Source organism: Pholcus phalangioides, unplaced genomic scaffold, assembly GCF_987345545.1.
Source record: "Pholcus phalangioides strain wild (caught in Gottingen) unplaced genomic scaffold, Ppha-v1.0 ptg000042l_1, whole genome shotgun sequence".
Classification (NCBI taxonomy): domain Eukaryota; kingdom Metazoa; phylum Arthropoda; class Arachnida; order Araneae; family Pholcidae; genus Pholcus; species Pholcus phalangioides.
In genome coordinates this window covers 36626742-37091657 of record NW_028301628.1, presented here as the reverse complement: position 1 = coordinate 37091657, position 464916 = coordinate 36626742, and the positions used below count along the sequence as shown (strand labels likewise).

General features: G+C 35.1%; 15 protein-coding genes across 19 annotated transcripts; 7 read left to right on the top strand and 8 right to left on the bottom strand.

Moving 5' to 3' along the window:
• The first annotated feature begins 3203 nt into the window (after nucleotides 1-3203).
• LOC149064977 (uncharacterized) lies at nucleotides 3204-36755 on the top strand. 2 transcript variants are annotated; one of them, XM_089255455.1, is made up of 7 exons: nucleotides 3204-3436; nucleotides 16938-17043; nucleotides 19230-20198; nucleotides 25293-25461; nucleotides 26569-28587; nucleotides 31526-31558; nucleotides 36178-36755. In XM_089255455.1, the coding sequence occupies exons 2-7, from the start codon at nucleotides 17041-17043 to the stop codon at nucleotides 36225-36227; spliced, it is 3243 nt and encodes a 1080-aa protein (XP_089111581.1). In that variant the 5' UTR covers nucleotides 3204-3436; nucleotides 16938-17040; the 3' UTR covers nucleotides 36228-36755. The 2 variants fall into 2 exon arrangements, with proteins under 2 accessions (XP_089111581.1, XP_089111580.1); XM_089255454.1 differs by having other exon boundaries at nucleotides 3218-3436; nucleotides 25278-25461; nucleotides 36178-36377.
• Nucleotides 36756-49848: 13093 nt separating this feature from the next.
• On the top strand, nucleotides 49849-67753 carry LOC149064976 (uncharacterized). The gene is made up of 10 exons (XM_089254753.1): nucleotides 49849-49980; nucleotides 53283-53382; nucleotides 53517-53637; nucleotides 54121-54315; nucleotides 55021-55245; nucleotides 56719-56874; nucleotides 61480-61566; nucleotides 61955-62114; nucleotides 64645-64785; nucleotides 65720-67753. Exons 1-10 carry the CDS (start codon nucleotides 49950-49952, stop codon nucleotides 66034-66036), a joined length of 1533 nt encoding a protein of 510 aa, XP_089110879.1. The 5' UTR covers nucleotides 49849-49949; the 3' UTR covers nucleotides 66037-67753.
• A 23898-nt stretch (nucleotides 67754-91651) lies between these two features.
• Nucleotides 91652-97896, bottom strand: mRpL15 (mitochondrial ribosomal protein L15). The gene is made up of 7 exons (XM_089255179.1): nucleotides 97792-97896; nucleotides 95707-95815; nucleotides 94781-94932; nucleotides 94514-94679; nucleotides 93700-93859; nucleotides 92752-92918; nucleotides 91652-91902 (listed from the first exon to the last, which is right to left on the bottom strand). Exons 2-7 carry the CDS (start codon nucleotides 95806-95808, stop codon nucleotides 91759-91761), a joined length of 891 nt encoding a protein of 296 aa, XP_089111305.1. The 5' UTR covers nucleotides 95809-95815; nucleotides 97792-97896; the 3' UTR covers nucleotides 91652-91758.
• Nucleotides 97897-98364: 468 nt separating this feature from the next.
• LOC149064974 (small integral membrane protein 20) lies at nucleotides 98365-102063 on the top strand. Its single transcript, XM_089255214.1, has 3 exons — nucleotides 98365-98614; nucleotides 100399-100455; nucleotides 101936-102063. The coding sequence occupies exons 1-3, from the start codon at nucleotides 98494-98496 to the stop codon at nucleotides 101974-101976; spliced, it is 219 nt and encodes a 72-aa protein (XP_089111340.1). The 5' UTR covers nucleotides 98365-98493; the 3' UTR covers nucleotides 101977-102063.
• Nucleotides 102064-104077: 2014 nt separating this feature from the next.
• On the bottom strand, nucleotides 104078-123821 carry l(2)dtl (WD40 domain-containing protein denticleless). The gene is made up of 15 exons (XM_089255222.1): nucleotides 123599-123821; nucleotides 120770-120852; nucleotides 120064-120103; nucleotides 119716-119805; nucleotides 118609-118788; nucleotides 117707-117769; nucleotides 117418-117512; nucleotides 114846-114919; nucleotides 114399-114502; nucleotides 112029-112133; nucleotides 110428-110540; nucleotides 109003-109092; nucleotides 106964-107072; nucleotides 105267-105793; nucleotides 104078-104552 (listed from the first exon to the last, which is right to left on the bottom strand). Exons 1-15 carry the CDS (start codon nucleotides 123693-123695, stop codon nucleotides 104487-104489), a joined length of 1836 nt encoding a protein of 611 aa, XP_089111348.1. The 5' UTR covers nucleotides 123696-123821; the 3' UTR covers nucleotides 104078-104486.
• Nucleotides 123822-124040: 219 nt separating this feature from the next.
• On the top strand, nucleotides 124041-144878 carry LOC149064972 (uncharacterized). Its single transcript, XM_089254844.1, has 13 exons — nucleotides 124041-124107; nucleotides 125735-125826; nucleotides 127551-127827; nucleotides 129838-130016; nucleotides 130247-130327; nucleotides 133793-133971; nucleotides 135405-135594; nucleotides 135780-135871; nucleotides 136252-136409; nucleotides 137598-137707; nucleotides 139362-139442; nucleotides 139961-140092; nucleotides 142675-144878. The coding sequence occupies exons 2-13, from the start codon at nucleotides 125749-125751 to the stop codon at nucleotides 142765-142767; spliced, it is 1650 nt and encodes a 549-aa protein (XP_089110970.1). The 5' UTR covers nucleotides 124041-124107; nucleotides 125735-125748; the 3' UTR covers nucleotides 142768-144878.
• Nucleotides 144879-145209: 331 nt separating this feature from the next.
• Nucleotides 145210-193575, bottom strand: woc (zinc finger protein without children). The gene is made up of 22 exons (XM_089254843.1): nucleotides 193122-193575; nucleotides 187216-187839; nucleotides 184251-184313; nucleotides 181239-181343; nucleotides 178251-178299; nucleotides 175525-175565; nucleotides 173079-173336; nucleotides 172515-172772; nucleotides 171458-171658; nucleotides 170293-170529; nucleotides 169109-169445; nucleotides 168824-168999; nucleotides 167989-168199; nucleotides 167026-167210; nucleotides 165078-165159; nucleotides 162946-163092; nucleotides 162545-162759; nucleotides 158373-158592; nucleotides 154155-154280; nucleotides 152814-153053; nucleotides 149391-149499; nucleotides 145210-147565 (listed from the first exon to the last, which is right to left on the bottom strand). The coding sequence occupies exons 1-22, from the start codon at nucleotides 193212-193214 to the stop codon at nucleotides 147403-147405; spliced, it is 4140 nt and encodes a 1379-aa protein (XP_089110969.1). The 5' UTR covers nucleotides 193215-193575; the 3' UTR covers nucleotides 145210-147402.
• A 227-nt stretch (nucleotides 193576-193802) lies between these two features.
• LOC149064970 (vesicle transport protein SFT2A) lies at nucleotides 193803-211218 on the top strand. Of its 2 annotated transcripts, XM_089254577.1 has the most exons (8): nucleotides 193803-193911; nucleotides 194191-194277; nucleotides 197863-197949; nucleotides 198891-198976; nucleotides 201707-201788; nucleotides 203002-203037; nucleotides 203803-203891; nucleotides 205213-211218. In XM_089254577.1, the coding sequence occupies exons 2-8, from the start codon at nucleotides 194209-194211 to the stop codon at nucleotides 205250-205252; spliced, it is 489 nt and encodes a 162-aa protein (XP_089110703.1). In that variant the 5' UTR covers nucleotides 193803-193911; nucleotides 194191-194208; the 3' UTR covers nucleotides 205253-211218. The 2 variants fall into 2 exon arrangements, with proteins under 2 accessions (XP_089110703.1, XP_089110704.1); XM_089254578.1 differs by lacking the exon at nucleotides 197863-197949.
• A 27314-nt stretch (nucleotides 211219-238532) lies between these two features.
• Nucleotides 238533-256347, bottom strand: LOC149064969 (uncharacterized). Its single transcript, XM_089255125.1, has 8 exons — nucleotides 255365-256347; nucleotides 247782-248414; nucleotides 246357-246723; nucleotides 245866-245957; nucleotides 243477-243669; nucleotides 243068-243252; nucleotides 241179-241410; nucleotides 238533-240582 (listed from the first exon to the last, which is right to left on the bottom strand). Exons 1-8 carry the CDS (start codon nucleotides 255995-255997, stop codon nucleotides 240173-240175), a joined length of 2745 nt encoding a protein of 914 aa, XP_089111251.1. The 5' UTR covers nucleotides 255998-256347; the 3' UTR covers nucleotides 238533-240172.
• A 12509-nt stretch (nucleotides 256348-268856) lies between these two features.
• OSCP1 (Organic solute carrier partner 1) lies at nucleotides 268857-298249 on the bottom strand. Its single transcript, XM_089255042.1, has 10 exons — nucleotides 297916-298249; nucleotides 296659-296813; nucleotides 291468-291635; nucleotides 287817-287897; nucleotides 286661-286764; nucleotides 286207-286335; nucleotides 282705-282777; nucleotides 281980-282122; nucleotides 280224-280287; nucleotides 268857-272460 (listed from the first exon to the last, which is right to left on the bottom strand). Exons 1-10 carry the CDS (start codon nucleotides 298025-298027, stop codon nucleotides 272350-272352), a joined length of 1140 nt encoding a protein of 379 aa, XP_089111168.1. The 5' UTR covers nucleotides 298028-298249; the 3' UTR covers nucleotides 268857-272349.
• Nucleotides 298250-298562: 313 nt separating this feature from the next.
• On the top strand, nucleotides 298563-305248 carry LOC149064967 (UPF0389 protein GA21628). The gene is made up of 3 exons (XM_089255229.1): nucleotides 298563-298754; nucleotides 301314-301419; nucleotides 304950-305248. Exons 1-3 carry the CDS (start codon nucleotides 298607-298609, stop codon nucleotides 305131-305133), a joined length of 438 nt encoding a protein of 145 aa, XP_089111355.1. The 5' UTR covers nucleotides 298563-298606; the 3' UTR covers nucleotides 305134-305248.
• A 5084-nt stretch (nucleotides 305249-310332) lies between these two features.
• Nucleotides 310333-322650, bottom strand: Aps (diphosphoinositol polyphosphate phosphohydrolase 1 Aps). Of its 2 annotated transcripts, XM_089255228.1 has the most exons (5): nucleotides 322142-322381; nucleotides 319135-319290; nucleotides 317100-317184; nucleotides 314586-314705; nucleotides 314312-314431 (listed from the first exon to the last, which is right to left on the bottom strand). In XM_089255228.1, exons 1-4 carry the CDS (start codon nucleotides 322238-322240, stop codon nucleotides 314593-314595), a joined length of 453 nt encoding a protein of 150 aa, XP_089111354.1. In that variant the 5' UTR covers nucleotides 322241-322381; the 3' UTR covers nucleotides 314312-314431; nucleotides 314586-314592. The 2 variants fall into 2 exon arrangements, with proteins under 2 accessions (XP_089111353.1, XP_089111354.1); XM_089255227.1 differs by having other exon boundaries at nucleotides 310333-314705; nucleotides 322142-322650.
• A 92-nt stretch (nucleotides 322651-322742) lies between these two features.
• LOC149064965 (inositol hexakisphosphate kinase 1-like) lies at nucleotides 322743-338089 on the top strand. Of its 2 annotated transcripts, none has more exons than XM_089255225.1 (7): nucleotides 322743-322862; nucleotides 326934-327053; nucleotides 328917-329043; nucleotides 329700-329841; nucleotides 330802-330989; nucleotides 332770-332945; nucleotides 335283-338089. In XM_089255225.1, exons 2-7 carry the CDS (start codon nucleotides 326991-326993, stop codon nucleotides 335889-335891), a joined length of 1305 nt encoding a protein of 434 aa, XP_089111351.1. In that variant the 5' UTR covers nucleotides 322743-322862; nucleotides 326934-326990; the 3' UTR covers nucleotides 335892-338089. The 2 variants fall into 2 exon arrangements, with proteins under 2 accessions (XP_089111351.1, XP_089111352.1); XM_089255226.1 differs by lacking the exon at nucleotides 322743-322862 and adding an exon at nucleotides 324531-324594 and having other exon boundaries at nucleotides 335283-338052.
• Nucleotides 338090-350280: 12191 nt separating this feature from the next.
• On the bottom strand, nucleotides 350281-404046 carry Cc2d2a (Coiled-coil and C2 domain containing 2A). The gene is made up of 36 exons (XM_089254828.1): nucleotides 403946-404046; nucleotides 400362-400494; nucleotides 400185-400232; nucleotides 398467-398532; nucleotides 398096-398318; nucleotides 395798-395886; nucleotides 394799-394858; nucleotides 393446-393653; nucleotides 392183-392314; nucleotides 389855-389988; nucleotides 386136-386252; nucleotides 385675-385869; nucleotides 385266-385378; nucleotides 383844-383984; nucleotides 383536-383692; nucleotides 383181-383400; nucleotides 382662-382728; nucleotides 382476-382568; nucleotides 381094-381178; nucleotides 379611-379764; nucleotides 379340-379481; nucleotides 377565-377703; nucleotides 371411-371629; nucleotides 370576-370653; nucleotides 370304-370395; nucleotides 368957-369165; nucleotides 367847-367976; nucleotides 366700-366895; nucleotides 364550-364720; nucleotides 363333-363533; nucleotides 363067-363156; nucleotides 361562-361810; nucleotides 359822-359944; nucleotides 358169-358329; nucleotides 357088-357163; nucleotides 350281-354917 (listed from the first exon to the last, which is right to left on the bottom strand). Exons 1-36 carry the CDS (start codon nucleotides 403957-403959, stop codon nucleotides 354717-354719), a joined length of 4926 nt encoding a protein of 1641 aa, XP_089110954.1. The 5' UTR covers nucleotides 403960-404046; the 3' UTR covers nucleotides 350281-354716.
• Nucleotides 404047-426400: 22354 nt separating this feature from the next.
• LOC149064963 (DNA-binding protein inhibitor ID-4-like) lies at nucleotides 426401-432099 on the bottom strand. Its single transcript, XM_089254909.1, has 2 exons — nucleotides 431565-432099; nucleotides 426401-427485 (listed from the first exon to the last, which is right to left on the bottom strand). Exons 1-2 carry the CDS (start codon nucleotides 431919-431921, stop codon nucleotides 427411-427413), a joined length of 432 nt encoding a protein of 143 aa, XP_089111035.1. The 5' UTR covers nucleotides 431922-432099; the 3' UTR covers nucleotides 426401-427410.
• Nucleotides 432100-464916: the final 32817 nt, after the last annotated feature.

Below are 464916 nucleotides of genomic sequence, written 5' to 3'. Positions count from 1 at the left end.
GCAAAACGTCAACACGAATGTGGGAGATTAATATTCTCTTTTATAGTTGTAATTATCATAAAATAATTTATGAGTTGAAAAATAATGTCAATCTTTGACTAATTGACTTCAATAAAAAGTAAATATTCAAGTAGGCTTCGTGTAAAATACGGGAAAAACCGGGACACTTTTGCCAAAAAGTCGGGACGACCATAAAAACAGAAAATACCGGGACTGTCCCGGGAGATACGGGACGTATGGTCACCTCACCTATATTCTACAACTTTTCGGAAGAATATGGTAAAGCTCACCCTAAAGAAGGGAGTAACTAATATATTTTCAAGAGACGAAAACTTACAAAACATCATCGCAAAAAATTTCCTTAACCATAGTCATGAGTCACCATCCCAGAATATTTTTCTGCTTCATTGACACGTACATGATCATCACTGCATAACTTTTTATTCTGACGTTAGATGGCAGCACTGCTACTATAGAGCAAACATTGGGAAAACATTTCTACCCGTGTGTCGTCTGCTTCTTTTTTTTTGAAGTACTTTCTTTTGGGTGTCTCCTTATGTACCTTAAAATAACTGCACTTTTTGTTCAGTTCAAAGCGGTTGAAGAATTTCTTTATTCAGCTTTGGTCCAGTTCAATTCATCAGTTTTGCTGCTTGTTGAAACGGAAGTGAGAAAATACCGTATATACTCGTGTATAAGCCGACTCGTATATAAGCCGACCCCCCTACTTCAGGACCACCGAAACCGCAATAAATTGAAAACCCGTGTATAAGCCGACCCCAAAAAATCCGTGCATTTCAGAGAAAAAAAATTCTTATATTCCCATGCAAAATGAATAGCTTACGGAAATTTACAACAGAAAACGATTCAAACCGTTTCTTCTGAGTCTCCAAGCTCATCGTGATCCATCAGATCATCATAGAAAGTGCGGCATCGCCTCTATGATGGGTACGCTGTCATCGCCATTGTCACTTTCAAAGAGGATATCATCTTCAGTTCCGTCCATCGCATTGCTGATGCAACACTTTTTGAAGGATCGGATGATAGTTTCGGAGGAAACAGAATTCCACGCCTCATGTACCCATTGGCACACTAGGCCAATGTCAGGTTTCTTCAAGGCCCCACCCCACTTTTTGCAGTTTTTTTATCATCGGAACTCATCCATTCGATTCACAAATTACTCAAATAGTCTTTGAAAGGCTTGTTGATGCTTACATAAGGCTTTACAATCTTCGTTAGCTCACCTGGTATCAAAGTCAATGATGTTTTCGATTTCTTTGCGTCGTCTTTGACATTTTCGGGGGTTTGAACATATCCCATACCAATAATGCCGGTTTCTCGAACACTGCTATAAAAATGACTGATTGTGCGGGGTCGATATTTTCTCATCAAAAACTGACCCGAGTATAAGCCGACCCCCCCCCCCCACTTGAAGAACGAATTTTTCCACAAAAAAACTCGGCTTATACACGAGTATATACGGTACATCTGCTCCATTGACATGGACTCGATCACCGTAATAGTACATTCTATTTCTAAAACTAGATAGCAGCTCCAAAACTATGGTACCCATCATACATAGGGTGACCATACGTCCCGTATTTCCCGGGACAGTCCCGGTATTTTCTGTTTTTTTGGCCGTCCCGACTTTTTGGCAAAAGTGTCCCGGTTTTTCCCGTATTTTACACTAAGCCTACTTGAATTTTTATTCTCTATTGAAGTCAAAGATTGACATTATTTTTCAACTCAGAAATTATTTTATGATAATTACTACTATATATGAGAATATTAATCTCCCACATTTGCCATGGTGAACGTTTTTTTCTTCGTGGAATACATTTTAATCCACTGCTACTTGTGGTAATGCATCATTTCCCGCCATTGTGATTTTCCGTAATCTCAACAATATTTGGCAACTTTGTTTGGTTTTGGCGTCGTTTTTGGCGATAATTGGCAATGTCCCGTATTTTCCCGTATTTGGAATCCCGATGTCCCGTATTTCTCTCGAAGAAATATGGTCAGCCTAATCATACAGAGGAAAAACTCCATTACATCTAGGATGACCATACGTCCCGTATTTCCCGGGACAGTCCCGGCATTTTCTGTATTTTTGGCCATCCCGACTTTTTGGTAAAAGTGTCCCGGTTTTTCCCGTATTTTACACGAAGTCTACTTAAATTTTTATTCTTTATTGAAGTCAAAGATTGAAATTACTTTTCAACTAATAAACTATATTATGATAATTACAACTATAAATGAAAATATTAATCTCCCACATTTGTATTGGTGAACGTTTTTTTTTTTGTTTTTTTTTTGTGAAATTCATTTTAATCCACTGCAATTTGCAGTAACGCTTCATTTCCCGCCATTGTGATTTTCCGTAGTTTTAACAATATTTGGCAACTTTGCTCGGTTTTGGCGGTTTTTTGGCGATAATTGGCGATGTCCCGTATTTGGAATCTCAATATCTCCTATTTCTCTCGAGGAAATATGGTGAGCCGAATTACATCTAAAACGTTACGTTTATTAAGCATATTTGCGAATGTTTTATTTCGTAAAATTCATTTTAATTCACTGCTATTTGCAGTGGTGCTTCCTTTCTCACCATCAGCAATTTTTTTGTTACATCAGAAATATTTGGCAACTTTGACCTCATTTGGCATTATTTTTGGAAATTATTGGCGTACCCGTATTTTGCTGAATTTTTTTTTCGAAAAAATATGGTCATTCCAGCAACAATATTCTCATTCTGATTAGTATCATTTGAAGTACAGTTGCGTCATCTGTTGTAGAAGTCGTAAACGAGTCGTTTCCAAGATGGCACAAACGTGCGTCCTGAGTTTGGAGTCTCGAATCCAGTAGCCTTAATTAAAGGAAGTAATAAAATATCTTTGAGTGATGACTTAAATAAGCGAAAATATGCATTTACCGTCGTAGAAACTCGCTAGAATTTAGTTCATTCATGGAAACCTGTGAAGAAAACGATTTTTTTTTTTTTCAATAACAGTCGTATCATAAGTTCTTTTATCCGAGAAGATTCAACTAAGAAATAAGAAGTCTATTTTGATTGGTTAAAAGAAGAGCAAAATAAGTGCGCCACAGGCGCCCACGTAGCCCTGCCTGATGCGAGCAAGCGCTGGCTGAGAGCTTATCCTTTGGCAACAGTATGTGACTGTAGTAGTGAGTGATAAAGGTGGCAGCATGTGCCACCAAGCTTGGAGGTGAAAGAAAAGTGTGTGTGTGTGTGTGTGTGTGATGATGAGAGAAGGAAAGTTCTTGCTTCATGAAGAAAATCAGCGAAGGGTTCAATCTTTTTCGTTTTTTTTTTTTTTTTTTTTTTTCGCTCCTCGTATGTGTGTGTGATGGTTTCTTCCTTCGTCGGAAAACTTATTTCAGCTGCTTCCTCCTCCTCGAAAATGGAAAACAATAGATACAGGTTAATAATTACGTACACGTAAAATTTTTTCATTCAATTAATTTAAATAATGAAATAAATAACTTCGCAGCACGCACCAGCCAAGGGTTACTACAGGCTGGTTGCATTAGGTTCTCGATAAAGTGCTCCGCCCGTTGCATGAGTCGAGTCAGGTGTCTTGTTTTAACCTGATATTTATTTCCTCGGATTTTTATGTTATTTTTGTTTGTATCCTCGTCTCTTCCTCTACTTTTTAGAGGAGAAATAAATGCTTTCTCAAGAGAGCTGAGCCAGACCTCCCCCATTTCTTTTTTCTTTCTCCCCCCCCCCACCGTAAAACTTCGGTGGAAGTGAGAAAAAAAAAAAAACTTCCAGTGAGATCTTTGATTTTAAATGCCGATTTATTCATTTATTTATTCCATAAATAGTTAAGCTGCTTCTAGTAGAATGGCGGAGATAGTTATAAATGGTTCTTGGGCTCGGTGTTGACTTGGTAGTCGTGATTGATTTATTGTGTTGCTGAAGAAGATCGAGGAACGATCCCAGAACTATTAAAAAAAAAAGTTTTATTTTGTGAAATAAGACTAATTAGTGTGTTGTGTGAAATATTTGTGGTAAGTGAAATGATTAGAATTGAGTATATTACTGAATTTTCATTACACAAGTTGTGTATAGATTAGAATTGACTTGTGTGTGATTGGTATGCCTCCAGTATTTTCATGGACTTCGATAGAGTTGGCATTATCTATGCATAATTCATATTTTGGAGTATAGTGTATGAAAATGTGTACGTCTGAACTCCTACTCACCACTGGTGGTACAGTTGTGGTCGGTTGAAGTTCGTTTTGTGTGGTTTCCAACTTCCAGGAGTGAGCGTGAGTGAATCTACCTGTTTAAAAGGCTCTCCATAGAGAGCACCAGACTTGTAATGGTATGAATATTCAATCATCACACTTTACTCAGAAAAATTTAATGGCAGCACTTGAATTCACACAGAATACTAGATTCACTCGTAATACTGTTAAGTACCCGTATACAGTTCCGGCTCAACTCATTTGGTAGTAAATTGCCTATGTTGATTGGCCGGAGTTGTGCTTGGTTTGAAAGAATGAAAGTTAAGCTTTCATTTAGCAGTCAATAGAGTATAGTCGGTTTATGTGCAGGTGTGGATCCAAGGCTATGTTATATATCAGGGAGGGAAAATTAATGGTGTATACGGTGTGTGTGAATATACATCCACAACCCTAAAAAACCCATCAAAAATTACTCCTTAAACTGCTTTTACTTACAAACAGTATGTTTTCTAATTGTTATTGCATTGTCATACTTGAAAGAAATGCGTAAGCTAATGTATGCTATTTAGACTAATTGCAGTAGATCCTGCATATACGTACATGTAAATTTTTATTTAATTGAAGAAACAGTTTTCTAGATATTATGATTATGCTGAGATGAACTCTGAAAGAAAAGTCATCTTGTCTCTGCCGGTTACCCAAGCCCTCTTGCATACCGGGCAAGCATGCTCCTATTTACACCACTAGAGACAGGACCCTGCCTTCCTTATTTCACACTCTGTGGTGTGAGGCGGTGAAGTAGACATTGGTAGCCACTTAACTTCAGAAAATGACCCCATGTGGGACGGTAGAGAGACTGGTTTTCTCAACCCAAGATATCTAAGCATCTATTAGATATATTTAATATCCAGAAAATTTTCTGTTCCTTTGATTATCTTGGGCTGTGAAAAAAGTCTTTTATTTAATTGTTTTTAATAAAACTGCACACAAACACACCAGCCAAAGGTTACTACAGGCTGGTTGTAGAGTATTGGTCACTGGATTTTCATCACACCAGTTGTTTATAGATTAGAATAGTTAATTATGAATGGTGGGCATTAAGTATTTTTAATAACTTGATAATGTTAGCATTATTTATGTATAACTTATGTATATTTTGGTGTATAGTGTATGTGAAAAGAAAAGTTTGCAGGAAACTCTTATATGCTAAGGGAAAGTATAGTCTATTATACAGGGTCATTCTAAACTCGTGATAAACTTTAAGAGGTGATATAAAACATCTAAATAAGCATTTTTAATCATAGAACGTGTGGTTGAATCCTGATAGCAAAGACAGTAGAGAGTAATTTTAGAGAGTGCACAACAGTACTTTACCATAAGCAAATATACTTTTCGAATTGATTTGCTGCGATATGTGCTATTAACTTTTTTTAGGGTGCATGTGCACTTTCGGATTGACGTTTTCATTGGTGCAAAGACTATCAAGGTTATACTGCAACAAACAATGGCAGACTTGTCGTAGAATTTGCACTACCTAGGTTGTACCATAAGAGAACCTATTACATTACAATACCCTGTACTGGTTGATTTGTGCTTATTGCAGCAAATCTGTCAGAAAAATATAGTATTGGCTTTTGGCGAAGTGGTCCTATGCATTCTTCAAAAGCATCCTCTACCATCTTCGCTATTGTGATTTTGATCGCTCATTCTTTGACCAAAAATGTTTAGATGTGTCTTAGATCACCTTTTAAAGTTTGTCCCATGAATTTAGAATCGTCCTGTATACAGGTCCAGGACTATGTCAGGAAGAGCGAATGAGTGGGAGATATTAGTCCTCTAAACCATGAGATGTGACTTGGCTACAGCACATTATGTCGTGTCAGATAATTCTATTTTATAGAAAGGACAAGCCAAACATTAAAGCTCAGTCACTGGCAAGCTATTCATGATGTACAATTGTTTTGTCTAAAAGAATGGAATAAAACTCATCCAACGTTACATGATGTAACCAAGTCTCATTTCAGTGTTGAATGACTATAATGGTCTTGTGAGGAGTATACATTCCGTATCTCACAGGACAGAACCATTATTTCCCATTTTATTTCTGATTAGTACAAAGATTTTACTAAAACAATTTAGTAAAATTGAAAGTTAAGAAATAAAAATGTTTAAAGGAATGGTATATTGCTTGGGACCGGAAAATTAGTCCATAAAAACGAGTTCGTAAATTGGAGGTTTGTAAAATCGAGTGTTGACTGTATTGTGTCCTACAGTGTGTTGTATGAAATAAGTAACAGTAAGTAGCAATATTTGAGTCAAGTGTCTATTGAGTAGATTTATTGATGTGTTGGTTAACTGAATTTTCATTACAGCAGCTGTTTATAGATTATAATAGTGAGTTGTAACTGGTGTGCCAATTGTTTGAACTGGATGTGGCGTGAATATGTTCCATAAGTTGTTAGAATTAGCATTATTGATCTACAGGTGGGGGGCACGTTGGAAATGTTTTGTAACTGTAGGTGCTTGGCTTTAGCTTTATACAATACATTTTGATTTCTGAATGAATTCTGGACGTGCTCGAGCACTTCTGGCTCTGATGTCACTGTATATAAAGTAATTCGAAATGAGTGGTACAAAAGAAAACATGCCTGTTAACTGCTGTAATTGATTTATTTCACACATATTAATGTAATGTGGAAGGTTAGTATACTCTAAGTTTCATTTGGCGTCATGGAAAAACTGCCAAATACAAGTAAATGTAAAAATTTTAAAAGCCATTTTTCTAAATGTTCACTAAAAGCACTGTTAATCAAAAAAGAAAACATTAGTGAAATAATTATGTGTCAACAGTAACATAAATATTCAATCATTACAATTTGTTCATATTTAGAAAAATACATGGCAACACTAAAATTCACACACAACACTAGATTTGCACTCAATGCTGTACACATGCACAGTTCCAGCTCAACAAATTTGGTAGTAAATTGCCTATGGCAATAAACTGGATTTGTGCTCGGTTTTGAGAAATGAAAGAAACTCCTATATTCCATAGTCAGAGGAAAGTATAACCACTTACATATACAGGTGCGGAGCCAAGGCTATACATCAGGTATGGCAAACTAGTGGGAGTAATGGGGGTGTGAATATACATCCCATATCCCGCAAGACAACCATTTTCTATTTCTGGCTTTTGAATGGATCAATCGCACCCCTTCCTCCTCCCGGTTCTGCTTGTCTGTCAGGTCTGGTTTTTCTCAACCTGAAAGACCCACCAAAAATTACACCTTAAAACTGTACTTGCTAACGGTATGCTTTATATTGATGTTATTGCATTGTCATATTCTTAAGAGAAATATATATATAATTTTTTAATTTAAGTAATAAAATAAAACTTTGCACACACACAAGCTAAATGTTACTACATGCTGGTTGTAGGGTGTGCCATCTTAACACATGGGACACCTGGACACTTCAAGTGCAGAAAAGCTTCGTATTATATATTTAAACAGGTAGGCAGGCATTTTTAATCAAGTAGAGGCCTCAGAAAAATAACTTGGGTGTCCCAGAATGTTTGAGACAGCCCTGGTTGTAGGTTTCCCTTGATAAAGTGCTATATCCGTTGCATGAATCAAGTCAGGTTGTCAACTTAATTTATTTCCTTCGATTTATCGTATTTTCAGATTTTAGCCTATTTTTTCCATATAGTCTCTTCCTCTGCACATTTATAATTTCCATCGTTAATATTCTTTGACAAGAAACTAATTCTTTCTCAGCTGGGTAGATGCCTTGATTTTTTTTCCTTTCGGTAGAACTTCCAGTAGAAGGGCTAAGTGAAGAGAATTAAGTTGTCATCTGTCACTAAAATCACTGGAAAATCACCAATAGCGAGAAATAGAAAATTATTGCAAGTCATCGTGAATAAAAAAATTCATTTAAAAAACTTGGATTTGTAAGATTAGCAAGTATTGTAAGATAGCAAGATTCATATTTGCCCAGAGGCCGAACTAATGAGGAACAGGCCCTTGCCATAATCCCTCAACGGGGATTGACAAATCAAGGAAAAAATCTGGAAGCCAAGCATATACATTTATTTTTCCCCGAAATCAGTAATTACATACAGAATATTTTAGGCTCCAATATTAATTTTTTAATCTCCATGGCAACCTGACGCATGGGACTTGTCAAGCCCTGATCTATAGGTGCAAATCCCAGGTTATATGTTGGGAGGGCAAATCAGTGAAGTGTATGCTCAGGGCCATGACTGGGGGGGGGGAGCAGGCAGGTCTGTTGGGTGGGTGGATCATTCATCATTGGAATACATTAACGCTATTGGAAATGTGCTGAGACCCAAGAGAAGTATTGTTATATAGGAGTTTTACTGTAGGTATACATTGAGTGAAATTTTTTACATTGGTGTTCTCCCCGCCCCTGAAGTACAAAGCAGGGCCTGGCAAATCTAATATTTATTTATATATATATATATTTATTTATATATATATATATATATATATATATATATATATAGGCCAGCCAAATTTCTTGTGCCAAGCAATTGAAAAATTACTAAATTTTTTCTTTCAAACTTTCCTGATGACATCTTTATTTATCAAGACATGCCCTCACTTTGTCATTTTGAGCATCCTCATGTGTTTCAAAATTTCCTTTTTTTTCCTCATTTTCAAGTTTCTGGAATATTTCTTGGAGGGGGGGGGTGTACTTCAAGACATATCTCTTCGTTAGTGTGCTTATATGTACTTTCCTGCACGTATATGTTTTTACCATTCAAATTGTTATTCAAATTCACAAAAAAAGCCAGTGATTCAAAGTAGGATAGATGCCATTCGGGGTACGGCTCTGCGTGATCTATTTTTTTTTTTTATACGCAGATGACGGTCTGAAAACAGCTCTGGAAGAGGTCCACAACATCCATCATTTGGCAATACCATTGTTTATTTGGCACTGCAAGAGGGTTGGTTGCTCAGGGCAATATCATCATGGTCCCCTGGGTGAAGTTGAATTTCAGGGTTCCTACCCTGATCTACCTGGCTGGAAATGCCAATTTGTCAATTTACATACTTATACTTTTCAGAATCATGGCACCAGTTCTCATTATTATGGATTCCTACTATGCACCCATGTTCCCTCACTTCCTTCTTTGAGCAGGCCCATGGGTTGCGATGGCCCTGGGATTACTGTTTCATTCTTCTATTCAGAAATAAAAAAATGTGTGAAAAAACACTTATTGCTGTTTCTCTCTAAGTACCCTACATTAACCCTTTAAGCAGCAATGATGAGATATCTCGCCTCCACAAAGCCTCTTATTTTCGCATTGGCAAGCCCAGATATTTTGTTAATGATTTTTCAATGGAAAACTTTTTCCCATACCCTTTAGTTTGCATCTGTTTAAAATCTGAAGAAAATCTACTTAATTAAAGAAATGGCATTTTGAAGGAGGATTTAATGATTTCTAATTGCCACTTAAAGCGTTAAAACACGCGCCCTAATGAAAAATATATATATATATATATTATGTATATATAAAAGTGGTTATTTTAGTTAAGGAAACAATTGTGTTTTTTGCTGGCACAGTAGTGCCATCCATTGTGAAGACAAGTGACATTGTCAAGGGTGTGTTCATTTCTAACTTTTGGAATCTAGTTACCCCGATTAATACCTTTTTTTTTTTTTCTTTTCTTTTGATTATTTCCTAATTCTCATCAAAATCTGAATTTTCATTAATTTTTAATTCACAGAACATAGATTTTACTGTCCAAAACCTAGAAAAATAAAAATAGGGCAAGGAAACCAGCTTATAAAAGTAACAAACTAAAAAAATTACTTGCAATAATTATCAAAATCTTAAGTTATCAAAAGTGAGAAAAAGCATTAAAAAACTTATTCTTACTGGCAAATCCTATGTGGAGGTGAACTCGACATTTTTGACTCAAGTTGTTTTCAATAATAATTGAAGGCCTGGTAATGGTAAACTGGTTGAACTGCAAACATGCCATAAAAGAAAGACTTGCTGGAATGTTTTTAATAAAGTCTCTGGACTGCAAAGGGCTTAGTGCTGAAATATAGCGTGACAAACAGACTGAGATTAAACTATGCTACATCAGCGTTTTTCAACCTATGCTCTGCAGACCTCCCCGGGTGTCTGTGAGAACATTGCAAATGGTTGCAATACATTAAAACTTTGAGGTAGCTTTTTCTCCCCTGCCACAGTTGGTTTAAAGGTATGTTGTATCATTGAAATAAAATTGATCAGTTTTTATGTCATCTTTTGGCACTAAAGGGCAGTTTTTGGACAAGTTTATGACAGTTGAAGACAATTTTTTTAATTTTATAGAAATTAATTTTTTGAATATTACAGTAAAATCCATTGTGAAGGTTTTTTAACAACTGGCTGTTGCGAAGATATATTTTGGAAAGAGAAAATTCAACTGCCCTTGCAGGGAATCTAACCTACGTCTTTTCACTTTCTGGGTGAACGCCCTAGAAATTGAATTTTCTCTTTCCAAAATATATCTTTGCAACAGCCAGTTGTTAAAAAACCTTCGTATGGTAGCAGAGAGTGACGTCATCCTTGTATAAAATCCATTGTGTTGTTCAAAATCTCAACTCTACTCCAAGTACCAGAATACAACATGGAAAGCTAGTTTTCCTTTAATGATAAAGTAATATCCTAATGAGAAAATTAACTTGCAGATAAAATCTATTTAAAGCAAAGCTTGATTTTAATCGGGGTAAAAAATTAGGCACCAGTAATATTTCATAGATGTTAAGCATTTGTTCCCACGACAGAATCTGTCGAAGATGGTGTACTAATTTATTTCTATGAGACTGAGAGACCTTTCCGTGCTAGAGCAGACATGCTGGCATAATTTCTGATAATTTCCTACATTTATTATAGGGTTCAGTTATCAGGCACCGATGTTAACTTAGTCGTTACGACAACCTGGTGCTTAGGATTTGACATGCCCTGATCTATTTAATGAATAGTCGTGATAACATTTTTTTTTGTATAACTCAAGTATTAGTAAAGGTAAAGCTAGTTCTACTGTGTGTGTGTTTCCACGTTATATTTTGTCATTGTTAAAGAAAGGATCCCATGGTGTCATCCTCAAAAAATTATGAAAAAATTTAAATACAGGTATTTTTTACCCAGAAACACACACACAAAAAGAAAAAAAAGCAGAGTGCAATTCTCAAAGCAAAATTGAAAAAAAAAGTGGTGCCACAAATTTGTCTATAGACTGTCCTCTGGTGCCAAAATATGACAAACCAAGCAATTTTCCTTTGATGCTGACATAGACCTAGTTCGAAACCCATTATAACGGGGGGGGGGGATTACCTAAACTGCCCAAAACTAACTAAAAATTTTAAAAACACTCCAAAGTGTCAAAATGTGACTAACAGTTAAAGTGACAGTGTGCTGTATAAAAGGAAAATGTGGTTTATATTTAAGTCACCACAAACATTAAAAACCTCACTAGATCTAAAATCTGTCAAATTATCTGAAACTATTCAAAAGCATTTTTGTCATGGTGGTTGGCTGACCTGATTCTGCTCGAATTCATATGATTACCTTTCTGGAAATTTCTCAATTGAATTCATTAAAACTTTTATAGCATAGTCTAAAAACTCAGAATTCTCTTCATAAATACAGCAAATATAATCTCAAATAGATCATTTTCTTTGATAGAAATTTGGGTGACACTGCCAATTGTGTAACCACAAGATGCTCGTTATAACTCTGGTGAGTTAGATTTGAGCATTTCATCCACATTTTATGTACCTATTTCCTCAAATCCAATTATTTTGTCATTCTAACAATTTCACGTCACTGATTTTATTCCTAAAACTGAACTCACAAATTAAATTCTCAAAATTTCACTGGGTAGGATTTCTTAAGATAACTGGTCATGCAAAACCAGGGACACCTACCTGTATTTGAAATAGTTGAAACTCGCACACAATTACATTTACTCAATCATTATTTACCCATAAGTATTTTCCTTTATCTCCGGAAACAATTACTGTTTCATATTTATAGCAGAAATACCATTAAAATGAGCAGACTATTCTGCCAGGGCTCTGTCCAACCAAAATTTGGATCTGTTTTGTGGGCCCTTCACAAAGTTCACCAGATCTAAAAAAATAACCTCTCTTAAAATAAAAAATTAATTGAAACCATAAGTGGAATTTCATTTCTTTTGCGATCGATTTTGACTAGATTACCTTGCTTTCCACAAAATTAATGATCTTTTTCACACACATCAGGACAATACAAAAAAAGTCCCCCTGATTGTATTCTTGGTGACAGGGTTGGCTTTTGACGGTTTAAACTGTCTGATGTGCCAGTTTAAACCGTGGTTTAACAGGCTGTTCTAGACTGTCCGTTGAAAAAAATCAAAATTCAAATATTTCGCTTTAATTATTGTAATAAATTAGTACTTAAAAATAAAATCTATTATGCAAAAAAGTAAATTTCTCGTGTTATATACCTATCGTGTTAAATGTTATTCAAGAGCATTCATTTAGGTTTTTGGCAGTTTAAACCAGTTTTTGATGCTTGTTGTGTCTAAAACCTAATCCTGCTAGGTGATAAGGGACAAAAATTTGTGAAATCTCTCACTTGTGAATACAAATAGGTTAAGTCAGTGATATTAACATATGATCCTAACATGGGGCAATTTGATTTTAATGAGTAATTTGACTTTTTCTCTGAAGACTTGGAACCTTCCAAAATTAATTTCTTTATATCATTTGATCATTTTTGGCACACCATGGTCATTTTTTGTACATGAGGAATAATTAAATGGGACCTACTATTTACTGCAGATTCCGAATGCCAGGTTTGTTTTTATACTCATCGAGAGGTTGGTGCGCTAACTCCTAGGGAGGACTCCCTGTGATAGTAATTTTTCTGCGGTCATGTCACCGTTTCTATTGTACCCCTGTGTCAGGAAAGTTTTCTGACGAGGACAGGGTTGTTTGGTTTTAACCAATTGATTTTTTTTTTCAAAACACATAGAAGTGGCCTAAATATTTTTTCCTTGAAAAATATCATATTGGTTCATTATTAGCCAAAATTTTTTATTTTTATCATATTTTAATGGTATATCTTTAAATGGCATAAGATGGTATAAGTGTTTTTTTTTTCAAAAAGTCTGATAAAAGTTGCCTGAATATATATATATTTTTTTCATATGAAGTTATTTAAAGTTGAGAAATTTTGACTCCTGTACATATTCTTACCATATTTTCTAACCTTTGGCTACATTCTGATGTTGTATCTTTAGCAAATTCATGAATAAGGATTGCATCCCACATCTAAATGTAGTGGTGTATTATCTCTCAGGGTTTCTTTTTCCCTTCAGGAAGAAGCAGCAACTGTAGTGACACCATCATGCTAGGGGCAGGTGGTCCTATAATCCAATAAAGACACCAGCTGTCAATAAACAACAAAGACTTGTGTACTAATAGTTACATTACCTCACAGAAGTAGCACATCTCGCACTGTATATCACCTTAATGGCCTTAATATTCAACAGTTTTTTTATACTTTCATGGTTAAGGCTAGTTAATCAAGGTTCTACTGTATAATAGTAACAGATTTATGAAAAAATAATTAGCTACATACGGGGTGATTTATAATTAAAATTTTGATTCCAAAACTATACAATAAGTACTGGTCAGAATAACGAAAATTTGCATGGATACTCCTGAAGCAATGGAAATTTCTTTCGCAAAAGGGGAAAAAAGTGCAAGTAGGGCAAAATCTGCAAGTAGATGATGCTGTATTTGGCCAGCAGTATAATCTGTTTTGTGCAACCACATTTGGGCACTTCATAGCATCAGTGCGTGGATAGAACAATTTCTATCAAGATGTACATTGCAATACCAGCAAAGCAGCTGCTGAAGACCCATTTTGACAATAACAGGATAGCACGACACCTGGCTGGCCGTCAGTTCACTTGACCTTAACCCTTGCAACTTCTGGCTGTGTGGGGTACCTCAAAATGTTATGAACAGTGGTCGGATTGCAAACTTTGAATTGCAAGCTTCAGCACATCCCCTAGGCCCATATGTTAGAAGTTCCTCAGGAATATTAACGTGGGGACGCATTTGGTTTAATAAAGGTGAATTGCAAGCGCATCCACATAATGACCATGGCATACTCTGATCTGCTGTTGAACAAGAATTTTTGTGCTTTCACCTTATAGCCAGAACATATTTAACATTTCTTGAGTAAGTTATTTGTTCAACTACTTCACTTTTTTGTGATGTTTCCATGAATTATGAAATCGTGTAATGCTATAATTAAGTTATTTTGCCATGACTGGCTATTGTTTCCATTCTGCGAGAGAATTTCCCCTGTATTGGATGATGTCATTAATTTTACATTTTTAAGTATTTTTTCCCCTTTACTTAATAAAATTCCATTTGTTCACGAATATTCATGTCCATTTTCAAGTTATTCTGACAATCATTCTTTTTTTTACAGTTGTTTGAAATCAGAACCTTAGTTATAATCACCCTGTATATCATAAATCATTGTTAATTAATCTGCATTTTTTATGCTTCATTAAATATATTATATTCACCTAATTTTGATTAGTTTTTGCAAAATAGCTTCCTAATTAAGTATACTGAAAGTAACTGGAGAAAACATCTTTATATTATATGATTAATAATAACATTAAAAGAATTTTCAAACACGTAATCCATTGAGTTGAGCAAAAAATAATTAAATTGCAAAAGTTGATTTTTGTTAAAATGTAAGAAATATTTATTGATTAATTTATATGGGAATAGTGTAAATTACATTAATAAACATTTTATTTTAATTGATTGTTCAGAAATTTGAATGATTTTTCAGAAATTTTATTGTTTTTAATGTTAATACTATTTAAACCAAAAAAAACCAGTTTTTTGGTGGTTTTTTTTTTAAAAAAACCGTTTTTTTTACCAATCCTGAACAAGGACGAACAAGGTATTGAACTTGCGGCACCTCCAAACATCCTTTGGTACTTTAGGCGAGTATCTTATCGACCTGGCCTACAGCACCTTTTTTTTTTCAGTTCAAATTTTTAATTGTTTTTAATAATTTCTTGACTTTTTTTCTCTCTTTAGTGTTTTTCTCTTCTACAGTGGACCTTAGGCAAACCTCAAAGGGTTCTTAATTTTTTCTGTTCCACGGAAAATTGGCACCAGTAAGATAAAGTCCACAGGTCACCCTGTGCCTATAAAATGAAGAAATATGAAAGCCGTGAACTCCTTTAAAAAACATTGTGTATAGCAATATAATATTAAGTCAATTGTTGTCTCATCCAAGCTAACAGACCCCCTATCCCCTAGAAGTGTCTCTGAGGAACCCTGATTAAAAGAAGAGAAGAACCACTGCACTTTTGACTAAGTAAATGTAGACAGAAATGGGGAAGGGGCAAAGACCCTTGGTTTTAAAATTTAAAGAGCCAAAGCAAAAACTAATGGTTCATTAGTATTTATTTACATTTGAAAAAATTTAATATGTTTTATGAAACTATGAAATTTAACAGGGGTGGGGGGGGGGTACCCATCTGAAGGAATTCTGGTGGACATCTGGATTTCAGATAATGTTCTGGTAGAGAGCATGGCCTAAAAGAATGAAAATGTTTTTCAAACTAAATATTTATAGCCATATGTGATTATATCGATATTTGACAAATATTTACCTGTTTTTCTTGTAAGTTGATTTTTATTAAAGTTTGTGACAACAGTGAAGCCTTTGTCCCAAAAAGTAAAGAACAGATTTTGGTCTCAAGTGCATTATCTCCTTATCATGAAAACAGTGAAAGGAACTCAGATAGTTTCATGACTATTTCTTACATTTGTTTTTCATTTTTTCTCTCATTTTTGTATTCATATCTTCAAGGTTTTCTTTTTGAATTCCTCGGATAAGAGTTACCATGAAAATCCTGCTCACTAAGAGCAATAGAACTGCTATACAATCCCCAAAGCAGAGTGTTTCGTATTGTTCTGCTATGAGTGATCGGCTGACTGGAAATGTTCTGCAGTAAAAATTCCCATAATGTTGTTTTTTTTTTAATTTTTCTCAATTCTTCTATATTGTTCTCGACATATGCCACAGAATTCAGCATATTCTTTTTTGGGGTATTCAATTAACATTGTACCAAACAAAATGCATTAATGCATTCATTAAATCTACTTTCTCGTTAAAAACAGGTCAGACTGTATTAGGGTTTCACAAACCAAGATGCATGTAAATTTTTGGCGATTTGTCTATCTCTAGCACACCAATAATATTTTTAGAAACAAAACATAACATTTTTGAGAGGGGAAATTAAATTTTGGTTGCCTTTTCGAGGATTCAGTAAAATTTTAAAATTCATGTTTGATTCCCTGCTATGAGGTTGGAACAATTGCCCTTGGATTCCAATTTAGTTATGTGTAGATGATTTTATATGCTCAAATGTCAATTTTTTAGTTGTGATCTTGACCTGTGCGCTTTCATACTCTACCTTAAATATCACAATTCTTCACCAAAGTTATACCGTGGACGAAAAAGAAATAGGGTTCACACACACACATTTCAAATGTATAATGAAGGGAAGTGCTCAAGATTATATGAATAATATTTGTTGCTCTTTGTGTGTTTTTTCCCGTGATAGCCTTTGGTACTTGTTTAACAAATCGTATAAAATGTTTTGTATATGCAGAGGCATCTCGCTTTTATACTGTGGGACCAAAGATGCTTTCAAAGTTTGGAGTTTAGAAGTGAAAAGTTGAACGGGAATAGGACATGCATATCAGACAACAAACATGGTGAGCATGAAACTCATTTTATAATAACTCGCTTTAATAATTCATACATTTTTTTTAAATGAAGTCTTAATTAAGTTTTAAGTCGCTTAAAATTACCTGGCTAAATATTTAATTTCCATCATATTTTGTTTCCTCTAATTACGCATACAAGAATTCCCCGAAATTATGTGATATGTTAGATTGCTGATAACCTCAGTCAAATTCGCATAAGTTGAGATATGATATTGCATAAAAATATGTAGAAATACTAGTTAATTGGACCACTATTTTGGAAAGATGTTTTTTTTTCACTGGTCTCACCATGGTACATTCCTATGGCTTCACAAATTTTAACTTGCCGTGTTACTGTAATCCGGTGCTTGATAAATGTCTTTCATTTACTTACGGTCAAATACAGTCTGAAAATACAGTCACATGTTAAACACTTTGAATTTTTTTTATAATACCTCTGCCCATTGAAAGAAATGAGCTACTTGTGTTTGGGGACAAAAAAAACAACCTTCGCATATCGGTCAAACTTGATGGAGAGTTCCAGATGAAGTACATTGTCAATAATGAGTATTATATTAAACAATTTTTTTCTAAAAGCTCTTAATAACATGGGACTTTGGGCATGAGACTGACCAGTCCGCCAAAAATGACAGATGCTGTTGCACACCTTAGGATTTTTTTTTTAATCACGATAAAGTTTCTATTTTTATATACTGTAGTTTCTCAAAAATCAGTTTCATTTTATGGTGTTTTCTTTGATTGAATAAAATAATTCTTTCTTGATTATCACTTAGTAATCCCTATTATCTCAGCAACAATTCAGTGATTATGCTTGAATTTCAGGAATATGCATTTTTCACAGAAAATAGTGTAACTCTGAAATCACAAAAGTCTGGGTATTACTGTATTAACATCACAGAAATAATAGAACACAGTGTAATTACCCATAATGGTCACCTAGCCACAGTCACATTTCCTTGGAATGGAATGCATCCCATCAGATCAACATTAGGGTCAACCTCTCTCATAACAAGGATTTCTGTATAACTGTAAATTTTTAGACATGAAGACATTCTGTTCCTTGAACCTTGCAAACATTAAAATAAGTATAGGCAACATATCTCACACCAGCAAGAATAACGTCATAACTCAAAAATTCACGAATTTGAGTTAATTCCATATTCAAAACTTTTTTTTTTCTCTGTAGTTACACAACTGACCACTAAGCAGCAAAAGTTTGGTTCAAATGGACAGCTTTTTTGCATTTTGAAAAATGAAGTTTATTTTCATTATTCTGCAATTTCAGGTTTTCTGAGTTGTGACATTATTCCTATCGATGTGTGATATGCCTACATTAGCTTAGTTGTTTTTGAAATGTGCTTCACAGACCCCTTGGGTTTTAAGCTAACGGGTGCACTAGGTGAGTTTTGAAAAATAACGAAATCGGGCCAAATTATATGATGAGTGGCAACTATGCCATTGCCCAAGCAGTTCCTGGTTTTCGTGCTGTTTGACTAAAAGTGTTCGGGTAAGCACCAACTGAAAGTTCTTTAGATAATAATAAATAGCTGATTGTATTGGAAGATCAATCGTATCTGTGGACATTAATATTTTCAAGAGATCAAAGGATTACAGCAGAATACCATACATTTTTGTTTATGGAATTGTCATGCTTTTTGCCAAATTCAATTTCATTTTGTATTTAGAACTTGATAAGTTGTTTGACTGAAATTAATAATAGAAAAATGTTTAATAACCTCTTAATTTGGTCTTTCATTTTAGGGAGTTCATGTGCTACAATGCAGCTGCTTTTAATTACTTATAGTATTAATTACTTATTATAACTTATATATTTTAAGTAGTCAAAATTTAAATGTTTTTGGAATACTGAACCCTTTAACAACAGTAACCTCCCAATAATAACTATATTTTCTTGGTCCCGTTAGTGTTGGTTGTTGGGAGTTTTCATTGTATTAAACGTTTTGAATTGTCTTGGAAGGATATCTTATTCTCTCAGGAAAACTTGATACGTGGATGTACAGCAAAGCAGGCATCCCAATCATAACCAAATGTTATAAATAAACGATTACCTGCATTCAGAAGTGTTATTGGCTCTATTAGTTTTTTTATATATATATAAAATCTAATTATGTGAGTAAATCTTGGAATTGCATCAATTTTCACTTTTCATTTAGCTTAAAGTAGAATCTGAAACCGGTGATCTTAAAGAACTCTCTGATGATGAATTTCTGCATTTATTGAAAGAAGCCAGTACTTTCAACAAGCCGAATAATCAGGAAAGTGACATGTTAAAACAGTTGAGAAAAGAAGTGGCTGAAAGTGATACTTGTGAAAATGCTAGTCGGAGTGAAACAGGGTGTGTTTCGAAAAGGCAAGAACGCAAATGCTCAAATATAAATGACAAAAATTCACAAGTTCCTCCATGTGCCGTGACTGTTATGAATGACTTGACACCATTCCCTCCCGCATCTTTCAAGATAGTTCCCCCGAAACCTGTAAAAATTGAAGACGTACCTATCTGTGTTAATTCTATGGTAATAAATTCAAACCAATCTACATATTTTAGTCGTCCACAAGTTGCCCATAATTTATTAGAAAATGACCCGGGTAGTGACAATTGGACATTGAGACGTAAAAAGTCGTACTCTTCTCTGTCTGAGTCATCGGATCATATTACTAAAATACTAAGTAAAAACTGTGAAAATATTGAGAAAAATGAACAAGAGATCTGTGTACCTTCCAGAAAATATCAATATGACCTGAACTCGTTCACTGCTGCTGTTTGCCCTACTTCGCAAGTTGAAAGCTCACAAAAACAAAACACCATCAAGGTTGATTCTGAATCTTCCAATCCACTCAACAAGACAGTCCCTACTTTAGTTCTGAATAGCTATGACTACCTCTCAAACGACAGTGGTACCCATGCATCTCAAAATCACGTCGAACAGCATTTACCTTCAAAGGGAATTCAAGATATCGAGCTGACAGAATTCAAAAGATCTGATTACAACGATCATCAAAACAAGAAGCAAGAAGTTTCTCCTATTGCCATTGGCAAGGATCTAGGCTGCAATGAATTGGGTAGCAGTAAATTCTACGTTAATTGCAGTGAAGTGGATTCTCCTGTAGCTTATCCATTAAAGGTGAGATTATTGTTTTTCTTTAATATTTTGTTTAAGTTAACTGATAGCAGTAGTATTTTAGGCATTGACAAATAGAATATTTTATTGCTTAACCCCTTACATGGATTTGGCCAACTGACACGTAATTAACCTGTTTGTGTGATTAGAAAAATTTATGTTTGTTTTGTGTGTGTCTTTTCCAATTTGAGTTCGTATTTTCTGTTGATAAAATTCATAGGACCAAACGGGAAAAAAAGTTTTCATTTTTCTTATAACAGTATACAGCATACAAGTTAATGACAACTAAATATTCTTTGCGTGTGGAAAGTTCACTGACAGTGATTCACCACCATGCGATTAACCACTGGGAAAATTCATGGACAAATAATATAATTCATCAATAAAGTGACATTGTAAGTGAGCAGAAGAGTGAATGTGTAGGGGAGTTGGTAAGTGAAGGAGTTAGTGAATGCTCAAGTGAGTAAATGAATGAGGTGAGCAAGTGAACTAGTGAGTGAGTCACTCATATAGTCACTCAATCACTCTTATACGATTGGTCACTCTGCCCTCCATACTGTCACTAACTCGCCTACTCACTCAGTCATCCATGCTATCAACTCGATCATTCATACATCTACAGACTGAATAAATAAATGAACGCCAGAACGTTGCCACTGGACTTATCCTGTTGCTGAGATCTCTTCCAGCCCAGCTTCATGGCAGAGTCTCGAACACTTTATTTTGTGTCAAAAACAAAAACATACAAAATTTTTACAACATATTATCCCCGGAACAATTGGGTACTGTCGCGATTAACAAATTTTGTGGTGATTACAGATGAGTTGGGAGTTGGAGAAAAGTTTCTTGGTTTAGTTAAGGTGGATGACTGTACACATATTAGGATGGAGGTATGTTTTAAAAGTAATTGCGCCCCCCCCCCATGCCATCTGTTATCTTAACTTGCCATATTATATACACAGGATACAAAAAGAAAAAGAAATGAGAATCTTATTGTGAAATAAAAAATATATATATATATCCATCGGAGCGAGTCATCTCGCTTAACACCTTATTAGTGAGCAAATGGGTTCGATAACTTGCCTATTTTCAAAATGGTTGAGCACCCTTGTTTTAAGGCAGGGTGCTCAACCATTTTTGGGGAATGGACCAATTCATGGTTTTAGAAAAACTATTTCATTCTCATAGGGTAGACTGAGTCTTTTTGTATTCTTTGGTCATGTGTGCAAGATTTAAACAAGTAGAGCAACAAATTAATGAATTGCTCTGAAAACATATTTTAGTATTAAAAACTGACAGCATATTTTTTCAATCTCTCGCACACGTAAAAAAAAAAAGCAAAACAATCTGCAGTATCTGTATTTCATATTCGGCTGGCTATAATTAGGTTAGAGTGATAAGTAAGTGCGGTGGATGAAATACCTTTGCTTCTGTGAAAACTATTTTATTCTGCTTCGCGTATTTATTCAGGATTTAATATTTACTGATATCAATCTTCTGAACTCCTCATTTGACCCTTATTAAACCTCTCACTTCCCATCATGCCATGAATAGACCAGACTCCAGCATTCGAAAAACTGGTGTCTTTTAATTTTTATAGCATGCCAGCTAATGTGGGGAAAATATAAAATGGAAAATTGTTTTGGTCCCTTGACGTTTGTTTCACTTAGATTTCACCATAACATGAACAAAACAGCATTAGTGTATAAAATGTGTGAAAATTATTGATCTCATTTTTTTAATTGAAATTTTTGAATACCGGGCAATCTGATATTTTAAGTTTGCATATTTTGTTTAAAAATTTTTTATTTATTCTATTTTGCTGCACAATCTGTAATTTCAGTACAGAATAAATGTTTTTTGCAATGATTGTTTTTTATAGGTCATTACCGATTATAATAGGTAACTAAATACACAAATATATTCATTTATATACCAGTCCACTGTGTATATAAGTTCTATTGAAATTATTTTTTTAAAATCAAAAATCCATTGTTTGAAAGATTTGCCAAGTTATATCTAATATGTGTGTGTTATGCACGTTTTGCTGATTTATGATTGTCTTTCACACAAATGATTATTATTCATCTCAATTGTGTAGTACAGATCTAAATTTAGAAGGATCTGTACATTTTCTTCTTACTATTATTGAAAAACTTCTGATATTTAAGGGGTATGCGGAAACAATCACTGATCATGATAATTGCAGCACCAAATCGCAATGGTTTCTTTAGACTTATAACAGTCAAATCATTTTAAGTTTTTGACCTCATCAGAATTTTCTAAAATATATGCTCAAGTTATTTGAATTTTCAATACTGTTCCTCCCAGAGTCATTTTACTGGATAGACGTACCAATAATTTTAGTTAACCACTAAGCTAGGATTTAGTTAAATCTTTGTTTCTTCCTACCTATGAGATGGTCATAAAAATTCTGAGAGATATCCCTAGAAAAAATGACCAGTTGTTGTGTAATTTGCTCTTGAATTTTTTTTTTTTTTTTTTTTTGTCTCAAAATTTGAATTTGAGAAATCAGTGTTTTAATCAAAATCAATAACTTTCCTTAGTCTTGCAAAGAAAGTAATTTTTTGTTATTGAACAGAACATGTAACAAAATACAAAAGAACAACAGATAAGATTCAAAAGATAAGACAAAGATACACAAAAAAACAAACAAAAATGGACATGTGCATCAACCCACTTTGTGACCTTCAAGGGAGTTATCATTTTTCCAGAAGGTCAATAATTATATTTAGGTAATATATTAATTTGAAAACATTGACATATGTTTCAGTATTTATGGGTGCCGTTCATTTATCAGAACCTTGATTTTTGATGACATTTACTGTTTTATTAATGTAACATTTTTAAGTTTTAAGAGGCTTGTGTTTTTTACCTTGAAAACCGCACCTATGAGTGTCGAAACATATGTTGATGTTTTTAATTTTTATAAATTTATATATTGCCTTGGGTAGTATTTTTTATTTTATTTATGAAATCGGTCATTTTATGTTGGTGGAGTTGGTAAAAAGTGGTAAAACCAGGCAAAAATTGATAAAAATGGAAAAACGGTGAAAAGGGAAAAAATTAAATAATTAAAATTAAATTAAATCCATATTACATTATGGATGTTGTGTAATTATCATTAGAACTACAATTGTGATGGATGTGCAATTTTCCCACAATTCATCTTTTTCCAAATTTCTATTCATATTATTGAAATCAATCGATATCAATTGTTGGAGCTTTGCTTATAAGTAGCGTGTATTTTGAGCAAAACTGTTGATTTTAACTAGCTCATTTCCCTTAACAACAATGAAGAAATGCTACACGTCCCAAAAAAATCTTTTCATTCTCAGTTGCCCTTTAGTGTGTAAACATATTCAAAGTTTGTTGAACAGTTATGAGGCGTCAGATTTTAATTTAGATTGTTGAGATTATTAACTTGAGCAATAGGAGAAAAAATCATACTACTACAAAAAATCAGAATACAAAGTTTATAATTTTGTTACTCTTTCACATGCTTTTATTGTGATAGTAATAGCTTTAGTATCGTACATCTGGCCAAATTTCCCATATTTTTTTTTCTTGGAGTTCTTATATTATCTAATGTTAAAATAGCGAGCCATTGTAATTTTTGCTTTTAATTTAAGAGATACCAACCAAAACAAAATGGACAAAAATCTTAAAGGTTAACTTAGTCAATGACTGATCTATTCACATAATATGTGAATAGATCAGTCATTATAATAAGTAATATTACCTATCTATTACTTTAATACTTTGGTATGCAACTTCATGGCACTAACTTCACTGACCTTTATTAAAACTGATGAAATGAGAAGGAATTTTGTATTCACTTCTGTGATGCAATTCATATTGTTGGGTTTCACATTAAGAGAAGACATGCTTTATTAAGAACTTATACAGGCAACATGCTTTGCAGAAATGGTATTTATTCATATTTATCGCTAACCCTTTTGTCTAATTCAAAGGAAAACAGCCGACTCCAGAAGTAAAAAAAATAGTTTTAAATATTTCACTTTGTGAAGTAAGTTAAGATTCTCAGAACTTCATTAAAGTAAAAGTTCAAAATTCGAACACTTATTATTCTATTATATTACCACTGACAAAAACTATTTTTGCCGGGGCAGTTTTTTCCATTGTTTTTTCCAGTATGGCAAAAGCTTGCCAACCTGGTGAAGTTATTAATTATGCTTTTATCCAAACATGATGTGTTAATATCTATAATCAAAGATTGTCTTAAGGGCAATTTGACAGTGTAAAATTAGAAAGACTTTGATCCACAGTCCTGAATTAAATATTCATAGGAGTTTACATTCTAGAGTTTCTGCTACATCTGGAAAAAGCATGATTTGTAGAAAAATGCTGTAGAAGTCCATTATATAACGAGAGCTCACAATCATGGAGAAAATTGTTGTAACGAACTCCTCGTTATATGCTATTTTGCTTTGTCAGGTTATAATTTTTTGACTCCCGTTTGAACACTTTATTCTAATAATAGCGAATGAATCTCAAATGATTACAATTCTCAATTATTGTATCACTGCTCAACTTCATGGCTGTATGGACTACTTAGAATATTCCCGTTGTATTAATTCACACTGTTAGTTTAATTCTTCATGAGAAGGTAAAATTAGCATTCTTTGAGAATTTTGTTGATGTAACAGCAAAGTTCCATAATTTTAAACTCATTATAACAAATTATTTTTTGTATCTTCAATATTTGCCATTTGACGATTACACGTAAGTCTTATTTATAAGCCGTACTCTTTATACCCAGACATTTACTGTATCTAGGCCTTTAATGCCTGCAATATTGCATAAATAAAGGTTTTTATTTTTCTAGTAAACACATTTTGTAAGTGAAAAAAATTGTTTCCTTTAATCAAAAAGTTATAATATTTGCAAATATTTTCTATGTACAAACAGTACAATTGCCTATGATTTTCATTGACAGTTTTCCCAAAACATGTTTCTGTTGACTTTTTGTATATTTATGCACTGTTTATTTCATGTGACTTGTGTCTTCCGAATCGAAAGAAATAATTTTGACTTCAGATGCTTTATATTCAGTTCGTGTCGAACCCGGATGAGAGAAATGGGAGCACTGCTACTGCTGTCTGTGATCCGCTGAATGATCAGTCAAAGCAGCGACAGATGAATAGTTATTATCCGTTGATCCGCACCAATGCAACTCCAATCATATTTAATCCTGGTCCCGTGGATCCTGACTCTCTCCAGAGTGAGCAAAACTACTAGTATCTTAATTTATTTTATATGTTCGCTTTTGTGTTTAATCTTGGTTTATTGTGCTTGTATTTGTCAGGGCTTAATTGCTCTGTTTTGAGAATTTGGTTTTTCAGAACATGCATGTCAATTATTGTATTAAATATTGTATTTTATTTATTAAATATTGTATTTTATTTATTAAATATTGTATTTTATTTATTAAATATTGTATTTTATTTATTAAATATTGTATTTTATTTATTAAATATTGTATTTTTATGGTACAGTATTCTCATTAAATATTTTGGGTGTATAGTCATAGTCAATTTGAATTTAACTCAGCAGCAGGAAGGAACAGTGCTCACAATTCTATACTGTTATTTATTTTTGCAGTTATAATTTTGAGCGATTCTAGGAGATTTTGTGTATTTTTTTTTCACTGTTGGTTAAATTTGTACCTGTGAGACGTCGCTTTGATAAAGCTGTTACTTCACAGCACCCTGCATATAAAATTATGATTAACGACTCTTCCCTTTAGCTTTATAACTTCACACTTATAACCGCTTATGCCTGTTTTACCAATCATTTTTGTTTTTTGTTATGTTATTTTTAATAAATCAATTGCTCGGTTTCTCAAATCAACTAGATTAGTGATTTTGTAGTCGGGCAACAAAAGGCTCTATCGCTAAGTTTTAATTTCATAAAGTAGAATGTTTATAATGGAATGAAATCAAGAAGCTATCCATTCTTAGATAAGACAAGCAGGCATTTTATTTTATGATAATCACAGTTTTTGATTTTATTTTAGTGTTTATTAGTTTTTTTGTGATAATTGCTCTTATTTTGGGGTTGCTGTATTTTAATTATAATTTGAAATCACCATATTTTTATTGGCATGTTTTTTTCAACCACCTCGTTGAGCACTTTGCTTGTTGTGGCCTTTGTATTTGTATGGTACAATATATATATATACACACACACACACACACACACACACACACACACACACACACACAATTCATGTATCTTGTATTGGTCTAATTTTCATTTTATTCTCAAATGTGAATAAATGGAAGCATTATAATACTTTATTATTATTTTTTTAAAAATTGTTTTGCAGGTGATACAGATTGCATAACAAGCAGAGTAAATCGTGGAGCAAATCTTACTTCAATTGTATCTGCAACATTTTTGGATTATCCGAATTCAACGATTGCATCAGAAAATCAGACATCTAAATTAGAATGGAGTCACCGGAAGCACAAGAGAACAAGGAATCATGCTGACAACACTATTCTATCAGAAAATATAGCCGGGCACAGAGGTAACGAGGATATTGACTCGCTGGTTAAATTCATAGAAGCTGCTGACAAAAATGAGAAGTCGTTATCTAGGAACAATCCGAACCACATCCTGTCTAAGAGCAGCTCTGCTCCTGAAAATTTCAAACGAAAGACTAATGGGAAAGAACCAAAGTCTAATCAAAACAAACCGCTTAATTTATACAAGAAAAAATTTCAGTTAAATGAGGAAAGCTCTGGTGGTACAACTGATGATTCAAAAACTGATTTCATCAAAAATATGAGTTCCGAATCAGAACTGTCTGATGATTCTTACAACAACAAGAATAAACCCTTCTCTTCTGACTTTGCTACATCTTGCTTGCCTCTCGATATTAACAGCAATGTTATGGATAGTGCTATGTTAGATGCCTCGCAAATGTATTTCAACAAACAGAACACTGTAGATATGCTGGACAATTCCTCTTCAGATATGCCTGTCACAGAAATATCCAGTTTCGCCTCAGATTTCTATTCGGTTACAGATGCTGTACCTCAAGCTGTAGAAGAATCTGGATTCAGGATTGTGAAGAAAAAGCAGAGAAAGAAACATCAGGGGAAAAGGTCAGAGAATTATCGGTGGCATAGTGCTGCAGCTAGAGCTGGCCAGAACACTGGTGGTAGTCACAGTTATTATTCCAAAGAACAGGTAGATCATAGCAGTGGCAGCATAATACTGCTGCCTGGAATGACACTTTCTCAGCGTGGTCAGTGTGGTAACCAAGACTCGCGACGTAAATCGACAAGTAGTGTCCCTCACTCCGAACAATCCTCTGCAGATAATTCTGATTTAGACAGCGTCCATTCATTGCCTGTACGTGGTTCGGCTCCCCATCCGACTAAGGCTCATCCTCATACAACACCGTCGTCCTCTTCTTCAACGCCACAGGCTTCTTATGCCGACATTGCTCGTATGCCTGTATCTGTTGCGTCAAAGCTTAGTCCATCTGTTGCAGCTAGTGGAAGTACGCCACCTGTTTCAGCAAAATGTATAGCTTCAGACAAGAATCAGTGCAGTTTTGAGAACTGGTTAAATGCATCAAGTGTGAGTAATCCAGCAATTTTTACCGAGTGTGAAACAAGTGAGGAAGGTGCTGTGAAAAGCTCTGACTTAATCTGCAAATCTACCAGGGAAAACAACACACAAACTGAGCCTCTTGTTAGTTGTCAAGGTGGACTTTCATTAGACAGTAACAGCAACATTCCTGTTCAAGACTTGGAAAAAAGTGTGTGTAGTTCTAACCGCAAGACTGTTTGCACCGGCTTTTCATGCAGGGATAAAGCTTGCGCTTGCGTAAAAGAAGATAAACTTTTGTCATCACAGCCATTAGTAATGTCAAAATCAAACAGTAGTGAACGAACACAAAGGCCTGCTGTAGTCATGATGGGTAATATACCTACTACAGAGGCCAGTGATATTAGTTTTGGTATTGACTTGAAAGAAATACTCCAGATCAGCTTAGATCAGCATACTGAATCTGATGTGCCTGACATAAAGCTGGGAATCCCTGACTTATGTAATGCAAAACCCGAAGATCAGCAATTAGATACTTTGGGCATAGTTACTAGTGTCAATGATTGTGAAGAATCGTGCACTAAAGCCGATAGCATAAGTTCCTTGAATGCAGATATTAGTAAATTATGTGATGGTGACCGGGATAGTACGTTTCACGATAACTCATCTAGTCCATGTAATGAATTATTTTTACTTTCTGGTCAAAAGCTTCAATTTAAGGAATGCAATGAGGTTGATACAGAACTGTTCAACTACAAACAAATAGTGGAATTGGTTGCCAGAGGTTAGTATTTTTTCTTTCGTTATATAAAATAAAACTTGTGTATAATGATGCTGAAGGGACCAGAGAAAAGCATTATTATGTAGAATTTATCATTGTGAATGGAATATACAGGGTGGGGCAGTTAAACCACTTTTCATGGGCATTGAAGAAATGTATGAAAACATTCTTTTTTTCATTTATCACAACGAATGTTGAGAGCGCAGATGGTAATTGGTATACAACAAGGGAAAAGTTTGTTTTTTTTAATATCGCTCCAGCAAGATGCTGACCATTTTTGTACATGTCTGAGTCTCATACAAAAATTCTAGCTGACGCATCACAGTACCGCCGTACTACGTATGAACTTTTTTCAATCTATACTCTTCAGTCCTGTATTATTGGTGAGAGAATCTCAAAACCTTTAAATTGAGATGTCCCCCATAAAAAAGTAATTATCATCATGAAGGTTACTGAACATCCTCATTCTTACTGATGAGGCAGTTCGGGAAAGGGTCTTTCAGAAGGCTATTTCTCATTCACAGGAAATTGTATAAGTTCTGTAATGAGGAAGGTTTCCAGAAGGATTATATAGAGGTTTGTGCATACCGGCAATGCTATGACGTAAATAAAAATTTCTGTATGAGACAAGCATTGTGCTCATTGCAGAACAATGCAAAACATTCTGCTTTGGGGACCAGGGTTAATATGAATAGATCTCAATTATTTTAGATTAGCAGGGTTTCACTGTATTTCTCTAAACTATGTAGATTCAGCAATGAAAAATATGGGCTCATGGTTCAATTTCATTTTTGTTGCTAAGTATAACTTTCACACCACCACCCACATATGCTTGGCAAATCAAAAAAAATATTCAGTTTTCACACACACATCAAAATTTCTTTTAAAATTTTTAAATGTTTTTAAGTATCCATCCTCAATAATGCAGTAGAACCTCTCTAATGTTGATGCTTCTTACGGTATGTTTTTTCCTGAAGCGAGGACTTTTTTCTTTACCCAAATTTTGTTTCGGCTCTTTTTAATAAATAAGCAATTTTTTTTCATACTTATATATTTTCTATATGTACTGTTGGATGGTGTCTAATACAGTTTTTGGAATTCTGAGAAAGTGGAGACAATGATGCCACATATATGTCTAAATGTGATTAGTCAGAAATATCAGCTTCAATCATCTTCCCTTGTTTCATTTCTCTGCTCTGTTTAGTTAACCTTAAAATGTCAAAGTCCTCGCATGAGGAAAAAATATACCGGACGAAGAGTGTCCAGATTGGAGAGGTTCTATTGTATTATTGAGGATGGATACTTTCAAAAAAAAAAACATTTAAAAACTTTAAAAAATATTTTGCTGCCACCTTAATATATTTTTAATTTGCCAAGCATGTGAGTGGTGGTGTGAGGGTTATACTAGCAACAAAAATGAACTTTTATTTTTAGAACTTGTCCAGCACTATTTTCTATGATTATCAAAGTGAATTTCCAAACATGCTGAAAATGTCATTGATGTGGCAGGTATAAGCTGCTAATGGCAATGAATGATTTAACTCCAGAACTTCATTGCCATTAGCAGCTTATACCTGCCACATCAATGGACATTTTCAACATGTTTGGAAATTCACTTTGATAATCATAGAAAATAATAGTGCTGTACAAGTGCTAATAAAGTGCTTTCTTGGAGTTGGTCATAACTCCAAGAAAGTTGTACTTTTATATGCAGAAGCCGGTGTAAAGAATGAAACAGAAAATCTACCATTTATCATATTTGGAAAAACAATATTTTTTCAGGAGGGGAGGGTGTTTTTGAATCCGTACAATGTCTATACAAAATATATTTAAAAAATAGGTAAAGGGATCTGTTTACTAGTAAGTCATGTAATTTAGAAATTATGGTTTAAAATTTAATTATCTATTTATATATAAGCATATATTTTTTTTATTTTTTAAAGAAAATATGAATCGAAGTGCTTAAAAAGGCACATTACTGCTTTAAATATGAAAACTTGAAATGAACAACTAGATACACAATTGAAAACCACCAAATGTCTCGACAAATTCGGATTTGAAAGGTGCTGCTATATATATTTTTACTTTTTCAGACTTGATAATCTTTCCATGTTGGAAGATGCTCTTCCATGCAATTGGAAAATTTTATTGCCTACAAATGTTGCAAATTATTCATTCATTACACTTCACTCACAGAGTTGAGAAAAAAATCAGTTCAAAAAATTGATTGTAGATGGCAGCACTGCACAACAAGCATTACACAGAAACAAACTTTACTGAGAGTTCACTATACAAATACAACGCCACAACAGGCAAATTGCCCAACGAGGTGGCTGACTTAAGAACATCATGGATCCCCGAGCCATTTTTGGAGGCCCTACCTACTACTACACCACACATGCACCCCGCCCCCCCCCCCCCCCCCCGCGCGGAACCCCCCAAAGAATCGGTACATGCGGGAATGATGTACGTGTAGTGAAACCTGACGTGAAATTCTTTTGTTGTTTCTCTGTAATGCTTGTTATGTGTAGTGCTGCCATCTGCCACCAGATTTTCTAACTATGAGTGAAGTGTTGTGATTGAATGATTTATCGTTGTAGGACTGTTGCTCTCTGTGGCGAGACTTTTTAACGGGGAGATCGGCCCGCATTTGCGCCTTGAAGTTGGGAACCACAGAAAACCAACTTCCGCCGACCACCTATACATACACACACATTCCAACATGTACCAATTCGTTAGAAGCTCCGCAGAGTAATATGGACGAGGTACGTGTCTGGTTAAGACTTCAAATCCTTGGACTCTAATTTAGCAGTAGTCAATTCCTTGCGTTACCCGTGAATAAATTTTGACATGGACTTATTTTTTTATATATGTTTTTTTTTTTAATGCTGTATATTTAGCTTATATAAAGTAAAAGTTAATATTATTTTATATTTTTCAGAGTGGAAAAATGTTCATAAAGAATACTGTAATGGTAAGTTAGTATTATTATTATTATTTTTTTTTTTTTTTGGTACACATTGTTTTACCAGTGGGTAGGAAAAAGCACTTAGCCTTCAACTTTTTGGTCAGGGAAAAACATTTCATAGTTCGTTAATGTTGCCAATTAATCTTGGAATATTATAGGTCTACATGAAATTTATGAGGAGCAGCAATTTGTACAGACACTCAAATTCTAGTTACTGTAATTGTAGAATTTCAAATTTTATTTTTTATAGCTTTTTTTAGATTATAGTTTCCCAACCTTTTTGTCCCATCACCCCCCTTCAAAACAAAAAAAAAAAATTCTCCCAGCATCCCCTCCCCCCACGCAATCTAACCCATAGAATCCTATGCTATACCTGTAGTTTCTACCGCCCCCCTTGAACATTCCATCGCCACCCACGTTGGAAATCACTGGTCTTCAATAAAATGCCATTTCTTGTGGAATTTCAGAAAACAAGCACAATGAAATCAGTGTAGAATGTTGATTTGGTATCCAAAGGTTCACTAAACATTTACAGGACTTTAATTCATAAATATTCTGTTCAAAAAGAGAAGGTTTGACTAATATCTATTCAGTTACAGAAAATGCTGCTTACAAAATATGTGTGGGGGAAGTTTTTGTTTTCCCTAGAGAGATTTTGATTGTTCCCTCAAGTGTCAGAAAAGGTTTCAGTCTCGTCTGGTATTTGACCCCTTTTACTTTTGGGTTTTCGGCAACGAGTTTTGGTGATGCTGAAGTGCAGACGATATACAGTAAAACCCCTTTCACCGGACACCTCTCAGATGCAGTCACGCATCTTCTGCAGCCATATACTATTTTCCCCTTCTATAATAAAAATATGCATTTCAAACCCCTGATCCAACAGTCACCCTTCTTTTACATACAAATTTTTTGTCCCATCAGTTGACTGCAAAAGAGAGGTTTAAATGGTAGCTTTGGAAAATGGTTCATTTAGGAAACAAAATGTAAAAAAGGTGAGTGGGGTGGGTTTTTCACTTGATAAACAAGGTGAAAAACCCACCCACTCATCCAAGCCCCAAACGTTTTCATATAACGACTATATATTTCCCGTTTGACAACTACCCGATAGAACAATAGATCATTATAATGAGCATCGACTGTAGTTACTTTATTGAATTCTTGACTGCCTATTCGAATCAATAACTCTAATCATGTCAAGTATGCTTCTGTCCACCTGATAAAGATAGTCTCAATGATTAAAAAATTTTCCAGGCATTTTGATTGGCTATTATAACTGATTGCTCCCAGCAGCTTTGGTGTAATTATATGAAGAAAGAGTGTCAACTATACACCATTCCTATGATTCCTAAAATACTTTCTCTTTTTATTACACAAGACATACCTTTTACAGTTAAATATTGTCAAACAATTTGAAAAATGGTCTGAGCATCCGAAACAAACTAGTGGTGAAAACTGATCAGCTTATCCAAACTCAGCATATTTTTGCTGTGAAATTATGCATTACAATTATTTTATGTAAACATGTATTAATTATACATTAAATTAATCAGATATCATTTCACACAAGGTGAAGTAACAAGCCTTAATTAATTACATTTCTTAAAACGAACAAAAAAAATTAAGAGTTTTTTTTTTTTTGCTTTTTTTCTAATTTCATATCTTCCACTGTTTTGGAAAAATGGTTTCTTGAAAAACTCTTCCTGTCTGTAATGTATTTGATTTTATTGGTCAAGCCTTAATGCTCTCTTACATAATCTTCACTTCAGAAAATTTATTTGCATATCGCCAACGCTAGAGGAGATGGCAGTTAAAAAAATATAAACAATAACGCTGGGGGAAAACAAAAACTTCAATTCCTTTCATAGGGCTACCCTTAAAATCTTGTTGTGGGGCGAAGAAAACATGGCTGTTGATTTTTTTTGATGGATAACATAGCCATGATCTCAAACATCAGATTTTTCATTCATAAACTATTTATTTGAAAATAAATAGGACATATTACAAATACTATGGAAGTTTAAATACATAAAGGAAATTGGCAGTAGATTGCTGCTGTATCAGCCTCCGTGGCTACAAAAATCTAACTGAATTAATAACGGCCATTCCCCTTCACAGGGCTAAAGCCTGTTTTTTACAATAATAGCTATGTAGCATCCTTCACAGGCTAAATGAGTAACATTTCATATAAAATCTTGTCATACAAGATAGATCATTTATATTATAAAGGTTTTCTAATTTTGTCATTTATTGGACTTTCACCAGCTTTCAGGATTTTTAATTGGTTTTTTTTTTTTAATTTAATAGAATAGTCAACCTATTGTGGATAGTTTTAAACATATGTTGTGATATTTTTTGTTGCCTAAAAAAGCTAAACTCCTAAGATGGTGTAGAAATATTTTCATTCTCAAATAAGGTCGATCTTAAATAGATTTGTATGGAAAACACACAGAAAATCAATTTTATATGTATAGATAAACTAATCTTTTATTTGAAAATTTCACTTTTGCATATTTAGAATAAGATATACTGGGCTCCCACTCGTCCTACTTTCTCGGTTTTGTCCTACTTTTTTACCAAATCCTATCTACAAAATTTGTGTAATTGATTTTAATTGAGCAGGAAATCATTGATATATTGCCAAATATTACAAATGTTGGAGATTGCAATTAATGATTCTGCCAAAGCAGAAATTGTATCATTTTTAAGGTTATTTGGGGGAGGGGGGGTGTATGTGGACCATTTGGTTGATTAATTTTTCATTTGCTTAGTTTCAGGGTTCAACAAATATAGTAGTCATTGAAAACTTCTGTCTGGATGGAAAAAATAAGTTTGTATTTATTACTTCATGGTCTTCGACAGTAACTAACATTCATCATTAAAAATTATGGTGCAAATAGGTGAAACAACAGTTTGCATTACAAAGCAGTTGGATACATAGGCCTAATCTAGGTTTGGTGATTCTGATGCTACCCAATAGCATTCAATTGTCTTCTGTATTTTTAAGACATGAAGAGGCATAAACAATATTTACAATGTGCTCAGCAAAAAGCTAGAAATGAATGTGCTTCATTTGTCAAAAATGATTACACTGGCATTGAACAGTAAAATGTGAGCAAATCCCTTTAAAAAAAGATGGAGAACACAGTAAAACAATCTGGTTCGCCTTGCCTTATTTACGCCAGATCTTGTGATTTGCGCATTTTGCACTGTGCTTTTGAAAGTGGTCACGAAGGAGCATCATTCTTAAAAAACGTACGTCTTTGAAATTTGCTGTGCTTTGTCGAAGAGAGTTGACAAGCTCTGCACTTTGGAAGACTCCAAAAAGAATGTAATATATGAGGAAAGACAGCAAAGAATTATCAGTGGTTGCTAGTGCACTGTTTAGTTACAAAAATTAGTTTTGTAACTGTCATTTTGGTTTGGCTTGAGTCAATCTTATAGGAAACTGAAATAATGCTAAGAAAAAAAAAGTTAATTCAGAATTTAAAATTTTTTTTTAATTATTTGAATTTTTTTTTTTTGTAAAAAAAATTTTTTTAGGGGATTTTTTTCCATTATGCTATGATTATGTTGTCTGGGGGGGTTACCCTCCCTCATCCTACGTTTTAGTCCTGCGTTTTCTTATTTTTTGAGTGGGAGCCCTGAATATATATCGTATATTGCGATATTTTTTTAAACAAATTTGAGATATATATGTTATGATTAAATGTGATAAATTGCTGATTATTATGCATAATCGTTGATCATCTGAGTTTGATATATTTTGCTTTCACCGGCAACTATTCATAATTGTGAATATTGGTAAGTATGATAAATGTGGAAGAAATCGTACGGAAATATCACTTAAATTCAACCACTTATCAGTTCCGCACATGATGAATGCACTACACGTTTCACCATAAAAATTTAATTAAATGAAAATAAGTGTTATAAGGATAAAAACACATAAATTACTAGCTGTTACACATAGCTCTGCTCACAATGATTTGGCAGTCTGAAAATTCTCCCTTTAGGGGTTGAATTTTGAAAAATCCTTTCCTAATGAGTCTATATTATAAAATAAAACTATTGACCGAATTTCATATTTATAGCTTCGGCAGTTTCATCTCAGCAATGATGAATCAGTCAGAACATGTTTCTTAAATGTACAAATTACCTGTTTTGTAATGTTATCTTTCACACATATCAACATCTTTAAACATAATGAGCGTCCCCAATCAAATCTGTCATCCTATAGGCCCAGGCCCATCATTTAGGGGGAACACTGAAAATGGGATACATACATTGAGTCCATATGCTTTGCCCCCCCCCCCCCCCCCCGGAAAAAGTTGAAATTACGGTCCTGTATAGGCCCACTCAAGTGTGAGCAAACTTTCCAGTGAATTCAAGTAATTCATTGATAATTTATTATATTTATCAATACGAATTTAGGGTTATACATAATCACTAGTAAATATAATTTGCAAAATTTATCTAACTTATCAAAATAGTCTGTGATTAAGCATAATCACTGGATTTATCGCATTTACTATTACATAAGACTGACAGGGTTGATTGATATGTATAAATTAAATTTTTATTCAAGTGTAAATTTTGATGCTTTCTACACATTTTTTTCCTTATAGAAATGAACAAGAATGGGGACAAAGTGAAGTATTATGAAAACAGCTGCTGAGACCAATTGTGCCCATATGTGAAAAAAATAATAAAACGGAAAAAAAAATTAAATATATATATTATGTATGTTGTATCGATCTGATTGGAACACTCAAAGTGAAATCAGATAATTCACTGTGAGAAGCGATAGTAATCTTGCTTTGCTAAAAGTCACGTTCCTTACAGGGGGAAAGGGGCTCTTGAAAAATGCCATAGCAAAGTATGTATCGTTCTGTGTTTTGACATGTGTTAGCAGGGAAAATTTTGAAACAGCATTACTGAGCTGTTCAAAATTATTCTGGGACAATTAACGACATAGTTTAAAGCATCAAAGTTGAAATTAATGGGGGGGGGGTGCATTAACTCAAACCATGCAATGGCTGTAGCACTGTAATTTATATTAACTGATATATTATACGTGAACTCTTTGCTGCTGCCGCTGCGGATTTCTGTTAAATGCTTGACTGGAATGTAAACTTTGCAAATGGCATTATTGTTGTTTCTGGAAGTGGATCTTGCCGAGTAAAGAAATTATGTAACATCTGTCATCTGCATCATTTTATTCCACTTTCTATTCCCATATAATTTCAAGGCCTTTTTTCGCAGTCCCCCCCTGGAATCATTTTATACATATTGTGCCCGTTTTCGGTTTATTGTAAATTGTTGTCCATCTTATTGTTGATAAATGAGAATTTTCCAACGGTATTTAAATATGTATCGGAAATCTGCGCGGAATGTTTTTTTTTTAGATGTTTTAACAACTCTAAATTCAGTGTTGGTTATTATTTAAAGAACTTTTTCCTGTGAGGGCCATGTAGGAGTTACTCCTAATTGTCCAATAAATAAAGTGATGCAAATTACGGTCTCTTAAGTTATAATTGAACCGGGGGAAATAATTATATTTCAGAGCTCGATGTGGTTGTGATTTAGTGAATGTTGGGAACATATTCAAATGTGTATCCGTATATATCGAGAATTCTTTTATTTCCCTTGTTGAAATTTTGAAGCTTCCATGATGTAACTGCTCTTTTGAATAGTCTTACATTCTGAGATGTTATCTTAGTAAATTGTGGGTCTTGTTTATGTTGCCTTGTTGAATACTAATATTTTTTACTAAATGTTAATTTTTTAACTTATTCTTGCGTCTCTTCACTCTTCTGTTATCTATCAAAGTTTTTAATTTTTCAGGGGGCAAAAAAATTTGTACGAGCAGAAGGAGTGGTGTCTGGTTTTAATGATACATGTGAATTAAATGCTAGTTGAATGTGTTGAATTTTAAAAAAAGAAATCGTGTATGACGGGACACATTCACCAGATTATATATTTTAGATTTTTGTCATTCTGGAAACTGTTTTTTTTGCATGTGATCATTTAAAACTTTTCGATTCATTCCTTTAATGATTTTGCTCGATCTCTCGACTAATATGATATTCAGTAATTTTGATGTTTATAATACCTTGTTGCAATTGCATGTATTTGGTAATGTTTCTGTTGAATTCATATTACTTTGAAATAATGATGCTAAACACCAAATCAGCTGAAGTGTTGCCAACCAACACAGGTTTTTTTCTGAGAAATTTTGAAGTCATTGAATTTTTTTATAGCGTTGTTCATAGATGTATGGATATGGTGAAGACCTCTACTGTTCTTATACCATACTTTTTATTTTGTTTCTCGTGCTTATGCTCAATTTTTTTCTCCCGCTATACTTGCTTGTTAAAGGAAAAAATTTTCAAGTTACAATTTATGTGAGGCGACCGCTGCATGAATGATTTCTGAGGTGAAATTTTAATCTAGTTTACTGAAGCATATATTTGCGAATTATGTATTTATCATTTTTTTCAACTGCCATATAGTGGTTCTTCCTGTTCAAACATAGTAGCTCCTTCAATTGCTTTGAAGTTGAATTTGTGTGAAATTTAGTTAAATTTGAATGCACAAGCATAGCTGCCAAGTCTCTCAAATTTCTAAGCTATGGCCTCTGAATAATTCTTGTACCTCCTGAATTGGTATTGTAGTTGCAAAACATCCGTTCCTCTGGGAGAAAAATGTTTAAAAAAATTCAGCCAGAAAAAGTTTTAACTAGTTTTTTCCTTCGAAATGATGTCACTGATAATGTTAGATGTCACCATTGCATCAAGTCATAATGAAATATCATATTTTTTGCAAGGAAAGATGAAATTCACCAAAAAGCCTCTTGACAGTAGAGTCGCTGAAATTGTGGTTTGAATGACCAAACGCTCCATTTTAAATTGGCTTGTTTTGTTTATTGGCCTGAATGATTATTTGAGTATTGTAATCATGAGCAGTTTAACCAACTTTGTGGTTGTTAATAATTCATGTGAATGTATGAATTATCTGGAAAAATTTATTATTATTCAATTAAGACATTTTAGTTGATTTTGCTTGTCTTTTTTTCTTTTTTCCGCATTTGATACTAGTTTTTTAAACAGGTTTTTCAATACAAGGTCCCTGACTTTGAAAGTGAGAGAAATTAAAAATAGTCAAGGAAAATACAACTTATTTGATGGAAAGTTGAGGATAAATTCTGTGAATGGGGAAAATTGAAACATGAAAGGTTAAGATTTTGAATTACTTTCTTCAGGAGTTTTGGTGAGAGAAATTATCAAGGATAGGTCAGATTTTGATAGTAACTACCATATTTATTTTTGATCCAGTTTTAGATCATTAGAATTTTTGGTTATTCCACTTGAGATACTAGGGTAAAAAATACTGAAATTTTTTGCTCATTTATGAAAAAATCCTTAATTTGTTCTTATTTGTATTTGTCTAAGGATTTTGTAGACTTTTTATCTGTATGAAAATCTATATTTACATTCACTAGGGTTAGCAGCTATGCCGTCATCATAATCATGACTGAACTGTACCTACAGATTTAACATGGCCGAGCATTATATGGAGATGTGGAAGTTTTTATTTCTCTTTTGTTGTTGTTCCCCCCTTCTTTTTTTCACAAACATATATGAGCTGCAGAATTTTTCTAGAAGTGGAAAAATCTGCTTGTCCACTGATTGTTGGTGTCAAAATCCTATGTTCAACCTTTTTCAAATATAATAATGCTACAGTGATGGAAATAGATTTTGTGTTCATTTTCATCTGAGTTAGTTTGGCAGGCATCGAATGAAAGTCGTTTAGCAGAGGTTGATACTTTACCGTGATATAGAAAAGTCTTACAAATAAATGTTTTGGTATTTGATTTTGATGAATGTCTTATAACTGCTTTATTAATGTTCACCCAGCTTTTGAACTTCAACAAATAGTCTATCTTAATGCTCGCTAACATATACATAAATAAGTGAGATAATCGGAGGGCATTTATGTATTTTGCATTCCTTGTGTTGGTGTGGGTGGAAAAATTAAGTAAAATGTGACAAGTTTTTCTAATTTGCTTACTTGCAATTCGAGCATGATTTGTACATTCCATTTGTATCAATTTTTCAGATACTTATTAACTGAATAACGTTTTGACATAGTGCCGCGATTTTAACATCTGTTATGGAAGTCTTTAATAAGTTAGTTTTTATAAAATCATTTGAGATATGAAATTTGGAAACCCATTTTTGAAATTGATTTCATGAGCAAATATTTTTGTAAGAGGGTGGGACTTTTGCAATTGTATATTTTCACATATTTCTCATTTGTGTAATTTTTTTTACTTTGTCGAATGAAAAATTTTTAGGTATCGTAAAATTTACTGATATGAAAAAAATTTCTCGTCATTACTGCGGTAATATGGTTGATTACTGTGTTGTCAAAGGTTTTAAAAGGGGGAATGACCATTTCTCTATAATTTTGTTATTGCAGTTCAGTTTATCCTGTTCATATAAACTAGCAATTCTCCTTAACGTTCCATATCAAAGTAAGATAAATCCTGGTGAATAAACAAGCACATGTTTATTTAACACATTCAGCACCTGTGACCAATGATAAACTGCTGTGAAGTGGCTACCTGTAGGGAGTCAGGATCAGCACAACATAGTATGGAAGATTGTGTTTTTATTTTATTTACTGTTGATTCCTTTTTCCCTGTTGTATCTACCTGTAAAAATGTTGATAATGAACATTTGGTGACTTTCTGCAGAGGAGCCAAAAATTTTTTAGCCAGTACCGCTCCTCTCTCTCTCTTCTCTCCCCCCCCCCCCCCCAAGTAGTATGTAATACCAGCATCTTTTCTGAATTAAAAGTGTTGTTAGTACCAACGTTCTTTCCTTCAAACACATTTCTTCGGTCTAAACTGAAATCACTTGGTGCTTGATGTGTTAAATCAGGTGGATGAGAGAAGATATTGGCATGTGTTCCGTGAGTATGAGGTCTGAACAATGTTTTTGAAAATGTTATTCTTGATTTACTGTTTTGAAAAAGTTATTTATTTGTACCTGTGTGTGGGGCCATCTTATTCGCAATTCTCAAAAGTTGAAAGATGGACGGAGTTTTTTCTTAAAATTTGTCTTTTAAAACATCTTTCAAAATCGTCTCTGCTGCTGTTAAAATTGATGCATACTTTCACATTGTTTCCCAGTAAATTCACCCTACAAATGTGTTATCCATCCATCTCGTACTTCCGTGACCTTAATAAATGCAACTTTCAAGTCCTTCAAATGGAGCTTGAATTTCTAGGCCAGAGCGATTTCACTCATCAATGGTGGCTCTGAAAGCTGTGTCAAAAGACTAATTCAGTCATGTCTCCAGTGAATGGCAGAAAAATGGCGGTTCAAGATGCATACTAAGTTTATGACTGACCATTTCAGTACAGATCACATGAAGCTGGATTTTGATAATGATAATTAATCAAGAGTTCTTGCTATTCTGGCCCTTGGTTGTTAGAATCAAATTGAACGTGGCAAGCATATCCAATTTTTGCCAACATGCCTCTAGCTGTGCAATGCCATTCCAGAAAAATTAAGGTGTCGATATCCAGACTTCTTTTGGTTGTTGAATCCAAGGATTGGATGGATGTCTCATTTGCAGATTCTCCAAGAAAGTGGTAGTTTCTCTTAAAATTGCCGAGTTACATGCTTTGTGTCCATTCCTATAGGGAATTGTTCCACATGATATAACTTTTTGGACTTCAATTATAACCACCCTGTGGGTTGTTGAAATTGAACTGACTACTAGGACCTATGTAACACTTGCTCTGGTGCATGTATTTCATTGAAACTTTGTGTATATGTTATATGAATCATGAGAAGAAACTGCAATTAATAGAATAGTTCAACATTCGATCACCAGGTGAAAAAAAGAACACTTTAAGAACAAGAAACACAATACAAATTGTAAACATAAAACTTCATTTAATAACTGTATTTGTTCAATGTGCATTTATATTTGCAGCAATCACATGTTCAAATATGAATCTTGAGTAGGCTCCTCCAAAGCTCTAAAATATTGTTTTGTTAGTGTGAACTTTTGTCTCACACACAAGGTGATAAACCCATATTGGCAACAAATAAAGGAATTGTTTTGTGCTCGCTTTGAAGATGCTCGGGTAAACTTTGAGTAGTTTTCCAAATTCCTGATCTCTTTGCTGTCCAGACTTGAATACGTGACTTCTAGTTGAGATTCCTGAACAATCGTGTCTATGGGAGGAAGCACAGACTGCCTGAATTCAAAGCAAACCTGAGACAGCCATGTTGCTGTGATTCTTCAAGAAACTATTTGCATTACTGTTGAACATGTTAGAAGATGTTTTGAGCATATGATTGACAAAGGGAATGCACATTGAACAAATACTATTATCAAATGAAGTTGCAGTTTGTGTTTGTTGTTCTTTAAGCATCACTTTTTTTTGCCTGGTGGGGAAAATTTCAACAAAATACATTCACCCAAGGTAATGTAAGTTTACCACCCTGTATATCAGTAGACTTAATCAAAATTTTTGAAATGCTGTGGGAGGGGGCATAGTTGCAAGTAGTACTTTAATTTCACGTGTTAATTTTTAAAAACTAACGGGGGATTTTATATTAATATTTGTTTCAGAAATTTCAGGACATGTGCCCTTATCCCTTAATATTTCTTCAATAATTTCATTTATACATTTTAGTTTGTTTATTCCTTTTGAGTTTTTATGAAGCTTCGGGAAGTTTTGAGAAAAAAAATTACTGTATTTTGTGGCCTTTATGAACAGCCCTTTTTCTAAACTTTTTCACAAAACGTTCATTTTTTGGGTGACTTTTGTCATAATAGTTGGTGTTCTTATTTAACTATAAACAGCATTTGTACAGAATGTCATAAAAAATAAAAATACTCGGCAAAGAATAAATAGTACGTGTATTTTCAAAAAAAAATTTTTTTTGATTTTAATTTAATTTTTCTGATAATATTGCAAACATTTCTTTTCCTGTAATCAAAAGTTCTAATCAAATTATGTTTTTAAATCTGGGAAAAAAATTTGTTTCAAGTTTTAAAGATTTATATATATGTATGTAAGTGTCTCGTTGCCTTATTTATACGTCCGAATGTAATTAATTATTCATATTGACTTTTATTCTGGTTTTTTTTTTTTTTTTTTTTTTTTTTTTTTGTTTCCAAATGATTTTTTTTCCATCGTCCAGATCCTTAAAAATAAGACTGCACAGGTAGTAACATGTAGGAGAAGAAATTATGAATGACGCAAAAAAACAAAATTGATTGTTCAGTATATACATATAAAATGTCTATGAGCAGTACTTTGATTATAAAGTGAGTTATGCTGTTGCATTTGTTTGTTTTATTGTGAAAGCAAAGTAATTTATTCATATTTTGGCATGGCGTCAGAGCCAGAGGTGCTCAATCATGTTTTGTATCACTTGGTCAAACAAAACTAGAATCTCCCACATGGAGTTCAAGTTGGGCATCCTAAGGTTTGAATCACTTTCAACACCTTTGCTTTTCAAGTTGAAATTTGGAGGGAAAAGCACGTGCTTAAGGTATCCAAAAAAACTTTCACATTTGAATATTTAGAATGAAGTAAAACAGCACAACTTTTTTTTTTTGGTTGATTATCAAAATTTTTTGCGGGGCTGGATTACAGACAAGAGCACTAGTGACCACACAGGCTTTGCATTTTATTCAGAGAAGTTGAACTCGCTTCAATTTGGAAGTAGGTAACGTCTGAACATATTGTCTCCATCATGCATATACTCTGTAGAATAACATTTTATTCAGATGTTTATGAATTTAAAAAAATTAGTTTTTTAAACCATTTTCAATATTTAAACACATAATACCATGTTTAGAATTACTTTCATTTTTTATGAAATACAGGAAACTATAGTCTGTTTCAGGTTAACTTTGCAGTGAAGAGAAAGGTATAGAGTGTATTCCTTCGCCGCAAAATATAGTTCTCATATATCGGAGGTTTAAGATGAACATTTATACTGAATATTTCAATTTTTTTCTATGATTTTGAAAAAAATACTGAAAAAACATCGTTTTGAACCGATGTTTACTTGTTTAAAATTTTTAAATTATAAATAATATTGGTTACCATTATCAAAAATCCATAGCAACGGCAACGACATTCTGGCGCGATATCCTAGAAATTTTCCCCGGCAATATCACTGTCGTGTTTTTTCCGTTACACAATTGTATACTGTATGTATATTTTTTTCGTTATTTGGTTGAATTTTCCATAACGATACGTCTCTTCAGATAAAATAAATGAGAGGGGAGGGGGGTGTCCACAGTGGTTTGGGCTTTCATCTTTTATTTGACAGTTGTGTCTTTATTTTCACCAGAGATAGCCACGCTAAAGTTCTCTGCTCTTCCATTCCTGAATACTATATTTTTGGTTTTTGAATACTCGCTGTAAACAAAACTCGATGAGAATCATCCGTAATAACCATGAGCACCACATCAACCGTAACAAAAGACTAAAGCTGTCGTGAAAACAAGTGGCATCGACGTATACCGTTCATGGAAGGGGGGAGGTCGAGCGACGAAAATTTCGGCAAGAAAAGTGAGCAGAAAAATTGTCAACTTTTCCGTATCATTATCATTATTTGGTGCTATTCCTGCATTTACACGTGAAAACAGAGTTAATGTGCTTCATCTCAATTTTATTTAACATTCATTTTTTCCATATAAATTGAAGAAAAAATTAAAACTCCCCAAGTTTTTGGGAGTCATGGTCAATACGCAGTATTTTAAAATTATACGTTGCTTTCATAGTACTGTTTGGATTTTTTTTGTAAATAAATTTCAACTAAGGGAAGGGAAATATTGCAGAAAAATATGACTGTTTTTTGAAATTTTTAGTGTTACTTACGGCACATCAATGAAGAGTAAGTGACACGCTGATGTAAGATAATTATTTTTTCTAAATTGTAAAACACTTTCTAATCAAAAAAACAAAACAAATGATTTCAAAAACCTCGCTTTAATTTCTGAAAGTATCGGCAATGGTTTTGTTTTAATTCTATAATTATTACTAATTTAACTGTGCAATTACGTTACACGTAAAAAAGATTTTTCTCAGTGAGATTGGTGAGAATTGGCCATACCTTACCGAGGCCGCGCATCGATACATTGGTTAAGAGGCTTTCGTTCCCATAGCAACGCGTGATGCGGTTCCCTCGTAGCTTCCCCTTCACTGCAAAGTTAACCTGAAACGGACTATAGTTGAACATTGCATACTGGGAGCACTATCGGCACCAGCTATATCATTATGTGAATATAACTGGGATTTTGTATACTCGTGTGCAAAATTAAGAGAATTAGCACATGTCGAATTTTTGAAAAATTAGTGAACAGATTTTAATGAAATTTAGTACAGTTACACAGAGAAAAGATGTGCCATGCAAAAGTCATAGTACGCACGCATGATAGTCAGTAAAGCTCATCATTGCAGGAATGTCCAAAATCCACATGGCGAGATCGAACCGAAAATAAGTCTAATATGGGGGGGTATGGTCCTCTCAGTCAGGTCACACAGCGCGACGGCATACTGGACGTGAGGCAGTTGAGTCTCTGGCAATCAGCCCCACTCCTACAACAACGCAGTTTTTGGTTCCAGGATGGTTCTCGGAGGGGGATGGCGAGATGTAATTGCCCTCCCAAGAGCGTCCCAGACATGTTCTATAGGGTTTAGGTCAGGAGATCTGGCTGGGGGGAGGGGCAATCCATACGCAGAATATCCTCACTTTCCAGATAATCGTTGACCAGGTGAGCCCGATGTGGACGAGGGTTGCCCATGAACAGGAACCGAGGGCCAACTGCGCTCCTGAAAAATCGAACATAGGGCTCTGATGCCTGTCCCAGACCACGATACCTCCACCACCATAGTGGTCCATTTCCCTGATGTGGGAGGGATGGTATCGGGTATCAGGCTCTCTCCAGATGAGTGTACCCAGGCTGAATCTCTACTCATCTGTGAAGAGCATGGTACTCCACTGAAGTCTGGTCCAAGACTTGTCGGCACCATGCTAAACGCGCTCTCTTGTGTGCTGCAGTTAGCGGGTCTTCGGGCAACAGTAAACCGTGAAACGCGAGTTCCAGTGGCAGCATGCAGCTCACGTGAGAGCTGTGATGCTGTAGCAGTCCTGTGGCGCCGCGTTGAAAGTGCCAAATAACGATCCTCATTGGTTGTCGTGGCTGTTCGACGACGCCAGTGTCCTGAAACTTTCCACAAATTGCAGACGACACTGGGCGTAACATCGAGCTCTGTAGCCACCTGCACTCGTGATTGCCCTGCCTCCAATCTACCGACGATTCTCCATCTCATTTCACCCGATAGCTTATAAAATGTACCAAACTCTTGCGAGAAACACAGCGAATGTCGCCTAGGAGTACGAGCACACGAATCGTGGAAAACGCCTCGTGCCGTTATCCCCTCCATGGTCACAGCTCCGGCCCCACGCACGTGTACGCTTAAGGCGCGTATCATGCAATGAAAGCATTCGTAAATAGTTGTTCAGTAATTTGTGCGATGTTGTGAACGATTCTTGAGCTGTTTTCACTGGACCCACCTGGAACATTACCTCCAAGAGTTCTATCTACGAGGTAATGCCTGGAATCAGTTTTTTCAACGAACACAAAGGAGGTTTGTGTACCCACGAGCGGATTAGAACCGCTGCAGGGGGTCGTGCGTTGCATGACCGGCGCGCTGGTGTATACGCGCCTTTACGTATTCGACACTGAATATTTGCATACTTCTTTGGTGGTATTAGTACCTTTGGTTCAGTACGTTTTGTGAAAATACACAACAATGTGCGAATTCTCTTAATTTTGCACACGAGTGTATAATGAACTTGTAAAGTGCAGAGGAAGTACGAAATCTAAGAAAAAGTTTTTCTTATACGTCAAACCTCAGAACAAAATGCTAAGTTATGTACAGGCTTTTGGTAACAAATTTAGGAAACATGCAGTTGAACTAGAGGAGATAAATCTCAAAGTGGTATTGTTTGCGTATGGGTAACGAAAGAAGAAAAAAAAAAAAGAACAGGTTTCTGTTCTTTCTCCCTCCCTGCTGCCCTATTTTCATGATACTTTTTTTTTTAATCCTCAAACCTTAGCAAAGGAGGAAAAGGTGGTTTGAATGCATTTTTTCCTATTCTCAGAGGATCGAGATATCTCGTGCTTTTTCCAGGATCTTGCCAGAACCATTAGCAAATTGGGATTACTCACTATGCAGTTGCCCTGCTTATGAAGTCATTTAATTCAGTTCCTAGGGGTGACATTCTATCGATTTCTGACTACTGTCACAACTTCGAAAACTCAGAGGAGCAAGTTGTAGACCTGTAAAATTCCAGCTTGTGAAGATCGATGGCTGAACGTCACTTTAGCAGTTCTGGCACAAGGGTTTGCTGCAAAAAGGAGGTAGCTCTATTTTTCTTCCATTCGACCAAGGAGTCTGCTTTTTTTGCACGATTCTACGATAGTGTAGTCCAGTGATTCCTAACGTGGGCATTAACGCCCCATTGGGAGCGATGTAATGTTCCAGGAGGGGCGGTAGAAGCTATGGGTAAGATTGCGATGGGAGAAGAAAAATTTCTGATGAAGGGGGGCGATGTGGGACAAAAAGGTTGGGAAACTGGTGTATAATCTATTGCGAGACATCGGAACTAACTATTGGAGTTACCTTTGTGTAGCACAAAACACGAAGTATATTTTTTTAAACTAGAAAGACGACTCAAAAAGAGCCCAAATCGAGCTACCTCCTTTTAGCAGCAAACAATTCTGTCAACTCATCTAGGTTCAAACCGAAGCTGTATATAAGAAAGATCTCTTTAATACGACTTTTTATTGAATGATAGTACTAAACCTGATGGACACAGACGCTTTGAAAGGAAGAATGTACACCCTTCAGAAATCAGACTTCACGCATTACTGCCACTGAGCTACACTAACGTACCTAGAGAGGAGGGCGGTCTTATCCACCATCTCTGACACATAGAATTGGTTTTTTGCTGCTTCAAGTGACAGCTAATCGTTAAAAAAAGTAGATTAGGAACAGTGATTGGTTATGGCGTCTTCATCTCAAAGATTTATTATTCAGCTTGGGCAGGGCAGTCTTAAGAGCATCATGGAGCCCCGGGCCAAGTGATTTTTCTGAGGCCCTACCAGACAAATTCTTGAAAATTTCCATCATACGTCATTTGTGAGGCCCTCTCTTCTGTTGTGGTGTCCTGGTGGGCCCATTCCTTAAGACGGCATTGAGCTTGGGAGTTTTACCGAACTCTAGAGAAACTTCTAGCTCAAGGTGCTTACGGCCGATTTACAATAAACAAATTGGTTTAAACAATAATCTTGGGTTACAAGTTTTATGCCGATTTTCTGATTCTGACATTTGACGTACTACTGGTTTGTTAAAATCAATTCACGTGTTTTAACCAGTTCGTAGAGGTCGACGAACTCGCCTCAGGCGAAAAATTTTTTTTCAATGCAAAAAATAATTAAAAAAAAATTCGGAAGAAAATACCTTTTATATGTTAATATAATCAATTTGTTAATTTCAATGTTATTTGCAGGGTAATTTCTGTAAGAAATTCATTGCGACCCACCCTCCCAAGTAGTCGCCTGACGTCAAATATGACGTGAAAATTTGGTCATTTTCTCAATGACGTTAGTCAAAAAAATAATCACGTATTTTAAATTCATTCAATGACCACGAACAATAAAGGTCAGGAAATAACGTGATACTTGATGACCTTAATGAAATGACGTGATATTAAATGGCGTAAATGATTTTGCGTCATAAAAATCACGAATTTCTTTTGTACTGAAAAATTCTGCTCCGGATGAAAATATCAAAATTATCCAAAATGTGTTTGTTAAGGAACCTTCAGAGGGTGTTTCAAAATTGCCCTAGGCCTATTCGTTACTGGTGGTCACAAGATAAAGTACTTTTAATTGTGATTTTGTTTGAAAATGGAAATGTAAAAATTTTCAATGAGTATCTTTAAGCCATATATGGTAAACCCTTCGTCCACGGACCAAATGTGGCCCTAAAAGTTATCTGATGGGGCTTTTCCCCCTTAAACCTAATTTTGTAAAAATGAACTAAGCGGCATATTTTGACAAATCGCTTAAATGACCCGTGGCACAGCACAGTTGGTGGCAGTTCGGTTCTACATCACTCAAGTTACCCGCTGAACATTCCCACATTACTTGGAGTGATCCGTGGCACATTTCCAGAGCACTTGAAGGATCCGTGAAGCATTCAGAGATCATTAAAGTGGCTCTGTAGGGAACTTATTATCAATAGGGAGAATGTTAGTTCAGGTGCCCAATAACTATCGAAAGGTTTTTTCCCGTCTATTGTCGCACCGAGTAAGATGCCATTTCAAATCTTAATGGCATATTAAGGATGGTTCACGTAAGCATCATCCAAACCACCCTTTTGTCAGCAAATCGGAAACCTCTACCCCATCGATGCTGACATAATACTTGAATGGCCCCTTAGTGCTTGTCTATAGCAAGAATACTGACGTCAGTATGTAACATACGTTACATTTCACTCAAAGATGACGGGTAAGTCAGCCGACGATTTCAAGAAGCCCTATTCCAGCTCATTGATAACAGCAAAGTGAGGCGCCTGGAAAATACCGAGCGGACTCATTGCCCTCCATCTTAGAGTAGAAAAACCACTTTTCTGTTCAAAGTGACATGTAATTATAGTTAAAAAAGGCATGGAGAACAGCTTTAGCTTGTTCAATAATATTGGCTTCTATCTTTGTACAAATATGGTGGATGAGTAGGGCCATCTTAAGAGTATCATGGGGTCCCCTAGCCAAGTTGATTTGTCTGAGGCCCTATCTGGCAAATTCTCGAAAAATTCAACGTCTAATTTTCCTGAGGCCCCTCTTCGCTTGAAACCTCCGGGTGGACCCCATCTGTCAAGACAGCACTAGAGATGAGTCAGGCTAGGATTTTCAGGAGCTCTACTGCACAATATCATGATTGAAAACGAATTTTTGAATCTTCAGGACATATGGCAACAAATAATTCAAATTATATGATCTGAAAGTTATGGTATTTTTACAATTCAGAATTGAAAAAATTCATAAAAATGATTTATTAAAAAAGATATTATTTATTAATAATTATATAATTAATATTATTAATTAAAATATATTATCTAATTTTTTTTTTCTACGAATGAAAATTCTATTATCATTTTTAATGGAATGCAGTACAGGGGTAGTGCAGACTTTTTCCTTATGAGAAGTTTTCACACATGTAAAAATAAATATAGTCTTGTTTTTCCTGTAAACATGTGTAGTGGTAAAATTTAAATAACCGAATGAACATGTGGAAAAGTTCCGGAAAGAGAAGTAATTTAGATAAATTTTATTTTAAGGAATCTTAATAGTTTTTTTTCTACTATAGCCATTATAATTGAGAAAATTATTAGAATTATTTTTAGATCAAGTGAAATGGATGGTTCAAAATGGTGTATTTATAGTGTAAAGATTTGACCTGTCTATTTTCAAGACAAATTGTTCACAAATGCCAAACACTGAATTAATTTTAAACACCTTTATATATTTTTGATGATATTTCACTAACCAACCTTTCATTAATTAGAAAAAAAACCAAATTAATCATTTGAAAAACACGTGTTTTATTTTTAATTACACATTGGAACATTCTAGAATTGCGATACCATTTGGCGATTATTTTAACCTAAATCATTTTCTCTAACTACAATTTGGTGATAGATAGCCTATGCCAGGGCTGGGAAAATTTTTGGGCATGTGGCTTAAAGAAAAAACATGCCTGGAAAAAAAGATTGAAGAATATTATCGCTGGTATTTACTTTTTTTATTTTGAAGCTTGGGAACAGCAATACTGTAATCCCTTTTTGGTGATGGGTTGGAAAATTTTTCCTGGTCGAGAAAAGGGTCAGAAGGAACAGCTATGGTATTGTGGCGCTGCTTATCTTATGTAATTTTTATATTTTTTGTTATGTTTTTTTTTATGCCACCCCAACAGCTAGGCATTATCTGGTAACTCCTTGCCTTTGAGGGTATAGATGCATTATAATCCAGTGAGTTAAGTCTGGCTCTGACCGTTGACGGTGATGTAACAAAATCTCCCTTCTATTTCTATACATTAAATAAGTTATAAATGAAAATTCACAAGCACACTTTCATAATTCAGTCTATTTCCAAAACCACGAGACACACCAGCACACGCTTCACTATAGTATAATTCATTTTGACGATATGTTGGAGATTTTTGTTGGTGAGAAAACGTCTGAAAGCATGAGAGAGAAGTTGCCAAGAGTATATAAAGCAGAGTCTTGCTTTTGAATGTCTTTCTCAGAAAAAAGGGGTACAACAGGAACAATATTAACATAGAAAAAAGATTGCTACCACAGGGAATCCCACATCAAGGGGTTTGCCTCTTGATGTGTATAAAAAAGGCTGTCACTTGGAATTTACAATAAATTGTAAGCACCGGTCTAATTAGCCCTTGTGTGCTGAAAATGACTAGGGTGCAACAAAAATGATCAAATGAAAACATTTTTGTTAATTTTTTAAATGCATTAATATTTGTGGGGGTCAAAATGGCACCACAACACCAGTTATGCATAGAATTTTCACAACACCATCTAAGGGAGAAATAAAAACTCGGAGAATCTTTTACAAATAGTACAATGGTCCCTTCTGACTTTAAAAAGATGTATAATTCTTGGAGTTATAAATACTAACATGCACTGCTTGATTAGGAAATAAAACGATAAGTTTAACTGCTAAAAGTAATAAATATGTACAACCTGAGGAAGAAGAGGAAGTATACCGCCAGTGGCATATGAAAAAAAAAGGTGAAGAAAATAAGCTTATATAGGCAATTGAAATCCTTGAATTCATGTCATATTGCGACAAAAAACTGTAGTCTGAACACCCCGCCCCTGTGACTTTACCTTAAGGTGATGAATATATAGAAAAGGAAATAGCAAGCCCACAAGCTAAAGGAGTTAGTTGACCAAAAAAAACTGCCAACAGATGGAAAAAGCTGACCGGGAAGAAAAAAGGGCCAGAAAATCACCAAAGAGGGATTATGTATAGCTGTTCCAAAGATCATTTCGCATTGTTAAAAAGGACGCATAAAATAGCTTCACGTAATGCTTATTGTATAAGCCACCATGTCACACGATCATAACATAAAATATATAGACATTATGCATTAAAAACATTTACACAGTTGTGTGCAGAAGTATAAACTTTTAATCATTTATCAAGCTTCCAAAACAATTAATCCAACTCTAAATATAAACATTTTGAACACTTAACCTATGACTTTGGTTGTTATATAGAAATTCAAAACAAAAAGAAAATTCACATTACAGAAAGAATCATATTAAAAGCTACTCAAATGGAAATCATGATAAAAGCCAGACTAATCTCACCAACAGCTACTCAAAATACAAAAAAAAAGCACAACACTCGCCCATCATCATCCTCTGCACTTGAGAGCCTCCCATGACAGGAAAACTCTTATGTTCTATTTTATTCCATTCTTAAATAGAGTTTCAAAGCAATTCGGATCTGTCCAGCCGGGAAAAGCCGGACCTCCCAACCTTAAAAATTTCTGCCAAGAAATGTACAATACACCTAGATTTTAGAGCAATCTGACAGATGTAATTTCTAATTGGTCAATAGGGATCATGTTCTACTTTTGGAATTTCATCCGAATGAGACAGGAAAAAGAATGTTTATAATGTGATGGCAGTCAGCAAGTGAAAATTATAACACATCTGCATATAAACTTTTAAAGGCTTTCACCAAAGATGAGAAGTAAATGTATGCTTCATCCAAAAGAGAGCGAAGAAGAAAAAAAAGTGTTCAATATTCCATGATACATCAAAAGGAATAAAAAATACTTATATGCGGGAGGGGCACTTTCATGACATTATTAACATAATCCTCTTAAAAAATGAATGCACAACTTTTAATGTAAATCATCGAAATCATTGACCTGGGTTACCAAAAAATAAGGTTGCCAAAATAAAATCGCTATCAAACAATGAAATCATCAAATTTGGCATGCAATCGTCAGTTTCCTGTAACCAATCTCTCTTTTTAAATTATTTTTGCATCTATAACAAATAAAAACATAGCCAAATAAAAAAAAGAAACAAAACGAATGGTAAAATGAAAATAAATGGTACAACCGGTGAGAAGACCATCTTTACGCCCCATGCCTTAAGCTGGAGTTCATTGCTTGAATATTTGTATCAAATCAAGTTATCACCATAAAGTTCTCCAATGTACATTTTACAATATGAATATTTGTTTCATACAAAGAAAGTTTGTCTTAATGAGGCTCAACAGTAAGTTTTATGTATAATCTTTAAAACTTGAAGCTGATTTAAAAAAGTATTCAAAGATCAATTATCAAAGAGCATGCAATAAAGGTAATTATAAATATTTCATAACAGTATAGTAGGACATGTTCCACTTAATTATTATTAGAAAAGTAATAAGTATAGTAAGTAATAAAGTATAGTATAAAAGTTTGTGTATGGTATGCATTTTTCTTGTCTGATTTATTTCTTTCAAATTCAATCAATGATTATTCGTGATATAGGTGATGATATTGCATTCATCTCTGTTTATATCTCTTCCAGTATTTCCGAGATGGCAGAAAATACGCCAGGCTGCAGTGAAATGTAAAAGTCAGAAGCCGAAGGATAGATCAGTTTCACTGTGTGTTGTAACAGAGAAAACGTAAGTGTGTGTGCCTAATTTTTATTTTCTTTCTTAAATCTATAGTATACGTTTTAAACTTGTGTGTTGGTATTGTTACAAATTTAAATTGTCTATTGTGAACAAAAAAATTTGACTCTGAAATGTTTTTGTAGTCAGTCAAATGGAGAAAATGGATGGAAGCAACACACGAGACAGCAGCCTTCTTTCTGGGATGACATATTGTTTCCGAATCATACTTTTTGCAACAGGCTCTTGGAAACTGTTGGCATTGTGGTGAGCATCAATTTTTCTTATCACATTAATGACTACAGAGTTAGGTTATCATATAGAAGTTTTTACATTCCAATCTAAAGCTTTCTTAACTAGTATTTTGCACCGGAGGCCATAAAAAAATATTAGCTCTAGAACCAGAGGTTCCCATCATCTAATGCATGTTTATGTAACGCTTTGGTATGACCTGTTGAAAGTTTTATAAGCAAGGCTTTATTATATTATCATATGTATGTCAGGGCTTAACAAATTTAAAAAAAAATCTTGGCTCCAACTAAATTTTAGGAGACAAGTGTATTTTTCCCAAGCTAGTAATCACACATAGATAATTTTAGCTGCTAACTTTTTATTCGCCATGACAACCTGGTCCCTGGGATTTTTCAAGCCCTAATGTATGTATCTTATCATGTGTTACTTATATAAAATGATATTACGTAGAGTTTTTTCTGTTGAAATTAATTTATCATGATAAATTGATTGTTTCAGGGAACTGCTGCTTTTTGTCTCGATTTACAGCACAGACATTGTAGGGATCTGTATCTGGAGAAGAATGGACAACCTTGTATTTTCTCAAGACTGGCATATGCTATGCCTTTTGGTGCCAATAAAAGATTGCCTCAACAAAATGTGTCTAAGAGTGTAGCTAGGATTATTGATGCACCTCAAAAGGAACCAGAACCGGTAAGTTATTTTTTTTCATCACATGAAAGTACTGATTCGTGAATGACACTGATTCAGATACTTGATCTTTAAATATGTTTGTAAGAATAAGTATATTAATAATAAAATTATAATTATATTAATAATGAAATTATAATTGTATTAATAATAAAATTATAATTGTGTTAATAATAAAATTATAATTATATTAATAATAAAATTATAATTATATTAATAATAATATTTTTAAATATATATTGCTATCAGCTAACCTTTTTCTCAACTTTGAAGCCAGAAATCTTAAGCATGTGTCAGACTCCAACATTCAGTATACATGTTTTTTTCCATGATTCTTGTCTTCAAATCATTGATATTAACTCTCAGTGGATGGTATACCTTAAGGTTCCCCCAACGGGGGAAAAACTGTGTGGCATGACATCTGGTGATCCAGCTTGTCAAGGTTAGGGTGATGAATCATGCAACTAAGAAACTGTGACAGATATTAAATTCATTAATAAAAACTGGGAGAACATAACTATATTTCTGTAGTTAAAATAAAGACTTCGTGAAAAATCGTCCTGAGGGGGCAATGCAGCGATAGTTTAAATTGCCTGTTGGCGAGTGAGTTTCGAAATCATAAAAGTGGTTCTTACACCACCTGTATAATTGATGCTTGTCATTTTGTGTATTGTACTGTGAATATAAAGTTGTTTTGTTTTCACACAGCCACTTGCGAATGATGTATCAAGTGCTGCCAAAGAACTGCACAATGCCACAATGAGTTCTGTTGCAGCTATTGAGAACTCGATTGGTGTAATGTTTCTTCAACAAGATGAAGAGCAAGCGTTTGATTTCTTCAAAGCATCCGCTAAATTAGGATGCCCAAAAGGACTTTATAATCTTGGTTTATGTTATGAGACAGGACGAGGAACTAGGAAAAACTTATTTAAGGTAAATTCACACTAATAAATAATATTTACAATTAAACTTTGATTGGCAATTATCAGAACTTTGTATTGTATACTGGTTATATTTTGAATTGACTGCTAATAAAGCTATTTGAGATTGAATTATACATGAATGGTTTTGTCAAATTTAAAAGAGTTCCCGTGTCAAATCAATAATAATCAAAATATGAAATATATTCTTTGATCACAGACACTTTGAAATCTTGGAATAAGTTTTTTTTCAAAACTTTTTGTCAGTTTATTGTTAACTAAACATAGGCTAGCAAAAAAAAGTAGGGATTATTTTATTACTTACAAATTGCATTGGTTACTGTCCAACTTAACCCCTGTGTGCAGAAAATGACAGTGTGGTGTGACAAAAATGATCAACACCCCAACTTGGTATGATCTATTTTGATATGGTCTCTATTGAATTGCATGCCTTTTGTCTTGCTCAGTGGTTTCAGTGTGGGGTAGTTTTCTTTTTTTCTAGGAGGCAATTCGAAAACTAATCACTTTACTCTTACCATATTCCCCCAGCATACCATAAAATTAGAGAAACACTGCTTTTTGAATGTTGGAGTCTGGTACATTCTAGGAAAAGTGAGGTTTAATAAGGATCACTGAATACATTCAAAAGACAGATATCAATTTATACCAAGTGCTGATTAAATAAGTAAATCAGAATAAAGTAATAGTTTTCACACTAGCAAACATGTTTTTCCCAGGAGTTTGTTAATTATAATGAAAATTGGTCATTTACTTATTCATAATTATTTAATTATTATCAGCCTAATATGAAATACAAATGCTGTATTTTGCACAATTTTTCTCATGTTCAGAGATGGAAAAAATATACTGTCACACATGTTTTGCAGTGCAATTCTTTATTTTTTTTCACTCTGCTTATTCCAACTGTGAACATGTGATCTAGAAATACATAAAAATACTTCACAATTTAATTATGTTTCCATTTATCTCATGTAAGCAAAAGCAGATGTTTGATATCCGACATTTTTTAAATGAATTAACAGTTTTTATGGTTGCAAAACAAACATAAATTTCAGATTATCTGAACAAACACAACTGGTGAAACAAATTATCCTAAATTGGAAGAACCGATAAAGTTCAAATTGGCTAATTAAATTACTCTTATGATCCAAATATTTAAGAATTTTGAGGCATCTGTGATTCACATTTCCCAGCATACCAGTTAAATGTGGCAGAATATGGTATATATGCAGTCTGACCTGCTTGTAAAGAGTTTGTTCCCATCAAAAATACTGGTTGAATTCGGCAACTTACCAAATCAGTTTTCCCGTGAAAATTGTTTTTGAAATATTCCACCTATAATGATGAATCCTGCATGGTATTTTTCTCTGGCTCCCCTATCCAAGTTTACAATATTATTTAACTTTTTTTTTTTCAGTTAAAGTTTTCTCAAAATTTGTTTGAAATGTTTTTTCCTACTTTCTAGGCTGCATGTTATTATGAAATGGCGGCATCTAAAGATCACAGTTTTGCTCTTTACAATTTGGCTGTCTTTACGTTGAAAGGCTTGGGAGGTGTGAAACAAAACTTCAGCGAAGGAATGAAGTTGCTTGAAAGGGCAGCTGAGAGAAATGTTCCTGAGGTTGATATTTCTTAATTTCAAATTATTTTTTATGTTGAGGTGATCCATTGATAAAACCATTCCTTACTTGAACATAGTTTTTTAAACGTTGAATTCATATCTTATCTGTGATAATTATATCAGTTACTAATTTTTTTTTCAAGTAGTCACATACTGGCTGAATCTTGGCTTTTAAAATGATCCTTGTTACTGATCGATTCAAACCTCTTAATTTCATCTAGATTCATTGTAATTGTATTGAAGTAAAATTAATAGTTAAAAAAATTCTTACAAATATATTGCTTGCTATTGACAATGCACCACTGGAGATATCAAATGCTTGATGTAGAAATAAAGAAATAATCGTAAATGATCAGAACTTCAGCCTTGTCTGACTACAGGTTCCTCAAGGAATGCTAACTGGGTGTGTGAGGTCCATCTCAGCAATATCATGGGGCCCTAAGCTGTGCCTGGAAAAGCTAATATGTTATAACTGCTCTGCATGTACGATCCTAATGGTGGTACAGTGCATGCAGCTTAATGCAATCACATTAGGACTCCGGGTTTCTGATATCAATAACATATTGATAACTATATCAGAAACAAATCCATTCACTCAATTGCAGAGTTTTTTTTCTGGTGTAGTTCTAAAATGTAATATGTGTTATCATAACTCAGCCATTGTGAGGAATTAGAATGGAACTGGCTAATGTGTACAAATTACAAATTTTTTCAAAATGTGTATGGTATGCTCAATAGATTTCTTGTGTAGAGTCTATTTAATACATCTTCTCTTGAGAAAGTCTTTCAGCTGAGCTACAATCAATCTGGTCAGCAAATACCAGCATAAACAGAGTTAAACTGCAATCGTAGGTTAATGGATTAGAGATCGGAATGGATTGATTAAATTTGGGATTTTAACCAATCAGTGTTAGTCTCTAATCCTCTAACCTGCAATTGCAGCTAACTGTCTGTGAATACAGCCATAAAGGTAACTCATCATGAACTGAAAAGGAAGGGGCTTATAAGCTTAGGAAAGCCATTGGGAAATCATGTGCTACACATACATGCAACATGGCAGCTTGGTTGCAACATTAAGACTATGGAAATGTTTCTAAATATATATAGGAGTCACACCTTCTGAGCTCTTCCAGTCTTGCATGTTGATAATGATAATGTATTGGGAAAAATAAGTTTAGTTCATTCTTAGCTTCCAAAAAAAAATTTTGATGGAAAAAAGTTGATCACACAAACAGAAGTCCTGATATATATAAACGAATTTTCTACCATGTTATGGTATTGGTCTATTCCATATTTTGCAAAAGGTATAAGAATATCCGAAAGATAACGTTATCTATGATTCCAATAAGTGGTGTCATCTGTAGTTCTTTTTGACTTGCAGGCACACACACAAAAAAGTATTTTTCAGAATATTTGGTGGTTCTTTCTTGGTGTTGCATTTTTTATGTGTCTAGCAGTGTAGAAATTTTCTCTCATTTTAAGCAAGTGGGAAAAAATTATTTTAGTGTTACTGTCTTTTGGAAATCGTGCACCAATTCGAGCCTGTTGAAAGATTCTTTACAGCCTGCAACAGCAATATAAGAAAAAAAATGTTCTATTATTTAAAATTAAAAAAATTGCACTGGAATCTAAATCTAGTATATATGTTACATCCAATACACCCAAAATAGGCTATGTCGCTGTAAATTGACCAGCCAGTTTCATGGTTTTGGCCAGCCAGTTCGTGAAATGACAAGGAGTGATCAGCCAAAGGGGAAAGACAAAAAGCATGATATGAAATTTATTTATTATCACTTCATTTGTTGCAACAAGCATAATCACCATACCTGAAGCAGTAGATGTGTAGAAGAATATGTCACAGAAGGATTACCTCTTCTGAAAAGCAACAGACAAACCGGAATATTGTCACAATATGGCATCTTTGTTGTTACCACATGCATGCCATCAAACCAAAAAGTGATGGATGTGCCACCTACTGCAGATAATATAAAATCACAAACTCGAAAAGGGCCTGTTTCTAAGCAACCAAAATTAGTGACGATTTTATGTTACAGAAATGGGTGACGGAAATCTGTTACGTTTTTGTGTTACGGAAGTCGGTTACGATTTTGGGTCAAGTATTCATTTAACTCGAGCATATATCGGGACCCATTTGACCATTTATGTGCATGTACCAAGAGGCTCCCACATCCTACAGCAGGGCCCTTGGCTGGAATTTAGCTGGCGAGCCCCCAAACCAGCTTTGCAGGGGGCCCTGAATTTGCGATAGCTAAAGGAAAGGATATATCCAGTCTGGGGCCCTATAAAATTTGTGAATTCAGTCACGGGTAGTTGCGTGGGTGGGCCTGGATTTTATTCGTTGGTGAAATGAATACAAATGAAAATTTCTCATGGCACTCGCACCAGGGGATGACCGACAGGCTTCCAAGTCTGGGGCCCCATGTTTACAGGTTTCATTTTGGGGGCCCTGGATGAATCTAATTCTTTTCTATTGTAGAATTTGCAACAGCGGAAGCCCGAGATAAAGCCAGTCTGGGTCCCCACTAAAAGTATGCGAATTAGTGTCCCGGGTAATTGGTTGGGGGCCCTGGATTTTATTCGTTGGTAAAACTAATATAAGTTAAAATTTTTCACGGCACTTGCTGCAGGGGATGACCGACAAGCTTCCAAGTCGGGGCCCCATGTTTACAGGTTTCATTTCGGGGGCCCTGGATGAATCTCGTTCTTTTCTGTTGTAGAATTTGCAACAGCGGAAGCCCGAGATAAAGCCAGTCTGGAGCCCCACTAAAACTATGCGAAAAAATTTAAAATTTTCGTTGCCCCTCACCGGGGAGATGTCCGACAATCCTCCAGGTCGCGGCCCCATGGAAATGTTGACAGATTTCATTTTGGGTGTCCCTTGATGCATTGTAAAATTTGCAACACATCGATAGCCTGAGATAAATCCTGTCAGGGGCGCCACTAAAATTCAACGAATTGAAGTCTGGGGACCCCATGGGCATGTTTTCTGAGGGTACTTGATGAATCGCATTTGTTTTTTGTTGCTTTATTATTGCAAAATTCGCTTCTTCAGTAAGCTGGTGCTTTCACACGTCCCTTTGCATAGCACGCTGATGAAATTGGACGAAATAAACAAGATATGTTGTGAAGAGAAGTTTGGGGGAGGGGGGTTGGCCGCCAAAGGCGGCAGGGGGGGCAGAGCCCCCCTAGTATCAGATAATAATCATATAATAATAGAATTTTGACCAGGGATCTTCAGCCACTTCTCGAAGTGGTTGGCCATAATAGAAATAATAATAATGAAGACTTTAGCCACACCTCTCAGCCAATACACGAAATGGCCAACCAATTTGCAAACTAGCTGGACTTGGTGCTTTCGTCACAACATATATAAAAATTATCAATGCAGAAAAAAAAAACTTCATGCACTAATTGAAACAAGACTATTCAAACTGATATCGGTTTTATTCATTGACATTTGGTCTTGGAAGATTTTACATGCTCTGCTGAAGTACTCCTAAGCGAAATATCGTTTGCAAGCTGAAAAGAGTTTGTGCATTCATGGATTGGATTAGTCATTGGAACGATTGATGTAAGTTTATAAATTACAGTCTGCACTCAATTTTACAAACCTCCAATTTACGAACGCGCTTACCATAAAGATAATGTTAAAGTCAGATGTATTTTACGAAATTTCATTTCTATCAATTCTATATTTTATAAACTGTTTTTCTTTCACTATTTTTTTCTTCCAGCCATCCCAGAGTTTGTTGGTAACCAAAAGTAAACTTCAATAATTCAGACATTCTACATATTTTAAGAGAAAAAGTTTGCCAGTTTATCATTACCGGCATGAAACTCCACATTTGATAGTTTGCAGGGTTGATCATGAAGTGAAGATACATTGATAACATAATTCAACTTTTGTTCATTATAATTGGATAAACTGGCAGTTTGAGAAATGGTATTATACATTAGATTATTGATAAGGCAATTTTTAAGACAGGAGTTGATCAAACTAACTGCTGTTCCTCTACTTCCTCTTCGCAACTTCAATAAAATAAAAAAGATTGTGCTTGACAGTAAATCAAAAAAAAAGATTTTAAAAGAAATTGTGTGTAAATTCTTACTAAGACAGAAATCGTCAAAACATATGGGATTCCCAAAAGTACATTGAGTACTCTAATCAAAGATCGGCAAAAGTTTGTTTCTGCGGCAAGTGGGTCCAGTGGCATTCCACCATCCTGGTAATATTTCAAAAAGTGAGATTTCCAGAGCTCGAAAAGACGCTTGTTGCTTGGCTGAAGAAAATGAGAGGTAAAAATTCCAATTGACTGAAACAAGCAAAATTATTTGCCTCGAAGTTTAACTATGAGGATTTAGAAAGATCAGATGAGGCAACAGAAATTGAAGAAAAAAATATGGCCTGACTTTCTAGATACTATGTGGGGAAAGCATAGCTGTGGTTTTTTTTTTTTTTTTCTCTCCCATTTATGAACTTTCTATTTTATGAACTAATTATCAAGTCTGTACAGGTTTGTAAAAACGAGCATCAACTGTATTATATGGTGTTCTTTTTTTATTGATCTTGCAAAACTTTTACAGGCGCAAGTTAGTTTAGGCATTTACTATCTTGAAGAGGAGAATCATCAGGAAGCATATAAGATGTTTAGAGCATCGGCAAATAACGGTGTAAGTACTTAAAATGGAAGATATTCCTTTTCTAAACTACAAATGAATTCAGTTGCCAGGAAAGTTTAGAATTCTTTAAGGCATTGTTTCAGAGATATTTTTGAAGTGAAAATGTTTATAGAATAAGTACAACTAGTTGCCTCTGTATTTTTATTTTCTTATTTAACTTGTCTTTTTATCGACTATATAAATTTCTTTTCGATAATCTTGTGAATTTCTCCGCAACGAAATTCCTGCTGTATTTTCTACTATGATTTATTTTTTACTTGTTCTGAAAGTTAAATTCTATGATGTTCCAAATCAACAGTTTTTGATTCAATGAAAAATTGAAATTAGATTTTGTCTCATTCATTTATGAATATGTACAATTATAAAATTTTTATTGTAGAACATAGATGCCAAATATTACCTAGGACTGTGTTATGAAAATGGATGGGGTATAGAACTAAATGATTTAATTGCGATTGAAATGTTTGCCGAAGCTGCCAGAAAAGGCCATGATGAAGCAACTTTGAAGCTCGGAAACCATTATGAAACAGGCAATTTTGGTAAGTTGGATCACACAAAGTTTTAATATATTTTCATTGAATCAGCATTCAACTGTAAATATGGTGATGTGTATTGATTTACAATGTAGCTTTACAGAAAGTGTTTGAGCGTTTACGACAGTATTTTCAATATTCATATGTCATAGCTGCCAAGTCTCCCGAATTTTCCGGGAATCTCCCGAATTTTAGCTTCATCCCTCGATCTCCCGAAAAGTTCTTAAACCTCCCGAATTTTTATGAAAATCACAAAAAATCCCTAATTGTCCCTAAAAATTTTCTACTTCATTAAAAAAAATCCCCACTTATGAAAACAATATCCCTAAGGAATTTCTTGTGGGGCATGAAGCCTCTCTTTTTTTTTTTTCTCCTTTCGAAATGACGTCAAACGTCGTAAATGGAGAAATTCCCTTTTTAAGAAAGTTTTACAACCCCTCTGATGGTAACAAGAAAGTTGTTTGTCTTATCGTGAAGGAAAATAGCTTAGCAGCCAATAGTCCTGGGTAATAATTGAAAATTATAGTGACGCTCATATGGCCAAAATTTCTTTTGTTGAAGTTACGTATGTGTGATATAACAAAGCATGAATACTGATAAGCAAAATATATTTAATCAATTTTAAAGGTACTTATTCTGGTGAATTTCCTTTTATCAAACGTTCCAGAAAAGGGCAGACTTTTCCTTTTTGTACAAGTTGTGTTACGGACATAAACGTCGGTCATGGATAGACTGCCATCATCACTTGTGAAATTTTTAAAAAACCCATCGAGAAGTGTCACAAAAAGTCAGTGTTCTTCAAAAATTGATGCTTTTTTCCCTTCATCTTCCGATCATTTTCGGGTCGTTCGCGCAGAATGTTTGTTCACAACGTTTCTGATTGAACACAATATTTATTTATTTTTTTAGATCACCATTTTGAAGTTTTGGCCTCCAATTTCACTTGTTTTTTGCGTAGGGATTTTATTCCCAAGGGTTTAACTTCCATGTGTGTAAAATTCCTATTTTAATTTGACTAGTTTTTCAGTAGGGATTTTATTCCCTACTCTTTAACTTTTATGTGTGGAAAATCCCTATTCTATTTGAAAAAATTCCTTTTGTATTTATTAGGGAGTGGTTTTAGCATGAAATACAGGTTCGCGCGAAAATCTCCCGAATTTTCATTTTCAAAAGTTGGCAGCTATGATATGTTGAATTCATCTAAGAATGTTTACAAGGTACATTTACAGTATATTTAGTAGTAATAGAATGTGTATGCTCATAAAAAAAAATAAAGGGTGTCTGAGTTGGAGGTATCCAAAAGTAATGGCTTCTAGTGAGAACCACCCATGATTAGTTATAAATCTTATTTGTATGAGTGGATTACTCAGGCCTGTCATTTCAACTTTTTCAGGGGGAGGCATGAATGAATGAACGACAGAACTTTCATTCATGTCTCCCCCCTGAAAAAGTTGAAATGACAGGCCTGAGTAATCCACTCATACAAATAAGATTTATAACTAATCATGGATGGTTCTCACTAGAAGCCTCACTCAGGGGGAGGCAAAGAACTATATATCATAGACTCAACATATGTGCTTATATATATTTCACCATGTTTGTCCATTTCTATTGTATTTTTAAAATTTTTGTAAAAGTCGGGAGGTGTTTGAGAATCCTCCAAATGGGCTCGCATTTAATCCTTAAGTATATATAGGTTAATGAAGTTATGTTGTGGTATCCTCATGCAAACTGGTGGTCAGCATGCAAATGCTGTGAAAAGCTTTTCAAAGTAGCTGTCGATAGTACGCATGTGCATGACCTTGGGTAAAAAATTTAAAGCAATCTCAAAGCAGCACTTTTATAACTAAGAGTAGGTGGTTCTATTTCTATAAACCATTACTTTTAGATACATTCAGTCCAGACTCCTGGTATATCTGTATAGCTTAGCCAAATTTCCTCACATATAATCTTGTGTTATATGTATGTTGAAAAACATCAAAATTTTTTTTTTCTTGGTGTAGATTACATATTGATATCAGAGATGCTGCTGTACTCTAATTTACCTGGGTCACGGGACCCAGGTTATTGGCAAACTGTGCCCTTTTTGAGTGAAAGTGGTTCCCTCTTGAAAAAAAAGTATGGTCCCTTCCCTCCCCAATCATTCACTGCTATCTCTGTGAATCAAATAACTCATTTTTTAAAAACATTTGCAATCCAAAAGTTCATTGGGAAAAAGATTAATTTACCATCTTATGACTAGGTTCTTCTAATTTCATTATCTACTATTACTACTAGAGAACGCGTTTCAGGGGATGCGTTCTTGAAATCAAATCAAATTTTTATGCATAGTTTTTCAAAATTCCTGGTATTTGACGTGCATCAGTGGCATCTCTGATATATAAATAAATAAGGAATTTAGGTAATTTAAAACTACTACAAACCATAATTTTATCCATGTCAATTTATAAGTTTGAATAATAATGTGCAATGAACAATAATTTTGTAGAATGATGAGTTTTTAATAACTAAAAATAATTTTTGGTTATTCTCATAGGAATGGATCCTGATACAGAGTTTTCGATGACATTATATAATATGTTAGCAGATAAAGGTCATAAAGGAGGAAAACTTGCTATACAGACCTTGAACACCAAGAAATCTGCATGGGTGTCAAATAATGATGTAGTTCAAACAGGTATACATACTTGTATTTTATTATGTCTCAACCAAAAAAAGTATTTTTCAAAATATCAGACAACAGATATTTTGAGATGAAAATTAAATACAGTACACTTCAGATTATCCACTGGCTCCACAGATTTTAATTTCTTTAAAAAAAAACTCAATAAGAAAAGATGAAAATAATTTTTGAAACACCTTTAAAGATCTCCATTATTATTAAAGATATTTTTGATGTGAAATCGATGCAGCAATCAAATACTGCAACATGATAAAAGAACATTATTTTGAACTATACAATCCTTGGGAAAAACTTCATTAAATAATGAAACGTGTAGGGGGGGGGGGGGAGAGAGAGAGAGAGAGACAAAAACGATGAAAAGACCTTTATTAAAAACCAGTGAATAAAAGAATTTTTTTATGGTTCTGTCAAGAATCATGAAAAATTGCTTTTAAAAAAAAGAAAAAAAAGAGAAAATTCATTTGCTTTGATCTAACCATCTCCATATACCTTATTTCTTTTAAGCCACTTCTAATGGTTCTATCACATACGATTGGCTTAGATGGTTTTGTCCATTCAATGTTGATTTGTTGCAAAGTGTATTTTCTCATTTGCATATTTTGTCGTGTCCTAAGTAGTTCACAAAGATATTTTTTACCAAGTACATGAACAATTCTGAGTGATTAGAGCCTTGTATACATTCAATTTTTTGAAATATTCACCAATCTACCTCTTCCATTGGTTCCTATGGTTTTTCTATCTTTTAACATGGCTTGATATTCTAATTAACAATATTCTGAATTTCTTTACGTTTAATCATATTTTGGGACATTTCACAGGATTAAAAAAATTAAATCAATCTTTTGAATATTGTTTTGATTCTGTTATTGAAAAATGACTATATGCCTATTTGCAATGGTTCTCACATTTTTTTTCTTGACTTTTTTAGGGAAGACAATGATCAATAGTCCAACGAAAAAATCTGCAGCAGTTTCAAATACACTTCCGAATACACTCCACAGCTCATCTTCAGTCCCAGAGTTAAAAAATTACTCTTTGTATTGTAAAATGGATCATTCCAAATCTATCGTCCATTCAATGTTGTCTCTAAATGATGTTCACACAGAATTTTCAGTTACACACATAGCCAAAGATTTCAAAAACTACAAAGATTTCAAACTCAAGTACGGAATAGATTTAGTCAAGAAAACTTCTCCTGTTAGTTTCCATATTGACATGTCGCAAATGATAGTTGCCAACTCTTGAAAGTTTTTATCGAAATAATTCTTTAGTTTAATAATTACATCATTTAAAATTAGATGTGTGAAATCTTATTTTAAAACTTGCTCAAATATGTTTTATTTTAGTATAAATCATATGACATCTTTGGTTAATAACGTCTATGACAAACTTGAAAATTAGTTTCTAAAATCAGAAATATGTGAATGGGAATGTTTAAAAATAAGGGCATATTGTGAGCGACTGGAAGACAAATTTGTAAAAGCGAATTGTTCGTAAAATCGAAAAGCAACTGTATTCAGTTATTTGACTGCAGTATTATTAACTTGAGATGATCTGTAATCAAACACTCATTAAATCTATGCTGACCATTCTACAAAACAGCTACAAAAAACTTATTGTGACATCATAATGGTGTAAAAATAGATATACAAGCTCTAAAACCCACCTAACATCATTTTGATGTCTCACAAATTTCATTGCTGTACTTCACTCATAATGTCAATGAATCGGAAGTTATAATTTTTCTTTTAATCTATGCGAGTTCATGACCATAGTGGTCTAATAATACAGAATTGAATACTTTACTTTTTTCGCAATGTACTTAAACACAGATAACTGTGGCATTTTCGGCAGAATTGTAAAAGTTCTGTTTGTATCAAGCATTTAGGCAATGATGGTAATTTTTTAAGTAATCCTTATCAATCGCACATGATCTCAGAACAGAACTAGCAAGAACGATCTGGAAATTGATATTTAGGGGTCATTCAAGTATTACATCAGCATCGTTGGGGAGGGGGTTTTGGGTTTGTTGACTTTTGATGGGTGGGGGGGGGGGGCTGAATGATGCCTGCATCATCAACCACCCTTTATAAAAATATAAAATATCCTTAATGGCATCTTACTCAGTGTGCCACAGATGAGAAAAATCTTTCCCTAGTTTGTGGGCACTTGAACTAGCATTGTCCCTATTGATAAGTCCTCTATAGAGACACTTTAGTGATTTCTAAATGTTCCCTGTTGCAAGTTATTTGGAAATGTGTCTGGGCCACTTAAGTGCTCTGAACTGCATTGCGCGTCACTCAAGTGATCCGTAATTATGCCATAGATCACAAGAAATCTGGGAATGTGCAGCGGGTAACTTGGGTGATGTTGAACTGCAACTGCGGGGTACTCGAGTGCTCTAAAACTGCCATGTGTTACTTAAGGGATCTAAATGTGCCATGGATTACTTGATTGTTCTGGAACTGTGCAGCAGGTCACTCAAGTGAATGTGTGAGTGTAATGTGTCTCGGGTCACTTGAATGATCTATGAATATGCCATGGGCCACTTAAGCGATCTATAAATGTGCCCCCTTAGTTCATTTTTGCAAAATTATGTTTGAAGTGGTAGGACATATTTGGTCCATGGGTTTACCATATATGATTTAGAGCAGTGTTTCCCAAAGTGGACAATATCGTTCCCTGGTGGGCAATGAAATGGTCCAAGGGGCGTTAGAACCTACTGATTTAACATAGGATACTATGGGTTTACTTGAGTTGGGGGGGGGGGGAGATGAGAGGAAAAAATTTGATGAAGGGGGCGATGGAACAAAAAGTTTGGGAGGCTATGGTTTAGAGGGTGGGGTCGCAATAAATTTCTTAAAGACAAATTCTGAGTTCTTATCCTTCATATAGCATTGAAATTAACAGATTGATTATATACTAATATGTATACGTATTTTCTTCCAAAATTTAAATTTTTAAAAAAAAATTTCATTAAAAAAACTTTTTGATCAGGGGGGGGGGGCTCTTGTATGTCTACGATCCTAATATGCGTTAGGAGGTTGGGGTTCAGAGTTTCGCTGGCTTTTACTGACGGGGGGTCAGAGTTTTGCTGACAAGTGGGGGGGGCGTCAAAAATGGCAAAAATCTGCTGGCATAATACTTGAATGGCCCCTTAACATACGACTATTGTTGCTCATCTGTTAGTGGTTTCTAACCTGTGGCGGGTGAAAAATAATAGTGGACAAGTAAGTAAAGTAATAAAAAAAATGTCAGTCAGTATAATACATGCGTCCGACATTGTTTGCGTAGCATCCAACCATTGTCTTTGGAAACATTCAATTACAACAAAATGCTTTCAAATGATGTTCAGTTACCCAAAATGTCTTAAATTTCCCAAAGGGTAATGTATATAAAAAAACCAGAAAAATTAACTGTTTATGTAAACCTTATATGCTAAAACTTTCAATTGTAATGCAGATCTAAGAAGTCATTTATAAAAAAAATTACATATTTTTTAATGCAATAATAATGGAGGTATTTGACTTCGGCATTTTTAGGGGCGTGGTAGGCCAGGTCGATAAGATACTCACCTAAAGTACTAAAGGATGTTTAGAGGTGGCGCGAGTTTGATACCCGATTTGCCCTTGTCAGAAAACTTTGCTGACACAGGGGGTACAACAGAAACAATGACATGACCACAGAAAAAATTGCTACTACAGGGAGTCCCAAATCAAGGGGTTAGTGCACCAACCTCTTGATGAGTATAAAAAACAAGCCCGCTGTTCAGAATCAGCAATAAATTGTAGGTTCCGGTCTAATTAGCCCTCGTGTGCAGAAAATTACAGTGGTGCGACAAAAATGATCAATGACTTCAGCATTTACCGTCAATGATTGAGAGTGTGGTTCACAAATTGCAAACTGTAAATTTAATTTGAAGGTGTAAAAATTCTGTGTTTATCAAAATAATTTTCAAAAAAGGCAATTCCTATAATTATTGTGAATAATAATAAAATGGTAGAGTTTATTCTATTTGTGTATAGTCCCTATAGATGGAAACTTTTGAGACATAGTGATTTCATATATTTAAAATCTTGATAAATTTACATACATAATGCATTTTCATAATAAATACATTTTCAAAATATGAAATTTTTTGCAAATGAATTTTCAGAGTGGGATCTACATTTGAATAACTGGAAGTTTTAGCACACAGGCCTTGTATGAAATTTTATTTATTTATTTATTTTTTTTTTTGTGTATGACCCTTTAAAGAAATTTTGAGATTTTGAATAACTGCACATCAGTTGGAAACTTTTTAATTGAAAGTATGTTTCTAAAGTCAACGAATGCAGATATGTACTGTGCAAACAATTTGACACAGCCTGTATAGACGTTATTTGTGAGTTATGCGAGAAACTTGAAGCATAGAAGGTTGAGCACCACTGTTCTATCACCAATGATGCGGTTGATCAATTTTGAAATGATTTAATGAAATTTAAATTTTATGAGATTCTTTTGATTATGGTTATTTTTCCAAAGTCATGCGCATCCAGTTATTTTCATATCTTCAATTTTTCAAGAAATAATAAATTTGTACTAAGTAATTAAATAAAAATCTATGGTATTGAACATTGCGAGGGTTGTCTTGTGAAACCAATTTCATAATTATCCCGTTTGCATCCACAAGCCAAATATTACCCCAAAATATTTATTGTCCATAATCACCAAAATTTTGATTATTGTGATTGAAAATTTTTTCTAACAGCCATTGTTCAGTCAGACATCAGTATAACGTCTATCATTTTAATGTCACCTCGCTTGTAACATCAGTTTTTTAAGGTTCTACTAGCATAATTAGTAAAGTGTATTTAATCATTAATAAGTCACCTCGCTTATGAAATCATTTTTATTCAGTCATGAGGGATAATGTTATACAGATATCTGACTATAGTACTTTTCTACATAGTCAACATGTAAATTCAAATAATTGTCATATTGTATAACAAATTTTATTTTATACTGGTCTCGCTTTTCTCTGCTACAAGTTCCTAATTTACCAATTTCATTGTGTCATGCAGATCTTTCCTTGTGAATTCATCAATCAATAGCAGTAAATTGTAAACAGTGTGGTCATGACCTTTCCTGCCGGTACAAAAAGGGATGTTAGACAAGAGCCCAAGTAGACACCCTACCAAACCTATCCCATCTCAAACCACTTTCAAGTGGATAATCAATTATGGAAAAGCATCAAATCTGAAAAAATAAAAATTTATAAATTTTTTGAAAGACCTACACACAAACTGAGCACATATTGAGAAAAATCCTATAAGGCGACATAATTCCCATCTTAACTGGATTTATTGGTGAGCTATAAGGGATGAGCGCAATTGGCGAAGTTCAAAATCAAATTGTTGATTCAAATTTTCAATTGTTGATTCTGCAACCACCTTTCTAGCTACAGTCAGTCAAATTTGTTAAAAACTTGTCCATTGCTTCTGCTTTCTAAAGGGTCTATAATAAACCCGATTGGCATTCTAGTTCAGGAGAACTTTAGTCTTTTGTTTGCAATACATCACTGAAATAGCATTTGTCGAGGTAGACATTTTTTAGTAGATCTTGGCAAATTATCAATGTTGACTTAGCCAGTCTCTCAGCGCTTGTAGCTTGCCATTTAATCCAGGTAGAGGTGTCACCTAACAGGATTTTTTTTTGCAAAATCAAATTTTTGCCAAAATCTTTAACAGCCAGTTCTGAATTTTCATTGAATATTTACTTTGATTTCACTCATGTATTGTGAACCAAAGACTAAATTTCTCCTGTGCACCAGAACACCAAAAAAAAAAAAAAAAAATGGTTTATCGTAGACTCTTTTGAAAGCTGGTAGAATGGACAAGCTTTTTACATAACTTTGACTAGTCATAGCTAAAAGGGTGTTTGTGAAATTGGGGATTAAACATTTTAGCGACAATTCGATTTGGAACTTCAATCTTTCAGGACTTATAGCTCACCATTAAATCTGGATATTTTGATGGAATTGATGTCACCCTATAGGAATTTTTCTGCTCTTTCCAAATATGGGCTTAGTTTACCTGTAGGTTGTGCAGAAATTTCATAAATTCTAAATTGACATGTTGAGTTATACAGGTTATTCAATAATTGAATAACCTGTATAACTCAAAAATGGTTCAAGATAAGACAGGATTGGTAGGGTGTTTCATGTTCCACTTGAACTTACCTATCAACCGTTTTGGTTTAGCAGAACAGCTCACGTTCACCCTGTATAATGACAAATGTGTGTGTGTATGTCTCATTTGTTCATCATCCATCATCATAAGCTTTCTGTCTCTCAGTTGAAATTTTCAACATCACCTCAACAGATAGATGATTCATCCGTAGCATTGTTGGCATATTGCAGATGATTTGCAATGCTCAATCAATAAATCCATAAAGAATGATCAGTGTGATGCTTAATGAAATTAGTGAATAAGGAAATGGCAGCAGAACACACAAGGTTGATATGGAAAAAAACCTATCACATGATATAATAAGTGTTTCAATTTACATGATGATGATGTAGAAAAGTGGTTGAATATGTTTTCTCTTTTCCCAAAACTCCTTGTATGTTGTTTTTAATCACTTTCTGAATGGCCCTCGTATTTGTGATCAATAATCTATAGTTTTATATGTGAATGTTAACAAATGATATAAAGCAGGGGTGCACAATCTCCGGCCCACGAAAGCTTTTCTAGTAGAAAAGTATCAACACGCACATCTCTATACATTGTGAATTTCATCTAATCTGCCAAATTATGGGGGTGGGAGCATAAAACACAATAGCAATCCCTATCCTATCTCTGTTTTAGAGTTATGGCGGATAGAAGTGAAATTTGTCAAGTCTGAAAAACCCCAAATTTGTGGAGTTTCTGAAAGATCTACACACAAACTAAGCACATATTTGGAAAGAGCAGTAAAAATTCTATAAGATGACACTATTTCCATCAAAATATCTGGATTTATTGGTGAGGTACAAGTGCTAAGATATTGTCAAAGTAAAATTGTCCTAAATCTATAACTGCCAATTTTTTAAACACACTGCTAGCTACAATTGGGCACAAATTTAACAAAAAAGTGTCTATTCCATCAGCTTTCAGAAGAGCCTAGAATAAACTATATCACGTTCTAGTTTAGGTTAAATTTAGCCTTTTGTTTGACTCACTGAAATGTTCATGCATTTACGAATGTAAACATTCGCTAGTAGACATTCAATTCGTATTCGATTTCACCAATCTCTCAGCACTTGTAGCTCACCATTAAATCCAGATAGCCTGATGGAAATATTTTTATTTTATATGATTTTTTTGTTCTTTCCAAATAATGCTTAGTTTGTGTGTAACTGGCCCACAAGCAGTAGCAATATTGCATATCTGGCACACGAACCAAAAAGGTTGTGCACCCCTTGATATAAAGCATGCTGTGAAAAAGAATTATTTTTGCACTTTTTAGAAACTGTGATATGTTTTCAAACAATATGTACAAATATTTCATTAGTTTTGTTTTTTTTTGGGAAAAAGTTGATCTTTTGTTTGTAACAAGAATAAAAATTCTCTTTGAAAGAAGTAGTGAGTTATTTATGTAGTTTGTCAATATATTTCATATCTACACTGCTCAAAACAATTAGGGGAGCACATGGTTTTAATGAAATTAAGCAAAGATGTATACCGATATCCATAATTTAAAGCCTAGCAGGAAACGGAAGAAGAAAACTTCATATGCAAATCAAAGTTCATGACGTCAAAAACCAGAAAAAGGAGATAAGGGCAGAAATCGGGATGTTGCAGAAACGTCTGTTTTACTGCCGTAACTGTGAAATTCGATTGCGCAGTATTTTTTTTATGAGACAAGGTGACTTGAGGATGTCTCAACAACGTGATTTACCGGAATCCATGGCATGGCGTGTTATAGGCAGACTGGAATCCGGGCAAACACAACGTAGTGTCGTGGACGCTGTTGGAGTCGCCACAAGTGTTGTTGCAAGGCTGTGGAATCGATTCCAAGAAACAGGAAATGTTAGACGTCGACCAGGGCAAGGTCGGCCACGCGCCACTACAGCAACTGATGATCGGTATATACGGTTAATAGCCCGTCGAAACAGAACAGAGAATGCTACGCAGCTGCAAAGACGGTTGCTCTTGGCAACAGGACGAAGGGTGTTCAGCCAAACAGTACGTAATCGGCTTCATGAGGGAGGGCTCAGCACGGATCATGGCCTCAAAACTAGTGAAAATAGTGACCAAAATGTTCAAAAAAGATACCAAATTGTTTAAAAGTGACCAAAATAATTTTAGACAGAGACCAAATGGGCATTGAATTTTGATTAGTACCAAATTGAATGAATTGAAATTGAATTTAGTTTTTACTAAACTTTGTATTTCAATGGAACTCATTGAAATTGGGTTTTTTTTACATAGCAGTGTGAAAAAAAAATCAAACTCGAACGCATTCTGCTAACCAGAAAAGTTTTGAATAACTTATCAAATTTATCAACAACTATGTGTGAGAGAGTAACATTACATCCTTTTTAAGTAACAATAGCAATGCCTTTCCCCCATGTTGCTTTCCACAACCCATCTTAAAATCAATTTAAGCAGGAAAAACTTCAAAAACGGGAAAAAATTTTCACATCCAAAGAAGGAAAAAAAAATGAAATAAAATTTGATGAGAGAATTTGCCCAATCTACATTCAAGTGGATTTTTCATTCATGTTATGCTATGAATGACAGTATACAAAATGTACTCAAACTTTTTTTAACTAGTACAAATTTTATTTACATACCTAGGTTTGTATTCCAACAAATTTTAAGAAATTTACTATAATGATTTTTAAAAAAACCTATAAAATTACATTTTTACAATATTATTTTAAATTATTAAATTTAAAAATATTACTGTATTAAATTCAAAAATATTAAATCTGAATTAAATAAATTATTAAATTTAAAAATATTACTTAAATTACTGAATTAAATAAATTATTAAATTTAAAAATATTACTTAAATTACTGAATTAAATAAATCATTAAACTGAATAAAGTATTTAAATTATGAAATTAACTAAATTATTTTAATTGTTATACGTTGAGGGAGGACAATCCACCCCCCCCCCCAGCGTCAATGGCAGAGCCTACTGATGCATTGTCATCTGCTGCACCCCTAAAGACCTTCAAGTCTATGGCTGGACTGGGAAGGGTGGGGCACCAAAATAATAAGGCCCTTTGTGAGGGAGAAAATAAACCAGTTTTGAAATTGTTTGGTTTGAGAGAAAAATTTGTAAATATAACCACCCGGGGCCGGTATCCATTTTTTTAACGGAAAAAGAGTAAACTCGGCACCCTTCCTCGTTCAACACCCGTGGAACCAGACCCCGCCCTCTCCTAGTGCGGTCATAACAGCGACTCGAGACGTTTTAATAACTTTCGAGGTCTAAAAAGGGGATTGTTTTACACAACACCGATATTAAGTCAACAATCGGTATCGTGAAGATGCTCTAAATTAAGTTACGGCCAGAAGCAGATAAAGATCGGTTGTTGACGGCCCCTGGGCATAAAAAAAAAAATAATATTAGGCCCCTTAAATTAGGAAAAAAAGTGTAAAGTAGGGGTCAGAGGCGTGCCCACCGTTAAATCCGCCTCTATTTACGGCTCGCATGCACGTTAACTGAGTTTTTATCAGCCTGATGACCAATTTTCATCTGATTCAGCATTTAGTTTAACACTATAGTGTTAAACTAAATGCTGAATTGCAGGATTCTGTGATCTTTTCATAAACAGTTCTTCTTTCGATCATACCTGGGGCTACGGTTTCTTGCTGAGATTTAAATCCAGTTAGAAAAATAGTACGAATTTTATTTCTAGATAGATCGCGATTTTCAGTCGGATGATTTTTTTTATTGTAAGTAAATTCAAAATACTTGCGAGCTTTTTTAACCTTGGCCACCTACAAGAGTATTCTCCAAAGCGTATTATCGTATTAATAGTACGCATCTTTAATACGCGCGCTTTGGTATTCTCCCGCTGCGCGTAAGTTAGTTTCTGGACGGGCTAAATCGTCATTTCAAATATTAAAAAAAAAATTAACAAAAGTAACGATAGAACAAACAACAAATGTAACTTGCTCGATGCTCCAAGAAAGGAATTCGGCCCTTAGGACTAAAACTTTTTAAAACAAATAAAATAAAGGATCAATTTTAAAATAAGATGAAAATGAAAAAACGAGTGAGCACGCGTGGAGAAATAAGAAAGAATGGTAGTAGGGGGGGAGGGGTGGAATTCTTTGTTGTAAGTACGCCTTTTACGCTATTTTTTTCCGACGGGCTTTTCCATAAAATGACTTTAACCAAGGAGCTTTCTTTCCAAGCGCCTTAAAATCAAGTTATGCTGACGTCACACGGTATGCTCCCGGGAAGATAAGACGCCTTCATGTACAGGGGTTCTACCAAAGCCTCCTAGACCAGTGGTTCTCAACCGGAGGCCATATGACCTCAGGGGGGCCCTAGGATATTCCACGGGGGCCACGGATGAAAATCTGGCAAAAGGGGAGCCACGGCTACTGATACGGGGGCCACGAAAAAGTTTGTGGAATTAAATTTTTTTAGTCACTCTGACTAAAAAAGTTAATTTCAAACAAAAAATGCATAGAATATATTTTTCACAATTTTTCCGCTATTCAAGTAACATTAACATGAGGAAGGAAATAAAAAAAGCGTTGCATGTAATCTCGGTGGGTTTACGACTTGGGGGTGACAGTAGGCCCTGACACAAACTATAGAAGAGGTTTAGAGCAAAATGGAGTAACTGTAAAGACAAAGTTGTGTGTGTTCGAAGACTTTTCATTCAAAGAGGGCTGCCATAAAGAAAGCAGACAAAGATTTGTTGACCATTCATTGACATTTTTTTGAGTGCTGGTAGTGAATGCAATCAAAGAAGTAGATGGGTGAGAAATGAAAGCTTGTGTGTAAAAAAAAACCATCGTTTTCATGCAATTACAGACGGATAGCCATCTAGTTTAGCTCAAAGCTATCTTCAACCGGCACTGAGTGGTCTGATCATTGATCATTTTTGTCGCACCACGGTCATTTTCTGCACGCGAGGGCTAATTAGACCCCGGGACCTACAATTTATTGCCGATTCCGAAAGGCAGGCTTGTTTCTTATACTCACCGAGAGGTTGGTGCGCTAACCCCTCGATGGGGGACTCCGAGCAGTAACAATTTTTTGCTGCGGTCAAGTCGCCATTTTTTGTTGTACCCCTGTGTCAGGAAAGTTTTCTGACAAGGACGAACCGGGTAACGAACTCGCGACACCTCTAAACCTGAGGTCCGATGGGCAATATATTTATAAAAATCGAATAAAGAACGATTGCTCTGGGGTATTTTTTCAATGAATTTTTGGGGAGGGGGTGTGCCAACACCCATTGCCTCCACCAAAAAGAAATAAAGTCGAATTCAGTTATAACGAACTCCAAGAGACCAAATCATACACGAGAAAACATACCCGCGAAATTAAATTTTTTAAAACTACATTGCTGTATAACTTAAGAAACAGTAATTGCATAAATTTGCTGTTGCTTCAAAATCGCAAGTGTTCATATGCCATTCATTTCAATTTAATAGGAAAAACGTGATTTTAAACATATTTACGACGATCTTAACGTCATTTGGTTTGCTGATTGGTTTCTATATGCAATCCAATCAGATAATGTATTGGTCTGTATCTGTCAAACTAAAATTTGTGGTTTTTAGTGTTGATAATACGCATGCAAAACCAATTCAGCGACGCATTTTTCACAATCTTCAAAAACCTCGTTTTATTTGATAGTTGGAAATGGTGTCTGAATGCCAAAGATTTGGAGTTCGAGTCAAAATGAAAATGCCAAATAATTGAAATTGTGCTTCGTATAAATGAAATATTTTAATATTGAAAGCTATATATATATATAGAGGTTAATCGTAACCGTAGTCAAACGTCTCATAAATGTGAAATTTTGTCATAAAACTGAGTGTAAGGCCCGAATCCCCTTGCACACAAGTGGAATTTTAAGGCATTTACGCACAACCGAGCCCCTCTTGGCCATTTTTCTTTTTTTTCCCCCACCCTTTCTTCCTTTTGTTTTCTTCCTAAATTTATAAAAGTAAAAAGGACATAATCATTATAAAAAGGACTGCTTTCACATCAAATTGCAGATTTTTTTGGTGGGAATACAGTCAACCCCATTATAATGAACTCCAAGAGACCGGAGTAATAAAGAAATTTCGTTAAATTTCAGATTTCTATATTGTTCCTATGTAACCTTATCCGGGGGGATTAGAAAAGTTTTCTTTAAAACGATATTTTTTCCGTTATAACGGTATTCGTTAAAACGAGAGTCGACTGTATTTCGTCTCGAAGTATTTTTTTACGTGTATATGCAGACTGCATGGGTAACAGGGCGTATGGCACTACTTGCGAGCAGTTAGTCTTAAAGACATACCCAGCTGGAAAAAGTATCCAAATCACGTGTCCAACTCAGATATGCCATTCATGTTGTGAGGGGTTGTATAGTTATAAAATAAAAAAAAATAACAACTTTTTACACCATCCCCGTGTGCCAAAGAACCCAATTAAGAAGTTGTTGCTGTCTTTTCCGATGACAACTAAAATAATTTCACGTTTCTAAGAGCAATATTCACCGAGATATGCGAATTCGAAAAATTGAGGAAATTTGGGAAAAAAAAACTGCATTAAATGCTGGTAAAATGGTTTCCTCGCATCTAATGCTGTTTTTTTTTCCAACTTTCTTCGAATATCTCAGTGAATATTGCACTTAGAAACGATGAATGTTTTTGTTGGAGACCGAGAAACAACTTTCCGATTGGGTTTTGGGGCACAGAGTGTCCGCATATAAAGTTAACATTTTTATTTTAATAACTATGAAACCCCTATCAACATGAATCAAATATCTGAGTACAACACATTATTCGGGTAATTTTTCCTACTGGAAGTATGGCTCTAGGACCAATGGTTCGCCAGTACAATGCCATATGCCCCGTTACCTAAGCGTCCTGTATATTAAACATAGTACGGACTCAAGGGCGTAGCCAGGGGGGGGGGACTTGGGGGTCTGGTCCCCCCCCCCCCGAAATGTGAGAAAATGACCGAAAAAAGGGAAAAAGATGGCCAAATCTATTGTTCTGTCACTTTGGTCCCCCCCCGAACGAAATTTCTGGCTACGCCACTGTACGGACTGTTATGTGAAATATTGTGTTGTATTTAAGCCAACTCGCACGTTGCTTCGTTCGCCTGCGAGAGAGCGGTCACATTATGAACCAAAAATCCACTTGAAGGTAGCTTGTCATCCAATGAAATATCAGATTTTCACCGTATCGAAATTCAAGTCAAAAAATTGATAATTTTCTTATTTGAAAATCTGATTAGGGATCACTCAAGTATTACGTCAGCATCGAAGGGAGGGGGGGGGTTTCGGATTTGCTGACTTTTGATGATAAGGGGGGGGGGTTTGAAGGTTGCTTACGTCATCAACCACCCCTTTTTGAAGATATAAAATATTCTAAGCTGCTGACGAAATCTTGCTGACGAGGGAAGGGGGGGGGGGGGTCAGTATTTTGCTGACAAGGGGGGGGGGAGTCAAAAATGTCTGAAAATCTGCTTATGTAATACTTGAATGGCCCCTTATTTATATTTTCCGATGGGCTTGAAATCCTGATAATGAATCATTATTATGTTCATATGAATAGTTTTGTCACTGCGTTACACAATGACAAAATCCGTATATACCGGGTGACTCGAAATGTTACGCCGTCCGCCAAACGAGTTTTTTTTTTTTTGAATTGTAGCATTTGCAGCGAATTCACAATGGCACTAACAATTTTAAGGGAATTAAAATTAATTTAATACTCTAGAATACACTTTAAGACATTCATTTTTGAAAATATTGTTGGTACTGCTACCTACTTTCGAAATTAGAAGTGCCTTATGTGGTGATGACGAAGCTCAGGTATAGAAAACTAAAGTCTTCATTCAACTTTGCTCCTTATAAAGAAAGCTTAGGCCCCTTTCACACGGAGCGGATGCGGACGCGGGTCCGCATACCCTTTCAAACGAGCGCTGAAGATGCGGACGAATCGCCCGCATCTTTAGTTCGAAATTCGTGCATATAAACTATTTTTTCGCAATTTTTGTAATTATTTTCCTCCTTCACCCTTGATTCAGTGGCCATAGGCAGCCTAGAGGCTTTCTTTGGTGGTTTAATCTAGAGCCACATAGAATATGGGAATAAAGATGTCTTCATTCCGATCCTCACAAGTAGTCGATGGGAGAAAATGTCTTCAAATATTTTTAAAATATTTTGAAAAAAAAAAATCCGTCTTTTCGGAAAAATATGGAAGAAAAATTCCAAAAACATCCAACGTTCGAAAAATCAAATCCAAAAACATCCAAAACTTTCGATGTTCCAAAAAAAAGAAAAAAAAATTCAGGAGATATCAAAGAATTTGCAAGTAGTAAAAAAGGGGAGGGGTAGAGACTTTCAAAATGCCTGTGCTTAGAAATATTCACATCACAATTCTTAGGCCGGGATTACACTATAAAAGTTCGTTCATAAACGCGACCACACAGCGTTGCCGCTGTGGTGGTCGAGTGGTTATAGTGACGGACTCGCGATGCGAGGATCCGGGTTCGAACCCCACAGTGGTGGTAGGCTGAAGTTGGTTTTCTGTGGTTCCCAACTTCAAGGCGCAAATGCGAGCCGATCTCCCCGTTAAAAAGTCTCGCCACAGAGAGCAACAGTCCTACAACGATAAATCATTCAATCATACCACTTCACTCATAGTTAGAAAAACTGGTGGCAGATGGCAGGACTACACATAACAAGCATTACAGAGAAACAAAAAAAAAAACTTCGCGTCTCAGGTTTCACTACACGTACACGCACATTCCCGCATGTACCGATTTGTTGGGGGGGGGGGGGGTGCATGCGTGGTGTAGCAGTAGTAGGTAGGGCCTCCAAAAAATGGCTCGGGGATCCATGATGTTCTTAAGTCAGCCACCTCGTTGGGCAATTTGCCTGTTGTGGCGTTGTATTTGTATTTGTATAAAACTTGAAAAATGCAACCAATAGGCGGATCAGTTAAGTTCTCTCGAATGTAACAGATGTGTTTATTGGTTACATTTTTCAAGTTTTATAAAATAACTTTCATAAACCTTTTAGAGTGAAATCCCATCCTTAGATTAGTCTCACTTCTGAAATATAAAATTCCATTTCTTCAGTTTATAGACTGAATATTGAGTAAAATATACATTGTAGGTATCGGGGGAACCACCAAAAATATTCAAGTGCTAGGGTCTTCAAACGACTTAATCCGGCCCTGAGTGAACACCGTACGTGGATAACATTGTTTAATAAAAGTATTTTTTTCAAAGTTTAAAAAAATTAACAGTTAAAAAATTTAAAAAAATAACAAATATTTATAATAATATTTCAGATATTTATATTTTTAAATAATTTTAAAAATTTAAAAAGAAAAAAATTAAAATTTTTAAATTAAATTTAAAAGTTATTAAAGTATGTAGTCAATTAAATATTCGTAATAAACAGAACGGCTTATAATTTTGTTCCCGTCAGTGGCCGTTGTTGACAGGTTTTATTGTATAAAATTGTGAAATATGGACAAAAGGCAGTTAAAGTTGCTATATCTCAATCTCAGAAGGAAACGAAGGGATACACGTATGTAGGTACATTATATTAATGAGCAGGGACCATCATATTGTGTTTTTAAGGGTATTTATGGCAAATAATTAAAAAAATTCCGTGAAAAATCACCTTCAAAAAGTAGCCAAAGATGCGGACGAATTCGCTCCGCATCCGCATCGTGTGAATAGCTCCGAATCATAGACTTAAGATATAAATAGACCGCGCACGCTATTCATAAAACTTGTCGAACGTGAAGAAAAGATGAGCAGTATTGTCGGGGAAAGAACAGGTTCTGCGCTATTACATTTGGCGCTTTTTCGCAGAAGCTAGGATGTTGCTGTAACGAAATTTGACTCAATTCGATCAAGTTGATGAAAACTTTCCTTCATTTTTTCAATGAATTTCTCTCATTTTTATGTGAAATATTTAGGGAGTATCAGATTTGAAAAAATAAATTCTATAAAATAAACAAATATTGGAAAACGGAACAACGTATATGTTGTAAAGCCTAATTCATTTATATTTTTAAATATTCTCTTCATTCATTTTGTCGCTTTTAATTTCGAAAATTTATTTATACTAGGGGTTATTAAAACAAAAATATATCTTTCCAGAACATTACAATTACTCTATATACTCATAATTAATGTATAATTAATTATAATGCATCATATTATGTTATGTAATGTAACACATTCACACTCATACCATATTCAGTCATGAAATAATATTCAAACGATAAGAAAAAGTTTCATTTCTAACATTCCTGAAAAACCTTTTATAACCTCATCACACAAAACTGTAAACACTTACATAATATTTCAGGATTAAAATAGATTTTACTCAAGAAAATTATAGAATCTCATCATCAATTTCTCTAAATTATAAGAATTAAAATTCCATGTAGAGTATATATGTAATAATTTAAAGTGTGTGTATATATATATAATATTTTAGGATATAATATTTCATATATATAATATAATATTTACACGTCACATATATATATATATGACATATGTAATCTCTTCGCTCCAAAAGTATGCATATGTTAATCTTAATTTAAGGTATTAAATCGTTTTTAGAATGATTCTTTTTCAAGATAACATCTGAGGTACACAATATATGACTTCAGGTCTTAGCACAGATATTGACTCAAAAAATCAATTGAATGATTAATTTTCTTGTTTGAAGCGGCAATTTCACATACAACAAACATAAATTAATGAATAAAAAAATTTCTTTTCTGTAATAGTTTTATCTCAGGTGTGAAGAGGGGTAAAAATACTAATATTTTTAGAGGTTGTTATGCACTTTTATGCAAAACTGCAATTGTCTAGAGGGGGGGGGGGGAGTTTTACTCACATTCTATTTAAATAGAATATTTTTCATAAATTTCTCCTTCTGAAAAGCATATTTTCTTCCAAGTTGAGCAAAACTCGAATGAACTCACTAGCTCGCCAAATCTCGCCAAATCTTGCGGAGACGTATATTTCAGTTAAAACTTCATAAAACTCACAATTTCAATCATTTATTGCCAAAAATTCTATTAAAACATTTAATAATGATTCATGACATTTGAATTTTACCAAAACTTGGAACTTTAATTGAATTAAATCCAAAATGGAGTCGTTAAAAACTGAGATTACGTCAGAAATCCATTGCATCGTCAATTTAATATTCCAATTTTTAATTTATAAGAAGGGGAATAAGCAAAAAAGTATTCCCTTGTGAAAGGACACTGGTCCCCCTTTCCTAAACCGCTCAGAACATCCGAAAGCTGCGCAAGTGTTGGCCATTCTAATCAAAAATAAGACAGCGCGTGTAGATCGTCATAGGAGTAGCCATAAGGAAAGCATTGCCAGCGAGATTCCCTGACCAGCCTTTCGACTGGAGTCACGTGACTCCGGATCTTTGCTTCACGTTGTAACCCCTCGCGCGCACTCTATAGTATTATTACTCTGTGCTCCGAATAAACCTATTGTCAAAACTTCTATGTGCGGATGCGGAGCCCGCACTTACGGCCCTTTCAGGGCCCTTTCACACGGAGCGGATGCGGATGCGGGTCCGGAAGAAGTTTTAACAATTGGAATATACTGCGCCTTTCAGACGAGCCGAAAAATCTCCGCACCTAGGAAATGTTCATGCGGGTCCGGACGTCGTCCGCATGTGTCAAAACCTAAGGCCCCTTTCACACGGAGCGGATGCGGATGCGGAAGCGGGTCCGCATACCCTTTCACACGAGCACTGAAGATGCGGGTGTTTCGCCCGCATCTTTAGGTTGAAATTCGTGCATAAAAACTATTTTTTCGCAATTTTTATAACTGTTTTTCTCCTTCACCCCTGATTCAGTGCCCATATGCAGCCTAGAGGTATTCTTTGGTGGTTTAGTCTAGAGCCACATAGAATATGGGAATAAAGATATCTTCATTCCGATCCTCACAAGTAGTCGATGGGAGAAAATGTCTTGAAATATTTTCAAAAGATTTTGAAAACAAATCTGTCTTTCCGGAAAAATATGAAAGAAAAATTCCAAAAACATCCAATGTTCGAAAAATCCAATCCAAAAACATCCGAAACTAATATGTTCCTAAAAAAAAAATTCAGGAGATATCAAAGAATTTGCAAGTAGAAAAAAAGGGGAGGGGTGGGGACGTTCAAAATGTCTGTGCTTAGAAATATTCACATCACAATTCTGTCTTAGGCCGGGATTACAGTATAAAAGTTTTATAAAAGTTAGTTTATAAAACTTGAAAAATGCAACCGATAGGCCGATCAGTTAAGTTCGCTCGAATGTAACAGATATGTTTATTGGTTGCATTTTTCAAGTTTTATAGTGTAATACCAGCCTTAGGCCGGGATTACACTATAAAAATTTTGTAAAAGCTCTTTGATAAAACGTGAAAAATTCAACCAATATTATCTTATTGGTTGAATTTTTTGAATGCAAAATGTGTGTGCGTGTGTGTGTGTGTGCACCGGTTGCATTTTCTGGAATGCAACCGATGCGCCTATTGGTTGAATTTTTCAACTTTCATAAAAGTTCTTTTATAAAACTTTATAGTATAATCCCGGCCGGATTACACTATAAAAATTTTATAACAATTATTAAAAAAAAAGCAACTAATAAATTTATCGGTTGCATTAGAGCAAATGCAACCGATATATTTATTAGTTGCTTTTTTCAAGTTTTATAAAATAACTTTCATAAATCTTTTAGAGTGAAATCCCATCCTTAGATTAGTCATTTCTGAAACATAAAATTTCATTTTTTAAGTTTATAGACTGAATATCGAGTAAAATAAACTTGTAGGTATCGGGGGAACCACCAAAAATATTCAAGTGCAAGGGTCTTCAAACGACTTAATCCGGCCCTGAGTGAACACCGTACGGGGATAACGTTGTTTAATAAAAGTATTTTTTTTAAAGTTTAAAAATATTAACAGATTAAAAATTTAAAAAAATGACAAATATTTAAAATAATATTTCAGATATTTATGTTTTTAAATAATTTAAAAAGAAAAAAATTAAAATTTTTAAATTAAATTTAAAAGTTATTAAGGTATTTAGTCAATTAAATATTCGTAATGAACAGAACGGCTTATCATTTTTGTTCCGTCAGTGGCCGTTGTTGGCAGGTTTTATTGTATAAAATTGTAAAGTATGGACAAAAGGCAGTTAAAGTTGCTATATCTCAATCTCAGAACGAAACAAAGGGATAGACGTATGTAGGTACATTATATTAATGAGCAGGGACCATCATATGGTGTTTTATGATGGTCATTTTATCATTATGGCAAATAATTAAAAAAATTCCGTGAAAAATCACCTTCAAAAAGTAGCCAAAGATGCGGACGAATTCGCTCCGCATCCGCATCGTCTGAATAGCTCCGAATAAACCTATTGTCAAAACTTCTATGTGCGGATGCGGAGCCCGCACTTAGGTTTTGACACATGCGGACGACGTCCGGACCCGCATGAACATTTCCTAGGTGCGGAGATTTTTCGGCTCGTCTGAAAGGCGCAGTATGTTCCAATTGTTAAAACTTCTTCCGGACCCGCATCCGCTCCGTGTGAAAGGGCCCTAGGTTTTGACACATGCGGACGACGTCCGGACCCGCATGAACATTTCCTAGGTGCGGAGATTTTTCGGCTCGTCTGAAAGGCGCAGTATATTCCAATTGTTAAAACTTCTTCCGGACCCGCATCCGCTCCGTGTGAAAGGGCCCTTATAAACTGACCTGAAAGATCAAACTTCCTGTTCAGTAACTTTTCAAGACCCAAAGAGAAATCCAAAACAAAGGACGTCGACACAAACAGAAGACAGGTAAGATCGTAAAAAGTGAATTTTCCCACACTCCACTTTATAGTAATGTGCTGCCATCTAATGTCAAATTTAAAAGTGACTCATGTGATGATGATGAAGTTTAAAGTAAAAAAACTATATTCTTTATTCCGCTCAGTTCCTTATAAACAAACTCATAAACTGAACTGGAAATTGAAACTAAAAGTTCAGTTATTTTATTTGAGCATAAGGAGGCGTCCAAAACAAAGAACCTCTGAATGAGCAGACGACAGACAACAAGTCGGTTTGTTCGGTTCCTTACAAGCTTAGCTCACAAACAGAACTGGAAGTTTGAACTGCCAGTTCGGTTATTTTTTCAGGACACAAGGAGACGCCCGAAACAAGTAACCTGGAGAGAAGCAGACGACATTACTGGTGGGACTTATTACTGGAGGGAGAATCCAGCCACCGCGACTGCAGCGACATCAAATGCAAGGAAATCGCGTGACTCGGTCAAAACAAACTTCTCGCCTGGCAATTTTTCCAAAGAAATGTACAGTTCGGTCTCTAAATATTGGGTTTTAAAGATTTAAAAGAAGGATAGGGAGAAGAACTCATCTAAAAAGAGGTGAAAAAAGATTAAATTGTTTTTATTTAATACCGGAATCATTTCTTTCATAATTTCTTGGATTTTCCTTCATTATTTTTTGAATATTATTTCATTAATTCTAGAATTTTATTTCATTAATTCTAGAATTTTATTTCATTAATTCTAGAATTTTATTTCCTTCATTAATTATTATTTCTTTCATTACTTCTGAAATAATTGCTTTCATCAATTCTGGATTTGTTTCTTTCATTAATGCTGGAATTATTTCTTTTATAAATGCTGAAATTATTTCTTTCATTGATTTTCTGATTCTGATACCTCATGAATTCTGGAATTGTCTCCTTCATTAATTTTGGAATTATCTCTTTCATTAATTTTATTATCTTTCATTAATTTTATTATTATCTTTCATTAATTTTATTATTATCTTTCATTAATTTTATTATTATCTTTCATTAATTTTATTATTATCTTTCATTAATTTTATTATTATCTTTCATTAATTTTATTGTTATGTCTTTCATTAATTTTGAAACTATAACTTGAAATTATAACTTTCATTAATTTTGGAATCATCTCGTCCATGCTGTGAAATTATTTCTTCATTTATTGTTTTAAACTCCTATTTATGCCATAAGAAAATAACGGGGGGGGGGGGGGTCGTGTTTGTTCTCACCGAGTCACGTGATGTTCCGACGGAAGATATTGGGGGACACAGTTCTCAGCACTGCCAAGGCGGAGACCACCTACTCTCTCCAAAGGCTTGATTTATATACTGTTGGTGCTGCCATTTAATCTCGAAATTTCAGGCAACTCATGAGATGATGAAAGAGAGATAAGAGAGCTCTTTGTCATTTTTTGGCATGAAATTTTTTTATGAGACGAAAATTTCGGTAACAAAATTCGTACATTTGCAGTAATCGATTTTATGTAGAAAAAATAATTATTTCTTTGTACAAAATCATTCGGAAAATATGGATGATCGAACAAATAAGTGAAAACACGGATTATGTGGTCTTCGGATAGGGCTACCAGATTCAAAACTGAAAAAGGGGAACGCCTGGTGCGAACCTTAGGCAGTGCCGTCTTAACGCATGCTCCCCCCCCCCCCGCCGGGCCGTGCCCGAAGTGCCTCAGAAAAACGAGACGTAGTTGAATGTTTCGAGAATTTTCCAGGTAGGGCCTCCAAAAAATCCCTTGGCTCGGGGGGGGCTATGATGCTATTACGACGATCCTGCCTGTCAGTCCTACTCTTGTGGAAGTCATGGAATTCCAGTAATTGATTCCTTTACTTCTATTAATTTACATTATTTACACAAAAATAGCAATAAAAAATTCGAAAAATGATCGAAGTTATCGAATTGCAACGTATATTTGATAAAGAGATGATGAAGCGCTTTAAAAGTACGGCAAAATGTTATGACTGTTCAATATGATTCGAGCCACGATGTCAACAGCTGGACCACGCGCTAATTATTATTAATGATCTACGAATTTTGTAAAATTAATTTAAATGTCATTCTCTCTCAATGGGTCGTGTTTGATTACGATCAGACTATCAACGCGTTCATGAAATAATGAAAAAAATTAGAGAAATAAAATGCGTTCTTTCTGGAAAGAAATTTCCCTCCAAGATTTATGTTCGCAACTCGAAAAGTTTGTAAGTCGGGAACAACTACATAAAATTTTTTTAGAGGGAGCCGCAAAAATTTTTTTGCATTGGGCCGCGAAATTCTGCCGAGCCCGGACCTGTGTCCGATTTTGAATTTAAATATCTCAGGGAATAATGCAGTCAAAAACATGTGATTTGTTTGTTGGACTCGAAAGAGAAAGAACAACAACTGTCTCATTGGAAATTAGAGGGGGGGGGGGATCGTACAAAAATTTACATTTTTTATTTCGTGTACACTGTATTTTCATCCTCAAAACTCGTGCAGGGTGATTTTTGGTCATATTTTGAGAATTTTTAAAATTATAACCATACCGCTACGACGAACGGTTGATAGATAAAGGCTGTACCAACACTCCAAGGAGAAACCATTGAATCTTATAATGGCCATAATATTACCAATAGGCAGGGCCGCAACTAGCGGGGGGGGGGGGGGGGGGGCAGGCGAGTCTGGTGCCCCGGGCGCAACTTCAACCTATCCTTCAGCATTACGGGGGGGGGGGGGGTGCCTAAATGAGTAGTTGCCCTCGCTAACCAAGTATCCAGTTACGCAGTTGCGGCCCTGCCAATAGGTATCTTATTTCTGACGAATCGCCGTTATATTGGGTACTTTTTCTTTCAGATACATTCTCAAGTTTGTAATTTACACCTGGTAGCATTTCTTTTACTTCTATGGATCAAACTACACAGTTGATCCACTAATGACACATAAAAATCATGTCCTTATTCTGTAGAACTTGGTTTGCTGCATGGGGCCCATCTGGTCACTTCTGGCAACCAAGTGACAATTAGATCTGGTTCCGATTTTCAAGAGTAAATATGCAAATAGGTAGGTAGGAATTTTTAGCAAGGTAGTAGTTCCTCTCTCAGAAAAGTCGCTTTGTATGCGGGCGTATGATAATGTTAAGACAGTCCCGGGCGGGCTTTATGAAAATTGTGAAAAGCTAATCGAAAAACTTGGCAATAATGTGAAGTCTAGTTTTCAATATAATTAGATTCTCATCTTTCGTGCCATTCTTGTGATAATGATCTTCAACTATACAATCAAGTGTTCTTACAATTTTAGGATCTTCTATCGGATGATGGATGCTGAAAAAAAATCGTGCATTAAAAATAAAATACCATATGATATCTTTTTGGTGGTGCCCCTTTAGTACTGATACCCTAAGCACGTGCTTATTTTGCTTAATGGTTAATACGGCCCTGTGACTTTCTCTGGAATGAATATTTCGAACAAATATTTAAAAATTTTTCACACGTATTTTAGTTCATTTTTTTAAGTTCATAGTATGGCTACAACATGGACCTATATCCTTGATACATTATTGAAAACGATGTGAAAGGTTGAACTTTTCAATTGTGATTCATTTCTGTGTGGCTACTCCCTCATTATATACTACTTTTATCCGCATGAAGACAATAAAATTAATAAAACTGCTTGCTATCACTTTTTGTGATTTTCATCACTACAAGAATGCGTATTTTGGAAGCTACAACTGACATTTTCTCAACGAAACCATAATAATTTACACAAAAATAAACTAATTTGAAATAATACAAATTTCATCCAGTACAGTAACTTGATGACATTATACCGTCTTCAAGCTCAGAATTTACATTGATTGAAAATAATTTATTATATATATTTTTTTTTTTACTGTATTCTATTACGTTCATTTTGCTCTTTCGTTATTTTCATAAATTAAAAATTAATCAAATTAAATTCAAACATATTTATATACTTCAGACAATTTTTGAATAACTATCTTCTAATGGAAAAACGGCCGGCCGGGGGGAGGGGGGGGGTAGAAAATTATTAATGTTCGCAAGAGGGAGCCATAGGAATGAGAAATGGTTGAAAGGGGGCCATGGACAAAAAAAGGTTGAGAACCACTGTCCTAGACTATACTACTTTCCTAGGTACTTCTAGGAGGCTTTGGTTCTACGGGAAGGGAGCTAACGATCGTAGTTCAATGAAGGGAGGGAGAAAATTAGCGACCTTGAACCTTTAAAGTTCTTTCTTGAAGAAAAGAAAAACACTGACAGCAGAAAAGCGCGCGAGACCGAGGTTTTTTGCTAAAAAAGTGGAAAAAGTGACCTGGGCCTGAAAATACGTAATAAAAGTGACTAGTTTCTAAAAAAGTGACTTTTAGTGAAAAAAGTGACCCGTGCCGAGCCCTGCAATGGTCTGCATTCCGTTGACCCCACGCCACCGTGCGGCCCGAAGAAGATGGGCTGCTGAACATCGAGATTGGGAGCAACATGATTGGAGCCAAGTGCTGTTTACAGACGAGTCCCGATTCAGTCTGGAGTGTGACGCCCGACGTGTTCTGGTATGGAGGGACAGGGGCACTCGAAATAACCCCGCATTCGTTCGTGAAAGGTCACAATACAGACGAGCTGGTTGGATGGTATGGGGTGGAATCAGCATAGGCGGACGTACGGACCTGCATATCATTCGGAATGGCACTTTGTCGGCCCGAAGGTATGCAGACGAGATACTGCGACCTCATGTCATCCCTTACGCTGGAGCCATTGGAGATTCCTTTGTTTTCCAGTGCCCGACCGCATAGAGCTCGTCTGGTGGAGAACATGCTTGAAGCTGAAACAATACAGTGTATGGAATGGCCAGCGTGCTCTCCTGACCTGAATCCAATCAGCATGTCCCAAACATGCTCGGACGACGCATTGCTGCGCGACCAAGGCCGCCTGTTACTGTCCGAGACTTGCAGATTGCACTTCTTGAGGAGTGGAACAGTATTCCCCAAAGTCTGATCGATAACCTCATTGCATCCATGGCAAACAGGTGTGCAGCAGTCTTAGCTGTTCGAGGAGACCACACGCCCTATTAAAACTCATGCATCATGTCTAAACAGTACTTTTTTTATCGTTTACATGTAACCAAATTGTTGCCCTAAATCATCTTTTCATGTTTTTTCCATATTTTCAAAGAATTAAAGCTTAATTCCAAATTTTTTTACGTCTTTTTCCTGTATTGCTCATTGATACGCGTGTACTATCCATTGTATGCCAATTCATGGCTGTCTCGCACGGTTATCTTCACTTTTTTGCTTGCTCCCCTAATTGTTTTGAGCAGTGTATTTTAAAATCTAAGTAATTTTTTTGTATTGTATGACAAGCACATTTTAGACCCAGTTTTCAAACTATCGCTTAAAGAAAATACATGATGAAAAACCCCATCAATGAGAATTTTGTTTGTGTTATATTTTATATGCTGTCATTTCATGTGGACCACAATCTAGTTTAAGGGTTCTGGTTCCTAAACAGATACCTATGTAGCTTATGCTACACATTCATATACAGTGTCTCCAAGCTAAAGGTATTCAAAAGTAATGGTTTATAGCGAGAGAGACCACACATGATTACATATAAATTCAGGTTGCATTGAAGAGGGTAACTCAAGTTAATTTGCAGGTTAATAAAATTAAATGTGATCGCCTTTAGTGGCTCTGCAGGTGTTCAAACAGTATTTGATTTCCTGCCAAGTGTTTATAAATCAACTGCTGTTTTTCTTAACCTTTTAAGCGGCAATTAGAAATCACTACCCCCCCCCCCTTAAAACGGTATATCTTTTTTAATAAATTAGGCTTTATTTTGATTCTCAGCAGGTGCAAACTAAGGGGTATAGGGAAAAGTTTTCCATTGAGAACTCAATTTTACAAAATATCTAAGCTTGTCTATCCTAAAATAAGAGACTTTGTGGGAGGCTTCAAATTTCACTCAGTTGTTTAACATGTATCATGATTCAAATCCAGCTAGCCTAAGCATGCACTGAACCTTAATTTGTGGCATCCACATGCTGTTATAACTAAACCGTGAATGCACCTCGTGAAAATTCCTCTGGGAATTTTCTAACATCCATAGTAACGTGCCAGAATGCGTGTGCATGACTCCAACATTTATGTAGTCGAGAGTTATGCGTTTTATGTTTTCCTTGTGCAGCCACCTGTTTTACGCATTTTGAAGAGAAAATGGCAAATGTGTGGATTTTTATGTTATGTAATAAAACAAGTTCTTTAATTTATTGTATAATATTGTATCACGTATATATGTTGATTGTGATTACAATTTCAATTGGGTTGCTGTATTTTTTAAATATATGACATCTACATTTGTTATGGGCATCTTTTTTTCTCAACCACCTCTGTGGGAATTTTGCCTGTTGTGGCGTTGTATTTGTAAGTATAGTGTTGAAAGTCTGCTTGCTAAGCAAAGGCAGCCTGCCAAGGGGTTCCATGCAGCAAGCAAAAGATGATTCAGAAGAAAATTGTTAATACAGACATCTCAGTAGGTTAAGAAATTGAGGAAAATAAGTGCTGATTATAATAATTTTACATAAATCTTACAAATTATTTTCACAATTTATTTTGAGGGGTTACTAACATTGTGTATACCCTTTTAGTCTGCCGTATCTCTGGGAATACACAAGTAAAACATTTTTATTCCAGGATCGGATACTTAAGGATTCTACTGTAAATCAAATTAAAAACCACCTTATCGTTCACAGAAATTACTATGTATCAGAATGATTGATATATAAGCTGGAGTGAAAACTTTCAAACTCATATTTATTCTTGAATGTATGAAAATTTCAGCTAATTTTTGCTATCAAATTCAGCTACCAACGGTATAACAGATAAGATATAGAGCAGCATCATAATGTTTGATGGCTGTAGTATTTCCTGAGTGTTTCATCAGTTGGCCTCAAAATTGTTTTATCTCTCAAATTCACAGCCCAACCTGGTTCCAAACCGAAAAACACCTGCTTTGGCTCCTTTTTTGCCATGAGCATTTTATACTGAAAAAATAAAAGTAATAAATCATATTAGGAAAAATCTATTTAACATTTTTCTCAATAAAACATTTCAACGTGGCAAAGATTTGGTTGTGCAGTCAGGAATCACTTGTTACTAGTGCTTGCTAATACCCCTCTATAAATGCATGATTCACCCATCTAAATTTTATTCCTCCAAATTCCATTGAGTGACAATATTGATTTTTGATTTTTTTTTAAAGTTATTTCTCTATTTTTCAATTAAAAAAAAATACCCTTCTTTTCAAAGTTACCACTCAAAATTTTGGAAAAAGAAGTAAAATTACTCTTGAAAATTATTTTTTTCAGATAGCACTGCTTGTTATAATAAAACTCTGTATACAATGATACTCAAGGGAACCAGAGAACAGTATCATCATATATAATTTATTGTTGTAGGTGGAATATACTATATGCTAAGGGAAATGTACTGGTCAGAACTTAGGCTAAGGCCGGGATTACACTATAAAAGTTTGATAAGAGATCTTTTACAAAGCTTGAAGAAAAACAAGCAATGAGCCTATTGTCCCATTCACTTGAATGTAACCAATGTGGTTATCGCCCTGACAGAGGTCGGCATGCACAATTTGCTTTTGTCTAACATTAAACTCCCACCTCTCGATATAACTATAATCCCCTTTCAGCAATATATTTTCTTGGTCTGCAGAGTTATCGGCAATATATCAGTATATATAATCGTTACATCAAGATTTCACTGTACTTGCATCAAACAGACATTGTCACGAATGATTCAAATGCTTTCTTTTGTTTTAAATCTGAGCATTGGTATGAATAGGAACATTCAAAAATTGAACATTAAATTATTTTGCTTACTTTAGGATCCTTTTTTATGTCGATGAATTCATACCCGTACTTTTGAGCAAGGACAAAACGCTCTTTTGCTACTTCCTCTGGATCAGCTAGGTAGCCTCGAGTTTTGGGATCTGAGTAAAATTCTACAGCATCTTCTGGTGGCAACCTTCGAAGTGGAATTATTTTTCCTAAAAAAAATGTGAAGTTTTTTTTTTACTTTTCTAATTTTATTGACTTACTGAAGTGATAAATAAAATCTAGTCACAGTAAAACTTTGCTCAGAATAAACACTGAATAAAAAAAATTCAGTTTATACTACAGTACACAGTAGAACCTCTTTCTATCTTGGAATTAACTGAAGCGGAAAAAAAAAATTGAAATAGGTTCTTATAACACATAAAGGGATCTTTTTCACCTGATTTTACAGTGTCTGGGCGAATTACAAAATCAAGGTTTTTCAATGTCCCAAAAAAATTCAGAATTAGGTTGTAGTGGTAGCGTGTGCAAGCTATTGTCAAAATTATAAACCTTATAATAAAAAATATTAGTCTACTTACACAGTAGATTCTCACTAATTCAGCATATGTCAGACCAGGGTTATGCCAGATTAATGAAATCGCTGGATTACTGGAAAGCAGTTGAAAAACGCCATTCAAATAATGTAAATATCTGTGCATAGACATGCACAGGATCAGATTTCTGCATGGACAAGTGGGGGCTTTTCCCAAGGCCTCATGATTTAAACAGCATATACTTATTGACTAAAACATCTTTGACCTTAGTCACAGAGGCCTCATGATTTTGGCTTTTTCAGACCCCTCCCCCCACCTTCCCATGTCAAGCTATGGACATGCAGTAATAAGTTTTTCTCTTCTAACAACAGAAGAAGGACAGTCTGAGAACACTGAATTACTGGATGGGACGGTTTATAGATAGTCTACTATACATAAATTATAAACTTGATGTTACCTCTGTCGAAAAAGTCTTGAGGATCTCTGATAGCAATCAAACTTTCAATATCATAATATGCATTTGTAATAACACCACCGTTTCTCTCGACTGCAGCAATTACAGTTTCTTTTGCATGTTGTACTTCTATATTAACTTTTGCAGTAAAGCAATCTGCACCCTGAAAAAAAAAAAACAGCAATAGTAAAATAAAAATTAACACATATTAAGTGGTTTGGATTACGTTACAGTTACATTGTAGATGAGTGTCTCTCATATTTAGTCACAGAAAGATGGATATACAGGCTTTTTTGTGAACTCTGTAGAAGTATCATTTACACATAGTTTTTCTTCGTTGTTACATGAAGTTCCTACTAATTCATACACTGAAACCTCGATAAAAAGGAAATATGTCATTATAGAGACGTTATTGTTATATTGGAAGGCAGGAGTTTGATATTAGACTACAGGCATTTCCAAACAAGTATTAAAAAAAAATCATTAGAGATTTATTGTTATATCGAGTATCATAGTAGTGAGGTATTGCTGTATATGTATGTTTCAGGAATTATCAAAGCTTAGATATCGCAATAAGCATTAGTTTCATGATGTTTTTCTTTTTCTCATTATAAGAGAGTTTAATACCAGCTAAATACATTATTTATAAACCATGACCACACAATTTAGCTACATACTATGTTTTAAGTATTTTTTTCATAATTAAGTCACTGTTTTGCCAGTTAAGGTAAAATATTTTCTGTGTTTCTTTGACTAATGTGGTTTGACTATATTTTATCCAACAAATTTTAATTGCAACGTGATTAAAACTTTATACCTCGTCAATAAGATGAACACCAAAATGTCTCTGCATAGGATCAAACCTATAAAGCTTCGAATTTAGCAAAGCAGTAAGATCTATTGGTTCATTTGGATCGATTCTTCCTGTGTCTATCATCAACTGCAGAGTGCGCAAGCTTAAGGGAGGGTACTGCCTTTTATAGCTGTAAATATAGCATGATGTCAATGTAAGAAGAAAAAAAAACAATGGTATTAGTATTTATAAAAATAAATAAATAATATCTTTTCATGTCATGATACTCACCGGTATTCTTTAAAGTATTGTTCAGATGGCATTTTCAAATAAAATGGCATCTGACCATTTTCATACCCAATTTTTGTATACGAGCATCTCTGCTTGGCTCCTTTATTTCCATGACCATGGGTTGTACCTCCATGCTGACCTCTCCTACGAGACTATAAGAGAACAAAACATTTAGTGAAATATTTCTCTACTCTGCCCTGGTGTGTCTCATATGCCTTTTCTCACACAACTTTCTGTTGCTTAAGAACTCCAGATTTAAACAAAACATCATGCCAGTGTAATTTTAAATGTAAACTACATGGAAATACTAAAACACTTTCGACCAAAATAATAAATTAACATTTATTTAGTTTTCACCATCTAAATGCAGTTGAAAATATGTAATACTGTGCTTCAATATAGGCCTACCACTGCATCAGATATCCCTACGTCATAGCAAGAATTGACGGATGAAAAAACATTTAGGTGAGAGCCAGATTTTTTTTTTTTCCTGAAATGAAAATTTTGTGTTGCTCTCAGGTTCCAATTTAATCACACACAGGGCTCCTACTCAAAAAATTCAAAAAAGTAGGACAAGGTAGTAGGGAAGGGTATGCCTTTCCCAAGACAGACAATGGGGGTTCCACAGCAAGACAACATAATCATAGCCTTATGAAAAAAAAATTTATTTTCAAATTAAATTTTTTTCTTCATGGCACTATTTCGGTATCCTATAAGATTAACTTAAGCCAAAGCAAACTGACAGAAATGACTTGGAAGCAAAAACAATTTTTGTGCCAAAACAGCAACTTATCTCATGCAATTTCCCATCCACAACTGTCAGGTCTCATGACATAGGAATGCGGTGCAACCAACGTTGTTGCACTGTTCAATCAATTTTTCATAATTTCTATTTCCTTGATGCTAAAAAAAGAAAGTGAACTTACCATATTCTTTATTTCTCCTGGGTTGGGTCTCACATTGAATATCTGCACTCGAGGTAAATATCTGAGAAGAGACAATGCTTTCTCGACACCTTTCTCTGCCATTAGTAAACTGCAAAAAAAAGGAATTATAAATTTTACTGAATATGCATGGTGATATTTCAAAAGTCATATATCTGGGTATTTAAAATTCTTAGGCTGCGCACATACTGGGACGAACAGGTATGAGAATTGTAACTAGGACGAAAAAATGGATGAGTGGAAATAGTCCACACATAAGAGGGAAGATAGAGAAAATGACCAGAGTGCGAGCACCTTGTTTAGTTGCATCTTTCTTGGTCATCGAGTATGTGCAGTGTAGAACAAAACACTACAAGTATTTTTGTCACTAATTTTTATTCTACATTCTCGTAGTCGCCTCACATGTGCATGGCTGTAGAGAGTAACCTGTGGGGTTGTAGTTTTCGATGTAAAAGTGTCAAATGAGCAATGCTTTATAATGTGGTAAATGCAAAAAGTGTCTAGTAGTACTAAGTTGTTCAAAAGAGCGCATAAAGAGGTCACTAGTGTGAACGTCCCAGCAGACTGCAAAAACAGTTTTTTTGTGATTTCCCAATATTTTATCTTTTCTGCATTTACTAGGTTTTACTACTATTGGTGTAAAATTCAATTCCAAGAAATTTTTAATCTGCATTTCCTAAAATGCAATGAACTGTAATATAAAAAAATTAAGCAACGCTTTGTTAAGTGGTGTTTTCCTAAAAGCAAGTTTTTTGCGGGGCAGCACGAGGGTGGGAGATTGGTTTTAAAAAAAAATGAATTTTTTTTCAATTTTTATAACTAATTCCTTCCCTGTCACTGCTAAAAATTCTGTGCTCAAACCAGATTTTCGTAAGAACTGGTTTTCTGTGTCAGAAAACCTGGATTTACAAAAACACAGCTTTAGACTTTTTGCTTTTAAATTTAAAAAGTTTCCATTGCTGCGACCCAACTACATAAAGCAGAACTCAATCTTGGACTCCCTGTCCACCAGGGATAACAGGGCTCCAGCTCAGAAGATTCTTGTCATTACTGGAACAGCTATAGTACACACACACAATCCCGTTTTTCTTTATGACTCCCCTTTCTAACCTGTTGGAGCTCTTCTTCCTGGTCAGTGATGATCAAAATTTTGAAATAAGACCAGTTGAAATATAGACGAAACATTTCAGGGCCAATTCTCTTCCGCTGTTGGTTTTATTTTCTTCTTGCCAGCTATTATTTCTTCAGCATCAGGGTTGATATTTCCTTATTAGCTCATGGTTATCTCGTCTGAAGGTAACATCAACTTTACAGTTCCCTAGTAATTATAATATGCTTTGGTGCTGCATTTGAATTTATCGAGTGCGTTAGCATGTGCTCACACATTTCATTGGGTTTTTTTTTGTCCGTTATACGTTCCTATGGCAACCTCTTACCTAAGCTCGAATAGTTTTTCAATATCACTTAGTTTCATTTATTCTACATACCCTTTTCCCAGCATTTTACATTGTTTTTTGTTTTATGGATTCTCCCAAGATGTACACATTTTTCATTTTTCTATTGATATTTTAACTAACTTTTTACATTGTACTTTTAATCCTGCAATCATGCTTTCGTATTGAACCCACAGTTTTTTTTTTTTGCCCCAAATTTTGCATCACTTAAAGGAGAGTCCCGGTTTTCCTTATTTCAAATTCCCTATCTTGTCTAGTATGTTTTATTTTTAATCTTGATCCCTTCTTTAGCCTCACAATGCTGTTTTGTTATTGTTTTTGCTCATCATTATTTCATTTTTAACAGACATAGTGTTATCCCGTTTTCTTTAACAACAAAGACGTCCGAAAGCATGACTCCGTTTCACTCTTCTTGGCATGCTTTCGGGCATTTTTCACGCCAAAGAGAAAATCGCCAAAAGGGACTATACCAGTGCAGTTCCTCGTTATTATTATTTTTTCTTTTACACACTAGAAACTCTAAGCAATGATCCGCCAAAGATCCTAGCCTAGAGTCCATGAATTGTATCCTTATCAAGACAATTTTTTTTTGGAAACGATAAAAAAATATTACCACTATTTGTAACTTCTTTACTACATTAATAACGAGTATATCATGTTAACTCTCGTAATGCGTATAGTGCAAGCAACCCTGCAATACAATTTGATAAATATAGACGGCTTTAACCAACAACTTCTACTCTCCAACCTTTATGAGACCTCTTTTTTCTTTACGTGACCATACGTCCCGTACTTTCAAGAGCACATTTTTTTTTAATTTAGCTCGCTCATCAATTAACTATCTCGAATTCATTATTCAACGTGGATTGTGTATCAATGAAATGTCTTTGTTTTTTTAAATATGGTTCACTGTTTCAAAAGGGGCCATTCAAGTATTACGTAAGCAGATTTTCAACCATTTTTTACCCCCTCCCCACCTGTCAGCAGCTTAAAATATTTCATATCTTCAAAAAGGGGGTGCTTGATGACGTAAGCAACCTTCAAACTCCCCCCTCCCCATGTTATCAAAAGTCAGCAAATCCGAAACCCCCCCACCTCGATGCTGACGTAATACTTGAATGACCCCAAAGAATCTGTCACAGCCAAAGCGTATTAGTAAAGGGTCTTTCCACTTCGGTCACAGCCGTCAATATTTACTCGAACATTTATAAATGAATCCTGTTGGTCAGCAAGCATAAAGGACGTACACGTTGTTCATGAGAAGTAGCTGAAATCATATCGCTGTTGCCATTTCATAACAGCTCCGTGATTCATCATGAGTGGGTTCCGAATAAAAGGATGGAAAGCAGTAGGATTTTATGGCGGCTGTTTAACCTTCATGATGGCAGCACTTTATCCAACCGTTATTTATCCGTATTTCAACATCGACTATTACAGTAAGCATTGACATTCAGGCCAGGGCCGTAACTGGGATTTTTGAAAGGTGGGCAAACGATTTTGCCGCCCCAGTCGCTGTAAAAGTTGATGATTTTTTTCAAGTGTTTTTGTGTTACCTCGTAAAACTTGCCGCCCCTTCAAGTGTTCCGCTCGATGCTATTGCCCCCCCCCCCATCCCCTCTTTTAAGCAATGATGGTAACTCAAAGGAATTTTTTTTTTTTAGCGTTTGTGGGAAATTTTGTGTTCATCAAACAGAATAACGAAAATTATTTTAAGAAAACCAGTGCAATGCTCTTAGTTTTAGATACTTGACTACAGGTTTTTACCGCTAGGTGACAGTACATTCATTGTGAATGCTTGGGAAAAGTTCTCCAAAAAGAAAATAATACTGGACAAAGTTACCATATTTGGTCACTGTGACAAACCCGCATTGCAAGGACCCAGGTTCAAAATCCCACTGGTGATAGGCAGAAGTTTGTTTTCTGTGGTTCCCAACTTCGAGGGGGTGAATGCAAGATGATCTCCCTGTTAAAAAGTCTTGCCACAGAGAGCAACGGACCTACAGCGGTACAAATATTCAATTATTACACTTCACTCACAATTTTAAATATAGATGGCAGCAATGAAAATTAGACACAACACTAGATATACATTCAGACTCTGCCACGAGTTGGGTTGGAAGAGATTTCGGGAATGGTATAAGTGGCAGAGTCCTGGCATTCATTAATGGCCTCAAGTACGAGTTTGTTCTTATTTATATAATTATTAGTTTTAATAGCACATAAACCCATTATATATTAAGTATAAGTGGATTTTATAAAACAATTTCTGATCCACATTATAACTGCCACATTGGAAATAAAAAAAAACATGTTAAGAACCCGCGATATCTAGGGATGACCAAAATAAAGCAGATCAAGTTTGGCGAGATATCTCAGGATTGTAGCTGTAAGGGTTAATGTATGTCTATTTGCCCTTCCCGGCTGCTTGGCATAAGAGAAGTGACGCTAGCGGTACCCGAGACAATGTAGACTACAGTGGGACCTCCATAAAGGACATTCCCAGTTAGCAGACAAAAATTATGGTTGTATAGTATCCATTACAATGATGATTCAGTGTAACCTCTTGATAATCTCCAAGTTGCCAGATCAACTATTTTCGCACTAAATTAGATTGTGTTGAACATTTTTAGGCATTGACAGTTTTTATCAGAGCCATCTTAACTGGACTAACAGCTGCAGGTAAAGTGATGCTCTGGGACCCTTGCCGAGCTGAAAGTGCCTGCCTATCAATTCCATGCTTTTTAAAAGTCGTATTAAATTTCATTACCACAAGGTCTCCTATGCCCCAGAAATCTGCAAAATCGCTTTCTTATACATTTTCCCAAAAATCAATATTTAGTAAAAAAAATCCTATATTCTCTCGGAGGGGGTGGTTTGACCCCAGAAGGGGAAAAAACCACCAATGCTTTTTAGGCTAGGTAACCATCAAACTTTGCATTTTGTTTTCTAGATGGCAGCCCAGACTCAAATATTTTAGGTGACCTTTAAATATATTTTTTGCTGGAAAGTTTTCAATGACCTGGCTACTCTACACTCCTTCAGCATCACACGGAGATCCTAAAATGTATGCTCAACCAAATGTGGTTGTGTGCCAATCAGTTGAAAAAAAAAAAAGGAAATGCTAGGGTCACTAACACTGAAATAACTATAGCTAATTTTTGAAAATTAAAAGGCTTTTATGCTCTATGTATGTAATATTTTTCTTTGAATTTTTCCTTAGAACAAATACAAAAAGAAACAAGAGCTAATATCGATCAAGAAAGTGTGCAACCTGGAGGTAGGTAGAGATATTTGCTTTCATTCTTAAATGTAAGACTTATGTTCTCACAGCTTTGGCATAAGGGACAGGTTGGCGATTTTTGGCGACGCCAAATATGTCCGAGAAAAAGCCACCAGACACTATGTGCGCCAGAAAAAAAAAAAAATCTCCAGCATAGGAAACAGTAAAAAACAATAAAAACAAATGGTATAAACAAAAATAAGCTCTGGATTGTTTAAAAAATAAAACTGTGGATAAAAATAAATCAGGGTTTAAATAAAACCCAGGCATTGTTTAAATAATAGATCGATCAGGGTTTAAATGAAACCCAGCCATTGTTTAAAATAAAGCCCGGACCGTTGTTTAAATAATAAAGCGATCAGGGTATAAATAAAATACGGACACTGTTTAAATAAAGGGGAAAAAAAGGGAACAATACAACCTGACCAGCGACGAAAATGTAATCTAAACACTCGGAACAAGCACAAACGACAAAATGACTGTACGGCTGTTTGAAAAGACGTGCTACAAAACTAACGCCGCCTGGGCAGAATTTTTCAGAACAGCGACAACCCAGCAGAACAACAGCGAACCAGAGTGCCGCAACGATGCCAACTTATTGCCGGAAAAAAGTCGCCAATTTGGCGTGTCCCTTATATCGAAGCTGTTCCGTAAAGCCATTTATAGAGTTCGTAGGAAGGTTTCAGTGGCCAATTGCCGCTGCCCACATGTTTAGATTTTAATAAAGTATTACTTATAGTAAAGAAGTTACTTCGTCTTGACAAGCAAAGAATGGCTGGTCATCTGAAGAGGAAGTTTTTGGTTAGCTAAAAAAAAATTTCGACAAAATTTGATAAACCAAACAAATGACTACAAGGCAATCTTTTATGCATTCTAATGTAATTCTAAAGTTTGTATATATATATATATTAAATTTTTTGTTAGATATTAGTTGTAGGCTAACAGCAACCCAAAAGTGGTCGCTTTTAAAGTTAGCCATTTCAAGTGCGTTTACTCTCTTGATCAATTTTGTCCAGATTTAACAAATAAAATGGTTTCTTACGATTCATTAAATCAGGATTCTATGGTATTATATGAGGATTTCTGTCAGTGGGCAATATTGCTTCCGGATTGCTGAAATAAACCATGGATATCGGGTTTGCTGAACTTCTTTTCTGGCAAGGACGAGTTGCTCTAAATTAAAAAGATGTTGTTTGTCACGTGCATATGGCACAAGAAATTAAAAAAATGTAGTTGATTGAAGTGTTGTTGATAGACAACAAAAGTACAATTAAATTGATATTCCCAACAGAGGTGAATTTTTCTTTCTTGAAAAAAATCATTGTTCCGAAAAATAAAAAAATAATCTTCACACAACATCCAGTTTTCTGTGTATCTTGCACAATTATTTTAAAGTTACAAATTATTGTAAATTAGGTACCTAATCTATATCAAATGATTGTGTGCACATTTACAATAATTTAATTATTTTTTATAGGTATGAAAGTTTGGACAGATCCATTTGATCGTAAGAAATAGAGATCATTATTAGAATGTATGTGTTTTAGTCATACTGTAAATTGAAATGTCTGAATGTAAAATAAATCTTGTCTTTTTGTTTACAAATTGATTGGCTGTGATGTATATATTATGACCAAACTCTGCATGCTTGACCAGACTTCTGACACTTTCCAGTGTACGAAATGGTGATATATGTCGCTCTGCTATTCATACAGTAAAGATGAATTCAGGAAATAGATTTCAACTATATTATATGAGCTATTGGCTAAATTAGGTCTGACTGCCCATGTACGGTATGGTTTCAGCACATATAAGCTAGCTCCAACGAAACAGATTCCTTGCTTCTGTAGGTCTAGAGAGCTCGCTCGACATGCAAGAAGAAGTGGGTTCAACTTATCATACAGGCAATTGAATTTCCTTTCCTGAATTCTTCATGTAAGTCAGCTGTTAATACCTTTGTATTTTGCAAAGACCTCAGACATTGGCTATAACATATACATTAGAAAATACTCAAAAATTTATGATACTGGCACAAGAACTAGACTACTAAACTATAGTCTAGTCACATTACTTCTATACATGCATCTTGTGAACATGACTATAACACAATGTCTATACGTGGTGTTAGAAATCTAGTAACCTTATTACCCCAAACCATAAACAGTAAGGATTGAAAGAATATTCAAGGACATATATTTTTGAAAAAAAATTCATAATTTCTGGAGGTTATTCTGGATTGTAGACAACAAGGCTGGACAAATCTACTGCCCAACATGCCAAAATGTAAAAATTTTGACCAGGCATGCATTTTTTTAAACTACAGTATAACTGTAATTTTGGACAACTCTATATCTTAAGCACCTCCCTATATTATTGGACAGTTTTGAATGGAAACTGCTAATATCCTATATCAAAGCATGTCCACAGTACTCTTTATCTTGGACACCTTGTGGGTTCTCATCTTGGACAGGTGAAGCTCATTGCCTACTGATTTTCTGTTTGAGTGTTGAATGCTTGACAGTGTATATGAAATTTTTGTTGGGAGAATAGGTTGCCCCATCTCTCGGGCAGATTAAAAAAACAGATTTATTAAAACAACATTGTTAACTTACAAAATAGGGGTGTAACAGGCAGATTATTGGGTTTTCCTTGCACCCCTACATTTTATGTTTCTTTCAAACCTTTTTTTCTCTCTCCTCTGCATTTGAAGTTTTTATTCAGTCCTCAATAGTATTCTATATGTGAAGTATCATTTTAGACTTCTTGCAAGTGTGAAAGTAAATTTTAACTTATACATTATGAGTAAACAAAAGTTAGTGGAGTTGAGCATTTTAAAAAGAGAAAATATGTTATTGAGATTAATTTAACCTACACATTTAATTACTGCATTTAAATTTCTTAATTGTAATCTATTGTTACTGTTTAAGAGATATTTTATACACTTTTCTAACACATTCAAAAGGTTCCAATTATACAGGGTTCTCAGCAGCCTATTCAAAAGGTTAATGCTTGTAAGTTTAGTTAGTTTTTTTTGGCATATTCTACTAGTTAAAGCCTTTTAATGTGAGATGCCTTAAATGCTTTGCATACATCCCATATTTTCCAGGACAGTCCCAGTTATTTTTTCTTTCTGGCCATCCCAACATTTTTTACAAAAAATTTCCCAGGTTTTCCTGTTTTTTGCATGAGAAGCCTTCTTGAATCTTTATTTATCTTTTATTGAAGTCAAAGATTGAAATTACTTTTCAACTCAAATTATATTTATGATAATTACAACTATACATAAGAATATTGATTTCACATATTTGTCTTGGTGGATGTTTTATTTCATAGAATTCATTTTAATTCTCTGGAATTTGCAGTAATGCTTTATTTCCCACCATTGTGATTTTCCCGTTATATAAACAATAGTTGGCAACTTTATTTCCTTTTGGCGATGATTGTAATGCCCTGTAGTTGGGGAATCCCAATTTCTACAAGTATTATCTTAAGTTATATGCTTAGTCAGGCATGTAAATTTCTGGAGATTAGTCCAGCCCCGGTAGATAACTTGAACTGAAACTCTGCATAACTATTTCAATCATAGGAATACAAAAATGCAGCAAATAAGGCAGTTGCACTCCAGCAATTTTGTTTTATTTTGATGCACCAAAGGGAATTTTATGAATTCTAATAGAAAATGAAGATTTTCACCGATTTTCTGAGTCAGAGGTTAGTATGCTACTATATATGCCTTTCTGTTTACAGCAGTTTCCTATGAAGTTTTTTTTAATCAATGACACAAAATATAAAGGTGTAAATATTTTGTATATATATACTACAATTGTTCACAAATATGTTTTACTACACAAGATAACACACAACATAAAATGAATGGACTGATGCAATCAAAGTAAAATCTCAGAGACAAAACAAAAAATGAAAATCTGTCTCACAATCTGTAAAAAATATAAACACATGAAATGTACATTATGAGCAAGCTTTCTACAAGTATGAAAAACTTTGAGTCTAGAGTTGGATGAACTATATCACTGATTGCTTGTACTCTCAGCCTGAAAATAGCTTGTAATCAGCTTCGTTTTTTGTTTCAAGCTCTGGAATAGAAATTAAAATAACAGTTTGATTCAAGCATTTTAGAATGACTCCAACACAATCGAAGCATTAGGCAGTCTATATTACATTTTTATGAAATTTTTTTTTACTGAATAACATTCCATATAGCTTCCCATCACATGTTCCTGAAGTAAATTCCTGCAGAAACCAACAGATGTAGTTGCTATGCACCTTTATACAGCTGCGATCAGTGCAAAAAGATGTTTTCCCGATTCAATAATGACTTTTATTGTGTCTGTCCCCTAAAGTTTGCAAAAAAGTGACAAACTGTTGTTCGGCCGAACACTTGAATTAGAGAATCTTTTTTTCCCTACTAAATTAAATATATATGTGTGTTCACACAGTGGCATCCTGACTAGTGGATGTAATCCAAGGAATAAAACATTTTGTTAAAAATGATCTAATTTGTGAGTATATATTCAAATATCAAGGATGACATATTGGTTTTTTTTTTAAAATTCATGTTTATATAACTGGGCAATTGTGATTTCATAAATCTAGAGATTTACATAAACATGTATAGCATTGTATTACAAATCACTCTAGGTAAGTGGTTTGAAAAGTGTGTGTTAGATAAACTGGATTGGGAGGGGGCTGGTGCATATTATTCAGAAGAGAAGAAAAAACAATAAAGATTAACAATATTTTTGACACACATGAAGTGAAAAAACTTGAATTAGAATTCATATATTTACCTTAGGTGATCGCTTTTTTGAGTGAGGAGATTTTCCAGACATGGTCTTGCAAAGTTTCTTTGAAGGACAACCAGTTTCTTTGGCTCTGTTGTAGAATGAATCCTTCAGAGGCGATGAAGATTTTACAGGTGTTCTAAGATTTTCTTTGTCTGCACTGATCAAGTTCACACTGACGTTGGCATAATTTTCAGAAGAAAGATCAATGCTGTCATCATTCAACCTTTCTTCTGAAGTCTTTAAGGAATGAAAATCATTACTTTCACTGTCCACCATTTTTCTCTTTCTATTAAAGTTTAATGAGACTTCACTTAATGGTTGGAGAATACTATTCTTTGAACTGGAACCAGAACTTTTTTCTATCCTTTGGCAATTTTCGTTCTTCTTTTCCATAACTTGTTTAGGCACACTGACTGAAGAATTGAAGAATTCTCTGAGAGAACGTTCTTTAAGTTTCACTTCCCGGGGTGATGATAAATATGAATTATCTTCATCGTATTCAGAACCAATTTGTTTTTCTTCGTGGCATTCTATGGGAAAAATAAAAAAATTGATGTGAAATTCAAAAGCAAAATACATTGTTAACATGTTTTTTTTATGTTTGTTCAACACAAAAAAGTGGAAAAATTCATATGTCACAGGATGTTGAAAAGAAATGATCAAAAAAAGTTTAGAGATGCATGAAATTACAGGAAATTGTTTATATAATTACGTATGAATTTCAAAAATGATTTAATGCTGGTTTGGTCCTGTTTTATTTAATTAGAAAGAAAGCTATGAGGTTTTCAAATCATTACACAAAAAGCTGAAAAAATTTCATATTCCTAATGAAAAACATTTCTTATATAGACTGAAGCAATAATGCAGTGGTAATAATTTTTAATGACTTTAAAAAAAAACCCATTATACAGTGAATAATAATACAATTCTGTGTAATAATAATTCCTTATGTAATGATATTAATCTCTCGTCCCAATGCACTTTTCATAGTGTTAATATATTCTATATATGACAATAAATCCTTTATTAAAATGTTTTTCTGGACCCTTGAGTATCCTTCCCAGAAGTTTCACTGAAACGTCAAGAATTAATGAATACTTTATTGTTAGATAATGGTCTAGAATTCCATAAACTATGACCAACTTCTATTTTTGAAATCGTGTTTAGCTAATAAAGTAAGGCTAGAATCACGAGCTGGGGCTTTATGCAAATATAAGGGGAGATTTTAACCATTTTTGAAATGTATCAATCACTACTGTCACAGGTTAAAAATGCTCATCTAAAAAAATTGGTTTTTTATTTAACTGGACAGGTTTGAGAAATATTTGGTAGCTGATATTTAAGTGTACCATAACTACAGAAATAGCACCACTGCAATTAACTGAACTACATACAGCAGAGCACCAAATGCCATAGATACAAAAAGTGGACATCTAGTGAAAAGATTGTTGCTGCATAAAGGCAACCAACACACTGGAATTTTTGCAACTTTCTAGCAGCTATGTAATGAACTGCAGTCTACTTTGATTTAGTTAAATTTAACAACCTTGCTACTGCTTGGACTGCACAAAACCATTTGTCTGGATATAAGCTGGTAGTCACAAAAATATTATGCAACTGTGAGAAATAAATATATTATTCCGTAATTTAAATTTATCAATTAATAGAGATGCTTTGTAATAAGGAAAAAAATGCAATACCTGGAGCTTCACCATTACAAGAACCCAAAAATTCAATATCAGAAAGGTCTCTATCTGATCCAACAATATTCCATATAAATACTAAGTTATCATCACCACAAGTAGCAAGCTGAAAATATTCCAAATTAAAATTATATATCATGTCAAATTAAAATTATATATCATGTCAAATTAAAATTATATATCATGTCAAATTAAAATTATATATCATGTCAAATTAAAATTATATATCATGTCAAATTAAAATTATATATCATGTCAAATTAAAATTATATATCATGTCAAATTAAAATTATATATCATGTCAAATTAAAATTATATATCATGTCAAATTAAAATTATATATCATGTCAAATTAAAATTATATATCATGTCAAATTAAAATTATATATCATGTCAAATTAAAATTATATATCATGTCAAATTAAAATTATATATCATGTCAAATTAAAATTATATATCGACGCTCGATGTAACAAACTCCTCAGTCCCACCGAAAATGGACGTTATATTATCTTAGATGTTATATTGGGTGGGTCATTTATCGAAAATAAAACAAATATGAGTCATTCTGTGAAAAGATCTGGGACTTATTCTACCGGTCGTTGCAATGGAATGGTTGCTGTAACGTGGGATTGTTATAACGAGCATCGACTGTATTACGTATCTATTTTAACCAAGTTGTGAAACCATAATATATTTGTTGAAAACACACCAACTTATGAGCAAATATGATGTAAATGCAAGTATGTATGAAATATAAGATATATCTAAAGAAACTCACTTAACATAAAAAATTTGAAAACAAGACATTGAAAAAGTTTAAAAACAAGTTGGTATGCATTGCTGCAAAAATAGAGAAATTTCTAGAAGATACACAAATCTTTTCAATGACAATGTGATGACATTTAGGAAAGTCGTAAAATTGAGGCTGAAGCAAGTGTTTTTAAAAATGTTTTCAGTGAGAATAAGTCCACAAAAAGTAAGGTGAGCAACCCAGTCTCAAGGGAGAAAAAAAAATCCATGAAAAGGGACATTCATAAACAGTTACCCTAAAAATGTAAAGAAAAAATAGAAAAGAAAAAAAAAATCTATTTGTATTCTATACTTTTATCATATTTTTTACACTTCATTGATTTGTCTCCTAAATTTTTGTCTACATATGCATATTTTACATGACTGCACTGCATTTATCATATGCAAATAAAATTGTTTATTTGGCTAAATACATTTTAATTGATATATCAAGATTCTGGATGCAGAATGATTCATCAGTCTCATATAAAATAATTTTATTCAAGATAACAAGATGGGGATTTTCAAGATACAAGGTAACTTAAGGAAAAGAATTGATCCATGTTGAGGTAGCACCACATATACGCAGAGAAAATCCTATATAATACCCTCTGAATAAATGAATAAACACCAGAACTTTGCCACTGGACTTATCCTGTTGACGAGATCTCTTCCAGCCCAGCTTCGTGGCAGAGTCTCATATAATACCCTCCATAACTCATTTGTAATGATACATTTCTCTGGTTCCCTTTAGTATCAAATGTGCAAATGTGCACCGAAGATGTTTTGGAGGTTAGATTTTTGGGAACAAATAGCCTCAATCCCCTTTCTTCCTTGTTTTCTACAAGCAAAAATGAGATTTAACAGAAAAAAGTACAAAAAAAAAAAAAAAACAATAGAATTTTACTGTTACAGTACCAAAATAGCCCTTACTAGAATGTTTTCCAAGGAAAGAAGAACAACATTATCAGCTGCAGATAAGACAAGATTTCAAAGAAATTCAAGACAATTCATGTTTGGAAATTGGTAAAAAATTCATTATAATTAAGCATACTTTTGCAAAAATCAGTTTGTTATAAGCATGCAAAATAATAGATAAGCAATACAAAATTCACGGGACATGGAAAAACTTTGTTATATGTACAAATTTATAATATCTGTGTTCATTATAAGCGAGTCCAACTGTACAGACATTTGACCATATATAATCAATACATCAATCCTTTATAAAGCAATATTATTACCTTTGAAATATCAGTGGGATGCCATTCAACAGCAGTCACTTCATCAGAATGCCCATAAAGTTTGACTATTGGAGGACCAGGTTGAGAGACCTGTATATTGGAAGAGAAATAAAATTAGAGAAAAAAAATGCATAGCCTTTACATTTTGAGCATAATAATTTAAATTTACCTACCAATAAGTTTTTTTACCAACCCTGCAATGAGGGCAACTGATTATACTGATTTCACTTATATACACACTTTCATTGAAAAGAATTTCAAAAGAACTTTCTTGTGAAAAAAGTGGAAATATTATATTATGTTCAAAGTTACAGCCGTAATGAGAGTGGGGTACAAAAAGTCTAAGAGATATCATTGACTGGGTTTTGTCTGTTTATTAAATTTTTGTGCTTACATATTGAAAAAATAAAAAGTCAAATACAAGTTCTCTGAACTTGAATTATGCAACTGATATTATGATAGTCTCTTAATATAAAGATAAATTACTGTACAATGATGTTTTTGCTTAGTCTGCAAAACTAACTTGGTTAGAGATGGGTCCACACTAGTCATGCTCAAGGCGTGTACTTATGTGACTTGCTGAGCCCGCAATTAATGCAGACAAGATAAATCAGTGGCGGATGAGGTTTTTCCTGGTGTCAGTATATCAAACAGGACAAGCTGCCACGGATGCATCAGAGCCCCTAATCAGTTGACTGCTTGCAGATGCAGCACTTCTAAAATCAAACTGAGCCGAAGTCTGATGGGCAATAGTAGTGAGGATGTAGACCAAATGAACATTATCAAAAGCTATACTTGTACTGGCCTGGCAAGGGTGAACCACAAGACAAGTAGTGGAGGCACATCTTAAGACTCATGTGCTGTCTAGAAATTCTTCATTTAATATATCGTTAAAATATTTGAGTTCAAAATTGTACCATACAATGTAATTTGAAACTATAGATAACATGGAAAAAAAAATCACACATAATTGTTACAGCTCGAAAAACAGATTTGAAGTTCAACCCTCTGGCTGGTAACCAATTTTCAATACATAGAAAATGTTAACATTGAGATTAGAGCACTTTATTTTTGTTACTCCCAGGTATAACCCTGAATGTTAGGAATGAAGAGACTGGTTTTTACGTTTTTATTTTCATTTTCCTATACATTTCCTTTTCCATCTCTTTATTGAAGTGCAAGTTCTAAAACAAAGCAATAAAAATATCTAAACTGGTCCTCATTTATAGAATTGTCTGGCATTTCTGCCACATACAAAGAAAACTATGATCCATGCTGATAAAAAAAAGGAAGAAACAGAAAATTTAATTTTTATCGCATGTAGATAATATTCGCTCTAGCCCAATATAGCGCTGTACTTGACCATAGCAGTCAAAAAGTTAAATAAACAAGGTTATTTGAATGACATTAATATATTATACATACCTTCCAGATACAGGCATTTTGATTACTTGACCCACAAACAATGTATTGATCATCAGGACTCAGAGATAGCTTTATGAAATAGGACTGGGTTTTCAAACCATAATAGCATGTTGCTAGGAATAAAAATATCAAAAATTAGTAAAAACCACGGTTTGCACAGATGAGTGATTACAAAAAAAAAAAAAAAAATTAATCATCGAACATGATATACAATATAACCTCATTATAATGGAAATTGCTCATATTGATTATAATAATTAAGGGTGTTTATTTTTAACTGATGAGTTTTACATTTCCAAGTGATTAAACATAGATCCTTGTGCTGTTTTGCATAAACATGGATGCATGAGTTCTGCCGCTCACCAGACAGAAAGATTACAATTAATGCAGTGTATATGCACACATCTTTTCAATTCAGCCTATGTTGAACGCTGTTTTTTGATATGTAATAAATACTTTTTATAGCTAACTACTGTACATCCCTTCTTGCATTATAATCCCATAACAATTATTTGTTACAAATCATACTTTCATTAAAACGAACAACTTTTAGCCCCCCATTAGTCCATTATAATGAAGTTCTACTGTATATTATATTTTGGTAATATTTGTATAAGTAAGAGATTTCCACTCCAACCACAATTTAATAAATATAAAAACATAATGAATACTTATAAAACATACATTTTTATTTTTTGAATCAAGGAAAATCGTTAAAACAAAGATATTACCATGATTGTAGGAACAGAAACTTTTAAAAAAATTAGATAAATTGATTAAATTTATTAAAATTGGAGTTAGTTCTATCAGGGTTCAACTATATTTACCCATCAAATATTTTTTACAAATTAAAAAAAATGAGTATCAGTGTGCAAAATGCACTCTGTTTAAAAAAATATGTAGAAAAAAACCTGCATGTAACACATAGGCAACAGAGAGGATATAGTTATTCCACCTCCGTATGTCTACCGCAAAGTATCAGCATATTATATTGTTGCTCAAAATAAGGACAAATAATTTGATTTTTAATCCTTTTACTCATGAATTTTCAAAAACATAGGCTTTCGATTGTTACAAAGAAGGCCAAACCAAAGAATAATACCATTCATTCTAAGATGATTATGAAGATTTGAAAATACAGTAATAAATTATTCCTTCACTATGTGCAACGAAAAATTCTTGTGTGTTAAAAGTATGATATAACCAACAACTTTGAGTAGGTTGGCTAAATTTTTAACAGTTAGTGAGAAGAAAAGGAACAAATTATTGGCATATGCTTCACAATGGGGTTGGGGGGCTATTAATTTATGTATATATATATAAAAAATTTAGTGGTTCTAAATTTGAAAAAAAATAATAACTGATCCTGCTTATAACAGTTTTCAAAAAACCATTGTAAGTGGAAAAAAAGTGTAATGAAAAACGTTGTAAATGGGAAAATGCTTTAAACTGAAAATCTCTATGAATATTAGAGTTGGGATCACAAACTGAGTCATACTAAGTGAGATTCGGTGTTAATATATCACATCTCTATAAATAAATTTATTTGAAGATTTTTTTTTAATTTACTCCAATTAAATATCAATAAATTTAAAAATTACCTGCATTAGTGGCACCAGACCGACAGTCAAATTTTGAAATGGAGTTGTCTGTACAGCAAGCAAACAGATAGTTATGAGTTGAGTCAAATCTCAAACTTGTACATCCTAAATATCAGGCAGAATATTAGTATTAATTATATTTAATATAATTATAATTAGTAATATTATTATTTCATATATAATTGTTGCTTGTTAAATATAATTCTGCACAAAAACCTCAGTTGGTATATCAGAAACAATATTATGCCTTCTTAGTCTATCCTATAAAAAAATCTATTGTTTTTATTGCTTTAGTGCATCTATGTGAATCTAAGTTTTATAATGCAATATCTATTAATATTGAATGAATATATATCTTATAATATTGAATGAATATATATATCTTATAATATTGAATGAATATATATCTGAATATTGAATGAATATATATCTTATAATATTGAATGAATATATATCTTATAATATTGAATGAATATATATCTTATAATATTGAATGAATATACACTGCTCAAAACAATTAGGGGAGCACATGGTCTTAACAAAATTACGCAAAGATGTATACCGATAAGTAACATAAAATGAATCATCCATAATTTAAAGCCTAGCAGGAAACAGAAGCAGAAAACTTCATATGCAAATCAAAGTTCATGACGTCAAAAACCAGAAAAAGGAGATAAGGGCAGAAATCGGGATGTTGCAGAAACGTCTGTTTTACTGCCGTAACTGTGAAATTCGATTGCGCAGTATTTTTTTTTGAGACAAGGTGACTTGAGGATGTCTCAACAACGTGATTTACCGGAAACCATGGCAGGGCGTGTTATAGGCAGACTGGAATTCGGGAAAACACAACGTAGTGTCGCGAATGCTGTTGGAGTCGCCAGAAGTGTTGTTGCAAGGCTGTGGAATCGATTCCAAGAAACAGGAAATGTTAGACGTCGACCAGGGCAAGGTCTGCCACGCGCCACTACAGCAACTGATGACCGGTATATACGGTTAACAGCCCGTCGAAACAGAACAGAGAATGCTATGCAGCTGCAAAGACGGTTGCTCTTGGCAACAGGACGAAGGGTGTCCAGCCAAACAGTACGTAATCGGCTTCATGAGGGAAGGCTCTATGCATGTAGGCCAATGGTCTGCATTCCGTTGACCCCACGCCACCGTGCGGCCCGAAGAAGATGGGCTGCTGAACTCGAGATTGGGAGCAACATGATTGGAGCCAAGTGCTGTTTACAGACGAGTCCCGATTCAGTCTGGAGTGTGGCACCCGACGTGTTCTGGTATGGAGGGACAGGGGCACTCGAAATAACCCTGCATTCGTTTGTGAAAGGTCACAATACAGATGAGCTGGTTGGATGGTATGGGGTGAAATCAGCATAGGTGGACGTACGGACCTGCATATCATTCGGAATGGCACTTTGACGGCCCGAAGGTATGCAGACGAGATACCTCATGTCATCCCTTACGCTGGAGCCATTGGAGATTCCTTTGTTTTCCAGGATGATAATGCCCAAATGCAGACAATTGGCCTACGTGCATAGAGCCCTCCCTCATAGAGCTCGTCTGGTGGAGAACATGCTTGAAGCTGAAACAATACAGCGTATGGAATGGCCAGCTCTCCTGACCTGAATCCAATCGAGCCAAACATGTTCGGACGACGCATTGCTGCGCGACCAAGGCCGCCTGTTACTGTCCGAGACTTGCAGATTGCACTTTTTGAGAAGTGGAACAGTATTCCCTAAAGTCTGATCGATAACCTCATCGCATCCATGGCAAACAAGTGTGCAGCAGTCTTAGCTGTTCGAGGAGACCACACGCCCTATTAAAACTCTTGCATCATGTCTAAACAGTACTTTTTTTTATCATTTACATGTAACCAAATTGTTGCCCTAAATCATCTTTTCATGTTTTTTCCATATTTTCAAAGAATTAAAGCTTAATTCCAAATTTTTTTACATCTTTTCTCTGTATTGCGCATTGATACGCGTGTACTATCCATTGTATGCCAATACGTGGCTGTCTCGCACGGTTTTCTTCACTTTTTTGCTTGCTCCCCTAATTGTTTTGAGCAGTGTATATCTTATAATATTGAATGAATATATATCTTATAATATTGAATGAATGTATATGTTATAATATTGAATGAATATATATGTTATAATATTGAATGAATATATATGTTATAATATTGAATGAATATATATCTTATAATATTGAATGAATATATATCTTATAATATTGAATGAATATATATCTTATAATATTGAATGAATATATATCTTATAATATTGAATGAATATATACATTTGCATATTGAATAGCATTTGTTATATATATATACACACACACACACATACACCATTCTATATGTACCTTGCTTGCGACTTTTCTCACCAAAATGAAATGACTGCTTTGGAATAGGGAAAGTTTTGTTATTGACAATATAGGTTTTCCTCAGATCCCAAATTTTAATAGTCCTGAAGACAAAGAAAGAAAATTACGACATACTGAGTTGATTCTAACAGCAGTTAATCACTAAGGGGCCGTTCAAGTATTACGTCATCATCGGTGGGGGGGGGAGGGGGTTTTGGATAATGCTTACGTCATCAACCACCCTTTATGAAAATATGAGTTAGGATTCAGAGGGGGGCAGAGCTGATGACGAAATTTTGCTGACAAGGGGTCGGGGGGTCGAGGAGGGGGTGGGTCAGCGTTTTGCTGACAAAGGGGGGGGGTCAAAAATGGCCAAAGATTTGCTTACGTAATACTTGAACAGCCCCTACTGGCAAAGATAAAGGTTAATACAGGAAAGAAACTTACGAATCTGATACACCAGCAGATGCTATATTGTACTCATCTTTAAAAGAAATAGCAGTCACGCTCCGAAGTTGGTTCTGAAAAAAAAATACAAAATCAAACTTGTACATAAAGATTACTGAGATTTGAGAATACACATTAAAAGAGCATATATAGCATAGCATTAGACCTCATTAAGTTGAACTTTTTCATTATTGTCATTTTATAAGTGTGCAAGGGGCAATTAGATCATGACCAGTTTAAGGCTGATTCAGAATAGCTTCCTCATTTGTGTCTTTCACCAACAGGATGAGTGCTCTATTTACGTAGCATAGGAGACTTCCTGCAGTAGCAATGCTCTGGGTCGTCACTTTAGCATCATTTCTGTTGTACTTGTGTGTTCCAGGAAAGATTCTGACAAAAACTGAATACAATGGAAATACCTTTGGAGCACAGTGTAGAAAGATATTCACTTAAACTACAATAATTATTTGCCCAAAATACAAAAAAAAAAAAAAAAAAAAAAAAAATCAACCAAGCCATAAACATTTCTTGAAAATTTTTCTTTCTGAAAACAATCCTCTCATCCAGGATTCTTCCACAAATGCTCAGCCTTTTCTGTAATACATGATGCTCTTCAACCCCCCGACTTAGATTACTTTGAAGTGCTCCAGAATCACAAAAACTCTTCTACTTTGGTTAATGGTTTCTCATTTCATCACTATCTCTTCCTCTGCCATCATTATCAATATCACACATCGGTTTTCGATCTGACCTCATGCTTTTGTTTTAGCTATAAAAGGCCTGACTACTATTTTAAGGCTCTGCCATAATCACTGACAAAAGGTCTATGTTAGCCTTGAAACAGTTGTCTGTTGTTTTGTGTGTATGGTTTTTTTTTTACTTAGAAAAATATTTCACAGCATTTTTCTGGCTATAGCAATCTGGTTTCAGTGGATCAAATACCAGAGGAATGAAAATGACCCTCAAATAAAGTTACCCACAGTTCATGAAGAAAAGACATACATAAAATTATGTGTAATCACTGTATCATATTTCCTTGCATATAAAATTCAGATTATATATTAAAAAAACATCTGTATTTATTAGTGCAGATTTTATAACATTGTGTCTTATCTGCAGCTTTTTCTGGGAACTTGGAAAAATTTTTGAAAATAAAATTTGTAAGTGGAATATAATTTTTAAAATCACATCTATATTCACGCATGTAGACATAAGAAAAATCAATTTTTTTTTCTTTCCAGAAAAAAAATTAAACACCTTCTGTTTTTAATGATTTCGTTATCAATGAATGAGATTTTGACATGCGGATAGAACAAGAAAATACGGTTTCCCAAAATCTAATATTAAGCTTATAGATTGTTATATGTGTATGGTGTGGTATGATAATCTTCGAAAAAGTTTCTCCATAGAGAGCAGGCAGACATGCTCTCTATGAATAGCTTTATCTATGGAGAGAGATTTTCCACATGATACATACATAATATAAAAATTCAGGCACCAGTCAATTTGACTTCAAAAACTGAAGACCGGTGGGAGGGCAACATCACTAGAACATGAAGCATGCATAATATTGGTAACACACCATATATACTTGTGTATGAAGCTATTTTTTTTTGCTGAAAAACTTGTTCCTTGATTTGGGGGGGGGGGGAAGAGGTTGCCACATACACTGGTCGGTTTTTGAGTTGAAAATATAACTCTCACTTTATCAAATCATATAACTAAATGGTCTCTGCACAGCTAGCTTGAGGATCCGCAATGTCATTGGACTACTTTAGATGGCGTTACTAATCAGTAGAGTATTTTTATGTTCAAACCCCACAGACCACTGATGTTAAAACCAAAGCAAAAAAAATTAAAAACACCATTGTCTTTGATAACTGGTGGATTAACATCAATTTTGATGAGATGGACTTTAGATGAAAGCATCAACAAGCATTTTAAAGATTTTTCAAGGAATTTATGGACCGAATGGATAAGTTCCGAAGATAAAGAAACAACAAAAAGCAACTTAAAGAAACCAGACACTGGCCTAGTGTGCCAGTGGGTTTATGAGGCAAAAAACCTGTTTCCACCGAAATCATCACCAAATCCTTTAAAAAGTGATGTATTAGCAATGTATTAGATGGAACTATGTTTGTCATTATGACAGCACAGTTGAAGATGAAAACGAAGATGCCACACTGTATGACGACTTTTTTGATGTGGAGATTGCAGAATCAGAAAAAGAAATTAATTAGAAAGTTTGAATCATTTTTTTTTTCATTGTAGCTTTTATTGAATGAAAATATGTAAATCCCCCCCCCCCCGAAATTACACTGATTTTAAGGGGGGAAGGTAGGCTTACACACTGGTTTTCTATTTATTGCGGTTTCAGTGGTCCTGAAGTAAAAGGATCAGCTTATACACGAGTACATCCGGTAAATACAAAAAGCTAAAATGAGTTACCAATATGAATGATTGTAATTACAAAAAGTTAAAATGAGTTATCAATATGAATCTCCACATGCTTTTCAAATCACCCTGCCATTATGAAATTATTAAAAACAAGTGGATTTAGCAAAATTCTTACTGATACGCTAGTCCTATTTTTCTTCACCCAGGAATTTTGGCTGTGAGCATCATTGATAACGATTTCCGGTTTGTCATTATGTTTTGCAGAGCACACTACGGGTGGGAAGCCAAAAAAATATGAGAAATATTTTAAACTCTGGTACATTTATGAAATGACTTATTTTTTAAAAGTTTGTAATTATTTTTTTATTATTACACTTGATTTGCAGTCACAATTTCCAATAATAAGTAAATGATTAATGCATTGATTATTTGTGAAAGAAAAAAAAAGATTTGAAGCAACTTACAGCCTCCAACACGCATGTCCCACACAATTACTGCTCCGTCTCTAGAGCCTGAAGCGAACACAGCTGAAAAAATAAAATGGCTGCATTTTTATACATTCATCCAATAACCTACGTTAAAAAAAGTTTCTAGACATGTCAGTATTTGAGATTTTGCTTTTACCTAAAAAATTGATGTGATGTGCAGCACAAGGCTGCCACACAATTACACTCTCTACTTCTCTATGCATACATTCAATAACATTTCACGGTTTCTCCTTCAACACCAAAACTAGTTATGACAGAGAAGTCATACGTACATTGGCAAGGGCAACTGTCATTTCAGTCTATTCCAAAAAGTATCTGTAGGACCAAGGTCATAATTATGAGCAGGTAAAAAAGCTCACCCCCAAGTTAAGCCACTGTGGACCATGTATTATCACATAGGAACAGTTAATTTTACTTTTCATAGCTCTAAATTCAGACATTTTTCCCAATTTAAAGGCCGTGCCTATAAGGACACTGTTTTTTTTTTAAACAAAGAGTATATTTAAATATATTTTTTCAGTGATCTTATACAATATCAAGCGTAATGTATATAATCAGAGACCTGCTTTAGGGAACAAAATAGATCCTTCCATAGGGTATGGGACAAGAAGAGTAAAAATAAGAGACCAAGTTTACATTCAGTAAATGTAAACAAGATTTTGGCACTTGTCAAAAAGTGATTCAAACCGTCAACAACTTTCTTGTTAGGTTTTTGAATGCACACACATTATATGCAATGAAGGTATATAATCTTCAATAGGAATTTTTATTGTGATATTCAATATTTCAGGTTTTGACAATTAAACAGTCAAAACCAGTCAACTCGGATGTAAACAATGTAACACTATGAGAATTTTTAAATGTCATAATGTGCATACCAGGTTGAGAGTGGCATGTGTCTATGCTCTTGACAGAACCAGAATGCTTTATAAAAGTGGATATCTTTTTTGATGTCAGCACATCATGTAGAGCAATGGTGTGGTCTCCTGATGCTGAAAGCAGCTGTTTCTTTGGTACCCAGCATATGTCAAAAATAGCATTTCCATGAGCATTCCATCCTGAAAAGCAAGAACGTATCAATATATAATACAGTCAAGGCTCATTATAATGACAGTTTGATAAGTTCCAAATATTTTCATTATTTATACGATGCTATTTTTCATCTAATATAACCTGCATAGATCATTCAATACAATCACATATCCAAACTCTGCTCTGCCCGCCCTTGTTTTTGTAAAGAAATTAACAAAATCCATCTTTAAGTGACTCTGACATTTGAGAATTCGATAAAATCTGCTGGTAATGGTGAGAGACATACAGGGATGTGTGACTGACCCCTCCATTTGAGATCTGGGTTCCTTGGATTTAGGAGCAGTGGGGGGATATATGAAAGGTTCTGACCATACAACATAAAGAACTTCTGCTTTCATACTGAAAATTACCCTTGAACTTATAACTGTGCATATGTAAGTGTGTTAAAGTGTTCATTTTCGGTGGAATGATGAGGATTACTATAACGAGCATCAACAGTATTATTGAGTAACAATGTTTTTATCAATGCAACTGAATGCTTTAGTATCCTGCAATTACAAGTTTATGTTCATAGAACCCTAATAGCTTTTAGTTATAACCCTCTTGTGGTAAGAAAGTTTTTCAAACCTCAGAGAAATAACTGTATTATTTTGAAGAAAGGTTGAAACAATTTAGACAAGTTTGTAATGATAGTTATTCAATAGCTTCAATCATTGAGAAACAACAAACAATAAACAATTTTTCTTCATGAAGAAATAATTCATTTTTTCACGATTTTTTTTCATGAATAAATAATTCATTCAAAGATTAATACACAAGGTCTTTTTTTTAAATTCCAATTCAACACAACTTCATATTTTCACAGGTCTATTTGAGAGTACTTATTTTATGTAACCCCCTCCAATGAATATTTTTCATAATATGTACTAATGTACTTCAATTTAAGTACTTACGCTTTAGAAGCATTCTTTCTCCTGATGTTAATGATCCATTCAGCATCAAGATATCACCTTCTTCAGAAGCCACAGCTAAGACATTACTTTCTAATACACAAAAAAAGAAAACAAAGTAGCTATAAGAAGGCAGATTATGAATGAAAAAATTAAAATAGGAAATCAAATTTGCTAATCACATTGAATTTCTTGGAAGTTAAAAAAAAGCAAATTTGTTGAAACTTTTTTTAGAAAACAATTCAAATATTGACACAATCAGAATTTCATAAATAATTCACATAATTAAAGGCAAAGTTTTCATCATTATTACACCATGAAAAAAAAAAGTTTTGTGGTAGACTTGCATACCTTTGTGAAATTTACAAGAGAAAGGGGGGCAATCAGAGAACTGAAAGAGGAAAAAACATGTTAATCTAAAAATTATTACTGAATAAATTAAATATTCCAAAATCAACATGATTAAATTGAACATTATGAATGAATATAATAATTTAAAGTTAACTGCCACACATAAAAAATACTCACTTGAAGTCTTGCATTACAAGTTAGAAAACTGGCAAAAAAAAATATCGAGTTCAACGATAAATGTTTAATAAAATAGCTCTAATTGCATGCTATTACAAAATTAAGCAATTCTAACTCTCCTGCGTCTTTCTCCTTAACAAGTAAAAGTGTACTGTCCTGTGCATGAGCATATTTGTTCATGATTTTCTTTGAGGTTTGGAAATATTTATACCTCAGATAACCAAGGCTCTACTATACTTAGAATACTATGCAATCATCGAGAAAAATTTAACAATTTTCAGAAATGCTCATGTGCTGGTTGGTCATCATTAAATTAATGCTTCAGCTTGTTTTTTCCCTGATCTAGTGAACTAATGTTACTCAGTGTGGGGCCAAAGTCAAATTGTTGTTAGAAGAATTGAAATGTAGAAAATTCTCTATTTTTATTAAGGTATTCCTATGCCTAAAAATATGAAATTGCTAGTTAATGCATAACAAAATAATAAAAAAAGAAGTTCCACCTTATAATAATTGAAAGAAACACACTCACATAGTGTCCAGGAACAACGAATGAATTATTTTTCGTACATGTGAATCTTCTAACCCAATAGTCAAAATCAAGTGTCAGAGAAGCTAGAAAAACAAATATGGTATTAAATAACAGTTTCAAAAAATTTATCACAATTTCAGACGGTTAATAAAATCTTATGTATTTAGACACTAACTTATAAATTCATATTTAAATACATACAGATCCTGAAACCATATGTTACAATCCATGTTCCAAGTCGAGTGTCTTAGCAGACATCATATTTAAAGAGAATAAGTTTCAACTGAATTTAAGGATTTCAGCAATAAAAACAGAAAATCAATCAATTGGAAGATAAATAAGAAATTCAAAGATAGCCCAATGAAACATGGAAAAACCTCTCTGAAGGGCTATCTCCCAGCTAGTTCCTATATCAGGGCCCCAAAGCAGAATGTTTTGCATTGTTCTGCAACGATCCCTGAGCTGACTCAAAATGTTCTGCGGTAAAAATGTGCATCTACATAATAGCGTTTTTCTACACTTTTCTTAAAATTCTTCCAGATTGTTCTGCAACAGCACTGGTTGTTCTGTGACATATGTCGCACATTTTGTCATATTCTGCTTTGGGGTATCAGGGGATGCAAACTGGCTGAGCTCTGCATTCAGCACATGCCCTGTAATGTAATTGAACTTTTACTTACACCATGGAACCTCAACCACTAGACTATATATACACAGTCATACCTCGTTAATGAGTCACTCTTGGGAGAGCAAAAATATGACTTAATAAGTGGAGTGACTCGTTAAACGGAGTAAGCCATAGCTTGCCAATTCCTGCCTGAGGACAATTGGGACTTCCAAAAAGTGATCCGGTAAGTGGAGTGACGTGTTAACTGGGTGACGTACTAACGAGGTTTGACTGTATATACATGGGGGTTGCTTTTGAAAAGACCTTACAATAAGAGGATCTCTCATAGGCGATTTCTTTCCCAACAATAATTCACATCCATGATCAATGGGAATGGGAAATTTTTTTTCCAGTTTATATGTTTGGTTCTCAGAATGCAATCCTCATCTGGTGATACATTTAGTTAATTGGTATTTTTGCATTTGCGACCCTTGTCCTACACCACATAAATGAACACAAGTTAAATGATTAAGTAGCCAACTAAATTTTAAGTCAAGTTCTCTATAATCTGTCCCAACATAAATAATAGAGTAGTGAATGATCATTAGATAGTATGAGGCTACGTCTACTAGTGCATGCACATAGGCCTACTTATTGAAAAAATATATATAGTCCTTTTCAGTACATAATTTGTATGGCGGAGCCCCATAGGCCTTCTCTTTTTTAAATTTATATGAAATTATCTGATTTCATTGACCAATTTTTGAGACCCAACTTTTGGCAAGAAGGGTGTTCCTTAAAATCTGGTACATTCATATATATATTCCAGTGAGTTTTTATTTATATTTCACTTCGTTGGTTTTTTTTAATTGTAATTTTTTTATTTTAAGTCATAGTATTGTTGTATTTTGGTGATGTGTTGGCAGTGCCATCTTAACGCATATGTCAATCCCATCAGCACACAACCTCACAAAAATAAAAACTGGTTGAATTTCTTGAGAATTCGCCAGGTAAGGCCTCAAAAACCCCCAGTTGGCCAAGGATACTCTTAGAATGGCTCTGTATGTGTTGGCAGTTTCTTCTTAGCCATGCAAGCATTACTCTATTTTTCTTATCTTGTCATAATTTCTGATGTTTTCCTTGCCAAGGAAAATCTTGAAAAAGGGATTATACTTTAGTTGCTCCCAGATGATTATTACTTTGAAGCGTCAAATCACAATTTCTTCCACCAACGGCTTGACATTTTATGAGATTGGCCAATTATCAAGAATGCATTGCAAGCTACTCGATTAACCAGTCAAGTGGTTACGACGGCGTTTGCCGTTGCTGATATACGCAATAATGTTGCCTACGACAGCATTTGCCGACACGCTGACTTTTCGGTCTTTTTCACATAGATATGACGAAATAATTTGTCATACATGTGCTGCCATCCTTCACTTTATTATCCCATCACTAGATGGAGTTGACAATTATATTTCAAGGTCTGAGATTATTATTACTATTATCTTTGTCACGTTTTGCAAAGCTGCATCCCCATTGCTTTTGTTTCAATTTTCAACTCCCTTGCAAAGATGCATCTGTTTTATTACTCATAGATCTTTTAGCAAAGGTTCAACTACTATGGTTCCACATAAATCCATCAACAGCATTTCTTTTAGTCACAGGACATTATGACTGCCCCTCCCCACTTTTGGGGTGTCATATTATGTCTCGACACATTCAAGCTATAAAAAAAACATGCTATAAAAAAAATATTTTAATATTTCAAACTTCCAAGAAAAGGAAAAAAAAAAAAAAAAAGCGCGTGCATCTTCCAAAAAAAGTGGGCACTGCGGGTAGCGCTCGGAGAGTTTAATTGGACAGTTGACTGGTTAAGTGTGATTCTCCCAAACATAATCAATATGAGGCATACTGATCAGTTTAGATTAGACCAGTTCAATTAGGTACAGATGCAGTATAATCCAGATCGCCATGGCAGGCATAATGATGCCAGGTTATAGATTTTACATTCCGAATCTGAATGAAACATAAATAAAAGGAAAAATTGAGGAGAATATTCACACATTACAGGTTCATTATCTGTATTACACACATGTAAAATCGCAAGATATCAATTATATTCAAATCCATTAATTCACAGACACTTTTATAATCAATCAATGAACTCTGATTTTTTTTCAATTACTGGAGAAGATATAGACAATATATTTTCATCTCACATCGATAGTTCAATCCATTGTTTATAAGACCAGCTCGGCGATGTGCGAGGAAATCAATGGTATTCATTCCTTTTCTATTAGAAACTACCATTTTCATCTACTTTTACTTGTGAATACCACAATTTATATCGAAGCTATTTATTACTTCTACTTGATTGACGAGCTTCGTGAGCTTCAATACCACAAGTACGTGAAAAAGGCGGGAAAATTTGCCGGTGACTGTTTTGATGCCATTCCACACAAGGGAAAGATCAGATAAATAATATATATCTCCAACCATTTCTCAGGGGAAAAAAAAAGATTCTAAGTTTTTTTAACATAAAAACAGCATAAAATACTCAATTTATTCAATTTTTATCAACTTCATTTGATTCTTCATGGAATTTATGAAAAAAAGTTCGACCATAGATAAATAAATTTCAATGCAGCTCATGTGTTAACCCTCGTCCCTCAGAGGTTGAACTTATTATTTACAAACAACTCTCATTCATGTGATTCCTCCACCCAAGGTAAGAGTTTTTCAAAATGGTTAAATAAATATACCATATGATAATAGTAATAATAAAAATGTACCAGTGTAAATTGTGGTCAACCACGGGCGCTAAATCCTTCGCATAGGCGGATACACACCGCCCCCCCCCGCAAAGAAATTTGTATATAATATACGGAAGAGTAGATGACTGCCTAATAATACTCAAAAATTGTCAACGAATAAGGTAAATACTAAAAAATTCCTAATGCATTTCAACACAAAATGGGCGTGATACTCTTATCCTCTGAAGACGATCTTCAGAAGATAAGAGTATCACGCTGACCGAGTTTCCCACTTGGATTGAGTACCAAATCTTCAATCTGGGTTGCTCAGGGAGTTGCCCCACGACGTTTGACTTGAACAGACGTATTGTTTTTCGTTCCGCTGAGCAATCGAGATTGAAGATTTGGTACTCAATCCAAGTGGGAAACTCGGTCAGCGTGATACTCTTATCCTGTGGAGGTCGTCTTCAGGGGATGAGTATCACATCCCCTTTTGTGTTGAATTGCATTAGGAATTTTTTAGTATTTCCTGGTATTTGCCTTAGTCTTTGACGATTTTTGAGTATAATAATATAGGTGGGAGGTGAAAATTTATGCTCCTTTTAAGAGTATAAATATTTCAATATAATTAACAAGTATTTCACAATTAATTTGAAATCGTTATCAAAATAACTGACATTCATCTGAGATGTTTTTGATGACTCATCTGTTTTTTTTAAATCAATCTTGTCAGCATCAGTGGTTACCATACCGCAGCGGTTCTCACGGTGCTCCGCGGAGCCCTTGGGGCTCCTTGTGCATTGTCCAGGGGCTCCACGGCCGCTCAAGGAAAATAAAAAAAAAACAGTAAAATTAAAAAAAAATAATTATAAATATTTTTAAATGGTAAAAATAAATCAGTAACTTTGATGAATCAGAAAAATTAGGCCTACAGGGCTCCGCCATAGAATTTTTTTACTTAAAAGTGCTCCGCGAGACAAAGAAGGTTGAGAACCGCTGCCATACCGGGTGGGCATAAAATAACTTTGCCATTATACGAGCCCCTAGTGGCAGCACATATCACGAAATCTGGTTGAAATTTGAGATGTAGGTGTTCCAGAGCATGTGTGCATTTGAGGACGTGCGAGTGCAAGAAGATCTCATCAAGGGGTTGGTGCGCTAGATGCTCAGTCAGGAACTTCCGCAGATATGAAGAAATTCCTAGGCCGAGTATCTAGTGCACCAATCCCTTGGTGAGATCTTTTTTTATCTACACCCTGCATCCGCATTTATGGTGCTACCAGTACTGTTTCACTACCATTTATGGTTTCTTTTTTGTTTTGTTTCTGGTATATTGATCATTTTGCAATACATAAAAGTGGGTGTTGCCGTTAAATTTCTCCAAAAAAATTTTCATTGTAGCTACAATCACAATTTCATTTTTTCACATCCTCGAGTGCATAATCTGAAACACTTAGATCTCAAATTTCATCAAAATTTGTTGATTTTTGTAGCTACTAGGGGCTTTTATATCGGCAAAGTTATTTTATGACCATCCTGTATCTGTGGTTCATTAAAAATGCCCTTTTCTTATATCAACCTTCTTTTTTTTTATCTTTCCAGTAGAATTCTTAGAAATGAATTTGATGAAAATTTTACCGAGTTGTAACAATCATATTTGGCATTTGGCTAAACGGAGCAGTTCATCCTTCAAGGTAAAAGGATTTATTTTTCGTAGATTCATAAAACTATCTCTCATTGTATTAGTTATCAGGGCTTTGACAAATCCCATGTGCTGTGGCCACTAGAAAATATGTATTGGTGCCTAAAATTTCCTGTATGTGATTGCTTTTATTTTACACGCGACGACAACTATTTTTTTTTATTTCATGGCAGTGTGTCTTTCAATATAAGAAAAAAGGTCAAATCCTAGAAGTCGTAAAAATATTATTTAAATCCACTGTTTTTGAGAAAAAAATCATGCTTTTTCCTGAGAAATTTGGCCAGCATCCACTTTTTTTTTATTTCTTAAGCCCTGTTGATTATTGATCTGTTTTTAAGCTTGTATACAATTGTCCAACGTATCAGCAAAACTAATTATAAATATATGTACTATGGTATCATTTTTCCACATGGTCATTATGTGTTATTAAAACTCACTTCAAGGTAATCTATCAGCAGGTATTTAATTCAGGGGAAAATTTTTTTCCAAACGCTTTTGACTTCTATAACTAAAACAAAAATACTGTAAATGCATTGGGAATGAAAATTAGCGATAGTACAACAGAACCTCTCTATGCCGCTGTGGCGATCATAGTGACAAACTCGCATAGTAAAGATCCAGGTTCGAACCCCCACTGTCCCCGAAGGTGGTTGTCTGTGGTTCCTGATTTCGTGACACAAATGTGATCCAATCTCCATGTAAAAAGTTTTGCTACAGAGAGCAGCAAGCCTAAAATGGTATATACTCAATCGTGACTCAATGACACATTGATGGCACTGTCGAAAAATCTGATAACACGAGATACACACCAAAACTGTTACGTACACCCTTCCACATTTCCAGCTCAAATCACTCGGTAGTAAATTTTCCATGGCAATAACACTGAAGTTTGAAAGAAAAAAAAACCTCTCGATAATGGACACTCTTGGGATGGAAAATTTTGTCTGCTAATAGAGTATACACATTATTTACTTACATACAATATATTGAAGTCTGTTGATGTAATTTGAAAAAGTGGCTTTTAACAGGAGGTGTCTGCTAATGGGAGTATCAATTATAGTAGGTTCCACTGTATATCATGACTTTTTAGCTGTATTTTATGAGTCCAAGCAGATTTGTTCTTAAAAGCAGATAATTAAAAATGTGAGTGCGTGTTTCATCAGAACTGACTTAGTATCTGCCCCCGCTCCAAAGCAGAATGGTTTGCATTGTTTTACAACAAGTCCTCAGCTGACTAGAAATGTTCTGCGACAAAAATTCCCATAATAATATTTTCTAAACTGTTCATAAAGTTCTTCCCACGATTGTTTTGCAATGTGTATCAGTTTTCGGCATATTGTGCTTTGCATATATTCCTTCCCAGAACATCACTTTGCACGGGAGGCCCATGATGATGTTAAGATGGCCCTTTCATTTTATTTAACGTTAAAATGCGTTTTTCTCATGATATCTAAAATTGAGTTGCTAGATGTAGTACTCATCGGACAAATTTTTAAAAAATGTTCGCATTGAGTGAAAGAAATTTTATGTTTACTACTTGTAATGCAAGGTTTTTGTACTTTGTTCAATGCTTCCCCCTCCCCATTTCTTTTTAAACTCGTACTAGTATGAGGTATCATTCTTGACGCATTCTTTATCTTTCTGTATTTTACAATGAAATTTTACTGTGGTAATTTTCTGTAAAATACAAGGTCATTTGGCTTGGTTCTTGTCTAGGTTATTGATGGAAAGCTCAATCTGGATCCAGATATTTTGTGTTCTGCCCAGCAGAGATCTATGGTAGCCATTAGAGCTCTAGAGCTATTAAGGACTAAAGTAAAAGCAGGAGGTAGCGCTAAAGCAATTAAACGGCACACAGAAGTTAAGAAAAAGCATCTAGTTCGAGACAGAGTGAAGATGTTATTTGATGAGAATTCACCTTTTCTGGAACTTGGGATGCTTGCAGGCCTGTCAATGGATTATGGCGATGTTCCTTGTGCTGGATGTGTTGTAGGTATAGCAGTAAGTTGAACAAAAACTCGGTTGAGTATGCTATCAGATTATTATTTTTTTATTGAAAGCTCAATATTAAATTTTCTAATATCTTATTTTATGACCCAATATAAGTTCCTCAATTTTATAGAATGCATATATGAAAAGAAGTGAGAGAAAGAATACTCTAGAATTAGCTTTTAGAATAGCTTTTCCTATACCCTAGAACAAATTCATGATACATACGTGCATATATTTATATTTAGTGAAAAGTATGGGTGATTAAATAGCTCGCCATTGTAATTTCCATAATCAGTGGCAGCATATAATCCCACACACATAAATTTTGCTACTCCGAGAAACCAACTTCTCTATAATCCACAGAGGCAGTGATATGCACTTGTGAATTTAGCAAATGTTAAGTGATAAAGTTCCTCATATATAATCCTCAAAATGAAATATCAAAACCTATATACTCTAGTTCATAGTTTCCCAACCTTTTTTGTCCCATCGCCGCCTCCTTCAGAAATTTTTTTCTCCCATCGCCCCCCAATGCAATCTAGCCCATAAGATCCTATGTTATACCCGTAGTTTCTATTGCCCCCTGGAACATTCCATTGCTCCCAGGGGGGCATTAACAGTGCAGTGATTCCCAACGTGGGCACATTGGGAATCACTGCTCTTCATTAACATAATTTGTGAAACAAGAAGACTACTTCAAAATTATTATGTCTGTTATCTTTTGATTTATTTTTGTTAATTATTAAAAAAAACATTTATATATTTATGAAACTAATTTATAAATAATTATAAACAATACATTTTAATTATTTAGAAAAATATCTACTTTTTATCCCAACTTCTCTCAGAAAAAAAGTCTAGATAATATGCAGGAGCCTATAATCCAGGGTTAGAAATTCAGATTTTTTTCCAGTGTATAGTCCCTGTGTAGGCAGGAAATTATGGTAGCTTTTATTGATGAGTTTAAATTCCTCATTTAAGATCATTTAACCAAGTTTTCATCTTTACACTTGTTTTTCATGATTCAATCATAAAGCTAGGTTTTTAAAAACCCATGTTCAATTTTTGTCTTGAGTTTTTTTTTCTGAAATTTGCCCAAAACCTGCGAGATTTAATGTTCTTAAGTAGGCCTATTTACTTCTACAGGTTTGTGTGGTGAAATTATTTAGATGTCAATGATTTACTTAATTTTTTTTCAGTAGATAGCCTATAGATACGTCATTTAGTGTAGTCAACATCTTTATTTGAAAATAATTACATCATGCACAGTAATTATACTGCATTACTTCCAAAATTGATTATTTTATTTAAAATTATTTTAATGTAGAAATTTAAACATGGAAGTGGTTGAATTCCACAGATGTAATTTAGTTTGCTAGACAATGCATGCTGAATTGTGCTCATAACTAATTTTGAGTAGTTTATACACAAATTAATAAGATAAAGATTTGAGGGTTGTACGATAACGTTCATAGTAAATTTTTTTATTGGTTTTTAATTTCTTATTTTGTTTTTTGAAACAAATTAATGTTTATTAGACATTATTTTAAAATTGCTGCAAGCCTAAAAATTTATATTTTGATTACCATAAGTGTTGTGGTGGATAGACCAATAAATAAAATTTTTATTCATGATATTGTTTTAGTGTATTTCCTTTTTTATTTTAAACGTGAGAAATAATATTGATGTGGATTAAAGTATATTTACAACTATGCAACATTTTCACTGTTTTTAATCATTATAATATCCACTATTGCTTACAGCCAGTAAGTAAAATTTGTTTATCTATGCTATCATGGCCATAATCCTGCAGTGCTGAATGACTTGTTTACATCTGCAATAAACATATTTGACTTTTGTAGTAAGAGTGAATATTATCTTTATGTATTTACTTGTTCATGTGAGTATGATGTCCATGATATAGTAGTCTATGTATATATCTGATAGCATATAGCATATCTGACATAATTAAGAAGGGTATCTATTATTGCAACACTCTTTTTATTTACAGGCATTGGAAAAGTGCATGGTCGCTATTGTGTTGTTGGAGCCAATGATGCCACAGTAAAAGGTGGGACATTTTTTCCAATAACAGTTGTGAAACAACAACGCCTCCAACATGTTGCATTTCTGAATAAATTGCCTTGCATCTATCTAGTTGATAGTGGAGGAGCGTTCTTACCCCTTCAGGTATATAACTCTACTATCTAACAGCAAGAAAAGTATGCAATTACTTGATATTATTAACAAGATTTTGCAAATATGAACTTTTTAATGCAAGTTAGCATTTTTCCATCTTTGAACACACCTAAAAAATTTTAAGTTTAATTGATAATTTAGAAGATATTTTAAAATTATTGAATAGAATACCTAATCTCATTCTTTTCATAAGTTTTCATTTACTTTTATTATAATTGCAGTCCGAAATTTTTCCTGATAAAGAGCATGGTGGAAGGACATTTTTTAATGAAGCTGTTTTCTCATCTCTTGGGATTCCGCAAGTAGGTATTTTAAAACATTATCTTTTTATTGTGTGTATATCTAAATTTGATTAGCAAGGCATGAGTACTTATTCACTTTTTTGTATACCCAAGATGATATGGTAGGAGCACCAAGTCATCTTAAACAGTGAAATCTTGTTACGCGATGTAACAATAAATCCCTCTACAATGATATTTTTTCAAAACTTGTTTGGAATTGTCTATTCTTTTATGTTATACTCCTCTCAATACAACAATATCCTTTACTAAGATAAATCCCTCTATAACAATATTTTGTGGAGAGATTTTAAATTTGCTACAGAACAATATTTTTTCAAATTTTGCTGGAAATAGCCTTCAATATATTTTTCAACTTGTCACACATATTTTAGTTCTTCTGAGGACATCCATCCAATATCAGTATTTGGTACCACCTGATCACTGAAAGTGTTGGAAAAATTTTCGATATCACTACGTTTTGTGATATACACCAAAGTGTATTGCAGTATACCTCTTTACAAGGACAACACACACACACACATCTAACTGAATTTTGCTTATCAATTAATTTTTTTTTTGCGGTGAAATATTCAAAGGCACATTTTTGCAGTGGTACTAACAACCCTGATTCAGAAAAGATGTGAAGATGGCAACAATAGCAGAAAATTGATGGCACATGATGTTGCCTCTTAATATAACAATAATCCCTCTGCAACAATATTTTTTCTTGGTCCATGGAATATCATTATATTGAGGTTTCACTGTATACACTTATCAATAAATCTATCCAAAAATTCTTTCCCGTTTTGTCTTTCAGTTGTTAGTAACCTTTCAACTACAACTGTGATTGCCTAAAATAATTAGTCCTTTCTTAACTTTTTATTACAAGAACTTCCGGAGAAAAATAGAATGAATGATTCGCACAGTTGACCGAAATAGAGCTCATGATCTACCGATAGATCACAATCTATAGATTATAGACCTTTGGTATATACTGTGATGTTTTAAATCTGTAATGACATTTTAATAGTTAATCGAGTCATAAACTAAATGTCGAATAGAATGGTTGTGCGAGCCTAGAAAATTTTAACTTCAGTATTGTTTAATGAAGCACTTTGCATTTGTTTCTTCCATTGTATTCTGATGATATGTTTCGGAAAATAATTTTCATGAAAATCTTACCTAACTGGCATGTATGTGTATTAAGAGTCTACTTTGCAATGAATATAGTAATAAATTAATAGTTCAATGATATATATACATAAATTAATCAAAAGTTTTTATTTTTAGCAGGGTTGTTTGGTTTAAACCTTGGTTTTAACCAAAGAGGTTTTTTTAAAAAAACCCACTTTAGTTTTTTTCAAAAAATCAAATAAAAGCTGCCTAAATATAATTTTTTCCTTGAAAAATATCATATTGGTTCATTATTAGCCAAAATGTTTCATTTTTACCACATTTTATATCCTTGGGGTACATTCTGATGGTATATCTTTAAATGACATAAGATTTTATAAGTGGGTTTTTTTCAAAAAGTTCATAAAAGTGGCCAAAATATATATATATTTTTCATATGAAGTATCTTAGTCATTTAAAGTTATATATAAAAGCCAAAATTTCTCATTCTTACAACATTTTCTAACCTTTGGTTACATTCTGATGCTCTATCTTTAGCAAATTCGTGAATAAGGAGTGCATCACACATCTAAATGTAGTGGTGTATTATCTCACAGGGTTTCTTTTTTCCTTCACAAAGAAGCAGCTACAGTAGTGACACCATCATGCTAGGGGCAGGTGGTCCTATAATCCAATAAAGACACCAGCTGTCCTTAAAGGACAAACACTAGTGTACTAGTTATTACATTACCTCACATACATTTTCTTTCCCATAGCACATCTCACACTGTATATCACCCAGCCTTAATATTCAACAGTTTTTTTATACTTTCATGGTTAAGCCCAGTTAATCAAGGTTCTACTGTATAATAGTAACAGATTTATGAAAATATAATCAGCTATATACGGGGTGATTATAATTAAAATTTTGATTTCAAAACTATACAATAAGTACTGGTCAGAATGACTTGAAAATTTGCATGGTTACTCCTGAAGCAATGGAAATTTCTTTCGCAAAAGAAAAAAGCGCAAAATGTGCAAGTAGATGATGCTGTACTTGGCCAGCAGTATAATCTATTTTGTGCAACCACATCATTTCGGCACTTCCACAGCATCAGTGTGTGGATAGAACTTCTATCAAGATGCACATTGCAATACCAGCAAAGCAGCTGCTGAAGACCCATTTTGACAGGATGCACCTTAACCCTTGCAACTTCTGGCTGTGGGGGTATCTCAAAATGTTATAAACAGTGGTCAGATTGCAAACTTTGGTGAATTGCATTCTCCAGCACATTCCCTATGTGTTAGAAGTTCCTCAGGAATATTAACGGGGGGGGGGGGGGGGGACGTTTGGTTTAATAAAGCTGAATTGCAAGCACATCCACATTATGACCATGGCATACTCTGATTCTGTTGTTGAACAAGAATTTTTGTGCTTTCAACCTCATAGCCAGAACATGCGGTGGGCAACATATTTAACATTTCTTAAGTAAGTTGTAGTTATTTGTTCAATTACTTCGTTTTTTGTGATGTTTCCACGAATCGTGAAATGCTATAATTAAGGTATAATTCTGCCATGACTGGCTATCATTTCCATTCTGCGAGCAAATTTCCCACATGTTGGATGATGCCATTAATTTTACATTTTTAAGTATGTATCAAATAAAATTGAATTTTTTCAGGAATATTCATGTCAATTTTCAAGTCATTCTGACAATCGTTCTTTTTTTACAGTGTTTTGAAATCAGAACCTTAGTTATAATCACACTGTATATCGTAAATCATTGCTAATTAATCTGCATTATTTATGCTTCATTAAATACATTATATTCATCTAATTTTTATTACTTTTTGCAAAATAGCTTCCTAATTAAGTATACTGAAAGTAATTGGAGAAAAACCTTTATGTATTATATGATTAATAATAACATTAAAAGAATTTTCAAACACACAGTAATCCATTGTGTTAAGCAAAAAATAATTAAATTGCAAAAGTTGGCTTTTGTTAAAATGAAATAAATATTTATTGATTAATTAGCATGGGAATAGTGTTAATTACATTAATAAACATTTTATTTTAGTTAATTATTGGAAGTTTGAATGATTTTTCAGAAATTTCATTGTTTTTAATGTTAATACTATTTAAAACAAAAAACCAGTTTAAACCAAAAAAACCTGGTTTAAACCAAAAAAACCTGGTTTAAACCAAAAAATCCTGGTTTTTTGGTTTTTTTACCAACCCTGATTTTTAGTTCATTTAAGAAATACGATGGTTTTTTTTTTCTCTAATGCACATAATGTGAAACATTGTCTAATGATGTACAAGTTATTTACCATGGGGGGAAAAAAGATTAATCAATCAAAAACTTTCAGATTGCTTTAGTATGTGGAAGTTCCACTGCAGGTGGTGCATATTGTCCAACGATGGCTGAAGAGACTGTGATAGTAAATAAATCTGGTATAATATTCCTTGGTGGCCCACCCCTGGTAAAAGCTGCAACTGGTGAGGTTGTATCAGAACAAGACCTTGGAGGTGCTGAATTGCATTGCTCGTATGTTCTATATTTTTATATGAGTTTTTATTTGTATTTGTTTAATTTTGTTGCTTAAATTTTGTGATATTAATATAATCAAAATGAGGAAGTATTACAAAACGAAGCACATGATGGTGAATTTTTATGCATTTGATTATTAGTTTTTATAATAAAATACAGTAAAAAAACCTTTTGCAGACACTCATATGGTTCTTTATTTGAATATGAATGATAATCTAACAATATTAAAGTCATAAATATATATCGTTGTATAGATACAAAATTAAAATTACAAAAGAAATATTATACAAAGTTATTATCATTAACTCAGTATGTCAGTAGTTTGTTTTTTTTGAAAGAGTGATCAATCGCGCAGTGTGGTGGGTTTGCCTGAGCATGAACTACAATTTTAAGTTTTTCACTGTATTTGAAACATAAATTTTTTCTCTTAGTGATAGAGAGCGATGATTATACTACAGCTGTCCATATCCATATTAAACAACGAGGAATAATGTAAAATATAGAATAACAATCAGCAACACATGATTTCAGATTCTAAACAGACATCATAGGTGCCAAACATTAACAAACCTTCATCCAAAATTTCATTCAAAAGTAGCCGAATATCAAAAAAGTTGATGAAATATTTAAACTTTTCTGCCATCTAGTAAGCATAATTTCAACTATTGGTGTCCGTACAGGGGTTTTGGTCCAATGCAATGAATGATGAAAATGGTCTCCATGATCGTATCTGAGGATGACCATTAAACAGAGGTTCGAAATACATTATTTAAATGGGCTTTTTGCCGGGACTTTTTTTTTTGGTCGTAAAATAGGGGTGACTGCTAAGAGGGGTTTTACTGTAAAATGAAATTAAGTTAATTAAGGAAATAAAATAAATTTTGGAAACTTTATACTGTAACTTATTGTCATCATTCATAATCATAGCAGAAAAAAAAAGATTTATGACCTAATCACTATGCTATATAACAACTGAAAGTTTGAGAGAAAAAATATTATTTGAACGTGAGCATATATGTACAAAGTGCATTCATTCGTTTACTCAGTTGTGTGGAAATACGAATGCATGATATTATTTCATGTTTCAATTGTGTTTTCAATGTGTTGGTGTTTCTACCTCCCTTCCCATTATTATGTTTGATGGAGGTTTATTGATAAAATTAATTTTATTTGAAATCTTTTAAATTAAGGATTTAACTCACCATATTCATGTCAGAAAACTTCTTGTTTCTAGTTATTAAATTGCTATATGGCAATATGACCAGAGTTGGTGTGTGGTAAAGTAGTAGTTTCTAGTACTGATAATTTCGTTTTATTATGGTGCCAGAGTGATAGGGATGTGTTTTGTAAAGCAAGTTTTTTCCACTTGAATCATTCTCATCTATAATGTTTCTAAATTTGAATTTTTCACTTGCCTTTCTTTTTATTAGTACGAGTGGCTGCACTGATTATTTTGCTGAGACAGAAGCTGAAGCATATGAAATGTGTAGAGAAACAGTGCTTGCATTAAATTTGCCAGAAGTTCCAATCTGCTTGAATATAGAAAGTCCTGCATATTCCGAAGAGGAATTAGACATCCTTTCTGGGAAGATGGTTTTAGACAGAGATGATGTATATAAAGTAAGCATATTAAATACATTATAAAGAAACGTTTATACTGTCATTTACATACATGAACGGTTAAGAAATTTATTAATTACTCCTTATATCATTTTCATCAACTGGATGAATCCTAAAACTCTAAGTTAAAACTCTTAAAAAAATAAGAGTTAGTTAAAATTTTTACTCAAATTATGTATTTGCAGATTATTGCCAGAGTATTTGATGGAAGCATATTCAAGGAATTCAAAAAGAAATTTGGAAGCAATCTTATCACTGGTTTCTCCTTTCTGTCTGGGTCAGTTTTAAGAACAGTTTTGTATTTTAAATAATCATATTTGAGGTCCTATGGTGTATATTGAGTAATTTATAGTCAGACTCTCAATTATAACTATATCAAAGATTCTGTGAAATTTCTGTGCTGTAATAGAGATGTTGTGCTACAACCAAGGTTTAATGGAAAATGCAATTAGATGCAATCAAATACAGTGCTTGAAATGCTTATTTAATCATGATTAGTGTGACTATATTTGATTGAGAAAAATGAATAGGAAATAGGAATCGCACATAAATATAGGACAGAAAGACTCAAATTTATATTAAGGGTAAAGGATTATGATTTTATACTTTGATTAAATTATGAACTAATGAAAAATTTCATAAAAAAATTATTTTCAGAAAGCTAGTTGGTATTATAGCAAATAGTGGATGCATCACTTGGCAGGATGCTCAGAAAGGCTGTCATTTCATCCAAATTTGTGATAAACGTAATATACCGCTGGTGTTTCTACAAAATTCAGGTGACAAAAATGTTGCTCAAAACCGTCATGAAGAAGGTGAGATATAGAATTATTTCAATTTTTTTAATGAGTTCAAATCAATAAACTAAATGGCAATTGATTGATGAAGGAAGAGTTATCATTTATTTTTCATCTCCGTTTACTTTGAATAATGTATATTTAAAATTAGAAATTATCAAGATTATTACCAAGAATTTTACATCTCTATATATTGTTTAACTAACATATCATGATAGATGAAAGAAAAACTAAATTACAGATGTATAACAAACAAAATAAGGTAAAATTTTTCATTCCAAATTCTATGATCTATGTTCAAAGTGGTGATAAAATAACTTTTCAGATATACAAGTCCCTAGCAGCCACAAAAATCAATGGATGCTAATGAAATTTGGGATATAGGTGTTTCAGAGTATATGCTTTAGAATGAGAAAAGAAAAACAGCTCTTGCAGTTACATTTACAGCAACAAACTTTCAAAAAAATTCAAGTGACAACACTCTTTTATACATTGGAAAATGATAGAGGTAGTAAGAAACTATAAATGACATTGAAACAGTACCTGTATCAGCCATTACCTGTCAACACCATTACTAGATACAGAAACATGTGTAAACAACCAATGCAGATCACATTACTGCCATAAGTCTCCCCCTCCCCACTGAAGGGTTAGTGCACCAACCCATTGGTGAAATCTTCCTTTGTCTGCATCCTGCGCCAGAGTTTTATGGTGCTACAGGTACTGTTCTCTATACTGTTTATGGTTTTTCCCTGCGCTGATCTGTTAGCAATGCATAAAAGTGGGTGTTGTCATTTGAATTTCTCAAAATTTTATTGTGATTATAACCACAAGAGCTAAGGTTTTTTTTCTAAATATAATATCATAAGATGTGATAATTTTTTTTTCTTTTCCTGAGCTGCTAGTATGTTTTGAGCAATCAATATCTAAACTCGTAAATCTCTTGGAATGAAAGGGTGTAAGTCAAACTAGTTATGAGAATGAGATTGTTCAAGAATTTGAAATCAATCAAACTGTGGAGGCTGATATGTTTGAATACTGTTTTTTCCCCATGAGAAATTGTATCTGAAGTAGCATCATATTAACAGTCTTATAAATTTAAGCATCAAGTTTATATCAGAGCTGCATTAAAGAGGCTGTTATTGAAATGCAAAAGACTCTGTATAGAGCAATTTCTCAGTTCTCATTAAAATAATTGTGTTTCAGGTTTAACTCTGAAGGAGCGAGCTAAAATGATAACTGCACATAGTTCTGCAAGGGTTCCAAAAATAAGCATAAATGTTGGTGGATGTTTCGCTGATGAAAATTTCACCATGGTACCAATTTCATAATTACGTATTGATTTTTTTTTTGTAATTTTAAATTTTTTGGATACATACTTCCGCAGAAAAATGTGTAGGGATCTTATTAGGATCACAGATAATGTTATCATTTGTGTATCACTTTTGCAAAGTTAGGACTGGATGTTCATCAGAACATGAGAAAGCTTTGTTTGTATCATATTCCCCCATATTATCTGGCATGCCGTAAAAATTGAGGGCATCAGCTCTTTTAATGTTGGAGTCTGGTCCATTACTGGCATGCTGTGGAAAAAGTGAGGAATAATAATTACAGAATACATTTAAAATACAAATACAAAGGCAACAACAGGGAAATCACCCAATGAGGTGGCTGGAAAAAGATGCTCATAAAAAAATATGAATCTCAAATATAAGCAAAATGCAGCAACTCAATATGAAAGTATGTATCACAATTACGCTATCAAATTATATAAATAATTATAAAATCAGAATAAAATAATGGTTTTTCTGTTCCTATTTTGCACAGGAATTTGATAATGAAAATTCAGCATTTACTTATTCCTCTAATTAAATTATTGTCAATTTAATATAAAACACATAATGTATTTGTTCTATCTCTGTTTTTTCTGCATGTTCAGAGATTGAGGAGAAATATGCTGTCACTTTTGTATCACTTGAACATATTTTATAATGCAATTCTTTAATTTTTTGCTCTGCTTACTCAAATCTTGCAAACATGATCATGGAATACATATTGTGTCTCTATTTTACTCATATAATCTATGCAAATGAATATGCTTAGCTTCCAACATTTTTAATAAAAATCAAGATTGTAGTAGCAAAAGCCAAGCTTAAAGCTCAAACTACCTTAACCTAATCCATAAAGACAGAAAGGTTCCTAAAATGCCGAGGACAGGCATAGTTCAAATTAGCCAATTTAATCAATTCTTAGAGTTCAGATAAGAATTACCCAGAAACTGTGACTCAAATTTCCTGACATGGCAGAAAATATAGGTATTCTTGGCATGTTGGATAATGGAGGGCATCACAGTACCTATCAGAATTTTGGTTCAAATTATCTTTTTTTTTTCATTGAAAGTTTTGTTTCGTGCGTCTTGAAGCTGGAGGTGTACCAGACTCACTTTCTCCTAAGTTATTATTATCAACCTTCAGACTATGTGGGTAACTGTTCTAGACCTTTCGCTTCAGTTTTAGGTAGATAATTTAGATTTTTGCATTAATTTTGGGAGTGCTCAGCTCTGTGCTATATAATACTGTGGATGCTTTTGCTTAAGCATCCTTGGCTCTGATGCCCCATTAGTTTTATACCACCTCCCTCCCTTGTTCATAACCATTTTAAATCACTGTGTTGCAAGATTGAAGTTTAATAATGTCTTTTATAGCTTAAAATTTACTATGAAAGTAGTTTTTTTTTACCTTGATAAACTTTTAATTATGAAAAACAGTAGATTAAAGCATTTACTCAGTTCAGTCGAGCCTTTATAATAAAAAATAATGTGACATCAGCTTTTCAACATTTTCACAATGTATTTTATCTGCCTTGGAGTTATTCATGTTTTTTTTTCTTTTTGTTAATGTAGCTTTTTATAAATTTTGTAATAACTATAGTTACGTGAAAGTTGTCATTTATGCCCACCCATATTTACAGTGTGGTGTTTCATTCGAACCTAATTTTCATTTTTCGTGGCCTTTGGCTCATACCTGTTCTGAAGTAATTGAGAAAAGTAAGGTAAGGCCGCTTCATAGTATTATTTGAATTTATGCTATTTCACCCCACTAAATTATGTTCAAAAAGTCAAAAACAATCCTATGTATTACACCCAAAGTACAATTGCTTGTATTCCAAGAGAAGATGAATTTTGAGAACAAAATTCACATTCCTTTGTGGGAATGAAACTGCTAACCTTTTACTGTCCAGGCGAGTGCAGTGAGGTTGGCAGTTTGATTCCCCACAGAGGAATGTGAATTTCCTTTCATCTTCGTTTGGAATCCAGGCACTTGTACTTTGTATAATTAACTGAGAAATTCATTGCTTTGTTACATTATTAAACATATCTATTTTTAAGCTTCAACACCTTTATTAAATTTTACCTCACTCCTTTTTAATGGTAAATTGGTAGACAATTATGTCCCTAACTATTAGATCATTTTGAATTTCTATTGGTATTCTTGTATCAAGTTATATTGAAACACTGAGTTTATAGAATGAAATAATTACTCTTATTCCTTTTTTCCCCCTTATACAAGTGCTCAGAGGTAACTAAATTGCTGCAGAATGAGGACTTTCATTCACGACTATTTGATGACACTAGCAATGCATTTTACAGAGCATCTAGAATTCTGGTTGATGATATAATTCAGCCTTGTGAAACTCGGAAGGTAGGGAGCTCCTTGTTTTTTTGTCGCAGAAAATAAAAACTTGAAACTAGTCATAATTCTATAAATCAAATTTTCTATTTGTGTAATTTATTTTATGTAAATTCAAGTTCTTAATGTTTCCAAACCTAACGTAATTTGGCATTCTTAAATTTCACAAAAAACATTTTTTATAAATTGCAGTTATTTTTTGTTTTTTAAATTTATTTTAGAGTATTCAATAAGTTTGCATGTGTATTTCCATCAATTGTTGATATTCTCACCAGGTCATCTTGAAGGCGTCAACGGTTATTCAAAGGCAAACGAGAGCTAGTCTCCCATTCGGAAACCGCCTCTCTACAGAGAACAGGAGGATCTTCAACATGATACTTACATAAAATAAATGTCATCTTCACTTCATAAAATAAAATTTGTCATCTTCACTTCATAAAATAAAATTTGTCATCTTCACTTCATAAAATAAAATTTGTCATCTTCACTTCATAAAATAAAATTTGTCATCTTCACTTCATAAAATAAAATTTGTCATCTTCACTTCATAAAATAAAATTTGTCATCTTCACTTCATAAAATAAAATTTGTCATCTTCACTTCAAAATATGTAAGACAGGGTAGCAGCACCAGCAAGAACACAAAACAAGCATTACCCTGACATTACACGTTAGGGTCATGCATATACACACACATGCTCCTGCATATACTGATTTGTTAGAAATTCCGTAGAGGAATTTGTACTAGGTTCGTATATGGTTACATAGTAGTAGAGGTCTTGAAGACGTCGTAGTTAAAATTCTTAGGAAATTTGTAAGCCATTTTTTAACCTAACCCAAACTTGCAGAACTAGTTAGATGGTGGCAATTAAATTATATTAAAATTACCATTCATCCCATTATTAAATTTAAAAAATGATAATTACTAGATTGTACAATTGTTTATTTTTTCCTGAGCTTCAGCTGATCAGGCAATCCAGAGTTAGAGAAATAGCAATGAATTTGATTAATTCTTGAAAAAATTTATGGTGCGAAACTGTATATTAATGGATCAACCTAGGGTTAGAGATGTGAGGGGAGAATATTCTCCTGGGTGTAAAAATTGGAGAATAATCGAGAATATTCATTTTTCTTTTAAATAATTTAAATTGTTTTACTAATTTTGTTTATATTGTGAAATATAAATGTTTTGTTGTCTGAAAAATTTACAAGACAATTTTTGGTATAATCACCCCCAATGACAACTTTTAGTTTGAGAATATTCTCTAGGTCATGATGAGAGGTTTTAAGTTTGGTTATAAATATTTTAGAAACCTTTAGATTAAAACCTTAAAAAATTATTTTAAAATTAGATAAATTTTCAGAAATAAGTTCACAATATATATATAAAAGAAATTAAATCAAAGTTGATTGATAAAGGAAGCTATTCTTATATAATCTCACCTTCATTCTAAGAAGACACAGAATTGTTTTCTTCAATGCACATACACTTAAATTCTGTATCACTCACATTTCTTTAAAAATTGTGCAATTTAGCTGTTGGTTTAATTTTCTTGCTTTCAAACTTTAATATTGTCGTCTACAAACTTCAATATTCCCATCTTGATGGGAAGAGAGATAAGGACAGAGAAAAATGTCTTTGACAGACATTTTTCGTCCTTTGAGGGAATACTATTATTATAAGTTACTAGAGAATATATTCTTATAAAAAATAATTATTATTCTCAAGATTATTTATTACAATACAGGTTACTACATATATTCTTGATAATACTCTCTGGAAAGATTTCGGTAACTGAAGAATATTCTCTGGAAGGACTATTATTAACAACTTCAGAATAACTATTTCGTATAAGAATATTCCCCAGTAATTCATGAAAGTAGTCCTTCCAGAGAATATTCTCAAGGATATTATATGTAACTATATTATAAATAACAGGAGAATATTCTCACAAAGAACTTATAATATTCTCAAGTTATTTATAATAGTATTCTCGAGAATTTTACATCTCTACCTAGGGTCTTGTGAACTGTGATAATATATAAATATTTTTGTTGAAATTATGTATATGATAATTTTATCGCCTTATCAGAGGTGACCATGTTTCCTTTGTTATTTAATAAAACGTTCTGGATGCACCCATTCTTTGATATCTGAGATGTGAAGCGGTGTGTAAAAGCAGGCCCATCATTAGGGCCCCCCCCCCCCACTAATGATATATGGGCCTGCTTTTACAAACAGATATTTTAGTCCAATTTTCAAACAGAACATGCAATAAATCGTTAAAATAATGAACATGTATAACAGCCATATTCTCCACTGGCAATGGAAAATAGGATTACACACATAATTTCTTTTGTATAAGAACTTTACTAAAAGATGCTGTGAATTAAGATTATGTGTTTCAAGTTATTTTCCTCATTCTTTTTGTTTATACATATATACAGATCCTGTCCATATTCTCCACTGGCAATGGAAAATAGGATTACACACATAATTTCTTTTGTATAAGAACTTTACTAAAAGATGCTGTGAATTAAGATTATGTGTTTCAAGTTATTTTCCTCATTCTTTTTGTTTATACATATATACAGATCCTGTCGTTATGCCTGGATGTAGCAATGGCTCACACATCACATGCTGCCAGTTCCTCAGCAGTTCAACATTCTGCTCTTATGAGAATGTAATTAAAGAATGAAAACTTAATTACTTATTATAAAATGTGAAAATGACATTTCATATAATTTTGGAATATAATGGGTGTTTTAAATGGAGAACTTAAACAGACTGTCCCAAAAATAAATTTTTTTGAGTTCAGAATTGTTTCCTAAGAAGTGTAACAAATTTGTCTTTTTCCCTCTGGCCGTAATGGAGACCAATGGTAATTTTGAATGTCTATAACGGATGATTATTTTAGTGCATTTCACATTTTTTTACTGGGTTTTTCAATCAGAAATCCCATTTTCTCTCATAGAAAATTTTGCTGAATGAAGATTACTGAATATATTTATCTCAACCAGGGTCCACTGTGTAATTGATTCAAATCAAACTGTTTCCAGTTGTACAATCCCCTCGCCTTTAAATAACAAAAATTCTGTTTAAAGCTGATAAAGAGAAATACATAGTTAACCGAACAATTTTTATTGAAAACTAGCTATAATATCCGGCGCCACCCGAGTTTCTTCAATTAGTGGAAGAATCGAAAAGTGCAAACCAATATAAAGGAATAAACTATTATACATAGTACTAGCAGCATTAAAGAACCGACCAAAGAACAAACCATTGCAAAGGCATATCTCACATTGTTAGGTAACCAAAGTAAACATTCTGAAAGTCACTGTTGAGGCGCAGGAACCATTGTTACCTGACAGTTTTTGCTCATTTCAGGCATTTGTCCAGCAGCAACGAACTTTTAAAGTGGCTTATTGTTTAAGTCGGGTCCCCGTATTCGCTGTTTTTTCTTTTATTGGAAAAAAAAAAAAAATTTACAACACTCAGCAATCGTCATTCATGTGTTTTGTTTACAAAATTTGAGTTGTGCTTGTTTAGGATAGCTCATTCTTCTAGTGCTACTGATAATGCTTTGAAAAGGTAAATAAAAGTGAAAATTTGGAAAACAAGAAAAATTGGATGTTTTGTCCATACTTGGCGAAAGTAAATCAATACCTGCTGTGGTCCGCTACTACGGGAATCAACGATGAGGTATATCAAGGAAAAGGAATCTGAAATTCGCTCAGCCGTAGCTGTACCCGTGACAGTCAAAGCTTTGCAGCGGCTACGGGTGTTTCTCGTACAGAAAATGCTGTTTTTTGTGGGTACAAGACTGCTACAAAAAAGTTACCCGATTGATTGTAATAGCATGACAGAAAAAGCAAAAAAATTTACTTTTCTATAAGAAATGGGCTGGTGAAACGACGACTTCATCAGAATTTTATGCATGTATAGGTTGGTTTCATAGGCTTAAAAAATGATTCGGATCACACAATGTAAAAATCACTGGTGATCAAGCCTCTGCTGACCAGGAGGTAGCTAGAAAATATCCAGACTTTGTAGAAAATTATTGAAGAGAAGGGTTATGCACACATATCAGCAGGTGTTTAACTCTGACGAAACTGCCACGGAGAAGTTAAACAAGAGAAAAAGCGAGCTCCTAGTTCAAATCAGCAATAGATTATTTTCATGACATAGATCCCTATATTTTACGTTATTTACATGTAGAAAAATTAGTAGAGGAAGCCTTGTTAACATACTTGATGATATGAAGAAGTAGACACGGCAAACAGAAAAATCACAATGTTCTTTTAGAAAACATTGCCAACAATCACTGCACCCTCTTTTACATTCCCTTCTACCTCTGCGTAACCCTGCTCTTTCACTTGATGTTCAGTAAACGAGATATACAAAGAAAAAACTATGGTTTCGGTTATTCACGGATACCCCCCCCCCCGCGAATACGGGGGGCCGATTGTATATACAAAATTTGATGACGATAAATAGAAAATTTAATATACATAAATAAGAATTGGCTTGTTTTAGTAACACAATTTCATATAAAGCTAATAAAATTATCTAATAATTTATTTGCCCTGCTTTGAATATGTATGAGTAAAATATTTTGGATATGGGTGGTTTTTTTTTTACAAATTTCAATGGGGCCAAAAACAAATCTATATCCCTTGTGGTAACCTACAGTATTTTCATCACACGAAAAGCTTATAGTTTTTTTTTTGTGATTGAGAAGTATTTTTACAAATTGTTTTCAAACTGCTGAAAATAAAGATTTAATTTTTTCATTATATCTCAGTCTGTAGTATTCATTTGTTGGAATTGAAATTTGTCATGTGATAGAGTAGCAATATTCCGGTTACATACAACAGTATAATAAATGCTATTTCCACTAAATCAACTCCAAAAGTATATAGTTTAAATACATTGTAAAAAATCTGAAACTAATTTTTATTCAGAAAATTTTCAGCCAGTATTTTAATAAAATGTTACTTTGAAACTGAGTGACGTTTGAAGATAATTAAACTTGATATTAAAATAATTTTTCAATATTCTATCTACTCGTATTGTGTTGATACAGAGTCAAGATTAGCAACAATGAAACAAATTGGAAATTATCTAAATCTGTGTACTTGTAATATTTATTTCACAAATTTTAAAACAATTTAGACATATCTTTTATTTAAGGCTGCTTGCAAAAGCCAGCAACCCCCTACAAATGCATTGGCAAAAAATAGTAAAAAAACTATAACTTTCTTCTTTCGGCAGCATTAAAATTCTGAAAAAAAAAAAATCACTGTCCAACCACAAAGTTTGTCCTATCATATCAACTCAAGATTTGACAACACATAAACAGTCATTTGTGTCTTGCAAAAAAAAAGGGGAAAAAGTTTGATTCCCAAGAGTATCCATAACATATGTACTGGCTCCATTTATTTCTAGAAATTATTGCTGCTAAAAACATGCCGTATTCCCACTGGAATCGTGCAGCAATCAAAAGACCTTACAATACACAAAGTTTCTTGTTTTTCATATTATATCATGGTCTAAAGGGCAACACACAAGTTGTTTAGCCAGACGCTGCAGTAGACATAATCCCCATTGAAGGGTACATGGATTATGGATAAATGAGAATTCATTCTTCTGTTTTAACAAGATCAAAAGCTGGTGAGAAAACTTGCATTTAAAAATTCACAATGCTGTTGAATTCCTCATAAATATACCAACTGATGTCTGCCATAGGCAGCAATCTGAATTTCTGGTGATGATTCAACCTCTAGACCACAGATAATATTATTGATCTTCAAAACTAGCCTCGTTATCAAAATATATTATTTCTTGCATACATAGTTCATTCTTTTTCAAAATGGTTTACACACAAATAAATGCGATTTCATCAAGGATGTAATCTTTGTTTTGATTTCTGGTTTATTAATCATCGCCAAAAGCAATAAACCACTTGTTGAGATACATAAAATATTGATGAAAAAAAAGTTCCAAGCTGAGAAGCCATGGCCTCACAGAATTTGAATTCTACTTGCACTATGGCTCATCATCCCAGAACTTTTATCATGACACCTGAATAGAAATATTGCTGAAAAGTATTACAACTCAGTCCAATATAATCCATGAAAAAAAATTTTCTAGATGCATGAAAAAAGTATATACAGAAATATAATAAGAAGCATATCTGTATTATATTTTCAAGAACATGTTTCACAAAAAATGTGAGAAAATAATTGTGATAAAAACAAAAATATTCAAGGATGAATTCTACCTTTTAATTTTATTAAATACATTTTTACATTTGCATATTCAGTTCATTGTTTTCTCATCAGTTGTTTGCTGCATAGTTTTAATTTTTTTGTAATTCAAAAGGCAAGTCCTCTAATTTCAAGAAAAAAATTAAGGATAAATTATTCGTAAAATTGATAGAGCAGGCATCAACGTCTATTCTCAGCTAATCACTGGGATTCACTCCCGTGGCCCAGCTCCTGAGCCACACGATGTTAATTTTCTGGGGGGGGGGGGGGAAATGACTACCAAACTGTGAAAGATCCATTGTTTTAGTTCCTCAAGAAAAGCTTCCATCAGAATGACTAATTTTGAAGGAACGGAAAATATATAGAAATATTTTATTTCAGAAATATAGAAATAACGGGTAAAAGGAACCAAGTCATTTTCGATTTCTCAACTGAACATGTTGTTGGAATAAAAAAAACTGCTTGTTCACCTATAATCAATGCAATCAAAAAAAAATTCTTATGTATGGCAAGAAATTGTAATAGGTAGTTACCGTAGACACACCATAAACAATATTTTTCATATAAACATTATGGTGGGGGGGGGGGGAGAGAGAGAGAGAGAAAAATGAACAATATCACCAAGATTAGCTTAAAATATATGGTTATTAGCACCTTCATTAATCAGAACAAAAAAAAAAATCTAGTCGACATAACATTTTGCATGTCTACGTAAAAAAAAGAAATGTTTATTTCACATTGATTCTCTCACATAAGCAAAAGATTCAAGATAATTATTCTGATTAGAACTTATTTGATTAATAGAGAAAAATTCCTGGCTGTATACACACCCATTTCGTAAAATTAAAATGCCTCATGTCAAACCACAATAATTTTTTTTTACATGTTTAGTCACACTCAAATATGTTCTTACAAGTACAGTCACGATGACAATCATGAAAATAAAATGAAAAACTGAACCTTCTACACAACAATACATTACATTAAAAAAAAAACACAGTACGCACACACATAAACCATAATATACAAAGCATAATGGTGGATGATTTCAGATCAGTTTTCATAAACCTCTCTGACAGTTTTAACTCTTTGCAGCATCCTCGCAATCAAATCTCTTCCCATAGCTTGGGTAGAATACCAAACAGGACTGTCTGGCACGCACGATCGTTCTGGGTACAGATAAAACACGTCGTTTCTTGTCTTCACACTTTCGGGACTGTATATGAAGAATAGAAAAAAATAAACTGAAGTATCTTGATTTCCTGCATAATAATCAGTAGATTATATGTTGAAAAGACATTTGAATTTTTCATAGTGCAGATTATCCACAGCTTTTTAAACATAATATAGATATGTGAGTAAAAGAATTATCATTTTTTCTAAAAAATTGTCATAAAGAGCTCCCATTTCTTAAGAGTTCATAATCTTGAAAATTTAATCATGGAGCTGCATGCTTAGATGCAGAAAATCAAGGGATGCTAATTTTACGAATCATTTCTTCAATCCAGTTTTTTTGCAAAAGAAGTTCACAGTTCACAAAATTCAAGAAATTGCTGATGGCTTCAATGCAGAAAGATATGCTGTACGTAACACAGAGGTCCAAGTCAATATTAGGTGGTATGGGAAGGCTCTACAGATCATAGTAATTGGAAAAAGAAATGTTCACATAGAGGGCTGGTGAAATGAGTAGGGCTAGGATTTTTTATGCCCTAAAAATACAATGTCACCATGGATTGGTTACAAAACATGAACTTCAGGTTTTTTAACCAATCTAAGTGATCAAGTAACCAATCTAAGCCTTAGTAATGTGGTAGTAGCCACTGGGATAATATGGTAGCAATGAAGTTGCTAAAAAAGGCACAGGTGGCAATTCCCAGACTAGAAAAATCTGTGGATTGTCACGTGATGATACACTTCACTGGCAAAGAAAACAATATGAACAAAAGAAAAAATTGGGGATATTTTTTTGGGAGGGATTTGCATGATGTGACCATGACTCATTTTCTTGGGACATACCCATATTTTCCTGTGATTTTGGACGTCCAAACGTTTTCTTTATAAAGATTTTTACCTTTATTTTTCTTTCCATATTTTTAACAAAGCCCATTTGAATTTATATTTTTCATTAAAATTGAGCATTAAAATTATTTTGCCAACTTATAAGTTATATTATGATTGTTATGACTATATATATGAATATTCATCTCAAATATTTGACATGTCCCAAACTTTTTTTTTCTTCATGGAATTAATTTCAATCGCTCTGATTTGCAATAGCGTTTCATTTCCTGCCATTGGCAAAGTTTTCAGAAATTTTAATAAATCAGCAACTCTGCTCACTTTTGGCATCATATTTAGTGACGGTTGGTAATTCGCCATACTTGGAACCCCAATTTCTGACATTTTTCTCAAGAAAACATGATCAGCCTAAGAATTCAAGAACGGGGGATTTCCTCTAGAAGATTTTCCATTTTTGTGAAGCACAGTTGCAGGATTTTTCAAAAAGATACACAAAAATCGGAAGAATCTGGTTCTGACTGGAACATTTCAAAAAGGCAAAAAAATTAGAAGACTCCCGGGTAAGCTGGAAGCATTGGCACATATGAGAAGGTATTGTATATTTCCAAGAGAGTGTCAAGAAATATTTTTTTTTTCAGAAAACAGGCAGTTGGAGCAAATTAAGTTTTAGAACCTCTGCTTCAAAACAATAGGCTTGTGAAAGAAACGAAAAGAGTGTTGCATACAGTGTCTACACTCCAGCTTCATAAACATACTTTCAGCTGGCATAGAGGATGACAAAAGGTAGTCGCAGATTCTGGAAGTTGACAATTATCAAATCTTGCATTTTTTCCAAAAGTAAAAGTTGAAATTTCATGGCAAAAAAAAAAAAAAAAATGTGACACTCAAGCCGATTCAATGTTACATTGAATGAAACATTTTTCTCCATATTTTTCCCATTAAATGAAACATACTTTTCCACTCAATAACTTATAAAACAAATTGCTTCATGTGATAACAAAAAAAATAATAATTTCAATTACCATTTAGAAAGATAAAATTCATATAACTTGACTGGACATCTCAATGGGTTTTCCAAATTTTCATTTTGCTCATAAACACCATTTTCTTCTTTACGGCGCCTCTGCCAATCTATATCATATGTATAAAAGAGAAAGACTTGAATTATTGTGTACTTTAAGATTAAAATGGGAACAGGGCTCCCACTCAAAAAATTAGAAAAAGTAGGAAAAAGCAAGTATGATGGGGAGGGTAACCCTTAGACAACATAATCATAGCATAATGAAAAAAAATCTTTAAAGAAAATTATATTTTTAAATTTTGAATTTTTCTTTCTCCATAGCACTATTTCAGTATCCTATAAGACTGACTGACTCAAGCCAAAGCAAAATGACAGAAATGACTAGGTCCCAAAAATTTTTTTTCGCAAAACAGTATATTAACCACAGATAATTCTTTTCTCTCTCTCTCTGTCTCTCCTTATATATATATATTTATTTATTTTTTGAGTCTTCCAAAGTGCAGAGTTTGCCAACTCTCTTTGACAATGCACAGCAAATTTTGAAGACTTCACATTTTTTAAGAATGAGGCTCCTTTAGACCACTTTCAAAAGGACAGTGCAATTACAAGATCTGATGCAAATAAGGCAAGGTGAACCAGATAGTTTTACTGTGTTCTCCATCCTTTTTTAAAGGGATTTGTTCACATTTTACTGTTCAATGCCAGTGTAATCATTTTTGACAAATGAAGCAATTTGATTTCTAGCTCTTTGCTGAGCACATTGTAAATATTGTTTATGCCTCTTCATGCCTTAAAAATACAGAAGACAATTGAATGCTATTGGGTAGCATCAGAATCACCAAACCTAGATTAGGCCTATGTATCCAACTGCTTTGTAATGCAAACTGTTGTTTCACCTATTTGCACCATAATTTTTAATGATGAATGTTAGTTACTGTCCAAGACCATGAAGTAATATATACAAAATTATTTTTTCCATCCAGACAGAAGTTTTCAATGACTACTATATTTGTTGAACCCTGAAACTAAGCAAATGAGAAATTAATAAACCAAATGATCCCCCCCACCAAATAACCTTAAAAACTATACAATTGCTGCTTTGGCAGAATCATTAATTGCAATCTTCAACATTTGTAATATTTGGCAATATATCAATGATTCCTTGCTCAATTAAACTCAATTACACAAATTTTGTTGATAGGATTTGGTGCAAAAGTAGGGCATTTTACCAAAAAGTAAGAAAAGTAGGACGACTGGGAGGCCCCGTGGAAACTTTCTATTTAGTACTTTCTTTTAAATAAATCAAGGAAGAGATGCATAAATACTACACGTTTTGGAATTCACGAGAAAGAGCTGTAGCATTATCTGTATCCGCAATTTTCTCCTTTAAAATATTTAAACTTTTGTACAAATTTTCTCACTTAAAATTAAGGAGAAAGATTTTTTTGCTTTCAATACTTCACAATTATCTTTTGATTACCACTCTTTCATGTACACGACAAAAACTGGTGCGCCAGGATTTGGTTTACACTGAATGCCACCCAGACACTAAAACATGATGGAAATTCAATAACATTCCCACGCTCAATTAACCAATCAGATAAGAGCTTTTTTATAATGTAGAAGTATCTATTAGTTACTCTTACTTTCTTCGCGGCTTTGCATATGTAGGATTCCCGTACTAAATAGTTACCTGGGGTGCTCATGATTCTTGAACAGGAGTCCTCTTTAAAGTATTGAAAATGTAGGCCATTTGGACCAACTACCTGCGGCAAAGGAGCATGGGGACGACCAGCCTTTGGTGAGTCTATTTGTGTGTGTATGTTCATTCCGATACTTCACATTCTGAAAATCTTTGTTACTTTTGTAAAAGAGAATTAATTGTTTAATTAACACTTAAAAATCATGCAAAATCGGAATTAAATATCTGTTTAATATTAATTATGTTTGTTTAAAGGTTAAGTTTTATGACTCTGTGGTTAATTATTCAATGAAAATATCTGAAGAACAAATAATTAAAGTTTATGTGCGACACAACAGAGTGCACCTTGAGTATTGAATTGTGTATGTGCTTATTATTTTAATATTATGTTTGTGACAAGGCCCACGACATTGTTAATGATTGAGTGAAATAATTTTTTTTCAGAGTTCAGTGTGACTGGCATAAATGAGAATCATTAATATTAAATATAATTCAATGAAAGTCTGTTATAATAAGAGTTCACAATCATGGGAAAAATTGTTGTTATAATATACTTCCTGTTAATTTCATTTTAATAAATTTCATTTATTTTTGCACACTTTCAGGTACAATTTTTCAATTCTTTTACTGCAAATTATAATCGTCTTTTAGATCATTTCCTTCTGATACAAAAAAATTAACAGGAATTGTTAGCGTGAAATTGTTTTGTGGTTCACAGCAGTTGATTACACTGTGGTGGTCGAGTGGCCATAGTAATAGATTCGCATCGCAAGGACTCAGGATTGAACCCCCACCGGTGTCAGCTGAAGTTGGTTTTTGTGGTTCCCAACTTTGAGGTGCAAATGTAAGCCGATCTCATTGGAAAGTCTTGCCACAGACGGCAACAGGCTTACAATGATACAAATCTTGCATCATTACAGTTCACCCACAGTTCGAAAAATAGATATCAGCACTATAACAAGCATTACACAGAAACAAACTTCCTGCTAACGAATCAGTGCTTGCCAGAATGTGTGGCCCTAACGTATTTATGTTGTGAGAGTTGCGCTTGCTTCATGTTTTGCTGGTACTGCCATCTGCCTTCTAAATTTTGAAGTGAAGGTGGTAAATGATAGAATTTTCATGTTATGTAAGTACTCAGAGCTAGAAAAATCTATTGTCCGACATGCTCAGGTAGAAATTTGATAGAAATCAATTTCATATGAATAGATAAAGAATCACTTCAAAGCAATGAACAAGCACACTTTAAGGTATATCAACAGCTAGTCTCATACAAAGATTGGTTATGGTCCTAGCAGCCACAATGCACACCTATGTGAATATCATTAACGTTTGCTAAATATGTGATTTTTTAGTTTAAATATGAAATTTTTTCATTTCAATTATAACTAAATTTTCAAGTCTTTCAGAGAACCACCTCTCCTATCTTTGCGGACAGCCTCTAGTCTGTGGATCATAGGTTGAGAAAAGCTGCTTTAAGTGGATTCGTCTTATTGAACTCTAGTATTTATGCTTTATTAATTATAAATAATATCAAATATTGCAAATACTTTCCAGATTCCTGTGTGACTGTAATAACATTGTTAGAAATCAGTATTTTATATGCATTGCTCAAAACCATCAGGCATTCTATAGAATGACGTGTTTCATAGTTTGCTAAGAAAATTAAATCAGGAAATTCAAATTTATTAAAATGGATGAGTAAATTACGAGGTGGCATACCTTTATTTACAGGAGGGTAGTACCGCAGAACAGTATTTCGTGGACCAGCCTTCAAGGACGTCTTCCGCCAATGTTTAGTAATATGAGAAAATGACAAGTGGAGATGCTCATCGATAGTCTTCAGGTTGAAGTACTTTGTGTTGAAAAACATGAGTGTATTCAGAAGAACATGGGGTGAGTGTGCACCAAGCTGTTTTGATTCCCACAACACTTCCTCTTCTATCCTCGAAATGAAAAAACCTAAAACAAAAAGTAACTAAGTATTTCCCTTCATCTTATTCATTACTGTACTAATGAATGTCAGTTTCAAAAGAAGAAAATAGAATAAAATTTCATTTCAAACATCCATATGCTATATGACTATCTGCACCAGTTTTAAAACTTTTAGTATGTTAATACATTTGAGTTCGAAAAATCTTAAAATGCTGATGAATTCCTTATTTGACAAGCGAAAACATCTATTGCCAATTTCTTTGGCAATAAAAATTAGTTATATTACTGTATATTGGGATTACTTTCATTGTAAAGCTGGACAAGCACCAGGTCGCCATGGCGACTAAAAAATTGTATTGGCACCCAAAATTTTCTTTGTGTAGTTTCTAATTGCAGGATGAGAGCAGGGCCGTCTTAAGAGCATTATGGAGGCCATGGTCCAAGTGAATTTTCTGAGGCCCCTCTTCTCCTGAGGCCTGGATGGGCCCATATGTAAATACGCCACTGGTTGAGAGCAGCACTAAATGTTTGGAATTTATAGCAGCATATCTGCCAGCATGAAAGAGGATCACTAAGCCCTAAAATTTTCTTAGAATGACAATGTTTTTGTGATTTGTCCAGCCGGTTTTATTGTATTTTTAGCGGCGAAAAATACAATACTACACCACCGCCATCATTCAAATTTCACAGTGGTTCTCCCCATTCCTTATTTTTCTCCATATAATAAAGAGGGAAAATGCCACTTTTTGATGGTCATGGTTTTTCTTTTTTATCCTACTCATAAACAGTGCAGATAAAGACTGCTTCTCGGGATTGTTCTTTGGAGGCTGGTAGACCCCCCCCCCCCCGGTTGCCATATGACAAATGAAAAAATTTTAGGTCTCATTGTCAATTATATTGATAACTCGATTGCAGTCTGACAACAAAAAATTTCTGGAAATTATGTCAGCATGGCAACTAAAATGCAAAGAACAGAGGTCGCTAAGTTTCAAACAAGTGAAAGAAAACATTTTTTCACAGCAGAAAAATTATTTTTGTCTCCTATGAAATTTGGCTGGCCCCTTGATATACATATTTTTTCATTTGTCAAGTCCTGCTTTAGAGGAAAATGGGAAAAGAAAAACATACCATCAACTGGCAAAATGTCATCTTGACTCAGAAGGACATCATGCAAACATTCTGTGAACTTTTCATAATATGGGTCAGTGAATATATTGTCGATTCGGCCATTTTCAAACAGATATTGTTGGATGCCTGAAAAAAAAACAATAAGAAATTTCTTTAATGATTAAAAAATTCAGCATTTCACTTTGATACTGCTTATATGAAAAATGATGTGAATAGCGTATGGAGTATCAAGATTGATTCATAAATCTCTATTGAAAATAGCAAAGTGTTAGTAAATAGTGAACAATGGTGTAATTAATGCTTTGAATTTTCTCTCCGTAATGTGGCAAATAGTTGAGGCATCTGTCAAAGCACACTGGCGAGTGATAAAGCTTGTTCAAATAAATAAGCTTGTGGCATACTGTGTCATTATTTCAGTACCTTGTGGTTTTTTTGTGCATTTCTATTTTAAACACACTTGGGACCTCTCTTTTTACCATATTGTTGGGCAATATTCACGAAATGCTGATTTTTCAATACTGAATTTTTTCAAGTTTTAAATCTTTGAAATTATGTTAAATTTGGAAAGACTTCAATGAATTGACGCCAAATTTGAAAGATGCATTTTTTACTACAAATACACAACACTGTCTTTCTAGGAGACCAATAACAGATGATGGGGGGGGGGGGGGGGGGTGATCATTTGCTGGCTTTAAACATGCTGTAAATGCCTGTTTACATTAGTAATTTACTAGTTAACCAAATTTCATCTTAATTTCGAGTTGAAAGCTGTTAGCAGTGCATGAAGTTCACAAAAAAAAACCAGTCTATTTTTTGATTAAGTAGGCACTATGCGTATACTCCAATAAAGCGGGGCCTCGTAATTTAATTCTTCTGTTATATTGTTATATACTCAGCTGAAATAGTCACAGCTTCTCATAATGACTATGGCTTATTGTGATCATTCCATTATAATGATTGGTGTACTAAAAAGTTCAAAATTTTTACCCTATTCATTCCATGTTACACTTCATCCAATATGATCTACAAAAACCATTCAATTCAACACAATGTCCGAACTCAGCTCTGCCGTACCACTTTTTTTTAATAAATGAATGTACAAAATCTGAGTATTTTGTTTGCCAAAATTGTATTTGACCTCGAAGACAGGTCAGTGTGCATGCATATAATTAATTATTAAAATGCTATTATTGACTAACACGATGACTTTTCATTGTATAACTGCTTACATTACAATAAAATGAATAAAAAATTTTTATTCCGTCTAAATATGGAACTCTCTGAGGCAGCTAATACATATAGTTTTTCAAACATTGTATATAACAACCTCCCATTAGAAGGCGTGGGGGGGGGGGAGAGGCTATAATGAACACCGATTATACTTGTTACTTAACGTTGGAATACAGCTAAAATGCTCGACTACTTAAAATACAATTTAAATTTAGTTGACTTTTAAATTACTCAACTCTAAATGGATCTGAAAAGGTGGAAATTGGAGATAAGTATTTTGGTATCTTAAAAATATATATGAGCAAGAACTTTCTAAACAGATAAGCTTTTTTTATGAGCTTCACAGCAATGAAATCTAAACTTTATTTTCTTCAAACTTTAGTTATGAAGGACATGAAATATAGAATTTTTCAGATTAAGGATGGTAATGACATTTCAGTTTTTGTTTTTTTTTTCTATGTGAAATATGTAATACAGTCCACAGCATTTACTGTGATGAAATTGAGGCTCAGGGTTTCTGATTAGAATAACCGAATAATAAATGTATCCGAGGAAAATCCTGTTTGCAGTTACAGCAACCACACATCCCGTTTGGTTGAATGGGAAATATAATAAGCAGGCATTAGTAAAACAAGACAACTCTCTTCTTTCCATATAATTGGTTGTAAAATGTTCAATTGTTTCATTTTTTAATTCAAAACAAGACCTTCCCCCCCCCCCCTTAAACTAAAATCCTGTATTTTTTAATTTCAACCATTGAGCCATTAGAATGGAAGTGTCACGAATCATGATATTTTTAATGAACGTTTCATAGGTCCCTTAAGAAAGTCTCAGAAAAATAAATTTGAATCTGGTCAATTTAAAGAAACTGATCAAGAACTGGAAGAAAGGTTTTTATTTTTTTATTACTATAGGGAAGCCATTCAAAAGCAGCTCCATACGTACATGAATCACAGCGAAAATACTATGGCCCAATTACGTCATTAAAGTGTGGAAATGTTTATCAACAATAGAGGGGGAGAGAGAACATCTTCTAGACTCCTACATAGTCTTGCAGCCTGATAATGATAACTTATAGGAAAAAAAACTATTTTGGTTAAACCTTAGCTTCAAAATGTGTAAAAAAAAGAACATTTCTGACAGAAAAAAAATTTATAACATTATCTGAATTGCTGACAAATATAACTACATTTTTTCCCATGTTATGATATTGCTGTTCCGTTCTTTGCAAAAATGATATTATCCGTGATTTAATAAACTGCATCGACTGTACTTGAAACATGAATAACAACAGTGTGTGCCACAATGAATGTATGAAAAACAACAGTGAATATAATATACAAAAAAATTTAACATTTTAGAAGAAGTATGTTGTTTAACCCATTCAATGTTTTTGATGTAACATAACATCGGAAGTTCTATGGAAGAAACACAAAACCACATTCTTTCGCTGCTACTGTCATGCCAAGTGTGTGGGCGTGCACATGCAGTGATTTGAGATAATAATCAATACCTACAGATAAATTTATCTTTTGTGTGAGTGGAATAAAACACATTTTACACTCAATATTTCTTTCCCTTTCTTTCTTGGCTCGTCTTTGCTTGAGGAGAATAATTTCATAGAAAAAATTTGAAACTGACTAGTGCATTAACTAATAAGAAATAATACTGAGTACAATATCCAAAGGCGTGATGTTATTAAATATTATAGAGGGGAGCTCAAACCCGATATTATTAGGATGGTTGCAAATGTTGAATGGGCTCAGGCTCATGGACAGGATACAAGTTGACGCCTACAATAATTTTTTGGTATTATATAGTTCGCTACCAGTTGATCTGGAATTATATACAGTAAATACTGCTTATAAAATTTTTTTTTAACCGTCATAAAATAAACGTTGTAAGTAGGAAAACGCTTAAAAAATGGGACATCTTAATGAGAATTACTCAAGAGTTGGAACCACAAGAATAAGTCCTACTAAGCAGGAAAATATTCTAAATTCTGAATGGGAATGCTATAAGTGGAACTAACCAGTTATTTATCTATTATATTACACCCAATAGTTCTTTTCAACACGATATTCCACTTGCAAGTTAATTCATCATTCAGTGTTTGTCATTTGATATGTTTCATTCCGTGTTTCTGATTTACGCATGGTACTAGAATCTAAAAGCTCAGTTTAAGTGGAGGGAATACAAGGAACGTTGGAAATGTTTTAGACCCATGGTTGTTGGTGCTGCACTTGAGCTTTTTGTAAAAATTCTGATGTGCCCAGACACATGACAAAAAATACTGGGAGTGCTCTAGCACCTATGGCTTTGATGCTAACATTTTTTTACCTATGAAGTTATATAAACAATCCCTAATGTAGGAAGTTTTAACATCTCTTGTTCGAAAAAAAAAATGAGGCTTTTTAAAATAAGAAACAAATACTTGCTCCATGACCAAAAATGGCTACCTAATCTAAATGACGAATATTCACTCATATAGACATCCAATGTCCATATACATCATCTTTCTTATTGAATCACTAAAACCTGTTAGTGCAAGTGATCTTGTGCTCGCAAGCATCTACAAAAATAATCGAACTAGAATGTTTTAACTAACTTTTTTTACCTGTTTTCTTCAGAACCCTGTTGCCACTTTTGGTGAATCTTGCATAAGACATATTGCATCAATCATTATGATGGAATGGTTGCAATAAGGCATGGTCATTATAACAAGTGTTGACTGTATTTTAGCTGAGCACATAACGGAGAAGAATTAAATTATGCCCTGCCCACTGGAGCATATGCATAGTGCCTACTTAATAAAAAAATAGACTGGATTCTATTCTTCAAAATACATTTCATGGAAAGAAGGAGCGAGAAAAAAAAGCACATTGGAGTTGTTAACTGTTATAGATGATAGTGGAGATTCTCTCCACTTTAACCCTTCTTGTTGTTGAAGTAAGTGATTCTGCTATCAACCACAACAAAGAAACTTACCTAAACAGAGATAATATATGCTGGCTGGTGCATATTCTTCTCCAGATGGTTTACGTACTTCCTTGACAAACAAACTCAGAGAATAATTCAGTTCGTCTGGAGGCAGTTGCAATAAATCCGTTTTGAACAACTTGAATTTTCTAGAAGTGTGAGATCCTTTCTCTAATTGGGAATTCTTCTGAAGAACCCAGTGCTTCCATGCATTTACACCAAAAGCATGCTGCGAGAGGGAAAATATAAATTAAAACTGATAATTGCAAAATTTGTCCTTCAGTGTTTTAATTTACAGAATTCAAATAATATGCAGAAGCATTGAGTTAATTACCTATTATACTTACACTAATGAAACGAGGCAGTTGTAATTATATATTTCCTCAACATTATTGGACTAATTAACAAGCTAAATTAACTCTGATAGAATGACTGCTTAATTGCCTAATCACTTGAATAATCTTTTTAAATATATTCTTTTAACATTTTTTCCCCCCATGCCTCTTCTGGTATTTAATAATACATATGACAATTTTACCTTCACTTAGCTTCATCCCATGCTGATCAAATGCTATTCAGTACGCAATGTTCAAGCATTTAAAAACGCTGAGCACGATAAACGGAAATATATGACTATATATTTATATTTCATATTGTTGAACCTATACCACATTCATCATCATTCGTGAAAATTTACCCTCTCTTCATATGTATTGGCTTCACGAGTCTCAAAGACTTGTATTAAATATTTTTACTCATGGAAAAAATTACAAAATTAAAGTAAGATAATCAAATAACAAAAGTATATTTTATATTTGCTAACATGTTACTCAAGTCTTGGAGGCAATATCATAGTTAAACAAAATTCAGAACATTAAATGTTTCAAAGAACAAAGCCTTTTGTTTCTATATATATAGTACACATTTCAATGAGCAATGTAACAGAAAAATTCCATCTCTGCATCTCAGAGTCTGAAAAGCATAACTTCAATTTTTATTTTTTAGTCATTTACACCAAATTTAGCTTTATGTGTTTTATTAATGCCTTGAAACATTAATCTCATGCAGTTTTTTCTTGCTACAGAAATAATTAAACAATAACTTCCATTGAGCTCGATGCTTAAAAAAAATTTAGCTCTTATAAAATTGGATTTTTTTTTTTACCTTTGGTCCCACAGTAGAGATTTGAATTATTGTTACTATATTATTTTGAAATTATATCATGGCTGATCATAGAAATTACACGATATTTAAAAGTATCACATATTGAGAATTCAGAGTCTTGGTTCTTTATAAAACACTAGGAATTAGGTGTCATTCAACATTCACAATATTATCTATCAAAAAAAGGGGGAGGGGGGAAATGTGGACCAAAAAAAACAAATTCTTTGAAAACATTCATAATTTATATTTGCAACCAGGGCTGCAATGGGGGAGGGGGATTTTAAGTGGGAGCAAAAGCTATCATAAAAAAACATCAATTACAGTGGCAGGGAGGAAAAATCATGTTTGCCCTCTATCTCACACAAATCCCAGTTATGGCTATGTTTGCAACAATATAATGGCCAGTCTGCATATACTTGATATATAAGGAAACCAACTGCTGATACACTATAGAATTTAACCAAAGATAAATATATGCCTGAAATTTTATATGCTAGATCCTTATTTCATTCTTTCAAATAGATTTTAAAAATTTTATGGGCAAACTTTTTCAAAGATAAGTAATGTTAGTGATTTTTTACGAAACCAAAACTGTCACATTCTTCACCTTATGCATTCAGTGTTTTCTTTTTACAGGTTATCTAATTTTGTGACTAGTTATGTGATTAATTATCTAATTTAACACTAAGTGAATGAATTCCTTTTTTGTGGGTGGGTGAGATAACCCTGTATGCATTTATATCTCAACAGCAAAACCGTTGAGATTCATATAAACACTTAGCAAGAATCAGATGTTTCAATGCTCACAACAACTCATTTTTACAAGGAAATTTTATATGTTCATTTAATTAAAAATATATTGAATTTAAAAATCGAACACAACGAGTTAAAATTTTGAATTGTTTCGAAGCAACAATATTAACAAAAATTACAAATTTAGAAAAAGGGTGTCAAATTTTCTAACCAGTTTTTTTTAGAGGAAAAAAAACTTAGAATTTTGAACTTGGAAATAAAATTGATTAACCTTTGAAAACAAAGAAATTAACACTAACAAAAGAAACAAGACTCATTAAAACTTAAGATTCACTTTTAATGATGGTTCAAAATGTGGTACATAGCTACATCGTGGAACACGAAGAGTTTTATATACGTGCGACTTTCAATTTAAAAAATGCTACATTACATAAAATAGACAAATACCGCTTAATAATAATTCACTTAATAAAAATATATGTATACATTCCTCAAACACCTCTCTTCATTTCATGCTAAGTATTTCACTCTTAATTTAGAAAGATAGGAATACTGATTTTCTCCCCAAATACTTTGATAGGATTTGGTTATTGGATGGCAACCATTTGAAATGATTCTCAATACGTATTAACAACAGGCTTATAATCACTGATACTTTGTAAATTAATGCATAATCGAGGAAAAACTAAATTTTTCATTTGTTAAATGTTAATGACAGAGAAAGGTGTTTTTTTGTTTCTCAAGCACATTAAATCTGGGCAGAGGCATGTTTTTTTTTTACATTACAAACTGACCCCCAATACAATATGAAACAATTGTTTTAATTATTCACAAAAGTAATGAGGAATATGAGATGGTGGATGTGATATAGGTGATTCTGAGCTAATGAGAAGTTCTATCATATGCAAAAATGTGTGGAAACTGTGGGTCAATTCATTTTGCAGCTACCATACACAATAGCTCCCTGTTTAGGGGAGAGAAACGGCATTTTGTGAACTTCCTGCTAACAACTTTATTATGTATAAATAAAGGTAATATAATAATGTATAATCAAGTATCGCCCTGGGTCCCAAGCATTGAAAAATATCCCTTCCCCTTGAGAGTATAGTAATTACATAGAGAGATTAACATCCTAGGTTTGGGTGTTCATCTGCTTCAGCAGCCAATACTATAGCCCTCCTTTCTGCTTCATAAGTTAAACATAAAATCAGTAACTCTGGATTTTAAGGCACTAAGATCTTAAAATTGATCCGTGTGGAAATACAACTTGACAGTTTTGATAAACACAGGAATGTCCAAGATAGAATAGATAATGGGAGCCAAGAGTAGTTCGTTTTAGCACAATAGGAGAGAGATCTAACAGCAAAAATGGCATGTGCCTATGAGTAATGACTGACAAACTCATATATTACTACACTGAATTTGACTCATTCATTACACTCAATTAAATATATGTGCTAAGGGGATTTATTCATTTAAAACTAGCGCAGACATACGTCAACACACTCGATAAGATTTTTCCCCAAAGAATTGAATGCATTCAGATGGTTAACACTTGAAAATGAACTCCTTTTTTAAGGACCACGCAGACCATGTTTTTAATGTTTGGTGATGCTGCATCATAATAAGGTAAATAATAAACAACAAATACTGGAAAACCAGAGAATTTTGAATGTGGAAAAATTCAAATAATATGCATGTGCGTTGAAGGTATTTGTTATATACCTCCATATACATCCACACTGCTCTTACTGCAAAAATTATTATAAAAATTCAGAGAATTAAAACATATTTTGAATGCAACATTTGTATGAAAACCGATGAATGTAATTTAAATTCATTTTTATGCCATCAAAAGTATTTTTGTAGTATTAAAAAACCTTGGTATAACTTGCTCGATTGTAAGCAATATTTCTAATTGTACAGCCTGAAAGTCATTCAGCTTGATTAGAAAAATATACTACGTACAGGACTTGACAAATAAAAAAATTTTCAGCCAAGCATAATTTTTTTGAGTAAAACAGTCTATAAAAATTATTCCTTCAGACTTTTTTGGTAACATAAATTCCAAAATTTCATTTCACGTTGTCCTCAGACTTAAATTCATGTGCAGAAAAATTTGGGCGCCACAAGGTGATTCTGCCAGGGATTTGTCAAGCCCTGCTACACATACATTTCATTTAATTGATTTTAAAAATCTCTAAATTTTTATTTTTTTTTACGTCAATGCTTAAAATTTATTTCAATCAAGTTTAGTTATTGACCTTCAGTCTCAGATTAGTATCTTGTGCTGACTGGCTGGATAGGCTATGTTCTTCTAGCAGTGGCATAGATGAAAGAGAGTCTGAGTCTTCCCCGCTGATAAGTTCCACTCTTTCCACTCTCTGTCTCTTGCTGGCACCTTTGGATTTACTTGAGCGCTTCCCATGTGATCTGCTTTCTTTAGGTACATAGTCCTCATCTCCATCTTGAACCACTTCTGATGAGAAAAACAGAACTTATTACATAGAAATATATACACCCAAACATATACAACCACAAAGAAACATATTTTGTTTATGTTTAAAATTTTTGGACCAATTTCCTTGTGACAAACAGAATGAGGTTATTAAAACTAAAAAGGACTTCTCAAGAGTAACTTTCACAATTTACAAAATATTCTAACCTTTTGAAAGCACAGGAGCTATGCCAGGTGGCATTTCATTCTCCACATCCAAAGGTACATCAAATAAGGAACTATCTTCTGTTTCTGGAATGCTTTGTTTCTCACCTCTGCTTTCCTTTTCACTGAAATGGCTTTCAGAATTGGATCCTATTAAAAGCAAGTTCTCACATTAAAATAGAGGCAACTGAATCTGCTTCAGATTTCAATCATTTATTTGTAGAAGAGGCCCTATTTCTATTCTCAATTTCTTTTATTTTCAAGATCTAATCACACACAACGATCATGGTCAGTCTATGTTTGAGAGATCTGTCTTGTCTCTCCAAAATACATTAAGATCGAATTTTGGACTATGCTGGATGAGTGTGAATGAATAGACTAGTAGAAGAAAAAATATTTTTTTGAAACTGATGAGAGACAGACCTCTCAGAGCGTAGACAAACCAATAACAGTTTTATGTGAACGTACCCCATTATTTAACCCTTATAAACTACTACTATTGTTTACAGATAATGGGCTTGATGAATAAATCATTTATTTTATAAGTCATGACAACTCCAGTCAAATCCTGATTAATGAATTGTCGTTGTTTATCAATTTATTTTTTCAAACCCTGTGTGTATGAGGCATGGTGAATATGAACATATCAATGTTTTATCTCTACCACTGATTTGATGATTTTCCTGAGTTCAGCAAACAAAAATGTTGGTCACATTTTATTCTCTAGATCGAAAGTTCAATTGTATTTTTTACTTTTTGAGAATGGGAAACTAGCAAGAAATTTTGAAGTATAGAAATGACAGATGTCACTGTGTATTATATTAACAATCACAACATGTATCAGAAATAGGTGGGTATGTGCCAAAAACAATTCCAATAAAATCATTCTTTTATAATGAGTGTACTAGAGTGAAACCTGTCTATAATGGACACTGCATGAGCTGGAAACCTGTCTTGAACAGAATATATTTCAGTCTCTTGGTGTTCCATACCATACAGGTTCTACTGTCCTTACAAAAGAGTTTTGGAAACAGCAGTGCAAAAACTCGCACACACTGCAAGCCCACACACTCAATAAATCTGAAATGGTTTTACAGTACAACGCAAACAACTTGACAAATACTGAATAGAACCGAATTCTCAACTTTATAATTGACTATGATGTTCATTTCAAGTCTGAAGGCCCCCAACACAGCAATATATTAATTTCCACATGTAGCATGATACTATTGCTAACCACTTTTGTTCACATTTGCCTACTTATTCTTCGTGCACATGACATGCATTGTTTGTACTTTTAACAATACACCAACAGTACACCAACCTATTTCATTTGCAAGTTTAAGAATTTTATATCAATCTTGCATTCCTGGGGGAGAAAATGGGTGTCCACGCACAAATCTCATATTAACCCTTTCCCAGGTGCAATTAATTCCACAAGTCATTATTAGGCTTGAGTAAGAGTAATTCTGATGATTGGCGGAAAGATTCAGCTCATGAAGTGGCTGTTTTATATCAGCACATACATCCATATCTATGAAAATGTTTGTTAGTTAAAAAATTTGTAGCCGAAACAATCACTAGTTGAGGTATCACTGTACTAGAAGAGGGTTGATTATATGTGCGCCTATAGAACAATACCTTCGTTCATGGTCCCAGTTTAGCACTTACTGGCACGTACTTAGGGATACTTTAGCAGTTATCCCTAGCACTTGTGACCTGCATTGTTACCATTTTTTAATACAGTAAAACCTCTCTTTTGCAGTTGCCAGCTGGGCAAAAAAAAGTTGTTGTAAGTGATCATAAAAAAAAGATTACTGAAGAGTTCAAAATAAAACCAAATTATTATTTGACTGTAAATAGGAGTGACCGTTAGGAAGAATTTCAATGAAATAAAATAAAGTGTCTTTCATTTGTATGTCAAAATTTGATATTAATTCCCATTCTAGAAAAAAAACAGTGCCATGACTTATGCCCAACTATCATATATTTTAGATACAAGCTTCTAAAAATTATCTGTAATATATATAATACAAAACACAAGTGAAACTGAATTAAAACTAACTTTCATAAAAAAACACTAATCTCCACACACACAAGATATAAGGTAAAAAAAAATATCACATTTTATTTACCCAGCTTCTTTTCGCCACTTTCAGCAGCTTTTTCCGCCATCATAAGCATCTCACCCTCCAAGGGATCTGATGGCAAATTTTCCTGTAATAATACCAAAGAAAAGACATTATACACAGGAATTTTGTAACTTGTTATAATTTCTACAACTCTATCCCTACACACGTAAAAGATTAGCTCAAAAAATACTTTGAGACTTTTGTTATGCTAAGCTCATAGTAAGACAATAAGCAAAGGAACGGGAAAAAAAACAACGGGAGTGCAAATCATTGAACTGGAACAAATTAATTTAATTCCGATTCGTAACTGATTAGCACAGTAGCAAAAAAAATTAGACTGAGAAGGCAAAGTATTAAAACACACGTTCGTCTTCGTTGCCCATGGTCAAGACGAATGTCAGGCTACTAATTGGGGTGTTTTTGTTTTAAAACAATCCTCTATGAAATCAACAAGGTCCTCCCCCCCCCCCTTTATCACACACATTCCCATTTTTCTCACATCTAATCATGACTTTGGTTCATTCTTCAAGATGCGGTTGACCTCAAGTAAAACAGAGTTTCAAATCATAACAGTATTTGTGGATAAGAGCACAGTTGAATCATTTTAGCATTTAATTTTGCTCAACACTAAGATTACTTGCAAATAGAAGCACTTGTATATCAAAGTACCACTGTCAAACATAAAAGAGAGTTGTATGATGAATCAGTACAAAGATGTGAATATAAGTCTGGATGTGGCATTGATGCATATAGAGTTTGTCTTCAGTCTCTATAGACCAGCAGTTCTCAACCTTTTTTGACACACGAAGCCCAGTAGGCCTATTTTTATTTATTCATCAAATTTACTGACTTATTTTTATTATTCAAAAATATTATATATAATTATTTTTTTTTAATTTACTGTTTTTTTTTAATTTTTCCTCGAGTGGCTGCAGAGACCCTGGGAGTTCAAACGGAGCCCTTAGGGCTTTGCAGAAAACCGGTTGAGAACCGCTGCTATAGACTAGCCCAAAAGACACAATATTTTGGACATGTCAATTCTTTGTTCTGATGTACTACAAACTGATGAAGTACTGTAAATTAGTAAAAAAAATTGTTAGAGAAATAAATTTCTCTATAATATGAATATTGCATGATAGAAGTATGAAAGTGCTTTAAATTACCAAAACATCCAGATTCTTGAGTGGTTGTGTATATAACATTCACCCACAAGAAACTATGTGCACGACAGTTTCTACATTCACTCACACTGAATGAAATTCTTCCAACTTATCAATAGTTATACAGACAGCTGGGATCTTAATGGAATATAGAGTAAATTTTACATTGTTCCATGAAAGTGGACGAAACATTTAGATTCACACTGCAAATGGAGATTCTGTGCCAAAAAATATAAATAACCTTTACAATGGCCATAGCCTTCTTTCCACAAAGCAGGTTGCAGTCATTGTTTCCGAGGATGCTCGAAATGATCTTGATAGACATCTTACAAACAAAATAACAAATTGTGTATCACATTTTTTGCTGGATTGTTTACGCAACAAAACAAAGGAAAAACTACTGAACTTGGGATAGCAGGAAAAAGATTTTCATCAGTGCTGAGATGATTACTGAAGCTATCACTTCTAAACCACAATTGCACCTCCTAAACATTTTTTTGAAGAATTTCTAATCAATTGGTGCAGGTTGGGGAAACATTATATATGTGGATGCCTCTGTAACATACAAGCATTTATGATCGCTTGCTGTGTGTACATTACATGCTTAAAGTTCTGCATCCAATCTCAGCTTGAAAATGAAAGTGGCAGAAATATAGAATTCATTGCTTGAAACTGTGAAAGTATACTATTATTTTGAAGAGAGAAATCCTATCTTGGGGTTTTACGTGCACAATTGAATCAATTGGGAGTGGGGGGAGAGCAAGGCCACGGTTTAAAAACCAATTAATTACCTGAATATCTTTCAAATGCTTCAGTATTTGGCTAGGTGAATCCTTTGTGGTAGGCAAAAAAATTGGTACTGGCACAGGTACAGGAAACGGGACTGGACAGGGTACTGGTCGGGAAAACATGTGCACTGGAGTAGGGACGAACACTGGAACTGGAATAGGGATTATAGCTGGTGTAGGAGCATCATCTGAAACAAAAATGTTAATAAAAATTATGATCTCTCAATGACACTAATTAGCCCTTAAATGCTCAATTTTTTTTCTTGAACTGATAATTTTTTCACAGTTGATAACACGCATTTGAAAGTGGGAAAAACCATGCGAAAAAAACGATTTCAAATTGTACTGCTTATACAAGAGCCTTAAGGAGGCATTATAGAGCCTCAAAAGCTGCACATAAAATAAATGTATTGAAGTTATATATTTCTAAAAAAATATTACTATCTTTTGTGATTCAAACCATGGTGAGAAAAAAATTCAGATTGCCAACTTCCAGGTAAAAAAAGAAATACAAATAAAACATTTTAATAAATTAGTGAAATCACAGCCACATAGACTCTGCAACAAACAAAACATTGTTGCCATTAATTGAGCCATCTACCAGAAAATTCAAAATATAAAATGGAAAGAATATGACCTGAATGTATGTGCAGAGATAATTCTGAATTTTTATCTTCAAACTGGCTACAGTAATGAACATTTAAAGAACCCTTTGCACACATGCAAAGCTGTGCATTTAAGGGGTAATCTTGTTAAATATTATGAATAATTTTTCTCAAAGTTCAACCAAATGAAAATGCATACTTTTGATATCTTAAAAAAATGTTTTTAAATGCTTAACCTCCTTGCAGCATTTCAATTATAACTGTTCATACCAATAATTAGTCAGTGTTGTAACTGATTTCAAATTAAAAAACTTTTTTTAAGCCTAAATCAATTTAAAAATAATGAATTAAAGATTATTACCAGTTTGAACTGCCTTGTGGCACGGATGGGGTTTACATGATATTCCTTTTGTCTGCATGATTGGTTTGCAAAGAACCGCTTTGTTCTTAACTGACTTAGGTGCAGGAGGCTTGACTATGACCTCTCTAATGACTGGTGTTCCAGCAGCATTAGTAGTTATAGTGGAGCTTGTAGTGGGTGTAGTAGGTATCGCAGCTGTTTGTGAAGATGGCTAGAAAGGGGAAAAAAACAGTAAGTTTATGAAACATATGAAAAATATAATTTATAGTTGTGACAGTCAGAGCCAGCGTACACAGAAATAACATATGGTGCCCCAAGTTTGGAACCGGGTTCAAAGTTAGTTGGAAACAGAAGAGGATCACTGTCATGGCATCTAGTCATGTGATTTTGTGAGGGCCAAGATGTGTTATGCTGGTTGGTAGTAAGCTTGCGATAGCTGCAAAGAACAACTCATTGCAGCTGTCAACAGTGCACATGTGTTACCTTGGTAGAAAAATACAAAAATTGGAGAGATTATACCCTATTGACTGCACAGCCTTTTATAACAAAGAATAAGTGGTTCGCTTAGCAAAAGCTATTACTCTTGGATACCTTTAGCCAGGATATGCAGTATAGCTTATCATAATTAATTTCATCTACACAAAGTTTCCTCCACACTGGTATGGAAACATGATCATTTATATATTTTTTTCCATTTCTGTAAAGAAAAACTGATCTATTGCATACACATGCATGAGTTTAAAAAATCAACAAATTGTCTATGCAAATGAACCATTATGCAAGTAAATAATTCAAATAACCATTTAAAAAAACATTGATGAATATTATAGATTACCTTTGCATTGCTTAAAAGTGAGATGGTTTGAACTGCCTGTCGAGGAGCTGCTGCAATCTTTGGACCACCTACAATTTTTGGTGCAAGTATAGCGGTTTGCGGTCGTGGTGCTGATCCAGCAAGTGAAACAACATTTGAAATTACTGGAGTGTGACTGGTAGCTGTGGTTTTCACACCTAAACAGAAACATACAAAATTCCATGATAAAGGTCTGAAATATTCAGACAAATTCAAAAGAAATTTCTCATAAAATGATAATTTTAAAAAAAAAAGTAAAATTCTTACTGGTTGTTGTGGTTGTTGCAGATGTTGATGATGATGAAGATGAAGAAGATGATGTTTGACGGTTGGCTGATGTTGTTGTCAGAGCAGGAACATTGGTGAATTGGTTCTGGAATTGAAGCACACACTGATAGGTACAGAAATTTCTGATGGAACCATCACTCATGGTCAGATGATATTGGGCAGGTGTGTTTTTTGTACACTGGTCACACCGAATGCTCTTCGCAGATGTGGCGTTTAAGCTGACACGATATAGTGAAATGCAGTTCAATGAGCAGTATGTTTGTACTTGATTACTGGAGTCCAGTTTTTCGATCATGTCAAAATTGTACTTCTTAACCTACATGATGAAAAAATATAGAAAAAATAAAAGTGCACTGTAATCCGATGAAATCAGCAAGATCTAAGAAAAAATAACAGAACCTGTCAAACTTATATGTTACACACGAACCAAAGAAAAAAATCTTTCTTTTTGAAAAAAGATGTAGGGATTTTTCAATAAAAGTAAAAAAAAATTTTAAGGATTTTTTCTCTTTGGGAAAACAGGACATCATCCAAGTCATTGCCGATTAGCACCAAGTCCCAAACCAGTAGGTTAGATTACCTGTCATTATTCATGGAGCTATAAATACGTGGTCATTATTACTTTTAAATCAAATTACACCCAAAAACTGGTTATCAGGTCTGAAACCGTTCACATAGTCAAAACAGACACAAGTCATCTTGTCATCTGTCAAAACAGACAAGTCCGAATTGCCACTGGCTGTTCGGCAAATTGTCTTTTTTCCCCCAGAAATGAAATATTTTTCTGTTATTTGATGAGATGGCAACAATTTACAAGTGTACTTGTATAATGTCGTTTCAGGGATTAAAATGAAAGAAAGTATTTTTCTCCATGTAAATTTTTCAGGAATAATCCCCCCACCCCCCCCCCAAAGTAGGAATTTTACAATCATGATAAAAATTCCGAAGATATAGAAATTTGTTGAGAGTCTGAGAGACTTGACAGTCATTTTATACATTAAATGTTTCAACCTAAAAGAATTCTAAATAATCATGCACTTTAAATTTCTAAAAAAGTGAATTTAGAACTGTCAAAATCTGAACCAGGGTCTTCTAGTTTTGAATCTACTCACACTTCATTAAACATAAAAACTATTGCAAAACTGAATGTGGTTGAAACTTACTTTGCACCAGGAACACGGGACGATTTTTCTATGCGAGAGAACAAATAATGTCATGCATGCTTTTGTACAGTAAAATTTGACGACACCTTCATATTGCAACCGAAATTCAGTTTCTGAGTCTGGTTCGAAAAATCTGAAGCAAGTGTCACAGATTTTTTTCTTTATCCTGTGAAGATAACGGTAGCCAGCAACACAATTATCGCCACATAAAACAGCTGAAGTTCCATTATGGTTTGGCTGAAATGGAAATGACAATACATAAATGTAAAGTGTTGTACGTAACTTAATGTAATTGGATCATAAGCAATACAATTAAGTTCCCCCCCCCCCCGCAAGTAAGACTAATTTTTCTTATATGTTTGTCAGTCGATGATACTTTCTACAATCAAAAAGCACATGAGCAGCTTCGAAAAATTATTACACAATGTGGGATTCATTTCATACATTTTATTTCCACTTTATGAAGGACTAGCTAAATGTGACATATTGATGCACCAACCTTTAACAAGTTTTGCCTGTAATGATGCAAAATACTCGACTCAATCTCTCTTCAAAAATAAAAATTAATGTTGTATACAAATTACCTAATTAATCTTTTTTCAATAAATTTACAGTGGCTGATTTGAATCCTTTTAAAAGTGTGAAAGAATTGCACAAAGTACTGTCCTCTCATGTTGGACTTGACAATCAGCACATTTTGCAATGTTGAAGTAGAAAGTGATGACTAAAATTGTTCTGTTAACACATTCACTGCTAATGACACCATGGTGGCGTCATGTACAAAACTAGTTTTAATCTTAAAAACAAAATGCGCCCCACGGACTCTACAAGCAATTTAGGCCCCACAGTGAACGTGTTAACCAAACTACGAATTTGCCCCCACTTGGCACACTGTTGTGAAATATAGTTGATATACCAAACACAGCTTTTGATACAAAATCATATTTATAATATTTATAACGACCATCAGAATTAATCAAATTTCCGATAAGACCACATCCTGTTGGTTAAAATGCCCTCAAATATATTTTTAATAGAACTGTATTTCATGATCATTGCACAGCTGCAACTTACAGCAAAGCTCCTAGAGATAACCTTCTATAGGTTATGATGAACCCCCTGGAAAAAAAGCATTATGACTGAACTCTTATTTTAATATGCTCACCTTGATTCTAAAATTCCCACTTTTATTACAAAAAGAACATTTTGTGGGTGTGGTGGAATTAGTGTTGTCTTTATTGTTCATTGTTTCATAACGCTCCATGCACTGCTGGCTACAGAAATCTTTGAACTGTCCCTTTTCTCCGACAGGTGCAAGAAACCCTTCAGAACCAGATGACAAGTCTTTTTGACAGAAGCTGCATACCTGAAATTACAATGTACAATAATAACATCAAATGGCTCCAATACAAACGTACCCAAAAAAACTAGTTTTCATTCTATATTATAATGAGACCAATTTTACTGAAATTGCAGATGATGGTATGTGACCCAGATGTCTTTGTCTCAGAGAGGGAAGAACTCATTCCATTTTACACTTTTCACAAATATAACTTCACTGGGAACCCAGACATTGAGCATACTAATTAATTTCTATAAATAGTTATACTCATGATTAATCAAGTTCAACTAATATTGAGAATAAACTACATTACATTGGAATAATCGGTTACAAGACCATCTCAACACCTGGGAATACCAGTGGGTTAATTAACATAAATATATTAATAAATTAATTAGCATAAATTTGACAGGCTTGTAAAATTGCTTTGATTTATTCGAGGGGGATGGGGCTGCTGATATTAAAGGCCTGTTTACACGAGTTTAGTGATTAAGTAGGTAACTAACAAATTTTAAATTGTCAAGTGCCCAAAAGTCTGTCCTAACGTAAGTAAGCAAGTACTGAATGATTGATCACTGAAAAATATGAGGCCACACCCACTGGTGCATGGGCATAGTGTCTACTTAATAGAAAAATAGACTTGACTCTATTCTACTTAATCACTCCAAATTGACCTGTGTAAATAGTCATTTACATTGGCATAGATTCCAAAGCATTTAAAATTTAGTTAATTACTTAATAACTCGTGTAAACAAGCCTTAAGATGGCCTGATCAGAAATTAAAATTAAATGAATGATAAGAGATCAAAATCCAAGCAAAAAAAACATTGAATAGTTAAGAACTGAAAATTAAGTTTGGAGAGATTTATAGCTCCATTACCTTTAATCCTTTTTTAAATTCCTCCAAGCAAGCACCAGAGCAGAACTGGCGGATATCAGCACCAAAACATACACAGTATTTCCCGAGAGAAGTCTGCTGGACTGGAGCTTGGCAGCATGTACAATGGCTCCCAAGGTATGACTGGTATTTTCCCAGGCAATCCTCATTGCAGAAATCCATGGTCTCCCATGTCAAACATATGGTTTCATCCTCTATTACATTTTTACACTGCGAGCACTTTTTTTTCAAAGCATTTGCCTGAAACCAAATTCAAAGTATTTGAGCAGTAATTTTGATTTATTTACTTTGGTATCGTTTTAAAGATGTATCATATAATAATAATGAATTGACATTCTTATATTATACAAGGTTAACAAGAAAAAGCAAATTTTGATAACAAGAAAAATATAGGTAAATTACAGCCATTCAGGAAAATCTTCATTGAAAAAACAATATGTATTAGGTGACAATCAGTTTTTAATATGTTTAATATTAGAAAAATGAGCAGAACTCTGAAATGCAGTGCAAAGTAATATACAATGATAAAAAATTAAATTTTTATACCTCTTGGTAATTCATAAGGCAATCTTCTGAACACAACGGTCTTGCCTCTCCAACCAATGGATAGTAACCTTTGTCTGCTTTTAGTGTTTTTTTACACTGTGCACATTTATCTGGGGGAGGTGGAACATCAGTTGGCTCCGCTGCAGGTCGAGGATCTTTCTTTGGAGGTTGCTTTGATTTAAAAGCCTTAAAGCAGGTATCTGAACACATGTAACATTTCTTCCCTTGAAACAGCACTTGGAATTTTAAACCTTTATTCTATGAATAAAAATGAAGAAATACAGATATATATTGCAATAAAAAAATTTTTTTTTTAAACAGTAGATCCTATTTAAGAAGTCTCCATTAGATATTTTCCTATTTAAGAAGTCTCCATTAGATATTTTCCTATTTGAGAAGTTTTGTTTTCAGATATCCAATTTTCCTCCCATGCTGAAACATTTCCCATTTACGAAGTTTTCTCACTCAATAGGTTTACGTAGATGGTCCAGATAATGTTGTATTATATGGGATCCACATTTAAATAATTAATATGATTATTATATTAATTGATGCAGTGAAACAATCTTCTAACCCGGTACTTAACACATGGTAAATAATATGATGCAAGACAAATTTATCTGCAGTTCTCACACATTTTTGGTGCATGGCAGAACTTCAATATACACTGGAATATGATATATGACATTCACTATGTGTATTTCCTACTCATTTTATTTAATAAAAAATATTTTTATACACCAGATGGTATTATAGTTAGGTTGTAACATGGGGGGCGGGGGGATAAACTATGTTTCCTGACAACATTTACTATCTTCTGTGCTTGAGAAATGAAAATGTGTTCCCTGTTGCTGGCATGTTAAAGGCCTCTTTACGCACAACAGTAGTGGCCTGTCTGTTACAAGAAAAATCTGTCTTGTTTCTGTGAAACATTATGATAAATTTATGCCAGATTTCTGTGAATAAATATAATAGTAGAGAAAAGTTTGTTTTTTTTTAATTAAATGGATCTCTCAGAAAGGAGACAAGATGTCACTGATGTGTGTGAATAGACCTTTAGTGTTCAATGCTTGAACCCAGTTTTATTAAAGCCCTTATTTACTGAACCACCATTCAAAAACTTAAAAATAATTTCCCCCTAGTTTTGTGCTAGTCCGATATTGAGTATGGATCAGGTACAAGGCATCACATATGTGGGTGTTAATGTGCATCTTCAATCTGGGAACTCTTCAAATGCTGGGCGTAAATAGTGTGGAAGAATTGAAAATACTCTACTGTAAAGTACACTGGTCTGAAGATAGATTGTACGCTAAAATTTCATAAATTATTTATAATTTTGGTACTTTGGATTCAAGAAAAAATACTGCAGTGTTAAAAGCAATTACAGCAATGCTGCATTTCTGATCTGTTTCAGATTTCATGGTTTTTTCCAAATGTTTTTGCTGTGCTTCTTCCAGGCATTGCTGTAATTCTGCAGTTTTGTTTATTTCATACGATACAGTTTTAACGAAATTTTTGGATTAGCTAAAGCAGGATACAACTCAACATGAATAACAAAAAAAAAACATTACAGTCGCCCCCCCCCCCCGTATTGGCGGGGGTTACGTTCCGGGGGTGACCGCGAATACGGGAAATCCGTGAATAACCGAAACCATAGTTTTCTTCTTGTATATCTCGTTTATTGAACATCATGGGAAAGAGCAGGATGACGCAGAGGATAGAACGAAATGTAAAAGAGGGTGCAGCGATTGTTGGCGATGTTTTCTGAAAGAACATTGTGATTTCTGTTTGCCATGTCTTCTTCATATGATCAAGTATGTTGTAATATGATGACAAGGCTTCCTCTACCAATTTTTCTAAATGTGAAGAGCGTACCATATGGGGATCTGTGCCATGAAAATAATCCATTGCTGATTTGAACGTGCGAAGCCTTTCCGCTATGTTACTCATGGTGAACCTGTCTTCTACTTCTTTATCTTGATCTTCATCTGGTACCGCTTCAGTTTCAGGAGCAGTCAACCTGCATTAATTCCTCCTCTGTCAACACCTCTGAATTGCTATTAATTTAGCTGTTCGACTTCCTCTATATCCATATCATTGAACCCTTCTCCACCCACCTGTTTCGCTAACGTGACAATGTCTTTTATAGTCTCTTCAATTTACTCTGTAGAAGTGGTTGTATTCATTAGTGCACATTGTGGCAAAAGGTTAAACCAACCCAAGAGGACTGTTTCTCTCTTGGGGGCTGCCACGGCTCTGGTGATGACAGTAATGTCATTAGCGAGCCATTCTAAATAGGCACAACTAAAATTTTGTAAACAAAACACATGAATGACGATTTTTGAGAGTTGAAAAAAAAATTCCAATAAAGGAAAAAAACCGCGAATACGGGAGGGGCGACTGTAATTTAAAGAAATGGTTTTGATTATTGAAAATTGCAACTTACAACACCACATTCTTCACACTTTTTCTTTGACTTCTTTTTTTCTGGAACAATAAAAAACTAAATGTAAGGTTATAAAAAAGGCTGTTTTTTCCATTCTCACATCAATATCTGGAATTTCAAGTACAAAATATGCTCCATTTGCAAAACTTATTTCTATTTATGGTATCATGGAAAAAAAACTGATGAACTCATCCCAATATTGAGATATTTCCGTGTTTATTACTGGTATTGCATATGCATTTATGCAATTTAGAGTACTATTTACCATTACATTTCTCAAATCAATAATGAATATTGTAATCAAAGTAATTTTCAGGATTATTGCTCATGTGGCAAGATTTTTTTCATGGAAGCCCATTTGAACCTTAAACCTTTATCCATTATGAATGATAGAATAACCGAAAAATAAAATAAAATAAAAAAACACTATTATGTAAATTATTTAATAGGTCATTTTACCTCCAATTGAAAACAAAAAATAAAAAAATATTGTACACAAAAAATTACTCAGTACATAACAAATTATCTAACCTGGCACTTTAAAGTACCGCCAGTACATACAGAGTTGAAGTTGGGAACCACAAAAATTTAAAAAAGAAATCCTTAGCTAGGGTAATATGAACGTTATAAAAAAAAAAAAAAAACCTGCATTTTTATGTAAAACTATGCTGATTTTCAATTCATAACCTTCTTCATCGAATAATTTATAAAATAATGTATTTAACTACACTGCTGGCCACCGTAAATGCAACACCCTGAAGGAAGCATGCAAATAATATGAAATTTACAACATGCATTAGCGGAGGTGAGATATGCAAATGATTAGAATTTCAGCGCAGACGCACATCACGCGCGCCTGTAGCGCCCCTTCAAAGCGCTATTTAAGGCTTGGAGATTTCGACGATTTGAAGTACGGCAATTGTGTTTTTCTTGTGGTTTTTTCAAAAAAATGATCAATTATGCCTCGTAGAAAACAGCGGTCATCTTTTGATCAAGTATCCGAGTTCGACAGAGGAAGGATAGTGGCCTACCGAGATTGTGGATTATCTTTCAGGGAAATCGGTAGTCGTGTTGGACGAAACCAAACAACTGTAATGCGGATATGTGATCGTTGGATCCAGGAGGGTACGACGGACCGACGTGTTCGATCGCATCCACCTCAGTGCACCACTTCACGTGATGACAGGCGTATTGTGCGTATGGCAGTGACGGATCGCTCAGCCACATCACGAACCATAGCACAGCACATTCAGTCTGTACCGTATCATCCAGTGTCTGCGCGTACCATTCGACGCCGTTTACAGCAGAGTGGTCTGTCCGCAAGACGTCCATTGCTTCGTCTACCCTTGACGCAGAACCACAGACGTCTCCGCCGCCAATGGTGCGATGAAAGAAGGATGTGGACGGCACAATGGAATGAAATTGTCTTTACTGACGAGTCACGCTTCTGTCTGCAACACCACGATGGTCGGATTCGAGTCTGGAGACACCGTGGAGAGAGGATGCTGAACAGCTGCGTTATGCACCGCCACATTGGTCCTGCACCGGGTATCATGGTATGGGGCGGTATTGGATATCACTCTCGCACTCCTCTAGTACGCATTGCCGGTACTTTAAAAAGCCAGCGCTACATCTCCGAGGTGTTGGAGCCAGTTGTCCTTCCTTACCTTCAGGGCTTGCCCACAGCCATATTTCAACAGGATAATGCGCGACCACACGTGGCACGCATTGTCCAAAGGTTCTTCATCAATCGCCAGATTGAATTGCTTCCCTGGCCAGCGCGCTCTCCGGATCTTTCGCCGATAGAAAACATGTGGTCCATGGTTGCTCAACGATTGACCCAGATTGCATCCCCAGCTGCCACACCAGATCAACTTTGGCAACGCGTGGAAGCTGCTTGGTCTGCTGTACCCCAAGAACACATCCAAAGTCTCTCTGAATCAATGCCGAGGCGTGTGGCAGCGGTGATCTCCAACAATGGCGGCTACTCTGGCCACTGATTTCGGCAGGAACCACACTTCACAGAATTCTATAAATTTAATCATTTGATGCTTGGTCAACATGTTATCTACAAAATAAATATTGTTGCGATATCTCTTGTCTTTCTTGGTGTTGCAATTTGGGTGGCCAGCAGTGTACTTTATAAAAATCATAGCCCAAGTCTCGCCATGTCAATACAGTCGAATGCCATTTTAACGAATTCCATTACAGAGAAAAAAAAATCTTGTTTTAACGAACACTTTTCTAATCCCTCAGATAAGTTTACATGGGAACGATACAAAAACCTGAAATTCCTTTATAACGAAATTTCGTTATAACAAAGATTTCTCCAGTCTTTTGGAGTTTGTTATAATGACTGCACTACAATTAGATAACTTGATTTTAGATGTTTTGTTAAAAACACATTTAAACACTGAATGAACTGCATATTTAACATTATATTACATAGAAACAAACATTGACATTGATGGACCGGGTACATACTGCTTCACATCTCCAAGAGGAGATTATAGAAACAAACAAGAATAACCACTAAGAATTGTATAACAGAATTATTGCCTAGTTGTAGCATATCAAAGTGCATTCTAAGAAGCGTCATTTTTCGTAGTTACTTAAAATCCTGAATTTTCGGGTTATCAAGATGAAGTATTTAGGTGGCGAAATATTCTTACCATAAGAAAAATTATTAAAATTCATTCTCGATTCAGTAATATGGCTTTTCTTACCTGTTCCTTCACCTTTGCTCTTTGATTCACTTTTTGTGCTCTCTTTCTCCTAAAAAAATTATAATATTTAGCAAATAAAAAATATACAATTAGATATAAATTTCATACGGAGTTACAAAACTTGGTTACACGAACAGTTAATATGATAAGTTCAAACAGGGTATTTTCAATCAGTAATAGCAACCAAGAAAGAACCCGACCAAAACAAAATACACACACACAAGATTGAAAAGACACGAATCTTGATCTTCAAAGGTGGTCTTGATCTTCAAGTAATGGATACAGACCTGCCAACCTTCAAAATGTAATTATCATGCTATTTTCTCACAAAAATCCAGCATACTTTTCCATACTATATATTAGTCATTTTATTGCAATGATAAGAATCTACACACGGATGTGCCAACTTTTGGAATCCAGAAATCCGGAGATTCTCCAGAGTCGAGTATCTCCTCCCTCCCCACTCTGGACCCGATCAAAAACTTTTGTGATAATTTTTTAAATCAGTTGAGAAAAAACGCCCCCCCCCCAAGCAGGCCATGGGTAGCCCTGAGCTGAATATAATCACAGATACTGTCAGTGATGGATATATCTCAGGTATACAAACTCTCAAATGCAGGTGTACATTTTCTTTTTGAAGACATTTGATCAGAGAAAACAAAAACTTCAAAATATAGGGCTGCTGACAAAAACTGATCTAGTGGTATCATATATCATGTGGTGTAACATCAATCTCTCACTGTTACCGTGTTTGCCGCATGGTTTTTAATAGAATACAATAATTATACAAGGATGAGGCAAACAAGACCCTGATGAATGTTTACTTAGCATTTCCCAGCAACCAGTAATGTCGTTGCCAGTTTGCTTTAAATGCAGCCACCAATACTTTTTCTGATGGCTGCTCGATGGAAGTGACGTCTTTAACCGTGAAGTAGGTCCAGCGAACTACGGCTGCCTTCGACAGGTGTTTTCCCCAACGGGGACCATAGCCATTGATACCATGCCATTGCGAAAGCTCAAGGAAAATCTAAAAATTTTTGATCTAAAAGAAATCAAATAAATTTTTCTCCCAAATCTAATTTTCTACTAAAATCCGGAATTTTTAACAAATACAATAAGCTGGAGGAAAGGAAAAAAATCTGAAGTCTCCAGCCTAAATCCCAACTTTCCTCTACTCAAGTTCTTCATGCATTTCATGTCCACAACACACGTGCGTACTCATATTATCGTATTCATGTTGCTCACCGAATAAGGTGCTAAGCGAGATGGCACGGGTGATCCCTAATTGTATATATTCCCCTATACAATACTTCTATTTTGTATATTTTCATTAAATCCACCGGAGCGAGTGAACTCAACCCAATAAAACTGATGCTGGCTTTTAGTCCGCAAGTTATCAAACCCATTTGCTCTCAAGGTGTTAAGCGAGATGGCTCGCTCCAATGGATATTTTATTTCACAATAAGATTCTCATTTCTTTTTCTTTTTGTATCCTGTGTATATATGGCGCAAGTGTAAGATAACAGATGAGATGGTATGGGAGGGGCCCTCAATTATTTTTAAAACATACTTCCATCCTAATATGTGTGTGTGTACATTCATCTTAACTAAACCCCGAAACTTCTCCAACTTCTAATCCCATCTCGTCTGTAATCATTACAAAATTTGTTAATCGCAACAGTACCCAATTGTCCGGGGAAAATATGTTGTAAAAATTTTGTGGTTTTTTGTTTTTTTTTGACACAAAATAAAGTGTTCCAGACTCTGCCACGAAGCTGTGCTGGAAGAGATCTCGGCAACGGGATAAGTCTAGTGGCAAAGTTCTGGCGTTCATTCATTCATCCTAAATCCCAACAGTGCAGGTCTGTAGATATGTCTGATTTGTACAATGCAAGATTAAATCTAAGTTAATGGTAAAAGATCGGATTAGTTAAATCTGAATTACTTCATATATCTCAACTAACCAATTAAGTGGTGCTAAGCACCTCTTTATTTATCACTTTAACAAAAAAGTAATACTTTAAATATAATATAAAAATATTGAATCATGGATTCGTAAGTATTCAAACACTCTAGATTAGGTGAACTCTTTGTTATGAATATTTTTAATATTAAAATGAAAATTAAGAAAACAATGAAATTTTTTAAGATAAAAAATGTATAGATCTTGATTGTTAATTAGTCATCTGTGTGGGGCCAATTAATTTTTTTCTTTCCCCCCTTTTTTTCTTTTTAAAAGTTTGAAGCTAATAAAATATATTTTTCCAATTGAATTTTTTATTACAAATGCATTGAAACTGACTTCATCATGTTCTCAACTGTTTTCAAAGGAATTTCATAATCAACCAAAAAAAAATCATAATTGAAATTGCTAATTAGTTTTTAAAAATTAAAATAGCATTCCATGCACATAAATTTCCATGCACAGCCAGATGACTAGTTAAACTATAAGAAATCTATCAAGAGAATAAAACGGTGACACTATCAACATGAGCATCTTTCAAATCATGCTTGGAGACTAAAGATAGAAAATAACCCCTTTAAGTGGCATTGACAAGATATCTCGTTTAAAGTCTCTTATTTTAACATTAACAAGCCTAGATATTTCATAAAGGTAATTTCTCAATGGAATACTTTTTCCTACAACCCCCTTAGTTTGCACCTGCTGAAAATTGGAAAAAGTCTACTTTATTAAAAAAAGATATGGCATTTTAATAGGTGTTTGGCAATTTCTGCTATGCTCTACTTAAAGGGTTATATATAAGGATCATTCATCAATTTTTGAAGGATAAGTATCTAATATTGGTGTGAAGGTTTGTCAGAAATAGCAGAAATAGAAAGCTATATTATACTTGAAACCTAGAAAAAAAGCCATAAAAAATAGTTATTTTTGCTGCCCCCCACCCCCAACTTCAAGATTCATTACCATATTTTTTTTAGAATAGTTTCAGTATTCAAGATTGAGAGCAATCATATCATAAAACTAACTTTGTCCTCTGTAGCATTTTCAGATACATGATTTGACTTTTCTGTCATATTATCAGCAACATTTTCTTTTTTCTTTTCTTCTTCCCCATTAGCATGTTTATTGTCCTGAAAAATATAAATTTTATATTTTTTTCATTAAAAAGAGACTTGAAAAAATTTAATTTTACCAAAACTAACAACTAAGGCAAGGGTTCCCAAACTGTGAACCTTTAACCTCCGTCAGGGGTGCCACAAAGCGGTCACCCTGACAAAGGTTTTTAGGAAATATTCTTTGTCAAACAGCTCTGGGAAGTATGTGGATAAGCATTGAAAAAGAAACAGGGGCGCCGCGGGTGGAAAAAGTTTGAGAACCCCCTGAACTAAGGCATTAAAATCTCTGATCGGTAAACTTACGTAATTTTTGGTCCTGTTACAAAATTTAGTGAGATTTATTCAAATTACTGGCAATGATATCAATCAGCAGTTGTTTATTGCAAGTAAATTGTGATTGTATAATCCCAAAAAATACTTGATACAAATATGGTATGTTTTTTTTATATTATCCAACTTTATACATCTTTACTGATGGTAATAATTGCAAATGGGACTGAACCAAAAAGCAATCATAGTTGACAAAAAACATATATAGTCACACCCTTATTTAACAAATACAAAACTGACATTTTTATTCGTTAAATCGAGTTGAACAGACCTCTGAAAAAAAATTTTTAAATCAAGGAATTTCTAAAATCAGAGTTTGTTATATTGAGGTCCAACTGTATATATAGCATATTTAATAGCACAGTTATGCAGTCAACATTCATAATGATCGGAATGACCCCTTCCCTCCCCCCTTTCATAGCAAAAAGGTTTTATACATTGAGGGGGGGGGGTAATGTTTGAAGAAAGAGCTTGTTGAGAGAATTTATAATGTGGAACCTCTTGATGACAGACACCATGGGATGAAATTTTTTGTCCATTAATGAGAGGTGTATGTTATGGAGGTTCCGCTATGGGTGGATCTTAAGCTCGCTGTTGGGGGGGGGGGGGTATTTTACATATTGGCAAAAACTATTTGCTGCGAATGAGGTGACCTGTTTTTTTTTGTTTTTCCGACCCTCACGACTTTTTTTCTGCAGATTGAAAATGCATTATAATAATATAAGTTTTGAAAAATTCATGCATTATCTCATTTCACTAGATGCGATAATGCATGCAATCATTCCCAATATAGATGCGCGCCTGGGTTCCACTGCATTTGGATGGAGTAAAATAGATAGTTAATTTTTGTTAATAGATCATTCATAATAATTAATTGAATTCACACACCTATGGACAGAATTCTCCAATGTCAAGGTCAAACACAATTTTGCATGTATATACAACATGCACCTTCAACGTGTTGCTCTGGAGCATGGCAGTGTTCACTGAAACATCCAAGAGTGCTTGTGCTTTATTTCTCTGGACCACGAATGGCATTAGAAAATTAGGATTACGACAATTTAAGAGGGGTGACTGTACGAACCGTTTTTTGGGAGAATTATGTACATATCTTATCATTTCATTGAAAATGCTGATTTTGTCGAGTAAACCAATTATAATTTTTTTGAATAAAAAAACAATTATAATTAACATGAATTGTGTGCACACGCACAATTCGTTTCAATGTACACGTACATGGATAGGAAATGCCCTAGTTGAAGGGTTCTCAAACTGTGCGTCGCCAACCTATGTCAGGAACACAGTTGAGCAAAGGTTCTGACAAAAGTTTTTCGAAGAGACTGTTTATTAAACAGCTCTGGGGAGCCACGGGTGAAAAAGTTTGAGAACCCCTGCCCTAGTTGTTTCAAAATACGGTCACCCTATCACATACACACAAAAGGGAATTTCACCAGCAAAGACCATCTCACTGGTAACATACAAAACAGGGTTGGCAGGTTTTTGACACATGGCAGTTTTTGACAGTTTAAATTGTCACATCAAACCCACCATCAAAAATCTTTGTCAAAAACCTCAAATATTGCTTTTCAATATAAAAATTCCCATTGGAAATGGGATGTAATGTCCCATGTAATGTTTAAAGTGACTGTTATACAAAGAATAAATATTTAATATGATTCTAAAATAATTTTCTACTCTCTGCAGAATTATTTTGCACAAAATATGTTTTTTTTCTTATAAAATATACAATTTGAATAAAGCATAGCATAAACACTGAAGGAAAAACTATGAAATGATTTGACATTCTCTGATTCAAGATGATTGACCTTCCAAAATTTCTTCAACTGCTTATATATGTGCTTTGATATAAACCATCTGCTGTACTCTTTTTACAACAGATAAGTATTTAAAAAAAGGTTTATTACATCATATATGTAATGGTGATTTCTATTATTAAATTATCTAGATAACCACTGATACTTAAAACAATACTCTTACTGTGCCTAACATTGAAATATATCTAAAGATCAAAATACTAAATTGTTTAACTGTCAATGCTAGCTTGTATATGATGCTTAAGAAGCTCCTGCAACTTATCCTTAGTCAAACTTAGTTATTATTACTATTGCACTATGATATGGTATATTTACTAGCATTTATAATGCAATGGTTTTCCAATTGAAGCTGTATTCAAACACAAAAAAAATGCTTTGCGTATTAAGTCCTACCTACCAGCTCTGCTTCGATTGAAAATACACTTTGAAACTCTGTGAATTTATACACACTGAGCTAAGAATTTTTAGGGGAAAATAAATGGGTATAATTAGTGTATTAATAGCTCTAAACATTATCCAAAGGCATTCATTTAGGTTTTTCGACGGTTTTCGACAGTTTTTGACGCTTGTCATGTCAAAAACCCAACCCTGATACAAAAGTTCCTATACACATTCAGGAAGTCCAGCTGTTTGTTCACCGACAATGGCATATAGGAACATAATTCAGTGAAAACCTCATAAAGTTACTGAAATGTCTTTGCTGATGACATACATAAATAACATAATCAATTACACTACTCAGATAAATTTTGCTTACCTCATTTACTTTTACTTGCTGACCCAACTTCTTGGCAATTGCATCTATGCCCATGCTCTTCTCCTGTAAAAATGAGAGGGGGAAAGAGTTATTTGAAGTACTAAGCAAACATGTTTATGTGTATAATGGACAAATATTTACTTTTTAATTTAGTAGCAAACTTTTTTTTAATTCACATTATAGATTGAAATCTAAATTTCTGGTAACAGCTGCTAGCCAGTTAAGCAGATGCTGCTATGCGAGTCATTATTCCACAAGCGCCCAAATAGCAAGAGTAGATCACTTCTTGTGTCCATTGAAGAACCTCAAATCGCTTCATTTCACAGTAAAAACCCTCTTAACGGGACACCCTTCACATGTTTTCACTCCTTTTTTACAGCCAAATAATAATTTCCTATAGTATAACAAAAATATACTTATTAGACCCTCCATCCTGATTAACGGTTAGCCCTCTTTTACAATTTTTGTTTTACTGTATCTTGAATAAAAATATAACCTCAATGCCACTGTTTCTTAACCACCTTCTTGTCTATGGACACCTTTGAACTATATTTTCTTCTCATGCCCCCCCCCACCTTATTCAGGACCTCCATCTACCCTAATTCGGAAGCAAAGGTGGATTTATGATTTCACTGCCGGGCCCCCCCCCCCCATTCTAGTCTAATTTTCTTGACTTACACATTGACTCAGAGCTCTTTAGAAGTAAAAAAAATTCTATAGTGGAGCCCTGTAGGTCAATTTATTAATTACTCAAAGTTAGTGATCAGATTTATTTTTACTATTAAAAAATATTTATAATTATTTTTTTAAATTTTCCTCAAGCTTCCAGGGAGCCCCTGGAGAGTGCACAAGGAGCCCCAAGGGCACCGCAGAGCACCGGTTGAGAACCACTGCCCTAGGCAATAGCCCACCTCCCCATCTTCCTGTAAATATGCCTGTGTCCAGGAGCGGGGCACTTTCTAATTATTGGATTGATTTGTGTAAATTTATAGATAAAATTCTATAAATATGGTCAGACCCCTGGCTTTATTTCCAGACCCTGGGTTTCAATAAGCTTCTATCTTGTGGAAGTTCAATGCAAGTTTGCCTGATCATCATAGGGCCCCAAACAATAATATTGAACCTTATACTTAACTGAAAGTTATTTCATACATATTCACATACTTTTGAAAATCATAGTACCAGATCTCATCATATAGGCCCTTTGTAATAAGGTTCTCAGACCATGCACAAATGGGTCCATGTGTGTTAAGATAGCCCTGATTCTATGAACAGTTAGTTCTACTGGATTCTGGAGGTAGTCACACTTTTTCCGTACTATATTGCACTTGAAGCCTTGATTTTTTTCACAACTCTGTGAACCCCCCTTAACCACCCAGCATGGCTCCTTTTCTTCCATTTGATTTTCACCCATGCCCCCCAAATCATCCCAGGACCACGAACGAACCACGTGACCCCCTCTGGTTGAGAACCACAGATCAATCGCTACATCTTGTTTATCATCAATTATAATTTATGCTTAATGTCTCAAATTTTAAGTTATTAAATTTTTGTGATAAAATCAGTCACAACTTTCTTGATGAACATATTTTTAAAACTAGCGTTTTTTGCCCCCGAGATTCACTGTTACCCCCCCCCCCCAAAGCAGTGTGTTTTGCTTTGTTTTGCAACAAGCGTTCAGCTGACTGAAAATGTTCTGCAATAAAAATTCTCACAATAGCGTGTTTTTTTTAGAGAGAAGAATGTTTTCTTCGTTTTCTCTGAAAATTCTCCGAGACTGTTCTATGACGTATATCAGTTTTTTGGTGTATTCTGCTCTGGGAACAGTTACATTACTATGTGATGACATCACTATGTATTAATAATGTGGAGTAACTCAAAGCAAATATTGTGTGACATCGCATAAGCTTCTATAAAACTTAACATTATTATAAACAAAATATATACAGCTTTTTTTATTTAGATTCACAGCCTGATCCTATTTTTAGGTCAATAGCAGTTTTTTCATTTTGTTAATAGCATTAGAATATTTGAGCAGAGTGAGAAAATAATTTAAATGTCAAATATATATGAAAAAAAACATGGTGAAAAATTACTTCAATTTAACAAGAAAATAATTCATTAATATAGTTTTTTGTCTAGATCCACTATCAATAGTTTTGAAAGGTTTGGCAAATCAGAAAAAAATTTAGATGCCAGGTATTTTTTTTATCGACGAAATTTGTCCAAAATAATGTAATTTCAAACTTGTCCAACTTAATTTTTAATTCTTTTTTTTTTTTTTTTGCATACTAATTTTTTTACTTAACTTAGGGACCTCTTTCCATCCTGGTAGGCACATGCTTGACATTTCTGATAACTTTGTGCTATTCCAAGATTTCAATTAAGTAAAGGACATGAAAAAATTTAGGTGCGGATGTCAATTTTTTAGTCACCATGATGACCGGACACCCAGGATTTGTCTAGCCCTAATTTAAAAAAGCAGCAATTTTTTTTCTATTTCCTGTATGACTGACAATTTACAGACCATTTTCAAACAACCTTTCATTTTCACAGGCTGTTATCAATTGAATGGGTGTCAGGGAGAAAGGCGTATGTTACAATTTTGAAATTGTACAGAATACACCAAAAACTACAGGCATCTCACTTCGAGGTTGTAATCGCTTTGGAAATTCCATATGCAGAGTATTCCCATATCATTTTACCTTCTTAAATTTAAAAAAAAGAAAACCAGTTTCGGAAAAGATTAACATAGCCCTTCTTCCAGACACCCATTCAATTACATCCGGCATCAATCAGTAGGCCTACCTTGAGATTTGTGTCGAGATATATATACTATCACATTTTGCTAAATGACATTCATTATCGAGAGCAATTACATAACAGTTTTATACACAGTATGACAACACTATTTTATAAAATACATACATATATACATATATATATAAATAATTTGGTAAATTACTTTAGTACTAGCTTTTTCATTTTCCTTTGTGTCAGTTTTCAAAGCTGTTTTATCATCAGTGGACTTCTTGTCAGTTTTTTCATTACTCTTCATATCCACATCCATGTCATCCCCTTTTTCTTCAGATTTTGCTCGACCCTTTGCTTTTTTCACTTCAGAATCTTTTTTTTTACAGTTATCGTCTTTAATATCAGATTCTTTTTGTGCATGCTTCTTCTCATCAACATCCATCTTTTCGGAAATCTCATCTGTTTCTTCAACTGAATCTTTGCTCTTTGCCCTACCTGAACTAGTCACAGACTTGGAAATAACCTCATTGGTTTCAAAATCGGTGTCCATTTTTTCCTCTTCCTCCTCTCCATCAATTTCAGTTTTCTTGCTCGAAGAACTAGAAGTTACTTCGTCATTAATACCATCATCAGTAATACCATCATCAGCATCTTTGTCACTGCCCCGTTTTTTATTTTCTTTGAGTTGCTCACTCCCTCCATTCTGCGATTCCCCGCCCAGTTCTTTGCTATCATTCCTTTGCGACTTTTTCTGTAATGGAGAATCTGGTCCTCCCGAAGACTCTGAATGGTCAGGTTCTTTCTTTGCATTTGATTTACTTACTTTGTCACCATTCTGCAAAACATTAAAATACATCAATAAATTACATATATATCAGTATTATTTCATCTACTATCTCAGCAAATGGTTCCCAAATTGTGGATCCCGATACCCTCGAACGCCCCTCTCCCCAAGGCTAGCTTTTAAGGATGCAGCGACAAAATTAATGCACAGTAAAACCTCCATCAACTGCTACTAATGGGACTCTGAAAATGTGGCTGCTATTGGAAAACAGCCATTTTATTTTTGAAAAAAAATTTGCGATCTGCAAAGCATGTAAAATGATAATTAATTCTGTAGTTGATTATAATTAATTGGATAATTGATTATATTAAAATATATTATATCAATAATATTATAATAATTCATTAATAAATCTACAACACTATTTTAGTATACTAAAATTCAGACTTGCAGTGCTGAGCAAACGCCAGCCTATAGTTAGACTGTACTATAGTCCATGGCTGGACAAATTCCAGGCTCCAGGTTGCCATGGCAACTGGAAAATTGATTAATTTAGTTATTTTATTTAGTTCTGGAAAATTAGTATTGGCACCTAAATTTTTCTAAATAAGGTTGCTAAATGAGTGTCTGAGGGCAACACAAAATTTTCCGATTTCATTAAGACACGTATTTTAACATGAGAAAAATAGAAGAAAACATTATTTAGGACAGTTTTCCATGAGCAAAAGTACCATGCCTGGCTCCTAAAAACCTGGACTGGCATCTGAATATTTTTTAAATTTGTCATGCGCTGCTAGTCTGCTATAGATGGAGTAAACTTCCCTCCGACTTCTTCTTGGCGACACTGTAGGTCCTCGGCTGTACTTCTATCACGTTTTGAGGGCACAATAACTGGGTTCTAGACTCCCAAAGAAAAAAACTTTTTTTTTTTTTTTCAATTCCCAAACAAAACCATCATGTCTCTCCGGTACAAAACCTTCACACACTACCTCCCTTTTTCCAAATGTCCTTTTTCTCTCGAGCCTTATTCCACCTCTTTTCTCCTGAATCTTACAGATGGGGTGTTGGCTGGGCTGAGGTAGAACACAACAGAAGCAACGTAGCAAGAAAAGCCGATATGTGGACGAAGAGACTGTACCAGCAACCCCATGAACAGTTCGTTTCCCAACTATGATAAACCAAACTTTTCCGGGGTGTTCCTAAATTCAATCCGTTAGCTGAAAAATAAGCACTGAAAAACATTACTATTAAAAAAATCGACAAATTCCTACCAAAAAAAATCTCGATATTTCCATTCATTCGCAGACGTGCCAACTTTTGAAATCCCAGAAATTCTCCCAAGAGCCCTGAGCATAATATAATAATTCAAAACATTTGCCTCTCATCTTGAAAAAGCAAACTTTTAATATGAAATCATACGAACATAAACCATCAGAGTTCAACTTTCCGATAAGAGGCAACTGAGTACATATATGTAGTTTTTATTTTTTTTAATTTTTATGCTATCTGGAATGCCTTCATTTTCATTTTTAATGCCACCATATCGCGACAGCTTTATATCACACAGTTGGTCAGCACACAACAGCAACTGGGTAGAGCTCCCATAGATCACAGTAACTGCCGTGATCTACGGCAACTGTGATGTATCTTCGAATTCAGACATGTTCAACCTCGTTGCTTAACAATTACTGAAATCAGTGCAATTTCTAATATTCCAAATATCTGTAGTCTTTTTAAACCCAGTTTAAAGAAGTGCAGTGTAGCCTGATTCTCATCTTGTAATGTAAAGCAGAATCCAGACCAGCACGGAGCCATGCAAAACCAAACAAAAAACCAATTTGGAAGCATAGCTGCGGACAGCACGGGCAATTCTGATGGTGTGAAAGAACTGAATGAATGAACGCCAGGGAGTCTGTCACCGGACTCATCCCGTTGCCGAGATCTCTTCCAGCCCAGCTTCGTGGCAGAGTCTGGAACAAAGTGAGTGCACCTAACAGTCTGAGTGTGTAGCTAGTGCTGTGCTTGATATTTCAGTGCTGCCATCTATACTTCAAATTGTGAGTGAAGTGTAATGATTGAATATTTGCTACGTTGTAGGCCTGTTGCTCTCTGTGGCGAGACTTTTTAACGGGGAAATCTGCTCGCATTCGCGCCTTGAAGTTGAAAGGTGTGAAATAACTGTGTTGAAAGGATGGGGGAAGTTCACGTGTGCTGAATTCAGCGTTCTCATGAGAGATTTTCATAAGCTCCGACGAACTGGGTTTTGAATCATTGAGAGTAAAAAAAAAATCAGTTTTTAGGCTGAATCATAAGAAGAATCAGTTCCATAATAGATAAAAACCACCTCTCCATCAAGCACTACACGATTTTTGCTGTCTGCAATAGGTTGGCAATTCGAAGTTATACTTCATTTGCTCAAAGTGTATGCCAAAAAGGACATACATGCAGTTAACATTCATAATTTTTCCGCTAAAGTTGAAAGGAAAATCTAATTTTAGGCTAAAATCGGTAGAAATTTATAATACCGGAGAATGGGAAGTATACAAAATATGGAGTCTCCCGCCTAAATCTGGAAAGTAGGCAAGTCTGCTTTGGAATAGGGAAACCTAAATAAACAAAAGGGTTCTAGTAATCGGAAATTTGCATTGCCTTCTTGTGATTGAAGTGCTGACAGCAAGTCTTCTGGCGTCTCCTGTGATCTCTCTCTTGAAGTTTTTCTCTTTTCTCTCCACTACCTTCAATATACCCATCTAACATTTGTACCCAGGAAAAGAAAGCACACATACATCTTTTTCTTTCTTCTTTTTCCATAGAGTTTGCGGGGAACAAAAAAAAATTCCCTGAAATCAGCTTGAAAATTATTTTTCTCATATATATAACGATAAGTTTTTTTCCCCGTGTCCAAAATGGCAGTTGTTTGGAGGTCACCCATAATGCAATGTCTATGGGACGCATTCAGTTCTAGCAAAATGTGGCCGTTGTTTGGAGGTAGCTGTTAAAGGAGGTTTATATACTCTACGTATTTCCTACACTAATGTGAATTGCTCATAAATTCAAAATTTTTATTTTTCATTTAGCTGATCTGACTATATTGTAACTGTGTAAGCCTGTCCTGAACAATTCCAATATAGAAAGGGGAAGGGGGCAGTGAACCGGGAGGGGGGGGGGAACCACTGGTTCAGCTCCAAAGCAGAATATGCCAAAATCTGTGACGTATGATGTGGCAGAACAATAGGCTATAAGTAGAAAACACTAGGAGAATTTTTACCTTTGACGACCGGACACACCCTGCTTCCCATCTCAGAGATGTCGAAGCATTCACAAAGGATGGGTGTATCCGGAAAGTTTTATTATGAACAAAACATCGTCGCCTCAGATGAAGGCAACGAAAATAAAATGATAAATAAAATATGTAATAAAAACAATTGCCAATCTGAAATCATATAATAATTAAAGTCTAAACAACAGATGCCAATGGGCAATCAAAATTATAAACAGGATTATAAGATGATGGCGTATAGTCCATTCCATAAACAATTTAGCAATTGTCAATTAATCGAATGATTGTCGATAATCTTGGAATATAAAATTTTGAATCGCAATGAATCAGCTAATCACAGTCGCCCATCCATGATTTCATAGTGTCTAAATTTCACTTATCAGTTTGATTGTCTGCATCTGATGTTTAGTAGTCATAGGTCCGCCGCCATCTAGGCCGCAAGATATATGTTCTCGCCTGACTGTTGCACTCTCCCGAGGGCAGGTATGTGGCGTGAGTAACTCCTCTCAGTCTTGACCACCAGTCGTACTCCCTCACCTGACTGCTGCATTTCCTTGATGGCACATACGTCGATGCCTCCTCTCAGTTTGCGGGAAATTTTACCGCAGAACATTTCCATTCTGCTGAGGGCTCGTTGCTAAACAATGCAAAACATTCTGTTTTGGAGGGGGGGGGTGTCTAAGTAGTAAGCAGTAGTAATACAAATAGTTCCATTTTCAAAACTTACCACCATAGGTGCCGATTCTCAGATTAAAAAAATCTGTAGTTTGTCACATGACAAAACATTTTGCTGTCAAAGAAAACATGTCATACAAATGAAAGAGAAAATTAGGGATTTTTTAAAAGGGGAAACATGTGACCTGTTTTTCTGGGACATTCTGTATTTTCTATAATTTTTGCCCTGACATTTTTTAAAATTTTCCTAATTTTTCCCATGTTCTCAGCAAAGCCTACTTGAATTTAAATTCATTGAAACCAATGACAGAACATTCCTCTCATATATTTGCCCTTTAGATATTTTTCCATAAAATTCATTTTAATTCACTGATTTACAATACCATTTTATTTCCCGCAGAGGAAATAAATTGCTTTGGCAATTTCTTTTTTTTTTGGATTTTGCAATAATCGGAAAATTAGCTTACCTTTGGTATCATATTTGACAACAATTGGCAATTTCCTGTATTATTCTCGAGAAAACATGATCACAGATTTAAAAAAAAATCCAAGGTTTTTGCAGAGTTTTGATTTCCGCGAAGTACAATTTGTGGATTTTTCCATATAGATACAAAAAATTCAGAAGAATCGGGTTCTGACCAAAACATTATGATAAAGCCGGATTTTCCTAGGAGTAAAACTTTTGCGCTGTGTGCTGCGTGAAAATGCTCATTGGTTAAAAACCTGAAATTCAGGTAGAAACCTGCTCCTAGGAAAACCCGGCTCAAGGTTAAACAGGGGACTGTCCAGCCAAACGTTTTTCTTCCCAAAGAAACAAATTTTTCAACATATTGCCAACTCGGGATTATACTATAGCTGTTCCGGGATTTATTGTTGTAAAAAGAATTCCAAGTGAATATCCAGTCAATCTCCACAAAATAGAAATTTTGTTGCTTCGGACTAAAAATGCATTTTAACAGAACAAATTTTTGTAAAATAAACATGATCTTGAAACAATTATTTTCATTTCCACGCAAATACATAATAAAAACTATGCTAACAAAATAAGAGTCCTAGAAATATGTACTATTTTTTTCCTCAATTCATCAAAGTGCTAGAAATTTCATTCTAACATCAAAATGTCAACAGCACCATTTCATATATATATATATATATATATACAGATCTATTGGTCATTAATTGTGTGCTGTTATATAGCTTTTAGATTTTCCAGATGTATAATTACTATCAAATATTATAAACACTCAATAAAATTCAAATGTTCAAAAAATAATGGCATAAAATGGACCGTAATAACAGTACAGGGTGATATACACACACACTAGTTACATGGAGAATGTTGGTGGATCAATGATGACATAGGAGGATTTCTATTTACCTCTTGGTCTTTCTTTTTAACTATCTCCGTAGTTACAGTTTCAGCGGAGCTTTCGTCATCGTTGCAACTTGAGTTGGCGTCTTTGGAATCCATAGCTCAAAAAGAAAATGATAACAACGGGGAAAAAAAAAATTAAGGCTCTAGATGTCTTGCACTGAACTCTACCACCATTGAGCCCTAGGACAGATACATCGACATGGCGGATAGGATTGTCTTGCGCGTTATATGCCTGGGCCCCCAAAGAAAGAAAAAAATATATATATATATAAAAAAATTCAGGGTACCTTCACACAAAGCTTTATCTGAATATTAATCCGCATCAATAGTTATCATTTCCATTAAATAAAAATATTACGATAAACGCGCATCCATAAATGCCTTTTTTATTTAGCACTAATTTTTCGGTTACAGTTTATTTTCGTTACCTTATTTTCACCGGCTGTATTAATTATTTAATGAAAAAAAACGGCGCGCCTTCTCATTCTTCATTTTAAAGAAGAAAAATATATATTTTTTTAAAAAATCCAGAAAACTTTTAAAAATATAATTTGAGTTATACAAAATATTATGAATGAGTTCATTTTATTGATTTTTCAATGTTTTATAATCCCTTTTTTTTTTTTATTTACTCATTAAACTGTCAATAATAAAAAAAAATTGATCAACACAAGTCGTGATGAGATTTTTGAACGTGGCAACAGGTGCTGTTTGTTTGCTTGTTTTATTTGTAGGTGGTGATTTAAAATAAAGATTTCTCAACGATATTATAGAAAACTCGATCAAAACAAGAGTAAATAGGGTTTTTCTAAAACTTTTTTAATTTAGCTTACTTTTTTTTTTAATAATTGAGTGTTGATTAAACGTTTTAAAAATGTTCTATGGCTTTAACATTTAATTTTTTTAGCTGTAATATGTGCTGTCATGTCATGTGTTAACATGTGAAGTTGAGTCACTCAACTCTTTGATTTCTATGACGTTTAAAAAATATAACAATAAACTTTATCGTGATTCCAATACCCGTATTTGCATGTTGATTAATCAACATTTACCTTGATTGCTTCATTTTTAGTTTATTCTGCATATACACATGATGGATAAATTGAAGAAAGCTTTGAGTGGTGATGATGTGGATGAAGAGCAAGGGATAATGACTCAAGTGAATAATTTCAAAATTTCTTTATTAGTTTATCACAAATGTGAATTCAGTTATTGATGTGACCAGGGCCGTAACTAGGGGGGTTGCAGGTGGGTCTGGTGCCCCGGGCGCCGGACTAGAGGGGGCGCAAATTTCACTCTTTAACCTCTCCTTTAACATTATGAGAGGGTGCCAAAATGTGTGCTTGCCCCGGGTGACCAAGCATCTAGTTGCGGCCCTGGATGTGACTCTTTGTTTCAATCGCCATTCATGTGTTTATTTAACCATCACACTTTTTTGAATTGAAAAGATTTCAAAACATATTTATCAATTAGGAGTGGAACTTTGATTAGCAATCTTGATTTGTTTCACGAATGTGCTCGTTATCCAAATCGCTCATAAATTACATGAAACTTCCCCATATCAAATAATGAAAACTCTGATAGTTTGTTCCACAATTAATCATTCTCGTAAAAATTATTAATAAAAACTGCATACAATGAATAGTATAACACAATTATAACAAATAATGCACACAGAATGCAATAATCTTATAATGAAATAATACAATGATGAAATAAATAAACGCAATACAATAATGTTTACAAACTTATCTTAATGACAAGAGAGAGAGAGGACTATCGTTTATATATATAGAATGATTCACAAACTCACTGTTGTCAGTCAGTTGTCTTCTTCATTTGTGTGACTTTGAAAAAGAGCCTATCCAATGACACTTGCTCTTGCTTCTTTTTTTAGTATTTCTCAGAGAAGGGAAATTGCATTGTTGCTTGCAAGTTGCTACAGCTTTATTTGGGTGATTTTTTTTCTTCAAAATTTTGCTCAAATCCCTACATTACACATGTTTTTCTAATCTCATTTGAAGTGGATGTCTTCTCGCATCTCTCTTCCGCATACGACATACCGTCCATAAACTCTTGCTGCTGCTTACAAAGGAGATCCATTAGTTTATCTACAGTCAACTCCTGGCCATGTTCTACCACTAGTTCTTAAATGTCATCCTCATTCACCTTCAGTACCATGGTCTTTCCCAAAGACATAGTCTCTTCAACAAATGGTGGCTTCCATCAATGAGCTAGCTTCTCGAAGTCACGTTCAATAATACAGTCGGTCAACAGTTTTCTCCAAGCATAATTTAAAAATAAAAAACTTGAAGTGTACATGTGTGTGGCTACAACACTACATCTAGTTTTTCATCATAAACAGACATGCTTGCACATGTGTGAGCGTGACTGTTTACACTGATTTACATGCTCATTTTGCAAGTGAGGTGCACTTACTGGAGATTGGGGGGAGAATATTACTCACAATTCCACAGTACATGTGTGGACAAAATCTAAAAACCATTGGCTCAGTTGTGATAATGTTAAACTGAATAAATAAAGTTCAACATCTTTGCTCATTGTGCGAATCTCTCATATTAACTGAATCATTCATTAACCGAAGTTTCACTTTATCATATAATTTTCATTCCATTGTCTTAGAAACTTCATTCAGCCTTGCTAATAATGATGTAGTTTTACTATCTTCTTCAATATCTTAACCCTAGAGTGCCCGGGTCGGGTCTGTGAGACCCATGCACATGTATTTCTCTCATTTAATGATAGGTGGCAAGAAAAATTTTCTTGAGGTACTCATTAATTTCATATTTAAACTTTAAATCTATGGTGCAAACTTTAGACGTGATGACATTTTTTTATTTCTAGAGCTGTTAGAAGATTTATCTGTATGTGGGTCTGTGAGATCCAACCCATGCAATCAAGCAATATGTGTATATATATATATATATATATATATATATATATATATATATATATATATATTTTTTTTTTTTTTCAATCAAATTAGCCACATCAATACATTATTGATATGGTTATTTTAACATGAGTGTAAAAATAATATATAAAGATCTCGTTTTAATGTTTAAAAGAAAAATGTTGTAAGAGGAAAAATACTTTGAATGGGTAACCTCGAGTGAGTATTAGGGAGGGTTGGGACTTCAAAAATTAGTCGTACCAAGTGGGAAAATGTTATAAGCTGGATTTTCATATTTTAGGTTTATTTTGTGAACATGAAAAAAAAATGATTTTATTATTTTTACCATTGAGTTTCTGCTTTAGTTTGATTTTATTTCAAAACTGTTAATTTGAACGGTAAATTACGCTAATTTTATATTCATATTGTAGCTGAAATGATGTAATAATAAATGTATGAAAATACTGAAAAAAGGAAGTGTATAAATGTTTTATGTAATATATAATCAAGGCCAGGATTACACTATAAAAGTTTGATAATAGGTTTTTTACGAAACAAAAAAACCAACCAATGAGCCAGTGGCTACATTCACTAGAATGTAATTGATACACTTATTGGTTGCATTTTTCAAGTTCTATAAAATAACTTTTAAAGTGTAATCTTGGCCTTAGTGTGGGTCTGTGAGACCCAACCCTTGCACTGCAAGGTTAACAACTGAGTTTAATTTTGCATATGGTGAAACCTGTCGACTTGGATACCGCCCTACATTTGACACTTTTTAATGAAACCGGCCATAATCTATAACACAGCACTGCACTTCTATGTCATGGACACCTCTTTAACTTGGATTTATTTCAATAAAACCACAGATGCCTAACTTGGACTGGTTTTACTACATTAGTTTATTTATTAAGCATTTTTAACAGTGGGTCGAATTGGCCTTTTTTTTTTTGGGCTCTCTGCTTTTGATTTCAAGGCACTTCATTGATACTCTGAATCGCCTAGACACACTAGTTGAGGTCATACACGTCTCTATTGCAGGATTCCCCAGCAATCTGAAAGGTCAGGGAAACATTCTGTGGAGGGAAAGAACTGAAACTTGAAAAACTGTTTCAAATATTGAGATTTTTGTTAATCTACATACACATACTTCTTCCTTCAGCAGTTATGGTCAGATTAAGAAACCCGGTATTGTTAAATGCTCAATATGATTTTTGTGGTCAGGTGGTAAAATGTTACAAGTACGGCTCAGATTTTTATCACCTAAAAATGAAACGCTGATTTAACCAATCAGCAACAACTTTTCATCTTTAGGTCATAAAAATTTGAGCCCTAGTTACAATTCACTTTCCCAAAGGATCTAGTTTTTTCACATTCAGGAGTCGCTTCATTGATTTTTGGAGGACAATACCGCATGTTGGCAAAATGTTATTCATAATTCGATGTCTTGAAATTTTTGAAAAAGTGACTTGTAGCATTTTGCCATGTGTGAGCACAGATTTTATCTTTAAAGTATCTTGTGGCACATCTCACAGATTACATAGCTATACACCATTAAAAAATTGCTGTCTTAATGCGATCACATCACATCAACCTAGAATTGTTTACACAAATTCATCTACATGCAGCTTCAGTTATAAAATCTGAATTATGAACTACTGAGAGAAAAAATAATGACCTTGTGAAGTTCTCTCAGTTTGTTTGTTTTAATTCTTTGAATTAAGATTCTAAGTAAAATAATTTATTGTTATTCTTAGACATTATATTTTGTTTGCCCTTGTAGATGACATTTTTACTATTATTATTTTTTATGTTATTGCTCATTTGTAGGTCATTGATGCTTCAACTCTTAGTTGGTCAACGCGTATTAAAGGATTTCTGATCTGTTTTGTTTTGGGCTTTGCTTTTTCTATTTTGGTAAGACAGGAAAATTAAATGTGCATTTTTATTTCTTTCAGTTTTTGTTATATTATTTGTAGTTTTTATTTTATTTTATGTGTTCAAATTATTTGAAATATTGAAAAGCAATCTGTAAAGCAACTGTCTTACATATCTACACTATATGCATGTTTGTTTAAAAAATTTGCGAGAAAATTTATGAAATGCTGGGGAAAGTGTAATTTTACAGTACTGCTGTAATTTTTATTTTCTAAGAGGTTCTTCTTGAACATGTCTGTGGTAAAGAATTTCTATAAAGGATTGAATTCAGTTTTTATGTGGAAATGTAATAAGATGAAATCAGTTTCAATTATGTCCACCGGATGATGGCATTGATGTACCCAAGATATACTATTTTTGAAGACTGAAATTTTTTTCTCACTGTAGTGCAAATATCTAATGCTGTTCCCAGGCCCTATTGTGTGTATTATTGTGCATATTGTTGATGAGACGTTTTAGCATGTAACAAACACACAAATGTATCTCTGCCTTATTGGTATAAAATATAACTTAACATTAATTAAATTTAAATAAATGTATATTATTTAGGAGCAATGTCCATCTTCATACTACTACTACTTAACAGAACATGTACCTTGTACACATTCCTTTTCGGAATTTCTAACGAATCAGCACATGCCGGAATGTATGTTCTGAGTGTATGCTTGGCCCTAACGCCATCTTCATACTGCTAGAATTAACAACCCGAATATCCTTCTGTTACCAGTGTAGTGCCATCACTTGGATGTAATTGTAACAATAACTCTGCATAAAACCCAACATTAAATCGTGTCTGTACTCATTTCACTGCGATGTGTTCATTCTTTTGCTTTTTGAATACACCTTTTTAAAATGTTTCCAGAATTTTGAATCCCATCATGTTTCAAATGTTATTCATTTTTGTTCATAAACTTTTTTAGGGTTCTGCTTGTTTTGCTTTACCTGGGAAAGGTCTGATACTGTTTGGAATATTCTACACTTTAGGCAATATAACAGCTTTAGCAAGGTAGAGAACATATTTAGATTGTAGCATTTTCATTTAATGATAGTTTTATCTATTATTTGCAGAACATGTCCAAGTTACATTTACTTTTTTCTAAATATTTATTCCGTCTTCATTATAGGAATTTAATTTTATACTTTTGTTCAACATAATCATAATTTTCTGCATATAGGCCTTTGATGTTAATCATGTGTTAAAAGTCATCTGAATTTATTATTTGCTCTAAGGAAATCACAAGAACAGTAGATTGAGATACATTGTTTCTTGGGAGTAGTTAGCCTATGCACTCTCTTTGGACTTAGCACATAAGCTTTAATTCAAGGATGTCTGGATTATTTCACTAACATATATGGTCTTTTGGGGAATTTTTTTTTCTCTTTGAGCTTCCAGATAGCACCCGTCATCTGGAACCATTTTGATATCTCTATGATATGCATGGGCGGAGATATGGGGGGGGGGGGGTCAGCTTCAAAGGTGGAGTCGACTCATCTAATGTATATATGTATTGACATCATCATCATCGTGCGTCCCCCCCCCCCCTCAGACTTCTAAGTCTGTCTCCACCTATGAGGATATGTGTGGTCTTTCATTATCAGTTTGGTAAGACAATTGATACTTCGGCTAATGAGGATTTTTTTGACATTTTTCTGCCTCAGCTAACAAACATTTTAGTTGATCTGGATGCATGTGCTAAATAAAACAGCCATAGTGTGAGCTAAATTTTCATGCTAATCAAAAAAAAATTCAATGAGTAACTGTCACTTGAACCATATTAATTCATTTGTGCCTCGGAATCACTTTCCAGAAACACCCCTCTTTTATCATTCAGTCATTTCATGTAAAATGAGTAATTAAGCTAAGAAAATGTATTTTAAAATTTTAAAAAGCCTCAGACTTGAATGTTTTCAGTAGATATGGTGAGACTTTTAATACCAAACTGAACAGTCTAGACATTCTAAGGACTTTTCCATTTGCATGTGTGTGAGGGAGAAATAAGCTGAATGTATCACATTGCACACTACCTTGTGCACTTTGTTGTTGTTTTTTTCGCTATGGCTCACAAACCTGACTGCATAGTATGAAATAAAGATATGCTCAGTTTTCATCATTCTTTAAATTCTTCATCCAATTGTGAAGTTGATTTATGAAGAAGTTGATTTGTGAAGTTGTGATGGGAAATTACGTTTTTAGCTAACAAATGTGATTTCGAAATGGATTATCTTTGTTAGCCAAAGTATCATTATATTATGATATCTGCAGCTTTTTTTCCGAGAATTTAAAATAAAAATAAGTAATTTTAAAAAATATATTCCGTATAGATACGAGCAGAAAAATTGACTTTTTTTTTGTTCTAAAATTTTTTTTTTTCTAGAAAATTGTTACAAAACCCTCTTCATTCCTTAAGATATCATAATTGGTGAATGAAATTTGTAGATCATATGTGTAGATCATATGCAGACATATTTTCTTCGAAGTTGCAGAATTTGTATACATAGATCACATGCAGGAAATTATGGTGTTTGTTTGTTTGTTTTTTCCCCTCTTGGATATTTACCTAAATGTAAGCATGGGGTGTTTACAAATGATTAGAGTGACAGAGACATATTATGTGACAGGGCTTGACAAATCTCATGGTAACTAAGAAATAGGTATTGGCACCTAAAATGTCTTTTTATGTATGACCAATAAATCGGGGTCTGAGGATAACATAAAATTTACATCAGCCTATCTATTAACACGGAAAAGGATCACTTAGTTATGAAAAAAGTTGTTCAGGACCTTTTCTTTTTTGAAAAATTAAAAATCCTTAGCTCATATTAAAAAATTTTCTTCAGTTTGTCAAGCTCTGTTATATAACAAATTATATGATCTCCAAATTTCAGAACTATATGAGAAGATCTGCTTCTTTTCCCATATTTCCTATGATACATACTTTCTATTTTACATGAGCAAATCAACTCTGTAACCAAGTTTTATGACAGTTATACCTACATGTGATATGGCATGTCTTTATAAGGTTGATACCATTTGTATCATATGATAGCTTTTACATAACACCTGCAAAACAAAAAACGTTTTGGTTAAATCAGGGCAGCTGTAGAGGTGAAGGCAACCATTGATGATGTTGTTGATCATCATCTGGAAAATCGGTGTAGCTTTATTCTGCTGGTTGACTAAGTTCACTCTGCCAGTCTCTAACCGCAACACGAGCCAATTTTCCAAAATGACCTGATACGGGTCTTCTGCAGCAGTCTGCTAAGGAAAGAAAGAAAAACATGCTTTCTTGCAGTTTGACAGCATCTTATCGACTAATAACGCCCCTCCCCCCATTAACACAGATAAGATTGTTGGTATGAACATGGTTCATTTCTTGTTTACAATCCCACTTGACAATTCCCCCCCCCCCATAAGGAAAAAGGGAGGTTGAAAAATGTCAGCTATTTTAATGCGATGTAAATAGGTTTTAGTGGAACTTCCTAATGCTGATTAAATGTCAGTTTTTTCCCCATGTAAACACAAATTTTTTTCCTCCATGTAAAGGGTTCTCAAAACTACTGCTGTTCTCTCATGGTTATGAGCAAAAGCCAAGGAATGTCAAAAAAAAAAACTTTATTCTTATAGCATCAAACTTTTTCAATATTACAGCCAAAAAAAATTAGTGAAACGACTCCAATCATTTGAAAACACCCATTGTGAACTTGTTCTAATAATTTTATGTGATGATTGCTATAGCACTGCTTTCTTAATGGGACCTGTGAGCCAAATCAAGAAAATGTTTGCACCAACAAGATTTTTGGCAACGATAGCAGTTTTAGTAAGTATTTGTTTTTTTGGGGGGGCTGGGGATCGATTAAAATTTTTAACTTGTTAAATCATAAATTTTAATGAATTAATCGACAGATTAATTGAATTTTAGTCAAAAAAATTCCGTGACCACATGATGTTAATTGATCCTATGAAAATGTTAATTTAAATTTATTTATTTACTTTAGGTTAAATTTATTTATTTACTTTAGGTTAAATTTATTTATTTTCCACACCTATTTGCTGGATGTAAACAAATATAAGAATAGATTAAGACCTCCCACTTGAAGCAATTTAATATGCTGAACATACTTTGTTAAAATCTGGAATTTCTTCACTTTGATCTTGTTTTTTTAAATATCAGTTATTTTCGGTTACTCAGAGATTTCAAAACTACCTTTGATAATAATTTTTCTTGTTTTCCTGTTGAGACTCTTCCCAAATGGTACTTTTGCAGAGAAGAGTTGATGCTTCCAAAAATACAAAAAAATACTGTTCATAGTGAAGACAATAAGTCTTATCTTCCAAAACTCTCAACAAGCTCAATTTTAATTCTGAAATCATTGCTAGTTTTCATTCAATGGGCTTGCATTTTTTCCAGGCTGAAAAGTTTGATCAAAATATTGATACCAATGTTTTTAAATATGGCCACTAATTTAAATTGTTATGTATAGGTATAATTTAAAACATGTAATCGATTTTTTTAAACTAATAAAGTTAAACTACAAACTATTTACACAAATTTTAAGTGTTTTTTTATCAAGTTGATTAACTGCACTGAAATTTTTAACCAGGATTACCAATTGATCAGTTTACTGACTCGATTAATTGGGCCAGCCCTAGTTTTCTTTTCTTGTTTTCCAGCAGAAATTATAGTGTCAAATGAATTTCAGAAATGTAATTATTTATCTTACTCTCGCTTTTGGTTACTGCACATTCCTTTCATCAATGCATCAATTTAATCCTTGAGTTGGAAATCATTTAGTGGTGTGATTTATTATGAAAGAGAAGTTTCAGGAGAGCAAGAGCATGCATTCTTTTGGAGATATAAAAAAATAATAATGCATTACACAAATCTCCATTACCTTCATAACTCCACCTGTGTGAATGAGAGATTATTGTATGCATATGTAATTCCATAATATTTTGTGCATTACTATGAAGTTTTTCTTAGTTCGTTATCCAGGATCAATAGAAATTTATCTTTTTTTACTTTTACTCAGGTTTTGCTTGCCTTAACGTTATGTGCTGCATTCTGGGTGAGTTTATCAATATGTGCATAAGTATTTTAATCATATCTTGAAGGGGTTTTTTTTTGTGCATTGTTTTTTTTCAATTTCAGGCTTGAACTTTAATTTTTGAAAAAATTTTTAGGTGGTTTTGTTATTAGGGAAATTATAAAATATTTGCATTTTATATATTTTTATATATTTATGAGTATACAGTCCTCATTCAAAAAAGCATTTGCAAAAATTTGTATCTCTTTTGTGCTACTCCCAAAGAAATTTACCCAGTAACAATTAAATGAAATTTTGCTAAGATGTTGATGATTGAAATTCTTAATTTTTTTCGTCTTTTCAAACTAAGAAAATTTAAGGCCTTTTAAAATGCATAGAAAAATAGATAAAAATCTATAATTAGAATCTTATGTATCTAAGTGAATTTTTTTTTCAGTTGTTACAGAGTAAATTTTTTTGGTAAAATAAAAAAAAGAGGCACAAATTTTACTGGAAAATCTTTTTTTATTTGATCAGGCTTATAAAAATTTTAAGTTTGGTATTTTGCCTAATATAGGTTTGTGCCTTTGCATCATTATAACAAAATTCATTTCCTTATAATGAAATTGCTGATGAAATGCATTTATTATAAATTTCTTTTTCTTCTAATTAGGTTATATTGCTCCTTTTTTGGAATGATAAAGATTAATTTTATTAATAAACAAAATTTTTGAAGTTCTTCCAGCATACAACTACACGATGTAGAATTTGTGCTTGATTTTTGTTAAAATAAACTTTTTTTTCCAGTGGAAAAAAATTGGACTGGTGATATTATTTTGTATACTGCAATTTTTAGCCATGACTTGGTACTCCATTTCTTACATACCATATGCAAGGTAAATTTCATTTTCATAAATTTTCAAATTTAGTTTTTTTTTTCAGTTGGTTATTTTTTTAACACAGTGGTCATTCCCCTCCTCTTTTTTGGATGTTGGATTAAAATTATTGCAATTTTTTATGTTTTTTTGCCATTATGACTTTTGATATTTTGAGTTTCAATGTTCAATGAAATTTTTGTCAATATTTTGTGATCGACAAAATCCATAAAACTGGATAAACACAGTTATATTTAGTCGAGTTTAAAAACATTCAATTTCATACTCCCAAAAAATTAGTCAAAGAATGATTATTTCCTGAGATTTTAAAGAAATTTTCTTTTTTTTCTTTGGAAATTTAATTTTTGCTGCTCATGAAATGTCTTGATCAAATAACCCCTCACTTTAAAAAAAATCATTAGATGGCTATTTTACAGTTAATTCAAGTTGAGTTTTGACAATGATTTTTACCAAAACTAAATGTTTAAAATGGGCATGATCTGATTACATAACTACCAAGTGAATCTCCTGAATTTTCCGGGAGGCTTCCTAATTCTTTCTTCACTCCTCGGACTGCAGAAAAATTTATATCTCCTGAATTTTGACTGTCATTGAAAAAAATCCTTACTTTTGTAGCGGGAAAAATTACTAAGAAAAAATCTGTTATCTGTGTTTTTCCATCAAAAATGATGTTGCACGCATAAAGTAAACTGTTGCCATCTCATTAAATCACAAAGAAATGTTTCATTTTGGCAAGGAAAAGACAAAATTTGCCAAACAGTTTGGCCTCTCCACAGTCGAATCAATGGGATGACCCACATCTTAGATGACCATACATCCATCTTGTCTGTATCCTGTTTTCTGGCCTGATAACAATTTCTTGTTGGCCTTATTTCGATTTCTGTGTAGCAATCCACAGAAATAGACAGGTAATTTGCCCTACTTTTTTTTGCAAAAAATGGTGACTTTTAGCTAATTTGCAATGGTTAGCATGATGTCAAGTTGTTTTTTTTTCAAAAATAAAAATCCCTACAATTTTACCTTTTATTAATTAAAAATCCCTATTTTGTTTTAAAAATCCCTTTTATCATTTGTCTATGTATGGTTTTTGTACAAAATTTGGATCCACACAAAAATCTCCCTAATTTTTTCATCTTTCAAAGTTGGCAGCTACATGATTATGATAGAACAAAACTACGTAAATGATACCAAGTTTGCTATAAATTAATTTTGCAAGTTTACCCCTTTTGTTTGTGTTGATTGTTTGTTTTAACTAAGTGAAAGTTTTTGAGAATAATATAGTGAAGTTAATTCTTATTTATTTATTTCAATGACATTTCAGAGATGCTGTGTTAAAGTTTTTCCGTGGCTGCATCTCATAAGTGAATCGGTGGATCATTTCGCTATAGAATTTGATAAAATTTAACTTTCCAACTCCCCTCTCCTTCTCCTTCACAAGATTTATATATATATATATATATATATACATACCTTTGAAATTTTTGCATAATCATATACGACTGCAGTTGGGCTGTAGAGCAGCTTTGTGGACCACTTTTTTGAATTATTTATTTTTACGCAGTATGCATTTGTAGAATGGTTTTGACATTTTTTTTTTCGATACATGTGATTTACATTAATGTTATATTTTTAAAAAGTTACGTAGACTTCAAAAAAAACTATAATTTTGAAATAACATTAAACTCAAAATTCATAGAGAATATGTAGATAAATAAGTCTATAAAAGAAATAGGGTAAAGCGACATATGAATTCAGTTGAGTAGAGCCTCGATTTACCAGGGGTAGTGGGTTTAGGGTCTCCTTGGATAATAAAGACTATTCTCGAAAATATACGAAAAAACAGCTGCAGATCACAATAAAGTTAATTTGTGAAGAAATAAAAATTAAACTTTTTATACCCGATAATAATTATAAGAATTGTATGAAACTATTTTTATATTTCCTGTTTAAATAGCTTTCTTGCCCATCATACGCTGACCCAGTAAAAAGTATTATACGGCCAATTGACCTTGATTTGGGCCTGTGCCTCCATGATGGAGGCTTGGTGAATCGAGGTTTTATTGTCTGAAAGAGCTGGAATGCAGATCTTTGTTTGCAAAATAGAATGAACCCTAACTTTAGCAATGGTGAAATATTACCATATCTTTTGTGAAAACCTGTACATTCGTAAATGTAAAAATATCAATCAAGTATGGGTGCACATACAGGGTGCATAGGAAAATTCTTTTATCCTGAAATAATTTGTGAATGCTTGATCCTAGAGCCATACTTCCAATTACAAAGGTATCAAAATAGCGTGTGAACCTCAGATACGTCATTCATATTGATAGGAATTCTGTAGGTATCAAAATAAAAAATTTAATATTTTATACAGATACGCTAGCCTAAAAAACCCAGTGAGAAATTTGTTGGCTAGTCTTTCGTAAGCACAAAAAAATCCATGATTTTTAAGTGCAATATTAGCTGAAATAGTTGAATTTGAAAATTTCGGAAAATGAAGGAAAGAGAGCAGCATTTTTCCATGTTTTGTGTGAAGCGTAGAATGAGCTTGTCTGTTAGTTTATGTGGTTCTTTCTTTCATTTCCAGCAATTTTCAAATTCGAATATTGCATTGAATATTGCACTTGAAACCATGTATTTTCTGTTTGGCGTCACGAGAATCAGGACAACAAAGTTTTAATTGGGTTTTTCAGGACAGGGTGACCAAATAAGTAATTTTTTTAAATTCAATAACTATGCAACCCCTTAAAATATGAATGGTGTATCTGAAGTCTACACATTGCTTCAATACCTTTTACAATTAGAGGTATGCTTTCAGGATCAACCGTTCAAGAGTTATTCCAGGATAAAGGTACTTCCCTGCTCACCCTGTATATGTTACATGCATATAAATTCCTTATTATTTTTTTAAAATTTATATTGCATTCAAATGCAGAGTAAATATTGCACTGCTGTAAAAGCATGTCTGTAAATTTGAGAGGGGAAAAATATCTATCCTCTGAAATTATTTTACCTTAATGTGCCTTAAAGTTTAGAACTCGTGTGATGAAATTAAGATATTTTTCATGAATATATATGTATTTGTTGATAATGTAACTAAAAATCAGGTATTGTGCACATCATTTTCAAAATTTTATAGCATCTGTATGAATGAGCTTCTATTACAATGTTAGAAAACATGTATGTGAAAAATTTCTGGAAATTTGAATCGTGTAATCCAGGGGTCCCTAACCTTTTGCTTCTCAGATCCTTTATGTGAATAAGATGTAGACCATAGATTTCCCCCCCCCCCACAAAATCATATTCAGCATAGAGTGGTACCTTGGCTATTGAATGCCTCGGCTTACACATTTTTCGGCTAACAAAGATTTTTTTGTGAATTTTCTGCCTCGGCTAATGAACATTTGCACTGGCTAACATAAAATAGGTGCGTAGTGAGCTGAATTTTCACGTAAATGATCATCAGAATTACTGCCACTAGAGCCTGATTAACTAATGTCCACCTCTGAATGTTTTTCCAGATGTACTTACCCTTCTCTTTCTGAAATTCTTTGAGCCATTTCATGTGAAATGACTAATAGAAAGTGCATTGAAAAAAGGGGGCTTATGTTTTTAGGGCATGATTTTTTTAGTGCAAGACTCTTAGCATTAATCTGAATAGTCTGGACATTCTAGGAGATTATTTTTTCCATCTGCATGTATCAGACATAGAAATGATCCGACCAAATCACAAACAGATGGAGACACCTATGAACTCGGGTTATGTCAACATGAGCTTTAGTAGATTAAAGCTGGTGTTAGTTGTTTACATACCGGAAAATAAAATTATCTTCAGCATGTCTCATCTTTCTGCAGATTCTCATTTATCCAATTTTGAAGCTGTTCATTTTAGCCTTCAATCAGTTCTTCTTTTTTTTTTTTTTGTACCATTCCTTGGTGTTTTAAAAAAACTTATCTTCAAATTTTGGGCAGAAGCTGGAACGAATCAAACAATTTTTCCCAGAAACCTATGGGAAATCATGTTTCGACTAACGAATATGATTACAGAATGAATCATCTTCATTAGCCAAGGTATCATTGTATAATGATGCAAAAACAATATGCTAATTTTTTCTCTCATCCAAGTTTACAGACAACCCCTCATCCTTGAAACTTTTCCATAGACGCAATAATGATGCAAAAACAATATGCTAATTTTTTCTCTCATCCAAGTTTACAGACAACCCCTATTCCTTGAAACTTTTCCATAGACGACATAATGATGCAAAAACAATATGCTAATTTTTTCTCTCATCCAAGTTTACAGACAACCCCTCATCCTTGAAACTTTTCCATAGACGTCCAAGGGATCAGTGAACCCTTGATGTAATTGATGTGTTGATTGAAGAGGTTGATTTTGTCAATAATGTGATGAAAAAAAAGGGGTTTGGATGTTTAATATCCAATCCAGTTTAAATATTTCATAACTTCTTTTTTTAATGCCAACATCTTTTTTTCTCTTTGCATACAGAGAACTATGAAGTAACCTAATGTGCATGGGTATTTTCTTATACTTGATAATCATTAGGAAAAAAAAAATTTCCAGATGCATTATAACAGTGTTTCTTAACCTTCTTTTAGTCCATACCCCCCCCCCTCTTTGGGCAATTTTGTCATCTTGTCCCGTCCCCCCACCAACCTCATTCAGAATCAAGACTGTTTCTATTTATTGAATTGAATTTAGCCAAAATTGAATTTTTAATGAACAAAAATTTTATTAAAAAATGTGAATCTTGACCTCAAAGCTTGGTGATGGGGGGGAGGGAGGTTGGTTGGGGTGATCATCCCTCCCAAAATCCAAATTATACAGGGAAAATTGGTCTCTCCCATTAAATACTAGGCAATCCAATGAACCTACACAATATATCATCCCATCTAATATATCACTGTGGATCCATGTCTACCATAGGCTAGAGTTCAATGAGCTTCCTTGTAAAGTTTCTATACAAGGCAATCTCGACAGTTGGTCCCCAGGTGAAGTGATGTTCTAGCTGAAAGGACCAGTTTACACATTTGATTACTTACTCGCAAACACCATAGCACCAGATTTCAGGATAGAACTACTATGCCACATATCATGCCCGGATGGTCCCATTTGTTTAAGACGATCCAGGATCTATGGGCAGCTCTGCTGGATTCTGTAAGGTACAGTACACACTCACTAATCCGGTACATATAGGACTAGGGTGTGTCTGATTACTGGAAGTCAATTCAAAAAGCCCATTTAAATAATATAAACTGTGCTAAAACAAGCAGTGACATGTTTTCCTCTTTTGTGCTTGAAGAAAATCCACATAAAAAATGCTGGATTAGTGCATAGCGGGATTATTAAGAGTCTACTATACTAGACACATTTTTTTTAAATCATACTTAAAGCTTTATTTCTTCTGAGACAATTTTTTTTCCACTACTCTCTGTGGCCTCCTTTAACTAGCCCTCGTGGCTCTTCTTCCACCTGATTTTCACCCCACGACCTCCTTAGAACATCCCAGGACCCCACGTTGAGAACCACTGCATTGTAATGCATGTGCATGCAATGAAAAAACAAATAATTTAGCTCAAGAAATAAGCAACCATGGCATATAGCTCTCTCGTGTTGTGTGAAATTTTCTAATTGGTCTCGCGTTTTAAAAGAATTTTGAAACATTCTTTTTCCTCTCTAATTCAAATATTTGATCAACATTTTTTATGATTCGTGTCAAAGGGATTTTTTTCAGGGAAATTGTTTGAAATTCCCCATTTAGCGCAGAAACGTTTTTATATGGCTTTGCTTGTGTCTTTGTATATAAATGCATGTGATGTGAGTATAATTTCTGATACAGTCATATTTATTCAGTACTGTTTATGCTTTCTCAAAAAAGAATCAAAATAGTTGTGTCCAAAATTTTATCATGTGTGTTATTAGAATGAAGAAATGATTTTTACAAAAATAAAAGCAAATTTTTGAACAGTTTTTTAACAATATTTATTGACTATTGTAAGGTTTTACCATAAGCATCATTATTCATGATTGTTGATAACTGACCCATATGGCATGGAAAAATTCCATCATCCCTTTTAATGTATTGTAAAGATCATCAATAAGTGATTTCAACAGCCTATTAACAAGGGAAGGGTTAAAAGTGTCATCCTCAAAAAATTATGAAAAAATTTAAGTGTATTTATCTCACCCAGAAACACATAAAAACAAAAAATTAGTGGCGGAATACAAATGCTACAGAAAATTATTAAAAATGGCAACAGTTGGCTACTCATCATCTCATGCTTCTTGGCAGTATCTATAAAAACTTCTCCCGCTTTTCTTTTGTAGAAACTCTAGTTTTTCTTTTTCTCTCCTCTCTCTCTATCTGTGCTGTATGTAATCTTGTGTTGTTTGAATGACTGCATTTTAAGATTGTTGGGTTGGAGGATTTTAATCATTTTTGGCCTCTATTGGCATTTTCAAAATATTAAAATACCAATGTTTGCAATTTTTTTTTTTGAGTGGCCTATAATAATTCCACCGGATATTTATATATTTTTGTACATATTTAAATGAGTAGAATTGGTGATAAGTTTTTCAAAACTTTTTTAGGATGACACATTTGGACCCTTTCCCCCTGTAAGCTCGTTATTACACTCCTGGGTGCTCTAGGAAAAACAACCACAGATAATAGTGCTGCTGTCTAGCTTTTAAATTAGTATACAAAGGATTCGAAAGAAAGATTAAATTTTTTCACAATTTACTATAAACAATTGCCCGATTGCGACTCGGCTGAACCTAAATGATTATTTTCAAGGTTGAAAAATTATCATGCTCACTGCACAAATCATTTGCGTTAATGGTGCATTGATAGAGCATTTCTATTTTCCTACCGCAGATGATACAAAAATATTTGATAACCTGTATCAATCAGTACAAAGCGATTTTGGTGTTCCTTCAGAAATTTTATGTGACAAGTTGCCATTGAACGTAATATATTTTGTTTGGCACGATAGAGATTCTTGTAATTTTCTGTTGAAAAATTTGTGTATATTTGCTCTTTAATGTGCATATCATATTATTAGTCAAGATATGGGTGAATTGTATGTAGATTTTCTGTGATGAAAGTTTTCTGTTTCCTAAAAATCTAGAGAAAAAAAAATAACAGCATTCTTCCCCCTCCCCTTTTATTGGTAGAACTTCATATTTCCCTCCACCTCTATAATATTGTTGACTCAAAATTCATGTTTTGTATATTATTGTTATTTACATATATTGTGGATGTTTGGGGTTAATGTTTTGATAATAAAAATTTGTTGTGTGTTATATTTTTGTTTTCTTTTTTCATTTCAAAGAATTCTTAAAAAACAAAAATATTTTGGACCTTCTCTTTTTTTTTTTTTTTGCGAAAAAGAAAATACAGTAGAGCATTGATTATCTGAAACAATTGGGAACTGGGGGTGTTCGAATAACAGGATCATTCACGGCGAAAAAATTGTACTAGCATCATAGGAGCAATATAAAACAAACAGTTGTATTTAACACAAAACTGTATATATTTTGTATTGCACATCTTACCACAGAGAACTGACTAGTCTAGTTTGAGAAGTTTAAAATGGCCATTAAAGTAAAGTAGGCCTACAGTTTGGGAAAAGAAGTCCAAAATTTTCTTTTGCTTCACTAAAAGCACGGGTCGCTAGCGTAACTTCTACATGGTGCGCAAATTTGAATTTGCCAAAGGCAATCAAATTTTAGTTAACCGAAACCATGTTGGTTGGTTAATCATTTCCAGCTGGCAAATTTGAATTTGCCAACTGGAACGCTTTTGGTTAACCAATGTTTCGGTTGATCAGTATCCCGATAATCGATGCTCTACTGTATTTCCCTCTGGAGCCTAAATTCCTTTTCAATTTGTCAATCCCCAAGTGCTGTTACTTTCTTTTTGTAATAATACAGTGTCCAAGCTAAAAGTATCTGAAAGGAATGGCTTATACTGAGAGAGCCACACCTAGTTATGAAAGTACTGCACCATTGATAGGGAAAATCGTTCATGTACACTGTGAACAGCTGCTTTGAGACATTTTTTGCAGCAGTCACACTGACTGCCAGACAGCGTGGTTAAGGATGCACAAAAATGAAATCGTTCTTTTTAACAGAATTGAGAATGGCAGGATACCCTTCATCTTGGCATGTGAGAACTTTTCTGTTAAACAGATTCCTCTAAATTTCATCATTCAGCAGGACAACTACTTCACCACACATTAACTCTGGCCATATCACTATACTGCAATTTACTGTGGTTAACGAGTTGGGTTGGAAATGAAGGTGAAACCTATCTATGGTTGCCTCAAGCTCATTAGGGGAAATTATCTTGTTAACTATATTCTTCCCCAGATCAAATCTGGCCTGACTTCAACCTCAACAGTGGTATACAAGCATATTACAACCACACCACTCTAGCGCTTCCAACTGCCTCTGCAGAGAATTGAACCCATCTCCTGAGAATCCTCCATCCCTCCCTTGTTGCGTGAGCATTATGCTACAAAGGCAACCGCTCAGCAAGACAGCAGTCCACTGCACTTTCATGGAGAAGTTAGGGTTTTTGAATAAGACCAGAACGTGAAATCAAACAAAGTCCCACTGCCTGGCTTCTCAGATTTCCAGACATAATGACGTTGGACTTTGTTTGCTCGGAGCTTCATTAACCAATATATCACTTGTAGCAGTTGATTTAATAACACCTCAACTACTACTAAACGCTCGGCAAGAGATCGAGTACTGTTTGGATATCTGCAGAAAACTAAAGGTGCTCACATTTAACTTTATTAACCTGCAAATAAACTTGTCTAGTTGACCTATTTAACACTTTCTGAGACCCCAGTGCCACAAATGTGTGGGTTGTTTTTTCTCACTGTAGAATCTTTTCTTTTGACCTTACTTAAAAGATTATGTAAGTTTTGAGTTAGAAATATGGGGAATATTAACTTTAACATCTTTCATGAGAGGGCAGCACTCACAAGTTCAACTTTCAGGGTTTTTAAAAAGATAGCTTCTAGGAGAAAATACCTCCAGGAAAACTGGATTTATTACATAAAATTTAGAAATGAATTTCCGGAAAAAAATGTGTGAAGATGAATATACTGTGCACCATCTTTTGGCTGAAAAAATTTGAATAAAAATTATTTCTTCACAAAAAAAATTTTTAATTTAAAAAATACAGATTTGCTGACATTTATGTTTTTAATGTATTTTTTGAGTATCAAGAATGTAAAAACATTTGAAAATTCCAAAAATAAATGCTCCGATTTGAAAGGGTTAATGCAACTAAAATTTATAGCTACAGTAATCATGATTCTCTCTCGATAAGCCATTACTTTTTGGTACCTTCGTTCAGCCTGCACACCATTATTTAAAATTTTAACTTAAATTTCATGCTTGCAATGGCAAATTTGCCTAAGCTCTTTCCTTTTGGGACACCAATGGATGATAAATTTCATCCCTTGTATAAAACACTTTTTCTCTTTTTTTTTTTTTTTTTGTTATACAGGGTGCATAGCTAACAGCTGGCACCATAATTTACTAACGAACTGTTGATCCTAGAGGCCTACTTCCAATTAGGAAAAGTATCCAAATAGCATGTAGACAGATATGTCATTCATTTTGCAAGGGTTTGTATAGTGATTAAAATAATAACTTTTTACGCTTCCCCCCTCACCCCCAGCCTCTAACTTTCAGTTAGAAAATTGTAGCGCTGTCTCTCCTGAGGCAAACAAAATAAATTTCGTGTTTCTAAGTGCAATATTTGCTGAGATATTTGAATTTAGAAAATGGAGAAACATTACAAAAAAGACAAAACTAGGATAACGAGAGGAAGAGCATTTTCTGTTAGTTTATGCTATTTCTTCCCAATTTTTTTCCATTATTTTGTATTTCAAATATCACTGTGAATATTTCACTTAGAAATGTAAAATTCAGGGCTCCCACTCGTCCTACTTTTTGGTAAAATGTCTTGCTTTCTAATTTTTGTCCTACTTTATTACCAAATCCTATCACCAAAATTGTGTAATTGGTTTTAATTAAGGAGGGAATCGCCAATATATTGCCAAATATTACAAATGCTGTAGATTGCAATTAATGATTCCGCCAAAGAAGGAATTGTATCATTTTTAAGCTAGTTTGGGTGGGTGCATGCGGACCATTTGGTTTATTAATTTTTCATTTGCTTAGTTTGAGGGTTCATCAAGTTGAGTAGTCATTAAAAACTTCTGTCTCGATGGAAAAAATAATTTTGTATTTATGAAATATAATAAATTTTTGTATTTTATGGTCTTGGACAATAACATTTATCATTCTAAAATAGTGCACATTTTGTGTATAGGTGAAACAACAGTTTGCCTGACAAAGCAGTTGGATACATAGGCCTATTCTTGGTTTGGTGATTCTGATTCTACCCAATAGCAATCTCAATTGTCTTCTGTATTTTTAAGGCATAAATAATATTTACAATGCTCAGCAAAGAGCTAGAAATAAAAAGGCTTCATTTGTCAAAAACGATTACACTGGCATTGAACAGTAAAATGTGAACATATCCCTTTAAAAAAGGATAGACAACACAGTAAAATTACCTGGGTCACCTTGCCTTATTTACATCAGACTTTGTAATTTAAAAATTTTTCACTGTGCTTTTGAAGTGGTCTCAAAAGATCTTCATCTTTCAGAAAAATTCCCTGCGACACCATAACCTAGAATTTTCCTCACCAACTGATACAGGTGTCCCCTTGTAAAAGCAGTCGATTGACGGTGTACCAATAATTCATGGTTCATCTCATCTATTTCAAAAATTTTGAGCACTTTGATCATATCTCCTGACACCAGTGTTCATCCAATGTAAACATTCAAAAAATGAAGTATCTTCATAACTCAAGCCCCGTGTGCCAATAAGGACACGCATAGCTCTTCTCTGCACCCCTTCAACCAAGTCTGTCCCTCTGTAGGTATAGTCTCTAAAACCTTACAACATATTCCAGTCCAGGACGAACCAAGCCTCAGAAAAGTTGAAGAATGACTTTCGGAGAATGTGAAGAGACCTTTTTGAAAATGAAACTGAGCATTCTATTCCATTTTTTACCACCGTTGAGCAATGTTCGGAAAACCTACAGCGCTCATCACTGAAATACCTGGAAGTATGCCTCTAGGATTAACAGTTCGGCAGTGAATTATGGTGAAATCTGTTAGCTATGCACCATGTAATTAAAAAGCTATGCAATGACACAAAATGTGTACATGAAAAAATTTATTAGGGAGAGTTAATCCAGGATTCAAAGGTTTAAAAAAACTCTAAAAATAGAAATGTTTTTAAGAAAAATGACAGATTTACAAAACTTGAAAAAAGACTTTATTTTACAATTACGATCAATTTGTGGAACTCGTAACGAGAAAAAAAAACAGATAATAAAGCTAAACGCATCAGCACAAGTGAAATAAATAATTTTAATCATTTTTTTTTAATATAACTTACAACATTAAATGTTGCGACACTTTTGAAACATTTTTTTTTCTTTTTTTTGTTTTCCCATTCTACATTCTACAGACAATTCTAAAGCAATTTTCACACGTGGAGTTTGACTCCAAAGCTAAGACAGACAATTATTATTACACTTTTTTTTCACATCACACTTAACTACATTTTTTTTTCAAAGTTTTGATAATATATATCATATAATTTACAGTGGAGATCTAAAAAAAATCAGCCATTGCTGATTGCACTGCAGACGTCATCACCCAAGTTCATGCTGTTTTTTATACACACACACACGTACACATGTAAATAATTACACTGGAAATCATCATAAAGTAAAATTTACTCCACACACAGCCACAAAAAATTCAATTAATTCTGATTAATCAGAATCGAAAAAATTGTTCTATGCAAATAACTGGACAGCACACACGTTTATAATGTTTTGGCTGATCGACTCGAAAGTGTACGAAGTTTCATTAGCTATTTGTCTTTGTCAAATAGCTTTTTCATGAGTAGCGACTGCTACTTTGGCGTAACACAGGAAAATATTGTTGAGATCTCGCGGCATAGCAATACAGTTGATACAGTTTTTTTTAGGATGTTGCTAATAAGCGATAGTCACAAATAGGAACTACCATATTCATTTGTAAGATTAGCCATTTAAAGGATTAATAGAAAGAGGACTTCATGGAAAAATATTTTTTTTCTTAAAAATCAAAATTAGTAGAGGAAAAAAAGATTTACTGCATATATTTTGCAGATATTGTTTTAATCAAATATAGTGCTATGCCTTTGTTTTTATCATTTCCAAAAAATGTGGTTACAGTAATAAAATAGTATGAATTCTGTGTGAGGTAAAAGTTTAAACAAACAAATTCTACATTTATATGTAAGTATTGCTGTTTCTATTGCTCTTAAGCGTTTCAAAGTTTTAAGCTATCTGTGTGTATTTTTCAATACAGAAGTGTTTGCGATGTAAACAAAAAAAATCTTAACTATACTAGTCTCAAGACGGAAAATTATTTTCCCACAATAATATTGTGAATTAACACAGTAGGAATCAAGTTGTTGGAAATTTGATCCAGTTATCATGAAGATATTTGATGAACAATGATTGATTTTATGAGAACCTTTCCACAGATATGCTCGAGTATACTCGAGAGCTATCAATTATGGTGGAATAAAGATCAAATCACTAAAAATTCAATGTGATAGTTTCAGCAGTACAGTTTGTTGAAACTGGTGCAAAAAAAAAAAATTATAGTGAAACAATCTTTCTGTTTGGATTTTTAAGCTGAGATAACTTGGTACTACATTGGGTTGAGAAGTGAGTTGACCGATTCGATTGAAAATATGTTAGCAGTAGAAAGGCTATAATTAAATTTTTTTTCCTTGTCGATTGCGACAAAGTTGAAAGGGAAAGTTACAAAATTTACTACTAATTGTAGTAAATGCACAAAGCATACATAGTCTATAAATCATTCAGATATATTAAATATTTCGTGATTGTTTCAAGTCATTTACATCACAAACATTTTCACAAAAGATTTTTCTGCTGTAGCAATTATATTGAATGAAATATGAAAAAAGTCTGCTGTCTCAGAAAAATATGTAATGAACAATTTCCATTAAAAAATACAAACGAGATTTTACTTTTCATCATCTATCACTTTTATATACATAAAGTCGAAATGTTAAAATCATATTTTTCTCTCTTGTTTTCAGAGAAAAGTTTTCAATGTTAAAAAACAGGTTTTTCACTGCCTTTTTGTACATATACAATGAACAAAGCAATTAAACACATCACAAATAATAACATGCATCAGCACTGCCTAAATAAGTAAGGCAGCAACTAGTAGTACAGTATATGAGATGGCCGCTTAGTAAGCACTTGGGTTGTTACAAAAAGAAGAAATTGCTAATAGATCACAGAAAATTTTATCTAATGGAAACAAGCATTCAAGGAAAACTAAAATTAAACAATTGATATAACAACTGTATTTTTCATGTATTGACTATGTATTGCACTAAATGTAAAATATCTGAACACAGCTGAAATTTTTATCATAAAAAAAAATCATATCATATACACAGATGCAAAATGTAGAACAATCAATAATATCTTGCACTGAATTTCTGATCAAAGAAACGCTAGTGAAGTTTTCATATCACAAAATAACTCGTGTCTTTTAATACATATATATATGCATTAGAAGGATTACAGAAAAATAAAGTTCATTAAATACAACAGAAGTGTCATACATAAAATACAGCGACACAAGTGTCAGAAAGTGTCATACATTCTTTTAATTGAGGATATTTCGGACCTCACATGCGGACCTCACTATATGTAAAATATCTTAATTAGAACTCTTTTTCAGAATATTGCATTCAATTGAAGAATACAATTTCGAGAAATAAGCATGCTACTCACGAAATTATATCAACTGCTTTGATCTAAATTTATCACACAACACATTTATCTATTACACAGTTTTCTTGAAAGAAAATATACTTTTTTATTTTGAGTTTGAAATAAACTGTTCATTCAAGAAACTAATAATAATGTACTTATTATGCATCAGAGGCAGCATGCAACATGGTTACACAAACCGTGCATATATTAATATATACGTATTTATACTTGTGCTTACATTTGCCTATTGCAGATTAAAAGCATCTAGCACATGCCGAAGAATTTTCCAAAAAACCTATGGACATGCAATTCAAGAGTGAAATGACACAAGTATAACATAGCAACATTTTCTGATCTTTGCCTACACTCGACTTGGCAGAACCTACCAGAATAAAAAGTTCAGGTACTAAGTAGATGGCCACAATCGTTACAGTATTGCAGCATTCATATTAGATATCGGTTTCTTTAAAGCTAGCATTTGATGCTTCTCGCCATCTTGATAGTGATGAGGAAGACTTTGAAGGCAATATGGTCTTTTGCATAGTTTTTTTTCTTCTTTTGAACTATATAGAAAATGATGTTAAGAGATGGGCGGCAGTTTCACAATCCATAACGCCACATGCTTTTACACCATACCGAGATGTTTGATAATCTTCCGCACAATACATGTGCAATCTCATATTTCCTTGCTATAACAACATGATTATTCCATGTAATAAATAAATAAATATAATGAGTGTACCAAAAAATGCATGAGAGTTTTGATGCATATATTAAAAATGTTTAATTAAGGTTTAGTTTAACTTTTAGGTATTTTTGGTACCAATGGCAATGAAATGGCATTCGGCTTGATGGGGCTTTTTCATATGCATTTATTTTCTTCTGAGTTTTACCAGCTTTAAAATTTTAGCCAGAGTCTTCAATAGGATTGAACCCCCCACTACAATAAACTTCAAAGGACTAAAAATTTGGTTCACAATATCCAATCAAATAAGGAAACATCCTATGGGATGGGAGCAAACTTTTGTTTTGAGCAGAGTTTGCTAAAGCATAGCTTGGCTGTATAGCCATGCATAGTAGATGCAACCAACTGTAGTTTGCAAATATTTCTAATCATTATATGAATTGGTTTCCATGAAATATTTCAAAAAAACTTATTATCATGCATTTATGGTTGACCAAACTACAGGAAGGCCACTGAAAGACTGAAGGGACTGACAAAGTCAGTTCATTTCCAATCTTTTTCATTTTTTTTTTACAGGACAGGTTATGGAGCATAACTTAGATTAACATGACTACGGATGATGTACAGCAACAAGCTAAACTCATTGGGGTTTTTCTATTCCAGTGAAAGATCAATTATTGAAAACCAGAGAAAATACTGTAAACATTTTAATGTCAGTGTATCTCCGAGCAATAACATGATTAAGAACCTAATTACCAGATTTGAAGAAACTGGATCAGTCTGCGTCCTTCTTAGAAAAAGACCTAAGTGTACTGTGTGCGCTAATGCAACAATGGAATCTGTGTGGCAAAGTGTCCTTGAGGATCCATTGTTGCTCTGCTCAACTAGGCATCGATGCTGGTTATAGGCAGACGAATCCTCAAGGGCACGTTGTCGTACAGCTTCCATTGCTACATCAGTATGCACAGTGCACTTAGGTCCTCTTCTTAGATCAGACTGATCCGATCTTTCAAATCGGACGATTAGGTTCTGAATATTCCTAGGAAATGCGCTGACATTAAAATGCTTCCAGTATTTTCTCTGAGTTTCAATAATTGATCTTTCACTGGAATAGAAAAACCCCAATGAGTTTTACTTGTTGCTGGACATCATACATAGCCATTTTAATCTCAAAGTTATGCTACATAACATGTAAAATAAAAAAGATTGGAAACGAACAAATTATGACACTTTCTCAGACAAAAACTGGTCTTTCAGTGGCAACCCTGTACTATTTAGTTTAGGATGTCAGTAAATGGACTCAGCAAACAGTCGCGAGACAGAATGGAAGTAAATCATATTTGTCAAGACAGATTCACATTTTTTTCACGATGCCATGTGTAAATATTCTCCTGAAATACATGATCAGTATTTTTTTTAAAAATTGACGTGCAAGATTTTTTATTCAGTCTGAAGAGGATTTGTTGGAGTATAATTCAGTGCTCACTCCGATGACTAGAGAGACAATAGTAATAATGTGGTTTTGTTTTTGTTTCTTAACAATGCTTGTTCAAAGAGATTATCCTTCTTACGATCATTTTCCATGACTTTTCACAAATCCTTCAGAGATGTAGGCAAAGTTCAAAAACTGTATAATTTCATTTTCAAAGTTATTGCTAGCAGTTCAGATGCAATAGATATTGAAATGTTACAGCATCGATATCAGAATTCATGTGCTTATGTAAAAAAGTTCAAAATAAAAGCATGATAACAAGAATGCACTTAATAATAATATTTTCAAACAAGATATCGTCACAGCAAAGTACTATTTGTTTTTCACACAAGTTTATAGCAAATAAATATTTCACAGGCACGTACGTATGCATTTGTACACATACATGGCATAAATATTTTTCCCTTACATTGATTATGCATTTTTAGGAAGAAAACTACAACTACACAACCATCCTCTTCTTTTTTAATTTTTATGAGTGAAATGTGATGAAGTTAGGATGTTTGTTTTTATCGATTGAAAAATATAATTTTCCATTTGCACAATAGGATGCATCAAGTTTTTTTTTTGTACTACAAGATTTAGTGAGTAAAATGCACTTACTCACTTATAGGAAAATATTTTGAAATTGTCAAAGAATAGCGTAAAACACATGCTTCAGAAAAAACAATACATATGAATACAATCAAGATAAGAAAATCATTCCACATGATTATTTTTTGTCATTTCTATGGTTAAAAAGAAAGAAAATTATGTGTTAAAATTATTTTCGTATATATTTGGTCTCGACCATGAGGCTCAAATTTTTAACAGTATAAATGCAAGTAGGAAAAAAGAAAAAAAATATATACCTATGCACTTGGCAAAAAACACAAAACATGTCAATATCATGATTGTGCTGTAGGGTGTCAATTACAAATAAGTATGTCCATAGCGATATACAAATTATTTACACACTGGTAGTTAGTAAGCTAAAGCAAAAGCTTCTCTAAAGGCATTTGAATAATAACTTAGATACATGAAAGTATTCAAAGATGCCAATATTTCTTTTCATCTCTGTGCTCACATGCATTAACCTCGAGTAGAAATATTTACTGAAAAAAGACTATGGTTTATAGTAACGAAATATAAAAAATTGGAAAACCGAGGTGTTTCATAAATTATTTTTAAGCAATGAATAAATCTATACAGGCAAAATTGGTTTTATTCCAAATTGTTTTTCACAACAGATATCTCTGCAACCGTTGACTTTAGAAACATACTTTCAATTACAAAAAGTTTTCAAATGACATGAGGTTACTCACAATGTCTTAAATTTTCCAAAGGGTCGTATACATAAAAAAAATAGGAAAATTAACTTTTTATGTAGACCCTGTGCGCTAAATCTTCCAATTAGTGAAATGTAAATATGGCTCTAAGAAGTCATTTACAAAAAATTTTATATTTTTAAATGCAACGTGTATCAAAAAATTGGATACAAAAAATTACTATATTTTGACAACTTATCACTGTATCTGCAAGTTTTCGTTCACTCAAAAGTTGACATTTTTTGGGATGCACACAAATAGAACACAACTCAACTATTTTTTTTATTTTCACTAAATAGCAACTACATTTTTTGACAACTATTTTGGCAATTACAGAATTTTTACAGCTTTACAATTTAGGTTTCAAAATCCGTGTGAATCATATCCTCAATTATTGGTGACAAATGCTGAAAACTTCAAAGTCAAATATCTCTGAAAACATTGCATTTAAAAATCTGCAATTTTTTTGCAAATTTCACTTCACTAATTGAAAGTTTTAACATACAGGGTCTTCATAAAAAGTTGATTTTCCCATTTTTTTTATGTGCACTCTTTTGCAAAAAAAACTAAGCATCTCCAAAAAATAACCTGACCCTCTCGAAATTTCACATGCAAATTTCTCAATACCATGAATGAAATGTGAATGCAAATGATTAAATTTTCAAGGCAAATGAATGTTAACTTCAGTCATAGTGCACGTTTTTCCTGCAAAAACTAGTATTGTATTAAACAGGTAACAATCGGCGAATGGTTTATCTTTTCTCGTTGTTGACATTTCAGTTTCCTGGACACACAATCAATAATGTTGTTAATGATGTTGTCAAAGACCTTACAGCCAACTGTATGATTTCGAACGTAGTCGCATAGTCAGGATGTGTGAAGCTGGCTGGATACACCGAGCAATTGGCTGCCACCTTTACTGTATGTACACAGCTGCGCAAAGGTGCTGGCAGCAATGGTTGTTACAAAGAACTTATCAGCAGAATGAAGGCTCTGAAAGGCCAAGGTGCACGAATGTGAAGCAAGATCAGATGATTGTGCGACAGGCCCAAACTTTTTAACAAAATCATTGTCCAACTTGCTACAGACTTCAGTCTTGGAGCAGATGACCATCGGGTCCCTATGTGGAGAGGCCAGGGACCAGCGGTTCCAATCAGTCTTTGTTTTACAGAGACATACAACCGTTACTCCTCATGTGATAGTGGGGTGCTATCTCTTATGACAGCATGTCGCATTTAGTCATCCTACATACAACTTTAACAGTTCAACGATATGTTGATGAAATCTTGCAGCCAGTCACGTTACCCTTCATGGCATATCATCTTGGGGCAATTTTCCAACAAGATAATGCCAGACTAAATTACGGCTTGCATATCTCTGGATTGCCTCTGTGCTGTTGATACTCTTCCTTGGCCAGAAAGGTCACCAGACCTTTCCCCAATCAAACATATGTGGGATATGATAGGCTGCCCAATTCGGGCACCCCAAAATGTAAAAATCTGGAGCAGCAATTGATAAATGCTTGGCAGAATGCATCGCAAGATGAGATTAGGAATCTTTATCACACCTTACATTGATATACGAGCATGCATCGCCACTTGGGGGTCACCAACTACTTATCTGAACATTCAATGTGCAGTTGCTAGCCATTGCCGGGTCCTACGGCTTTGAATTTCTAATTATTCCATTATCTTGTATAAGCTTTACACATATTTAATTTCAATAAGAGAACAGTCATTTTCTACATGGTATTTTTTTTTTTTTTGCAAGAGTGTATGCAATCCTTTGGAAAATTTAAGACATTTTGAGTAATCGCACGTCACTTGAAAACTTTTGTAACTAAAGTATGTTTCTAAAGTCAATGATTGAAAAGATATCTGCTGTGTAAGCAATTTACAACAAAGTCATATTAGCATATGACTCACATACTGATTACCTATAATTTTTCTTGTCATGTGGAGGAGCGTAGCAATTAGACACCTACAATTTAAAGATGATTCTAAAAGGCTATGCTTCCATGATTGAAACTGTCAAATAAGAGGTTGGAGATGCTACAAGACAATAATCATATTTTTAGCTGACCAATGATTATAAAAACTGTGTTTCATACAGTCAAAAGTAATGAATATATTCAAAAAGAAAAAATTCAAACTAAATATTTTTTGGCAAAACTTACAGTACTATTAAATAGAGTCTTTCATAAACTCATAATTAAAAAAGAGGTAAATTTGACTTCATGCAGTTAAATTTAAAAAATATTGGCACTTGAATCTTTCATGTCTCTGTATAGTCTTCACATTGGTAAGACTTTGTACTTGTCGGTATGCAGTTCATGAAAAGGCATAAGCATTAAAATAGTACCACTTCGCAGAAATACAAAACTATCTATGCTGGAAACCAGAAAAATGACCCTTCCCCCCTCCTTCATAAATTTATTTATATATAATTTTCTATAAATGTGTATTTTTTCCTTCTCTATGTAAATACACATAAAAGTAGAATACTAAATGATGTATCAGTCAAACTGACAAGTGCTCGAAATCGAATACAGTCATCAATATTAGTTGAGGTTTTTTTTTGTTTTTTTTACAAAACTCAACTCACTGACAAAGAAGTCACATGTATTTATGAATATTAAAAAAATCAGGTACATATCTCAGCGCACAAACATTTATATCAACAGTTTTTTTTGTCATGTTTCACTATGAATAAACATACAAGTACCATCATTGGAACAGAGTTTGCTAGAGATATGTGATGCTAACCTTTTAATCTCGCATCCAGCCTTTTGAATGTATAGATGAATACAAAGGTGATAGCAAGGAGGGCAAAAACATTATAGATTGGAATCAAAGGATAATCATCTTGAATTGGAAACATACTGCAAGTTCAAAATTGAGCAATAATTTTCATCAAACTCATAAAAATTGAAGTGAGACTCAATACATACTTATTGCAGAAATTACAGAAAAAAGAAATCATTAGAAAAATAATGATATATTCATCATAGTGACTTGATTATTTAAAAAAAAAAAACTGATATACTGAACCGAAAAATTCACTAACTTTAATAAATGTCAACTAAGCATTTTCAATAACACTAGACAACAATGAAATTGCACCAAACATAAAAAATGTACTATTTCAAATGATTTTGACACTAATATCACGATGAAAAAGTTCTATTGGCTCTCACATTTTGGGGATACAGTTATCTCTCACTTTTGTATCAGTGCAAGGAAACAAAGAAAAAAGACATAAGTGAAAGAGGCATACATGTGGATAGCATTATTATGCTATATGACCAGAGTGCAGAAAATTGTCTTATAACTGAGAGAAGTATATAAGTATCACTCTTTACCCTGTAAACAGTTAGAAAGTCTTTCCCGAGTGTTATTGTATGATGAAAAGTGTAACAATCATAGAACAAAATTATCAGGGAAAAATGGTCAACCTCGATGCTAGCTAACTGCTGTTGGACAATTGTAACAGATGCTGCTTATGTCCAAATACAAGTGCAATGTAAAATGAAGTACACGTCAGACATCAATAAATGAACTAGACAACTTGTGTTGTAATATATTTGCGTTTCTGTGTATTTTTGTTCCTTCGCATTCGTATTGTAGTGTATTTTCAAGTACAGTAAAACCTCAATATAACGGTACCCTAGGCCAAGAAAAAATATCATTGTAGAGGGAATTAATCGTTATGACAGATATCGGTGCAGTAAGGTTTTACTGCATATTAATGTTGTGCCTCTATATACTGATGAAATTTCTATATTATTTGTGTTGTTTTTTCCGCATGTATATATATATTCTAATATTTAAGTTGTGTTTCAATGTATTGTATTATCATATGTGTATTGAATCTGCGATTTCAGAAAAACTGCAGCCAATAAAACTATTTCATGGTGATACTTTGTGTTCAGCATATCAAATTATATAAGAAATGATTATTTTCGTTTTGCACACAAAAAGTTTGTCAAAATTTGTTATCCAGTGTAATTGATTAATTATATAACGGAACGCTGGAGGCAATGGAATGCTGAAAATATAACTTAACAGTATTGATTAATAAAACACATAAATGAGCACAATAACTGTGATTGTATTCAGGGATCTCTAAACAAGTTTTTTCTTTCTTTTCTTCCTCAATCAAAAGTCAGATACATCATAACACAATTTCCACAGAGACTCAAGAACTTCATAAAGTTCACAGGTTTCAACAGGATTTTCTTTAATCGAGCCAGAAAATTTGCGCGACTGATTTTTTTTTTTTCCAGCATACAATGTAACAGGGAAAAGGAAAAATGTAACAATGTAATAAACATATACACACACACGCACAAGAAAATGCTATGCAGAGATTGAAAAAAATGGGAAACAATACTTTACAATAGTTTAAAGTGTCAGTGACACGATACTTTGCAACAATCATACACAGCAAAGCACTTTTTTTTTACTTCAGCTTTTTTTTTGGAGGTAGTGAGATTAACTGATAAGAGACTACCTGATGTTAAGATAATGGTAACGTTTCATTCACATGTTATGAGGTAACACGATTGGACACTATGTGTTTGGTTCTAACATTATTCCCCTGAGCGTGAAACCACTTAAAACGAAACACAAGAAGCCACACCGTACAAAATTTTTATGTTCCCTGAAAATGTTTTATACATACATGCTTTAATTGTACGATTCCCTTCACTTGAAAAAACAAATAAATAAATGCCCTTCTGATTTCATCGAATGGTGTGCATAATAATATTCGTAAACACAACTTATTCCCAGTGAAGTTTCGATGTGAGGAAAATACTAAATGCTCCAGTATTTGTACCAATTGGCATATAATCTCACTCACATGTAAATACAAAGTTAATTTCTATTATAAAAATTAGTTTTACATTAAAAATATATTATATATGTCTATTTTTTACGTTAAAAGTCCCTTTTTAAAAAAAAAAGAAGACAATTTTATCATTATATAAGTATAATCCTCCTTTCAGTATACAGCAGTTTCTTTGGACAATTCAATGGCCATCATATCAATTTACAGTCAAAGGCATGACAGTAGGCTTACTTGCGCATGTGTGTGTGTGATAAGAGAGTTTTGCATAGTAATATGTGCATTCGAGCTTCCCTAATATGGCCATTGATGAAGAATATCATTATAACACCAAAGATTAAGTCAGAAAGACAAAAAAAAAAGTTAAGTTAAAGCGAGTTGGTATTATACGCTCTCATTTCCATTCATTTATATTTCATGAATTTTATTCATTACAGTAATAAATAATTATTACAGCTTTTAATCTCTCATGAGGGCACGAAAAATGCAAAAACTTGTTTCAAGCTCTGTTTGGTAGTCTGAATAACCCATTCAGAAATTGCAAATTTAACAAAACTAAAATCATGCATTGCATTTTGCAATCTCACATGCCAATCAAAACTTCCAATCATATACTTCCTTGTAGAATTTTATCAAATATGAAAAATACAATTAAGTATGATGTTGCAATATTTGTGTGTGTGTGTGCATGACTGCATGCACAAGATACTTTTACATATTTTTAAATCGGTATGAAGAACAGAGATGCATCGTTCCAGAAAGTGATTATGTGTATCATTTGAATGGTCGATAATAGTGTATAAAATAAGTGTAGGGAAAGAAGACATCTCATTTATGATTAAAAGCAATTTTGTTTTTACATTTGATAAAAAAATACTCTATATTGTTATATTAACCCTTCAACATCCAGACAGGCCCAGATAGGGAGCATGGGTATGTAGGGAGTGGGTGGGGGGAAGTACTTAAAACTAGGATGAGGCCACTTTGAAAAAATATCTGGGTGTGTTAGGGATAAATATTAAATTCAATATGCTTATGAAGCCATTTTTGTTGTCCCCAGGATGACTAGTATAGCAATCTAGTACTTGATAGTAAAATGTGAAAACATGATGGCCTATGATCTTAAATGGTACCTTAATAATGAGTAAGACTAATTCTTTAATTATGCTGCCAGGAACTATTAAAAATAGCAATATAGGCAGGGGGTGATGTTTAAAGTGATCAAAATTATACGTAGGTCTTATTTTATAAGCATTTGATTAGGTGAAAAAATGGGATTAATGCCCTTTTCTTCTCAAGAAATATAGTGATACCTCGGCTTTCCAATGTTTCAGCTAAGGAAGATTTTTTGATGGTTTTTCAGGCTCTGTTAATGGAAGTTTTTGTTGATATAGATCATTGTTTCCTGAACTTTTTGTTCCCATTGCCCCAGCACAAACCAACTCATATGTTCCTATACTAAAGCCATAGCTTCTGCCACCCCTGTAGACTTTCCCATCGCCAACTTTGAGAAACACCGATATAGATGCACATGCCAGTACAACATAACATTGTAAGCTGAATTTTCACTTGAATGTTTTCAGTGCAAAACTTAGCATCAAAATAAATGGTTCGAACATTCTAGGAGCTTATCTTTTCCATCTGCATGCATAAGGCTGGTATTATACTATAAAAGTTTTACAAAATAACTTTTGTAGTGTAATATTAGTCTAAGACGAGAAATAAGCTGATCGCATCACATAAACAGATCCAAACTGGGTTGTGTACCCATTTTAATGTAAAATAAAAGGCTCTTCAGTTTCTCCTTCATCCAACCATAAAGTTATTAATTTCAGCCCTTGTTCATCTTTTTTACAGTGCATCTTAATGTTCTGTTAACTCATCTTTAAATTTTGGGCAATACATGAAATGAATTGACGATTTTCAAAAGAACCTTTAAGAAATCATGTTTCGACCACTGAATATGATTCAGAAACGAATAATATTTGTTACCCAAGGCATCACTGTCATAGCAATTAATAAAAAAGTTTGAACCAAGTTTACCAGTTAAAAAGCCAAGGTTTTTTATAACTGCTTACTTAATATACTATAATTGTTGATGTTTCATCATAATTGTTCTTGTACTTTGGTTTAAAAAAGAATTAAAAACTCTTAACCAATATAAGCATGTGAATCAAATTATTTCCCATTTGTGAGGTGGTACATGATCGGTGTAAATAAAGTAGAAAGAATATTAAAATTGCATTTTAATTTAGAAAAGTATTGTCTTATGAAAGCAAAAAAATGGGGAAAAAACGTACTGCAAACAATTCCTGAAATTACAGTAAGAAAGCCTGATGGGCATCAATATTACACATTTTAAAACATTTTTCTACAGCAGGCTTAGATTCTAATTTTTTGTTTAAGTCGGATTAAATTAATCCATCAATCCTGTAACGGATCCATTTTCTGCCGATAAAAATCATGTAATTTTAACAAAATAAAGTTTTATATTCATTCTCTAATTATTGATCTTATTTATTTTTCATGATCTGATGACTTTTAAAAACTTAATATTGTGATTTTATATGAAACAGAATTTTGGAATTCAACAGATATTTGAAATTTCTAAAAAAAAGAATTTTAGGTTAAATTTAATTTTTAAGAATGGTTTATTCGAAATTAGACGATTTCTTTAGGAAGATAATTAAAATATTGCATATAAAATTTTTTAGGAAGACGATATTCTTTCGAAAACACAATGACTCAAAACAAGTGAGGACCATATTATCAAAAAAAACATGATTATTTAAGATACGAGATATTTTTTTTTTAAGTATAACAAAAGTTTTTAGTTTTAGTTCAATGATTCTAAATGTTACTATAAACAATGTTCTGATCCCTGTTATTGAGAGCAATACAATTTTTTTAAATCATAATAACAAATTTAGTTCATAAAGCTTCCAACAGAAATGGAAGAATTAAAAAGATAAATTAAAACTTCTATGCTATCACAAAAAAACGAATGGTCCCCTGCAAAGATGCAAACGTGTCAATATTTTTAGGGTGGAATCGTGCTTGAATTACAAGTGTTGAATTCGTACTTATTTTATCACAATTTTCAATCATTTTTTCTTTTAAATTGCAGCATGTTCAGAAGCAAACTGTAATATGTATTAAAACGATATACTGTGATATATACGGATATCACCACAGCATAAATATTATTCAATCAAAACTTTGAGAACTACATTTTATATTATTTGGCTTTGGGGGAAGGGGACATTAATTTTTATACCTCTTTTCAGCATTATTATATCTTTGTATTTTTTAAGATTTTTAAATTATTAAAAATTCAATCCTGTAAGGGGACCCCCATAAATTCGTAAAAATTCGAGACACTGATATATTTGAATGCAGTTTGCAAAAAAAAGTTATTCTTATAAAAGGTGATTTTTTTTAATTTTTTTTAAATAGTTAAAATTTTTGTTGATAGAGGGAGCTGCACGAAAAAGCATTGAAAATATGCAAATTAGAGTCTTATAAAATGCCGTGTGTAGGATTAACGGCTCACATTTCTGAATTTTCCTGTTACTGGTGCTTATATAAAATTTTCATTGTGATGTTGACATTTGTGGATAAAGCACTATTGGAAGTTGTTACCTCAGCTATGAATCACCAGCTGAATTTTTGTGTTTCTGACAGATAAGATTGAAGAAAAATTCAGGTCCAATTGCTACAGCCCCTCTATCGACAAAAATTGTAATAAATTTTTCTTCTGTATTAAAAAAAATCCTTCTTTGTGAGAATAATTTTTTCATAAACCGCATTCAAACATACCAATTACATTCAGTTTTTATGAATTATTAAACTATTTACAAATTTATGGGACGCCTACCAAATGTTTCCAAAAATGATGTAATTACATCACAAGTTTGATCAAAACCCATAAAACTGTTCAACACAGAATATATATGTGACATTTGTGCCAGGGAAAAAAAACCTACAAATTAAGAGAAAATAAAGAAAAGAAACATACACAGGCTGAAATACAAGAAGAAAAAAAAACTTAAACAAATGAAAAAGACAAAACAAAAAAAATAAAAAAAACGTTTTCATTTTACTTCACTGAAACATACAAATACATGCAAACATGCAACTATAAATATTTGGTAAATTTTTGTGTTTATAGCGATCAATTACAAAAATCCAAAATTACCTGGAAACAATAACAAAGCAGAAATCAACAAGCTTTTTGCACTTTTCTTTCTCTCCCCTCATGGGACCCCACCATAGATTTTGAATAGCTTTTGGATTCTGTAACTAGAACAAAAGTGTGACCTCTTCCCCCCCCCCCCAAAATCACAACAAAGACTGATTTTGACAACAGGCAATTTTTTCTCTTTTTTTTCATAGGAAATATTAAAAACAATAACAAGTATGATTGCACAAGACATATCCATCAACAAAAGCATAAAAAAATTTCACTCCCCCTGTTATGCTTAAAAAATATGTTCCTGAGATTTGGAACAATCAAATATAGATTTTTATTTATTTAAATGATTGCTTATCCCAGAGAGGATTAACGGTAAAGCAATTGTAGCCAATGCATACATAGAAAAAATAGTTCTCCATCGCAGGTAGCTGCGTCGATAGTAAAAGACTAAAAAATGAAAAATACTACACAAAAAGTAAAAGTCAGGCTGCATAAAAATTACTCTTGATTTCGTGAAGGTTTCAGTGATATTGTTTGCCAAAACTAAAGCTTTCGGTTTTTTCCCTTCTTCATATGTAGCACAAGTCTATTCAATACATGCGGATTATATACAGGTAAGAGCTGATAATATGAAAATTCAGTTAAAAATACACATTCACTCAAGAACTTGTCCTAATTACTCTACAAACATTCAATGATACAAAAAGACTGTCGATTTAGTCCCGAATCAGCTGTTTCACAAATAAAAATATGCATCACAAAGATACAATAGGGAATTTTTTTTTTGTTTTCCTTACTAGACTTGGATTTTCCCTCCTGTATCTACAGAGACCGGAAATAACACATCAACACTTTCAGGCTCTTTTGACTCATGATTACCAAAATTCAACACGTACTCAATACATTCCTTTGAAATGATCTCATATGCTTGACTTGTGACCACTCACAGACATGAGAATATTTTTTTCCATATAGCATGTCTCCAACATTTTCTTAACAAATAAACTTCATACAGAGAGAATTGATACGTTTGAGAGATTCTTTTTTTAAAAAAAATCCACTCCCAGAATAGTAATTTTTAAAACCTCAATGATAGAATGAAAGAGCTCTGTCTCCCAATGGCCTGTGCAAAATCTACTATATGGCTGTTAATGTTATACTTGAATATTTCCAAAGTAGAGATAAATAATTATCAATTACATAATAACAAATTAATAAGTACCATACCATAATTTCCAGAAGATAAACCCTACCAAAAACTACTGGAACAGAAGAAAAAAAAATTGGGGCAAACTTTCCATCGCAGGATTTAGTATAATAAACATAATGAAATAAATCGAGAGGCTATTCCATACCTAGATAAGACATCCATAACCTTTTCTTTATGCGCACAATGCATCATATATCATTATTAGTTTTTTCTTTTGTGATATATGGTTTTACATTGGGTTGCTGTATTTTGGTTAGATTTGGCATTCATATTTTTTATAGGCATCTTTTTTCAGCCACCTCATAAGCCAATTCGCCTGTTGTGTCCTTCGTGTTTGGCTCATTGTTATGAAATTGGACAAAAAATTTAAAAAAATTATCAAAAATTAATGTCAATCAAAAAATCCAAAAAAATTCTTAGGGACACTTCTTTACCCGCTGATAAATAAAATATAGCCAGCAGCGAAGTTTAGTTAAAACCAATGGAGAAAAAATATTAATTTAAGTTTCACCATGTTAAGGGATAGGCAAATACCTTGTAAGATTTGTCAATTTCAGCATTAATTAGATATTTATCCTCGACATTCACAATAAGTTTTATCTTAATTGCTCATCTTCATTTTGGACAAGTACAGATACTCTGAACAATTTTTTTTGTCAATTGCATTTTATTTCCTTCTTTCTCGTACCTTTTTTCATCAAATTTATGGGGACAGTATTTTGCTGAAGCACGAGAGACATTCATTAAAAGAAAGCCTTCAGCTGGAACATTACTGCAGCTTGATGTTGATACTGTGAGAGAGAGAAATCTGAATTGTTTAAATTTTAATCCCCACTAACTTATGATCAAACCTTCGTTCTGGTTACCTAATGCCAGGAGAAAGAGATTTTTACGTTTTGCAACACTGATCAAAATAAGCATATTGAGAGCATGTGCTTTTCAGAAATAATAGTTGTTTCTGAACTGAAACACGTTTTGAAGTGAAAATAATTTTCAGTTATATATTTCTCACAAAAAAAGTAGCCAGGAGAAGGGACATTTAATAAAAAAACATATTTTTTGCTGAATAAACCTAATTTGTGAATTAATTTACAATTCTAAGGGCAGTATTTATTGACATGGTTTAAACTATAGTCTCAATATTTTGATACGAGATAGACACGGATTGGTTACATTCAGGTTTTTAACCAATATATATTGATCTCTTATCCAAAAATGTGACTACAGTTTAAACCATGTCGGTGAATAAGGCCCTAATTGATTTAAAAGGAGGTTCAAGTGAAGGGTACTGACATTCTTCTTAACCTTCTCAACAAAAAATTTGATAGGTGGCAACTGGTATTGTAGGACTTGAACCAGTGTTGTTCAAATGTCACAAATGGGGTCAAAAAAAAAGGTTGGGGGAAAATTTCCATTTGACTATAAACAATAGATAAAAATTATTTAAAATTATGAAAAAGAAATATGAAAGTATACTGGTCATAAAAATATATATTATTGAAAAAAAATACATTTTTATTTTAAGATAGAAAGTTTTTTTAAATTTTGAAAAATGTGCTGGAGACTGCCAGGAGAAGGAAATTTCCTTCAGAAAAATAAAAATTTGTTCGAACAAAGGTTAAAATCTACTGATGAAAAAACTAAAAACAGAGTAGCAACTTGTCAGAAACTGGAATATAAATAGAATGTGATGGGGGGAAAAAAGTTCTGTATAAAATATATTTAATAAAAACTGCTGGGGACATAATTTATGCAAATTTTATGAGAATCACCCATTTGTATTTACAATTAATTTTAACCAGTGCTGCTCTGATGAATCTATCCAATTAATCAATCATTTGCTAATTGCAGTTAAAATTTTTAACCCAGTTAATCAACTTGATCAATTCAATTAAAATTTTCATTAAAAATTTGAATTTTTATCCAAAAATGGAACTAATTACATGTTTTAAATATGTTCCTAAACATAACATTTTTGATAAGTGACCATATTTAAAAATATTCAAAAATCAAATTTTTATCGGCATGAGGAAATACCAGACGATTCAACAGAAACTTGTGATTTCAGTTTCAAATTGAGCTCCATGGCAGTTAAAAAAAGACAATAATAAACTTTTTTCCCTCCTAATCTTTTAGATAGGATAGTAGAGATATAGAAGAGACTTTAATGAATAGCTCAAACAATTTTCATAATTATAAATACAGTAGAACAGAGGTTCCCAACATTTTGGTTCATGCGGAACGTTTGATGGACATGCGCGAGACTGTTCCACAAAACCCTTGGGGTTATAAAACTGTTAAACTTAAAGACCGATAAGTATGGATAGGATTTTTATATGCTAAAATTGTAACGTCGTTGCTCATTGTGGTTAAAAAAAACGTGCATCTGGTTTTTTAGACCAATCAGCAATGAAGTTACATTTTTAGCACATTAAATAAAGTTCTACCCCTACTGATAAGACATCAAATACATCATATTTCAGACAGTGTTTCATAGTCTGCAAAATCGTGCAGTATTTTTGAGCAAAAAACATTTTTTTTATTTTAAATTTCTATTACTTTTAGAAAGAATTAATATTTGTGAATTGAGAAATCCTGTCATGTGATGCAAATTGAGTGCAAGTACCAATAACTTATGTGCATCATATGTTGAGCATAGGTGACTGAGCCTGGAGGCTCAGGGTACTTCCCTGCCTATAAACACATTAAAAACTCCCTCACATTCATCAATACATACGTGTATATATATATAATTGATTTTGTCTGTTTATCTGTGTGTATGTTTTGAATACAAATCTACAATTTTAGATCGATCGTTGTTAAATTTTACATACATACGAAGCAGAACCCATCCTGAGAATGATAGACTACTTTAAAAGTTTGTCAGAACAAGGCAAGTGCTCGAAATTGGTAAAAAACTGCCAGACAGCCTCAACAATAACTTTTGATATCTTTACAATGGTTTGTCACTTTAATGCCACCAGTATAGGCCTATGTATAATAGTTTATTCCTTTATAACGATTTGCCACTTTTTCAATCCTCCCATTAATTGATCAAAACCAGGGTAGCGCCAGGTATTATAGCTAGTTTTGATATAAAATCAAATGTACTGCGATCATTAGAATTCCTCAATATACATAACAATACCTGGGCTGACCATACTTTTTTTGAGAAAAATACAGGAAATTAGACTCCCTGGCCTAAATATGATACGCTGCCTGTGGTAAGCAAAATTGTCATTTATCACTGAAAAACCGCCAATGGGGAAATGAATCGCTACTGAAAATCACATTGGATTGAAATTCAGTTTATGAAATAAATGTCTATCAAATATGAGATTAATATCCATATGACTATAATTTTTAAATTATGCAAATAATCTTTATCCTTGATTTCAGTGAAGAATATAAATTAAAGTAAGCTTATACAAGACAGAAATGTCCTGTATAATAAAGGTCATGTATGGTCACCTTATATATACATTTCCGGCCCCTAGGCCGTAAAGTTCTGCACACCTGGCTTATGCCATTAAAAAAAACTTTGAACAACATATGGGAAAAAAATTTCTTTTTTTAATTGCTGGGAATCCTCATCCAGTAAGAAAAATTTTTTTCCCAGAAGTTTCAGATTTTTTTCTAAGAAGGTGGAAGTGGAACTAGTTAACATAAACACAGTTATAAAAGATATGACAGGAACAAAAAAAAAATTACTTTCAGCCCAAACCAGACAGCAGTTTATATTCTGGAAATTATGATTATTTTAATTTAATAAATAAGAAACTAAATTTTTCCAATGTTAATTTCTAATCTTTAAATTAAAAGTTCGAATTTCAAAATAAATTACAAATTTGAAATGTTCCCAAATAGAAGTAAGAAGAATGATTGCTTTGAATTAAAAACCAATATGTTGGAAGGCATGTTATTTGACCGAAACAGGTTTGCATCAAGCATGAAAATAGCTTCACCTGTTTTTAAGGAAGTATTGCTCGGGAAGAACTTGATGCTTCAAAAGCATTTCTCAACAAGTTTACTTCATCAACAGCTCAATTTCATGACACTGCCTGAAAGACATTAAAACTACGGGGTATGTGAAAATTTTTTTTTTCATGAACCGATATACATACATACTTAAGAAAAACATAATTTGTTCTCCTTGAACTGAAAAGAATAAATATAACAACTTTTTTTTATTTAAAAAAAATATGTTTATATTAAAAGAAAAAAAAACTGATATAACTAGAAAAGCGTAATATGGTTTAACCATATTTAAAAACTAATTTTCTATTTCAATTTCGAAAACTTCAAAATAAATACAAATAAATGACTTTATACATCAACTTTTTGAAAGTTATACATATTACAGTTAGATACACAATAAAAATATTTCGATAAAATTTGAATAAAAGGTTTCATTATCACTGAAATTTACAAAATAACCATCACCGAGCTGTAATAAAGCTTGATTAATATTGCACAGTTGATTATTGTGAATAAGCTACTATGAATAAACATTCTTATAACTTTTTTTATAGTCATTTTGACGCAGTCAGGAACAGTCATAGTACGTAAAACTCATTTAGGAAGCATACGAATATACTGTAAAAGCACAGCCCTTAAGTGTTAATACGTCTTTCAAATGATAAAGCATTTCGGTTGTGATTCATGACACACAAACCTCAATAGCTTTTATCCATAAACTTATCCAAACAATTTTTTAATTCACACCATTTCACAAGGGTAGAGACTTCCGCAATGGATATAATTGGGAAAACATTTTCTTTTTCCCCCTTTCTTCCAGGGAAAAATGTAATTCCTCAAAATATATTTCAAGAGAAGGCAGTTTTTTCCCCCTTTTTTTTAAAACCCAGAGGCACTATGACAAAACAGTACTTCGTATCCAGAGCATTGTGTAAATTGCACTGATTTCACAAACACTAGACATAATATTAAATTTTCCAATAAATATGAAAAAAAGTTATTAACAAAAGCAAAATAAATTTCAATTGAAAAAAAACTAATTATAAATTGAGGCAAGAGAATTGAATAAAAGACAACACATACATCAAAACAAAGGAAAACAAAGCAAAATATCCTGACAATAAATAATATTAAATAATAAGTTTTGATGGGTAGGGTAAACCAAATCATGTTTCAGAAAAAAAAGATTTCATGATACGGGTCAACCCACATCTTCTCTTTTTCCCCCAGTGAAACAAGACTGAATTTGAATAACAAGCTTATTCACCAATATGATGACAGAAGAAAAAAAAAAAAAAAAAAAAAAGAGAAGGAACTAACATACAATAATTTATACTCTAACAATCACATCACACTATGCTAATCATTTTTCTTTCATGTAAACATGCCATTTCATTACATCATTTCAATATTTTCATCCACGAAAACTAAACATCTGATAACGACATTATTTATCAAATAACTTATTGACTTTAAACACTGAAAAATAATATCGTTCAGAAACGTTTCACAAAAAACAAAAGCAAATATATTAAATATATATATATATATCTGTTGTGAAGAATATACAAAAAAAAGAATTGAGTCTATACTAAACGAATTGTGAACAAAAAATGACTTCAATGAATATATAAACAAGTACAAAAATCGTCCATAATTTTTAAAAATTACTTTGAAAGCTGCAAACATATATATATGTATATATATATATATTATTTTAAATAAAAATACATTTTTTTTCATTTCTCTATAATTTCACTTCACACACACATACATTTTTATACACTGCAATCATTCATGACAGCCGATTTCGATAATGACTATGCATCTCACTTATATTATTTATCTAACTGAACTAGAAACAGCAATAGAATTTTTTAAAAAACTTTAGATGACAAATAGACAAACATATATGCATATCATGCTTTGAAAAATTAAATTGAATTATAAATAATAAAGTTATTCTGGGACATTAAAAAAAGGGGGAATTTCACTCGACAGGAAATGTTGAGCGAAAGATGAAATAATTTTGTTACAATGAATGTGTTTAAGCGTATCTTGAGCTCTTGTTCCAACCTAACTAAGGCCATGCATACAAGCATCACAATAGATGATCATAAAGGCACTTCCCACATTTAAGTTTTGTTTTGAAAAAAATAAAATAAATGAAGCACTACTAACAATCTATGATAATTGAAATTAATTCAAATCAAGCGGGCATTAATAACTATGTTTTCTTAATCAGATAAGTGTAACAACAATTTAAAATGAATTTCATTCAACAAAAAATATAAAAACAAAAGAAATTTCAAAATAATTAATTCTAACCAAGAATAAGTTCAACTCTTAGAATTGAGATTTTCATAATATTTGAATATTTCTCATAATATTTTAAGCATAATTATCTCCGAATTTGGCATAAATTAAGACTCAGAAATATTTAGAAAATTACTTTGTACTCTAATCGAGATCACTGGTAAATATAAGTATGAAACCTATATATTTTTCTAAATATGCATGTAATTCAATAATACACAACAAATATTCAATCTATGTTGCCTGTCATTAAATTTTTTTGGTAAAGTTTAAATCTTTGTAATGCTGCATAGTTTGAACAAATGGCTGATGCAAAGAAAATTCAACTACCTCTGTAGGGAAATGAACCACCATCTCCTTGCATCAGCCATTTGCTTAAACCTTTGTATGAATAGCAGAAAGTGGCATCTGAATATGTAGCATTACTAAAATGAATAAATTTTCGAAAATTCAACTACACACTTGAAAAGAAAAAAAAAAAAAAAATTGGTGTATAAATACATGTAAAAATTTCAAAATAAATAAGACTGACTAGCACATTGAACAAGGAATGAAAAGGACATTAGTGAACACAGTAGTTTTTTGCTCCCTTTCATTCATAAATCTAGACGGAACTAATGTATCCCTAAATTTTACAAAATTATTTGGTAATTGACATTTTTTCCTTTTTTTCCATGGCAGTAAAAGCTTTCTAACGAAAGTAAGAATTACATTCGATGATAGTATTTAAATAAATTTATTACCTATATATTACAGCTTACCTAAATGTCTACCATTCTGAATGAACATCCGAAAATTACCATATGTAATAAATATATTAGTAGACAAAAATCTTTCAAATATCAAATGAGTTCAATTTATGCCACACTGAATGACGTCTATAAAATTTTTAATTATAACGATTTAAATGACACTAAAAAAGAAAGGTATTAAGATTTTATATATAGACCTTCACATACTACTGAAAAAACCCAAACAATGTAATCCATCAAAATTTAAAAGATTGCTTCCATTTTAAGCAGATTACCTCATATAAAGATATCAATGCATCTACATCTGAAAAATATCTATGAAATTAAGAAAAATCTTCTTCACACTTTTGTTAGGTAGACCATAAGATTATAATACTGAAATTCAGCACTGATCTGAATTTGAAACATTATAGAAAGTGGCAATTGCAAGAATAGCAGTCCAAACAAAAGAAATTTCAAGATAATTAATTCTAATCAAGAATAATAAGTTCAACTCTTAGAATTGAGATTTTCATTGAGCAGGATTCATAAGAGTATGATTGACTTGGACTTGCATTCCAGTGTAAAAACGTCATAATTCACTTGAGCTTAGAGCATTCACAAATGAAATGAAAAACAAGAAATTAAGACTAAATTTACCTGAATGTAAAATAAATAAATATATACATATGTTAAGACTAAATTTACTTTAACTGTAGATTTACAGATAGAGAAAATAATTACATTAAATTGGTGACAGTGACTCTCCCATTTCAGGTACTAGTTACCAATTATCAAACTAGCATGCTTTTTTATATTTTAGCTAGACATCTAGAATTTTTCGTTAGTTCTAACAGTCCCCAAAGATGAGCCTTGATAGAAGATTACACATATGAGTATCAACATAACAAACACAATAGTTTTAACAATAAAAACGTAGATAAATCATTTTATTTGGTTTGATACCATTGCTTTTTATGTTGACCACTCTGGAAAATAAAATTCGTTTGTACTCAGATATCTGACCATATCAGATGCCAGAAACTGGCTGTCATGAGAATGATTGCAATGTACTTATTGCAAGAGCTTAAGTGCGCAAGCACACATTTAACATGCACACAGGACACAGAGAATGTCAAAAAAAATTTTCTTTACAGTTTCGTGCAAGCAGCCTACGACCTACCAATAACATCTCTTACATTATTACTTTTCACTTGATTTCTTTCAGTTACCTATGAAGAGCCTCTTCCATAAGCCTAATACCACCTAGAAAAGACAACGAGTGTTGAACCTCGAATATAAAAATAATGTCTGGAATCAACGGGTGATGCACATAGTGTATGTGTCTTTTTTTCCACTCTTGTTTTCTTCTTAAAAAAGGCTTCACCGGGGCCAAAGAAAACAGCTGATATAAGTCTTAATAAACTGCAACACTTCCAGAAAACAAGATAACGGATAAAATGAGGGATTTGTGACAAACATGTGTGCCAGGCACACTTTAAACTAGTAATATGATCTATTAAAATTGGCTGGACTATTTAACCAACTCGTACTGAAAAAGGGAAATATAAATACAAGAAATCACTTGCTGTTGTTGAGGTGTCTCATGTTATCCACTGCGAGGTGCAACAGCATGATGCCATTGCTATTGCACGCTAAATTAGCAGCTTGAAGGGCCTGCTGAGGTTGCCACATTGGAGACGGCGCATATGAATAATTTTGTCGTGGACTTTGCAACCTGCGAATGCGGCGATAGAAGGCTTCATTTGCTCTCTTGAACTCTCTGTCACGTATAATACTAAAGGGCTTACTTTGTGGAGGTAGAGTTAAATAACGACTGATGCTGGCTCGAATTGTGTGCATAGTGCTGACACTGTACTCTTCACCATCTGGCTTAGTGAGGTTCTCATAAAACTCTTCCAAAAGAGATGCAAGGAGCATTGCTTCAAGGCTTTCGAAATTGCACTGAGTACCCCTTGATTGTAACCATTCTAAGAAGGGGAAAAGGAAAGCTTTAAACATAGAGGAAAATTTCTCATCAAATTAATCCAAGAGAATATAAAAGAAATTGAAAAAAGTCATAGGTGAGATTTATCAGTAACAACTTTTTTTTCAAGCACAGAGCGTATACAATGAAGAGAGGTTGCCAAAAGGCTATAAGAATATTATGATTAAATGGGAGAAACGTTTCAAAGAAAAAGAAAGTGGGTTTAATATCAATCAAGGGCTTGTTTGGTTGATTGAAATTGTATATTCATACCCATCTATCCCACTGGACCAATGTCAGTGTGTAGTTGTACTTTTGCTCATGCGAAAAAATTGTATTACAAAACAAAAGAAATAATAACAACAGCTATTTCGAACTTATCATTCCTTTCTTCAAGTTCTTTTTAAACTCTTCCATAATTTATGAAATTGATTTAAATCAAGCATAAATGTCATGCAAAAAATCATTTCGCATAAAATATAAATGTAACATAAATTTATATATTTAACTCCACTAACTACAAAAAACAAAGGAAAAAGGGGGAAAAAAATATATTGAATTCTCTCGAACACTACTTCATTTTTCTGTTATAAAAATCACCTCGGAATACTTTGACACCCCATAGTGTTTGCAGTTTACTTCTCTGAGCTATTTCATCCCATGTGGTTCGCTTGGTGGTTCTTCCACGATGGGCATACGAAGCAGAAAATATATCTTGGTTCAAAATATCAGGATTTTCTTCTTGTTTTACAATTGGAAGAGATGGTGGAAGATCCACATTGTCAGCTTCTTCTATTTCTTCCTCTTCCTCCTCTTCTTCATCAACAGACATCTGAACATAATACAAAATTTTTAGAAGAAACAAAATCTATTCATAGTGCAGATAAGGCATCCAAGAAAGATTAATATGAACTAACAAAGCTATGGGGATTAAACAAAACTTATTTGTTGTTCCATAAAAACATTTTCAAACATGTTATAAAATAACAATTTTCATCTTTATATGTAATCTAGGACAGTCTTTCCCAGGATGAATGATCCCCTCCCAGTGCACTGGAACAGACCAGGTGGAGGGAGAATGACAGAAGTTTAGTTAGTAGGGGTTGGTGGTCACAAATTATCCAAAAAACACATTTCAAATTTTAAAATTTTCTAATAGTATGAAATTTTCTGCATCTGTGTTCAAGTTTTTGTTCCTCCTGTACTAGAAATATTTTTAAAATATTTTAATGCAAATTGCTGGTAGGCATTATATATACTAATGCTTTCCACTAAAATGCTCTTTTTCAAAACAAAGTTTTCTGTTAGATAAGGAATATTTCTTCAAACACCACTCATTCAAATGTCTTGAAACTTTGTGTCTCTCAATACTGTTTTGTTACATACTTTAACATGAGGATTTTTTATTAAAATTAAAAAAAATTATGGTGCAAAATATAGGTAAATTTTAGTGACGTTATTAAAAAAATTACATTACAGTATATAAAAAAATTACAACTAAAATACTAAATGCCCATGATAAATTGTATAAAAATATCTATAATATTTGAGAAAGAAAAATTGAGCACCTGAAAAATGAATAGAAAACTTTTTAAATGTTCCTTAAAGGAAGGAGATTTTTCCCCGTAGGAAAGCACGGGAAGCCAAAAAAAGTACACCAATCTCCTTAACCCTTAAAGCGGCAATTCAGAGATACTTCATCTAACTTGATCTGCTTTATTTTGGCAATCCCGAAATACTTCAGATTCTTAAAACCCTCTGATTTTGGCATTGACGAACTAGGATACTGTTATAAGTTTTCTTCTCATAATGATTTCCTCTTCCCCCCCCCCCATCTCCCATCCTGCCACTGGGGGTAGTCAGCTTTTGATCAAAGTCTGATAACATAATGGGAGAGAAAGAATATTTTCCACCTTACATGCAAGGTAGTATACGATTAACTGTACAGTAATAGAAAAGCAGAAAACTATCGTTTTCTGTTCTTTTCTGTTTCTTGTTTTTTTATTATTTCGTGTTGGGGGAGCATTTATCAGCTCACACAATTGAAAAATATATATTCTTTGAAATAGGTGGAAATTTCTAGGTGGTTTAGTGATTTCCACTGTGGCAGTTTTTATGCAGATCAGGAAAATTTTGAAAACCGCTTAAAGGGTCAAAGTGGAGGCACACTGAGGGAAAAAAATTCTGAGGAAAAATGTGGTAAGACAAGTTTAAGACACTCTCTGATCTAAAACATTATTCTGAGAAATCTATTGAGTGACCCATACCGATCAACAGAAATTCCCTCTAGTCTTACCATTTTCAATACTTTATTTCAGTATTTTGTTTTGTCAATTCAATAAAACGTTTTCATCAGATCACTTAATGATACAGGTTACATAACTTTTGTGTAATTCAAGTCCTTTGAAAATATTCTCCAACTATGGAAAGTGTAGTTTGTTATACAAAAGTCACAATGCACTTTCAAAAAAATCAAAAAGTATGCATACCCTCAGAGAACTAGTATCAGAAGGATCTTCAAAGCATTCAAAAACTTCCCCATTCAGACCTGAATGATCCTCACTGCCATCTTGTTCACTACTGTTATTAGAAAGGCATTGGTTATTTGTACTTGAAAACGCAGAGTAAAAACCTCTACTTCCAAAATAGTTGTTGGGACAGTAAGGAGCTGGATCTATCAATGTAAAGAATTGAAATATTCTAATTATAAATGAAAAAAAAAGAGACAAGCATTCTATTCAACATAAATGCTGAAAATAACATTGAAGTGAAAGCAACAACGATTTTAAATAAGGTATTTTCCGATACTAAATAAGTTTATTTGGCTGGTTCCTGAAAGCAAACACTATATGAATTTTCTCTTTCTTTACTTTATATGAACATAAACATAAGATGTACCTGTTTGAATGCCTTGACTTCGCAAAATTGGTTTGCACAAAACTGCTAAAGATGACGAGGATGGCTGACACATGGTTCCCTCATCACACATTTCTTTGCTTTCCACAGTGTCAGAAATTGTAGAATTTGTACTAAAGGTTTCATCATTTGTTTCAGGTAACTGAGACTCAACAATGACGGTTTCAGGCTGCACCTAAAATTATATTTGAATTCAAATTAATATACTGATTAATATGAATATAATATATTAAATTAATCAAATTATATTAAATTAATCAAATTATATTAAATTAATCAAATTATATTAAATTAATCAAATTATATTAAATTAATCAAATTATATTAAATTAATCAATATATTATTATAAATAATTATTATTATAAATAATAATTTGATTAATTTAATTAATATATTATTAATTCTTAATATTATATTTTAAATTATTATATTAATTTGAAGGTTTTCTGCAGTCAACTTCAAACTTTTTGAAAACTCTAGATCGTTCTATCAAACAAGAAATAAAATACAGTTACTGCACAAACCTCTAATTTACAAACAAACACGTTTTTATGTCAGTTCCTAGTCCCAAACAATATGCTATTTCTTTAGATGGCTTTCTCATTTACAAACACTTGATTTTATGAATTTTTCAAATCGATTTAAGGTTGTAAAAATGAGCATTGACTGTAGAAATCAGTTTTTAGTGTTATTTGGAAAAATTCTGATTTTTGCCTCTATGGATGAGAAAGTTTTGAAACATTTCAGAATTAAAAAAAAACAACTGCACAGGACTGAGGGTGATAATTTCAGGTATATTATCTAAAAAGGCACCAAGTAGATAAATTTTAATCATTAAAAAAAGCAAAAATATTTTAGTTGTCAGCATACTCTTTAAAAAACGACTGTCAGGGAACCAGAATAGGAATAATATCTGAAAAATTACACATACTTTTCACTATTTTTCTCTACACTCTTCATGTTCTTTTGATTACAAGTTAGAATATTTTGCCTTAGCAGGACTTTTTTGCATACTTGAGGGCTAAATAGCTCAAAAAATACAACTTGAAAAATGAATTTGAAATTCATACTCAACTAAAAATGTGTACACAGAACAGTTAAAATACAGTTCAAGTATACTGAAAAATTCAGCTACTGAAAAACAGATATACAAACAAGCTTGTTTATGCAAACCTCATGAATATGTTAGAAGTAAGGGCTGATCGGTAATAGAAAAAAAGAACAAGTTAGAGAAACTGAAATGCACTACTAATTTTATGCACATAAATATATTCAACATTTTCCTACACTGTTGTTATTTTTTTCATGCGTTTCTGATACCACAGAGCCAGCTTCTTTAAAATCCTTGGCATATAATTTCCCACCCGTTTCTGGGTTGCACACACACGTTCATCATTATTTATTATTACAACTATTATTACTCACACAAAATATATATGCTGGCATAATATGACCTAAATAATCAGTTGAAGTTGTGCATGGTGACTTAAATTTGCCATTCTTGTTTTATAGCCAGATTATCCTTGAAATGCACTTGGTATATGTCAGTATTCAAATACTGCTGTTCCCTTTGGTGCAACAATTCTCAACCTTTATTGACTTGTGATGCCCTTTTTAGTCTATAATTTCTATGATTGAGCTTTATAGGCGCTTTTTTTTTTTATATATCAAATGTACTGGTTTATTCTATTGTCCTGGAGTGTCTGTGTGAAATTCGGAACCCCTGCCTTAGCGTACTCATGTCATTTATCATTTTTATAAGATTTATTACCATTTAAGCTGGTGGTTCTCAAAATGTGCGCCACAGTTCATTTAGATGATGCCAACCTCTGTCAGAGGTGTCGAAAAGAGTTGGTGCATTGATGTGTGTCTTCTCATTACTTTGAAGCAATTCTTTTCTGGAGTTCTGTAATGAGCCAGGGATAAACAATAAGGCCAAGGCAGCTGCTGGTGGAAAACGTTTGAGAACCACTGGCCATTAAAATTGTGTTTTTTAATAAGTCTTTACCAAACTGTTCTGTTTTATAATGACTATTTGGTCTGAGGATTAATGATCTGCTTCCCCCCACCAAAAAAAATAGAGAGAAATTTTTTTTACAGCAAATAGTACCCACATTTGATACATATTCAAATACTGTTTTCTATTACACTAAATCAGCATTTGTAAAGGGTTTATGCATAGTGATGCAAATACAGATTTGTTCATTGAAAATTTGTGGTATTTAGTCAGAAATATGGGGTTTTATGTCTGGGTTCGACTGTAACACCTAATTTCATAACACCATCAGTCAAAAGCGACATATGGAAGAGTAAAAAACCATATATTTCATCATCATAACCAGCTAGTACAATGAAAGGGGGAAAACTTACATCATCAGGAACAATGAGCTGCGGTGATGAACTACGGCACTCTGAAATGGAAGGCTCACAACCATTTTGAGAAACTTCGTTTTCTCGAGAATCTATAAAGTAGAGTAATCGCCAAATGAAATAAAAATCATATAACTGAATAATCGTGGATTGAAACTGGAATTTGATATTTAATGGAACGAGGATATATAAGATTATTCTGTTCGAAATAATCATGAGCATCATTATTTTTAAAAAAAATCATTTGAACTTTAACAATTGCTGCCTTCATAATTTAATTTTTATATTTTATTTGATGCCTAAATTGAATATTCCATAGAATTAAATGTTTATGAAGTTGGAATACAAACTCTTAAGCATATTGAATGAAAACAATGTACCACATCAGTAAAATAAGAATCACGTTATTTGTCCATAATAAATGAAAAAATACAATTTTTGAAGCAAATGCGTGTGAGAGAGAAATAATGTAATGCAGGAAGTCTACATACTTGCATAGTCAGTGTAGACGGATGATGAAAATGGAATTAATAAATTAGCAGGTGAGCATAAAGTAAGTAATTTCTGGAAGCTGTTGGTCGAAGAGTAATCAGTAGACTGCATGGAAGTGACTTTGCTGGCCTCTGTTCCTACTGTAGGAGTTGCAGCTGGTGCTGGTGTCGGATCAGAGGTTTGACGGTTGGCCTGACTGACCTGGGGGACAAATGCTGATGATGGTGGCTTCTGAGACTGCTCAGCTATTGATCGACCAAGGCAGTCGGTGGAACAATACTGCTTAACTCCATCTGTAGCTGTCAGCAATATTCCTCCATCAAGCTTCTTCTTACAGTAAACACAAAGAGGACCATTTGATGAGGCCTAAAATAGATATGAATTATTGAAATAATGGGGAGAAAAATATAAATACATATTTTCATACAATATAGAACAGATTTTATGGTTTAAAGCAGTGCTTCTCAAACATTAGTGACCCACAGCCCTTGCCGTAGTTCATCTGCGGCTTCCCAGAATAGTCCAGTAGATATTCTGCATCTATAAAAGATCAAACTTCAAAGCACTGAGTTCCAAAGCAGAATGTTTTACACTGTTCTGAAACGAGCCCTCAGCTGACAAAATTTTTTTGCTGTAAAAATTATACTAATGATTTCTACGCTGAAAAGTTCTTTTCCCTAAATTCTTACTGAAACTATGAGATAGACAACTTTTTCTCAGCCAATATATAAAAGAAACATAGTTTATGGATATTATGTTTAAGTGAACTCGGAAAGAACAGTTATCTGGTCTATGCCAAGACACGAACAACCCTCTTGTGAACCGGGCAAGAATGCTACCATCTACATCAATTGAGACACAACCATGTCTCATTTATAGATGGTAGTATGCTGATCCGGTGTTTAAGAGGGCCTGGCAGAGACCAGATGACTGTTCTTTCCGAGTTAACCTCGACCCCCCTAAAGCAGAATGTTTTGCATTGTTCTGCAACGAACCCTCGGCTGACTGGAAATGTTCTGCTGTAAAAATCCCCATAATAGTGTTTTCTTGCACTTTTTCTTGAAATACTTCCAGATTGTTCTGCAGTAGCGCTAATTGTTCTGCGACGTACGCCGCTGATTTTGGCCCATTCTGCTTTGGGGTTCAATTATATTAGCAAATTTATTACAGTTTAAGATCAGATGACTATCAAGGATCTGTAAAATGGAGGAATAAAAAATAATGTTTCATCTAGAATTGAATTAGTATAATTCATATGATAGCAGTATGCCATGTGTTTCTCAATCACCATATACAGTGGCTTTAATTTGTAAAATATTCTTCAATAGAAACACTGCCACACTAGATAGGGAAAAATAATTTGATCAAGCTGCCATTGCACCATATATAGATAAAAATCAGAAAATTGAAAGATACACACTCACCTCTCCGTTCTGCAAAGGAGTTGGTGTTTTTTCTGGAGTCGAATTTTCTTTCACTAACTTAAACGCATTAGAAAAAATATTTGATGCCAAGGCATTTGAAGTAACGGAGTTGGTCAATATGGAGCCCCCGTCAGATGCAACCGGTCTCTGAGGTAGGCAGTTTAAGCCAACAGGGGCGTTCAGTTGCTTGATGATCTGTGAATTCTGAGAAAACGAAGATTTACTTTCACTCTTCTTCTCCTCTGCGTGTTTCTTACGCTCTGGGTGTCTCGCATTAGATGCGGATGCTGCTGTGCCGTCTGATGGCTTGCGTGACTCTGGGATCCCCGTGCAAGGAATGCAACCTTTACCATCAGCTGGTGAATATGTTGTGGCTCGGATACGGACATTTGTGTACACCCGACTCAGCCTCGCACACTTTGATATGGTAGACATCATGGTGGCCAACATGTTTTTACCAACTGGCGAGTTCACATACCAGCAAGTGTCCTGCTCGTATGCGTGTTCTTTAGGTCTTTGGAACAAAGCTTTACATGCTGGGTTCAACCGTGTCAAGTAGAACTTCAGCGTCTTTACAGGGCACAGGGGATCACCTGGAATTTCCATTATTATGCCTGCTTCTTCTTCGTCAACCTTTGGAAACAAAGTACAATTCAGAACACAGGTAACAGATTATCAGACATTCACAATGAAATTTTTATATATAAAATTCAAAACAGAATAGGAACAAAAACAGCTTCTTCCCATTGATCATTCAAAATTTTTTCCCACTATTGGCATTTTCTGCGCACAGGGGATCAATAATTTATTAGATCAGGATCTATAATTTATTGTCAATTCTGAACAGCAGATTGACATTTTGGCTTTTTTTAATACTCACTGAGAGGTTGGTCCGCTAACCTCTCGATGTGGGACTCCACACGGTAGTAGTCATTTTCTGTGTGATCATGTTGCTGCTGTTTCTGTCGTACCACTGCATCAGGAAAGTTCCTGACAAGGACAAATCGGGTATTGAACTCCTGGCACATCAAAACATTCTTGAGTACTTTAGGCGAGTATCTTATTGACCTGGGCTACCGAGCCTATTTTCTTCTTGTTCATTTCCTTGTCTTTCTGAATACAACTGCAATACTTAGTCTAAGAACTTATACATAACAAAAAATAGAAAACTTTTTTATTTAAGGAAGAAAAAAATCACTTTCCTGATTCTGTTTTTGCATTCAGCAGTGTTGTTACCGATGCACTATAGTATGTCAAATACTGAAGTTTGTGTAAGGGATTCATGAAAATTTTGTTCACAAATCCTGTTATTTTTTTAGCAAGTGTTTTCATCCTGCTGGCTATAACAACAATGTGGACTGCTGTGTGGGAAATTACGGTAAGTTACTTTTATGGTTACCTCCATTCAAAGCCAGCTTACCTAGGCATACATTCACTTTGTTTCAACAAGATTGCACATGCAGGTTTCTAAGAAAATAGTGCGGGATTGGTTCACCCATTGAAATAGTCCAAAATTTTCTGAGATTTTAGTGGGGGAGGGTGGAAAAAATAGATGAATCTAAAAACTCCAGCTAAAATATCTACAAGGAAACAGTTATTTTCCGGATATTATGCTGAGGTGAGCTCGGAAAGAAAAGTCATCACGTCTCCGCCGGGACTCGAACCCAGGCCCTCTTGCATACCGGGCAAGCATGCTACCATCTACACCACTGGAGACACATGAATCTGCCTTCCCAATTTCACGCACTGTGTCGTGAGGCGCTGAAGTAGAGGCATTAGTAGCCTCTCTTAACTTCAGGAAATGGCCCCCGGGTGGGACGGTTTAGAGAGATATAGATGGCTTTTTTCTCAGCCAGAGATATCAAGGAAACAGTTATTTTCCGGATATTATGCTGAGGTGAGCTCGGAAAGAAAAGTCATCACGTCTCCGCCGGGACTCGAACCCAGGCCCTCTTGCATACCGGGCAAGCATGCTACCATCTACACCACTGGAGACACATGAATCTGCCTTCCCAATTTCACGCACTGTGTCGTGAGGCGCTGAAGTAGAGGCATTAGTAGGCATTATCTCTCTAAAATATCTACAGTTTTGTCAATTAGCCACGGTGAGCTCATATAGTTCCAAGCTTATGGTTACTGGTCATGATAGTTTTGCATGAAAATCCAGGTTTGACACAAGTGACAATGCCATGACACTTACGTCATCCCATCCTAAACAAAAAATTCTCCAATTTGATGCCTTTTGAGCAAAGCTGAACACTTTTGGTGTTTCATTTTTGTAAAACAGAAATATTTCCCCTGATAGTCGCATAAAAAAATATGAATATAGCTAAAAAAGAATCACGAAAATATGAAAATTTAACTCCTGTCTCCTTCTGAGAAAGGAGGGGGGAGTTGCCATTAAGAATGTTTACCTCAACTTACATCACCAGACTTCATGGGCGGAGATATGGGGGGGGGACATTGCCCCCCCCCCAACGTCAAAAAGGGAGTGGGCAGATCTAATGTATATGTTATGTAGGAATTATCATCATCATCGTGCCCCCCCCCCCAACAATAATGACCTTGCCTCCCCAGACTTCCGAGTCTATCTCCGCCTATGCCAGACTTGGAACAAATTACTGACATAAGTTGGGATATCAATTTGATTCATGATGATACAAGGGGAAAAAAAAATTCTCTTAAAGAGGAAAGAATACAGAAAACCTGCATTCTTTCCTTTTGAAGAGCTCCTTTCACATGGAAAGAATGCACGTTTCATCAATAAACTAGGTTGCTGGACCTAGATAAATTGGAACAGAGTGACATCACCACTATAATACAGGGCTTGACAAATTCCAGGTGCCAGGTCGCCATAGTGACTAGAAAATTGGCACTGGCACCTAAAATGTTCTGTATGTGATTGCTAAATTGGAGTCTAAGGATGAACCAAATTTTCTTAATTTCATCACAGTACATCTTTTAACATGAGAAGAAGTTGTTCAGTCCACTGAGGAGTGAATAAAACCATTTTAGACCAATTTTCTTGGACAAAAACCATGATTGAAGTGGTTGACGTCAAATCAAAACCTTTGATTTGTCAAGCCCTGCTATAATATCAGTTTTTAAAAGGCCTTGAAAGTATAATTAACAAATTAGGCTTACACAGGGTGATCACATGACCCATATTTTACAGGATATTCCCATTTTCTCTCAATTTTGTCAACCCTGATTTTTGTATACAAATTTCCCGTTTTTGTCAATGAAACAAACTTTAATTACTTACATTTACCGAAGTCATTGATGAAGATACTTTTCATAACTTTTGAAATGCATCAGACTAGTGACTATAAACAGCACTTTGACAAATAGTAATAAAATTTATATTCTTTGCTTTTTTTTTTCAAGAGAAAATAAAAATAAAAATACAAAGGCTACAAAGGCAAATTGCATAATGAGGTGGCTGAAAAAAATTATGCCGATAAAAAATATGGATACCGAATATAACCAAAATACAGCAACCCAATATAAAAGCATGTCATCAAAAAATAATAATACTAATTAATAATATACACTGCATATAAAAAAGATTAAGGTTGTCTTATGTAAGTATGGATAGCTTCTCGATTTATCCCACTATGTCTATCATATTTCTTTTTAAATGTATTAATTGTGTTAAAATTCACAACCCCCGGAGGTAAGCTATTACATTTATTCACAACCATATTAGAGAAAAACTCCTGGCAACAGCAAAACCTTGAGTTGTCCTTTACTAAATGAAACGATGTCCTCTTATCAAGGTGATTGACAGTATTAATAACTCATGGTTCATCCTATCCATCCCATTGAAAACTATAAACGCTTTGATCATATCCTGGATTTGATCATCCTGAAATCGGTGATGAATAATCTTAACCTTTTTTTGTGACTTGAAGCTATCTTCCTTGTTGGTAGACAAACTGACATGAAATCAGAAATTTTTTTGTTCTGTAGCGGAACACTTCAATTTCGTGCTCAGAAAATTTTAGCCATCAATACAATATTCAAGTCGCATTGGTGACCTGGCCCCTAGGATATGTCAAGCCCTGATTAAAATATTATTGGTCTTGCATACTCTTTATGATCAATATGTTTTTTTTCCCCCCTGAACTACATTGTAAATCACTGAGATTTGCAGAAGCCCTTATTTCCTGCCCATCAGCAATTTTTTCCATACATTGGCAGTTTTCCAACAATTTGCAACGGCCAATATTTAAAAAATCCAGATTTCATATATCCCCCCCCCCCAATAAAATATGGTCAGTATTTTTTTCTTCCATTATTAAGGTTGCCTTGCTTATAAAGTCACCTGCCTTCTGTTCTCTGGGGTGACATTATACAGAGGTCTGACTGCATTATACAATGAAACCCCATTACAACGATACTCAATTCAACGATAAATCCCTCTGCAATAATATTTCTCCTCAGTCCACAAAGTATCATTGTTGTGATTTCACTGCAGATGATAATAGCTCATCTCCCAAAGGATAGTTAGATCGGGACTTAACAAGTCAGGAAAACAAAATTAAGGCACCGGCCAGAGAGCAAAGCATGGTTTATCGCCCAAGAAAAACTTGCTTTTCTTGGTATTAATAAAAGGTATTAAAGGTATTAAATAATACCTTTTTGACTTATCGGGACTTAATATACTCTTCCTATGTTAAAAGAAAAATTGTCATGAAATCAGAAAATTTTGTGCTCAATTTTGTGTTCATTGTACATAAAATATTTTAGACACCAATACTGATTTTCTAGTCACCATGACCACCTGGGTTTTACCAAGCCCAGAGTTATATTTTTATTACTTCCCCTCATTTCCTTTTTCTTTAGAATGGCCATATGTCCTTTATTTCCTGGCAGGACCATGAATGACTGGAGGGGAGGGAGTAGGTGGGTCTAGTACCAACTTCAGCCGACTACGACTGTGGTGATGGTGGGGCTCGCACCCAGATCCCCATAATGCAAGTCCATCACTCTATGACCACTCGACCCCCACAGCAACTCATGACATCACTGAAGGTGATCCTTTCATCTATAGCCATTGGATACACTACAAAAAAAGGTAAAGATGACGCATGCAAATAGGCCTGCTTTATCCAATGGCTATAGGTGAGATGATCTTCTTCAGTGACAGCACGAGCTTCGCACAGAGGCCTCCTTATAGATGGTGTTGGTCTAGTGCCCGCGGACAATGAAACAGCAAATTTCACCATTTAACCTCTCCTTCAACATTTTAAGCTGTCAAAATGCATGCTTGCCCCAGCTGACCAAGCATCTAAATGAAGCACTGTTTCCTAGGGCTTTCCATATTTTCACGTACTTTCGGAGGTCCCAGCTTCTGTCAGAATGTCCTTTTTTCTTCACATATTCTCAATAAAGCCAACTTGAATTTTGGTTCTTTATTGATATCAGGGATAAATTACCTTCTTAACTCATAAATACTATGATAATTACAACTAGATACGAATATTAATCTCAGATATTTGTCATGTGAAACGTTTTATTTTGTAGAACTCATTTTAATCCACTGCAATTAACAATAGTGCTTCATTGGCGATTTTCCAGTAATATTAACAATATTTTTACAGCTTTGCTCACTTTTGGCATCATTTATTTAGCGATAATTTCCCATTATCACAAACATATATAATGTTACGTACCGTAGTTTCCTGTATTTCAAATCAATAACCCATATATTTTTTCAAGGAAATATGGCCGGCTTACTCTTTCTCAACTTGCACGTAGTCAAATTCACATGCATTGAAGTATTTAACTTATTTTTGGAAAAAATTGAGGTCTCTAAAATAATTTGGAGGAGGAGCTCACACCCATCGGGACCATTACAAGTTTATACTTATGGCTATTTTTATGATGTCAGAACTAGAGGGGGAGAGCAACTACCCTGGGTGAAAAATATTAAGAAAGAACAAAAGTAGTTACAAAATCATTATATTTGTAATGTCTAACTTATACAGGAACCATAAAATCATGTACCCTGTACAGTATGTCAATATGTAGACATTTTTAAAACAAACAAAATACAGTGAAAACTCATTACAGAAATGCTCGATATAACGATAAATCCCTCTACAGTGATATTTTTTCAAATCTTGTTTGGAATCTCTCTAGCCTAATTTTAAACTCCCCTTGATGCAACGATATCTTGTACTGTGTTGAACCCCAGTATAACAATATTTTTTTAAAACAGATTTTTAAACCTCAACTATATTTTTCAATATTTTACTCGCAATATCCTTCTATATATTTTTTAACTCTTTATTAACTCTTTTTAACTTTTTATTTTAGTTCTTCCGAGGATGTCCAACAATATCGGTATTTAGCACCACGATATCACCTAAAGAGTAGATGAAGTTTTCAGTATCCACTACTTTTTATATGATACAGCAAAGTGTATTGCAATGAACCTATTACAAGGCAATACATCCAACCAAATTTTATCAACTAATCATTTAAAATTTTTTGCGGGAAATACAGTACTCAAAAGTGTATTTTTTGGTGGTAGGTACTAACCCCACCAATTCAGAAAAGATGCCAACAAAAACATAAATTTGATGGCACGTGATTATAATGTTCACTCTATGTATAATGATAATCCCTCAATATCCTCAACAATATTTTTTCTAGATTCACAGAATATCGTTATATCAATATTTCCCTGTATTAATGTAGATAGTTCTTACAAAAAAAAAAACTTATTTCACTGTTCATTGATAAATTGCACAAATTGATTACATTGGGCAAAATAAATTATTCATTTTAACGCAGAAAATTATTATTGTTACTTAACTAGGTCAGATATTATGGAGGCCGGATAGTAGAGTTTACTGAATGTTACATTCAGTTTTCTTTGTTGGAATATATCATTTACGATCTCATTTTCTTTCAGATCATACATTATTTAAAAGAAAGGTCCAGTTTTTCATTCATAACTGGCTATCCCGTCTAAAATGTTATATATTTAATCTTGATCCCTTATTTAGCTTAAGAATGTTGTTTTCAGTCATTTTAACAGCCACAGTATTATCCCATTTGGCGATTTGTTTCCTCTGGCAAGAAAGTATGACTCGGTATCGCTCTTGGTGACTTCTCATCAAGCTTTAGAACGTGTTTCTCAAAAAAGAAAAACGTCACCAAAAAGAGATACTATTAGCCATTCCCATTTACGCATGCATTCGGTCCACTTTAATAAATTGCTATAAGATTTTTTAATGATGTTTTTAAGCTAACAAATTGATTTCGGGCACAGACACAAACATGTTTATACAAGTAAATATAATAAAATTTGAATTGACACTAATTTTATACAAGTCAAATTCATCAAAAAAAATAAAATACACAAGTAAATTCACCACAGATCACCTTGAACATGATACATGAGTGGATGAAGCATATGTAATTAGTTATTCATAAAATATTTATGGTAATTAGTCACAGTTTCACTGAATTAAAAATATTTTACACGTACAGTAATAACACTAAAATTGAATTTTAATTTTTTTTTTCGAATATTAATTAGCTCGAGAGAGAGAGAAAAAAATTGGTACCTGATAGATGTATTGGCGTCCATCAGCAGCTTTGGCTATTCGGAAAGAATTCTTGCTGAGCATCCTTTGGCTGTCGCGTCCCCTGCGGCCGACCCTGAGCATGAGATCGTACCACACTTTCTGTAGGAGGCCCCTGGGCGTGCTGATGGCATGTTCGAAGTAATGCCTCAGCTTGCGGCGATCGTCCATGTCGACCATCAACAACTCCTTCTGACATGTCGTCCCTCGGCTCTCTCTCTCGAGATCTTTGAGAACGGCCCGGAACGTCTCGTTGGCTTCGTGGAAAGCGTTATCCTTGACTATGTCGATCTTCCTGTGCACCATGGGAGACCTATAATAGCGGCTTATGGCGTACCTAATTGCGATCAGCGAATTAACACTAAACCTTTGGCCATCTTTGGTACGAGCCTGTCCATAGAAGCCCTTCAACATGCGGGCAATCTCCCTGGCCGGCAAGTTATTGATGGAATCGACGCTGTGCTGGGTACAGTACTCGCGGAAAAGTCTAACTCCGTACCTCGTAGCTTGCCTCGTTTTTGCATTGTCCGGTTGTTGCTGCTGCTGCTGTTGTTGTGCGCTGGAATTATTCACAACATTATCCATGTGCATAAAGCCCGATGCCCCGGCCTCCATCTTGAAAAACTAAAAATTATAGTACACATACGCATGCGCAATATAATTTAATTTTTAATTCCCCACTAATCTCATAGCCGCATAATGAGGTTCCCATTTTTATATTGCGTTTTTACCCGACAACAACGCTTATCGATTTCTTTACCTCGATCGTGTACGTTTCGGATCGGGCCCATCTCGAACGGGCTCCCTTTCGCGTATTCGTTTACTATTGGCCGCCGCTGCTGCGATAATTTGCGGCCCTTAATTTTCTCGATCCGATATCACTCTTCATTGCATGTGTATGGTGGTATAACATTAAAATGAAATGCGGTTTCGCATCGACGACGACCGCCGCTCCGCTCCGCTCGCAAATAAAAGATTAGCATGACTGACTGACTGCTTGCCGTGTATTGCCATATATGGTGAACTCATCATCGAACATCATATCGAGATATCGGAAATCGTTTCGGAATTGATTAAAAATTTAATTTACACATGAATATTAAATATTTTTTAAATATAAAATTAAACTGAACATTTTAGAAGATCACTGAATCTTGACACAAAAAAGAGCTCCATATGGAGGTCAATGATGGATTGACATACTAATCCCGAAAAATAGCAATATTTAAAGGGTAAATTTTACTTCCGTTTTGTTCGAGTCACTGACCTACATCAAGAAAACCCTTGTCCTACAAAGCCTCGGAAATTTTGCAGGGGTAACGAAAAAGAGCAGAGGTGACAACAGCTGGCCCTACGAAGTGATTTTGTGCAGGGGGCCCCCTACCACGTAAAAATATATAAAGTGGAACTTCGGTTAACGAGCTTAATTCGTTCCGCCAACGCGCTCGCTATTCGAATCAAATTTCCCCATCGGAAATAATGGAAACCCGGATAATTCGTTCCACAATATAATAGTCACTCACATAAAAATGACCAATAAAAACGACATTCAATCAACAATACAACACAATAATAATAAAATATATATAATATAAATAACGCCATAAAGAAACATACAATACGATAATGTTTACAAACATTATTGACTATTAACTTACTCTAAACGACGAGAGAGAGAGAGAGAGGGGGACTATCGCGTTTAAACCCGTATTTACAGACTCCTTGTTGTTTGCAAACTTATACTTTTTTTTGCATGCCTTTCAAAAAGAGCCTTATCCAATGAAACTTGCTTTTGCCTCCTTTTTAGTATTTCTAGGAAATGGGGAATTGCAGTGTTTGTTGGACAGATCCATTGCTCGCACACTGCTACAGCTTTATTTGGGTGGTTCTTTTCCACAAAGTTTTGCACAGGTTCCCACATTCTACATATCGCTCGAGAATGAAATTAGGTTAGATCTAACCTCATTTTATGTGTGAGGCATATCCTTACTTCTCTTTCTCAGATGAAATGCCATCCATCGTCACTTCATCTACCGTCAACTCCTAGACATGCTTCACCTAGTTCTTGAATGTCATCCTCATGCACCTGCAGTCCATGGTCTTCCCCCAATCACACAATCTCTTCGACAAATTAGTGGCTCCTGTTCACGAGCTAAAGCCCTTCACAAAGTCACGTTCAATATTTCAAATCAGCTCAGTTTTCTCCAAGCAGAATATAAAAAAAAAACTTCAAGCGCACGTACGCATGGCTACAATGCTACATCTAGTTTCGTATCGTAAATATTCGCACGCGCACGTGTGTTAATTTTTCGAGTGAGGCAGTCTTACCGGAGACTTTAGGGGAGAATATTATCCGAATTCCATAACACGTATGTGGACGGAAGCAAAAAATCATCAGCTCATTTGTGATAACGTGTGGAAATATATTAACAGAGCACAAATTTTTTGCTCGTAATGCGAACTGTACGTTAACCGAAGTTCCACTGTATTATGCATTTCATTGGTCGTTTTAAAAGTAAGGTAAAATCCTGCGAGAGATAGCAGCACTATCATTTTTTAAATCATTATACAATTGCAAGTACAGTTTGCGAACTTAATTCGTTCCTGGACTTCATTCGTAAACCGAAATAATTTTTCCCATAGGAATCAACGCAAAATGAATTACAGCCATCCCCAGTTTTATAAACTGCTCGGTTTGCGAACAATTCAATTTACGAACGAAAAATGATTCGGTGTACGAAAGCGCAAAACAATCTAAATCTCGAAGCAAGCATATTTCAGAAGTCTAAAATTACATCCCCCCGACAAAATTCGGTTAAAGAATTTCATCAGAGAATGCGGTCCATGGATCAGTTGATCTTTTCAAATTTTATGAAGCTCTCTTTGAAGAATGTTTTTAAATGATGTTTTGCAACAGCATAATATATTCTAACATTGATCATATATAATAGTAACTTCTGGAAACATTATGTATACATATTTACAAAGTTTGGCAGCAAGTGCGCCTTACAGACCCCATTAGCACACAGATATAGAACGACGCAGAAATTTCAATACAATGCGATGTCGTTACCGATATCGTTCGACGTAGAAATGGCATACATTTGGTGACGTAATTAGACAAAAAAATTTGGATTATTTCAAAAGAGACTAATTATCATTTAAGATATTCTTTTTTGAAACGAAATGCGGTAAAAATGAGAGTAAAAACTATTTTAGAGAAAAAAGGATATTTTGGCATTTATTGAGTGAATACATTTTTATTATATCGTTCGACACTTAAAAATCTCCGATCTCTTTCCAAGGTTCGGTATTCATTCGACGTTCCGATGTTGGACCGGTATTTGCACGATATTCTAACGATATCGTTGTGCCACTGGGGGAACCGTTGGAGTATATTTTGAGGGGCAGAGCAGGGCCGTTTTAAGAGCATCATGGGACTCCTGGCCAAATGATTTCATTGGTGCCCTACCTGGCAAATTCTCAAAAAATTCAACTACTTATTTTTATGGCCCCTCTTCTCTCGTAGTCCCCGGGTCATGCCCAGGTGGGCCCATGCGTTAAGACGGCACTGGGCAGAGATAGTGCTGCGAGCGGAGATTCTGAGGGTTTTGACACGTACTGATTGAAGATTCATATTCATGAAAACAGACTTTTCCCCGGCAACGTTTGCATTTCATCTCTTTCGAATTATAGTAATTTTTCAGTTTTGGTTCTCTGTGCATTGGTTACATACAGGTGCCGTTGTAATAATTTCACACTAGAAGTTTGCGGAGTCCCAGGAATGGATTAATTCATTTTACATTGATTCCTATGAGAAAAATTATTTCGGTTTGCGACCAATTACAAACGGAAGTCACGAACGAATGAAGTTCGTAAACCGAGGGTTGACTGATCTGTTCTTGGGAGATTTATAATGTGAACTTTCACAACAGAGCTCCTCTGCATAACCATAACCGTTTGGTGTTATGTTATCATAGAAGTTTGATGATAACACGGTTATCAAACCACACTGAAAAAATTGCCATAATTCGAAAGAGATGAAATGCAAAAGGAATGAAAACGATGCGAGGGCAAAGTCTGGTTTCGTGAATATTAATCATCTATATAATCTCAGTGTCAAAGCCCTCAAAACCTTCGCTAACAACACTATCTGGCCACAAAATATACTCCAAGCCAAATTGAAGGTTTTGCAAGACACTTGAAGCCATGCTTTGCAAATGACAATTATGCAATTGTAGGATGATAAAAAATGTTTCCAAAACTTACTGACAGTCAGATACGTTAGATATTATTTCAAAACATCTTTGAATAAGTTCTTTTCTCCAGAGCTTCGTAAAGTTTGAAACTATCTGTTGATTCATGGGCTGGATAAGATGGTACCGTATTTGTATAGGAGCAGCGGGAATTTTACTCTGATGAAATATAATTCTTCACCCAAATTCTGCCGAAATTTTTTTTTACCTCAGACTTCTGAAATATGTTACCTTCAGGATTTAAGCCGTTGTGCATATTCGTAAACTAAGATTAGTTCGTAAACCGAATCATTTTTTGTTTTTCGTAAATCTGATTGTTCGCAAACCGAGGTCGCAAAACCTGTCACAACAAAGTTGGGCACAAAGAGCTTCGAGGTTTATTGTTTGGCGTAGTTATAAGTTCAGATTGCAGCAGTTTCTTTGGAAATGGATGATTATCAGCACATTTTGCATCGAATAAAAAGTATTATATAAATCTAACAGAGTTGCAAACTGCCCAGATCAAAGTTGCATTGGAATAAGTTCATGAAAAGGCTATGTAACATCATTATAAAGACCACTTATTTTTGGATCAACGACATAGGTGCCGGAACCTAGGTGCTGAGGCCATTTGTGTGTGAGAGTCCCCCCCGCCCCCCCCCCCCCCAATAATTTCTGATAAAAACATGCAATGCACCTTCCTCCTCCTGCGTCCCGTATGTAAGAAACCACCAGCAACTTTCAGCCACTCCAATGTTTTCTTCATGTCGGCGCCTGTGATCAACGAATTTAAACGAGTCGCTCATCCACCGAAAAACAGTGCCATCTTAACGCAAGGATCGCAGGTCTCACAAAAATAAGATTTGGGTGAAATTTTGTAGAATTTACCAGGTAGGTCCTCAGAAAACCACTTAACCCGGGGGCCCACCATGCTCTTAAGACGGCCCCGTCGAAGAACGTGATGGGCATCATGTTCGGGCGTGGCTTCCCCAAGGGTGGGGCTGATGGGGTATGGGATGATTCTCATCATTTATTTTTTTTACGCTATAAATTCACTGCACGTGAAAAGTCTGTTCCGGGGGCCCTGCTCCAGGATGTGGGGGGTCATAGGTTCAGGCCACCACCCTGGAAATCATAAAATGATCATCATTGATTAATTAGGCCACCCCATTGGCCCGCTTGTTAAGTGTGGTAGAACGGCGAACGTGCCGGAACCGCCGAAAACCGTTTTATTCAGGTCGGGTGTTCTGAGATTATAGTTAGTTGGTACTTTTGTATTCACCGAAGACTTCGAATCGTGTACAGAAGAGAATATCGTTTGACAGGTAATTATTCTTGAGCATTTATATATTATCTTGAACATATTGTGAAATGATATTAATTGGACGAGTCTTATACTAGCTATTAATAATTATGCCAAAAATAAAAGATCGGCGGAGTGACATTGTTTGTCACAAAGAGAAGAAACGAAATGTGCCACTTTGAAAAAGTACTTGTTCATCGGACGTTATCAGCAAAGAAGCCAACCCTGACGAGCCATCCACGTCCACAGTATGAAGTTTGGGTAGGAACTCAGTCTCGAGAAAGGCTCCTCAAAGAGAAGAGACTAGTAATGAAAAAAAAAAGGCGAAACCGCATTTTTTCTTCGAGATTCGCATGCCAGTATAGATTTGCACGAAGTGATTTCCGATGCTGAGATTCCCGCCTGAACTTAACGCCCTCCACCCACGGAAGCAGAATATGATCGAGGAGATTTGAAGGAAAGCGTTTTCCGGGAAAAATGAAGAAGAAAGTGGACGGAGTGATCAGCGCGATGGAAAAGTGTAGGTATAATCGGAAGTGGCTCTCGAAAACCAGACGTAATTTTGTATTTCAACGAAGTTTTGTTTCGTATTGATCCTCCAAGAAAGTTGAATAACGGGACTCTTAAAGTTGGTCGAGTTGAACAACTTTATAATCTTAAATTATTTCAACTTGTGTAATGGTGAACCATTTTTACAAAACCATTGTAAAAATGGTTTAGCATAAAGAATAGATAGTTTGACTTTATGACAATTATTTTTCTCTGGCATTTCTAAAACAAAAAAAAGCTTGTCAGAAACTCATCCCATGGTGCGGGGTGAGTATGTGGTAACTTTGGATGCTGGTTGTTCAAAAATGGTTGAAGCAACTAGTTATATAATGAATATACAGTTTTGTAGAGGAAGGATAGGTAATCAAAAGACCACTGGCTATTAAGGAGTTATGAAAATGATTGCTTAACAGCAAGGAAATTTCAAATTCAGTCACAAAGTGACCCCGGTTTACGGTAGGTGAAACGGCCAAAATTGGCACACAAATAGAGCTCATTTCACTAAAACGATGTTCCTCACAGATCCACGTGTTTGAACAAATAGAATTGGCCCAAAAAAATTTATATATATATATATTAACACCTTTTTTATCTCATTTGTCAAACGACACTCGTAAATTAATTTTCTGATCATTATTTGAGCTATTGGTTTCAACAGCAGACCTCCGGATTAACAGACTATTTGCATTCATTTTTCTAAGTGATGGTACTGCCTTTTTGAACATACGAATTGCTCTTAAAGTTTGTTATGGGCATCATTTCCCTTATTTCTTACCGTCTACTCGTTGGGCAAGTATCCTGTTTGTGGCCTCTGTATTTCCAGCTGAATGCATATTTGGTGTTCTGCTCACTGTGACGAATCTTTTTCCTAAGTGGATGCGAACTCCAACCGACTATGCTACGCAAACCCTAATAATTATATTAAATGTATCATATTTGATGATGGGGGGGGGGGGGGTGAAAAATTGTACCTTGGAACAAGGAAGTTCCGCACCCTGACACAATAATTATTTGTGTCGGAAACAGAAGCATTCATCTCTAAATTTCGATATGCCTGGTTGGTGGCATTCCACGTTGCGCCAGACTGGCATTTCTTGACCGAACCATCAGAACATTCTGGTAAGAAGGCAACAATAGCAACAATACGCGTGTGTATCGCCAATCTGTTTTCGCGTGATGTTATAGACATACAGAAGCACCAGGTACTGGTGCGTGCGCGCATTCTTTTACATCTACAGGCAGTCAGTCTGGTCATCTTGGTACCATCGCATGTTTACCCATTCCGGATGGTCAACACTATCCACGCGACTGGCTTCTGGTACTCTTTTCATCCCGATGATAAAACTCCTCTCGAAGTCTACCGTTGCGTAAATCAATTTCTCGAGCGTTTATTCGACCCGTTCGGCCATACGGGTTGCCACTATAGGAGGGGAAAGGAAAAAAATGCAGAAAATTTGGGGGAAAAAATGTGTTTTGTCTTCAAAATTCATAACTATGGATTATTGGATAGAATAATTTGCAGACCGAACTGTAATTTTTCATGCATTGCATCTAGCTGGAAACGCGACTTGATAAACAATGTGTCAGTTTTATAAAGTGGAGGAATACACAGCCCAGGGGCAAAAGTTTTAGCGACTGAATCACCGTGTTTTACCAACATATCATTTATGGCGCATACAAATCGGATAAAGGGATAGTGATAAGTCATCTCATACCATCTAGTGAAAGCGAAGGTTAAGAAATTATTAACGAGACAATTTATTAACGATTCATTTAATAAAAAAAGAAGGCTCATTTATCAACGTTACTAAACTAGATTATCAACGTAGCAAACTAGATTTCCTGCATAATTATACCTTAAAGAGTGATCAAGAACGGAACTTATAATGGAAACTGAATTTCCATTTAAAGTTTCGTTTACTCTTCTGTTGCACTACCAACCTTCGCTTGAAAGCAAAAATCACGCATTTATAAACACTGTCGTAGAGGTTATTCTCAATGAAATATGCACCATAACTATAGTCGTTCTTTTTCAGTGAAAACACCTTTTGCTTACAAAACGTAATCAAATCAATATTTTGGAAGAGTTATAAAGGGGGATGCAGCTTTTTACTTGCACAATAATGAAAAATGCAATGCAGTTGATATCTTATCGTAATGAGATTGGACCTGAATCTTCCGAAATATTGTCTCACCGTCCCACTTATCAAGCCAACCAATAGGATAATAGACTTATAAGACTATTATATAGGGTAATCAGCGTAATAGACCCCCCCCCCTTCACTAGCGTACTCAAAGGCACGCCATGTGAGCCAACATTTTTTCATCAAAAAAAGATCTTTCCCCCTCCACGTCGGAAGAATAAAAATGATGAAACACATCCTCTCGGAGAAAAAAACTGCTTACGTATGATTGTACCGATAGTTTCTACCCCTCCTCCCCATCTGGACAGCTTGAAAGCAAAGTATTACGGCTTCGTACTAGCCGTGCCGTTTTATCACGTGTCCTCAAGTGCGGGGGGGGGGGGGACCTCATGAAAATGAGATCTGGTTAAGAAGTTCGAGAGCAAGCATGGTAGGCATACATTTCTAAGTAGGTAGGGGCCGCAGAAAAACCACTTCACCAGGGGCCCATGATGCTCTTAAAATGGCACTGCCTACTAGTTATATTCACAATTGATTTTAATTCCGGTATATGATCATCAGAGTCCCCTCTCACACACGAATTGCTTCCAGAAGAAATCCCCCCCTCCAGGTCGTATACGCTTTTAGATCCTGCATTAAGACATCCCCTCGGTTTTTCTCTAGAAAACCACCACAAGAGGCAATATCAGAGTTTGATAAAAAAAACAACACTGAGGCGAGTTGTCTCAATCAGAGATAGCCGCAACTAAATACTTTGTCACCCGGGGCAAGCACGCATTTGGCTCCCCGTGTAATGCAGGAGCAGTTAAAGGAAGAATTCGGGGCACCAGACCCGCTGGCTCTTCCCACTCCCAGTTGCGGTCCTGAGCATAACGGTAGATTGAAGAAAAGTAGAGTACAGGCATTGTGAGTGGCGTGAGCGAAAGGGGGGACCTGGGCCGAGATTATGGCGTTATTTTGCAGGAAAAAACGCAGAAAAAAAATTATCACTTGAGTGATAATTCTTTTCTACGTAAGGGGCCCCCCTACTTCTTGAGAAAATCCCGCATACGCCTATGAGTACAGGTAACTTCTTCCAGAGACATTGTTTTTAAGTGTTTGCCTTCACAAAGTAGTATTCTAAATTGAAATAAATTTATTGAAGCAGAATTTTACAATATATGTTTGTAAATTTTTGATTAACTAATTTTTAGGGGGGAGGGTCATGGGCTCACTATTCCCTCCCTGCATCCACCTCTGTATAGGCCAATGATTTTAAGAAGGGTGTAATTTCTCAGGGGTGCTTCTAAATTTTTCCGATAATTAAACATGCCCTTCCTTATCCCGAGACCACAGAACTTTGGCTAGTCGGTGTATCATTTCTCTTCAAATTTTGAAGGGTCTTCTAAAATTATACAGCCCTGGGCAAATGCCTCACTTGCAGATGCAGAAATCGGGCCCCTGAACGCAGTCATGGAGTTGGTTCCGAATCATAATTGGGAATCATTGTCATGAAACACTGCTGGAAATTTGTGGTAGAATTGAATTGCAGGATCGGACAGGAGTGCCGCGGATGTAGAAAGTTTGGGAATCCCTGAGCTAGACACAAATGATGAACATTATGATACCAAAAGTCTGTCCTCCTTGGAGTTCAGACATTTTTTTCTCGAATTTGTAGAAAAATTCTGAGCGAATCGTTCTGTCATATATACCGTATATTGGTGCTAAGCATTTCCAGTGAAAATTTAGTCACAAGTGCATTTAGGGGAACAGACAAAAATTGAATACAAAAAGATTTTGATCAACCCTGTATCAGAAAAAGCTGCAAATGATTTGCACACAACCTTGAAAAAGTACTGTACTAACTTTGTGCAATACCTTCTAAGCATTTGCGTGAGAATAGTACGTATATTCCAGGCGCGTAGCCAGAAATTACGTTCGGGGAGGGGGGGGGGGGGGACCAATGGTAGGACAATAGATTTTGACCATCTTTTTCCGGTCATTTTCTCACATTTCGGGGGGACCAGACCCCCAAGTCCCCCCTCGCTACGCCCTTGGTATATTCACCAAAATATAAATGTTTTTTATAAAAATTCGTTTTTGTCGCATGATTTTCGTATGTGACATGCCGAGTTTTCAACCAATGTTTACGAAATTTACAGAAAACATAACGCTATACGTGAGACATACTAATTGCGAAAGAGCAAGAAATATATAAATTCTATTTTTCATAATCTGGTTGCCAGATATATAGTGCAAAACTTACATGAAAATTCTGACAAAATTTTTACTGGAAATGGTGACTACCACTATACAGGGTGAATCCAACCTATTCTGCCAAACGAAAGTGGGTGATAAGACGAGCCCAAGGGGATCTCGAACCATTTTCGAGTTATGGTGGATAATCGATTATTGAAAACAAAAATGTGTGAAGCTTGAAAAAACTCGTTTTGTGAAGTTTCTGAGAGATCTACAGGCAAATAAGCACATATTTGGAAAGAGCAGAAAAAATACTATAAGGTCACAACAATTTCATTAAAATATCTGGATTTAATGCCGAGCTACAGGCGCTGAAAGATTGGCGAAGTTCAAAATCAAATTATTGCCAACTTATTTAATTGCCGATTCCGCGAACAGCCTTCTAGCTACAACCCGGTCAAATTTGCCAAAAAACTTCCGAAAGAGCATAGAATAAAGCAAATCGTTCATCTAGTTTAGGAGAAATTTAATCGTTTGTTTGCAATACATCACTGACATCTGCGTTCGTCGAAGTAATTTTAGCACATTTTGGCGACAATTCGATTTTTCACTTCACCGATCTCTCATCTCTTAAAGCTCGCCGTTAAATACGGATATCCTGTAGATAGAGGTAGTGTCACCTTATAGGACTTTTTGTGCAGCAAAGTCAAATATTGTCACCAAAAAATCTCTAACCGCCAATTCCGAATTTTCGTCGAATATCTACTTCGACAAACGCGCTGATTTCAATGCATGCGCAGAGATACGGGGGGGGGGGGGGGCAGAGTAAAAGGTGAAGTTGACTGATCTAATGCATATATGAATTGACATCATCATCGTGCCCCCCCCACCCAGACTTCCAAGTGTATCTCCGCCTATGTTTCAGTGATGTATTTATATATTGCAAACAAAAGACTAAATTTCTCCTGAACCAGAAAAACGATTATGGTTTATTGTAAACTCTTTCGGAAGCTTGTGGAAATGGAGAAGTTTTTGACAAATTTGACTAGAAGGGTGTTTGTAGCTGGAAGGGTGTTCGCAGAATTTGCGATTAAACATTTTGGCGGCAATTCGACTTTGAACTTTGCCAATCTTTCAGCGCTTATAACACCAATAAAACCAGATATTTCGATGAAAAGTGTCACTTTACAATTTTTTTGCTCTTTCCAAATGTGTGCTTTGTTTGCGTGTAGGTCTTTCAGAAACTTCACAAAGTCTGGTTTTTTTTTTCAGACTTGACGCATTTTTTTTCATGATCGACAATCCACCTAACTTGAAAACGGTTTGAGATAGAACAGGGTAGGTGGGGTGTTCCATGATACACTTGGGCTCGTCTATCATCCCTTTTCGTTTGACAGAATAGATTGGATTCACCCTGTAGAGTATATATGACCGAAATTTCAGAACAATTCGCCCAATATTTCTCTCGCAATTCGAGAAAAATGTCTAAAATCCGAAAAAGACATACTTTTGAAAAAGTAGTGTATATTTATTCCTACCTACTGCCAGCAGTTTAGTACACCACTGTGGGGTCGTGTGATTTTCGTGCTGGACTCTCATCGTGAGGATCCAGGTTCAAACCCCGTTGAAGGACAGTGGTGGTCGGCTGAAGTTGCTTTTCTGCGGTTTTCCAACTTCAAGGCGCGCATACAAGCCGCTCTTCCATACGAAAAGTCTATGTAGAGAGAGAGAAGGCAGACTTTCAAAAGATACATACCTAACATGAAAATCCAGGCATCTCCTATTTTCACTCCAAAATATGGAAGACTGATGACTGCACTAATATAACACAAAACAATCATAGCTCTGATAACAAATACTTTAGAACCAAGCAGGGCTTGAACTAGAGGGGAGGAGGGTATAACAAACCAATGCACCCCAGAGATCCTGCAAGTAGTCCACATAATAGGTAGACCCCGGGATCCACCACTATTTTACAGGGCAAAGGAAAATTTTAGGAGAGAATAAAAAATACTGTTATATAAACTGATCAAATTTCACAGTGGTGGGGACAACACAATATATTTGCCTCCCCTTAAAAACCCTATATACAGTAGTTATGCGGCCACACATATAAATACAACACGTTCTGGCACGTACCAATTCGTTAGAAATGTTTAGGGGCCGTTCAAGTATTACGTAAGAAAATTTTTAGCCATTTTTGGCCCCCCCCCCCCTTGTCAGCAAAATTTTGTCATCAGCTCTGCCCCTCTGAATCCTAACTCATATTTTCATAAAGGGGTGGTTGATGACGTAAACATTATCCAAACCCCCCCTTGTCATCAAAAGTCAGCAAATCGGAATTAACCCCCCCCCCCCCCATCGATGAAGACGTAATACTTGAACAGCCCCTTACGAGTGATATGAGGAATGTTTACGAGGTACATGCATGTTTAAGTAGTAGTTTAGTACACTAGTTACTCGGCCAGAAAAAGTTATGTGAAGGGACAAATACAAATACAAAGCAACATAAGGCCTGGAATACACGTGCTACTAAGCAGCATGAAAGCATGCTACTTTTGTGCTGTTAGTAGCATGTGCATTCCAAGTCTAAAGGATCAACTTGCACATTTCGTAACAGATACTGTCTGTACGCATACTCATTGCCAACTTGTAATTTTATGATCAAGAAGGTAGACAGGGCAGTGCCTACTTGAACCATAAGACTGGAGATAAATTGGTTTTATTCATTTACTCAGCTCAGATGAAACAGTAGGAACTTGCCTAAATGGCAGAATTTCAATTTAAAAAATTCACTTATCTCAACGTGAGTGGAAGGAAAAAGTGTGACTGTTTAGACTGGAAAAGACTTTAGAAATAGTCACGGGCACCTATGATCATATTTCGATAGTGGATCATTTATTGCGAACAAATATCAGAGAGAGATAAGCAACTTACACATGGTTTTGCAGGAATCTAGTGAATTCTGTCATTCTACGTACCTGCCATTGGTTACCTACAACCAAATTTCTGTCAATCTACTAAATAAAAAAATAAAATGCTAGAAACCTAGACTTATTTAAATTCATGTTTAAACCTTTGTTTTATTAATAATACAATAATTCTATAGACAAATAATTTTTGTTAATTTCAAAAAATAATATACACAATATAAATAATCTTAACATTTTGATTTTCATGGATACATAATAGAGTCCCCACATATAACTAACTTCTATTAAACAAATTACAACAAAATTTTTTCTGAACATACTTTTTTGTTTATTTTTTATACTGAAATTTTTATTTCTCTCTAAACAAAATTTTTCTACAGAATAAAGCAACTTCATTACATGGAAACTAGACTGTCAATATAGAGATGTATGAGCCATCAATAACCAAAGTGTTATATGTCAAAAACTTTATTTAGTGACTTATGTCATTTAATGTGGATATAGAATTAATCACATTCATTGCAAAAAAAAGAAATCATTATACAGCTACACAGAATCAAATTATGTGATTAAAACGTGTTGCTTGCAGTGAAAAAGATGAGACTTAAAAGATATATATATGTATATATTTTTTTTTTTTCAAACCGAGCACAACTCAGGTCTATTGCCATAGGCAATTTACTACCTAGTGAGTTGTGCCGGAAGTGTAAGTGCGTGTACCTAACAGTCTGAGTGTGTATCTAGTGTTGTGTACGATTTTTCAGTGCTGCCATCTATGTATATCTCAGAAGTGAAGTGAGTAATGTGTAGTGACTGAATACTTAAAAGATATTGCAGTTTTTTGGGGTTGAAAGGCCACATTAGATTGCTCAACACTAGTGCGAGTAAAACAGTAGATTGGAAATCTTAAACATAGCGGCTATACAGCCCGAGCAAAAAATTTCAATACCTTCATGAATGATGGCCTAGAAAGCCTTACAAGCTTATTACCTCACTTATACTTTTATTCTAAGAGGCTCATATCAGTGTACTTTGAATAGATGCTTGAATAACATGTACCATTAAATTTGATTAGAAATCAAAACTTTAAGTACTAAACTGTCATGTTTGATGACAGATTTCAATTTAAAAAAAATTCATTTAGATTTGAAAGGCTCATTTTGTGTGTGAAAATTTTAAAAAATTTCCATCATAATGCACATTGAGAGAGAGAGAAATTAGAAAAATAAATAACTGTAATTACAATTTGAATGCAGACACTTTCATGAAATCAAATTTGTTTTACAGATAAAGACTTTTGGACCAAAATTTTTGAATGAATGATGAAAAAGATTCGATAAATTTTGATATACAGTCAAACCTTGTTAATGCGTCACCCGGTCAACACGTCACTCCGCTTACCGGGTCACTTTTTGGAAGTCCCAATTGTCCTCAGGTAGGAATTTGCACAGCTATGGCTTACTCCGTTTAATGAGTCATTCCGCTTACTAAGTCATATTTTTGCTCTCCCAAGAGTGACTCATTAATGAGGTTTGACTGTACATATAATTGAGATCTTAATATCCTTTTAAGATTTTTGCTAACATGCCTCAATATTCTAAATTCTGAAAAAAAAAATCCACCACAAAAAAATGTACTGGCTAGAACCTGCTTAACATATTAAAAAAAACACAAAAACAAACTTCAAAAATGCTACATTAAATAGGTGCAAAGAAATGAAATAAAAATATTATTATAAACTTTTCAATTAAATATAAAAAAAACTATTTCTTGATGAAATTTGTGTGAAATATATACCGAACAGAGCAATATCTACCTAATTCATATATTGTTCGTTGAGAACTACTGAAAATATTTCTTCAACAACTTGCAATACAAGCTACCTTGAAAAATTGGTGCAATTTCTACATTAAAAAAAATAATAATTGCACAGCAATCTTTTGTTTATAGTGTGAAGATAAAAGTGCAATATAAGAGACGACTTTGATTCAAACATTAGTTAAATAACAGAGGTCCTATAATAATAAGTACAAAATGTCTGAATATGTATTATAACGAGGCAGGGTGTAACAGAGCTACTGCACTAATTTTAAAAGGAAATAGATTGAGCAGATTTCAGAAATTGAACAGTATAACAATTCACAAAAATATATATATCAATAGAATAAAAAAAACTACACGTCAACATTTGTGTCGCCGTAAGAACCATTTAAAAGAGAATATTAGGCGATATATATTCACACGTATAACTTATTCGACTAGGGCAAAAACTTTTGCTTGAACAGTAAACTTTGAGAAAAACATACTACACTCGACGCTCAATATAATGATCCCTTCGTCCCATCTAAAAAAGACACTATATTTGGAGGGTCATTGTATTGAAAGAAAAACATATATGAGATAGTCGTTATATGAAAACATTTGGGATTATCCTACCAGCCATTGTAATGGAATAGTCCTTATAATGTGTGATCATAATAACAAGAGCCGATTGTAAAATACTATATATTATAATGTATATGAAATTAATTTTATCTTGGTCCCAATCAACATCTTATCGCATGGAATCACATTAGAAAATTCAGATAATTTTAAAATTCATTTTATTTCATATATTTTAATTAATTTGTGTTTGAAAATATCAAATGTTAGACTAAAAAAAACCTCAAAACTCCTATTACATTTTTCCTACATTATATATAAATTTTTTTTTATGTAACTAATCTAACCATACTATAACTGTTAGGTAGGTGCATGTTCTGACTTGAGTACCATGGAAGAAATATGATACAAAAAAGGTGGCTGTGAACCAAAAAAATTTGGGAACCACTTCAAAGGCTTGGTCATAGGTTATTTCTAGCGAATCTATGCATAAACAATTTTAAAGAAAAATTTAAAGAGGTAGTTCCAAGTATGTATGCACACATGCAAACAATATTTTTGATCTTCAGTTTTCCCCCCATACTTTTTTACAAGCAAAACGTTCAAGTAAAAAAAATTTAATTTCCCACAGTAGATGTAATTATAAGCTATATTGCATGCAGTTACAAGTATGGATACTGTGGCTTAGTTTCTCAGGTAGAAAGTCTTGTGATACTTTACCGCATACCAACTCTGGTCATATCGCCATATAGAAATTTACTATGATTACCTCTAGGGAAAGGAGATACTTCCATACTCGTCTTGAGCATGGAGGGGACTTTGCAAGAGCGTATTGAGAAGGCAACATGTATGGGTGGCTGCCCCAGGTCAAGTAGGTAAAAACTTATCTACGTCATTCCCTGGATTGAAACTTGCCTGATCTGATGGTAACCTCTGGTGGTAGATGAGCATCTTACCACTACATCACTCATGCCCCATTTCCTTAACAGTAACATTAAAATTTCAATCAACAATAACAATAAATAAAATAACCATAGTTAAATTTTGTATATTTTACTCTGCAACACATTTTATTTATGATCAACTAAAGAAACCTAAAATAGACTATCGAGTAATATCAATTGTATACAATGTATATAAAGAGAAAATCAACATGTAAAAATGACTAGAGGAACTGATAATGAAAAATTTAGACAGAAAACTATGAAAATAAACACTGACAGGAAAGAAAAAGTTAACACTTTCATGCAGATGCAACATCTAATAAGTCCAATATATCATTGGCTTCACTTTCTTCTTTTTCTTCAACAGTCAAATCACCAAGAATTTTATGCAGTGTATTCTGCTCTAATCTCTGCAACAGTAAAATAACATGAATTTACAACAAGAAAACATTTACACTCAGAAATATGGAAATTGTGCAGAATAAATATATTTGTTTTACTTTGATAAAATGAAAAAGATTTTCCAATCAACTGGAGTGTGAAATCCTGACAAAAGAAGCCAAAAATCAAATTTCACATCTGTGTAGTGGAGAATGATTGAAAACTGCGACCTAATGAAGCAGGCCAGCTACATTTTACATCCCCATGTATCAATGTTTCTTACGGGTTGGTAGTTTAACCCTCTATGGTCGAGTATATATATTTGAATATATATGGCAAATAGATGGTAAAAAACCACAATATATCTATTTCTTTTTAGAATTTTTTCGGTATTTTAGAAAGTTAACTTTTGGTGTCATTTCAGTACAAAATATGGCTATATATATAAGTACAATAATTTTTTTTATTTATCTAAAAAGAGTTGATTACTTGTTTGTGTCATTTTTTGAGAGCTGTTGAAATTTTGTGTTCAGAGATTTATAAAATCTCACTGAATTAAAGGAATTGGAAATAAAATTCACCTGTTCAACTTTGCTAAGCGAGATTTTATCTGTTTATAGATAACAATAAAATAAAGAAAAACTTTATATTTCACCCTTAACTGTTCACTGTAGCTAATTAAAAATTCACTTTAATTAAATTGCTGTGTTGATATACTATATTTCCATTAAAAATATGTTAACAGCACCCATTTATATCCGTGTTTGTGAAAAAAATTTCAATATGTTTTAAGGAGGGTGAACCAGAAATATGGAACCACAGAGGGTTAAATGTTTGTAAAATTCTTATGTATTCAAAGATACCTTGCAGGAGTAGACAAAAACTTTTCATTATTTACCTTTTCATTTGTTAACCTTTAAATGGCATTGGAGATGTCGCCACCATAAATGGCTTTTATTTAAGCATTGACAAGCCCAAGTATTTTTTAAAGTTGATTTCTTAACACAAAATTTTTCCCTATTACCCCCCCCCCCAGTTTGCGCACCTGCTGAAAGTCAGAAGAAAGCCTATTTCATTAAAAAATACATGGAATTTAGAAGGTAGTTCTAGTGATTTCTGCTGTACAGCTTAGAGGGTTAAAACATTACAATAATGGCTTTTTTATGCAAGTTTGCATGAGGATGTTTGTGAAAGAAGCCCCTTTAAAAAGTCTCACCACAGAGAGCAACAGGCCTACAGCAGTAAAATCTCCAATGGGCCGTTCAAGTATTACGTCAGCAAATTTTTAGCCATTTTTGACTCCCCCTTGTCAGTATTGCCGCCCACCTCCTAATGCATATTATTGGGATCAGAAACGTACGGGGGAGGGCTCGTGCACCTCCCCCCAGACAAAAAACAAATATTTTTTTAATGTAAAAAACATTTCCAAAAAATTTGAATTTTGAAAGAAAATACCTTTATATGTTATTATAATCCATTTCTGTTAATTTCAATGCTATTTGAAGTGCAAGAACTCAAAATTTCACTTTAATAAATTCATTGCGACTCACCCTTTAAGCCATATGTAGTAAACCACTGACCCACAGACCAAATGTGGCCCTGAAGGTTATCTGATGTGGCTTGCCCCCTTAATTCAAATTTTGTAAAAATGAACTAAGCGGCACATTTACAGAGCGCTTAAGCAGCCGGAAACATTTCCAATTTCCATAGCAATTATAGCAGCCCGGACACATTTCCTGAGCACTTGAAGGATCCGTGAAAACTTTAGAGATCCCTGAAGTGGCTCTCTAAGGGATTTATTATTAGGGAGAATGTTAGTTCAGGTGCCCACAAACTTGTGAAAGAGTTTTCTTGTTTTTGGCGCACTGAGTAAGATTCAACTAAGAATATTTCATATTTTTATAAAGGGTGGTTGATGACGTAAGCATCATCCAAACCCCCCCTCCCTCCTTTTCATCAAAAGTCAGCAAATTGGAAACCCTCGGATAGTCAGTAGTCTGGTGTTTTTTAATGGGTTTTTTGTGAGCTTGGAAGAGGAAAACATGTCATTTGTCATTTTCTGCCAAAATCCAGAGAGCGAAAGGAAGGGTAGAAAATTCAGTCTCCCACCTAAATCAGAAGAGTTGGCAGGTCTGTATTTCAAAATGCTGTGAAAGTTTTCAAAAGTCAGTGTAGTTTATACAGGTTCCTATGGAATAAAGCAATCCTTTACTAGATTATCTTTTGTTATAATCTCTTCTATTTCAGCAATAACCCTGTGATTATACTTGAATTTCAGAAATGTGCATTTTTCACAGCAGATCATATAACTTCGCAACTTGGGGTATTACTGTATATAACATAGTGATCTCTCACTTATACATTCTTTCACTTATATCCTTTTACTTATACATCCTTTCACTTATACATCCTTTCACTTATACATCCTTTCACTTATACCCTTTTACTTATACATCCTTTCACTTATATCCTTTTACTTATACATCCTTTCACTTATATCCTTTCACTTATACATCCTTTCACTTATATGTTTCTCTCATTTATAAAAGCTTAAGTGATTAAGTGGATAACTAAATTTTAAGTTATCAATTGTTCAAAAAAGTGTATGTGTCCCCACGATAAGTGATTAAGTAGATGCTCATTGGATAACTTTTATGGAGGCCAAGCGCAATTAGTGCATGTGCATAGAGGGAGGGAGAAGTGTTTTTTAAGCTTATAGCTCTCTCACTACCATTAACTAATTTATGAGAAATTTCACACATTCGCAGGAAAAATTAGTCAATGTAGGAAACTTCTTGGCATTTGTAGGAAATTCTAAGGGTTTATTAAACTTAAAAATTTGAAAAATTTTATTTTTTAAATTTAATGCAGTGCTTTTTTTAATGTGCATGTTACATACTTGATTATATATTTTTACCAATAGATGACAGCAAAAAATTTTGGATGAGCAAAATATTCCAACCCATCCAGTTTTGAATACATAATAAATTCTCCACACACACCAGCACCCATTTTTTTTTATCTTTAATTTTTTTTCTACTCCTGGGAGCCCATTGACCAAATACTGCATAGCTTCCACTATTTCCAAAATCGATTGGTTTTTAGCTTGTTTTTTAAGGCAGTTTTAATTTCTATAGTTCAACAAATATTCATGGTGAAGTTGTTCTTCAACAAACTTGAAGGTTGTGTCCTCTGGAAACTCGGCTATCCCATATTTAAGAGGAATTCTACCTAAACAGTATACCCCTCCAAGAGTGGCAGGTCACACCCACTAACACATGAGCATAGGTCTACTTAACAAATAAAATAGAATATGGTTTATTTACTAAATTACTTAATCATTAAATCAGTTATCCCTTACCAACTAAATGGCGCATAAATGGTCATTATCATTTGCATACATTTTAAAGTGTACTTGACAACTTAAAATTTAGTTAACTACTTAATCACTTAACGCCTGTAAATGAACCAGGCCACCATCAACTTAAGATGATTTTCTCAGGGCTCAGCACGGATCATGGCCTCAAAACTAGTGAAAATAGTGACCAAAATATTTAAAAAAGTGACCAAATAGTGACCAAAATGTTTGAAAAGTGACCCAATAGTGACCAAAATAATTTTAGAAAGAGACCAAATGGGCAATGAATTTTGATTATTACCAAATTGAATGAATTTAGTTTTCACTAAACTTTGTATTTCAATGGAGCTCATCGAAATTGCTTTTTTTACATATAGCAGTGTGAAATAAATCAAACTCGAATGCATTCTGCTAACCAGAAAAGTTTTGAATAACTTATCAAATTTATCAACAACTATGTGTGAGAGAGTAACATTACATCCTTTCTAAGTAACAGTAGTAATGCCTTTCCCCCCCCCCCATAGGGGCCGTTCAAGTATTACGTCATCACATAGATGGGGGGAGGGGGTTTCCGATTTGCTGACGGGGGGGGGGGGTCGAAAATGACTAAAAATTTGCTTATGTAATACTTGAATGGCCCCATATTGCTATCCACAACCCATCTTAAAATCAATTTAAGCAGGAAAAACTTCAAAACGGGAAAAAATTTTCACATTCAAAGAAGGAAAAAAAAATGAAATAACACAAAATTTGATGAGAGAATTTGTCCCATCTACATTCTAGTGGATTTTTCATTATGTTATGCTATGAATGACAGTATACAAAATGTACTCAAACTCTTTTTTTTAACTAAGTACAAATTGATTTACATAATTAGGTTTGTATAACATCTTCCAACAAATTTTAAGAAATTTACTATAATGATTGATTTAAAAAAAAAAACTAAAATTACATTTTTAACAATATTATTTTAAATTATTAAATTAAAATATTACTTAAACTACTGAATTAAATAAATTATTTAAATTAACTAAATTATTTTAATTGTTAGGGGCCGTTCAAGTATTACGTCATCATCGATGGAGGGGGGTGTTTCTGACTTGCTGACTTTTGATGACAAGGGGGGTTTCGATAATGCTTACGTCATCAACCACCCTTTATGAAAATATGAGTTAGGATTCAGAGGGGCAGAGCTGATGACGAAATTTTGCTGACAAGGGGGGGGGTCAAAAATGGCTAAAAATTTGCTTACGTAATACTTGAACGGCCCCTTATACGTTGAGGGAGGGCAATCCATCCCCCCCCCCCCCAACGTCAATGGCAGAGCCTAATGATGTATATCAATTGTCATCTGCCGCATCTCTAAGACCTTCAAGTCTATCTGCACCTATGGCTGGAGGACTGGGAAGGGTGGGTGGGTCTACTCTTTTACAGGCGGAGGAGGCTCCAAAATAATACTGCCCTTGGGTGAGGGAGAAAACAAATCAGTTTTGAAATTGTTTGGTTTTTGAGAGAAAAATTTTTAAATATATATTTTCCTTTTTTTTTACACACAACATACACCCTTGCAAAAAAAACATTTACTACTTTACCCAGAAACAATATAATTTTGCCCCCCCCCCCCCGTAATTTTTAACAGAAAAAGACTCCGCGGTCTTCCCCGGTAAATTTCCCATGAACCTTGTAAGCACCAACGTGGCGACTTTTTTCCTCGCCAACCAATCGCCGTTTTGCGGCGATCAATTCAAGATGGCTGACAAAGGGCACATAAAATTACAAAAAAATATATAATTTATAACATGAATCAACCAAATATGCGGCAATATGCGAAAATCGATAGAAATATATCGGGAAATACGGAAAATTAGGATAAAATGAACACAAAAATCGAATCAACGACATACGGGGTTTATAAATGCGGTTGACAGAGTTTATGGATGCTGCTGTCAGGGCTACTTATTTTAGCGCGAAAAAAAGTCGCCACGTTAGCTCGGACTCCTCCCGTAATTTTCAAAGAACAAAAGCAGTGAATTCGCCCCCACCCGGGGCACCCGATTTACCATGGCCGTAATACGATATTTTTTCTGGAGAGGAAATGTAATTTTACTGCCCCTTGACTGTGAAATTCGATAATTTTGCAAAGGAATTTATTTCCTTTTCTTAAATATACCATTCCATCAAAAATTCCATTCGAGGCATTGCCCCCCCCCCCTAGTTTTGGATTTGATCACGGTATGTAGCAACCCGGGCCGCAAGTACGAACGAAAATTTACTATCGCCCGGGGCCGGTATCCATTTTTAATAACGGAAAAAAGAGTAAACTCGGCACCCTTCCTCGTTCAACACCCGTGGAACCAGACCCCGCCCTTTCCTATTGCGGTCATAACACCGACTCGAGACAAAAACGTTGTAATAACTTCCGAGGTCTGAAAAGGGGATTTTTTTTACACAACACCGAGAATGGAGCGCAATATGTCGATATTAAGTCAACAATCAGCATCGTGAAGATGCTCTAAATTAAGTTACGGCCAGAAGCGGATAAAGGTCAGTTGTTGACGGCCCCGGGCATAAAAAAAAATTAATATTACGCCCCTTAAATTATGAAAAAAGTATAAAGTAGGGGCCAAAGGCGCGGTCGCTGTGCCCACCGTTAAATCCACCTCTATGTACGGCTCGCATGCACGTTAACTGAGTTTTCATCAGCCTGATGACCAATTTTCATCTGATTTGGTTAAATAAACGTTGAATCCGAAGGTTTTTAACAACTGGCTGTTGCGAAGATATATTTTGGAAAGAGAGAAAATTCAACTGCCCCTGCGGGGAATCGAACCCACGTCCTTTCACTTTCCGGGTGAACGCACTAGACTACAGAGGCAACGAATCTCTCAATCTTTCCTTGGAGCTCGTGTACACTGAAAAGGACCGTACATGGACGGCCAGACCAGACTCAGGCCAAGCTCACAACTGCTGACGCTGCCACTAGATGGAGACTTATGGAAGGATGACGTCACTCTCCGCTACCACACGAAGGTTTTTAATAACTGGCTGTTGCGAAGATATATTTTGGAAAGAGAAAATTCAACCGGAAAGTGAAAGGACGTGGGTTCGATTCCCAGCAGGGGCAGTTGAATTTTCTCTCTTTCCAAAATATATCTTCGCAACAGCCAGTTGTTAAAAACCATCGTATGGTAGCAGAGAGTGACGTCATCCTTCCATAAACGTTGAATTGCAGGATTCTGTGATCTTATAAACAGTTCTCCTTTCGATCATATCTGGGGCTACGGTTTCTTGCTGAGATTTAAATCCAGTTAGAAAAATAGTACGAATTTTATTTCTAGATAGATCGCGATTTTCAGTCGGATGATTTTTTTTTTATTCTAAGTAAATTCAAAATACTTGCGAGCTTCTTTAACGTTGGCCAGCTACAAGAGTATTCTCCAAAGCGTACTAATAATACGCTTAATACGTATTAATAGTATGCATCTTTAATATGCGCGCTTTGGTATTCTCCCGCTGCGCGTAAGTTAATTTCTGCACGGGCTCTCTTTATAAACTCGCTCAATGTAAATGAGCCTTTAAATCGTCATTTCAAATGTTAAAAAAAATTAATAAAAGTAACGATAGAACAAACAACAAATGTAACTTGCTCGATGCTCCCAAGAAAGGAATTCGGCCCTTAGGACAAACTTTTTAAAACTAATAAAATAAAGGATCAATTTTAAAATGAGATGAAAATGAAAGAACGAGTGGGGAAATAAGAAAGAATGGTAGTAGAGGAGGGGAAAAAATTCTTTGTTGTAAATACGTTATTTTTTTCCGATCGGCTTTTCCATAAAATGACGACTCTTAACTATAAGGAGCTTTCTTTCCAAGCGCCTTGAAATCAAGTTATGCTGACGTCACACGGTATGCTCCCGGGAAGATAAAGACGCCTTCATATATATATATATATATATATGGGTTCCTTGTACGATCGTAGTTCAATGAAGGGAGGGAGAAAATTAGCGACCTTGAACCGGTAAAGTTCGTCCTTGAAGAAAAGAAAAACACTGACACCCGAAAAGCGCGCGAGACCGAGGTTTTTTTGCTAAAAAAAGTGGAAAAAGTGACCTGGGCCCGAAAATAGGTAATAAAAGTGACCAGCTTCTAAAAAAGTGACTTTTAGGGGAAAAAGTGACCCGTGCCGAGCCCTGTTTTCTGCACTTCCGGTCCAAGATATAGGTAAATGGTGCTATTCAAGTATACACCTCTCTCAATAATGCGTTTTTTTCTTGTTCCCTTCGCCGATGCATAAGTGAGATATCATTGTATTTTGAAGAAATCTGATCAAGATGCATTGTTCATATAGACACAAAGAAAAAAATATTTTAAAGATAGTTTTCAGATGCACAATAAAGAACTGAAAAATTTTCATGAATTAAAATATAACCAAACCTGAGACACATCAATGTTGATAACCTCATTGGTGTTCATCTTGGATTTTTCATCATCTTGTGAGCTATTTATAAAATAATAAGCAGTGTTTGATTAGGTGCACAATACAAAATATTTCTTAATTTTGCACATTCGCTTGCATCTTAATATAGTATTGTGGTAAATTATGAATTTTTAAAAGAATGAAATTTTTTTAAATTCATTCTACAGATAACATGATAAAATGTCTTTTTTTTTTACAAGTTGTATAAATTATTCATTCATAAGCAACGAATTTAGCCAAATACAGAGGAAAACAAATAAAACAAAGTAGCGCAGGACTGAAAAATTTAGTTTCATCAAATGATACAATGATAATTTGGAATCATTCATATTGCTAGTGTTGTAGCTCAATATTTGGTCCAACAAAATGGACAGTACAAGTTTCAACATTCTAACATTTACAATTCAATATATTCCTTTGCACATATATTATTTATTAATTCCTTCAGATAAAATCAAATTTGCTAGGCTAATAGCTCTGCTCGTCATCTGCTTTAATGAAGAAAAAGGGGAAAAGTTTAAAATGTGTGTAAAAAAGACAGTTTCTAGAACATCTTTTCAAGAATGAGAGACTGTTGGGTAAAGTGAAACAGATCCATGGTATCTATTTAAAAAAACCTCTTGCTGAACTGTAATCTAATTTGTGAGCATCAAAACTATTAAAAAATTTTCATTATTTTATTTTTCGACTGGCCATGTATTTAACCCTTTCAGGCCCTCTACTCACAAATGTAGGGGCTTTTTTCGCTCCCAGCTTTTTCTCGCTTCAGATATTCTTTTTTTCAACTTCAGGAAGTTGTTCTGATTTCAAGGATTGTGTGTGTATGGAATATCATTTAAGTCAAAGCTGAACTCTGAGGTTAAAAAAGAATATCTACAGTGAGAAAACCTCCCACCTGCAAAATTCCTGAATTTTGGGCTTTGGCCAGCCAGTTCACGAAGTGGCCAGACATCCCTGGCCAAAGTCTGATAACAAAAGACATTATTCGAAGTCACTGCAAAGTTGGAATATTTTTTCGCGATAATTATGTTCACATTAGCTATGGCAACCTATATCAAACCACAATCACAATGCAGCAATTAATTTTTTTCCCTTCAAAATTTGATGGAAAAAACTGTTTATATTATTTTTTTTATAGTTTTTTCACTCAAATTTCACTTTTTTTCCTCGTCATATGAAGCTAATCCAATACAGCTATAATATATATAGCCGTGTATCATACGCTGGTGATGAAAAAATTGATTTGGCACCTATCAGACTGTTTTACATCTGTACGTTGAACTTTGGCCAGGAATCTTGGGCCACTTCGCGAATTAGCTTGCCAAAACCTGATTCATTTCTGGAAATCAAACTTCGCCCAAAACTATCAGTTAATTCAAGAATTGGACGTATTTCAGGCTTTGGAAGTAACATAAATATACTTTCAGTGACTGACTGTTATGTAAAACTGAACACATTGGGGATAGATGAATAAATTGACACAAATCTACAAATACAGTAAAACTCCTCTTAACTGATGCCCCTCAAATGAGGTCAACCCTCTTTTATGGCCAAATAATTTCCCAGCATATAATAAAACTATGCTTTTCAAATCCCTCATTAATGGTCACCCCACTTTTACAGCTAATTGTTTTTATCCCACTGGTGTGCACAAAAGAGGTTTTATTGTAATTGTCTAATATACTTGATTTATAGGCATAGCACATAATGTACCTATAGTTAACTGTATTATAATCTTCATCATAAAAGCCGAGAGCAAACTCTGGTTGAAGGCCTTTTGCTTCATTTTGACCTATCAAACGTGCCAGAAATGAGAGTTCTTCACAAGCATTTCTACTCTGTCTAATGCTGGCCTGCTGCAGAAATTTAAAAAAAAAGGAAAGTTAATAGAGATTGTGGTTAAAATTAAGCATAATAGTATGTGATGTGATATAAGGATTGAAATGCATATTTAAAGAGTAATTCTGGTACTATAAACATAGTATGTGACTAATATAACAAGCATCCAATTTAAAAACATGATGGAAATAAGTGGGAAACAAAAAACAAAGAACCGTTCAGTGACTTTATTTAAAAAGAACCTCATTTAACTACCAAAACTGATACTGATGTATTACTTCTCGAAGAATTTTCTAAATAGAAATTTGGCTGTGTTATATAATTAGAACACAAGTGGCATTGCTAGAACAATAATTGCTGAAATAACTATTGCCCATGTCCAGTTTATTAGCTGTGGAAATTTTCAACATACATTATACCTACAGTCTATCTCATAATATTAATAATGAAAAAATAATGTGATTAGAAATATAGGTAAAAAAGGATGCAGTTTCCTTTTACTGTAATAGCATTCTGTAAAAAATATACTTCTACAACTTAGATTGAATGCAACTTATGTATTGCATTAATAAAAATTCTGTTAAAAAAAACGAACTCACACATTCACTCTTATGTAAAGATGCTTTCTCTGCCTTCATTGACTTTGATTCAGAAGAATATTGTTCAAGATAACTAGTTGAAAAGAGGTGAAAAAGGGTATCAATTAGATATTTCTATGCTTTAAGCTATCAATATGAGTATATACACTATTAGTACTACACTCATGTCCATAAATTAAGGATAATGCCAGCTCCGGCAAATAAAGGTTCAGAAACAAAACAAACGTTACTTATTCATAAAGCCCATTTATTAAACAAAAGATAAAGAACAAAAACAATGATGTATGTATGATACCATTCATAAAAACTATGATTTTTGCTCCCTGGAGCAATTGTAAAAACATCTCCTTTACAAAAACTTACTATTACATGGTTGGTATGATGGTTAACACATTGTATGTCTCCCATGCGATGAAATACAGTCCGTACAACGCCTAGGCATGCTGAGTATCAAATTATCGATCTGATCTTGGAGAAGATCACTCCACTCAGCAAGCAATGCTCTCCGAAGTTCCAGTACACATGGTTGACGGACTGCAACTCGTCGGCCAAGCATGTCCCACACATGCTCTATCGGATTCAAGTCAGGTGAGAATGCTGGCCATTCCATACGGTTATATCCTCCGATTCAAGGCATTCGTTTACGATGTTTGCTCGGTGAGGACGGCGTTGTCATCCATAAACACAAATTCTGCACCCATGGCAACCCTAAACAAACGTACATGTTGTTCCAGAATGATGTCCCGATAAATTTGGGCTTTCATGGTTCCGGTTTGAACATGCAGATCTGTTCTGGAACCCAGTATAATTCCACCCCAAAAAAGCAATGTTGCAACACCGAAACGGTGTAGTTCAATGATGTTGTCTTGGTGGTAACGGGTACCTGGCATTCTCCATATGAAAGTCCGACGTGAATCAACAAGCTAAACCTGGACTCGTCGGAAAACATCACACAAGCCCACTGTGACAATGTCCACATTGCATGTTCTCTACTCCAGGCTAATCGGTGCCGACAGTGAGTTGCCATGAGTGGAACACATCTGACAGGCCTGCGAGCATATAGACCAATATCTCCCAAACGTCTGTACACGGTTTGCCTTGAAACTGTGGTACTCGTGGCTGCAGATAGCTGACGAGACAGGTCGGATGCTGTGCTCCGTCTGCTTCTTTGGGCAGTTACTGCCAAATACCGGTCTTCATTCTGCATTGTAACTCGGGGGCGACCTGTACTGTAACGTCTACTGACATTTCTGTTATCTTGGAATCATTGCCAAAGCCTAGAGATGACACTTTGGGCAATCCAAGTTCCTCGGATACTTCCATCTGAGTACGCCCACATTCCAGGCGGCCGATAATTCTACCATGCAAAAAATCATCCACATGCGTCCTCTGTGTCATAACTATTCGCTTATGGCACTGAGTGCCTTACAGAACTCTTGTGAACAATTTAACTTCTTTGCCACCATTCCTTATATACACCCCTCTTACACTCTCGTCATTGTGACGTACTATCGGCATCATCTGGTGGCTTCCTGAAATTTGCATATCATTCTTGCAGATGTGTGTGATAATTCTACAGGTGAAATTTTTACTTTAGATTTCGATTTCTGTGTGATTCTGAATTATCTTTAATTTATGGACATGAGTTTAGTAGTGCATATGAGTAGTAGTATGAGTGTACAGAAAAATCAGTTGAATTTTATTGATTTCATTTATATATGCAGTAAAACTTTAATACAAATTACTTAGGACCTAGATAATTTAACAATTTTCTAGATTATGAATCAAGTTTTATTTAATTCTTAAGTTTTTAATAATCAAAACAGAGTAATATGCCTTTTCGAGAGATACTAATTCATATGTCTATGAAAGGATGATTATCAAATCAAACAGTGCATGAATAACGTACTGTGTGTAAAAAACTTTTTTAATTCATCATTTGCAATTTAAGTATGTTATTACCAATACACGGGATACATAGGTAACAGGGCATATGACATTTTACTGGCGAACTGTTGATCCTAGGAGCTACTTCCAATTAGAAAAAAGTACCCAAATAATGTGTAGTACTCAAATATATATCATTCATGTTGCAAGGGGTTTTATAGTCATTAAAATAAAAAAAATTAATTTTTATTCCCATGTGCCCATAAGCCCAATAGAAAGTTGTTGTCTTGTCTCTTCTGATGCCAACTAAAAAATTTCCATGTTTCTAAGTGCAATGCTCATTGAGACATTTGAATTTGACTATCTCAGTGAATATTGCATTTAGAAACGTGGAATTGTTTTAGTTGGCATCAAGAGAGACAGGCTTCACAACAACTTCCTCACTGGGTTTAAGCACACGGAAACGGTATAAAAGGTAAATTTTATTATTTAAATAACTATACAACCCCTTGCTACAGAAATGACATCTGAGTGTGTAATTACATATCTTGGTGTAATTACATGTTATTTGGATATTTTTTTCTCATTGGAAGTATACCTCTAGAATTAATGGTTCACCAGTAAAATATCATATGCCCGGTTACCTACGCACCCTGTATATGAATTACTTCACTTATTCCTAAAATATTTTTTGCTGGAATCATTTGGAGCACATTGGTTGTTCTCTGTTGTTTCATAGACTCGAGCGTTTCTGGTTTCTCATGAACTTTTATAGAGACAATATCTCTTGCATAATTACAATGGTTCAATCTTTCAAAAAAATATATATCTTAGTAAGAAATAATTTATTAGTAGTAACTTTGTGTTCCTTCACTATTAGTTTCATCATTTTCTGAATCAATCTCTTCTTGATGTCACAAATTTCACTATCTGTTAATTTTTTAATAACCTGTTTTTCATTATTGATCCCAATTATTTCCTCTATACACTTCACATTTTAAAATGAAATCTATTATAGTGTTAATGTATCCCAAAAAGTTAACAATTTCAGTATTCATAATGCCCGTTTCAATCTTGGTGTAAAAATCACATTTAACATCACTGTTGTGCGGTTGTTTCCAACTAGTAAAATTGTAAGCCTTTCACTGTAGCAGCTATTTTTTTTGAAGTGATATTTTTCTAATCTTAAGCAACCCTCCAATTTACATCTTTCACACTGACCTGTTTGAAACAATCATACACTTCCTTACCCTGATTGACAAAAAATTATCAATGTTCTGGTCAGAAAAGTGATCCTATAGAAAAAGTTTGTGCATCACAGAATGCCCTATATACCCATGGGTTACATAAACAGAAGGGAAATTCTCACTCTCCCAAAACAAGGAAAACTTTTTCTCATTTTCTTTGGAAAAAATTTAAAAACATACGTCATTTAAGATATTTCAGGATTATATTATGGGTAGTATCTATTGTATATCAGTGCTTCAAGAATTCATAAATTGAAAACAAAGCACAGAGGCCTGGATTTCATGTAATACACTACATTGGTGAATAAGAGGAAATTATCATTTGAAACATGATAAGCACTGAGAAATTTGTCATGAATTATACTTACACATTAGTTCCCAGACTTGATCCCCTAAACCCTTCCTTCTCTAAGCTTCCAAGTGGCATAGAGGGTTCATAGACATGAGCTAAAGGAAATGAGGCGGTATGCACTAATTTCCCATCCTGCCCATAAGTCCTTATATGCAAGGGGAAAAAAATACATTACGTTTGCAACTGCAATTCTTGAAAGATTGTAATACTCATAAATGAACATACTAAATTAATTTTTTTTATACTTTAAATATAATTAAACTGGAAAATATCAAACATAAATGAAAAAAAAACCAATCAATATAATATTTAGAAGTTCAATCTTTTGTGAAAAAAAACTAATGTGCTGTAACATTGAAAACATAATCTATTAAGCTATTTGAAAAAAAAAACAAAAAAACAGTAGAATTAATAAAGTACCACATTAAAAACAACAGCATCGTGTAAAATTTTTCAGATTCATTTCTTACCTGATCAAGCCTGGAATTTTAAAATTGAATGGAACTGGTCCACCACATGGCAGGACAAATCTTCCATTTGGACGCTGATAACCCTCTTTCAGCAGAACTGATACCTAATAATAATAATACATAAAATCTTTGTTTAAAAATAAATAAGTCATAGGTTACAATGAATCAAAAAAAAATAAATTAATTTAACATGAAAACTGTTTCTTTGATTAAAAAATCTTTTTGTGGTTGGCAATAAGTGTGCATGCTACACAAGTTCTTACTTATGGAATGCGCTTTGAGAGTCAAACTTCATTTCAACAATGAGTTGCTTTCACATGCACTTCATTGATTCCTCAGAATGAACAAAAGGCATAATAAAATAATTCACCTTAATCACAATATATGTAATTAACAAAAACGATTCCTATCTCAGGATATTGGGCCAAATAGGTTGATATGTTTGCATAATAATATCCCAAAAACTATCTATACATTATTCATTAAATAATGACTGTGGAAGACTTGTTTGTTTTATAATTTAATATAATTCAGCTTGAATAAATTAAGATTGTGTTGAATGCAAAATAAATTTGATGTAGTGTGTTTTACTAGTGTTATTAGCAAGTGGCTTCTTTCTTGCAACAAAGCTGTTGACATCCCTCCCATTTGTCAACGAAACATTCCAACTGAAGCTACCCCCAAAAAGACAGCCACAACAGACAGGATCCAAGCTCTGGAGAGAGAGAAGCAGCATATTAGCCCACCCACACACACACAAGTGTAACTGCAAAGGGGTGGGGAACCAATCTTAAGGGTTTGTTGGTGAAATTTAGAGATACAAACTGAAAAGAATTTTTTTTACCTCAAAACATGATACAAAGATACTTTGTTATTAAAACATGCAGTTAGAGAGAGGCTTACGGGGAAGGGCAGCAAAATCAAGATTGCCCAGCTTCACAAAAATTCTAGACAGCTCGGATCCAAGTACATTATTACAAAGTAATTAAAATTAACAGTTGTGATTGCTCTTAAAAGACCAGCTGTACCCTAAAAAAATATAACATTGCTCACAAGATCATGCAAACATAAATCAATTATGTTCTCGCTATTTACACTGCATTTTTTTTTGAAAGAAATTCACATAAAACGATATTGAAATTAACAACAATCTTACCCTAATTTCCAAATCTTGAAAAAATGCCAATAAAGTGTACCTCAGACGCAGAAACTCTCCACAAGACATTTGGGAATAATTCTGAAAAAACAAACAGCCAACTGTTTTTTCTCTATCATGATCAATGTATAAAAGATAAAAGAAAAAAACTTTATATTAAAAATGATAGATTAACAGATCCTGCTGTATGAAATGATAGACAGGGCAAAATCAGTTTTATTTTTTCCTTCAAATAATTTTGTATATTCAATGAAACAAAGGTATAGTTACATTCACCAGAGCCATTATCAGAATATTATTTTAATCCTCACTGCTTGATTCAGGAAATAGATTGATAACATGCATATACTATGTCCATGACATAAAATAATACTTATACATTGCAGTTATATGATTTACACAGACCATTTTCAATCTCTGAGTGAGAATATCATACTAAAACACAATCCATGTACTTAATTTCCCGTCCTATAAACCACGTAAACAAATTTTGGTTTTTTTAAAAAAATCCTTTTATAGCCTCAGCTACATTTAATTTGTGAACCCAAGATGATAAACATCAATGTTCCAGTTCATGATCATAATATGAGAAATAAAAAAGTAATAAACTCCAAAATTGTGTATGAAACAATAAAAAAAAAAGTGGAACGAAGATTCATTCAAAGCCCTTAAATTTGAATGAGTCATGAGAGATGGAGTGAAACAAATCCAGAAAATATTTAATTCAAATTACACACTCCTTGATATCAAATCATTTGATTGTTTGTTTATATAATTTTTGATTTTCGGAAATTTTTCAATCTTCTACCACTTTTTCGGGGCGTGGTAGCCCAGGTCAATAAGATACTCGTCTAAAGTACCAAAAGATGTTTAGGTGTCACGAGTTCGATACTCGGTTCGTCCTTGTCAGAAAACTTTCCTGACAGAGGGGTACAGCAGAAACGACAGCATGACCACAGCAAAAATTGCTACCGCAGGGAGTCCCCCATCAAGAGGTTAGCGCACCAACCTCTCGATGAGTATAAACAAGCCTGCCGTTCGGAATTGGCAATAAATTGCAGATCCTGGTCTAATTAGCTCTCGTGTGAAGAAAATGACTGTGATGTGACAAAAATGATCAAATTCTACCACGTCTTCCCAGGTAACACATATTTACTCATTTTTTCATACTATGTACATCACATTCTCTCACCTTTTGTGAAGGTATGTTTGCTTTATTGCATCTATTTATGGGCGATTCTTATGAAATTGGTCTAAATGGTGACCCCAACAGTGTGCATTAAATATAATTGGCACAGACCATTTTTTTCGTCATTCCGGTTTCTGAAAAGTTGCCACTCCATTTTTAATTTTTTCATCAATAGACTAAAATCTGCTTGAGCAAATTTCCATTTGAAGGAAACAGTTATTTTCTGGATATTATGCTGAGGTGAACTTGGAAAGAAAAATGTCTCCACTGGGACTTGAACCCAGGCCCTCTTGCATACCGGGCAAGCATGTTATCATCTACACCACTGGAGACACGATCCTGCCTTCCTCATTTCATGCACTGTGGCGTGAGGCGCTAAAGTAGAGACATTAGTAGCCTCTCTTAATTTGGCCTGGGTTCGAGTCCCAGCAGAGACATAATGACTTTTCTTTCCGAGTTCACCTCAGCCTAATATCCAGAAAATAACTGTTTCCTTAGGCTGAGAAAAAGCCATCTATCTCTGTCTACATTTCCATTTGTTAAGTAAATGTCCTTATTTAACACACTTAACCTCTTAACTGCCCCTAGCCTATTTTTCAAATTTTAAAAAATTACAACTGTATCCTAAAACAAAAACATATTTTTTAATAATATATATTTTTAAATTTTTATAATTTTAAATATTTTTTATCCATTGAATTTTTAAAATGAAAATTTTCTTCAGCTTTTTTTTCCCCATTCCTGGCATTTGCAAAACATTGATTCAAGTCCAACAACACCAGTGGCCACCCCCCATCAAATTTTGTACTGAGATTAAGAAGAATGTCGGTAGTCATCACTTGCACCTCCTTTTAAATCAATTAGAATTGTAAATTAATTAACAAATTAGTTTTTTTAAGGACAAAAGGGGTGAAGGTTTTTATTATAAATGCCCTTTTCTTGGCAATTTTTTTTGTGAGAAATATATAACTGAAAATTATTTTCACTTTACTATGTTTCCGTTCAGAGACGTGTATTTTTTCTGAAAAGCACATGATTTCAACATGCTTAGTTTTTATCAGTATTGCAAAACATGTAAAAATGTCTTTCTCCTGGCGTTAGGTAACCAGAAGGTTTGATCATAAGTAGCAGGGATAAAAATTGAAAAAATTCAGATTTCTTGATAGCAACATCAAGCTGCAGTAATGTTTCATCTAAAGGCTTTGCTTTGAGAATGCAACTCATGTTCTAGCAAAACAAAGACAAATTAAAAATTTGTGTTGAAAAAACAAAAATGATGTTTTTTTCATGAACTTGATGAAAAACTAGCAATAAACACACACACAAAAAAAATGCAATTGACAAAAAAATTGTTCAGAGTAAAAAATTGTTCACTTGTCCAAGTTGAAAATTAGTTACCAAAATCGATGGAACATGTTGCTATTGTCAAGCATAGATATCAAGTGCTTGAAGGAGTGAAAATGTCTCATCGGATTTGCCTATTTATTAACATGGTTAAATTTAATTTTTCTTTCACCATGAATTTTTAACAAACACTTCATTGCTGACTATATTTCATTTATTAGCAGGTAAAAGTATACCCTAAGGTCGGGATTACACTATAAAAGTTTGATAAAAGTCATTTTATAAAACAACCAATAAGATCATCGGTTGCATTTTCTAGAATGTAACCGATAATCTTGTTAGTGGCATTTTTCAAGTTTTATAAAAGTACTTTTATCAAACTTTTATAGTGTAATCCTGGCCTAAGAATATTTTATGGATCTTTTGGTTGACGGTTTTTTTATAACTTTTTCTTTATTTTTTTGTTTTTCCAACTTTACTTTTAAATTATTGATTGATTTTAATATCAATGAGACTTCTTTAGGCCTACATGGTTGGTTAACATTCCAACTGGGATATCCATCACTAATATTGAAATTCTAATTGCTAATATTTAAAAAAAATTATATTTTCCTCATCTCCTTATTTGTTTGCTTATTCTTTAATTTTTCTAAATAGTTAATTTTTTTAATTATTAATTAATTGGTTTATTCATCTCTTTAATGGATTTTACATTCAGATTTTTTGAAAGAATCCACCACTCTCAGAAAAAAAAGTGAAACAGTCTATGATCTTACACCAAGAAATTCCGATTTTTTTCAGACGTATAATGCACAAATCATGGGTAGGAAATTATGGTAAGCTAATTCATGCTACCATATCTTATTCATGAGCAAGAACGTCATGTTAAAATAATTTATACATTGATATTTCCTACCTATAATCCTCACTTACAAATTTTGCTAATGTGAAAAAAGACACCCTTTATATATAATGGGAAGCTTTTTATTTTATGCATATAAGTTGATTTATCTCTAATGAATAGTTCCTGAATTCACACAAACCAGTAAAACATTTTATTTTTCATTCATACATTCTGATTCATTCCAAACAATGTATTTGTGGAAAATATTTCTCACCATAAAAATAAGTGAATAAGCAGAATCAACCAGTTGTGAAGCCACCTCTGTTCCTTTAGTATATTCCCGGATACCATCTAAATGATTCAAAGTGATAAACAGAATATCTTCAGGACGAGTACAAAGACAAAGCTGATACTTGAACACCATAGTCATCAAATCATAAAGCTGAAAAAAATATATATATGTACACAATATAATTCTGAAAAGATGATGCATAGACTAATAACCAAAAAAAATGCAAAAAATCATGTCAGTCACCAGGCATTCTGCAAAATAATAGCTATCTGCAGATGTGATGCTACAAAAATTTGACATGTTTTAAATCCTTTTAATTAAAATTTGTATTTACATGTTTTAAACCCTTTAAGTGGCATTGACGAGATATCTCACCTCATTAAATGTCTCCGATTTTAAATTGGAACAAAGCCTACTTTATTAAAAAAGATATGGCATTTTGGAGAGGTTTAGTGATTTCTGCTGTGCCGCTTAAAGGGTTCAAAAAGTATAAGGTGCAGATTACATTACATTTCAGGTCTGCCTTCATATACGGATACATATTGCTACCACAAAATGTGAATACTGATTTAAGCTAAACAGAAATGAGGTACAAAAGGCATATTACTATCCAAGTTTGAAAGTGCCGATGACATGACCCTCCTTAATTTTTTTTCTTTTGTGATATCATTTCCCACTTTGCAGCTGAGATTTTTTATTGCATCCATAAAGGGAAAGTTTGAGCTCTTGAAACTTGGAAATATATTCTCTCCTTCCGGTATCAATTGCTTTCATTTATAATTTTTACAAAAATCAATCTGAAGAGCCTCCTCACACAGGAGATACTCCTGCTGGATACGAGGAGTATCCAGCAGATCAACGTTTATATTTGTATAGGGATCCTCACACCAGTGCTGTTTTAACGCATGGGCCCACCCGGGCACTCAAGAAAAGAGGGCCTCACAAAAATTAGAACCGGTTCAAATTTTTGAGAATTTGCCAGATAGGGCCTCAGAAAAATCACTTGGCCCGGGGGACCATGATGTTCTTGAAACGGCCCTGCTTCACATAAGGATATTGGCGACAAAATGTCTAACGCGATTGGGTCTTTTGGTAACGAGCATGCTAGTCGAAAAGAACATTTGTAGCCGCAATTCCATAGTATTTCTTTGTGTTTCCGTCTGTCTAGTTTGTTCAATGGTATGACCAAGTGTTGGATTTAAGGTATTTTTAAAAGAAATGCTCCTTTATGCAGCCCCCCCCCCATAATCATACCTCAACTGGAATGTGTGTAATATAAATATAGGTCACACAGTGCATGTGGGAGGATGTATAGTGAGAACTCCATTGCCCCATTCAAGATAAACGCAGTCATATTTTTTCAATGTGGTCTGCTCTCAAAATAAAGCTCCTTCTTATAGAACTACCACTACTTGTTAAGCTAATGGATATTTACAACTTGTGTGTGTGAATTTGACTTACCTTATGGATTAGCAGCTCATCAGGACTCTCAGGTAATTAGCTGACTTATTAATTCGTGGCCCCTTTTCTAATTACATAGAATGTAAAGGAATCTGATTCCCGTTGACCAAAATGAATAATGTACAATGAATGTTATTGTCAATGTATGGATGCAGACATGCCAACATTGGCTTAAAGCTCATTAGTAATGGTTAATGTTCAGCTTTGCCATGGGGGGGGGGGGGAGAAGTACCACCCCTAGGACAACATAATAATAGTACAATAAAAAATAATCACTCAAAAATTTAATTTTTTAAAAATTTCAATTCAAAGTTCATTAAATGCAGCACCTCAGTGGCACACTGGAACCCCTAAAGGGCTCAAGCTACATAACCCCCTCTCATAACAACATTCCGAGGTCACAGAGTCCCTTAATAATTCATATGAATATTCAATGCAATCCCAACCTGTATATGCCCGTGTGGGCCCTATATACGGAAGTACAGCAACCTTAGACCCGCTATCCGTTTCCTTCATATCGGAGCTCCTACAGCACCTAAGACAAAACATTCTTTCCAACCTAAGTTCAGCGAGCTCAACCATGCAAATGAAGCTTGGTCTGGACCTGCCATGCTGAACCATTCAAAAACTTGTTTTTAGCCCACATCATAGGGCGGTTTTGATGGAAAACATGTTTTTGCACATTTGGGCATTGAGTAGAGCCAACACCTTCTATACCAGAAAGCTTTTGCTCAAAGCTTTGACGTCACTGACGTTGTTCATTCAACCTGCAGCCATTGGATAAAACAGGCAGACGTATGTGAAATTGCTACTTTTTTGTAGTACATGAAATTACTATAGGTGAAATGGACGACTTCAGTGACATCACAAGCTTTGCACGGAGGCTTTCTGCTATAGGTGTTGGTGGAGCGGCGGGTTTAGACACAGCTTTACAGATTGCCTTCCGTGTACAGACAAAAGAGACTGAGTTTGTCTTCTCTCGAACTCTCTCACATGCGGATACAAATTTATTGTTACAGTAAAGATCGATGCAGTTTTATATATATAAGAATAATAATATACCAAAAATAAAACAATAATACCAAATAATAAAATACCGAAAGAAACTCAGACCCAATTTTTTAAACCAATTTTTGTAATATTTTGAGTGTTTCCCGTAGCTCATTGCGCCCATCCGTAGCAATTTACAACTACTCAACAACACATGGGTGGATATACCCATGCCCCCCCCCACCCTTGGTGGGGGTCTCTCTAACAGCGCTCTAACCCTGGGGCCCGGGTCAATTATGATCATTTTTTGTTTTTTCATGCTATAAATTAACCATAGAAGGGCCTGTGAAAAATCTGATTTGGGTAGGCCCACTAAAGATTTTAACCTAGGTGCCCTGCCCAAGGACAGGGAGAACTATGTACCCTTATTTTCGTCTATACTTTTTTGCAGAAATAATAGTATAGGATAACTATTTCAAATTATAATAAAATATCAACTTCATTATGGCTAGAATCACTAAAAACTTGATTTATTTTTCTACCTCTGTTCATAACGTATGTACAGGAAGACAAAGAGGTGAACTGAACATTGCATTGTGTAACTCCTTTTCCGGGCTTTGAGATTTTTTTAGCAGCGCCGTGTGAAGGAGAAAGTTGACTTAAATGAGTCAAGTTACTCTAACTCTCAAGTTAAGGCTACTAGAATTCAAACTAAGTCTTCCTGTGTGTGGAGGCCCTAACACACTGCAAGTGGAGGACAGAAATCTCAGTCCAACCTTGTATGACTACTACTAAACCATACATGTACCTCGTCCATATTCCTCTGCGGAAACTCTAACAAACTGGTAATATTGGAGTGTACGTGTAGTGAAACCTGACGTGAACCTCATCTGACTGGAATTTAAAACTTATTTTTCAGCTCGAGAACGTGGCTAAGTGTGGAATTCTTTTTCATCACATTTTTGAACATTGGTGAAAAACATGGTGTTTGAATCAGATCTTTCTCCTTCTCTTCCCTTTGTCTGTTGATGAGAGAGTGGGGAAGAGTGACAGGGTCGCAATATTACACCAGTGTGCTGTGCCTAAAAGAAACTATAAAGCACTTTTTACTATTACAGCTGAATGAATGAACACCAGGACTCAACCACAGGACTTATCTCACTGCAGAGATCTCTTCTAACCCAGCTTCGTGGCAGTCTGGGACAAAGTGTGTGTGTACCTAACAGTCTGAGTGCATATCTAGTGTTATGTCTGTTTTTTCAGTGCTGTCAGCTAAATTTCAAATTGTGAGTGAAGTGTAATGATTGAATATTTGTACCGTTTTATGCCTGTTGCTCCCCGTGGAGAGACTTTCTGAGTGTCATTATGGCCACTCGACCATCATAGTGACTTACCATTACAGCTGAAAATCGCCCACATAAGAAGTGTTAAACTCATCAATTTTTTTTGCCATTGCTAAAATCACTTCGTCTGATCAGTGACAGGAACTTATGCATGTTATTTTTACATAAAAAAAACAAAAACATTTTTTAAATGCATTTCAAACAAGCCTTTTTTTATAACTTATTTGCAAAAAAAAAACAAACTGCAGACAGGCTTAACAATGACCACTTGCAAAGGCCGCTGTGGAATGCAGGTAGTTTTTGTATTACATTCTATAGAGCCTATTGTTCTTTTTGAAAAGAACCAACAACAAAGGAAAATTGGATACTGGATAGAGGTGATACTATGAAGGTTTCATTCTTTAAGATAGTAATTGGTGCAAATATTTAAAATTAATCAATCTTACTTCTAATAAATGAATAAGAGAATTCCAGAACAGCTACGAGGAAAAAAATTCTCTCATCTGTTCAAATATAATGCTCTGTTAAAAATATTATGGCAGCGCTTGACAAACAGAAAGAAAATTTAGGCGGTAATCAAATTTCTTAGGAGCCAAAATCCTGATTTTTTCTCAATAAAACGGTCCTAAATGATAGATATTTTTTCTACCTTTTTTTCTAGACTTAACAACTTTCTCATACTAACTTTCATAATAATAAATAACTTTCTCATACATAACTCTACATAACTTTCTCAACTTGAAGACACACTAACATGAAATCAGAAAATTTTGTCATCCTTGGACTCCAATTCAACAATTATACACATGTAGAAAAGTTTAGGCACCAATACCGATTTTCTAATCACCATGGCGCCTGGGATTGCTCAAGTCCTGTATTGTGGAGGAAAGACATTGGCAGCAAATAAAAAGGTCGCCAATAAAGGGATTGTGTACTTGTTCTTCCCTCCATACAAAAAAATCAAGTTGTCAAAAGGGATTATACTAATAGCTATTTGGCCCATTGCTTTTCATCAAACAGTTAGCTCATCTAATGCATCAAACAATATATAAATCAGTATTTAAGATCTTTTAAGTACAGGGAAGACTAATGTTCAGTAAGTATTAAGTAAAAGAAAAAAAAGGGAATTATTAGTATAGCTATTCTGACATCTTATTTATCTTATAGTCCTATCCCGAAGTTTAGCATCTTCATATAAAGTGGCCACCCACTTTATACGTTGTCCAGACTTTAGACACTAGCCATTCTCTGAAAACAATGAATTTGGACATGGACTATAACATACAGGATTACACTATTTCCCTCACTTCAAATTAATACAGTATCATGCATGTAACTCCAATTTCATATTTTATCCTATATAACATTGAAATATTAACCTTATCCATGCTAGTGCCATTCAATCTCATAATGGAAGAATGAGCTAATTTTTCAAAGACTGTCCGCAGCGCTTTCTTTGAATATAGATCCTGTGGCTTGAAAAGTTCTCTCATGAAATTCTCATTGAACATAGTCAACACGATGTCATTGACCACTAGAGAATAAAATAAAGGTATATTTATAAAAAAATATGACAAATTCACATTAAGTGGAAATGTTTATGCAGAGGACAAAGAGGACTTTTAATACAGTGCACGGTACTTAATGTGATCACATTGAACTTTCTGAAACAATAACCGATTGATAACCATAACCGGAAATTGTCTACAAGGGAGCCTTCTAACCTCTTACATCAAGGGTGTTCAAGAGATTGTGGGCCACTTCAATTGTTTTAAAATGTGTCATGGACCACTTGAGTGATCTGGAGCAGCACTGTAAGTTACTTAAGTAGTCTTTAAGAGTGTGCCGCAGATCATTTAAGTGATCCGTAAATCAAAAGTAAAAAAACGAGGGTAACTTCAGTGATTTGGAACAGTGCCATAGGTAATTTAAGTGATCTGGAACCAAGCCGCAGGTCACTTGAGTGATCTAGAACTGTCATAGGCCAGTGATCTGTAAATATGCCATGGGTCACTCAAGTGATCTGTAAATGTGCCAAGAGCGGCTTGAGTGAACTGGAGCGGTGTCACTGGTCACTAAAGTAATCCTTAAATATGACGCAGGGCACTAAAGTGATGCAGAACTACACTGCATGCCACTTAAGTGATCTGTAAATGTGCTGCAATTCCCTTAATTGATCTGGAAATGCGCAGCAGATCACTCAAGTGATCTGTGCCTATGCTACAGATTTCTCGAGTGATCTCTCAATGTGCCCCTTAATTCCCATTTCTGTAAATTTAGGTTTGAGGTCATCACTCAGAGGGCCACATTTTTCACGTGGTTGAGCATGTATGTCACTACATAGTCATGCAGATAGGTAATAACGTATGGAGACAAAATGAGTGGTTCAAAAAACCTTAGCTTCAAAAATACTTTAAATAAAACTTTCGACGAAAAAAAATTTACAACAAAAACCGGTCTGGATAACGTACTCTGCGAAAGTGATAACAATACCCGAATGATGACTTTATCAGTGATTATAATAAGCGGCGTCAACCGTATATATTCGTTTCCAGTTCAATGAGCAATTATAATTTCTACTTTTAAGATTTTCAGCTAACATATCACATACATTATTTAATTAAAGCAACATTCACCTTTCACTGATTTTTCTTGACAAATATTTTGAGCTTTAAGCCGTTGATCTAAAATATACATCATCTCACCACTGAGATTGATAAATAAAATAGGTAGAGCTTTACGCGACATTTTATTATTAAAATAATAAGTTTTTTCTCAAACACCGCTTCGTTTATATTTGTTTACTACGAAATTCAAAAACACAAGTTTTGTACATGTACCAACTTGTTCTTTTTTAATTATACATCATATTAGGTCGTAATGGTCATTTCCTGATGTTGAATCGGAATGACAGATCAGACATCAAATGATGATTGATTCAGCCGAATGTGGATCACTGGCAACCAAATCAAATGATAAAATTTTCACTAAAACTAACCATCACTAAATAACATCCTCAATATGCAAATTAAATTGCTTGAATCGGAAATCATGCTTGAAAATCCTTTTCAAAATTTGTATGACGTCATACAGTACCATTTCCCTCATTTGCATAGTTTTAAAAAAATTTGTTTGAGACTCAATTTAAATTTCCGCAAACTCAAAACTTGAGTTAATGCAACATCAATTATCGCAGCTTATTAATACCTATTTTTGACAGTGTTTTTAATTTCATAGATTTGTTCAAATATTGTCATAAAAAGAAGTTCTACAAAACAAGCCCAAACATTACTGTTTTGATTTTTTTTTTCTCTGCCAGACGTAAACATGGCCGGAGTTTTAATGAGATTCATGAAACCCTGTCTATTGAAATTTGGTAATTTAAATCGCTCGAATGTTTCAAGACACATCAGCGTTGGACAGATGATGAGAGATGAGATGAAATTTTCTACGAGCAGTGCAAAAGCTGCTGAAGGTATGTTGTATACGTCCCAAATCAGATCAGTTACTTCTAATTACCTCTCTATAATTAGATGCTAGAGCTTGTTTTCCTTGAAATATGAAGCTGGTCTACGTGACAGCTTCAAGGTCACCGTTGAAAGTAGCTTTTCGGAAGTTTTCTCGAAAAAAAATTCACTTTTGCATATTGTAATGAAAAAGTTAACTTCTCTTGTTCAAGTCTAATAAAGTTTTATTCACAAATTGATGGGGAAAAATACCCTCGGGCAAAAAAATTGGCTTTTATGTTGAAATGACGCTCATTGTATTATTTAAGCTAGGACTAAATGACCCCCCACGTCCTATAGCAAGGCCCCTAGGCTGGGATCATTGGTGGGCCAGTGCCATAATGCATGGGCCCACCCGGGGGGGGGGGGGCTCATTAGAAGAGGGCCTCACAAAAATGAGAACTGATTGAAATTTTCAAGAGTTTTCCAGGTAGGACCTCAGAAAAATCACTTGGCCCGGAGGCCCATTGTGCTCTTAAGACGGCCCTGTGGTGGGCTTCTCGATAGTGAATTTACAGTGTAAGAAAAACAATGATAAGGATCTTTTCGTTCGTCTGAGCTGGAGCCTTGTTAGTTCCATGACCACACTTATGGCCAACCTGGTCCAATAGTCATTTGCAAATGACTGGCCAGCCGATCTCCCTGTTAAAAGTCTTGCCACAGAGAGCAAACAGGCCTACAACAGTTTAAATATTCAATCATTACATTTCACTCATTCAAAAAATAGATGGCAGTACTATAACAAGCATTACACAGAAACAAACTTCATGTTAGGCTCGTAACTCATACACACTCATTCCAACATGTATCAATTTGTTTGAAATTCCATAGAGGGAATATGGACAAGGTGCATGCATTATTAAGTAGTTGTAGTAGTTATTCGCAAATATTTGTTTCTAATGTTTGGATTTCCCTGCTGCAATGAAGCACCAGTGGCTACACACTGGCCCAATGTTCCTTGGTGAATTTTTGCTTCCAGATCGTTGTCTGAGGATACTCCTATCCAATAATATGATAATGCATACTGTGGTGGTATCATCATAGGCTTACTGATGATAGTCTATACCAGTGGTTCTCAACCCTCGTGGTACTGGGATACTTCAAGAGGGCCACGGAAGAAAATCGAGAAAGGGGCCATGACAGGTGGTTTGAAGGGCTGCACAGAGCTGAGAAGAAAAATTAATGTGTGAAGAAATAAAGATTTTATATTAGGGACTATACACTTACAGAATCCAACAAAACCACCCATAAAACCAGGGCCGTCTTAGGACATGGACCCCCCACCCCGGGCCTCACTGCCGACATTTTGCAGCAGGTTCCCTAGATTGGGGTTTTTCGCAGGTCCCAGGCTAGATTTTTCACAGACCCCCTCTATATTAAAATTATAGTGTGAAAAACAAACAATGATGAAAACCATATCAGGTCCCGGTCTGCAGCTTTTTCAGTCCCACTCTTGTGAGGGATCATGCCCGGTGGCCTCATGTCCATAAGTGACACTAGCGGGGAGATCAATAAATTCTAGGCCAGTGGTCTGGAGGCCAATCTTCTTTGTAAAATTTTTCGTTCAGTATAAATTCACTGAAAAAAATCTATTCAATACGTATAAAGGATCTTGCTTCTAGGTGAGAGTTGAAGACTCTGGGTAAGACAGGAGAGCCACGAGAAAAAAAAATATGGTTCAAAGGGGGCCATGGGCAAAAAAAGGTTAAACACTGGTCTATACCATGCGACTGGCTTTTGCATGATTTCCATCCTAATAATAAAATTCTTCTAGAAGTCTACCGGTGCATGAATTGATTTCTTCAGCATTCATTTGACCCCCACCGGTTACCAAATCAGAAGTAAGGTAATAAGAATTTCAGGAAAATGTAGAAGAAATGTTTTGTCCATAAAATTTAAACTATGGATAGACTAATTTTGCAAAAGAAACAGTATTTTTTAATTCCTTGTATCTACTAGGTTGGGAAGCAGAAAAACAATGGATATGCATCAGTTTATGAAGAATTGAAACCCAGGGTGAAATTTTAATTATTAAATTGACCGTTTTCACTATATTACTTATGGCAGACTCGAATCTGAGTTTTCTGGGTCATTTTACTGGTGCAGCCCACAAAGCTGCCGCTGACCATTATGTTGGCCCTTAAACCAGAGGTCTTCAACCTTTTTCCAGTCATGAGCACTGTCTGTACCCATCATCAAAAGAAGAGCAGTAAGTTTAGCATGTGAATGCATGAAATGATTTAATCTTCAGATGCAATTCCTGCAAGGTGTTTTCTTAGAATGTTGACCAAGTGCTTGCGAGCACGAAATCGGACACTCTGGGTATTTAGGAGCACCATGGTACTTGTAAGCAACGGGTTGAAGATGCCTATCTTAAATAGTGAGAAGTTACCCCCCCCCCCAGAGCATAGGATGAAAATCAGTGTTTAATAACAATAGTGTTTTTTTTTAAATGTTACTTGAGTTTGTTTGGCACAATTCAAAAGTAAAGTTTTTGTTTCAATAATTTGACTTTTTTTTTTATTCAGAAACCAAACCAGGGTCAAAAGAGTATGTGCCAACAAAATTTGATAAATATATTCTCGTCTGGATGAAAAGATATCCTTCTGTTGCTGAGGTACCAGATAAGATTTCGTGAGTATGGTTCTGTCTCTAACCCTTAGAAAAAATTTCAAAGCAATAAGGCTTGTATATTTATAGCTGTTTCATATTATATGATAGCTTGCTGAAACTACTTGAATAAGGTATGTTATTGCTGAAAATTCACAATGAATTTAACAAGAGATTTTTGTTGATATGTCCCAAGGCATTAAATCTGATGTGGAACTAATCTAATTTCTTGAAAGTAAAACATTCAGATGTCCACGGTAGGGCAGGGGTTCTCAAACCTTTTCCACTCATGTGGCGCCCCTTTCTCGTATTCAGTGCTTATCTGCTAGCTCTGCCGGCTCCCCAGAGCTGTTTAACAAAGACTCTTTTTCCAAAAATCTTTGTCAGTGGCGCAGAGTTTGAGAACCCCTGCTGTAAGGTAATTCCACAGAAACAGGGAATCGCTAATGTGAAAAAAAAAATAATTCAGAAATGCATTAATTATTTTCTTAATTATTGTCTTAATTATTTTCTAAATGGTTCAAAGTTTCTAAATTTCAATTAGGCAATATCTGAATGCGTTTTATTCATTATGGTCAGTTCTTTTGAGAGTTTGTGAAGTTCAAGTTTTTTCCCAGAAAAATTCACTACTTTCAAGTAGTTTTTTACTTACAATTAGAGATGTAAAATTCTCAAGAATAATCTTTAAGAGAATCATAGATTAGAATATTCTCTGGAGGAATTTCTATTATAAATAATTTGAGAATATTCTCCTGTTATTTATAATATAGTTATACATATAATATCCTTGGGAATATTCTCTGCAAAAACTACTTTTATAAATTACTGGGAAATATTCTTATCGAAAATTCTTAAGTTATTATAATAGTACATTCCAGAGAATATACTCATATATTCTCCAGTTATGAAAGTCCTTCCAGAGAGTATTCTTAAGAATATATGTAGTGATGTATTATAATAAATCTCTAAATAACTTGAGAATAATACTTATTTTTGATAAGAATATTTTCTAGTAATTTGTAATAGTAGTCCTTCGAGAGAATATACTCAATATTCTCTATCCTCCATCTCTCTTTCCGTCAAGACGGGAATATTGAAGTTTGTAGCCCACAATTTAAAAGTTTAAAAGTAAGAATGAAACCAACGTTTCTTAATTGCACAACATTCAAAGATATATGAGTGAATCAGAATTTAAGTGTATGTACATTGAAGAGAAAATTACAGCTCTGTATATTTTTAGAATGAAGGTAATTGTGTAAGAATAGCTTCCTTTTACTTTACTCTTTGCTTTGAAGTAATTCTGGAAATTTATCTAATTTTAAATGACTTTTCAAGGTTTTAATTTAAAGGCTTCTAAAATCTTTATAACAAAACTTTTAAAACCTCTCATCATGACCTGGAGAATTATAAGTTGTCATTGTGGGTTGGGGTGATTATACCAAAAATTGTTCTGTTGTAAATGTTTCAGGCAATGAAAACTGATTTAGAATTCATAATATAAACAAAATTAGTAAAAAAAAAATTCATTATGTGAATATTCTCGATTATTCTCCAATTTTCACATCCAGGAGAATATTTTCAAAATATTTTCTCCCCGAGAATATTCTCACATCTCTATTTACAATAATTCCATTTCTCTTTAAATAAAAGAACAAATTTGCATCTAAAATGTCTAAAGATAGTAGAATATTTATTTTATAACATTAAGCAGGGCTCCCACTCAAAAAATTATAAAATGTAGGATGGGGAAAAGGTACACCCCTTAGACAACAATAAAAAGAAATCCATAATTTTTTTTTCATAGCACTATTTGAGTATCCTGTAAGATTGATTTGAGCTAAAGAAAAATGACAGAAATGACAGTTAAGAAACATTTTTTGGCCAAAACAGTGCACTAGCAATCACAGATAATTATTTTCAGTCTCTCCTCACAATATAAATTATTTTTTTTTTGGAGTCTTCCACAGTCCAGTCTGTCAACTCTCTTCGACAATCCATACAGCAGACATGTAAGATTAAGAATGACGCTATTTCAAGACCACTTTCACTTCCAGAAGCACAGTGCAAAATGTATAAATCACAAGGTCCAATATAAATATATAAGTCAAGGTGGACCAGATGGTTTTACTGCGTTGTCCATCCTTTTTTTAAAAGGGTGTTTGTTTCAATTTTAGCGCTCAATGCCAGTGTAATCATTTTTGACCAATGAAGCACTTTCATTTCTAGCTCTTTGCTGAGCATTGTAAATATTACCGGGCAAGCATGCCCTCTTGCAAGCATACCTATGCAAGAGGGCCTGGGTTCGAGTCCCGGCAGAGATGTGATGACTTTTCGAGTTCACCTCAGCATAATATCCGGAAAATAACTGTTTCCTTGATATCTTCGGCTGAGAAAAAAAGCCATCTATCTCATCGTAAATATTGTTTATGCCTCTGCATACCCTAAAAATACAGAAGACAATTGAATGTTATTGGTAGTATCAAAGTCACAAAACCCAGAATAGGCCTATGCACCCAACTGCTTTGTTATTCAAACTGTTGTCACCTATACTCAAAATGTGCACCATAATTTTGAATGTTGCTGTCCAAGACCATGAAGTAGTAAATACAAATTACAAAATTAAATAGGGTTGTAATAAAACTTTGTGCTGATGAGAAGAGGAAAGAAAACACAGAAAACTAAATTGGACTACTGGCATTTGGACGAAATATTTCGTTCATGATTGCAAAGGGGTTAAATTCTTATAGTTTGAGTCATATCTATCTACATGCTTGAGATTGATAAATTTAACCAACTTATCTTTTTTGCATTAGTAAATTAAAAAAATAGCGTTATCAACAGCTGGAGAAAGTACTTAGTTAACTGTTTAGATGGACCATTTTCCTAGTTTAAAAACACATTTGTTTGTTATGGCTGCATCAGACCTGCACACAGGAACAGATATAGATATTTTTATCAATCTGATCTATTTTATAGAATTTCAATTTCTTTTCCTTTACATTATTTGTAAGCAAAATTAATATGCATCAAGTTCTAGGCACCAACACAATTTTATATGCATTTACGAGCATTTCCACTCCACTCTATCTTCAAAAGTGAAATAGTAAATTTTCTAGTGGTAAACTCAGGTTATGTTCATTCCATACAATATAGCCAAAGATTTTAAGAATTTTGAAATAGCTATACAACTTCAATAATAGAATTTTCGATAGTCCCCCCATGTGTATGTATTACAATTTGTGTTATTCTTTTTCGTGATATTTTTCATACAAATACAACGCCACAACAGGCAAAATGCCCGAGGAGGTGCCTGAGAAAAAGATGCCCATAAAAATATGGATGTCATATATTTCAAAAATATAACAACCCAATTAAAAATGCAATTAACATTTTATTTGTGTTTCAATTTATTGTTATTCATATTCTTATCATTCAGAATATATCTGAATCAAATCGTTTTTGCATTTGTCCCTACCTTTTCTCTTTAAGCAGCAAAATTTTTCTTAGTGAAAATATATGCATTAATGTGATATTTTTTTGCTCAATTTCATTAGTGGATCTACCATGTCAAAAGCAAGAGATTGGGCACGTATAAAAATTAACATAATCATGGTCCTGCTGGCAGTAATTGGTGCAGGAGTCATGGTTTATAGCGGCAAAAAAGCAGCAGAAAGAGGCGAAAGTCTTACAAAAATGAATCAAGACTTTCATAAGAAAATGAGGGAAAAAGAAAAATGATGTGTGGAAATTTTTGCGTAATATAGGTGAAAGTCTTTTGTATAATACACACATAGTACAAAATTATACGAGTTGAGATATATATGTATGTTAATAAATTTGTGCATTTTACCCATCTTTGAGTTATAACCCTTTTTTATTATTAAATAAAGATGTTGCAAACCTTTCATGTTTAATGTCTTCATCAGCTAATCCTACATAACAAATGAATTGGGAACCAGTATATTTACAATAAACCTTCCAATTACGAGTGCTTTGCAAGATGCATAAAAATTCTCAGTTTTCTCGCCATACAAGTATTCATTAGAACTTATGAGTAAGTATATTACATTCTGTTAATTCTAAATACTTTCAATAGTTTAGGATCTTTGACTTGTGGGCCCTTTCGGTAAAGACGCCACTGACTACAGGATTGGCATTCTTAGCACAAGCCCATGAAACTGACCTTGCTATGTGTTAAACTTTAAAATCTTCACTTTCATTAACCCCTGTTCTTTTTTGTGTGTGTAATTCCGAAAATAGTCAATCTGTATACAGGGTGTCCTGCAAGTCCTAATTCGGCATTTCTCTAAGCAAACATTCGTCGTAGAGGTGGGGTTTCAATCTCAAAAATGTGTTCGAGAATCACTCTGTACCAGTTTCAAGAGTGGAAATTCAGTGTGTCATTTGATGATAAAAAAAAATTATACTGTCCACCTAACTTTCCAGAAAGTTGCCTCCTTATATTTCCCAAAACCAACAAAAAATTTCATGTTTTAAAATGCAGTATTCACCACAATATTTGAATTCAAAAATTGGAGGCAAAGTTGGGGAAAAAAGCGTTATCCATTTAGGTTTTTGCTGTTCTTTCATACCTTTTCTCCAATATTTGAATTCATGTCTTGGCAAATATTGCACTTACAAGGAAAGGGTCCAAAGGTTGTCATCCTGAAAAAAACTGAAGTACATTCATCTCACCTAGAAACAAAAAATTAACAGCGGAATGCAATTATTAAAGCCGCAAAAAATTAAAAATAATAGCTGACTATACTCATCTCAGATTCTTGGCAATATCTATAAATTCTTTTCCTTCAACGACAGTGAAACCTCGTTTATTGTGGCGACCAAGCCAAAACATTGTATAAATATTTACGTCGAATAACAGACTTTTTAAAGAATGACTTTTTTCTCCTCCCCCACAGGAGTACTAAAAATTCAATGTGTTTAATTTCATCTCCAACTTTTCTGTTATAAAAAAAATTCAATAACGCTAGAGGGGAAAATAATAAAATCATGCATTTCAAATCACTCAAATAAAATTTAGTGGAACTTTACCTTGGTGACATGACATTGGGTAAAAAAATTGAAACAAAATCTCGTCTTTAGAGCATCATGGGTCCAGAGATTTTTTCTAAGGCCCTACCAGGCAAATTCCTGAAAATTTCAACCCATCTCATTTTTGTGAGGCCCATGACTTGAGATTGCAGCATCCTTGAGAAAATTTCCCATCTTGAACTCTCATTTTCCTAGCAGTATGATTTACCGAAACATTGATCAACTATGGCTTAACTGAATGGTTTGGAATCGAAAAAGGAGTTCAGAAAGGATGCATTCTTTCCCCAAGCTTATTTACTCTCTGGAGAATATATAATGAGCGCATCAGATTTAGAGAAATTGGAAGCAGGTGTTAAAATTGGAGGTAGAGTGATCAAACAACCTTAGATATTCTGATGGCAGGACCTGAAGAACATATCAAGAGTAAAAACAAAGTGAGAAGCTTGAACTCTATCTAAATACCAAAAAAACAAAGATCATGACTACAGCAGATATTCAGTTTTCAACTAGATGGCGAAAGTTTTGAGATTGTGGACATTTGATTTCCTAGGATTAAGAATTGTAAAAGAGGGAACATGCACAGAAGAAATAAAAATGAGTAGTTCTGGGTGAAAAAGCTTAATAAAATAATGAAAGACAAAGATGTCTCAATGAAAACAAAAATTAGGATTATGAGTTGGTCTTTCCTGTCTTAATGTATGGATGTGAGAGCTGGACACTACGGAAAGCAGATAAAATAATTGATTCCTTTGAACTTGGGTGTTGGAGGAGGATGCTTAGAATTCCATGGACAGCTAAAAGGACTAATAAATCGGTTATCGAAGAAGTCAAGGCTGACTATTCTCTAGAAGCAACAGTCACTAAACAAACTATCTTACTTTGGTCATATAATGCATACAGAAGGCTCACTAGAAAAAAAAGTAATGCTTGGAAGAATGGAAGGAAAGAGAGGAAGAGGCAGACCAAGCACTAGATGGATAGAGGAGGTGTTGCAAAGCACTGGAATGAAGCTAGCACAACTGAGGCATGTTGTGAATAGCAGACCAGCTTGGAGAGCCATGATCTAGTCACCAGGAGTCGGAATCAACTCGATGGTTCCTAACAACAAACATGATTTACAACCAGCAGCTTGGTCTTTGATTTTGTTCCTTTGCTTTATAATCATTTTCAAAGTTGACACAGGTACCATTCAACTGTTTTGCAAGATCAAGTTGTGTCATGGATTTAAAATTCTTGAATTCTTCCAAAATTTTGTGTTTTTTTAGGGAAAGCACTTTTGTTTTGTCTGCATTATGGAAGAGTGCATTTGACACAGCCAGCAAGCAAAACACAATGCAAGAAAACTCTACAGGAAATGATCGAAAGAACTTACTGTGTGCATGTGTATTGTCTCTTTTATTCAGTCAATGAGAAAGAGTTCAAATGTTATATGGGGGAAATCATCACCAAGCAATTATCAGATTACCAAATCCATGCAATTGAGGCAGCGGGTAACAGCTAGTATTAAATAAAAGTGAAATACAGGTATTTCTTGCTTAATGGGTTTTAAATGATTGTGTAAGTTTTGAGTTAGAAATATGGTGAATATGAACCCTGGGGACTTTCATCAGAGGGCAGCACTTACAGTTGAACTGCCAGGGGATTTTTTAGGATGTCTTCCAGGAGAAAGTGCCTCTGGGAAAAGTGTGATTTATTACATAAAATTTAACAAATAAAATTCTGTAAATAATTTGAAAACTTCTGTAAAATGAAATCTGTAAAAAAAACATGCAAAGATGAATAGATATATATATATACCCTGTATCATCTTGGCTGAAAGAATTTGAAGGAAGTGAATTATTTGTTTGCTTCAAAAAAAGTAAAATAAAATATCTGCTGGCATTTATGTTTTTAATGCATTTTTTGAGTATCAAAACTGCAAAAAAAAAAAAAAAAAAAAAATGCTCAGGTCTGAAAGGGTGAAATAGAGTTGGAGTTTTCATTTTTCATGGAAAGTTTGCTTAAATACACAAGTGTTTTGGATAACGTCCATGAAATAAATTATGCTTGCAAACTGAAGTTCCACTGTATTTTACAAAGAAAACACAGTTGAAAAACTTGTAGTTCATATAGATCTTTTGATAATACTATATTTAATTTGATTTGGACATTAACCTACATATGTCCTCAGTAAATGAATTCCACCTCAAAATTATAGCAATGGTGCAAATTACAAGCTGCAACATTTGTATCTCGTTGAAAGTTATATGCAAAAAAATTAATAATTTTCATTGAATTATGAAGAAAGATAAAATACGTACAATGATATATAAGTATCTGTTTATTCATAAATTGTATATAGCATTCTTTTTTCTCCCAAAAAGCTTTCAGATGCACTGCAATTTGCCCAAAATAGGAGGGAGGTTGTTACAAGTAAACAGAACAGCAAGTGAAAATTTCCTATGTTCTATTTGTAGAACTGGAAAAATTTCATGGGAAAGTTATACTCCATTAAGCGACCATTTTGAAATGGTTTCTTTTTTCTTCTTCAAAATTGTACATATTTCACAAAAAATTAAATGGAGATACAAAAATTGTATATACATGTAAGGGTTAAAAAAATTAAATTTTCATTCCAGAAATGAATCAATCAACTTTGAATTCAGGAATCCGATGTAGAATTTGATAAATTTCAAAAGAACTGTGCATTTATATGAATATGAGCAATCATCAACGCATTGTGTTTTTAAAAAGATGGAAATTTTTTCAGTATTCATAATTTTTAAAAAATAAAAATATCATTTACTAATTAAGTATTATATTATAAATTAAAATTAGTTTTAAAAAACTATCAAAACCAAGGAAAGTAAAAATGACTATGAGCACACATAGGATTGATTCACATAAACAAGTAATGTATAGTCTTATGCATAACTACGTATGGGAAAAGGGACAGTTATATTTGCATAAGGCATACAAAAAAATATTTTCTGAAGAAAAAAAGGGGAAGAATGTGAAAAGAATCGAAAGTACATTTTTGCTAAATGAGACATTTGGCAACAAACACTTTTGAACTTTCTATAAATGCATTGGAAGGAAACCATGGCAATCAATAGCTTTCTTTTTCGCTACAAATTTGAAATGAAACTCATTTTATTTCCCGTCAGCAAAAGTAGGTTAGAAATATGGCATAAAAAATACCAACATCAGGTGATACAGATCGGAAATGGGATATTTTCTATAAGGATATCCCATTTAATCACTGCTATTTAAATAATTTACAACTTCACAAAAATTATTTTAAAGCTAAAAAGAAATTATTCGACTCACAAACTTCAAGCTAACAGTAAAAACTAAGTACAAATAAATTTTTTGATGTCAACTTTAATTGACTTGAACTTTTACAAATTATATTTCACAAAAAAAAAAATAATTTAAAAACGCTATCTGATATGTAGCATAAAAATTAATCTTTTCCTCAGAACATTAGAGATAAATAGTGAAATATTCCCAGTGAATATTCCGTGTATGTTAGATAAATGTGATAAATCAATTATGTATAATCACCAATCATTTTGGTAAGTTTGATAAACTTATCACTTTTTACCAGCAATTAAACATACTCAAGCGTCATTGGTGAATTTGATAAATGCTAAAAAAATTATCACTTAATAATCAATGATTATGCACACACACATATACATTCACCATTACACCCTAGTATACTTGGTGACTTCGATAAATATGTAAAAAAATTCCTGTTAAATGAGAGTTCATTACATTGGGGGTATAATCATAAAATTTATTAAATAGGATTTTATTGTATTGAGGTCAGATTTTATATGCACAAAAACTTATTAAAAATTCATGAAATCAAAGAATTTGCTATATGAGAGATCATTATATCAGGGTGTGATCATAAAATTTATTTAACGAGAGATCATTACATCAAGGTATGCTCTTGAAATTTGTTTCTTTATATCACGGTTCAATTCCAAAATTCGATTAGTTTTTTTTGGAAAAATTTGTTAAATCAAAATTCATTATACACGGTTCAAACTTTGGCTCACAAGTACAGTTATCTAAATAATAAATCTTGTCATGGCAATGTCACAGATCTATCATATTTACCAATACGAAATTGCAATTATGCATAACAGGCAAATGTGCGATGAATTTAATATGATTTTTATTATATTTACCAATTTGCCAGTAAAAGTGATAAATTTAGGGGAAATTGGTCAAACTTACCAAAATGGTCAGCACTTATGCATAATAACCGGATTTATCACTTTTACTGTAACATATACAAATGTCAACTAAAGTCAAGACTTTTCTTTTAGGCAGAATAGGTCCATAGGTCTAATAAATTTTCTCAAACCCTCTGCTCCATCAATAACCATTAGAACTGAAGCAACAACTGTAAAAAAAAATGCTAGTGAGCAAATGAGAAAAGTACGAGTAGCCCTCCAGGTTTTTTTAGGATGGAATGGACACAGGCAAGAAGGACAGCACAAAAAATAGGGAAAGAGCCTTCAGAGCTGATAATATGGTTACAGATTGTGAGCATGTAAAATGGAGAGAGACAAACTTGAACTTTTAGTAGGAAAAATTAACAATCTCATCCAAAACATCAACCAGCTACAGCGCAAAATACGACAATACATTTATGGCACACAAGAAAAATTTGATAGTTCAAAAATGTAACATTACATCAGAATACTTAGATATATATGCATCAGTAGTTTGATGAATGGCTGACAGATTCTAAAACTATTCGCAAGCCATTGAATTGAATATCATAGTGTCTCGATGAATATTAAAGCATCCATTAACTTCAAATTTAGTGACTTTTTTAGTAATATTTTTACTTAATACGGAGGAATCCATTAATCATAACCGTAGATGTTCTGATCAGTTATCATAATCGGCTGGTTCTAAAACATTGTAGAACAGACATGACAAACTCGCAGCATATATGTCATTAATGGCATAAAACGTTTGCAGCAAAAAAAATTTCTAAACTAAGAAAAATATTCAAAAGGTAAAGAAATCTTTGTGTAGTGTTTGTATTATTGTGTGAGAAAGAAAGTTGTAAATGAATTTTTCTTCTGATGTCAGTAGCGTATAACCTACTGACATCAGAAGAAAAATATAGGCTCCTCTAAAATCCTTCTGATGAAATTTGTCAATCTGATGACAAATTTCAAGACCATTCAATGAATCAGTGAGAGATGCCTTATACCAGTGTTTCTCAAAGTGTGTGTTATGGCTCCTAGGGGTGTTGCAGCGAGTTGGGGATATTCATTTGCATACCTGTTTATGCTCTGTAGTGGTTCTTTTATAGGTGAAGATATCTAAACTATTCTGGGGAACCACAGCAGCATGTGACAAAAGTTTGAGAACCACTGACTTATACAGTATATAAGTAAAATCAGGCAGTCTTAAATGAGAGCAATGTACAGGTGCATACTTTTATGTTGGAAGGCAGCACACATTGGTTTATGGGTCCTGATAATGTCATAGGTTAGGAAAAGGTCCACCACAGTTCAAGAATGCTACCGTGAAAAATGGATTTTTCCTCCCATATGCTATAATGTCTCACAGAAATAAAATATTTTTTTTTAAATAGACATGTGCTTACATAGATCTCTGAACCTCATTAAAAAAATTTTCCCCAGAATTTTAGCTATGTCAAAGATAAATAAAAATTGAATAGGCATCGATAGAAATAATGAAATGGACTGAGGATTTCAATGTATTTAGGCAACATATAAATAAATTTATTCTAAAATTTATTAATATGCAGTAAAACCCCTTGTTTGTAGACACTGGCAAGTCAGAAAAAATTGACTGAGAAAGAAGAATGACCGCATCTGAGAGATGGCATTAAGAGAGGGTTTTACTGTATTGCCTGTGTGAATACATTGAAATCATTTTATTCTTTTTTGGTAGACTCGGGAAGTTATTGATTTCAATTAGTACTGAAATGGTTGCTACAGTAGCTGTATCAGAAGTATGTCAAGATGCTGTTGATGGTTGTTATGAATCACCAAAATGAAATGGACCTTACCTAATTGCAGAAGAATTTTCAGGACTTCTTTCAGGTGATCCTTAAATTACACGCCTCACTCAAGGCCCAAACACATGGGGGTTAAATATAATTTATATATATAGTTGTTAACTAAATTTTAAATTGTAAAGTACTTTAGGATGTATGCAGACATTAAGGGCTGTTTACATAGAGTTAATTATTAAGTGATTTAGTGGATAAGTAGAATAGAGAGAGGTTTATTTTCTAGATTAACTAGGTACTATGCACCGGTGGGCATGGCCTCATATTATCCAGTGCGCATGGCCTCATATTATCCAGTGGGAATTCACTACTTGATTATGTATATGTATCTACTTAATTATTTAGTTCTCCAACCACAAGATAAGACTTGGCTATGGCATGTTGGATGATGTTTTTGCTAGAAGGACAAGCCAATCATGAAAGCTCAAGCACTGATGAGTTAGTCTTGATAAGCAATCATTTTACCTAAAAAAATTGAATGAAATCGTGCAACTTTATGGGACACAATGTAGCCAAGTCTCATCTCATGGTTGGAAAACTATACTTATGTTGGGGACAGATTTTAGAGCATGCTGATGACTTAAAAAAAAATTTAGTTTACTTAATTACTTAATGCATGTAAACAGGCCTTTACAGACAATGAGCTTAGTATGCTGTTCCAATTGGTTATCAACGATTTCCTATACTGGAGTATTAAAAGACAATAATGTTCTCTGGCACATAAGGATAACAGTTTTAATATTTGCATACTTAAAGGATTGATGCCTGAAAGAAAAAAGTTCAGGCAAACACAAAGGTGCAAAAAAAAAAAAAGATTATAATGATAGGCTGAGTAATTACTGTTTAAGTTTGTGATAAATTTACATTTAAGACAAAATATTCAATTCTTTGTAATAGGTGAATAATAAATTATTTTTCCCAGAAATTATAGGTCTATCAGTCTGCTATTGTTATAAAAAAATTGGTCATAATGAGCGGATTCCACCATATTAAAAAAAATGCATAGCGATTCTCAGGTACAATTAAAGATTGCAATAAATAATCCCATTCATGTAGACCTCTCAAGTATTTTTTCCAAAACAAGATTTTTTGGATATAAACTCATGATTATAACAAGACTTATTTGTTTCCGCTCTGCAGTTCAATTAATACGAAATTCAATAGCATTACCCAAAATACAGAATTCAATCAAGTTCCAAAAGGAAGACTTTACATTAGAACCTCGAATCTGGAACGCTCTATAAACCAATATTGGTTTCCCCAAAATGTGGATTTTTCCTTAGCAACCAGGGAATTGGAACACTGTTACTCATCAGAAATGATTTTGCCAAAAGAAAAAAACTGGTGAAGTAGAAGTTGCAAAGCAATGAATGGCCACCAAATTGTTTATAGGTCTGTTACATTATACGTTAAATTATAATTATACACCTTAATATATAATAAAAGGTTTAAATTGGTGCAATATTCAATTATCAGAAATTGATTATAACCCTGTGAAGGCTCATCTGAGCCTTTGACAATCGAGGTTCTATTGTACTTAAAAATAATAATCCAAATATGTTTACAAGCATTCAAGATAAAAAAAGATTTTATACATACAAGAAAAGAAATCAATAGTTTCATAACAATTTGAAGTGATCATGAAATGTGATTCATTTTTGCAGGATAGCATGCACATGACGGGTATCAAAGAAATATGTGATAACGGGAGAAAAATGTAAAAAAAAAAACCAATAGTAGAATAGTATATTAACAATCCTTATGGGATGATATTATGTCAATAATACATTATATATGATACAGAAAATTTCAAAGTAATGATGGTCATAGAACATAAATACAATTGACTACCTGCATTCCTTAAAGTTTGAGAAGAGATTATAAAGGTCTACTAGATATAATATCAGAAAGATTCAGCCTGAGCAATTCCTAGAAATTGAAATCAAATTAGCGACACAACAAAGGAAATGACCTATTATATTATGATTACTTTTTTCAATTAAAAAAAAAGCTTGAAGTCTTTCCCTATTTTTTTTCCTTTCAATATCTAGTTCGCAAAATATTAGATTTTTATGGTACATACTGCAAAGTCACGGAACTTTGTCATTCTTTGTGAGAAGCTTTAAGTACGAACACTGTACTGGCTTGTGTGCAGATAACAAAGTGAGAGCTTCGTCAATAGAAAACCACCTTCTTTTTCGACCTGAAAGTAAAAAAAATAGAAAATTTACGGAGTCTGCAACTGAAATCTAATTTTGATCTTAAACAAATTTTATAAGGCAGCAAAGAGAATAAATTAACTGGTGACAAACATGGTATCTTACAAGCATTTGTGATAATCAAACACTTAAATATGCTTTATCAACATAAAACAAAGTCACATCCAACACTTCATTTGGTGAGCCACATCATAATATAGTCTATGCTTGAAATAACGACAAGGTATGTCTTTTTAAAAAAATCTGAAAAAAATCATGATTTTTTTATTTAAATCAGATTTTTTTAATTAAAATTAACTGACTGCTTATTAATTAAAACAAATCTTGTTAATCATCAAGAATGCATATTTTCATATCGCCTACCTATCTTTTTCATCTAATCTCTCAAATTTAATTCAGCATTAATGAATAAACTAACTAACTGTGTGATGGCTCGGTAATTAATGAATAAACTGCAAACAATAAACAAATGAACTACAAGCAAAAAATATGAACACCAAACTTCTGTGTTTATGTAACATGAAAGGTCGTTGAGCCCAAATTAACTTCATGGATTAACATTTCTCTTGCAGAGAAGTGCTTCTATACACGAGGGCTTCCCCCTACTCAAAGTGAATGCCCGGTGGCAACTCCATATTGCATATCGTGCAAGGTTTCTCGATTCACTCGATATACAACCAAAGGGTCATTTAGCATCAACTAAATGAAAAACATTCTATTAACAAGATTGTGCAATTGATGCAGCAATTTATTATGTGTTTCAGGCTTGCCATGATGTTGCTTAATAATTTACACATTTTTATTTTTTCACAGACTTGATGAGTTTTGATAAAAAAACAAGCAAACGAAATTTTAATACAAAAAGTGAAAAAGTCTGAAGTCCAATGGTCTTTATGTTTTGGTAAAATATCTATTATCTCAAAATTGACAATTAGGGGCATATACAATTAGGTTTTACACAAAAACTTATTTCTATGTTTTTTATCAGGCGAACCCTAGTGCCCTACTGTAATGTATTGCAAATGCTTAGGGAAGTTTATCCATAAGTTTAGCTCCCTATATTTTTGTGAAATTTTTTCTATGCACAAAATCTAGAAAGAGAACAGCTATCCTTCTGCTCTGCATCTAAGGATTAGGTTTAAGTCTATATTTACCAGATCTTCCATATTTCTTTTAATCAACAACTTTACGGCATTTCAATGGCATGCATACCATACTAGGTTACCTTTACTTCAATATCATTAAAATTAATATAAAAGAAAAATGAAATTAAATTTTGTGATTTAAATCAAGGATTTAAAAAAAAAATTAATTCAAATCAAGCTGATTTAAATCAGTGTACTCTGATTAACGATCATGCATATTGCAACTGCTTTATGTATTATAATGATAGGTGCAATTTTTATCTTAAATATTTCCTATTCATCCCACATTATTTTTTATCCAATACAACATCCTAAAAAAATGTTCCTCAATCTTTTTATAACTGTGAACCAGTGAAAGTAGCTGAAAAATTCCACAAGCTGGGAGCAATAGTTGGCGGGCTTACAAAAAGTGAATAAGAGAAATACTTTGCGTACTGGCAAAAAGGGAATAAATAGCGAGGAGTAATCTTATTTCTCATGTAAACAGGGCTTATGGAAAGAAAAAAATAATCTCGTAAAAGATATTAAATTCATAAATTCAGATGATAAATTCATTGGTTAACAAAGTTCTGGATAAACTAGTGTTTGATAATAAAAGTTGTACTATACAAGGTGTTTATTAATTATTGTCTGGGTTACCCTTTCTGTAAACTTTCGAATAAATAGCATGATGAAAAAATGATCTCAGAGTTGTAAAGTACAACTTGCAAAAAAAAACATTCACCAATCACATAAATAAAGTTTAATAGTTTCCACATGTCTGTGGTTCAACTTTATATCTGCAGAAATGTGATAAATATTTCAGTTTCTGGCAGCAAAGGCAAATAAAAACAATATGAAAATTCAAAATTATATAAATGGCTATACAAATTGGGAGAAATGTTTTACAGACAGGCAGGAAATCCATGCAGAAAGACCATTTTTGTAGACAATGCAACTGACATACTCCCAAGTGCAAAAGTCAAGCGGTCTGATATCTGGTGATCTGAGAGGCCATGGAATTCTTCCACCTTGTATAACTTCTGTAATTCTCTTGAGAAATGATTAATTTTAATTCTAGCATAATAATTTCCCACAATGCAATGCCACCTCGACCGCAGTAATGCCAGATAGAATTTTTTTTGTTGTACTTTACGATTCAGTAATCATTTTTTTTTTCAAGTGTTTTATTCGAAAGTTGTGGAGCAATGAAACAGTGACAATTTATGAACATTATTATGACACTATACTGACCTATATTCTTTGAATCTTCCCATTCATCAAGCTCTTCGGTAACCACCAAAACATAGACTGATGTCCTGTGCTTTCTTTCAGGATTCTGCAGATAAAATTACAATTGGAAAAAAATAAATAAATAGATGTTATTCTATATAACCTAAAAATACCATGTAATGTACAACTATGCCTTTCTTTATTCATAGAAAACATTTATGATGGAAAACATTTATCACATGAATTTTTTATGTTGAAGCTGGAAGTAAATCAATAAAATCTAGCTTTACAAACCGATTTAAAGTAACTTTAAAAGGAAAAAAAATTCTTTTCCAATTTCGGTTTCAACAATTCAAGATTCCAAAACAACTGATGTAGTGTAACATAATCTTCTCTAATGGTCACCTCCAAATAACGATAACTTCTAAACCAGGGGTAGATAACCTTTTTGGCTGTGGGTCAAAATCAACCGAAACAAAATATGTGTTTTAAGACAAGTATACAGTCAGGTCCCCCCCCCCGTATTTATGGGGGTTATGTTCCGGAGGTAACTGTGAACACAGAAATCTATGAATAACCGAAACCATAGGTTTTTTCTGTATATCTCGTTTATTAAACATCAGGAGAAGAGCAGGGTGACACAGGGGTAGAAGGATATGTGAAAGAGGGTGGAGATATTTTCTGAAAGCACATTGGGATTTCTTTTGCTGTTTCTTCTTCATATCATCAGGTATTTTGGAGTATGTTAAGGGTTAAGGTTTCCTCTAATTTTTCTACATGTGAAGAACGTACCATAGAAGAATCTATGTCATGAAAATAATCTATTGCTGATTTGAACTTGCAAAGCCCTTCCGCTATGTTACACATGGTGAACTGGTCTTCTACTTCATCTGGTACAGCTTGTTTCAGGAGCAGTCAGTCAGCTGCTTTAACTCCTCTTCGGTTAATGCCTCTGAATTGCTATTAATTAGCTGTTCAATTTCTTTTATATACATGTCATTGAACCCTTCTCCCCTCACCTGTTTCACTAACGTGACAATGTCTTTTACAATTTCTTTGGAAATTTTCTAGCTGCATCCTGGTTGGCAGAGGCTTGATTGTCAGTGATTTTTTTACATTGCGTAATCAAAATCGTTACTTAAACCTATGAAATCAACTTTTACTTGTATAAAGTTCTGATGAAATAGATGTTTCACCAGCTCTTTCCTTTATAGAAGAGTAAATTTTTCCCCCTTTTCAGTTATAATATTAGAATCAATTGGAATACCTTTTTTGTAGCAGTCTTGTACCCACAAAAAACAGCATTTTCTGTACGAGAAACACATAGGTCCCATAGGCAATGCAAAGTTTTCACTGCCATAGGTGCAGCTACAGCCTCGGCTGATTGAATTTCAGATTCTTTTTTCTTGATATATACATCTTACCGTAGATTCGGTGATTCCATAATGGCAGGCAACAGCAGCAATTGATTTACTTTTTCCAAGCATATATAGTCAATATATCAAATCTTTTTGTAAAGTTTTCACTTTTTTTGTCTTTTCGAAACATTATCAGAAGCACTAGAAAAATGAACCATCCTAAACATGTACAACTCAAATTTTGTAAACGAAATATGTGAATAACGGTTGCTGAATGCTGGCAGATATGGGTTACTCAGTGACCCACGGGTCATAGGTTGCTGAGGTCTGTCCTAAACTATGGTTACATATTTTGTAAAACAGAAGTCATTGCCATTGGATTAACACTGAGATTAACCTCTCAATAAGAATTGTTGAACAGTAGCTACTGTATTTTTTGGATAAGGAAATAAAAATGATGCATATCAGAAGAAATTGTGGAACAGCTATAGTATAATTTTTTTTTTTGGCGAAAAAAATTATTGCGATAAACCACTAAAGGTAAAAAAATAATACTTAAAAGTTATGTAATTATGAATATATATATGAGTACATTATGAATAGTACTGAAAAAAAAACTTATATGACATGTTTAAATATTTCTCATTCAAATGTTTGTCTCTTTACATTAACAAAACAAGGACGATGGTATAAGTTACCTCAAATGTCCCAAGGCAACGTCCCAGCTGGCCTCTCACGCCAGCCTCTTCTATGACCTCCCGAATCGCAGCCATGCTCGAATCCTCATTTGGTTCCAGACCACCACCAGGCACAATCCAATGTTCCGGTGCCCGACTGCTGGTTACTAGCAATACCTGTGATTAACAATAAAAGTAATCAAAAGTTTAACATGAAATTTAATAAAAAAAAAATACTGTCTGATTTTCAATACCACTTTTAGAACAGAAAACAGTATTATGAAATGCTATTATTTGTCTAAGTTGAGGTTGAATTTCATTCAAAATCAAAGCTCTACAGATATCTATCATATTTTGATCAGTCCCTTTCGTTCAAAGTACGGGAGGTTTTTCTATACTATTCAATGTGGCATGCTATTTTGAAACAAAACTTATCACAAAAAAGTACCCACATCATTAAATAAATTTGGCTCGACCATGAATACCGGCCAGCCTTTTCAAATTCAAAATAGCTGTGCACCCTCAAGCATAATGTTTTGCAATGAACCCTCAGCTGAGTGAAAATGTTTCGAAATAAAAATCCACATAATCATGTATTTGTATACTTTTTCCAGATTGTTCTGCAGTGGCACTGATTGTTCTGCGACACAGATTGACACATTTTGACTAAACCTATTGGTTACATTCCCTTGAATGTAACTGATACACATAGGCCTATTGTTTACATTTATCAATGCTTGAACACTGGGTTTTGTCATACACATTCTTGAAAACTCTTCAGATCATTATTTTGGCGGCTTACTAACCTAGTCCCTCTCTAGCAGAGACGCATTTGTGGCTTCATCACCCTTAAGCTACACAAATTTTACCACCTTTCTCCCCTTCAATAATTCTCTCTTGACACTCATTTCTTATATTTGCACCTTTCTGAGCTTATTGCCCTGCTATAACGGTGAAGCACCCTTTCCTGTAAATACACATTTGACTGTGTAAAATAACTGAAGTTCTCAGATGACTACATAAACGATGAATAACTTCTTCCAAGGCTGACAAAGATTGAATTATTTCTTCTGGAGCCAAATAGAAATGGAAAACACTAGCAAAGTGATTTTTTTTCCTTTGGCTAGATAAAAGTCTTGAATAGGCCTCGGGGACCATTAAACTAGCCCTTAGGTCAGAGTTTTTGAGTTTGTGATTTCCCCACATCCTTCAGTGGGGGATTTTTCATGTCCCACCTTACAAAGGCAGATTTATGGTTTTGTCCATTAAATATTCTTTTGCCTTGAAAATATTCTTTGTCATACAGTTCTGGGGAGCCGGCAGAGCTCATGCATAAGCATTAAATAGGGGAAAAGGGGGATGCAGTGGGTGAAAAAAGTTTGAGAAACCCTGTTCTAGGACACTCTTTTGGCCCCTCACTGACCTAGTCCTTCTGTAGCAGAGATGGATTTAAGGTTTTACCACTCATGAGAAATGCAAATTTTACTGCCCTTCTCTTATTCTTATATAATTTTTTTGACTATTCAAGAATTAGCCACCTTTGGCTACCCTGGGCTATAGCCCACCACGATCCTCCCATCTTTGTAAATACAACTCTGCCTGTGTGAAAAATGATTAAACTTCTCAGAGGTTTGCTTATAAGCCAAATAACATCTTCGAGAGCTGAAAAAAGACAAATCATTTATTTGAGAGCCAAATAGGATTAAAAACACTAACAAAGTCAATTTTTTCCCCAAAGGTAGATAAAAAGTCTCGGCCTGGAGGACCGTTAAACAAGTTCTTGGGCCGAAGTTTTAGCACTTATAACGGCTCCCCTGAATGAATGAACGCCAGGGGCTCTGCCACCGGACTTATCCCGTTGCTGAAATCTCTTCCAGCCCAGCTTCGTGGCAGAGGCTGGGACAAAGGGAGTGCACCTATCAGTCTGAGTGTGTAGCTAGTGTTGTGTTTGATATTTCAGTGCTGCCATCTATACTTCAAATTGTGAGTGAAGTGTAATGATTGAATATTTGTAACGTTGTAGGCCTGTTGCTCTCTGTGGCGAGACTTTTTCACGGGGAGATTGGCTCGCATTCGTGCCTTGAAGTTGGAAACCACAGAAAACCAACTTCAGCCGACCACCACTGTGGCGCCTGTGGGGGGATAACTGCTCCCCCAGTGCCATCTTATAAAATGAGCCTGGGGGCCTCACAAAAATAAGAACTGGTTGAAATTTTTGAGAATTTTCCGGATAGGGCCCCAGAAAAATCACTTGGCCCAGGACCCACGATACTCGAAGACGGCCCTGCTCCCCCCCAATTTGGTAGTGGGGAGGTGGATTGTGCCAGGATTTTTCACGGGGGGGAGGCCCTCTACAGTGGGCCACTCTACTACATATTAGTGTTACATACGTTCATTGTGTATAAAAAAAAAAGAAGAAGAAGAAGAATCGTCCCAGGTCCTCTGGCTTGAGCAGGGTTGCAATCCCCAAAGCAGAATGTGCCAAAATCTGCTACGTATGTCACAGAACAATTTGGAAGAGTTTTAAGAGAAAGTGCAAAAAAAAACCACTATTACATGTATGGGGATTTTTACCGCAGAACATTTCCAGTCAGCTGAGGGCTCATCCCAGAACAGTGCTGAACATTCTACGCTTTGGGGGCTGCAATTACATACTATGTCAGCAGGGGCAGGCACACATTTTGGAACTCCTGTATAATGTAGAAGAGCAGTTAAAAAGTGAATTCGGCACCCTCTCTGGTCTAGCGCCCCAGGCACCTCCCAGTTGCGGCCCTATCGGCCCCACCCTGGTGGGGGAGAGGGCCATTTTATTTAAACGGTTTGGAAATATGTTTCAATTCATTACAGCAATTAAACAACGCTCACGAGAATTTTTTAAATCAATAAATTCACATCACCAACACTATCCGGACATGTGAGCATACAGAGAAGGCTTACCGTACATTTCCTCTCCGCGAGAATCCCTCACCGAAACAATCTTTTCATACCGATTTAAAGAAATAATAATAAAATCTAGAAACATTTTTACCTCATTTTCTTCTTCGTCTTTGACGCACAAACAAGCTGCTCTACGTCTAAAGCCATCCTCATCATAAGTCCTCGTTGAATTCGGCTTTTCCTTTACCATTTCTTTCTCCTTTTTTTTTTCTCTTTACGTATCTTTTCGGTGAATCAAATATCACACACACACAGCTGTGGCTTTCAGTGAGTTACAATAAAATCTCTATTCTCACCGATGCATTTTTTTCGGGTTCATTCAATGGAGAAACTTTTCAGGTTTAGTAAAGAACATCATCACACAGATGATGAGAGATCCTTGTTTAGGAGAAGGAAAAAAAAAAAAACTCCGTGCGGCGGCGGCGATGAGAGCGAGATGATGATGCGGCTGCAGTTGCGTCTGAATCCAAAAAGCCGATGATGATGAAACGTGAGAATGTCTCTCTCCCCTCTTCTATAATTTATCAATCACTTCTTATTAATCTAATAAATAAAGTGATAAATTAATATCCTGGCGTGTATTCACATACCTCTAACGTTATTAACGGCAGCGGCGGCAATTATATATAAATAATTTAAAAAAAAACTACTTACGTCACTGGCTGCGGCGGCGGCAGTGCTGCTGCTGCATCCACCAGCCTCCAGTGGCGTAAAGTGCGTGCGGCGTAGAAGAAACCTTGATATGTATGTCAGCTGAAGGAAGAGAAAGAAAGAAAAAAAAATATATATATATTTATATGTGTTATTATCTTGTAAGATTATTTTCTTTTCTCTTCTTTTTTTTTTTAAATACAATGACCGCGAATATTTGTATCTTGAAAAGAGAAATAGAAAGTATTCATTTGAATATATATTTGCGTATAAAAATTTTAAGGTTATTTTTTTTTCAAGGCTGAAATTACCTTGAGAATAACGTTGTGTGTTTTCTCATTATTAAATATAAGTATACTATTCAGGAGTGTTACCTTGCATGACCTATATTATTGAAATTAATGAAATAGATTCTCATGGATTATATAAATTTCACTCCATGGCCCCCCCCCCTTCACACCAAAAAAATCTTGGTGAGGAGTTCCTAGACTGAGGCCTTTGTTGGGGCCCTGGGCCAAGATTTTTCATATGCCCCTTTAAAGAAAATTTATTTGACAATAAGCAGAGTGGCAGATAGAGCCATGAAGAGCAGCACTCTTCTCCGATTCTCTAAAATTTTCTGGACCACTGATTATTTAAATTTGCCTCCACAAGCTATAGCCTGCTTACACCACACCCGTCCTCAAGTCACTCATTTGGTCATTCACTGACATGGTTCCCTTCATTCTGTAGATCATTCTTCTGATCACTCATATGCTTGCATAATTAGGTTGTTCACTGACATGGTCCCTTGCTCTAGGTCACTCGTCATTCACATGCTTACATAACATTAGGTCGTTCATCGTTCACAAACTTGCACACAGTTTTGATTACTCACGTGATTGCTTACTGTTTTTATCACTCACGTGCTGTGGGTAACGCTTTTGATCATTCACATGATTGTAAAATCTCTGAGTCACTCTTCTGGTCATTCACCTACATGGTCCCTCACTCTAAGGGATGTAGACTAATCTCTACCACAAATCTCTGTGGATCAGTCTTTTGATCATTCACATTCTTGCAAACTCTGTTGGTCATTTATTAACCTGGTCACTCACTCTTTAGGTCAGTGTTTCTCAACTGCCGGGCCATGAATGATTCATCTTTTAATTCTTCCCCATTTATTTTCCATAGTCGTGTTTATGACCGGGACTTACACTCAAAAAAAAAAAAAAAAAAAACTTAACCGGGCTGCAGGCTTCCAAAGGTTGAAAAGCACTGATTTAAGTCACTCGCACTCTTGTAAACTCTCTAGGTTGCGTTTTTAATCACTTACATGTTTGCTCACTGTTTCAAGCACTTAAATGCTTGCGCGCTGTTTGGAGCATTCAAATGCTTACACACTGTTTTGAGCACTCAAATTCTTGCACTGTTTTGAGCACTCACACATGCTCTAGGCCACTCTTTTGATCATTCACATGTTTGCAAACTCTCTAGGTCACTCTTCTGGTCCTTCACAAACATGAACCCTCACTCTGTAGATCATTGTTTTGAAACTCTAGGTCAATCTTTTCATCCCTCACTGACTTAGCCCCTTATTCAAAGGCAAATGTTGTTTTACCACGTGTGTGTGGGCATTTTGCATTTTGTTGCCATTCTTCTTATTGACCGATCATTCCTCAAATTTTCCATCCCGGGCTATATTCAGCTAAACTCCCCTGTAAATTCTCTTTTTACACGTGATAAATTAAAATCCTGGCATATTCCCATACCTTTAATATTATTAATGGTGACAATTATGTATAAAAAAAGGTTACTTAGGTCACTGGTTGCGCTGGCATAGAAGAAACCTTGATATGTATGCCAGCTGAAGGAAGAGGAAGGAAAAAATATATATATTTATGTTATTATCTTGTAAGTTATTTTCTTTTATATTTTTTAAATACAGTATTGTGAATATTATTTGCATCTTGGAAAAGAAATAGAAAGTATTCATTTAAATATATTCTTAAAAATTTTAAGGTTTTTTCTTTCAAGGCTGTGAAATCACCTTGAGAATAACATTTAAGTGTATCTTGGCCGTTCAGTTTACCAAATTATTGAAATTATAAAATTCTCATGGGCGTTTTTAAATTTCACACCTTGATCCGTAGATGGACTCCTTAGTTGAGGTCTGGTGGTGGTGCCCCAGGTCAGGATCTTTCTGGGGGCAGAGGCAGATTTTTGGCCCATTGGCTACAAATTTTGTCGCCCTTCTCCCATTTATTTGAATTTTTGAACCACTCATTCTAAAAATTTGCTACCCCCTGACCTATAGTTTGCCTATCCTCGTCCCTGCCTTCAAGTCACTCACATGCTCTAAGTTACTCTTTTGGTCACTGGCTTGCAAACTCTCTAGGTCACTTTCTTTCTGGTCATTCACCAACATGGTTCCTTGCTTTGGTCACTATTCTGATCATTCACCGACATGGTCACTCTTTTGGTCTCTGACTGACATAGTCCCCCACTCTCTATGCAGAGACGTACTTATGGTTTTACTGCCTGTGGACTCAAGTTTTGCAGCCCTTCTCCCTTTCCACTTATTGACCAATTATTTCTCAAATTTGCGACCCTGGGCTATAGCCTGCCATGCCCCAACCGAATTGCCATAGATGATAGTGCATCAGATTGTGAATTTGATGACCAAGTTTCGAATCCAGTTCATGGAAGTTATCAATTTTGCAATGGGATAGGTCCAGTGGCAAAGTTCTGGCATTCATTCATTCATCCTGCCCCTCTCCCCATAAATATGCTTCTGTTCATGGGCCCCTCCATGTAAATTTACAGTGGTAAAAATATCAAATTAAAAAAAATTTTCAAATTCCCATTTGAAAAAATCTATCCTTGGAGATCATGCAGACCTAAAGCATGATACTTACATAACATAACAATTCAAGCACTTGCCATCTTCACCTCAAAACATGGAAGACCCATGGCAGCACCAGCAAGAACACTAAACAAGCACGCCTCTGACAATATGATGGCTACACATACACCCATTTCTCTATGCACCGATTCATTAGAAATTCAACAGAGGAATGTTTACAAGATGCATGTACAGTTACGTAGCAGTCTGCGAAATAATATGATTCATCTTGAGACCCAGGCCAAGAGCCTGGTCAGACCTGCCTCGGCTTCATGTTCAGAACCGTGATCCATACAGTTGAATCACATTAATTTAACCACCAGCTTAAATCTAGGGAAATTTTTTTTTTTTGCACTATGGGTACTTTTCTAACCAGGTCAACAAAAAATGTGTGCCCTGTTTTCGTGCACTATGCTGGTATTTTAGATAATCTAGTGGCTTCCTGTTGATTTGGATTGTGGATTACTTATCTGTGGTGCAGGGTTCTATATATTTTATGTTCCATGAACCTTTTGCACCAAATGATACAAATACCTGGAACTTCCTTGCCAATTAGATGAAGGCCAAGAACTCTCTTCCGAGTAAGATGAAGTCCACAGATCCAGAGAGGGATTTGTGGCTTTGCCACCTGCAGACTATTCAAATTTTTCTGACCTCCCATTTTAATTTGATGCTCTTGGCAACAGATTATTGAAATTTACTTTCCTTGTCTGTAGTCCAATTGTAAATAGCTTCCTGTAAATTTGCTGTTGCACAGATTAATTTACGAATAATATTTCAGCTAGCGCGTAATAATGCAAAAACAATAAATTGTAATTATTTTCTAATCTAAGCCAATGGACCCTCCATCATTTTTTTTTAATTTGTCAACCCTTGTACTAAAGGCAATTTCAAAAAAAAAAAAAAAAAATTAGAAAAAAGTTCTTCAAGGAGATATTCATCAATATGTCATGTATCATTGTCGCAATGTTTCATTGTATTCAAAACCATTTTTTTGTAAGTACAGTGAATCCTGCTTATATTGTTCCCATTCATTTTCCCCGCTTAGTATAACTTCTTTCGATGGTCCCAATTCTTATTAATACTCATTGAGATTTCCTGCTTACAACGTTGTTTTTTTATGAAATTTTTTTTAAGAACATTGTAAACAGAATCCACTGTATACTGGTAATAAATTTTTTGAGAGCACATGATGCACAAATGTGAGAATGATGTATCAGACTTATGGTATTGAAATCTTTTTTTTTTTTTTTACTCTTAAGTTTATGAAGTTGTGTTTTTTACTGTCTTGTTGCTTTGACTGTCAGAGCAACACAGAATTTTGAACTTTGAATTTTGACTTCCTTAGGTTCTGTTGGCACAACTGAGGAGAAATTTATGATTGATCCCACTGAAATTACATGTTATGGAAGCTGATGCTAGTAGTTTTAGCAGTGCTGCTTTTCACCTCGAGCCTTTCATCCATCAGGTAAAAATAAAAGAATTAATATTATACTATCTGGATTTGACCATTTTTATAGAATGCCTTTTGATGATAGATGGAGATAATTCATAGAAGAGTACTCAAACTTTTTGGCTCTACTTTTTGCATTGTTCTGCAACGAGCCCTCGGCTGACAAGAAATTTTATGTGGTAAAAATTCCCATAATCGTGTTTTTCTACACTTTTCTTGAAATTCTTCCAGATTGTACTTTGCAGATTTCAGCGTATTAAACTTTAGGGCTTTTTTGGGCTATATTCGAAGCTTTTCGAGCATGGCATAACAGCTGGAAAAGTTTAAATACTCTTATAAACTCCGGCCATGTAAACCTGCCTTCTCTTTCCAATTTATTGAAGCTGAATCTCAAATTCTCCGCAGATCGACTAGTATGAAATGTCTACTATAGGGCTTGAGCAAATCCCAGATCATCACAGCAATTAAAAAAATTTTATTGGCATCTAAAAATTATATGATTACTGGTTCGGAGAAAAAAATACATTTGCCTATTAAATATTCGACTGGTGCCTGAATTTTTTTTTGTCATGCACTGGTCTATTATCAGTCCATTAGACTACCGAGTGGGGAATGTGTTCTGCTAAATCTGATTTTTTTACTCTCAATGTCTGCAACATTTTACAGCAACATTATTCATGAATAACTCCTTTATAGACAGGCTTTCAGCAACAAAATTAGATTATGTACAGTTGAAGTGCCAGAAATGAAAAATGTCTATTAACAGGAGGTGTTTATTGTGGCAGGTTCCACTCTAATCTGTATACCAGAAGTAAAGGGCACCATGTCACAAAAGGAAAATTTTACAGGAAAGCTGTTTAAAGATTTTTTTAGTATGTTATTCTATGGAGCTTGCTTATTTTATGAAGTGAATATCTATTATTTATTGAAATAGGACTTGGTGCAATATACCTATGTGTAGTGTAACAAAAAAGCACTGCAAATTAATAGTGTTACTCCAATATTGACGAAAACTGACATAGTGCCCTTTACCTCTAACATGCAGATATATAAAACTGATTTGCTGTCTATGTCTGTGTGTGTATTCTCTATGCAAGTCTATAATTTTTTACCAATCTCCGCCAGATTTTGAATATATTGGACCCGACTTCAATGACAGGCTACTTCAAAAGTTTTCAGAAGCTGGGCAAATGCCCAAAATAGGCAGAAAACTGTTGGGCATCAATGGTTCATACATTCAATGACTTTTGGAATGTTTACTTTGGTGACTGGTTCTCAAACAATGAGTTTCAGACATGTTTACTGTGTTTTACAATGGTTTGTCACCGCTTTAACCCTTTAAGACTGGGAAATTTTTTAAAGCATGAATTTTTGTTGGTATCTCACCTGCACAATCATTCAAGCTCAGGCTTAAAGGGTTAATGCTGCCTGTAGTCTATATGAAAAAAAGCCTAGGTAGTTACCGGGTATTATAGCTTGTAATCACGTAAAATATTTATAACATTTTTAGATGTATAAAAATATTTTGTATTGTCAGTTTTCTGTGTATTGATACTGAAGACATCATAATTAAGGTCACGTTTATTATGATCAGGCAGTTGGAAAATGAATAATAATGATATATCTGTTAATCGATAGAATTATGATTTCTGTCAATGTATGCGCTGCATCTTATTGCACCTGAAACATTATGCGATTCAAAAATGGTGAATATCTTTGAAAATTTTAATGATGATTAAATAAATTGGCATAAAAATAGTGAAAAGGAAGTTTAATTTCGTTTATTGCTCATCTTCTGCACATCTATCTAACACCATCTCATGTTGATATTGACGTTCAATGGTTTAATTCATTTAGTTGCATCCATAATATTTTCAGGTAGGAGGTCATTCATCGATGCTACAGTTGGATGAGAATACTATCTGCAAACCCTTAATTACAAAGGAGCTGGAATTCTATCAAAAATCTCCTGAAAGTTTGAAGAGGTTCATGCCAGAATTTAAAGGTTTGTTGCATGCCATTTCATTGATTGAATTCAATATGTTAATTTGTCATTGGTTAAGACAGTAAGCGTTTTTGAATTTTATGTGTATAATCAGAGATGAAGATAATTTTCATAACTGATATAAAATTGAATTACAATGGTTACGACAAAAAATAAATAATATAAACACAATTCACATCTGCAATTCACATCACATATTAGTCAATAGTTCGGTGTTTTTTCCTTCTTTTTTTCGTGAAATAAATTTTAATTACCTGCAGATTTTCTGTAGCTCTTTATTTCCTACAAGGATAATTTCTGAGAAAGTTTAGCAATAATTGGTAATTGCCACCAGAAATGTCAAAAATTGGTAATGTCCCATTTTAGGATTTCCCTCAGTGAAATATAGCCATCCTGTGTTAGGCCAATCAAAATGTGCTTTTGTGTTTTTCCCTTCAATTTTTTTTATTAATTTATTTTTTTGAAAAACTAAACTTTGACTTGAAAAAAATTCTCTAACTGCTTAGCTGTCAATTTATATGGCATGCATTTTATTAATTATTTTGGCACTGCTTATAATGCCCAAGCCTTGTTTTTTCTTCAAAAATAGCTATTGTGATTTAAAATTTGTTGCCTGCATTATCTGGGAAAATCAAAAAGTCATTTTGTCTTTTCAGGAGTGGTTGAAGTTGCTTTTAGTACTGATGAAGAGGGATATGTGAGTTTGATGGCCCATATGCCACCTGATTACAATAAGTCAACCAGCACTGGTTATTCTGACTATGTTAAAGAGAAAAGCAAAACTAAGGTAAAACATAGGTAAATATCGCTGTTAGTATTTGTCTGCCTGAATCGGAGTCTTGAAATTATGTCTTGCACTCCCTCCCTTTTTTAAATAAAAAATTTCTTAATGCTTTTGCTTATTCATAGGATTCCATATTGTATTTACAGCTTCTTCTGCTCCCCTCCCAGTCAATTGCAGTGCCTTCGAAGTAGCATATACTTTGGGATATGCTAGTCTAAATCTTTTATTACTGTATCAAAAAATTTTATTTACAGTAGAAGCTATTTCTATCTTGAAAAACTTTCATATCTCTAAAAAAAAAATTCCCAGTATGTACCAAACTAAAAATGCATTTTCACCTCTCTCTCACAAAGCATTTTCTTTGCCACTTATAATCTTGGTCATAGCAAGTAGAAGCACAACCATTCCTGCAGTTTAATAAAAAATCTGGCTTTCTTATAGAAGCAGAAGGAACCAAAAAAATATGTATATTTCTCACAAAATCCTAAAAAAAAATTTATTCCCATTGATTAGTTTCTTTCAAGATAGAGATGTTCTGCTGTTTATTAGTTAATCACAGCGGCAGCGTAATGGCATAGGTAGATACAGTGAAGAGAGCAATGGTGCCCTTTCCATTCATTAAAAAAAGTTGTAGGCAGAGGTGGATTATTTTCTCCCCATCCCCAATAAATACATTAACATACAAAACAGTATAAACCAGGCCACTATCTATTGCTAGATTTGTTAAAAAAATTGATACAAACAATTAAAACTTTTATACATTGATAACATCATTTCATAACAGATTCTCATTACTGGGAAATTCATCTGATTCTACCGAGTTTGCTGCTGGACATTTTTGACCCATTTCTGGATAAGAAAAACATTGAGGAAAAAGTCTTGATATTCAATTATCAAACTATTACACAATTAATTACTCATATTATATATTTTAACAAACTCTGTTTTCAAATTTGGTGGTGGATGCTATGCAGGATTCGACTATGTCACTCTGGAAGTGTGCTTATAGAAAGTAATTCAGAAGAGTGTCCGAATCTGATGTTTGAAGAAGGCAATCAAGTGGAAGGCCAGACATCCGGAAGTCTAATGAATCCTTGGGTTCTCCGATGTCATCAAGAGCAGATCAAGAAAATGAAAAAGTCCTCTTTCATCACAACTCAGAGTAAGCGTTTATTTAATACATGAGAGAAATATAATCAGCAATTCTTTCATTAATATCAGTTTAAACTGACAGTTTTTTTTTCAAACAAAAAAATGCTAGGTTATTATATAATTGAATGGTTGTAATATTGAAAAAGTCTCTCTAGGAAAAAGGCTGTTGAATTCATTTAAATTATGAAAATTGTAGATCTGTATAGCGGAACACACAAAAAAAAATCAATTATATATATCAGGGGTGGCCAACTTCTTACTGTTCAAGGGGGCCAATGTAATGGTCAGCTGCTACATTGTGGGCTGTACCAGGGACAACAATCTGGAGTATAAGCTGCACCAGTAAAATGGCCCAGAAAACTCTTAAATTTGTGTCCGCCAAAAGTAATATGGTGGAAGATGGACAATTTAGGCATTAAAATTCTACCCTACGCTTCAGTTCTTCATAAACTGATACATATCCATTGTTTTTTTTTTTTTGCTTCTTAGCTAGTAGATGCAATACATAAAAAAATTAGTTGCTTTTGCAAATTAGTCCATTCAATTACATCCACAGTTTGAATTTTACAGACAAGACATTTTTTCTAAATTTTTCCTTAATTATTTTTATCCCTTGCTTCTGATTTGGCAAAAGGGACAACAACATGTCGAATAGACGCTCAAGGAATTGATTCACACACTTGTAGATTTCGAGAGTTTTACTATTGGAATGGAAAGCTTGCCAAGGTCACATCGTGTGGATATTATTTACTATCATGAATAAATCTGTGATGGTATCAACACTAGCTTTGCATGGACCAGATAGATTACCTGTAGATATGAAAGAATGTGCACACTCGCCATTACCTGGTACTCCTGCATGTCCATGAGATTATATGGAACCAGAGAGATTTGTGATACATGTGTTCTTACTACTTCAGTTACCTTCTTAGAATATCTATTTTGGTTTGAGAAAGTGTTAATTTGCTCCCCTTACCTGCTATGTCAAAATTTAGAGATGGCAGCTTCTCTGTATATATTGTGTCTGGGTGTGGAACTGTCTCATTCAAGGGCGCAATATGAACCTGACCATCAAATATGACACATTTTCAATCTTTGGAATTATTGGGGTTTGCATAGTCGGAGAGTTGTAATTTTGAGATGTCAATGTGAGTTGGCGTTGATTTCGAAAAAGTTTTGTCACTGTGAGCAGAACACAAAATATGCATTCAGCTACAAGTACAGAGGCCACAAAAAGAACTTGTCCAACTAAGTGGTAGAAAAAAATGGGGTTAATTTTGAGCGGTCCCCAGGAGAACTTGCTGTAGCATAATTTGGTTGTATTACTGATAGTAAATAGGTAATATTTGGCAAGGATTAGCCAGAACATCCGGATGTTATCTTTTGGAAATCTGGTCACCATATCTAAGCAATAATAAGTTCCAGATTTTTTTCATGCATGAAAAAAAAGTCATGAATGATACTTTGAAATATTGATCTGATGCACCTTTTTCTGCATGATTGCCCCTTCAGTGAACTTTGGTTCGAATTCTCGTACCTCTTTCAGACAATCAATGTAGGTACTATGTAAATTTATGGTGTAAAAAAATATCATTGCTCGTCCTCCTTGCCTTTATGTGGGGTGGATGGAATTATGTAGTCGCTACAGAAATTTTAATTGGGATTCAACTCTCTAAGTCAAATTGAAAAAAAAACCTGCTATTTCTTTTTTTAAACGTTTTTTAATCTAATAACTTTTTTTTTTTTAAATCTGAAGATATATAGTTTGATGTTGAAGTTTTCATTTTCAGAGTACATGCTTCTTGAAAACCTTGTTTCGAAGTATGATTTTCCCTGCATACTCGACTTGAAGATGGGAACACGGCCATATGGTGATGATGCAAGTGTTACTAAAAAAGAAAGTCTTAGTGCAAAAATGTCTACGACAACAACTGTTGCTCTGGGAGTGCGAATTGGAGGTATACAGGTGAGCATATCTTGAATTATCAGATCACTTTGTTTTTCTTTATATTTTATGTTGAAGTCTACACACCAGATATTTTTAACCTTTAACACAATATGTTGCATGTTAAAATGTCTCTGAAGTCCTTGTGGGTGACTAATCTATGTTAAGCCTTTAACAATCAAGGACAAGATATCTCTCACCCAATGCAAATAGCAGTTTATTCCAGCTCTCTATGTTTTTTTAAATGAATGAACACATAAAACATAAATATAAAATTACACTACAGGAGTAGTCCTTAACCATGGGTGGGCTGATCATGTGGGCACCATGGGTGGTGAATACGGAGGGCGCAAAAGGAGATTGTCTCCTCTTCACTGAAAAATGTGTATTGGTGGTATAGAAGCATGGCCTCCACAAGGGTGGCCCTAGATGATTTGTATATGTTTTTTTTTTTTCATACTGTAAATTCACTATAGAAAGGCCCCATAAAAATCTGGCCTGAGAGCACACCAGAGATCCCGGCCCTTTGGCCTTGCTGCAGAATGTTTGAGCATGCATAGAATGGGAAGCAAGTTGGACTATCTATTCCCCCCCCCCCACTTCACTATATACATTTTCAGTGATTTCCCCCCCCCCCCCTAGTTTTGAAGAGTTTGTAACCTCTTATGGGACCAATGCAGCCCATCAGTTTCCTTGGAAATATTTCAGATGTTCCATGAACTTGAATGAGGAAATGATTAATTTATTGTTTCCATATACTGATTATTCTGCAAAAAGGATCGGTGGTTCATTTCCACAAAGAATCAGTGGAAACACAAAAGATTAAAAACCCCATATTAAATGTAACCAAATTGCCTCTGAGAAGTGAGGGAATTGTTCTTTATGTTCACTTCTTTAATGAATAAAAAACGTTAGTAGCCAAACAAAGAGTTTAAAATTATCAGTGTAATGCATGTAATCAATGAACATGAATTATGAATGAGCAATTGTATAATGAGCATTTCTTTTTGGATGTAAATACTTGCGAATTCATTTGATGAAATTAATCACAAATATTTAGAAATACACTTAAGATGGTATGTCGCAGTAATTCCCAAACTTTTTGAAGCATGGACCCCCTGTTGACAAAGAATTTTATCGGTGACACCCTACAATATATACAGTGGCCATATATCACGTTTTCCTGAGAATTCTTGCATTTTTTTAATTATTGAATGTGCTGCAATTTCCATAATGAATGATGAAGGAAATAAAATTATTTTTCAAATTTAGTTGATCAAACTGTTTTATTATGAGAATTCAAACTACCCACATGCTTTTTAAAGCTTTGAATGCCGGGGACAGGTGTCATCCACAGAGCTGCAAGTTAGGACAGAATGCATATCTTGGGCATTATAATGGTGCAGAGTGGACAACTTGGTAACCAAACTTAGGGTCACCACTACCAAATGCAGGGCTAGTGCAAAAATATTTTTGGGTTTGTTTTATGGAAAAAAAAATTTTAGTTGATTTGTTCTATCATTTTTGAATATTCATAACATTTTCATGATTGTGGCACTGCCACCCTTGCTTTATTATACAAAATTATTTTTTTAATTATAGTAGTATTTTTTTAATAGCAAGTACCTGGTGTGTACTCTCATAATATTTTAACCCCCTCCTCCCCAAAAATTTTAAGGCCTCCCAATATTTTCAATGGCTTCACTTCTACATCAAAAGAGCTTAATAAGTGACACACTAGCATTATTAATTGTTCATAATCTGAAATGTACACACTGTATATTCACATACATCGTTCTGTGTTTAAATTTTTTTTAAATATATATATATATATAAATATTTTTAAATCGGTCAATTCTTTCTAAATCTCTTGTATAAATATTAACTTGATCTATTGATTATTGTACATATGGAATTATAAAATTATATTATATGATGTATGCATGGTAAGTATAGGCTATTCTCAGCTGAGTTGAGACATTTTTTAGTTTCGATATATTTTTACTTGTGTTGAGAAAAATAAATTTATTATTCAGACATTTTCATTTTGGAGAATATCATGCGACCCCTCTTAGTTCATTAATATGACCTCCACTTTTGAAACCACTGGTGTATCTATTTAAAACCACTGGCATACAGTTGATGCCTATTTATAGTGATCCCAATCGTTTCATCAAAAATAGACATTGTATAGAAAGTAAAACATAAGATAGCCGTTACATGAAAGCATTTGGGACTTACCCCACCAGTCGGTGTAATGTAATGGTTGCTGTAACATGGGGTCGTTAAAATGGGCATCGACTGTATTATGATAGTGAATCATTCTCATTGAATTATTAAAACTTTTGTCAATTTCAGGTGTATCGTTGTGATTCCGGTCATTATATTTGCCACAACAAATACTATGGACGTGGTCTGACTGTGGAAGGCTTTCATCAGGCATTGTTTCATTTCTTGCATAATGGGAAAGAACTTCGCAGAGATGTCATCTCGCAGTTACTCCATAAGCTACAAAGTCTCAAAGAACTCATTCAAAGCCTCGAAACTTTCCGCTTTTTCACAAGTTCATTACTAATAATATATAATGGGAAAAAAGAAGACGATACTAGAAAATGTTTAACGAATTGCTTTTGCAATCCAAGGGATACTAATTTTTGTGAAAATGGTAACGTCAATGGAGCGTGTGAATCAAATCATGATGCAAGCTCATGTGCTGCTTCTGTCGAGCGCTTTGGAATCTGTGACCATTCAGATAGAAATTCATGCAATAATTCATCAGCCTGTGACTCTGGGAGAACAGAGAAGGTCAACTTAGTAGATGTCAGAATGATAGATTTTGCTCACTCAACACAAATCGAACTGGTTGGATCACAACAAAATATTCATTTGGGGCCAGATGAGGGCTATTTGTTTGGCTTAAATAACTTGATAATGCAGCTAAAAACTTTTCAGCAAAAAGACAACTAGTTTTTTTTTATGGTTTTGAATCGGGTTGTAATATGTATGTATATATTTTTTAAATATTCTACATTTAGCACTTACAATTACTCATGCTTCTTCGCGCATGTAGAACACACCCTCACATTATTTTACTTTATTCGTCAACAGCCATCACTTGGATAAAAGTTTCTAATTATTCCACACAGATCCTGGAACTAGAGGGTAGCAAGGGAACAACTGCTCTGGGTGGCAAAATAGTGTTTGCCTTCCCCCCCCCCAAATCCTAATTACAGCCCTGATTCCACAAAATCCTGACCCACTGTAGAGTATTTGCAACAGAGGCTTCTCTTCAGTTTCTGATCTCGATAGAAACGAGTCAGGATTAAATATGACAACTCAAATAATTTTTGGGGCTTTTAAGCTTTGGGTTTTCAAAGGCGGAATTGTCAGCCGTTTTCATCTGTGGTTATGACATATCACCTGCCAATAGCAGCGGTAAATAACAAATCTAGATAGAAATATTTCCTTTTTATGGTTTTTTTTAAATGTTTATACTGTTTCTCGTTTGATTTCATGCATCGCAAACTGCCAGATTTCATTTAGTTTGAGGCCTTGTTGAAACGATTGAAAAGCTTAGAGATGTCCATAGAGTCAAGGTCTAAGTGAGTGAAACAGTTGGTTATTTTTTTAAAGAATTGTAGTGTAATGGAAATGGGTATCATTGATTCCCTGCTCTATGAAAGTGGAACCTGCCGAATTTTCCATACTGGCCCAATTGACAAATTTGTGTTGTGATAGTTTTTATGATTTCTCCATAAACAGCCTTCCCCCTACATCCGAGAACAACAAATCTTATACATCCCACCAGAGATGTCAGATGGTCACTCAAATCTTTTACAACGATTTCAATATGGAAGGTGGTCTTGAAGCTCTAAGTTGTTTTCTTTTGATGCCCACAATTTTATTTTTCATTATAGGTATCATATTTTCTTGCATATAATCTACTGATTATGCAGGATGTCCAATTAAATTCAAAAATAGTTAAATTCATAAAAATTGCTGCAATTGCTATATTTTAATGCAGTTTGCGGAAAAGTTATTCTCACAAAGGAAGCTTTTTTCGGTACAGGGGGGGAAAAAGGTTATAATTTTTGGTAATAACTCACTTTCTATCAACTTGATTAGGCCTGAAGCTTTCTTCAGTAACTTCTGTGTCAGAAACGTTTATACAGCTTGGGCTGGCAATTCATGGCTGAGATTAAAACAGCTTCACCAATAGTGGGTTAAATAAATGTCAACATCACAATGAAAACCTTAAAGTAAAAAAGTAAGGGCGTTCCAGAATATCAGTTTGCATATTTTCAGTACTTCTGCTAGACATTGTGCACTAAAAACTACTGCTTGTATTAAAATGTTCTTCTCACAGATTGCTCTGACATTGTTCTGTTCAATGAACTAAAAGTTTTGCAATACTATGAAAACTTTTTGAGATGATTGTGTGATAAAAATTGCCATTTTTTTTTGTTAAAAATACTTGTTCTCAATTCAAAAAGTCAAATATATCGCTTAGTTTTTAGTGCATTGCACAGCCAGAGGTGTTTGAAATACGGTGGCAAAGTTTCATAGAGATATTTTGAAAAATGCTTAAGAAATTTTTTTCATTAAGTAAAAAAGCCAAAAACACAAAGCAAAAATCTTCAGAAAGCACATTCAAAGATTTCATTTTCAGACTAAGAGCAATAACTTTGCTTGTAGTGATTGTAGAGATGAAAATGAAACATTTTTGGATTCTAGAACTACTGCACTTTCAAATTAAGACAAAATCAATTTTAAAATTTTTTGTGAAATTTGTCATTTGAAGGCAGGCAGTTGCCTAATGGCATAATGCAAATGATTAAAATCGGTATTATTTTTTTCTGTGATCACACATAATTATAAAAGAATTGAAAAAATATCTGCTTTAGAAATTTTGTTCCACATATTTGTTAACTCTGGCTTTCTTTAATAATTTCTGTGACAAGTATAAATATGTATATATATTTACAGAACATATTATGTTCCATAAATATGTGATTATGTATACAGGAGTCTGCCCAAACATTTTTGTTGAGTCCTATTTTTGTGAAAATGGTCATTAATTTTGTGAAAAGTAAGGAATTTTGTGGAAAGCGAAACAATCAATTAAATTTATCACAAAAGAAATTAAATGTCAAGTTTTATGGTTTTTGTTAATTTGTTTTTTGTGAAGGATCTGTTTTTCAGATCTGGAATTTTGTGAAGGGTCCAGAAAATGAACCCAGATTTCAGTTGCACAGACTCCAGTATGGTTACTTGTATTCTGCTATATATGGGTATAGTGTATTTTTTCATTTAGATAGATCTTATGGTTGTTAAACATCATGAGGTGATTACCGAAAACAAAATCCATTTTTTTCTGTAGGTGGGAGTAAAGTTTATGGTGCACAACCTTTTCAGTCTGTAGGCCATATATGCAAGATAGCCAGTGAGCAGTAGCCATCTTTAGTGTGAAAAAAGAAATTACACACAATTTACACTGTGTAATTTCTTTTTTGCGGGTGTCTTTCAATGGCTGGTGTCTTTCATTTGGCTTGATGACTAGATTATCATATACAGTAAAACCTTGATAAGTCGTCACCTCGTTATCGAAAAATTATGACGGCTTAAGTAGAGTGACGACTTAAGCGAAGTGCCCTCAGTTTTAATGTGCAATATTGTGGTTTAAGGATATTTGGAATCTTGTCTAATTTTCATAATTGTTCAGGAGAAGTAGAGAGGTTCATCATTCTTGGATTCGATAAATTTAAACTAATATAACATTTATTAAAATATGAATCAAAATTACAATACTAATAAATTTTATAGATAGTAAAAGAAAAATAATAGAAATTTTTTACCTTTTTTTTATCTCTTATTACTTAACTTAATGTGGTAAAATGTACTGTTACAATTTTATTTATACTAGTAATTTTTATTTTAGACTAATCAGAGCAACTGTTAGAGTAGTTAGCTTTTCTTCATAATGGAACTCTATTGCACATTAATTTTACATATACATGAAAATTAATTTTAATGTTTTTATTCTTCATCAGTAGTTCATGGTACTACTACTAATTAATCTCGAACACAGGATCCAATTTTGACTGGATTGAGGGCTGGCATGACCCCCACATCAGTAGGGCCCCGACCAGACTTCCACGGGTCCCTTTGTGATGGATTTATAGCGTGAAAAAACAAAAAAATATTGAAAATCGTTCCGAGCCCGCCAGCCCACCCCTTGTGGGGACTGGGCAGGGAAAAGTAAACAAAAGTAAGTCTAGTTTTTTCAACAGAGATATTTTGTTTAAATGTAAAACCCTAAATTAATGGGGGTCCATGCACAGACATCAGGTCTAGCTCGAACAGCCCCTATAACGTTTCAAAAACCTTAGTCGACAAATGAACTTGCCCAGCATAACTTTCGTTACTTAAACTGTCCTGTTTAGGTACATAGTCTTTTATAGTGACTTTTAACCATATGTCAATGCTGTTAACAAGCCTTTTTTTTAGTTGGGTGCTATAAAAATAGTCTGTTTCTCTCTCTCAAAGTTTTTCATGGTGACGAGTTAACCAAAATTAGCAACGAGTAAACGAGGGTTTAATAACATTGTCTATGAAAGCTGGAAGGACCTGAAGAAAAACGATGACTTAACCAGAGTGACGGCTTATTAGGGTGACAACTTAACGAGGTTTTACTGTATTTCGAAAAACCTCCCTGAGTCCTGAAAAGTTTTTAATCAAATTTGAAAAATGCAAACTACAGTAAGACCTCTGCATCAATCACTTTTAACATCCATACATCTACAAGGTCACTTTTTAAAGGCCCTTGCTAGCACAATTAGCAAATTGATCTCATTATTAAATCACCCTGCTATGAAGTCATTTTCATTCGGTCTCCAAGGGTAACTTTATACCGAGAGCTCAGACTTTTTCCTACACATCCTGAAATTTGTTTATATGGACCTGTTCTTTTTGGGACTTGGGTTGTAACTTATCATTTACATAAAGTCTATACAACGGTACAGTGATACCTTGGCTAAAGATAATTTGTTATGTAATCATATTCATTAGCTAAAATGGAATTTCTCAAATGTTTCTATGGAAAATCATTAAATTTATTTTAGGGTACTTTCAAGCAAGCACAACTTGTCTATCACCATGGACAATTTACTATAGAATAAGTTGCGCCGAAAATGTGCATGTGTACCTGAGAGTGTCTGTGTTTACCTAGTGTTGTGCGTGAATTTTTAGTGCCACCATCTATTTTTCAAACAATGAGTGCAGTTGGTGATTGAATATCTGTACAATTGTAGGTTTGTTACTCTGTGTGGCGAGACTTTTCAACTTGGAGATCGGCTAGCATTTACACCTTAAAGTTTGGAACCACAGGAAACCAGTTTCAGCTGACAACCACTGTGGTTCAAATCTGGGTCCTCGTGTAATGGGAGTCCATCGCTATGGACTTCTAGGGTACTACCTAAAATGCGAAGATAAGTTTTATAAAACTACTAAAGGACTGTGAAAAAAAAACCTTACTGAATGAACAGCTTTGCAATTGACTTTATAGGAAGATTAGAAACTGAAGATCTTTTACTTTACACTACAGTGAAGGGCACGGTAGCCCAGGTTGATGATTCTTGCCTGTAGTACTAAAAGATGTTTAGAGGTGTCATGAGTTTGATACCCAGTTTGTTCTTGTTAGACTTTCCTGACACAGGCACAACAGAAACAGCGACTTAGAGTAGCACACCAACCTCTCGGTAAGTATAAAAAAGGTTGCCATATGCGGAATCAGCAATAAATCATAGGTCAGGACCGTCATTTCAACTTTTTCCAGGAGGGGGGGGGGGGGACAAAGCACATGTACTCAATGTATGTATATATATAAACCATTTTTAGTGTATTTTCAAAAGCCGGGGCCCCCCTAAATGATGGTCCTGTTATAGGTCCCATCTAATTAGCCCTCATGTGCAAAAAATGGCCACAGTACGACAAAAATTGTCACTGAATAATCCAATCAGGATCATGAGAGTTTAGGGCAGTGTTTCTCAACCGCTGGGCCCTAACACTAGTCACACTGGGCTATGAGTGATCGCAGTTTCATTTTCCCTATTAATTTCTCGTTAGCTGTTTGTATGACCAGGCCTTTCACTTACACAAAAGACATTTACTGGGTTGCAGGCTTCCGGAGGTTGAGAACCACTGCTCTAGGGGATGTGGTCAGCTCATTTCTCTCCATCTCATGCATGCACATAGTGAAAAGCTCCTAGTATATCCAGACCTTCCAGTTTGGTACTAGGAGGAGTTAACGTGTGTGTGCTGAAAACATTTGGGGTGGCTTCTTGTTCTAAATGCATTTTTTTCTTCAGCTTAATTTTTCATTTTACATGAAAAGGCTTAAAAACATTCTGAAAGAAAAATAGTTGTATTTAGAAAATGATTTAGAGGTGGACACGGGGCAGTGAACGTGTTTGAAATCTGTGGGTGCTTGTCTTGATCTTTACGTAGGAAATTCTGATTTCTGAATCAATTCAGTTGGTGCTGAGGCTCATGCCATAAATTACCATGGGTTCTTGAGCACCTCCCGGCTCTGATTCCACTGGGTGGACATAAATTAATTAGGCTGGAGTGACAGTAATTTTAATGATTCCACATAGGATAGAGCCTAAGCCATGTTTGATTGTTGCTGTTGCATTAATTCTGATGATTATTGGAGCAAAAATTCAGCTCACAACAACAACAACACAGCTGTGTTGTCAGTGCGCACATCCATACCAACTGAGCCGAATCTGTATTCCTTGGCTGAGGCTGAAAAACTTCAAAAAAAAATTCTTTAGCCGGAAAAATTCATAGACGAGGTATCACTGTATCTCTCCCTTTACAAATAGAACATACAACACTTATTCAGCCAAGTTGATGTAAGATTGCACAAAAATATTCGTGTAATAATCTTTTAATTCAGATAAGTAATTTAGCATTTTAGGACACATTCAAACTACTTTGTGCAAAGTTTTTGTCACAGATGTATTCAAGCACGACCTCTTAGAGAAGATGAAAATTCAAATCACAGCTATATTGTAAATTTCGACTCTCTAACTTGAGCATTTCATGAACTGTGCTTGTATGTTTCTGGGACATTCTAATATTGTGAAACACATAAGTGTGTATGAAGTATACAAGTTGACTCATACATTAAAATTTTTTAAATATGTACCCAGTTCACACATACAAAGTTTTGGTCAAAATGTATCCAATCATAATTTTCCTTGCGTGAACTGATGAAACTAGGGGGCATGATTTGGTGCATGTATGTAGACCAAGAGTGCTCAACCTTTAGGAGAGAGAGTGTCACTTCATTGATTTGAAAAGGTATCGCAGGCCACTTAAGTGATCTAGAAATGTGCTGCGGATCACTTAAGTGATCTATAAATATGCCACAACTTACTTTAGTGATGCTGAACTGTGCAACAAGTCACTTAAGTGATCTTTGACTGTGCCAAGGGTCACTCAAGTCATCTGCAAATATGCTGCGGGCACTAAGTGATGTGGAACTGCACCACCATTCAGTGCTGTCTTAAGAGCATCATGGGGGCCCCCGGGCGAAGTTATTTTTCTGAGACCCTACCAGACGAATTCTAGAAAATTTCAACCGGTTCGTGTTTTTGTGAGGCCTTTCTTCTCTTGAGGCCCCCCCCCCCCCCAGCCGTGATCGGGTGGGCCCATGCGTTAAGACAGCACTGCCACCATTACGGGTCACTTAAGTGATCTAGTAATGTGCTGCTTAGTTCATTTTTTACAAAATTAGGTTTGAGGTTGCAGGTCACATCAGATGACTCTGAGGACCACAGGTTGAGCATGTGTGATGGAGGTGATCCTAGTGCTCATGCTGGAATTTTTCCATGCCTACAAAAAGCTGCCAGTCGCAGATGAATGAGAAAGTGCATATGAGCCCGTCACATTTTAGTTTTTTGACATGCTGATCCCTTGGGAATACGTGAAGATCATGTTGTTATTAAAAAAAAAAAAAAAAAATGGCAGAAAAACTTGAACAACACCACTGTATTAAATTTTGTATGACGCTTTACGATTCCTGAGTAGAAGCAATCCACAAGATTCAACAGACCTTCAGAAATGGGCACCACACCGATGAAGGAGTAGTGCAACCTCTTCAAGAACAGCTGCACATCAGTGGGGAGTAAAGCACGTTCTAGTAAGTCCTCAACAGGGTTGGTAAAAAAACCGGTTTTTTTGAAAAAAACCAAAAAACCGGGTTTTTTTGGTTTAAATAGTATTAACATTAAAAACAATGAAATTTCTGAAAAATCATTCAAACTTCCAATAATTAACAAAAATAAAATGTTTATTAATGTAATTAACACTATTCCCATGCTAATTAATCAATAAATATTTATTACATTTTAACAAAAACCAACTTTTGCCATTTAATTATTTTTTGCTTAACTCAATGGATTACTGTGTGTTTGAAAACTCTTTTAATGTTATTATTAATCATATAATATAAAGGTTTTTCTCCAATTACTTTCAGTATACTTAATTAGGAAGCTATTTTGCAAAAAGTAATAAAAATTAGGTGAATATAATGCATTTAATGAAGCATAAATAATGCAGATTAATTAGCAATGATTTACGATATACAGTGTGATTATAACTAAGGTTCTGATTTCAAAGCACTGTAAAAAAAAGATTTTTTTTTTATTTGATAAAGGGGAAAAAATACTTAAAATTAATGACATTATCCAACATGTGGGAAATTCGCTCGCAGAATGAAAACGATAGCCAGTCATGGCAAAATTATAACTTAATTATAGCATTGCACGACTCCATAATTCACGGAAACATCACAAAAAAAAAATGCAGTAATTGAACAAATAACTACAACTTACTCAAAAAATGTTAAATATGTTGTCCACCGCGTGTTCTGGCTATGAGGTTAAAAGCACAAAAATTCTTGTTCAACAACAGAATCGGAGTATGCCATGATCATAATGTGGATGTGCTTGCAATTCAGCTTTATTAAACCAAATGCGCCCCCTTTCCCCCGTTCATATTCCTGAGGAATGAGGAACTTCTAACATATAGGGAATGTGCTGGAGATTGCAATTCACTAAAGTTTGCAATCTGACCACTGTTTATAACATTTTGAGGTACCCCCCACAGCCAGAAGTTGCAAGGGTTAATTAAGGTGCATCCTGTTAAAATGGGTCTTCAGCAGCTGCTTTGCTGGTATTGCAATGTGCATCTTAACAGACGTTCTATCCACACACACTAATGATGTGGTTGCACAAAATAGATTATACTGCTGGCCAAGTACAGCATCATCTACTTGCACATTTTGCACTTTTTTCTTTTGCAAAAGAAACATCCATTGCTTCAGGAGTATCCATGGAAATTTTCAAGTCATTCCGATCAGTACTTATTGTATAGTTTTAGGATCAAAACTTAAATTATAATCACCCTGTATATAGCTGATTATTTTTCATAAATCTGTTACTACTATACAGTAGAACCTTGATTAACTGGGCTTAACAGTGTGTGTGTAAAAGTATAAAAAAACAAAGTATTGAATATTAAGACTGGGAGATATACAGTAGGAGATGTGCTACTTCTTATGGGAATGAAAATGTATGTGAGGTAATGTAACAACTAGTACACTGGTCTTTGTCCTTTAAGGACAGCTGGTGTCTTTATTGGATTATAGGACCACCTGCCCCTAGCATGATGGTGTCACTACTGTAGCTGCTTCTTTGTGAAGGGAAAAAAAAACCCTGTGAGATATGTAATACACCACTACATTTAGATGTGTGATGCAATCCTTATTCATGAATTTGCTTAAGATAGAGAGAGCATCAGAATGTAGCCAAAGGTTAGAAAATGTTGTAGGAATGAGAAATTTTGGCTTTTATATATAACTTTAAATGACTAAGATACTTCATATGAAAAAAATATATATATTCTGGCCACTTTTATGAGACTTTGAAAAAAACCACTTATAAAATCTTGTCATTTAAAGATGTCATTTAAAGATATACCATCAGAATGTACCCCAAGCATATAAAATGTGGTAAAAATGAAACATTTTGGCTAATAATGAACCAATATGATATTTTTCAAGGAAAAAAATGATATTTAGGCAACTTTTATCAGATTTTTTGAAAAAAAACCAGTTGGTTTAAACCAAACAACCCTGGTCCTCAACATCCAGAAATGAGATTGATATTGACCAAGTGAAGACTCTAGTGATGCAGGATCATCGAATCACAATCAAAGAACTTGCGGACGAGGCAAGCATTAGATCTGTTCACTCCGTTTTACCTGATGATTTGGGCTTCAGGAGATGCGATGTCAAAGTCATGCTGTTAGTCTTTTTTGACTCAAGTGGCGTGGTTCATCAGGAGTATGCACCACACGACACAAACGAGTATTACCAAGAGATTCTGCATTGTAATTGGCTGCTCCAATCACAATTAATGCAGTTGCATTGTTCAAGTTTTTCCTACCATTTTGTCAAAAACGAAAATATGGCTGCACTCACTATTCCTCACTCATCGGTGGTCTGCTGGTGACTGGCAGTTCCTGCAGGTAGGAGAAAATTCAAGCATGTGCACCATGATTATGATTACCCACATACGTGCACCAAACCACGTCTCTGTAGCTTCATTGGTTTATGTGCGCAAAAATTATAGTCGGATAGTTTTTGAATTGATCTTGTATATAGTGTATAAAAAAACTAAATGTGGCATTTGAACCTGTACTATAAGAGGTTATGACATGAATAATGTGATCAATTCAGTCACTGTAGTTTTATATATAGTATTGTCCACATACTGGTTAAAACATTTACATGATGTTAAACCCTTTGACTGTTAATCAAGTGTACTTGAATGTAAATATCTGAATGGAGATTCTGTGACTGTTGAAAGTTACAAAAAGTGGCACCTTCAAATATTGTGATAGTTTTCAATTGATCTGTATGAGTCATGAGGTGGTCGTGTGGGCATCATGCTAGACTCTTATCATGAGGTTCCAAGTTGGAACCCTATTGGTGGCACAGTAGTGTTTCTATGATTTTCCAACTTCAAGGCGTGAATGTGAGCTGGTTTTCTACTTGATAGTCTTTCTGTAGAGATCAGGTCGACCTTCAACATGATACTTACACATAGGCGTTAAAGCATTTGTCATCTTTACTTCATAATGGAAGGAAGATGGAAGCACCAGCAAGAACACGAAACAAGCACAATTCTGACAACATAAATACGTTGGGACATGCATATATATATATATATATTCGCACAAGATGTTCTGATGTGTATGAATTTGTTAGAAATTTGATAGAAGAATGTATGAAGTTCATGTGTATGGGTTATGGCTGCTAAGGAAATATCTGACCAGTTCACCATTAATACTGCTTAACCATGCATGCACGTTACATACATTCCCCTGCTGAATTTCCAACAAATTGGTGCAAGTTGGAAAAGGTTATGCATGGCTCTAATGTATTTATGTTGTCAGAATTATGTATGTTTGATATCCTATTGGTGCTGCCATCAGCCTTCAATTCTTTTGAAGTGAAAATGACAGATGCCTGAATTTTCGTATTACGAATATTATGTGTTGAAGGTCTGTCTGCTCTCTGTGCAGAAGCTTTCATGAATGGGAGATCAGCTCGCATTAGTTAGGGGCTGTTCAAGTATTACATCATCATCGATGGGGGGGGAGGGGGTTTCCGATTTGCTGACTTTTGATGACAAGGGAGGAGGGGGGTTTGGATAATGCTTACGTCATCAACCACCCTTTATGAAAATATGAGTTAGGATTCAGAGGGGCAGAGCTGATGACGAAATTTTGCTGACAGGGGGGGGGGGAGAGGGAGGTCAGAGTTTTGCTGATTTTCGCTAACAAGGGGAGGGGGGTCAAAAATAGCTAAAAATTTGCTTACGTAATACTTGAACAGCCCCTTATTGGGATTTAAATCATTTTTGAGTGCTAATTGGGTGATTAAAGAGCTGGATTTTCAGCTTCTGACAAAATAAAGTCAGCCAAGGCTGACCATAAATTTTTAGCTGGGAATCTGGTAACCCTGATTATAGAAACTTGGGTAACACAAGAACTGTCAACTGAAATGAGCTTATATTCGTGTTTGTGGCTTTTGTTGAAAACTGATCATCAGTCAAAGGGTTAAAGTACATTTTCCGCAAGGAAAATATGACTTCAATACAATGTATTAAAATCCAATGTATTTTTGTGTATGTAAAGTTCCAAAAATGGAATAGCGCTCTCAACTTCCCAATATTTTGTTCTTTTGTATTATTGAACAGCATTTATTTTCTATTTATCGCTAAAAAAATATTTAATAATATTAACCCTTTAAGTGGCGTTGACGAGATATCTCGATTCCTTAAAAGCCTCTTATTTTAGCTTTGAAAGGCCCAGATATTTTGTGAAGTTGATTTCTCAAGAGAACATTTTTCCATATACCCTTTAGTTTTCACCTGCTGAAAATCATAAGAAAACCGTCATCATTAAAAAGGATATGAGATTTTGAAGGAGGTTGTGATTTCTCTGCTGTATCGCTTAACAGGTTGAAAATTCCAATTTTCGTGATATTTATAGTAAAGTATTGTGCAAATACCACTCTATATGTTCATGTTATTTATTTTGGCATTTTTCATTGACTCATCTTCCTAGTCTTCACTTTTTCTTTGGTTTACACAACTGTGATGTAAAATATGGTGTCCTATAAATTTGGGCAAATCATAAAAAATCAACAAATTGACATACTGGGTTGTGCCTTTTTTTTTTTCGACACAGGAAAAAAAAATAGCTGAAATTTCCGCCGATGGGTGGCTGTATTTGGTGTCACATTAACCAAATACCACGGGAAAACATCTAGATTACAGCAACTTATGTGTCTTTTCTACCAGTACAAACATGTCTGGTAGATGTACAAAAAGACATAATAATGCAACAAAACGGCAGTTCAATTCACAATCACTATTATTTGGGAAGAATTTGTTCATAAGCTATTTGTTGATTCACACATCTTTTGAAGATATTCTATTTTATTGATATCAGGAAACAAGACACTGCAGCACCACCTATTGGTAAAATTTTAACTAAAAAATAAACCAAGTGTAAGGGCACAAACAGCGCGTCAAACCTCAGTACGTCAATTTTTCTTTTTAAAATCCGTCCAAATTCATGGTACAACTTGTATTGATAGCATATCTCTCATTTAATGTATTTATTCTAATGCTCTTCCGAGGAATGTCGTTTCAAATGCTTAGTTGCCCACCTGATTTGTGGAAGAAATTTTATTTATATTGCTTGTATGCAGCGCTTGATAAATCCCAATTGACTAAAAATTTTGTATTGATGCTTAAAATGTTCGATGTGATTATCAAATTTCTGTCCACAAATCATTTTTTTTTTGGAATTTATATCAGCTTGTCTACCAAAACAGGAAGAATTACCCAAAAATGTTGGGAAGAAAGATTTTAAACCTTTTTCCTCATATAGTGAAAAGAAAATGTGCTCGTCTCATAAAAAATTTAGCTAACACCTGGATTTTTTTTTTTTTTTTTTGATTTGTCAACCTCTGCTTCTATGAATTGTCAAGTTTGTCACTCTTGTTCGTTCTTCATTCATTACAATCCGTCAGAATTTTAAGAATTGATAAAAATTGTTGCTATTTTTCCATAATTGTACCAAATAACTTCCATCATTATTTTATGTATAAAATAAAGATTAGACATTTGTTTTGGTATAGAATAAAAATATTTTACTGCTCCAAATTTATTTCAGAAAACTCTGAACGTATTTGGGTTTATCACAGTGATGCATCTTTTCGGCTTATGATTAAAAAAAAAAAAGAAATCCTAAGAGTATTTTGGGCTGATTTTCTGCACAAGCATCATGGGTGTCAATGGTTTCAATTTTAAAGCCTTATTGAAATCTTTCGGTTTTTCATACCTTTTTGAAAAATCTCTAGAAAAATCTGCAGTACTTTGCAAAAATGAAAAATCCCCAAAGAAAATCCCTTAGTCTTCCTAGGCTGACCATATTTCTTTGAAACAAAATTTGGAGTAGGCTGTGCCATAGACATGGATGCAAGTTTTGATGTGAATATGTTTTTTGTGCCTTGTAGCAGGTACTGACATAAATGAAATTATGTCATAATCATTGGCTTTGCCTTTGGAATAGCTAATAAACTATACCAATGTCGTCTATTTTTGTTGTGAAATGCCTATCAGAATACACAATTGGCTTCTATTTGTGTTCTGAACCTCTCGAAATATAGTGTAAAGTAATTTCATTATGAAAGTGGGCAGCGAGTTTAGTGCTCAGACGAAAAGACGTTAAGATCAGAGTAGCATCATTGGGTTTGTGTTAAGGAGATCTACTTGCAGACTTAAAAAATGCTGATATATTTTGATACTTCTAGAGATGTTAGGGATTAAAGTATTTTGTCACGCAAATTTTTGCAAATGCATCCAGTATTTTAAGATGATTTACATAACATATGCACACAAAAACTAGTCCCACATAATATACCATTTTTTTGGAATTCATGTCTTGCAGTTTTGCGAACTAATTATGATCGAATGTGTAAGTTCATAAAAAACACAACCTTTGACTGTATCGTGTAAACATGAGGTGGTGAATGCAATTGACCCGAAACTAAGAGGAAGGTGAAAATAGAATTGATTAGTGAAAGGATATGATTTTAACAGTTTCTCAATGTATTGACTCAAAGATTTTAATAATCTTCCCAGTCAGAAGAAATAATTTTCTTACGACCGTATACAGTGCACCTGGTACACAAACCACAAGACGTAATTGAGGCATCAATGCAAGTAAGTTATCATTGAATTTTTTTCAACCAGGGCTGTAACTAGATACTTTGTCACCCGGGCAAGCCAGCATTTTGACGCCTCTTGCATATAGAAGAAGCAGTTGGATGGTGAATCCTGTGCTCATTCTGGTCCAGCAACCAGAGCACCAGACCACCCCCCCCCCCTAATTGCAGCACTGTTCTGAATTACATCTATTTTCCAATACCATTGACGTCTATGTGAATCTCGAACTTTCTAAGATAAAGTGTAAAACAATTTGTTATGAATTAGGGTAGCTGGCCTGGTGTCCAGGTAGGAAGAACTATCTTTGGATTTGTCTTTGCAATGTGCATCTAATAATAATATTGCTCATTGCTTTCAACTTGCATTGGGTACTTCCTGAGATATGAGCGTTTAAAGAATTTCGAATGCTCCCAGTATCATCAGATGATTTAAAAGATGTATTCACGTCAAAAACTAAATTTGACAGCTGCTTTGTATAAAAATTTATTTCAATCAAAAAAATATTTGGATAAAAATCAAATATAGGACTAGTTTTTTTTTTCTTAATTTAAAAAATGACAAGAATATAATCAAAGTAATTGTGATTGCAAAAACAAAATCAATATATCCAGATATAACGATATATAAGAATAATTCATTCCTGAATGTAACGTTACTTGTATCATCGAAATCTTACAAAACTTTACCAATATAAAATACAGTAGAGTTTTTCTAATTCAGCATGTATCAGACTAGGGTGTGCCATATTAACAAAACCGCCGGTTTACTGAAAGTTAGTTTAAAAAAAAAAAATGTTTTCCTCTTGTATGCTTGAAGAAAACCTGCCTTAAAACACCACATTACTGGATGGAATAGACTAACGCCCAGTCGGATTACAAAGTGCTTACTGCAATGGCAATCATTTTTTTCTTCCTGCATTATCACAATATTAATACTCTCATAAAATCAATTACAAATGATGTACTTTATGCAGAATAAAGGTGGTTGTCGCATACAAGACCAACACATTAATTCTGCCAAGAAAGAAAATGTGAACTGCTAGGCCTTAAAATTGTGTAAGCAGCATCCCAACAATTTAGTGAGAAGCCCTCAGGGCATTTTGCATTGCATAAGGTTAGGATCGCAACTCTCTCTAGATACTTAGTTAACCGGAGCAAGCACACATTCTGGCACTGCCCCGAATTGTATAAGGTGTGGTTAAAGGGTAAATCTAACAACCCCTCTGATCCAAAGTGTTGGATGGTATAATTGTCTCATATTTTACGCTGCAGACCAATTTTTTCAGCTCTTGGGAAGGATGACTTCTCCCATTGCCCTGCTCTGGTCCTCACTAGCTAAGGCCCTGTTAAGGTCAGAAATGAAGAGAGATGAAACATTCCAATCACTAGGGAATGGTTATTCCTAATTTTGGATTTGCGATTGCAAGTACTATCAAAAGAAAAAGGTAAAAGTGTGTGCATGTATTATGGGTTGGTAAAGGATAGATTTAACCAAGGTACATGGCACATGTTCTACATATTATTTTTTATACCAAATACAAATATATCAACATACATGTGTGTAAATATTTATAACAATCTTTTAAAAAATCTATCAAAAATTGTACTTAAGCGCGTCTTTATATTACATGATTTGCTTTTGATTGTGTGCACGCATTAAAACATTTTTAGCACTGTGCAATGTCTGAACACTAGATATACTCATCTCCAATGGCACTTTAATTGAACTTCTCTTTCATTCATGAACTACTGGGTCAAGTCTGATCAAGTTCATAAAAATGAGCGCACCAACTGTATAGATACATATAGTCGGCCCGACCGGGTTACGTTCTGGGGTGACCGCGAATACGGGAAATCCGCAAATAACCGAAACCATAGTTTTTTCTAGTATATCTCGTTTATTGAGCAGCATGAGAAGAGCAGGGTAACGCAGAGGTATAAGGGAATGTAAAAGAGGGTGCAGAAATTGTTGGCGATGTTTTCTGAAAGAACATTGTGATTTCTATTTGCCGTTTCTTCTTCATATCATCAAGTATGTTGGGATATGATGACAAGGCTTCCTCTACCAATTTTTCTACATGTGAAGAGCGTACCAAAGAGGGATCTCTGCCATGAAAACAATCTATTGCTGATTTGAGCGTGCGAAGCCCTTCCACTATGTTACTCATGGTGAACTTGTCTTCTACTTTTTTAACTTGATGATCTTCATCTGGTACCGCTTCAGTTTCAGAAGCAGTCAACTGCATTAATTGCTCTTCGATCAATACCTCTATACTTTTTTTTTTCAAACCGAGCACAACTCAGGTCTATTGCCATAGGCAATTTACTACCTAGTGAGTTGTGCCGGAAGTGTAAGTGCGTGTACCTAACAGTTTTGAGTGCGTATCTAGTGTTGTGTATGATTTTTCAGTGCTGCCATCTATATCTTAGAAGTGAAGTGAGTGATGTGTAGTGACTGAATATTTGTACTGTTTGTAGAACTGTTGCTTTCTGTGGCGAGACTTTTTAACGGGGAGTTCATAGCTCTATACTTTTTTTTTTTTTCAAGCCGAGCACAACTCAGGTCTATCGCCATGGGCAATTTACTACCTAGTGAGTTGTGCCGGAAGTGTAAGTATGTGTACCTAACAGTCTGAGTGCGTATCTAGTGTTGTGTATGATTATACCTCTATACTGCTATTTATTAGCTGTTCGACTTCTATATCATTGAACCATTCTCCACCCACTTGTTTCGCAAACGTGACAATGCCTCTTCAGTTGGCTCTGTAGAATTGGTTGTGTCCTTTAGAGCACATTGTGGCCAAAGGGGTTAATCCAACCCGAGGTGACCGTTTCTCTCTTGGGAGTTGCCACGGCTCTAGTGATGACAGTAATGCCATTAGCGAGCCATTCTAAACATGCACAACTCAAGTTTTGTAAACAAAACACATCAATGATGATTTCTGAGAGTTGCAAAAAAAAATTCCATAAAGGAAAAAACCCGCGAATATGGAAACCTCGAATACGGGGGGCCGACTGTACATAAGGTTAGGGTTAATATGAAATCACAGTATTAGCTGGGAAACAGCAAGGGCGACCAGCTTGATGCAAGAACCTCTAGCTTCTGAATATGCTCATTTTTTTCAGCAACAAGAAAATCCTACATAAACCGTATGATCAAAATTCAGAATCGAAATTTACAATAACTCAGCCTCTTATGTTTTTGTACCATCCACACCATGGTATTGTTGGCAGGCAAACTCCTTTAATTGATGTCATAACAATCCTTTTCATATTAATCATCTTCCAACTCTCTTTTGAAAACAAAAGTTGTCAAAATTAAAATAGAGGAAAACAAGTTAAGAAAGGTAAATTTAGAACAGAAAAGACTGCCACCACATAGTAGAAAATCGAAAAGGTAGACGGCTTCTGGGAAAAGAGATCAAGGAAGTTGGAAAACAAGCGGTTTAAACTGACCGAAGAATGTGGAAGAATTAAGTAAATTGGAAAGCTCGACATAGAGAAGGAATGTCGTTTAGAAGAAAGATCATTATAATATATATGAAAAGGATTGTTGCAAAATCAATTAAAGGAGCTTAATTGCATGGCAACAGTATACCAAACACCATTATATGGTTTAAAAATCATTCATGTTTAAATTAATTAAACTTCAATGAAGTTACTTCTGTAGAGGCGAAAACTAATTTTATAGTATAAGTATTATTCTTTTCTTAGCAAAAAAAGAAACTTTTTGATTGATAAAGTTATCACAGCTATTGTTGATTGGAAGAGAGTTTTTTAAACATTTTCCAGTCGTCAATACAAGTTAATTTTCTTTTCATATTTTTCTGAGAAGACAATAAAGCTCATTCAGATGCAAGTCTCTGCTCTGAAGAACTTAAGATATTTGTTCTGTGGTCACCAGCAAAATGAACAAAACTACCATCGGTTAACAACTCTCTTCCTCTTGTCTAATTACAGTCAAGACCAAGATGGTATAAGCAAGTCAAATAAACCATGAATGCACATTGTGAACATTAGAATGTCAGTCGGAGAGATGTTGAAACGCCTGAGACTTGTAGCATTCTAATTCAGTATTCAGTATTCATACTTAAGTCCTGTTCATACAGACAAGATTGTAGGTACAAAAACAGTTCATTTTTCAATATTGAATCCACTCGATAAATTTCCTCCTCCCTTGCAAAAAAAAAAAGGGGATAAATTTTTTGTTCCCTTTTAGATATATCTTTTTTTTTGGGGGGGGGGGAGTATAAAAATAACTTTCCCATAATCCTTTGCGCTATAGATGAAAAACAAAAGAGTCAGCTGTTTTAGTACCATGTAAACAGGTCTTTGGAACAATTCCTAATGCCAGTCAGTTTTGTTTTGTTTTCATGTGAACAGATCAAGACGACAACTGATGATGTCAATCACTAACATATGGGAAACGAGACAAAGGTCAACTTTTACCAAGCATCATCTTTTCGCACAGAAAAACTATCAATTTTAAACTTCCTTCTATAACCACATAATCAGGATAAAAAAAAACAGATTTTCTTCGTTGATTTCGGATTTGTCCCATTGATCATACATAGCAATTTTCTATCAAGTAAAGACATTTTTACCCTTCTAACTACAAAATTTCTTCTTGTGATTCTGCCACCAACATAATTTTTAATGCAACAGTTTTATCACAAATTTCCATACTCTAAAAATACTTCACATTATTCTCAGCTTTTCTGTTTTTCAAATCGATATTTCCCATGAACAGTACAAAAATATAAAAGTACAAACATTTTCCTGAGAAATCTTATGTTGTGCGAAAAAGAAAAAAATTAACGGGAAATGCCTGTCATATTTTGATGTATGACTAGATGAATTAAGTATAAAAATGGCAATAAGATTTGATTTAAAACAACATATCATAGTCACCAATAATCTTAGGCATCGAGACTTCGTCTACTAACGATAACAGCTACGTATACCCAGACAGCTAAAACGGAACAAGGATAGGGATGGATGTAAACTGCTAAAGAAAATTCTGCATTTTTGTCTTTCGTCAAGTGAACTCCAGTAGCAAAAACTGATTCGATGACTGCATTGGTGTCAGTGTAAGGCATGGTTAATGGAAATCCACTCATCTGCATAATATAGGCATAAATAATAGTTAGTATGTAGTATATATCTTAATTTTTTTTTATCATCACAATGAAAATAATAGTACAATCAAAATCCTGTAAAACAGTGTTTTTCAACCTTTCTGTACTCAAGGACCTGTAAAATATCTGAAACAATTCAACGGACCACCAACTTACAGCATGGCTAGTGTGATTATATCTCTCATAAAATACAAGACATCTACGTACAGTAGTATTTTATTCCTGAATTTATAATACTATATGTCCCTATTTTGTAACATTTCTGTATTTTTCGGCATTCAAATTCTTTATACACTTGTCCCTTTTTTTAACGAAGCTTATTTGTCATGTTCAAAGTTTTCTCCCACGAACTACATTTCAATTCAATGAGATTTTAGCTGATAACCTGTTACAAAAAAAGTCATAAAAAAGTACTGTAAGCGGGAAAACACTAAGCAGGAAGTCTTATTGAGAATTAGAGCTGAGAGACCACAAAAAAAGTTTTACCACGTAGGAAAATGTTCTAAATAGGAATGTTCTAAGCAGGATTGACTGTGATGATTTTGCCAACTTTAGGCAATGTTTACAAGTAACAATGGGCGCTGTTCCTTATTTTACAATATTTAAGATGAGATCCCAATTCACTGCATTTTTCTTAATGAAACATGGTCACCCAAGTCATGATGAATATTTCTCTCTTGAAATAAATTTTTGTTTCTTTCAATTTATTTTATCCAGGAATTTATCCCAGATTCAACTAGGATCACAGATTTGGGAATTCTCATTGACGAGCGACTTAGGTTTTCTGAACATTGTTCAGCGGTGGTCAAAAAAGCGAATAGAATGCTTGGTCTCATTTTCAAAAAGGTCTCTTCACGTTCTCCTAAAGTCATTCTTCCACTTTTTCGAGGTTTAATTCGTCCTGGACTGGAGTATGCTGTAAGGTTTTGGAGACCATACCTACACAGGAACATAGACTTGGTTGAAGGGGTGCAGAGAAGAGCTACGCATGCCCTTATTGGCACACAGGGCTTGAGTTATGAAGAGAGACTTCATTTTTTGAATATGTTTACGTTGGATGAACGCAGGTGTCGAGGAGATCTGATCGAAGTGTTCAAAATTTTCAATGGGATGGATAGGATGGACCATGAACTTTTAGTACACCGCCAATCGACTGCTTTTACAAGGGAACACCAGTATCGATTGGTGAGGGACAATGCAAGGCTATGGTGTCGCAGGGAGTTTTTCTCTAATAGGGTTGTTAATAAATGGAATAGCTTACCCCCGGAGGTAGTAAGTTGTAACACAATTGACACGTTTAAAAAGAAGTACGATAAACATGTTGGGGGGTAAATCGAGAAGCTATCCATTCTTAGAATAAGACAACCATAAGTATTCTTTATGGGCGTTGTATAATATTTTATCATGTGTATATATTGTTTATAATTTGTGTTAATTGCATTTTTAATTGGGTTGCTGTATTTTTTAAATATATGACAACCATATTTTTATGGGCATCTTTTTATCAGCCACCTCGTTGGGCATTTTGTCTGTTGTGGCATTGTATTTGTATTTATTTGTAATTTGCAAAAGCTCTTTATTTCCCTGCTCTTAGGCAAGTTTAGAAACAATAGCAAATTTGTCGTAAATTGCATTTTTATCTGTAGTGATATCTTGTATTGAGATCACAATTTGGAATTATAGTGATATCTTGTGCTTGAAATCACGATTTCCCGTATTTTTCTGGATCATATATGGTTACCCAGAATACAAAACTCTAATTTTTTATTAGAACTCATAAGAATATAATATAATATAATGATTGGAATAATATCAACTACAAGAATTGAATCATTGCAGACCGGAGCGATGGTACAGGTGGTCTGCACCATCGCTCTGGTCTGCAGCAGACCATAGATTGAGAACACTGCTGTAAAAAACAATATCCTCTATTACAATAATTGACTGAAAAACGATATTATTCAATGGTCCAGAAGCAAAAAAATTCTAATAGCGTTAATATATTCTATTATAATAATAAATCCTATTTAATGATACTTTTCTTCAGTCTTTTGAGCATCATTATATAAGTTATAAAAGAGTTTCACCATAATAAATATGCAAACGCTTCACAACAGATATATCTATCATAATACATAATAATACAACTGACCTTATGGGAGCTCAATATCTGCTCCAGTTCTTGCAATGAATCTATACTTGCGGTACGGCCAGCATTTCTCTCCAACCTAATAGACATTCAGAGGGTAAAAGTATGTTCTATAGCTTAAAATTTTGATTAATTTTTATTTATTTGTTAGCTGGATAATGCAGGAAAATATGGTACTATAAAGGAAATGTGTTACAAGAGCATTTAAATTCCTCACTTCATTCTTGACAAATAAAAAAATTATGAATGCAGTATAGCTTGATTACAGTGTCACGAATGACACACATTTTCTCCCACAAAATATCCAATCCTTAATAATTGCCTAGAAAGATTGAATTGTACTTCAATCAGAGAATAAAATATTCTTTCTCATGCATCTCTTTCGCAGCACGTTGCAATCACAAAGATGATCTCAAAGATGATGACTTCGACTCACACACATGACAGTAATTGCTGAGCCACAACACCCTGGTTTACAAGTGCATCCAACTTAGTTATTGGCTTAGTTGTAGACTAAACATAGATGCAAATACGATAATATTTCCATGGATCTCTTGGCCAATTGAATTATCTCTGGAATTGAACCTGGGCCCTTCGTTTGCTGGATGAGTGCTCTCACCACTAAGCTACAGAGGAGATATTTTCCTTCCTTGGAGAGTATATATGCCGAACGGGACCGTGCAATGGGCAGTCTGACATGATCAGCTAATAGCTCATAGACGAGAGGCCACCAGATGGCTATATATATTTTTTTTTCAACAAAAATCAATTTTTTCATAATGTACATTTCTCTATATACATATGACACGTCGCTTTTCTGTATATCTTGCTCTAAACAAGTGGGGAGCGACATCATGTCATATAATACGCATTTGATCATGGCCAACTTTTTGGTTAATTATATGTTTGATAATTGTTTGAATGCTTAAGTAATTAAGTGTTCTGAATCTGAATGAAGTTTGATTTAGGTTGACTTCAAAAATGATTTTTTTATTCTCTATGATGTTTTAACTTACTCGATAATGTTTGAACTATTTTTATTTTCAAGCATGAATAGTGAATTCATTTTATGTGTTAAACGTACCTAGTCAGAATTTTATACAACACTTGGTTGCAGTAACTGTTCCAAGAAGTACAGTAACCTCTTCTCCACTTCATAATGTTTTCTTGCAAACTGTGCTTCAGTCTTTCTTGCAAAGCATCAACATATTCCTTATCCGTTGTGATGTATGTCAGTGTAGATGGCTATGAAAAAGTTGAAACACATTCGCATAATTTATGTACAAAAAAAGACGATTTCTCTTAAATCTCACCAAGAACAGACAATATTATTACAGGGTTATCAGCAAAATATACATGCTTGATCATTTCCTTCACTAAAACTCAACAATTTCCCTGACTTTCTCTGATCAAAACTACATAAAAAAGAAATATAATTCAAAAACACTCAATACGATTACTATGTGTTCATATCTTGTACTTTCTATGTGGTTTGTCTTTGAGATGTATTTTGTTTGTTTTCGCAAATTAAAAAAAATCAATCTTTTCCAAATTTTGAACTTTTTTTAACATTTGTTTCACAGAACTTTTCCCTGACTTTTGCCAACTATTTGACATTTTCCCTAACCATTTTTCATTTCCCTGATTTTCCAGGTCGCTGAGAACCCTGTATTAACCCAAAACATTTCAACTCAATGGTGTTCACGTGTCTATGATGGGGGAAAAATTTCAAGTATTGGAATGAAAATTTAAATGAGGACATCACAAACTATAGTAGTACTGGGAATTTGGAAATTGAACAAAACTGAACGTTGAGGGACCGAAATAATCTTTTATTCTAGACAGATTTTATATCATAAGAGTGCACATCAAAGCAATAATCATCTCTACAGGACTATCTTTTCATTCCAATTAAGACAGGTTTTTGTCTCATAGTGTTCATCTTAGGCACGTTTCACTGTACCTTGATTACAGTTGTGGCTGAAGTGTTTTAGACCTATGGGTGCTTAGCTTGAGTTTTACGTGGGGAAAATTTTGGTTTTTGAATTGATTCTGGAGTGCTTGACCACATGCTAAAAATTACCTCAGATCAGATGTCACTAATTGATCAACCGAGGCACATGGTCAGACCATCTTCATTTGGACATGTATCCCTTTCAATATTGAGTTCCAGTAACAAATGGAAGAAAGTTGTGGCATCAATGGAAAAAGAAATAGCACCAATTAGAAGACTCAAGAATTATGAATCAATAAAGAGAATTACCATGGAATATGGTGTGGGTGCAATGATGGTCGAAAATTAAAAATTACATATAGCAGAGATTGAAGTTTCGTTCTAAAATCAACTCAAAAAAAAAAGCTTTGACAAGAGAGTATAATAAAGAAAAAGATTTAACAAGGCTTATGAAGTAATTTTTGTTGGTTGGGGACAGCAGTGTGCACAAGTAGTTCTTATCTCTGCAGGAGCAGGTAAAAGACTGGGTGGTGACAAGTTATATGCAGCAAGGCAAGGTTGGCTTGACAAATTTAAGAAGTATCATAGAATTAGAGAGCTGGATATGTACAGATAAAAGCTGTCATCAGACAAAATGAATTTACCCATGATTGTTGTATAGGCGGCTGTTTATTTATTTTGTATTTTCGGGAATTGTCTTTATTAATAGAATATTTTTATATCCAAGATGACTCCAGACCTACTTCTAGTCAATACAGGCTCTACTGTATACGTTCAACATACCTGAACACTTTTCAGTCCTGGATTAGGGAAACTCGAAGTGAAAAAAGGTTTCCAGTCACTGGAACGAGTCAAGTCAAAACTGATTCTTGAAGGATGGTGTTGCTTCTGAATATTTGCCCAAACCTAGATCAAAATAAGAAAGAATGAAAATTTTATTACATTTGAGCTTTTACCATGAATCAGAACTTGAAACATTTGAAAAAGGATGTTAATATTGAGTAGATCTTAAACTGCACACTTGATAAGAGAAACAGTTCAGGTAATTGGTGCAATTTTGAAAATACAGTAAAACCCTTCTTTGATGGCCAGATACTATTTCCCGGGAAAAAAAAACATACTTAAATAATGCCTTCCAAACCCCTGCTTAACCATCACTCTCAGATACACTAGTTTGCATCATTCCTTCCATTGGGTTAGGACCCGTAAACATGATGTTAGAATATTTTTCATCCTGTAATTCCTCATATGAATTTCTCGTAATAAAGCCATGGCTTATAGAGCTTCAAGAATTAATTTTAAGGTCTTGTGGCTTATTTAAATCCACGGTCGATTCAATAACTTTTTTCTTGACTTTGGGGAATTTCAATGAATCTTTATAAGTATTCTTGTATGCTCTTATTTTTCATTACGATCAATTTTTTTTACTCCAAGAGAATGTCTAATGTTTAATAAGAAATATTATAAGTAAAAATCCTCAAAGAAAATTTAAACAACAATTAAACATACAAAATAGTTTCATTCAAATGATGGTATTTTATCAAACCTTGAATGAAAATACTGGGGCTTATACAAAGCGTCAGCATTTTCCCCAAAATTATTCTTTTTTTCTCCAGAAAGTTTTTCTGAGCATGGCTTATTTACAGGAAAACTACAATTTTATTTATGTTCCATTGTACAGGGTGATTATAATCAAAGTTGTGATTTCAAAACACTGTAAAGTAAGAATCACTTATGAGAATGACTTAAAAATTTACATGAATACATATACATACTGAAGCAATGAAATTTTGTTTGGCAAAGAAAAAAAAAGTAAATTAAAGTGTGTTTTTGTACAACAGTAGTTTCACACACACACTCTCTAGTGGGTCTCAAACTGGGTTGTCTCCATGGGCGGAGATACGGGGGGGCCCAACGTCAAAGGCGGAGTCGACTGATGTAATGTATATAAGAATTGACATCATCATCATCGTGCCCCCCAGCAATAATGGCCGTGCCTCCCCCCCCCAGACTTCCACGTCTATCTCCGCCTATGGTTTTCTCTTCACTGGGCTTATTTCAAAAAATGAATTATTTTAAATGCTTAAATAAGAACCTTTTTTTATAGTCACCATCTTCTTTTACAGTAAAATTTTTCTGAGCCATCAGTGTTGGCAAAAGAGGGGTTTTACTCTACACAACATAACGAGAAAAAAATTATGATTGTTGCTCATAATTCAGAGGGTACCAAGAATTCCTAGAGATGATGATTAAATTATCATGAATGGTATAATAAAAACTAAAATCGTAAATAGTGTAGATGTGCTGTAGTAATACAGAGTACAATACTGTATAATGCATAATTTTTGTTACTACTTTGTTTGAGGAACTTGTGCAAACTTTTTTCCTATGTTATAACCAAATAGGTATTTGGTCTGCTAGTTGATACACCCCTTTTTTGTATGAATACATTCCCCCAAACTAACAAAACACAATCATATAGTGTGTTTAAAATTAATAATAATGAAAAGAAAAATTTCTTACATTATCAGGGCTTATCAAGCATCCAACACTGTGTAATGGACTATGACTATCTCTGGTACTGAAACAGTCTCCACTAGAAGCATTCCACACCCAGACATCATCTTTCTCCCACGTGATAACATATGCTGTATTTCCCTCAGGAATACCCGAACCAAGTAAGAGCATAGCCTTTTTACCGAGATGTAAGAAAAAATTACATAGCAGGATGGCATGTTCTTCTTCATCACCGCTCTGAAGTTGAAGAAATTGCTGCAATATGAAAATTTTCAAATCTGAAATCAAGAAGTATCTCCACTTGAATTTAAAAAAAAATTGAATTTGTTAGTGTAGCTCATAGACTGAGGCATGTTACATATCTGCAGATTTTTTTTTCTGAGAGTCTCAAATAAATATTAATATTTTTCAAATAATTCGCAAAAATTACTAATCGATAACTTGATATATGAAGAAAAAAAGCGCCTACACAGCTTTGTCATAGAAATTATAGACTAAAAAGAGCAGTTGAGAATCGCTGTACTAAGGAGAACAGTATTTGAGAAGATATATTTACTTGCATCTAACAACGTTCATAAATGCAAGTAGAAGAATCAGCATTTTCTTTAAAAAACTGTGATAAGCATCTCTTGTATGATTTCATTACTGGCAATAAAGGTATCAATAAAAAAAATTACGTATACGGATTATAACATGACATTTTTTTCAAAGTAGCAAAATTTGCACACGTGGATTATATGCAAGCAATTATAGTCAACCTATGCTTCATAGTGTATAATTGGATAGTGTATAAATGGATACCCTGCTTAAATGGATAAAATTTATTAGAACTAACATTTCTCCCATAGAGCCAATGTTAGTTTCTCACTTACTCAAATAAGTTCAGTAACTTCTCCCCGCTTAATTGAATATTACGATCACATTGCAACTCTGTCAATAATCATCAAACACTATGTATATAATATTTTTATTGGATAAAACATTGGTAAATATGTTGCCAAGTTAAGACTTAGAAAAACCCAGACTTGAGAGTCTGTACTCTCAAGCATCCTTGAAGTATCTAAGTTGTCTTCAGCACCTACATTTAATTATTTTGTTTTTGTTCTCTGTTGAGACCATAGAGGGTACTCACTTTCACTATGAAAAGTAAAAATCTTAGGTATTGTGATCGTTGTATTTCAATACAATTTTTTTTAGATCTGATTTATTCCAAAAGCTTCATTAACATTGATCCTTCATCAATTTTCAATATACAAATTGTATAAACAGTGTCGAACAGCGATTAAATTGTTCCCCACATAATCGAATATCCCGCTTAATTGGATGTTATGTGCTGGAACTGTTGTTATCCGTTTAACAGAGGCTGACTGTACTGTAAGGAAATGCAAAAAGAAAACAAACATTCAATCAAACCATGAAACAAAAATATGCATTTTTATGTTTATACAAGCAATTTAATTTTTAGATAAAGCATATAATATTTAAAAAAAAACTACTTATTTCACTCTTACATCACATGTACTCCATATGTCACACAGGCATGGATATGCAACACTGTCAGATACTGAAGGTATTAATGACACAAAACGAGCTAGAAGTTCCTACAAAACAAATCAAAGTGTTATAATTACACTACAAAAAACTAACATATGATAAATTAAATGTGTGTGGGAAAAACAATTTACTTCAGTGCTATATTTACTTCAGTTCATTACAAAATTCTATTGTAGCTCTTCCAAAAATGGGATATATAACATGACTGATACACAAATCTTACCAAAGTCTCCACGGAATCTTTTCCACCTTGCAGCAATTCCTCTGGAGGACGAAGAGGTTTGAGGAACCTAGATACAAAGACCCACTCCCCAGACATATCTACGGCCATAACTTTCATGAAACGCCCAGGAAAATGAGCTATAACATTTTTCTGCCATTTATCCACTTCCTGCAGTAATTTAATAGACTCGCTGCTTTCACACTGTAAAAAAAAAAGAACTCGGTTGAAATAGTATCAAAAGGAGGATAGGCAAAGCTGATACAGTGATATCTTAGCTAACAAAGATAATTCGTTCCAGAATCACATTCACTAAGTGAAATCTCTGTTAACCAAAATTCAATTTCCCCATAGGTTCCTATGGAAAATCATTTACTTTGTTCTGGATTAATTTGTTAAAATAAAATCATTAATTCATTCCTAAAATTTAGAGATATTTTATGATAAAAAAATTGACAGATCAGCAATTGAATGAAGGAGAATTGAAAGGAAGATCAGATATTTAAGTATTTTTTAATATTTGTTGTACACACACAAACACAACAAACCCTGTCAGATTCAGGGGTAAAATAAAAAGATGTGATAGTAGTAGTGTGCTATGTGATGTGGTCAGCAAGGCAATCGTAATGGCATTTGTTTCTCCCTGAATGTGTGGTCCAGGGTCAGCTCATTCCTCAGTCTTATCTATGCAGATGGGAAAGATAAGCTCCAAGAATGTTCGAGCTGTTCAGTTTGATGCTTTCAAGCGTGGGCATTGAAAACATTCAAGACTGTTTTTTTGTGGAAAAAGAAATTTCATAAGCATAATTCAGTCTTTTACATGGTGTGGTTCAAAAGATATCTGATGTAGACATCAATTAATGGGGGTGACAATAATTCTGATGATTGACGGGAAAATTGAGCTCACATGCAGTAGCATTGTATTAGCATGCGCATCAGTATCAACAAGAATGTTTGGTAGCTAAGTCTACATTTGTTACTCAAGTTAGGAAAAAACTTTAAAAAAATCTTGTAAACTGAGGTGTCACTGTATATTAACACTATAGAAAGTGCATAAGAACCAGAGAGTAATATCATTACACAGGTGATTATTGTTATAGAGGATTTTCACAGTAATGAATATTTTTAAAATTCCACTATACCATATATTGAAATATCATACAAAATATCCTTATATGCATAACAAATTTTAGTAATTAATTATTTATAATTTTGTTCACCTTCTCCTGTAGTGATTCAGGTAACTGTAAACATGGCTCAATTGTAATGAACAGTGAAAGATACGAATGTCCAGAAGAGACATCAGGTGAAACTCCAAGAAGCCATGGAAGAGGCTCACTTTCATACCCAAGAAGCACTGGTGGTGCATTCACTCGAAATGTCCCTTCAATCTATAATTACAAATGAATTTATATAAAAAAAAACTAGTTAAGATATTCTCTGAGAAAAAAACTCTATTTTTATACTGTTGTATAGGGAAGACATCATAAATACCATCTTGGATGAAAAACAATAAGAGTATGACAATACAAAAGAAATGTATTACAGTCGAGCCCAGATATCATGAAGTCACACAGAAATTTGAAAAACATTCCTAATATTCATATATTTGTTATACCGGTACACAATAACTACTCAAGTTTAATGAGCAAAATATATTTAAAGCAGTGTTTCTCAACTTATGGTTCACAGAAGATGATCCTCAGATAGACCTGAGAATTTAATCATAATTTAAATGAAAATTATTCATGTGTATCATAAATATTAATGATATTCACATAGGTTTAAATAAAATATTAGACCCATATACTGTAAGTCAGCAGTTCTCAAAGTGTGTATCACAGTTCTTTGGGGTGTCGCCATTGCCGTACACAAAGGAGAGTTTGGGGTTCTAATTCCCGAAGCCGAGATTATAGTGCTATTCTGCCGGAAAAAACGTAACCCCCCTTGAGAAAAAAAAATTAAACCCCCTCCCCCCCCGAGAAAATTCTGCGTACGCCTATGGGTGTTGCCAACCTATGTCAGAGATAAGCTGTCAATATTGGTGTGTGCCTGTTAATTGCTTTAAATGATTCTATATTAGACTATTCTGTGGAGCTGTGACTAAATGTTGATTAAAGCAAGGCAGTCATGGGTAACAGACACTTAAAGAACCATTGCTGTAAATGGTCCATTAAACTGTTACAGACATTTTAATGGGTCTGAGGTTTACAAAAACATTATGCCAATCCCTCTGTATCTAAGCGGTTATGGGAATTAACATAGCCAGTACTATCTGCAGCTAGAGATCATCATCTAGCTTTCAGAGGCACTAACAGAACAGACCCATAGTCAGGGCTGTAGCGTACCTTCTCGGGGGCCCCCCAGGGCAGACGTTTAATTGGAAAGCCCCCTTTAAAAGAAAAAAATTATGCAAAATAAGCAAGTTTTTTTGTAAGTCTCCCCCCCCCCCCCATTTGGCTCGAGGCCCCGGTTGCCTCATACTAGTTAGGACCCTGCCCATAGCTCTTCTTAGAATAGTATGGCAGTACTTCACAATCTGATTTTGTTTCTGAAAGGGAATTTTTGATTTTATGGAACTTAATCCTATAAAAAAATTCTATTCTCACCAAAAACTCTGTTACATTATATATTCATAAATATGGCAATTCATTATGAGCAACATTTTAAACTATTTTGGTATTGCAAGTGCACTGGGATGAACAAAAATTTGTATATAAATCTTGATATAACGATACTGTGCTGACCAAGAAAAAATTATCATTGTAGAGTGATTATTGTTATACCGAGAAGCAGAAGTTTAACATTAGAGTACAGACATTTTCAAACAAGACTTATTGACTTATTTAAAAAAAAAATCTTTTCAATCCGAGCACATCTCAGGTCTAACACCCTGGGCAATTTACTACCTAGTGAGTTGTGCCGGAAGTGTAAGTGTGTGTACCTAACAGTCTGAGTGTGTATCTAGTGTTGTGTCTGATTTTTCTTAGCTGCCATATATATTTCAGAAGTGTAATTGTTGAGTATTTGTACCGTTTTCAGGTCTGTTGCTCGCTGTGGTGTGACTTTTTAATGGGGAGATCGACTCACATTCGTACCTCAAAGTTGGGAACCACAGAAAATCAACTTTTGCCAATCACCACTGTGGGTTCGAACTTGAAAAAATATTGTTGTAGAGCGATTTATCATTATATTGCATATTGTTGAAGCAATATTTCGCTGTATCAGATATAGTTATAAGTGGCCTTGACTGTAATTGCCTAGTATGGTTTTGTTTCATAAGGACTCATTTACAAGGGAGGGAAAATTACATAAAATGATACAGTGTTTACTTATGTAAATATTTCACATAAGCAAAGATCAATCATACTTTGGAGTTAAGGTATAGAGTAGTGAAAGGTATTTTAAGGTTTCCCAGCCATCGCCTCTCCAATCGTTGATGGACCACAGAATCTCTGTCTCTTTCATCCTCTACCAAATCAACCATGACCTCATCAAAGATGTTGAAATATATGATATCTTTTATATTTTCCAGCCTCGGAGGATTACATTCTCCAGAATCAGCCCTATTTAAAATAAATTTTACATGAAAAACAAATGGAGTATTTAAATGTATTATCTAACATTTAAAAATTACATAGACATTAAATTAAATAGACAAATTGAATATTTCAGTTTTTTTTCCATCTCCTTGTTTTGTTTTTTTCAACTTTGAAAAGATCAGAGTATAACTTTTTACTAAACTAATGAAATCATTCCTTTTCATTCAGGTAGAATAATGCGTAGAATAGTCTATAAAATTCATAAATAAAGACATCAACTAAAAAATAAATAAAAATAGAAGAATGCTGTTTTACTATAACACATTCTGATGTCACGGCTGACAATTTTAAATTCAATGTTGTTTTGACATAGCTTTTTGGTGCTAAATGGTTAGGACACCACCCTCCAAGTTCGAAAACTGAGTTTTGGAGGGGGCCTACCATCTCTCAGGGGGTTTTCCTGAGCATAAAATGACTACATTATGCCAAAAGTGATGTATATTGTATTTTTCCATATATATCTGCAAGCTATACGTTTGAAGAAAATCTGAATTTCATTACGCAGGATTATATACGGCTGCATATTATCAGCAGCTTTATTTTCTATAGGAGGTTGGAACAGCTTCAAATATTTTTGAAAATTAATTTGTAAAAAATTTTTAAACATTTTAAAATCGTGTTTGGATGGGAATGGAAGGAATTGTAATTTTTTTTTCTAAAAAACTTGACCAAAAACTCTTTTTATTCCTTAAGTGATTAAAACTTGCATCTGCATGGGAAATTATGGTAACAAAGTTTTGATGTAATAAGAATACAGCTATGCATAGTAACTACTGACAAAAGAGCAAATCTGCATAATTTTTTTTATTTCATAATATTTTCTAATTATGGTCTAATTATAACCTATAGTATTTTCAGCAATGGAAATTTTAGTTTTTAAATTACTGTTCAACTAATTTAAACAAAATGAATTACCTGAATGGTAGTAATAATTCTTGATTCCAAGTGGGATGAGGCCCATCAGCAACATTGGTCTTAACTGACATGCGCTGAAACATGACTTCAATGAAAGGATGCACCTGACTTTCAAATATGTTATCCTTTTCTGTAATTTGGAGAAGGGGGAAAAATCAATTCTATTACAATGTATCAAATTAAATTTAATATAACTCCTATCTAAAGTACTTAAAATTATTTATCCCACTTTCTATAATTTTCAGGGATAAAAGTCTAAATGAATGAAATATATTGAAGCTTTCAATCTTGAAGATAACAATAAGGTCCAACTGTTGATGGCTCAAAAATGAAATTAGAACTCCAAGATATCAATAGGCCTTAAGGCCCCAAAACAGCTATCTAGAATTTTTAATTTAATTTTTGAACAATCAAATATCGGAGCTTTTTGGCTAAATCGCTTTAATAATACAATATTTTATGAAAAAAAATGTATTTGAGAATCAACTGCTGCAAGATCAAAAATCAATTTCATGACTGGGGGGGGGGGGGCCTTATTCATTTGCTAATACTATGATAAAATGATCTAAAAAACGTTTTGATGCAGATAAAGCAACAACTTTCCACAATTTACAACCTTACAGAGCAAAAAATTGAAACGTGCTTATAACACGAAGGCTGTGAGAAATGAAAACTTTCCTCATGATTGTAAACTGTCATTATAACAGACTTTTACTGTATTTGTAATTTTTTATATCTAAAAACTAAAAATGCATTCATTTTGTATGGTATAACTAAAACTGATAAAAAAGAAACTACTCTGAAAGGTCTTATTAATAGAGTTCATTGGTTTACCAAGTGTATGCAAATCAATGAACCTCTGGACAGATCATGTGATCACTTGGGTAAATATATATGTGTTTCTAACTGTATTGTCTTTGTGTGTTAATTAAATTTCAAAACTTCTTCCTTCTTTAACTTTGTCAAATCAAAAGTTTTGAAGATTTTTCCTCAAAAAAAAGTTTGAAAAATTATGACAAAAAAAATTTCATTTATAAAATTTATCAACTAAATTTTCTTGCATTAAATATAAAAAATTGCATTAAGTAATTAATAATAACATGTGAATACCTGAAATAACTGATCCTCTAGCTTTCAGACGCTCTTTCACGGGATCCACGTCAGTTCTCACAGGTAAATTGACAGCATGCAACACTGTTACTATTATTTTGACCTCAGTATTCGCAGCAGCTTGACTTGTCACTGTCTTTCTTTCCTTACGAGTAGGATACAGAGGTCTTTTTCTCTGGAGAACTTTCAAGAGATTGAATCCCAATGTACTGTTGAATGAAATTGAAAGGAAAAAAACAACTGAATTTTCTTCATTGACTTTTTGTCATTCAGATCAGGGAAAAAACCTGTCTTCAATGCTTTCTGAAATTATGAACAATTTTTCATTATTTTTACCACAAAATGACTAAATTAAATTACATTTAAAGGTTAATATTGATGTAGTTCTGTGCATATCAGTTACTTAAATTTTTAGAAACATGGTTTCAAAGGCTTGCAGCACTCATATCGATGTGAAAGATATGTTAGTTTTCATTTTGAAACACAACAATATCAAAGAAACTAACAGATTTTATACACTTCTCTAAAACAATAATTTTTCTTGGCCCGCAGAATATTTTTATATCGAGGTTTCACTGCAATTTTGCACCATTCACCATTTTGCACCACACCACTCTGGATGTACATGTGTCAACATCTCTCTGGAGAATTTCTAAGGAATCAGTGCATGCCGAAACGTGCGTTCTGAGTGTGAGTGTGGGCCCTAATTTATTTATGTTGTCTGAGTTCTGCATGTTTGTGTTACAGTGGTGTGGCATTCTGTCTTTCATATTTTGAAGTGAAAATGGCTACTACTACTACTACTACTAAACCACGCATGCACCTCGCCCATATTCCTCTGCGGAGCCTCTAACGAATTGGTACATGCGGGAATGTGTGTGTACGTGTAGTGAAACCTGATGTGAAGTTTGTTTCTGTGTAATGCTTGTTATGTGTCGTGCTGCCATCTGCCGTCAGTTCTCCAAACTGTGAGTGAAATGTAATGATTGAATAATTTATCGTTGTAGGCGTGTTGCTCTCTGTGGCGAGACTTTTTAATGGGGAAATCGGCTCGCATTTGCACCTCGAAGTTGGGAACCACAGGAAACCAACTTCAGCCGACCACCACTGTGGTGACGGTGTGGTTCAAACCCGGATCCCCGCGATGCGAGTCCGTCATTATGATCACTCGACCACCACAGCGGCAGTGAAAATGGCTGACTCCAATACATTTCTATTGCAAAACTTTCTGTGGGTCGGATGGAATACTTTGGTGGGCTGTATTTGGCTTGCAAACCAGAGTTTTCACTCCTGGTTTAACTCATTCTGAAACATTATTGCATGGAATAATATGAAATCAGAACATACCTGATATTGGGAACTTTTTCCTCAATAACCACATCTGCTAGAGTTCTTTGAAGCCGTGCTGAATTGAAACGTTTTGCAACCTCTTCGAGAACCTGTAAAACAATACCAAATGTATAGAATGACTGTAGTATCAAAGTTTCTTTTTATTTAAAAAAATTTCATAAGCGGCACAAATGTTTTTTTTCAAACTCAATTTCACAATATGAATATGTATTATGACATAAAATATTCACATGCACTGTGATACCCATTAATTTACAGCGTAAACTTACTTTATGTCTTAAGTTAGTGGGTTGAATCTCTTGTTCTTCCTTTTCGACTTTGACGTTCATATTTTTCTTATGAAGCATCTTTAAAAAAATGAATAAGCAAATGTTTTGATCATCAAAAACTTTACTTTTATCTTCTACTCATTTACGTTATTTATGAACTGCGTTTTATGTTACATAAAGAGATACTTTTTTTGAGCAACACCCAGAAAGTAATGATAAGATTGAAGGGAAAAAAATGATTGAAGAAATGCACCAAATTTCTATTCAAAAGCTGAACTTCACTCGGGGGGGGGGGGGGGGAAGTAAACAAAATCCAAATTTCTTGGTTGCAACATCCTGCTGCAGTAATGTTTCATCTAAAGACTTTGCTTTGAGAATGTGCAACTCATGCTCTAGCAAAACCGAGACAAATTAGAAATCTGTTGTCCCTTTAAAATTGAAAATTGGAGAAAAAGAGTGAAAAACACAAATAAAAAAAGAAATACAACCTGACGAAAAAAATCATGCAGAGCATCAGTGTAAACTACCAAAATATGTGGAACATTTTGCAAGTGCCAAGCATAAATATCAAGTTAAATGCTGAAATAGGCAAAACGGCATGTCGGATTGGCTATTTCTTAACATGATTAAACTTAAAATGATTTTTTTCACCCTTAATTTTGAGCAAACTTCGCTGCTGACTATATTTTATTTATCATCAGGTAAAGAAGTATCACTAAGAATGTTTCTGGGTTTTTTGGTTGACATATATTTTTGATAATTTTTTTTCCATTTTCTGTCCGATTTCCTGAGAATAACCCTTAAGTAACACAAAAGCAATACATTCATTACAAACCTCAATCAAGTCAGAGTTTATATTTTCCTCGTCAGCTGGAATCATCTGCAGATTTTGAAACTCTGGAATACCTTTGTTGCGAAGTTGAAGAAGTTGAAATCTTTTGTTGTTTTCAAATTCCTCATCAGATATAAAATCAAAATCATCTTGAAATGGCTGGATTCTGAAACACTCTGAAGTATATCTGTTATCAATATCGCTTTCTCCTAAGCCATACTCCTGTGAACATCAAAGAAGGGAAAAAAATCCATCAATACTTAAAAATATAAAACAGGGAAATAATATTAGAATCACTAACATCTAGATTTATTGAAGTTTTTCTCTTAGCAACTCTCTGAGTACAGTTCAGCTCTTTGATTCCCAAAGGAAGTACAGAAAGATTTTTCAGAAGTCCCAAAAATTGGGATAAGTCTGGCAACAGAGTTCTGGTATTCATTCATGTTTCATTGGCTGAATCATTCAAATGTTTTTAGAATAAAATCAGTATTGTAAGTAGTAATAGGGCAAAGATTTTCTCAACCAGTGTATCACAATGATCCGGGGTGCCACCAACATGTCTTGAGATGAGGCAGGAGTGCTGGAATGTATTTTAAAATTACCAAGGGCTCTCTGCCTACAAAAGTTTGTGAATCTCTGATATTATGTTAATTTTTGTGGAAAAAAATATACATGAAGTACAGTGAAATCTTGCTATAACAATATTCTGCAGACCAAGAAAAAAATATTGTTGTAGAGTGATTATCATTATGTTGAGAGGCAGCAGTTTAAAATTAGACTACAGACATTTCAGAACAAGACTTAAAAAAATGTCATTGCATAGGGATTTATTGTTATACAGTAGACTCTCGGTAACTCGACACCCCAAAAGTATCGACAAACATGTCGACTTAAGCAGATGTCGAGCTAGTGGGGTTTCACTCTAAATTTTTGTCCAATCGTTTTTGTGAACGTAATTATATACATTCTAACTATGGTATTAAATAAAATGCTAATTCTCATTAATATTAATTCGGGGTTGTTTCAAAATAGAATCAAAACGTGTAAAAAAATTTACCTCATGAAAAATAATCAAGTACATTTGCTTCTTTTTCTTTCCGAAGAGAAAACAAAATTTTTTTTACACTATTCAGTTTATACCGCAATTGTTCGGCTTTTTCTTTACTGCATAGGAAGTGACGTATCACATCTAGGGTTTTTAGTGCATCATGGAGAGATAGTGCAGATATTTCTTCATCTGAACTTTCTGATTCTATTTCTTCGAAACATGAAACACTTGCTTTGGTTGATTGATTCTAGAATATCGTTGTCTTCTAAAAGTCCTGAAGTTACAAGATCAGAGTCAATACTCACAAATTCATCGTCGCTACAATCACCCATAGTGCTATTTATGTTTTCTCCACACTTAATCTGGGAGGAATCTTCGGAGAAATAGTCGTTTTCCAAAGACTCGGAACAAAAACCAACATGACAAAAGCAGTTCCGAATCATGGCACTCGTGCCTGAGTTCCATGCAGAATCAATCATTTCAACTGCATCTAAAATATAAATTTTTGAGTCCATTCTAACATCCACAAATTTACAAATTTTTTGTCTGTAATTTTCTGTAAAAAGTTTTCATACTTAAGATAATTCCTAATTTATTTGATTGAGACTTTTTGCGAAATCTTTTGCTTTCTCTTGAATTATTGATCCTGATAATGGGATTGAGTGAGATCCAGGGATTTGAACCACAAAAGAGTTACTTCCTCTACATCACTGAATTCTGGTTTCTTATGCGTTTTCTACTTGGTTTATAGGAAGATTCAAATGCCGAAAAAAATTTCCCTCATTTTTAGCAAATGTTGAAATGGGTTCCGTGTAACTCCATATTCTTCAGCGAGTTCACGCTGAGTTTTCCTGATTCTAGTTTTTTGAAAATGTAAACTTTTAATTTTAAAGTTAAAGTATGAAGTTTGCATGAAGGCGAATGTTGGCCTTCGCATGAAGGCTGTAGATACTCATGGCTGTCGTGAGTATCGACGGCCTAAGCCGTCGATGCTCATAATGATAACCAAATGACATATTCAGCGTCTAACCAGGCTTTAGCTCTTTTTCTTTTACTCCTTTTCAAGAAATTGTAAAACAGAGTTCCGCCAAAAACATTCTCAGCAACAGATAATATCAAAACTCGCAGTAGATAAGATTTTTATCCCTATTGGGATAAAGTGTGATAAATATTAGTGTGATCCCTCTTGGATGTTGAAATTGTCAACATCCAAGAGGGATCACACCACACTTTAGGGATCATCCACACTTCTTTTGGCTATGAAAAAAATGAAAGATCTGTCCTGGAAACGCCACTAAAATGATAGGTCGGCCAAGAGGCGTCAAACATTCATTTCTCACATGCACGTCCCCCTCCCCACCATAACACAAAAAAGGGACCCATCATATAGAACAAAGAAACAAAGGATTATCGAAGTACCCACGGACAATGTCAAAAAATTCTTAGAATGGTAACACACAGGAATTTGTAAAAACCATTCGTAGTAAAGGGACAAAAATCGTAGTCGACTTAAGCAGAGTTAAGTCAAACATGTGTCAAGTTAGAGTTTTTTCTCTTCATTGAAATTAGTATTGGGCCAACCAAAGGAATAATAGATGTCTAGTTATCCATGTGTCGAGTTACAGAGAGTCTACTGTATTGAGTATCGTTGCAGTGAGGTTTCACTGTAATATAATTAGAATGTTTAAAATTTTTAATTATCATGTTCAATTAATTTTTCAACTTCATTGTAAATGGGAGAAATTTTCAATAATGAATCAAGTGAAATTAACAAACTATAGCAGCTGATTTGATTTCACAGCAGCCATTTGATGAGTAAGACATTCTCAGACTAAGGGGCTATGGTAAGTTTAAATATGTGAACTCGATGTTTTCTCAAAACCAGTAGTTGGCATCTATAGGAGATAATAGCTGCTTAACTATTACTACTTACCTGTACATGCACCTTGTAAATATTCCTCTGAGGAATTTCAAAACCATTTAGTACATGCTGGAAAGTATTGAGTTTATATATTGTGGAGAGAAAGAGAGAGACCTTATGTTATCAGAATTATATTATGGGTTTTGTGTTCTACTGGTTCTGCCACTTGCTTCAAATTACGGTTGGCTCCCCATATTTGCGGTTTCCATATTCACGGTTGTTTTCCTTTATTGGGATTTCTTTTTGGCAACACTCAGCAATTGTCATTCATGTGTTTTGTTTACAAAATTTGAGTTGTACGTGTTAAGGATGGCTAATTTTTCTAGTGCTACTGATAACGGTTCGAAAAGACAAAAAAAAAAAGTTTACTGAAAAGTTTACAAAAAAATAATTTGATATATTGACTATGCTTGGTGAAAGTAAGTGAATTGCTGCTGTAGCCCGCCATTACAGAATCAGCGAATCTGCGGTGAGATATACCAAGAAAAAAGGAATTTCTGAAATTCGTTCAGCCATGGCTGTAGCTGCACATGTGGCAGCAAAAACTTTGCATTGCCTATGGGATCCATGTTTTCTCGTACAGAAAATGCTGATTTTTTGTGAGTACAAGACTGCTACAAAAAAGGTTTTCCAATTGATCCATATTGTTTTCCATCCCGGATGCAACTAGGGTCACCGACTTGGGAATTCTCATTGACGAGCGACTTAAGTTTTCTGAACATTGTTCAGCGGTGGTCAAAAAAACGAATAGAATGCTTGGTCTCATTTTCAAAAAGGTCTCTTCGCGTTCTCCTAAAGTCATTCTTCCGCTTTTTCGAGGCTTAGTTCGTCCTGGACTGGAGTATGCTGTAAGGTTTTGGAAACCATACCTACAGAGGGACATAGACTTGGTTAAAGGGGTGCAGAGAAGAGCTACGCGTGTCCTTATTGTCCTGAGTTATGAAGAGAGACTTCATTTTTTGAATATGTTTACATTGGATGAACGCAGGTGTCGAGGAGATATGATCAAAGTGTTCAAAATTTTCAATGGGATGGATAGGATGGACCATGAACTTTTAGTACACCGCCAATCGACTGCTTTTACAAGGGGACACCAGTATCGATTGGTGAGGGACAATGCAAGGCTATGGTGTCGCAGGGAAATTTTCTCTAATAGGGTTGTTAATAAATGGAATAGCTTACCCCCGGAGGTAGTAAATTGTAACACAATTGACACGTTTAAGAAGAAATACGATAAACATGTTGGGGTAAATCGAGAAGCTATTCATACTTATAGAATAAGACAACCATAATATTCTTTATGAGCGTTGTGTAATATTTTATCATGTGTATATATTGTTTACAATTTGTGTTAATTGCATTTTTAATTGGGTTGCTGTATTTTTGAAATATATGACATCCATATTTTTATGGGCATCTTTTTATCAGCCACCTCGTTGGGCATTTTGTCTGTTGTGGCATTGTATTTGTATTTGTAATATTATGTCTGAAAAGGAGAAAAAATTGACTCTTGTATAAAGGAAAGAGCTGGGTGAAACGTCTATTCCTAAGAATTTTACGCTGGTAAAGGTTGATTTCATAAGTTTAAGAAACGATTCGGATTACGCAGTGTGAAAAATCACTGGCAATCAAGCCTCTGCTGACCAGGAGGCAGCTAGAAAATTTCCCATTTATCACCCAAGAATAAAAGCGAGCCACTGGTATTAAGACAAGTAAAGATAGACTTACTATGTTGTTTTGTGCGAATGCGTATGGGTACAGGATAAAGCCCACTGTCATTTTCAAATCTGCGAATCCGTGAGCATTATAGAGAAAGGATAAGTCAAAGCTCCCAGTATTTTGGATGAACAATAAAAAGGCTTGGATAACGAAAACACTTTTCCTGGAATGGCCTTGAGAGTGAAGACACGTCATTCAAAGTTCTTTTGATACTGGATAATGCTCCAGAACACCCAGATGTCAATGAGTTCAAAGTTAATAGTGTGTAAGTCCTTTATATGCCTCCTAATACAACATCTATCATTCAACCCCTTGATCAGGGGGTAATGTGAGCGTTCAAGGCTCACTATACACGCCACACAGATGATTGTGCATGCAATGGAAGAAGATGCAAATTCAGAAAATGTCTTGAAGGTATGGAAGAATTACACTATTACTGATGCCATTACTGTCATCACTAGAGCCGTAGCAGCTCTTGAGCGAGAAACAGCCACCTCAGGTTGGATTAACCTTTGGCCTTAATGTGCGCTCCAGAACACAACCATTTTCACAGAACCAACTGAAGAGAGTATAAAAGACATTATCATGTTAGCGAAACAGGTGGGTGGAGAAGGGTTCAATGATATGGATGTAGAGGAAGTGGAACAACTAATTAATAGCAATTCAGAGGCATTGACAGAGGAGGAATTAATGCAGCTGACTGCTCCTGAAACTGAAAACATCGCCAACAATTGCTACACCCTCTTTTACATTCTCTTATACCTCTGTGTTACCCTGCTCTTCTCATGATGTTCAATAAGCAAGATAAACACAAAAAACCTATGGTTTCGGTTATTCGCGGTCACCCCTGGAATGCAACCCCCATTAATATGGAGGGGCCAACTGTATATAAGTGAAAGTGGTGGAAGCCCAAATTTCTATGTTATTATCATGTTGAAATGGGAAACAAGCTCTCATTCACTCCCAAAGTTGGTAAATATCAGAAAACCCAACATCAATCGTTTATCACTGTGCTGCCAACAGGTTCAAATGAAGATTCTCACAATGCGAGTCTATAATGATGCCTCACATGACAGCAGGAGAGCTACTTGATTGGACTTGCTGGGTTTGGTCATTTGCCAAGCATCTAGAATGCAACCTCTGGTTGGCAGTAGCAGTCATTTTATCTCCTCTTTTGTCCATTATGATGTCGGCCTAGGAACAGGGAGTAGTCTTACGTTCCTCAAGGGGGAGGGGGGGGGGTCCAAGTTCAACTTAACTTCATTGCCTCTACTCTCTTGTTAAGCAGTTTAAAAATTTTATTTTATCCCTCTATATGATTGAGGAAAACATTGTGTAGTAAAACTCCTGAATTTTGATAGAAGCTATATTAGCATGAACAACATCATGTATGCATATAAGGTATATTAGCAACAAAAAAAAGAAGCAATTTTCAATGAAGTAATTAATTAAATTAAACTTTTTTATACCTGAATGAGTTCATAGAATTCATCAGAAGATGGATCACTAGGAAGGAGAAATAGTTTCTGAAGCTCTTCCCTGAGCTTCACTATGCTTAATATTTCACTGAAGTATATAGAACTAAGTGGACATGACATCTTCATTTGACTAAAAAAAATTTCAAATAAAATGAATGATTATACAATAATATTCATATAAATTCTAAATAAATAATTTTAAAAAATGGGTCCCAAATTTAAGAAAATAAAACTAATAATGTAAAACTTAAAGCCAACATTTGTTTCCACAAACTCATACAGTTCATAGAATCGGAAAGTTAAAAAAAATGGGAAAGATGTTCAAAGAAATAGCATTTTGCTTGTGACCAAAGAACAAGTTCATAAATACAAATACAACACCCCAACAGACAAAATGCCCAACAAGGTGGCTGAGAAAAAGTTACCCATAACAAATATGGATGTCATATACTTTAAAATTATAGCAACCCTAATAAAAAGACAATTACAAAATCTAGAAACAGTATATATGCATGATAAAATATTATACAATGCCCATAAAGAATACTTATGGTTGTCTTATTCTAAGTATGGACAGCTTCTCGGTTTACCCCAACATGCTTATCATATTTCTTTTCAAACGTTTCAATTGTGATACAATTTACTACCTCCAGCGGTAAGCTATTCCATTTATTAACAACCCTATTAGAGAAAAATTCCCTGTGACACTATAACCTCGAATTGTCCCTTACCAATTGATACTGGTGCCTACTTGTAAAAGCAGTCGATTGACGGTGTGCTAATAATTCATGGTCCATCCTATCCATCCCGTTGAAAATTTTGAACACTTTGATCATATCTCCACGACACCTGAGTTCATCCAATGTAAAAATATTCAAAAAATGAAGTCTCTCTACATAACTCAAGCCCTGTGTGCTAATAAGGACATGCGTAGCTCTTTTCTGCACCCTTTCAACCAAGTCTATGCTTTTCTGTAGGTATGGTCTCCAAAACCTTACAGCATACTCCAGTCCAGGATGAATTAAGCCTCGGAAAAGCGGAAGAATGACTTTAGAACAACACAAAGATACTTTTTTGAAAATAAAACCAAGCATTCTATTCCCGTTGTTAACCACTGCTGAACAATGTTCAGAAAACCTGAGCCGCTTATCAATGAGAATTCCCAAATCAGTCACCCTAGTTGGATCTGGAATAGTGACGCCATTTAATTTGTAAGAGAAACGTGGGTTGTTCGAGCCAAAATGAGCGACCATGCACTTGTCAACATTAAACTTCATGCGTCATCTGCAAATTTGCTAACAATCGCATCGATACCCTGATCAAGTTTATCAATAACAAGTGAAAAAGTATGGGGCCAAGGACACTTCCTTGAGGGACTCCACTTGTGAAACCTGTCCAATTAGAGAACCACATCAGCTCAAAGATTGAAGGTTCTTATAAAATTAAACATTTTATAATAATAATAATTTAATCCCATTTAACAAAAATATACCATTAAAACTTACTGGTTTTTTTTGTTTAAAAAGTTAATTATATAAATGAAAAGATAAAAAGGTTTAAATGTTTGTGAATGTGAAAACCAAGGTAATTTTTTTCTTGAAAAATTCCCAAGAAAAAAATGTTTTAAACATGTATGAAAAGTGCAACCAGGATTATAAAAATATATTTAAATATAATATATTTTTTTTATAACAAGTAAATAGGGTGTCATGATTTAGTAAGTGGTATAAGTATATGCAATAGATAATCAATACGCATCAACATACTTTAGCAAAGATATTTTCTCCTCTGCAGTTGGTGGAGCAAGAATTGATCCTTCTCCTGACACTCCCCATGCTAGACTGCATCGAACTACACCATTTGTTAATAGCCATGATTTATCTCCATTTTCAAAATTAAATAGCACACCTATTAATTAAGAAGAAAATTGGAAAACATAAATAAATCAATTTGTTTTTTCGGTAAGATCAAATTAATAAGGAAATAAATGATCAAAAACAGGAAGTGAGATAAATTTAATAAAGTATCTCTGTTTACCACTGCCAACAGCATCATGCTTGTAAGAAGTTATCTGATCAGATCCAAACTGGTGGTCTGCCAAGCTGTATGATAATGCTGTTAGACTGCAATCTGGGATCGGGATGAAAATATCGGCTAGCAAGCAATTGCCTGATTTTCCACTATCATACACCTAGATAGACACAAAACAAAAAGTAGAAAATAAATTTAAATAAATTTTCATTGCTTTCTAACATAAATAGTATAGCAAAAAATTATCTCTACACATACATTAGATTTTGCACATTCGTAGATTTACATACTAGGTATCAAGAACAAGTTAAACCAACATTACATTTATTCACAGCTGGTTTACACGATAGATAATGGCCTACTAAGCACATATTGAACATATCCTCTTGTCACACCCACTGCTAAGATTTCCCTATTACACATTAAGATGACTTTTTCTTTCAGAGTTACCCTTGGCATAAAATCCAAAAAAATACCTGTTTCCTTGATATATTGGGCCGAGAAAAAAAAGCTGGCTATCTCTGTCCCATCTGGGGGGCATTTGCTGAAGTTAAGAGAGGCTACTAATGCCTGTACTACAGCACCTACTGCTAGTGCACTAAATAAGCAGCTGTGGTGGTCGAGTGGTGATACCGACGGACTCACATCGCAAGGTTCCGGGTTCGAACCCCACCGTTGCCACAGTGGTGGTCGGCTGAAGTTGGTTTTCTGTAGTTCCAAAATATACCCAACTCCAAGGCATGAATGTGAGCTGATCTCCCCTTTAAAAAGTCTCGGCACAGAGAGCAAGATATGCAAAATGACCTGCAACTGAAATATAGATGGCAGTACTGAAAAATCAAACACAACACTACATAAACACTCAGACCATTAGGTACACACACAGTTGCACTTCCGGCACAACTCACTAGGTAGTGAATCGCCCATAGATGGTGATAGACCTGAGTTGTGCTCAGAATGAAAGAAAGAAAGAAGTGAGCTAAATAAGGAAGGCAGGATTGTGTCTCCTGTGGTGTAGATGATAGCATGCTTGGCCGGAATGCAGGAGGCTCAGGGGTTCGTGTCTCAGCAAAGACCAGATGACTTTTATTTCCTGAGTTCACCTTGCATAAAATCTAGAAAATATGTTTCCTTGATAATTGCATTTGTTTGGGTTGTATTGTATCAACTGTGATACAATTCTGTATATATGAAAGAGAGCTATCTAAAACCCAAATCAAACCGATGGTAAAAATTAAGTGGCACACACAAAAAAAAGTATACATTGGAGAAAATTTCTGGCCTTGAAATTGGCTTAGGTAAGGGATGGGTTGGCCACCACTGTGATAGATTGTAGTTGGTGCATGCAAGAAAGGAAATATACAATGACAGATTTCTAGATGTGTAGCAGCCATAATTTTTTAAGGCAATATCTAAATTCTGTACCCTATTCGAAAATTACTGCTCAAAACTAAAGATGAATTATACATATTAGAATAAATTATTTCACCTCCAATTTGAGACTCAACGGGAAATGAACAATGCGAATCTTGTAAATATGACCCCAGAAAGCATGAAAATCTTGAGTCAGGTTTCTGAGAAATATGAAAGACAGAATATAAAAACTACATGCTGAAATATTTAAAGTTAACTTAAACTTGTTATAACCCAATTAAAAAATACACAGTCAAACCTCGTTAGTGGGTCACTTGGATAATGTGTCACTCCACTTATTGGGTCACTCTTTTACAATCCTGATTGTCTTCTATGGTGTTCTTATGTTATTAAACTCCTGATGAGACATCTCCACACTCTGCTTAAGGAGTCACTTTTGTAAAAGCACCATTAAAATTTTTTTTCATAAAAATTGGAAACTCTTAATACAATGTACACGATAAGCTCAATGCTCGATTATTGGTGGTTATTCTACCATTTGACAGAGCATGGGCCTCCCCCACATAAGGGAGGCTGATAGGCTTTCAGCCTGGGGGAATCTTTTGTATATCATAAATTTACTACAGAGTGGCCAGTCAAAGGTCTTTCATGTCCTGCGACCAGGCTCTAAAATTGGAGGGAGTAGAGGGTCGTCTTAACAGTATCGTGGGGGTGGGGGGAACCTACCTAGTTGAAAGTACTTTTTACACGCTATCATAAATCATAGTACAGTTCTAGTCTGGGTATACCCCAGCATTAAGATGACTCTGAGAAAGCCCTACGACAGAGGCTTCCAATTTTTATGTTTACTGATGTTTTCGCATCATTTTTGCTGTTTAATGTCAATGCTTTGGTAGGTATTGCATCATATAAAAGTGGTTTTTGAAGTCGAAGCCTATGATTCTTTCATCATTAAGAAATTGATACAAAAGCATATTTATTCAAAATCATTGAGGAAAGTTGTTATAATTGCAATTTTAATTAAAATACTGGTATAATAAATTTTAAATTTCATTTTTCCAATAAATTTTGATAGCTCTTGTGCTATCTTATTATCATTACTGGAGTTGTTTTAGAATAAAAATCATATAAAAAAATCAACTGTAGCCGAAATGGGACCTGTCTCTGGTTTTTTTTTTTTTTTTTTGCATAATTCTACAATCTTGATATAGAAAGAAAAGTTAAGATAAATAATATAGATTAACATAATAACTAACTTTGATTAAAAAATTTTCAAGATTAAACATCTTTGATTAGTTTTATATGCATGAATTCATCAGCAGGGGAGGGAGAGTAGTGAGGTCATGGCTTATCCATTACGATTTTATTATCGATTTATTACGATTTATCCATCCTTATTTATCAGGTCACTCCGCTTACAGGGTTACATTTTTTCACTCCCAAGAGTGACCCCTTTGCAAGAGGTTTGGCTGCATAAATTATATAAACAAAACATACTTTTGATTCGTTTCAGACACTTTTTTTCCATTGTATTTTATAACAAAATGTAATTTAGTTCTTGCAACATTCTTTCTTCTCAGTAATTCAGATCTGAAACAGTAGAAAAAATAATAATAACAAATGGATAAAACTTTGATAATATGCCATGAAAGTCACATAATGTAACAAATAGATGTTTCTTACTTTGGACATTGCTCAATAGGAGTCACTGGAGAATCATATTCTACTCCAATTTTTATTTTTGGAGTACCTGGAGCAATAACAAGAAAATTGTGTTAATTTTTATATTTCATTCTATCTACAGTTAGACTTGTTTTTATGAACTTGACAAACTTAACAATTAGTTTTCAAAATTCATGAATGGGAAAGATGTTCAAGGAAATAGCACATTGTTTGAGAGACCACAGGCATAGTTACTAAAAACATATGTTTGTAAAATCAAGCATCAGCTGTATAATGAATCTGAATTATGAATTTCATAACTTCTGTGAACAGAATCAATTTTTTTTTACTTGAATGGCAAAACAGTTATGCCATGTAAATTTTTATATTCATGATTTTAATTATAGATTACAGACAAATAATCCTATAATGAATAGCAAAAGAGTGAACATGTTTAGATGTAGATAATTAAAAATTCAATAACATAAGCAAACCGGGCAATAGCTAGAAAGATTTATGGATAAAATTTGCTTCTATAACCTGGTTTTCTTCTCATTTTGAGAGCATTTTGTGTCAATCTGTTGAGAACTGCTTTGGAGTTAAATTTTATGGGTGCTTGAGGTTTCTTTTGTGGCGTTTGCGCTAAAACTTCTTCGTCTTCTAATCTAGTAGATTCCAATTCCTCAAGAACCTCTGAATCTGGGTTGCTTTTCGGGCTTTTGTTTCTATCACGCTGTTTCTGTCGTTTAGCTGCTTGTTTCTGTTGGTGTAAAGTAAAAAAACCAACTTGGGATATCAGAAAATAAAATCATTTTTCACTCTCAAGTTAGAAAATAGAGAACTAATCAGAAAAAACTTGTCTGTCTAGTTCTATTCAGTGACACTAAAATTTCACCTGAGCTCGGCTCCATTCCTTCCACAATGCCAATGCATTTTTGTACTCATCTAGCTCTTTTTCATATGTGATTGCATGCTCCATTTCTTCTTCTTCAAATTCCTCTTTTATTTCTCTATCCCACTGTATTTGTTCCGCATTTTCATCAGATTGTTCTCTAGAAAAATCAGTAAACTTAAATAAAACAAATATGCAGAGACTTTTGGTTGCAAATAGTAAAGTATAATTATATAATACAAGTATAATAAATATAATTTATATTTAGTATAGTTATATTATATTTCCTCACATAATAGAATTAAACTCACTCAATTATTTCAATTCGTATTGAAGTGTTTGTATATCCCTGACTTTCTCTCAGAGTTTTCAGTTCATTCCAGCAACTTATAATTTTCTCAAGCAACAAGTTTTGTTCTGCCTCTTGTATATCTATAATTCTTCTCACATGCCTGAAAATAATGTATCGGTAAAACACAGCAAACAACTCTATGAAACTTTAGAAATATACGTATTCAAATACTCTTATTGCAAAATGAGTTTTATGTTTACAATGGAACTGAACTGAGAGTAAAAATATTAATCAAAAATAAAGTTTTTCTCTAACTTTACCTGAAAAATATTGGAAAAAAATACTGTATTTCTCATAATAAGCATTAATTGATTTTTTCCCTAACCTCTTAGGATGTGAAGAAAATTAACAGGATCTATATTATTTTTATATGGAAAAATTTGATTCACAATACAGTGATACCTCAGGTAATAATCACCTCAGCTTACAAATGTTTTGGCTGACAAAGATTTTTCTGCTGTATTTCTACTTCAGCTGATGAATACAGATTTGGCTAGCAAATGCTTTGGCAGATGTGAATTCAGTCGCTAACACAACACTGCTACATTTTGAGCTGAATTTTTGCACTAATCATTACCAGGACCTAAGAGGGCAGTTGCCTTGGGTGGCAAATTTTAAATGAACACTTAAAACACGTTGTAAAATTATAAAATTTTGAACTGGTGGAGACGGCAAAATAATATTTGCCCCAGGTGTGGCAGGCAAGATGATACAAAAATCCTAGTTATGGCTCGGACCAGGACTATTGTTACTCAAGTCCTTTTGGTTCATATTCACCTCAGAATCACTCTTCCCAAGTTATACTTCTATTTCTTTTTGAGAAAGTTTTTCGGTAATTTCATGTGGAATTAATCAGTGTGAGACTTTTAACATCAAACTGAACAATCTGGACATTATAGGAGATTATCTTTTTCATCTGCCTGTATGAGACACAGAAATGAGCTGAGCACATTACATAAGAGGACACTTATAAACCTGGCTAAGTCGTGTACTTTTACAGAGCTTGCTTTTTAGTATTTTATAAAACATATCTTTATTGAAACAAAAGGTATGTTAGGAGGACATGAAATTGAAAAGAAAACACATAGTCAGAGGAAGATTTAATGGCAGGTGCACTGGGCATGCGCCCACAGCCTAACTTCTGAAGGGCCCCAAAAAAAATCAAACTTTTCTTTTCATTTTAATTCAAGGGGCTCAATATTTTCTATTGTACCTGGGGCCTCACCCAACTTTAATCCGCCACTGAGGATAGTAATTATCTGAAAACATTTTGTGAACTTATTCTAACAAGTTGTATCATGTTGTATCCCTAACTGTTGCAATGGGATACAACATGGGGTCGTTATAACAAGTGTCTTGACTATAACTGATACTTTCTCACCTGATTTCTTTAATGTATGATCGATGCCTAGACTTATGTTCTGGGCTGCCACCAGATTGAAGTAGACTTTCAGCTTCTTTCAGTTTTCTGAAGGAAATCCTGAGATTGATCAACTACAGGAAAATAAATGTGCTGGCCTTTAATTCAAAAGCAGTGACAAAAGAGAAAAAATATTGAAAAAGCAGAAGATCCGTGTTATAAATCTCCCTTCTTCCCCCATACTGAATCAGAGATTTCGTTTATTTTTACTATAACTTTTTTTTTATTGCACAGACATAAAAATTAATGTATGACGTAGTGTGCAGATGAACTGAGCATGTCATCACTCAATAGCTTTTATTTAAATACCAAGGTTCTTGAGTGATGTCATGCTCATTTCATCTGCATGTTACAGTCATGAATTATTCACCTTTTCTTTCAGCACATCTGCGATTTTGAGTTGTGTGAATGTCATATACTTTTCACACATCTGTAGCAGTCGTGATGCAATGACATGTTCTTTACTGAATAATGGATGGTGCATGAAAGTAATGGACGACAAATCCAGATCCAGCTGACATGTTGTACCACCATTCAAATGTTGTGCTGATACATCTAATTCAGGCTGCAGTGTTAAAGAAACATGAAGAGTGAATGTTAATAATAGACTGTAATTATGTGCAAGCATAATGAAAAATTATGAAATAAGTGAGGAAAAAACAGTCAACATAGCTAAAACACATTCAAGAAAACTTAAGTTGTGCTATAAGAATTTCAAACATCAATTCAAAACTATTAGCGCCACTCATTCATCAATGATATGATTCAATGCGTTCCCAGAAAATTCAATGGTGTAGTTGAGAAAAAAAGTCTCATTCTAGGTATACAAACTTTTATGTATATCACAGTTGGTCCTTGCTCATCAGTATTAGAACCTTCAAAAGTGTAATTCCAGGATGGCTGAGGCAAAGCTTTCAAATGTCCACTTTTTCCAAACCAATGATATGCCTAATATATTGCAATAAATAATGTATATATATATATATCATGGTAAATATGATAGATCTGAGATTACTCGTAATAAAAAGTTTTTAACCAGCCTCGTTAATTTTAGCTTTCTTCATATTTATGAACATGTGCAGACATAACCAGCATTACCAATTAAATTAACCATCTTGGACTACTCCCTACTAAACCACAAAACCAGGACATGGTTCCCACTCTTTTCCAAAGAACTCCTACTAAACCACACATGCACGTTATCCATATTCCTATACAGAACTTCTAACGATTGGTACATGTTGGAATGTGCGTGAACCTAACGAGAATTTTGTTTCTGTGTAATGCTTGCTATGTGTAACCATCTGTCATAATTTTTTTCTAACTATGACTGAAATGTGATGATTGAATATTTGTATCATTGTAGGCCTGTTTGCTTTCTGTGGCAAGACTTTTTAACAGAGAGATCGGTTTGCATTTGCACCTCAAAGTTAGGAGAGAACCACAGAAAACCAACTTCAGCTGACCGCCACTGTGGCAATGGTGGAGTTTGAACCCAGGTCCTCACGATGTGAGTCCACCACTATTACCACTCGATCACCACAGCGGCACAATCCTGACTGAAGTTCACGCATAATGTCTGGTACATTTAAATGGTTTGTTAACAATTTATCATATTTACCAATACAAGTTGGGGATTATGCATAGTCAGTGGTAAATATAATAAATTTTCAAAATTGACCCAACTTGTCAACCTGTAGTATTTTTCACAATGTCACAAAAATTTTATTTGCTTATTTCCATAGCTATTACTGGAAATTTAATGAAATCAGAATGAACATAATAAAATTATAACACACTAGAGTCTGATAAAAATTGTTTTTTCGGGTTCGAAGACCGTCGTCCGTTTGAGTTTGTTCTCAACGTTTCCCCAACACTATAGTTCGTTTCAGGTTAACTTTGCAGTGGAGAGAAAGGTAGAGAGTGTACTCCTTCGCTACAAAATAAAGTTCCCATAAATCAGAGCTTTACGATGATCATTTATATAGAATATTTCAATTTTTTTTCAATGATTTTGTGGAAAAAAAAGGGAAAATATTGTTTTGAACCGATGTTTCTTCGTTTGAAATTTTTAAATTAGAAAAAAATATTGGTTACCATTATCCAAAAATCTATAGCAACCACAACGACATTTTCGCGGTATCCTAGAAATCGTCCATACCTTACCGAGGCCGCGCATTGATACATTGGTTAAGAGGCTTTTGTTGCCATAGCAACAAGTGATGAGGTTCCCTCGTAGCTTCCTCTTCACTGCAAAGTTAACCCGAAACGGACTATAGTGGTTGGCATCATCAGGAGAATTGATAAACTGGATCAAAGTCAAGTTTTCCGGAGTCTCAGGTTGTATTTATGCACATAAGTGGCTTGAACTACACTATTGTTTTGCGATTGGTCAGTTGACTCTATGGCTGGCAGCGTATTGTAAACAGTTGTTATGCTGGTAGAACCTGATTGGCCGAGAGATGTGGAGTTATCTGATTGGCTGTTGTCATCATTCTGTTGCTGGACCTTGAAGGGGAAGGTTCTTGTTCTTCTGAGAGCTGGTGTCCAGGATCTGCTCAATTTCAAAGTTTCTTCTCTTCTATTATAGCTGTTTTTGTGCTTGTATATTTCAATAGCCTCTCTGTAGATTCGTGGGAAGAAGTGGTCAACATTAGCTATTACCTGTGTTTTGCTGAACTGTACACTGTGGTTGTCGTAAAGCGCATGCTCTGCCACCGCCGACTTTTCTGTTTGGCCCATTCTGCAGCATCGTTCGTGCTCTTTTATTCTCGTGGCCACAGATCTTTTTGTGGTTCCAATATATACCTGACCACAGGTGCACGGTGGCCAACTACAAGGGCCACAACAGGCAAATTGCCCAACGAGGTGGCTGAAAAAAAATTATGCCCATAAAACTATGGATGTCAAATATAACCAAAATACAGCAACCCAAAACACAATGCGAGCCGATCTCCCCGTTAAAAAGTCTTGCCACAGAGAGCAACAGACCTACAAACAGTACAAATATTCAGTCACGACACTTCACTTCTGAGATATAGATGGCAGCACTGAAAAATCATACACAACACTAGATACGCACTCAGACTGTTAGGTATACACAATTACACTTCCGGTACAACTCACTAGGTAGAAAATTGCCTATGGCGATAGACCTGAGTTGTGCTCGGTTAAAAAAAAAAAAAAAAAAAAAAAAAAAACCCAAAACACAGCCGCTGTGGTGGTCGAGTGGTCATAGTGACGGACTCGCATCGCGGGGACCCGGGTTCGAGCCCCACCGTCACCACAGTGGTGGTCGGCTGAAGTTGGTTTTCTGTGGTTCCCAACTTTGAGGCGCAAATGCGAGCCAATCTCCCCGTTAAAAAGTTTCGCCACAGAGAGCAACAGGCCTACAAACAGTACAAATATTCAGTCGCTACACGTCACTCACTTCACTTCTGAGATATAGATGGCAGCACTGAAAAATCATACATAACACTAGATACGCACTCAGACTGTTAGGTACACACACTTAGACTTCCGGCTCAACTCACTAGGTAGTAAATTGCCTATGGCGATAGACCTGAGTTGTGCTCGGTTTGGGGGGGGAAAAAACACAACACACGGGCAAGAAAAAAAAAATTAAGCTGATGATCTTCACACTCAAGCACATGAAGTATGAAGTATATATTAGAAGTTGAGCAAGGGCTGAATCAGCCGTTTCTCAAAATTCTGATTGGTAAGTTTCTTGTCTGATGTGAGGTGACTCAACGGTACATGTAGTCTATCCATAATGTACGTGTGGCGAACTCTTGCACCTGCTTCTCGCTGGCACCTGCCTAGTCCAGCAAGCGACAAAAGATAAGGACACTCACACACACTCTCTTAACTGTCTCGAGACCAGTCGGTCACATTAACCAGCTCATTATTATATTTAAAAATGTTTAATATTCCTGTGAAATAAATTGTATTAAATTTCAACTTCAAAGTAAGCTATTCAAATAATGCGTCAGATGTTTCATGTTCATTCCTTCTTTCTATGCAAAGTTTTGTTTCCTGCACATTGAAAACAAACCAACAAACCTAAAGGGGTGATGAACCTTTTGTATAACCATTTACTTGTCAGTCATCCCTCATCAAAGTGTATTGTAAAATTATTATTATTATAAGAGTGGTGAAAGAAACAAACAGTTTTGTGGTTTTTCTTGAAAGTATTGACTTTTCATTTTCTCTCATTTTGTTTTTCATGTATTCCTTTTGAATACCTCATTAATTCCGAGCTACCATGAAAAACCTGCTCACTGAAAACAATGGAATTGTTTGCTGGTTTTAGAAATTGTTCTAACAATTTGTTGTTATTTTTGTTTAAAAGCAAAATACATTAATTTTTTAGTTAAATCTAGACTCTGGGGCTCATCATAAGCAGATATGATTATTATCATTTATTACATTACACAGTTAGTCTCTGCAAATATTAAACTACAACAAGTGCTTGGTTATGGCTACTCAGACTTAAATGGAAACTAATAAAGTCTCATATGAAAAAAAATAAATCCTATCTCAATACAAACTTTTTCTTGAAGTAAGCGATTTTCCAAGACATTTATATTCCTTGAGGAAATTTCTGGAATACTTCTGAGTGAAATTCCTTCTTCCATCAGCCTTGTTGGTTCAATGCTGGGTGGTATTCTTTCTTGCTCTGAAGCTACAACCAGACAAGTTTGATCAATTCATTTCCGATGCTCGATATTATTTCCCAAACAGAAAAAAAAACAGATGATATGACTCTGTATAATAAATCAGTGTTGTTTGGTTCTGAACATAACTCCAAAATCGCATTTTCATTCTCATTTAAAAATCAAAAATAAAGCATATACACAAATACAAATGAAAATATCATACATCAGAATGTTGTTTAGCTGTATGCACGTATTTGTGCATTTATCTTCCTTCTAATTAGTTATAATTAGCAAAACTTACTTTTAGACCAAAAAGCCATTTTTTAGAGATATGTTTTGACCAAACACCACAGAAATTATGTTTTGACCAAACACCACAGAAATTATGTTTTGACCAAACACCACAGAAATTATGTTTTGACCAAACACCACAGAAATTATGTTTTGACCAAACACCACAGAAATTATGTTTCCCATAAATTTGCCCAGAAATATTTTGATATCTAATATTTAATTTACTATGCTTTTCATTTAACATATATTTTGATACAAGTTATGAAGGAAAATAACTATAGGAGGACCATGATTATCTAAGCCTTGATTAACCAAGTTTCAAGATATCCGATATACTTTTCATAAAGTGATTTATAAAGTTATAGTACAATAAAATGACATGTGAAGTGCCTTGGATCATAAAAAACTGTTTGTTTTTATGATGAACCCCAGTGTTTCAAAAAGTGGATGAAATAACCACTTGGGGAAACCGATAAACAGGGGGCAGTAGAATTTACAGACACAACCAGATCCTATGGGTTAGCTAAGGAGGTGATAAATAAATTGTTTCCTGATAGGAGGGGAGGTGATGAAAAACAAATAAATTTGAAAGACTGTACTAGAAAAACATCTTAAACATGTTACTCTTAAACACCATGCTTCTTAAAGCATTTGAGAGTGCTCAATGAAAGGAGACATTGAAAGAATATTTTTGAAAGCACTGTACATAACTAAGTACTGTATTATACAATATTCATTTGATCCTTTCATTGCATTATAGTAACCAAAAATAAATTTTGCGTGAATATAATTTCACCTTTTATGGCATTATTTATTTCATTTAACCCTGTTATTCTGTAAGGTCTGTATTATTTGAAATTTCTGTTATATCCCAGTTAGGTCCAATCCACACTAGCTCAGACAAATTAGGGTCCTATTGTACATACAAAGAGAAAAAAATATTCTATAGCAGGGATGCACAACCTCTGGCCCGCCAAGAGGTTCTACCCAGACTGCAACAGCAAAGTGCTCTGGTAGAAAAGTATCAATATAATATGCACCTAAGCTGGCCACTGGCAATATTTCTGTGATAAAAATACAGGAAATCAGGATCCACCATAGATTGTGTCACCAATTATTCCCAAAAATGTTGTCAAAGGTAAGTAAAGTCGCCATTTATCACTAAAAATTACCAGTGGGAGGAAATGAAGCACTACTGCAAACTGCAATGCAAAATAAATTAAATGGTTTTGTTTGACAAATATGTGTGATGACTAGATTTATATAACAATTATTGATAAGATAACAATTATGGCCATAATTATCATTATATAATCCCAATCATTTGATCTCTCAGTTAGTAATAAAAATTCATGTAAGCTTTTGTTGAAAAAGCTGGGCATTTTTCTATAGAAAACGTCAAGATGACCAAATTTACAGGAATATCCTGTCCATGGTTGTGTGAAATATCTGGCAAGGACTGAAAAGGTTGTGCACCTTTGTTCTATGGAATCAAAATACAATATTAGAAAGCTCAGTTAGCAAAAGTGGGTTGGGGAAAAAAATCTAAAATAATAATTCCTTATACGCTATATGCTAGATCAGCAGTTTTCAAGCTTTTTTGACTCACGAAGCCCTTTTTATATATATAATTTTTATGGCAGACCCCTTGTAGACCCTCTTTTTTTTAAATTTATCTATCAAATTTACTGATTTATTTTATTTTCTTCGATTCGCCGCGGAGCCCCTGGGAGGTGCAAACAGAGCCCCAAGGGCTCCGCGGAACACCGGTTGAGAACCACTGTGCTAGATGATTAAGATACATTTAAAAAACAGTGATATAGTTGATTTATATAGTCGATTTCAAAAAATAATTGTTTCAACATTGTGACATTGTATTTTACTAGAATTTAAAAGAAAAAATACAATAAATATTCCTGCGCATACTGTTTCTGTAACTTGGGCGGAAAAACACTAGCTGCTCATTTTTCCAGTTTTCTTTGCCTGACATATATTCAGGTTTCTCATACCTTATCACACATGCCTCTTTATCGAAATAGTTTGACCTTAGTAAAGTCTCTGTAATAAAAATTAAAAGAACAATGTTTACATAACAATTGATTTCTTTTTTTCAGCATAGATGCATGGTGTAACTTTGATAAATATCTAAAACACAGAAAAGTACTACTATTTCTAGTTAACAGTACATGACCTCATAAACATTCCTCTGCAGAATCTCTAATGAATCTGTATACGTTGGAATATATGTTTTGTATATGGCCCCTGATGCATATATATATTATTAGAGTTGTGCTTGTTTTGTGTTCTTGTGGGTGACTTGTCTTCTAGCTTTCATATTTTGAAGTGAAGATGGTAAATGCTTGAATTTTCATGTTATGTAAATATCACATTGAAAGTCTGCCTGCTCTCCGTGGAGAGACTTTCAAGTGGAAGACCAGCACACATTCAAGCCTCAAAGTTCAAAAACTACACAAAATAAACTTCAGCTGACTACCACTGTGCTGTCAGGGTTCAGACAGAAGTACTGTGTAGAAGAACCTCTTTATATGAAAATGCTTTCGCTAAAATAACTCCATAACTTAAAGAAAAAAAAATCCTCCATTTGCTATACTAAATCCATCTATTTTCATCTCTCTGTCTCGAAGCATTTCTGTTAGAAGCTTCTTTATTTCATCATATTGTCATTGAAAGTCATTATGATAGTGAAAAGAAATATGAAAATTCTGTATCTTTTATGTAAATCAAGCTTTCTTCTGGAGGTGCAAGAAACTGAGAACAAAGGAAATTTGTGATGGAATTAGAACCCATCATGATGATGGATATTTTCAATCATAGCTCACAAAATTGATAAAATAGAAGGAATATGAAGCATTATTGCAGTTGATACATGAGATGGCTATTTTGGATATGAACTAATGATCATAATAATGTAATTCTAATATGTAGATGGAAAATGATTTATATTAAAGCTTTTATGGATCCAAAGAAATTTAAAAAAAATGTGAAAGCTGTTGGACCTTAGTTCAACTGCCCAGGAGAGTCGTCACACAGTCACAATGGTTCAAAGCTGAGAAATTTTGAAATGTGTCCTTTTTAGTAGTTTATACATATCCATCCTCTTACATTCAAGACATTTTCAAACATTGCTTTGGTATAAAAAATTTGAAAATGAGAGAAGCAATTCCCTACCAGTGTCTTCCTGAACATCATCAAGATTTTGTATTTCTATAGAATCTCCAGATTTCACAAGAGAACGAGAAGACAAAGAGAATCGCTTTCCTTGCTCCTGATCATTTTCAACATCATCTCCATCATCCCAGACACGAGTGAAAAATTCATATGCTTCTTCTTTGCTGACCATGCTCATCTCCTCAGAACGAAGCGACCTTGATGAAGCCTTCAAGAATTCACAATAATAAATTCCTCAGCTCTAAAACTAACTAAGGATGTCACAATATTTCATAATAACAAAGCTTCCAAGAGGAGTAAAAAAAAGCTGAAATTGGTAGAACAAAAAGTGGATGAACAAAATAGAGGTAATTAACATATACAGAGTGATTCAAAACTCAAACTTTTAGGGGAGGTAGAAAACACAAAAACAAAACAGACTCACATAGTAATGTGTGACCAGAAACCCCAACCCGATCAGCTGGAGGATAAATGAAGATGCAGAAATGACAAGCGAATAATGGGTGGAAAAACTCTTTATTCGGCGATACTTTACACAAGGACAATACGCGCACATGTCAAGTTTCGCAACTAGTGCTCAAAGTTCTTACCATCCACAGTTATGCACACTTGAGGACGCTGATCCTACATGACTACTTGAACAGTACTTTTGCGCCTCGATGGATTGGGGATGGTGGACCTGTCCCATGGCCACCACGATCGCCTGATTTATCTAACCTGGATTTCAGAGAGAAATCCAAGTACATGGTGAAAGCCATGTACCTGAAAGCTATGGTCTATAAGATGCCCATTGACTCTGACACTAACCTTGTCACAGCTGCAAACGTCTGCAAAATGCCGGATTTTGAAAGGGTTCGACAATCAATGCATCACAGTTGTGAAGCGTGCATAACTGGTAAGAACTTTGAGCACTAGTTGTGCGAAACTTGACATGTATACGTACTGTCCTTGTGTAAAGTATCACTAAATAAAGAGTTTTTCCACCTATTATTAGCTTGTCATTTTTGCATCTTCGTTTATCCTCCAGCTGATCAGGTTGGGGTTTCTGGTCATACATTCCCATGTGATTCTGTTTTGTTTTTATGTTTTTTACCTCCCCTAAAATTTTGTACATTGAGTTTTGAATCACCCTACATTAGCTTAATTAATTAATCAATTAATTTGCATATGAATAGTTTCGAGAATCAGGACAATTTGTGTTGCATATGATAACAAAAAAAGCTTCAGAGATCTGGAAACTTTCATCAAATTCTATTTTCTAATAAATGAGAAGTAATAATTTCTTGAGGTGAAATTCAGTTGTTCACAACAGACAATAAATAAATTATGATGAAATCAAAGATTTATCCTTACATTAATGAATTTTGAATCTGTACCCTTCTGTTTGGTTCGTCTCTTTTCTCTCTTAGCAATCTGGAAACAATGAATGAAACAAAAAATATCTATTATAATTAAAACTTTGTTTATCATGATGTGTGTGATAAACTAATATTATTCCCTAATAAGATGAAATTATTTTATGATAGGAAACAAAATGCAAAGAGAAACATATATGAAACCTGGTCTCTTATTCATAACAAAATTTATGTATATAGTGGTATCTCATCAACAAGTGTCTTTTCTTGAAAGTAGTTCAACTTACAAGAAAATATTCTACTAACCGGTATAGAAAATTACATGAGAAAAGTTTGTAATTTACACCAGCCAATTAGCAGCCAAGTAGTTGATGCATGGCGATAATTAAAAAAAATTGGCAAAAAACACCTGGTCTCAAGACTGCTTGCACTGTTACAGGAAGAACACATGCTACGTACAGTAGACTCTCAATAATCCAGTGAGCTTGTCCAGTAATCTAGCAATTTTAGGCAGGGTTTTCTTATAGCATAGAAGAGGAAAACATGTTGCTGCTTGTCCATGTACAGAAATTTATATTAGTTAAATGGGCTTTTTCAACTAACTTCCAGTAATCCGGCAACATTATTATTTTTTTAGTATTTTCTTAGCACTGAAGCAGGTATAATATGCATGTCTCAATCAAAATCTAAAACTTTACTTGAACATATAGCCTACCTTTATCACTACATCATTTCCCCTTAAAGTGTAAGCAATAACTGTATTAATTTTTTTATAAGGTAAACCACACTATTCAGTGCTGATTAATATGATAGTATGAATGTATTCAAACAAATTAATGAGATTTTCATATTCATAAAGAAAAGTTGATTCAAGAGACAAGATTTTAGTTGATACAAGTGATTTTCAGGAACAAATTTATCTTGTATGCTGAGATATCACTTTACGTGCATATAATGTAAAATGATAAAATGAAAAGAACAAATAAAACTTTTTTACCCTTGAAGGAGATTGTTTGATATCATCAACATTGAAGAGCTCTGTCGTTTTGTGAATGGGTGACAATTTTTTGTATGGCAAACTTCGAGCTGAAACAAATAAGCTAAATCATTCCAGAAAATTCACACGCATCTTTTCATACATGCTGCAGAAAAAGTCTCTCCGTAGAGAGTAGGCAAACTTTCAATGCAATACGTGCATAGCACTAAAATTCAGGCATGTACCCTTTTCATTTTAAAATATGGAAAAAAGATGACATCACCAGAACAAGAAACAAACATAACTCTGACAGTATGATATGTTAAAGCCACACATAGGCACATGCAAGATTTTCTTGGGGGAAGGGGGGGGTTTCAAAATTATTTTTCGTCAGGGGGGTTAAATTTCTTCTTCCAAAATAACACCAAAATCTTGGCTCAAGGGCAGGGTCAGAACACCCCCCCCCCTTCTTCAGTGTAAGCCCCAATGGCCACACATACACTCAGTACAAATGTTTCGGCATGTGCCAATTCATTAGAAATTCCACAGAGGAATATTTATGAGATGCATGAGTAGGTTTAAGTAGCCAATGCATCCTTTCAAAAAGAAAAATGCATCTTGATAAAAATTTTAACAATTCTAGGCTATCTAAACTAGTTTCAGTTGCCTGAAACTTTGAAAGTTTTATTGCATTTGGTTTCTTGGGCTGTTCTGGAGTCAAAGCCACATGCTTTTTTTTCTTGGTGGAGTGGGGGGGGGGCATGGAATATACTTCCATAGCATCTTCTGAGGTGTGTGGTGCATATGTAAAGGTGGAAGCGTTACCCCTTTCATATTCTATGTCAGGGGCTTTTCAAACTTTTTCCATCCACAGTGCCCATTTTCCCCCAATCAATGCTTATTTGCAACTCCCCCCACAGCAGTTTAACAATGAATCTCTTCAGAAAAATTTTGTCTGGGACATCGCTTCATGGTGCCCCTGACAAAGGTTGTTGGTGCACAGTTTAAGAACCCCTGTCCTTTGACAATGTGGACACTCTGGTTGACTCTCTCTTAATAAAAGATAAGAATGTGTGAGACGACTGTGTCCTATGTGCAATCGGGCAAGCAGAACTTCCTCCCTTCGATTAGTCCTGTAGCTCGAATTTAAATGGTCAAATGTGATTATTCCAGTACTCCTGCCAGCGGTGATGCATCACTTCTCAGAGGATTGAGAAGTGGTCACTGGCAGGCACCAAAAGGCTATTATCAATATTGGTTGTTGTTTGAGCTGCGGTGTCTGCTTTTTCATTGCCCGGTATTCCCACATGACCTGGTACCATGATGAATGAAGTAATGCAGATAATAAAAAAATGGCATGAATAAATGGATGAGTTTGATAAGTGAAGGAACACAGTGCTTGCAATGCGCTGAGAGAGTCACTTTGAATTTTCTGGATGTTATACCGAAACTAACATTTGTAAAGAAAAGTGATGTCTCCTCCGGGAATCGAACCTGGGTCCCCTTGCATGCCGGGAAAGTGCACTAACCAATACACCAGACACACACATTTCAATTCCTTTACGTATCAGTGCTTCACGCTACTAATGAGTGAAGCACTGAGTGGCACTCTTAATACACTTCTACTGTATTTATTGTCTTGATATTATAGCAAATATATTTGCTTGCCATCAGACACCAAATAGACAATGTGTTCTACTTGAAAATATATCAAAATGATATACAGGATGTTCGCAAACTGTTTATAAAAAATTTGAGAGGTGATAGTACCTATCAAGACGAACAATATTTACAATGGAACCTATGGTCATAGTTCATTCAGAGTGTCCGGAAAAATGTAAAGCTGTCCACGTTCAAGTTTCAATAGTCGTGGGGGGGGGGGGGGGGAGACATAGTAAAATCATAAGTTGCACAATCCTATGCAGATCAGCAAAAGACTCGAAGGAGATGCTTAAAGTGATGGGCCAAGGGTGTTGTCGCACAGTTCACATTGGCGAATGAAAGACTGATGCATTCTCATAGAGTCTTGGTGTCATATCAGTCTCATCGGCTGCAACAAGGATTCTTGAGACGAGATCTTTCAGAGTCTATATGTTTCTTGTATACCAATGCTTTCATGTGCCTCAAGAAGACGTGCAGTAGATTTAGGTTAGGCGAGCATCGGGGGCCCCACACCACAGGTACATCACATCCAATCCACCATCCAGGAAATGTATATATTGTTCGCCTTGATAGTTACTATCACCCCTTTCAATTTTTTCTAAACAGTTTACAAACACCCTGTATGTGAAAGATGTTTAACTCTGAGCAAATACTTACAAGAGTCAAGATCAGAGAACCTGGGCGATGTTTCCTCCAAGCTACCCCAAGCCTCATTATCAATGCCTTGCTTCGTGGAACTTTCTTTGGATAAAAGCCTTGTGCTTTCCCCATATGGACTGCCTGGACTGATGCATGGGCTACCGTTTTGAACATCCTGACGAATAACTTCCAATTCATACAACTCTTCGGAAACCAAGTGGGCTGATGATTCTTTTTTCAACTGGAAATGTTTCAAACAAATGTTTATTAATGACAGACTTTCAAGACTAGAATAGGATAAATAATTCAGTAATCACACAAGTGCATAAACATCATAAATATGAAAAAGTGATGATGAGAAATACTCCACCAATCAAATATTATGTTACCTCTTTCAATTTCCGTCTTTCTCTCTTTAGTTTTTTCTTGGTATCTTCAGATATTTCACTAACAACCTACAGGAAGGGGCAAAAACATAAATTATCAGTGGCGTCATTCAGAATAGTGCAAAACCACTTCTCCCGAGTTTCTAAAACTCTTGTTGTTGAAGAACCTCTGGGTCCTTACCGAGCGAAAGCATACCCTGGGGTATGTGTAATGAGTTTTTAAGTATCACTTTATGAAATTTCGGGTGCTTGACAAGCTATAGCAAAGGTTTTTACCCTCTAAAAGAGTGTCACTTCAATGATTTGAAAACGTATGTCGCAGAGACAACTCATTTAAGTCTGGGACCTGACAACAACCTTCATGGCAGTAGACGAGCATCTTACTATCACCGTCATTCAGGCGCACTTATGTGATCTGGAACAACACAGCAGGCTATTTAAATGTACTGCAATTCTACCATAGATCACTTAAGTGTACTGCAAATGCGCCACAGACCGACCACTCAAGTGATCTGTAAATGTGTCGTGCAGGCCACTTAAGTGATCTGGGAATGTGTTGCAGGTCACTTAAATGATCTGGGAATGTATCGCAAGTCATTTAAGTGATCTACAAGTGTACCCAGGGACTACTTGAATGATTTAGTAAACATGCTGTGGGCCATTCACGTGATCTGGGAATATGTCATGGCTAATCAAATGATGTGAAACTGCAACACAGATCACTTAAGCAATCTAAAAATGTGCCACCTAGTACATTTTTACAAAATCAGGTATGAGGTTGTGGGCAACATCAGATGACTCTGAGCACTACATTTGGTGAATGGGTCATGGATTGAGCATGTATGCGCTATAGCATGTCAGTGACATACATTATTGATTATTATTTTTTCATGAGCACTTTATCTATTATATAGCACAGCGTTTCCCCAAACTTTTTGATATCACGGACCCCCCCCCCCCCCGTAGAGAAGGCTACTACTACTGCTGAAAAACACATGCACCTCACCCATATTCCTAATTGAAATTTCTAATGAATTGGTACATGTTGGAATGTGTGGGTATGTGTAGTGAAACCTGATGTGAAGTTTGTTTCTGTGTAATGCTTGTTGTGTGTAGTGCTTCCATCTGCTATCAATTTTTCTAACTAGTTGAGTGAAGCGCAATGGTTTAATAATTGTACCATTGTAGGCCTGCTGCTCTCTGTGGCGAGACTTTTTTAACAGGAAGATCGACTCGCAGTTGCACCTCGAAGTTGGGAGAGCACTACAGAAAACCAACTTCAGCTGACCACCACTGTGGCAACAGGGGTTCACACCCGAGTCCTTGCGATGCGAGTCCGTCACTATGACCACTCAACCACTATAGAGGCTCATAGAGAAGGGTGCCCCCTTCTTCCCCATTAAAACACAAAATTATAATTTTTCTTTATAAACGAAAATTTTAGTGATAAACTAAAGTTTTACAAAAAAAAACAACAAAAAAAACAGGAGATTTGTAACAATCCAATCCAGGCAGTACATTAAATAGATATTGGGTCATACCTCCAAAATCTTGTATGGTGGAAATCGCACACAGTTTGCGTTCGGTTGGAGAAGACAAAAAAAAGTTTATTCATTTATTTGTTATTCCCAGAGGAACCCGAACACACATAGTATGGACCCACCTTCAGAATATAGGCACAATCAAACTTCGAAGTTAATGAAATTTATTGAACCACTTACTTCGGCAGTGACTGTCTGAAATTGATTATTCTTTACAGCAATATTAGCCTGGGGATAAAAAGAAGATAAATTTTATGAAGACTTCAAAATTTAAACTGTATTAATTACAAATAAAAGCATCTCCGAAGCAATGTTTTCTACAATAAAAAATCCTTTCCCAGTTTATGTTCCACGCACCTGGGAAATCCTTGAACTATCAGATGTGCTTCTATGTTGTATCTGAGGAGAGTCATCGATAGCATTCACAGGTGAAACACTCAGGGACTTTTGAGATGCAAGTCGCCGCTGCCTCACTTTGCTTCGTACCATCCTGGGAAAGAAAAAAAAATATCTTGTTTCATAAAACATAGCTGCTAACTTTTGAGAATGCAAATTCGTGAGATTTTTCATACAAAAATAAATGTGAGAGGGATCTCTGAAAATATTTTAGGGATTTTTCATTAGTAAAAGCGAAATTGTAGGGATATTTTTCCATTGCAAAAAACTTGACATCGTGCAAGCCATCACCAATCATGACCAACCAGAAGGTTAAATTCCTTGGGTTAGATTACTAAGACGATATCATACCAGATGATATCTATCCCAGGGTCCTCAGGGAATGTGCTAATGAATTGTTGGGACCAGTCGCACAGATATACAGGAGTAGTGTTGCTGAGGGTATTGTCCCAAGGGATTGGAAACTTGCTAATGTTGTTCCAATATTTAAGAAGGGTAGTAGAGAAGCGGTGTCAAATTATCATCCACTGAGTTTGACGAGTTACCTCTCGAAAATTTTGGAAATTATCATCAAAAGACAGTTTGTGAAGTGGATAGACGAGAATAATGTATTGTCGGATAATCAGCATGGGTTCAGGAAGGGGAAGTCATGTGTAACTAACCTCCTTTGCTTCTATGATCACGTAAATAAGGCTTTAGGTAAGAGCAAAAATGTAGATGTTGTTTACCTTGATTTCCAGAAGGCATTCGATCGGGTCCAACATGGTAAACTATTGAAGCGTTTATGCGAGATTGGAATTGGGGGCAACTTGCTGAATTGGATAGAATCGTGGTTAAGAGATAGGTCGCAACGAGTTATGACGAACGGGGAATTCTCTGGACAGACGTCACAAGTGGAGTTCCTCAAGGAAGGCCCCCATACTATTTTTATCTATAAACTCGATCAGGGTATCGATGGGATTACTAGCAAATTTGTAGATGACGTGAAGCTAATGGGGGTAATCGGGAATCAAAACAATAGGGAGTTGCTCCAGACCAATTTAAACAGGGCAAATGAATGGAACATGACGTTTAGCGTTCATAAGTGCATGGTCGCTCATTTTGGTTCAAACAACCCACGGTTCTCTTACGAGTTGAATGGTGTCACTATCCTGGATGCAACTAGGGTCAACTAGGGTTTAGGATTTGGGAATTCTCATTGACGAGCGGCTTAGGTTTTCTGAACATTGTTCAGTGGTGGTCAAAAAATAGAATAGAATGCTTGGTCTCATTTTCAAAAAGGTTTCTTCGCGTTCTCCTAAAGTCATTCTTCCGCTTTTTCGAGGCTTAGTTTGTCCTGGACTGGAGTATGCTGTAAGGTTTTGGAGACCATACCTACAGAGGGACAATGACTTGGTTGAAGGGGTGCAGAGAAGAGCTACGCGTGCCCTTATTGGCACACGGGGCTTGAGTTATGAAGAAAGACTTCATTTTTTGAATATGTTTACATTGGATGAACGCAGGTGTCGAGGAGATATGATCAAAGTGTTCAAAATTTTCAATGGGATGGATAGGATGGACCATGAACTTTTAGTACACCGCCAATCGACTGTTTTTACAAGGGGACACCAGTATAGATTAGTGAGGGACAATGCAAGGCTATGGTGTCGCAGGGAATTTTTCTCTAATAGGGTTGTTAATAAATGGAATAGCTTATTTACCCCCGGAGGTAGTAAATTGTAACACAATTGACACGTTTAAAAAGAAATACGATAAACATGTTAGGGTAAATCGAGAAGCTATCCATACTTAGAATAAGACAACCATAAGTATTCTATACGGGCATTGTATGATATTTATCACGTGTATATATTGTTTATAATTTGTGTTAATTGCATTTTCAATTGGGTTGCTGTATTTTTGAAATATATGACATCCATATTTTTATGGGCATCTTTTTCTCAGCCACCTCGTTGGGCATTTTGCCTGTTGTGGCGTTGTATTTGTATTACCTGTCATTATTACTCTCCAAAATCAAATCTCGAAAAGCCAAAAAATCTTCATTGGGTCTGAAATGGGACATGGATAAAGCAGATAAGCCTACACGTGATCGTGCCAATTTTGGATTGAGCTCCAAGGAAAGATTGAGATATCCGTTGCCGTCTAGCGGCTTAGGGCGTTCACAGGGAAAGTGAAAGGATGTGGGTTCGATTCCCCGCTGCAGTTGATTTCTCTCTTTCCAAAATATATCTTCGCATCAGCCAGCTGTTAAAAACCTAATGTATATGCGTATATATGTATGAATTGATATCATCTCGTGCCTCCCAAAACTTTCACCTCTATCTCCGCTTATGCTGTAAATACGTCTCTGTCCAGGACTAGAGAGTGATATCATTACTTGGGAATATTAACTGAAAATGCTGTTTCAATTTATAGGGGAGGAACCCTGCAAAATTAAAGGGCTCCTGGCAAATCCTACACTTGAAAATATGGAGGAAATCGGGTCTAGCATATACGAATTAGCGTTTAATTGATTAAATTGGTTTGCAAATTGGCTTTTCTCCGAAGATGTTTTGGAAATAGAGAAAATTCAACTTTTCCTGCAGAGAATCGCACCTATGTCCTTTCACTTGCCGGGTGAACGTCCTAGACCACTAGACTACAAAGGCAACGAATCTCTCAATCTTTCCTTGGAGCTCGTGTGCAATGAACGGGACCATACATGGATGGTCAGATCTTCATGCCAAAGCTCTCAATTGCTGACAATGACACCAGATTGCGACTTATCCGACGATGATGTCACCATTATCCATACAAAGGTTTTTAACAGCTGGCTGATGCAAAGATACATTTTGGAAAGAGAGAAAATTCAACTGTCCCTGCGGGGAATCAAACCCACATCCTTTCACTTTCTGGATGTGAACACCCTAGACCACTAGACTAGAGAAACAACAAATCTCTTTCCTTGGAGCTCATGTGCATTGAACGGGACCGTACATGGACGGTCGGACCTAAGCTCTCAATTGCTGACAATACCACCAGATGGCGACTTATCGCAGGATGACCTCACTCTCCACCATCCATCATACACACACACACAAATGTTTTTAACAGCTGGCTGATATGAAGATATATTTCTGGAAAGAGAAATTCAACTGCCTTCGCAAGGGAATCGAAACCACGTCCTAGACCACTAAACTACAGAGGCAACGAATGTCTCAATCTTTCTTTGGAGTTCGGACAAGTCGCAATCTGGTGGCATTGTAAGCAATTGTGAGCTTTGGCATGAGTTAGGTCCGACCGCCCATGTACAGTGTACACGAGCTCCAAGGAAAGATTGAGAGATTCATTGTCTTTATAGTCCAGTGCGTTCACCCGGAAAATGAAAGGACGTGGGGTTCGATCCCCCGCAAGGGGCAGTTGAATTTTTCCCAAATATATCTTTGCGTCAGCCAGCTGTTAAAATCCTTTGTAAATTGGCACTCTTCTCAATTATAATACCAAATATTATAATTCTTTTCAATGGTCTCGTATTTAATTATTGATTTTAAAAGTGATTTATTCACCTGTTTGAAGCCATTTCTTTTTCCAATCACCGGTTCATCACTTCTTCAGTGAAACCCATGCTTCATTGTAGAACATGGAGTTTGATGTCGTTGTTTACAAACAAATACTGTGGCTGTCGTTGGTCGATTCATATCACGTGACTTGATTGAGGAAACAAATACTTATCCAATGGAACTTGTGCTGCTCTCTATTGCATAAAGTTTACACTATAAATTAAAAAATTGAAATCATTGGAAATACTGCCATCTACTGACTGTTCCCCACAACCATATTCAAAAGAGAGAGTTTGTATGTGTGAGTGTAAATTTTGTTAATAGATGGCAGAGTGTGTCCGTCTTGAATTGTATGAAAATTTGCGCGCGAATTTTAAATCATGTTTTTTATTTTAATTAATTTTGAGTTACTAAAACTTACTTGTGGGCTATTTTTTCCCCGAATTAATTTGTCAAGAGTATTTTTTCCAGTGTCCTAGAGAGAAAGAGAGAAGCCCTCATTTATTTTATTTATTAATTTGCAGTTCACACCGTTTAATATGATCACATATCGGGACTCGGGATTTTTGATAACAATAGCCGAATGATAACCATATCCGAAAAAAATCTCGTTTGCAAGTACGTTGATCATAAAACTGCGTACTGATACTGGTAATACTGCGTGTGTGTGTGGGAAAAAAACTTAGTTTTTCTTCTCTATATCATGAAATTAGGATAATTTTTTTAATGTATACAATATTCATAGATTCCATGAGAAAAAGCCTCTCGGGAAAAGAAATATGAATCTGGTCAACTGAAAGAAACTGATCAAGAACCGAAGAAAAGGTGGTTTTTTTCGTCATACATGGATTAAAGCGAATACTACGGGCTGATTGTGAAAAGTTAAGTACGGAAGGAAGGGAGGGAGGGAGAAGAGAACGCCTTCTAGCCTCCTACATGGTCTTGCAGGCCGATAACGATAACTTACTGGGAAAAAAAATGAGTTTCGTTAATCCTTAGCTTCCGAATGAACAAAACAATTTTCGACGGAATAAAAAATGATAACATTATCCGACGTCGATGACTTCAGAGAATTTTTTCCCTATGTTATGATATCGGTCCGTTTCGTTCTTTGGAAAAGTGGTAAGTGATAAGCTATTACTGATAACTATACCCGAATGGCAACATTATCCATGATTTTAATAAGCATGTAGGTTAAGCAGTGATAGCTTTTCCAACGAAACCCTCGGCTTACGAATTCGGCTAACGAACATTTTTGTTGATAGGGATGCGACCCAAACGTGGGTCGCTGGTTCTTCCGAAATGGGTCGTTACCCGAATCCAAACAGAACAAATCCACTAACAAACAGGGACTCTTAGCTATGGATGTCCAACGTTCATTTTCAGGGACGTCCCAGATGGGTCGTAAAAGTCCACTAACAGCCAGGTGATCATGAGCTATGGATCACGATCCAAACTTTTTTCGCTGGGGCTTCCGAGATGGGTCATAAAAATTCATTTACAGTCCTGTTATAAATGCACTTATTGCGTTACTGGTTTCACTAATTTCGATACACTAAGTCCCATGGGTCGTGATGTTGATTTTGGGTCGCGGCTGAAAAATATTAAGAACTCCTAAATGAAAAATTATTTTAGAATACATGAAAATTCAAAATCAACTGAACTAAACAATTTTAGAACTGACTGAAAGAAGTAATTTTAGAACCAAGTGAAATTTCCATTCAATGAAAAAATAGTTTCAGAATTAATGAGTATTATGTAGAATTAATTAAAAGAAATAGGAAATTTCTGATTGAATGAAAATTCAGAATTAATTGGAATTTTCATTTAATGAGAAATAATTTCAGAAATGATTAAAATTCTTATTCAATGAAAGAAATAATTTATAAAAATCAGGGAATAAAAGTTGAAAGAAAAAGTTTCGGAATTAATGAAAATTCTTATTTTATGAAACAAATCATTTTAGAATTAATGAAAATTCAGAATACGTTTTAATAAATAGTTTCGGAATAGATGAAAATTCCTATTTTTAATGACACATGGTTTCAGGATTAACGAAAATTCAGAAAAAGTTAAAAGAAATAGCTTCGGAGTTGGTAAAATTTCTTATTTAATTAAAAAAATATAATTCCAAAATTAGTTGAAGCTCTTAATAAAAGAGAAATTGAAGTTCTTAATGAAAGGGATAATTCTAGAATTTTATTAATTCAATGCATTTTTTCAATTATTATTATTATTATTATTTTTGGTAACAATGTGCGTCAGCCCGTATTTAGCCTCCCCAGCGCTACCCAACCCGCAAGGGTAAAAGGCTTATATCCCGGGAGGGACAGAACCTGGGTCGTGTCTGGTCTGTCGGAGCCCGTATTTAGGTTCCGAATTTTCCGTATTTTTTTCGATCAGATATGATCATCCCAAGAAAGTGTATTACAATACGACTGAAATGACTCCATTGAATATTGAAGGACTGGACACACGCCTTCCCCCGTGGCCCCCATATCCTGCAGTAGGGCCCTTCTTGCGGGGCCCCTTTATGACGAATTTATAGCGTGAAAAAACAAAAAATGTTGAGAATCGTTCCGGGGCGCTATCAACCCCCCATCTCAGAGAGAAATCGAAGCTTTCCCGAAGGATGGAATGACTCCTGAAATTTATTAATTTATGTGAAAATAACAAAAACAACTTGATTTCATGTATACATTAGATGTTTGTAGATATTGTTTGTCATATACAGTCGGCCCCACTTAATTGGATAACGGATACCCACACTAAAACAGATAAAATCCTCTGGCACCAAAATTTCTCCCATAGCATAGAGACAATGTTAAAGTGTTCCCGGCTTAATAACTTCAACGACTTTTCCCCACTTAATCGAATATTACGTTTCACATGTCCAACCGCTATACATATAATATTTTTATTGAATGAAACATTTGGAATTAATGTAAAATGTGTTACACACTAAGTTAAGATATAAAAAAAAACATTTGTAGGTATTGGCCACTGGCCTCCTAAGTATTGAAGTTGTCTTCAATTCGTACATTTAATTATTTCATTTTTTTTCTCTGTTGAGCTAATAGAGGGCACTTTCTCAATGAAAAGTTAGTCTCAGGTACTGGGATCGTTGTAATATTCATTATAATTGCCAAATTTATTCGAGCTTTATTAATATTGATCCTCGTCAGTTTTCAATACACATACTATACTAACGTTGTGAGATGGCAATCGAATTGTTGTCCCCCCCCCCCCCCCCCGCATATTCGGATGTCCCGCTTGATCGGATATTGAGTGCTGGAATCTTTGATATCAGAATAAGCGGGGCCGACTGTATTGTTTGCTTTGAAATGACTTCAAAAAATTTGCGTAATGTCACGGGAACAAGGATGAAAAAATAAATAAATCTCCGATCTACCTCCTTCTTCTATTTCTTGTCGAGCTTCATCGAAAAAAGCCCACCAGCACCTAAAATTAGGAATTACTTCAGCAAAAGCGCTTGAACGCTCAATCACACGCTCAAACACGTTGCCAGATAGCTCTTGCTTTCGAGTTTGATGAATATAAACAATTTTTCAATCGCTCTAATCACAGTCAAGAATCTCATCTCCTCTCTCTCTCTCGCAACCCTTTTCCCTTCACGATCGTAATCTTTGGTGCTCCATTCTCTTCTTCTCAATTTCTTTCTTTCTTAAATAGACAACACTCCATCTACTTATGATACCTGGAACCAAGAAAAATAATCAACAAAGCAATTAAAATCCTACCTATTTCAGCTCGGACTTTTTTTTATCAAGTTTATGTCATCTCGAAAAGAAAAAAAAAACAACTTTTGTTTTTATTATTTTTTTGTTTAAAACTAAGAAGAAGGAAGAGAACTTGAAGAAGAAAAATCCTCTTGTCTTCATAGAAAAGAAGGTCGCCTTGGCCGTTTACCCTAAAAGAAAATAATAAAATAAATAAAAGGAAGAGAAAAACTGTGCACACCTGGCGAAATCGTCGAAGCGTTACCGAAACACCCCGCCATGATGAAGCCCATTTTACAATTGGCAAATCTCTGAAAACACATACCACAGCGAAATTTCTTGCGTTTTTTTTTTATTGTTGTTATTATTATTGCAATTATTATTTTTTTTTTTCCCTTGACGGCTTGCACCTGTTCTCTTCCGCACACCTGTGCCTCGAACTGAACGCGCCATTACATGCGCGCATTTCTGTTTTGCTTTTTTTTTTTTCTTCTCCTCACGTACTCCTTTCTTGGAATGGAAGTATATTGGTTGATGATGGCTTCTCTCAAAAAATATGTTGAAATTTGAATAAATAATCCAAAAAATTAAATAAATTTATTTTTATCCAAATTATATCAACAGCAGTGTATGCCCGTTGGGGGTGTATGGCAGGTGCGGTTGAATTTCGGGGGGTGGGGGGAACCCACACTTACGGTCACAATAATTGCTTTCATAAAGTCTGAATTTTCATCACGGAAAAATTAATGCTGGAATTATTTCTTTTATAAACTCTGAATTCCCACCATAGCCGGAATTGTTTTTTTAAAATAAATTTTGAATTTTTATCAATTCTGGAATTCTGAATTTTTATCATTTTTGGAATTCTGAAAATTTTCCTAATTTCTGAATATATTTCTCTTATCAATTCTGAATATATTTCTCCCATCTATTCTGAATCTATTTCTGAATCTATTTCTGAATCTATTTCTCCCATTAATTCTGAATATATTTCTCCCATCTATTCCGAATCTATTTCTCCCATTAATTCTGAATATATTTCTCCCATCTATTCCGAATCAATTTCTCCCATCAATTCTGAAACTTTTTCTGTCATTTATTTCGAAACTTTTTCTTTCATTTATTTCGAAACCATTTCTTTGAGATTTATTCTGAAACCATTTCTTTCATTTATTCCGAACTTATTTCTTTCATTTTTTCTGAATTTTTATCAATTCTGGAATTCGGAATTTTCGATTCCCCTCTCTCACAGAAGAGGAAAAATAGGGACTAAGGTGCCCCGCGTCTGGTAAGGGCGGACTTGATCGACAAGTCAAACTCAGCTATAACGACAGCGAAGATTCCGCGAAATTTTGTCGTTATAACCGAGTTGTCGTTACAACCGATGTTGACATTCTCAAGATCTTTTAAATATGAATTATAAAAGTACAGATGAATTCAAATACTATAAGTGAAGTTTTTATTTGATTTTCACTGGGGAAGGGGGAGGGGAAATAAAAAAATTTGAACGACAAAAATACGGGGAATCGGAATCACACATAAATACGGGACATTGCCAATTCTCACCGAAGATCGTCGGCGAAATTGCCAAATATTGAGTAATGCGTATACGTTAACCCTTAGCGGGAAATCAAAAGCTGCATTGAATGTCACGGAACAAAAAGTTGTTGAACATGAATATTTATATTCTTAGTCATATTCATGCGAAGGTTATGAATAAATAAGCTCCTATAGTTCAACCACTTTACGATCAAGGGCGTAATATTGCGTCCAAACGCCAGTAAAATAAATTCAAACAAGTTCTCTTCGTTTTCTTTCCGCTCTCATCATGGCCAAGCTTTGTTGTAACCCTATAATTTTTTTTCCTCTCTTCTTTTTTTTCCACATATTATGATGTATCTTTCTACTATATAAATACATATAACAGTGAAAGAGAACAGGTAGGATGAGACTGAAAAGACAAATTTGTTTTGTACCTACACTCTTATCAATTTATCTATTATACCGTTTTATCATTTTTCATTTGTTTTTTTTACCCTTCTTTTTCTACTCTACTTTCGTTTCCTTCTTCTTTTTCTAACGTGCGGTTAGGTTAGGACAAGGTTGCCATATTTATCGCCTATTCGTCAAATAGGCGATAAGATAATCGATAAGATTATCCGAATTTGTTGCCAATCGATTGTAAGTGAAGGGGGTTAAGGGTGCTCAACCTTAGGACAGTGTGGACCACTTCATTAGTTTGAAAACTCGACACGGGCCACTTAATTAATTAAATGATCCAGAATAGCGCCGCAAGTTACTTAAGGGATCTATAAATGTGCCCCGGGATGCTTCGGTGATCTGTAAATATGCTGCGGGTTCACTTAAGTCTCTGGAACTGTGCCGCGAGTCACTTGAGTTCTCTGGAACTGTGTCTCAGGCCCTCAAATGATCCATGTCAACCTGTAAATATGACATGGGCCACTTAGTAATCTGGAGTTGTATCACGGGTCACTTAAATTATCTGTAAATGTGCCATGGGTCACTTAAGTGCTGTGGAACTGTGGCGCGGTGATCTTTAAATATTCTGCAGGTCACTTGAGTGATCTGGAACTATTCCACGAGCTAATTCAGTGATTTGTAAATGTGCCTCGAGCCACTTTAAACGATCTGTGAATATGCCACAAGCCACTTAGTGATGTGGAACTGCACCGAGGGTCACACGAGTGATTTAGAAACGTGACGCTTAGTTCACTTTTACAAAATTTGGTTTGAGGACGCGGTCGACATCAGATGGCTCAAAGGGTCACATTCGGCCCGCGGGCCATAGGTTGAGCATGTATGCTCCAGAAATGTCTGGGCAAAACATTTTAAGAACGGAAGCAAAAGCGTATAAAAAGGATCGTTATATCCGAAAAGTCGTTGCATGGCATCGTTATTCTCTATGAGAATCAGCCGGAACCGCCAACTACTGACGTAAAAGCCGAGGTGTTGTTATAACCAAGTTTGACTGTGTATATACAGCGGAACTCCGTTTATACGACGTTTGGTTTCGGTCGAAAATCGTTCTTCTACATTTTTAAAGTTAATATATTTCATTTACGCGACGCAAAACTTTTAATTATACGACTTTCTCATTTCGACTCGACCCCAAATTTTGGGGAAAATGTCATGTTCTGTCAATCGAATTTCAATATTTTTTCGTAGATAGCATAAACACATCATAAAATAATTAATAAAATTATTACAAAACAGAGTTTCCTTTCAGTTTTTATTTTATTTTAAATCACAACGGCCGTGACTAGCATTTTGATAAGAATTTTTCTGAATTTTGAAAATTAATTTGAAAACAAAATCTTATTTACAACAAAATTTATTTTTTAAACTTTCAAAAATAAGCAACAAAAATTTTAATTTTTTTTTAAAGTAGCTGACTTTTCCCCCCCCCCTCCCCCCCGAAAAAATAAAATCCACAATTTGTGTAAATTTTGCAGATCACATATCAATAGCTTTTCTTCTTTTTATGAGCATTTTGCCTGTTGTGGCCTTTGAATTTGCATTTGAAACCGAATTTAAAATTGAAAAAATTTAGGGAAAATGAATTTTTTTGAAAAAAAAAAAATTCAGATACTGTATTTAAAGCCATTCACGGTTTTTTCCTTACCTTTGGTATTTCATTGCGTTTTTTTTTTTTCTGTAAAAGCAAATACAAGGAAAAATACAAAATTCCTAATACATTTCAACACACGATGAATGCGGTCTTTTGTATTTATCCCGACATTCCTTTTTTTCGTTGGCTCTTTCTGAGTGTATATTTGTGCAAAGGTTTAGTTACTCTTGAAAATATTGAATGAATTGAATTCGACGTATAATTTTATTTTTTTATGTATATATATTTTCCGGAATTAATTTATAAATTATAAATACAGCCGAAATAACTTAAAAATGCCATCAAAAAATTCATTTTCTAGAAAATTCGTGATAGAGAAATAATTTTTTTTTTTAAAAGCGAAGTAAATAGAGACGAAAATATGCGAGTGTTTCGTTAAAATTTTCGTTATTCATTTAAATTACTTACATAAAAGCTACTCCACTGAAAAAAAAATATGTTATGGCGATAGAGTAAAACATTCCATTCCCTATGGAAGTACTTTTACCAAATCTTTCAATATTATCTGATGTGATTTGCGGGTGGTCTTTTCTCTCTCATCATTGTCCGACCATATTGGTTGTTGATATTTGCTGTTTTTTCCGACTTAACGATGTGATTGATGACACCATTGTCCTGGTAGTAATTGATGGATGCAGAATTTCGAATTCCTTCTTCCACCGAAAATAATTTTTGTTTTCCGATTCAAAGACACTCTGATTGGATCTATTTCACGGATAACTGCGCTCGAAATATCAGGTTCTCTGTACATTTACCTGTAAGATCTAGTTTTTTTTTTTAATTTTAAAGACAGATTTCATCAGTGAATGGTCCTTAATTTCATTTTTTTTCCTCCAGTTGAAGCTTTGCAGCAGCAATAACATCAGCCATGATGATGAAAACAGCTTTGATTGACCTTTTCTTTCCTCTTAAACTTCATTCAAAAAAACATCCTTTTGGACATTTCCTCCAGACGTATAATAACACGTTTTAATATCAGTAGTTTCTTCAGGGACGTTGCAAATCTCTCTCTCTCTCTCTCTCTCTCTCTCTCTAATATAGACGGCTCAATCTTTTGCTATCATGGTTCAAAGAGCTGAAATCGAAATTAAAATGGAAAAAGAAAAATGAATAACCTTCTCTAAGATGAGAAATGGCGCCAGACGGAAAAGACTTTGATATTCTTGGAATCCTCTCTATACAAAAAAGACTATGTTCATTAAATTAATACACAGATAACAGCGATTTCTGATGTAGTTCAAGGCAGTGCTCTTCAATCGCTAGTCCGCGGACCGGTGTCGGTCCGTGGGAATTTCTTTTCCGTCCGCGAAACATTTCGCCCAATTCATGTGCGTTGCTACGGTAAATGTGATAAATCGGTTGTTATACATAATAGCCGTTTATTATGCATACTTACCAAGCGTTTTGGTAAGTTTGATAAATTTAGCATTTTCACCGGTGAATATGCATAATACCCAAGTGGCGTTGATGAATTTGATAAATACTAAAAAAAATTACCACTTTTACCCGAGGTTAAGCATAATAACCGTGTCATTGGTAAATTTGATAAATACGTACTTGAAGTTTATCGCCTTTATCTGTGATTATGCATTATAATACCCTAGTGCAGCGGTTTTCGACCGATGCTCCGCGGCGACTCAAAGAAAATAAAATAAATCAGTAAATTTGATTGATGTATAAAAAAAAGAGGTCTGCAGGGGGTTCGCCATAAAAATTGTGTACAAAAAAGTGCTCCTCGAGTCAAACAGGGCTCCGCCGTAGAAATTATATACTGAAAAGGGCTCCGCGAGTCAAAAAAGGTTGAGAACCTCTGCCCTAGTGTAATTGATGAATTTGATAAAAAGGAAAAAAAAATTATAAATGAGTCTAGTATGTGTGATGAATATAGTCAGACCCCGATATAATGATGATGACAAATTTTACGGTTGTACCCCGATATAATGATGACAAATTTTATGATCGTGATCGTACCCCGATATAATGATACAATACACACGTAAGAATTATCGTGTATAGTATATCGTCTTAGTACGATTTATTATGTTTACCAAAGACGCGATGCTTGGGTATTATGCATAAGCACCGGTGAAAGAGATAAATTTAGAGAAATTTATCAAACTCTGGTTGATGTTTCGACCAACAGCGTTCTTCAGAACACTGTTTAAAGGGGTCTCATACTTTTTAGCTTCAAGCTGAAAAACTTCCTCAAAAACTATGCACCGGTAAGAAATATTATCAAAAATATTCTTTAGACCAGGATTACACTATAAAAGTTTTCTAAAAGTTATTTTATAAAATTTGAAAAATTCAACCAATAAAATTATTGGTTGCATTCGCTCGAATGTAACCTATGAACTTTATTGGTTGGGTTTTTTTTTAAAGTTTTATAAGAGGGATTTTATCAAACTTTTATAGTGTAATACAGGCCTTAAACAATGATTTATTTCAAATTTGCTACACACATATTTACGATAGTATGTATATGGTTATACAATTGAATCCCGTTTTAACGAATACCGTTATAGCGAAAATCTGTTTTAACGAAGAATTTTCTAATCCACCAGATAAGTTAGGAACGATGTAAAAATCGGAATTCCTTTATAACGAAATTTCGTTACAACGAAGCGATTTCTCCGGTCTCTTGGAGTTCGTTGTAACGGGATTCGACAGTGTAATCCAATATTATCATTATTTACGTATGTTTCTTCGGTGCTTATTTAGGTTTTTTTTTTTTTTTTTTTTTTTGCAAATTTTCAAACATTAGAGGTCGTATTACGTAAGCAAATTTTTAGCCATTTTTGATCCCTCCCCTTGTCAGCAGAATTTCGTCATCACTGCCCCCTACCTCCTAACGCATATTGGTGGGATCAGAAATGTTCGCGGGATTGGGCGCGTGTCCCTCCTCCCAGACGAAAAGAAAATTATTTTTTTAATGCAAAAAATATATTTTTTTTAAATTAAAATTTCGAAAAGAAATACTCTTATATGTTATAATAATCGATTTCTGACGATTTCAATGCTATTTAAAGGGTAAGAACTCAAAATTTCCCTTTAAAAAATTCATTTCGACCCAGCCTTTAAGCCATATATGGTACACCCGGACCAAATGTGGTCCTGAAGGTTATCCGATGTGGCTTGCTCCCTCAAACAAAATTTTGTAAAAATGAACTAAGTGGCACATTTTTACAGATCGCTTAAATATCTCGTGGTACAATTCCACAGCATTTAAGTGACCGTGGCACATTTTCAGATCACTGAGGTAGGCCTCAAAGATCAATTTCGTATTCAAAGATCACCTAAGTAACCCGCGACACAGTTACAGAACACCTAAACGATCCGTAACACATTTAGAGATCCCCTGAGTGGCACGTGGCACAGTTTTAGAGCACTTGAGCGGCCCCCAGTGCGGTTCTACATACCATTCAAGTTACCCGCGTCAGCAAATCGGAAACCCCCTTCCCCCCCCCATCGATGGTGACGTAATACTTGAATGACTCCTCAAGAAAAATGTATTGTTCAATATTACATAAACACGCGTTATCATTAAACATCAATTATCATTAAACATCAAAACGTATAAGATCCATTCATAAATATTTGATTCAAGAAAAAGAATTTTTCAATTTTAAATTTAATTTCAAATCATATTGATTCAATGAAATTTAACACCATTTTGCTTTACTTGATAAAATGAAGTTTTCTTTGTGTTTTTAATCAATTTTTGTTCAATTGCATTGAAATGAGGCTCTTAAGAAGGTTCTGAAAGGACGTGTTTCGTAACAAAGCACATAATCGGAACGAAATATATTGCGGTGGGCATGACGCAGGTTCCTTCTTGATATCTTTGGTGTTTGAGGGGTGGTGAGTGATTAATAAAAACTACTACCCCCTGCCTAGAGCAGTGAATCCTAATAACGGGTGTGCCGTGAGATCCATCAGGGCAGTACCCGTAAGATATTTTGGGCATGTAAAGAGGAATGTTATTGAGAGAAGAACTCTCTCTTAAGAACTTTATTGAAAATAATAAAACGCTATTATTCCTGAAAAAACTGCCTCATAACACTTCAGGTGGTGCCACCTGTGTCTCGGGATTCGACAGGGATGCCGCAAGAAGTTTCTTGGAATCCCTGCCTATCAGAGTCGATTTCTCTTTGAATGCCCTTTCTTTAATTAAAGTACCGAACCACTCAGGGCCTCTTCGTCTCATGGGCAAACGGGGAAAATGCTCAGGGCCCCCATAATTGACTGAATTTTGTATTTTAGGCACAGCCCACGTGCCTCCTTCCCCCTGCGTACTCCTCTGCCTTAAGAGAGACTGCATATAAGAGGCCCTATCAGAGGCCGATGGTTTGGCCGCCCCTATACCAGTCTTTAACTCTTTCTTGACCACTCATTTGCTGAAAATTGCCACCAATGGTCTGCTTAGCCCCTCCTCTTCTCTCTCGATATGGCTTTGTCTCTGAGTCACTCTTTTGGTTTCTCACATGCTTTCACATTCTCTGGGTCACTCTTTTTGGTCACCCCCATTCATAATCTATCTGGGCCATTCCTTCAGTCGCTCACTGACATGTTTCTCTGTTTTAAAAGTCATTCCCATGGTTGATCACTCTTTTTGTGGCTCACTGACTTGATCCCTTTCTAGTATATGTTACTCCCTTTCGTCGTTCACATCGCTTGACCAATCGCTATGTTTTGCCGTTCACTAACCTAATTCCTTGCTCTCTGGGTCACTCTTTTGGCCACTCCCACAGTCTCACCCGGCCCCTCCCCCAGGGCCGTCTTAAGAGCGTTACGGGCCCCCGGGCCAAGTGGTCTTTTTGAGCCCCTACATTGCAAATTCTAGAACAGTTCAAACGGATCTCATTTTTGTGGGGGCCCCACTTCTTCTGAGGCCCCCGGGCCGTGCCCGGGTGGGCCCATGCGTTAAGACGGCATTGCCCTCCCCCAGATCACACTTTTGGCCACTCCCATGCTCGCACGCAGTTTTGGTTGCTCACTGACCTGATCCCTCTCTGTATGTCATTCTTTTAGTCATGCCCATGCTTGCAAACTCTCTAGGTCACTTTTGCGGTCGCTCCCACACTCCCCAGATCGGTGTTTCTCAACAGCCGGTACAGTGCCTTACTGGGGCCCTGACGTCATTCAAACCGGGCATTTAATTTCCATTTAGTCGTTCGTATGACCGAGCCTTTTACTCATATAAAGAAATCAACCGGGCCTGCGAACTTCTAAAGGTTGAGAATCACTTCCCTAGATCACTGTCTTGGTCACTTCCACGCTTGCACACTCTTTTAATTGCTCACTGACCTGATTTGATTTGACCCTCTCTATTTGTCGCTCTTTTTGTCCTTCACACGCTTGCACACTCTACAGGTCACTCTTTTGGTCGCTCACTGATCCAGTCCTTTGATCTCTTGGCGGAAGCGGCCGTATGGTTTTGCTACCCTTCTATACAAGTTTTCTTTACAACTCATTCCTCAAATTTGTCGCCCCTCCCCTCCGAAATTGCTGTCCTAGGCTATAGCACGCTTCGCCCCCCCCCCACTCCCGTAAATACGCCACTGGGCCCCCATAAATTCATATTTTCACAGAGCCCGAGGGACAGGCCCAGCAACCAGTATGAATTTCTTACAAAATAGCCCGCAAAAATCCATCTCCACACTCGGCCTCGCTATGAAACGAGTTTCGGTCTCGCATTTACGCTAATAGTAGACATCTATATAGACATCCTTTCTTAAAAAAAAAAAATTGTGATTACTTTTTTTTCGCAACATTCGTGACGCAACACTAAACACACAATATGGCGGATGGAATTTTTTTTCCGCCATCGCCAAAACAACGCACGCTGCACACCTGTGCCAACTCTTGCATAAATAATCTAGTATGATAACACACACTAAAAAGTTTTAGTTCTTTTTTTTTGTTTACTATAAAAATAAGATGGGAATTCGTTTTTTCTCCTTCAGATGCTATTATTTTCCGAGTTCACGCTTCTTTTTCTTTGCAGCCGCCGCATTTTCTTTTACTATATTATTGCTATTCCTGATACTAGTTCCGTGGGATCCACGAAAGGGTCTGAAGCGTGACCGAAGTTTCTGCACGGCCTGCCCCCAAAGAACCGAAGGCTTTTTTATGAAGCTCTCACACAAGCCACACACATGCACACCAGAGTTCCATAACCTCTTCTAATACTACCCCCTTTCGCATCTATCTGTATCTATCTACACATAGATACACATGCACGCACACCTGCAGAGATCCGTGCAAGATTTTAAACAACAGAAAGATTATTACGCATTGGAGGTAAAATTATTCGGATGATACAGATCAAAGTGTCGATTTGGTTTCTTCCGAGTTTGGAGCTGACTTGGACCAGCGACTGCTCGATATGGAGTCCTTGAGATCAGATTTCATTATTGCTGAGTTTTACCCAGAGGTGTATTCAGGGACGGGCTTAAGTATTTTGCGGCCAGTGCCAAAAACATTGCAGCCCCTCCAAGGGTGTAGCGAGGGGGGGGGGAACTTTGGGGTCTGGTGTCCCTCCCCCCCGAAATGTGAGAAAATAACCGAAAAAAAGGGAAAAATATGGCCAAATCTATTGTTATATCGCTTCGGTTCCCCGCCCCCCCCCCGAACGAAATTTCTGGCTACGCTTAAAGGGTGGGTCGCAGTGAATTTCTTAAAGAGAAATTTTGAGTTCTTACCCTTCAAATAGCATTGAAATTAACACAAATCGATTATAATAACACATAAAGGTACTTTCTTTTGAAACTTTATTTATTTTTTAAATTTTAGTTAGTTTTACATTAAAAAAATAATTTTTTTTTCGACTGTGGGGAGGGGGAGGGGGCAGTGCTGACGAAATTTTGCTGACAAGGAGGGAAGGGGGTCAAAAATGACTAAAAATTTGCTGACGAATACTTGAACAGCCCCCTGTCCAGTACAGTCAAACCTAGTTAATGAGTCACTCTTTTGGGAGCAAAAATATGACTTAGTAAGCGGAGTGACTCGTTAAACGGAGTAAGCCATAGCTGTGCCAATTCCTGCCTGAGGACAATTGGGACTTCCAAGACGTGACTCGTTAAGCGGAGTGACGTGCTAACCGGGTGACGCACTAACGAGGTTTGACTGTATTACGACTCCCCGCAACACTGTTGAATTCCCTTTCTCCAAAGTAGCCCACCCCAATTCGGATTTCTCACAAAATAGCCTTGATAGAGAGCACAGTTGAGCTAACTGGGATTCGAATTTGCATTTAAATAATTTAAGAAAAAATTAGCAAATTCTGACTTCCCCAGGCCTCGACACCTTAGCAACAAAGGATCTCTCTCTCTCTCTTCTTCAGAAAAAAGTGATTTTTTTTCCTTCCAATAGTGATCCTTTCACGTTTTTTTTTTTGTACCGTATAGTATATACGAGCCAGATCCTTTCAAGTATTTATGGGCATTATCAAAGACCGAAAGGGAAAAAAAAAAATACATATAAGGTTTTTTTGTATTAAATAGATTCTTTCCTTTTATGATACTATATAGCGTATATTCCTCACCGCTATACAATATTACAAGCAAAAAAAAAAAATCTCTTCTCTATATCGAGAAGAAAGTAAAGTGATTCGGATAAAGCGGTACTCTTATATAACGCGTATTTAAAAAAAAAAAAATGGAAGAGAGATTATATTATATACAGACGGAGGGAGGAGGAGGGGGGGGGGGGAGAGAAGAAAGCTTTTTTTTGAGAAAGCCTTATGGCCTTCTTTTCCTTCTTGCGGCCGGCGTGGGAAAGTTTTAATGCACAAAAGAAAGAGGGGTGGGGGAGAGCTTTTTATATAAGAAAGAACAGGCCAAAAGAAGAATGAATAGAAATCGAGAAGAGTGCGTGATTGGGAAAAACCATTGGGCCTTAACCTCTTGCAGCTGAAGATTGTTGAAAGTGTGAGGGAGGGCCCCCCATTACCTAACGCTGAGGCCATGATGACGACGACGGCGGCGGCCCCAATATTAAGCCCTTTCTTGCACTTTTGTGTGTGGATAGTTTTTTTTTTTTTCTCACTCGCCCTCTACGTTTTTTTAGTGATAGTTGTTACTATGAAGCGCAGTTGGAATTGGAAAAAAAAAAAGTGGTGAGGGTTGATGGTGCATTTTTACCAAACCCGATGTTGTGGGTGGGTGTCGTGATGACCTCGGATCGGTGAATTCTCCATGAATGGTTGTCATCCTTGAAGTCGATTTTCCAATTTTCAAAGATTCAACTCGAACCAGTATCCAGTGGCGTCGGAGCCGGGGTTGCTGTGGGTGCTGGAGCACTCAAGGTAATTTGTGGCTCGGGTCTGAGCACCCCCAGAATTGATTGAGAAATCGTAATTTCCAATATAAAGCTCAAGACGAGCATCCACAGGTTCGAAATATTTCCGACGCCCCTGGCAGTATCTCACAACATAAAAATATTTAGGGTGCATAGGTAAGTCTCTCTTGCCTCAAATTACTAGCGAACCGTAGGGCCGTCCAAAGAGCATCATGCCCCCCCCCCGGCCAAGTGATTTTTCTGAGACCCCGCCGGGGAAATTTACATATTTTTACTCTGGAAAATCCCCACCAGATCTTATTTTTGTGAAGCCTCTCTTCTCTTAAGGCCCCCAGACCGTACCCTGGCAGGCTCATGTGTTAAGATGGCACTGACGAACCGTTGATCCTAATGCCGGACTTAAAAGTATCCAAATAACTGGTATACCTCAGATACGTTATTCAGCCGCTGTGGTGGTCGAGTGGTCATAGTGACGGACTCACGTCGCGAGGTCCTGGGTTCGAACCCCACAATTGCCACAGTGGTGGTTGGCTGAGTTGGTTTTCTGTGGTGCACAACTTCAAAGCGCGAATGCGAGCCGATCTCCCCCTTTAAAAAGTCTCGCCACAGACAGCAACAGACCTACAAATGTGATTCAATCATAACACATCACTCACCTCACTTCTGAAATATAGATGGCTGCACTGAAAAATCAAACATAGTACTACATACGCACTCAGACTTTCAGGTACACACACAGTTACACTTCCGGCACAACTCACTAGGAAGTATATAATCGCCCATAGAGATGGTGATAGACCTGAGTTGTGCTCGGTTTGAAAGAAAAACATATGTCATTCACATTGCAAGGGTTGTATATACCGTAGTTATTAAAGGGGTCATTTTCAAGTATTACGTCAGCATCGATAGGGGGAGGGGGTTTCCGATTTGCTGACTTTTGATGGGAAGGGGGGGGGGAGGTTGGAGGATGCTTACATCATCCACCACCCTTTATAAAAATATGAAATATTCTTAATGGCACCATGAACTGTGGTTTGTGAGCACCTGAACTAACAATCTCCCTATTAATAAGTGTCTTAGAGAGCCACTTTAGTGATCTCTAAATGTTTCGTGGACCCTTCAAGTGATCTAGAAATGAGTTTGGGCCGCTTAAGTACTCTCGAACTGTGTCACGCATCATTCAAGTGATCCGTAACTATGCCGCAGATCACTTCAGTAATCTGGGAATGTGTCGAGGGTAACTTGAGTGATGTAGAGCCGCATTGGGGGTTGCTTAAATGCTATAAAACTGTGCCAACTGTCACTCAAGGGATTTCTAAATGTGCCACGGATCACTTAAGTGTTCCGGAACTGTGTCGCGGGTCACTTAAGTGATCTGTGAATGTGCCACAGGCCTACTTGTGTGATCTGGAAAATGTGCCACGGGTCACCTAAATACCCTGGCATTGTGTCATGGGTCACCTAAGCGATCTATAAATGTGCCGCTTAGTTCATTTTTAAAAAAAATTTGGTTTGGAGGGGGGGGGGCAGGCCACATAAGATAACCCCCCGGGCCACATTTGGTCCACGGGCAAGGATTTATCATTACATGGCTTACTTCAGATTAGAAAAAGGGGTTGGAATTAACTGCACTTTAGCTTAGATAATCGGCGTTATATAAAACGGGTACTTTCCTCTAAGTATTCGTTTTACAGTGGAATAGTATATCCAACGGATTTTGGTCTCTTCCAGATCACTCAAACGGTTCCCCGCCACACTTTCAGATCACGCGACTCCTCTCTCTCGCGGAACATTTCCAGATCTCACACGCAGGCACACTTTCGGATAATGAGAGTGACTCGTGGCACATTTCCAGATCCAGGTAACTTAAGCGACCCTGCGAGACACTGTTTTCGAACCAATGGCTTCCCGGCTTGCACTCTTCAAAATGTTGACCACCCTTGTCCTAGACCTAGATCCACGCAAGTTTACGGTTATAACACCATTGGTGCTTAAAAAAAATATTTAAAAAAACAAAACAACAACAACCAAATCTCTTAGGGGTCATTCAAGTATTACGTCAGCATCGGGGGGGGGGTCGGATTTGCTGACTATTGATGACAGGGGGTTTGAAGGTTGCTTACGTCATCAACCACCCCTTTTTGAAGATATGAAATATTCCAAGCTGCTGACGGGGGGTCAGTGTTTTGCTGACAAGGGGAGGAGAGGGGGGTCAAAAATGGCTGAAAATCTGCTTACGTAATACTTGAATGGCCCCTTATGAATACAAAAACAAAAAGAATTCCTTCAAAACATACTTGTTGCCACGACAAAAATAAAAAAACCCTACAGTTCAATATTATGTTTGGGGACTGCACGTGTGTACCAACCAAGCCGAGTCGTCGCTGCATCATTCAAAGAACCAAGAGTTTTATGGAGGAGGGAACGCCAGGATATAGGCATACACGAGAGAGGATGGCAAAAAAAATATATATATATCATTGTATTAAAACCGTGGGAAGATTACGTGAATATGAGTTTGGATGGAACACGTGCGTTATTACACACTCACGCAGCGTACATATTGGTATAAATACCCTTCCCCCCCGACGTCGTCTTTACACAACTGCCCTACCTTGGGGATGGATATATACGCCATTCATTTTTTTCCCCCTGCATCCTCTCTTGGTTGGATTCTCGCGCACGTGTGCAGCAAGGAATGGGTGATGCGTCATCATCCTCACATGTTTCTCTCTTTTCTTATTCTTATAATATTATATGATCCACCACCGAAGGAGGATCTCCTTGTATAAATTGGACAAGGGGGAAAATAAAAAAATACAAAAAGAGGGACACCGGAAATTGCCTCGTAAAAAAGAAAAGATCGAGATCGAAATAATAGACGAATAAGGACAATCAGCTCTCACGTAAGTGTGGCATTTTATAAGAATAAAGGGGAAAAAAAAATTTATATAGCTCTATATATAATTTTTATCTTTTAAAAGTTTTATGTGAGAGCTATATCATTTATGCATTGGAGATATTGGATTTCACCTAGCCGTGGTGAATGGAGGAAAATGCCCAGGTGGATTGAGTGAGATCTCAGTGGCGTAGCCACCAGGATAAATGAGTTTTTCGCGATTTTTTTCTCATCTTTGACATACCAAACTGCGTGTGTGTGTGAGAAAAATTCACCGCCAACAATTCACCGACAACAGTTCACCACCACGCAATTCACCGACAGGACAATTCCAATTCATCAGTAAAGTGATATAGTGAGAGTGGATGAGCAAGTGATCAAGTGGGAGTTAGTGAGTGAGCTCACGCTCATTCAAATACTGTCACTCATCCACTCACTCGGTCAAACTTGCGTAGGCGAAGGATCGTTCGTGGGAAAACAAGAGAGAAAAGATATTCCTGTAGTAAATCTTCACTTCGCTTCTCCCACTCAACGGACCCCTGGGGGAACTTATTCACATTTGCAGGACTGAATTAATTTATGAGCTTCCATTGGATCACATGATTCTAATGGATGATTGATTGATGAAGTGGGAGTTATGAATGAGCGTCCAGGTGATCGAATTAGCGAGTGGGTGTAGCAGGTGAGAGTCACTCACTCAGTCATTCACCCAGGGCCAAGTGGTTTTTCCGAGACCCTAATTGGTAAATTCTAGAAAATTTCAACCGGATCTCATTTTTTTGAGGCCCAGCCCGGACCCATGCGTTAAGACGGCACTGCATTCAACCACTCATGCGGTTACTCACTGTCGTTCATATAGTTACTCACTCGCATTCAGTCATTCATACTGTCACTCATCCACTCACGCAGTTACTCATTTATTCACTATAGCTGTTTTCACTGAGTCATTCGCTCACACATTTGCGCAATCACTCGGTCACTCACTAGTGACGAACTGTTGTCGGCGAGTCTTCACAGCGATGATTTTTTCGTTGGTGAATTGCATGTCAGTGAATTTTCTGTATATTGTCAACCTGTAATTCTTGCAGGCCCTAAGGTCGTCCCGCATGGGGCATCAACTTCTGAGGGGGTTTGACAGTACGTCCAAGAGATAGATCTTAGGGGGTGCTCATAAAAATGAGATCTGTTTGAAATTATTGAAAATAAGCATTTATAGGTTATATAGCATTATTGGTTATCAAGCATGTTTAGCCAGGCGGAGGGCGCTCAGAAAAATCCCTTTGTCTGAGATGGGGGGTAGGATGCACCTAAAGACGGCCCTGGCTAGCACACTTATAATACAGATATCGACACATCCAAGGCGCTCGGCTACAATGGTGGCTAAAAAATTGTATTGGAGATATTTACGGGTGCATAGGTAACAGCATGCACCAGGACCGTAACTAAGATTTTTGCCGCTCCCACAACTTAAAAATTCGATAATTTTATAATGGTGTCCTTTGTACCCACCTAAAACTGCCACCCCCCCTATATTTTTTCCATCCAGGGAAGTTGCACACCCACTCCCTGCCCTGGCACACACTACCATTTTACTGGTGAGCCGTTGATCCTTGAGGCATACTTCCCAATTAGAAAAAGTACCCAAATAACGTGCAGAACGGACACCCCTATAGATAAGAGGGAGTGTTGGTGGAACTTAGATATGCCATTCATGTTGTAAGGGGTTGTATAGTAATGAAAATAAAAAAAATTAACTTTTTATATGGGCATCCTGTACTCAAAAACCCAATTACAAAGGTGTTGCCCTGTCTCTCCTGATGCCAAAAAAATTACGTTTCTAAGTAATATTTTAATGCAAAAATGGGAGGAATGTTGGGGAAAAACAACATAAAAAAACACTAACGGACAAGGCCTTTTCCTGATTTATGCTATTCTTTTCCTACATTCCCCTGTTTTTCGAATATCTCAGTGAATATTTTTTGTTGGCATCAGGAGAGACCAGGCAACAACTTTCCAATTGGATTTTTTGATTTTAGTAACTATACAACCCCTTGCAACATGAATGAGGTATTCTAGTACTACATGTTATTTGAATACATTCTCTAATTGGAAGTATGCCTCTAGCATCAACGGTTCGCCAGTAAAATGCAGTGCATGCTGTTACCTATGTGCACCCTGTATATAAAACTTTCTATGTGTTGTTATATGAAATTGAGGACAATACAAAATTTTTGAAATTTATACGTGAATATCAATACTGAAGAGAGTCAGCATATCCTGGATGAAAAGTCGAAAGAAATACTATTTTTTTACCTGTTTTTTGTGGAAAAAAACGTTTGGCATCTAAAAAATTGTTTTGCAATTCACCAAGCCCTGCTTTATATCCTTTACCCATATTAAAAGACACACTGTCATAAAATCAGAAATTTTGGTGATTTTTTGTCAATATATCGATTTATAGTCGTTATGATTTCTCAAGCCCTGGTCCTAAGGGATGGAATTATCATTGTCTTGAATTAGTGTCAGCTTTGGAAGATACAGTATTATTATTATCGTCAAATATTAATCAAATAGGAAGAATAGCTATTTGGATATTTAATACATGATATAAAACATTGTTAAGCTTGCCTAATATTTCAAAACATGTATCCAATGGAGATTGTGATGCAAACTTTTTTTTAACATGTTAACTGGTGGTTTTTTGGCCCACCAGTAAAGAGAAAAAATGTTGAATGACCTGTTGGATGCCCTTACCTCAAAGTGCCCCTCACAATTTCTTATAAAATGGTTGTGATGATTAACCACATTCCACCAATACATCGAACATAAATAATTATGCATCAGCTCACAATAATCCAAATTAAATGGAAAACTGTTGGTGAGGTTATTGATGTATAGTAAATTTCTATAGTTAATATCATGCCCTGCAATTAGGTCTTGAACGTCATTGTTGGTAATCAATAATGAGTCAACCTGAACTCAAATTATTTTAAAATGTTTTTTTTTCCCAAGTGTTTATGCTACTTACATTTTTCCAAAAAAAACATCACTAGGAAAAATTGGATAATAAGAGTATTGTAGTCACTGTATTGTGTGCGTGGATTTACAATTATTCATATATCTTTAATTGGTTTTTAAGTATCGAGCAATTTGATTGCAGTTAAGATGATAATACTTAAGCTATCCTCCATCTTGTGGGATTCAGACATTACAAAATAGCTGCTGCTGCCAGACAATTATTAGATGAAAGATACCATACTCGATGGCAAAGCACCCTACATAAAGCTCAATTCGAGCAACCACTAGTCTAAAAAACTTCTGACACCCCGACCCTAGCTCTGTAATCGAATTATACACAGTACATTATTCCTATCATGAACGATAATTCCTGTGATATTTATTAATGGTGAAATCTCAATATAATGGTACTACGCAGACCAAGGAAAAAAATATATAAGCAGCAAGTTGACATTACAGTATAGACGTTTCGAAACAAGACTGCAAAAAATATAATTTTAGAGGGATTCTCTCATTGACGTATTGAGTATCATTGTCCTGAGATTTCACTGTAACTGAATATCAATATTGGAATAAACATGTTTATTCCAAACTTGAATTTAATTTCTAATGGATTATAGAAATTGAATTCAAGTCAATACCAATATTGAAACACCCAAAATTGCGCAAGCGCTCATTCCTGTCGCGAACATTTAGCACTGCAACATTTCATGAATCCCAAATTTACTTTCCCCAATTTATAAATATGCACTACTTGTCCTTGTAATAATTTCGAATCCTTTCTGGAAACCTGTTATCAGAAAATAAGAAAAAAACCTAAACAAGCATGCAGAGCTCAATGATAATACAAATGATTGATAATATTCAATATAAATTTTTATTATATAATATCTTCTTTTTTGATACTTACAATTTCATTTTTTTCTCCCTTTATACAAAATTCCAGCGAAAGCCGGAGAATATCACAAAGAACATTTGTACACCAAATGTAGTCGAAAAAAAACAAACAAAAAACTCATAAATATTAATGTGAGCCTCAGATACACTTCTATTGTGAGAAAAAAAGGAACTTGTGTCTTATTATCGTAGATATGTAAGATATCGCTTGTCTTAGAAAGGAGAAAAAACATAGTATAAGAGCATGAACAAAAAGCATAGAAAAACAGTAGTATTCAAAGCATAATAATAATAATAATATTTGTTCCTTAATTTGATCTTAAATATTTTGTGACCAAGTTGTTCGAGGGCTCACGAAGAAGAAAAATTCTTTCAAAACCAACAAATCAAATTTTGTGGCAATGTAAAGAAATCAATAAAAAAAAAACATCGTTCAACAAACATTTACATTAATTCTCTCTATATACAATCTCGAAACTAATAATAAAAAGATCCTGCAGACAAAGCTTCATTTTCCATATAATAAAAAGAAATCTCGAATAAGAAACATTACTGAACCGATTGCGATAGACAAGGATGACTTTCTTCGACAGAGTTGACCACAGTCCAATAGTTTCTTTTTTCTCCTAATATACGTTTGTTTTCACCAGGTATTTATGATATATATGTACAGTCAACGATTTCCCTATTGAGATCCTCTGTTGAAAGAATAGTAAGGAAACCACAACATTTTTTCTTCTTACTGTTGTAAAGCGCCAGTCTGCAGTCGACTAGGATGGTTTAAAAGATTGCGGAGGAACTGCAAATCACCATTAGTTAATTTCTTATATTAACGAGTGAAGTAGAACACACACTTTATTCTCTTGGACGCTGCTTTTTTCCTACCAATCCATTAGGAAAGAAAACGAGCAGTGGGAGTAAAACAAGGACACCCAGATCCATCGAACAATGATTGTGTTCTCGAATTCTAACAGGAAACTGGCCTGGTCGTGCTGATGGCATCACTGAGATGTGCTGCTACGACTTTGTCCATTTGTGTGACCTGCGAAAGATTAAAGAACACAAATTAAATGCCATGTTCGATTTAAAAAACTTGTTAATACAGTAAAAGACTGTTTGAAGGGCTCATGCTCTTATCTGGTTATACATAACAGAGCTTGACAAAAATTGAAAAAAATTTTAAGTGCAAGTCAAATTTTTCTTAGGAGCCAAGCCCCAAAGAAGAATATGCCAAAAACTGTGACAAACATTGCAGACAGTCTTCTATCCCCAAAGCAGAATGTTTTGCATCGTTCTGCAACCAGCCCTTGGAGCTGATTCGAAATGTTCTGCGGTACGACTTCTAAGGGTTATTCCCATAGTAGCATTTTCTACACTTTTCTCAAAATTCTTCCCCAAATTGTTCTGCAATTTATGTCCCAATTTTCAACATATTCTGCTTTGGAGTCTTCTATTATGTGAATTTTCACTGCAGGACATTTCTAGTCATTGGAGGGCTCGTTGGAGAGCACTGCAAAACATTCTGAAGGGAGCGAAGAATGATTTCAATTTCAAGAAAAACTTTCCTAAATTAAATAACTTTTCTCGATTTTACCCTAGATTCGTCTAATAGATTACTTATTAGCTTAGTTACTGTGTAACACTGATTTAAGTTTAGTTATCTAGGGTTAAAAGATAAAAGACACTAAGAAAAATATTAGGCGCCATTACAGATTTTATAGTCGCACTGTAACCTGGGATTTGTCAAGTCATGTTAAAAATAGGTGTGTATTAGCACCTAAAATTCTCTACATGTGGTTACCTAATTAGACTGAAAACCACATGAAGTTTTTAGGGAAAAAATTGGTTGAATAAAAAGCTCAAAATTGACCGTTTTTCTTTCAAAAAAATAATACTTTTGGCTCCTAAAAAATTTTTGCTAGTGCCTAACTGTTTTCTCGATTTGTCATGCACTGCTATAACAGTATTTTCAATGTATTGAAATTATATTTGAAGTATTATTGTATTACAAAATATATTTTCACTTGTATTAGGTCTAAATAGTCAAGTTAATGATAAAATATTTAGTAAGTCTGGAGCTGAGAGAGAGAGAGAGAGAGAGAGACGATCGACGGCTAATTACAAGATAATCGCTGCTGAATAAGCTTTGTGCTATTTTCCCCCATCTTGAAATATAAGTATTAAGGTGTATTCCAAGTGAACTTACTGCAAAAATGTGCAGTAGTTATTAAAAGAAAAGAGACACATATGCGGCGCACCAACCTAAAAATAAAGGTCTGAGTGCGTGTGTGTGTGTTAAATACGAGGCTGGGACGGGGTCTCTTGATTTGTTACAATGAGGGGAAACGTGAGGGATGGGAAATGATGTGCTCACATACACACACACGTGGGCCTGTCACTCATTCTCGGAGAAAAACTGCACTGACTTTATTTTTCTCTTTTTTTAGTCTCGCAATTAATTCATCCTGTGACAGTGTGGAAGTGAACCTCTACATTTTGTTTTCGACGTAGATTAAATCAACAATCAAAACAGGCCAGTGGCCCGGCCCAGCTCGGTGGAGGAACATCAAAATTTCGGGATGACATACAAAAAAAATCGGGTTTTTTACACAGATAAATGTAAGGTGTAGGAACAGTAATTAGCAGGGTCTGTTTCTCGCACTGAACGACTCTCATCATTTTGTTCGTTTTTTCAAGCTATAAATTTGTCATAAAGGGGCCCCGTGAAAGTCTGGTCTTGTGGGGGGCCGCAAAAGATCTCAGCCTAGAGCCCTGGTCCAGGACGTGGAGGCATAGTTTCTAACATGGGCAAACGGGGTACGTGCCCAAAATTTGGTTGTCTTGGCATTTAATGGACACAACCCACATGCCGTTTCCCCAACTTTTACCTATTCCTCACAAAAAAGGGGAGGCCCAAAAAATTCATTTGTTCAGGAATAGTGAATACTGTATTGTCGCCCCCTCCACCCAAAAATACACGATACGCAAATTTTTAACAATAAGAGGACATGAATAGTGTGACGGTTGGAGAGATGGCATCTGCCGAGTGTTACAATCGCGAACGTTACGCTGTTCAACATCATGTACCGCTATTTAAAATCCCCCCCCCCCAACAACGACAATTTCAATAATATCAGTACAATAGTAGCCACAGATGCTTCAACACTGTTCCTCCCCCGACTATTGTTTTCCCCAGCATTCTCCTGCGATGTTTCCTTCTCTCATCGACAGATGGCGCGATTTCTCGATCCCCTCTTCTCCCTCCCCCCTACCTGATAAGCAATCCCATCACAGTCTGGGATTGGGGAAAATTAACTGTACATGAGAACCAAATATATTTGATACAAACCACCTCGAGGAATCAAAATTTCCAATGCATTCAGTTTTGAGACCCAAACACTAAAATATTCCTCACCTAGCTCTATGCAGTCGTTCTAATGTTATTGAATTCATTTGAACAAAGTGTTAACTACTGGAAAATTGCATAATTCCCGCGATCCACACGTAAGCAAAATTTACAACTCTTCAGCTGCATGTTAATTACACATTAACAGGGTCTGTGTGGGTTAACGGAACACGTACCCAGGGGCTACAAATTTTTGGCTGCTTTTGTATTATTGGTATGGGTCCCCCCCCCGAATGAATATGCATAAGGGGCTCCCATTGCCCTGGGCCCGAACTTAGTAAGAAACAGGCCCTGTGCACATTGACAATTACTGATACGTTGTGTGTCTAATAGATATTTAAAACTGAAGAGCAGCCTTTCCCAATCGGGTTTGAATTCCTCTGATACATCGTTGGGGGGTTCTCTGAACTACAACAGCGAGTTTTAAAATAGTAGTCAACAAGGGTAGCGGAGAATAACAAAGAAAAGAGTTATTCTTCGCTACAATAACATAGAACAAGAGGGGGGTCGTTGGTAGGTAGAGCAGTCTCAAAATCGTCGCTAAATGTGGTAATCTACCGATTTACATACTTAATATAGAATAATCATAGTACTAGATGTAATTATCATAGTGGTGGCATGGGGGAGGGGCATGCGGAAATACCGATAAAGGGGTCTTTGGAAAGAGTTAATTGAAAACCCTGTTTTATGTATAAAATACGGATATCGTTTCAAAAGCACCGCGAGGGTAAGAAATTGTACATAAACAATTAACATGCATACCTGTCTTGAACTTCCAAAAACTGACACAAGAATGACTTATCTAAAACTTATATCCTAGGTAGGATCAGAACCTGTACATATCCTTGACATTTAAGAGAGGAACCACGTAGAGTTCAATGCAAGATTTTCCTCTAGAAGAGGCTTTTCGTGAGAATTCCTCGGAAGTTTAGGTGAAACGTACACACAATATTTGTGATTCATCTACTTTTCATCTTTAAATCACACGATACATATTAAATATAGCTATATTACGAGAGATTAATGTCGTATTTCTCAAAGTGGGCGTCACCAACCTTTGTCGGGAGAGTCGCGCTGGGGATATTGATTTACGTGGCTATTTACGTTCCGAAGTGGTTCTGTTTTTATGAGGGGAAATGTACACTTCCGAGGAGAAGAGCCATAAATTGAGAGACGGAGCCACGGGTGATAAAAGAGAACCACTGGATTAATGCATGTTGTGAAAAGGTTCTTACAAAAAAAAAAAGACTAAATTAATGTTATAATATTGATTAGTTAGATAATTCCAGCTCCAGACACTTCTAATAAATACTATATTGACATAAATGATACAAATCCAGTGAAACACCTCTTTTACGATCTCAAGTAATAATCTTACATATATATAATTTATTTTCTGTTGTATGTCCTTTATACAAAATCTACAATTTTAGACCGATCTCCCATCAAATTTTGCATTTTAACCAAACAGGAATGATAGGCTACTTTAAAAGCCCAAAATGGGAGGGGGAAAAAAGAGCCTCAACAATGACTTTTGGAATGTTAAATTTATTTAACGTGGTTCCCAAACTGACATAAACGCCTCGGAACACACCTCTTTTTCGGCCACATGAAAATTAAGAGGCTTCAAGGATTTTTCTAGTAGGGGGGGGGGTTCACTGTGCAATAGTATAAACACCAAATTTATAGAGAACAGAGAGATAAGAGATATTTACCTCCAGAGCAGCACAGGTATTCGTTCCAGCGGGTAATACACCGAGAGGTTGCCTGCAAGGACTCATCGCTGACAGGGAGGAAGCTGCTGATGCTGGCCTGGCGGTCACTGCCGGATGCGTCTCCAGCGCGATCTGCAAGTCCAGGATGTAATCGATGACGTACTGAATAATCTCCAGTTTCGACAGCTTGCGATTCCTGGGCACGTTCGGGACCAAGTCCTTCAGTTTGGCCAGCAGAGACTGCATCTCCTCATGGCTCACGTCCCTCTCCTTCGCCGTCGACGAACGCGACTTGAGGATTTTGTTTTCGCTGTGTTTCGCGGAGGACATCTGTAAATCACCACACGTAGCCTTCATTATTATTATCTTTCAACGGGGGTAAAAGATGAGGTTCCAATCCAGCAGCAACAACAACAACAACGAGATAAATAACCACAAACACGTAGAAGCAGAATCGAAATAATCCAATATGATATCGAGAGAAGAAAGAGCACAAACAACAGCGCACAGGGCGACTCCAAAAAACGGATCTGTTGGAAAAATAGGAAATGGCCGTTCTTTATACAGTCCCGCTGCTGTGGGAGGGGCTTGTGTATTGACGTGCGGGAGGGCCAATGGGGAGACGACTTTCGTGTGACGTAGTAGGTTTCGGGGCGGGGTCTCGGACTAATCGGGTGCAGCCGTCAATCAAAGCGGTTTGGAATGACCGCAAGGCGCTCAGCTGTCGCTTTTACACAATAGGTGACTCTTTTTTGTGTGTGTGTGAAATAATGAAATGTGGCTCTCCAAGAGAGTGGAAGAAGCATTTGGTTGTGTTTTTCCTCCCTCCTTCGAAAACTCCCTGAATTATTTTCTATTTTTTTTTTTTCCATGTGTACAGTGGGAAAAGTTTCACGAAAAGAATTCATGCAGCTGTGAAAGCCTAGGCCAAGCAGATGTATTAAGCTTAAAACCATCTGTTTAAGTCCATGAAATTCGTTACTTCCCCCCCCCCTTCGTACAGTTGTAATTTGAATTTGAAATTCCTCATTAAGCATTACCTCCATTTCTTCTTTTAAGGTATCCGACTACCTTTCTTGTCACTTTTCTTTAAAATGGTTCTGGAGTGAACTTTAAATACATTTTTTGATAGAAAGTGTCTCGAAATGGTGAAAACAGTGACGAATTTTGGCCTATCTATTATATTTTCTAAGAAAAAGTCGTTTTTATGTCAAATTTTAGGCAAAATTCATGTGATATTCGAAACACGATTGCAAAAAATTTTATTAATGAAATGCTTTGTGATTTTCACAGTGCATTTAGCTAGCAATGTTACAGGTTATGGACCAAAATTTAGAGGATTGCATGACATGTTCATGAGTTACACCAAAATATGTTTAAGTACGTGTGAATTTTTTGGAATTTCATCCTAGATTTTGTCTATAAAACACTGTAATTCAAAAGATATATGTGATAGACCTTAGATTTTGGTTCATAACCTCAACAATATACAGCAAAATATCACATTAAAATTTCGTAAGGATGCAATGCATCAATTTTTACAAATAATGTAAAATGTCAAAAATGGCATTCTTCGTAAAACACGTTTAAAGTCCTTATTCGCGTATTACTTGCATGTAAAAACGCAACACTAAAGTGAACGTAACTTTGATTCTAAGCATCATATAAACAAAACAAGGCCCGTTTTGGAATCACAACAAATAGGGCTTTTAAAAAAAATAAAAAAATGAAAATCCATATTTTCTTCTAAAATGACGTTTTCAACGTAGTTGGATACTTTAATTAATGGTGATTAAAAATGATTAAACTAACTGTCAATGGCCTCTTGAATATTTGAATATATGGTTTAAAAAAAAATACATTATACCAATTTCTTTTCTGTTTTTTTGGTATTTCAGAAAATGCATATCTTGAAGTGTAATCTCAGTACAAATACGGCTACATAAGCGCTACCTAGAAAAATTTGATTCCTTGTCGGTATCATCTTCCGAGAGTTGCTGAAATTGTACGGGTTCAGAGATTTATAAAATCGCACCGAATCGGGAGAAACATAATTCAAGATAAAACTACACATTTGACTTTGCAAAACAAGATTTTATCTGTTCATAGATAACATTAGAAATCTAGGCAAACAAACTGCATATTTTGGCACAGGGGTGCAACAGAAACTGTGACATGACTACAGAAAAAGATTGGCTGCTGTTGGGAATCGGCATTAAATTGTAGGTCACGGTCCAATTGGCCCTCGTGTGCAGGAAATCACCGTGGTGCGACAAAATGATCAAACTGTATATCTGAAAGTTTTTAATTGATCATTTCAGATAATTAGAAAATCCTCCCTGATCAATCAAATTGCTTTGTTCATGTATTGATTCAATTAAAACATATGCCAACAGCCATGGCCCAGGGACATCTTAAGAGCATCATGGGTGCCCGAGCCAAATGATTTTTGTAAGGCCCCTCCCTGGCAAATTTACATGTTTACTCTCTCAAAAATTTCAACCAGATCTCATTTTTGCCAGGCCCCTCTTCTTTCGACGCCGCGAGCCCTGCCCGGTTAGGCCCATGCGTTAAGACAACACTGCTATAGTACTGCTATAGTGCTATAGACCCCACCACATCCTGCAGCCTGTGGCCCCATGCTGGAATCTTTATGGAGAGTCCGCCTATAGTCAATTTATAGTTTTAAAAAAAAGATAAGGATTGTCCCGGGCCCCAGGGCTAGAGCCCTGTCAGCTCTGCTTTTGTTGGGGCCATGCTAACCACCAATTTCCATCTGTTTTTGTAAAATAAAAAATAATTTCAATGCATTTTCATGGGGTGGGGGGGGGGCGGATAAATGTTAACAGAAATCTGATGGATGTTCCAATTTTGTATTTTCAAGCACCATTAATTTTTTTTTCTGATTACTTCGCAACTTTTAATTAAGAGTTCAAATTTAAATACATTCATATGTACGTATTTACTGCATAAAAATTTTACTCAATTTTGCACAAAATGCTGGGTATTTAGAAAAAAAATACATATCTATTTAAAAATTCGTAAATTAAATTTTTTTTGGATTTGAGAAATGCGCTTTTAAAAAAAAGTAGTCTAGAATTAAGTGCTTAAAATTTACGCGTATACCCACAAAGGGGTGGGCTGGCAACGTTCCAGCCCTGGGGCCCGGGATGATTTTCATTATTTTTTTGTTTTTTCACGCTATAAATCCACCATGAAGGGGCCCGCAAAAGATCCCAGCCTAGGGGCCCTACTCCAGGATGTGGGGGCCATGCGTATACCTCAATTATTTTAGTCAGTTATGCAATTAAGTACCTTCTTTTTTTCACAAAAAGAATGTATGCAGCTGGGAAAGCCTATGCCAAGCAGATGTATTAAGCCTACAGTCATCTGCTTAAGTCCATGAAATTAGTTTTTTTTTTCTTTATATAGTAGTAATTTGTATTTAAAATCATTCTTAGGCAAGATCGGCCACTTTCCCCCCCCCCCATCTTCAATGATGTGGATTAAAAATGTTAACACAAATCAGCTCGAAATTTCAATTTTGCATTTTTTTGAACTCAAAAAAACTCAATGACTTTTTTTTCAAATTTATTTCGTAACTTCGAATTTGCAATAAAATACATTATATATATATATATATATATATATATATATATATATATATATATATATATATAATGTACAGTATTTTATTGCATAAAAAGAAAGATAAATATCTATTGAAATTTTTTGCATATGAGAAATGCGCTTCCAAAAAAATCAGTCCAGAATCAAGAACTTATAATTTACGAGTATATATAAAGACCTCCCCCCCCCCCCCCACCCAAATACTATAACCTTTGAAGACCGGACACACCCCGCTTCCTATCTCAGAGAGATATCGAAGCGTTCCCGAAGTATGGATGATTATCCAGGAATATATATATATAACCGCGTTAGTGCGTCACCCGGTTAACACGTCACTCCGCTTAACGGGTCACGTTTTGGAAGTCCCAATTGTCCTCAGGCAAGAATTGGCACAGTTATGACTTACTCCGTTTAACGAGTCACTCCGCTTACTAAGTCATATTTTTGCTCCCAAAAGAGTGACTCATTAACGAGGTTTTGACTGTATATATATGCAGTCAAACCTCGTTAGTACGTCACCCGGTTAACACGTCACTCCGCTTACCGGATCACTTTTTGGAAGTCCCAATTGTCCTCAGGCAGGAATTGGCAAGCTATGGCTTACTCCGTTTAACGAGTCTCTCCGCTTACTAAGTTATATTTTTGCTCTCCCAAGAGTGACTCATTAACGAGGTTTGATATATATATGGAATATTTATGGAAAATATATATATATATAAACTAGAATTTTATCAATTCCAAATTTTCATTTATTCTGAAATTATTTCTCTTATTAATTTCCGAGTATTTCTGTTGTTAATTCTGAATTTTTCATTAATTTTCATGAATGCTTAAATTATTTCTTTCAATTATTCTTCTTATTTTTGATTCATCAACTCAAAATTTCAATTAGTTTCGAAATTATTCGCTTCATTAGTTTGAAATTTTCTTCAGCTCAGAATTTTCACATCAAATGTATATGTCCATAAATTTTTTTTGTAGTTACAGTATTTGCATTTGTGTGTTTATATTTTTCCTGTACGGATATTTTTTTTAGCATTCCTGTATATTGTGTAGTACATGGATAATTACCGCATCTGCCCACCCTGGCCATGGCCCGGGGCAATTTCTAGAGTGTTAAAGGAGACTCAGAAAAATCACTTCGCTTGGTGGCCCATCATGCTCTAAAGATGGCTCGGATCCCGCTTACAACGTTCACGTTTTCAGAATGTTTTCCCGCTAAGTACGACTCATCTTCATGGACCCAACAATTACTAGTCCTCAAGGGCGTAGCGAGGGGGAAGGGACTTGGGGGGTCTGGTACATCCCACCCCCCGAAATGTGAGAAAATTACCGAAAAAAGTGAAAACGATGGCCAAATCTATTGTTTTATCACTTTGGTCCCTCTCCCCCCCCCCCCGAACGAAATTTCTGGCTACGCCCCTGCTAGTCCTCCATCGAGATTTTCCTTGTAAAGCGTTTTCCCGCTTAAAACGTTTTTGTCATGGCGATTTTTTTTGAAAAACGTTATAAGCGGGATGTATGAATTTTTGGATGCCTGATCCCCCCCCCCCCAATATACTGTACGGGGGGGGGGGGTCCCCAAAATTAGACACTGCTATAATTTTTGTACTGGACCCCGAGTCTGGTAGGGGGGCCTCCCTGCTCTGAATAGATGTTCCTGGTAAACTATCGGGTGGGGGGGGGGGAAGAAATAGGCCTTATAAAAATGACTGATTAATTGGCATAGGCATATGAACACGCAGTGCATTTCATTCGGTCCCCCCATCAGCTTCTGTGTTGATCTTTATATTTGCCACCTGTAGAAGAAGCAATTGACCTTACTCTTTCTTTTATCGCACCTTATGGCTGAAAATTCCTTCGGCAAGCAAAAACCGTGGGAAATGAATGATAATAACATAAGAAAAGGGAAGAGAGAAGAGAAGCCTTCTTCTTCTTCTTCTCTTTTGAAAAAAAGCTGTTTTTTGTTGGTGGTGGTGCCGCCGCCATTCGGGATCGCGTGGATCGCGACAGTACGGCGCCGAACTCCCAACGCTTTCTTGGAAGAATCTCTTCTTATGTGTGAAGAGAAAAACCCCTCCCTCATATTATTATTATTTTTTCACGACTTCTTTTTGCTCTCTTTCAGTGTTTTCTTCTGTTTTTTTTCTTCTTCTTCTCTACAACTGATTGATTTCATCAGCTGTGTGTTGGAAAATATATTTCAGAAGAAGAAACTGAAACGAATCTTGTTCGTACGAATGTATGTGTTTACTATCTTTACAAGTTTTTCAACAGGCAGAGGTGAAAATGTCTCCTATGGTGGGTCCTTTTTTTTTTCCGTAGGGTTATTTTTTTTGCCTCTATTTTAGATTTCCCGGCACCACCAAATATGGTGTGACACGTTTTAAAGTCACGCTGGCGCGAGGCGGAAGATTAATGGAATGCCGAGATGGTAGAATTAATGTTAGGATGGATTTTTCAGGTCTCGTTACATGTGTCCCCGGAGCTACGCTATTTGATTGGCATTTTGGGAGAAAGACGAGGCTCTCGGGTTAGGGTGATTAGATGAGGTGCCTGCAAAATCGGGATGAGTCCCGGAAATTGTTGCCTAAAAAAAAACCGGGACATTTTCGAAACTCTCATGGATGAGCATTACAGTGCAAAGTCCGCTAATTAACAATGTATTACGAAAATATTATCACACTACTTCTACACAGGGGCGCAAAAAAACTAAAAAACATTTGCATGGGAACCATGATTGTTCAAACGTCTCGTGTATATATATGTGGGATTGAAGGGCGTATGTCATAAAGGGTGAGATATGTGTTACATTATATACTGTGTAATAAATTAATATGGGGAGGGGGGGCTTAATTACTCTTAGCATCATATTATAAAGTCTGTGCTTCTACGAACAGTCGACCCTCGGTTTACGAACTTACTACACCGTATTTCGTTCCGAAGGTCCGTTCGCAAACCGCATTGTTCAGAAACTAAAATAGTTTCCCAAATAGGAATTAATGTAAACCGATTAATTCGTTCCAGGACACTCCGAATATTTTTAGTGTGAATTTTCACGGCAGTGTTTTTTGCTCACTTGCGTAACGTAAAACCGATTGAAATCATTAGATTAATACTAAAAACATCTCCCCCCCCCCCCAGAAGAGGCAATTCCAACTTTACGAGAAAACGGACTTATATCCGATATCAGAGAAAAAAAGAGCGGACCATGTCTGGTTTCTTTAACACAGTAACACCTCTCTTTTGTGGACACTGGCGACATGGCCCCCACAAGGGATGGGCTCACAAGGCTCCAGCCCTGGGGCCCGGGACGATTTTCACCATTTTTTTGCTTTTTCACGCTATAAATTCATCATAAAATGGCCCGTGAAAGTGTGGTGGGGGGGGGGCCGCAAAAGATCCCAGCCTAGGGGCCCTGCTCTAGGATGTGGGGGCTATGACTGGGGGGACAAAAATATTCGTCCGTAAAAGAGGGGCGTCAGTTAAGAGGGGTTTTACCTGCATCATCTAGTGTCAAAATTCTCGAAAATTTCTGCCTGCAAAGCAATCTGGCCACTATTCCTTCATAACTGAATTTATATTTTTTTGTAAGTCAGTTGCTACCAATCAGTATAATCAATATAATCAATAAGTTTATTGCCATATCAATAAGATCTATCAGCAATGTGGTGCAGTTTTAACATGGCAAAAATATAACAGCACAATATGTAACGTAGTTAAAAAGCTAAATTGGAATAATATTGAAAATAGTTCTATTTCATTGCGCAAACAAAAACAGGTGTCCCGAAAGCCTTTTCCGGGGATAGAGCGAAAAATATCGAAGAAACGGGACATCTGGCCACTATTCTGAGGTATTGTATTATTGAATTGTAAAGTATTTATTGTATTATTGTGCAGAGGGATCCTCGGTGCAGTCTCAATGACGTTCTAGGCCCTGCGCAAAGAACTGATCAAGGAATCTGGGAACCCCCCCCCCCCCCGCCCAAAAAAAAGGCTGCAGTCACCGACCCTAATTTAAAATTCTGTAAAATTAAACTTTTTTTTTTATTTTGATCTCATTAACATAGCTCACTATGCAACTGGAGCTAAGCCGATACAGACCCCTTCAAAAACCTAAGGCCAATCTCTAGACTGCCGCCGTAACGAATGGGCATACCCGGGCATTGCCCAGAACCCTCAAGTTCAGAGGGGTCCTCAGAAAAATGCGACCTGGTTGGATTTTTTAGAATTCACCAGATATGGCCTCAGAAAGATCATTTGGCTAGGAGCTCATGATGTTTTAAGGCGGCCCTGTCTCTGGACCTATGTTCCCTAGAGTTTAGTGAGCTTCTCTCCGTAGGGGGCAATGGGAAGGGGACTAGAGCAAGGCCGTCTTAATACCATGGGTCCGGGCAGAGTGGCTTTCTTTCTGTTCTAGGGTTTTTCCGGAAGCCCATTAGCTCTAAGTAACAACTCACATATTTACATACTTACCATTGCAATTCACATATAGCCTACCAGATTACGTATTCCCCTATATGGTTATAAGCCCCCCCCCCCCCAATCCCGGGCTTGGTTTTATGTGCACTTCTGCTGGGTTCTGAAAACAGTCACACTTTATCCCATCCTATTTCACTTAAAAAGTTTATTTCTTCACATTTGATTTTTTTTTCCACAGCTCACTGTGGGTCACTTGGCCACCAGTCATGACTGCTCTTCCATTTTATTTTCATCCTTGGCATGCTTAAAATATATCAGGATCCCCAGGAACTACATGATCTCAGGTTGGGAAACACTGCTTTAGTACATCTAATATATTACAGTATTGCCAGGGTAAACATTTTGAGAAAACACTGGTAAGTGGAATTTCTCGCTTGAGTTCCGAAAAATTTACCTCCGTAATTTCGTTCCGGCCACTTTTCACCCCGGACGTTTCGCCCCATGACATTTTGCCCCGGTTAGGGCCAAGTGAGTGGGTAAGTTACCGTAAGTCACTGTAAGTGAGAGTGCGAGTGAGAGACCAAGTGAGCGGGTGACCGTATGAGTGACTAAGTGAGTGGGTGAGTGTGTCAATCGCTTTTTCAATCAACTCACCCACTGACTTGGTCACTAATACGGTCACTCACATATGCGTATGCAGAATTTTCTCGAGGGGGGGGGGGGGTTCAGATTTTTTTTCCTTCTGGGGGCGGGGTTTAAGTTTTTCTTTCTGCAAAATAACACTATAATCTTGGCTCAAAGGGGGGGGGAGGGGTTAGAACCCCAAAACCCCCTTTGCATACGCCAATGGTCACTCACCTGGCGAAATGCTTAGGGATTACCCGTCGAGGGTGAAAAACGTTTGGGGGCAAAACGTCCGGGAGTGAAATGTCGGGGGGGGGGGGGCAAGTTTCCGTAAACTATCATGCTTATAACGTTCCCGCTCAGAAAGAGTTTATTCGTGGTCCCAAATCTCTAATACTCATTTAGATTTTCCATTTAAAGCGTTTTCCTAGCTTACAACGTCTTTCATGACGGTTTTGTTTTTGAAAAATGTAATAAACAAGATCAATTGTATATGATATTTTTACAACTCCAATATTTAAAAAACACTAAAATGTTCTCAAAGAACACCGATTCGGTAATTCGAAAATACCAAATTTAAATTTCTAGGGGAGGAAAAAAGTTAAATCCTTCCATTAATAATAATAACCGTCAATTACGCGGTATAATTTTACGCATAAACATATGAATAGGTCGGTTTGTTAATTAACACCCAAAATAATAATAAAGAAGAAAAAATATTGTAAGAAGTATTCGTTATAACGAGAGAGAGAGAGAATATTTTATCGGAGATAGATCTTGTTACGGATCCCTTAATTGGATGGGAGATTATCGAGCCAGGGTTATGATAAGACTGCAGTACATGTGACCTCCTAACTAATATTACATAAAGGTATAGAAATAAATACATTATAAAAGAAAGAAACATGGGAAGAAAGTGGCTTTAATAGTTATTACAGGGAGATGAAGTGAGAACGTGTCTCGAAAACAAATTTTCGGGGTTGAAAATAAGAGCAGGTGCTATTCCAACATTTTCCCACGCGAGTCCGTTCCGTGGTGTTGCTTCTGTCCGCTTAAATGTAATATTATAAGGACACCACCACCACACACACACACCGCCGCCGCCAAGCGATATATTAAATGCTAATGAAAAAGAAAAAAAAAAAGCGGCAGGCGCTCGCGAGCATGGCTTTCATGCTTGCCCCCTACGGTACTAGCCGGCCCCCCTGTTGAAGAGGGCCCCCCCCCCTAACCATATCAGTCTTTATTATTACTTACCTGTATGTATACCGAAGCACGTGTCTGTCTCTCGAACGAGGAGGATTTGGGTGGGAACGAGATTTTACGGGACCCCGCGTGATCGTAGAGTTTTCACCACCGCCCGGAGCCCCCTGGTTCCCACCCCCCTCCCCCCAAACTCCAATATGGTTGACTTATTCCCATATACAGTTAAATTAACTCGAGCAGTTGCATATTTTTTTTTTAATGATGTGTTTATTGACTGAGTGGTACTTTTTCTACACTGAGTGCCACGAGATATTTTTCGGAGGGGGGGGGGGGGGTTAGCAAGCTATAGCCCAGGGCATCAATTTCAGCGGGGGGGGGAGTGGCAAATTTGAGAAACGTGTGGTCAAGAAAGAGTAGAGTGGGAGAAGTGTGACAAAGTTTCTATAGTGATCAGGCGGTGAAACCATAAATACACTTCTGCCGTTGAAGTAGGTCAGTGAGTGACTGAAAGAGTGACCTAGAGCAGGGGCGTATTTACAGGGGGGGGGGGGCGGCTTAGCAGGCTATAGCCCAGGACGACAAGTTGAGAGGGGTGGCAAATTTAAGAAATGGGCGGCCAAGAAAATTAGTAGAGTGGGAGAAGGGCGGCGAAAATTTGTATAACCCTCAATAAATCCGCCTCTGCTCAGACAGCAAAGGACAAGACGGTGAGTGACCAAAAGAGTGACTTAGAGAGTTTTCAAGCACGTGAGTGAATAAAAGAGTGACTCAAGAAAAGTTTGCAAGCACGTGTGAGTAAAAGAGATACTTAGAGCGTGAGCGAGTATGTAAATGACCAAACGAGTGACCTACAAAGCGTGGGATCAGGTCATGGAGTGACCTCTAGAGCGTGTGCAACCATGTGAGTGACTGAAACGGTGTGTAATCGTGTGAGTGACTGAAACGGTGTGTAATCGTGTGAGTGACTGAAACGGTGTGTAATCGTGTGAGTGACTGAAACGGTGTGTAATCGTGTGAGTGACGAAAACGGTTTGCAAGCATTTCACTATATGGGGCCCGTGACACGAAAAATGCTGGGAAATACCAGTACTTCCTTGTTACTACGTCCCTAAGCTATCTAGAATATATTAATATATTAAGCTATCTATAGTAAGTGATAATGGAAATACTGGCCTAGAGTGTAGTGACCAAAACATATGAGTGACCAAAACAGTGTGCAAACATGTGAGTGACCAAAACAGTGTGCAAACATGTGAGTGACTAAAAGAGTGATTTATTAGAGAGACACTTTACTTGCACAGGTGGGGCAAGCGGATTATAGCACAGGGTGGCGAATTCGAGGAAAGAGTGGTCAAGAAAATTGCACACAATAGGAGAAGGACAGGAAAATTTGTGTGGCCCACAGGTGGAAAAATCAGTAATGCACCTCTGACCTAGAGAGCAACGGACCAGGTCGAAGAGCGACCAGGACAAAAATAGAGTTTTTGAGTCACTAAACGAGTGACCTAGAGCAGTGTTTCTCAACATTTGGAAGTCCACAGCCCAAGCAAATTTTTTTTTGAGTCAAAGGTCCGTTATACACATGACAAACGGGAAATTAATGGGAAAAATTAAATACTGCGAATCGCGCGCACGCGCTCACGGCACGGTGTGACTGGTGTCAGGGCCCGGTACCCGGTCGCGGCCCAGCGGTTCATGAACATTGACCTAAAGAGTGAAAAAACAAGTCGGTGAGCGGCCAAAAGAGCGACCAGAGGAAAAACTTAGCATGAAAATCGCCTAAAGAGTATTCTAGAGAGCGAAGGACTAGGTCAGTGAGTGACCAAAAATATGATTTAGGGTGTGCAAGCATACGAGTGACTGAAAACAGTGCGGAAGCATGTGAAAGATCAAAAGAGTGACAGAGGCGTATTCACAGGGAGCGGGGCGCAAAGCAAGCTATAGCCCAGGGCGGCAAATTTGAATAATCAACGGTCAAGAAAATTCGTCCGGAATGGGAGGAGGGCAGAAAAATTTGTGCAGCCCGAAGGCGGCGAAACCATAAATCCACCCCTGGGTGTTTCGTGTGATCGGTCAGTAGCGCCGTGAGATATTTTTCAGGGACGCTGGGGTGCCCATAAGCACGAAACTAATTTTATTTATTTCTGTTTTGTTTTTCCTGTTAATTTAACATAGGGAGTCAGTATCATTGTCACTGGAACTTGGGGGCTCAGGCTGTTTGTGGCTCCCGTCGAACCAATTTTGTGAGGGTGAATCCATAAAAACACAATGCAGTGTGATCCTCCCCTCCTTGTGTCCCATATATACGGGACGATTGGCAACTTTAAATCCCCACCAAATGCTTACATCATGTCGGCTGCTAGGATGGAGCCTACAAATACATACCGGGGGGGCCACAACTAGAAGACGACAAGGGGGAATCTCGTGCCCAGGGAGCTGTACCAGGAAGGGCACCGAGTTAACTCTTTTTCTGTTCAAAATAACGGAGAGGGGTGCCAAAACGTATACTGGCCTTGGGAACAGAGTAAGTTTTCGTTTCAAAAAAGGGTAGGAAAATTTTTAATAAGTTGATTACTTTCTCAGAATCCAAGTGGAACCAATAAATCCTACGTGCTCAACCCATGGTCCACGGGCCAAATGTGGCCCTCGGAGTCATATGATGTGGGCGGTGACCTCAAACTTTATTTTGTAAAAATGGGCTTCGGTTGCACATTCCCAGATCACCTAAGCAGCCCACCGTGAATTTACAGATCATTTCAGTGACCTGTGCCGTGAAATGCACCTCAGGCCACTGAAGTGATCTGTAAATGCACCTCAGGCCTCTAAAGTGATCTGTAACAGTACCCCAGGTCACTTGAGTGATCTGTAACAGTACCCCAGGTCACTTGAGTGATTTGTAAATGCGTTGCAGGTGACTTTCAGAATTTTCTGCGGACCTCTGGAGTGATGTGAAAATGCATCGCGGTTCACTTAGTGGTGTAGATCACTTAAGTGGCGTTTCGTGCAGTTCCAAATCACTTAAGCAGTCTACGGCTCATTCCCAGATCACCTAAGTCACCCGCAGCACATTTCTTGATTGAGTACACGCGACACCGTTCCAGATTACTTGAGCGCCCGCCATTTACAGATCATTCAAGCAACTTGCGACAGATTTAAGATCACTTCAGTGACCCACGGGGCACAGTTCCAGGTCACTTAGGTGGCCCGCGACTCGTTTTCAAACCAACGAAGTGGCTCGCATTCTCCCATAGGTTGAGCTCCCTTGCAATAAACCACCCGCGTGGGAGCAAAATTGAAGAATGAAATATTTAGGGAGAAAAATAACAAAATATGCAAAAGTTTTTGTATAAAAACTTTTAAAAACTGTAAAAAAAATTGTAAGAATTGAAGAAAATACACTGAAAATTTAAAAAAAAAAAAGGCAAAATCTCAAAAAACGTTTAAAATGTAAAAAAAATGCAACATATAGAAAAAATTGGGGGAAAAATGTAACATGTAGAAAAAATGGAAAAGAAATATAATATGTAGAAAAAGTTGAAAAAAATGTAATGTGTAGAAAGAAATTGGAAAAATGCAATTGTAGAAAAAATTTAATATGTAGAAAAAATTGGGGAAAAATATAATATGTAGAAAAAACAAAAAAATATAATATGTAGAAAAAATGGAAAAGAAATATAATATGTAGAAAAAAATTGGAAAAAAAATGCAATTGTAGAAAAAATGTAATATGTAGAAAAAATTGCAAACATTTAAAATGTAGAAAAAACAAAAAAATATAATATGTAGAAAAAATTGCAAACATTTAAAATGCAGAAAAACGTGAAAAAAATGCAATGTGTAGAAAAAATTTGAAAAATTCAATTTATGCAATGTGAAGAAAAATTTCAAAAATTTAAAAAAATGCAAGACGTGGGACAAATGCAAGATGGGGAAAAAATCTCTAAAAATGCAAATCTCAAAAAATATATATACAAAATTTAAAAATTTGGAAATTTAAAAAAAAAATCTCACAAAAATGGACAGTGTTTTAAAATGGACGAATTTCTAAATCAATTGAAGCTAAAAAAATACGAAATTTGAAAGAAGCTGGGGGGAAACAAAAAATTCCACATGATAAGATTTTTTCATGTACGTAAACGTTATACATATACAATATACTGTGTACGAAAAAAAAAAACGGTTAAGGGGAGGCCGCATAATTCAAATCTTGTGGGTTCAGACGGGTGTTAAAGAAGTTGAAGGGAGGGCTGTAATCCCCCCCCCCCCGCACATCTTAAGAATCTCCCCCCCCATCGCCAGATACCGATATAAAAACCACGCGATACCGCGAAGGTGCGCTCGCGCCAAGCATACGTAATAAGCTGGAACACCGCTTCTTGTGTTGATGGTGCGGGGGGTGCAAAATCCGCGAAATAAAAAAAAAAAAATCGAGGCAAATAAGAATAACATAAGGAAAAGAAGAAAATTGCGAGACACACAACACGGACAGGTGATTGGTGGAAATGTGGGAATCAAGGAGCAGCTGGGTTCACAAGGTTGGACTGACTATGAGGAGCACAAGCGCGCTCTTATTATTATTATATGAGCGTGGTGCTCGCTTGCGTGCCATAACCAGGCCTTTTTTGTAAGATGGTGATCCAGGTGTTGCCACCTGTCCTTTTTCTATTTCTTTTTCTTTCTTGGAGAGGACCGTCGTCTTATGTATGATTTGGTGGGCCCCGCACATGTTGGAACTTGATGCACTCAATCGTGGACCCGTGTTGATTGACCTCGTCTTTATAGTATTATTATTATTATATTGCTGTGTGTGTGTGTGTGTGTAAAGCCTTCTGCCTACTTTTTAAAAGATAGGTAAGGGGAATGTTTTTCGGCTGTTAGGTATATTATATGGACAGATGGTGAGCATGTCTCATGTTAAAATATTTCTTCCCCCCCCCCCATACTTTAGAATTTTTAAGGGATTGGAAACGGTTTCTCGATGAGGTGTCCGTGGACCATGTCCTTATACGTATGTACATAGTTTATTTCAGATATTGGTGCATGCTGGGCCGAAACTAGGGAGGGGCAGCAGGAGTGGAACAACCCTGGGCGGGAAAATTTAGTGGGTGGCTGTTTTAGGTTGAAACAAAGAAAACAACGTTATAAAATTATCGAATTTTAAAGTTGCGGGAACGGAAAAATCATGTTTGCCCCCGGGAGGTAAAAATCTTAGTTACGGCCTTGGTGTGTGTGTATTCAGACTGGGAGGCAAGCTTGGGAAGACGGAAAAATTTGAGGAATGAGGGGTCAAGACAATTAAGTGGCACGACAGAAGGGCGGCACATTCAAAACTAGTATATTCAATGTGCAGAAAGGTTCTCGCTTCACCCAGAGCCATATTTACCTTCTCGTGGTGCCTTATCTTATCCCGGACAGTCCCCCAACTCCCCGCTCTACCCATTATTCAATAGCAGAGGCGTATTTATAGTTTTGCCACCCTCCTCGGCTTATAGTCAACATTTTTTGGTTACTTATTCCCTGAACTTGCCATCCATCCAAACTGAGTTATAGAACCCTGGGCACTTTAAGTCCACCTATCCTGCCTGGAGCAAGGCCCTTTCTAAATATTGAATTGATTTTTGAACGTGTATCTTCAGACCTCAGCTGGGCTAGAGTTCAGTAAGCTTCCTTCCTGCGGCATGTCATTCATGGCTCACCTTTCCACTTGATTTTCATCTGTGCATCTTCCATCCCCCCCCCCCCCCCAGTATATCCCAGGTTCAGGACCACAAGGGGGAGCCATATGGGCCCCAAGTCGAGAACAAATTTCTCTAGACCAGTGATTTCTAAATTTGGCACAGGAGGTGTTTCTAAAAGGATTGCGGATTTCTAAACAAAATGTCCAGGGAGAGGATTATATCATTGCCTGTTTTGTGGGAGCCCTCCAAGCCGAATTAACATGCGGGGGGGGGCACTGCCCCTACCCAGCTTCAAAGGTGAAGACGACTGATCTAATGTATGTATATGCGTATATATGAATCTATATTATCATCATCCTCATCATGCCCTCACAGACTTTCAAGTCTATCTCCGCCTATGCCAATTTGTGTATTAAAACTACAGTATATTGCATGTTTGCTTAGAGAGTTCAACAGACCATCAAAAGAGCATCCTGAGCCTCCGGGTCAAGAGATTATTCTGCCCCCCCCCCCCTCCAAACATGGCGAGATATGCTTACTTTCGAAAATTTTAACCAGATTCAACCGTTTTCATGAGCATCCTGTACACTTGATCCCCCCCCCCCCCCGGGTACCCATGCGTTATGACGGCATTGTTCTGCAGCCATTTTGGGCCACTGTTTGACTTTGGAGGCCGCAGGTCCCTTTAATGTACCCGTTACCACGCTACTGACTAGTCAATAGTATCTCCAGCAGCAGAATCGACGCATGTACGATACCCAATATTACGCAGGAGAAAAACTTTTCCATTGTGTAAGTTGACCTTTGATGAAGCGATAAATGACCATACCAGAGAGAACCGGTAACTTGTACGCAGTTCATGTTTCACAACCGACCCTCGTTCTTCTTACGTTGAAGCAAAAAAATATATTTCTTTTTACCCAAGGTTTTTTGAGAGACTAGTTCCATTATTTATTTATTTTTCTTATAAAAACGCAAGGCCCCCGCTATAAGAGAATTCACCCGAGCAGACAATAGAAATAAGAAACGCGATGGTGATGATGATGACTTTTCATGTGCATGTCCTTGCAGCTGTGCGAAGGTACGAATGATGGTAAAATAACACGCTATGTATGGGGTTGTTCCATTCGACTAGTTCTGTGTGGCCAATAGGGCAAGAGAAAAGAAATTATAATCAATTTAATAGAGAATCCGGAGGAAAACTCTCCGCGCGCCATTATTACGAAATAGTTTCGAAATCAATAAATATTGAATCAATTTAGTCGCGAGTTAAGATTGTGATACAGTCGAATCCCGTTATAACGAACACCAAGATATTAAAGGAATCACTTCATTATAAAGGAATTCCAGGTTACTTAGCATTGTCCCTATGTAATTAGAAAAGAGTTCGTTAAAACGAGATTTTCGCTGTAACGAGCGGTATTCGACTGTATATCAATTTTCACATCCCTGTTTAATCGATTCATGATCATACTCGGTTATAACGGCATTCGAAAGGATTGTAAAATTGTGTCGTTTTAAACGGTTGTCGTGGTTGTTGCTAAAACAGTGGTTCTCAAAGTGTGCATCGTGGCTCCCAGCAGGCGTCTCGGTGAGCTGGTGATATTGGTGTGTGTGTGCCTCTTCGGAGCTTTGGAGGATTCTTTTTTTGTTGTATCCTCTTCGTTTCAGAGATCCACATTTGTAGACCCTCAGATTTAACGGTTTCAAATGGTTTTTTTAAATAATGCTGGTCCGATTAATCGATCAGTTGTTGATCGCAGTTAAAAATTTTGGTTGAGTTAATCGACTCGATTGATTCAATTAGAATTTTCATTAAAAGTATGCAAATTAACTTTATTTACTTGACGAAGCCGATTAGATGCCTTAAATGATGTTCCTCGTCATGCATTTTAGATAATAACACCATATTCTTGAATCAATAATTTCATCAAATTTTTTGGGATCGGGAAATAGAAGTCGATTCAATGAAAACTATTGGGAGGGATTTCAGTTCCAAATTGAGTTTGAAGAGCAAAAGCGCTCAAAACACACAGGGTGGGGCAAAAAGTCAGTAGAAACTTTAAAAATTCATAAAAACCGTAAATATAACCGAAATAAAAAACGGTTTGCAGGGTTAGCATCGCTAGGTCACGGAAATGTTTTTGACAGGGGGGGGGGGGAACTAAAAAACCGATAGGTGGCGCTGGTACGAGCGACTGCGGTGAAAACATGCAAATGAGACGGTTGTAAGAACTTGTACTTCTAATCCACAATCAGTTCACCGTTGTAAACCGTGTACGTGGCACCTGCTGCACTCTGCCGTTGCTGGATTTGTGACTCGCCTGCAGTGTGTTATCCCCTGTGGTGGTGGTCATGTAGAGAACACATACTGCTGCAATAAACGATTTGGAGGCATTCTGTTCGTTTTTTTGCGTTATATTTTCTTTGACTTGTGTACGTCAGCGCCTCCTATCGGCTGTTTTTTCAAGTTTTTTTTTTCCTGTCAAAAAAATTCCCGTGACTTAGCGATGATAACTCTGCAAACCGTTTTTTATTTCGGTTATTTTCCCGGTTTTTATGAATTTTTGAAGTTTCTACGGACTTTTTGCCCACCTTGTATATTGTCTCCACTTTGAACATCAGTTTTGGCGTCCGGGAAACATGTCCCCTTCCCAGTATCATTTAGGAGCGAAACCCCCTCTTAGATATTTCCTATATTTCCTAAAAGAAAGAAGCAACGGTATGAAGATCGAAAGTGGTTTCGAATTTCGGGCGCGATCAGAATTTCTTAATCTATTCCTATGTTTGTTAACATCCGGGGATAGGTGATTGAAATGAATGAAATATTGCATCAATTAACATTATTTATAGTCACCAGTGTGTTGGTGACAATTATAGTCACCTATGTTTGTTATGAATAGTTAGCGTTTAAAAATATTCGATTAAATTTCGGGTAGTCAGTCGATTAATCGATCAAAACTTTTTTGATTAACAAGTTAAAATTTTCAATCGATTCCCAGCCCGATTTTTTAGCGATTCTTTTTTCAAGGTGGTGCACATGTGTACTCCCCAGCGCGACCCAACCCGCAAGGGTAAAAGGCTTATATCCCTGGAGGGACAGAGCCTGGGTCGTGACTGGTCTGTCGGTGCACATGTGTGTACCTACATGGACTACCCTTCCAATGGTCCTCGTGAATAAAGATATCTGCCCAAATTGATTAATTAATTAAATTTTATATTTAAAAAAAATCGAAATTTTCTTTTTCAGAAGCATTTTGGCATAAAATAACCACAAATTGCCAGTTTTGGTTCAGGGGTGAAGAGGAAACAGTTTTGGGGAGCCGCGGGTGACTAAAATTTTAGGACCACTGTTCTAAGATAATAGTTTGAGATATGCACAGTCGAGCCACATTAATGTGACCACCAGCTCGTTTCGTGCAGTTCGGGCCTTAGGAATTGTCTGGACACGACATAATGCTCGAAAAGTTGTTACATTATTATTTTTTCATAGATAATGCACCTTGCCTTTTTTTCTTCCGTCCTATATGCCAGTGGTTCTCAACCTGGGGTCATATATCCCCCCCCCACTTTGTGGTCCTGGGATGTTATATTATATTGCTCTCTCCTCCTTCCTATTTAGTGGCGATAGGCACTTTAAATCCAGTGAAAGTAAAGTTGTTGTATATCACTATCTTGTTAAGGGCAGTAGACTTTCTCTGGATATTATGCCGATGTAAACTCCAAAAGTAAAAGCCATCTGGTCTTCGCCGGGAATCGAACCAAGACCCTCTTGCAAACAAAGTGCACTTGCTTGGTTTCCCAGAGGACCGCGGCTCGATTCCCGACGAAGACTAGATGACTTTTTCTTTCAGGGGTACACCTACGCATGATATCCGGGAAAAAGTCTCATTTCCTCGATATATTGGGCTGCAAAAAAAAGGGCCTCTAAACATGTTTTATCGGAGGTCTTCATTCGGTCGACGTTCGAGAAGTCCCGAGGTTAAATAGAATGAAGGTCGACAATCGGCTGGTGCCTCCGCTTATTGACATCAAACTGTGTTTTATTGATTGTGTGTTTTTTAGTATATAGTGCGATTTCTTCCTTCAATAAATGACTAATAAGTAAAATACGTTGTGTGTGAATCAGAGAGAGAGAGAGAGAGAGAAGAGGTCACCTTCTCCCAAGGAGAAAAACAGATGATCAGATAGTCACGCGTGTTTGAGTGTATGGGGGGGGGGGCGCCGCAATAAATACATGATTCACTGAGTAATCAATCTGTTTTCGAAACTTTCCTTATCCAACTGATTATCGTTTGATTGGACAGAGACAAAACAACGCCAGTTACCACGAATATGCGACATATACACCAATACAAAACTCCCCATCCAGACAAAACAACAACACCAGCAGGAGCAGCATTTTGATGAAATCATTTTTTTTTTTTTGTCACAAGACCGACGTTCACACGGTATCTGTTTAATATTGGAAGTTCAGAATCGAAATGATTAGACGTGAACCTAGTCCCCTACATCAGTGTTTCTCATAGTGTGCGCCGCCAACCTTTGTCAAGGGCGTCTCCACGAGCTGGAGATATTGATTTGTGCGCTTATATTTAAGCTTTGAAGTGGTTCTTTTATAAGGTAAAATATCTACTAAACCTGTGTTTCTTAACCTTATTTTGCCCGTGGCCCACTTCGGATGATATTTTTTCTCTCGTGACTCCCCTGTTTTACCCAGAATCTTCGACCCTCATCCTGAAGCGAGATCATTTATACGGTATTGAATTAGGTTTTTTTTTTCAGTAAATATACTGAACGGAAATTATGTGAATAAGATTGGTCTCGAAACAACTGGGATAAAATTTATCGAGCTCAACGCTAGTCCGAGTTCTATTCAGGGCTGTCACAACATCATGGGCATGTCCCCCTAGGCAAAGTGATATTATGATAGTCCCATACTTAGCTAAAAGTAACTAGTAACAAATTTATTTTCAAACTTTGTTGTACTACTGTATATGAAATATCATACGTGGGGTCACTTATGAACATGAGCGCCCTGGACATGGCTCCTCACAAGAGTGGGACTGACAGAGCTACAGCCCGAGGACCTGATGTGATTCTCATAATTTTTTTGTTTTTTCACGCTGTGAATTCAATAAGGAGGGGCCCGGGGAAAATCTAGCCAAGAAGCTTGTGAAAGACTCCATGCTAGGGGAACCCGCTGCAAAATATAGGGGGGTTCAGCCTCGGATGGGTCCATGACTTAAGATGGCCCTGGTTGGGTGGTTTTGCTGGATTCTGTAAGTATATAGTCACTAATATAGAAGCTTTATTTCTTCACCCTTTACTTTTCTTCTCAGCTCTTTGTGGCCATCCAACCCACCTGTCATAGCCCCCTTTCTACTTTATTTTCTCCCGTAACCCCCCTGAAATATCCCAGTACCGCAAGGAGGCCATATGGCCCCCGGTTGAGAACCACTGTACTAAACTATCGTGGGAAGTCGCAGATGAACCATGAATTGGTAGCCAAGGGTGATAAACGTTTGAGAACCACTGCCCTACACAAAGGATGCTCAAGTTTTGGGACAGTGTGGGCCACTTCATTGGTTTGAAAACTTGTTGCAGGTCACTTAAGTGATCTGCAAATGTTCCGCGGAAAATGATCTGGTAATGTGTCGCGGGACACTTAAGAGATTTGCGAATGTACAGTGGGTAATTTGACTAGTGAGATTAAACTGCACCGCGCGAGCACCTTAATTGTACCACGGTTCACTTCATTGACTTTGCAAATGTGCCGCTGAGGATGACTTGAGCGATCTGTAAATGTATTGCGGTGATATGGAACTGCACTGCTACAGTAATGTGGAACTGCACTGCTACAGTAATGTGAAACAGCCCCCCCCACGGGCCGCTCAAAGGCTCTATGCCTGTGTCGCGGGGTCACTTGAGTGATCTGTGGTCTGGAAATATGCCTCGGACCGCTCAAGTCATTTGGGAACTGTAGCAGGTAAGGGCTCGTTCAAGTATTGCGTAAGCAAATTTTTAGTCATTTTTGACCCCCCCCCCCTGTCAGCAAAAGTCAGCAAAACGCTGACCCCCCTCCCTCCCCCGTCAGCAAAATTTCGTCATCAGCTCTGCCCCTCTGAATCATAACTCATATTTTCATAAAGGGTGGTTGATGACGTAAGCATTATCCAAACCCCCCCCCCCCTGTCATCAAAAGTCAGCAAATCGGAGACCCCCCTCCCCCCCTATCGATGATGACGTAATACTTGAACGGCCCCTAACTTAAGTGATGTGAAACTGTACCGCAGGCAGCTTACGTGCTTTGGGTGTACACTAGCCTTGTGTACTCTAGAACTGTGCCGCGGGTCACTCAAGTGATCTGTAAAAATGTGCTGCTTATTTCATTTTTACAAAATTAGGTTTGAGGTGGCGGGCTACCGAGGGCCATATTTGGCTCGCGGGTCATGGGCTGAGTATATTACCACGCACATACGATACATACACCAATACAAAAAACCCCATCCAGACAAAACAGCAGCACCACCACCACCAAGAGAAACATTTTGATGCGATTCTGTGAAATCCGACGTTCACACGGTATCTGTTTAATACTGAAGTGTCGGATTCGAAATGATTGGATGATGTTGTAGGCCTAGGCTTCTACACACTAGATTGTTCACTCATATACTGCATATGCATCATATGAGAAAGAGAGAGAGAGAAGTACGAACTTTTTCTGTAACTCCCATTATAGCCTCGAACTCAGTAACTGTCGAGCATATTGAGCTTTTGTCATACCCGTATGGGAACAAAATAACTTCTATATTCGATACATACGCGCGCTCTCTCTCTCTCTCTCTCTCTCTCAACACGTGCCTAGCATGCGTTTGCCCCGCGTGGGACCCCCAAATATTCACGCAGAAGCGTGCATGAGAGAACGGGTACAGAAGTATATTGGAGGACTTTTTTTTTTTTGTAAACGGGAGCAGGAATTTTCGTGGGAATTAATCGATGTTATTGCCATTCCCCCTCCCCATAGATTCAGCTCCCTATTTCGCAATATTCAGCCTTTCCCCCCCGGCTCCAAACCGAACGATTTTTACCGTTCCGGCATCTGTAGCATATGTTACTTACCGTATTGAACATCTCAACGGGCCCCTATTGTGTGTAAATAAAATCCATTTTGACGCTGCCAGCACATGTGTGGTTGTTCATGTGCGTGGCTCAACGAATTTCATGAAAACTGGGATGGATTTTTTCCCATGTGTATAACAGTTGTAGGAGATTTGTCACACGCACCAAATTTTTTTAGTGGTGGTGGGAGGGGGGGGGGAAGAGGGCGCTTATAACGTTTTTACTTATTAATTTATTTTATGGGATATACACACACACACACACACAACCAGGCCATGCGACATCATGGTTACTTGGTACGACACATAATTGCGAGGATGGTTTGTAGCGTGAGTACCGATATTTGATCACGCGATAACGCCAGGGTCAGAAGCAAACAACCTACCTAAACACGTGATAACAACCGCTTTCATGGAAAAAATTATTTTCCCCCCCTCTATATTCATTGTTTTTAAGAAGAAATTCTGAAAATGTGGCGAGGATTATATGGCTGTCAGCCTATGGGCTATAAAAATTTTACTGCCCTTCAGTTTCAGTCTAATTTTCTCACTCATTCCTCGTATTTGCTGCTCCTTTGAACTCGCCATCCTGGGCTTTGAGCCAGTGCCGTCTTGACGATATCCGGCCCTACCCGGACATGGCCCGGGAGCCTCAAGAGAAGGGGGAGTCACAAAATGAGATATGATTGAAATTTTTGAGTGTAACATATTGTAGGCAACCATTTTTAGAAGACTTGATTGGCCCGTAGGTCCATGATGCTCTTAAGATGGCCCTGGCTATAGTCCGTTTAGGCCCCCCCCCCTCCCCCTTAGAATATCTGCCTCTAAGTCACTCTTTTGATCACTAACTTCTATAATCCTTCACTCTATAGTTCACTGATTGAACTGATCCCTGCTCTATAATTCCCTCTTTTGATCATTTTCACACACTTTCTTACTCTATGTAAGCGTTTCTCAACCTATGGTCCGCAGGCATAATTTATAATTTAATTCTAACTGAATGATAAATTATTCAGTTGTTGTAATTGAATTGGTAATATCCATTGTGGCAAAAAAAACATGCAACTGATGACAAATTTACTAATTAATGCTAAAATTGGTGGGGGGAGGGATGACTTTCTTTCAAACCGAGCACAACTCAGGTCTATCACCATCTATGGGTGATAGCGAGTTGTGCCGGAAGTGTAACTGTGTGTGTACCTAATAACAGTCTGAGTGCGTATGTAGTGTTGTGTTTGATGGGGGGGGGGGGAAATGACTGCTACAAATCGCAATAAACAACAAACACATTTCACGAAAAAACATTGAAATGACTTGTGACCATATTTAATTGAGGAAAAATACGGGGAACTGGAGTCTCGGATACATGTCCTTCGTCAACCATCTTCAAAAAACGTTGCCACAAGTCAGAAAAATCACGCTGTTAAAATTGCTGAAAAAAAACGTTGAACTAGACAAATATGTGGGATGAATGTTTATTGTCATAATTATATCATAATGGAATTTATAAAGTTATAAAAACGCTGTTCATTCACGATTTTATTGCTTTTATTGCAAATTTAAATGAGTGCCGTTGAACAAACGAGACAAAAAAGTCGTCACAACCGAAAATTCAGGAATACCCCGTAATATGGGACACAGATAGTCCGTCAAATTGTTTCAGACATTTTACTACATCACCGGCGTATTCCTGACCAGCCATTCCTTAAATTTTCCGCCCTGGAATAACTCACTCAACCCCCACCGCTGTGAATACACTTCCGTCTTCAAGTCATTGGCCTTTCACTCTCTAGCTCACTTTATTAACCGTCAAATCGAAAGATACCCAGGCCACATCGCCATATGGCAATATCGGCTCCACTTTATTAACCCCTCACTGACCTGGTCCCTGACTCTCTAGGCTACTCTTTTAGTTATTTACATTCTCGCACACTGTTTTGGTCACTTACATGCTTGCACAAGCTATACGCCACTGTTTTGGTTGCTCACGACCTGGTCTCTTGCTCTCTAGGTCTACCTTTGCACACTGTTTTGGTCATCAACATGCTTGCCCACTGTTTCGTTCACGCACATGCTAGCACACGTTCTAGACCAGCATTTTTGATGTCACTGACCCCAAGTAGTGAAAACTAATGACCCGAGGACCCCCTGTATATAGCGTTAGAAAGTCAATTTCGACGCAACTCTCCCATAAAATCAAAAATCCATTGTTTCTTACAATTTGCACGTCATAAAAGTTGAATAAATTACAGTTTCGCAAAATGTGTCATTCATGCAATTGTACTAAATGAAAATGATCCCGCAGACCCCCCCCCCCCCCCCCAGAACAAAGTACTCACGGACCCATGGGGCTCCACGGACCACAGGTTCAAAAACACTGCTCTCCATAGGTCACTCTTTCGGTCGCTCATCGACCTGGTCCCTTACTCTCAGTGTCTTTTACGCTCATTTACATCCTTGCATTTACCACCCCCTCCTACTATTTTGGCCACCCTCATATTTGCATAAGCTCTGGGTCACTCGTTGGGTCACTCACTAACCGCTCTCTCGTTTCAATTGAAGACATCAAGCTTCTCAGGTGCCATTGGCATCCCGGTCTCGAGAATTCGATTCCCCCCCCCCCCTAAAATTATCTGAAAAGAAATCTAGAACCCATTTTCCACGAAACCCCATCTCCATAAGTACGTACTCATATCTGGTTAAAGTCCCACAGATAAGTGTCTTGTACTCCCCATCTTTTTTTTCCCCCCTCTGGTATCCATGATGGTGGTTGACACACACCAGATACTACATCTATCTTGATGAGTGGTTGGTTTCTTCTCCTTCTTCAAAAAAAAGAAAGAAAAGTTGAGGGAAGAGGAGAACCACATGAGAGGAGAGAGAGAGATACTTGAAAAACGTGGGAGATGTGAATCAAAACCCGGAATGATGGGTCTTTTTCCATCCAGGGAAGTTGGGATTCCATTCCCACAGGCAAACAACCCTCCTCAAAATGATTATCCTCATCAGGGGTTGAAGAAGGAAGGTTCGTTGCCGTTTTACAACATGTCATCGATTCATTTCCTACTTCCTCCCACCAACTAAACTCCCACAAAAGAAGAGCCAGCTGCTGGACTCGTTGAGAAGATACCGTACAGTACCATGATGGTGTGTGTGTGTAGTATATGGTACATTGAAGATACTTCTCCCGTGGGAATATGTGGTTCTTTTTTTTTTTAACTCCCGAATTTCCACCAGGGTGACAGACACGCGCCACATTGCTTGCACACCGATAACAGAAACTCCCTCCCCCCCTAAAAATATGTGGGTACTATTGCATACTAGGCATATGCTACGTGACAAAGGGTATTTTTTTCCGTGAGTAATATATACGGTACGGTACTATAATCCGGATCTTCATTGATTGTAGATTGTTCATGGTGGTGGAGTCAAGCCATAAGGGCGCAACTAGATACATTGCCACCCGGGGCAAACACTCATTTTGGGGCCCCGTGTAATGTAGAAGGAGCAATTAGAGAGAGCATGAATGAATGAATCAATGCTAGGCCGGGATTAAGAATGCTAATTTTTTGGTAAAACCTGAATAAAATTTAATATAAAAGGCTGATAAAAGGTCTTTTACAAAACTTGGAAAAAAAAAACAAGCAATTACATTCGCTCGAATGAAACTGATATGTTTATTGGTTACATTTTCAAGTTTTCTATTTATCTAAAAATTGTATTGTGTACATGGGCATAGATACCGGGCGTCCCCTCACTCTGTACGTTACTGTTTTGGTTGCTCACATGCACACCATCCCCCCACCCCACATTCTGGATCAGGGCCACCTCCCCCCAGGCCGATACCTTTGGCAGCGCCGCCCCCCAGGCCAGAGTATGAGCCCCACTTTAGTTAATGTACATCGTGAAAAAAAAATGATGAGAATCATCCCGGAGCCGCGCCAGCCCTACTCTTGTGGGGGCCGTGTTGCACACTCTACAATTCACTCTTCTGGCATGCTGGCATAATCTCTCGCTCTCTAGGTCACTGTTTTTAACACTAAGATGCTTTCACGCTCTCTTGTCACTTTGTGATGGATCGCTTAGCCCCCCATGGATGGGGGCCATGCAGCGCCGTCTTTACTCCTGGGCCCACCGGGGCACGGCCCGGGGGCCTCAAGGGAAGTGGGACCTCACAAAAATGAGAACTGATTGAAATTTAAGAGAATTTTTTAGATCGGGCCTCACAAAAGTCAATCGGCCCGGGCGCCCATGATGCTCTTAAGACGGCCCTGGGGCCATGCGTTAAGATGGCTATAGTTCTATCAGCAGCAGTGCGTTTTTACGCATGGGCCATCCGGGCACAGCTCAGAGACGTCAAGTGCAACAGGGGCCTCGTGATAATGAGATCTCGATAAGATTTTCGAGATTAAGCATACAAATAGGTAAGCAATCATTTCTGGTCAAATAGGTGCCTCAGAAAAATAAATTTGCCCGGGGGCCCATGATGCTCTTAAGACGGCTCTGATCAGCAGTTTTACTGTTTCCGAAAGTACTGACACTTTTCCACGCAATAGTTTTTTATATAACGCGATTGCCGCGTATTCTCAAGAGATTTGCATGATCTGTCCAGGGGAATTAGTGCCAGTAAATATCCATCTCCCCACAGCATGGCCGAACCAACACCTTCTAAAGGAGAGAACCTTGCTCTAGAAGGTATTGGCCAAACCCACACGAGTAAAGGGCTTATATCCCGGAAGGGACAGGTCCCGGGTCTTGTCTGGTCTAACAGTAGACATCCGTACCCGAACTGGGATTCGAACCCAGACCTGCGCAGTCAGAGACGATCCCCCCTAACCCCTCGACTGTCAGGCGGCAAATGTATTGTACTTAAAAGCTTTATTTCTCTCTTCATACTGGTCTCCACGAGGCCGCAGTTGGCCCAGGAGGTAAAAATTTAATTCTGGTCTGCACTGGTTCACGGCTCTCTGTGCCCCCCCCCCCTCCCCTAGACACTTCATAGTTTCCCCTTTTACTCCATTTCCATCTTTCCTCAAAAAAGTACCCCAGGTAAAGAAACAAATGGGGGCCATGTGGTCCAAGGTTGAAAATCACTGCTTTATAATTATCACGAACGTGCTCGAACCTCACACGATGTTTACCATCTGTTTCTCCCTATCTTTAGAGCAAAATACATACTCAAATTTTCCACTCACAAAAGAAACGAAAATTCCCTAAATTTTTCCCCTCGTCGTGTAGGGATTTAATTTCCGTCCATTATTATATAAAAAGCTCAATTACACGTCTCTTTTCTTCCGCGGAGACAATCACAGGCCTCATCACTCTTTGAAGATTGTCGAAGAAGCTCAATGCTCACAGGAGTCCCCATCCTATCATCCTCTATAATAATAATAAGTTTATGGACAGACGGGCGGGGCGAGCCCCCAAAAAAAAGTATTTAGAGGCCCACCCTCCTTTCGTCCAAATGGTAAAAAATACCACTAGGACAAGATAAGGCAATTGTTTCCCACCTGCGGTCGATAATTACGTCCTAATACCGCAAGAGCGCGCTGAGAAAAAGAAAAGAATATCCTCTACATTCCTGAGAAACAGATGCTCAGAACCACGGGATCGCGCTTAGGCATTTAGCGGCCCCTGTGCGAACATACCTGTATGCATAGGGAGTGGCTGACACACTGTTCTATCCTACACCACGAATTGAATATACAACGTGTCCTGTAAGGGGCCATTCAAGTATTACGTAAGCAGATTTTCGGCCATTTTCGAACTCCCCCCCCCGTCAGCAAAATTCAGCAAATCCGAAACCTCCCTCCTCCCGATGCTGACGTAATACTTGAATGGCCCCTAAGTGCTAATGCGCCCTTTGTCTCATCAAACGTTCGTCGTAGAGGTACGATTCCAATTTGAAGAATGCTCAAAAGTTACCATGTACCACACACAGGCATCTTCAGCCACGGTGCTCCCCTGATGAATCCAGAGTGCTCGATACTTGTGTCCGATTTCGTGCTCGCGAGCACTTGGTCAACGTTCCAATTTAATACCTTGTACAAATCGTAATTCAGGGACTGAAATCAATCTTGATTTCGTGTGCATTCGTTTGTCAAACTTGCCACAAGGGTGCTCTTCTTTTTGATGATGGGTACAGGCAGTGCTCGCGACTTGGAAAAGGTTGAAAACCTCTGCTGTACCAGTTTTCAGTGTGAAACATACAGTGTGTCTCAAAGTGAAAAAAAAATCTAAATTTTCATAAGGTCCCTCAATCCTCTAACTTCCAATTAGAAAATTGTTCCCCGGTCCCTCCCAGAAAACGAGGAAATCCTTACCCCGCAGACCAAATGTGGCCCTGAAGGTTATCTGAAGACTTGCCGCCGCCCCCCAAACCTAATTTTGTAAAAGTGAACTTAGCGGCATTTACAAACCACTCAAATGACCCGTGGCACAATTGCAGAGCATTTAAGTGGCCGGTGGCACATTTACACATCACATTCAAAGATCACTTAAGTAACCCCGATACAGTTCCAGAACTCTTAAACGATCTGTGGCACATTTAGAGATCCCTTGAGTGACGTGTGTCACCAGGGGCGTTACCAGAAATTTCGTTCCGAGGGGACCAAAGTGATAGAACAATAGATTTGGCCATCTTTTCCCCCTTTTTTAGGTAATTTTCTCACATTTAGGGGGGGGGGGTACCAGACCCCCAAGTACCCCCCCCCCCGCTACACCCTTGTGTGGCACAGTTGCAGAGCTCTTAAGCGGCCCGGCACTTGAAGGATCCGTGAAACATTTTAGAGATCATTTAAGTGGCTCTGTAGGGGACTTATCAGAGAATGTTAGATCAGGTAACCAATAACTATCGAAAGGTTTTTCCGTTTTTGTGGCTCACCGAATATAAGATGTCATTAACAGTATTTCATATCTTCATAACGGGTGGTTGATGACGTAAGCATAATCCAACCCCTCCCCTCCCCTCTCCTCTGTCATCAAAAGTCAGCAAGTCGGAAACCCCCATCGATGCTGACGTAATACTTGAATGACCCCTTTCCAACAGGAGTGTAAATGAATTTGCACGACTCATCTAGGAAACCCCCGCGAATCAAGTTTGGGTCGTGACCCAAAGCTCGATTTCTTGGCTGTAAGTCGATTCGTACGACTAAACTTGGAAGCCCTTGCAAATCAAGTTTGAATCGGGACCAGCAAGTCCAGGGCCCCTGGATGTTAGTTGACCTAAACGAGCCATTTCGGAAGCCTCTGCCAGGGCCGGAAAAAGTGTGTGTGTGTGTGTGGGGGGTGGGGGGTGGCTACTGTCCCGAGTGGCAAAATTTAGGGAGGGTGGCAATTTTAGGTGGAATCAAAGAAAACCCACATCATAAAAATGCCGATTGTTAAAGTTGTAGGCGCGGCAAAATCCTGTTTGTGCCCAGGGCGGCAAAAATCCAAATTACGGTCCTAGGCCCCGGGTGACCTATAGGTTACGAATCTCGGCCTTCATGAAATAAATATTTTTAGGATTATTGAAAAAAATAATTTCACACGTAATTTATGAAAAGCTTCCAGTGAATGAAAAATAGTTAAAGAATTATTGAAAAAAACAATTGCAGAACAACTGATAGAAATAATTTCAATTAATTATTACTATTATTATTAATTATTTTCTGAAAAAAATTATTTAAAACAATTATATTATAACTATTTCAGAATTGTAAAAAAGTCATTTTCAGAATCGCGTAAAGAGTGATTTTCAGAATCGTAAAGAGTGATTCTCGGAATTGTAAAGAGTGATTCTCGGAATTGTAAAGAGCTTCTCACAGAATCGTATAAAGAGTGATTCTCACAGAACTGTAAAGAGTGATTCTCACCGGATCGTATAAAGAGTGATTCTCACAGAATCGCATAAGAGTGATTCTCACAGAATCGTATAAAGAGTGATTCTCGGAATGGTAAAGAGTGATTCTCACAGAATCGTATAAAGAGTGATTTCAGACTCGTAAAGAGTGATTCTCAGAATCATAAAGAGTGATTTCAGAATCGTAAAGAGTGATTCTCAGAATCATAAAGAGTGATATCAGAATTTTAATGAGTCATTCTCACAGAATCGTATAAAGAGTGATTCTCGGAATTGTAAAGAGTGATTCTCACGGAATCGTATAAAGAGTGATTTCAGAATTTTAAAGAGTGGTTTCAGAATTGTGAAAAGTTTTTTTTGAAAGAAATAATTTCATAATTAATGAAAATTTAAAATTAATGCATGGATTTCAGATTCATAATAAAAGAAACAATGAATTGAATAGAATTAACGAATTAATTAATTAATTGGAAAGAATTAATTATCGATATAATTAATTGTAAAATTAAAAATTCATATTTAAATGAAAGAAATAAATTCAGAGTGAATAAGAGTTCGAGATAATTTGGGAGAAGCCCGTTTAATAACCGGGAATAGCGCGGTATGACTTGGTGGCCCGCGGGCTTCGTGGAAAGTTCAATTCGACTCTCCACGTCTGAAAGGTTGAAGAGACCCCTGTTCTAGGGTTTTAAAATCATTAACGAGCTAAATCGTAGGCTGGGGATCAGGTAAGGGAATAAACAAAAGAGTGACCTAAAGAGTGTGCAATCATGTGCGTCATCCAAAGGGCGACCAAGAGATTTAGGGTCTAGGTCAGTGAGCGACCAAAAGATTGACATAGACCAATCGTACTCGGGAGCGTATGAACCACTTCATTCGTTTGAAAACATGTCGCGAGCCACTAGAGTGACCTGGGAATGTGCCGCAGGTCACTTAAATCTTGTGGAAGTGTGCCGCGGAAGTTTCTGTGATCGTCACTTATCTGTAAATGTGTCGCGAGTCACTTGCGTGGTCTGTAGATTTGCCACGGGTCACTTAAGTGATCTATAAATGTAGCACGGGCCGTTTAAGCGCTATAAAACTGTGGTCACTCTAGTGATCTGTTAATGTGCCCGCGCTTAGTTAATTTTTATAAAATTAGGTTGGGGATCGCGGGCTACATCAGAAATATTCCGAGGGCCACATTTTGCCCTCGGGTCATGGGTTAAGCACATAACATAGACCGATTCAGTGAGTAACCAAAATATTGACATAGACCAGTGTTTCCCAAAGTGGGCAATATCGCCTCCTGGTAGGAGATGGAATGGTGTAGGGGGCGATAGAAGTTACGGATTTAACATATGATCCTATGGGTTCAGTTAAGTTGGGGGACGATGAGAGAAAAAAATTTCTGAAGAAGGCGACGATAAAACGAAAAGTTTGGGAAACTATGACATAGGCCATAGTTTCCCAACCTTTTTACCCCCCATCGCCCCCAACGTAATCTAACCCATAGGATCCTATGTTATACCCGCAGCTTCTACCGCCCTCCAGGGGGCGTTAACGTCCACGTTGGGAATCACAGACAAAAATCGATTCAGTGAGCGACAAAAGTTCGCGCGCAAAGCATGTGAATAACTAAAAGCGCGATCTAAAGAGCGAGGAACCAGGTCAGTGAGCAACCGAGTGTTCAAAGGGCGGCAAATTCGAGAAAATCAGTGAGTCAAGAAAATATTAGAATGACGTGGGAGAAAAGAGCGGCAAAAAATATTCTCCCATTTTCTACTAATTTCCTCGTCCAGTCATTCCTCAAACTTCCCGCCCTTCTATAGCCCGCTAATCCCCCCCCCACCACCACCACCAACTATAAATACGCCACTGGCTATATATCCCGATAATTCCCCTCCCCCCCTGTAAATACGCCACTGTTCTTACGGCAAAAGAGCTATCAAAACTTACTACGGGGGTGGGCTCGTAGTTAGGCCAGCTGTTGTGGCATTCCAGAAGGCCCAGCCAAAAACAAGAAAGGGGGAGGGGGGAAAGAAGCCTTTAAGGCGATCGGAAAATTATTTTTTGTTCCCACGATGGCGACGATATCGGGGCCCGCCATCTGCCGCGCAGAGCATCCATATAAAACGCACCTTCTTCATTGCGCGCGTTCATTTTTTTTTCTTTATATTTCGTCCGATACCTTACGGGGGTTTATTTTTTCCATTCACTCTCGATATGTCTCTACACCTGCCACAGTTTTACGCGCTGCTATAAGAAACCCCCCCCCTCCCCATATGATTTTTTTCGAGGGGGGTTTTCACCTGCGCGAGCGCGCGTTTTTCAGCCGCTCGCTTCTTCAAGAAGTGACAACAAGACCGTGGGAAAGTCGATCGAGAGATTCGGGTTTTTTCATTTAATTTTTTTTTTTTTGCGCATTTACGAACACTTACGTGCACATTCTCCACCCCATATGGACAGTGAGTTTGCGCAGATGCGAACGAAAGTGCAGTTAATGACGCGCGACGGTGATTTTTTTTCTTTTTTTTCGGAATTTTATGTTTGCAGTTCGAAGTTGAGAAAAAGAAAATAGGCGATGAGTCCACAGCACATGTGATCTCCCAAAACCCAATCCCTCACTATAATCCGATTGGTTCGTTCGAAACTAACCGAAGATAGTATATAATATACTATGTATATTTCCTTTTTTTTTCTTCTTCTCTTAAATGGGGGTCACATTCCTTAAGAACAAGAAACATATGGACAGATGTCTTGAGTGTATAAACAGATGTGCATTTTTTAGAGTTGATTCCATATGTAATAGCCATATGTCGTGTTTTGATTCTCTGCTGTCTAAGGAT

Excerpts from the sequence above, each read along its gene's own strand:
- LOC149064977 (XM_089255454.1), top strand. Across the intron at positions 25,462-26,568 it reads GGATCCTGACTCTCTCCAGA|GTGATACAGATTGCATAACA; the intron begins GTGAGCAAAACT and ends ATTGTTTTGCAG. Across the intron at positions 31,559-36,177 it reads TCATAAAGAATACTGTAATG|AAATGAACAAGAATGGGGAC; the intron begins GTAAGTTAGTAT and ends TTTTCCTTATAG.
- LOC149064976 (XM_089254753.1), top strand. The coding sequence starts at position 49,950 with ATGAACATGTGGAAAAGTTCCGGAAAGAGAA. Across the intron at positions 53,383-53,516 it reads TGTGTTGTAACAGAGAAAAC|TCAGTCAAATGGAGAAAATG; the intron begins GTAAGTGTGTGT and ends ATGTTTTTGTAG. Across the intron at positions 62,115-64,644 it reads TTATGAAACAGGCAATTTTG|GAATGGATCCTGATACAGAG; the intron begins GTAAGTTGGATC and ends TTATTCTCATAG.
- mRpL15 (XM_089255179.1), bottom strand. The coding sequence starts at position 95,808 with ATGGCAGAGAAAGGTGTCGAGAAAGCATTGTCTCTTCTCAGATATTTA. Across the intron at positions 92,919-93,699 it reads TCAAGACTTTTTCGACAGAG|GAAAAATAATTCCACTTCGA; the intron begins GTAACATCAAGT and ends CATTTTTTTTAG. Across the intron at positions 91,903-92,751 it reads ACATAAAAAAGGATCCTAAA|TATAAAATGCTCATGGCAAA; the intron begins GTAAGCAAAATA and ends TTATTTTTTCAG.
- LOC149064974 (XM_089255214.1), top strand. The coding sequence starts at position 98,494 with ATGAGTGGGTTCCGAATAAAAGGATGGAAAGCAGTAGGATTTTATGGC. Across the intron at positions 98,615-100,398 it reads TTTCAACATCGACTATTACA|AACAAATACAAAAAGAAACA; the intron begins GTAAGCATTGAC and ends ATTTTTCCTTAG. Across the intron at positions 100,456-101,935 it reads AGAAAGTGTGCAACCTGGAG|GTATGAAAGTTTGGACAGAT; the intron begins GTAGGTAGAGAT and ends TATTTTTTATAG.
- LOC149064972 (XM_089254844.1), top strand. The coding sequence starts at position 125,749 with ATGAATTTGATGAAAATTTTACCGAGTTGTAACAATCATATTTGGCAT. Across the intron at positions 136,410-137,597 it reads TCAAAACCGTCATGAAGAAG|GTTTAACTCTGAAGGAGCGA; the intron begins GTGAGATATAGA and ends ATTGTGTTTCAG. Across the intron at positions 137,708-139,361 it reads CTGATGAAAATTTCACCATG|TGTGGTGTTTCATTCGAACC; the intron begins GTACCAATTTCA and ends CCATATTTACAG.
- woc (XM_089254843.1), bottom strand. The coding sequence starts at position 193,214 with ATGGATTCCAAAGACGCCAACTCAAGTTGCAACGATGACGAAAGCTCC. Across the intron at positions 173,337-175,524 it reads AGTGTGAAGAATGTGGTGTT|AATAAAGGTTTAAAATTCCA; the intron begins GTAAGTTGCAAT and ends TTTTATTCATAG. Across the intron at positions 170,530-171,457 it reads GTGGGAATTTTAGAATCAAG|CCAAACCATAATGGAACTTC; the intron begins GTGAGCATATTA and ends TTTCCATTTCAG.
- LOC149064970 (XM_089254577.1), top strand. The coding sequence starts at position 194,209 with ATGATGGATAAATTGAAGAAAGCTTTGAGTGGTGATGATGTGGATGAA. Across the intron at positions 203,038-203,802 it reads CGTTATGTGCTGCATTCTGG|TGGAAAAAAATTGGACTGGT; the intron begins GTGAGTTTATCA and ends TTTTTTTTCCAG. Across the intron at positions 203,892-205,212 it reads TCTTACATACCATATGCAAG|AGATGCTGTGTTAAAGTTTT; the intron begins GTAAATTTCATT and ends ATGACATTTCAG.
- LOC149064969 (XM_089255125.1), bottom strand. The coding sequence starts at position 255,997 with ATGGAGGCCGGGGCATCGGGCTTTATGCACATGGATAATGTTGTGAAT. Across the intron at positions 245,958-246,356 it reads CGTCTACACTGACTATGCAA|ATTCTCGAGAAAACGAAGTT; the intron begins GTATGTAGACTT and ends TCTACTTTATAG. Across the intron at positions 241,411-243,067 it reads CTGATACTAGTTCTCTGAGG|ATGTCTGTTGATGAAGAAGA; the intron begins GTATGCATACTT and ends TATTATGTTCAG.
- OSCP1 (XM_089255042.1), bottom strand. The coding sequence starts at position 298,027 with ATGTCGCGTAAAGCTCTACCTATTTTATTTATCAATCTCAGTGGTGAG. Across the intron at positions 296,814-297,915 it reads TCAAGAAAAATCAGTGAAAG|TGGTCAATGACATCGTGTTG; the intron begins GTGAATGTTGCT and ends TTTATTCTCTAG. Across the intron at positions 286,765-287,816 it reads TTCAAGATTTGGAAATTAGG|GTATCAGTTCTGCTGAAAGA; the intron begins GTAAGATTGTTG and ends TATTATTATTAG.
- LOC149064967 (XM_089255229.1), top strand. The coding sequence starts at position 298,607 with ATGGCCGGAGTTTTAATGAGATTCATGAAACCCTGTCTATTGAAATTT. Across the intron at positions 298,755-301,313 it reads CAGTGCAAAAGCTGCTGAAG|AAACCAAACCAGGGTCAAAA; the intron begins GTATGTTGTATA and ends TTTTTTATTCAG. Across the intron at positions 301,420-304,949 it reads GAGGTACCAGATAAGATTTC|TGGATCTACCATGTCAAAAG; the intron begins GTGAGTATGGTT and ends CAATTTCATTAG.
- Aps (XM_089255227.1), bottom strand. The coding sequence starts at position 322,240 with ATGGTAAAGGAAAAGCCGAATTCAACGAGGACTTATGATGAGGATGGC. Across the intron at positions 319,291-322,141 it reads AAGACGAAGAAGAAAATGAG|GTATTGCTAGTAACCAGCAG; the intron begins GTAAAAATGTTT and ends TGTTAATCACAG. Across the intron at positions 314,706-317,099 it reads GGAAGATTCAAAGAATATAG|GTCGAAAAAGAAGGTGGTTT; the intron begins GTCAGTATAGTG and ends TTTTACTTTCAG.
- LOC149064965 (XM_089255225.1), top strand. The coding sequence starts at position 326,991 with ATGGAAGCTGATGCTAGTAGTTTTAGCAGTGCTGCTTTTCACCTCGAG. Across the intron at positions 327,054-328,916 it reads TCGAGCCTTTCATCCATCAG|GTAGGAGGTCATTCATCGAT; the intron begins GTAAAAATAAAA and ends TAATATTTTCAG. Across the intron at positions 329,044-329,699 it reads GTTCATGCCAGAATTTAAAG|GAGTGGTTGAAGTTGCTTTT; the intron begins GTTTGTTGCATG and ends TTGTCTTTTCAG.
- Cc2d2a (XM_089254828.1), bottom strand. Across the intron at positions 382,569-382,661 it reads CCTATTGAGCAATGTCCAAA|ATCTGAATTACTGAGAAGAA; the intron begins GTAAGAAACATC and ends CTACTGTTTCAG. Across the intron at positions 367,977-368,956 it reads TAGAGGATCAGTTATTTCAG|AAAAGGATAACATATTTGAA; the intron begins GTATTCACATGT and ends TCCAAATTACAG.
- LOC149064963 (XM_089254909.1), bottom strand. The coding sequence starts at position 431,921 with ATGAAGGCTACGTGTGGTGATTTACAGATGTCCTCCGCGAAACACAGC. Across the intron at positions 427,486-431,564 it reads ATACCTGTGCTGCTCTGGAG|GTCACACAAATGGACAAAGT; the intron begins GTAAATATCTCT and ends AATCTTTCGCAG.